General features: G+C 43.8%; 17 protein-coding genes, 1 long non-coding RNA gene, 1 other non-coding gene and 1 pseudogene across 51 annotated transcripts; 9 read left to right on the forward strand and 11 right to left on the reverse strand.

The window, feature by feature from the left end:
• Nucleotides 1-1,725: 1,725 nt before the first annotated feature.
• On the reverse strand, nucleotides 1,726-3,288 carry GIMAP1 (GTPase, IMAP family member 1). The gene is given in 5 exon segments (XM_066254548.1): nucleotides 1,726-2,138; nucleotides 2,140-2,604; nucleotides 2,606-2,711; nucleotides 2,714-2,905; nucleotides 3,207-3,288. Coding segments are annotated over 5 exon segments (942 nt in total). The 3' UTR covers nucleotides 1,726-2,041.
• Nucleotides 3,289-42,686: 39,398 nt separating this feature from the next.
• Nucleotides 42,687-93,396, reverse strand: LOC136326525 (leucine-rich repeat-containing protein 37A3-like). The gene is made up of 15 exons (XM_066262614.1): nucleotides 91,236-93,396; nucleotides 85,626-85,697; nucleotides 80,231-80,302; nucleotides 77,210-77,281; nucleotides 76,497-76,577; nucleotides 66,486-66,557; nucleotides 65,459-65,533; nucleotides 59,545-59,660; nucleotides 56,407-56,544; nucleotides 55,763-55,869; nucleotides 55,243-55,347; nucleotides 53,174-53,217; nucleotides 45,272-45,326; nucleotides 45,059-45,192; nucleotides 42,687-44,949 (listed from the first exon to the last, which is right to left on the reverse strand). Exons 1-15 carry the CDS (start codon nucleotides 92,657-92,659, stop codon nucleotides 44,877-44,879), a joined length of 2,640 nt encoding a protein of 879 aa, XP_066118711.1. The 5' UTR covers nucleotides 92,660-93,396; the 3' UTR covers nucleotides 42,687-44,876.
• Nucleotides 93,397-94,730: 1,334 nt separating this feature from the next.
• On the forward strand, nucleotides 94,731-98,971 carry LOC136326528 (cofilin-1 pseudogene; annotated as a pseudogene).
• Nucleotides 98,972-102,775: 3,804 nt separating this feature from the next.
• On the reverse strand, nucleotides 102,776-301,374 carry LOC136326527 (probable ATP-dependent RNA helicase DDX52). 2 transcript variants are annotated; one of them, XM_066262617.1, is made up of 12 exons: nucleotides 301,304-301,374; nucleotides 115,429-115,572; nucleotides 114,687-114,798; nucleotides 113,390-113,468; nucleotides 112,747-112,944; nucleotides 111,023-111,113; nucleotides 108,866-108,988; nucleotides 108,582-108,732; nucleotides 108,022-108,097; nucleotides 106,374-106,445; nucleotides 105,067-105,159; nucleotides 102,776-103,258 (listed from the first exon to the last, which is right to left on the reverse strand). In XM_066262617.1, the coding sequence occupies exons 1-12, from the start codon at nucleotides 301,340-301,342 to the stop codon at nucleotides 103,201-103,203; spliced, it is 1,236 nt and encodes a 411-aa protein (XP_066118714.1). In that variant the 5' UTR covers nucleotides 301,343-301,374; the 3' UTR covers nucleotides 102,776-103,200. The 2 variants fall into 2 exon arrangements, with proteins under 2 accessions (XP_066118714.1, XP_066118715.1); XM_066262618.1 differs by having other exon boundaries at nucleotides 105,056-105,159.
• LOC136324648 (somatotropin-like) lies at nucleotides 127,135-132,677 on the forward strand. The gene is given in 6 exon segments (XM_066257814.1): nucleotides 127,135-127,216; nucleotides 131,331-131,378; nucleotides 131,381-131,478; nucleotides 131,692-131,808; nucleotides 132,039-132,189; nucleotides 132,466-132,677. Coding segments are annotated over 6 exon segments (708 nt in total).
• LOC136326526 (intercellular adhesion molecule 1-like) lies at nucleotides 146,335-164,708 on the reverse strand. Of its 2 annotated transcripts, none has more exons than XM_066262616.1 (8): nucleotides 164,608-164,708; nucleotides 160,385-160,460; nucleotides 151,146-151,412; nucleotides 149,968-150,288; nucleotides 149,434-149,712; nucleotides 148,686-148,955; nucleotides 147,805-148,047; nucleotides 146,335-147,601 (listed from the first exon to the last, which is right to left on the reverse strand). In XM_066262616.1, the coding sequence occupies exons 2-8, from the start codon at nucleotides 160,437-160,439 to the stop codon at nucleotides 147,393-147,395; spliced, it is 1,644 nt and encodes a 547-aa protein (XP_066118713.1). In that variant the 5' UTR covers nucleotides 160,440-160,460; nucleotides 164,608-164,708; the 3' UTR covers nucleotides 146,335-147,392. The 2 variants fall into 2 exon arrangements, with proteins under 2 accessions (XP_066118713.1, XP_066118712.1); XM_066262615.1 differs by having other exon boundaries at nucleotides 149,434-149,715.
• Nucleotides 234,868-236,317, reverse strand: LOC136323467 (C-C motif chemokine 3-like). The gene is made up of 3 exons (XM_066255311.1): nucleotides 236,258-236,317; nucleotides 235,368-235,504; nucleotides 234,868-234,958 (listed from the first exon to the last, which is right to left on the reverse strand). Exons 1-3 carry the CDS (start codon nucleotides 236,315-236,317, stop codon nucleotides 234,868-234,870), a joined length of 288 nt encoding a protein of 95 aa, XP_066111408.1.
• Nucleotides 277,591-289,803, reverse strand: SKA2 (spindle and kinetochore associated complex subunit 2). 7 transcript variants are annotated; one of them, XM_066255313.1, is made up of 6 exons: nucleotides 289,554-289,803; nucleotides 289,157-289,271; nucleotides 286,558-286,601; nucleotides 281,151-281,237; nucleotides 280,735-280,887; nucleotides 277,591-278,000 (listed from the first exon to the last, which is right to left on the reverse strand). In XM_066255313.1, the coding sequence occupies exons 1-6, from the start codon at nucleotides 289,584-289,586 to the stop codon at nucleotides 277,932-277,934; spliced, it is 501 nt and encodes a 166-aa protein (XP_066111410.1). In that variant the 5' UTR covers nucleotides 289,587-289,803; the 3' UTR covers nucleotides 277,591-277,931. The 7 variants fall into 7 exon arrangements, with proteins under 7 accessions (XP_066111410.1, XP_066111409.1, XP_066111414.1 ...); XM_066255312.1 differs by having other exon boundaries at nucleotides 277,676-278,000; nucleotides 280,735-280,911; XM_066255319.1 differs by lacking the exon at nucleotides 289,157-289,271 and having other exon boundaries at nucleotides 277,677-278,000; nucleotides 280,735-280,911.
• A 6,650-nt stretch (nucleotides 301,375-308,024) lies between the features above and the next one.
• LYZL6 (lysozyme like 6) lies at nucleotides 308,025-311,753 on the reverse strand. The gene is made up of 4 exons (XM_066255320.1): nucleotides 311,615-311,753; nucleotides 310,170-310,328; nucleotides 309,238-309,316; nucleotides 308,025-308,094 (listed from the first exon to the last, which is right to left on the reverse strand). The coding sequence occupies exons 1-4, from the start codon at nucleotides 311,751-311,753 to the stop codon at nucleotides 308,025-308,027; spliced, it is 447 nt and encodes a 148-aa protein (XP_066111417.1).
• An 18,770-nt stretch (nucleotides 311,754-330,523) lies between these two features.
• Nucleotides 330,524-341,097, forward strand: SMARCD2 (SWI/SNF related, matrix associated, actin dependent regulator of chromatin, subfamily d, member 2). The gene is made up of 13 exons (XM_066262619.1): nucleotides 330,524-331,075; nucleotides 336,169-336,353; nucleotides 336,543-336,585; nucleotides 336,743-336,865; nucleotides 337,670-337,825; nucleotides 338,317-338,412; nucleotides 338,549-338,650; nucleotides 338,785-338,946; nucleotides 339,105-339,202; nucleotides 339,378-339,513; nucleotides 339,700-339,822; nucleotides 339,965-340,066; nucleotides 340,143-341,097. The coding sequence occupies exons 1-13, from the start codon at nucleotides 330,860-330,862 to the stop codon at nucleotides 340,194-340,196; spliced, it is 1,596 nt and encodes a 531-aa protein (XP_066118716.1). The 5' UTR covers nucleotides 330,524-330,859; the 3' UTR covers nucleotides 340,197-341,097.
• Nucleotides 341,098-341,152: 55 nt separating this feature from the next.
• On the reverse strand, nucleotides 341,153-345,564 carry PSMC5 (proteasome 26S subunit, ATPase 5). Of its 2 annotated transcripts, XM_066262627.1 has the most exons (13): nucleotides 345,432-345,564; nucleotides 345,169-345,258; nucleotides 344,517-344,588; nucleotides 343,529-343,598; nucleotides 343,112-343,209; nucleotides 342,901-342,957; nucleotides 342,592-342,822; nucleotides 342,224-342,350; nucleotides 341,931-342,121; nucleotides 341,733-341,831; nucleotides 341,543-341,653; nucleotides 341,362-341,448; nucleotides 341,153-341,258 (listed from the first exon to the last, which is right to left on the reverse strand). In XM_066262627.1, exons 2-13 carry the CDS (start codon nucleotides 345,190-345,192, stop codon nucleotides 341,205-341,207), a joined length of 1,221 nt encoding a protein of 406 aa, XP_066118724.1. In that variant the 5' UTR covers nucleotides 345,193-345,258; nucleotides 345,432-345,564; the 3' UTR covers nucleotides 341,153-341,204. The 2 variants fall into 2 exon arrangements, with proteins under 2 accessions (XP_066118724.1, XP_066118723.1); XM_066262626.1 differs by lacking the exons at nucleotides 345,169-345,258; nucleotides 345,432-345,564 and adding an exon at nucleotides 344,897-344,939.
• Nucleotides 345,501-353,905, forward strand: FTSJ3 (FtsJ RNA 2'-O-methyltransferase 3). Of its 2 annotated transcripts, none has more exons than XM_066262624.1 (21): nucleotides 345,501-345,640; nucleotides 345,736-345,828; nucleotides 345,987-346,092; nucleotides 346,308-346,354; nucleotides 346,476-346,555; nucleotides 348,148-348,247; nucleotides 348,331-348,525; nucleotides 348,609-348,724; nucleotides 348,840-348,944; nucleotides 349,031-349,131; nucleotides 349,310-349,390; nucleotides 349,486-349,632; nucleotides 349,771-349,906; nucleotides 351,228-351,409; nucleotides 351,514-351,640; nucleotides 351,722-351,993; nucleotides 352,376-352,461; nucleotides 352,552-352,651; nucleotides 352,759-352,942; nucleotides 353,050-353,144; nucleotides 353,226-353,905. In XM_066262624.1, the coding sequence occupies exons 2-21, from the start codon at nucleotides 345,762-345,764 to the stop codon at nucleotides 353,416-353,418; spliced, it is 2,520 nt and encodes an 839-aa protein (XP_066118721.1). In that variant the 5' UTR covers nucleotides 345,501-345,640; nucleotides 345,736-345,761; the 3' UTR covers nucleotides 353,419-353,905. The 2 variants fall into 2 exon arrangements, with proteins under 2 accessions (XP_066118721.1, XP_066118722.1); XM_066262625.1 differs by having other exon boundaries at nucleotides 345,598-345,644.
• Nucleotides 353,906-354,013: 108 nt separating this feature from the next.
• On the reverse strand, nucleotides 354,014-396,066 carry DDX42 (DEAD-box helicase 42). Of its 3 annotated transcripts, XM_066262622.1 has the most exons (19): nucleotides 395,922-396,066; nucleotides 389,324-389,446; nucleotides 387,611-387,847; nucleotides 384,416-384,566; nucleotides 379,859-379,920; nucleotides 378,480-378,516; nucleotides 377,522-377,671; nucleotides 370,789-370,893; nucleotides 369,070-369,189; nucleotides 366,785-366,961; nucleotides 366,080-366,208; nucleotides 364,790-364,889; nucleotides 364,187-364,234; nucleotides 362,603-362,700; nucleotides 360,391-360,667; nucleotides 359,716-359,942; nucleotides 358,181-358,291; nucleotides 356,278-356,379; nucleotides 354,014-355,604 (listed from the first exon to the last, which is right to left on the reverse strand). In XM_066262622.1, exons 3-19 carry the CDS (start codon nucleotides 387,829-387,831, stop codon nucleotides 354,882-354,884), a joined length of 2,838 nt encoding a protein of 945 aa, XP_066118719.1. In that variant the 5' UTR covers nucleotides 387,832-387,847; nucleotides 389,324-389,446; nucleotides 395,922-396,066; the 3' UTR covers nucleotides 354,014-354,881. The 3 variants fall into 3 exon arrangements, with proteins under 3 accessions (XP_066118719.1, XP_066118718.1, XP_066118720.1); XM_066262621.1 differs by lacking the exon at nucleotides 389,324-389,446; XM_066262623.1 differs by lacking the exons at nucleotides 378,480-378,516; nucleotides 384,416-384,566; nucleotides 387,611-387,847; nucleotides 389,324-389,446; nucleotides 395,922-396,066.
• Nucleotides 396,067-396,546: 480 nt separating this feature from the next.
• On the forward strand, nucleotides 396,547-417,974 carry CCDC47 (coiled-coil domain containing 47). 4 transcript variants are annotated; one of them, XM_066262629.1, is made up of 14 exons: nucleotides 396,547-396,868; nucleotides 400,672-400,806; nucleotides 401,729-401,997; nucleotides 402,449-402,556; nucleotides 403,065-403,239; nucleotides 405,581-405,702; nucleotides 405,951-406,016; nucleotides 406,665-406,766; nucleotides 406,946-407,056; nucleotides 408,180-408,265; nucleotides 410,177-410,235; nucleotides 410,609-410,718; nucleotides 410,945-411,112; nucleotides 416,304-417,974. In XM_066262629.1, exons 3-14 carry the CDS (start codon nucleotides 401,734-401,736, stop codon nucleotides 416,382-416,384), a joined length of 1,452 nt encoding a protein of 483 aa, XP_066118726.1. In that variant the 5' UTR covers nucleotides 396,547-396,868; nucleotides 400,672-400,806; nucleotides 401,729-401,733; the 3' UTR covers nucleotides 416,385-417,974. The 4 variants fall into 4 exon arrangements, with proteins under 4 accessions (XP_066118726.1, XP_066118729.1, XP_066118728.1 ...); XM_066262632.1 differs by lacking the exon at nucleotides 400,672-400,806 and having other exon boundaries at nucleotides 396,547-396,740; XM_066262631.1 differs by lacking the exon at nucleotides 400,672-400,806 and having other exon boundaries at nucleotides 396,547-396,734.
• Nucleotides 417,975-424,638: 6,664 nt separating this feature from the next.
• On the forward strand, nucleotides 424,639-459,595 carry STRADA (STE20 related adaptor alpha). Of its 10 annotated transcripts, none has more exons than XM_066262633.1 (13): nucleotides 424,639-424,745; nucleotides 436,182-436,261; nucleotides 439,464-439,521; nucleotides 442,092-442,120; nucleotides 448,587-448,689; nucleotides 449,793-449,914; nucleotides 451,770-451,878; nucleotides 451,991-452,114; nucleotides 454,718-454,889; nucleotides 455,444-455,548; nucleotides 457,496-457,737; nucleotides 458,036-458,078; nucleotides 458,670-459,595. In XM_066262633.1, exons 2-13 carry the CDS (start codon nucleotides 436,226-436,228, stop codon nucleotides 458,820-458,822), a joined length of 1,296 nt encoding a protein of 431 aa, XP_066118730.1. In that variant the 5' UTR covers nucleotides 424,639-424,745; nucleotides 436,182-436,225; the 3' UTR covers nucleotides 458,823-459,595. The 10 variants fall into 10 exon arrangements, with proteins under 10 accessions (XP_066118730.1, XP_066118732.1, XP_066118734.1 ...); XM_066262635.1 differs by having other exon boundaries at nucleotides 436,182-436,237; XM_066262634.1 differs by having other exon boundaries at nucleotides 424,641-424,769.
• A 1,992-nt stretch (nucleotides 459,596-461,587) lies between these two features.
• Nucleotides 461,588-464,846, forward strand: LIMD2 (LIM domain containing 2). Of its 5 annotated transcripts, none has more exons than XM_066262651.1 (5): nucleotides 461,588-462,255; nucleotides 463,317-463,470; nucleotides 463,605-463,649; nucleotides 463,727-463,863; nucleotides 463,964-464,846. In XM_066262651.1, the coding sequence occupies exons 2-5, from the start codon at nucleotides 463,369-463,371 to the stop codon at nucleotides 464,121-464,123; spliced, it is 444 nt and encodes a 147-aa protein (XP_066118748.1). In that variant the 5' UTR covers nucleotides 461,588-462,255; nucleotides 463,317-463,368; the 3' UTR covers nucleotides 464,124-464,846. The 5 variants fall into 5 exon arrangements, with proteins under 5 accessions (XP_066118748.1, XP_066118750.1, XP_066118746.1 ...); XM_066262653.1 differs by having other exon boundaries at nucleotides 461,623-462,255; nucleotides 463,317-463,410; XM_066262649.1 differs by lacking the exon at nucleotides 461,588-462,255 and adding an exon at nucleotides 462,359-462,562 and having other exon boundaries at nucleotides 463,270-463,470.
• A 1,863-nt stretch (nucleotides 464,847-466,709) lies between these two features.
• MAP3K3 (mitogen-activated protein kinase kinase kinase 3) lies at nucleotides 466,710-551,690 on the reverse strand. 4 transcript variants are annotated; one of them, XM_066262644.1, is made up of 17 exons: nucleotides 551,329-551,690; nucleotides 533,259-533,380; nucleotides 517,373-517,413; nucleotides 509,274-509,373; nucleotides 505,345-505,458; nucleotides 495,586-495,633; nucleotides 494,645-494,765; nucleotides 482,606-482,739; nucleotides 477,428-477,489; nucleotides 475,445-475,512; nucleotides 474,371-474,463; nucleotides 473,553-473,744; nucleotides 472,856-473,004; nucleotides 472,095-472,226; nucleotides 471,503-471,632; nucleotides 470,975-471,152; nucleotides 466,710-468,916 (listed from the first exon to the last, which is right to left on the reverse strand). In XM_066262644.1, exons 1-17 carry the CDS (start codon nucleotides 551,330-551,332, stop codon nucleotides 468,688-468,690), a joined length of 1,917 nt encoding a protein of 638 aa, XP_066118741.1. In that variant the 5' UTR covers nucleotides 551,333-551,690; the 3' UTR covers nucleotides 466,710-468,687. The 4 variants fall into 4 exon arrangements, with proteins under 4 accessions (XP_066118741.1, XP_066118740.1, XP_066118744.1 ...); XM_066262643.1 differs by having other exon boundaries at nucleotides 477,416-477,489; nucleotides 551,329-551,689; XM_066262647.1 differs by lacking the exon at nucleotides 495,586-495,633 and having other exon boundaries at nucleotides 551,329-551,689.
• TRNAS-GCU (transfer RNA serine (anticodon GCU)) lies at nucleotides 531,501-531,576 on the forward strand. The gene has a single exon. It is a non-coding gene; the product is annotated as a tRNA-Ser (tRNA).
• Nucleotides 551,691-552,275: 585 nt separating the features above from the next.
• On the forward strand, nucleotides 552,276-563,580 carry LOC136326540 (uncharacterized). Its single transcript, XR_010729466.1, has 3 exons — nucleotides 552,276-552,333; nucleotides 555,769-555,827; nucleotides 557,866-563,580. It is a non-coding gene; the product is annotated as an uncharacterized lncRNA (long non-coding RNA).
• TACO1 (translational activator of cytochrome c oxidase I) lies at nucleotides 562,138-570,898 on the reverse strand. 2 transcript variants are annotated; one of them, XM_066262655.1, is made up of 5 exons: nucleotides 570,396-570,898; nucleotides 569,991-570,094; nucleotides 567,731-567,858; nucleotides 566,810-566,987; nucleotides 562,138-565,337 (listed from the first exon to the last, which is right to left on the reverse strand). In XM_066262655.1, the coding sequence occupies exons 1-5, from the start codon at nucleotides 570,673-570,675 to the stop codon at nucleotides 565,137-565,139; spliced, it is 891 nt and encodes a 296-aa protein (XP_066118752.1). In that variant the 5' UTR covers nucleotides 570,676-570,898; the 3' UTR covers nucleotides 562,138-565,136. The 2 variants fall into 2 exon arrangements, with proteins under 2 accessions (XP_066118752.1, XP_066118751.1); XM_066262654.1 differs by having other exon boundaries at nucleotides 569,991-570,097.
• Nucleotides 570,899-573,112: the final 2,214 nt, after the last annotated feature.

Genomic DNA, 573,112 nt, shown 5'->3' on the forward strand with positions numbered 1-573,112 from the left:
TGAATCAAGTTGATGTGAGTGGACCTAATGCCTGAAGGTGGGAGTCTCCCCGGACGGGTCCTCCTTATTAAGGGAGGTAAATGGGGTGAGAGATGGGAGAGGTTTGACAGTGTCCTACCAAGAGGCCCAGCAGTGACAGCATTCCTTCAGCTTCCTAACAAAACCAGCCAGGAGAGAAGGTGGCCCCTCAAAGCCTGCTCCTCCTTCCTCAGCGTCTCAGAAGGCTCAGCGCTACCGCTGACACTTCAAAGACCAAACCTGGTGTGAAAGTGTGAGCTCAAGGTCATGGAGTGGCCAGCCTCTGTACCCCAGTTTACAGGTGTCCCCTCATGGATGAACCCCAAGGACATGATACTAAGCAAAAGAAAGCCAGTCCCCAAAAGGACAAACACTGTGTGATTCCCCCAGTATGAAGTATGTAAAATCATCAAAATCTTAGAAACAGAAGTAGGAAGGGGGTCTCCAGGGCCTGGGGGAGAGGAGGAGAATCTGCGCCCAAAGGGTGTGAAGTTTCAGAGTCACAAAGTGGACAAGTTCTGGAGCTCTTTGCACACAATGTGAGTGTACTTCACACTAAACATGACTAAGATGGTCCATTTAAAGTGGATGTGTGTGTGTTTTTTTACCATAATGAAATAAAATTTGAAAAATTCTTGCTTGTTGTTCAATCTTTCTGTGACATAGGAGCTGTGGGACACTATCGCCTCTCACCAAAGGGGTTTGAGCTCTTTGAAAGCATTGACGTTCTAGCGTTTCAAGTGCTGTAAGAGCTCAGGGAAGGAACTCTGCCTGGGAAGCAGCATTAGTCTGGGGGCTGAGTTACTCAGGCTGGGGATTTTAGGGAGGTCTTCCTGGAAGAAGAGGTGGGGAATTTTACAGGACGCTGTGAAGGCTGCTTCGGGGTAGGCAGATGTCGTGGAGCTGGTGGGAGAAAGCAAGAATGTCCTCATCGAAGCCACTAAAATGCCATATTTCTGTTCTTAGCAGCAGGAAGCCCCCACACAGCCTGCAGCGCCCTGAACAGGACGACTTTTCTCTAGGGACCCCTCTGCAGCCCAGCCTGGGGTGCGAGCCCTGGACCCTCTTATGTGCTCACGGCCCTGCCATTCGGCGCTGCACAAGGAGCAGCACTGTTTAGTGAACGCCAAAGGTGGTGTGCATCCCCGCCCTAATCCCGCCAATCCTTGTTGCACCCTGAGACCGGCACTAACTCTGAACTTGTGCCGTGTCTGCATTTGTACTCGGGGTGTTGAGAAATCTCTTCCTCCTTCGAAACGCTGATGATCAGAAAGACCCAGATCCCGCAGAACTGGCCCTGCGACACTTTCCCCGCCTGTGGCCCTTCCCACCTCCCTGTTAAAGATTCTTGAAGAAGCCTGCATTCAAGCTGCTAAGGGGTCTGAACAGGGTCACAGGGAGAGACATCCTCTGCAGGGACAGATGGACAGTTCTTCAGTGTCTTCTCTTCTTATGCACGCACTCCCTAATGTGTGTGTGTGGGTGTGTGTGTGTGTCTGTCTGTCTGCACTTGGGTGCGTGGTTTTTGCAGATGAGGTTAGGAATGACAAGCAGAGCCTTTGTTCAGTGGGCACAGAGGCAGATGAACAAACATCAACAAGTATTGATTTCCGTTAACACAAGGTGAGTGTCCAATGCATTTATTCATTCAATTCAGATTCAAATGAAAGAAATGGGTATGGGCTGAGGCTCTGTGTGGGCTCTCGCCCTTGTCCCGTGGGAGGCCAGGGATGACTCAATGACAGGGAATGGCAGCCTGAGGTCAGTGGAAAACAGGCGACAGCAACACTTGTTTGCTTTGGCAAGAGTCGAGCTCAGGGAGGGCAGGTCACATGGGCAGGTTTTGGGAAATAGGACCTAGCAGGATTTTGTCCTTGGTAGACTACTGGCAGGCGAGGGACACAAGGACTCCTGCGTGCCCGGGAGGCACAGACACAAGGATGAATGTGATTATCAGTTGAGGGGTCAACGTCCTATTGCAGCCTGTCACTGAAGATCCACCACAACTATGGGATCGCGCCAATTATCTGGGGAATAGCCAGTAAAGCAGGCCCAGGTTGCCCAGTACCCCGGCCACGCGTAGCTTCCTGGCCGCCACCCCCGAGCACAGCCGGCCGGCAGCCCGCACCCCAGCAGCCCCGCTCGCGGCGCGCTAGGCTCACGGCCACCAGCTGCCGCCGCTCTTCGGGGCCCGCGCCGGCCAGCTCCTGCGCCAGGCGGTACTCGGGGTTGGTGTAGGGGGCGCCCGCGTGGTCCTGCGCCAGGCGGTACTCGGGGTTGGTGTAGGGGGCGCCCGCGTGGTCCCGCACCAGGCGCTCCACCAGCAGCAGCAGCTCGTGCACCTGCGCCTCCCGCTCCCCTCCCGCCGCCCGATTGTCGAAGCCTCACACGCAGCCCCCAACCTCGGGCACCAGCGCCCGCAGCTTGCGGCTGTCCCTGTCGCGCACGTACTGCTGCAGCGAGTACCGCGCCAGGCCATCTTTGACCGTGAACAGCACGACGGTGCGCGCCAGCATGTCGTTTCCGAACAGCGACTTGAGCGCGCTCACGACCTGCGGGTCCTGCGCCGTGAAGCGGCCCAGCTGTCACCAGGAGCAGCGCGAGGGGCCCGGGCGCTGACAGCAGGTAGCAGCGCGTCCGCTCCTCGTACCCCGGTTCTGTCTTGGGCACTAGGGAGCTGAAAAGATCGGGGTGTCCATCACCTCCACGTGCCACTGGCCCCACTTGCAGCTTCCCACCTCGCAGGTTCTGGTCACCGAGGAGGCTCTGAGCCTGGAGAGGAAGTGCCAGTGGCCCAGGATGCTGTTCCCGGTGGCGCTGTTCCCTGCTCCTGTCCCCCCCACTAGGGTGAGTCTCAGTCAGGGCTCCTTAGGCGCATGCGTGGACTCTTCGGAACCCAGAGGACAAGTGATCAGTGAGCTTCCAAACCTTAGAGCAACTTACCCTGGTTACCTGCAAGTCCCAGTGACCTTTGAATAGAGAAAAATAGTGCTTCAGCTCTGCTTTCCAACCAAACCCTACTGAGGTCACTGGTCAGAGCTTTCTGAAGTGTGTGTGTGTGTGTGTGGGGGGGGGTTGTCACCAGCTATTCCTGTCACCTCTATCGTCACCACGTGCACCTGTAGATGCTCAATACCTGGTGGGCATTTCTCCAGAGGATGCCCTTTATTATCCCAGGAATGACTCACCTGCCTTGTTCTGGTCATCCACACTGCACAGAGCTGTCCCTACTTGACAGCTTCCGTGGCCTCTGCCATACTTCTCCCACATTCCAGCCCCAGGAAGCAGGGTAGGAGAGGCAGTAGATTGGGGGTGAAGGACTCTCTGAGTCCCAGAGACCCTGGCCTTGACTCCCAGCCCCACCATCAACCAGATGTGCCACCTTAGAAATTGCTTGTGTAAGTGTAAAACGTTTGTGCAAAAGTGAGAAAAACAGTAGAGAGTTGTTTCTCCATGGGTTGCTGAGCAAATTAGATGAGATCACTTCTTTTCTTTTTCTTTGTCCCTCTCTCTCCCACCTGCTCCCTCCCCTCCCTATTAAACCTACTATCTGCTAATAAGACACCCAGTTAACCTTCCATCCTGGTCTCAAACTCTCTACCTGGTGTCACGTTCCTTCTAGTGCATGATCTGATATTCTCTTCTGTGGTGTTGAGAGTGGGCTTATTATCCTCATTTTACACTTTGAGAATGGAGGCGCAGGCTTGTCAAAGAAGTTCATATCTCCCATCTGGGCAGGGGCAGAGATGCCGCTAAAACCCACATCTCAGGGTTCCTGCTGTTTCAGCCCAGACATTTCAGAGACCCCTATGGGGCTTGTCTGTTCGGTCCAGAGTTTGTCCATCCCCCTCACGACCCAGAGCAAGACCTGTTCTAACCATAGGTGCTTTCTTCATCTCTCGCCATCTTCCATCCTCCCGTGCTCACCTGAAAGAGCCCAGGTACAGTTTGTTCATTCATTTATTCATTCATTCATTCACTCATCACGTAGGTCTCACCACCTACAGTGTGTCTGGCTAAATCCAAAGAGCCGGTGACACCCCAGTGACAAAGTTGTGGTTCCTGCTCCCCCTGAACATCAGAATTGAGGGAAGCACATTGGAGGGGCCCAGGCTGGGGGAGGACTAATGCTGTGAGTGGGTTTGGGGAGATAGGTTTTGTCTTTTCAAGGATGAGACTTGCAAAGGGCAGAGGGCAGACCACTGTTGACAGTTACTCTGTGACAGTGAGGAAGCTTTGGAAACTAATTTTCCCAGGTGATTCTGCCTCAATGACCAAAGCTGTAGCTATTAAGTTTTCCCAGGAGATTCAGCAGCCAGGGGAGACTTGGGAGAACCAGAACATTTGCTCAGTGACTTATGCGACCACTTAGTGCTGCAAACCAGCGCAGCTAGTAATTCCAGGTCTTGAGGGAAAATGATGCCGAATTAAGAAAACAGACTCACCGAGAAAAGAGGATGGGATTGGGAGGCCTCTGCAATGCTGATGGCAGGAACAGAGTGAGAGAGCCCCTGGTCTGCTTTATTTTATAGTGTAGAAAATTAAAGCCTTTAAGCCAGGGGTCTCAAACTTGCGGCCCGCAGACTAATCCACGAAGTTCAAAATATTTTGGATAAAATTAAGTAAGCCTAGGGGCCTACTTGTATTTTTCATTTCTCTAGCATCCTAGCTAGATATTAGCTTAGTTAACAGCAGTTGTGATGCGAACTACAGTTTCTGGTCGTTTTGTGACACTGAGTAAACTGCATGTACGATTGTGCTTGTTGTACTGATTTTTTTTTGTTTTCAACTGCAGTGAGAAAAGTGTTGTGTAACAGTTGCCTTTTGTAGACCTAGTGCGGCCCGTCGAACGGCTGTGATCTTGCTCTGCGGCCCACATGCTGAGTTGAGTTTGAGACCCCTGCTTTAAGCCAATATACAAATAAAGGAGTCTCTGATACAAAGCCATTAATTTGAGGCATAAATGGGATTCCTTATAAGAGTGCACCACCCCCCATCATGCAACAGTCAAGGGTGTGGGGGAAAATTAGTTTTGAGAAGATTTTAGTATTAGGAGGATGTTGAAAAGATCTTAGTATATATTTTTTAATTTTATCAACTTTTTTTTAGATTTTATTTATTCATTTTAGAGAGAGGAGACAGAGAGAGAAGAGAGAGAGAGACAGAAAGACAAAGAGAGAGAAAGGGGGAGGAGCAGAAAGCATCAACTCCCATATGTGCCTTGACCAGGCAAGCCCAGGGTTTTGAACTGGCGACCTCAGCGTTCCAGGTCGACACTTTACCCACTGCGCCACCACAGGTCAGGCAAGACCTAGTATTAAAAGGGTGGGAAAGGCTTAGCCTTAAACTAAGCCTTCGGCTATAAGGACTTTACCAGCTTGCAGCCTGTCTCCCACAGCTTAAGGCGGTTGTCCTGGGAGACAAGCAAGAAGAGAACTGGAATGTCGGATTTGGAAGTTGGAAAAGAAACGCATGTCCCAGGTGATGCACTGAGGCTCTGACTCTGCTCCTGGAAGCCATATCACTGTCCTGTCCCACCGTGTCTGATGTGGCCAGTGTGCTGGGGAGGCTGGGACACTGCCTCCTGCTCCTAATGTCCCACCCCCAATGCTGCGCCTTCCCAAAGCAAATGGTTCCCCCCAATCAGTCATCACTTCATGCAGTTGGACATTCTGTGCTCCCTGAGACCTGAGCACAGTGCACAGCATCCTCAGTCAGCCTTCCTAGGCTCGGGACAGCGACCCCTCACACATACATTCAGATGCTCTCCAGAGAGCAGACTTCAGGCCTTGTGCCCCCACATCTGTGATGAGTCAGCTGCCCCCACATCCTGTCCTATTCCTGCCTGTGCTTCACCTTCCACTCCAAATTCCAGCCCTTCACGTCGTCCACCTGGGTACCGCAGTTGACTGCGTTCTCTCCGGTTGACTCCCCACAAGGTAAGTCACAGGAGAGGCAGGCAGAATACCTTGTCTCTGGCCAAAGGACTTAGATGATGGCTGACCTGGTCCTCAGTCCAATGGTGTTTGTATCTTTGCAGGAACTTTCCTGCCTCTGTCCGCAAGCCTCCAGTAATGTTCACCCCTGCCCCAGGCCTTATGTGATTAGTTGTTTTGTGTGTAGAAATTAACACTCGCCCATGACCAACACCAGAGCAGAAATGGAGAAAAAGCAACATCTTCAGAGCGAGGACCAGAATTTAATTTTTTTTTTTTTTTTTTTTTTTTACAGAGACAGAGAGAGAGTCAGAGAGAGGGATAGACAGGGACAGACAGACAGGAATGGAGAGAGATGAGAAGCATCAATCATTAGTTTTTCGTTGCGCATTGTGACACCTTAGTTGTTCATTGATTGCTTTCATATGTGCCTTGACCACTGGCCTTCAGCAGATCGAGTAACCCCTTGCTCGAGCCAGCGACCTTGGGCTCAAGCTGGTGAGCTTTTGCTCAAACCAGATGAGCCCGTGCTCAAGCTGGCGACCTCAGGGTCTCGAACTTGGGTCTTCCGCATCCCAGTCCGATGCTCTATCCACTGTGCCACTGCCTGGTCAGGTAAGGTCCAGGAATTTAGTTAGCTAGAGCAAGAAGTCCTGGTCAAAGGTGGAGATGAGAAGGTACAGGGAACTCCCAGTACCCATGGTGGGCCCTTTAACACTTCCCACGGAGTTAGCAGTGGGCTTCAGAGAGTCCTGCAGTTCTAGGGAGCTGAGATGTGGGGTTACAAAATACATACTCTTATTGAAGAATGGAAAACATGTAGCACCCTGTATCTTAACCCTGCAAGGAACTGAGCTTATGCACCTCGTCCAGGGCTTCCTGAACTTCCTGTCTTTCAGAATTTTTAAAACGTGTGTTTCTCAGATATTTTCACTCACATATGTGTACTTTTAGAACTTAAGCACCCCCATGGCCCCCAGTGACCTGTGATTCTGGTGCACTCAGTCCGCAAACTGAGTTTTTGAGTAAGTTTTCCTAGTCCAACCCCTGTCATCGTGCAGAGAAGGGGACAAAGCTCAGAGGGCTTAGCCACCCACACAGTCCTGGGCAGCTTGCGTTGGGTAGCAGGTGTGTCAGGGCACAGGTGGGGCAAGGGTTTGAGGACCACATTCATGACCTTCGTCTTCTCCTGCAGGCTGCTTTGTGGACACTCGGAAGAGAGTGGAGCGTTTCAGGAGGTTTAGCCCAGATACTCACAGAACTTGCACTTTGTAACTTGTTCTGAGCTTAGACTCGCTTGTGTGTCCTCAGAAATATCTTTGCCTGTACCGAATATACAGGTGGGGACTGTCTGCCGCCTTCTCCAGCACGCTTTGGTCCCTGCAGGAGAGCGAGCAGACACCTTCCTTCCTTGTCAGGGGGGTAGGGCAGGAGAGGGTTAGCCCCGAGCAGAGCGTGGCATCCAGGCCGGAGGAGGCCTGAGCGTGTGATTCAGCCTGTCCTCAACCACCTGGGGTTGTGGGGTGACCCTCTCTAGGTCCCGTTCCCCTCCCTGGTACCTACGAGAACAGGAACGTGGGTGCTCACTCAGCGAGCATCACGAAGGCTCTGAATGTTTCTTGATCCTCACAGCTCCTACTCCCTGGGGCTCCCTTCCCCTGTTGGGCTCACCTTTCCTGCAGAATGAATGGGTGGCAAGCTCTGACGTGGCCCTGAGAAGCCCATGACCTACTGCTGTGTCCGGCTGTGAGTGCAGCAGGCTGGTCCTCCCAGTAAATGGGGAAGTGTCCCACCTCTCAGACCTCAGAGCACAGGAAGCTCGGGGAAGGGGGGCCCCAGGGGTGACAACTTAAAGAGACAGGAACATTGGCCACTGAGGCTGTGGGGATGCAGAGTTTCCACTGCCAAAGCCCGCTGTGGATGATGGTGATGCTTCCCGAAGGTCCCTGTGACACCAACAGCTTGTCCCCTGCAGGGGCTCTAATGTCAGAGGAGAAAGTATTCCAGCCTCAGAACGTATCCATCTCTAATTGGAAGGTTGTACTGTGTGACCAACGTCTACCCATGTCCCCCACCTGCTAGCCCCTGGTAACCACCATCTACTCTCCAGTTCTGTGAATTTGGATTTTTTTTTTTTTTTTTTTTTTTTTTTGCATTTTTCTGAAGCTGGAAACAGGGAGAGACAGTCTGACAGACTCCCGCATGCGCCCGACCGGGATCCACCTGGCACGCCCACCAGGGGGCGACGCTCTGCCCACCAGGGGGCGATGTTCTGCCCATCCTGGGCGTCGCCATGTTGCGACCAGAGCCACTCTAGCGCCTGAGGCAGAGGCCACAGAGCCATCCCCAGCGCCCGGGCCATTTTTGCTCCAATGGAGCCTTGGCTGCGGGAGGGGAAGAGAGAGACAGAGAGGAAAGCGCGGCGGAGGGGTGGAGAAGCAAATGGGCGCTTCTCCTGTGTGCCCTGGCCGGGAATCGAACCCGGGTCCTCCGCACGCTAGGCCGACACTCTACCGCTGAGCCAACCGGCCAGGGCTGAATTTGGATTTTTAAAATTTCACATAAAAAGTGATTTTATATAGTCTTTGTTATCCTCTGTGACATTCTTCACTTATAAAGTGCCCTCACAGTCTATTTGCAAATGGAAAGATGTTCTTCTAATTTTCACGGGGTGGGAAGTCTGGGCCCCGGTATTCTTAGCCCGTTGTGCCTGGGACAGAGCCTCTGCACTGTGGGTAGAGAAGGAGTAGGGTGCTGCTGGCTGTACTCACCTGGTTAGTCCTGCAACTCAGAGTGGAGGGTGAGAATGGCTGCCAGCCTGCCCCTGTGGGTACGGTGCCATGTTCCTGATGGGTAACTGAGGGGAGAGGGAGCCCCATCTCCCTGCCCACACCTGCCCACAGTAGTGTTTTCTTCAAGCTGAGCTGAAGGTGAGTTGGGGAGGGAGAACGGAAGTCATGGTTTAAATGCCATACAGACTCCCACTCTTCTAAGATTTAGTAGATTAAAATAATCAATATTTCTAAACTTGCTATATGGCCTAAGGGCAAAGTTTAGAGACTTTAATTTAAAAAAAACCTCACCAGTTATGGCTCTTCCACCAGTAATGTCTGAGGGCTCCCCACGATGCTGTCTGGAGTGGAAACCCTGGTGGTGGTTTCTTTTTTTTTTTTTTTAATTTTTAAAATTTATTCACTTTAGAGAGGAGAGAGAGAGAGAGAGAGAGAGAGAGAGAGAGAGAGAGAGAGAGAAGGGGAGAGTAGCAGGAAGCATGAACTCCCATATGTGCCTTGACCAGACAAGTGCAGGGTTTCGAACTGGCGACCTCAGCGTTCTAGGTTGATGCTTTATCCACTGCGCCACCACAGGTCAGGCAGTGGTTTCTGATTAAATGTGGGCCACCGTACTGGCTCTCCTCATCGTCCTTCCTGCAGAGCTCTGGGATTTGTAGTTTAGTTTTCCCTTTTTATTCTTAGTGGAGATGAATGCGACATTGCTAAATGGGGATCTAGGCGCCACTGCCATTGTCTTCCAGATTACTCTCTCTGTCTGGAGTCCTTGGCTTTCCACCAAGTGCATATATTATACGTTGTACTCGCAGACAATGGGAGAATGCCGTGTCTTCGCAGACCTCCACATAGTCATTGATGAGCAGGGGATGTGGCTCTGGCTCTGCTACCAACACATGTGTATGCATCCTGTCAAGACGAGCTTCCAGGAGGTGACTGCTAGGGCTGCACCGGGCCCTGTGTGCAGAGGGACCCTCAGGAGTGTCTCAAGTAACCCATTCAGAAGTTTAAAAACCTCAGGCATGAAGCCATGGGGGTCTAAACTATTGGTTCCAGAGGGAAAGAGGAAGAGGAGGCTGGAGAAAAGTCTTCCGGTGATCACACAGCTTCTCTGGTTATTTCCATATGGCTATTGCAAGCTTGAAAGCCGGCATGACCGACAAGTCAGCACGCACCTTTCCCTCCCACTCTTCCTACCGCCTCCCACTGCAGCCAGACAGGCAGCTTATCTGAGATTTACCCAGAGGGTGCAGGAGTCCTGTGTCCCTCACCTGGCAGTAGTCTACCAATGACAACATCCTGCCAGGTCCCAACTCCCAAAACCTGCCTATGTGACCTGGTCCTCCCTGGGCTGGACTCTTGCCAGCTTGAATGTAGGCTTCTTCAAGTCCAAGGACACTTGAACTAGAGACTCCACTCCCTAGGAGCCTCTGGGACCCTGCGAAATGTCTACTCCCAAAGAGGAGTTTGCTCATTGGCTGACACATGAATAGGGTGAGGATATGCTTTTCAACTCAGAGGTAAATCATAATAAAAAAAAATGTTTGGAAATTTTTATTTCAATCTCAAAGGGCAAACAGGTCTTTGTGGACTGAGAATTGATGATAGGGTGGTGGGGTAGAGTCATGCCTTCTGTCCGCGCAGATGTGGGAGAGGCCGCCCTCTGATCCAGGTGAAATGAGCCAGAGTAGCGGGCTCCTTTCTCTGCCCACGCGTGCTCCATCCCCAGCGTCTGCACCCTCACACACAAACTCAGGCTCACTTCCCACACTGCTGGGTAATTCCAGATCTCTTCCCTACACTATCCTCTGCCCAGTGCCTTCACATCACTACAGAAGCACGTAAAAGGGGAAAATAATCTGCAACAGCTGAGCTCCTACTGGAGATGGAGGCCCACAAGCCCCACCTGGAAACCATTGAGAACACAAATGAGGAATGTCAATGCTAAATGCTGAGACTTCACATTTCCTCCATGGCCAAGGTCATTTTGGTTCAAGGGTTGTGCACAGAGCCCAACAGAGGGCACTGGTAGGGAATCTTGATTTGGGGCTTGTCCACTTGTCACTATCCTGCTGAAAGGAGTAAAGTGCTCTACCGTTGCCACTTTGTTGAGAAAGGGGATGGTTGCTGGTGAAAATAAATGAGGAAGAGCAGCAAAGTGTCTAGTGTGAGTGATGAAAAATTTGATTCCTCACTCTCTGGTTGAGGAGCAATGGAGTCCAGAGAGTCCCCAAAAGGGACGGTGATTGAGCTGGTGGGAGTGCTGGAAGGAACACCCAGGGGTCCCAGGGGTCCCAGGGGACAGGCACACCCCACTGAGGCTGCAATCCAGGGCACATTAGGAAAGACAGTGCGTTTATTATCTATACACTAATTAACAGAGATCGGCAGAATAGATTATAACACATGACCCAAACATGTGTTGCTTACCGAAAAATCCTCTCAGATATTATGGTAGAAATGGACTGAAAATTAAAGAATAGAAAAAATAAATAGTGCAAATGTTAATCACGCTAAAGGAAGAAGAAATGGTTGTATTGATAGCAAATAAATTAGTCTTCAGAACAAAGAAAATTGCCAGGTGCAGAGAGGAACATTTCTAGTGATTAAAGAAAAAGGTCACTCCACCCAGAAGACAAAGCAATGCTAAATGTATTTTCCCAAACAACAGAGATGCAAAATATGTGAAGCAGAAACTGACAACTGAAAGAATAGACAAACCCACTGTTATAGAGACTTTATTCCCCCCCCAACAATGGACAGAACGGCTACATAAAAAATGAGCCAAGATCTAGAAGAATTCTATAACACCCTCAATCAACAGAGCTACTTGATATCTGAAGTTGATGTTTGCAGAAGACACATTTTTCAGGTGCACATGGAATGTTTACCAAGATAGGCCGTGTGCTGGGCCTTCAAACAAACCTCAACACATTTAAAAGAATTGAAATCCTAGGGAATGTGTTTTTGGACCACAGTGCAATCAAGCTAGAACTCAGCATGGAAAGGTAACAGATATCTTCTTTACCCTGTCAGCAGTGCCATGAATCCCTACATGGCCATCGGAATCTGGGGATGGCCTACGTGATGGCCCTCCAAGGTCACATTCTAAGTCTTAATTGGGACTTTCCTGATCTGGGAAGGCACTCAGGAGATGGTCACTGAATGATGGGAATGTAAGGGGAATGGCCATTTCCCATTTTTTTTCTACCCATTGCTGAAGCCAGTCTCCTTCATTGAAGACCAGAGTGGATAATGTCCCCCACCCCACATCTGTCCCCTGGTTCCAACACTCATTCCTTTTCCACTTAGAGTACAGATGACCGTGCTCAAGCCTGGACAACTTCCTTCTCTGCGCACCATCGGCCAAGCCCCGGCCCCCCAGGGAAGGCGTGCTAACCCTGTAGGCGTGACCAGCTACACCTGGTGTCATTTAGCCTCTTCAGGAAAATTCTGAGAGCAGCACAGGGCCAGGGGCAGACACCCTCTAGGTTAGGGTGAAACTGTATCTTTTAAATTTCTTTTTCTTTCTTTTTTTTTTTTTTAAGTGAGAGGCAGGGAGAGAGAGAAGTGAACATCGAGCTGCTCCTATATGTGCCCTGACTGGGTAATCAAACCGGCAACCTCTGACTCTGGGATGACACTCCAACCAACCAACCTATCCCACCAGGACATAATTTTTATGGAATTTTTTAAAAGAGAGACTGACAGAAAAAGGGAGAGAATGAGGACGGAAAAGGGAAGCATTCATTTATTATCCCTTTCAGTTGTGCATTCTCTGGTTGCTTCCCATGTGTGCCCTGACTGGGATCAAACCCGCAACCTTGTGATTTCTAGAAGGGGCTCTAAAGCAGCTGATATATCCTGTTAGGGGCACCTTTTAAATGCTTGAGAATTCCATGGGATTTTTTTTTCCTGGGTATCTTTTGCTCTTTTTCTGGCTGTCCCCTGTGTACAGAAGTTTCCGTGCCCATCATGGTTACCTATCAGCTCATGGGCCATTTCCAAAAGGTCTGTTACCTGGTCCTTGCTGGCTAGGCCAGTTTCTTTGTTATTAAAAGCACAAACTCACCCTGCACACTTTTTAATTATCTTCCTAAGAGTTCTGCTATCTGTGTTATCATAGTCATCTACCAGGTTCCCGCCCCCCAGGTCTTCTTTCCGGGTAAAAGCACAATCATGGATTCTTTAACATGGTCTCCGAAGATGCTCTCTAGCGTCACCACCTCTTTGTCCTGCTGAGTGAACCGTCCCAGCTGGAGCACCAGGACCAGAACCATGTTCCTTTCATAGCTGGAAACATAGTTTCGGAACATCTCTCCCTGGGATGGATGGCCTTTTGCACTGAGCATCAGGTGGAGCTTGGGAGTGTCCACCACCACGACATCCTGCCCATTCACCATCTCCCTGCTCTCTCGAACCTCTTTCGTGACTGGGGGACTCGGAGCCGAGAGACAAATTCTGACCTCCCAAGGATGGTGTTGCCAGTGGCACTCTTCCCAGTCCCGCTCCTCCCCACGAGTACAATGGTCAGGGTTTCTGTCAGAAGAAAGCAGGAGAGAGTCGTGACCCTGGGTGATCTGGGTATGCCTTACAAAGCTGTGCCTCACACTGCAGCCAAGGACACTCGGGGAGCATCAGGGCCACCTTCCCACCTGGCAACTCCAGCCCCAAGCATGGGAATGTCGCAGACACACAGTGAACTAAGAAACAGGACTTGGGCCACCATTCTTGCCCAGGGCTATGGCCCTGTTCCTAGCTCTGAATTTGCTCCTTTCTCTGGTAGCTTCTCTGACTCCCTGGCACCCTGTGAGTGCCTTGTTATTCTTCACCTGCTCACCTGGGTCCATTCTACTCCTCTCATCTCTGTCTTCTGTCCCTGCTGCCAACTGTAGCAAAATCTCCTGCATGTCTTTGAAAAAGCATTCCACAGAATTACTTTTCATGAAAAAGTAACGACACTTACCATCTGTGGATTACAAGAGGGGGCACTCTAATGGTCATTTCTCTTTACAACCACATTCAATGTGTGTCTCATTGATGTCAAAAGGCCCCTCATGGCTATAATGACTAGGAGTTACAAACACTGCTCAGTGTGGTGTCAGTGATGGAGAACAACTTTCTCTACAAATGGAATTATAGGAGTAATACCATGGGGGTCACTGGGGGATTCTTTATGACTTTGCTCTTGTCCTGTGATCTCTCTCTTCCATTCAGGTCCCTCCTTCACACTTTTCCTCAATCACGACCTCCTTCCCACGTCACCAATATCCACCTCCAAACAAGAATTGAGGCAGCCCATCCTGTGCTCCTCCGTTCAGGGGAAATTACTGAATTGCTTATTCTGAACCCACAATCTCATAGTCATAGGATGGAAAGTCTCCCGACACCCCCATGTCTTTCAATCCTGCTTCCCTACCCCCAGGCGGTGTGGTTCTCAGAACCCTGTAAGCTCCCCACCCTGCTTTCTGTAGAGGTGGGACTCCTCCATGCTCATCCAGACCCCTGCCCTTGGCCCCCTCACATGTGCCACGCTTACTCCTACCCCTTTGCTTCAAATTGCTAGCATGCACCCAGGAATGCCTTCCAGCTTTCTGCCCAGCTATCCAAACTCAACCCATTCTCCACAGCCCATTTCAGACTGGGCTTTCTCCACCCAGCCTCTCACGACCATCTGGACCTCTTTAGGGAGGCTCCCCAGCACCTGACCTTCCATGAGGACTAGGAAAGGGCTTAATAAACAGATCTGCTCTTTTGGTTGGACGTTCTTCCCAGGTGAACCCACTTGAAGCACAAAAGAATGGGATGAGTCACACTGGACTGGAAGGAGCTCAGCTCAGGTCAATGGAATGCACAGCACTGAGTGGATGGAGACTTCTGCTTAAGCAGTAGATAGGGTAGTGTCACTGGGCTAATGAATCCCACCTAGAGCCAGACGGGGCCCACCCCTCATGATCATTCAGGCTCCAAGTTCTTGTCCAGTCAAAATGGCCCCCCATCTCTAATAGAGAAAAAAATAAAGAGGCAAGAAAATGAACAAATAAGAAAAAGAGAGTTGAGCTTAAGAAAAAAAAAGAGGCCCCAGGCTGGCATGTGGAAGTCCTGGGTTTGATTCCTGGTCAGGGCACACAGGAGAAGCACCATCTGCTTCTCCACCCCTCCCCCACTCCCTTCTCTCTCTCTCTCTCTTCTCCTCCTGCAGCCATGGCTCAAATGAGCAAATTGGTCCTGGGTGCTGAGGATAGCTCCACAGCCTCCCCTCAGGTGCTAAAATAGCTTGGTTGCCAATAAACGGAGAGGTCCCAGATAGGCAGAATATCAGCTCCAGATGGGGGTTGTCAGTTGGATCCCAAGTGAGGCACATGCAGGAGTCTATCTCTCCACCTCCCTGCCTCTCACTAAGAAAAGAAAGAAAGAAAGAAAGAAAGAAAGAGAGAGAGAGAGAGAAAGAAAGAAAGGAAAGGAAGGAAAGGAAAGGAAAGGAAAGGAAAGGAAAGGAAAGAAGGAAGGAAGGAAGGAAGGAAGGAAGGAAGGAAGGAAGGAAGGAAGGAAGGAAGGAAAGAAGGAAAGAAGGAAAGAAAAGAAAGGAAGGAAGGAAGGAAGGAAGGAAGGAAGGAAAGAAGGAAAGAAGGAAAGAAAAGAAAGGAAAGAAGGAAGGAAGGAAGGAAGGAAGGAAGGAAGGAAGGAAGGAAGGAAAGAAGGAAGGAAGGAAGGAAAGAAGTGGGGGGGAAGACAGAAGGTGAGAGGAGGAGGGTGTGAGGAGAGGAGGGGAGGGGCAGGGATGGAGGGAGGGATGGAGGGAGGGATGGAGGGAGAGAGGAAGGAAGGAAGGAAGGAAGGGACGGAGGGAGGGAGGGAGGGAGGGAAGGAGGAAGGAACTGAAACAAACACATTGACACCATGACCTTGTTATGTTGCTTTGGAAAGTTCCTATTCTCCCCAAAATCACCTCTCACAAGCCCTCATTGTATAAAAAGTCCTTTCCAACACCTCATCCTGAGATAGATGCCCCTTGGTTCCCTATGACGTGCTATTCCCTCGCAGCCACAAGTCAATAAACCCAATTTAGTGCAGTAACAGGTATGTCCCTGATGGCTGAAGGCCATTGACAGAACTCCCATTCATGCCAGATTTTACATATTTGTGGCTAAGTTTATTCATCTGTAAAATGAGAATGACAATAACATCTTCCTTATAGGGTTGGTATGAAGATTATATATTATATACTATGAGGATTAGATGTTTAGTAGTATATGTCACATATAATTTTCCAGCACATAATTTTTTTTTTTTTTTGTATTTTTCTGAAGCTGGAAATGGGGAGAGACAGTCAGACAGACTCCTGCATGCGCCCGACTGGGATCCACCCGGCACGCCCACCAGGGGTGAGGGCAGAGCCACTCTAGAGCCTGGGGCAGAGGCCAAGGAGCCATCCTCAGCACCCGGGCCATCTTTGCTCCAATAGAGCCTTGGCTGTGGGAGGGGAAGAGAGAGACAGAGAGGAAGGAGGGGGTGGGGTGGAGAAGCAAATGGGCGCTTCTCCTATGTGCCCTGGCCGGGAATCGAACCAGGGTCCCCCGCACGCCAGGCCGACGCTCTACCACTGAGCCAACCGGCCAGGGCCCAGCACATAATATTAACTGCAATTATCATCATTTTTTTTGTTTGTTTTATGTTAGAGAACAAGAGAGAGGAAGAAAGAGAGGGAGAGGGAAGCATTCAATTGTTGTTCCACTCAGTCGTGCATTCATTGGCTACTTTCCATATGTGCCCTGAGTAGGGATCAAACCTGCAACCTTGTTGTTTTGGTATGATGCTTTCAACTGACTGAGCTAACCAGCCAGGGCGAGCTAAGCATTGTTTTAAGGATCATCTTACTGTGTGGATTGTCCCCGTTCTTAGATGCAGCTTCTTTCACACAGTCCTAGAAAATAAAGGTGAAAGTGATGTACACATATCTGAAATCTCATCTTTTCATAAAAAAGAGACACAAGTATGCAATTCAGAGTAAATTAATAATTAGGATGTTGACTTCCAAATGCCAGGCAGATGCTCTACCGCTGAGCCAACCGGCCAGCCCCTCACCCTACTTTCTCACCAAAGCCATTGATACTGTCACTCGTCTCTGTTCCTGGGGTTCTCGCATTCCACTCAATTATCAGACTTTTCTCACCTTACACAGCCTGGCTCAAACTCATCCGTGTTCTATGAAATCCAAAGGATTCGCTATTAATGTAAAAACTATTAGCAGTATATGTTGCTCAATGCTATGAAATGTGGAGGGACAGCATGGAGAGCTGAGGACAGGCTAGACCAGTGTTTCCCAACGTGGGGCCCACGCCCCACAGGGGGGCAATTCGGTAGTTAAGGGGGGCAATTTGAAAATGGACTCCACACGACTTTAACTCTTTCGTCCCGGGCCATTTAAATGCAATGCTAGATATCGGTGCCAAATTTAACAAAAAATGCAATTCTTAAATAATTGTGGTAAATAATTATTAAGTATAATTTTGTTTGACGAGACCAAAATATCAACTGGGTGATTGGCGTCGTCAAGTAAACTTCGTCCTGGGTTCACCGCGGAGCGTGCCGTCTGCCGCGGGGAACCCCGGACATTTTAAAAACTCGCTAAACAATGCAGTTATTCTCACCTAATTGGCCCATCGCAACTTCTGTAGTGTTTCACATCATTCGGTTGGTGTTAATTTGAAATAAGTGTCAGTCAAAACTGTTGTAAAAGGTCGTTGATTTAATAAATATACATATATATATTGTATAGATATAATTGGTAAGTATTTGATTTTATTTTTATCAATATTAAACTCTTTATTAAGTACTTCTTGCATCGGGGCTAGAAAGCACTAATATTTTATAAATATTATTGGGGCTATAATAGTGCATGCATGACAATTTTAATTTTAGAAGCATAACTTTCCAGAAAATTTTGTCAAGTGGAAAAAATATAGATACCTTTTGATTTGTGGTGTTAGTGTAGTAAATGTGTTATATACATTTAAATAAATATGAATTTTTAGTATACATTTACTCTATGTCACATTGAATATATTTTAACACATATTTTAATATTAGTTTTTAATTGATCTTATTTTTATTTCTTATAGCCCATAGTAAAATGAGTGGTGCAAGCAAGAAAAAAACTCGTCAAAATTAGAAGGAATATTTAAAATTTGGGTTCATACTCGCTGTTCACGATGAGCGGATTCCTTTTTGTCTTTTATGCCAGCAGTGCTTGACCAACGAATCAATGAAATGAGGTCATCTTGAGGCACATTTGAAGGCGAAACATAGTGCTCATATTAATTCAGATTTGAGTTACTTTAAAACTTTAAAGAAATTTTTTGAAAAAAGAACAACATTAAAGTCGCTATTTACTGCTCATACTTCAATTAATAATCATATTCTTGAGGCTAGTTATCAAATTTCTTTATTCATCGCTAAAACTGGAGAAAATCACACTATAGGAGAGAATTTAATAAAATCGTCAATATCAGCATTTCTTAAAACGGTTCTTGAAAAAGATGACAAAGATGTAAAAGCTATGCCACTCAGTAACAATTCTGTTAGCAGAAGAATAGACGAAATGAGTGAGGATATTGAAAAACAACTTATTGAAAAGCTGAAAACAAGAAAATTCTCCTTGCAAATGGATGAATCAACTTTGAGAGACAGTGAGGTAGTATTGATAACTTACGTAAGATATATTGATAAAGGACATTTTGCTGAAGAAATGTTGTTCTGTAAAAGATTAGAAAGCACCACTACCTCCAAAGATATATATAATAAGCTAAAAAACTACTTAGATGTCAATGATATACCAGTGAAAAATAGAACATCTTGTGCTGCAGATGGTGCTCCTAATATGATGGGCAAGAAAAATGGCTGCTTAAAATTGATGAAAGATGCGAATCCAGAAATGATTCTTGTGCATTGTGTTATTCATAGGGAAAACTTGGTAGCTAAAAACATCTCGCCTGTTCTGAATGAAGTATTACATACAGTAATAAAGTGTGTTAATGCTATTAAAGCTAGTGCCAAATGTGAGCGTCTTTTCAAGCTATTTTGTGAAGAACAAAATGAAGACCATGTGAGACTTTTACTTCATACTGAAGTAAGATAGCTATCTAAAGGAAACTGTTTGAAAAGATTTATGGAACTGTTTGATACTCTTAGTGATTTTTTAAGCGATAAACCTGAAATGAAGTATCTGTTAACAATAGATGGTAAAGTATTTGTGAATTATTTAGCCGATATCTTTGAAAAACTAAATATATTAAATAAGCAACTTCAAGGAACAAATAAAACTCTTGTCGATGCAAAAGCAAAGATATTTGGTTTCATTACCAATATTGAGTTATGTCAGAAACATATTAACAACAAAAACTTTAAACAGTTTCATTGGCTCCAAAAATGTGAAGTAACTGATACCGCTTTACTTGTTATTGTCAATCATTTGAATATTCTATCGGCTGATTTAAAAGAAAGATTTTCTGATTTAAAACAAATTGATTTCCCAACATGGATGATGCAGCCAATGTTAGTGGATTTGTCTGATATATCAAATATGCAGTATCAAGAAGAACTCGCAGAATTGCAAAATGATGAGTCAGTTAAAGCTTTATTTAATATCAAAGGAGCGATGGCATGGCTCTGTGAGGGTATTTGGGAAATCAAATACCCAAATTCAACCAAATGTGCAAGAAAACTATTGCTACCATTTCCATCTTCATTTTTAGCTGAATGTGGATTTAGTGCTGTAAATTATTTACTGGTAAAAAAAAGAAATCGGCTGGATATAACACAACATGGAGACTTGAGACTAAAGCTAACCAAATTGGAACCTAATATAAAATCTCTGTGCAGCAAGCATCAAGCACAAGGATCACACTAAATTAAAATAATAAATTAATATAGAAAAATCTGTATTAAAATTATTTGGAATTTAAATTTCTGTTTTTCATTATATGTTTTGAAATTTTACTTACTGTGTTTTGTTAACAACTTCATAGTGATTTCTTCCTGAACCTATCATTTATGTTTATTAAGTGAACAAATCAATTTTTTAATGTTAAAAATTATGTATGTTACATAGGGGAGGACATAAAAATTTTAGAAAGGTTAAGGTGGGGCATGGCACAAAAAAGGTTGGGAAACACTGCTCTAAACCGAGCCATTTCAGCACCTGAGGCCAGGCCATGGAGCATTTCTCAGCGCCCAGGTCCAAATTGCACAAACCATTTAAGCCATGGCTGCAGGAAAGGAGAGAGAGAGAGAGAGAGAGGTGGAGAAGCAGATGGCCGCTTGTCCTGTGTGCCCTGACTGGGAATCGAGTCCAGGACTTCCACACACCAGGCTGATGCTCTACCGCTGAGCCAACTGGCCAGGCCCTTGCCATCTATTCTTATCTCATGTCAGCTCAGTAAAAATAGGTGCTGAGGGGAAGTAGCAGACACTGCACTTTGCCCTGGTCCACACCCCAATAGACCACCTAGAAGGGAAGGCACGAGGTGTTTCCTTGCCCTGCAGCCCTTTCCCGGGTTTCTGAACTCAGCCTGGTCAGCGTTCTGCTCTGAGGTGGGACCGCAGGCTCAGCTTGAGTTGAAAGATTTCCCTCAAAGGCCCCCAGAGCATGGCTGTCTCCTCCCGCTGCTCTGGAGACATCAAACACCCAAGTGTGGTGGACTGGCGGAGTTAACAAACACAGCCAGGCTAGGGGAGCAGGGGGGCTTGTAAGCCTCTCCTCAGTCTCCCAACTGCAGCCTGAACAAGTTCCCCAAGGCCTTCAAAGCCAGCTGCTTGTTTGCTTGGCCATAGGGCAGCAAGCCCTGTGGCCTAAGAATGTGTCCCCGACAGAGGACTGCTGGCCAGGGACCCACACAGAGCACAGGACTCTGCTTAGGGCTGTAAGTTAGGTATTCCTACCAGCCTCCCTTGCCAGGCCAAGACCAGGCGATGTGTTGAGCAGACCTGACAGTACATGGGTCACCAGCCCCTGGATACACCTCCGGAAAGCCTGCCCCCACTGGGACTCAGTGCAAAGAGGGCAGACTCCACCCCACCTCGCAGGAAGTACATGGCCCGTGTGGGGCACGGAGACCACAACCTTATGCACTCGCTGCTCTGCAGAAGGCACCCTTGTTCCAGGGACTGCTCCTCACAGACGTGGTGGTGTGGTGTGTGTGCTTGCCCGTGCCAGGCCTATGTGTGGCCACACACACGTGCACATCCCAGTGTCCCCAGACACCACAGTCCTACAGGAACTATGCTCTTGACTTACGTTCTGAAAACACACTTTTATGTTTGCTCCGGTGTATGAATGGTATATGAGAGGCAGTAAATGAAATCAGTGAGTCTGCTCACGAGGTGGAGAAACCCATCTTAGGATTTAACCCTTCATTCAGCTAACTTCTGCCAGGTCAGTGATGAAGAAGTCACACTTTCAAGGACCCTGACTTGGAGGCTTGAAAATGATTCCAGATTATAGCACCCAGCACCCACTTAGACCTTTAACAAGATTTTGGGGTAATAATGATGGTGATGGTGATGATGATAATGATAGTGATGCTCTTTCCCTGATGAATGGCCCTCGCACATCCTCTGTCCCATGCAAAAGAGGATATTGCGAGTGTCCCGCCGGACTATGCCAGGCTCTTTCTGAAGATACAGACCCACGATAGATACAGTGTAGGATGAGGCAGGGGTGTGGACACCAGAGTCACTAGAGCTGGGTTCACCATCTACCCAATCCTGCCTCTTACTTTCTATGTAAACTTGAGAACATTATTTAACACTCTGATCCTACATTTCTTCATCTGTAAAGGGGCTAAAACCTACTGAAAGATTCTACCGTAAGAAAGTAACATTCTCGGTGATTATAATACACCAAGGAAATCATTGAGCAAAGAACAGCTTTTGAGCAAAAACTCAGATCTGAGGTTGCTGATGCCACACATACGATCCGACTGCAGATCCCTTCTCAGTTTAGAGAGGCAGCAGCCACCGCAGTTTGGAGCCCAGACCCAAGAGCTGGACTGCCTGGAGTCTAAGCCCACCCTCCCTTTTAACTCTGTGGCCTTGGGCAAGCATTTTGCTCTGTGCTTCCATTTTCTCATCTGTAAAACAAGGACAACAGTCTCTACCACAAAGGACATTGTTAAGACGAGTTGACATATATGAAGTGCTTAGAAAATGAGTGGCACATAGCAAGTGCCACTTAATGTTTGCAGTTTTTATTATTGTATTGTCAACACTAGAGTCACATAACACTGTCCTTGTAAATAGTGTCCAGGCTAAATCACAAGTGTCTGGTGAAAACGAAGAACATGTGTGGGGTGAGGGAGGCATGTTGATTCATATGTATGGATCCGTGAGCAGGACAGGAGCAGGGAGATCTGGGTAGCTGGGGCTGCAGTCTTAAAGGCATACCCTGAATCTCATTTGTGCTAGTCAGACGGAAGAGTGGGTGGCCTGGGACCCCACTAACGGTGGTAAAAGCTGAGAAGAGCACTCTGACCCCTGCTGCCCCTCCCCTTTCTGTGACTCTTCCATCATGTCTAAAGAAGGCTTCGAAACCACGAGATCCCTAGTTTCGTGTAAGGAATTGAATTCTAACTGTACAGTAAAAATCTCAAAGTCCCAATGCTCTGAAATTTGAATTGTACCCTATCCTAGGACAGTAGCCCCAAATACCACCCAGCTGGTGTTTCCTGGTGACTTCGAGCTGCAGATACTGCTCCTTCTGTCTCTAGGGTCACCTCTTCACAGACCTCTCCCTGACCTAAAAATCTCCCAAGTGCTTCAGAAAAGGGTCGGGGATGGAAGGGAGAAAAAAAGCCAAATAAGCTGCCATGGCCTCTAGTCTGAATGATTGAGCAGCACAGGAAACTTCCCCTTGCATTTCACACTACACAGAAGGCATGCTTTCTCACATGATCAAATGTAGTACAGAGATATAGTTATGCCTGCTTTCAGGGCTTTTTCTCTCTTTTTAAACTTACAGATAACACATTTTAAGTAATGAAGTTCAAATGCAAAATAGATGGATTTAGTTAACCTTACACTTAGCATAAGTCAGCAATGTGTAATAGTTGCTAAAAAAGACAAAAATCTAGACTGCACCAATGAAAATAACTGTGTCTGTATATTTATACAAGGGAATAGTATTAAATAAAAAGGAATGAACTACTGCTACCTGAACAATATGGACAAATCTCCCAAAAAATGTTTAACAAAATAAGCCAGATACAAAAATGTGTGAAATCCAACAACAGATAAAATAAACCTAGGATGATAGAAGTCAGAATTGCCTAGAGAAGAGGAGGATTGAGGGACTAATGAAAAGGAGCAAGAGGGATCTTTCTGGGGTGATACAATCATTCTAACTGTTTTGAGTAAGGGTTACATAAGTATATACAATTATCAAAACTCATTGAATACTTAAGATATATCATTTTGTTGTCTGTAAATTAAACTTTAATAATGAATGAATGAAGTGGGAAGAACAGGAGATGACAGGGAGCTTCAACATAAAATTTGGGCCTGACTAGGCAGTGGTGCAGTGGATGGCGTGTTGGACTGAGATGCAGAGGACCCAGGTTCAAAACCCAAAGGTTGCCGGCTTGAGTATGGGCTCATCCAACTTGAATGTGGACTCAGTAGCTTGAGTGTGGGGCTGCTGGCTTGAGCATAGGATCAGAGACATGACCCCATGGTTGCTGGCTTGATCCCAAGGTCAATGGCTTGAGCAAAGTTCACTTGCTCTGCTGTAGGCCCCAGTTAAGGTACATATGAAAAAGCAATTAATGAACAACTAAGGTGCCTCAATGAAGAATTGATGCTTCTCATCTCTCTTTCTTCCCACTGTCTGTCCCTATCTATCCCTCTCTCTGTCTCTGTCACAAAAAAACAAAAAAGAAAGAAAACATGAAATTTGAGATAGAAGTTTTTAGTTTCTACTCTGTGACCCTGTGGTGTTCATAATGTAAAGCCTTGTTCATATGAACAAGGACAGCCAATGTTCATAGATGACCTATGTGTCTTTTGTCTTTTCATCTTTTTATCTTCTCCAGAGTCCACATACAACAGTACCACAGTGACCTCTGGGGAGAGGGAGGCAAACTGGTTCTATGCAAATACACAAAAGTGAAAAAGAAAGTTCACAGAACTCAGACCTCATCTTGGCCAATGTCCGTCTGCTCTGTGGATCTCCCTTACAACAGGTAAGCCAGTCCTATGCTTGAACTTCTGCAGTGCTCCCACCTTCCCACTAATAAGAAACAGCCACTAAGCCTTCCTTAGTGCTCATGATGTGCCTGGCACTGTTCAAGCCCTTTGCTCATTCCAAGTGTGGACAGCTCTGTCTGGAAGAAGTTCGCACAGGACTCCAACATTTCCCTCCTATCCTCTCAGGTCTCCTAACTGAGGGGTGTGGGGGTTTCATCTCAGAACGGGCTGCCCATGGAGATTACAGGGGAGGACAGGGTTGGTATTCACTGTGTTCCATGTTTGGCATCACAGGCACAGTCCATACTGGGCTCTGAAGTAATAGCGATAGTAACAGCAATAGTTAACATTTATTGAACCATCCGTTCACTTTACATGCACTTCCCTCCTTTGATTCACATACTGCCTGTTTTCCACAGATAAACAAAATGTCACTTTAAAAAATTAAGCAACTGTCTTCAGGCCCCAGAGCTAGTAGCCTACATTTTGGACCAGGCTGTCTGACCCAGAGGCTGAGTTCACCACACCAGTCTCCACATGTGTTCAAAGTTAATGTTTCTGAGAAGAGTGTCATGAAAATATGCCTGGTGTGAGCAGCTCTGCTCCCTTGTCTGGCACTTTCGTTGTGAGTTTGAGCAAATATTTTCCTTCATTTCCTTTAGCATGAAACAAGAGAGGTAGACTCAATGATCCCTAAAGCCCAGGCCTGATAATCTCTATGTTCCACACTAAGGGTGTCTATAATCTTTTTCCAAATGGAAGATACGTAGCACGATTAACAATCAGAATTAATATACAGAAATTAACATATAGAAATGGTGATAATATTGATGATGATGATGATGATGATGAAATATATGCATGAATGAATGAACGAGTGAATCTTAAGCATTTTCCTTTGCAGAAAACTGTCCCTCGTCAGCTGTTTCAAGAGAAGGAAAGAGAGCTCTTGTCTCACCTTTCAGTTTCAGATGCCTTCTACTCCTTGGCCTCAAATCTTGGGGAATAAATAAATAAAGCCAGCTTTAACCCCAGAGCTTTCTCTCAAGGTCCAGCTGTAGACTAGAAGCAGAAAGGGAATGTGCAGAGAGTGGCCAATTAATTCACTGAGTGCCCTCATGACCTCTGACCCCTGCTGGGCCACCCCATTCGTTAGCTGTCTTCTTCCCCCTCCACCCTCCTCTCTCAGTTTGAATTGTTGTCCCTGCCATTCTCTTTCAGCAAAGAAACACGCTCAGGCATTCAGCCAGCCGCTTCCACTTTCTGTTCTTTGTCTGCTCCTTCTGTTGCCCTTGTTGCTAACCTGGTCACCATTCCTGAACCCTATGGCTGGTCTCTCTCCCCTCCTGGGGATGGGGAGGGCCAGTGTTTCCAGGCAAGATCTGCTGGGAGAAAAAGGCAAACTCTGACCTTTCCTTTTCACTTGGGTTTCACTTCACAAACTTGAGTGTTAATCCCATTCCTCACTGCAGGAAAGCCTGTAATGCTTTCTCTGGGATGATGATTTCTCTCAATGGCCAGTGTTTTGAAAAGTCCATGTGGGTGAAGGCAGCAGTATGTTCCTTTGAAATGTTGGCTCTTTCTCTATGAAGTTAGGGATGGGGGGAATACACACACACACACACACACACACACACACACACACAAATATATACTGCTGATTGGCAGAGAAAAGGCTAATTCAAGATGATGAGTATGTGAGTACATATTTGTGAAAAACTATAAAGCAATCATCAAAAGATGAATATAATCTAATTTTATTGAACTTGGAAAAACCTCCAATTGTTGAATGCCTCTGCTAATTATTTAGAATTCTAGCTCAGAGGGCAGAGGAGCTGTGGTGAATGTATAGAAGAGAGCAAGCACTGGGGAGTCAGACCTGCATTCCATCCAGGTCCTGCCTCTTGTCAACTGGCAGATGTTGGTAATCATAGTGGCTTCAGTGTTCTCAGTGCTTTCTCAGTGCCAAGCACTTTACACACACCATTGCATTTATTGTTCATAATAAGCAGTGAGGTATTATTAGCAATTACCATCACCATGTTACAAATAAAGAAATGAAGGCTAAGAGAAATAGATTTGTTCAGAAGTACAGAAATAATAAATGGCATAAAAGGAACATGCATATTTTCTGTTAGTTTTACTAAAAAACAAACAAACATAACAATCAGATCTGGAAGAGCTCTTATGCTCAGCATGAACAAGTCCACCAAATTCAAAAAAGGTGATGAAAATCGTGACTTGAGAGGTGCAAAGAACTAATTTCAAATAAGTGGTCAATAAACTGATCCCAGATAGCATGGGAAAGACATAGAAAAGGCTTGAAAATCTATTTGTCTTCATTAAAAAAGTCGAAATGCTGAAGAAGCCTGTTTGAATTTTCAAAACTCAGAGAGCTGAAGAGTGAGGATAGCAGTTTTGAAAAGGCTGCTGGGGAGAGACAGGTGCTGAAGCTGAACAGGCTGATGGATATGAGCCCTCGGTCCAAGAATCTGTTTAAAATTCAGACTTTAATGGTGACAAATAAAAAGTCCTAGTTTGGGAAAAATAATAAGGCATGTACTATATCTTACACATCTTCCCTCCTCCTCTCCCCTTCCAGTAGTGTTTAGAATAATATCTTGCACATAACTGGCACTCACTTGTTGGTTTTTCCTAAACGAATAAGTGAATGACACCTCAGGAAGGATTTGGTTGTGAGTAAATGGCATTCCTGGTTTGTAGGATGTTGTAACCCTATAGTTGAAAGACCCTATTTTTTCTCTCATCCTTCTCCTTGCAACTTCTCTGACAAGCTCACAGGCTGAGAAGGAGCCTACTGTACGGGAGATGATTTATGGTGCTTTGTTATACAAACCTTTTCGCATTCTTCCCTATCCTCTTTTTGCCAATTCATCATGTTACTTAAATGAAACTTTAGATAGTGAACTATGACTCACAGTCTTTAGAACTGTTGTCAGGACATCTGAACAATACAGCTAGTATTAGATCTATAAAAACACCACTTCTCCATCAATATTACCTTAGATTTCCCTGCTTTTCCCAAAGACCCAGAGAAAGAAATGCCTTTATTTCTACCTTAAAGAATCCCAGGTACTCGATCTGAGCAGTGAAAAGAAAGGGGAGACATGCATCTGACTGACTATGGAAGGTGATGCTCTGTCATCTCTTTATAATTAAAGTAACAGAGGCCCAAAGGAAGATATGATCACATTATTTCAATCTAGGTTACAGAATAACTTTACAAAGATGTCTAAGAGGTGCTTTGGTCAATGTTTTGGGACTTGTAGCTTTGCTGGGTCAATCTGCCATCAAAATTATAATGGCAAAGTGAAGTGGAACTTTCTTGGTTCTTTATGCTTTTAATATAAGCTGAAGTTGCTCTAATCAAAGTAAACCCTGTATCATGGCTATGGGAGTCAAAGAGAAGCAAGCATCTCCTTCCATCTGTCTGTTGTTAAGCCTCTTTCAATCACATCACTCATGGGATACTATATGCTGGCATTATTGTGACTATGTTGCTAGAACTGACTTTTTAATTCTTGGGCAAAAATTATATACACTAACTCTAATACAAGATCATGTAAAATGGGCACTTTTGATTTTTATTTATTGTTATATATCCTCACTTATTGTGAAAGGAACTATGGCTGTTAGATACTAACATGCCATACCTGATTTATTACATGCATTTTTATAGCCCATATGAATAAGTGATGCCTTCTGACTTTTTTCTGTGCAATGCTAGATAAACTCACTACTTTTCTCTCTCAGTTTCCCTTTATATATAGTTTAGAAGATAGTGTTTTGCATCTTATCCTCCTAAAAGAAAACTCAGAATGCAATGTAAACAATATAGAGATACTTTATAAAATAATATGTTCAAAAAATTAGGCATACATCTTAATTTCAGTGAACCGCATCATACTTTAAATGTATGACGGACTATCAGATAATCTTCTTTCATAAAAAATCAAGTTCCTTATACATTGGTTCAGAACATTCAAAATTTCAAGTAGTGAATTTGTTTAAAAGAAAGGTTCAACATGCAAAAGAATGAAACTGGACTACAGTTTGTCCCCCTGTACAAAAATTAACTCAAAATGGATCAAAGATCTAAACATAAGACCTGAAACAATTAAGTACATAGAAGAAGACATAGGAACTCAACTCATGGGCCTGGGTTTTAAAGAGCATTTTATGAATTTGACTCCACAGGCAAGAGAAGTGAAGGCAAAAATTAATGAATGGGACTACATCAGACTAAGAAGTTTTTGCTCAGCAAGAGAAACTGATAACAAAATAAACAGAAAGCCAACTAAATGGGAAATGATATTTTCAAACAACAGCTCAGATAAGCACCTAATATCCAAAATATACAAAGAACTCATAAAACTCAACAACAAACAAACAAACAATACAATAAAAAAATGGGAAGAGGACACGAACAGACACTTCTCCCAGGAAGAAATACAAATGGCCAACAGATATATGAAAAGATGCTCATCTTCTTTAGCTATTAGAGAAATGCAAATCAAAACTGCAATGAGATACCACCTCACACCTGTTCGATTAGCTATTATTAGCAAGACAGGTAATAGCAAATGTTGGAGAGGCTGTGGAGAAAAAGGAACCCTCATACACTGTTGGTGGGAATGTAAAGTAGTACAACCATTATGGAAGAAAGTATGGTGGTTCCTCAAAAAACTGAAAATAGAACTACCTTATGACCCAGCAATCCCTCTACTGGGTATATACCCCAAAAACTCAGAAACATTGATACGTAAAGACACATGCAGCCCCATGTTTATTGCAGCATTGTTCACAGTGGCCAGGACATGGAAACAACCAAAAAGCCCGTCAATAGATGACTGGATAAAGCAGATGTGGCACATATACACTATAGAATACTACTCAGCCATAAGAAATGATGACATCGGAACATTTACAGCAAAATGGTGGGATCTTGATAACATGATACGAAGCGAAATAAGTAAATAAGAAAAAACCAGGAACTGCATTATTCCATACGTAGGTGGGACATAAAAGTGAAACTAAGAGACATTGATAAGAGTGTGGTGGTTACGGGGGGGGGGGGGGAGGGGGGAATGGGAGAGGGAAAGGGGGAGGGGGAGGGGCACAAAGAAAACAAGATAGAAGGTGACAGAGGACAATCTGACTTTGGGTGATGGGTATGCAACATAATTGAACGACAAAATAACCTGGACTTTTTATCTTTGAATATATGTATCCTGATTTATTGATGTCACCCCATTAAAAAAATAAAATTATTAAAAAAAAAGAGAAAGGTTCAATTAAACTTGCAAATCTCCTTGAGTTCACCTGATGCGGTTGGTGTTATAAAATATTTTTATTACATGTATATCGGCTGAAACATTTATTATATACTGTCCTTGCTTCTCACTTTTTCTATGCAACCATTTACCTTTGACCTACATGATGTTAATAGTTGATTGTTCATGTCAGATGATTGTTTCTGTTTTGTTTTATGTAAGATAGAAGTCCATCCCAAAGCAACTAGACAAAACAATAAAACACATGCATTTACTTTTTTTTCAACTTGGGCCTGAAAATGGCTCCTGCAAAGAAGAGTGGCAAGAAGGGCCGTTCTGCCATCAGTGAGATAGTGACCAGAGAATACACCATTGACGTTTACAAGCTCCTCCATAGATTGGGTTTCAAGAAGCATGCCCTTCGGTCACTCAGAGATTGTGGAATTTGCCCTGAAGGGAATGGGAACTCCAGGTGCGTGCGCTGACACCAGGCTCAACAAAGCTGTCTGGACCAGAGGAATAAGGAATGTCCAATACCATATCTGGGTTCAGTTCTCCAGAAAACGTAATGAGACCGAAGGTTACCCAAATGAGCTCTGCACGTTGGTTACCTGCATGCTTTGTCACCACTTTCAAAAATCTACAGTTACTGTGGATGAGAACTAACTGTTGATTGTCAAATGAATTTATAGAGCTGCCACAAAAAGAGACATGCATTTAAAAGACACACGGAGAGCAAGACTTTAAAAATATTACTTCTTTATACAATTTTAACATTTATACTGATTTTTAAATATCAACTATGACAACCTGATCTTGATTTTTCTCCAAAAATTGTATCCTCAAAACTGTTAGATCCATAGTTCTCAAACTGTACCCCAAGGCACCCCAGGGTGCCCCAGCAGCATGTCCATGGGAAAAACATGAAATATTTTAAATTTTCAAGGGTAACACCTCTGTTGAAAATTATGTGTGATCATCATTTCAACATTAAACTATTATTATTATTTTTTTATGTGCCTTGACCACGGGCCTTCAGCAGACTGAGTAACCCGTGCTTGAGCCAGTGACGTTGGGTCCAAGCTAGTGAGCTTTTGCTCAAACCAGATGAGCCCGCGCTCAAGCTGGCACCCTCGGGGTCTCCAACCTGGGTCCTCCGCATCTCAGACCGATGTTCTATCCACTGCACCACCACCTGGTCAGGCTAAACTGTTATGTTTTGATGATAACATATCTTGGCAAAGCTAGATTTTCTGCAGTTGCTATGATGAAACTCAAGTGCTGTGTGAACATCAGAGCGGAGCAGGAAATGAGCATGGCAGTGTCCAATTGGAGCTCAAGGTTTGAGATGTGTGCGGCACTTAACGGGCTAAGAATACTATTTTCTCTTTCAATTTATATGCATTTTTCGATGGCTACTAAATCGTGAAATCATAAATCTGTGTTAAGATATTTGGCTCAAACAACTTAATCAATGGAATTATTAGGTGTTTCTTTTGGCCTGAGTTGCCATGCAAAAAGTACTGGGACACTGAGAGCACAGTTAATCAAGAAAGTTTGAGAACCTCAGTTTTCTCAATTGTAAACTGAGTTTAATAGTAGCATCTCCTTCAAGGTTGCAGTGAGATTAAAGGACTAACAAATATAAATAATGTTGAGAATAGTATTTTTCCAGTCATCACAGTAGTCATATTATCACTTCATTACCTAGGACAGTTCTTTCAATGATTATATACTTTTCTCTATGTAAGAGGAAAAAATACAGTTTGGAGTATGTCTCTGCATCAGTATCATTAAAACTTTATAACTGCCATTATAATCAGAATTTTCTAATTAAGTTTACTATCCGGGAAGAGAACAGAAATTATTTTATTTCTAAATTTTTAATTTATTGATTTTTTTTGTGACAGAGAGAGTGAGACAGAGAGAGGGACAGATAGGGACAGACAGACAGGAAGGGAGACAGATAAGAAGAATCAATTCTTTGTTGCGGCTCCCTAGTTGTTCATTGATTGCTTTCTCATATGTGCCCTGACGGGGGGGGGGGGGGGCTACAGCAGAGCAAGTGACCCCTTGCTCAAGCCAGTGACCCTGGGCTCAAGTCAGCGACCTTTGGGCTCAAGCCAGTGACCATGGGGTCATGTCTATGATCCTATGCTGAAGCCAGTGACCCTGCACTCAAGCTGGTGAGCCCACTCTTAAGTTGGCAACCTTGGGGTTTAAAACCTATTCCTCTGCATCCCAATCCGATGCCCCATCCACTGCACCACTGCCTGGTCAGGCGATTTATTGATTTTTAAGTCTCCTAGAGATTGGATGAAGTGTTTATCTAATCTTTTATTTTTTATGACTAGAAACAGAATTTATCCCTGGTACATGACAGAGGTTTTTCAAAAGTCCTATCAAAACTCTTTTCCAATGGGTTTACAAATTAAAAAAAAAAACAACGATGTATTTTAAAATTTTTGTGAAAAGGAACATCTAATAAGTGTTTTGCCCTCCTGTCACCCCACTTCCAATGATGGCTTTCCATACGCTGTTCTGCTAAAGGGGCAGCAGAATTTGCTTCCTACTATTGTTAATTACAGCCTTTCTCTTGATGTAGCTTAGAACACTCCTAGGAAATGCTTTAATTACCTTCCTTTTTAATTTTTTATTTTGAACATAATTTGAGACTTATAGAAAAGTGGTAAAAAGTAGTACAAAAAATTTCTTGTAAACCCCTCACCAAGATTTCCCAAATATTGGTATTTAACACATTTGCTTTATCATTTACTTAGATCATTTTGTTACATGGCATCTGGCAAATTTCTCCACTGTAGACTTACTACTTTTCTCTTTGAAATTAAGAACTATCAAGTGAGAACACCCTTAATTACCTTATAGAGATCCTGTTGCTCATCCAGATTTCACCCATTAGTTTAACCATCCATCGATGATTTAATGATTATTCTGACATTTGCCAAATAGTGATTTTCTAATTCCATGATTCCTCCTACTTTATGGTTGACACTCTACTGTAAGTACTCACTTTTTCTTCTCCCACATTTATATATTTACTCTTTTATTTATTTATATGCTATGTATTCTCATTTTATTCAACAGATTATAATATGTTTCTACCATTGTTTTTTTAAAATTTTATTTATTTATATATTTTTTACAGAGACAGAAAGTGAGTCAGAGAGAGGGATAGACAGGGACAGACAGACAGGAACAGAGAGAGATGAGAAGCATCAATCATTAGTTTTTCATTGCACGTTGCAACACCTTAGTTGTTCATTGATTGCTCTCTCACATGTGCCTTGACTGCGGGCCTTCAGCAGACCGAGCAACCCCTTACTGGAGCCAGCGACCCTGGGCTCAAGCTGGTGGGCCTCACTCAAACCAGATGAGCCCGCACTGAAGCTGGCAACCTTGGGGTCTCGAACCTAGGTCCTTCCGCATCCCAGTCCGACACTCCATCCACTGCGCCACCACCAGGTCAGGCCCATTATTTATTTTTATGATTAATTGTCTCAGCCATGGCTACTTGAAGTACTTTCAGTATAGCTCTTTGTCACATTTTGTGTTTGTATTTTTTTTTTATTTCAAGCATTAACATTTTTTTCAATTACAGTTGAAAATACTATATTAGTTTCAGGTTTACAGCATAATGACTAGACAGTTATGTACTTTACAAAATGGTCACCACAAAAAGTCTAGTACCCTTCTAGCACAATACATAGTTATTATGATATTATTGACTACATTCCCTATGCTGTACTATACATCCCCATAACTATTTTAATAACTGATAATTTATACTTGTTAATGCCTTTCACCTTTTCACCCACCCCTTAACCCTCTTCTATCAAACAGTTGTAGCAGTTTGTCTTCTACATTTCTGAGTTTGTTTCTGCTTTGTTTGTTCACTTATTTTATTTTATAGATTCCACTATAAGAGAAATCATATATATATAGTATTTATCTCTCTCTGTCTGACTTATTTATTTTAGCATAATCTCCTCTAGGTCCATCCATGTTGTTACAAATGGCAAGATTTTTTTTTTGCATAAGTAATATTTCACTATATATATGTCCCACATCTTCTTTATCTATTCATCTGCTGATGGATACCTAAATTGCTTCCATATCTTGGCTATTATAAATAATGCTGCAATGCATGTAGGGTTGCATTTATCTTTTTGAATTAGTGTTTTCAATTTCTCCAGATAAATACCCAGAAGTGGCATTTCTGGATCATATGGTAGTTCTATTTTTAATTTTTTGAAGAACTTCCATACTCTTTTCCATAGTGGCTGCATCAATTTACAATCCCACCAAAAATGCACAGGGATTTCTTTTTCACCACTTTCTCACCAACACTTGTTGTTTGTTGACTGATAATAGCCCTCCTGACAGGTGTGAAGTGATATCTCACTGTGGTTTTGATTTGCATTTCCCTTATGATCAATGATGTTCAGCATCTTGTCATTGTTATGTTAGCTATCTGCATGTCCTCTTTGGAGAAATGTCTGTTTATGTACTCTGCGCATTTTTAATCAGATTGTTTGTATGAGTTATTTATATATTTGGGATATTAACCTCTTATCAGATATATCATTCACAAATATCTTCTCCCTTTCAGGAGGTTGCCTTTTTGTTTTGTTGATGACTTACTTTGTCATTTTGACAAGTCTCACCATTCTTTGAGCACTTCCTAACTTACTAGCTTAATATAATGTTTAAAATTCACCTTGTTCTTTCCCAGTTCTAGTGCTAGAATTGGCCAATTCTCCAAGAAGCTCTGGTTTCTGTAAGTAGCACACAGAATTTAGAAACCAAGTTCTGGGTTCTAGGTATGTTCATTGCTTCTGGGCTCTCCCAATGAACATAGCTAGGATATATATGTATACACACATCCATATCTGTGTATATTAAAAACTATAAGTTCATACTGTCACATACAAATCTAATCCAATTTATAGACTTAATGCTATTCTTCTCTCTGTCCATATTTGTAACTCTCTTTTGTCTCAGTGAGAAAATAGTCACATATTTACTTCTTTACCCAATCCTAGAATATACAGAAACTAGTTTTAGAATTGTTACCGCAGCCCCGGCCAGTGGCTCAGTGTATAGAGCATCAGCGTGGTGTATGGACATGCCAGGTTTGATTCCTGGTCAGGGTACACAGGAGAAGCATGGCCCCGGGCACTCAGGATAGCTCGGTTAGCCTGAGCACGTCAGTCTCAGGTGCTAAAAAATAGCTTGGTACTCAAGCATCAGCCCAAGACAGGCTGCCAGGTGGGTCCCAGTTGGGGTGCATATGGGAATCTGCCTCACTATCACCCCTCCTCACCCCTAAAATAAAAGGAATTGCTATCCCAAAATAACCTAAATTATGGCAATAAAACCCAATTAGAGTTTAATATTTATTTGCAATTTGTATTTTTCTTTAGTCTCAAAGTGTAGAGTGAAATAAGTGGTATTCTAAAGTTACTTGGGTTGAGTTAGTTCCCCCTCGCCCTTATGCACACCTGCTTTTCAGTGTGATTATATGATGTGTTTGAAACTGTTAGGTTGGCTTGTTTGTATTCCAATTTAGGATTCCCCTATTCGTGTGTGTTTTATTTTATTTTTAGTATATGAATCATTAACATGGCTCCAAAAGGGAGAACCACACACAAAGGAACATTCAAGAGAAATACCACTCCGGCCTCTCCTCGGTGCCCTCACTCGCACCCACCACCTGTAAGTAACCCATGTGATTAGTATCTTGTTTAGTCTTCCTGTTTCCTTTTTGATCAAAAAACAGTCACATGTGTGTTCTGTCCCTTCCCTTTTTATATTACATAAAAAGAAGCATACTTTGATACTCTTTGTACTTCACTAAAATCCATAGCAGTTGGCAGAAATCTTCATTTCATTTTTTTTACAGATGTATAGTGCTCTATAATGTGTTTGTACCATAGTTTATCCAACCACTGTCCTCTACATGAGTATTTAGGTTGTCTTTAATATTTTTCAACTACAAACAATGCTGCAATAATTAACCTTGTGCATAAGTATTTTCATATGGTTGGAGATGTTTACTTAGGTTAAGTTCCTAGAAGTAGGGTTGCTGGGCCAAAAGTAGACACTTTGAAGGATTTTTTAGATTCCTAATAAGATTTTGATATAGAGACAAAGTATTTTTTGGATAATGTTCATTACCTGTTTGTCTACATAGGTATTTTGATTTTACATTTTGAATTATCAGACTTTGTATATCTTTTAAGCAGCACAATTATAGCTTAACAAACATGTTCCAATGATTAGCTACTGAATAACAAAATCCTTCCTAAGTAATATTAGATTTGCCTTGTATTTATTTATAGCTAGTGCTCGACTTACGACCACGATTGGTTCCGACAGACCAGTTGTAACACAATTTGGTCATAAGTTAAGTAGGCTATCTGTACAGTACTGTGAAATGATGTTATAAAAATCTTTAAGTCATATTTTATCATATTTTCTTTCATTATTGTTATATATTATAATTTTCTTTGTTCATTTTATGCCATTTGTATAATCTCTACACCATTTTGTTTGTTTTTATATTCATCAGGTTTAAGTAAAACACTGCATTACCAGTACAACTGGTTTAATATTTGCAAAGACAATTTCCTCTTGGTAGACATCTTGGGAGGGGTATGATGAAAAATATCCGAGACACAAAACACAAATTGCTGTACCGAGTCTGGGATAAGAGTTGAAATGGTGGTGCACACGGAGATGGTAGTGCTGCCGGAAGCTGGTCCACAATGTCCTACGCCCAGCTGGGCAACACTCGCGCTGCCAGACTCAGAGCAGTCGTGGCTAGCGATTGTGGTCGTAAAGTCGAGTGGTCATAAGTCGATCAATATTTGTAATTGGATTTTAGCTCCAAGAGTAATGATGTAAAAAATAAGGGGCAAGGTCCTGGCCAGTTGGCTCTGTAGATAGAGCATCAGCGCAGCGTGCGGAAGTCCTAGGTTCAATTTCCAGTCAAGGCACACAGGAGAAGCAATAATTCTCTTCCCCTCCCCCTCCTCTCTCTCTCTTTCTCTTCCCCTCTCAGTTGATTCAAGCCATCAGCCCCAGACGCGGGTTGCCAGGTGGATCCTAGTCAGGGTGCATGTGGAAGTCTCTTTCTCCCCTCCTCTCACTTAAAAAAATAATAAGGGGCAAAATCCCTTCGATCTGAAAAACAACTGTTATATAAGAATGGGTCATATTCTGCTTGTGGGAACGATCAGGAATATGATATTCTTACATCCCTAAGGAGGTATTTGTTCCCAGCAGAACTGATGATCTGAAGTCACTGGACACATGATGAAGCTGGTCTGCTGGGGCAACAGGGCCGCTTAACTACACTGTAAATCATGCACACACCAACACATTGAACAAAAGGCTTCTCCACACATCTCCTTCTCACTAAAAAAACATGCCTTTTAAAAAATACATTGGTGGCCCTGGCCAGTTGGCTCAGTGGTAGAGCGTCAGCCTGGCATGCAGGAGTCCTGGGTTCAATTTCCGGCCAGGGCACACAGGAGAAGCACCCATCTGCTTCTCCACCCCTCCCCCTCTTCTTTCTCTCTGTCTCTCTCTTCCCCTCCCGCAGCCAAGGCTCCATTGGAGCAAAGATGGCCCGGGCGCTAAGGATGGCTCTGTGGCCTCTGCCTCAGGCACTAGAGTGGTTCTGGATGCAACAGAGCAAGGGCCCAGATGGGCGGAGCATTGCCCCCTGGTGGGCGTGCCGGGTAGATCCTGGTCGGGCGCATGCGGGAGTCTGTCTGACTGCCTCCCCGTTTCCAACTTCAGAAAAATACAAAAAAAAAAAAAAAAAAAAAAAAAAAAAAAACCCCAACAAAAAACCATTGGTAATTATCTTGGGCTGAGAATATACAAAATGCTGATAGTAATCCCCAAAATGCAGAAAAGCTTTTTGGTTTCAAAGTCTGTAAGGCATTTTTAAAATGCTTTATAAATTTATAAATATGATTTGACCCCTGTGATTAAATAATGTAGAAGGAAAACTAACTCCCACCTTTAGAATCTATGCTCAGTATACTAACATTATTCTGGAGTTTGTTACTGTGTTTTTCTTTTGGGAGTCTTTCTTTTTATAGAACCTATGGTTCACCCACAATTCAACACCCCTTAGAAAGGTAAATGTTTTATTTGGAAATCTTTGTGGAATTTGGGCTTTTACAGATGGAGATCAGAGATAGGCTTCATTGCTGACCAATGATGTCAACAAAGCCTCCCTTGTCCCTTTGGTTTTTCCCCTCTAAAAGGAAAAGAATCTCTCTATGGCACAAATACTGATATTTTACCATAGTCCCTTTATTATTTATACTTTATTTAATTAACATAATATCTGCAAGGTTTCACTACTGTAAATTTATTTTCTCTTTGTAATTGATAAATACCTTGTGAGACATACTTTAGTGCTATGTAAATATCTTGTTTCTCTTATGTGGCAAAATGTTTCAGTAAGAGGCTTCAAATATGTGCTGGCCAGTGGCACATTGAATATAGAGCATGGTCCTAGAGGGCCAAAGTCACCAGTTCAATCCCAGGGTCGCTGGCTTGATCCCTGATGGTGCCAGCTACACCCAAAGGATGCTGGTTCAAGCCCTGGTCGGGGACCATACAAGAAGCAATCAATGGCTGCACAACTAAGTGGAACAATGAATTGATGCTTTTTTTCCCCCTTTTTCCTCTCCCTCTCTCTCTCTGTCTCTCAATGGGAAATCTAAAAAATAAATAAATAAATCATGCCATGCCAAACAATGTATTTCTGAAGGAAACCACTTTTCATTTGTTACTGTTTTAATCTTGGCATCAATAATATGAAGCAAAATACCAAAAAATTAATATGAGGCAGTGCAGCTTTGTTTAAAGAGCTTAACTTCTGGAATCAGACAGATTGTATAAAAATGCAACATGGCTCCTTACTGCCTATGTGATTTGTGAAATAAGCTCCTTAATATCTTTGAGCCTCAGTTTTATCCTCAGAAAAACAAGATTATTGATCTCATAGGGTTGTTGTGAGGGTTTATTGAGCTCATGGAATATGAAAGGTACTGAAAACTGTATTCACATATTTAAGACACTAATAAATGCTAGATATTAATAATGAGGATATTACTTTGGTTAATTTTGAACACCTGTACTGTTAATCCAGCCTTAAGATAGAGCAGATTTAAAAACAGAAAAGCATATCCTCTCCTGTAAATTCTCCTCAGGAAGTTTAATTGTGGGGGTCTATGGACATAGAGTTCAAACCAACTCTTTGCTTCAATGTGGACTGCTCACTTAGAGGTTAGTAAGATGAATCCAGAGCCTTTCATTCTAACAATGCTGGAGTGCCACCATGAGGTCTGCTATGGTTCTGGCAACACTTACATGAAATCTGTCCTTATTACAAGAAGATTTGGGCAGTTATATTTGTATTGCGTTATACTTACATTAAAGCAGGGGTCCCCAAACTTTTTACATAGGGGGCCAGTTCATTGTCCCTCAGACCGTTGGAGGGCCACCACATACAGTGCTCCCCTCACTGACCACCAATGAAAGAGGTGCCCCTTCTGGAAGTGCAGCGGGGGCCAGATAAGTGGCCTCAGGGGGCCGCAGTTTGGGGATGCCTGCATTAAAGCCTGAAAAGCACTCTGTTGACTCTTGATGGCAAAAAAATGTACACAAAGCATAAGAATATAGCTTTTTTTTTGTTTATTTTTCAGTTATAGTCTACATTCAATATCATTTTGTATTACTTTTAGATGTAGAGCATAGCGTTTAGGCAATCATATATTTTACAAAGTATTTCTTCAATACTTCTAGTACCCACCTGGCACCATCGTTACTTTTGACTATATTCCCTATGCTGTAATTTACATCCCTTGACTATATCGTAACTACTGATTTGTACTTATTAATCCCTTCACCATTTCACCCAGCCAGCCACCGAACAGCCATCCCCTCTGCCCATCATCAGTCTGTTCACTGTATCTATGAGTCTTTGCTTTTTTCTTTAGATTCCACATATAAGTGAAATCATATGGTACTTGTCTTTCTGTCTGACTTATTTCACTTAGCGTAAAACCCTCTAGGTCTATCCATGTGGTGGCAAATGGTAAGATTTCAATCGTTTTTATGACTGAGCAATATTCTATTGTACATGTGTGCCACAACTTTCTCTTATCCATTTGTCTGTTGATGGTTTCTTGAGTTGCTTCTATATCTAAATAATGCTACAATGAAAACAGTATAAAAATTTGGATTTTCGAAGCTTGGCTTGAATTTCTAAAGTACTAGAGTATTGGTGAATATTGAGAATTTAAAGTTGAATACTTAGCCCCAGGGAGCAATTACTGTATGATCCCCTTGTAGAAGGTGCCAGAGTGGTCAGATTCACAAAAACAGGAAGTAGAGTGGTGGTTGCCAAGGGCTGGGGGAGCAGAAATTGGTCAAGTTTCAGTTTTGCAAGATGAAAATGTCTGCAGATGGATGGTCATGATAGTTGCACAACAGTGTGAGTGCACTTGATGCCACAGAACTGTGCTCTAAAAATAATCAAGATGGTAAATTTTATGGTATGTGTACTTTACCACGATTAAAAACAAAGAGGGCCCTGGCCAGTTGGCTCAGTGGTAGAACATAAGCTGCTGATGTGTGGAAGTCCCAGGTTCGATTCCTGGTCAGGACACACAAGAGAAGCGATTATCTGTTTCTCCACACACACCCCAGCTCTCTCTTTTCCTCCTGCAGCCATGGATTGAATGGTTTGAGCAAGTTGGCCCTGGGTGCTGAGAATGGCTTCATGGCCTTGCCTCAGGTGCTAAAATAGCTCAGTTGCAGAGCAACGGAGCAGCAGCCCCAGATGGGAAGAGCATCGCCTGGTAGAGGGCTTGCTGGGTGGATCCCAGTCAGGGCACATGTGGGAGTCTGTCTCTGCCTCCCCACATTCCACTTAATAAATAAAAAAGAGGAAGAAGAAAAATGTAAAAATCACATAAGTCCCTCTTCCATCTCTGTCCAACAGCCATCTAATTTCTTCACCCAGAACATCTACCATCACCAGTTTCTGAGTATCCTTCCAAAAAGAGTCTATGCCTATACAAGCAAATTCATATATACACAAAAATTAGGGGGTCAGGGAACATGCAGATACTCCAGTACTTTCAGCCTTTTGTACAGTGCATTTTCACCAATGAAATAAAAGTTGGTTTTGCATCTCATTTGCATAATTGAACTTTCTTTTCATTGTCACTTGCTTTTCTGATGTTCTTGTTTAATAAAAAAAAATAAAAAAATTTTTAATCACTTCATAATTCATTTTTAAATATCCCCTAATTTCTGTGAGCAGTATAGATAGATCCATATGGAAGGAACTGAGGCTTCTCTCCAACAACAGGCACAACCTTGGCAGCCACGTGACTGATCCACCTTGAAAGTGGACCCTCCAGCCTCAGTCAGGCCTTCAGATGACTGCAGCCTTGGCCAATATCTTGAGTACCACGTGAGTGACCCAGAACCAGAATTTCCCAAGGCACTTCCAAATCCTTGACTCACAGAAATTGTGAGGAATGTTTATTGTTTTAAGCTGCTATTTTCATGTGATCTGTTACATAGCACCAGACAATCAATACACTGTATGATACAGCATTTCAGCTAGACTGAGTTGAGATCCTCTGAGCTGACCTATAAATGAATTATGCCCTTGTAATGGTTGGGGACTCTGTCCCCAGTCCCCAAGTCTTCCCTTCTACCATAATGCTTCCCATACCAACAACCCATAGATTTTCATGGGCACAAAACTCCTTGAACCCCTGTCACACAAAGAGGATAAATGTGCAAATATGAAGTAGGGTTTGCTTGTTTTGAGGGGAAACTTACACGCAGAATAATAACAGAGTTTACTCGATCCCCAAGCTTTCAGCCGCTGAGGCCAGACTTAGTCGGGGACCATGCGTCCCATGGCTAGAGCTCCTGTAGAGAGGGAGCCTGCCGGGAATGCATCGCGTTTACATCATCTGCTCCGCTGACATGGAAACTCCTTGATGAAAGAAATCATCTCATTAGAAAAGGGGAGTCTGGTTTTTGTGGTTGGCTGGCACCTGCTGAGCTAGCTAGCTGCTGAGCTAATAAAATGAGACAAGAAGTCATCTGGGGATGATCCCATTAGTTTCTCCTCACTCCTGGGTTCCCAACACTTCACTGACCCCCATTCCCAGGCTGGACACTAAACAGTAAATATGCGCTGGCTCGACAAAAAGAAAAACACCTGTTTTCCATTTTCCATAGGGAACTTTGGAAGGTAACTCGGGCAGGCACCAAGAGAAGGGCATCAGCCAATGAACACACCAGGTAGAAACTGGAGGCCCGTTCCCTCTGCCTGGAACCCTCTCTGTAATGCTGGTGGCCGAGGCCAGGAAGGTCCACACTGGTTTCGGGCAGACAGCAGAAAAACTGTGGAGCCAGAAAGCTGTGGGCCATTACCATTTAATAAAGTCTCACAACAGTGTAGAAGCAAACAGGCAGGGGAAAACTGCTTCTCAAACAAACAGCAAAAATGACCCCTCGCAGTGGCGGGCAGGCAATCCACAATCTGCCATCTGCAATCCCCCTGAGCACAAGCACCCGTAGCCTTACCTAGGCCACACACACCTGGCACTGCCAAGCGCTCACGCACTAATCAGGCAAAGCACTTGCAGCCAGTAAACCAGCGAGCAAGCCTAACACAGCTGCGCCACACTCCCTAACCATTTAGATAAGAATTCTAAATTGTCCCAATCATTTACCCTTTATCCTTATTCACAATCTCATCCTCATCACACAAATCCTTGTCATGTAGCTTCTGTGCTATGTTTTTCATAGCTGTGGCATGGAGAAGTCTATACATATCCCTAAGCCAAAGCAGCTGCCTGCTCCAGGAATCGCCCTCCTAAGAAACAGACAAAACAATATGAATTCTGCGTCTCCCCTGCTTTCTCCCACCACAGACACACTGGGCTGTTTCCCAGTCCTGCTGACCCACTGGGGGACTGTGTGCATTGTCCCCTGCATGGCTGGCACCATTCTCCATCTCAGATTGCTAAACCACCAGCATTCCTTTGTGGTCATTTAGGTCGATTATCGAAGCTTGTTCATTCAGAATTTCTTTTACTCTCTCGGGCATTTAAGTCACTGACTTACTACATGATCTAGCAACGTGGCTCCTTGCAGAAGGAGTGGAGGAACCTGTGCATTGTCACTTGGGGGTTGGGTGCCAGCTGAGCTGCAGGGCGCCGATCAGCACACACCGACCCTCAGCGGGGTCAGGAGAGGCTGCAACAGGACAAGGGATGGAGAAGTGGCTCAGCCATGTGTTTCCTGAAATCAGGGCCCGAGGAGAGAAGTCTTGTGCAATTACTGCGCTCACACATTCTTCTTTACCCCATCTCTCCGGCACCTCCCTGCTGGCTGTCCAGCAGTTGAAAGTTTTTTAAATTAAGAAAGAAAACCCAAAAATCCAATGTGAATTTTCCACTAGCTTGTAAGGGAGGAGAACCCGCTACACTGAGACAGGGCACGCATTTGTGCATGCGTGTAATGCCGGTGGCAGAGGCCGGGCAGGTTCACAATGGATTCGGGCAGACAGTAGAGAAACAGCGGAGCCGGAAAGGGTTGGGTCATTCTGTTTAATAAAGTCTCACAAGTGCACGGCAGGAGAAACCGCCTCTCAGGCAAACAAACAGCAAAATGGCCCCTCAAAGTGGCAAGCAGACAATCCGCATATCCGCAATTCCCCCACCCCTCTGGAGCTCAACCACCCATAGCTTTACATAGGCTATGCACACGTGCCTCTGCCAGGCACTTACACACTAATCAAGCAAAGGGCTTGCAGCTGGTACACCAGCGAGCAAGCCTAACACAGCCGCCCCACATTCTACCCCTTTAGGGTTGCTTGCCTCACAATAGGTATGTTACATACATTCCAAAAATGACAATTACAAAGGTACCCTTCACAATGTCTCCCTGAGCACTCTGCCGAGGGAGTTAACTGGAGGCCCACCTCCAAGTCCCCACCGCATGGTGCCAACAAGGCCACCCATCTTAGGTAGGGTTCCTGTACAGTCTAGGGCCATGTCCAATGAAGCCGTTCGCCTTTAAGGAGTGGTGTTGGGGCAGGCAAAAGCACGTTGCCCTGCTGTCCAAAACCAGGCTTGAGTGAAATGTCCTTGGTGCACATCTGCAACTGGATGGGAGCAGCTGCCCAGTGCAGGAGGGCCTCCACCAGAGCTGGGCACCCCCATCGAGGTCTCCCATTCAAATGTGGAATACTGTCCACAAGCAGCATGCCCATCCAGTAAGGGAGCCAGTGCCCCCTCCTGCTGCAGTCCCTGCTTTAAGAGTCCATTATGCCTGACCAGGTGGTGGCGCAGTGGATAGAGCATTGGGACTGGGATGCAGAGGACCCAGGTTCGAGACCCCGAGGTTGCCAGCTTGAGCTCAGGCTCATCTGGCTTACGCAAAAGCTCACCAGCTTGGACCCAAGATTGCTAGCTCGAGCAAGGGGTTACTCGGTCTACTGAGGCCTGTGGTCAAGGCACATATGAAAAAGCAATCAATGAACAAACTAAGTTTTTCGTCAAAACGAAAAACTGATGATTGGTGCTTCTCATCTCTCTCCATTCCCGTCTGTCTGTTCCTATCTATCCCTCTCTCTGACTCTATCTCTGTCCCTGTATTTTAAAAAAAAGAGTCCATTATACTGCTCAATGATACTAGCAACCTGTAGGTGGTTGGGGACATGGTACTTCCAGTCCACCCCTAGGTCTTGAGCCCATTGCCCCACCATCAAACCCATGAAATGGGTACCATTGTCACTTTCAAGGACCAGCGGCCACCCATATGCAGCACTCAGGTGATCCAGAACCTGTATGACTACCCTTTGGTCTGGGTTACAGGCAAGCAAATAAACAAAAAAGGAAAAGAGCAAATAAACAAAGGAAAACTGCTTTTCACAGTGAAGGGCAAGGGAGCAGGAAAACCACAATTCACAGTGGTGGGAGAGCGATCTGGGAGACTCGCCCCAGAGGGACACCACCCGTGGCCTCACACAGACCACACACACGTGGAGCGGCCACATGCTCATGCGCTAATCAGGCAAAGTGCTTGCAGCCAGTAAACCAGCGAGTAAGCCGAACGCAGAGAGGAAGGGAGCAAGAGAGAAAGAAACATCGATTCGCTTTCCACTTATTCATGCAGTCATTGGCTGGTTCTTTCATGTGCGCTGACCAGGAATCAAACCTGCAAACTTGGAGTGTCTTGAACACTCTAACCCAGTGGTTTCCAACTGCCAGTATGTGGGGCACTGTGGGTCCACCAGAAATCTCCTGCCAGTCCACAGCCCACCAGTTGAAAAACACTGCAGTCTAACCAACTGAGCTACCTAGCCAGGGCTTAAATAGTTATGTTTTAGTGTTTAATGTCTAACCTAGTTGCTAGTGTCGGTTATAAATTTATATACTTCAAAAGAAGGAAAATATATATTTTGTCAGTAATGCTGAGTACACATTTTCAGGTAGCCTGGGGAGGAAGTGTTGTTATGACTCCCTTTCTTCGCCTGTGTCCTCAGCAGCTGGTTCTGATATATCGATCCTGACTTCATCTTGATGCCTAAGGGAAAAAAAACAAGGCCAAGGCATTTACTCATGTAAGGAACAGTTAAACCATTCATTATTTCCTCACCTTAGACAAGAATTCTAAATTGTTCCCAATCACTTACATTTTGTCCGGAGACTCATCTTCATCGGATGACTCATCCTGTAGCCTCTCTGCCATACTTTTTTTCTGAATGGTGGTAAGTGGTCTATAAAGATCATTAAGCCACAGAGGCCTCCGGCTCCAGACACTGCCCGCCTAGAAACAGACAGGAAAATCTGAATTCTGCATTTTCCCTGCTTTGACCACCTCAATACTTTACCCTCCTCAAAGTTACCTCCATTTCACTTTCTGGAGAGCTTCTGTTATGTCCCATTACTGGCAAAAAGCCCCTTGGGGGAAAACATATACCAACAATTAGTGATTTGTGCCATATTCCATGTCTCTCATGACACACAGCTCTAATCTAATTAGGACTAACTGGGTAGCTGGGTAGAGTCACGAGAACAATCACCCCAGACCTGGGACCTTGAAAACAATTCCTTGCATGCTGGGCTCCCAGAAGTTCTCCGTGCCTGTTTAAAATGGCCCTGCAAGGTCTATGCGGAGACTCCTGCATGTGCCTTGAGAAGGCATCCAAGGAGGAGCCACCTCCTCCACTTCATTGGCTCTTGGCCAAGTGCTTTCCTGCAGTGAACAGAAATGCACAACCACACAGGGCAGAAGCGTCTACTCTCCAGAAGCATGTTACCTCGGCCCCCTCAGATGTAGTCTCCCATGCAGCATTTGTTTGGTGGCGGTGTGGGAGAAGGTGCTTTTATTTTCCTAGCTGCTTTATTCTGTAACTTAAAGCACACCAATTAAATGCCCTAGTCAACCTAGCAAAGTTATCGAGCTTGCTGACTTTCCTACTGTAGGCTGTCACTGATGAGTGAGTGAGTTGTGACCTCAGTTTAAATCTCATAACCAGCACTAAAGTACAAAAGTCTTTTTTTTTTCAAAGTTTTCTTTTAATACAAACAGAATAGGACAAAATCAGAGTGCATAATAATTTTTTTCAGAATTACCTATGTCTACATGGTCTGTGTGTACTGAGTTGTGACATAAAATGTAGCTCACAGCACAGTGGAGAAGTCCCCAACTGGAAAGGAACCATCCTCTTTCTGACACCCACTGACACTGTGACCAGGGAGCAAGATATTTTCCCTTTCCTCTTCTCCATTACCTTACTATTAAAGGAAAAGACAAAGTACTGTCTAAAGTGTCTTCCAGCTAAAATTCTATGAGGTTTGGATAAAGGAAACAGAGAGAGAAGGGACCTGAGAACAGCAGGATAAGAAGGGAAGCTTCCTCCTACTTTACAGGAAGGACTTGTTTATTCTACCCTTCATCAGCCTTGAAGGACACTAGTGCCCTGACCCCGAGACCCTGTGGCCTTCCCTACCTCTTCCCCAGCGCCCCCGCCACCAGCAGGAACAGGTACAAGCAGGTCCTCTCCCTCTGCACCCTGTTTCCTTAAAGGACTGTGACAGCAGATGCATCTGTGCCAGTCCCATTCTATCTCAGCTCTGGCTAGGGAGCTACTTTCCCCAAATCCAGCAAAGCATCAGGATAAATAAGTGTTCTTTCCAAATTTGGTGCTTTCTTTACTATAAAATGAACAGATTGAAATATATTTTTTTCAATGAGAAAGTCCTACAGGAATTGTCTGACTCCAACAAAAAGAGCAACATAAGAATAATGGGCATATCAGAAGGAGAAGAGAGAGAAAATGGAATGGAGAACATATTCAAACAAATAATGAGAACTTTGGAAAGAACTAAAGCCTTAAATTCAAGAAGCAAACAGAACACCAAGTTATTTAACCCTAACAAACCTACTCCAAGGCACATCATAATGAAATTGGCACAAACCAATGACAAAGAAAAAGTCTCAAGGAAGCCAGGGAAAAGAAGAATACAACATATAAAGGAAGGCCCATTTGATTATCATCAGATTTCTCAGCAGAAACTCTACAAGCTAGAAGAGAGTGAACCCCAATACTTAAAAGTTCTGAAAGAGAGGAACTTCCAGCCAAGAATACTATACCCATCAAAGCTATCCTTCAAATACAAAGAAGAAATAAAAACATTCACAGATACAGAAAAGATGAGGGAATTTATCACCAGAAACCCCCACTTCAGGAAATACTAAAGGGGGTTTTCTGGCCAGATACAAAGAACAAAACAAAAACAAACCACAAGTAATAGCTCCATCAAGAACACAATAAAATCAAATTTAATCTGTGACAACAAAAACAAAAAAGGAGAGAGGACAAAGATTAACAGTAGCAAACGAGGATGGAATGCAGAAGCACTCATGAGATAATGTACTACAATGAACAATAGGTACCCTTTCCATTACTTAATGGTAACCACCCCTGAAATAACCAACACAGAAGCACATGGCTTGAAAAAAGAAGCAAGAGAGAAAAAAGTATGGATTACAACCAAACAAAAACAAAGGATAGAAAAACAAAAGAGAAGAATCAAACAAGATACAAAACTATCAGAAAGTAATATATAAAATGGCAATAGGAAACCCTCAAATGTCAATAATTACACTAAATGTAAATGGATTGAACTCATCAATAAAAAGACACAGAGTAGCAGAATGAATTAAAAAAGAAAATACAACTGTATGCTGGCTGCCTACAAGAAACACATCTAAGCTACAAGGATAAAAACAAATTCAAAGTGAAAGGCTGGAAAACAATACTCCAAGCAAATAACATCCAAAAAAAAAAGCAGGTGTAGCAATACTCATATCTAACAATGCTGACTAAAGACAGAAAAGGTAATTGGAGACAAAAATGGTCATTTCATAATGATAAAAGGGACATTGAATCAAGAAGATATAACTTCTTAATATATATGCACCAAACCAAGGAGCACCAAAATATATAAGATAGCTACTGAATGACCTAAAAACAAAAACTGACAAAAATACAATCATACTTGGAGACCTCAATACACCACTGATGACTCTAGATCGTTCATCCAAACAGAAAATCAATAAAGAAATATTGGCCTTAAATTAAACACTAGAACAATTGGATATGATATAGACATCTACAGGCCATTTCATCCCAAAGTGACAGAGTATACATTTTTCTCTAGTGTACATGGAACATTCTCAAGAATTGACCATATGTTGGGCCACAAAAATAACATCAACAAATTCAGAAAGACTGATATCATAACAAGCATATTCTCCGATCATAAAGCCTTGAAACTTGAATTCAACTGCAAGAAAGAGGTAAACAAACCCACAAAAATGTGGAAACTAAACAACATACTTTTAAAAAGCAAGTGGGTCTAAGAAGAAATAAAAGCAGAGATCAAAAGTTACATACAGACAAATGAAAATAACAATACGACATATCAGAATCTCTGGGATGCAGCAAAAGCAGTAATAAGAGGGAAGTTTATATCACTACAGGCCTATATGAACAAACAAGAGAGAGCCCAAGTAAACCACTTAACTTCACATCTTAAGGAACTAGTAAAAGAAGAACAAAGGCAACCCAAAACCCGCAGAAGAAAGGAAATAATAAAAATCAGAGCAGAAATAAAAAAAACAGAGAACAGAAAAACTATATAAAAAAATTAATAAAACAAAGAGCTGGTTCTTTGAAAAGATCACCAAAATTGACAAACCCTTGGCAAGACTCACTAAGGAAAAAAGAGAAAGGACTCAAATAAACAAAATCCAAAATGAAAGAGGAGAAATCACCACAGATATCACAGATATACAAAGAATTATTGTAGAATACTATGAAAAACTATATGCCACCAAATTTAACAATCTAGAAGAAATAGATAAATTCCTAGAACAATACAATCTTCCTAGACTGAATCATGATGAAGCAGAAAGCCTAAACAGACCCATAAGCAGGAAGGAAATAGAAACAACTATCAAAAACCTCTCCAAAAATAAAAATCCAGGACCAGACGACTATACTAGTGAATTCTACCAAACATTCAAAGAAGATTTGGTTCCTATTCTACTCAAAGTCTTCCAAAAAATTGATGAAGAAGCAATACTTCCAAACACATTTTATGAGGACAACATAACTCTCATACCGAAACCTGGCAAGGACAACACAAAAAAAGAAAACTACCTACCAATATCACTAATGAATACAGATGCTAAAATACTAAACAAAATACTAGCAAATCGAATACAACAACACATTAAAAAGATAATAATACATCATAATCAAGTGGGATTCATCTCAGAATCACAAGGATGGTTCAACATACGTAAAACAGTTAACGTAATACACCATATCAACAAAACAAGGACAAAAACCATATGATCCTATCAATAGATGCAGAAAAGGCATTCGATAAAATACAACACAATTTTATGTTTAAAACACTCAACAAAATGGGTATAGAAGGAAAATATCCCAACATAATAAAGGCCATTTATGATAAACCACCAGCTAACATCATATCAAATGGCATAAAACTGAGGACTTTTCCCCTAAAATCAGGAACAAGACAAGGTTGTCCACTCTCTCCACTCTTATTCAATGCAGTGCTAGAAGTTCTAGCCAGAGCAATCAGACAAGAAAAAGAAATAAAAGGCATTCATATTGGAAAAGAAGAAGTAAAAGTTTCACTTTTTGCAGATGATATGATCCTACACATTGAAAACCCCAAAGACTCCACAAAAAGACTACTAGAAACAATAAACCAATACAGTAAGGTCCAGGATACAAAATTAATATACAAAAGTCCACTGCCTTCCTATATGCCAACAATGAAACATCAGAAAACAAACTCAAAAAAATAATCCCCTTCATGGTTGCAACAACAAATAATACCTAGAAATAAACATAACAAAGAATGTAAAGAACCTATATAATAAAAATTACAAAGCATTTTTAAGGGAAATAGAAAAAGATACAATGAAATGGAAAAACATTCCTTGTTCCTGGATATGAAGAATAAATATAGTCAAAATGACTATATTACCCAAAGTGATATACAAACTTAATGCAATTCCCATCAAAATTCCAATGTCATTTTTTAAAGAAACGGAACAAAAAATCATCAGATTTATATGGAACTATAAAAAACCCTGAATAGCCAAAGCAATCATAAGGAAAAAGAACGAAGCTGGGGGCATTATAATACCTGACTTCAAGTAAGAGCCACGACAATCAAAACAGCATGGTACTGGCAGAAAAATAGACACTCAGACCAATGGAACAGAATAGAAAGCCCAGAAATAAAACCACATATACATGGTCAAATAATTTTTAATAAAGGGGCCAACAACACACAATGGAGAAAAAAAGCCTCTTCAACAAATAGTGCTGGGAAAACTGGAAAGCCACATGCAAAAGAATGAAACTTGACTACAGTTTGTCCCCTTGTACTAAAATTAATTCAAAATTAATTCAAAATGGATCAAAGACCTAAATATAAGACCTGAAACAATAAATTACATAGAAGAAAACATAGATACTAAACTCATGAACTTTATGAATTTGACTCCAAAGGCAAGGGAAATGAAGGCAAAGATAAATGAATGGGACTACATCAGACTAAGAAGCTTTTGCACAGCAAGAGAAACTGACAGCAAAACACACAGCCAACTAAATGGGAAATAATATTTTCAAACAACAGCTCAGATAAGGGCCTAATATCCAAAATATTCAAAGAACTCATAAAACTCAACAACAAACAAACAAACAATACAATAAAAAAATGGGAAGAGGACACGAACAGACACTTCTCCCAGGAAGAAATACAAATGGCCAACAGATATATGAAAAGATGCTCATCTTCATTAGTTATTATAGAAATGCAAATCAAAACTGCAATGAGATACCACCTCACACCTGTTAGACTAGCTATTATTAACAAGACAGGTAATAGCAAATGTTGGAGAGGCTGTGGAGAAAAAGGAACCCTCATCCACTGTTGGTGGGAATGTAAAGTAGTACAACCATTATGGAAGAAAGTATGGTGGTTCCTCAAAAAACTGAAAATAGAACTACCTTATGACCCAGCAATCCCTCTACTGGGTATATACCCCCAAAACTCAGAAACATTGATACGTAAAGACATATGCAGCCCCATGTTCATTGCAGCATTGTTCACAGTGGCCAGGACATGGAAACAACCAAAAAGCCCATCAATAGATGACTGGATAAAGCAGATGTGGCACATATACACTATGGAATACTACTCAGCCATAAAAAATGATGACATCATATCATTTACAGCAAAATGGTGGGATCTTGATAACATTATACGAAGTGAAAAAAGTAAATAAGAGAAAACCAGGAACTGCATTATTCCATACATAGGTGGGACATAAAAGTGAGACTAAGAGACATTGATAAGAGTGTGGTGGTTATGGGGGAAGGGGGGAAAGGGAGAGGGAAAGGGGGAGGAGGTGGGGCACAAAGAAAACTAGATAGAAGGTGACAGAGGACAATCTGACTTTGGGTGATGGGTATGCAACATAATTGAATGACAAAATAACCTGGACATGTTATCTTTGAATATATGTATTCTGATTTATTGATGTCGCCCATTAAAAAAATAAAATTATTTTTTAAAAAAAGAGATGATATTTTCAAACAACAGCTCAGATAAGCACCTAATATCCAAAATATACAAAGAACTCATAAAACTCAACAACAAACAAACAAAAAATCCAATAAAAAAAAAATGGGAAGAGGACATGAACAGACACTTCTCCCAGGAAGAAATACAAATGGCCAACAGATATATGAAAAGATTCTCATCTTCATTAGCTATTAGAGAAATGCAAATCAAAACTACAATGAGATACCACCTCACACCTGTTAGACTAGCTATTATCAGCAAGACAGGTAATAAAAAAAAAGTGTTGAAGAGGCTGTGGAGAAAAAGGAACCCTCATCCACTGTTGGTGGGAATGTAAAGTAGTACAACCATTATGGAAGAAAGTATGGTGGTTCCTCAAAAAATTAAAAATAGAGCTACCATATGAGCCAGCAATCCCTCTACTGGGTATCTACCCCCAAAACTCAAACACATTGCTATGTAAAGACACATGCAGCCCCATGTTCATTGCAGCATTGTTCACAGTGGCCAAGACATGAAAACAACCAAAAAGCCCTTCAATAGATGATTGGATAAAGAAGATGTGGTACATATAATATATACTATGGAATACTACTCAGCCATAAATGATGACATTGGATCATTTACAAAAACATAGATGGACCTTGATAACATTATACTGAGGGAAATAAGTAAATCAGAAAAAACTAAGAACTATATGATTCCATACATAGGTGGGACATAAAAAAGAGACTCAGAGACACAGACAAGAGTGTGGTGGTTACAGGGGGCGGGGGGGAGGAAAGGGATGGGGTGGGGGAAGGGGAAGGGCACAAAGAAAGCCAAATAGAAGGTGACAGAGACAATTTAACTTTGGGTGATGGGTATGCAACATAATCAAATGTCAAAATAACCTGGGGATGTTTTCTCTGAACATATGTACCCTGATTTATCAATGTCACCCCATTAAAATTAATAATTTTTAAAAAATGAAAAAAAAATTTTTTTTGCTGAATTTACTCCCAGACCATAAGTTGTGTTTCTTCTGGGATAACTTTTACTTCTGTGCAAACTCCTTTTCTGGATGAGGAACAATCTGCTCTTCTCAGTTAGGATCATCCAGTGAGGCCGCAAGAGCTCATCAAAGGGCCGATCTGCCCATGAACTCTGTAAGTTCTGCGCTGCATCTTGGGAGCTCTGTTCACCTGAATGTGCTCGATGATCAGTGTCTATATCTAACCCCTATTCAGTATTACTCTCTGCATTTTAAACATGCGCAGCAAGAATTCAACACTCTATTTGGACCCCCACTCCCGTGTCCAGACCTACTGTTTGGCCTGAATGCGACTACAACCTCCACCATTATAGGGATGGAATAGCACACATTGCTTTTGTAAAGAGATATCCTTCATATACTTGGTGGCTTTTTAGACATGCATTGTCCTTAATGCCTGAGCAGTTTCACGAGTTAAAGAAAACAGGAAAATTTGATTTGCATGACTTTGTGGGATTTTCTGGGTCAAGTGAATACTGAACCATTTTCAGAGGTCACCTCAGGCCGCTTACGGGGAAAGCAAGCTCCTCTAGTTTTAAAATTCTACTTTAAAAACTGTCAGACTAGCAATTACCTTGAGCTTCCTTTTCTCTCTTCTTTGTACAATTTGTGACAGATCTGTTTTGGAAGAAACAACAGCATGATTATTCATCACACCGACCACTATCTCTAAATCATTCTTGATTCTCTTTTAAATGAGATAACTCTTTTGAGGACAGTAATTCTGTTTAATAGTCCTTGGACTCTTCCACAAGAGTCCCTAATGTAGACTCTTGCTTGCAACTGGCAATGCATTTTATTGGCTGTTTTAGATAATATGCAGCAGGTAATCCCTAATAAAATGACTCTTAGAAGAATAGAAAAAAATATATACCTACAGAAAATCCACACAGCAGCTTTAAGTTCAAGTAGATGCCTGTTACTAATCTACTATTCATCATGTTGAAGTCCTAATCAATTTAATAAGAAAAAAAATGAATAATTTGAAAGCAACAAAAGATACTTAATTATGAGATGATGCACAACCTAAAAAGCTCAAGAGCATTGACTAAAATTTTATCGCAAGTAGCACAATTCAGTAAGAAGGCTAAATCCAAAATCAAGAGATCAACATGCAAATCTCAATAGCTTTCCTATATGCCACAAATAAATAATAATAAAATGAAAAAAAAAGATGCCTGACCAGGTGGTAGTGCAGTGGATAGAGTGTCGACTGGGACGCAGAGGACCCGGGTTCGAGACCCCGAAGTTGCCAGCTTGAGCGTGGGCTCATCGGGTTTGAGCAAGGCTCAACAGCTTGAGCCCAAGGTCTCTGGCTCGAGCAAGGGGTCACTCGGCCTGCTGTAGTCCCCCAGTCAAGGCACATTTGAGAAAGCAATCAATGAACAACTAAGGAACCGCAACAAAGAATTGATGTTTCTCATCTGTCTCCCTTCCTGTCTATTCCTCTCTCTGACTCTGCCACAAAACAAAGAAAGAAAATGAAAAAAAGGGCTGATTTACAATATCAATAAAAATGCATAAAGTAACAAGGAATAAATTTCAAAAGAAATGTCTAAGACCTACGTGATAGAAACTTTAAAACTCTTCTGAAGGACACTAGGAAGAATATACAACATGAGCTATCACATTCCTGGACTGTTGTAATGTGTCAATTCTCCTCTAATTAACCTACAAATGTGATGCAGTCTTATTCAAATTACAACACAGTTTGTAGAGACATTTGGTAGAGAAAATATTCAAGAATAGCTATGAAATGTATTAAAAAAAAAAAAGGAGAAGCTTACCCTACCAGATACCAAAATGTGTTATAAAGGAACTGGAATCCCCTAGTGACACTGCCACTGACACAGAAAAGATAAATGTGTCAACGTGCAGAGAGAGATAAGGGAATTTTAGATGGCCAAAGGCACAAACAAAGGTAGGAACAGGCATGGTGTGGCAAGGTTATGAGGAGGGGCTGCTTTAGCTAGAATGAAGGGCTGCCATCCCCATTGAAAAGGTAAACAAAGTAAATTAGTAGGGTAGAATCAGGACTGTCAGCTTATTAAATCACTCTGATTAGCAACCCCCACATGCTCAGAAAGCAAACCATTATGAAATTGAACAAAGGGACACAAGCAAACTCCAGGAACAGGTGACTATATGACATGCTTTAGAGATGCAGGATAAGGTTGCAGTGTTTTAACTAAACTATTTGCACTGACAAGATCACACTTTAAGCCAGGGTAATGTAGCGCCATGAGGATGGAGATTCTGCGTCTCTCCTCATTGCAGCCACAAAGAAATCAGAAAGAGAGTCACTGTTGATACTGCACATCAAATGAACATGTTCTTTTTGAGCTGAAGAAATGTTGCTATCATGTCAACTCTGGCCTGTTAAACTTCTCAAAATAATCTAGTGGCTTACCTTGCTGTCAAGGTAGAACTCACTCTCAAGAGAACTCTGGGAGTGAGCTTCCTTTAAAAATCCCTGGGATATAGTTTGTAATAAAAGAACAAAACGTATCTCGGTGCTCGTGACCAAAGCGGAATATCAAGTAGGAGTAGGTGGGAAAGTAGCTTTCATTTTCTGTTTGTGGGTTCTGAATCTATTCTAAGGACAGAGGGTATTATAAAAACCTGAATTAACTGTTGCCTTACCACAATGAGACAGAAAAGGAAAAATAACATCGCTGCTGCCACAGAAATGGGTAATGCCACAATGAGGTTTTTGTTGAATAAATACGGTGGAAGTTCTGTTTTTATCTAAAAGAAAAAAAATTTTTTTAAAGAAAACCAGTAATAGAAAGGATAAAAACTAACAATTATTGAATCTATTCTAAAGAATAGCTAACTATTCTTAACTATTACTTGTTTAAAACCCCACTCTTTCAGGTGAATACATAGGTTCTTAAAGAATGCACCAAATCTACTGTGTAATGTAATCTTAGCATCAGGATTTTCTTGTGCAATTTATCCTGTGTATTAGTTCTTCATTTATCTACCCTAGGGACAGTGGCACCAGTCTCTAAATGAGCAGATTGGGAGATCACAGTTTTCGCCAAAGTCACATGTCAACACGAGAGACAGACTAGGCACCCCTGGTCCTCTGCCGGTGCTTTCATGGCCTGTCCCACTCTGACTAAACGTCCAGGTCCCGTGTTTCAGGAGCTGTCCTCACCTTTTCATTCTTGGAATGGATACTCTTATTTTTCAAGTGGCCCGTTTCCCACTCTGCATTGGGAACCTCGACTTTCTGCTTCTCCTTGAGAAACTTCCTCAGGAGACCTGTTGCAGAAATCAGAATTTCCTCAATTATTTTTGTAACTTGAATTATAAAATTCAGGTTTAAGAGAAGAGTTCCCTCTGTTGCTTTTAACACAACTTGGGCATATTGCCAAGTTGTACATTTGAAAAAGGGAGTTTAGCCTGACCAGCCCGTGGCACAGTGGATAGAGCTTCAGACTGGGATGTGGAGGACCCAGGTTTGAGACCCCAAGGTTGCCAGCATGAGTGTGGGCTCATCTGGTTTGAGCAAGGGGTCACTCGGTCTGCTGTAGCCCCCAGTCAAGGCACATATGAGAAATCAATCAATGAACAATTTAGGAGCCGCAACAAAGAATTGATGTTTCTCATCTCTCTCCCTTCCTGTCTGTCTGTCCCTCTCTCGGACTCTCTCTACCACAAAAAAAGAAAAAAAAAAAAAAAAAGGGGAGTTTAGTAATGTTAATTCTATATCTTCTAGATTTCCCTCCAAGAAATAAAGCAGCACGTAACCTAGTGCTCTAAGAACATCAGTTGTGTCATTAAAATCAAGCTACTCACTCATCAAGTCTGACAGCAGGTTGTCACGTGTTTCTGGGGACGTCTTCTCCGGTTCAATAGTCAGCTCAGTGCTGGTGCTTTCTCTATGGCTTCTTACTGCATCTAATAATGCTGCCTTTGCTGTGGACAGATCTTCATCTGTCAAAAACGAAGAGACCACTTTTGATAAGGAAACACTCATGGGACAGCTTTTGTCAGTCCACAGCCTGCATCTGACTCAGATCAATTAGGAATTGGCAGATATCTCAGTGCTATTTACAGAGGAGAGAAATAAACCCTACCTAAACCTATGCTTGGCAACACAATGAAAGTAGAAAAGGTATCTTTTTTGAAAGTGGTCATTTACTCAGATTTCATAGCATGATTATAGTAACTTTATTTAGAATTATTGATCTGGTCACCAAGGGACACCTGCCTAGTACTGAGGAAAAGCCAAGGCCGGAAGACACCTCTCAGGTAGACTCTCTGCAGATCCACGTGACTCCTCACATTCATGTGCCCCATCCTGTCCTGCTCAGATGCGGAGGGAGCATGAGGCTTCCTCTCTCCATCGTGTCAGTGTGCTCGTGTTCTTGCTACCGTCACAGGTGACCAAGATGAACACCCAGTGCCAACATGTCCTCATCTGGACCTGCCCTTTCCAACCTACCACCCACTCCTCAGCTTGGTTCCTGCTGCCACATATCCTGACACCCACAGCAGAAGGCTCTATACACAAACACCACTATGTCTACTCTAGCTCTTTGGTTAAATTTAGGCAGGCATTGGCACTGGCTGGTTGGGTTCATGGTAGAGCATCTACCTGGCATGTGAATGTCCCGGGTTCAATTCCTGGTCAGGGCACACAGGAGAAGCAACCATATGATTCTCCATCCCTCCCCCTTCCTCACCTCTCTCCCTCTCTCCCCCTCCCACAGCCATGGATGGATTGGTTCCAATGCGTCAGCCCCAGAAACTGAGGATGGCTCTGTGGAGCCGCCCCGTAGGTGATAAAAACAGCTTGGTTATGAGCACACCCCAGATAGGCAGAGCATCGGCCCCAGACAGGGGTTACCGGGTGGATTCCAATCAGGGCCTGAGGGAGTCTCTTTGTATCTCTCTCCTCTAACTTAGAAAAAAAAGAAGGAAAAATTTAGGTGGGCATCTAAGATGTAGGTTAAGAGACTTGCCAGGTTGTGTGCCAATGTGGAAAGTTCCATAAGTCTATGAAATAATACTTGGGGTCATAAAATGCAGAAGGAAAGAGCAACTTTGGTCAGAAGCCTACTTTGCTTTCATTTCATGTCATGTCTTATATTTTCAGTTAAATCTGGGGAACTATCTAAACCTTCTGACCACATGAAGATCAAGACATTTCTGCAGCAGGGTTTCTTTTATGAAAGAATTAAAAGTATTGCTGGTGGTGGTGACGGTCAGAAAAGAAGGTCAGAGTCCTACGAAAGGAGCAGCACGGGCTTCAGAGAACCCCAAACTGGAAGCAGGAGACCTGGTCACCAGGTGACAGCAATGAATACTTTCAGATCTTGTTTTTACACATCTGTAAAAGGAGATGGAAATGCATGTTCTGCCCACCTTTGGGTAAAAGAAACTAATATATTTGGTCAAAGAATTGTTTTGAAGAATAAGTGACACTGTGTTTATACAAGTAGCAAAGTGTTATTATTTATGATGTGGCCCAGATCACTGACAGACACCCCTATTCAAGCTATCGGGGCAGGAGGACACATTTTGGAACCAATCAGAGAGGTGCCAATGAACCTAACATGTAGAAAATACTTAAAAGCACGTGAGTATTTGGTGGATAGAAAACCTTGAGCTTCAGAGCAGGCTGGGAGTGGGACAATGTAAGAATACAAGAGCTTTCCATCCATTAGAAGGGTTGGGGGGCAGTTCTGCTTTTTGAACCAGAAACTCTCAGGTTCCAAATAAAACATTCATGAAACAGTATCATTTGTACTCTTTTTATAAAATTGCAAAAACACCCTAACCAGGCAGTGGCACAGTGAATAGAGCATCGGCCTGGGATGCACAGGACACAGGTTTGAAACTCTGAGGTCACTACTAGCTTGTGCATCTTGAGCTTGAGCAAAGTCTCAAGCTCTGGGTCGCTAGCTTGAGCATTATACATGATTCATAGCTGCTGGCTTGAGTCCAAAAAGTCACTGGCTTGAACTTCAAGGTCACTGGCTTGAGCAAGGGGTCACTGGCTTGTCTGGTACCCCCCAGTCAAGGTACATATGATAAAGCAATCAATGAACAACTAAGGTGCCTCAACGAATAATTTATTTTTCTCATCCCTGTCCTTTCCTGTTTCTCTGTCCCTCTCTCTTTCTCTGTCATTCTCTCTCACTAAAAAAAAGAATTGCCAGAACAATTAAAATAAAAATTTATCTATACCTGTCCCATAAGGCAAAGGGGAATGAAAACCTAATGCATACAGAACCAATATACAATTTACAAACTGTGACCCACTAATGATCAAGTTCTCATATGGAAGTAAAGCACCAAGCAGAAAGCACAACGCACAGTATGTGACCATTAATGTTACTTCCCTTCCCCTTCCATTCCTTTCTCATGTGCCTTAACCTGACATTTAGCAAGGGAGTTGTTCTTAGAACTGTAGGGTGTTGAACTCTAAATGAATGAATAAAAATGCCGTTACATTATTTGTTTAAAATTATTCTCCTTTAGGCCCTGGCCAGTTGGCTCAGCAGTAGAGTGTTGTCCCAGGGTGGAAGTCCTGGGTTCAATTCCTGGCCAGGGCATGCAGGAGAAGTGCCCATCTGCTTCTCCACCCTTCCCTCTCTCCTTTCTCTCTATCTTTCTCTTCCCCTCCCACAGCCAAGCTCCACTGGAGCAAAGTTGGCCCAGGTGCTGAGGATGGCTCCATGGCCTCCACCTCAGACACTAGAATGGCTTGGATTGCAGCAGAGCAATGCCCCAGAGGGGCTGAGTATCACCCTCTGGTGGGCATGCTGGGTGGATCCCAGTCGGGCACATGCGGGAGTCTGTCTGTCTGCCTCCACCCGCTTACTTCAGGAAAAAAACAAAAAACAAAAAAAATTTATTTTCCATTAAAAATAAAAAAATTAAAACATAGTAAAATTAAAAATTTATCATCAGGCAATTCAGACTCACCACAAGGCGTGTTTAACACACATGCAGTTTCACAGTCCAGTTTCACTGTCTCACTGACAGCCTCAATATCATTTTTCAATTGGCAAAGGCAGCAGGTCAAAAGGCTGGGTAAGATCCTACAAATGGAAACACAGAGAATTCAGTTAGTGCACAGGAGTTACTTGAGTAGGCAGAAGAGGTAGGCCAAGGCTACCCCAGGGCTGTGGAGAAAAGAGTTGCTGGGCCACATCGCTTGAACAGGTTGGTAGGGATCTGCTGTCCATACGCTACCCTTGAATATTGTACATAAAGAGAGAGGAGGCCCGAAGTGCCCAACAGCAGGGGAAGAATGGCAGTGGGTATGGAATGCCTAGCATGAAGGGGGTAGGGATTAGAATTGGGTGACACAGATCTATACTTTAATTCAGAAGTATATCCTCACAACCCAAAAGTCTCACTTAGGGTAGAGAGTACACAGGAAGGGGGAAGACTTTTAAGAAGACTCTGAATTAAGTTCCCAACTTATGGAGTCCATTTCATAATTCCTAATTGTTAGTGATAAATATATTAGAAATTACTCTGGGCATAAAAAAACCATATATAAATAATAATATTTGAACACTCAAAAGAATAAAGTTAATAAGGTATAAAGTAATTTAAAGAAGAGCCCTTTAATTTAAAATGATACTCAAAAAGAAAAGAGGGGAGTCCTGGCCAGATAGCTCAGTTGGTTAGGTCATCATCCCAATATGCCAGGTGGCAGATGTGGGTTCAGATCCTACCTGGTCAGGGCATATAGAGGGATCGACCAATGAATGCATACAGCAGCGGAACAACAAGTTGATGTTTCACTCTCTTTTTCTCTCTCCCTTTTTATCTCTCTAAAATCACTTAAGGCCCTGGCCGATTGGCTCAGTGGTAGAGCGTTGGCCTGGCGTGCAAGGGGTTTCGGGTTTGATTCCCGGCCAGGGCACACAGGAGAGGTGCCCATCTGCTTCTCCACCACTCCTTCCTCTCTGTTTTTCTCTTCCCCTCCCACAGCGAGGCATCATTGGAGCAAGGATGGCCCGGGCACTGGGGATGGCTCCTTGGCCTCTGCCCCAGGCGCTGGAGTGGCTCTGGTCGCAACAGAGCGACGCCCCGGAGGGGCAGAGCATCGCCCCCTGGTGGGCAGAGCGTCGCCCCTGGTGGGCGTGCGGGGTGGATCCCGGTCGGGCGCATGCGGGAGTCTGTCTGACTGTCTCTCCCCGTTTCCAGCTTCGGAAAAATACAAAAAAATAAAATAAAATAAATAAAATAAAATCACTTAAAATTTTTTCTTATGATAGAGACAGAGAGACAGAGAGGGGACAGATAGGGAGACAGGCAGGAAGGGAGAGCAATAAGAAGCATCAATTCTTTGTTGTGGCACCTTAGTTGTTCATTGATTGTGTTCTCATCTGTGTCTAAACTGGAAGACTACAGCAGAGCGAGTGACCCCTTACTCAAACCAGCGAACATGGGCTTAAGCCAGAGACCTTGGGCTTCAAACCAGCGAACTCTGGGTTCAAGCCAGCAACCATGGCTTCATGTTTATAACTCCATGCTCAAGCCAGGAACCCCATGCTCAAGCAGTGACCTCGGGGTTTAGAACCTGGATCCTCTGCATACCAGTCTAATGCACTATCTCCTGCACCAGCACTTGGTCAGGCTAAAATCAATTAAGATTTTAAAAAGATGGGGAGGCCCTGACCGGTTAGCTCAGTGGCAGAGCGTCGGCCTGGCGTGCAGGAGTCCCAGGTTTGATTCCCGGCCAGGGCACCCAGGAGAAGTGCCCATCTGCTTCTCCACCCCTCCCCCTCTCCTTCCTCTCTGTCTCTCTCTTCCCCTCCCGCAGCCAGGCTCCATTGGAGCAAAAGTTTTCCTGGGCGCTGAGGGTGGCTCTGTGGCCTCTGCTTCAGGCGCTAGAATGGCTCTGATTGTGGCAGAGCGATGCCCCGGATGGGCAGAGCATCGCCCCCTGGTGGGCATGCCGGGTGGATCCCGGTCGGGCACATGAGGGAGTCTGACTGCCTCCCCATTTCCAACTTAAAAAAATATATATGGGGAGCTATTATTTATAGAATTATGCTAGCTATTAAATGAGAAAGGAATAATAAAAAAAGTATCACTGTATGCCTGACCAGGCAGTGGCGCAGTGGATAGAGCGTCAGCCTGGGATGCAGAGGACCCAGGTTTGAGACCCCGAGGTCACCAGCTTGAGCATGGGCTCATCTGGTTTGAGCATAAAGCTCACCAGCTTGGACCCAAGGTCGATGGCTTGAGCAACGGGTTACTCAGTCTGCTGTAGCGCCCCTGGTCAAGGCACATATGAGAAAACAATCAATGAACAACTAAATTGCCACAATGAAAAACTGATGATTGATGCTTCTCATCTCTCTCCCTTCCTGTTTGTCCCTATCTATCCATCTATCTCTCTCTCTCTCTCTCTCTCTGTTTCTGTAAAAAAAAAAAGTATCACTTTGTAATCGATGTAATAATGGATTCAGACAAGAATTATTATTGACTTTTATGGATTCTTGCTGTATTGGCCAAGAGTTTGCTTAAAGGCTTTAATCACTGTAAAAAAAATAGAAGACTGGATAAAGAAGATGTAGCACATATACACCATGGTATACTATTCAGCCATAAGAAATGATGACATCGGATCACTTACAACAAAATGGTGGGATCTTGATAACATTATACAGAGTGAAATAAGTAAATCAGAAAAAAACAAGAACTGCAGGATTCCATACATTGGTGGGACATAAAAACGAGACTAAGAGACATGGACAAGAGTGTGGTGGTTACGAGGTGGGGGGGAGGAAAGGAGGGAGAGGGGAAGAGGGAGGGGGAGGGTCACAAAGAAAACTAGATAGACGGTGACGGAGGACAATCTGACTTTGGGTGATGGGTATGCAACAGAATTGAATGACAAGATAACCTGGACATGTTTTCTTTGAATATATGTACCCTGATTTATTGATGTCACCTTATTAAAATAAAAATTTATTTATTAAAAAAATTATTATTGATGCACAGTTCAGTAATAAGTTGAAAGTAGAATCCTCACTGATCCCAAAGAATCAGCCCACACATTCTTTATTAAGTACAAAGGGAAAAAGTCTCTTTACAATGGAGTGATCTGGGAGATACCACCTTCACCAAGTGGTCAAACTTAGCATTATGGGACACTTCAAGTGATGAAATAGGAAGGATATATCACCTATGTAAGATTTTTCCTAGAAAGGTTTACGTTGAACCTATTCATGAGCAAACAGACAAATCCAGACTGTAGGACAATTTACAGACAATGGTCTTAGACACATCAACAATGCCAGTGTCATAAAAAACAATATGTATTTATAAGGGTAGATAAATGTTTTAGACTAAAGAAAACATGACATGTGATGCTTAATGTCTGATTGGATCCCCAATCAAAACAAAACAGATTTAAGTATATTACAAAAATCTAAAAATGCAAACTGATCTATATCACCAGAAAACAGATCAATAATTGCACTTGGATTGGGGAAGGCAAGGAGACCTGAAAAAATTTTTTCAGGTGATGAACAGTTTTATTTTGGCGATGGCTTTGTGGTCTATGTGTATGTAAATGAATATACACACACATATATATGATATATTTTAACACACCTTATTATATGTTAATTATAGCTGATGGCTTCACATTATATATATATGTAAATATATATACACACACATGCATATATATCAGCACAAATTATTGTATGTCAATTATACATCAAAGAGTTGCTAAAATAAGTGATATAAACAATTGAAAAAATTTGAGTATCACCTCTTTATTATATAACAATTGTGTAAGAATTTAATTTCTTCAGTGCATTAATAGTATTGTAGTTATAGAGAGCAATGATTTTGAATATCTGGAGAGGAAGTCATAACTGACAAGGGAAGGACTCACTGTGGCAGATGCTGGGGGAGGCTGAGGAGGATGGGGCAGAGCTGTGACCAGTAGATTTGACACTGTGGGGAAGACAGTCATTTGCAGGCTGACCTGTCAAAAGCAGGTGGAGCAGACTGCTAATTGCAGAGCCCTTTCCCACACTAATATCATGTAATCCCCTCAACCATCCTCAGCATAACAGCAAGTTCCTATTAACCTGCCATGTTGGAGGAGAGGGCACAATTAAAGGTACAATAAGTCCAGTAATAAAATGTCACAATAGGGCTCTACAGAAATATTTTCCAAAAACTGCAAGGAAGTGATACCTACTCCTTACTTTACATCGTACATAGAAATTAACCCAAAATGGGCCACAGACCTAACTGTAACTAAACAACTTCTGGAAAATATAGAGGAGAAAATCTATGTGATTTTAGGTTAGAGAATGGGTTCTCACACAAAGATTTCTTAGATAAGGACCCAAAAAGCACAAATCATTTAAGAAAAAGACTGCTAAATTAGACTTCATCAAAATTTAAATATTAAAAACTTCTGGTCTTGAGAGATACTTTTAATAGAAAAAAAGACAAGCCACAACCTAAGAGAAGATATTTACCAAACACGTGTCTGAGAGAAGGGACTTACATAAAGCACTCTTAAAACTCAATATGCAATTAAAAATGGATTTTGAATAGATGAAATACTGCCATCTGCAACAACATAGATAAATCTTGAGAATATTATGCTAACTGAAATAAGGAAAAAAAGCTAAGAACTACATGGTTTCACTCATATGTGGGAAATAAAACTGAGACCCATAAACACAGACAATAGTATGATGGTTACCAGAGGGAAGAGGTGGGACAGTGGCAGGAGGTAAAGGGGGCCCAATACACAGTGACGGAGAACAGTTTAAATTTGGGGTGATCGGCACATAATTCTGTATACAAATCGTGTATCATAGAGATGTACACTTGAAACCTGTATGATACTATTAACCAATGTCGCCTCGATAAATTTAGTAAAAGATGGAAAGAAATGAAGTGGCAGACACTTCACTGAAAAGGATATTTTCACATGCATGGTCTATAATCAGCTATTGCAGAAAAGCAAATTCAAACCACAATGAGATACAAATACATTCCTACTAGAAAGGCTAATTTAAATATATATATAATATATATGGTAAAAATGTGGAGCAACTGCAGCTCTGATCTGCTGGTGGGAAGGCAACATGGTACAGCTACTTTAGAACACACTTTAGCAGGTTCTTTAAATGTTGCTGCTTCCCACTCCTTCCCTCTGAGTCTCTCTCTCTCTTCTATCTCTAAAATCAAAAAATAAAATCTTCTTTAAAATATGTTAAATTTGCACTCAGCATAATGTAGCAATTTATGCTTAGGTATTTTACACCTAAGCAATGAAAACTTATGTTCATACAAATACCTGCCTGTAAATGGTTTTTAGCAGCTTATACAAGCAGAAAAACTAGGAACAACTCAAATATGCATTAACTGATGACTGCATGAGCAACCTGGGATATTCACACAATTGGAATACTACACGGCAATAAGAAGGAATGAACTACTGACAGATGCGGCAACATGGACGGATCTGCAAAGGATTACACTAAGTGAAAGGAGCCAAACACAAAAGCCTCTGTGCTACATGATTCATTTATAAGACACTTTAAAAAAGGCAAGACTGTAGTGACAAAGATCAGACTGGTGCTTGCCAGGGGCCTGTGGTGGGAGGAGGGACTGACTGCACAAACACCTGAGGGGCTTTTAGGGTGACAAAAGTATTCTGTATCTTGAATGTGGTGGTGGTCATAACTACACATTTATCAATCCTCACTGAATGGCTGCATTAAAACAGTGAATTTTATTAAATAAATAATGCCTCAATAAGCCTGACTTAAGAAAGTGATAAAGCAAACCTAAAAGAAAAATTAACTGAAAATAAATATAAGAAAAGTCAACTTACAGTTTTTCCAGTTTACGGGTCTTCATGATGACGGTCTCAACTGTTTTAAGTGACACCTGTGTTGCTCCCAGGTCTCTGAAGGAGAAAGCCCAAAGATGCACGATATGAACCCAAAGGAAAAAGTTCTACACTTAAAAAGACACTTAATATGTGATTTACTTCAATCTGGCTTCTCTGTCAAGCCAGCTCAAGAGTTTACTTGCCAAAGATGGTAATTTCAGAAAGCTATTCTGGAAGAAATTTAAATTTATTGGCATCATCAAATTAATGACCATGGTGCAGAGTACAATCTTTTGTCTATTGTTTTTATTTTACCATTATCCTACTTCTCATTCTCAATTGTATCCACCATTGGATTACTCTTAAAACAATGCATAATGTACAACTCAATCCTTTCTCCTTTCTGACATCAATGGTGTTTCCACATGCACCTACATGTCCCAGCTCTGAGTGTGTTCTTCAGCACACTGCCTCCCTCTGCTGGCTGTTCTGTCCACGTGCACCTACATGTCCCAGCTCTGAGTGTGTTCTTCAGCACGCTGCCTCCCTCTGCTGGCTGTCCTGTCCACGTGCACCTACATGTTCCAGCTCTGAGTGTGTTCTTCAGCACGCTGCCTCCCTCTGCTGGCTGTCCTGTCCACGTGCACCTACATGTCCCAGCTCTGAGTGTGTTCTTCAGCACGCTGCTTCCCTCTGCTGGCTGTCCTGTCCACGTGCACCTACATGTCCCAGCTCTGAGTGTGTTCTTCAGCACACTGCCTCCCTCTGCTGGCTGTCCTGTCCACGTGCACCTACATGTCCCAGCTCTGAGTGTGTTCTTCAGCAGGCTCCCTCGCTCTGCTGGCTGTCCTGTCCACGTGCATCCTTTCTCAGTCATTTTTTTTTGTGCCAGTAACTTTTGTTCAATAATAACCCACTTAAATTTTAAATTATGACATTTAGTCAAAATCTAAAATACTTGATCTTTGATGAAAATAAGAAAGAGCAGAAACCATTTAATGAGCCACGAGATTGCTGTAATACTTACAAATATTTTAATGCTGGCAATTTAAAAAGATATGGATCTTCGATAGTGGTTAGGGGGTTACGATTAAGAATTCTGAAAAACACAACAAAGTTAAAATTATTTACATTTTCAATAACTGGCATGAAAATTTATATTCATTTTGTTGGTACAAAACTTGAAGTTAGCCTGACCAGGCGGTGGCGCAGTGGATAGAGTGTCCGACTGGGATGCAGAGGACCCAGGTTCGAGACCCCAAGGTAGCCAGCTTGAGCGCGGGCTCATCTGGTTTGAGCAAAAGCTCAGCAGCTTCAACCCAAGGTCGCCAGCTTGAGCAAGGGGTTACTCGGTCTGCTGAAGACCCACGGTCAAGGCACATATGAGAAAGCAATCAATGAACAACTAAGGTGTTGCAATGTGCAACCAAAAACTAATGATTGATGCTTCTCATCTCTCCGTTCCTGTCTATCCCTCTCTCTGACTCTCTGTCTCTGTAAATAAATAAAGAAAAACATTTTAAAAAAATGAATGCAAAACTTGAAGTTAAAAAAAAATAATTTTCTGTCTTTACCTACAGATCACCCTAAGAATTCCTAAAGCATTCTTTTTTAAGGAGCGATGCAGGTCTCTAAATGATAAAGCGGAGAACAGAAAGTTAAGAAAAAAATTACGTAGCAAAGAAAAGAAACATATGCTGAATAACTTTTCAGATTAAAAAACCTAGGTCTGACCTGTGGTGATGCAGTGGATAAAGTATCAACCTGGAATGCTGAGGTCACTGGTTTGAAACCCTGGGCTTGCCTGGTCGAGGCACATATGGGAGTTGATGCTTCCTGCTCCTCCCCCCTTCTCTCTTTTTCTCTCTCTCTCTCTAATAAATAAATACATAAATAAAAATAAAATAAAATACCTAGAAGTGACTATGCTATTAGGAAGCTCGTGCTCTACAGGAAATACTACATCTAGTGCCCTCCATAATTCAAAGTACTTTTCTTTCATCTCTAGAAATTAAAAAAATTCCACAGTTTAAATCACCCAGTTAAAGACAAAAATGGACTAATTCTTAGGTTTTGGAGCCAAGGAAGGAATAAATGTAAGAGGAACTGGTGAAAGCCCCACTCCCATCACATACCCCCAAATACAGCACAGATTTCATTAGATTATATGTAATCACCATATAATCACCAATACTTGTCAATTTCTTGACTATTAGTGCCTGACATTTACTACATAAAACATGTTTGTTTAATACATAAATAACATTTTGTTTACATATCAATGAAATGAACAAATTTTTTGACACAAACTTTTATTCCAAATGCTGGAATAAATATTCTTCTCAATTCTTTAAAACAAACAAGCAAAGCAAAGCAAAACAAAAATGAACAGGAAGAAAAAAATACCTGTCATTAGGTTAACTCGACCCAAGAATCATTAGTGTACTTATGAAGCATATTATTAAGGTGATTATCACAGGTAATATCCATTAGACTGCTGTCATCTGTGATGAACATTTCACATTTAATCATTACAATAACCTTATTGAGAGAGATTATTCTGATCCCATTTTACAAATAAGGAAACTGAGGAACAGAGAGGTTGTCCTAGGCTGCCAAGTTACAAAGAAGCAGAACTGGAATCTGACTCCAAAGCCTTTGTTAAACCCATATGAATAAAAAGGGGTTAAAATAGCTGTTACTTTAATTCTTAGACCACTAAATAGGGAAATACCTTTCAAATTTCAAGTATCATTTGGGACAGCCTCTATGAGAATTACATTTTCTCTTTTCATTCCTGTTCCCAAATCATCTCCCATAATTAAATAACTAGCTTACAGTCATTGAGACTTAGGGATTTGAAACCATGCTGTAGGCAAATCAGTGAAAAGGGTGCAGTAAAAACACCTGAAAACTCATCCCTAAAAAAGCAACAAAGAACTTGCAAAAATTGTGACAATCGATGTTTATGATCTCTGGCAACCAACAAGCTTGCAGAAACCTAGGGAACATTTATCCAAGAAAAACAGTTAATTTCTGGAAGAACAGGATCTGTGTTGCTTTAGCACATCATAGACCTTTGCTCTCCATTTGAGGGGTAACCTTGAAAATTAGTCCACAATCCCCGGTACCACAGGGAGCAGAACAGAACAAAACTCTCATTCCCAAAGATCGGTCATTTCACCTGTCCAGTGATTCCAGTGGAGAGATTCAGCCGATGTGTACCCATTCAGCAAAACCGATACCCACTTTTTTACTGAGTTTGGCAAACTGGTTGTTAAAATGGCATTTTTAAATGGTTGTTTAAAATGAGCAATCAGGGTTCTCTCTACGTTGGGCATCTGGGCAGCCACCCAATGTGAGCATCACAGGTTTACATTCCTTACTCTTTTTTCACGTTCATCAATGCAATAGCATATTTTTTCCTTTCATTTTTTAGAACATTAAATTTCACAGGGGACATTGATCAACAAGAGTACATAGATTTCAGGTAAACATCACATCATTTGAACAGTAGATTATGTTGTATACATACATATCACCCAAAGTCAAGTCATTCTTTTTCACCTTATATATGTCCCTCTTTATACCTTCCCCCCAACCCCAATCCCCATGTTCCCCTGTAAGGCCAGTGGCTGTGGCCAGGCAGGTTCATATTAGATTAGGGCAGATGGTAGAGAAACTATGAAGCCGAAAAATGGTGGGCTATTTTTATTAGAGTCTCACAATGGCGATGAGCAAGCAGGCAGGGTAAACCACTTCCCTCTCTCAAGCTGAAGAGCATACAGGTCGGGGCAGAAAGAACCCCTTCTCTGGCAAACAATAGCAAACAATGGCCGCTCACATTGGCAGCAGGCAATTTGCAAGGTACACTGTGCTGCCCTGATTGCAAACACCTGCAGCCCTACGTAAACTATACAGGCATGGTGCTGCCCCCTGCTCATGCACCAATCAGGCAAACTATAAGCGAGCAAGCCTAACATGCTTGCTTGCCCAACATTCCACCCCTTTAGGGTTGCTGGCTTCACAATCTACATGACAGGTCTCTGCCACTATGGTCCCTGTGCAAGGAGTGAGGTACATTACATAAACAAACAGACTAGAGCAACATGAACATGGGGGTGCATGTGTCTTTATATACCAATGTTTTTGAGTTTTGGGGGTAGATACCCAGTAGAGGGATTGCTGGCTCATATGGTAGTTCTATTCTTAATTTTTTGAGGAACCACCATACTTTCTTCCATAATGGTTGTACTAATTTGCATTCCCACCAGCAGTGAATGAGGGTTCCTTTTTCTCCACAGCTTCTCCAACACTTGTTATTACTTGTCTTGTTGATAATAGCCAATCTAACAGGTGTGAGGTGGTATCTCATTGTAGTTTTGATTTGCATTTCTTGAATAGCTAGTCAAGATAAGCACCTTTTCATATATCTGTTGGCCATTTGTGTGTCCTCTTGGGAAAGTGTCATTCAGGTCCTGTTTGCATTTTTTAATTGGATTGTTTGCTTTTTTATTGCTGAGCTTTGTGAGTGTTTTGTATATTTTGGATATTAGCCCCTTATCAGAGCTGTTGTTTGCAAATATCTCTCTTTAGTTGACTGCCTGTTTGTTTTGTTGCAGTTTCTTCTGCTGTGCAGAAGCTTTATAGTTTGATATAGTCCCATTTGTTTATTTTTGCCTTTACTTCCCTTGCCTTTGGGGTCAAATTCATAAACTGTTCTCTACAGTCAGGGTCCATGAGTTTAGTATCTATGTTTTCTTCTATATAAATTATTGTTTCAGATCTTATATTTATGTCTTTGATCCATTTTGAATTCATTTTTGTGCAAAAGAACAAGCTGTAGTCCAGTTTCATTCTTTTGCATGTAGCTTTACAATTTTCCCAGCACCACTTATTGAAGAGGCTTTCTTTTCTTCATTGTGTGTTTTTGGCTCCTTTGTTGAAGATGATTTGCCTATATACATGTGATTTTATTTCTGGGTTCTTGATTCTGTCCCATTGTTCTGTGTGTCTATTTTTCACACAGATTACAGACAGCTGTTTTGATTATCGTGGCTCTGTAGTATAATTTGAAGTCAGGTATTATAATGCTTCTGACTTTCTTCTTTTTTCTCAGGACTGCTTTGGCTATTTGGGTTTTTTTAATTTTTTTTTTTTTTTTACAGAGGCAGAGATAGACAGGGACAGACAGACAGGAACAGAGAGAGATGAGAAGCATCAATCATCAGTTTCTCCTTGCGTGTTGCGACTTCTTAGTTGTTCATTGATTGCTTTCTCACATGTGCCTTGACCGCGGGCCTTCAGCAGACCGAGTAACCCCCTGCTGGAGTCAGCGACCTTGGGTCCAAGCTGGTGAGCTCTTTGCTCAAGCCAGATGAGCCCACGCTCAAGCTGGCGACCTCGGGGTCTCGAACCTGGGTCCTTCCGCAGCCCAGTCCGATGCTCTATCCACTGCGCCACCACCTGGTCAGGCTATTTGGGTTTTTTTATGGTTCCATACAAACCTGGTGATTTCTTTTTCCATTTGTTTAAAAAATGCCATTTGAATTTTAATGGAAATTGTATTAAATTTGTATATTGCTTCAGGTAATATGGCCACTTTAACTAGCAACAACATACTCAAAGTGCTCGTAATAAGGTTCATTCAGTCCATAAGTGCAAGAAATTTGACAGAACTATGCTTATAATATTTATTTATTCATTTCATAAAACTCATTATACTTTAGATAAAATATATTTTAATCCCCTTGCATTTGTTACTTCATTAAACATATAATGTAAAGAGTAAAAGTGTCAGACAGCCAGGGGATGACAAGCTCCAACTGAAAATATCTTAATAACAGTATTATTAGTTTTTGTCAGGTATTATTTAATATTTTTTCATTAATATTTTAAAACTCTTTCTTGTAACAATCTATAGTAGTTTTGCGTATGTCTTTTATTGTTCTCATTTAAGTATTAAATGCATGAAATAATAAACTACCTTTCGGATTATAGTTCTTTTATACTTAAAATAGACATTAGGGCAAGAAGTGTTTATTAAATTATTTGAATCCCACCACTGGGGGTTCCCTGGAAGACCTCACATGGAAGGTTTAACTCTGACCTGATGGGAGTGGCCTAGCACAAAAGCCTCCCTCCTCAGGGAAAAAATTTTTAAGAACAATACTGGTACATGTTTTAACACAGCAGCTGCTGAGCCAACGGATAACAGTTGGAGCAAAAAAAGAGCCTAACGAAAAGCTTAAAAGAAAAAGCTGAGAAATGATGTGCATAGAGACTCTGAAGAGCTTCAGCACATGCCCGGGAAACTGGAAGACCATGAGACATATTCCTGGAATCTAGAATAGAACTATTATGTTAATAAGTGAGTTCACCAAGGGTGCAGGATACAAGATCAATTTGCAAAACTTAGCTATATTTCTATACACTACCAATGAGTAATCCAAAAAGAAAATTAAGAAAAGAATTTCATGCATAATAGCATCAAAAAGAATGAAATAGCAAAAAATTTAACCAAAGAAGTGCATGACTCTTATACTAAAAACTACAAAACACTGGTCAAAGAAATTAAAGAAGATGTAAATAAATGAAAAAGACATGCTGTGTTCATAGATCAGATGATGATACTGTTAAAATGGCCCTACTCCTCAAATGGATCTATGCTTTCAATGCAATCCCTATCCAAATTTCAACTGATTTCTTTCTAGAAACTGACAAGCTCTTCTAAAATTGTATAATGATTCAAGGGACTGAGAATAGCTAAAATGCTTTTGATAAAGAAAAACAACATGAAAGGCCTCACATGTGCTGGTTTCAAAACTCAATTCAAAGCTATAGCAATCACAGTATGTTACTGGCAGATGGCTCCAGTACTGACATCTAAATTGATAAAACAGAATTGACAGTCCAGAAATCAATGCTCACCTGTATTTTTCATTGTTCTTTTAACTAGGGTGTCAAAACACTCCAATATGGAAACAATAGTCTTTTCAAATGGTGTTGGGACAATTGTACATCCACATGCAAAATAATCAAGTTGGTCTCTCCCTATACTTCACACTATTTATAAGAATCAACTCGAAATGAATCAAATATCTAAATGTAGAAGCTAAGGGTATAAAACTGTTACAAGAAAACAAAGAGTTAATCTCTATGACCTTGTATTAGGCCAATAGTTTCCTAGATAGGATACTTAAGGCCCCCCAAAATAAAAACAAAAACAAAAACAGGAAAAATAGATAAATTTTATAAAAATATAGAACTTTTGTGCCTCAAAGGACACTATCAAAAAAATGAAAAGGCAACTCACAGAATAAGAGAAAATATTTGCAAATTATATATTTGATAAAGGTCTACATCCAGAACACAGACTATGTGAAGATTAATATCTATGTGTTGCCTGACCAAGCGGTGGCGCAGTGGATAGAGTGTCAGACTGGGATGCGGAGGACCCAGGTTCGAGAGCCCGAGGTCACCAGCTTGAGTGCGGGCTCATCTGGTTTGAGCAAAGCTCACCAGCTTGGACCCAAGGTCGCTGGCTTGAGCAACAGGTTACTTGGTCTGCTGTAGCCCCACAGTCAAGGCACATATGAGAGAGCAATCAATGAACAACTAAGGTGTCGCAACAAAAAACTAATGATTGATGCTTCTCATGTCTGTCTGTCCCTATCTATCCCTCTCTGACTCTCTCTGTCTCTGAAAGAAAAAAAGAAAAAAAAAGTAAAAAGAAAAAGAAAAAAAAATCCATGTGTTTATCCCTAGTGGAATCAAAATATGGAGCCACTCTCAAGTATCCTATTTCCTCCTCTGGCCTTTAGTGCCGTCTTCTCTTCACCAGGGTTGTGCCTGGGCAAAGGAGAGAAGGAGGGAGAGCGGACTCAACAGCTCAAATTTCAGGGACTTTACAGCAACTGTTTTTCCACAAACCACAATATGAGTGATTGCGTATTTGCACTATGTATCATTTCCACTTCGCATCAATGCCCTCATTTTACAGATAAACAGTGTGCTGATTCCTCGTTCATTCCTTTTTATGTTTATGGGCTTATCTTTTTTTGTTGTTTGTTTGTTTTTTTTTGTATTTTTCTGAAGCTGGAAATGGGGAGAGACAGTCAGACAGACTCCCGCATGCGCCCAACCGGGATCCACCCGGCACGCCCACCAGGGGCGACGCTCTGCCCACCAGGGGGCGATGCTCTGCCTCTCTGGGGCGACACTCTGTTGCGACCAGAGCCACTCTAGCGCCTGGGACAGAGGCCAAGGAGCCATCCCCAGCGCCCGGGCCATCTTTGCTCCAATGGAGCTTCGGCTGCGGGAGGGGAAGAGAGATAAAGAGGAAGGAGAGGGGGAGGAGTGGAGAAGCAGATGGGTGCTTCTCCTGTGTGCCCTGGCCAGGAATCGAACCCAGGACTTCTACACGCCAGGCAAAGGCTCCACCATTGAGCCAACCGGCCAGGGCCTATGGGCTTATCTTAATGAAAGTAAAACATGGCATTGATTTTTATTATTCTCATAGACTATCTCAGAGTCAAAGTTTTAAAGATATTGTTCTATAAAGTTAAGGAATCATGCTACCTGTTTTCCAACTCTACTACAAGGCCATAGAACTCCAAACAGCAGGGTACTGACAAGCAAAACAAAACAAAACAAAACAAAAAACATATACATCAAGGGAACAGAATAGAGAAATCAGAAATAAACCCATGGCTTTGTGGTCAATTAATATTTGACAAAGGAGGCAAGAACATACAATGGGGTAAAGAGAGTCTATTCAAAAGAACTTACACAACTCAGCACCAAAAAACCAAACAATTCAATTAATAAATGGCCAAGGACCTGAATAGACACTTCTCCAAAGAGGACATACAGGTGGCCAACAGACATATGAAAAGATGTTCATCATCAGTAATCATCAGAGAAATGCAAATTAAAACCACAATGAAATATTACCACATTCCTATCCAAACGCTACCATCAATAAATCAACAAACAAGTGCTGGCAAGGAGAAGGACAAAAGGAACCCTTGTGCGCTATTATGGGAATGAGGATTGATGCAGTCCATGTGCAAAACAGTATGGAGTTTCCTCAAAAAATTTAAAATGGAACTGTCTTAAGACCCAGTGCTTCCTAAAGCAAATTAGCTTTGTCCATTAAGAAGATTTGGCCCAAAACAAAGGATCCCTGTACCCAACACACACTTATGGTATTGTGACAATCATCTGAAAGTGTGAAATACAGAGTTTTAAAAGTACAGCTCTATTCAAATCACGTGGTAGGGTATAAATTTATTTCTAACACCAGCTAGCTCTGATTCTCTCATTATATTTTTCTGTCATTTTAGATGAACGAAGAAACTCAAAATTAACAACTCAGTGCCTCCTCTGTTATCAATCTTTTTTCTTTTTCCATTGATTTGAGAATGAGAGAGAGAGGATGAGGAAAATGGGGGGGGGTGCAAAGGGAGAGAGGGAGGAGAATCAACTTGTTCCACTTATTTATGCACTCGGTGATTGCTTCTTGTATGTGCCCTGACTGGGGATCAAATCCATGACCTGGTATGTCAGGATGACGCTCTATCCACTGAACCACCCAGCTAAGGTATGAATCTTTTCTAACCTATCACCATTTTCTACATTGTCTCCCCACTATCTTGATACCCTTCTGTAGAGATGCTGGCATAGCTCTCATGTGCTTTCCCATCACATCCATCTTCCTCCAGCCAATATAAAAGTTTCTTGGGGATAAAGTCCCTGTCGAATTCTTCTTGCTAAGTCCCAGCACTTAGCACAGTGCTGACACACCATGGACATGCACCCAGTAAATGTTTTTGAATAAATTTATTAATATTTTTCAACTGTGTTTCTGCCGGTTTTTTTTTCCTGTGTTGCCTTCATAACTATAGTGAAACACAGACTCTTATAAGGGACTCTCGGTGTCCCACAGTGCTTAGTGAAGGTGGTGAGTTTAACACATTATACTGACGCTACCAAACCTCCTGGTGGAGGGACCTAATGAGCATGCTCTCTGCTGCATTGCCGAAAGGGAAACTGGCCCTGAGTGTTCTGCCCCAAGTCAGGCATCAGCAAATGAATGAGAGAAGAGGGGAGGCCGCTACAGATGGGCATCTGCAGGAGCTGTCAGTCCAGCTGCAGACACGCCCTAAACACCTGCATCTAACCCAAAACGAATTGTGTGAAACTGGGTTTCTGAACCACAAGACAGTCAGACAGTCTTTTCTGTACTTCAACCTGAGTCTAAAATCCTTTTCAGGCCACTGAACACACCCAGTATGATTTGCTGGGGTCAGAGAAATCACAGAATTTTCCAACTGAGAGGGAATAAAACCCACAGTCTTTACTGAATGTAGTCAGAAAAAATACTGGAATCAGGTTATAGCTCTGTATTTTCTTTATGAATTTATGCACACACCTTCACACAGACAGTGTATTTTCCCATACCTCAAAGGTTCCCATTGCCCACAGGTAATTCACTTCAGAGGCATATACTTTCTGAAAAACAATGTTCTGGGTGATCGAGAAGAGAAGTGCCCTGTGGTAGGTTCTTGAGAATTCATTCTGCTTTTCCCTTTAAAAAAGACTCCTGTCTAAGAAACACCTGGACATTTTGCTTTGAACCAAACCTAATTCTTTCAGTTCTATGCTGCATACAGATGAGCAGTCAGGAACCTTGCACATGAGCAGGAATCAAAGTGAAATGCACACGTGGAATTTCAAGGACCATTCACATAGCGGAGCAGCAGCACCACTGGATTTCCTGCAACAATGCTACCTTGAATGTAATTTGCCGGGTGCCTTCTACTGCCCACGCTGAGGGCCAGCACTGGGGAAAGCAGAGCGTGCCACCTCTGAGTCAGACAAGTCTCTCAGCCTCTCTGTATGCAGTGTTTTTGAAAAATGAATGTTAAGCCACCCTTTTTGAGAGCTCAAACTGGGCTTACACTCAGCTAACCAATCACTGTATGATGTTTTTACTCATAGCTTTTTACATGTATCCATCTTTAATTTCACTTACATTTTCTCTAAAAACTGCATTCTATGCCAGGCCTCAAATGTTCCCAAGCTCAGTTTTTCTAATGAATTGCAGCTCAGATCTCTATAAAAAAGACAAAAAAGAACAAGGATATTCTTTAGGACCATTTATCCTTTGGCAGTGATTCTAATTCACCTATGATAAAACAACCTCAATACCCCTCCATACTGTAAATAAGTATCACTGTGGAAAGTATTTGCTTATGATTCATGCTTTCATGTTTATGCATGTGGTGCATTATATACAGAACAGTAAGTGCCCAAATACTTGTGTTAAGTGATCTTTATGTTTCTAGAAAGGGTTACACAACTTCAACACTATTGACATTTTGCGCTAGATAATTCTTTGATATGGGGACTGTCTTGTGCATTATAGGACGTCGAACAGCAACTCTGGCCTCTGCCCACTAGGTGCCAGTAGCGTACCTTCTGTTCTGACAGCTAAAAATGTGTTTGGATCTTGTCACCTGGGTGCAAAATCACCTTGGTGGAGAACCACTGCTGTAGAATGGTTCATTCTGATCTGTGAGATAATTCTCAGGGTAATTTTTGCTCCAGACAAAAAGAATTTGCTACATTTCTTTAATATCTTTCTACTAACAAAATTTTAATCTTACTTTAAAATGAATAACAAAGAGGTTTACAATTAAGTTTTATAAAAATTCTAAACATAATGAAGATATATTTATAACTTACAAATGCTCCAGAAAAGGAAGGTTTTCAAACACATTTCTCTCAATAAACTGGATTTTATTGCATGATAAGTCTCTAGAAAAAGTAAAAGAAAAATATTGCCCCAATTAGCTACTACATGTCTATTAGTAGAAATAACTGGCAAAGGTTAGAATGATAATACTGAATACTTGGCTGTAGTCTAAACTCTGAACAGAATTGTGATCTGAGCCTTCTACAGCCCTAACCCTGCCCTCACCTCTCATAAGTGTCTCACCTTCATGATCATCTTAAATATTAATAATATATACAACTATAGATCTTGATAGATTGTGAAGGTGATCTTCTAAGAGCAAAGGAATTGACCGGATGACCGTTTGTGGTCTCATCAAGTTCAGATTATGAGCTCCAAGTCTTTATCTTCATATATAATTACATATTTCTAACATTAAAAGAACTGGTCTCACATTTACACACACCTTCTTGGTTTAGTTGTTTTTCTAGGCTGGTTCAATATCAGAAGAAATAAAAAATGCCAAGTCTCAAATAATTGGAAGGAATTTACTCTTCTAATTGAATCAGAACTTTGAACTAATTCAGAATGATACTTTCTATTGATAGAAATTCATTTTTTCTTTTACACTGCTTTACTAATTCATAAATTTAGTTGCTTCAGTTGTACAGTGCTGGGACAACGAAAAGCAACATGGTGCTGGATTTTTATTTGAAAACACCCACTCTTGTCCATCGGTTCCAGCTTAGTCCCTCCCTTCTCATCTGGACGGTGTAACTGTCTTCTGACTGGCGTTTCCATCTCTAGTCTCTCCCTTTCTAATCCATCCTGCACAGTCACCAGATCAACTCTCCAGAGTGGTTCTCAAATGCCAGCCAGCAGCACTTGGGAACTTATTGAAAATACAAATTCTCAGCCCTACTCTGGACAGACTGAATCAGTAACTGTGGCGGTGGAGCTTGAGTTTTAATTCCAAGTGATTCTGTTGTAGGCTGGTTTGTGCTAGAGAGCGGGTGTGATAACATGGTGGCTTGGCATGTTATCCTTAACTTGGCCTCCAAACCCCAGAAGATCTGGCTCTCATCTCCTTCTCTGCCTATTTGTACTCTGCAGGTAGGCACAGTATTTTTTCTTGTTTTGTCTTTCTCCATGCTCCTGCTGCAAACTCATTCTACCCAAGATGTCCATCTGATGATCCCCAAGGGCCCTTCAAAGCCGTTTTCAAACGGCATTGCTCTAGTAACATCTTCACTGCTCCAACTTGAAGTCTCATTTTCCTCTGCTGTGTTCCAAAACCAATCTATGCCTGTTGTGGCGCATATGCATTTCTTCTTTTTAACCCACTTATTTATGCGTCCTATTTCCTTTGAGCATGAACTTTTTGAAAGTATGGACTAGGTCTTGCTCATCTGCATTGTCTATGATGTTTAAAACTGACTTGAGAACATATGCAAACTCAAATATTTGTACAATAGCTCAGAAGTAGAGGGAGGAAAATGTTTTAAAGGAAATGCAGTTTTAGTCCTTCACGGCTCCCTCCTGTGTGCCTCTGCAGCCCTTCCTTCTTGTGCATTATGGTTTGAGCTTCTGCATAGACTTTCCCTGTGAGATTATGTAGAAGGGTAAGAGCCCTGTCTTACCTTTGTGCCGACAGTACTAAGTACAGGGCTTGGCATACTTTTATTCTGTTTGTTTATGGATTAACATTTTTTAATGAAAGGGAATACTTATGCTAGCATGAAATAATTAGCTTACCATGTATTTCACAGTAGATACTATGAATGACCTAATCTATTTAGCAGTTAGTTAACTCAACTGTTTCTCTCCATTTTATTTGTAAGGGTTGGAACCAGAGGGCAGTGATACCCTAGCTGACCAATATGAAAGTGGTTGCCCCTTGAGGCTGGGAATGTTTGATAATTTAGAAGACTATTTTCAGTGTCATGGGAGGCTCCTTATACCCACTTCCATTTAGCCTTCTACATTAGCAAAAAGAATATTCGCTAAAAAGCATCATTAATTAGTTTAATAAGAAGTAGTGACATACATAGCTCTGGATGCCATGGACAAAGGATAAGCATTAAGTTTTTGTAGCAAAAAGTATCACTTTATCTCTAAATAGATAGACTTGGTGGCAAATGTTTCTTTAGACAAGGCTAGAGAGATTTTTATTTTGTAATAAATGAAGTTAGAAGCATTTCTGATAGGCTCACTTAGTGTAAAAATTTCTAACTATATTATTTAACCATCATTTTAAACACTTATTTTTCATACTGGTGTAACAATTTTTGCATTGAAACCCTTAACACCAGTCTGTCCTCTTGGTAAGTTATTATGTTCTTTCCCAGACTCTTTACATAATTCATCTGCTTAAACACTCAATATATAAATGTTAATCTCCTGTAGATTAAATTATCAAAAAATTCTGGTTTAATGGTATTCAAATTAATGTAAGTGTTGTATTTTTTCTTGTCCTACAGTGACAATTCAGGGTTAACTTGAATTCCTCCCATTTTAATAAGTCAGTGTTTTAAAACCTTTGCTGTAAAGGCTGGACAGTAAGTACTTTAGGCTTTGCAGGCCACAGACAGTCTGTCTCACATATTCTTTATTTATTCCTTTTCTTCTTTCTTTTGCTGCCCTTTCAAAGTGTGAAAATTATTCTTAACTTAAGGGCTGTAAAATAATACACAATAGACCCAATTTGATCCATGGGCTCTAAACTAAATGTGAATATAAGTAGATAGTATATGAACACATATAAAAAGGTTTCTATGGGTACCTATGATTACTCAGCTCTCATTACCATTTTTCCTCTATAACTAACTATTTTTTCTATCTATATAATTAAAAAATTGAAAGTACATGGAAGATATTAAATGCTGGAGGTTGGCAGTAGGTCTACATAACTTACAAAATTGCATAATTCTATTCCTGGTAGAAATTGAAGAGATTAAATCAGTTGAACCCCTTATTTATTTTATAGATTGTTTAACTAAAAACTCATAAAAAAATAAGTATAGTAAACTTACAAATATTTGAGAGATAGCAGTCCTTTAAATGAATTTTTTTTTAATTCAGTGATTTCATTTCCATTGAGAATTCTGAAAAAGGAAAAAGTTATTTCTGGATCCTAATGCAAAATAACTGTAATCATTAACTACATCAAAATATCCATGGGGAAACCCGAGTAATGGTGCCCTAGAAACACCCTAATTTAACTTGCATTTAATTTAATGATGAGGATCTCTGTTCTGTGTTTATTCAAACTTTCCTTCCCATGTTCTCCTTTATGTCCATCTCTCTCCATCACACACACACATACACACACACACACACACACATACACACACTCTGTTCACTCTTCCCACCAAGTCATTTATTTAATGCCTACTCTCTAGATCACAAAGTCTTTGTTAGAATCCAATTTTGGGTGGTACCAACACTGGCAGAACTACCATTTGCTCCTCTCTTTTCCCAAAACTTATTATGGAAGTCCTATATAGAACACATTAGGGCTGCAAGTGAAGCCATTCAAGGAGTTTCCTTATTAAAAATATTCTTTTAGGCCCTGGCAAGTTGGTTCAGTGGTAGAGCCTCAGCCCGGCAAGTGGATGACCCAGGTTTGTTTCCTGGTCAGGACACACAGGAGAAACGCCCATCTGCTTCTCCATCCCTCTCCCTCCACCCTGTCTGTCTGTCTCTCTCTCTTCCTCTCCAGTAGCCATGGCTGGATTGGTTTGAGTGCACTGGCACAAGTGCTGAGAATGGCTCCATGGAGCATTCTCCTCAGGTGCTAAAAACAGTTCAGTTGTGAGCATGGCCCCAGATAGGCAGAGCATCGGCCCAGACAGGGGTTTTCGGGTTGATCCCAGTCAGGTGCCTGCAGGAGTCTGTCTCTCTACCTCCCCTCCTCTCACTTGGAAAAGAAGGGAAATTAAAAAATAAAAATATAAAAAATTCTTTTGAAAACTAAAATGTGCATAAAACACACACACCATAAATACAAACAGCCATGTGACACCATGCATGTCAAAACAGAACACTGCAGCATCCCAGAGCCCGCAGAGTGGCCCTCTCCAATCACAGCCCTTCCTCTGAGTCCCGTTTAGGTATGGTGGCAACAACAGGGGTATGTGCTGCTACTTTTTCAACTGTAAATGTATATACAATCTAAATACAGACCATGTCTTTCTGATAAAAACATTTAGCAACCAAATGGAGATTTCAAAGACTTAGTATGAAAAAAAGACTGTAAATTCTATCATGAACACTTTTTATATTGAATCCATGTAGAAATGATAATATGGTGCTTTTGGATAGTTTGAAGATACAATGTGAAAAAATGTAGACTATCTTAATAATACTCTATAGAGTTACCATAATTCCCCATGTACAAGATGATCCCATGTATAAGATGCACCTTATTTTTCAGGCCCAAAATTTGGAGAAAAAAAAAAGTATTACATAAAGTTAATGAACTCAAGTTTTATTCATCATAAAATTCATACAACCTCTCATCACTGTCAGAACTCCCATCCATTAGCTTGTCCTCATCTGTGTCTGATGACGAATCACTGTCTTCAACAATAAGCCCAAAAACAAGTACAAAAAAGTGGGAAATGCAAGTAAAAAATCTACAACCACTGTATAAGACACACCCAGTTTTTAGACCCTAAATTTTTCAGAAAAAAATGTGCACCTTTTACATGGGGAAATATGATATTAGATGCTAAAATGACAGTATTTTGGACTGGAATTAAATAAAATATATTAACATTTATTTCACTGTTTCCTTTAACTTTTATTTTTAAATGGCTACCAGAAAATTTAAGATTGCATATGTGACTTGCATTATGTAGCTAATGAACAGTGTTCCATTGTAGAACTCTACTGCATGTTATTTATTCATTCTACCATTGGTGGATACTAAGATTTTTCTAGTTTTTAGTTATTACAATGCTGCTTTGAACATTCTTGCACTTGAGCCCAAAGTCGCTGGCTTGAGCAAGAAGTCACTCACTCTGCTGTAGCCCCCCAGTCAAGGCACTTATGAGAAAACAGTCAATGAAGGCCTGACCAAGTGGTGGCGCAGTGGCTAGAGTGTCGGACTGGGATGTGAAGGACCCAGGTTCGAGACCCCAAGGTCGCCAGCTTGAACGCAGTCTCATCTGGCTAGAGCAGAAAAAGCTCACCAGCTTGGACCCAAGGTCACTGGCTCGAGCAAGGGGTTACTCAGTCTACTGAAGGCCCATGGTCAAGGTACATATGAGAAAGCAATCAATGAACAACTAAGGTCTCACAACAAAAAACTGATGATTGATGCTTCTCATCTCTCTCTGTTCCTGTCTGTCTGTCCCTATCTATCCCTCTTTTTGACTCTCTGTCTCTGAAAAAAAACAAAATATACAAACAACAACAAAAAAAACCCCAGTCAATGAAAAACTAAGGTGTCACAATGAAGAATTGATGTTTCTCATCTCTCTCCCTTCCTGTCTGTCTGTCCCTCTTTGTCTCTATCTCACACACACACACACACACACACACACACACACACACACTATATATATATATATAACCCTGGCAGGAATCCAGTATGGACAGAGAGAAATGGGTCAAATCCTCAGCTATTTATAACATAGTCTGCTCTGATTGGCTCATAGTCTGTTTGATGAAAGAGTTTGAGTATCAACTAAAGGGTAACTAAAGGGTATACATGGATTTTAAATCAATAGGATTTCTTTTTGTAAAGCTATTTGGATGACAGGATAGTAAGAATTAAAAATACTTTTGAATTGCTATGAGAGAGAGAATTAGGGAGAAAAGGAGTGAGAGATAGAGAGAGATCAATTTGTTGTTCCATTCATTTATGCATGCATTTGTTAATTCTTAGTCTTGTAGTGCCCTGACCAGGGAGAAAACCTGCAGCCTTGGCATACGGGGATGATGCCCTACTGAGTTGAGATATCTGGCCAGGCCAAAACACATTTTTAAAACAAGAATAATAAATGAAACCTGGAAAGAAAGTTTAGACTAAGAATGAGTCAGTCACCAAAAAATTAACTAAAAAGAGAAGCTTCAAATAAGCACCTAACTGTTGCAAAACACCCTAATCTGTAGAACTCCACAAATTCATTTTGACTTAAGCAAAAAGTTTAAAAACTATAGGGAATCAGAATTAAAGCCACATCTAAAATGTTCTCACATTTTAGAGTGAGAAAAACAGCAGAGCCTGCCATGAACTAAGTTTTAAGGAATATCCATGTCTGACTTCTGGTCAGGCTTTCTTTCACTAAGGCAAGCTTCTGAACTTCACATATTTGTCATTGATTCTGTATCATTGACAATTATCCTTAGCCCCTCCTAACTTCTAGGAAATTGAGATGCTCAGGGATTTGGAGTGGGGTTTTTTTGAGGACTTAACTATATATAGGATGCAAGCAATTTCTAGAATTGATTCATATTTCTTTCCCCGATTTTCTTCTCTCCAAAGAACTTACCAATATTTGAAATTATATCTATCTATTTATTATATTTATATATTCATTTTTATAGTATGTCTTTGTAAACCCCTTGAGAGCTTGGGTATTTTGTCTGTTTTGCTCTTGGGCCTATAACCTTGACACATAGAAACAGTTCCTGGCACATAGCAGATGCTTCATAAATATTTGTTCAATGAATTCAGAGAGTGTCAGGTATTCATTTTCAGGTATAGAACTTTTATTTAAAACAAATCATTCATTTATTAGTGCTCATTAGGGTAAGTACAGCCTTACAGGAAAAGACATATCTTTATTCTCCCTTACATTTATGACTCTTAATCTTTGAAACAAGAGCCCTGTAAGAATTTCACATAGCCTATGGGCCCTTTCCCTAGAAAACTGCACTTTCTTGAATACATGCAAAAGTGTGCGTGTCATTCCCATTTGTGGACTTTCTCTTTAGGGCAGAGGTTGCTGAATAAAACTCAATATATCATGGCTCAAAATTCCAAAGGTATGTAGTACACAATCCAAAGTTTTTCTCCTTCTCCTGACCTTCAGCTTACCCCACCCCTTCAGCTCCTCAGAGAAAACTCAGGTTATTTATTTCTTGTGCCAAATAACTTTCATTTTTCTTACTAATTTGGGAAATAAAATTTCTAAGTCTGATACTATTATGGGAAATATAAACTATATAGAGTTTTAAAGAAATTCCTAAGTAAAAAATAAAACTTCTTGATTCTTGTATTTTTTCCTTACCTATAAGATAAACTAAGAGAGGAATATTTTACAATGGTCCTAAACCCTATTTTTAGATTACTATGATTATTATGTCTTTTATTATTAATTCAGAAGTCATTTTGACTTATCTATTCAAGAAGAACTAATATGCCACTTAGTTAATGTAAATATTTTTTTCCAAAATCACTTTTGTGGCTAAACTGACTTTGCTACAGATCAATAAAAAATAAATAAAAGAAAAATGGGCAAAAAAGGACAGGACAAATTTAGAGAAGAGATACTAATGTTCAATAAATAGATATTTAAGTTCACAAGTAATCAGAAAAATTCAAATTTAGATGGCACCCCTTTTTATTCACCCACTAGGTCAGCCAAAAAGTGGAGACTATCCAGTGGTGGACGGTAGAGGGAAATGAATGCTGTCGTGGCCCACAGATCGCAGTGTAAGCTGGCACAAGTTCTTTGAGGGTAATTAAAATGCTATGTCGATATAGTCTGCACCTCAACAATTCCATTTCTAAATATCTATGTGACATAAATTCCTGCCCATGTTCACAAAGATGCATGTACAAGAATGTTTGCTGCAGCAATACGTGTAATGAGAAAATTGGACATAATCTAAACATCCATCAGTAGGGTTATTAAACTGTGATACACCCATGCTCTGAAACATTAAGCAGGAGTTTAAGTGAATGGGGAAACCCTCTATGCACCAAGATGGCAACAAACCTAAGACACATCGTTAGGTGAAAAAAGCAAGTCATAGGACATTACCATTGGTGTAAAAAAACAGATATGGAAATCATGTGGCATCCCTATTTTGCTCTCTGTAAATATGTAATTAGGCAAGTGTGTAGGAAAAGGTCTGGAAGGATACAGTAAACTCAGAGTAGCGGTTACCCTAAGGGTGGAAGACAAGGGCACATCCGAGTTCTCATGATACCTGTTATTTCATTGTCATATGTTGAAAACGTAATCGTGTATTACTGTGATAATAGAAAATCAGTTTAAAGGGATCCATTGTAAAGAGAGCCCACCAAATTTAATTTTAAAGATAAATACCAGATTTAATCAATAGAGGTTAATTTGTGATACGAACAAGGAAATATCAGTTTTCAAAGCTATTGACCTCAAAATACTGGACCAAGAATGATCTTACAATGCAATTGGTTCTTTGTATTCATTTTTGGAGATATATACTCACAGTTTCTCCAGGTTCTGGTAAGAATTCCATATAGTTTCAACCCAAGAGGTTATTGCGTTTCCCCGCAAATCTCTGTGGAAAAACACAGTCAGTGTCCTTGAGTAGGCAGGGAAAGAATGAACAGAGTAAGTGAAGCAACCATGGCAACCTTGTGGGGAATACTCAAATGCAGAACACACCAGCTTTCTCATTCCACAGCCATCAGCTTCCTGGGTTGCATAATTAATAAAGACCTGATGTGGGGTCGCTGGCACAAACAGTGAAGCACCACCTCAGACCTGACCTTCTTACCTGAGGCAGGTGCTGCCAGTTAATTACTCTGATTGCTCCCTCCCCCAATTACTTGTATCTAAAATGAATCCTTCTACAAATCAATGAGAAAAGTTATAACATCAGCAAATAAATATAAAGAAACCTTATGCTAGGCCTCATCAAAGCTTTGGCTAAATAAAAATAAAAAAAGCTTTGGCTCAAGTCCTCTGTAAAAATCTCTCCAGGTGTTAGAAGAATAATGGCAAAGAGAAATGAAAAGGACTAATATGGAAAGATCTCACAGACATATGTGATAGGAAAAGGAGAAATCACCAAGCAGGGGGTAAATATCACCTCATTATAAGGAAGAGTTCAAGGGGGAGAGAGAAAAAGAGAGAGAGATTGGAAGGGTACACATACACCAAAATGGTAACAAGAGTGACAAAAAGGGTTAGGTGGAGGCCTGGCCAGATAGCTCAGTTGGTTAGAGCATCGTCCCAATTAGCAAAGGTTGCAGGTTCAATCCCCAATCAGGGCACATACAGGAACACACTGATGTTTCTGATTCCTTCTCTCTCCCTTCCTCTCTCTCTAAAATTAATAAATAAGTTCAAAATAAGTAAATAGAAAGAGTTAGGTGGGATTTTCACACTTTATCCTATATACTTCTGTGATGTTAAAAAACAAAACAAAACAAGGCCCTGGCTGGTTTGCTCAGTGGTAGAGCATCAGCCTGGATGTGAAAGTCCCAGGTTTGATTCTAAGCCAGGGCACATAAAAACTCCCATCTGATTCTCTACCCTTCCCCCCTCTCCTTTCTCTCTTTCTCTCTCTTCCCTTCCCGCAGCCAAGGCTCCACTGGAGCAAAGTTGGCCAGGGTGCTGAGGATGGCTCCATGGCCTCCACTTCAGGTGCTAAAATGGCTCTGGTTGCAATGGAGCAATGCCCCAGATGGGCAGAGCATTGCCCCCTAGTGGGCATGCCGGGTGGATCCCAGTCAGGCACATACTGAAGTCTGTCTCTCTGCCTCCCCGTTTCCAACTTCAGAAAAATACAAAAAAAAAAAAAAAAGGTAAGAATGTATTCATGAATTACAGATGTTGACTGGAAACTGATCAATTCCTGAGGTTCATTTCAACCACTAAGTCTGTGGATGGCTCTGACTCTTGACCTCTAGCTTTGTCCTCTCCCATCAGCAACAACTCACCTATTCAGTTTATATATAGACTTTACAGGAAGGTCAGAAAAAAGTCAAACAGATACCTGTTCACCCCTCTGCCTAATGGACATTTCCACTCACCCAGGAGCCTCTGGTTGCTTTACACTGAGCAGTAAAATACCCAAACTGAACTCATCTCCCTCAGCCTGGCTCTCGTTCCCAATTGCTGTATGTTCACCTGCTACACCGCTACCATTCTCCTTGTATCCAGGACAAAATCTTGACAGAATCATACTTGACTTTGCTCTTTCCTGTACCTCTCATCCCCAACTCCAGGCAGTTACTAATCTTGTCTGTTCTTCCTTATAGAGTCCCCAGGATTTTCTTCCTACTCCTGTCACAACCACTCCGATTCAGCACCTTCTCATTTCACACCTAGATTTTGCCAGAGCATTTTATCTCCCTGAGTCAAGCATTCCTCTTTACATCGCTCTATATATGAAATCTAAAATAATCCTTATTTTAATCTTCTGTCTCTCTCACTTGAAATCTTTCAGGGGCTCTCCCTGTCTCAATGTGACTTTCAAACCCCTACAGCTGACAGCTAAGGTTTTGCATAGTCCTATTTTTGACTGCTACCTAAACCAATGCTTTACAGCCAGACTGGCCTATTAATTTCTGATCAGTCCTGCAGCCCTGCCTTTGCCTGGACACTACTCAATATTTTTTCTCTAACAAATCATAGCCACCCTTTATGTCCCTGCTGAAGTTCTAGGTTATCCTTGCTTGCAGGTTTCCCTGACTTCCACACCCCAGTTTAGTGGAATAATCCATTGCATGACCTTGGATGGGAACACAGCCAACAAGAAAAGAATGTTTTGCCAAGAGAATTGTTTTGTGATCTGAAGGTGAGTCACTGAAACAAGTCTATGTGACTGAAAGCAGTTGCTGGACTCTATTCTCAGTAAAACATTCTCATAAGATTTTATTGTTCCCTTCAAGGCTATTCCTTGAGATAAAAGAAAGGAATGTTGTAGGAACCATAGAAGCAATAGCAGTTAATGCCTTTTGATATTGTATTGTTATTAAGCTATCATGCAAATGTATTCCATGTATCTTCAAGTGAAGGTTATGCTTGATACTATGGCAATTTCTAAGAAAATAAGCTTTTTGAAATCTTGTGAATAAAAATAGGACACAGCGTGAACTCGGCACCATTTGCCTGAGCAAGCGGTGGTCCTTTGCTAGTCCACGAAGATTTTTTTTTTTTTTTTTTTTTTTTACAGAGGCAGAGATAGACAGGGACAGACAGACAGGAACAGAGAGAGAGAGATGAGAAGCATCAATCATCAGTTTCTCGTTGCGCGTTGCGACTTCTTAGTTGTTCATTGATTGCTTTCTCACATGTGCCTTGACCGTGGGCCTTCAGCAGACTGAGTAACCCCCTGCTGGAGCCAGCGACCTTGGGTCCAAGCTGGTGAGCTCTTTGCTCAAGCCAGATGAGCTCGCGCTCAAGCTGGCGACCTTGGGGTCTCAAACCTGGGTCCTTCCGCATCCCAGTCCGACGCTCTATCCACTGCGCCACCACCTGGTCAGGCCCATGAAGATTTTGTCTGCTGATCTCTCTCTCTGAACCCCTGACTCACAACAACACCCCAGCACCTACAGATTGTGGTGAATTGTCACACCTCTGGTCTGAATCTCTTAGTACTTAATCATATATCACCTCCTGTTTTATGCACATTATCTTCCTTCTCATCTCTCATTGTCACAATCTACAATGTCATACTTCTGTGGCTCACACAGTATGTGGCCCAAGATTGGGCACAAAATGGGTGATATATCTAGAAAGCCAGAGACAAAGATGAGTTTTGGATATAACTGAGGATCGAATAATAATAATAGCTAACACATATGAATGTTAGGCACTGATCTAAGTTTATATTAACTCAACTAAATCTCACAACAATCCTATGAGATGATAACTATCGATCTTTATTACAGATGATGAATATGGGCCTGACCAGGTAGTTGAAGCAGTGAATAGAGCATCAGACTGGGATGCAGAGGACCCAGGTTTGAAACCCCAACGTCGCTAGGTTGAGAATGGGTTCATCTGGCTTGAGCGCAGGCTCACCAGCTTGAGTGCCAGGTCACGGGCTTGAGCCCAGTGTCACTGGCTTGAGTGTGGGATCATAGACATGACCCAATGGTAGCTGGTTTGAGCCTAAAGGTTGATGGATTGAGCCAGGGGTCATTTGCTCTGCTGCAGCCCCCTGGTCAAGGCATATATGAGAAAGCAACCAATGAATAACTAAGGAGACTAAAGAGCTGCAATGAAGAATTGATACTTCTCATCTTTCTCCTTCCTGTCTGTCTGTCCCTACCTATCCCTTTCTGTTTCTCTCTCTGTCTCTGTCACATGAAAGAAAGTAGAAAGAAAGAAAGAAAGAAAGAAAGAAAGAAAGAAAGAAAGAAAGAAAGAGGAAGGGGAGGGAGGGAAGGGAAGGGAAGGGAAAGGAAGGGAAGGGAAGGGAAGGGAAGGGAAGGGAAGGGAAGGGAAGGGAGGGAGGGAGGGAGGGAGGAAGGAAGGAAGGAAGGAAGGAAGGAAGGAAGGAAGGAAGGAAGGAAATGCAGTCCAAATACTAATGAATGACATACCTGGGTTCAAACCCAGTCACTCTGGCTCTAGAACAGTGGTAGTCAACCTGGTCCCTACTGCCCACTAATGGGTGTTTCAGCTTTCATGGTGGGCGGTGGCGGAGCAACCAAAGTATAAATAAATAGATAGATTTAACTATAGTGAGTTGTTTTATAAAGATTTATTCTGCCAAACTTAGCAAAAACATGACATAAAGTACCGGGTAAGTAACTGTTATTATATAATGCTTTAACTTGCTGTAACTCCGCTTTATAAATTTTATAAAGTAAAGTTACTTCTCTACTTTATAAATCACCATTACTGTGGAACTGGTGGGAGGTTAGAAAATTTTACTACTAACAGAGATACAAAAGTGGGCGGTAGGTACAAAAAGGTTGACTACCCCTGCGCTAGAATCTCTATTCTTTTTTTTTTTTTTCATTTTTCTGAAGCTGGAAACAGGGAGAGACAGTCAGACTCCCGCATGCGCCCGACCGGGATCCACCCGGCACGCCCACCAGGGGCGACGCTCTGCCCACCAGGGGGCGATGCTCTGCCCATCCTGGGCATCACCATGTTGCGACCAGAGCCACTCTAGCGCCTGGGGCAGAGGCCACAGAGCCATCCCCAGCGCCCGGACCATCTTTGCTCCAGTGGAGCCTTGGCTGCGGGAGGGGAAGAGAGAGACAGAGAGGGAAAGCACGGCGGAGGGGTGGAGAAGCAAATGGGCGCTTCTCCTGTGTGCCCTGGCTGGGAATCGAACCCGGGTCCTCCGCACGCTAGGCCGACGCTCTACCGCTGAGCCAACCGGCCAGGGCTAGAATCTCTATTCTTAACCACTATGTTGTATCACCACCAGTGAGATGGGGAGGGGCCACACTGCTGTAAAGGGGATGGAGCAAAAGTGGGAGAGTGGAGGTTAAGGAATGAAGCGATGGACTAAAGAGATGAATGAGGAAAAATAATATGGGCAATTACACAGAAAAGACTTAAATTTATTTTTTTTTTGTATTTTTCCAAAGCCAGAAATGGGGAGGCAGTCAGACACACTCCCGCATGCGCCCAACCGGGATCCACCAAGCACGCCTACCAGGGGGCGATGCTCTGCCCATCTGAGGCATCGCTCTGTTGCAACCAGAGCCACTCTAGTGCCTGAGGCAGAGGCCACAGAGCCATCCCAAGCACCCAGGCCATCTTTGCTCCAATGGAGCCTTGGCTGCGGGAGGGGAAGAGAGAGACAGAGAGGAAGGAGAGGGGGAGGGGTGGAGAAGCAGATGGGCGCTTCTCCTATGTGCCCTGGCCGGGAATCGAACCCAGGACTCCTGCACGCCAGGCCGACGCTCTACCACTGAGCTAACCGGCAAGGGCCAGGAATAGACTCTTAAATGGGAAACAATAGTAAGAAGGGGAATGAAGATAAGGGATAGTTGAAAAACAAAAGAAAAGCCACATCAGTCAAGCTGAGCTGGGGAAGATGTAAAGAGCTCAGGACAACCTCAGGAAAAGGCTGCCTTGTGCGGCAGGATGCAGACAACAAACGAGGACAGGGGAGTCTTACAAGATGGTGAAGGTGTCCTTGTCAATGCTGGGCTGCAGCACAGGCACGCTGCGGAGCTTCTGCTTTGGGTCAGGAGCCACACAGGACAGTGTCTCATACATGCAGGAGCAGAGCTTACACACGCTCATGGTGGCTTTCTCTTCAGTCGTAGGAGGAACTAGTTTGGATGGTTCTGGTTGTAGAGACTTGGTACCTTCCATGTCTCCAGGCAAGGTTGGCTGCCGACTCTGAACAGACCCCAGATATGAAAGTGCCACCTCAGAGTGTTCTGGAGGAGCTGTAGTCTGCTGCAGGGTGGTCAGTTGTCCAGCCTCCTCCATAGGTTGTGGGGTGATGGTGAGCCCCAGGTCCACAGACTGGACTGTGACCGGAGGAGTGGTTGGTAGTCCAGCTTGAGCAGACTCTCGATGAGAAGCTGTCACCTCAAGGTTCTCTGGAGGAGCTGTAGTCTGCTGCAGGGCAGTCAGTTGTCCAGCCTCCTCCAAAGGATGTTGGTTGACAATGAACATCAGGGCTGTGACCTGAATAGCAGGCTGCTGCTGAGCCTGAGCAGACTCTCGATGGGGAGGTGTCACTGCAGGGTGTTCTGGAGGAGCTGTAGTGTGCTGCAGGGTGGTAGGTTGTTCAGCCTCCTCCATTGGACGTGGGGTGATGATGAGCCCCAGGTCCACAGGCTGAACCGCGATTGCAGGCGGGGTTGGCTGCTGAGCCTGAGCAGGCTTTGCATGGAGAAGTGTTGCCTCAGGGATCTCTGGAGGCTGAGCAGGACCCTCTTCATTACCTGCAGAAAGCTCTGCACTGGCAAAGTGCAATTGGGGTATAGTTGAGCCTTTCTTTGGAGGCACTTCTATAGGCTCCTCTTCTTCCTCCTCAAGGACTTCTGAGGGCTCTGGATGAGGAGGTGTCACCTCAGGGATCTCTGGAGACACTGTAGTGTGCTGCAGGGTGGTAGGTTGTGCAGCCTCCTCCATTGGACGTGGGGTGATGATGAGCCCCAGGTCCAGAGACTCAACCGAGATTGCAGGCGGGGTTGGCTGCTGAGCCTGAGCAGGCTTTGGATGAAGAAATGTTGCCTCTTCATTACCTGCAGAAAGCTCTGCACTGGCAAAGTGCACTTGGGGTGGAGTTGAGTCCTTCTTTGGAGGCACTTCTATAGGCTCCTCTTCTTCCTCCTCCTCAGAGGACTCTGGCTGCAGAGCTGAGACTTCCTTTTGGGAGGGAAATTCTACTTCTCCAGCAGTATATGAGGGCTCTTCGGCAAGGTTTTGTTGATCCTGAGGCCAGGGTTCGGTGAGCCCCAGGGTGGTGGTGGTCAGCAGGTTAGGGTCCAGGGCCAGCTCCGGAAGCGGGCGAGCCTGGACCAGGAGCCACAACAGCTGCCACATAAATAGGAGCTGTGGGGCCCAGAAGCACATTCCGGACATGACGTTCGGGATACAGAGAGCAATTTGCACAATTGGGACACGGAAAGTGACCCACACAAGTAGTTCACAGTATGTGACCTAAGTAAATGAGGTACCAGTACCATGCACTGAGATAAAGTGAATAATTGACACCGGTGTCACAATTGGCAGCCCTGTCATAATTGGCAGCCATGTCACGCATGCATCTCTTAGCAACCAAGCACCCCCTCCTCTAGTCCCAGCCTGTATTTATATAACCTTTGGGAACCAAGAAGTCCTTTTCCCCTGCAGAGGGCACAGCTAACTCCCACTGGGTCTCCCCTGAGCCCTCACAGTGAGGCCAGATTGGGCCTGCACACCTGGGTGGCCCAGACTCCAGTGGCACAGGGCTGGTGGGACAGGGGGGCTATTAATGGAGGGGTGGAACTGGGGAATGGTGCAGAGCTTTTCAAGGAAGCCACAGGGCCTCCATCCCAGGAACTCAGAAGTGCTGGTCCAGTTCTGGCAATCTGAACTCCTCCTCCAAGCTGAAAACTCAGAGACATTCTTCTTCCCCTTGGCCATACTGCTCCAGGTAGCTGGCCTACAAAATGAACACCAGGTGGGGCAGTGGGCAGGCAAAATGTTGCCATTTTCTCAAAATTTTCTGTATCCATGTCCTTTTTTTGGTGTGTGTGTGTGTATTTTTCTGAAGCTGGAAATGGGGAGAGACAATCAGACAGACTCCCACATGCGCCCGACCGGGATCCACCCGGCACACCCACCAGGGGCGACGCTCTGCCCACCAGGGGACGATGCTCTGCCCCTCCGGGGCGTCGCTCTGCCACGACCAGAGCCACTCTAGTGTCTGGGACAGCGGCCAAGGATCCATCCCCAGCGCCCAGGCCATCTTCACTCCAATGGAGCCTTGGCTGCGGGAGGGGAAGAGAGAGACAGAGAGGAAGGAGGGGGGTGGAGAAGCAAATGGGCACTTCTCCTATGTGCCCTGGCCAGGAATCAAACCCTGGTCTCCCGCATGCCAGGCCGACACTCTACCGCTGAGCCAACCAGCCAGGGCCATGTCTGATTCTTAACTCACCACTCTATCAGATAGGGGCTACCACTGAATCAGTGATGACTCCATAACATTTTTAGATGGGGCTTTGGAGGGTGAGCAATTCACTCTGGGAAGGTGGGTCTGAAACCAAGTGAATAACCACTTTACAAGGGTACAGGAAAACATTCCCCTCCCACCTTGGCTCAACATAGTCCTTAATCTAGAAAAGTAACAATGCCACTTTTCGGAGGTCTACCCCATGTACACACATGGAAAAGACACTCAGGGTGGAAAACCAGCATGTCAAATAATTTTTTTGAAACACTGTAGGTAGCACCCAATTTGCTTCCTTCATAGCCCTTTATACATTCTATTTTATTTTACTCCTGTTTATTGTCTGGCCCAACCTCTAGCATATAAACTCCAAGAAGAGAAGGGCTGCATCTTATTCCCAGTGTCTAGCCCATAGCGATGGTTTTTAAATGGAATTGAGTCCAGGATTGGCCTCATGTAGGGATCAGGTTTGTATTGGCCTCTTGTTGTATCAGGTTTCTGAAACCTTTAGCATCAATACTGAATCCCTTCCTCACATATTTCACAGGAAGACAGACTTCTTAAAGCCCAAGACAACACCAGAGCTTTTGCTTTCTGTAGTCATCAGAGCGTCCACATTTCAAAATTCCAGCTATATTTTCTCAGAAGTCCCACACAAGGTAAATTCAAGAACCATTCCATTCCAGTTCTGATTTAATTTTCTTAAATTAGTAAATGCTTGATTTCAAGGACAGAAATTCTCTTTCAGAGTCCTTGGACTCTTCCACAGTCCCTAACTTAGGGTCTTGCATGCAACTAGCAATGCATTTTATTGGCATTCAGCAGGTAATCCCTACTAAAAAAAACCCTCTTAGAATTAAGAGAAGAAAAATACCAAAAACCTAAATAGCAGCTTTAAGGTCAAGTACTAGGGTGGGATGTCTGTTACTACTCTTACTATTCATCATTGTTGCAGTCCTAATCAATTTAATAAGTAAAAAAAGGAACTATTTGACAGAGACAAAACATATTTAATTATGAGATGTACAACCTAAAAAGCCCAAGAGCATTGACTAAAATTTTATCTCAAGAAACACGACAATTCAGTAAGATGGCTAAATCCATAATCAAGAGCTCAACATTCAAATTTCAATAGCTTTCCTATATATCACAAATAACTTAGAAAATGAAAGAGATCATTTCCAATATCAATAAAAATCCACAAAGTAACAAAAAATAAACTTCAAAAGAAATGTCTAAGACCTACGTGATGGAAACATCAAAACTCTTCTGAAGGACACTAGGAAGAATACACAACACGAGATACCGTTTTCCTGGAATGTTGTAAAGATGACAATTATCCTCTAATTAACCTACAAATGCAATGCAATCCTATTCAAATTACAACACAGTTTGCTAACAAAAACTGGCCAGCTGACATCTGGTAGAGAAAATATTCAAGAATAGCTATGAAATGTATGAAAAAGTAAAATAAAAAGCAGGAGCTTATCCTACCAGATAACAAAATGTGTTATAAAGGAACTAGAATCTCCTAGTGATACTGCTACTGGTACAGAAACATCTCTGCTCTGCTTGTGATATGTTGACCTTGGTATTTGTTACCTTGGTATTTCTTTCTTGGGGATTCATCTTTAAAAATTTTTTTACCATATTTTTAAATACTGTATTCAGGAGAGTGGCATGCCTTACTATTGCCCTCCCCCTCCCCACAAATGGTGACAAGTCTGACAGAAAGACTAGGACTAGTGGGGCTGGAGTACTCAGGGCGGCTTTATGAGGAAAGATGAACTTCAGCTGACTTTTCAGAGATACATAGGACTTCCATGTGCAGAGCAAGATAAGGGAATTTTAGATGGTCAAAAGCACAAACAAAAGTAGGAATGGGCATGGTGTGGCTAGCTTATGGTGAGGGGCTGCTTTGGCTGGAATGGAGGGTTGCCTTGACCACTGAAAAGGTTAACAAGGTAAATTAGTAGGTTAGAGTCATGACTGTCAGCATACTAAATCACTATTTGAATGGTAGCTCTGACATGCTGAGAAAATAAAACATTGCAAAATTAAACAAAGGGACACAAGCCAACTCAAGGAACAGGTGACTGTAACTATGATGTGCTTTAGAGAAGCCCGATGCAGGATTAAAGTTGCAGTATTTTAACTGAAGTATTTGCACCTTACACCTGGGAGAATAAAGCTGCTAACTCAATGTAATAAACTGACAAGATCATACCTAGACCTCTTAGCCATGTCTTATGCCAGGGTTATGTAGCTACATGAGGATGGAGATTCTGTATCTCTCCTCATTGCAGCCAACAAGGAAAGAAATCAGAAATAGAGTCACTGTTGAGTACAGTACATGAAATGAACATGTTCATTTTGAGCCAAAGAAATTTTGCTATGATGTCAACTGTGCCGTTAACCTTCTCAGAATAATCTAGTGGCTTGTTATACTGATGTTATTTTCAAGAGATCTCTGGAAGTGACCTTCCCTTAAAAATCCGTGGAATATAGTTTGTAATAAAAGCACAAAACATATCTCAGTGCTCCTGACTACAGAGGAATATCAAGTAGGAGTAAGTGGGAAGGTGGCTTTCATTTTCTGTTTGTGGGTTCTGAATCTATTCTAAAGACAGAATGTATTTTGGAAACCTAAATTAACTGTTGCCTTACCACAATGAGACAGAAAAAGAAAAAAGGCACATTGCTGCCACCACAGAAATGGGTAATGCCATAATGAGTGTTTTGTTAAACACATAGGATGGAATTTCTGTTTTAAACTAAAAGAAAAAGAAAGAACAATGAAAAAAAAACAGAGATAGAATAAAAACTAACTATTCTTTAGTCTATTCTAAAAAATAGCTAGCTAATCTTAACTATATATTACTTTAAACCTCACTCGTTCAGGTGAATATATAGGTTCTTAAAAAAAACACCCGCCTGTCCAGGAGGTGGCACAGTGGATAGAGCATCGGACTGGGATGCAGAGGACCCAAGTTCGAGACCCCAAGGTTGCCAGCTTGAGCGCAGGCTCATCTGGTTTGAGCAAAGCTCACCAGCTTGGACCCAAGGTCACTGGCTCGAGCAAGGGGTTACTCGGTCTACTGAAGGCCCACAGTCAAGACACATATGAGAAAGCAATCAATGAACAACTAAGGTGTCACAACGAAAAACTGATGATTGATGCTTCTCATCTCTCTATTCCTGTCTGTCTGTCCCTATCTATCCCTCTTGCTGTCTCTGTGAAAAAAAAAAAAAAAAGAACACACCCAATCTAATTTTAGCATTAGGATTTTCTTGTACAATTTATCCTGTGTATAAGGTCCTCTTCTCATCTACCCTAGGGACAATGGCACCATTCTCTAAATAAGCAGAGTGTGAGATCACTGTCTTCGCCAAAGTCACATGAAAACACAAGACACAGACCAGGCACCCCTGGTCCTCTGCCAGTGCTTTCATGGCCTGTCCCACTCTGACTAAACGTCCAGGTCCCGTGTTTTGGGAGCTGTCCTCACCTCACTTGACTCCTGCTCTTCCTCTTCATCCTGGGCATCTGTCCTCTCATTTTTCTTTTTCTTAAATTAATTTTAATGGGGTGATATTGATAAATCAGGGTACATATGTTCAGAGGAAACATCTCTAGGTTATTTTGACATTGGATTATGCTGTCTTCTCATTTTCAATTGGCCCGTTTCCCACTCTGCTTTGGGAACCTCACTTCCTGCTCCTCCTTGAGAAGCTTCATCAGGAGTCCTGTTCCAGAAATCAGAGTTTCCTCAATTATTTTTGTAACTTGAATTATAAAATTCAGGTTTAAGAGAAGGGTTCCCTCTGTCGCTTTTAACACAACTTGGGCATATCGCCACCTTGTACGTTTGAAAAAAGGGAGTTTAGTAATGTTGTTTTTCTATCTTCTAGATTTTCCTCCAAGAAATAAGGCAGCATGTAATTTAGTGCTCTAAGAGCATCACTTGTGTCATTAAAGTCAAGCTGCTCACTCATAAAGGTTGACAGATTGCTGCCACTTTTTTCTGGTTATGTCTTCAACAGTTCAATAGTCAGCTCAGTGCTGGTGCTTTCTTTGAACTTTTACTCATTTATTAATCCTGCCTTTGCTGTGGACAGTTCTTCATCTGTCAAAAAAGAAGAGACCGCAGTTGGATCTCAGCAGCAGCCGCAGCGGCTCTTGTCTTCTAAGGCTCATCTTGCTATCTCCTTTTTCGCTTCCAAAAATATGGCCTCTGGTGTGGCTGTCTGTGATGGAGTCATCCAAGTGTTCAATGACATGAAGGTGCATAAGTCCTCAACACCAGAGGAGGTGAAGAAGTGCAAGAAGGCAGTGCTCTTCTACCTGAGTGAAGACAAGAAGAGTATCATTCTGGAGGAGGGCAAGGAGATCCTGGTAGGTTATGTGGACCAGACAGTAGACAACCCCTAAGCCACCTCTGTCAAGATGCTACCGGACAAAGACTGCCGCTACGCTCTGTATGACGCAACCTATGAGAACAAGGAGAGCAAGAAGGAGGACCTGGTGTTTATCTTTTGGGCCCCTGAGTCTGCACCCCTTAAAAGCAAAGTGATCTATGCCAGCTCCAAGGATGCCATCAAGAAGCTGACAGGGATCAAGCATGAATTACAAGCGAACTGCTATGAGGAGGTCAAGGACCGCTGCACTCTGGCAGAGAAGCTGGGGGGCAGTGCTGCCATCTCCCTGGAGGGCAAGCCTTTGTGAGCCCCCTCCAGCCCCCTGCCTGGAGCATCTGGCAGCCCCAGACCTGCCTGTGGGGGGTTGCAGGCTGCCCCCTTCCCGCCAGACCGGAGGGGCTGGGGGATGCCAGCAGTGGGAAGGCAATCCCTTCACCCAGTTGCCAAACAGCCCCCCCACCCCCTGCATCTTCCTCTTCCCTCCATCCCTGATGGTTCTGGCCTTCCCAAACTGCTTTTGATCTTCTGATTCCTCTTGGGTTGAAGGAGACCAAGTCGCCCACAGGCACCCCAGTTTGGGGGGGCCTGTATCTTTTAACGACACCCCAGTTCCCACCTGTTGCTCCCCTTTCCCTTGCTGCCAGCTTCTAACCGCAATAGTGACTCTGTGCTTGTCTGTTTAGTTCTGTGTATAAATGGAATGTTGTGGAGATGATCCCTCCCTGTGCCGCCTTTTCACATGGTCGTGGCCACTCTTGGAAGCAGGACCAGTAAGATACCTTCAATTTTAAAAAAGAAAACACAATAAAAAGCCTCACTTAAAAAAAAAAAAGACTACTTTTGATGACACACTCATGGGGCAGCTTTTGTCAGTCCATAGCCTGCATCCCAGTCAAATCAATTAGGAATTGAGTGCTATTTTGAGAGGAGAGAAACAAACCCTACCTAAACTTATGCTTGGCAACACAACAAAAGCAGAAAAGTATCTTTTTCAAAAGTGGTCATTTACTCACATTTCATAGCATGATTATAGTAGGTATATTTAGAATTATTCTTCTGGTCCCCAAGGGACAACTGCCTAGTACTGAGGAAAAGCCAAGGCTGGAAGACACCTCTCAGGTAGACTCTCTGCAGATCCACGTGACTCCTCACATTCATGTGCCTCATCCTGTCCTGCTCAGATGCGGAGGGAGCATGAGGCTTCCTTTCTCCATCATGTCAGTGTGCTTATGTTCTTGCTACCATCCCAGGTGACCATGATGAACACCCAGCGCCAACATGTCCTCATCTGGACCTGCCCTTTCCAACCTACCACCTACTCCTCAGCTTAGTCCCTGCTGCCACATATCCTGACACCCACAGCAGAAGGCTCTATACAGGAAAAGCCACTATGTCCACACTAGTTCTTTGGTTAAATTGAGGCAGACATTGACCCTGGCTGGTTGGGTCTGTGGTAGAGCATCGACCTGGCATGTGGATGTCTGAGTTTCAATTCTTGGTCAGGGCACATCTTGGTCAGGAGAAGCGACCACATGATTCTCCATCCCTCCTCCTCCCTCAGCTCTCCCCCTTTCTCTCCCCCTCCAACAGCCATTGCTCTATCGGTTCCAAAGCATCAGCCCAGGAACCGAGGATGGCTCTGTGGAGCCTCCCCTAGGTGATAAAAATAGCTTTGTTTGTGAGCATGGCCTAAGATGGGCAAAGCGTTGGCCCCAGACAGGAGCTGTCGGGTGGATCCTAGTCAGGGTGCATGAGGGAGTCTGTCTCTGTATCTCTCCTCCTCTCACTTGGCAAAAGAAGAAAGAAAAATTTAGGCTGCCATCTAGGATGTAGGCTAAGACATTTGTCAGGCTGTGTTCCAATGTGCAACGCTTGATAAGTCTATGGAATAATAATATTTGGGGTCCTCAACTGCAGAAAGAAAAAGCAACTTTTGTCAGATGCCTACTTTGCTTTCATTTCAGGTCATTTATTATATTTCAGTTATTCCTGGGGAACCATCCAAAGATTCTAACCACGTGAAGGTAAAGTGTACATTTGTGCAGCTGGGTTATTTTTCTGAAAAAATTAAAAGGTGGTGGTGCCTGACCTGTGGTGGCGCAGTGGATAAAGCGTCGACCTGGAAATGCTGAGGTCGCCGGTTCGAAAACCTGGACTTGCCTGGTCAAGGCACATATGGGAGTTGATGCTTCTAGCTCCTCCTCCCCTTCTCTCTCTGTCTCTCCTTTCTCTCTCCCTGTCTCTCCCTCTCCTCTCTGAAAAAAATGAATAAATAAAAAAAAAAACGTTTAAAAGGTGGTGGTGACGGTCAGAGAAGAAGGTCAGAGTCCTACGAAAGGAGTATCACGGGCTTCAGAGAACCCCAAACTGGAAGCAGGAGACCTGGTTACTAGGTGACAGCACTTAACACTTTCAGATCTTGTTTTAACTCACCTGTAAAAGGAGATGGAAATACCTGTTCTGCCCACCTTTGGGTAAAAGAAACTAATATATTTGGTCAAAAAATTGTTTTGAAAAATAAGTGACACTGTCTTTATACAAGTAGCAAAGTGTTATTTATGATGTGGCCCAGATCACTGACAAGAGATCACTAACAGAGACCCATATTCAAGTTATCCAGGCACACCTGACCTGTGGTGGCGCAGCGGTGTCGACCTGGAATGCTGAGGTCGCCGGTTCAAATCCCTGGGCTTGCTCAGTCAAGGCACATATGGGAGTTGATGCTTTCTGCTCCTCCCCCCTTCTCTCTCCCTCTCTATCTCTCTCTTCTCAAACATGAATAAATAATAAAATAAAAATAATTTTAAAAAAAAGTTATCCAGGCACAAAATCACATTTTGAAACTGATCAAATAGGTACAATGAACCAAATATGTAGAAAAATACTTAAAAGCACCTGAGTGTTTGGTGGATAAAAAACCTTGAGCTTCAGAGCTGGCTTGGAGTGGGACAGCCTAAGAACACAAGAGCCTCCATCCATTAGAAGGGCTGGGGATTAGTAGTTCTCTGATGGGACCAGAAACTCTCCGGTTCCAAATAAAACATTCATGAAACAGTACAATTTGTACTCTCTTTATAAAATTGCAAAAACAGCCTGACCAGGTGGTGGTACAGGATAGAGTCAGCCTAAGATGCAGAGAACCCAGGTTCAAAACCCCGAGTCACTGCAGGCTCATCTGGCTTGAGCACGGGCTCACCAGCTTGAGCGCAGGGTCACTGGCCTTGAGTGTGAAATTGCAGACATGACCCCAGGGTCGCTGGCTTGAGCCCAAAGATTGCTGGCTCAAGCCCAAGGTCACTGCCTTGAGCAAGGGGTCACTGGGTTTGGCTGGACCCCATATGGGACCCATATTTACTGGCAATTCCAACCTTCACGGTGTGTTTAGGCCTGTAGCCACAAACTAGGTCAGAACCCAGAGAGGACTAAAGTTGATTTTTTATCCACTGTACAATAATATCAACAGAGAAAAATCTGCTAATGGTGAATAGCCTCCATCACTGTCTAATCATAATCCTTTACCTTTGGCTGGAGCTGCTTCCTGAAGGATGAAGGGCCGTAAAGCATCAGGAAAGAAAAGCCGTAAGAGAATGCAATCGGAGGTACATCAAGTCACAGGAACACTCCACCTTATCGGGTTAAAACTTTTACCAGTTTCAAGCAAAGGCATCTTGAATGGAAAGAGACAGGAAAGAGCATAGTTAAATGATGAAAACTGAAGAAAGGAAGAGGCTGGACAACACTGTGTAATTACCAGAGGGAAACAGGGACAGGCGGAGGTGGGAGGAGGTAAAAGGGTGATACAAGGTGATGGAAGGAAACTTGCGTAGTGAACATACAATATAATATACAGATGGTGTATTAATGAACTGTATCCCTGAAACCGTTGTGATTTTATTAACCAATAACACCCCAATAAATCAGTTAAAAAAAAAAAAGGGAGAGGCCAACCATAGCTTGTAGATGCAACATTTTAACAGGTAAAGTATTACCTACCTTACAAATGAAGTTATAAGAATACTTAATAGACCAAAGCATTTAAAGTCTTACAGAACTTAAATAACCAGCCACAGAAGAGGCATCTCTTTGTTTTGTGGCTTATACCACAAAAGGTCATCAAGAAATTAAGAAGTAGTAAAATAAAGAGCAGTAGGATTATTCTTGGTAAATAGCCTGGGCTTCTTGTCCACTCACAAAACAAACAAACCGCCCTGGCCGGTGGCTCAGCGGTAGAGCATCGGCCTAGCGTGCGGAGGACCCGGGTTCGATTCCCGGCCAGGGCACACAGGAGAAGCGCCCATTTGCTTCTCCACCCCTCCGCCGCGCTTTCCTCTCTGTCTCTCTCTTCCCCTCCCGCAGCCGAGGCTCCATTGGAGCAAAGATGGCCCGGGCGCTAGGGATGGCTCTGTGGCCTCTGCCCCAGGCGCTAGAGTGGCTCTGGTCGCAACATGGCGACGCCCAGGATGGGCAGAGCATCGCCCCCTGGTGGGCAGAGCGTCGCCCCTGGTGGGCGTGCCGGGTGGATCCCGGTCGGGCGCATGCGGGAGTCTGTTTGACTGTCTCTCCCTGTTTCCAGCTTCAGAAAAATGAGAAAAAAAAAAACAAAAAAAAAAAGAAAAAAAAAAAAAAACAAAAAAAACCACAAGGCGGCAGGGAAGGGACTTTCAATCTGAAGGCTTTACTTTGGTTCTAGATGTCTCTGCAACATACTTCATACATTCCTCCACACTTGAAGGGAACCATCCGTAAGAGTTCACCACATTTGGATGTTGTCATTTTTACCGTAAGTTTTTGATCTTCTTTAAGAATTACCTCAAGATTCAAACCACAGAAATGTCATTGAATGTTATTTTCATTGTGTAATCATTTAAAAGTCACCTACATTGAAATATGACATGATACACTGAAAGTTTATGATCATTTTTCACCAGCCCCATGTTCTTGTAGTTGATTTCAAATGTTACAGGTGATTTTAAGGTGAAGTAGTCCATGAAAACAACAATCACATTGAGATCATTAAATTATCCTCTTGATCCAGTCTTTTAAAAAATATTTTTTAACTTTTGTCTTTAAGAGCTACTTTCTTCTTGTTGTTCTGACCAATGATTTTTTTCCTAGGACAAGGAAAGTAAGAAAAGCTGGATCAGAAATTCTAGCTTATATATACTTTCCAAAAATCTACCATTTAGTAAACATCAACTAAAACCTATGATATAATCAAATATATGAGGCAGTAGGAACACAACACGCATTAGGTCTCCACCCTTTAGAAAACAACAATCACCTAAGAGACAGGAAGGTCACAGTAAACAATATAACATGATCTAAAAGACAGATTCTGATCCTTACCTAACAGTAAAAGTTAACATTAAGTGCTAATACTGTCTTAAGCTCCTTATATGTTATGACCTTTGATAATCTTCCTAATTTATTAAGATTCTATTATTATCCTGATTTTACAGATGAGAAAAATGAAGAATGGTGGTGCAAATTGGTGATCATCACACAGTGGTGAGAAATGTTAGACATGAACCCCAACAGTCTGATTTTAGAGTCTGGTGAAAGCCATAACTAAATGTTAACACAGGAAAAGGAAACAAGTTTTGAGAAAATAATGTTAGCATACCATAGGAAAGTAATACAAAATTCTCAGATGTAGATTAACTCATTTAATCCTCAGCCAAACACAAGTGGTAGAGTTGGTATTATTTTCAGGTTGAGAAGCTGGGCTCAAAGATATGGACGCAAGAGTTACCAGCATAGAGGTATGAGCTGAGGCTACACATGTGGACAGCACCACTAAAGGGACACCTGTACTGGATAACTAAGCTAGAGTCAGATCAGTTCTTCTTTGTGGGCCATGTTAAGAAGTATGGCCTTCAGGCTCACTCTCTCTTGGGAGCAGGCCTGCGCCTTTCCCTTCCCCTCTCCTTCCTCCCGGGCAGTTACCTTTGACTTTCTCTCTCCTAAGCTGTAATGGCCTTTCTTCTGTCTCTGTAACTTGTTTCCTGAGCCCGTGCAGCCCAGCGGGCTCACTTCTACTACCTCTGTAACTTTCTAATTAAACTTGCTCTTCTGATTTGAAATATATATATATATATATATATATATATATATATGGCTTTTAAATGTAAAAAAAATGAAGAGAGCATCTTAATTAAAGGTCTAGAGTGACAAAATTTATACCAAGTGCCCTTAAAGTCTTAGTGCAACTTTGTTTTAATAACCTCAGAAGTAGGCCCTGGCCGGTTGGCTCAGCGGTAGAGCATCGGCCTGGCGTGCGGGGGACCCAGGTTCGATTCCCGGCCAGGGCACATAGGAGAAGCGCCCATTTGCTTCTCCACCCCCACCTTCCTCTCTGTCTCTCTCTTCCCCTCCCGCAGCCAAGGCTCCATTGGAGCAAAGATGGCCCGGGCGCTGGGGATGGCTCCTTGGCCTCTGCCCCAGGCACTAGAGTGGCTCTGGTCGCGGCAGAGCGTGGCCTCTGGTGGATGTGCCGGGTGGATCCCGGTTGGGCGCATGCGGGAGTCTGTCTGACTGTCTCTCCCCGTTTCCAGCTTCAGAAAAACACAAAAAATAAAAAAAAAAATAAAAAAAATAACCTCAGAAGTATAAATAATATAAACTGACAAGAATCAACACAATTACTTAAAACATTGATATTTCTTATTAATATTCAACAGAACCACCATCTTATACTCTAGTTTTAACCCTTATAAAAACTTTCATCAGCTGCTGCTCAGTGCCTGGAAGGACTGCGTTTGTAATCCCACCTTCCATATTACCCAGAGAACATAGATTCTAACACGTGTACAACAGTTCTGATATAATCCACCTCTAAAAAACTCATCCTAAGGAAAAATAATGCCTACTCCAACTACATAATGGAGTCAAACAGTTAATTTTCTCACCATCTACTTACCGTTTATCCTTAGCGTTTTCTAAGAAGTATTTTGGAGTGGTACTAATGCTCTCCCTTTGCAATGGCTTCTTAATCATCTTCTTCTTTTGTTTGCTGAAAGTCAAAGACAGGAAAGAATTACATGTAGCTTAAAGCTAAAACTGGTTTTGAATCTTTTTTCATCTGATGAAATATATATTTAGTGTTTAAGGAATAATAAAACAAGCACCTCTGTACCCATCTTAAGAAATAGGGTCACTATTATCGTTGTACCTTCCGTGGGTGTTATGAAATTCCCAGTGCCATCTGGGCACCCCTACTGTCTCACTTCATTTGGGTTACTATACCAAAACACCATAGACTGGGTGGCTTATACACAACAGAAATTTATTTCTCATAGTTCTGGAAGCTGTGAAGTCTAAGGTGCTGGCAAATACAGTTTCTGGTAAGATCCCGTTTGCTGGTTCTCTGTGTCCTCACATGGCAGAAGAGGTGAGGGATCCCTTTGGGGTTCCTTCTATTAGGACACTAATCCCATTCAGGAGGAATCTGTCCTCATGACCGAATCACCTTCCAGAGGCCCTGCTTCCTAATACCATCACCTTGGGGTTAATGTTTCAACATGTAATTTTGGGGGTTCAAACTTTCACTCCATAGCACCCACCTTATAGTTGATTCTTAATCACAAAATGTTTTTTTAATCCACCTGATTTATCCACACTATCCATTTCATATCCTAGATTACCTAATAGCATTTATAGAGGCAACCCAAAGGGAAGGTAAATTCAGTCAATTTTTTAAATGCCAGTGATTATGATTAAAATATATCCTGTGCCAACAAGCATTAGAGTTTGACTTTGGCCAGTTAACCGCTTTTAACCAGTATTCTGAATTAAAACAATTGAACTGTATTTTACTCACACTGAATAACTTTTTTAAAATATGAATACTTAAAATCTCAAGGATGAGACCTGCGGTGGCGCAGTGGATAAAGTGTCGACCTGGAACGCTGAGGTCATGGTTTGAAACTCTGGGCTTGCCTGGTCAAGGCACATATGGGAGTTGATCCTTCCTGTTCCTCCCCCTCCTTCTCTCTCTCTCTCTTCTTTAAAATCAGTAAGATAAAAAAAATTTTTTTTTTTTTATCTCAAGGATGAAGAAACTGGCACAGAAAGTACAGTATTACAAATATTTAAAAGGGAAATTTTTATCTTAAATAGTTCTGAAAATAGTAGTATTGTTAGAACTATATGTAAGAGTGTGGAAGTAAGAATGTATATACAAAGAGAGGGAGAAAAAGAGAACGTCCGGTAAATTCAAGACTGTACCTTAGTAGTTTTTGGAAACCTCTTATGTATTCTGGAACAGGACAGCCGGCCTGCTGTATAACATTGGCAATGCTGAAAAAGGTACCCATAAACATAAGTCTGTATCTTATCAAACTGATGTTTATGAACTCATACGCTCTGCACAATACAAGAGAAACTAAAACTACACAAGAAAGAAATTCAATACAGTGTTTTTCATTATCACCAGATGCAATCACATTGGATCTGAGAGAATGTCTGCTGGACTAAAAGCTATAAATTGATGAATAATTTTAGATAGAAGCTATTTCTGCTCAACATTTATTTATCAAGCTCTAAGAAGCTACTAAGTACACTCAGATGGGTCTCTTACTAAAGCTAGAGTCAAGCTTAAATCTATGAAATGATAGTGCTTACCATGGATCTGGCATAGTCTTAAGTTTTCTCATGTGGAATAACTGACTCAATCTTCACAACAACCGTTTGTAGGAAGGACTATCATTATTCCCATTTCCCAGATGGAAAACTGAGGAGCAGTTACACTGGTATGGGGAGTCATCAGATTCACATGGTTGGGGTTGCTGAGGAAACTGTAGGTGAATCTGGGCTCTGTTGGAATACATACTCCCCTACACATGTACATGTGAAAGCCTCTCAAAGCAAAAGCAAGACTCAGAGGGCACAAATCAAAATCTTTACCAAAACTAATAAACCCAGAAGACTCAAAGTACAAACTGCCTTCAGCCATACTTCAATTTCAATTGTTAGTAAAGTAACGTGTTACCAATCACAGCCTTTCATCAACCTCAATGAGCTCAGCAGCCAAAATGTATGAAACTCAACTTTAACATTAATATCTATGATGATGGGCTAAGTTCACACCTATGATTCTAAAAGTATACCTAGCATATGTTATCCAGGCCTCAGGGGGCTACCCTTGAGTAATACTGGAGTGTGTTACTGAAATAATTTTTCCTGGGACTAAATATAAAACTCCATCTGCCCCTAAGAGTAATGGGAAGGATGCACAACAGTAAGAGAATTTTAATGGGGCTAAAGAGACCCAGGGGTTAATTTTAAACTATTCACTCATTCAAAAACCTTAATATTACATTGTAATACCAGCTGGTGGTTACTTGGAGAAATCTGTGAGTTATTAGAATTCGGGAATATTTGTTATTATTAGCAAGAATGAAAGGGCCCAAACGGTTTTTTTTTTTAATCCCATTTTTCCTTTTCTCATTGCTAAAATTTGGTTGACTACCATAACAGAATTTTGGACAAAGCCGTTTTGTTAATCTATTTGTTAACTGTGTGTAAGAATAATGAATTAACCTGAGCAGGTAGTGTCGCAGTGGATAGAGCATCATCCCGGGATGCTGAGGACCCAGTTTCAAAACTCCTCAAATTTGCCGGCTTGAGCACAGGCTCATCCAGCTTCAGTGTGCAATCCCAGACTTGACCCCATGGTTGCTGGCTTGAAGCCCAAGGTCTCTGGCTTAAGGAAGGGGTCAGTGGCTGGGCTGGAGCCCCCTGTCAAGGCACATAGGAGAAAATGATCAATGAACAACTAAGGTGCTGCACAAATAATTAATCAATGCTTCTGATCTCTCTCCCTTCTTGTCTCTTTCATAAAAATAAAAAAAAAAAAAAAAGAATTGCAATTTACCTTCTTAATAATGGTTTATCATCTTCAGTGAAAAATGTAACAGCTTTTCCTTTATGCCCTGCTCTTCCAGTTCGACCTAAGAGAAACCAGAGCATTAAAAAACATTTTTTGGGAGAAAGGGACCTTCAAGATTTATATACAAAAGTTACCAGAGTTTTGGGGGGGGGGTTTTGGTAAGAGACAGACAGATAGGGATAGAAAGACAGGACAGGAGATGAGAAGCATCAATTCTTCGTTGTGGCACCTTAGTTGTTCATTGAATGCTTTCTTGTATGTGCCTTGATCTGGGGCTACAGCAGAGTGAGTGGCCCCTTGCTCAAGCCAGCGACCTTGGGTTCAAGCTAGTGAGCCTTGCCCAAACCAGATGAGCCCGCACTCAAGCCGGCGACCTCAGAGTTTCGAAACTGGGTCCTCTGCATCCTTGTCTGATGCTCTATCCACTGAGCCACTGCCTGGTTAGGCAAAAAGGTCACCAGAGTTTTCATGGCACTAAAAAATGGTATGTCTTAGGGATTAGCAGAGGTGCTAAAAATGGATGAGTGTGGAGACGGACAACTCACCTATCCTGTGGATATATTCAACTGAGCTCGTTGGAAAGTCATAGTTGATCACCAAGTTCACACCTTTAAAATCAATACCTCTGGCGAGCAAGGCTGTACAAATAAGGACCCAGATTTTTCCTGCTCTGAAGCTGTGGACTGTGTTATCTCTCTGGTTAACAGAACATATATTAAATGTTTTAGTACCACTATAGGAATGGAAAACAAATACTTTATAAGTTTAATGCCAGTACTTTAAAATTTAATTGTTCTTTATCATTTTCAAAGTATACATTTGATTTTACCTGTTCCTGTGTTCTGTCTGCATGAATAATGTCCACATTAATGCCTTCATATATGAGCTCATGAAAAAGCTCTTTAGCCCTTTCAATGGACTGAACAAAAACAAGAACAGGTGGATTGAAACCCTAAAAGAAAGGCAAAAATCAGTACATATAACCCATAATTAAGGCTATAATCACATCATTGCATGACTTTGGCTCTTTAAAGAACCCAATTCAATTCAGTGTCCTTTCACAGCCAAATTTCTAGAACCAGTGGTCTAATCTGCCTGTCCTCCTCATCATCCATTCTCTATAATGGGTTCTTTCCACAAACTTGAACTGTATTCTCCATCTTGTAAATTCCAATAAGCTTGTCTAATTAACCTCCTTCACCTTTCCAAAGGGATGGTATCCATTCCTTCAAATAATCTCTTGTCCTCTGTGCCTCAGGACTTTTAATATGATTCTGCTTAAAATGTAATGACTGTCTTTGCAATTCATTATCTACTCCCATTGTGTGGGTATTCCCCCCAAAGCTAAGTTCTTGAGTCTCTGCTCTCCCAATTTAATATTTATCTTATTAAATTAAAACCTCAGTTATAAACTATCAGCTCTAAGCAAATGAGTTGTACGTTTATATCATTCCCTGCGTCTCTCTAAACCAGCACTGTATATTTACAACTGTCTATATTCAAACTTAACCTTTTTATTTGGGTCCACACAGCCCTTTCAGAGTCTAATGAAAGCTATGAAGCTTACAGGAAATCACAAATTTACATAAAATCTAACATATAATTTCAGGGGGTTCACAAATCCTAAAGCTCACACATGACTAAAAATACCTTATGTACAATCCTGTGTATCTGTGAAAACCTTAAATCTCCTATCACAAAATGGTATTCTTATTTTTAAAATTAATACGTAGCATTTATGTGCCAACCACTAATATAAGTACATTTGTATTAACTCATTAATACTAAAACAGCTCCAAGAGGTGGCTAGTATTATTCCCATTTTACAGATGAAGAAACCATAGAACAGAGGTGAATTTGCCTAAAGCTAGAATTCCCATCCAGGTAGCCAGCTCCAGAGCCCATTCTCTTAACCACTTCCCTTGTCACCAGCAGGTAATTGCAACCGCCTCTCCTTTTCATCCTCCAGCTCCTGTTAGTGCTCCACCACTAAAACTGGCACCTTCATTTATTTCCTCCTCCGTCTAACCAGCCTAATTCAATAGACTGCTAATTGGTTTCTTTACTTTCAGTCTCTTTCCATGACAACCCATTTTATACACCACTGTTCAGTTTTCCTTAAAAAATTATGTGACCACATTCTCCAACAATGTTCAGTGAATTCTCTTAACTTGACCCCACATTTCCTGTGCAAACTGATTGTCTTTAATTCCCACCACAGACTCTCTCCTTAGGCAGGTGACTTCTTCATTAGTCTCCAAACATACTCATTTTGTCCCTCCCCATCTGAGACTTACTACAACTGCTCCCTGCCACCAGTACTGTCCCCCTTCACCTTTTAATCCCACAAATCCTTCAAGGCCCTGATTAATAGCATTGCCTCCTCAAGGCTTTCGCCAACCGATTCAACTCACCCTGATGGTCCCATTATAACTATATGAATATTTAAGAAAAACACTCCATAGCCTTTTATGACTCTTTACCACAAACTATGTTACACAAGTGTATTTATTTTACCCCCTAAAAAACACTAAATTCTAGTGGCAGGGCTTAGGATTTATATTTCTTTTGCAACGCCGCCACCCCAACCCTTCAGTACTTAACCTTTTAACTATGGCTTCTACTCAGTTTTTACTGAAGGGTACAAAGAGAAAACCAGTCATTGTCCTCATTCTACAATGCCCCAGTTCCATAAGAAACCAGCGGAGGAATGGGGGGAGATGCGGGGAGCAGATAGCACATGCAGATGTCGAAAAAAGCTTTCATGGCATCAGGTCAGTCATTTCCGAGCCCACCCTGAGCTGAGAATAGAGAGCTTACTGGTCTAACAGTTGAGCCGCTCCACCTCGGGACACAAGGTGGCCCCAATGTACAGAACAGTTTACCACGGGATTATTAAAGGTGATGTGGAAAGGTGCTCAGCCTCCCACCAGTAATGGAAGCTTAGTGAACTTTATCAAAATTCAAGACTGTTTCCCAAATATACCTTTTTAATAAGTTCTCTCATGGCTAGAAGTTTTCCAGTCTCAGATCCAACAAAGAGAAGCTCTTGTTCTACAGTCTCTACTGCAGAATTCCTGAGAAGAAAACATACCCATCTGGTTTGCAAGAGGAAATTTTATGCTCCCCCACCCCCCAAAAAAGTCTAAATAAATGAAAAAAATATATACATAACTCCAAAGAATGAACTTTTCCATTGTCAACATGGCCACTTAACTATATATACCTGACCTAAAGACAAAGTTATTTGTAAAATCTCTTACTCTAGTTACAAAAATATTATCAAGAAAGTTTGAAAAATATAGAAGAGTGTAAACAACAAACTGCCCACAATTCTACTGTTTTAGAATAACGTTTGACATTTTGTCAAATAAATCTTCAAGTCTAACTATTTACTTAGCAAACTATTTCTAAAAATAAAATTATTTGATAAAATAGACCATAGACCATTTTTAAGGTTGTTACTACATATTGCTAAACTTTTTTTGTGTATGTGACAGAGAGGGAGAGAGAGAGGGACAGATAGAGACAGACAGGAAGGGAGAGAGATGAGAAGCATCAATTCTTCGTTGTGCCACCTTAGTTGCTCACTGACTACTTTCTCATGTGCCGAGGAGGGTGGGGGGCTACAGCAGAGCAAGTGACCCCTTGCTCAAGCTAGCAACCTTGGGTTCAAGCTCGTGAGCCTTGCTCACATCAGATGAGCCCACACTCAAATCGGCAACCTTAGGGTTTTGAACTTGGGTCCTCTGCATCCCAGTCCCAAACTCTATTCACTGTGCCACTGCCTGGTCAGGCTTGCTACACTTTTTTATTAATTTTTTTCTTAACTGTAGCAGGGTTCATTTATAGTCAAATATTGGGGCTGTGTGTTTATTAACTAATGCTATATAAGCTGCTGCAGTACATTACACTGTATCATTACTATATTTTCCATTTTGTTGTCTGCTTCTGTATTTATGGTGAGTTTGTTCTATTTTAATTTTATACACAGTAATTAAGTTTAAATTAGATAGAGTTTGTTTTTGTTTTTAAATGAGAAGAGCGGAAACAGATAGAGACACACTCCCGCATGTGCCCTGACTGAGTTCCACCTGGCAGGCCCCCAGTGAGCAATGCTCTGCCCGTGTAGGGTGGTTACTTGGCAACTCAGCTAGTTTTTTTAACTTTTAGTTATATATATATTTTAGATAGGAGAGAGAGAGAGAGAGAGAGAGAGAGAGAGAGAGAGAGAGAGAAGGGAGGGAGGAGCAGGAAGCATCAACTCCTATATGTGCCTTGACCAGGCAAGGCCAGGGTTTTGAACCAGCAACCGCAGAGTTCCAGTTCGATGCTTTATCCACCGCACCACCACAAGTCTGGGCATAACCCAGCTATTTTTAGTGCCTGAGGCAGAGGCTCCTTGGAGACATCCTTGGCGCCCATGGCCAACTCGCTCAAACCAATCAAGCCATGGCTGTGGGAGGAGGAGAGGGAGAGAAAAAAGGAGAGAGAAAGAGAGACAGAGAAGAGGATGAGGAGGAGGGGAAGGAGTGGAGAAGCGCAGATGGTCGCTTCTCCTTTGTGCCCTGGCAGGAACTGAACCTGGGACAGCCACACGCCTGACTGAAGCTCTACTACTGAGCCAACTGACGAGGGCCTAGGGTATTCTTTACTCTCCCATTTGGCTTCACTTTTACTTAACATGGTATTGTAAGCACTGACAATTACCTTGTTCCAATGGACACAGTAATGACACTGTCCAGGTTGAGTTTGCACCACTGCTCAACATCATATGCAAAAGTTGCACTGAACATTGCTCTTCTGACCTTGTGGGATGTGCAAGCCAGGAAAATGGAAGCCAGCTGGTCTCTGAACCCAGTTTTGCCATCTTCAAATAGTTTATCCGAGGAAATAACAAAACAACTTCTGGGGTAACTAAACTGGAAGATTGAAGACATTTCACTAAACTGGGGACACAGGAAGAAGTCAAGCCGTAATGCTGCTTCTAGACCCACATCCACACTTCAAAAGGTACAAGAAAAATAAGCAGGGAAATGGTAAAAATAAGATAACAAAATAATATACTTGTAACAGCCTCAAAGTTATGAGGTTCCATTAGCAACAACAAAGCTTCACATAAACCTTATAAACTCCATCAGCATTGCTGAAAGTTAGGGGAATTATATGCTGCTTTTCAGAATCTGTAGCTTTCTTCTAGACCAAATAGTTATTTTTCTATGAATTTAATGAAAACCATTATTCTCGGCATCAACACTTACTGAAACATGGCAGACAGCAAGCTCCAAAAGGCAGCAATACAAGCAATTAAGGATGAAAAACGGAAAACACACATAAAACATTAAAATGTCACCTGTACCTTGTTAACTCTATTCCTGGAGGATCTTGCTTTAATAAATAGATTAGTCGATTGGGAGTGGTCACAAGAATATCTATAGCAAAAACAAGTGGTACAAGTTTCAAAGACAAGTTTATCCCTCTTGAACTAGAGAATTAAGCCTTTTGTATTTCAGTTAAATTACCCTGAAGTAGGAAAAGGAGGGAGTGGTTATACTCACTAAACCAACTACACAAATGTTCTTCCCTGTCAGTAAGTTAACAAACATATTTTTTTTTATCCATCACAATACAAACTAGAATATCCCTTCTCGATTTTTATATTTGACTATCTTCTCAACTTCTAAGAGCCAAGAACACTGTAATCAACAGTTTGACTTTCCAACTTTTTATTCCAAGGGAAATTCTTTTTTAAAGAAATTCTATTCAGAAGTTCAAAAGAAAAGACAGGGAAAATCAGATTCTTTGGTAGGGATGTAAGCTAGTCTTGCCTGCAGAGTACTTCCATGGCATTTAGTATAAAGGTTTCTCAACCTCAGCACATTGACGTTTTGATCCAGAAAACTCTTTTGTTGAATGGGCTTTTTTCCTTTTTTTAAATTTTAGTGAGAAGAGAGGAAGCAGAGACAGACTCTCACATGCACCTCAACCGGGATCCACCCACCAAGCTCACTATGGGGCAATACTCTGCCCATCTGGGGCCCTTGCTCCGTTGCAATCGGAGCCTTTTTAGTGCCTGAAGGAGAATCCATGGAGCCATGCTCAGGTCCTATGGCCACGTGCTCCAATCAAGCAACGGCTGCAGGAGGAGAGAAGACAGAGAGAAAGAAAGAGAGAGAAGTGGGAGAGGAAGGGTGGAAAAGCAGATGGGCACTTTTCCTGTGTGCCCTGACCGGGAATTGAACCTGGGACATCTACATGCCAGCAGACGCTCTACCACTGAACCAACAACCAAGGCCAGTAGAGGCTGTCTTGTGCATTGTACAATAGGATATTTAATAGCATCCCTGGCTTCTGTCCACTCTAGATCAGTAGCACCCTTCCCCAGTTGTGACAATTTAAAATGTCTCCAGGTATTGCCAAATGTCCCTGGAGTGTAAGGTGGGAATGGACGGCAGAACTGCCTTTGATTGAGAACCACTAGTATTTATTTATATAACCACTGGGTGGGAAAGGGGAGATCTCTTCTAGCATATCTAAAATCAAACTAATTCTATGCATAACTACACTTTACGAACGCTTAGGTGTCAATTAGGGTATTTGTAATTTCTAAATCTCCTTCATGCTCTACATCTCAAGCATGAATCCCTTACCAAATTTCTTAGATGACTTTGGTCCAAATTTCTTGGCTGCAACGGCTGCTTTGTGGATCATGTGTATCCTGAATCCTGTTCCCTCAGATATTTTTACTAACTCCCGGTGAATCTAAAACAGAAAATGATAAAAAAACATTACCTGCTAAATTACTTGATGTATCTCTTTTATGTTAATGAAATAAATCCTTTAACACTCCATAAATACCTGAAATTAAACCTGTAATAATGTGTCAATTAACCTGGAATCTCAGCAGTTTTGAACTTCAGTGACTAGTAAGATTCAGTAGTTTCTTCAGGTCTAATAAGAGTTCCAAGACATAAAACCCAAACTCTTTCAACCTGTTATATATTGTATTGTTTACAGAATACAGTCCTGTTATAAAGGTATTTCATACTTGGCATGTATTTTACATTAAGCACATTGGAGGGTGGGGCAGATGATTGTAAAGTTTTACTTTCTCAAAAACTTAAGTGAGTTTTTCATTTCTCTGGGTGAGAAAAATATTTTTTGGAGCACCTAGCTAATATGGCATCCTTTCAAATTCAAGGAACTTGAAGCATTTGCCAAAATACAAATGTTAAAATCATGTTTTAGAAAAGATTTGCCCATATGCAATAAAATACATACCTAAAGTGTGCTCTGTACAGAATACTTGACCATGACAAAAACACAGCCTTACTCTTTTGAGAATTTTTATTGTCCTCAAATAAGAAAGATAACTGACGCTACAGGTCATACCTGGCTGGCAAGTTCTCGTGTTGGTGATATAATCAGGGCTCTGAAGCCTTTATTGGTGGGTTGTTTCAGTTGCATTAAAATGGGAATGCTAAAAGCCAATGTCTTTCCAGACCCAGTAGGAGCAGAAGCCAGAAGTTCTCGACCCTAAAAACAGAGTATATTAAATACAAGGAAAACTACACAAATTTTTCAGAGCCTGGTCAAATACTACCAACCAAACAAAGAACAAATAAAACATATGTGCTAAATCCAATCATTAATGTTATCACTCTGCTTACTTCTCCCATATCCACTTTTCTAATATTATACTCCCCTGCCACTACCACCCCAACGGAGTTTCTCAGTACTGTCTGTGGATTCATTTCAACAGGGGAAAGAATGTAACTAAAATCTAAAAATAGTTCACAATCTAAATTATTTCTTTTCTTTTTTTTTTTAATTTCTCTGAAGCTGGAAACCGGGAGAGACAGTCAGACAGACTCCCACATGCGTCCGACCAGGATCCACCGGGCACGCCCACAAGGGGCGATGTTCTGCCCACCAGGGGGTGATGCTCTGCCCCTCCAGGGGGTCGCTTTGCCACGACCAGAGCCACTCTAGCGCCTGGGGCAGAGACCAAGGAGCCATCCCCAGTGCCCGGCCATCTTTGCTCCAATGGAGCCTCGGCTGCGGGAGGGGAAGAGAGATAGAGGAAGGAGGGGGGAGGGTGGAGAAGCAAATGGGCACTTCTCCTATGTGCCATGGCTGGGAATCGAACCCGGGTCCCCCGCACGCCAGGCCGACACTCTACCGCTGAGCCAACCGGCCAGGGCCAAAAGTAAGCATTTTGATCTTCATGCAAACATGGAGTTAATCTCAGGACAGCTAAGCACAATTGCACAGATGAATTCATTGTGTGAAATGGTCATTGAGCATAGAGAATGTTAGTGCCAGTTCAGAGTCCAAGCTCGGCAGGGGTCATACCTGAATCTGCTGAGCTGAGCACATGGAAACCTCAGTGTGCATTCAGGCTTGACCATTTTTCTTAATTTTTTTCAGAGTTGCACACTGAGGTGGCTTCAGAAAATGAAAATTGACTGTCCCTAGTGGCGTTTGAAGGCAGGCAAAGTTTGATACATGTCCAACTAAGAATATGAGTATATATCTTTGGGGCGTATTTGCATCTATCAAAGTTGCTCTTAAGATAATGGTATATAGTTTTTATAATCCTTTGTCCTTCAGATCAGCTTCTGTTCATACAGAGAGGATACAAGCAGTAGACTGGGCATGTCGGCAGCTGAATTCCAGCTCCCATTCCATCTTGAATTCTTTGGGAGTCCTGGGTTACTTCCTTCCTTGACTCTGGGCCTCCACCTGGTAAACTGAGGCGTTTGGACCACATGGTCCAGGTCTCTAGTTCTGAGGCTGCAACTCAGTGGAGTTTGGAAACACCCCTGCCCTTCCAGGATTTTATTGTAAGCAAATGGGAAACATTTTTACAGTGAAAATGCATATGATCCTACAGTCTGTTCAGCCTACGTACCAGACCCACACACTTAAGGCCATAGTTGGAAAGAACTCAAGTCTGTTTTAAAGAGCTGTCCCTATTCCAACCAAGAGAACTATTTAAGCTCATCAAGTATCATTGGCCAAGGTGAATGTGTGAAATTCAGCACTACATGGAGGAATCTCTCCCTGTTTATAACCACAAAGTACTTGCACTGAAAGAGCCGTTAGCAAACATGTAGGCCCAGAGAGGTCAAGCAACTTGCCCAAGATCACACAGGCAGCAGAAAGGAATTTTAGGATCAAAATGTAGGTCTCCTCACTCCCAGCTTGGTCAGGACTACTGCATGTGCCCTTCAGAGTTAGCAAAGTTCACTTTTTGAAGTTGTCTTTCCATATTTACCTACACCCTACACAGCTTATAAAACACCCACTTGACCTATAGTTAGAGATGGTGGCCAGGCTTTTGTCAGGCCCTCGAAAAAACAAAGCACACCGGCATCTTGAGCACCTACAATGCCCTTAGCACTGTCCTAGGCCCTCCAGTAAAAGAATGCTCAAAATATGCATTGAGTGCTTACCATATCCATGCATTTGGAGGCGCTCCCCTTGCATTAACTGATTTAATCCTGTTAAACACCATTAGTTTATCTTCTGTCTTACAGGGGAGAAAACTGAGGATTTAAAGAGGTTAAAAAAACTTGCCCTGCCTGGTCTGCCTGACACCAGCTGCCTTACATCCTCTGCAGCTCTCTCCCATGCCACACTATCCAAAGGCTCCCGCTTCATTCCTATCAAGAACCCTGTGCGGCCCCAAGTACTGCCTCCTTCATACTGGGGACGCTGCCCTTCCTTTTAGTTCACAGGAAATGCTGCGTTGGAGCTCTTCCCCTGGGTGATCACATCTGACTGCAAGTTCACTGGACTTCCTGCCTTGTCAGTAAAAGAAAGAGGCAATGGGGTCTGTGATGGAAAAGAATGTGGCCTTTGGAATGAAATGGATCCAGGTTTGGGTCCTGACATCCACGTTCAGTAACTTGAGTGAGCCACTGAGTGAATGTCTGAGAGCCTCAATGTTCTCACCAGTGAAATGGGGGCGCACGTGCAGGTGGGGAGGACTGGAGTACGGCACAGTGCCTGGCATATAGTAGGAGTGTTTCCACTTGGTTAACAACCTGTCCCTTACTGATTCTAGAGGAAACTCTAATATCTAGGTCTCCTCCTCTTCAGCAAAACTGCTGGGAAAGAATAGGTGGTTAGTGCTCTCAATGGTAAGACACTGATTACCTGGGATGTTCCCCCATGCTGCTACCTTTGACCACTTCCTTTGCCTTCACATTGATGCTGCTAAAGTATGCCTGATTCACCCACCAATGGGGTTTCTCCTTCCTCTGATGGGAATTCTCTCCCTTTTGGCTACCCATTCCCCAGCCTCTTAAAATATTGTCTTAATCTTCATTGTGCCTAGTCATTGAGGTCCTTGATTTACCTCTTTCTAAACTCATTAGATGCTATGTGCCTTGCCTATCTATGCTGTTCCTTGCATACCCTGTCTGCACCCTGAGAATGCCAGCAGTGACCATATGTGCTTGCTCACCATTCTTATCCCCTATGGCCTGAGCACTGTACCTGGCATAGAGTTGGTGCTCAATAATTGTGTGATAAATGGGTCAATGAATGAACGAATAAACAAATGATTAACCAGTGGCTTGAATGGCCTGAGAGGAGACTGAGTCATCCTACAAACATTTGCCGAGGATCTATTATTATCTGTGGGACAAGAGACACAAGATAACTCTGTTAGGCTCCTTGGGAGTCAATGTAGAATATATGCAGCTTCACTGTTACATGTATTAAATACATCCTCTCATTTAATCCTCAAAAAACTATATACATGCAAGTGGCAGCCTCACTTTACTGATAAGACTAACTTGCCTTGTTTCCCAGCTTAGCGAGCAGTCTAACACAATGTCAACTCCTTACACTGAAAGAGCATTTAGAATAGGGGTTCAGTGCAGGGGCTCTGATGTTTAGAGCCCAATTCCCCTCTTACAAGCCAAGTAATGCTGACAATTAATGAGACACTCCAGAACCTAGTAATGTTATTTCTAAAAGAGTGATATTTCATACCTAAAGGGTAATGTGAGAATAAAAGAGACAATTTATGTAAAATTCCATGAGCCAAGCAAACAGAAAGTCCTTGGGAACAACCGTAGTATCAATGCCAAAGTAGTAATAATTATACAAATAGTGGAGGTATTAATAGTACAACTAGCTGCTGAGGAAATATTATATTAGTAGTAGCAATGGTAGTTAACAGCAACAGAAGTAATAGTGGTAGTAGCTTTAGTAACAGCAGAGGGAGGAATGGTGGTAGTAGTAAAAACTGCAGCAGAAAGAGGAGCAATGGTGGTAGTATGGAAGCAGCAGCAGCAGAAGGAGGAGGAGGAATGGTGGTAGTAGAGGAAGCAGCAGCAGGAGGAGGAGGAGGAGGAGTAATGGTGGTAGTAGTGGAAGCAGCAGCAGGAGGAGGAGGAATGGTGGTAGTAGTGGAAGCAGCAGCAGGAGGAGGAGGAGGAATGGTGGTAGTAGTGGAAGCAGCAGCAGGAGGAGGAGGAGGAATGGTGGTAGTAGTGGAAGCAGCAGCAGCAGGAGGAGGAGGAATGGTGGTAGTAGTGGAAGCAGCAGCAGGAGGAGGAGGAGGAGGGGGAGTAATGGTGGTAGTAGTGGAAGCAGCAGCAGGAGGAGGAGTAATGGTCGTAGTAGTGGAAGCAGCAGCAGGAGGAGGAGGAGGAATGGTGGTAGTAGAGGAAGCAGCAGCAGGAGGAGGAGGAGGAGGAGTAATGGTGGTAGTAGTGGAAGCAGCAGCAGGAGGAGGAGGAATGGTGGTAGTAGTGGAAGCAGCAGCAGGAGGAGGAGGAGGAATGGTGGTAGTAGTGGAAGCAGCAGCAGGAGGAGGAGGAGGAATGGTGGTAGTAGTGGAAGCAGCAGCAGCAGGAGGAGGAGGAATGGTGGTAGTAGTGGAAGCAGCAGCAGCAGGAGGAGGAGGAGGAGTAATGGTGGTAGTAGTGGAAGCAGCAGCAGAAGGAGGAGGAGTAATGGTGGTAGTAGTGGAAGCAGCAGCAGGAGGAGGAGGAGGGGGGGAGTAATGGTGGTAGTAGTGGAAGCAGCAGCAGCAGGAGGAGGAGGAGGAGTAATGGTGGTAGTAGTGGAAGCAGCAGCAGGAGGAGGAGGAGGAGGGGGAGTAATGGTGGTAGTAGTGGAAGCAGCAGCAGCAGGAGGAGGAGGAGGAGTAATGGTGGTAGTAGTGGAAGCAGCAGCAGGAGGAGGAGGAGGAGGAGGAGGAGGAATGGTGGTAGTAGTGGAAGCAGCAGCAGCAGGAGGAGGAGGAGGAGTAATGGTGGTAGTAGTGGAAGCAGCAGCAGAAGGAGGAGGAGTAATGGTGGTAGTAGTGGAAGCAGCAGCAGGAGGAGGAGGAGGGGGGGAGTAATGGTGGTAGTAGTGGAAGCAGCAGCAGGAGGAGGAGGAGGAGGAGTAGTGGAAGCAGCAGCAGGAGGAGGAGGAGGAGGAGTAATGGTGGTAGTAGTGGAAGCAGCAGGAGGAGGAGGAGGAATGGTGGTAGTAGAGGAAGCAGGAGGAGGAGGAGGGGGAGTAATGGTGGTAGTAGTGGAAGCAGCAGCAGCAGCAGGAGGAGGAGGAGTAATGGTGGTAATAGTGGAAGCAGCAGCAGCAGGAGGAGGAGGAGGAATGCTGGTAGTAGTGGAAGCAGCAGGAGGAGGAGGAGGAGGAGGAGGAGGAATGGTGGTAGTAGTGGAAGCAGCAGCAGGAGGAGGAGGAGGAGGGGGGAGTAATGGTGGTAGTAGTGGAAGCAGGAGGAGGAGGAGGAGGAGGAGGAGGAGGAGGAAAAATCAAATGAATAAAAGACATGCCTCTGTCAACAAGAACTGTTCATGATTGTACCATCATGATGGCAAATGAAATTGAGGCAACACAAGTGAAGGACATAAATGCAGCACCATTCTTTTCTCTCGCTTTGGATGAGTCAACAGACATAAGCCATTTATCTCAGTTCAGCGTGATTGCAAGGTATGCTGTCGGTGACACACTATGTGAGGAGTCTTGCTGTTTTGCCTATGAAAGAGACAACAAGAGGGGAGGATTTATTCAAGTCTTTCACTGAGTTCCCTAAAGAAAAAAATCTGCTGATGCATAAACTTATTTTGGTGTGTACTGATGGTGCTCCGTGCATGGTGGGGAAAAACAGAGGATTCCTAGCGCTTCTTCGTGAACATGAAAAGAGACCCATCCTAAGTTTTCACTGCATCCTATATCAGGAGGCGCTTTGTGCTCAGATGTGTGGCAAGCAGCTTGGTGAGTTGATGTCACTGGTCATTTGGGTGGTCAACTTTATTGTTGCCTGAGCTTTAAATGATCACCAGTTTAAAACACTGCTGGATAAAGTTGGGAATAATTATCCTGGTCTGCTTCTGCACAGCAATGTGCACTGGTTGTCAAGAGGGAAGGTGCTCACCCGTTTTGCGGCTTGTCTGAGTGAAAACTGGACTTTTTTTGAAATGAAAAACATCGAGCATCCTGAGTTAGCTAACACGGAGTAGCTCCTGAAGTTCTACTATCTCGTGAACATGACTAAACATCTGAACCAGCTCAATGTGAAAATGCAAGGCGTTGGAAATACAGTCTTATCCCTTCAACAAGCAGTGTTTGCATTTGAAAACAAGCTAGAACTCTTCATCGCTGACATTGAAACAGGTTTACTACACTTTGAAAAACTGGGAGGGTTTAAAGATGCATGCACAGCAAGTGACCCTGCTCAACATCTTGATCTCCAGCAGCCAGCGGGCTTCATATCTAATCTCCTGCAGTCATTCAAAGTGTGCTTTGGAGAATTTCGTGAGCTCACTCGTCTTTTTAAATTCATCACCCATCCACACGAGTGTGCAGTGGACAGCGCCGACCTGAGTTACATCCCCGGTGTCTCCGTCAGAGATTTTGAGCTATAAGCTGCTGACCTGAAGGCTCAGACATGTGGGTGAATAAGTTCAAGTCACTGAATGAAGATTTGGAAAGACTTGCATGACAGCAAGCAGAGTTGGCGAGCAAACACAAGTGGGGAGAAATGAAAAAACTTCAACCCGCGGACCAGGTTACTGTCAAAACTTGGAACACGCTTCCCGTCACATACCACACACTGCAGCATGTGTGTATTGCTGTACTGACAATGTTTGGCTCTATTTTTGCATGTGGGCAGTCTTTCTCACATCTAAAGAATGTTGAGACCAACCTACGATCATGTTTAACGGATGAAAGTCTCAATGCCTGCTTGAAGCTTAAACTCACCACATATCAACCAGACTACAAAGCCATCAGCAAAACCATGCAGCACCAGAAGTCGCATTAATGGTAAGAAGTACTTTATTCATCATTGGTTAGCAACAGAATAACAATGTTATTAAAAAGAATTCAGAGACTTATTGTACTTTAAAAGTGTTGGTCTTACATAAAATGCACACATTTACTTATATTTAGTGTTAAACATATTGTATGGCTCTCACAGAATTACATTTTAAAATATGTGGCATTCATGGCTCTTTCAGCCAAAAAGGTTACTGACCCCTGAACTAGAAGCTGCCCGACTGACCTGTGGTGGCATAGTGGATAAAGCATCAACCTGGAAACACTGAGGTTGCCAGTTCAAAACCCTGGCTTGCCTGGTCAAGGCACATATGGGAGTTGATGCTTCCTGCTCCTCCCCTTTCTCTCTGTCTCTCTCTCTCCCCCTAAAATGAATGAATAAATAAATAAAAATTAAAAAAAAAGAAGCTGCCCAAGGGCAGGGGTTCTCGGGTTCCCCTGCCTCTACCACACACCCTCCCATCCCAATGGCTGCCCCCACCCAAGCCTGGAAATTTGTTTTTTGTTTTTTTGAAACAGAATCATATAAGAGAGACTCCTAAAGAGGAAGGCTTTGTGGTGGTCAACTTTGCGGGGGGAGGGGGCTTAGTCAGAAGACCCTTCATTTTCCAAACATCACATCAGAATCCCTTTAGGATTATAAGGTCACCACAAAATGGTCCCTAGGGCCCTACAGATTAGGGCTCCAACCCACCAGCTGCTGGAATGACTGGAAGTAGCTCACAGCTCAAGTGCAGTAAACATCAGTGTCCTAAGCCAGGCCGTGCTCTACCTCCTGTTGACCTTGGGAAGACCCCAAAACACTTCTTTGCCATTCATGCTCTGGATGCAGATGGGAGAAATCCCTGCCCTCAGGGAACTGGAGAGCCAAGGCCAACACGTGGGGACGTGTGAGAGCAGTACCAGTTTTTACCAGCTTCCCCGGAATTCTGAGTGGGGCAGGTGCTGAAGGCACCCAGACTTGGGGTTCAGGGATGCTCACTTGAAGCCAGACTGGGCCAAGCCAGAGCGGCTGCTGCCTCCCTGGTCTCTGGGCTGCCACAGGGAACTGGCTTGTTTTGGCATCTGGCTTCACTAAGTTGGAGCTCTTCCTCTATGGCTGCTTTGCACACAGCACTAATTCTGTCCTCTTACCTCCACCAGCGACTTTGGGTAGCCTGGCTGGGGGTGCGGGGCAGTCTGCACTTCCCCCAGCAGGGTGTCCCCCTGCTGGGGGCTGCCGTGAGTTAAGGGAGGCCTTGACTTTACGGAAAGACAACTTACTACCTCTGAGTAACTGAGTTTGCCTAATGCTTTGAAGTGTTGTTGGCAGAGAATCATTTGAACAGCAAAGCTTGTCTTCTCCACCAGACACCCCCAAAGGACATTTGCCTTCATGGTTATGACATAAAGGCCATCTCTGGTCTGTTTTTCTGTTTCAGGGTGTTGTCATGTCTGACTTAGGCAGTAGAAACGAAGTGGGTTATGCTAGTGAGGATGATGAATGCTTTAGGCCTCAGTTGCTTTACCTGCAAATGGGAATCATAAAACCTGCCTGAGGAAAGGGAGTTGAACCAGATGCTGTGTGTGGTTTTTAATTATTGTACAGTAAAATGGACTTTGTGGGGGGTTTTTTGGTGAGTTTGATGAATTCTAGTTAGCACATATCCAGGTTTGTATAACCGCCATCACAAAAAGATACAGAATGTGAACCAAAATCTTTTAATGGACCCCCCAAATAGTTATATATTGTATATCTCTTAATGCCAATAACATTTTATTGAGCATCTCCACGTTCATTTACATGATCTTGCTGAAGCCCCAGCATACCCTGGAAGGCGTACTTTCTTGGCAAAGGTTTCCCATCGCTCACAAGTCCCAAAGCCCCGAAGGCCCCACTCCTTCCTAAAAGGTCAGATGTTGGCACCACTGGCAACCTCTGGGAGTCCATTGGGCCACTGCTTGGCCCTTCCCCTCCCCAGATGCAGCTCTGAGGCCCCTTGGTGGGCACATGCCCCACTGCCCACTGCGGAATCCAGCCCGGTCCCTGGGGCCCTGGTGGAAGCACAGGCTGCTTCCTCCTCTGTTCTAGCTTGACTTCTTGCCCTCTTGCTGCAGGTGCTGCTAGGACTCAGGCGCTCTGACCAAGGGTTTGGGTGTTTTCCAGCAGATTGGAGGTGAAAGAAAAACAAAACAAATGCCAATAGTTGCCCTGTCTGAGTAACAGTGGCAGGTGGTGTTTGTCCCTTAGCAGGTGTCTAGTCTGGCTGGGTCTTTTGTGAAGGGCCTCAAAGGCCGCGTCGGCACACAGGGTTTGGGACTTGCAGATGCTGTCCACATGCTCCGCGCTCGTTAGACGACCTCAGGAGCTGGATGCAGGCCCACATGAGTGAAATTTCTGAACCCGTCTCTGCTGTCCATGCCGCACCTGGTGCTGGTGCCTTAGGGACCTGCTAGTGACTCAGTTGCAAACAGAAACAGAAACAAGCAACCCCCACAAACCTTCCACTTGGAACCCCTCAGCTGCCGTTGTCAACCCAAAAGCTTTCACTTAGGTGACTCCACACAGAACAAAACTTAACAAGTATTAAATTCCAAATTCAGAGTAGTTTGTTAAAACACATTTAAATGAATCCCAATGCAATCTTCAAAGTAAAAAAAAAGAAAAAAAGAAAGAAAGAGGGGGAGATATTTTTCTCTGGGACCTAACACCACGTTCTCACATTGCACAAGTGGGAGGGCTGGATACCTCGCAAGGTCCCTTGCAGGGCTCACAGTGAAAGTTGTGAGTCTATGTAGAACATTTCTGTGTACTTGGGATCAGCGTCTGCCTACTGCTTTGTCTAGTTTTTTCATTTAAATGTTCATATTGCAAGATCCTGTACTTGTCATTATTATTTTTGTGTACTTGTTATTTTAAATCACTCTATTCTGAGGACATTGGGACACAGAGACACATCATAGCCTGCCTTGTCATTTCCGGCCGGGTGGTTATTTGAGTTCTTTCCTTGGCACGGTCCTTCTTACCATTCAATCCACTCAGCAGATACTTGCAGAGTTCCTGGGCCTGGGATTGTGCCAGCTGCCGGTTCCCCCGACTCCCACCTCTGTATCTTAGCTATTTCCTTCACGACAGTTTTCACAATGTGAAATGTCTGTATACCTTTTAAGATTATGTATTTATTTGTTGTTGTCTTTCTTCCTGTAGACTGGTAGCGCCAGCAGAAAAAGGATCATGTCTTTTGTCCCTCTAGGTATGCCCATTAGCCTGGGGTGATGTCTGGCATATGGAAGGAGCAGCAGCCACTTGGTGAATTAGTTAGTACATGAATGAATGAATGAATGAATGAATGGCACGAATCCAGCCTCAAAGAGCTTACAGTCTCATAAGGGGAGTAAGATGTCCACATGCACCCTGGGTGGATAGTTCAGTTGGTTAGAACGTTGTCCTGAAGCACAGATCTTGCCAGTTTGATCCCTTGTCAGGGCGCATATAGGAACACATCGATATTTCTGTTTGTCTCTCTCTTTCCCTCTCTCCTTCTCAAATCAATCAATCAATCAATCAAATCTGTAAAAAAAGATGTCCACACATAACCACAGAATGAGGTAAAAGGAGGCTGAAGTTATTTTCAGCTGAGGTCACAGATCAGGAAAGCACTCCAGACTTCCCACAGATGCCGGACACATTTTGGTTCTTATTACTTCCTTTTTAATCCACCTGTCTCCCTAGGGAATAATCCACCAAGAGGAAATTACTTAGTAGGTCCAGTTATATAGATTGCTGTGCACTTCTAGACTGATTGTTCAGAGAGCCTCAATCAGTTGTAAACAACACCCTCTAAGACCTGTCCCCCATGCTTAAATCCTCCAGCTAACCCAAGGGTCCGATGAGATAAAGGAAGCGAAAACACGATGCACACTGAAACGTGCAATACAGATGTGAAGGCTGATGTGGGTTGGTTCATTAAATCAGCTGCCTCGCGTTGTTTTTCTGCCACTTGTCTTGGTGCTTGGGCTGCAGTTCATTGCATTCAACTGCCCCCACCTTCCTTGAACATCTAAGCGGACACTTGGCGCTGCCCTGCTAGTTTTGCACTCAGGAAAGTTCTGTCCATGCCCAGTAGTCCCACTATCTTTCCTATACGAAGCTTCCAAAGATCTGGGTACAGTGGGAACACCAGACTCTGGGCGTTCATCACTCAGGAGCTGGGAGACTCTAGGCAAACTGCTGTACCTCTTTGAGCCTCAGTGTCCTCTGTTAAATGGGCCTCCTCTGCTACCACCCAGGACAGTGCCTGGCACATGGCAGGCACTCAGAAATGTTGATCTCCTTCCCCAGCACTCCTGGAGAAGCCCATGGGAATCCCCACATAATATTCTCTAAAGACTTTGACTCATGCCCTGAGTGATCAGCGTCGTGTTCAGACCCATGCTGGAGGCAGAAAGGTGGTCAGGTTGTCTCAGGGGTAATCCCAGACTTTGACCTCAAGGGAGGCAGGGTAGAGTGAGTGGTAGAAAGTGTAGACGTCAAATGACCAAGAAGGGAGCGGAAAGAGCTGCCACCAGTCCCTCTGTGGCTGTTCCTAAGATCATGATGAGTGTGACTCTAAATAATGAGATGGCCCTGAATCCCACAGGGACCTGGAAGGGCTCCTAAAGCCTGAAAGAGGCCACTTTTAGATCAAGAGCAGGTCTGAGAGCTCTCACAATAGGTGCAGAGAACCTCAGAGATGGTCAAAGCCAGAAACATGAAAGGCTTCCCAAAAGCCTTTCCACTGGAATTCATGGATTCCAAGTTAATGAGGGATGTATCCCAAGCCTTTCGAGGCTGAGCTCAGGGATGCTAGTCACAGCTTCTCCCCACTGGCCACCATTGCAGAGGCCACTGGTGAGCAGTCTCTGAACCTGGAGAAGCCAGGGGCCTGCCCCAGGTGGTGCCCAAAGAAAGGATGTGTGACTTCCTGCATTGGAAGGAAAATCCAGTCTAATTCAAAGCTTATCTTCTCCTAGCATTGAGTCATGTCTGTGGTCTCCATCACTAAAGGCCCTGAAAAGGTTCAGAGCAGACGAGAGCATCACCAACATCCACCCACACCCTTCAGTTCTTCCCTCTTTGGGTCCAATAGTTGCTGCCATGGTAACCTGTGTGTGTGTGTGTGTGTGTGTGTGTGTGTGTGTGACAGAGACAGAGAGAGAGACAGATAGGGAGAGAGATGAGAAGCATCAATTCTTTGTTGCGACACCTGTGCCTTGACTGGGGGGCTACAGCAGAGCGAGTGACCCCTTGCTCAAGCCAGCGACCTTGAGCTTAAGTTGGTGAGCTGTGCCAAACCAGATTAGCCTGCACTCAAGCCGGCAACGTCAGGGTTTTGAACCTGGGTCTTCTGCTTCCCAGTCCAATGCTCTATCCACTGTGCCACCACCTGGTCAGGCTCCCATGGTAATATTTTTTTTTCCTTTTTCTTTCTTCTCTGAAGCTGGAAACCGGGAGAGACAGTCAGACAGACTCCCGCATGCGCCCGACCGGGATCCACCCGGCACGCCTACCAGGGGCGACGCTCTGCCCACCAGGGGGCGATGCTCTGCCCCTCCGGGGCATCGCTCTGCCGCGACCAGAGCCACTCTAGTGCCTGGGGCATAGACCAAGGAGCCAACCCCAGCACCCGGGCCATCTTTGCTCCAATGGAGCCTTGGCTGCGGGAGGGGGGAGAGAGAGACAGAGAGGAAGGAGGGGTGGGGGTGGAGAAGCAAATGGGCACTTCTCCTATGTGCCCTGGCCGGGAATCGAACCCAGGTCCCCCGCATGCCAGGCCGACGCTCTACCGCTGAGCCAACCGGCCAGGGCCTCCATGGTAATCTTTACGTAAAGGTATATCCCCATGGGTCCCCAGAGTCCTGTGGACCAGCCTAGTTCTGGGTCAATGCATGTGGGTTTGGGGAGGAGAGGAGACGCTCCCTGCTCTGGCCAGTCCTGCCTGTTCTTGGCAGTAACCTACCTGGTGGAGAGCCGCAGCCACACCTCACCTGTGCCACACTAAGTGGCTCTCGAGCAGTCCCCAACTTGAGCTTTACCCCCTCACACCTAGGGGATTCCTGGAGCTTTCCTCCATGGTCCACAGTTCACATACAAGGCCCCCAGCATTAGCTAGAAGTCTGTCGTGAGGGGTTCCACATCAGTGCCCCTTCCCCCAGTGACAGAAGGCAGAAGTGGCGGAGGAGGCAGAAGGCTGTGAGCAGCTCAGAGACCCTCCTCCACTTCCCACTTGGCTCTCCCTCTTTGGTAGAGTCAGAAGAATGGAAGGAAATTGTTGCCCCCACCGTCCTCAGAGCCTGTAGCTTTGATGACACCCCATCCTGACCCTCCGACAGTCCTGCGTGGAGAACAGCTCCCACGGGCCCCAGTTCCCTCCCTAGCAGATAGCTTATCCAGGGCATGGTTATGGGTAATGGATCAGGAATGATGAGAGAAAAGGGGGCTCTGTCTTCTGGTGCTAACAGGGGAAGTGGCAAGGTGCCAGCACTCACACTGTGGGCCATGAGGGTGTTTTTCAGTGTTGGTCACCAACACCTCTAGAAGGGTTGGTTGGTTGGTTGGTTTGCCCACAAGGTCAAGTGCTTAATGTTCTTAGACTCAAGGGGCAAAAAAGTTAAAACAAAGGGAAATGTGTTTTTTCCTGCTCTTATCCCTGGGGGGGGGGGGGGGGGGGGGTGATGTGAGGCTGGTAATCTCCAGATGCTGAAATAGTCAAGACTCTGGGCACCAGGAGGCTGGAAGGCAGCAGTCCTAGCCTTCCTGGTCCTAGATTTGCCTGCTGTCTGCTCTCCAACAAGCACCCTGTGTCTCTGGGCTGTCCTCACCTGGGATAAAGGGACAACAATCTTTCCTTTAAAAGAAGACAAAATGAGCCCTGGCTCCATAGCTCGGCTGGTTAGAGCATCGTCCCGAATCTCAGAGGTTGCCGGTTAAATCCCAGATCAGGGCGCACACAAGAACAGCTTGATGTTCCTGTCTTTCTCTCTTCCTCTCTCACTAAAATCAATAAATTTTAAAAATAAAATAAAAGAAGACGAAATGAGGCAAAGGGACCCTTGTGATTAGGGGCAGGATCCCTGTGTTCAGAGGGATGTGAAGTTAAAATAACTGAGTGGTTCCCACCCAGCCTGCCTGGGAGAAAGGACTTGGGATGGTGCAACGTGGGAAGAGACTCTGGAGATCTTCTGCCTTGGTGGAAGTAGCTCATGCAAGTCAACCTCTCTGAGAATGCTTCCTTCACAAGATGGTCACGAGGGTCAAATGTGAGAAGGCATAGGCTTGTTCTTTACAACCTGATTGGCTCTACACAAATATTTAAATAAGAAGACACCAGGTGGTGGCGCAGTGGATAGAGCGTCAGACTGGGATGCAGAGGACCCAGGTTCGAGACCCCCGAGGTCGCCAGCTTGAGTGAGGGCTCATCTGGTTTGAGCAAAAATTCCACCAGCTTGAGCCCAAGGTCTCTGGCTCCAGCAAGGGGTTAATCAGTCTGCTATAGCCCCACGGTCAAGGCACATATGAGAAAGCAATCAATGAACAACTAAGGTGTTGCAATGGGCAATGAAAAACTAATGATTGATGCTTCTCATCTCTCCATTCCTGTCTGTGTGTCCCTGTCTATCCCTCTCTCTGACTCACTCTCTGTCTCTGTAAAAAAAAAAAAAAAAAAAAAACAGAATGGGAGGAGACTACAATGAGTGGAGAGAGCACCTTCAGGGTGTTGTACCTTGAGTTCCACAGCTGGGGACAAGATTAAAGCTCTCAAGTTCTCTTCAAACTTAGAGATTCTCTGATAGTGACAGGGCTGCGAGAGGAAGCACCTGTCCATTCCAGAGATTGCTGCTTCCTAGTTAGCATCTCTGTGCAAGTCCAAAGGCACACCCATACCTGAAGTTTCAGTCCTTTGCCTTCCCACCTGAGGGAACCCCAATCAATGCTCAAGGAAAGGAGTGGGCAGTTTGAGGGGCTGGTGCCCTCTTATGGTCAGTATTAGCACTGCATCCGGCTTCCTGAGGCCGGACCAGGTGATGAGATGGTCTGAGGATAGTGATAGAGGCAAAAATAGAACCTGGGGCTAGACGGTGCCCAGAAACCCTGGAATCTGTTGCTGTATTGACTCGCTTTCCCAACACACACATTCTCTGTGATGGGTGGAGGGAACCTGCAGGGAAGAGGAAAGGAATATAGCGAGGAAGGGGTCGACACAGCTCTGAAGGCACAGCCATCCTGACACAGCCTCTTTTGGGGACCAGGTGAGCCCTCCTCACCCTGGTGGACAACTTCAAGTGATATCCTGCCAGCGTACGCCTGGACTCAGACTTCTTCCTTCTGCCACCACCTACCCTTAAAAAGAGGACAGATTGGGTAGTCAGTCTCTCTAGTTGAAACCCTATGTGTACAACCCTCAAAGGGCTGGTGGCAGTAGAGAGAGGAACAAGCCTGGGGGACAGGAGCTCAGGAGGGGAGCGGGAACAGGGTGCGTGGGAGGAGGTTCTACATTATCCATCAGGAGAGGCCCGTCAGTGGGCCTGTACGTAAATACATAGAGAAAATGGGGGGGGGGGCAGAGGGGGAGAGATGGGGCCAGGGTATAAAAGGGGTCCACGAAGTACCAATTCCAGGATCCTAGGACCTAGATTTCCAAAGTGCTTAGAAACCTGTGGACAGCTCACCCAGCTGTGATGGCTGCAGGTAAGCACCCCTCAAATCTCCCTGGGCTTGCTGTGTACCGAGGGCACAATACAGCGGCCCTGCTGATGGATGGAGCACTAACTCTGGGCTTGGGGCACCTGAATGCGGGCATAAACATCCATGCCCAGACGTTTGGCCAAGTTTAAAATGCTCCAGTCCCTAGGGGGTGAGGGAGGAGGAAGGAAGGCCCCTGGGGCATGAGCGGGCTGGCACACAAAAGAGACTTAGGCTTTCTTCTGTCTAGGCCCCCACCCTCGACCTCCATGTCCCTCTTTAGGCCCTTGGACCTCCCTGCTTCTGGCTTTCTCCCTGCTCTGCCTGCCTTGGGCTCCTTCCCCACCATGTCCTTGTTCAACCTATTTGCCAATGCTGTGCTCTGGGCCCAGTGCCTGTACCACCTGGCTACTGACACCTACAAAGACTTTGTAAGCAATCCAGCAAGCTGGTCAGGGGAGGGTGGTAGGAAGGGCTGAATTCACACACACACCCCACCCTGCTTCCAACATAAGGGGAGAAAACTAATGAATTCTTGCCCAAATGAAGATGCTGAAAGGTGAGTGTGAACTGAGGGAGTTCTGAATAAAGCAGTGATGAGACTCGTGCACTGGCTTAGCCCTGGTGAACATTCCTTCTCCCAGGAGCGCTTGTACAACCCAGAGGGACAGAGGTATTCGATCCAGAATACCCAGGCTGCCTTCTGCTTCTCTGAGACCATCCTGGCCCCGACAGGCAAGGAGGAGGCCCGGCAGAAATCTGTGAGTGGGCTCCATGGCCCAGCCAAGGAGCAGAGGTCTCCCTCTTTCTAAGAAGGTTGCCCCTTCTCTCCACACGAGCCTGGGCAGCCATGCCTGCACCCGGTCTCTGGGCTGCCTTCTCCCCCAGGTGGCGGAGGGTGGCAGTGGATGGTGGGATGGCGGGGGAAGGCCTGCAGGGGCCGGCCGGGAGTGGGGTTGCCTGGTGCCCGCCATCCACCCCTTCCCTGCAGGACATGGAGCTGCTCCGCTTCTCACTGCTGCTCATCCAGTCCTGGCTTGGGCCCGTGCAGGACCTCAGCAGGGTCTTCACCAATGGCCTGCTGTTAGGCACCTCAAACCGTGTCTGTGAGAAGCTGAAGGATCTGGAGGAAGGCATCCAAGCCTGATATGGGTGGGGATGGTGTTGGTCCCCAGCCCTGGGGCCATGCCCACCCTTCCCTGGACCTGAGGCCCAGCTGGCTTAGCTGTGGTGTCAGGGATTTACACGGGCTGGGGAAGAGATACTGCCACTCTCTTTGTAACAGCCCAGCCTTGACGCAGGAGAAATCGTACTCCTCATTTCCCCTTTGGACCCTCCATGACTTTCTCTCAAGGGGAGGGAGGGACATGGAGGGGAAGTGGGGGAGCAGCTGGCAAGGACTGAGTCGGTCTCTCCTTCCCTGTTGCAGGAGCTGGAAGATGGCAGCCTCCAGGCTGGGCTGGTCCTCAAGCAAACCTGCGACAAGTCTGACACAAACTTGCCTAGTGATAACACAGTGCTCAGGAACTACAGGCTACTCTCCTGCTTCAAGAAAGACCTGCACAAGATTGAGGCGTACCTACGGTTCACAAAGTGTCGCCGCTTCATGGAAAGTAGCTGTGCCTTCTAGCTGCTAGGTATCTCTGTGACCTCTCCCCAGTGCCTCCCCTGACCCTGGAAAGGGTCACTCCAGTGCCCACCATCCTTTCCTAATAAAATAAAGTTGCGTCATAGTGTCTGAGTAGGTGTCATTCTATTATGAAGGGTGTGGGGGAGTGAGCACGGGGCAAGGGGCAGGCTGGGAGGGCAACCTTCAGGAATCCTTTTGGGTCTATTAAGAACTAGGCTGCTGAATGATAACTGACCCAGTTCTTCTTGGGTAAGAAAGAAGCTGACACAGCCCTGGCCGGGTAGCTCAGTTGGTGGGCACATCATCCCAATATGCCAAGGTTGTGGTTTAGATCCCTGGTCAGGGCCCATGCAAGAATCAACCAATGAATGTATAAATAAGAGGAATGACAAATCAATGTTCTCTCTCTCTCTCCTTCATCTCCCTCTAAAATAAGTAAAGTTTTATAAAGTTGACACATTCACTCCTCTCTGTTACACACCAAGTCCACTCCCTAGGTCCTTGGTGCCAGCTTACTGGACAGTCACAATAAAACCAGAAAAAAATGACCTGCAGGCCCAACTCTCTGTCGCCATGAAAACCAATTACATGCCTGACCAGGCAGTAGTACAGTGAATAGAGTGTCAGCCTGGGATGCTGTGGACTCAGGTTCAAAACCCTAAGGTTGCTGGCTTGAGCACAGGCTCATCCAGCTTGAGCACAGGCTCAACAGCTTGAGCACGGGTTGCTGGCTTGAGCGTGAAATCATAAACATGACCTCATGGTCACTGGTTTGAAGCCCAGGGTCGCTGGCTTGAGAACAAGGTCGCTGGCTTGAACAAGGGATCACTCGCTCTGCTGCAGCCCCCTAGTCAAGGTATGTATGAGAAAGTAATCAATGAAAAACTAAGGTGCCACAATGAAGATTTAATGCCTCTCTTCATCTCTCTTCCTTCCTGTCTGTCTGTCTTTCTCTCTCTAAAGAAGAAGAAGAAGAAGAAGAAGAAGAAGAAGAAGAAGAAGAAGAAGAAGAAGAAGAAGAAGAAGAAGAAGAAGAAAAGGAAACCAATTACCTGACACAAGTGCTGGTGAGAAGGAAAGAGGTTTCTTCAAGTGCTGGCTACCTGAGAAGATGGAGAGACCCCTGTCCTCAAAAACCCATCTTCCTCTCTCGGTGCAGGCAGAAGGTCTGACAAGGAGAGAGAAGGCATGAAAAAATAGAACAAAAGAATCCAAAGGAGGGGGTTGAGAGTTCTTGGCTGAGGGGACTCAGCACAATTTGTTCAGATAACTGACTGAAAGCCACACATCTTTCAGGGCTGGCATATCTAAAAGTTGGACTCCATTCCTTTGGTTGTTACAGGAATTGAAGCTAGCAAGTAACTTACAAATTAGGATTTTTGTTTCATGTAACAAATGTCCACAGATTCCCACAATCGAGCTGCCCTCTTTGGCCTTGAGTGAGCCAGAATCAGAACTGCAGGCCCAGCTCAGTGGGAGTGAGGGGAAGGGCAGGAGCTTATGTTTTATTCTTGCTCGCATGTTAACCTTCAATATGTGTCAGCCGGCGGGAAACAGGCCTTTTCACTGTAATGAGAGTATGGATAGAGGTGAAAGTACAGGACTGATTATATACATTTGATTTGTTACAGAATACGTAACTGTGATTACCAAACTAGTCGTATTGAACCATGGCTATAAGAGCAACAAACTGGATTTAACATGTTACAGGAATCCTTTTATAAACTAACTTTTTTAGTACACTCTTATTTAGCTCTATTTTGTGGCTAGTCAGCTAATATCAGTAAATCAGTAATATAGCACATTTATTCCTGGTTTCAACAGGTCCGGACCGCCCCCATAGTACTTGGAGGCACTTCCTGCCACCTACCCCAGCACCACAACCCCAAACTTAACCCCCAAGAGTGGAAAGAAATGAAAGCAAGATAGCTATTAACTACAGAAGCAAAACACCGCACCATGTGAGAAAACAAGGAAAGAAACCACAGAATTACTCTTGTACAGAAATTTGAAGGGAAATACACATTGGGCCCCACTACCTTTGGGAAATGGGAACAAGGCAAAATGGCTTTGGGACAAACAGAGCCAGAATGTGTGGGCTCTGAATTGGGGCAAGAAAGTGCAAGAAAGATTCTAGATTGGGGGTTGCAGATCAGCACTGACAGGTGCCAGACAGATAATTACATAAGTAATGAGGGCTGCATATGAGGAGATAAATCTTAACTGACAGCCTCCTTGTGAGGAATACAGCATGGAGGGGTGGGGACCAGAACCTCCAAAGAACTCAGGCCTTTGCTGAGGCGGAGCCCCTCCAGCCTGGTCATTTGGGACTGTGAGAACAGGACTGCTGATCTTCTGATTCTTCGAGACAGACAGGACATCCAGACCTTAATGTGAAATCTAATTTTTAAACATTGGCAATTAATTCATATGGAAAACATTTTAAGGGGAAAATTTAACCCCTACGCTTTTGTCTTGCAATTTGTTCTAAGAGCAGTAGATTCAAATAACTTGGTATAAGGGAAAGAATCTAAAAGACTTGGATTTAAATTTATGCTCATGACTAGATTACTTAAGTTCTGTGAGAACCAGTTTCCTTACAAGGCTTACATGAGGGTTCAATAAAGTCATGTTTCTGAGGTGATTGGCACAGAACCTCACTCAAGAAATTGCAGCTGTTTTTGCACTGAATTTGAGGGTATTTCATGTTTTCTGGTGGAATGATGAAATACTTGTTATTAAATCATATTCTGTTTTCCAAATGTTTCTTTTTTAAATTTTCCAAATGAACTTGAAAGGGCATCTAGGCTAAGTAACTAGTAACCTGTAAATCAATACTAAGATGCTTGAAGTAACTTTTATCCAAATACGAGTTTACGAAATCAGTAATTCTTTTTACAATGCAGATAATCACCCTCCTGGTTAGTCTTCCTAAAAAGTTCACTGGTATTCACTTTCAATATTTTACATCTAGCACCATAAGTCTTTGGGGAGTGCTTGAAAGTTGAAATAATCAGAACCTTAAAACTCCGTTTCTTAGCTCAGAAACTGTTCATTTGCCTTAGATCATTTCTTTTATCATCTGACTTTAAAATCATGGTGTTTTTGAGTTAAAAGGGCCTCACAGGTCATCCTAATTTCTTTTAATTTAGAAATCTTAGCATCCCTTACAGATGGTATTCACCTGTGTGGCACTAGTGTAAGGGAATCACTGTTTCACAAGGCAACTCACTTTACTAAATTGCTCTGGTTTCAGAGAAGTATTTCTAACATTAAGCTGAAATCAATATCCCTGTAATATCCTTCATTTGATCTTAGAATTATTTGGACATTTCATGGTCTTTAGAAGCTGATGTAATTAGCACAAACATATAATTATGTCTTGACTTGAATAAGTATTTTAAAAGGAAATGTGAGCCATCCTAAGAAGTGTTTGTTGAATGAATGTGGCAGGAGAGGGGTGCCTCCAGGGGTGGTATAGCTACTAGGAAGAGGATTCTAAAATGTCAGGAGAGTAGTCTACTGCAGGGGGAGCCACACTGCACAGAGTATCCCCTCAGTTCCTTCTGGGGAATGGCTGAATCAACGCCACCCCTTCTGGTTGAGAATTTCAAAGATGTTAGCTGACTTTGCAAAATTTTAGAATTTGAAAAGATCTTAAAGACCATCTTCCCTAAACACTTTGATTTAACAAATGTTATTCTGCTTTTCAGCTCTTCAGTTAGGCAGTGAATGGTAACCTCCACTGCAAGCCAGAAACACCTGGGATACTAAACAGCCATTCTGATTTTATTGGTCTGGGAAGGGATCTAAGCAAGAGTGCTTTTAAAGCTCCCCAGGTGACTCAAAAATGCAAACTAGGTTGAGAACCACTGACTTCAGGACCACAAAAATGAGATACAGGTGTCACAGTTGTTGTATTGGTAACACGAGGGCCCAAAGGAGATGAGAGACCCGGGCCAGTTGGGGCAGACCCAGTTTCTTATTCTAACCAGTCGTTCAAGATGTTTCTAATAAGCCAGTAACAAAAGGGTAAGTACTGGGTGGTTTCTCTCATGTGAGGTACTCCAAGTAGTCACATTCAGAGGCAGAAAGTAGAATGGTGGTTACCAGAGGCTGGGGGCAGGGGGGACAGGGAGTTGTTAGCGGCTTCTGAGTTTCAGTTTTACAAGAAGAAAAGAGTTCTGGAGATTGGTTGCACAACAATGTGAATGTGCTTCACATCACTGAACTGTACACTTAGAACATTTAAGATGGTAAATTTATTGTCTATTTTATCACAATGTTTGAAAATTTTAAATAATTTCTAATGAAAATTTTCCCAAGGGTAAGAGTAGCAAGATTTGCACAAGAAAATTCAATAGGCAGAATTCAAGTAATCCTAGAACCTGGGAATGATGTTTTTCTGACTCTGTGTAATCTTTTTTTTTAAAGTTTTTAATTTTTTTAAACTTTTTCAATTTCTTTACCCAAACCTTTTTTAAGTTTTAAAATTGAATTTCTTGGGGTAACACTGGTTAATAAAATTATACAGGTTTAAACTTTCAGGTGTACAATTCTATAATACAGCCCATGTAATCTTTTAAATTTAACCTAAAATGAACACTTACTTCTGATTTCTTCTGTCAGCATTCCTGAAACACATACAGTGAGTTCTGTCCCTTTATACACATTGGAGGACAGAACTGACCATTTCCCCTTTCTTCACGTGTCCTTCTCAGAGTGATAAGACCTGGGTTTCTAGGTCAAGCAAACATGACACTTTGCCATACAGCTTTTGTCTTCAGACTCTCCCCGTGCCCACGGCTGAGATAGGCTGTAAGTGATACAATATTCGAGTCACCAGCTCGTTCCAGTTTGCAGGAGACTTTCCCAATTTTAGCGCTGGAGGCCCCAGGTGCCAGAACCCTTCATCTCAATGCAAACTGGAACAATTGGTCATCCTACTAGTAGTCCTAAATCTTAGAAAACAAAGAGGGGGGAAAATAGAGGAAGGAAGAGGAATAGAAAAGGAGTAAGAGAGAGCCCAATGGGAAAGAGAAAGGTGTCCATGATATATATGGCTTTCTTTTATATGTTTTTATTAATTAATTGTGTTAACATGGATTCAAGTGTCCCACTCAATATAACACCCTCACCCCACCCCCGTGTCCCCCATTACACCCCTTTGCCTCCTTCCCCTAACTCTCTCCCCCCTTCCCTCTGGGATTTGCTGTCCTGTTATCTGTATCTATGTGTTATGTATATATAATTTCACTAATCCTTTCACCTTCTCTGATCCCATCCCTCATCCCCCTTCCCTCTGACTGCTGTCCCTCTGGTCCTGTGACCCTGCCTTTGCCTCTATTTCGTTTCTCAGTTCACTTTGTTCATTAGGTTCCACATATAAGTGAGATCATATGATATTTGTCTTTCTCTGCCTAGCTTATTTCACTTAGCATAATAATCTCCAGGTCCAACCATGCCATCACAAAAGGTAAGATTTCCTTCTTTTTCACGGCTGCATAGTGTTCCATTATGTATATGTACCACAGCTTTTTAATCTACTTGTCCACTGACAGACAGGACACTTGGGCTGTTTCCAGATCTTGGCTATTGTAAAAAATGCTGCAATAAACATGGCGGTGCATATTTTCTTTTGTATCAGTGATTTGGTATTCTAAGGATGTATTCCTAAAAGTGGGATAGCTGGGTCAAAAGGCAGTTCCCTTTTTTATTTTTTGAAGAAATGCTATACTGTTTTCCACAGTGGCTGCACAAGTCTGCATTCCCACCAGCAGTGCAGAAGGGTTCCCTTTTCTCCACACCCTCACCAGCCTTTATTGTGTGTTGGTTTGTTAATGAGCACCATTCTGACAGGTGTGAGGTGGTACCTCATTGTGGTTTTAATTTGCATTTCTCTAACAATTAGTGACATTGAACATTTTTTCATGTTTATTGGCCATCTTTATGTCCTCTTTGGAGAAGTGTCTATTCAGTTCTTTTGCCTGTTTTTTTTTGTTTTTTGTTTTTTGTTTTTTTTTACAGAGGCAGAGATAGACAGGGACAGACAGACAGCAACGGAGAGAGATGAGAAGCATCAATCATCAGTTTCTCGTTGTGCGCGTTGCGACTTCTTAGTTGTTCATTGATTGCTTTCTCACATGTGCCTTGACCGTGGGCCTTCAGCAGACCGAGTAACCCCCTGCTGGAGCCAGCGACCTTGGGTCCAAGCTGGTGAGCTCTTTGCTCAAGCCAGATGAGCCCGCGCTCAAGCTGGCGACCTCGGGGTCTCGAACCTGGGTCCTCTGCATCCCAGTCTGACGCTCTATCCACTGCGCCACCACCTGGTCAGGCCTTTTGCCTGTTTTTAAATTGGATTGTTTACCTTCCTGGTGTTGAGTTTTAAAAGTTCCTTATAAATTTTGGTTATAAACCCCTTATCAGACGTATTGGCAAATATGTTCTCCCATTGTGTGGGTTGTCTTTCTATTTTGTTTATGGTGTCTTTTGCTGTACTAAAGCTTTTTAGTTTGATATAGTCCCGTTTATTTTGTCCTTTATTTCACTTACCTGTGGAGATAAATCAGCAAAAATATTGCTACAAGAGATACTGGAGAATTTACTGCCTATGTTTTCTTCCAAGATGTTTATGGTCTTGTGACTTACATTTAAGGCTTTTATCCATTTTGTATTTGTTTTTGTGAATGGTGTAAGTTGGTGGTCTAGTTTCATTTTTTTGCATGTACCTGTCCAATTTTCCCAACACCATTTATTAAAAAGACTGTCTTTACTCCATTGTATGTTCTTACCTCCTTTGTCAAATATCAATTGACCATAAAGGCATGGGTTTATTTCTGGGGTCTCTTTTCTGTGCCATTGATCTGTATGTCTGTTCTTATGCCAGTACCAAGCTGTTTTGATTACTGTGGCCCTGTAGTATAACTTGATATCAGGAAGTGTGATACCTCCCACTTTATTCTTCATTTTCAAGATTGCTGAGGCTATTTGTATTCTTTTTTGGTTCCATATAAACTTTTGGAATATTTTTTTCTATGTCTTTGAAGTATGCCATTGGTATTGTAATAGAAATTACATTAAATTTATAGATTGTTTGGGTGATATAGATATTTAAATGGTGTTTATTATTCCTATCCATGGCATAGCATATGCTCCCACTTGTTTGTATCTTTCTTGATTTCTTTTTTCAATGTCTTATAATTTTCTGAGTGCAAGTCTTTTTATCTCCTTGCTAAATTTACTCCTAGGTACTTTATTTTTTGTTGTTGTAATAATGAAGGGGATTGTTTCTTTAACTTTTCTTTCAGACAGTTTATTGTTTGTGTATAAAAATGTCACTGATTTCTGAATATTAATTTTATATCCTACCACCTTGCTGAATTTACTTATCATGTCTAGTAGTTTTTTGACTGAGACTTTAGGGTTTTCTATGTACAGTATCATGTCACCAGCAAATGATAGTTTTACTTACTTTTCAGCTGCTCCACCTCCTCTTGCGGCTGCCTGGTCTTCCCACAAATTCTTCTGTAGTAAGACTGTAGTGTGGGTTCAGACTGGCCTCACTCAACCAACCCCTCTACAGGTTGCACGTTTAGTGGGTTACGGCAGCTGAGGTTGGGAATAAAACGTTAGTGGGACCTCTTGGTCAGGAGCTTAGTATGGGAAATGTGGCCCCTACTGCAGAGCCTAATCCCTCAGCCACTGATGGATACTCAAATTTTATTTCTCCCCAACAAGGTGAGCAGCAGGTTCACCAACAGTCCTCTCTGCAGAAGTTCTTACAGATGGAGAGACCCTGGTCTCAGGGAGAAAGACTGAGAGAGTCCTCTCCTGGGGCTAACTGTGCCCCCTCAGAAGGTGGCTAAGCCCTTCAACCAGATCCAACAATATGCTCACAGGGACCCACACATTAAATGTCCATGCTCCAAGCCTCTCTCCCTTCCCCCTGTGGAATATAGCCCCGCAGGACAGGATATCCAGCACCCTGGCCTGTTGGCTATGAAGCTCCACCGTATCCAATGCACCTGAGCCACTGTGCCAATGCTGATCACAGAGAGTGGAACTTGCCTCAGCTGGGCCAGGTTTGAGGAGCCCTTCCTTAGGACACCACTCTAGCAAGGGTTGTTAGGTCTTGAACTGATGCTCTCCACAGATGGCCACTGAATGTGCCAGCCTCGGGCCTCCCTGGCAGGTACCCATTGCAGACCAGTGAGAGACACTGCCCGTGACTAGCCCCCAGTAACCTTCTTGGAGCTATAAGCAATCCAGAGTTTGTGACTGCCTCTGCTGGGCCCAGGTGCTCATGGAAATAACAAGCTGCACGTTTAGGTTGGCTTTTACCCACACTGGGCCTGGGGGAAGGTTCACTTAAAAGGCCAATGTTCCCTGGCCCTGGCCGGTTGGCTCAGCGGTAGAGTGTCAGCCTGGCGTGCAGGAGTCCCAGGTTCGATTCCCGGCCAGGGCACACAGGAGAAGCACCCATCTGCTTCTCCACCCCTCCCCCTCTCCTTCCTCTCTGTCTCTCTCTTCCCCTCCCACAGCCGAGGCTCCATTGGAGCAAAGATGGCCCGAGCGCTGAGGATGGCTCTGTGGCCTCTGCCTCAGGCACTAGAATGGCTCTGGATGCAACAGAGCGACGCCCCAGAGGGGCAGAGCATCGCCTCCTGGTGGGCATGCCAGGTGGATCCTGGTCAGGTGCATGCAGGAGTCTGTCTGACTGTCTCCCCATTTCCAGCTTCAGAAAAATGGGGGAAAAAAGAAAAAAAAGAGAAAAAAAAAAAGGCCAAGGTTCCCTGAGTCCTGCCTCCTGCAGCCTCTGTCTGTTGGCTGCTTGTTGGGCTAGGCCACTGAAAAACCTCTAGTAGGATCTCGAGCCTGCAGCAATTCAGGAACTAGAAAGGGTGGTGGGAGTGGCTCCACACCTTGGCCCCAGGTGTCAGTCTGTCCAGACTTTTTTTTGTTTTGTTTTTGTATTTTTCTGAAGCTGGAAACGGAGAGACAGTCAGACAGACTCCCGCATGCGCCCGCCCGGGATCCACCCGGCATGCCCACCAGGGGTTGATGCTCTGCCCACCAGGGGCGACGCTCTGCCCACCAGGGGTTGATGCTCTGCCCACCAGGGGCGATGCTCTACCCACCAGGGGTTGATGCTCTGCCCACCAGGGGTTGATGCTCTGCCCACCAGGGGCGACGCTCTGCCCACCAGGGGCGACGCTCTGCCCACCAGGGGTTGATGCTCTGCCCACCAGGGGCGACGCTCTGCCCACCAGATGTCGATGCTCTGCCCCTCTGGGGCGTCGCTCTGCCGCAACTAGAGCCACTCTAGCGCCTGGGGCAGAGGCCAAGGAGCCATTCCCAGCGCCCAGGCCATCTTTGCTCCAATGGAGCCTTGGCTGCGGGAGGGGAAGAGAGAGACAGAGAGGAAGGGGGGGGGGTGGAGAAGCAAATGGGCACTTCTCCTATGTGCCCTGGCCGGGAATCGAACCCTGGTCCCCCGCACGCCAGGCCGACGCTCTACCGCTGAGCCAACCGGCCAAGGCTGCCCAGACTTTTTTCACAGACCTCAGTTGGGTGTGGCCCCAGGGGTCTGGTGGGTATGGCCTGAGACCCAGAATGTGGTCTTTCCACACTCCAGACATTTTCTACCAAGTCTCCCATGAGGCAGAATTACTAGTCTTAGACTCAGGAACATGTGGGATAAAGCTTCGGCCTGAATACCAGAAAATCCAGTCACTGACACATCCCCTGCTTCCTGGCCTCTCAGAACAACCCAGCCTCCATGACTGGGGTAGGAGAGACTCCCAAGGGTGGAGGAGTTGCTTTTCCCTAGGTTGATGCCACTCAGAGGGGACTGCTCCACCCAAGAAAGATGGTGACTGCAAATATTGGAGAATGACTCAGCACAGGGGTTCTGGTGGCTGTCCCCCACAGTGTCTCTCCCTGGGCCTCCAACTTTACAGTCTCCTCATGCAACTCTAGACCTCTTAGCTCTCCCTCCACCGGAACCCTGGATAAGTGGCTATGAACAAGATTTTCTGTGCAGGCCTTTTAAGATGAAGCCTGAATCTCTGAGAGCTCCGTCTCTTTCTCACAGACAGAAACCTGGCTCTTTTCACCTCCAAATACTGTGTGGGCGCCTCTTCTAGGATCTGGGGCTCTAGGTTGGGGCTCTGGTCCTGGGGTTGAGGATCCACACCTCTCAGGCAACCCTCCCACCGTGTGAGTCCCTCTGGACCCTCAGCTGCTTCTCGCTCCTGGGAGCAGGTCACCCCTTTCTGCATCTCTGCCCTTCCTACCAGTCTTGGTGTGGCTTCTTCTTTGATCCTTTGTGGGGTAGTTGTGTTAGGCTTGCTCGTTGTATACCAGCTACAAGCATTTTGCCTGATGAGTGTGTGAGCTCGTGGCAGCACCATGTTTGTATGGCCTATATAAGGCTGTGGGTGCTTGCACTCAGGGAGATTGTGGATGTGCGGATTGCCTGCCCGCCACAGTGAGGGGTCATTTTGCTGTTTGTTTGCCTGAGAGGCGGTTTCCCTTTCCTATGTGCTTGTCCACCATTGTGAGACTTTATTAAACAGAATGGCCCAACCCTTTCCAGCTCTGCAGTTTTTCTACCATCTGACCAAATCAAATGTGAACCTGCCTGATCTTGGCCACTGGCATTACATCCTTGGTTATAGACTCCTCTTCGTTTAGTCCAAAGTTGGTTTTTCAAGATGATTGTTCTTAAATTAAGTTATAATTCAATTTGGTCCTGGGAGGTGGCAGTGTAAATGCCCACCTACTCTGTTGCCATCTTCAATGCTCCCATGATATAATATATGACTTTTGATGGCCCTCAATGGTTGCCATGGTTTTCTGACTGTTTTGAGTTTATTATAATTATGGGTATGAATAACACCAGCATTACTGGTGTAATAAGAACTAATATTTGTGAACACATGTATACAACACATGCTAGTATTTTTACAAGTCCAGGGGGTCTTTAAGTTACGACACAGTTCTGTTCCTACAAGAGTAACATAACCCCAATTTTGGTGTCAGTCAAAACATTCCCTAGCCTAAGTCACTTACCTATCCTAATACAGTTGTAAAATCATAATCTATTATAGAACATAAATACACAAATAAGCCACAGTAAAAGAATGCTGCATATTCTTCCACCACACGCAACCAAACTGTTTCACCCACATAGTCCATAAGTATGATACTAATGGCGTAAGCCAAAACACTAATTGTTGGCGACTGCAAGTCAACAGGGTCCTTGCGGTTTAGATTTTGGGGGGAGAGAGATGCGGGGGACTGGCAGTAAGCTGACAATCTGCCCAACCCCCACCTCACTTGCTTGGTTAAGTTGCTAAAGGCTAAATTCTCCATATTGGCCATGAAGGTGAGTATTCGAACTCATCCCATCCCCCCACTTCACTTGCTTGCTTAAGTTGCTAGAAGCAATTTACATGCCCTTCCTCTCACCCTTTGTTTGTTCTGACCTTGGTTGATTTCAGTTATGCAGAGTGGAGGGTTTCTGCCCTTGGGAGAATTCTTGGATTGCCTTGGAGATGTGTGACTTTGTATTGGAGACTTCCTTATTTGCATATAGCTATATAATAAAGCAGGCTATCTTTTGCATTACAAAGAGACCTCCTGATCCCATCCTTTTTCTCTTTAAGTCTATTTTCTTAGTTCCGCGCTGTACCCCTCAGGACCTGGAATTACTAGCCGTGCTGGTTCCAGCAACTCATGTCTCAACTTTTAAGTTTTTATGGGAGTGAACATTGTAAATTTGAAACATCTTATGTTGAGACTGTTGTAACTTGAGGACTCCCTGTACTGTGTCATTTCTTTCCTACTATAATCCTATAATAGGTAGATACTATTATTATCCCTATAATAAGAAGCCCCACTGAAGATTTTTTCCCCCCTCAGGTCTAAAAAGAAAGACACAAGAAAGTTACCTTGCTTTTCTTAAGAAGAAAAAATTTTGGAGTACTTTTTAAAAGACTTTATTGATTTTATAGTGAGAAATATCAACTCATAGTTATTTTATTGATTGCTTGTCATACGTGCCTTGACCTGGCAAGCCCAGGGTTTCAGACCAGCAACCTCAACATTCATGGTTGACACTCTTATCTACTGCAGCACCACAGGTCAGGCTAAAACTTTTAGAGTATTAAAGGTTGTTAGCTCTCTTCCCCTGAAGATAATCAGGATAGCAGCCGTAAGCATGAGCTGGAGCTACCTAAATCTGAAGAGCGCTGCTCGACAGCTAATCCAAAATACTTACTTCTAAGAACTGTAACCCTGGAAAACCATGCAAGGAGTCACCCCAACCTAGCAGCCTAAGCCTCTAGGCTCTCCATGGTGGAATCAGGAAGTTCAAAAGTCCCTTCCTTCCTCCTGCTTAGGATTCACTGTGCCTCAGAACACTAAGCAAGGTTTGCAGACTGAAATAACTCCACACCTGAGGCAGCTGCTCCTGACACTGAAGTGGCTATAGATTCCTGGATTATTCTGCTCCATACTCTTTTTCTCTTAAACTTGCTTCCTAACTTATTTTCTCAAGTACTCAATTCAGAAAAGCAAATAATTTACATTACTCCCATTATGAAAGAGCAGTGGCTACTATCTTTAGTGGAAAATTGAAGCTGAAAAGGTCATTTTAGGCACATGCTGTTGTGCAAAATCAAACAAGGTATTTCCAGTTTCCTCTCAGGAATCCTTCCTTGGTCCTACGTTTTTGTACCCACCTGTGCTTTCTCAGTGGTAGGAGTTAGGACACAACTGTAACTTCCTGTTGACTGCTCTAGCTTTCCTCAGGGACTGGAGCTTATAGAAGGCAGCATTTTGTTCCCTCTTTTATCCCTACTGCCTGGTATGTATTGCAGCCAAATGGTTAATACCAAATCCATAACCCAGACTTGGGGAAGGTCTGGGAAGAATAAATATTTTCACTTTGTAGCCTGATGCTGTGTTCTGTCCGTTTGGAAGACTGTGGACCTTTTTCTATCTGGAAGTCTGAACTTTAGTTTTGAGGGCAGATCAAACAGGCTGCTGCAGGTCGCTGGTCTGAGCTAATGCACCATCTACCCTGGGCTGGTTGTTCATGCTACCAACTTGACATTCTTACTTAGAAACTGAACTTAAAGTGCAACCATTGCCCCTGGCCAGTTGGCTCAGCGGTAGAGTGTCGGCCTGGCGTGCGGGGGACCCAGGTTCGATTCCCGGCCAGGGCACATAGGAGAAGCGCCCATTTGCTTCTCCACCCCCACCCCCTCCTTCCTCTCTGTCTCTCTCTTCCCCTCCCGCAGCCAAGGCTCCATTGGAGCAAAGATGGCCCGGGCGCTGGGAATGGCTCCTTGGCCTCTGCCCCAGGCACTAGAGTGGCTCTGGTCACGGCAGAGCGACGCCCCGGAGGGGCAGAGCATCACCTCCTGGTGGGCAGAGTGTCGCCCCTGGTGGGCGGGCCGGGTGGATCCCGGTTGGGCGCATTCGGGAGTCTGTCTGACTGTCTCTCCCCGTTTCCAGCTTCAGAAAAATACAAAAAAATAAAAATAAAAAAAAATAAAGTGCAACCATGTGGTGTAGTAAAAACTTATAACAATGACAAAGAAGATAAATACTTTTAGATATTGTAAAATCACTTTTATTTTTACCATATCAAACATTTCAGTGACCCACATGTGACTGATTTGGGAGAAAAAAACCTAGTTTTATGATTCCTGATGTCTTTTTTTCCAAAGAACAGAGAAGGAAGCTGAATCATAAAATCCTAAGGTAAACACTGTTGTTGGAGGAGCCCTCCTGAAGTTTAAAGGAAATAGTTTGCAGACAGATGGAAATACATATTGGTTTATGGAAAGGGGGAATAAACATTGGAGCTCTAGCCTAAGAGCCTGTATAGATAAAAAAATAAATTAATTAATATGTCAAATGTGAATTCACAGATAATTGCTTTATAATGGATTCTGGCAAAGAATTCAGAGATGTCTGGAGCCCTTAACTCATGAGGCCAATTTCAGGGAAGAACTCTAATTTCCATGTCAGGGACAGAACACTGGGCTGTATAAATCCACATGTGGGATTTCTTTTTATTTTCCTCCAAGGCACACCACAGGTGGTTGGAGAGTTGAAATCTAACCAGCCACCGACCCTAATGATATCATCAAGCTCGGGTCTGGGGGCCAGCATTCTAGAACCCCAGGTTATGGGAACAGGGGAATGTATGGATGGGAATAGGGTTCTGATTCCTATCCCTTTGTTTGGTACTCACTCCCTTCAAAGTCCTGTCCCAGGACTAAGAAATTGGTTCCCACTTAGCAATGAGGAAACCATGAGAAATGAGTTGCATTTCTGCGGCATTTGTTCTTCAGTCTGATAACTGGGAACAAAGAGCAGTGGTAATGCAGATGCTGAGGCACAGACAGGATCTTCTTTTTTGGATCTGAGTGGACCAAGTAAATATACAGTAAGGAGTCAGAGGCTGTCTCTCTAGTTGAACACTGAGACTGAAATTCCTAGTGACTACAGTGAACTTAAACAGTGAACTTGGAGTAGTGCAGCTTGTAGATGGATTGGATACAAGGGACATGGGGCCTGTAGCACATTTTATGGGACTGCACAACACAGAAGGTGTCTCTTCCTTTCTCCTCTAGCCCCTTTCCTCCCTTAGAAAACCCCAGTAGTAGAGGTCATCTTCAGGCAAATAGCTGTTTCTGTTTAACAGTTCTGTATGCTGTACTTTTCTGCTTGTTGACCAGCAAACTGGCTTTCCTCCTCTTTGTTCTTCTCTCTCTGCCTATAGTGCACTTTCCTCTTCTCTATCTTGCAGGGCCGGTAGTTCAAATACAGTGCTATGCTGATTATACCCGCTCCAAGGATGACAATAATAATAATGAAGATGGTAGAGCTGATTCCTTCTTCCAGTCCTGCCCAAGCATAAAACACAGAGAATTGGGAGGGTTTAAGAGCAACAAAATCACCCTGGCCAGCCTACCAAGCCCACTGAGCCCACTTCTCAGTCTCATCCTCCCCAGGCCACTGAAATCTTTCTTCTTTCCATGTCTGGATACAAACCCCAACCCCCTGAGGGATTTCCATCCTGGGCCTGGCAGCAGGGGAGCACAGTCACCTTGGACAATGAGAGCAATGTCTTTGCTGACAGCACCCAGCTGGTTAGTGGCTGTGCAGCAGTAGGTTCCAGTGTAGTTCTGGGTTGCCTTCTGAGGCACTTCAAGGTCGAAGATCACTCCGTTCCAGGTACACACCAGCGATGGAGTCGGGTTTCCCTTTGGGACACAGGCAAGCATCTGTTCCATCCCTTCCATCCATGTCTGGTGGCCAGGGCAACCAGATTCCTCTAAGCGTGGCTTGTCTGGGAGAAAGACAGTCCCCGAAGGAACACAGCTCAGTGGGCACCTTCCCTCCTCACTGGTCCCTCCCCCAATCCCAATGCTGTGTCCCCTCCACCCATGGGGAGGACACCCAGGGGTCGGCTTCCAGCTTTGAACCGCTTTTCTTTCCTCTGTCCCTGTGGGCAAGGAGTCAGAGATGCCACACAGGGCACTTCAATGAACTCTGACTAAATGACCCAGATTGCTCCATCAATGGTGGCCCTGAGGCCCCTGCTTCTCTGTGAGTGAGAACCTGGGTAGTGGTGAACCCAGAGATGAGCATTTTTCTATTTTTAAAAATATAAATTTTTATGTGAAAATTTCCTTTCTCAGCATGAACTCCAACAATCACTTCATATGTCTCAGTCACTGGCCTTCAACTGATGCCGGCTAATCACTTTAACCATTTTCTCTCTTCTGTTCCCAGTTCCCCTCATGTCCCTCCCCAATCACTTTGCTGGGTAAGGTCAACTTGGAGAGCTTTAATTTTATTTTTTTTCTTTTGACTTTTTTTTTAATTTTAATGTGAAGCTCTAATAATGAAGCTACTGTCCAAGAACTCTGGAAACGGGACAGTAATAATTGTTGCTTTGAGAAGAAAGAACAGGTCTGTACTCACATAAGACATGGAGCTGGACTGTAGTGGTTTTGACCAACTGCTGACCCTGAACCTCCAAGGAGGCCTCGCAGGAGAAATTTCGGCCATCATCTTCTTCCCTGGCGGTAAGTAAAAGCCAGGCAGGCTCCCCGGGGGCGGGGAGGTCTGGGCTTCCCTGAAGCCGGAGAGCAGGGCTGGGAGATGTTAACAAATGCCCTGAGCAGGTCACATTGAGGTCTGTCCCTGCCAGTGGATATAATTCTTCTATCTCCAGGATTGGTGGAGGGAAGCCTATAAGGAAAGGAAAAAGAACCGAACATTTCTCCAAACCAGCAGCTACTTTGATACTCTTGCTGCTGGTGGCATCCCTTGGGTAGGCTGACAACAGGAGAAAGCCTATGGGGACCATTACTGCTCTGTGCTGAATGGCAGAAGCCACAAGGTAGTTTGGGAATCGGAGAGCTTTTCCTACAAATATGGTGTGCCACATTTGGCCATGTATCTCCGGCAAGGATAGCAAGATGTCTTTCTATCTTACAGATTTCCTCCTTAGCTCCACTGTCTGTTCCTAGAAACAAGTTCAAGCACTCACAATCACCCTGTGAGCAGGCTGGCCTAAGGAAATGGGGTGAAGGCTGGAGAAAACTACTGTCTCAATGCATGCCTCCAACCTGCCTGCACTTGTTGGTTTAAAATCACCAAGGCTTTACTGTGGAAGTTCTCAGTGGCAGAAAGCCTTCATGGGGAGAGGAAGAAGCTGGTAACTCACTATAGACATGTACTGGTTCTCTTGTTGTCTGTTCCATCGGACCCAGAGATACACGGCAGGACAGCTCCTGGTCACCAGTCTCCATGGCCCGAACGGTGGCATTGGCCCAAGCGGTGTCACCCTCCCAGGAGAGAAAGGGGCTCAGCTCCTGGTCTCCCAAGGACATGTGGAACATTACCTCTTCAGCTGGGAACACCTTAGCCATCTCACAGCTCACAGTCTCTGCTGCCCCAACCTCCAGAAGTGGAGAGACCCAGATATGGGGGCGCTGAGAGAATTCTGCTAAGAAATGAGGGGAAAGAAAGAAAGGAGAAAAACCATGATAAATCATGTCATGTAGGACATCACAAATGTAGGGAGGGAGTAGGGCACAAAGCTCTCTGTCCCCCAGGGTGAGTTTAAAGCCCATGAAGAGGTGGAGCTCAATTACCCTCACACCTCATCCTAAACCCTGTGGGAACTTTGTCCCAAAGACCAAAAGAAGATGAGAAAAATGAGCTTTAGGACTCCTTCCACACCTGAGCTCCGACTCACCAAAAATCCGGAGTACCTTGCTGACTGAGCTGGAGCGAAAGAACTCGCCCCCGTGTGAACTCAGGTCCAGTTCTGCATGGCACGAGAAATTGCACCTCTTATCCTCCCTTTGTGCTTTGACATTGATGATGACCTCAGCTCTCTGAGAGGCCACAGCCGAGCTCATAAAGTTCTTTCTATGTAGTTCTTGGTCACCCTGGAGAAGGATAAGGGTGAGTTTCTCCAGGGGCGCTACCCGGGGCACATGGCACTTCACTGTAAAGACTTCATCCAAGGCCACCCATGCAGGCTGCAGCTCCAGGATCACTTGTTCTGGTGGCTCTTTAAGACAAAAATGCAGGTTTGATGAGAGAGGGCTACTCACCTCTCCAGAAAGAAAAGGTATAGGACAGGCAGCTTGTGATAGGTGACTGCTACCCTTAAACCATCTGATCAATAGTGTCAGACAGGACAAGTTAGCTCTTGGCTCTTCATCTGCCCATCAAAGGTGGCTCAAGCCATAACCTAGGAATGTGACTGCTGAGGGCAGGTGTTTGCTTTTACTGTTGCTGCCATTCTGGAGAGCTTTTATCTCTTACCAGAGCGCTTTGGAGGTGAAGGCAGCTTCTGAGGAACTCGTTGGCATACCACAAAAACCACACCCGAGTTAACCATGCTCTTACAGGAATCACACTTATTCTTAGAGCCATATTTTTGCCAATGCTTTATGCCCCCCCCTGAAAGACCCTCCTCACCCACCCCCATCACTTCAAACCCTTACCATTCTGCAGGGGGAGGCTCAAGTTTCTCCTCTTCCATGAAGGCTTCTCCAGCTATCCCAGCCCACAGAGACCCTCCTTTCTCCAATCCCTATTTATTTTTAAATTTGTGGCAAATAATTCACTAATTTTATACTTTTTGGGATCATTTATAAGTGAGCATTATTAGCATATGCCTCCTGTATTTGAACATATTCTCAAGCACAGATGTCTGGATGCTCTCTATGGTATGCTCCTAATTTAAAAGCCTACACCAAAGGCAAGCAGAAATAAATGGCCCTAGAATTCCTACAGTATGTTGGAAATCTTTATTAAGGGCCCTAACTCTCTGCCCTAAAAGAAATCTCTAATTTTTCCCTAAATAAGGCACAGTCACGTTCCCCCATTCTTCCCTCCCCGCCAGCCCTCAGCCCTACTCACGATACATGGTGATGCCCAGACTGGTGTCCTTCTGGACCCCTGCGCAAGAGAAGAAGCACTGCAGAACGGAATCCTCTGTGACATCCTCCAAGAGAAACTCCTTCCACTGAGGCCCTTTGCCCACCTGGGTTCTCTTTAAGAAGGTCTCAATTCCACTGGGTCCTGGGTCTGGACAGGTAGTGCTGCAGTTGACCATTAGGGACTGTCCAAACTTGACCAGGGCCTTATCTGGCTGAACATAGACCTCAAATGGCCCTTCTGTGGCCCCTGAAATGATCGACCACATATGCATAGATTCTGGTGAGGACCGTAAGATACTCCCAAAATACAGAGCCTACTTATCTCCTCATAGAGAATAGGAAACCTACCTTGAATGAAAATGTATGGGAACTAGACAACTGAGCTATGGGCCCTGTCCTATCAACATCCTACTGTGGCTCTTCATGACACAAAGGGTGGAAACAAAGAAATAAAAATATTTTCAAGAGCAGAAAAGTAGGACAGCCCCAGGGAAGCAAGGAAGCAAGCTTGGAAGTAATATTTCTTACAAAGAGTCCTCACCGATGGTCTATTATTCTGTCCCTTAATTTGGGCTATCCCAATACAGTTAGAGACACCTAGATCCTGAGTCCTACTGATTCAAGAAATAGGAATCTCGGAGGATGACGTCAGAGTAATGGCGGAGTAGGAAGCGATACCGATAAATCTCCCCCAAAACTCAACAAGATCTTCAACCAGAAACAGAAAAACCTATACTTGGAGCTTCCAGATTCTTCGCAATACACCCAAAGGTATGATTGAGTGAAAAATTGGCTAAATATATAACCAAACCCCGAAGGAAATAGGGAGTAAGAAATGCTCCGCCTTCCTCACTAACCTAAACAGAGCGGCTTTCTCTGGTAACTGTGAATATAGAAACTGAGGCGGGCAAAGGGGGTGAATAGATCCAGGCCGCCGCAGCCAAAACGGCCGAACCAGGCTGTGGCTCAGAGATCCAAGCCGAGGAAAATCTGATCCTGTGGCAACCCGGGCAATACAAGCTAACACTCGCGCCAAACCCAAACAAAGAAAGACAAGCGGAGCGGCCATTTTACCCGGTCTCCTGGTCGGTGCGCAGTTAGTGGAAGAGAGATTTCTTCCTAAGCCGCGGAAGTGGGTACCCGTGTTGCCCCACGGAGAGGCAGGGTCAGAGGCCTTTCTGTGGGCTGAGGGCAGAGTCTCTGGGCAGCCCCAGCACCCTGGGAAAGCCACGCACGGGAGGGAGTGAGAGCTAATCCCAACGGTGGAGATTTTCCATGCTGGAGGCTGTTTCACTCAGAGGGAACCACGGCCGGCCTCATATCCTGGTTTGCGCGCGCAGATAAGGAGTGAGCGATTCCTCCGAGTGCCTCGGCAGTGCGCGCCCGTGTTATCGCACAGAGGGGCAGAGTCAGGGGCCTTTGTGTGGGCCAAAGCGGAATCTCGGGCCGCCCCAGCGCCTTGCAAAAGCCGCACACGGGGACGGAGCGAGACTCAATTCCAACGCTGCAACTTTTCCCTGCGGTTGGGGGTTTCACTCAGAGCGTGAGACTGCTGGCCGGATATCCTGGTTGCAGACAGTAAGTGAGAGTTTCCTCCAAGCGCCCCGGAAGTGGGCGCCCGCTTGTGTTACCGGATAGAGTGGCAGAGCCAGAGGTCTTCGAGTGGGCGGAAAGCCCGCCTGATTATGCTAGCAGCTCTGACTGACTGAGCCTTACCCAGAGCCCTGTGCTGAGTGGAAATAGAGTGGGGAGTTGCCAGCAATTTGAGCCTCTTACTATCCAGGCAGAGGCAGCAGCAACCCCATACCTGGACTATCAGGCTACTAATTGAGGAAGGAAAGACTAGGAGAAAGGCTCCAGGAACACGGACTCTCTCACTGTCGGAGCCTATAAATGCTAATGAGCCTCGACTCCCAACGAGAATAAAGCACAATACATGACATTGCCATAGAGACTTATCAACTGCAAACCTCTACCTGAGCGTGCCAAAGGGGCAGAACCCGGGGTACAGAGTCACCAACCAGGAAGAGGGAGAGAAAAGAAAAAGCAAGAAGATAACCTCTCAAAATCAAGAATAATCTGCAGACTTTATAACCTATCCCATTTTATTATATTTGTTCGTTTGTTTCTCTTATCTTCATTCTTGAGACTTTTTTTTCCTCCTTCAATTTGGCCGATTAACTCTCTACCGGTCTTACTCTCTCCTCTCCTTGAACTACACTACCCATAAGTGTTACATCTCCCATTATCATTTCTCTTCTCTTCCTTTCTCTCTATGAGGGTTGCACTCCAAAACCCTTAACTCTCTCTCTCTCTCTCCTTTCTTTTTTCTTCTTTTAGTGGTTCCCTCTTTTTTTCTCTCTCTCTCTTTCTTTTCTCCCTCTATATTAGTTTCTTCCTTTCTCCTTTACATCTCCTCTCATTCAAACCTTAATAACAAACAAATTATCTTATCTGGGACTCAAACCTATGTTTGTGGCATTTTGGGGGGTTTTTACTTCACCTTTTTAACTCACTAGCAGTGCTCCCATCCCTGGCTCTCCATATTATCTAGTTCTTGTTCCACTAAATACAATAGTAAGTTTTTAATTTGTCCCCCCATTTTTCCATTTTCCTCTTATTCCTCTCATCATAACTCTTAGAAAACCAACACCTAAAAGCAAATCATTTTATTCTTGACCCAAATTTTTTCCTTATTTGCTTTTTGTGGGTCCATACGCTCTTTTTTTTTTTTCTTTTTTCTTTTTCCTTTTTTTTTTTTTTTCTTTCTTTCTTTTTTGCCCCTTTATTACTTTTCCCCAATTCAGGCCCTCCATCACAGGCATTGTTTGTTATAACTCACAGTCCACCACAAGATTTTCTCAAGAAAGAGGGGAGAGGAGAGGAGAGGAAAAAAAGAGGGGGGGAATAATTTCCTTTTTTAAAAAATTTTTATTTTATTTTATTTTTCTTTATTTCATTATTAATTTTTTTTAAAAAAAACAACTCTTTTCGATTTGTTATATTTTTTATTTTTTTTAACTTTTTATTCTTTATTAAATCTCATTAATACTATCAACAAAACCACCCTCAGATGCCATTAAGGAAGAGAAAATCGAATATCATGGATACAAAAGAAAGAGAGGTAACACAGCTAGATGAGGAAAAATCTATGGAGAAAAAATTTAATATATTGGAAACCTTGGAGCTAAATGACAGAGAATTCAAGATAGAAATCCTAAAAATCCTCCGAGATATACAAGAAAACACAGAAAGGCAATATAGGGAGCTCAGAAAACAACTCCATGAACACAAAGAATATATGTCCAAGGAAATTGAAACTATAAAAACAAATCAAACAGAGATGAAAAACTCAATTCACGAGCTGAAAAACGAAGTAACAAGCTTAGCTAATAGAACAGGTCAGATAGAAGAGAGGATTAGTGAAATAGAAGACAAGCAACTTGAGGCACAACAGAGAGAAGAAAAAAGAGACTCAAAAATTAAAAAAAATGAGATAGCCCTACAAGAATTATCTGACTCCATCAAAAAGAATAACATAAGAATAATAGGTATATCAGAGGGAGAAGAGAGAGAAACTGGAATGGAGAACATACTCAAACAAATAATAGATGAGAACTTCCCAAGCCTGTGGAAAGAACTAAAGCCTCAAGTTCAAGAAGCAAACAGAACTCCGAGTTTTCTTAACCCCAACAAACCTACTCCAAGGCATATCATAATGAAATTGACACAAACCAACAGCAAAGAAAAAATTCTCAAGGCAGCCAGGGAAAAGAAGAATACAACATATAAAGGAAGGCCCATTAGATTATCATCAGATTTCTCAGCAGAAACTCTACAAGCTAGAAGAGAGTGGACCCCAATATTTAAAGTCCTGAAAGAGAGGAACTTTCAGCCACGAATACTATACCCATCAAAGCTATCCTTCAAATACGAAGGAGAAATAAAAACATTCACAGATACAGAAAAGATGAGGGAATTTATCATCAGAAAACCCCCACTCCAGGAATTACTAAAGGGGGTTCTCCAATCAGATACAAAGAACAAAAAAAAACAGAGCCACAAGTAAAAGCTCCAAGAAGAACACAATAAAACCAAATTTAAACTGTGACAACAACAAAAAGAAAGAGGGGGAGAAGACGGAGATTAACAGTAGCAAAGGACGATGGAGTGCAAAAGTACTCACAAAATAGTTCGCTACAATGAACAGGGTAGGGACCCTTTTCATTACTCAAAGGTAACCACCATTGAAAAAACCACCACAGAAGCACATGAGATAAAAAAGATAGCAACAGAGGAAAGATGTATGGAATACAACCAAATAAAAACAAAAGATAGAAAAACGAAAGAGAAGGATCAAACAAGACACAAAACTAACAGAAAGCAATCTATAAAATGGCAATAGGGAACTCACAAGTATCAATAATTACACTAAATGTAAATGGATTAAACTCACCAATAAAAAGGCACAGAGTAGCAGAATGGATTAAAAAAGAAAATCCAACTGTATGCTGCCTACAGGAAACTCATCTAAGTAACAAGGATAAAAACAAATTCAAAGTGAAAGGCTGGAAAACAATACTCCAAGCAAATAACATCCAAAAAAAAGCAGGTGTAGCAATACTCATATCGGATAATGCTGACTACAAGACAGGAAAAGTACTCAGAGACAAAAATGGCCATTTCATAATGGCTAAGGGGACACTGAATCAAGAAGACATAACAATTCTTAATATATATGCACCAAACCAAGGAGCACCAAAATATATAAGACAGCTACTTATTGATCTTAAAACAAAAACTGACAAAAATACAATCATACTTGGAGACCTCAATACACCGCTGACGGCTCTAGATCGGTCATCCAAACAGAGAATCAACAAAGACATAGTGGCCTTAAACAAAACACTAGAGCACCTGGATATGATAGACATTTACAGGACATTTCATCCCAAAGTGACTGAGTATACATTTTTCTCCAGTGTACATGGATCATTCTCAAGAATTGATCATATGTTGGGCCACAAAAACAATATCAGCAAATTCAGAAAAATTGAAGTTGTACCAAGCATATTTTCTGATCATAAAGCCTTGAAACTAGAATTCAACTGCAAAAAAGAGGAAAAAAATCCCACAAAAATGTGGAAACTAAACAACATACTTTTAAAAAATGAATGGGTCAAAGAAGAAATAAGTGCAGAGATCAAAAGATATATACAGACTAATGAAAATGACAATACGACATATCAGAATCTATGGGATGCAGCAAAAGCAGTGATAAGAGGGAAGTTCATATCGCTTCAGGCATATATGAACAAACAAGAGAGAGCCCAAGTGAACCACTTAACTTCCCACCTTAAGGAACTAGAAAAAGAAGAACAAAGACAACCCAAAACCAGCCGAAGAAAGGAGATAATAAAAATCAGAGCAGAAATAAATGAATTAGAGAACAGAAAAACTATAGAAAAAATTAATAGAACAAGGAGCTGGTTCTTTGAAAAGATCAACAAAATTGACAAACCCTTGGCAAGACTTACCAAGGAAAAAAGAGAAAGAACTCATATAAACAAAATCCAAAATGAAAGAGGAGAAATCACCACGGACACCGTAGATATACAAAGAATTATTGTAGAATACTATGAAAAACTTTATGCCACTAAATTCAACAACCTAGAAGAAATGGATAAATTCCTAGAACAATACAACCTTCCTAGACTGAGTCAAGAAGAAGCAGAAAGCCTAAACAGACCTATCAGTAGAGAAGAAATAGAAAAAACCATTAAAAACCTCCCCAAAAATAAAAGTCCAGGCCCTGACGGCTATACCAGCGAATTTTATCAAACATTCAAAGAAGACTTGGTTCCTATTCTACTCAAAGTCTTCCAAAAAATTGAAGAAGAAGCAATACTTCCAAACACATTTTATGAGGCCAACATAACCCTCATACCAAAACCAGGCAAGGATGGCACAAAGAAAGAAAACTACAGACCAATATCTCTAATGAATACAGATGCTAAAATACTAAACAAAATACTAGCAAATCGAATACAACAACATATTAAAAAAATAATACATCATGATCAAGTGGGATTCATCCCAGAATCTCAAGGATGGTTCAACATACGTAAAACGGTTAATGTAATACACCATATCAACAAAACAAAGAACAAAAACCACATGATCTTATCAATAGACGCAGAAAAGGCTTTCGATAAAATACAACACAATTTTATGTTTAAGACTCTCAACAAAATGGGTATAGAAGGAAAATATCTCAACATGATAAAGGCCATATATGATAAACCATCAGCTAACATCATATTAAATGGCACTAAACTGAAGGCTTTCCCCCTTAAATCAGGAACAAGACAGGGTTGTCCACTCTCTCCACTCTTATTTAATGTGGTACTAGAGGTTCTAGCCAGAGCAATCAGACAAGACAAAGAAATAAAAGGCATCCATATCGGAAAAGAAGAAGTAAAGGTATCACTTTTTGCAGATGATATGATCCTATACATCGAAAACCCCAAAGAATCCACAAAAAGACTACTAGAAACAATAAGCCAATACAGTAAGGTCGCAGGATACAAAATTAACATACAGAAGTCAATAGCCTTTCTATATGCCAACAATGAAACAACTGAGAAGGAACTCAAAAGAATAATCCCCTTCACGATTGCAACAAAAAAAATAAAATACTTAGGAATAAACATAACAAAGAATGTAAAGGACTTATATAATGAAAACTATAAACCATTGTTAAGGGAAATCGAAAAAGATATAATGAGATGGAAGAATATACCTTGTTCTTGGCTAGGAAGAATAAATATAATCAAGATGGCTATATTACCCAAAGCAATATACAAATTTAATGCAATTCCCATCAAAATTCCAATGACATTTTTTAAAGAAATAGAGCAAAAAATCATCAGATTTATATGGAACTATAAAAAACCCCGAATAGCCAAAGCAATCCTAAAGAAAAAGAATGAAGCTGGGGGCATAACAATACCTGACTTCAAACTCTATTATAGGGCCACGACAATCAAAACAGCATGGTATTGGCAGAAAAATAGACACTCAGACCAATGGAATAGAATAGAAAGTCCAGAAATAAAACCACATATATATAGTCAAATAATTTTTGATAAAGGGGCCAACAACACACAATGGAGAAAAGAAAGCCTCTTCAATAAATGGTGCTGGGAAAACTGGAAAGCCACATGCAAAAGAATGAAACTGGACTACAGTCTCTCCCCCTGTACAAAAATTAACTCAAAATGGATCAAAGATCTAAACATAAGACCTGAAACAATTAAGTACATAGAAGAAGACATAGGTACTAAACTCATGGACCTGGGTTTTAAAGAGCATTTTATGAATTTGACTCCAATGGCAAGAGAAGTGAAGGCAAAAATTAATGAATGGGACTACATCAGACTAAGAAGTTTTTGCTCAGCAAAGGAAACTGATAACAAAATAAACAGAAAGCCAACTAAATGAGAAATGATATTTTCAAACAATAGCTCAGATAAGGGCCTAATATCCAAAATATACAAAGAACTCATAAAACTCAACAACAAACAAACAAACAATCCAATAAAAAAATGGGAAGAGGATATGAATAGACACTTCTCCCAGGAAGAAATACAAATGGCCAACAGATATATGAAAAGATGCTCATCTTCTTTAGCTATTAGAGAAATGCAAATCAAAACGGCAATGAGATACCACCTCACACCTGTTCGATTAGCTGTTATTAGCAAGTCAGGTAATAGCAAATGTTGGAGAGGCTGTGGAGAAAAAGGAACCCTCATACACTGTTGGTGGGAATGTAAAGTAGTACAACCATTATGGAAGAAAGTATGGTGGTTCCTCAAAAAACTGAAAATAGAACTACCTTATGACCCAGCAATCCCTCTACTGGGTATATATCCCAAAAACTCAGAAACATTGATACGTAAAGACACATGCAGCCCCATGTTTATTGCAGCATTGTTCACAGTGGCCAGGACATGGAAACAACCAAAAAGCCCATCAATAGATGACTGGATAAAGAAGATGTGGCACATATACACTATGGAATACTACTCAGCCATAAGAAATGATGACATCGGAACATTTACAGCAAAATGGTGGGATCTTGATAACATGATACGAAGCGAAATAAGTAAATCAGAAAAAAACAGGAACTGTATTATTCCATACGTAGGTGGGACATAATAGTGAAACTAAGAGACATTGATAAGAGTGTGGTGGTTACGGGGGGGAGGGGGGAATGGGAGAGGGATAGGGGGTGGGAGGGGCACAAAGAAAACAAGATAGAAGGTGACAGAGGACAATCTGACTTTGGGTGGTGGGTATGCAACATAATTGAACGACAAGATAACCTGGACTTGTTATCTTTGAATATATGTATCCTGATTTATTGATGTCACCCCATTAAAAAAATAAAATTATAAAAAAAAAAAAAAAAAACAGTATGGACATTCCTCAAGAAATTAAAAATCAAACTGCCTTTTGACCCAGCTATACCACTGTTAGGAATATACTCCAAGAACACCATAGCACTATTTGAAAAGAAGAAATGCACTCCCATGTTTATGGCAGCATTGTTCACAATAGCGAAGATCTGGAAACAGCCCAAGTGTCCATCAGTGGACAAGTGGATTAAAAAGCTTAAGTACATATATACTATGGAATACTACTCAGCCATAAGAAATGATGATATCGGATCATTTACAACAACATGGATGGACCTTGATAACATTATACTGAGCAAAATAAGTAAATCAGAAAAAACTAAGAACTATGTGATTCCATACATAGGTGGGACATAAAAATGAGACTCAGAGACATGGACAAGAGTGTGGGGGTTACAGGGTGGGGGAGAAGAGACGGAGGGGTTGGGGGAGGGGAGGGGCACAAAGAAACCAGTTAGAAGGTGACAGAAGACAATTGGACTTTAGGTGATGGGAATGCAGCATAATCAAATGTCAAAATAACCTAGAGATGTTTTCTCTGAACATATGTACCCTGATTTATCAATGTCACCCCATTAAAATTAAAAAAAAAAAAAAAAAAAAAAAAAGAAATAGGAATCTCTCCCAAGGGTCCAGATGCATGAATACTAGAGTGTTGCCCCATTCAAGAGTTCCTGTCCTCTTCCCCATTGACCAGCTACCTGCACCCTGGCACAGACCAGCTAAAGAAACTCACCTGGGGAAGAGATCAAAGCCAGCAGGGCCCAGATGCCGAACAGTAGCATTTTCATCCTTATGAGAAAGGCCAACAGCTGGAGAGAAAGAAAGAGCAATGCTGGAGAAAGTGACCAAAAAAAGAGTATACAGGAAATTCTTGCTTTGTTATTGTTGAAAGCCAGCTCCTTTCCTGACACCTGGCATAATTTGGAAAAACTGCAACAAGAGTATCAGCGGTGTGGGTGGTACTAAAGAACCTCTTGCTTCTATTTATTTTGGTTTGGTTTATGCATCTAGCAAAAAGCCACAGGAAAATAATAGGGGTTATTATATTAAGGGGAAGTCCTGTATAAGCTTGTATTGCACTTGTCTGTTTACACCTCCTCAGCGGGTGATGATAATTAAGATTAGTACTAGGGTTGCTTCAAATAAAATATAGAAAATATAGATCTATTTGAGTCAAAAGAAGAAGGCTGTTATCATGGAAACATGAAAAACAAAGGTGGTGTTTATCTAGCATTGTCCCATGGACAGTGACCTTGAATCTAGAAAATGTGGTCACTATAGTCCCAGCCTCTGTTGTAAGGGAGAAATGTTTCATCAGGCCTCTCTCCTCATGACCTCTATGAAATATTCCTCAAGATAATCCATCTTTTTCTGATCTGCCTCATGTTCACTAAGCAACCTTTGGTTTACCACTTTGGCTGAGTTAAATCTAAAGTGTCCACTTGTCTTTTCTCCACCAATCCTTACCAAGGTTTTTCTTTCAAAACCTCATTCAAACTGATTTAAGAAAGTTTTCTTAACACTATCCAACTTCACAATCCTTCCCTTATTATCTGTAACTCACTTTATGCCAAATATGATTTCTGAAGCTATGTTAACACGTTAATATTTTTATATTAATTTTTAATATAAAATTCTATATAGAAGATGTTTAGGGGGTCCAAGTCTCATTAAACATGGGGGCTACTCTACTGGGTATATACCCCCAAAACTCAGAAACATTGATACGTAAAGACACATGCAGCCCCATGTTCATTGCAGCATTGTTCACAGTGGCCAGGACATGGAAACAACCAAAAAGCCCGTCAATAGATGACTGGATAAAGAAGATGTGGCACATATACACTATCGAATACTACTCTGCCATAAGAAATGATGACATCGGATCATTTACAGCAAAATGGTGGGATCTTGATAACATTATATGGAGTGAAATAAGTAAATCAGAAAAAAACAGGAACTGCATTATTCCATACGTAGGTGGGACATAAAAGTGAGACTAAGAGACATTGATAAGCCTGTGGTGGTTACAGGAGGAGGGGGGAGAGGGAGAGGGAAGGGGGGAGAAGGAGAGGGAAAGGGGGAGGGGGAGGGGCACATAGAAAACTAGATAGAAGGTGACAGAGGACAATCTGACTTTGAGTGATGGGTATGCAACATAATTGAATGACAAGATAACCTGGACATGTTTTCTTTGAATATATGTATCCTGATTTATTGATGTCACCCCATTAAAAAAATAAAATAATAAAAAAATAAAAATTAAAAAAAAGGAAATTCCATTCATAAAAAAAACAAAAAAAAACATGGGGGCTAGAGGCTGTGTTTGCATAGTAAACATACTGGTTTTACTTAAATGTATGTTACAGTTCAATAAAAATAGCAGTGCTTTAAGTATTTTTTCTTATCTTACATAAGATTTAGAAAATATCAGTTGTTCATATAGATTATTATTTTGAAAGTGACATGTGAAGGGTACAGGAAAGTGGCCTTCTGACTATTTCAAGGGCAGGCATAACATTATTTGGCTGTATAATTTTTTTTTTTTTAATTTTCTGAAGCTGGAAATGGGGAGAGACAGTCAGACTCCCGCATGCGCCCAACCGGGATCCACCCGGCATGCCCACCTGGGGCGACGCTCTGCCCACCAGGGGGCGATGCTCTGCCCCGCCGGGGCGTCGCTCTGTCGCGACCAGAGCCACTCTAGCGCCTGGGGCAGAGGCCAAGGAGCCAACCCCAGCGCCCGGGCCATCTTTGCTCCAATGGAGCCTTGGCTGCGGGAGGGGAAGAGAGAGACAGAGAGGAAGGAGGGGCTGGGGGTGGAGAAGCAAATGGGCGCTTCTCCTATGTGCCCTGGCCGGGAATCGAACCCGGGTCCCCCGCACGCCAGGCCGACGCTCTACCGCTGAGCCAACCGGCCAGGGCTGTATAATTTTTTTTTTAATATCAGTCACATTAACTCGTACATTGTAGAATCCCAATTAATTTTTGAATTCTTTGAGATAAACTACTCTTTTCATGACACCTACTCCAACCTAGGCACTCACTACTGATCTATTGACACCTTCTCAATCACATCTTGTCTAATAATTTCTAATATTTAGTAAACATACACTATGTTCCAGGCACTGGTCTGAATGCTTAACTTTATCTCCACTTTTACAGATGAGATGGAAGCTAAGAGAGGCAAAGTAACTTATCCCAAATCATACAACTAATTAAGAGGTGAAGCCAGAATTCAAACTCAGGCATCTTAACTGCTTCATAATGTTTTTAGTACTTCACTGCTTCTATATATATATATTTTTTTTTTTTTTAGATAAGAACTATTTTTTTTTTATTCATTTTAGAGAGGAGATAGAGAGAGAGAGACAGAGAGAGAGAGAGGAGAGAGAGACAGGGGGGAGGAACTGGAAGCATCAACTCCCATATGTGCCTTGACCAGGCAAGCCCAGGGTTTCGAACCGGCGACCTCAGCATTTCCAGGTCGACGCTTTATCCACTGCGCCACCACAGGTCAGGCAGCTTCTATATATTCGATGAGTCCATACTATCTATGCTTTGATGGGGCCAGTGTCACGAACAATTCTTAATAGAGGTTCATCCAAGAGCTCCTATTTTATTCATCGCCCCTTAGCTTGCTGATGTTTCCTTCCTCTTTCTCTGCAAAACCCAATCTTGTGAATTAATCTCATAGACTATATTCCACTCCTAGAGCCTTAGCTAGAAAAAGATTTCCCATGTCTGGCCACTATAAGCCAAACTGATCGGCTTTCCCTTGTGGCTGCCACTAGTATACGTCCATGCCAAATAGGTAGATATAAGAAAATGGGGAGGGGGTCCTTTTTTGTTTTCATATTCACATACTAACACATACTTTGTTCTATGTTATTTCATGTGTCCCACCGCCAATATCACAGTCCTAAAGTTTCATTCTTATTTTCACGTGGCATGTTATGATCAGGTACTAAAACATGAAATTTTGTATTCATTTTCTTAAGGAGCAAGACCGCAGCATCCCGAAGGGAAAACAATTACATCTCTGAACTTCCCTTTGCTTACTCTGTAGATTACATCCCAAATTAAGGTTTAAACGGGCTAAATTCCTAGCCCAGTACTCCAGCCAGGGAGAGTGGTACGCAGGGAAGGGAGGGCTGCAAACGCTGAGATGCAGTTGGATTGCTTTGGCTGAGTTACCGAGCTGGACTTCCTGTCAAAGTTTCGGATTCTGGCCATTCACTTATATTCCAGGGTTTCCTGCAATTTCTGATATACACCTAAGTCACATTGCAGCCCTTGCACTGTCTCTCCCGCTGCCTGGAACCCGCCTTGTCCTCCTTGAGCACTCCACCCAGTTCAATGTATCTCTGCAACGAGGCCCGCCACCTTCTTGTCAACCGGGGTGCCCCACCACCCCACAGCACGTCCTTAAGCAATGACACTGCCTTCTTCTAGTCCCGGAGCACAACCCCCCAAACACACTCATTTATTTACCTCTTAGGCCAGTAATGATGCCCTCCCTCCCTCCCTGGACTGCGGGCCCCATCAGGGCAGCCCCCCCCCTTTTTCCCACCAATGGATCCCAAGCATCCAAAATGGTTGCAGGGGTTCAACAACTAAGAACGAACGAACTAGGTAAGTTCATTACAAATACTTGTGTAAGGACCTGTGTCCACAGTTTGGATAGAGCATAAAGCCAGTTCGTGCTCGGAAGTTGTTTCCACAACCTGGCCTTCACACTCTCAGCCCTGCAAGCCATCGAGGCTTTTAAAGGGAAATGGTATTTAAAACATTTTAAAAAATATGTGGGGGAAAAAAAGATAATGAGTGCTCCTTAGGATTTCCAGCCCACTGAAGTGTGAGGAGGCGAAACTCGCCACGAGGCCAGATCTCTATATATTCCACAAAAAAATACGGGCGGAGACACCAGCACGAACTCAAGCAAACAAGACAAACCTAAATCTTCACTGAGAGCCGCTTTCCGCTGCTCCCGCCGCCCCTCGGTCGCCGGCTCTACCGTCGCGCGCCTCGCCTGCGGCGCTCTTAGCCACAGCCGCGCGCTAAGACCGTTTGGTGGCGCGCGAGGGCGCTCCTATCCCGAGGAGTTTCCTGCTCTGCCTAGGAACTCATGACGCAATGCATAAGCTTTGCAAGGATTGGCTGACACAAGTAAAGCGGGCAGGACGCGAAAACGAGAGGAAGGGTGCGTGGTAAAGATGAAGGTAGGGAAGTCTGAATCCTGCCTGGCCGAGAGAGCCTATTTGACTCAAGATTATGTCAGCTAAATAAAAGAAAACAAAAGAAAAGGGTTTTATTTAGAAGATAATGGTTCTATAAGGAAAACAAGGGGCTGGCTTCCCCTTTGGCTGTTGATTTTGTGGTTCGGTCTGAACAAGAGAGCTGTTCCGCTCGCTCGGGAGTGGGCTGCGTACGCGTCTGCCTTCCCGCCGTCGGCCGCTGAGCTAGCTTGAGGTAGGAGCTCAGTTCTTCACTGGTTCAAAATCCTAACTGTGCCCTCGCCGGTCTCTTCCTGGGTGTGCTGAGAGAAGGATTTGGCAGGACTCTTGACCAATATCCGAAAAGTCCCTTTTGTACCCCGCCCATCACATACGAGTCTTAACGTTTGAACGAACTGGAATTTCCTCACTTCCTACCACAAGTGCCTGCGCTGTCGCGTCTCCCAAACACGGGGCAGCAATGCGTCATAAAGATGGGGGTAGGCGAGTAAATCCACCTCTGTTTCATCTCTCCACCACGGTATCCCTTTCCTCAGCTTCCATTTCAAATGCCTTCTGGGGGTTGGTCAACTAGCCATGCAGATAGATGTTTGATTTCCATCATAGAAGTGGCATTTCTTTTTCAAATGGACACAACAAAAGTCCCGGAGGGTGTACCGCGATGCTTCAGATACTTCACAGACGCAAGCATTGGTCAACTGGGACGCAAGAGTTGGCAAGAATGCAAGGTACAACTTGATGCAGGTCCAGAACTGGTTGAGAAGGCCAGTTCTTGGAAGCAAGCTGCACAGGAGCTGCGGGGGGCTCCTGTGCTCCCTCATATTCTGAAAGTCAAGGTCCCAATGCCTGCTTCCACTTATAACATCAGCTGTTGGGGTACGCCACTCCTCACTGTGAAATTCTCTCCAGGACTGAAAACCATCTTTTTCGGTTTTAGGCTAGATGAGTGCTAAGTGCCTTCATTATGGTTTATAGTTGAGCAGGAAGATTAGAAATAAAAACTTAGTAAAATGTGAGAATCTCCTCCCTAACATAGGAGATGATGCGTCAGAGAATTAACATTCGTGAATAACAGAAGCTCCTACTGTTTGCCAAGTAAGAACTGTGTTTTGTCCTTAGAAACCACCTGGAAGGTAGGTGTCTCTGTTCCCGTAATACAGATGAGAATACAGGCTTGGGAGAAGTAACTTGGAGGCCCAAGGCCACACAACTAATAAATGGTAGAAGCAGGATTCTCAGCCAGCTCTATCTGATTCTAGTTGGAGAGGTAGCATAGGCCCCTCAGTAACAGAGCAAGAGGACTTTGGAGCCAAGAATGCTTAGGTTTGAATCCCAGCTCTACCCCTTGTTGTTTGCTGGGCCTTCCCTACACAGGAGCCCAGGGCAACTCTTTAAGTCTGAGGATAAGACAGCTGTCATCGTGTCTGTATTTTTATAAGTCCCTTGAGATAGCATTGAAGATAAAAATATCTCAACTGAATTTGATTGATGTTCAGAAAAGAGAATTCAAGTCACACCACCACCTTACCCTCAGGAAGAAGTGTCAGAATGTATGAATTCATGGAAGTATTATTATTATTATTATTATTTTGTATTTTCTGAAGTTGGAAACGGGGAGGCAGTCAGACAGACTCCTGCATGCACCCGACCGAGATCCACCCGGCATGCCCACCAGGGGGTGATGTTCTGCCCATCTGGGTTATTGCTCTGTTGCAACCAGAGCCATTCTAGCACCTGAGGCAGAGGCCATAGAGCCATCCTCAGCGCCTGGGCCAACTTTGCTCCAATGGAGCCTTGGCTGCAGGAGGGGAAGAGAGAGCCAGAGAGGAAGGAGAGAGGAAGGGGTGGAGAAGCAGATGGGCGCTTCTCCTGTGTGCCCTAGCTGGAAATCGAACCTGGGACTCCTGCACGCCAGGCTGATGCTCTACCACTGAGCCAACCAGCCAGGGCACACAGAACTTTGTAAACCATCATAGAATTTTAAAAACTGTTTTAGAGCTAAAAGCCTCTAATATTTGGTGTTTAGCCTTTTCCCTTGGAAAAGGAGTGCTTTGTGCAGTAGAAAAATGCAAGGACTTGTAAATATGGTGTACATTCCTGGGTTCCACTGGACTCTCTAATATTATCCAGAAATCTTTAGATCCTTGACTCCTAAATTAAAAGCGTTTCTCACTCAGAATTTTTCTCCCGTATTTGTCCCATTTTTTTCCCCTCCAGCCTGAGGAAGAAGGCCCTCTTCCTTTTCAAAGCAGATCCCTTTTGTTACTTTGCTATGTTCTCATTCCCTTAAAAACTTTGTTTTATCAAGTACTAAGTATATCTTTTTCTTATTAAATTTATTGGGCTGATGTTGGTTAATGGGATCATATAGGTTTCAAGTATACATTTCTATGGCACATGATCTGTATGTTGCACTGTGTTTCCACCACCCAAAGTCAGATCATCTTCTGAGTATCTTTTGTTTTCTAAATCTTTCTTCCTACAGGTTTCTTCCTCTCCTTTTGAAACTGTTCACTCAAAGATCACCATTTTCAAAATTTTATTGATCCTCATTCTGATCAGTTTTTCTGCAGCTTTAGACACTAGTAACTATTCCTTCTTCCTGAAATGTGGTTATTTCTTAGTTATAACCATTGGTTATAACCAACTCCTTTAGTTCTCAATGACCATTTCCTACTCAGTTGCCACTCTAAGAATTCTGCAAGGTTGTCCTTTGTTGCGTTCTTACTACATACGCACATTCCCTTGGCTATTTCACCCACAACTAGAGCTTTTTATTTTTTACCTTTATTTAAAAGAACCTAGCTAGATTGACCTAGAGACCCTTCTCCTGAGCTGAGTTACCTTTCTGACTGCCTGCTAGATTGCTCCTCATGGTCACAGTCCTCCCACCTTTCTCCCCAAACCTACTCACACTGGGTTCCTGTTTTCAGGAAGCAGCGTCAGCATCCTTGCACTTGCTCAGGATCAGAAATCTCAGCATTGTGTTCTGGTCTTTATACATTTTCACTACTGTTCCCATGCTGCCAGTTGCCAGGTCCTGCTGATTATTTTAAATCATTTTCATTAACCTTTTCTTTGTCATTACCACTTCACTGGTTATGGCCCTTTTCATGTATTAGTAAGATTATTGGGATAGTCTTCTCTGCCACACCTCATGTTTCCAGAGAAACCTAAAGCACATTTCTGATCATTTCACTCTTCTATGTAAACCTCTGTTATTAGGGAAATACAGATGCAAATCACAATGAGTTACCACTTTACACCCATTTGGATAACATCAAAAAAGCAGAAAATAAATGTTAGTGAGGATGTGAAGAAATTGGAATCTCTGTGCATTTGCTGATGGGAGAATGTAAAATGGTACAGCTGCTATGGAAAACAGTTTGGTAGTTTCCCAAAAAATAAATGTAAAATCGCTGTATGACCCAGCAGTTCCACTAGCAGTTCCCCCAAATTTGAAAGAGGCAACTGAAACATATTTCTATACCAGTGTTCATTAGTGGCATTATTCACAATAGCCAAAACGTGGAAATAACCCACATGTCCATCAGCAGATGAATGGATAAAAATAATGTGGTATGTACATATTAATATAAAAGAGTATTATTCAGCCATTAGAAGGAATGCAATTTTTATACATGCTACAGCATGGATGGACTTGGAAGACGTTATGCTAAGTGAAATAAGCCAGCTACAAGAGGACAAGTATTGGCCCTGGCCGGTTGGCTCAGCGGTAGAGCGTCGGCCTGGCGTGCGGGGGACCTGGGTTCGATTCCCGGCCAGGGCACATAGGAGAAGCGCCCATTTGCTTCTCCACCCCCCCTCTCCTTCCTCTCTGTCTCTCTCTTCCCCTCCCGCAGCCAAGGCTCCATTGGGGCAAAGATGGCCCGGGCACTGGGGATGGCTCCTTGGCCTCTGCCCCAGGCGCTAGAGTGGCTCTGGTCGCAACCTAGCGACGCCCCAGAGGGGCAGAGCATCGCCCCCTGGTGGGCAGAGCACCACCCCTGGTGGGCGCATGCGGGAGTCTGTCTGACTGTCTCTCCCCGTTTCTAGCTTCAGAAAAATACAAAAAAAAAAAAAAAAAAAAAAGGAGGACAAGTATTATATGATGGCACTTAATATAAGCTCGCTAGACTAGGTAAATTCAGAGATAAAAAGTAGAGTAGTGGCTACCGGGGGGTCAGGGGTGGATTGCTTAATGGGCACAGAGTTTCTGTTTGGGATGATGAAAATGTTCTGGCAATGGATCATGGTGATGGTTGTACAACAATGTGAATGTACTTAATGCCGCTGAACTCTACAGTTAGAAATGGTTAAAGTGGTAAATTTTTATGTATATTTTACCAAATTAAAAAATCTCTGACAGCTTTATGTAAATATTCAACATAAAATTAAATATTTTAAAGGCTCTCTGTAATCTCTTTATTTTTCTAATTCTGTGTTTTATATTTAACCTTAAATCATACCTCTGAACACACCAGCTTTGGTCTCATAACTTTTCTTGCTCAAGCTATATAGGGTTCCTCTCTGAGATTCAGCTCGAGATACCTCCACAAACTTCCCAAAATATAACCCATTAAATTAGTCTTTTTTCTTATCTCTATTAATGTTTTGGACCTCTTACAATGCATTCTCTCCTATGTTAAAGTTATTTGCTTGCATTTATGTCTTCAACAGGACTATGAGCTAATTCATGACTTTCATGTAGTAGGACTCAGTATTCACTGAATTGACTTTAATCCAACTTACTCATTGTATGGATGGGGAAATGGGAATCCAGGGAAATCACACAGTGACAGAACCAGGACTAGTTTTAAGATCTGTTGTCTCCTAGCTCAAAAAATTATCCCTATATTAACAGGCCAACTGTTATGACTGGATTTTTACTCTCTGCTGATGTTGGTTACTTCAGTATTGTACTGCAGAATACATGTCCAGGTCCTAGCTACAATTTTTTCAATTATGTAGAAAACAGCATGTTCTATTTGAAATCTTTGTACATATGAAGAGTCCAATGTATTTTTGTTCTGTTTTCAGCTTCATGTTTCTGGTGGAGAAAGCTGGAGCAGCTTCTGAAGAAGCTTCCAGTTGCTAGTTGAATAAAACCCCCTCAGGTAAGTGAAAGGTTAAGTTTGGAACTTTTAGTTTTTACTATTATGTTTCTGAACTTGGGTATTAAGTGGGTAAAGAAGTTTTTTTGTGCCAAATAGAGTAACATTTTCCTATAGCTGTGAACATATATGACAGCTACTCTTAAAATTTCTAAAAAATTATGTAATTTGGGGAAAAATAAGAATCATTCCTTATTTCTTTCAAACTTAGTTAAACATTATATTGGCAGATTGTTATTTAACCTCAGACACAGAGACTTCCAGGACCAGAGTACTAAAGAGTTCTCTAAATGACATCTTTTACCTTCAATCTAGTCATCTCCTAGATGGTTAGCTCCATAGGGAAGAGTCTGTCTGCCTTGTGCTCATTAGTATATCCAGCACCCAGCATGCTGATAGAAAATAATGGGGTCCCTATAGCTGTTTGTTGAATGAATAAGTGAACTCCAGTTATTTTTTTAGAGGGGGCTGGGACAGATAGGGACAGACAGAAAGGGAGAGAGATGAGAACTATCAACTCATAGTTGCAGAATCATAGTTGTTCATTGATTGTTTTCTCATATGTGGCTTGACCCAGGGGTTCCAGCTGAGCCAGTGACCCCTTGCTCAAGCCAGCGACCCTGGGGTCATGTCTATGATCCCATGCTTAAGCCTGACACCTCAGGGTTTTTGAGCCTAGTTCATCAGCGTCTCAGGCCGATGCTCTATCCACTGTGCCACTGTCTAGTCAAGCTTAAATCTGGTCTCACTATAATCATGTACATAAGAGATCACGTATTCTGATTCAGTTTTAACTGTTTTATTCCTAGAAATTTTTTTCTCTTTCATGGTTTCAGACAAGGGACCACCAGTATCAATTCTATCTAGCTTTCACTTCAAGGAAATAGTAGTGAGGGGTCCAGTCTTGACTCATGCTGCTGTGCCCCTGGGACACAGCATTAAAGGAAGAATATGTCTTGCTCTTCTCTTCTTTCTGCTCACTTTTCCCATTCCACTGTACTCTCCTCCTCTCCACACACCAAGCTGCTTCTGAAGACTGGCCCTTCTCACAGCATCAGTGTTGATTGGTTAGGGTAGACTTGCTAGAGAAACAGACTCCTGGGTCACTGCTGGAGATGAATGATAAGAGCTGCTCAGTAGCAGGTGGTCAGTGGCTCATACTGACTTTGTCTCCATTTAAAATCAGTGATGAAGGCTGAATTTCAGGTAAATTTTTCCAAGGGTCAGTTGTATTCTTTTCATTGTGCTCACATTTATGCATTATTTAAGCTATCTATGATTAGATGTGTTTGAGATTTAGATCAAATGATTTGAGATCTTGTGTTAAGATGGCATTATAGTTAACATGTTAATTCTCTTAGCTCATTTTTCATTTTTATAGACTTTCAAGTAAAAATCTACATGGAGCAAAGGAACAAGACAAGAAGGGGCTCCAAAGGGTTGCCTGATATTTTATCTTCTGCAATTTGGAACTGTCTTAAGAGATTTTTTCTTTTTATAGAGTATGTTAGAGTGAACTTTTTGATCATTTGAAGGGTTTAAATTATGAGTGGATTATTTCTGAAAGCATATACAAGAAACTGATAGCAAGAGAAGCCATAAGATCATGAATAGATGAACAGGAGACAAGAGAGAAATGATTCTTATTTTCTCTGTGTGTTCCTTTATACTTTTAAATTTTATTCAAGAATGTAAAAAATTAATTAAGGTAAATAAGATTTGAAGTCCAAAGAGAGAAGAGGAAAAACATCTTACTATGGTTTTTATTCAATCTGTGCATTCTAATTCTGCATGACATCTTAAGGTCTTTGCGTTTGGTGCTCTATTGTTTGGAATACTCTTCCCAGATACCCACATGGCTTGTTCCCTTACTTTTTCCAAGTGCTTGCTTAAATACAAGCCTATTGGTGAAATCTTTTCTGACTGTGAAATAGCAACCACTCCTTTCCCTAATTCTCCCCCCCACCGCCGTATCCTGCTTTATTTGTTGCTTTATCTCTTTTAACCACCTGACAAGTACTTATTTTTCATCATCTCCCACAATTACAGTGTGCATTCCATGAGGACAAAGTCCTGGTTTTTGTCAGGCGCCTTAGAATGGTGCCAGACTTGGAAGAGGCCCTCAAATACTTAAATAAATAATTGACTGAATGAAGAAATGAAAAATGGAATAAATGAATAGCTTGCCACTGATAAATATTACCTACAAATGTGGATGTTTGTGCTCTGAAATTAAACTATGTGTAAGTGACCTTGAAGGCTCACAGGATGCACAAGATAAACCTGGTGTGCTTTACTAAGCCTTTAATTTTTTAAATCAAAACTTGTTTAAAAGCTCCTTACAGTAGAACCAACATGGATGCAATGTGATAAAATGCAAAATTGGATTGAAATCTGTGTTCAGGCTATGTAGGAATTTTACTCACTGTAGTGTACCAGGTATTTAGAGCTGTGTCTAAATATGGTAGGCATTTAGTATTTATTAAATCCCCAAAGGGTTATATCTTTATTTTCCACTGCTCTTGGGAGTGCTTCACTGGAAAAGTTTGGTAGATACTATTCTCTAAGTCATACTTTCGTGATAGTTTTCCTGCCATTGCAATATATACTTTACATGCTGGTGGCTGTTTTGTGGTAAATGTTATATTAACTATTCACATAAGAAAAGACAAGAGAAATTTCATTTCTTTAAGTGTATTAGGTATTAAACAGTTTTACAGATGAGAAACCGAGGCACAGAAATTAAACAAGTTGTTCAAGGTCCCAAAGCTAATAAGTGACAGTTCTATCAATAGTTGGCATCCAAAGTTTATGCTCTTAACTACTATGGCATTAGTTATATGCTGCTTCATAAAAAACTCAAGACTTTAAAAAATGAACATTTTATTATTTTACATTGTTTTTGTGGGCCAGCTGTATGGGAGTGGCTTCAGTGGGTGGTTTTGGTACAGGACTGAAGTGATTGCAGTAAAGATGTTAACTAGGGCTGTAGTCTCCTAAAGGTTTAATGGGTCTGGGAGATCTGTTTCCAAAATGGCTTGCTCACAAAAATGGCAAATTTGTGTCACCTTTTGGCAAGAGGTTTCAGTTCCTTGCCATGTGGATTCTCCATGGGATTGTTTGAGTATTCTCAAGATGTAGCAGTGGCTTTCCCTAGAGGAGGTGATCCAAGAGACCAAGGAGGAAGCTGCAGGTTTTATGAACAAACTTATCATTTCCACAACATACTGGTTGTTTTCATGCTCAGTCCTGTTCATTGTGGGAGGGAATGGCAAGGTTCTGAATACCAAGAGGCAGAGGTCACTGGGAGCCACCTTGAAGGCCAAGCAAAACAATTAGGTCATACTATTAATTTTTTATATGTGTATAAAAATTTATATAGTATAAAAATTATGTAAAGGAAGTATTATTATCTTCCTTTCTCAGGTGAAATTTTATAACTTGCCCAAGATCACATCGCTAAGTAAATGGAGTTGGAATTCACACTTAAGTTTGTCTCACTCCAGAGCCTGCACTTTTCCCACTAACTATGCCACCTCCCAAGTAACATAGTCCTTTAGGTACTTATGGTTGTAGGAAAATTAAGTGTAGAATACCTTGACTTTAATGATACTTCGTTTTTTTCAGCAGGTCTGATGCCATTGCAGCAACGAGGTTTTCCTATGGTCTCTGTCATGCAGCCTAATATGCAAGACATGATTGGAGTAAATTACAGCTCTCAAATGCCAAAGGACCTATTGCTATGCAGGTACTTGTCTCTGCAGCTGACTGTTTACAAAGTTATTTTTTATTATTTGTCTACATACTAAGAGCTACATACTAAGACTTTAATGTTATAATTAGAAGTAAGTATAATCTACATGTTAGGTGGCTTCCTTCACAGCAAACAAAGATATGTTTATAAGAAAAAGAAAAAATGAAAGATAGCTAATTTAAGGAAATTCTGGTGATTTCTGTATGACTGCTGGCTTACAAGGGTTTTAGAATGCTATCTTGGAAAGCTCAGGGACCTGATGCCATGAAGTAGCATTGTTAGAAGTAGCAGCACTGTTTTGTCATGGAACGATCTGTGTCGTTGTCTGGAAGGCTCAGAGCCTTCTTTATATTAAATTATTTCATCTAAATACCATAACAACTTTGTAAAGTGGTAGTATCTCAGTTTTTCCAAGGAGAAAACTGAAGCCTTGTGAGGATGCTCACAGAGCATAATCAGCCAGAATTTGAACCTAAGTCCTCAGTATGCTTGTACTTAACCATATTATACATCAGATTCTCTGATTGGCAATTATCTTGGGCTGAGAATATACAAAAATATTCATAGTAATCCCCAAAATACAGAGAAGCTTTCTGACTTGGAAGTCTGTAAGGCATTTTAAAAATGCTTTATAAATGTGATTTGACACTCGTGATCATTAGGGAGCCAATAGGTTAAAGCAGTGGAATGACACAATTAGATCTGTATTTCACTCCTAAATCCTTGACTCACAGTAATTGTGAGGAATGTTTATTGTTTTAAGCCACTATTTTCATGTGATCTGTTACATAGCACCAGATTATCAATACACTGCATGATACAGCATTTCAGCTAGACCGCATTGAGATCTTCTGAACTGATCTATTAATGCATTATGCCCTTGTAATGGTTGGGGACTCTGTCCCTAGTCCCCAAATCTTCCCTTCTACCATAATGCTTCCCATACCAACAACCCATAGATTTTCATGGGCACAAAACTCCTTGAACCCCTGTCACACAAAGAGGATAAATGTGCAAATATGAAGTAGGGCTTGGTTGTTTTGAGGGGAAACTTACACGCAGAATAATAACAGAGTTTACTCGATCCCCAAGCTTTCAGCCGCTGAGGCCAGACTTAGTCGGGGACCATGCGTCCCATGGCTAGAGCTCCTGTAGAGAGGGAGCCTGCCGGGAACGCATCGCGTTTACATCATCTGCTCCGCTGACATGGAAACTCCTTGATGAAATAAATCATCTCATTAGAAAAGGGGAGTCTGGTTTTTGTGGTTGGCTGGTACCTGCTGAGCTAGCTAGCTGCTGAGCTAATAAAATGAGACAGAAAATCATCTGGGGATGATCCCATTAGTTTCTCCTCACTCCTGGGTTCCCAACACTTCACTGACCCCCATTCCCAGTCTGGACACTAAACAGTAAATATTTGCTGGCTCAACAAAGAGAAAAACTCTTGTTTTCCATTCAGGAGGTAACTGGACCCAGCACCAAGAGAAGAGCATCAGCAAACAAATACACCAGATAGGAACTGGAGGCCCATTCCTCTGCCTGGAACCCTCTCTAACATTTAGATAAGAATTCTAAATTGTCCCAATCATTTACCCTTTATCCTTATTCACAATCTCATCCTCATCAGACAAGTCCTTGTCACATAGCTTCTGTGCTATGTTTTTCATAGCTGTGGCATGGAGAAGTCTATACATATCCCTAAGCCAAAGCAGCTGCCTGCTCCAGGAATCGCCCTCCTAGGAAACAGATAAAACAATATGAATTCTGCGTCTCCCCTGCTTTCTCCCACCACAGACACACTGGTCTGTTTCCCAGTCCTGCTGACCCACTGGGGGACTGTGTGCCGTTGTCCCCTGCGTGGCTGACACCATTCTCCATCTCAGATTGCTAAACCACCAGCGTTCCTTTGTGGTCATTTGGGTCGATGATTGAAGCTTGTTCATTCAGAATTTTTTACTCTCTCAGGCATTTAAGTCACTGACGTACTACATGATCTAGCAACGCGGCTCCTTGCAGAACGAGTGGAGGAACCTGTGCATTGTCACTTGGGAGTTGGGTGCCAGCTGAGCTGCAGGGCGCCGAGCAGCACACACCCGACCCTCAGCGGGGTCAGGAGAGGCTGCGGCAGGACAAGGGATGGAGAAGTGGCTCAGCCATGTGTTTCCTGAAATCAGGGCCCCAGGAGAGAAGTCTTGTGCAATTACTGCGCTCACACATTCTTCTTTACCCCGTCTCTCCAGCACCTCCCTGCTAGCTGTCCAGCAGTTGGGAGTTTTCTAAATTAAAAAAGAAAACACAAAAATCCAGTGTGAATTTTCCACTAGCTTGTAAGGGAGGAGAACCTGCTACATCGAGACAGGGCACACATTTGTGCATGAGCTTAACACTTGGGGGAATGACAATTCCCACCTCACGTAAAGGTAGGCTCGGGGATCCAAATATTCTGCCAGTCCCAAAGACCTGATGCCAGGGACTGGAACTGCATGATGCTCGGTGGACAGGAGGTCAGGTATGTTGTACATAACTGGTACTCGGTGAGCCAGGGGAGGGAGCACCAGACAAATTGTTATTTGGCTTAATAACCCCCACCCCTTGAGGGTGATGTGTTTTCCAGTTCCCAGGGACCGGCTGGATTGGGGAAACAAGAACAGAAGCCACGCACCCTTGTGTGACCACACAGCTACTAAGGAAGCACTGGCTACCCTGGGATTCCAGCTTCAGTTCTGCTCTTCTAGCCTGTGGCGCCTGCTTGTTTGTATATAATGTATTGATTTTAGAGACAGTGTAGAGCTGGTGGTTGAGGCCAGGGAGGTTCACAATGAATTCAGACAGACAGTAGAGGAACTTCAGGGCCAGAAAGCATCAGTCCATACCCATTTATTGGAGGCTCGCAAAGACAGGAGAGCAAATAAAAAAGGAAAAGAGAAAATAAACAAAGGTACACCTGCTTTTTGCAGTGAAGGGCAAGGGAGCAGGAAAACTGCACATCACAGTGGCCGGAGAGAGATCTGGGAAAATCACCCCCGAGGGAAAACACCCGTAGCCTTACATACACCATACACACGTGGTGCTGCTGCACACTCACGCACGAATCAGACAAAGTGCTTGCAGCCAGTAAACCAGCGAATAAAGCCTAACACAGCTGTTTTTCCCATAGAGAGGAAGGGAGCTTGAGAGAGAAACATCAATTTGCTTTTCTGCTTATTCACGCAGTCATGGATTGATTCTTTTATGTGCACTGACCAGGAATCAAACATGCAACCTTGGAGTGTTGTGAGCACCCTCTGACCCAGTGGTTTTCAGCCACCAGTCAGTGGAGCAGTGTGGGTCCGTCAGAAATATCCAGTGGGACCATGGACTACCAGTTGAAAAACACTGCAGTCTAACCAATTGATCTACCCAGCCCTGGCTTAACTATTTATATTTTAATGTCTTACATCATGGCTAGCATCAGTTATGAATTTATATATTTCAGTAGGAGGAAAATATGTACTTTGTCAGCAATGCTGAGCACAGGTTTCCAATACAATTTTCAAGTACCCCGAGGAGGAGGTGGTGTCATGCCTCACTTTCTTCACCTGTCTTAGCAGTTGATTCTGATGTCCTGATCCTGACTGCTGAGCTGGAGAGTTCACCTCACTCCCTGGGGAAAAAGTAACAAGGCTAAGACTTTTACTCTTGCAAGGAACAGTTAAACCATTCATTATTTCCTCACCTTAGACAAGAATTCTAAATTGTTTCCAATCACTTACATTTTGTCCAAAGGCTCATTCTCATCAGATGACTTCTTATCATGGAGCCTCTCTACCATATTTTTTTTTCATATTGCATCGAACTGTCTGTAGAGATCTTTAAACCATGGCGGCCGCCTGCTCCAGAAACCGCGCCCTAGTAACAGACAGGGAAATCTGAACTCTGCACTTTCCCTGCTTTGACCACTACGGTGCTTTACCCTCCTCAAAGTTACCTCCATTTTGCTTTCTGCAGAGCTTCTGTTATGTCCCATAATTGGCCAAAAGCCCCTCGGGGGAAAACATATACCAACAATTAGTGATTTGTGCCATTTTCCATGTCTGTCACAACACACAGCTCTGCTCTAATTAGGACTAACTGGGTAGCTGGGTAGAGTCACGAGAACAGTCGCCACAGACCTGGGACCTTGAAAATGATTCCTTGCATACTGGGCTCCCAGAAGTTCTCTGTGCCTGTTTAACATGGCCCAGCAAGGTCTCTGGGGGAGACCCTGCATGTGCCTTGGGAGGGGGTCTAGACACAAGTCTCAGCCCCATTCACTTTCTTGGCTTTTGGCCAAGTGCCTTCCTGCAGTGAACAGAAACGCACAGCCACACAGGGCAGAAGCCGTCTACTCTCCAGAAGCATGTTACCTCGGCCCCCTCAGATGTAGTCTCCCATGCACCATTTGTTTGGTGGGGGTATGGGAGGTGTTTTTACTTTCCTAGCTGCTTTATTCTGTAACTTAAATCATACCAATTAAATGCCTGAGTTGAACTAGCAAAGTTATTGAACTTGTTGACTTTCCTACTGTAGGCTTGTCACTGATGAGTGAGTTGTGAACTCAGTTTAAAGGTCATAACCAGCACTAAAATAAAAAGTCATTTTTTTCAAAGTATTTTGTTTTTGTTTTTGTTTTGTTTTTTACAGGGACAGAGAGAGAGTCAGAGAGAGGGATAGATAGGGACAGACAGACAGGAATGAAGAGAGATGAGAAGCATCAATCATCAGTTTTTTCGTTACAACACCTTAATTGTTCATTGATACTTTCTCATATGTGCCTTAACCTCTTGCTCGAGCCAGAGACCTTGGGTCCAAGGTGGTGAGCTTTTTTTTTTTTTCTTGCTCAAGCCAGATGAGCCTGCGCTCAAGCTGGCGACCTTGGGGTCTCATATCTGGTTCCTTCCACATCCCAGTCCAACGCTCTATCCACTGCGCCACCACCTGGTCAGACTCAAAGTATTTTTTTAACACAAGCAGAATACATTAGTGCATAATAATTTTTTTCAGAACTACCTATGTCTATCTGGTGTGTGTGTACTGAGTTGTGACATAAAATGTAGCTCACAACCCAAGCACAGTACAGTCAATGGAGAAGTCCCCTCTGGAAAGAAATCACCTTCTTTCTGACACCCACTGACTGTGTGACCAGGAAGCAAAGTATTTCCCCTTTCCCCTTCTCTATTTCCTTACTATTAAAGCTAAAGACAAACTACTGTCTAAAGTGTGTCCCAGCTAAAATTCTATGAGGTTTGGATTAAGGAAACAGAGAGAGAAGGGGCCTGAGAACCGCAGGATGAGAAGGGAAGCTTCCTCCTACTTTACAGGAAGGACTCATTTATTCTACCCTTCATCAGCCTTGAAGGAGACTAGTGCCCTGACCCCGAGACCCTGTGGCCTTTCCTACCCCTTCCCCAGCACCCCCACCACCAGCAGGAACAGGTACAACCAGGTCCTCTCCCTCTGCACCCTGTTTTCTTAAAGGACTGTGACAGCAGATGCATCTGTGCCAGTCCCATTCTATCTCAGCTCTGGCTACGCAGCTAGTTTTCCAAAATCCAGCAAAACATCAGGATAAATAAGTGTTCTCTCCAAATTTGGTGGCTTCTTCACTGTGAAATGAACAGACTGAAATAGATGCATTCTAAGTTCTCCTCTACTTGTTTTATTTTTTTACTTTTATTAGTTTTTATTTTGCTGAATTTACTTCCAGGCCATAAGTTTTCTTTTTTTCTTTTTTTTTACAGAGACAGAGAGTCAGAGAGAGGGATAGACAGGGACAGATAGAAAGGAACGGAGAGATGAGATGCGACACCTTAGTTGTTCATTGATTGCTTTCTCATATGTGCCTTGACCACGGGCCTTCAGCAGACTGAGTGACCCTTTGCTTAAGCCAGCAACCTTGGGTCTAAGCTGGTGAGCTTTGCTCAAACCAAATGAGCCAGCGCTCAAGCTGGCGGCCTCAGGGTCCCGAACCTGGGTCCTTGGCATCCCAGTCCAACACTTTATCCTCTGCGCCACTGCCTGGTCAGGCCTGGCCATAAGTTTTCATTTCTTCAGTTTCTTCTGGGTTATCTTTTTCTCCTGTGCAAACTCCCCTTCTGGTTGAGGAACAATTGGTTCTTCTCAGTCAGGATCATACAGTGAGGCTGCAAGAGCTCACAAAAGGGCTGATCTGCCCATGAGCCTTGTAGTTCTGCGCTGCATTTTGGGAGCTCTGTTCACCTAGATGTGCTTGATGACCAGTGTCTGTATCTAACCCTTATTCAGCATTACTCTTTGCATTTTTAAACATGTGCAGCAAGAATTCAGCATTCCATTTGGACCCCCAATCTTGTTTCCAGACCTACTGTTTGGTTTCAAACTCATCTACCACCTCCACCATTACAGGAACAGAATAGCACACATTGCTTCTGTCTTTTTTTTTTCTTTTTTTTTTTTTGTATTTTCTGAAATAAGAAGTGGAGAAACAGAGAGACAGACTCCCACATGTGCCTGACTGGGATCCACCCAGAATGCCTACTAGGGGATGATGCTCTGCCCATCTGGGTCGTTGCTCCATTGCAACTAGAGCCAGTCTAGCACCTGAAGTGGAGGTCATGGAGCCATCCTCAGCACCCGGGCCAACTTTGCTCCAATCAAGCCTTGGCTGTGGGAGGGAAAGAAAGAAATAGAGAGAAAGGAGAAGGGGAAGGGTGGAGAAGCAGATGGGCACTTCTCTGTGTGCCCTGGCAAGAAATCGAACCCAGGACTTCCACACACCAGGCCAATGCTCTACCACTGAGCCAACCAACCAGGGCCCACATTGCTTCTGTAAAGAGATATCCTTCAGATACTTGGTGGCTTTTTAGACATGCATACCCTTGATGGCCTGATCAGTTTCATGAGTGTTCTTAAAGAGAACAGGAAGATTTGATTTGCATGACTTTGTGGGGTTTTCTGGTGAAGTGAATACTGAACCATTTTCAGAGGTTGCCTCAGGCCGCTTACGGGGAATGCAAGCTCCTCTAGTTTTAAATTTCTACCTTAAAAACTATCAGATTAGGCCTGACCTGTGGTGGCACAGTGGGATAAAGTGTCGACCTGGAACACTGAGGTTGCCCATTCGAAACCTCGGGCTTGCCTGGTCAAGGCACATATGGGAGTTGATACTTCCTGCTCCTCCCCCTTCTCTCTCTCTCTCTCTCTCTTTCTCTCTCACTCCTCTCTCTCTAAAAATCAATAAATAAAAAAAATAAAATAAAATAAAACTGTCAGACTAGCATTTACCTTGAGCTTCCTTTTCTCCCTCCTTTGGCCAATCTGTGACAGATCTGTTTTGGAAGAAAACAACATTGTGATTATTCATCACATGTAAAATGTAAATCTTTATTGGTTCCCATTTAAATGAGATAACTTTTTTTAGGATATTAATTCTGTTCAGTAGTCCTTGGACTCTTCTACAGTCCCTAACCAAGGGTCTTGCTTGCAGCTAGCAATGCATTTTATTGGCTGTCTTAAACATTTGGCAGGTAATCCTAATAAAAAAATACTCTTAGCAGAAAAAAATATACCTAGCAGAAATCAACACTGCAGCTTTAAGGTCAAGTACAAGGGTGGGATACCTATTACTACTATTACTATTCATCGATGTTGCAGTCCTAATCAATTTAATGAGAAAAAAATGAACTATTTGACACAGACAAAACATGTCTAATCATGAGATGATGCACAACCTAAAAAGCCCAAGAGAATTGACTAAAATTTTATTGCAAGTATGATGGCAATTCAGTAAAATGGCTAAATCCAAAATCAGAGATCAACATGCAAATCTCAATAGCTTTCCCATATATCAGAAATAATTAATTAGAAAATAAAAGAAAGAGCCTATTTACAATAGCAATAAAAATGCATAAAGTACCAAGGAAAACATGTTTGAGGCGGAAGGTGTGGATAGGGGAAGAAGAAGGTGCAGGCATGCTCTTGGAAGGGAGAGTACTTAAAAGGTGACATTTCAAAAGTCTTAGGAACACATGGTCTGTCTATTGCTGGACTCTGTATGCTACTTGAAATAAATATTAGGTAGCATTACTTGTAGAATTGATAAAATACCTCTTCTTTCTTCCTATGGACACCTTTACTGTTCACTACAAAACAAAACACGGCATGGCCCATATCCTCAAAGGCTTATCATATAAGTGGGGAGAGGAAACAGTGACACCCCATCAATAATTACAAATGCAAATAAATTAAAGGCAGTATAGGAGATTCTGGGAATTCCAAAAAACAAAAGGCTGTATGCCACCAAGAGACATACTTGGTACTGTCTAGACAAAGGCCTTCCTCCCAGAGGTCTTGGCAAGTTGACCCCATGCTTGTCCCCTGCCTCATAGGCTCAGAAATCAGACTCTCTTCACTGAGAGAACTTACTTCTTTCTATTAGTGAAGTTTCACCTTATTGACACCACAGGATTGATAAAAATCCAGAATGCCAAACTACAACAGAATTACATCTGTCCCACAGATAGCGTCTGTGTCTACATCAGGAAAATAACATTGTATAGAGAGAGACCACTGTGGCACAGTAAATCACAATCAGACGCCTACTTGGTCAGAACAGAAGGAGAACAGAAGGAATCAGTTAAATCCAGTGTTTAATGGAAAAGACTGAGTTATCAGGATCCCTCTGTCTCCCTGACAGTCATAGCCCTACTCTACATCTGCCATCTCTACTCCAAAGCACCGCTAGGATGGGCAATGCTCAGGTTGGTCTCTTCTTCACATTTTCTCTGCTTTTACTGCTGATCAACCCTCCTGCAGATAGACATGGTTCTCTTAAGCAATTAACACATACAGTCTGGTATTACTCAAGTCTGATAGACCAGGAAGTCATTTGGTCCCTGCTCCATATGTTGACCTTGGTATTTATTACCTTGGTATTTCTTTCTTGGAAACCCATCTTTTTTAAAAAAGTATTTACCATATTTTAAAATTCTCAGGAGAGTAGATACCTTACTATCCCCCCCCTACCCCCAAAATGGTGACAAATCTCACAGAAGGACTAGGACTAGGACTAGTGGGGCTGGAGTACTCAGGAAGGCTTTATGAGAAAAGATGAACTAGAGCTGGCTTTTGAGAGATTCATAGGACATTCACACTCAGAGCAAGATAAAGGAATTTCAAATGGCCAAAGGCCAAAAAAAAAAAAAAAAAATAGGAATGGGCATGGTGTGGCTAGGTTATAGTGAGGGGCTACTTTAGCTGGAATGGAGGGCTGCCATGAGCATTGAAAAGGTAAATGTAAGAATGAGATGGCACTCGAACACCAGGTGTGCGGGCTTTATTAGAGGAGAAAGACCTGCTGGGGCACTCCTCCAGGAGAAGTGCACCAAAACAGATTCTGAGGCAAATATTTTATAGGGTTAAGGGACAGCTTTGAGCAAGTGTGTGTTGCATCAGCAGTTCTGCTATGCTTCCTTCTGTGGTTTTACGATATCGGCTTCTTGGGACGCTTCTCCTCGGGGTGGCTGACCAGCTTCCCAGAACTTTTCTGTTTCAGGGGCGATAGCCCAGTAAGGGTGGGGTCTAATAGCCAAGCAGAACAGCAAAAGGGCAGTTTGGAAGTTTTGGTAAATTCATGTATCCATCATTTCTCAACTCTGTGGTATGATAAAAGAAAAAGAGGTGAGGAGAAGAAACGAAAAAAAGAAAAATAAGGGGATATGAGGTCCAGGAAGGAGGTTTGTATCGGCCGGCTATCTTCTGGAGCTACTTCCTGCTGTTATCCCTATTGGGCCTCCTTCGTGGACCTCTCCCTGGGGCAGTTGTAGTAGGGGTAGCAAAAGCATTTGATTGTAGGTAATCCTGGAGATTACTCTCATCCAGGCCTGTAGGAATTTGATAAAGAAGGGGGCAAGTATTTGGAGATCAGGAATGCAGAGATAAGGAGGGTTGTATAGCGGGGGTGAAAGTTCTTCCATGGTAAAGTTAGAAATATTTTTTTCTGGAAGCCCTGGAGAGACCAGTTAGCTTGAACTAAAAGAAATGTTTCATGTTCGTTTGTAGGCTCTTCTTCAGCCAAGAAGACCCAGCGGTCTTGTCCTCTTACTATGTGAAGGGTAAAAAGATTGAGAAGCATTAAGAGGTGAATGCTATTTATTTTCCTAGTTATTCAGGGATACAGGAAATCTTTAGGGTTAGGGGATCTGTAGGGGTTGAAAGATAGGATTTAGGAGGTTTGCTGATATAGGGTTTCAGATTTTTCTGTTTCATGAGGGCAGGTTTCAGGGTTGGTGTGTAGGGTTAGGTAGATTCTTGCAATTTTCTGATTGGTGAAGGTCTGCATGTGGTTCTGTAAGAAACTAGTGAACAAATGTAAAAGGCAGGGTTTTAAAGTTAGAAAAATAAATAGAGTGAGTGGACTAATGAAAGGCAATAGTGAAGACACCCAGTTTGTGTGAAACCACTGATTCCATGTTTACGAATTCACTGGGCTTCAGAGAGAGATAGAGAGAGAGAGAGAGAGAGAGTAGGAATAAGACAGGGAAGTGGCCAAGTCCCCCTGTCCCTAGACCTACTTTTCTAGAGATTCCTAAAGCAACAAGAAGAGAGATTACTTGTACAGCTCGTTTGGTTCTTAGATTGACAGGTAGTGTACTAGGAATTGAAAGAGGCTCATGGAGTGGGATTAGGTTGATATTTGGGGTGAGATAGATTAAGGTACAGGTTTCTGTTCAATTAGTAGGGAGATATATATACTTGTGGTCCCACACGAGTAGAAAGCACCTGATTGGTTAAGGCATGTTGAGAGGTGAATAGAGAATGGAAGGACAAGGGGTCTGTTTTGTTTCTCTGTTTCTAAGCTCTAGATGGTCAGAGTGGAGGAAAGAGTCACCCTTGGTAGCAGTAGGAGTTGTCAGGATCACAGTGTGTGGACCTGTCCATGTGAAAGTCAGTCCTTGGGTGATGTAATGCTGGAAGCGTCTCTTGGACAGTCTCTGAACAGTTTGCTGAGTAACCTATAAATTCTGCAAGTACTTAGAGAAAGGTTGGTTACATTTCTACATTTTGCAGTTAAAGTCCTACTGACCACTGCTTCTAGCTGGAATTAGCAGCAGGTCCCAGCCTATAATAGGCCTGGGGCATTGAAACAAGAGGAACAAAGGAGATACTATACATTAAATAAAGCAACAAAATCAGACTGACAATACCCACAGTAGAGATTTCTGAGGGCTAAATAAAACTTAAATATTCAAGCGAGGCATAGTAGATGGCCCTTGTGTTTACAAGAAATGAGATTAGCTTATCTGCTATTTGGAAGAAATACCTTAGGCTCATGAATGATGTCCTTGGGCCTTCAGTGGCAATTCCCAGCACGCTGGGCAAAGTCAGGTCACAGGTAGCTGGATCAGGGCTAGAAGGGACTGAACCCTTCCTCCATGGAGCAAGGGGGAAGCTTACCTTCTCATGTCCCTCTTTCCACAGCAGAGGTGTGTCCCTTGATGGGACCAGGAAGCCTGGCAGGCTTCAGTTCAATGACCTTTTTCCACTCTTGAAGTAGGGCCCTGATGGAATTCTATGAAGCCCTTTAGGGTGCTGGAGCCAAAAGCTGGTATTTCCTGACTTCTTTTGGGCCTTATTTGCCTTTTCTGTTACTTCCTTGGTCATTATAGACCTTAAAAGCCATGCTCAGAAGATCTCACTGAGGGACTTGACTAAGAGAGCAAAATTGGGAATTCAGTGTTTAAAGAAATCTACTAGACTGAAGAAAGAAAAGGTTTGATTTGCAGTGGTAGGTGGTTGGACACTGCAGAGGGTCTGAGTTAGATCTAGGGTGAGACTTCAGGTGGTGGGGATTAAGGTGATGCCCAGATAGACTACGGACTAAGAGTGAAATTGAGCCTTAGCAGAGAAGACACGATATCACTTCATAGTGAGGAAGTTAAGAAGGGTGGCGCTGTGTCTCGTTGAGGCAGGCAGGGGTTGCAGAGGAGTAGGTCATCTACATATTATAAGAGAGTACTAGTTTTAAGACTGCATGCTGTTAAATCCTGAGCTAGTGCCTGCCCAAACAGGTGTGGGCTGGTTTTGATCCCCTGGGGTAAGACAGTCCATGTAAGTTGTGGGGCTGCATTAATGTCCGGATCAGTCCAGGTGAAGGCAAACAGAAAATAAGAGTCAGGGTGTAGAGGAATGGTAAAGAAGGCATCCTTGAGGTCTAGGATTGTGAATGAGTGGTGTTTGAGAAAATGTGTGACAGTAACTTGTAGAGATTAGGGACCACTGGGTGGAGGGGAATTACTGCCTCATTGATTAGGTGTAAGGCTTGTACAAGGCAATAAGCCCCTGAAGGTTTTCAAACAGGAAGGATGAGGGTTTTGCAGGGAGAGTCCGTGGGGATGTGTAAGCCTGGTTTAAGAGGTGGGTAATTATTGGTTTAAGGCCTTAGAAACAGACACAGTTATACATTAAACAAAGACTTTACATAAAAGTTATGAATTGCCTGACCAGGTGGTGGCGCAGTGAATAGAGCGTCGGACTGGGATGCGGAAGGACCCAGGTTCGAGACCCCGAGGTCGCCAGCTTGAGCGCCGACTCATCTGGCTTGAGCAAAGAGCTCACCAGCTTGGACCCAAGGTCGCTGGTTCCAGCAGGGGGTTACTCGGTCTGCTGAAGGCCCACGGTCAAGGCACATGTGAGAAAGCAATCAATGAACAACTAAGAAGTCGCAATGCGCAACGAGAAACTGATGATTGATGCTTCTCATCTCTCTCCATTCCTGTCTGTCTGTCCCTGTCTATCTCTGCCTCTGTAAAAAAAAAAAAAAAAAAGTTATGAATTAAGGAATTTAAATGAGCATGCTTTACTTGTTCCAATTCAAATTATACTAGAGACAAGACTGATTACTTACAAAGTTTAATAGACAATTCTGTTTTTTAAAGTTTTTCGAGATGGCAGGGAATTGCCAGCAAAGAGGGGAGGAAGAGAGAAAGCAGATGGATGGACAGTGTGAGCAGCTGGATGGAAAGAAGGAGGGTCAGAATCTGCAGGAGGAGGAAGTTAAAGTATTGGTGTGGCGCCACATGGTCAGGAATGAAAAAAGATTTACAGCTTTGAGGAGAGGGGAGAGGGCGAGAAGGAAAGAGGCACAATCACAGTTTGTAAGGAAGGAGGAGGGGTTGGAGAGGAGATAGACAGAACTGCAGTTTGTAAGGAGGGAAGAGAGGTCAGAGATGAGACAGGCACTGCAGCCAGAGCCACAGCTTGCTTCTTTGGAGGGGGGAGAGGACAAAGAACACAGTGGAGAAGGGAGAGGCCCCCGGCCAGCAGGGGAGGAGAAAGAGAGACTGGTGAATGAGAAAACAGGATTTAGTGAGGGGAGGAGGCTTTCTGGAGGGAAGAGACTCCAGCAAAAAAGATTTGGTGAGGGACTAGAGAGGGGTCCCGAGAGAGGGGTGCCCCGGGGGTCAGGCAGGAGAAGGAGAGAGTTGGGAGTTCACGGAGAAGGAAAGATTAGGAGCAGAGGTTTTAGGTGAGGTTTCTTTGGCCAAAAATGGCCTGCGTGTAGAACAGAAGGCACAGAAATTAAGGACAGGAGAGAAGGGAGAAGAAAGCCTGCACGTAAGGAATTTCTGATGCCCCTCCCGTCCGGTGGCAGAAATTGTCAAGATCTCTTAGGCTATTGTAATCAAATGTCCCGTTTTCAGGCCAATGGGAGTTATTGTCTAGTCTGTTCTGAGGCTATGCCATGTTACAGAAGAAGAGTAATTTCTTCAGTTTAAGGTCTGAGAGACCAAGTTTGGTGAAGTTTTTTATGAGATATCTCTGGTCGGAAGGCTTAGACTCTGAAAAGCCCATAGTGGAGACAGGTGAGCAAGAGGGGGTGTCCCTGCCTTTTGTCACTGTCCCAAGAGGAGAGAATCTCCGTGTGGGGGAGTCATCCCTGATAGATGTCATCACCACCTGTCAGGGAGCTCCGAGGACGAGAAGTCCGAGAGAGTGGAGAGGTTTGGCTAGGTGCCTAGTCCTCCGTGCAGTCCACTGAGACTGAAAGTCAAACCCCTCAAAACGTGAGGCATGTCAGAGAAAACCGTCCGACCAGAAAGGGGTGTTTTTAGAGAGAAACTTAGAGGCCAACCGGGAAAGGGGAATGGAAAAACTTCTTACCTTCCTGGTCCAGCAGGGGTTCAGGACAGGGTTAGACTGCCGACCAATCAAACTACAATTACACATCCAAACAGAATCAGGGAGTAAGCCCCAGATGAGCTGCCGCTGCCCATTGCTTCCCTGGTTGTAAGCTTGGATGGCAAAGAGGGATCGTCCAGGCAGTTAGCACCCTGTCCCGGGTTTCGGCACCAGATGTAAGAATGAGACAGCACTCGAACACCAGGTGTGCAGGCTTTTTTAGAGGAGAAAGACCTGCTGGGTCACTCCTCCAGGAGAAGTGCACCAAAACAGATTCTGAGGCAAATCTTTTATAGGGTTAAGGGACAGCTTTGAGCAAGTGTGTGTTGCGTCAGCAGTTCTGCTATGCTCCCTTCTGTAGTTTTACAATATCGGCTTCTTGGAATGCTTCTCCTTGGGGTGGCTGACCAGCTTCCCAGAACTTTTCTGTTTCAGGGGCGATAGTCCAGTAAAGGTGGGGTCTAATATCCAAGCAGAACAGCAAAAGGGCAGTTTGGAAGTTTTGGTAAATTCATGTATCCATCAGTAAACAAGGTAAATTAGTAGGGTAGAGTCAAGACTGTCAGCTTATCAAATCAGTTTGAATGGCAGCCCCAACATAATGGGAAAATAAACCGTTATGAAATTGAACAAAAGGGACACAAGCCAACTCCAGGAACAGGTGACAAAAACTATGATGTGCTTTAGAGAAGCCTGATGTAGGATTTAGGTTGCAGTGTTTTAACTGAACTATGTGCACAGTGCCTAACACTCTGGAGAAGAAAGCTGTTCAGTTAATGTAATGAACTGACAAGATCACACCTAGACCTCTTAGCCATGTCCTTTAAGCCAGGGTGACATAGCTCCACTAGAATGGAGATTCCGTATCTCTCCATCTTGCAGCCAACAAGGAAAGAAATAAAAAAGAGAGTCACTGTTGAGTACTGTACATCAAGTGAACATGTTTGTTTTGAGCTGAAGAAATTTTGTTATCATGTCAATTCTGGCCTGTTAGAATAGTCTAGTGACTTGTTATCTTGATGTCAATTTTAAGAGATCTCTGGGAGTGAGTTTCTTTTACAAATCCCTAGAATACAGTTTGTAGTAAAAGAACAAAACATATCTCGGTGCTCGTGACTAAAGAGAAATATCAAGTAGGAGTAAGTGGGAAAGTAGCTTTGATTTTCTGTTTGTGGGTTCTGAATCTATTCTAAAGACAGAGTATATTTTGGAAATCTGAATTAACTATTGTCTTACCACAATGAGACAGAAAACTAAAGTGAACATCATTGCCACAGAAATGTGTATGGCCACGGTGAGTTTTTGTTAAACACATAGGATGGAAGTTCTAAAAAATGTATAAAGGATAAAAACTATCCTTGAGTGTATTCTAAAAAATAGCTAACTATTCTTAACTATTACTCTAAAACCCCACTCTTTCAGGTGAATGTATAGGTTCTTAAAGAACACACCAAATTTGTTATGTAACCTTAGCATTAGGATTTACTTGTATAATTTATCTTGTATGTTAGTTCCTTTTCTTGTCTACTGTAGGAACAGTGGCACCAGTCTCTAAATGAGCAGAGTGGGAGATCACTGTCTTTGCCAAAGTCACATAACAACACAAGACACAAACTAAGCGCCCCTGGTCTTCCTGCTGGTGCTTTCATGGCCTGTCCCACTCTGACTAAATGTCCAGGTCCTGTGGTTTGGGAGCTGTCCTCACCTCACTTGACTCCTGCTCTTCCTCTTCATTATGAGCATCTGTACTCTCATTTTTCAATTGGCCCGTATCCCACTCTGCCTTGGAAACCTTTACTTATTGCTGCTGTTTGAGAAGCTTCACCAGGAGGCCAAAGATGATAATTTTAGAAAGCTCTTCTTGAAGAAATTTGAATTTATTTGCATCATCAAATTAATTACCTTGGTGATCAGTACAATCTTTTTTCTATTGTTTTTATTTTACCTTTATCCCACTTCTCATTCTCAATTGTATTCACCATTGGATTATTCTTTAAAACAATGCATAATGTACAATTTACTCCTTTCTCCTTTCTGACATCAGTGGTTCCACATGCACCTACATGTCCCAGCTCTGAGTGTGTTCTTCAGCACTGCTCCCTCCCTCTGCTGGCTGTCCTGTCCACATGCACCTACACGTCCCAGCTCTGAGTGTGTTCTTCAGCACTGCTCCCTCCCTCTGCTGGCTGTCCTGTCCACATGCACCTACATGTCCCAGCTCTGAGTGTGTTCTTCAGCACTGCTCCCTCCCTCTGCTGGCTGTCCTGTCCACGTGCACCTACATGTCCCAGCTCTGAGTGTGTTCTTCAGCACTGCTCCCTCCCTCTGCTGGCTGTCCTGTCCACATGCACCTACACGTCCCAGCTCTGAGTGTGTTCTTCAGCACTGCTCCCTCCCTCTGCTGGCTGTCCTGTCCACATGCACCTACATGTCCCAGCTCTGAGTGTGTTCTTCAGCACGCTGCCTCCCTCTGCTGGCTGTCCTGTCCACATGCACCTACATGTCTCAACTCTGAGTGTGTTCTTCAGCACGCTGCCTCCCTCTGCTGGCTGTCCTGTCCACGTGCACCTACATGTCCCAGCTCTGAGTGTGTTCTTCAGCACTGCTCCCTCCCTCTGCTGGCTGTCCTGTCCACGTGCATCCTTTCTCAGTCATTTTTCTGTGCCATTCTTTTTCTTTTTTTTTTTTCTTTTTTTTTTTTTTCTTTTTTCTGAAGCTGGAAATGGGGAGAGACAGTCAGACAGACTCCCGCATGCGCCCGACCGGGATCCACCCGGCACGCCCACCAGGGGCGACGCTCTGCCCATCCTGGGCGTCGCCATGTTGCGACCAGAGCCACTCTAGCGCCTGAGACAGAGGCCACAGAGCCATCCCCAGCGCCCGGGCCATCTTTGCTCCAATGGAGCCTTGGCTGTGGGAGGGGAAGAGAGAGACAGAGAGGAAAGCGCGGCGGAGGGGTGGAGAAGCAAATGGGCGCTTCTCCTGTGTGCCCTGGCCGGGAATCGAACCAGGGTCCTCCGCACGCTAGGCCGACGCTCTACCGCTGAGCCAACCGGCCAGGGCCCCAATCATTCTTTTTCAATACTAACCCAGTTAAAATTTAAATTATGACTTTTTAGTTAAAATGAAAAATACTTAATCTTTGATGAAAGTAAGAAAGAGCAGAAACCATCTCATGAGCCATGAGATTGTTGCAATACTTACAAATATTTAATTCTGGCAATTTAAAAAGATACGGATTTTTAATAGTAGTTAGAGGATTATGATTGAGAATTCTGAAAAATGCAATGGAATTAAAATTATCCTCATTTTCAATCACTGCCATGAAAATTTATATTCATAATTTAAAAAAAATTTTCTGTCTTTACTTATATATAGATCACCCTAAGAATTCGTAAAGCATTCTTTTTTGGGAAATGACGCAGGTCTCTAATGATAAAGTGGAGAACCGAAAGTTAAAAAAAAAAAAAAAGTGGATAGCAAAGAAAAAAATTATGCTGCATAACTTTTCAGGTTAAAAAGCCTATAAGTGACTATGCTATTAAAAAGTTCTTTTTCTGCCTGACCAGGCGGTGGCGCAGTGGATAGAGTGTTGGACTGGGATACGGAGGACCCAGGATCGAGACCCTGAGGTCGCAGGCTTGAGCGTGAGCTCATCTGGTTTGAGCAAAGCTCACCAGCTTGGACCCAAGGTCGCTGGCTGGAGCAAGGGGTTGCTTGGTCTGCTGAAGGCCCGCGGTCAAGGCACATATGAGAAAGCAATCAATGAACAACTAAGGTGTCGCAATGCAAATGAAAAACTAATGATTGATGCTTCTCATCTCTCCATTCCTGTCTGTCTGTCCCTGTCTATCCCTCACTCTCTCTCTCTCTGTCTCTGTAAAAAAAAAAAAAAAAAGTTCTTTTTCTATAGGAAATACTATATCCAGTGTCCTCCATAATTCAAAGTGCTTTTCTTTCATCTCTAGAAATTGTAAATATTCCACAGTTTAAATCACCCAGTTAAAGACAAAAATGGACTAATTCCTTGGTTTTGGAAACAAGGAAAGGACAAATGTAAGAGGAACTGCTGAAAGCCCCACTCCCATCACATACTCCCATGTGTATTCTCACAGCACAGGTTTGGTTAGAGTGTATATAATCACCTATTTACTTGTCAGTTTCTTGGATTGTTAGTGCCTGACATATACTAGGTAAGACATGTTTAAGATATAAATAACATTTCAATTACATATCAATAAAATGAACAATTTTTTGATAAATTTTTATTCCAAATGCTGGAATAAAGTTTCTTCTCAATTCTTTAAAACAAATAAACAAAACAAAGCAAAAGAAAAAAACAGGAAGAAAAAAATGTTTGTCTTTAGGTTAACTGGACTCAAAAATCATTAATGTACTTTTGTAGCATATTATAAAGGTGATTATCACAGCTAATATCCATTAGACTGCTGTCATCAGTGATGAACATTTCACATTTAATCATCACAATAACCTTATTGATAGATATTATTCTGATCTCATTTTACAAGTGAGGAAACTGAGGAACAGAGAGGTTATATAACTTGTCATAGGTTGTGAATTTACAAAGAAGCAGAGCTGGAATCTGACTCCAAAGCCTGTGTTGAACCTGTATGAATCAAAAGGTTTAAAATAGCTGTTACTTTAATTCTTAGACCACTAAATAGAGAAATACCTTTCAAATTTCAAGTACCATTTGGGAGAACCTCTATGAGAATTACATTTTTTTTTCATTCCTGTTCCATATCGTCTCCCATGATTAAATAGTTAACCAGCTTACAATCATTGCCCAGGCGTCCCCAAACTACAGCCAGCCGCATGCAGCCCCCTGAGGCCGTTTATCCAGCCCCCTGCTGCACTTCCTGAAGGGGCACCTCTTTCATTGGTGGTGAGAGGAGCACTGTATGTGGCGGCCCTCCAATGGTCTGAGGACAGTGAACTGGCCCCCTGTGTAAAAAGTTTGGGGACCCCTGCTAGGCAAATCAGTGAAAAGGGTGAAGTAAGGACACCTGAAAACTCATCCCTAAGAAAGCAACAAAAAACTGGCAAAAATTGTCAGAATCAATTTTTTCAAACTCTGGCAACCAACAGACATAGAAATCTAGGGAACATTTATCCAAGAAAAATGATAATTTCTATAAGAATAGTGATCTGTGTTGCTTTAGCACATCCTAGACCTTTGCTCTCCATTTGAGGAGTAACCTTGAAAATTAGTCCACAATCCCCAGTACCACAGGGAGCAGAATCAAACAAAACTCTCATTCCCAAAGAACTGTCACTTCACCTGTTCAGTGGTTCCAGTAGAGGGATTCAGCGGTTTGCACCGGTTCAGAAAACAGATACCTATTTTTCTGTTGAGTTCAAAGAACCGGTTGTAAAATGGCACTTGTTATCAGAGTTCTAAGTGGGCTCCTGGACAGCCACTCAATGTGGATATCACAAATTTACATTCCTTAGTCTTTTTTTAACATTCATTTGCGCAATAGCGCTTTTTTTTTTTGTATTTTATTTTTTAGAAAATTAAATTTAACAGGGGGTATTGATCAACAAGAGTACATAGATTTCAGGTAAACATCTCTACATCATTTGAACAGTCGATTATGTTGTATACCCATCACCTAAAGTAAAATCATCCTGTCATATTATATTTGTCCCTCTTCATACCCTTTTCCCAACCCCCTTCCACATGTTCCCCTGTAAGGCCAGTGGCCATGGCCATGCAGGTTCACATTGGATTCAGGCAGAAGGTAGAGAAAATATGAAGCCGGAAAATTGTGGGCTATTTTGTTTATTAGAGTCTCGCAAGGGCAGATGAGCAAGCAGGCAGGGAAAACTGCTTCCTTCTCTCAGGGCAGACGAGCAAACAGGCCAGAGGGAAAAAAACTCCTTCTCCAGCAAACAATAGCAAAAAATGGCCCCTCCCAATGGCAGCAGGCAATTTGCAATGTATAGTGTGCCACCCTGATGGCAAGCACCTGCAGCCTTCCATAGACTATACACACATGGTGCTGCCCGGTGCTCATGCACCCATCAGGCAAAGTATAAGTGAGCAAGCCTAACACATTTGCTTGCCCAACATTCCACCCCTTTAGGGTTGCTCGCTTCACAATCTACATGACAGGTATCTTACACGATGGTCTCTGTGCTAGGAGTGAGGTATGTTACATAAACAAACAGACCACAGCAACAGCACAAGTTATACAATCACAATAATTACAAAGATGCCCTTCACAATATCTCCCTGAGCAGTCTCCCCAAGGCATTACCTGGAGGCCTATCTATAGCGCCCTAACCACCCGGGATGGGAGGGCCTGTATAGTCCAGGGCTGTGTTCATGGAAACTATAAAGTGTCCTTGGTGCATCTCGGCAGTTGGATGACAGAAGCTTCCTGGTGCAGGATCGCCTCCACAGATGTCGCAGCCCCACCCCCCAATCAGGGTCTTTCATACTGTCCAAAAGCAGCAAATCCATCCAACAAGTGAGCCAGTGCCCCCCTCTGGTTGCAGTCCAAGAGTCCATTACAGGCAATTAGGCACATAACTCTTTATTAACAGACTTCAGTGCCTTTCCATAAGTGCTCTGTTGGTTGCCACAAACTCCATCTGAACCCCTTCAGCAAGCTTACAGAGCCTAATGGGGTCAAACACATTCAAGGCCTGTGCCACCTTGATAGTTCTCTTATCTGTTGCTGCTGCCACTGCAATAAATAAATAAATAAATAAATAAATAAATAAATGCACCTATTATCTTCTAATGCCAACACTTGCTGCACATTAGAAGCTGATCGATAAATTGTCATTTTACTTGGTGGGTCTCTCAGTGTTCCCCCTATTCAAACTGGAACAATGGGTCTTAGGGAGGTTCCTCCTCTCCCACAGCTCAGTGGTCCCCAACCTTTTTTGGGCCACGGACCGGTTTAATGTCAGAAAATATTTTCACGGACCAGCCTTCAGGGTGGGACGGATAAATGTATCACGTGACCAAGACAAGCGTCAAGAGTGAGTCTTAGACGGACGTAACAGAGGGAATCTGACATTTTTTAAAAATAAAACATCATTCAGACTTAAATATAAATAAAACGGAAATAATGTAAGTTATTTATTCTTTCTCTGTGGACCGGTACCAAATGGCCCACGGACCAGTACCAGTCTGTGGCCTGGGGGTTGGGGACGACTGCCACAGCTGTCTCCAATAAGTAGTCCAACTGTTCAAACTGAATGCCAGCCATTTTCTTTCTTTCTTTCTTTCTTTTTTTTTTTTTTTTTTTTTTTGTGTGTGGCAGAGACAGAGAGAGTCAGAGAGGGGGACAAATAGGAACAGACAGACAGGAAGGCATAGAGATGAGAAATATCAATTCTTCGTTGTGGCTCCTTAGTTATTCATTGATTGATTTCTCATATGTGCCTTGACCAGGGTGGGGGTGGGAGTACAGCAGACTGAGTGACCCCTTGCTAGAGCCAGCAATCTTGGGCTCAAGCTGGTGAGCCTTGCTCAAACCAGATGAGCCCATGCTCAAGCTGGCGACCTTGGGGTCTTGAACCTGGGTCCTCCACATCCCAGTTCAATGCTCTATCCACTGTGCCATTGCCTGGTCAGATGCCAGCCATTTTCTTGAAAGCTGCCTGGGCCACCCGCTTTTTCACAGCTAGAACTTCTCTTTTGGCTCAAGCTGCCACAAAAGCTCTAAAAGGACTTTGTTAGACTTGCCATCAGATTTCTCCCTATCTGTCCCAGCTGCAATCAAATCTACCCACATCTGGCCCTGGCCAGTTGGCTCAGTAGTAGAGCGTCCCGGGTTCGATTTCTGCCCAGGGCACACAGGAGAAGCGCCCATCTACTTCTCCACCCCTCCCCCTCTCCTTCCTCTCTGTCTCTCTCTTCCCCTCCTGCAGCCAAGGCTCCATTGGAGCAAAGATGGCCCAGGCGCTGGGGATGGCTTCTTGGCCTCTGCCCCAGGCGCTAGAGTGGCTCTGGTGGCAACAGAGCGACGCCCCAGAGGGGCAGAGTGTCGCCCCTGGTGGGCGTGCCGGGTGGATCCCGGTCGGGTGCATGCGGGAGTCTGTCTGATTGTCTCTCCCCGTTTCCAGCTTCAGAAAAATACAAAAAAAAAAAAATCTACCCACATCTGCGTTTGGCTTACCTTTACAGACCCATTTCCCTCATTAGTGGGGGGGGGGGCAGCACAGGCAGCAGCCCTCACTGATTTATGATCCTGTGCTGCCTCCAGCTCTCCCAAATCTGCTATCATTTGCATAACTATGTTGATGGACTGCTCCACACAGGGGCCTAAGATAGCCACTAGTGACCCTAGCCACTAGTAACCGAAAAAGGACTAAAGAGGCACTGCAGAGAATAAGATCCCTCATCCCTGCCATAAACATTTCCTCACCTGGACCACAGGACCTTGAGTTGGAAACAGCAATCTTCATACATATTTCCCAAAGGACCTTTACTAGCTCACTATAGCAATGCCATCTACTTACTGCTCCTGGCAAGTCTCTGGCATTCTGCCAGACTGTACGAATGGCGGCCATCACCCATTCTAATAGGGTATGGTTTCCTGGGTTGTCATGGCAGTTCTGAAGATGCTGACTTGAGGAGGAGTATATGGTAGTGGCAGCCAATTTCTCCATCTCTGTTCCAGAGAGCATGATGTCCCACATGATTCACCCCCTATGTCCCACAACTGCAGCAACCAGGCTACCAGGGGCTTGGTAGGTTTCTGCCTGAATTGCACCCCTAATTCCATCAGCTCTGCCTGGGTGTAAGGATGGACCACAGAGTGCTCCACCATCTGCAGAGGGAGTTATGCCTGCCCCTGAGGGACTCTTGGCTGCTGGATTTTGACCTTCTGGGTGACCAACGGCCGAGCTCTGACTCTGCAAATGGCAGCTTCAGCACAAACCTCCTCAGGAGAGTTGGAAACTTGTGTTTCCACTGGCTCAGAGCCACTCCACTAGCTTGGATGCAGCTCTGTCTTCAGTGCCTGCTTCAGCTCCTGTGGCTGCTGGCTTTCAGCCTAAAGCTGAGATTTCAGCTCTTGAACTTGTAGTTGTTTCTCTACCAACTGTTGGTGCCAACATTCCTCTTCCAGGGAAACTGGAGCTCATGAACCTGTAACTCCATCTCCAGAGATTGCTCTAGTTCCAGGTGTGATTGGTGTTCAGCCTGCATCTCACACTGCAGCTTTCAAGAGCAGTCAGCCTCCTTCTCCAGTGCTCACCCCAGTTCAAGTCATCACTGGATCTCAGCCTGTAACCTGACCTGCAGTTCTCAGACCTGCAGCTCTTTCTCCAGTGATTGTGTTCCAGCTCATGCCGTTACCACTCAGTTTGCAGCTCATCCAGGAGCTCTCGACCTCAGAAAGCTGAGAAAAACCTCTTCTATCTACAGATCTAACCTAGTCAGGGTTGTATACTGACTGGCCAATACTAAGAGGCAAACATTTATTCTCCCATCTTTGGAGACTGGGTCTGACCCAGTCAGGGGTGTATACTGACCAGCCTATACATAGGAGAGCCAATATCCCAAGGTATACTCAGCAGATGGTTGTCACTTTTGAAAGGCAACTCTGAGAAAACTAATCTAAAGCCCACAAATTATAAAAGTATTATAAAGAGGATCTACAAAATAAGCTCCAGCCTGACTAGGCGGTGGCGCAGTGGATAGAGCGTCGGACTGGGATGCGGAAGTACCCAGGTTCGAGACTCCGAGGTCGCGCGCGGGCTCATCTGGCTTGAGCAAAGAGCTCGCCAGCTTGGACCCAAGGTCGCTGGCTCCAGCAAGGGGTTACTCAGTCTGCTGAAGGCCCACGGTCAAGGCACATGTGAGAAAGCAATCAATGAACAACTAAAGAAGCCGCAACGCGCAACGAGAAACTGATGATTGATGCTTCTCATCTCTCTCTGTTCCTGTCTGTCTGTCCCTGTCTATCTCTGCCTCTGTAAAAAAAAAAAAAAAAAAAGCTCCAAATTCATGAAAATATAATATTGCTTAAAGCTAAAACCAACTAAAGGCCTTATAAGTGCTGGAGGAAATATAGAGTAGAAATTAGTTTCAAATATTCATATTCTAACCCAAAATAGTTTTACCCATTTGGAAGATACAGAGTAGGAATTAGTATTAAGAAGAAAAATGGAAAAGATTAGAACTTTCTTTAGAAGAAAAGGACCCCTACAATACCACTTCAGAGAATCCTTGGAGGACTACTGAGGACTCCCTAAAGAAAAGGTTTAAGGTCCCAGTCACAGAATATGTCTCATGCAACCTTAGAAACCCAAACAACATAAACCCCATTATAGAGAGGGTGGAAGGAGAAGAAATTACAGGAATTCTCTTCCAAACCATTGAACAAATAGATACAGATAGACACAAAGGCAAGGAATTGGCAGGAAAAGTACTAGCAAAAGTCAAAGCAGGCCCAGTAGTAATAAAAAAGAAAACTGTAAAACAAGAAGATGCTAATAATGAGGAAACTATTGAATTTAATCCATACACCTGAACAGAATTAGCAGATAAAACAAAACAAAACACATTAATTCAGGAAAATAATACAGATGTAGATGGGCTAATAAAAATTTATGAACAAAAAGGATGTACAACCCTCCTATCTACAGATGAATTAAAAGTAGTTATAGATGCAATTGAAAACCCCAAAATTAAACACCAACTAGGATTGCTAATAGATAAGAATAAGGACAGAACAGCATCATTATGGATTGGGGAAGCATGATAAACTGCATATCGCACAATAGACCTAACATCAGGAGCAATAACAGCTAGATCAGTGGTAATCAACCTGGTCCCTACTGCCCACTAGCGGGCATTCCAGCTTTCATGATGGGTGGTAGTGGAGCAACCAAAATATATAAAAAAAAAAAAAGATAGATTTAACTATAGTAAGTTGTTTTATAAAGATTTATTCTGCCAAACTTAGCGAAAATCCAACATAAAGTACTTGGTAAGTAATTATTATTATATGCTTTAACTTGCTGTAACTCTGCTTTATAAATTTTATAAAGTAAGGTTACTTCCCTACTTTATAAATCATGATTAATGTGGAACCGGTGGGTGGTTAGAAAATTTTACTACTAACAGAGATACAAAAGTGGGCGGTAGGTATAAAAAGGTTGACTACCCCTGAGCTAGATGGACAGAAATAGGAGATTAAAAGATACAGTTAAGAAACCTAGTACATTTACTAAGTATATATGAGGACGATTTGGAAAACCCATGGGAAAATAAAAATACATCAGAGATGATCAGAGCCTCATACATGGAGCCCCGAGAATTACAAAATATCTTTACAAAGCTTGTTTACAAGGGACATCCACAGCAGAGAATATTAGAGAAAGGATACAATTACTGGGGACTTAAATGGGAAAAATCAATTTACATAGTATGCAACCATGCCAAACCTAGGGAGAAGACCCACAAATAGGTTCCAATATAAAAGAAAAAATAATGAAAATAAATTTAAATCATCACACAGAGGCCCTATCAAACAGGGAAACTCCAACTATCTAAAAAGCCAAGCCCCTTATTGTAAAAGAAATAATACACTTAATCAACAAAATAAAAAATAACCCTTTTAAATTCAGGAAACAACAGGGAAATCAAACCCAAAATTTGGAGAAAATATAAGAATAACCCTTTTTCTGACCAAAATGAAAATATAAATACAGTGGTACCTTGAGATATGAACAGACCAACATACGAATTCTTTTTAAGATACGAGCTGCGACTCGGTCTGTCTTTTTGTTCAAGATCTGAGCAAAATTTTGAGATATGAGTCATGATTCAGGAAGCTGCTAGTTGGCACGTTGGCGCATGGGTCCAGTATTGGCAGTTTGATATACAAGTTGATTGACTTACAAGCTCGGTTACAGAACGAATTAAATTCGTATCTCAAGGTACCACTGTAACCCATTCCAGCAAAAACAGTCAAAAAAACTGGAATGGCCCCCCTGAACAACAATGAAGGGGGGGTTAATACAAGCGATTGCAAAGAAATTAAGCAGTACAATTATAAATAAACCAGGAGAAAACAGACCTTATATTACCCTTGAAGTAAAATTCCAGATAGTGGTAAAAATTTCAAACACAATTCCTCATAGATACAGGTTCCCAAATCTCATTATGAAGGGGAATATATAATAACAAAAATGTTAATTGAGCCTGACCTGTGGTGGCGCAGTGTATAAAGCGTCGACCTGGAAATGCTGAGGTTGCCGGTTCGAAACCCTGGGCTTGCCTGGTCAAGGCACATATGAGGGCTGATGCTTCCAGCTCCTCCCCCCTGTCTCTCTCTCCTCTCTCTGTCTCTCTCTCTCTCTCCCTCTCTCTCTCCTCTCTAAAATGAATAAATAAAATAAAAATGTTAATTGAAGTTGAAGGACTAACAGGAGATTCATTAATAGTGGCAGCAAGAGATGGAATTATATATTATAAAGGATTAACAAAGGAAGTAACCTTTTATATAAACCCAAATTTCCAAAATATTATAGAAATGGATATATTACCATATTTATTAGAGTTAAAAATATATACACCAAGATAACATAAACTTTTTTTTTGTGACAGAGACAGAGTCAGAGAGAGGGACAGACAGACAGGAAGAGAGAGAGATGAGAAACATCAATTCTTTGTTGTGGCTCCTTAGTTGTTCATTGATTGATTTCTCATATGTGCCTTGACCGGGGGGCTACAGCAGACCGAGTGACTCCTTGCTCGAGCCAGCAACCTTGGACTCAAGCTGGTGAACCTTGCTCAATCCAGATAAGCCTATGCTCAAGCTGGCGAGCTTGGGGTCTCGAACCTGGGTCCTCCACATCCCAGTCCAATGCTCTATCCATTGCGCCACCGCCTGGTCAGGCAAGATAACATAAATTTTAAACAAATTAACACAGTTGCAAATAAAACCCAGTATTTAACCAGAACCTTTAAAAGCCTCATTTACCCCACAATATCCACTAAAAGGTAGACATCAAGAGATGACAGAGGCCATAAATAAATTAGTAGATGAAGACATAATTGAGTTAGGAAAATCACATATATATAATAGTCCAGTGTACCCAGTAAAAAAAAAAAAAAAAAAAATGGAACCTATAGAATTACCATTGACTATACAAATATCGACAAAAATTCTAAGATGTGCAAGAATTAACATCTTACAAAAAGATAACCCAAAATTTATAGCAGCAATTGATCTCTTGGATATGTTCTTCACAAAACCCATTCATGAGGATTCCAGACCAATTACAACTTTCACGTGGCAAGGAAAGCAGTATCCATTTAAAAGGCTGCCATAGGGACATAAAAATTCATCAACAATTGTACATAATTTATTAACATCTATCATAAACCCAAAGAATTACTAATCCAAAATTATTACATATATTGATGATATAATAATGTATAGTGAAAACAAAGAAACCTTCAGGAAGACCTAAACAAACTAGTAGAATGATTGAAAGTAGCAAGATGAACAATAAATCCAGAAAAAATACACCCCCCCCAGGGACCCTGATGAGTCATTATCATCAACAACATTTGAAAAATGCCAATTTAATTTAATGAAAGAAGGGGGGGCACAATCTAGGGAACCATTTAATACCAAATTACATTTTGCATCAGAATTGCCTTCAATAATGTAGGAAACTCCAAAAAAGCAAAGATTCAGATTTAGAGGATTTACCCTTACTACCAAAAACGCCCATAGGGGCACAAAATAAGAAAAAACAAATAAGTTCAGCTTTAATTGCTCCACATCGGTGGAGCACCTATAAGTATTATCCAGACCCAATCCATACACCCTGGTACCTACTGCACAAAAATGATCAGAATTTGAATGCAGAAAAATCTTGGCCATAAATTATGACCAGGGCCTGGAGGAAACAAATACATTGTAACCTCAACAGCATCCAATCAATGATAAAACATCTATTAAACAGAGGAACACTACAATAAGGATTGTTATATACACAGTACTACCTGGATTTAGCTAAGACAGCCTTTATAACCTACATAGACAGCCAAATTACAGAGACTTAGAAAATCCAACCCTGGGAATTCATCCAGATATTATCTTCCTTCTCATCTATCATTGTCACGATCTATAAACAATGTCATACTTCTGTGGCTCCCACAGTACATAGTCCTGGATTGGGCACAAAATGGGTGATATATATAGAAAACCAGAGACAAAGATGAGTTTTGGACACAACTGAGGACTAAATAATAATAATAGCTAACACATACTTATCTTAGGTACTGATCTAAGTACATATATTAACTCAATTACACAATTCTATGAGATAACTATCATAATCTTTGTTACAGATGACATAAATGGAGTCCCAATGTTAATGAATAACACACCTGGGTTTAAACCCAGTCATTCTGGCTCTAGAATTTCTACTCTTAACCACTGTGTTGAATCACCACCAGTGAGAAGAAGAGGACAGAGCAAAATTGGGAGAGTGGATGTTAAAAAATGAAATGATGGGCTAAAAAGATAAATAAAAAAAATAAGGGCAATTACAAGGAAAAGACTAGTGAAGGGGGAAATAGTAAGAAGGGGAATGAAGCAAGGGATAGTTGACAAACAAAAGACAAAAACCACATCAGTCAAACTGAGCTGGGGAAGATGTGAGAAGCTCAAAGACCTCAGGAAAAGGCTGCCTTGTCCAGCAGGATGCAGAGAACAAATGAGGACAGGGGAGTCTTACAAGGTGGTGAAGGTATTATTGTCAATGCCTGGCTGCAACACAGGCACGCTGCAGAGCCTCTGTTTTGGGCCAAGAGCCACACACGACAGTGTATCATTCTTGCAGGTGCAGAACTTACACACGCTCAAGGTGGCATTCTGTCCAGTTGTATGAGGAACTAGCTCAGATGGTTTTGGTTGCAGAGGCATGGTACCTTCCATGTCCCCAGGCAAGGTTGGCAAGGATGTGAAAGTGTCAACTCAAGGTGACCTGGAGGAGCTGTAGTCTGCTGCAAAGCTGTAGATTGTTCAAACTTTTCAGTAATTGTGGAGTACTAGTAAGCCCCAGGTCCTCTAACTGAACTCTGATTTTTAAAGCGGTTGGCTGCTGAGCCTGAGTGGGCTCTGGATGTGAAAGTGTCACCTCAGGGAGCTCTGGATGCTGAGCAGGACCCTCTTCATTAACTGGAGAAAGCTCTGCACTGGCAAAGTGCACTTAGGGTGGAGCTGAGTCCTTCTCTGGAAGCAGATCTGAAGCCTCCTTTTGAGTAAAAATCACTTCTCCTCGGGGACTTCAGATTGCTGAGCTGGGTCCTCCTGTGGGGTCGGAGAAGTTCCCACTTCCTCACGGGACTCTGTCTACAGAGCTGAGGCTTCCAGTTTGGACGGACATTGAATGTTTTTAAAAGTACTAGGGGGATATTTGGGGAGGTTTTGCTGATCCTGAGGCCAGGGTTCAGTGGGCCCCAGAGGATGGAGGTCAGCAGGTGAGGGTCCAGGACCAGCTCTGGCAGTGGGCAAGCCTGGTCCAGGAGCCACAACAGCTGCCACATAAATAGGAGCCTTAGGGCCCAGAAGTGCCTCCTGTACAAGAATTTCGGGACATGGAGAGCAATTTTCAAAATTTGGACATGAAAAGTAACCTAGACAAGTACAACACAGTATGTGACCTAAGCAAATAAGGTACCAGTACCATGCACGGATAAAGGGAATGATTGCCACAGGTGTCACAACTGGTCACCATGTTACAACTGGCAGCCTTGTCACAGTTGGCAACCATGTCACACAAACACCTCTTAGCAACCAAGCACCCCCTTCCTCTGGCCCCAACCTTTATTTATACAACCTTTGTTAGTGTTGGGCTGAGGGTGACTGCAGAATAACAAACAAGCCTTTCTGTTGCGACCCGCACAATGAGTATATTCCAGGGTCTCAAGCGGGAATGGTACGGACTTTATGAAAAATAGACAAACAATAAAAGACATATAAAAGATGGGTTTTTGGAGGGCTTTACAGCTCCCTGCCAGCAGTAACTCCAGGCCTGGCAGAGCCGCAAAACATTGCCACCCCAGAAACTTCACCCTTCTTTATTTTCTGGGAAAAGTAGAAATTAGCATACAGTTTCCAAGGCAACTCAAAAATTCCAACAGGTCCAGAAAAACCTCCTCCAATACTTAACATACACAACCTTACACAAAGAAGTAACTTCCTTCCAGTCCTTCAAGGGAACATGGGAGGCAGGATGAGCATCACAGCCTTTAGCACCTTAATCAGGCAGGTGTGGTGGGGAGCTGGGCAGACTGTCAGCTTACAGTCAGCTCCCAGCACATCTGTCCCCCAGATATCCAAACTATAAAAATTTCTTGCCTCTTTGGCCCCCAAAATATCCACCTTTTATATTTTTTAAACTTCAATTCATGTGTTGTGATTTATACTCATCTGATTTCCCATGTTCTGATTTGGAGGCAGACTGGGAAAATATAAAATAAACAACAAAATTAAAATAGCCAATGCTAACAGATACCAAAACAAGTGTCTTAATACAGTGAAGTGAATAAAGCCTATTAGATTATCAAGCAAAGTCTTAACTAATACAGCAGGATCTAAAATAAAATCTTTACAATTTTGAATGTCCTTAACATGTTCATGTTAACCCAACTGCACTTCAATCTGAGAACTGTCCCAAGGAGCAGGAGCCACACACATTTAGGAAAAGTCCACAAGGCACTGGAACTGTTGTCATATTTTCACACTTTGCAGCTAGAGTCCAAGTCCCAATGACCACTGCTTCTAGCTAGCAATGATTCAGGTAGACTGGAAGGGCCATCTTCAGCATGTATGGAGATGAAGCTTCCGATTTCTTTTAACCTGAAGAGATGAACCCAGGGTGCCTTTCCCTGGAGCCTGCAGCCGTGGGGTGGTGAGGAGAACCTTGGGATACACTATGCTGGGTGGTAGAGGTAAATTCATAACAGAAGTGGGCAAAAAGGAGAGAGAAGCCTCTAAATTAGGAGGTCCCAGCCTAAAATAGGCATGAGGCATTGAGGCAGGAGGAATAAAGAAGACACTATATATTAAACAAGGCAGTGGATAATAAGACCATGAACACCCACAACAGAGATCTTTGAGGGATGGGCAGAACCCAAGTATTCAGGCAAGGCAGAGTAAGTGGCCCTCGTGTCCATAAGAAATGAGATCAGTTTACCTGCTACTTGGACAGTTACCTAGGCTCGCCCACAGTGACGTGAGATGGGACCGCTGGGCCTGGGCACCTTTAACCTTCAGTGGTAAGTCCTAGAAGGCTGGGCAAGGTTAGGTCACAGGTGGCTGGAGTAGGGCAGGAAGAGACTGAGCCCTCCCTTGGAGGAGCGAGGGAGCAGCCTACCTTCCAGTATCCCATTCTGCCACAGCAAAGGCATGGCCCTGGCAGGGGATGAGAAGCCAGACATGTTCCTTAACATGTTCATGTTAACCCAACTGCACTTCAATCTGAGAACTGTCCCAAGGAGCAGGAGTCACACACAGTTGGGCTTTAGCCCAATGCCCTTCCTTTTCACTCTTGAAGCAGGGCCCTGATGGATGCTTCTGAGGCCCCTTAGGGGCATTGGAGCCTTTAAGGGCATATGCCAAGAGCTGGTATTTTGCCTGATCTCTTGTTGGGCTCTGTCTGCCTTTTCCTGTTTCTCTCGCTCATTATAGACCTTAATACCCATGCTCAGAAGATCTCGCTGAGGGATTTGAGGGTCCTCCTCCACCTATATAAAGTTTTTCCATATATCTGGGGCTCCTCCACCTATATAAACTTTTTCCATATATCTGGGGCTGGGGCATTATTAGCTGTATCAAATGAAGGGGGGTAGAAGTTTACAGGAGAAAGAGATTTGGCTTCTTTTGTAGGAATCCAGAGTCTCCCAATTGCTGAAAGGCCCTGTACATCAGCATTCAAAGAAATTTTTTAAATAAAAAGCATGGTAAAGAAGATTTGCAGGAGTTCCAGGATATGACTCTCCCTTTTTTTTATTATTTACAATTGACCTTTAAGCATTTGGTGGGCACACTTTATAATATCCTGACCCTGAGGATTGATTGTAAGATAATACCTGTCCTATGTTATTTTTAAAAGTCTAACAAAACATAGTAAATGCTTTTTCAAGTAACATTCCCATACTTATCAAAACATCTCTACCCCATTAATTAACAGGCAATTTAAAGAGTACATAAGATTGAAAAAAGCTAGTATGACTTTTGTTATCTTCCTATAGTAAAAATATTTACACTTTTGTTAGGCAAATCCACCCTGCTCCAAGCTTCTTAGCTGCAGCAGCAGCTGTAGCTTGGAGCAGCTCACCGTTTGCAGCAGTTTGGGGGGAAAAGAAAGAAAAAAACCAACAACCAATGCTGCTTAGCAATAGCAGATGCATCAGCTTAAGCAAATTAGCAAATCTTTAGGATTTACATATCATTCTATTTAAATTTAAATGAGCGCTCTGTACAAAACCAATTAAAAAATTGTAGAGATAAAACCATTTTATTTTTCAATACTAGAGCTGGCATTTCTAATTTTTGCATGCAAGAACTTAATTCAGGCCTTAAAATCACATTTAGACAACATTAAACAAAGACTAGACACAAACAAGAATCAGACAAATTAGAGAGAAACCCGGGATTTTAAAGTATTGAGAGGGACAAAAGAAAGATAAGACCAAACAAAATTCTTTTCGAGAAATCTCGAGGTGGCCGCATAAAATTTTGTTTAGCCGTACCCCAACAGCCGTACCCCTATACTTTCCTAAAGAATAGGAAAAAACAAAATGATATTGTAGCTAAAACATTAAAGAAAATTAGACAATAAGAAAAAGTTGTAACTTTTCTAATACTTGAGTCTCCCATTTACTCCCAAACTCTTAATAGCTGCTACAACTGGCAGCCTAGACCAACCACGCCGAGCCGTGGCAGACTTAGTTTACCGAGGTGGGGAAAGCTTCCCCATTCGCCTCCCCGCCTCTGCTCCTCAGCAGTAACTGCCCCCTGTGGGGGCCCATCTATGGTCAGAGGTTGGATGCCAAGTGGCAGGCTGTTACTGAGCAAGTGTGAGCTGCCTATTGAAAGGCGTGGGCAGCTGCAGCCCAAGGAGTCCGGCATGCTCTACTGTGAGCTCAGCATCTGGAGCAGCCTGGGCACCGTCCGCTGCTCTGCCTGCTTGCCCATGCCCACAGCTGTTCCTATCACCACTGCGCCCTCCCTGAATGCTTTGCGCCTCAGCATTATATTTAGACTTACACTCGTTCACCCAGCGTTTCCCTTTCTTACAGCGTGGGCCAAGGTCTGGATCCTTAGGAGCCAGCCAGGCTTGAAAAGGAGGCTGAGGTTGATATTTAGGGGGAGCAAGGCAGTTTCTAGCAAAATGCCCTGAATCCCCACATTGCAAACAAGATCCATGGGCATAAGTATTTCCCTGATTTTCCTTCTTTCTTTTGTCCTGCCTTTTATCAAAATATTCTGGAAGCCTCGCCTTAAGCGCTGTGGCAAAAACAAGACCGTGCATATAGGAAGGCCCAAGATCAGCACACATTCTGATATAAACTTCTTTGTCTGCCACTATTCTTTCAACTGCCTGGATCAGCCGTGAAACAAATTCTTGAAATCACTCATCTGTGCCTTGTCTAATTTTATTAAATTCTTCCGTTTTGGCCCCTGTATCTTGAGCCTGATCCAAAGCTCTTTGATTCGGGGATTTCCAAGGGTCTGAGGCAAAGACCTTGGGAGCAGAGGGCTGCAGAGGTGCAAACTTTAAAATGGCCACAGCCATGATATTCTCCATCTCCTGAGTTATTCTCAGACTCCAAGTTCTCATATTTACATTCCTCTATTTCTATCTCACTCTGATTAAACAACATCCTCTCCTTAAATAAGAACATCTGTACAAAAAGAAAAAGGTCCCTCACTTTTGACCGTAACTGTCTCATAATTTATTACTCCCAAATTTTACTTTCCCAAAACGCTGGTCAGAAGCTTTACTTTTCAAAAGCTTTACCTGCGCGCTCACTTGGGAAGTTCTGTCACCTTCACTTCTTTTGCTTTCCCTTTCTTGAACACCATGTTGGGCGCCACTTGTCGCAACCCGTGCAACGATTATATTCCAGGGTCCCGAGTGGGAATGGTATGGATTTAATGAAAAATAGACAAACAAAGACATATAAAAGATGGGTTTGGGGCCCTGGCCGGTTGGCTCAGCGGTAGAGCGTCGTCCTGGCGTGTGGGGGACCCGGGTTCGATTCCCGGCCAGGGCACATAGGAGAAGCGCCCATTTGCTTCTCCACCCCCACCCCTTCCCTCCTCTCTGTCTCTCTTCCCCTCCCGCAGCCAAGGCTCCATTGGAGCAAAGATGGCCTGGGCGCTGGGGATGGCTCTTTGGCCTCTGCCCCAGGCGCTAGAGTGGCTCTGGTAGCGGCAGAGCAACCCCTGGAGGGGCAGAGCATCGCCCCCTGGTGGGCAGAGCGTCGCCCCTGGTGGGCGTGCCGGGTGGATCCCGATTGGGCGCATGCGGGAGTCTGTCTGTCTGTCTCTCCCCGTTTCCAGCTTCAGAAAAGAAAAAAAAAAAAAAGATGGGTTTGGGGAGAACTTTACAGCTCCCTGCCAGCAGTAACTCCAGCCCTGGCAGAGTTGCAGAACTTGGCCACCCCCAGAAACTGCACCCTTCTTTATTTTCTGGGCAATGTGGAAATTAGCATACAGTTTCCAAGGCAACTCAAGAATTCCAACAGGTGCAGAAAACCTCCACCAATTCTTAACATATACAACCTTACACAGAGAAGTAACTTACTTCCAGTCTTTCTGGGGAACATGGGAGACAGGATGAGCATCACAGCCTTTTGCAACTTAGGCAGGTGTGGTGTGGGGCTGGGCGGACTGTCAGCTTACAGTCAGCTCCCAGCACCTTGTCCCCCAGATATCCAAACTCTAAAAATATTCTTGGCTTTTCGGTCCCCGGCACCTTTCTCCCAGAAGCACCAGAAACCAAGAAGTCCTTTTCCCCTGCAGAGGGCACCGCTAATTCCCACTGGGGTTCCCCTGACCCCTCAGAATGAGGCTGAATTTGGCCTGCACACCTGGTTGAGCCAAACTCCAGCAGCACAGGGCTCGTGTAACGGAGTGGGAGTCTTTAACACAATTAAAGTAGTGTTAATATCATATATTGTAATACCATATAATCCTGGATTTTTTAGTTCCTTAGAGTGGTTCAATTACCCTTCCTAGATGTTTCTTGCACTCCCAAGACAGACTCAATGCCCCCTTTTGGAGTTTTTTTTTGCACTTCTCAGAAGCTCAACACCTCTTTAGAGGTTTCTTGTACTCCCAAGAAAAGGCTCAACCACCCTTTTTGGAGATCTTGCACTCCTGAGAAAAGCTCAACCTCCCATGCTGGATGTTTCTTGCACTACTGAAAGACACTCAACTTCCCTTCCTGGAGGTTTCTTGCACTCCTGAAAGAGGCTCTACCCCCCTTTTTGGAGGTTGCTTGCATTCTCCTTGCTCCAGCATTTCCCTGACCACCAAGGAGTACACCCGAGGCTTTTCTTACCTTACAATGAAGTTGGTTCTTTATATTCATTTTTGAACATGATGTACTCAGTTTCTCAATATGCTAATATGACTTTCATGTTTTATCCAAGAATGAGATTGCATTTCCCCCAAATCTCTGTGAGAAGACACAGTCAGTATCCTTGAATAGGTATTTGAAGTTTCTTGAGAGAGACTCAATCCCCCTTCCTGGATGTTTTTTGCAATCCTGAGTCTCAAAGGGTCATCCTGAACATTTCTTGCAGTCACAAGAGACTCAATCCTCCATCCTGATGATTTGTTGCACTCCTGAGAAAAGCTCAAAGGGCCATACTGAAGGTATGAGGACAGAAAAGTCTTACAAGTTGGTGAAGGTGTCGGTGTTTGGCTGCAGCACAGGCACGCTGTGGAGCCTCTGCTTTGGACCAAGGACCACACATGACAATGTCTCATTCCTGCAGGTGCAGAGCTTACACATGCTCATGTTGGCTTTCTGCTCAGTTCTATGAGGAGCTAGCTCAGATGGTTCTGGTTAAAGAGACTTGGTACCTTCCATGTCCCCAGGCAAGGTGAGCTGCTGACCCTGAACAGACTTCAGATGTGAAAGTGTCATCTCAGGGCAACCTAGAGGAGCTGTATTCTGCTGCAAAGCTGTAGATTGTTCAAACTTTTCAGTAATTGTGGAGTACTAGTAAGCCCCAGGTCCTCTAACTGAACTCTGATTTTTAAAGCGGTTGGCTGCTGAGCCTGAGTGGGCTCTGGATGTGAAAGTGTCACCTCAGGGAGCTCTGGATGCTGAGCAGGACCCTCTTCATTAACTGGAGAAAGCTCTGCACTGGCAAAGTGCACTTAGGGTGGAGCTGAGTCCTTCTCTGGAAGCAGATCTGAAGCCTCCTTTTGAGTAAAAATCACTTCTCCTCGGGGACTTCAGATTGCTGAGCTGGGTCCTCCTGTGGGGTCGGAGAAGTTCCCACTTCCTCACGGGACTCTGTCTACAGAGCTGAGGCTTCCAGTTTGGACGGACATTGAATGTTTTTAAAAGTACTAGGGGGATATTTGGGGAGGTTTTGCTGATCCTGAGGCCAGGGTTCAGTGGGCCCCAGAGGATGGAGGTCAGCAGGTGAGGGTTCAGGACCAGCTCTGGCAGTGGGCAAGCCTGGTCCAGGAGCCACACAGCTGCCACATACATAGGAGCCTTAGAGCCCAGAAGTGCCTCCTGTACAAGAATTTCGGGACATGGAGAGCAATTTTCACAATTTGGACACAGAAAGTAACCTAGACAAGTAGGACACTGTACATGACCTAAGAAAATGAGTACCAGTACCATGCACTGAGATAAAGTGAATTGGCACCGGTGTCAAAACTGGTCACCGTGTCACAACTGTCACCCAGGTCATGCACACACCCCTTAGCAACCAAGGAGCCCCTCCTTTGCTCCCAACCTTTATTTATACAAACGTTGTTACTTTTGGGCTGAGAGTGACTCTGGAATAGCAAGCCTTTCTCCCAGAATCAGCAGGAACCAAGAACCCATTTCCCCTGCAGAAGGCAAGGAACAGTTAAAACCATTCATTATTTCCACATATTAGACAATTCTAAATTGTTCCCTACTACTTATTTTGTCCAAAGGCATATTTTCATCAGATGACTCCTTATCATTGAGCCTCTCTGCCATGTTTCTTTTTCATGATATAGCGCAGTCTAGATATTTGTAAACCACAGCAGCCCCCTGCTCTGGAAACCGCCCCTCTAGAAACCAATGGAAGTCTGAATTCTGCATTTTCCCTGCTTTGACCACCACAGTGCTTTACCCTCCTCACAGGGATATTTTTCTCACTTTCTGGAGAGTTCCTGTTATGTCTCATATTTGGCAAAGTCCCCTAAAGAAAACATACTGACAATTAGTGATTTGTGCCATTTTCCATGTATCTCATGACAAACAGCTCTGGTCTAATTAGGACCAAATGAGTACCTGGGTAGAGTCATGAGAACAGTCGCCCCAGACCTGGGACCTTGAAAACAATTCCTTGCATACTGGGCTTCCAGAAGTTCTCTGTGCCTATTTAAAATGGCCCAGCAAGGTCTCTGGTGATAACCCTGAATGTACCTTAGAATGGGGTCTAGGCATAAGTCTCAGGCCTACTTACCTTCTTGGCTCTTGGCCAAGTTCCTTCGTGCAGTGAAAAGAAACACACAACCACACAGGGCAGAAGTCGTCTACTCTCCAGAAGCATGTTACCTCGGCCCCCTCAGACGTAGTCTCCCATGCAGCATTGTTCGATGGTGGTGTGGGAGGTGATTTTATTCTCCTAGCTGCTTTATACTGTAACTTAAAGCATGCCAATTAAATGCCCAAGTCAAACTAGCAAAGTTATCAAGCTTGCTGACTTTCCTACTGTAGGCTGTCACTGATGAGTGAGCTCTGAACTCAGTTTAAAGGTCATAACTAGCTCTAAAGTACAAAAGTCTTTTTTCTTCAAAGTATTTTTCTTGAATAAAATGGAATAAGGTAAAATCAGTGTGCATACTAATTCTGTTTCAGAACCACCTATGTCTATCTGGTGTGTGTGAACTGAGTTGTGACATAAAATGTAGCTCACAGCCCAAGCACATAACTGTCAATGGAGAAGTCCCCAACTGGAAAGGAACCATCTTCTTTCTGAGACCCACTGACAGTGTGACCAGGGGGCAAAGTATTTTCCCTTTCCCCTTCTCCATTTCCTTACTATTAAAGGAAAAGACACTTTAGACTCTAAAGTGTCTCCCAGCTAAAATTCTATGGGTTTGGATAAAGGGAACAGGGAGAGAAGGGGCCTGAGAACAGCAGGCTGAGAAGGGAAGCTTCCCTGCTACTTTACAGGAAGGGCTTGTTTACCCTTCATCAGCCTTGAAGGACACTAGTGCCCTGACCCCGAGACCCTGTGGCCTTCCCTACCCCTTCCCCAGCGCCCCCACCACCAGCAGGAACAGGTACAAGCAGGTCCTCTCCCTCTGCACCCGTTTCCTTAAAGGACTGTGACAGCAGATGCATCTGTGCCAGTCCCATTCTATCTCAGCTCTGGCTAGGGAGCTACTTTCCCAAAATCCAGCAGATCATCAGGATAAATTCTTTCCAAATTTGTTGGTTTCTTCACTGTGAAACGAACAGATTAAAACAGATGCATTCTAAGTTCTCTAGTTTTGTTTTTTTAATTTCATTAGTATTTATTTTTTGCTGAATTTACTCCCAGACCACAAGTATTTATGATATTTCTTCAGTTTCTTCTGGGTTATCTTTTTTTTCAGCACAACCTCCCCTTCTGGTTGAGGAACAATCTGCTCCTTTCAGTAAAGATCATCCAGTGTGGTCGCAAGAGCTCATGGAAAGGCTAATCTGCCCATGAGCTCTGTAAGTTCTGTGCTGCATCTTGGGAGCTCTGTTCACCTGAATGTGCTCGATGACCAGTGTCTATATCTAACCCTTATTCAGTATTACTCTCTGCATTTTTAAACATGTGCAGCAAGAATTCAGCACTCTATTTGAACCCCTAATCCTGTACCCAGACCTACTGTTTGGCCTGAACACACCTGCCACCTCCACCAGATAGGGACAGAACAGCACACACTGCTTCTGTTAAGTGGCATCCTTCAGATACCGTACCTGGTGTCTTTTCAAACATACATACTCTCGATGACCTGAGTAGTTTCACGAGTATTCTTAACGTGAACAGAAAGATTGATTTGCATGACTCTGTGAGGTTTTCTGGTCAAGTGAATAATGAACCTCAAGCCACTTATGGGAAAAGCAAGCTCTTTTAGTTTTAAAATTCTACTTTAAAACTGTCAGACTAGCATTTACCTTGAGATTTCTTCTCTCCCTCCTTCAGCCTACCTGTGAAAGATCTGTTTTATTCATCACAACAACCACTATCTCTAAATCTTTATTGGTTCCTTTTTAAATAAGATAACTTTTTTGAGAACAGTAATTCTGCTTAATAGTCCTTGGACTCTTCCACAGGCCCTAACAGAGGGTCTTACTTGGCAATGCATTTTACTGGCTGTTTTAGATAACATTCAGCAGGTAATCCCTAATAAAAAAAACTCTTGGAAGAAAAAAATCATACCTACCAGAAATCAACACAGCTGCTTTAAGGTCAAGTACAAGGGTGCGGTGCCTGTTACTACTGTTACTATTCATCACTGTTGAAGTCCTAATCAATTTAATTAGAAAAAAATATACTACATTGGTACCTTAACACACAGCACTTAAAATCATGAGCAATTTGAGAGACAAGCAGTCACCTGCCGAATTTTTTGCTTTAAGTCATGAACAGATATTTGAATCACGAGCTTCTGCCACCCTCCACTAGATGGCCTGCCAAACGTTCTGAAAGGGAGGAAGAAACAAACTTCCATGGAAAGGTTTTTGTTGAAATGGCCTCTAAGTGAAAGCAAAAAAAGTGGCAAAAAAGCCAAAAGTCAGTGAAAAATATGATTATGATTAAGCAAAGTAAAAAAATAGCAATTAAGTTTAGCAATAGTTACATATCAAACATAAATACTGCAATTAAATGTAGCATTAAGTGTCTAGAGAGTAAGTTATGTTAAGTGATAGTGCACAAAATGAAAACAACCTCCACAAGTCTCTTCCCCCTCTGCCAGCATTTTTGCCTGACCTTGAAGGTAAATACACTTCATAAACCAGTTTATTTCTTTACATTCTCTCTTATTACGTGTGTGTGTATGTATTTATTTATAAAGTACATTTCCTTATTTAAAAGCATATAAAACAAAAAATCTGTGTGGTTTTTGGGGGCCACTGTATTTGAAAGAGACAAAATGTATTTAATGAGATGATGCACAACCTAAAAAGCCCAAGAGCACTGACTAAAATTTTATTCCAAGTGACGTGACAATTCAGTAAAATAGCTAAATCCAAAATCAGAGATCAACATGCATATCTCAACAGCTTTCCTATATACTACAAAGAATTAGGAAATGAAGGAAAGAGGCCATTTACAAAATAAAAAAATGCATAAAGTACCAAGGAATAAACTTCAAAAGAAATGTATAAGACCTATGTGATAGAAACTTTAAAACTCTTCTGAATGACACTAGGAAGAATACACGATGTGAGATACTACATTCCTAAAATGTTGTAATATTTTGATTCTCCTCTGATTAACCTACAGATGCAGTGCAATCCTATTCAAATACCAAGATAGTTTGTTAAACAAAAATGGGCCAGCTATCTGGTAGAGAAAATATTCAAGAATAGCTATGAAAAGTATGAAAAAGATCAAAAGCAGGAGCTTTCCCTACTAGATACCAAAATGTGTAATAAAGGAACTGGAATACTGTACCTAGTAATACTGCTACTGGTACAGAAAAGTTTACTGGATCAACAGAATAGACTCAGACAAAGATAGTATTTTAGGTCAGTGAACAATGAGCCAATCAATAAATGATTTTAGAACACTCAGACCTTCATGTAGGGGAAAAACTGTCAATCACACTAAAAACAAAACCAATAACTGGCTGATTTTTAGAAAATTATTACTACAAAACAAAACACAGCATGGACCATATCCTTATAAAGTTTGTCATCTAATTGGGGAGAGGAAACAATGAAACCCCATAAATAAATACAAATGCAAATTTCAACTACACAGAAATTAAAGGCATTATGGGAGATTCTGGGAATTCCAAAAAAAAGGCCATATGCCACCAAGAGACATACTTGGTACTGTCTGGACAAAGGCCTTTTTACCAGAGGCCTTCACAAGCTGAGCCCATGCTTGTCCCCAGCCTCTTAGGCACAGAAATCAGACTCTTTTCACCAAAAGAGAACTCACTTCTTCCTATTGGTGAAGTTTCACTTTATTGACACCACAGGATTGATAAAAACCCAGAATGCCAAATTACAACAGAATTACATCTGTTCCACAGACACCATCTGTGTCTATACTATCAGAAAAATACATTGTGTAGAGAGGCCACTGTTGCACAGTAGAGCACAATCAGATGTCTATTTGGTGAGAACAGGAGAGCAGAAGGAATTAGCTGAATCTAATGTTTAATGGAAAAGACTGAGTTATCAGGATCCCTCTGTTTCCCTGACAGTCATAGCCCTACTCTACATCTGCCATCTCTACTCCAAGGCACCGCTAGGATGGGCAATGCTCAGGTTGGTCTCTTCTTCATTTTCTCTTTTACTGCTGACCAACCCTCCTATAGATAAACATGTCTCTCTTAAGCAGTTAATACATAGTCAAGTTTTACTCAAGTATGATAGACCAGGAAGTCATTTGGTCCCTACACATCTCTGCTTTGCTCATGATGTGTTGACCTTGGTATTTGTTACCTTGGTATTTCTTTCTTGGAGATCCACCTTTTAAAAAATTACTTACCATGTATTAAAATTCCCAGGAGAGCAGAATGCCTTACTATTGCCCCCACCCCCAAAATGGTGACAAATCTTACAGAAGTACTAGGAGTAGTGGGGCTGGAGTACTCAGGGAAGGCTTTATGAGGAAAGATGAACTTGAGCTGGTTTTTGAGAGATACACAGGACTTCCACATGCAGAGCGAGATAAGGGAATTTCAAATGGCCAAAGGCACAAACAGAAGTAGGAATGGGCATGGTGTGGCAAGGTTATGAGGAGGGGCTGCTTTAGCTAGAATGAAGGGCTGCCATCCCCATTGAAAAGGTAAACAAAGTAAATTAGTAGGGTAGAGTCAAGATTGTCAGCTTATTAAATCACTGTTTGAATGGTAGCCCCTACCTGCTGAGAAAATAAACTGTTATGAAATTGAACAAAAGGGACACAAGCCAACTCCAGGAACAGGTGACTATAACTATGACATGCTTTAGAGAAGCCTGATGCAGGATTTAGGTTGTGGTGTTTAACTGAACTATTTGCACCATGCCTTACATACTAGAGAAAAAAGCTGCTAAGTTCGTGTAATGAACTGACAAGATCACACCTAGACCTCTTAGACATGTCCTATAAGCCAGGGTGACATAGCTCTATGTGGATGAAGATTCTGAATCTCTCCTCATTGCAGCCCACAAGAAAAGAAATAAAAAAAGAGAGTCACTGTTGAGACCTGTATATCAAATGAACATGTTTGTTTTGAGCTGAAGAAATTTTGTTATCGTGTCAATTCTGGCCCGTTAAACTCCTCAAAATAGTCTAGTGGCTCATTATCTTGGTGTCAGTTTTAGGAGATCTCTGAGAGTGAGTTTCCTTTACAAATCCCTAGAATATAGTTTGTAATAAAAGAACAAAACGTATCTCAGTGCTAGTGACTAAAAAGGAATATCAAGTAGGAGTAGGTGGGAAAGTAGCTTTCATTTTCTGTTTCTAGGTTCTGAATCTATTCTAAAGACAGATGTATTTTGGAAATCTGAATTAACTGTTATCTTATCACAATGAGACAGAAAAGCAAAGTGCACATTGCTGCTGCCACAGAAGTGGGTAATACCACGATGAGTTTATTGTTAAACACATATGATGGAAGTTCTGTTTTCATCTAAAAGAAAAAAAAAAGAAATTAAAAAATGAACCAGGGATAAAAGGATAAAAACTAACTCATCTGGAGTCTAGTCTAAAGAATAGGCAACTATTCTGAACTACTACTCTAAAACCCCACTCTTTCAGGTGAAAATATAGATTTTTAAAGAATGCACCAAATCTACTGTTATGTAATAACTTTAACATTAGGATTTTCTTGTACAATTTATCTTGTGTATTAGGTCCTCTTCTCGTCTACCCTAGGGACAGTGGCACCAGTCTCTAAATGAGCAGAGTGGGAGATCACTGTCTTCGCCAAAGTCACATGGCCAACACAAGACACAGACGAGGCATCCCTGGTCCTCCTGCCAGTGCTTTCATGGCCTGTCCTACTCTGACTAAACGTCCAAGTCCCGTGTTTCGGGAGCTGTCCTCACCTCACTTGACTCCTGCTCTTCTTCTTCATCCTGGGCATCTGTCCTCTATTTTTCAATTGGCCCATATCCCACTCTGCCTTGGGAACCTTGACCTTGTGCTGCTCATTGAGTAGCTTCACCAGGAGGCCTGAAATCAGAGTTTCCTCAATTATTTTTATAACTTGAATTATAAAATTCAGGTTTAAGAGAAGGGCTCCCTCTGTTGCGTTTAACATGACTTGGGCATATCTCCACATTTGAAAAGGGAGTTTAGTAGTGTTGATTCTCTATCTCGTAGATTTCCCTCCATAAAATAAGGCAGTATGTAACTTAGTTCTCTAAAACCAAGTGTCATTAAAGTCAAGCTGCTCATTATGAAGGCTGACAAATATTCACCACTTTTCTCTGAGGACTTCCACTCCAGTTCAACAGTCAGCTCAGTGTGGGTACTCTTTCTTCAAACTTGTAATGCTTTTATTTTTTATTTATTTTTTTTTTTTTTGCATTTTTCTGAAGCTGGAAACAGGGAGAGACAGTCAGACAGACTCCCGCATGCGCCCGACCGGGATCTACCCGGCACGCCCACCAGGGGGCGATGCTCTGCCCATCCTGGGCGTCGCCATGTTGCGACCCTCCTGGGTGTCGCCATGTTGCGACCAGAGCCACTCTAGCGCCTGGGGCAGAGGCCACAGAGCCATCCCCAGCGCCCGGGCCATCTTTGCTCCAATGGAGCCTTGGCTGCGGGAGGGGAAGAGAGAGACAGAGAGGAAGGCGCGGCGGAGGGGTGGAGAAGCAAATGGGCGCTTCTCCTATGTGCCCTGGCCGGGAATCGAACCCGGGTCCTCCGCACGCTAGGCCGACGCTCTACCGCTGAGCCAACCGGCCAGGGCCTGTAATGGTTTTATTAATGCTGCATTTCCTGTGGACAGTTCTTCCGTGAAAAAAAAAGACCACTTTTGATAATGAAACACACATGGGACAGCTTTTGTCAATCAGTTGCAGAAAATCTCACCTGACAGAAAGACCAAGTGTCTATCGGGGTGGCTGAGAGAACCAGTTTATTATGCAAGCGGGACCAGACACAGGTTAACACCCAAAGGTCTGGACCCTGAGCTTACAGAGTTGGGTTTTTATAGATTCTTTGCAGGATCCTGAGTAAATAGATTAATGGTCATAAATTATGGAGACCCTCTGGTCCACAAGCAGGAAGCAAGGGATATTTACAAGCAGGAAGCAGGAGTACAGAAGCTAAAAAAAGGCAGTAAGCAGGAAACAGGGAGTGGGGGTAGAGAAGCTGAAATACAGCAAAAAACAAGGAGTATAGAAACAGCTTGCAAAGCAGTTATTAAGCTTGCTGTCAGTGAGGAGTTAAAATTTTCCATAGCAAGTCCATAGCCTGAATCCCAGTCAAATCAATTAGGAGTCGGCAAATATCTCAGTGCCATTTACAGAAAATAATAAACCCTACTTAAACCTATGCTTGGCAACACAACAAAAGGAGAAAAGGTATCTTTTTCAAATGTTATTTACTCAGAACATTTCACAGCATGAATTACAGTAAGTATATTTAGAATTATTCTATTGGTCCCCAAGGGACAACTGCCCAGTACTGAGGAAAAGCCAAAGCTGGAAGACACCTCTCAGTACTCTCTGCAGATCTACGTGACTCCTCACATTCATGTGCCCCATCCTGTCCTGCTCAGATGCGGAGGGAGCATGAGGCTTCCTCTCTCCATTGTGTCAGTGTGCTCGGGTTATTGCTACCTGCTGAAACCAGCACAGCAATGGGTGTGCATGAGAGGAAGGAGCTGCAGGACTTAAGAAAAACACACAAGACACAACATATGGAAAAGATGGGTACAGGAGACTCCCAGCTTCTTAAGACCGAAAGCCCAGATCTCTGCAGCCTCATCATATTTATTCATCTTTACTCATCAAGCAAATTAGCAGAGCCTGGATCTAATTAGCCTTGAATGGATTCAGGTGTAGAGAAGGATGATTAACTAATACCTTTCAGGTATGCAGGAAAAGGCTATAGGAATCAGCTCTTTCCTTTAAACAATCTTATCAGTGTTTGCCAGGGCAGCGTTCTGCCCCCACAGGACTTGGAGTTCCAAAGTCTGCACCAAAGACTTGTCTCAGGACAATAGTCTAATTCCCAGCCATTTTCTACACTACCACCACAAGTGACTATGATGAACACCCAGCGCCAACATGTCCTCATCTGGACCTGCCCTTCTCCACCTACCTCAGCTTGGTCCCTGCTGCCACATATCCTGGCCCCCACAACAGAAGGCTCCATACAGGAAAACCCACTCTGTCCATCCTAGCTCTTTGATTAAATTTAGGCAGGCATATGGCCCTGGCTGGTTGGCTCAGTGATAGAGCATCTTTCCAGCATGTGATGTCCCAGGTTCAATTTCTAGTCGGAGTACACATCTGATTCTCCATCCTTCCCCCTCCTTCAGTCCTCTCTCTCTCTCTCTTCCCCACCCACAGCCATGGCTTGATTGGTTCCAACGTATCAGACCTGGGCACTAAGGCTGGCTCTGTGAAGCCTCCCCTTAGGTGATAAAAATAGCTTAGTTGTGAGCATGATCCCAGATGGGCAGAGAATCAACCCCAGACAGGAATTGCCGGGTGGATCCCAGTCAGGGCGCATGAGAAAGTCTGTCTCTGAATCTCCCCTCCTTTCACTTGGAAAGAGAAGAAAGAAAAATTTAGGAAGGCATCTAGAATGTAGGTTGAGATTTGCCAGGTTGTGCGCCAATGTGGAATGTCGATAAGTTTATAGAATAATAGTCCTAAAATGTAGAAGGATAAAGCACCTTTTGTCAGATGCCTACTTTGCTTTCATTTCATGTCATTTCTTATATTTTGGGGACCTATCCAAAGCTTCTGATCACATAAAGGTCAAGTGTACATGTGTGCAGCTGGGTTTCTTTTCTGGAAGAATTAAAAGTACTGCTGCTGGTGGTGAGGATCAGAGAAGAAGGTCAGAGTCCTACAAAAGGAGTAGCACGGGCTTCAGAGAGCCCCAAACTGAAAGCAGGAGATCTGGTCATTAGGTGACAGCACTTAACACTTTCAGATCTTGTTTTAACTGACCTGTAAAAAGAGATGAAAATGCCTGTTCTGCCCACCTTTGGGTAGAAGGGAGTAATATATTTGGTCAAAAAATAGTTTTGAAAAATAGGTGACACTGTCTTTACATAAGTAGCAAAGTGTTATTATTTATGATGTGTCCCAGATCACTGACAGTGACCCATATTCAAGCTATTGGGGCATGAAAGCACATTGTGGAACTGATCTAATAGGTGCCAATAAACCTAGTATGTAGAAAAATACTTAAAAGCACCAGAGTGTTTGGCGAATAGAATACCTTGAGCTTCAGAGCAGGCTTGGAGTGGGACATTCTAAGAACACAAGAGCCTCCCGTCCAATGGAAGGGCTGGGGAGCAGTTCTGCTGATGGGACCACAAACGCTCAGGTTCCAAATAAAACATTCATGGAATATTATCATTTGTACGCTTTTTATAAAATCACAAAAACAGCCTGACCAGGCAGTTGCGCAGAAAATAGAACATTGGCCTGGGATGCAGAGGACCCAGGTTTGAAACCCTGAGGGTGCCTCAGGCTCGTCTGGCTTGAGCACGGGCTCACCAGCTTGAGTGCAGGGTCGCTGGCTTCAACATGGGATCCCATAGTTGCTGGGTTGAGTCCAAAGGTCGCTGGTTTGAAGCCCAAGGTCACTGGCTTGAGCAACGGGGGTCACTGGCTTGATTGGCGCCCCAAGTCAATGCACAGATGAGAAAGCCATCAATGAATAAATAAGATGCCACAACAAAAAACTGATACTTCTCATCTGTCTGTCCCTATCTGTCCCTCTCTGTCTCTCTTGCTAAAAAAAAAAAAAAATTGCAAAACAAGCAAAATAAAATTTTATCTATACCTGTCCTATAAAGCAAAGGGGAATGAAAATCTAATGCACACAGAACCAGTTTAAAAACTGTGACGCACTAATGAACAAGTTCTCATTTGAAGTAAAGCACCAAGCAGAGAGCACAATAAACAGTATGTGACCATTAATGTTACTTCCCTTCCTCTTACTCCTTTCTCTTGTGCCTTACCCTGACTTTTATCAAGAGTAGTTCTTGGAAATGTAGGGTGTTGAACTCTAAATGAATGAATAAAAATGCAGTTATATTATTTGTTTAAAATTCATTGTCCATTAAAAATTAAAACATAATAAAATTAATAAATAAAAATTTATCACCTGGCAATTCAGACTCACCACGAGGTGTGTTTGCCACACATGCAGTTCCACAACAGTTTGTCTTGCTGACAGCCTCAATATTGTTTTTAAATTGGCAGAGGCAGCTGGCCAAATGGCTAGATAAGGTCCTACAAATGGAAAGAGAGAAAATTAAGATAGTAGAAAAAGAGTTACTTGAGTAGGTAGAAGTGGTAGGCCAAGGCTACCACAGGGCTCTGGAAAAAAAGGAATTGCTGGGCCACATCGCCTGAACAGGTTGGTAGGGATAAGTTGGCCATATGCTACCCTTGAATATTGTACATAAAGAGAGAGGAGGCCAGAAGTGCCCAACAAGAGGGGAATAATGGCAGTGGGTATGGAATGCCAGCATAAAGGTGATAAGGATTAGAATTGGGTGACATGGATCTATAGTTTAATTCAGAAATATATCCTCATAACCTGAAAGTCTCACTTAGGGTAGAGTACATAGGAAGGGGGAAGACTCTTCTGAAGACTCTGCCCTGACCAGGCAGTGGTGCAGTGGATAAAGCACTGGACTGGGATGCAGAGGACCCAGGTTTGAAACCTCAAGGTCACTTGCCTGAGCGCAGGCTCACCCAGCTTAAGAACGAGGTCACTGGCTTGAGTGTAGTATCAGATATGACCCCGTGGTCACTGGCTGGAGCCCAAAGGTCACTGGCTTGAGCTCAAGGTAGCTGGCTTGAGCAAGGGGGTCACTTGCTCTGCTGTAATCCCCTGGTCAAGGCATATGTGAGAAAGCAATCAAAGAACTAAGGTGTTGCAATGAAGACTTCATGCTCCTCATCTCTTTCCCTTCCTGTCTCTGTCTGTCCCTGTCTGTCCCTCTCTCTAGCTAGCTAAAAAAAAAAAAAAAAAATACACACACACACACACACACATTTTTTAAAAGTGAGTTGGAGATTACGTAAGCTAACTCTTGTTTATAACTAGAATCAAATATAAATTTATCATGAAAACTTTGTATCTGAATTTTCTACACATTTCTCCCTTGGAATACGAGGTTTCCTTAAAAAAAATGAAACAAAACTTTTTTTAATATGTCCAAATTTTATAAAGAGGTTCACTTTTAGAACCTTAAAAGAAAACCAAATAATTTAAAAGGAAAAAGAAAAATTAAGAAGGAATATAAAAAGGGAGAGAAGTAAGTGATGGAGAGGGGAGTGCTAACAGATTGACCACTCCAAACACCAGAAGGTACAGCAGCAAAAAGGCTACTTCTTTCACATTTTGAGCAATGCATAAAGCTTAATAATAATAGATTTTTTCAAAATCCTGTTTCAGCTAACAGAAAGCAATGGCTGCCTTCTTCACATGAGAAATAAGGTGCTCTGGGGCAGATTCTACATTATGGTCTGACCAAAATCAGGTTGACTACATGAAAAAATAAAATTCATGAGAAGGAAGCATTGCATGGAAGAAGAAAAAAAAAGAGAAAGGAATTATTAATAAATAAAAGGCTCCGAAAGGTCAACTTCAATTTTTTTTTCATAGCTAAGCAGAAAATGAAGGCAGCCTTCCCTAAAGGGTTGCAGATTGGAGGCAGCTCAGTGTCTACAGCTAAAGAGCCTGTCCACCAACCAGAAACTCTACTGAATGACATTCCTGGGCACAAGCCTACAAACCACCAGAAAAGCGAGGTCATGTATGGAAAATCACTGAGCAGCTGTCCAGACACTCTAGAACAGGGGTCCCCAAACTTTTTACACAGGGGGCCAGTTCACTGTCCCTCAGACCGTTGGAGGGCCGGACTATAAAAAAAACTATGAACAAATTCCTATGCACACTGCACATATCTTATTTTAAAGTAAAAAAACAAAACAGGAACAAATACAATATTTAAAATAAAGAACAAGTAAATTTAAATCAACAAACTGACCAATATTTCAATGGGAACTATGGACCTGCTTTTGGCTAATAAGATGGTCAATGTGCTCCTCTCACTGACCACCAATAAAAGAGGTGCCCCTTCCGGAAGTGCGGCGGGGGCCGGATAAATGGCCTCAGGGGGCCGCATGTGGCCCGCGGGCCCGTAGTTTGGGGACCCCTGCTCTAGAAGCTACTCCACAGCTTGTCCCACTTCCATTGACTCTAGTCTTGAATTAAAGAGAAAAGGTGGTGGAGCACTACCACTGTCAGACACATTCACTCAGGTTATCCCCAGTAAACCTGCCTATATTCTTTTCTGGGAGGCAACTTTTAACATAAAAACCTACAGTTTAGTAATTTACAGAGGTGGATTTAACGGCGGGCGCACAGGACCCCAACTGCTGAAGGGTCCCACAAAACCCCAACTTTATACTTTTTTCTCATGACACCAAGTTTGGTTTCATATGTGCAATTTTAACATTAATAATACATAATATTTTTTTTTTATTTAAAAATATGCTTAATATGTATTTTTATTTTCCCTGTCTTTCTCTTTTTTTAAGGGGCCCAATATTTTTCCTCTGTGCCCGGGGCCTCAACCAACCTTAATCCGCCTCTGAAAATGTAGCTCATAAACATAAAATTTTTACCACACTGAAAACATGAAGAAGCATTATTTGTAACTGACCTCTTATAATTCTTATTTTCTGAGCAGATATCAACTTTCAAAAAGAACTGGAGAGAGAAAGGGAGAGAGATTTGAAATATCTTTTTTAAAAGGAACTCAAATTTCATGAATAACTAGGTTACTCAGCATAATATAAAACTAGTAATATTCAAAGTATGATTTTTTCTGGCTAAATTTGTTACTTAACTTGAAGCATAAAGTTCAGTTGGTTATTATTTGTTCAAATCTGTAAATCAAAAACATTACACATTCAAAGACTTTATTATTCATGAAAGTATTAAACAATAACCATTTCACAATGTGTGTGCCTTTTCCAATTGTAAGCGTCAATGAGCACATCCCAACCCTATGATTTCCAATATTTTTACAAAAAACTGGCAGTGAGGAGAAGAGAACCACTAGATTCTCTGCAATTCAATCAGTCAATAATTGTTTCCAAATGGCTATACCTACCCACAAAGCCAGAGAAAGGACCAATGTCCCATTATATTAAGTCCTTAAACTCTAAGTGAGCAAGGAGTCGTCTCTTAGCTACTTCCCAAATACTAGGTTTCCTTCTAGGCCCAACAATTTAAGTGTATCCAGGGTAAGAATTCTCAACTTTAACTATTAACAATCACCTGTGGAGCTTTTAAAACCATATAGTAAATTCCACCCTAGATCTACTGAACCATAATTGCTGGTGGAGACCCAGAGATCTGAATATTAAATTCCACAGTTGACTGACCAGTTCCACTGGTCTAGAGTCCACAGAAGAAAACATAAGGAAAGAACTTATTACATAGAAAGGAAATACAGAACTTCTCAGAAGACCCTGAATGACAAGCGACAAGATCGGGGCAATGCATGTTATATTAATTGGAATTAGGATTTACCCAGTTATGTAGTATGAGCTAAAATTAATTCCCCACAATTCTGGTAGGGAAGGGGGTGAGAAAAGGAAGGAAAAAGGAAGTACAGTTCACCCTTGAACTCCATAAAGTAGTTTTATTATTTTTATTTTTATCTAATTTTTAAAACTAAATTTATTGGGGTGACATTGGTTAATAAAATTATATATGATTCAATCAAGTGTACATTTCTGATACATTATCTGTATACTAGTTAAATCTCCTTCCACTCCTTCCATCACCATTTATCTCCTTTACCCTCTTCCCCCTCCCCCCTTTCTCTCTGGCAATCACCATACTGTTGTCTATGAAGGGCTTTTTGTTTTGTTTTGGCTTCATCCCTTCACCTTTTCACAGTTCCCTAACCCCCCCCCCCCCCAACCCCACCACAGCTGTCAGTCTGTTCTGTGTCTATGAATCTGTTTCTATTTTGTTTAACTTGGTCATCAGATTTCACATGAGTGAAATCATATGGTATTTGTCTTTCTCAGACTGCCTTATTTCACTTAGCAAAATACTCTCCAGGTCCATCCATGTTGTTACAAAAGGTAAGATTTCCTGTTTTTTTACAGCCAAGTAGTATCCCATTCTGTAAATGTACCATAGCTTTTTTTTCACTCATCCACTGGTGGACACCTGCACTGCTTCTACATCTTGGCCATTGTAAATAAGCTGTAATGAATGTAGGGGTGTATATATTCTTTCAAATCAGTGTTCCAGGTTTCTTTGGATATATTCCCAGAAGTTAATTGCTGAGTCATAAAGTAGTTTATTGTTAAGTTTTTGAGGAAACTCCATACTGTTTTCCATTGTGGCTACACCAGTCTGCATTCCCACTAACAGTACACGAGGGTTCCTGTTTCTCTGTGTCCTCACCAACACTTGTTGTTTGTTGATGTACCAATGATAGCCGTTCTGACAGATGTGACGTTATATCTTACTATGGTTTTAATTTGTATTTCTCTGCTAGTGATGCTGACCATCTTCTCATATGTCTATAGGCCATCTATATGTTCTTTGCATTATTGTCTATTCAGGTCCTTTACTCATTTTTTATTTGGATTTTTTTGTGTATGTGACAGAGACAGCGAGAGACAGAGATAGGGACAGACTTATATGAAGGGAGAGAGATGAGAAGCATCAATTCTGCATTGTGGCACCTTAGTCGCTCAATGATTGCTTTCTCATATATGCCTTGACCTGGGGTCTACAGCAGACCGAGTGATCCCTTGCTCAAGCCAGCGACCTTGGACTCAAGCTGGTGAGCCTTGGTTAAACCAGATGAGCCCACTCTCAAGCTGGTGACCTCAGGGTTTTGAACCTGGGTCCTCTGCATCCCACTCTGACACTATCCACTTAGCCACCGTCTGGTCAGGCTTGGATTGTTTTATTGGTACTAAGTTTTGTAAGTTCTTTATATTTTGGATATTAACCTCTTATCAGATATATCATTGGTGAATACGTTCTCCAATTCAGTGGGCTGCTTTTCATTTTGTTGTTTCCTTCACTGTGCAAAAACATTTTAGTTTGATGTAGTTCAATTTGTTTATTTTTTCCTTTGTTTCCCTTGCCCAAGGAGGCAATCAGAAAAATATATTGCTATGAGAAATGTCCAAGGTTTTACTGCCTGTTATCTTCTAGGATTTTTATGGTTTCAAGTCTTATAGTTAAAGTTAAGTCTTTAATCTATTTTGAGTTTGTTCTTGTGTACAGTATAAGAAATTAGTCTTTCACTTTTTGTGTACATATCTGTACAATTTTCCCAAAACCCTTCATTGAACTGATTATCTTTACCCTACTGTATGTTCTTGTCTTCTTTGTTGTACATTAATCATAAAGGCATGGGTTTATTTCTGGGCTTTCTATTTTTGTTCTATTGATCTATATGTTTGTTTTTATGACAGTACCATACTGTTTTGATTACTATGGCCTTGTAGTATAGTTTGATATCAGGTAGTGTGATACCTCCAATTTTGTTCTTTTTCAAGATTGCTGTGGCTGCCCTGGCCAGGTAGCTCAATTAGTGAAGACTGTCATCCTGATACATCAAGGTTGCAGGTTTTATTCCTGGTCAGGGCACACATAAATATCAACCAATGAATGCATAAATAAGTAGAACAACAAATCAATGTCTCTCTCTCTCTCTCTCTCTCTCTCTCTCTCTCTCGCTCCCTCTCTAAAATCAATAAATTTAAAAATATTGCTGTGGATATTTGAGGTCTTTTATGGTTCCATATAAATATTTGGAATATTTGTTCTAGTTCTGTTAAATATACCATCAATATCTTCGTAGGAATTCCATCAAAGCTATAAATTGTTCTGAGAAATATGGACATTTTAATGATGCTTATTTTTCCTATCCATGAACACAGTATATGCTTCCACTTATTTGTATCTCCTTCAATTTCTTCTTCAGTGTCTTATAATTTTCCAAATACATGTCTTTTACCCCCTTGGTTAAATTAATTCCAAGGAATTTTACTTTTTTAATACAATTGTAAATGGAACTGTTTTCTTAGTTTCCATTTCTGGTAGTTCATTACTGGTGTATAAAAATGCAATAGGCTCTGGCTGGTTGGCTCAGTGGTAGATCATCAGCCCAGTGTGTGGACGTCCTAGGTTTGATTCCCAGTCATGGCACACAAAAGAAGCGCCCATCTACTTCTCTTTCCCTCCCTCTCCCCCTTCTCTGTCTCTTCCTCTCTCACAGCCAGTGGCTCAGTTGGTGCCAGTGTTGGCCTCAGGCTCTGAGCATACCTTGGTTGATTAGAGCATTGGCCCCAGGCACTGAAGATAGCTTGGCTGATTCTAACATTGGCCCCAGACAGGGGTTGCCGGGTAAATCCTAGTCAGGGTGCATGTGTGAGTCTGTCTCACTATATCCTCTCCTCTAACTTAAAAAAAAAAGAAAATGCCCTGGCCAGTTGGCTCAGCGGTAGAGCGTCAGCCTAGCGTGCGGAGGACCCGGGTTCGATTCCCGGCCAGGGCACATAGGAGAAGCGCCCATTTGCTTCTCCACCCCTCCGCCGCGCTTTCCTCTCTGTCTCTCTCTTCCCCTCCCGCAGCCAAGGCTCCATTGGAGCAAAGATGGCCCGGGCGCTGGGGATGGCTCCTTGGCCTCTGCCCCAGGCGCTAGAGTGGCTCTGGTCGCAACATGGCGACACCCAGGAGGGTCGCAACATGGCGACGCCCAGGATGGGCAGAGCATCGCCCCCTGGTGGGCAGAGCGTCGCCCCTGGTGGGCGTGCCGGGTGGATCCCGGTCGGGCACATGCGGGAGTCTGTCTGACTGTCTCTCCCTGTTTCCAGCTTCAGAAAAAAAAAAAAAAAAAAAAAAAAAAGAAAATAAGATGGTTGATGCATAGTTCCTATCATTATTAACCTTTGAGAACATGTTGATTAATGATATAACAACCTTTTTTGTGAACTGTAAAAAGACTCCTCCAAATTAGAAATACCAAATTCCAATGTATTATTCCAATAATTTTTATTTTAATTTACTTCTTTCTTCAACCAAGGCTATTAGTATATTGTTTTTAAAAATTGTTTTTAAAAAAGAAAAATACTAGCCTAGACCTGTTAAACCAGTCTGTGTGAGCGCCAAAAAAGTTTTCCTAGTCATTGACTAAGCTTTTCATAATGATCTACACCTGAACCTGTTCATAGCGCTTAAGAGAGGTCAATGAGATTAGAGGGTTCTGAGGCTGGCTTTCTCTCACAATACCAGTTCTTTGATATAACCTAGTTATCAATATTATCTGAACTCTAAGTTCACAAAGCTACATGCTGCCATTTACCAACCTTCCTCCCCCCCTTTTTTTTTAGTGAGAGGAGGGGAGGCAGAGAGACAGACTCCCGCATGTGCCCCAACCAGCATCCACCCGCAAGCCCACTAGGGGGCGATGCTCTGCCCATCTGCGGCCGTTATTCCGTTATTCAGCAATGGAGCCATTTTTTTTAGTGCCTTAAGCAGAGGCCATGGAGCCAACCTCAGTGCCGTAGGGACAACTCGCTTGAACCAATTGAGCCATGGCTGCAGAAGGGGAAGAGAGAGAGAGAGAGAGAGAGAGAGAGAGAGAGAGAGAGCGAGCAGCTATATTCTTATGTACTTTTATAAAACCCACAAGACCTACATGGAGTCTCTGGTATTTAGAGCAGATTCCAAGTATCCACGAGTGTCCACTTTCCGTGTCCAAATTAAAATAATGTTGGCACAGATCCGAGCTGGATGGACCCTGACGCACTGAAATTATTACACCTTTCCTCCGGAATTATTACAGGTATAGCCTCACATCACCTCCCGGTGTCCTATCTGCAATTGCTTGATCAGTACAGCAAACGGGAAGGAAAGAGTAACAACAGGCACGTACATGTACTAGTCAGTCCCTCACAGGAAACAAACCCTGGGAACAGGAGCTGGCCAGGGACAACTCGCCTGGCCCCGGCTCCCACCACCATACAAAGACACAGCGAGACCAACAGAAGCCGTGGTCTCTGCACCCACACCTCACTCTGCAAAGAGTTAGAAGACTTTCGATGCAATTGGACCCAACCCCTAACATCGCCCTCCCACGTGGGTCTTCTCCCTCTCCTGGGCGCAGGGTCGCATTAGAGAGGAGTCAGAGGAGGGAATCGGACCACACCGGAGCTGGGACGCGAGGCGTGGCGTGGCGAGCCGCAGGCAGACATCCCGGCCTCTTCCCAGAGGCCCGGGGCCGTGCGCCCCCCAGTTCCGGGTCTGAGCTCCCACCGCGAGACCCCAGGCTCCTCCACGTCTCCCCAGAGGGGTACTCGAGGCCCGGAGCTGCGGAGAGGGTCGGGCTGACCAGCACCGGGTCCGGATGGGATGGAGCTCCGGCCGCGTGCAGGCAGAAGATGGGAGGCGGCCCCTGCTGCCATTGCCCCGCCCCGGGCCCCAGTCTCTCCAGGCCCCGAATCACTGGCTCCGGGGCTGCCCTCACCTCTCCTTCCGGCGGCGAAGTCCGCGGTCCGGCGGCCCCGGAGCCCCTGCGCAGAGGCTGTGCTGGGCAGGAGATACGGTAGCTCGGTCGATGGCTGACAGGCGCGCGGGACCAGGCCTGCCGGAACCCGGGGAAGGGGCAGGGCTTCCCGGGAGCCGGCCCGCCCCGCCCCTGCCTCCCACCTCAGCCCGGAGCCCGGTGAGGTGACTGCGTCCGGAGTTACTCGCTGCTCTTCACCGGCCGCGGGCGGTTGGGACCGTTAAGAGGCGAAGCCCGAACCTAGCGACAGCCAATGGGAGGGCGGCGCGGGGCGGGGCGACGTGAGGCGGTGCGGTTAATCCGAGCGCTGCTCTGCTGCTCCGGACCCAGCCCGAGAAGGTGGGCGGTTGCCAGGCGACCGTGGCCGCCCCTCCCTCCTCTGCTCGGCTTTCGGGGGTTTTCGCGGTCCTTTCTGCCCTCTGCGGTGCAAGGCCGGCCTCCCTCAGTGCTCCCGCTCCTGACAGACGGGAGGAGTGGGAGAAAGGGCCCTGCCTGCACCTCCCGTCAGGGAGGGAAGCGCCCTGCCAGCAGGCGTGTAGCTCGGAAAGGGAGCTCAGAACCTAGGAAGACTCAGTAGGATGGTTGATGTGAGGGTCTCATAAGGACCTTTAAGTGTTCAATTCTAACACCCTGAAGAGTTGGGTATTGCACCTGTGAATTGCCCAGGATCGCTGCTGGTTAAATAAGTTTGTAAAATATGATTTTTATGTTTGCTCACTTATAGTTTGCACTGGGAGCTGGGCAGCACCAGGTATATGTGATCTGTGAAATTGCAAATTACCATCCTGCTTGGGAAGGGCCATTGTTTTTGCTAATATTTGCTGGAGGAGGGGTCTTGGTGGGCTGGGTAGTTTTGCAGGGAGAGCAGAGAGAATGCAGAGTGCTGAAGAAGAAGCCAGTTTTGCAGAGAGAGAAGGAGTGCAGATGGGGAACCAGAGCTGAGGGGCTTTGGGAGCCCTTCTGAGACTTGTAGGGGCCTTCGATTCTAGGAGGAACCAGAGAAGATTCTCCTGGTTGTGGAACCAGGGAATGCATCAGGGCTTTGGGAGCTCTGAATGGGAGGGAAGTGTTTTCCCTGTGTGTTTGCTCATTGGCCGATGGGAGACTTTAATAAAGGAATGGCCAACCATTTTTTGGCCCCACTGTTTCTTTACCATCTGCCCAAATCCAATGGGAATCTACATGGCCACAATGGTGGCGGCCTCTGGCCATACAAGCATGCATCTCAACTTCCACTGTGGTTACACCAAGACTATGAGAAGCCAACCAATTTCTCTAGTTTTCCAGTTATTTCATAGCAAGATTTCCATGGAGGCCATGTTGAAAATTAATGGAAACTGCAAAGAGTCCCAACATAAAGTACAACCATTGGATGGGAGAAAAAGAAAATTGCACTTTCAAAAAATCAGGTGAGTTTAACCCCTCCCAAGGATTTAATGGCACACCCAGAGTACTTTTCTGATCCTTGCATAAGCCTGTGCTAAGGGCCAGGAGAGGTACAGAGGATGATGATTTGGTGTGGAGTTCTATACCAAAGGGCTAAAAGTGAATATGGTGGAAATACACACCTGAGGTCAGTAATTCTTGGGTTTAAGCAGAGACAGGAAGTTAGGAAGCTTGGTCAACAAGGGGTAATATTCATCTAGAAGCCCTCAGTACTACTAGGTGGTAGCTTCTCCAAGAGTTTACCAACCTACTTTCTTTATTATTATTATTATTAATTATTATTATTATTATTATTATTATTACCAACCTACTCTAAAATGATAGGTACTTGAAACAAATTTAGAAAGATAGGGACTTCACAGAGCACTGACCCACATTTCACAATGGCTGTGTTTATCACTGGATGCATCTGTCATTTCAACAAACATAGGAAATCAAAAGTTAAACATAATTAGAGGTTAACAGGATATTAGACTTGGATGACTGGGGGGAAAAAAGGCCTGGAAAGAGGGAAGTTTTACCTCAACCCAACAGTGGTCTCTGAAACTGACATGAAGGAAGTGACTTCAGAAAGAACTAAAAATTTTGAGGTTGCCTATTTTATTTTTCATCTAACTTTCTTAGTTACTATTAAGTAACAGGAACTCTGGCCCCAGATTCCTTCTTGTGGTGTTGCTGTTTGCCAGCCTTAGGAGAACTGCAAAATTAGGTAACCCCAAAAACTGTCCTTATGTGAAACTTCAGCAAGCGCTTACATGTCCTGCTTTTGACCTCACTAAATATTTGAAGTAAGTGAGCTCTCTAAAGAACTAGCCAAGGGGCCCTGACTGGTTAGTTCAGTTGGTTAGCATCATATCAATAGGCCACAGTTGTGGGTTCGATCCCCGGACAGGGCACATAAAAGAATCAAACAATGCATAAAAAAAAATGGAACAACAATTGATATTTCTCTCTCTCTCTCTCTTTCTCTTTCTCTCTTCCTTCCTCTCTCTAAAATTAGTAAAAATTAAAATTTAAAAGAAATTAGCCAAGGGAAGGCCTAATGAAAGAGCTACAGTGAAAGAAAATGAAAGATGAGCTAGGATACACCAAGACCACTTAGTTAGGATCTAATAATCTAATTATTATCATCAAATGTTAGGGCCAGTGAGCAGAGAGCTGTGTCTTTAAGACAATGCTCCTGGAATTTCAACAACTCCAAAGTAGTGCATGCCAAAACCTGCCAATCTTTACTATAGGCTCTTTAGAGCTGTTACATTACTTCTTTTTTAAATTGATTTTAATTTATTGTGTTTACATAGATTCTAGTGTTGCCCCAAATGCATCCCCCTGCATGAGTTCTTGCCAAACAAGTCATTATGTGTGTAAGAAGCGGAGGAGGAGAACCAAAGGGTGGGGAGAACTACACTATAAGACTAACAGGTGGAAGAGAAGGGATTCGAACATTTCTAGAAGATGAAACTAGATAGCAAATGGGGTGAACTGTGTCACAGAATTTATTTGTTGAAGTTCTAATCCCCATTACCTCAGAAGGTAAGTGTATTTGGAGACAGGATCTTTAAAAACAAAATTATATAATCAGGACCTGCCCAGTGTCTGTGGATGTGGTCAATTCCACATGACATTTTTTTGTGGATGCTGGTCCCAGGAAAGGAGGATAGAAGCAGCAAGTATAAGGTATCCCCTTGTCATCTATCCCTTTGGCCACCTAAAATTAAAGGACTCTCCTCTCTTCCTTCGTATGGGCAGTCTCAGTAATGATGACTCATTATTCTGAGAGTTCTGTCATTTTCCCTGTCCCCAGTCTTCTGCTTGTATGAAGCACTTGTGACATGGCCAGTTCTACTCTAATTGGTATGTCCTGGAGCTGACACGTAGTTTCATTTTCTGGTGGTTACTTTGACACCATGAAGAACATAATGTTTCTATCCTCAGGTTTGGGCAGTAGTCATTTATAGGCAACAGGAAATACACAAGTTGGCATCTTCTTTAAAGTAATTTGGCAAGGTGAAGACTAAGAGTTTCTAATCTACAGAGCAAAGGAGAAATGCTCGTCACATATAAAGTGTTAGTGTCCTTCACACCTCAATGGAGAGAAAGAGAGGAAGAGAGAGAGAAGCAGCAACTCATTGTTCCACTTAGTTGATCCATTTCGTCTGTGCACTCACTGATTGCTTCTCGTACATGCCCTGACCAGGGATTAAACCCATGACGTACGTGCACCGGAAGGATGCTCTATCCACTTAGGGACCTGACCAGAGTCCAAATACCCTTCTTAATGGTATCCATTTGAGTGATAATTCTCCTAGAGCATGTACGGGATAATCTGATTTATAAAATAATCACAATTTCAATGTTCCAGGAGTGTGGCCCAGTGTAAAGCTGAGTGTCTCTGTGGAAGCCCCCTTCCGTCTCTGTTTTTCTTCATTTCCCATCTTCCTACTCTTTGCCTATTACTCCTTTTGACAAGTGGTTCTCATTTACCAGGAGCACAAAACCAAACTCAATTCTGGTTTACTTTTTAAAAGAGCATTTTTATTATTTCTCCCAGCTGAACATAGCACCAAACAGAAACACCATCTTTCCCAATGTGTAAGATGCTCGCATGTGTAAGATGCATCTTAATTTCGGGGCCCAAAATGTGAAAAAAAATGTTTTACATAAAGTAATTGAACTCAAGTTTTATTTATCATAAAATTCATACAATTCCTCATCACTGTCAAAACTCCCATCCATTAGCTTGTCCTCATCTGTGTCTGATGATGAATCACTGTCTTTAACAATGAGTGCAAAACAAGCGCAAAAGAGTGGGAAATGCAAGTAAAAAAATCTAAAACCACTGTATAAGACACACCCAGTTTTTAGACCCCCAATTTTTCGGGTAAAGGTGCATCCTATACATGGGGAAATATAATATGTATTTGTCAGTCTGGTGGCTTTGGCACCATCTCTGCCCAGAACACACTGATGATGTCACTCAGTTGTCACCAATCATGATGCAGGTGAATGAGGAGGGGAGTGGTGGGGAAGAAGATATCTTGATATATCTTGGAGCAAACAATCCCAAATACAGTGTGACATTCAAAATAAATTACAAAAATTACATAGTATAAATAAGTTGAAATATAAGTTAGGAAGAGTCCCAGAGTGTGGGTGTTGGGAAACAACCAACCCGCAGGAGAGGTGGAGGTTATAGGGCCGTTTCTAAGGCACAGGCCCCTGCTTCCCTTGGGCCACTGAGGTCACTGGGTTTCTCAGTGCTTCCGGGCCACTCAGGCTTTCGGCTCCAGGTCGATGATGTATTTCTGGACCCAGCACTCACTGGAATCTGCACAGACCAGCTGGCTTATTTTGGTTTGGAAGCTGTGGAGAGGAGTGGAAGGCTTACACACACCGTGGAGTCCAGTAGAGGAACCCTGGGCCCACTGTGGCCCCTCCACCCTACTCTCTGTCCTGGGTAGATCGGGGCCCACTCACTCTCTCGGTGATCCTCCGCTTATCTCAGTCCCTAGAGCGGCTTTCATTGACTCAAGGAACTTTCATTTCATCCCTCAGAGGATCCTGATGCTGCCTCCTTTCCCCCTCACTTTCCTCTGGGCTGGGCCAGCTGACCCTGACTATAAGCCCCTGGCCAGGTTGGGTCATACCTTGGAGGCTTGGGACAACAGGGCCTTTCCAGGATGGCACCCTGGCCCATCTGTGCCCTTGAACAGTGCCCCCACTCCACACCCTCTCTGTCCCCTCTGGCATGGGCAGGAAGACTGGCACTTACACGACACTGGGCTTGGAGCACAGGCTGCGGGTCTCAAAATAGTTGGCTATGAACTTACGTGGAATCTGCCGGGAGATACAGGAGAAGCAGCAGGTCGGGGTGTCGGCAGCAACTGTGGAGGAAGGAACAGAATGGGCCTGAGATCTAATCCCTGAGAAGGTGAGGAAGCGACAGAGGAAGACAGCCTTGCTCAGGGCATGGGCTGGGAGACAGGGTCACTAGAAGGCACTGGACATGTTTGCTGAGAAATATCCCTGTCTCTGTCCTTGTTTCTGCTTGTAGCCTTTCTCTTTGAGTCTTAACTGTGGGCACCATCTTTCTCTTTGTGATCCAGACATTCAAACAGACATTCTCTTATCTCCCTTCAAGAAACTTTGTCTGATTCAAGATGCCATACCTCAGCAAAACAACCTTGGACATATCTCCTAATACATCCACGGGTCAGAGCTCTTAGGGGGACCTAGGATGAATTAGTTGAAGAATGACACCACTTAGTTTGCCTCTTGCAAACTCATTTGTTTAGGTCCCTATTTTGCCATCTGTAAAATAATACTATTTCTCCCCTACCCCACCCTGCTCTCAGATATGGGGATTAGGCTCTCTAACACCATTTTATAGGATGAAAACAGAAGTTTTGCAGAAAAAAGGCAAAGATGCTTTATAACCCTTATAGAAGGTCTCTACTTACTCTTGGGGGCTCTCAAGACTATGAGAAAAGATGGTTGTAGTCTGACTGACCAGAGAGAGGCCCGTCTGTGCCCTTGAACATTGCCCCCACTCCATACCCGCTCTGTCCCCTCTGGGATGGGCAGGAAGACTGGCACTTACACGACACTGGGCTTACACAACACACACAACAGCAGCACAGACTCTCCTGATGCAGAGAAGACTGGGCTGCAGAGGGCCGTGGTGCAGGGAAGGACAGTGAGGGTGGCCCTGGGGACCTTCATGACACTGGGCAGGTGGAGTGTGGGCTCGAGGGTCAGGAAAGCAGAGCTGGGAGAGGGCACTCGCTGCTTTCTGCATCCATCTGCAGTGTGAAGCCATCTCCCCTGCTCTTTATAGGCAGCCGTGGTGGATGGGGAAATGGAATTCTAAGGTGAGGAGGAAAATTTTTGTGCATAGTGGTGTTATCAGGTTGAGTGTTGCACAACTCAGGCTTCCAGGTGACCACAGGAGCTCAGGATATTCAAGAATAGCTTCTCTGAGCTCTAAGTCTGAGCCCACAACTCATGACTTGTTCTGGTTTCTTTGTGAAGAAATGGTTCCCCCCAAGAGCTGGAGGAGAGAAGAATGTGTCTCCACTCAGGGCCATTCTTAGCTGGTCCCTTTCCATAGAAACTGATCTAAGTGTGAACTCTCCAGCTCCGCCCTCCCCCAGAGCTGAAGCCTCTGTGCTCCTCAGATGCTCTGAGCACTCGGATGGCGTGGATGAAATGATGCTGTTGAGGGTGGCACAGCTTCACTTGGGTGCAAGAAACTCAAGTGCGGAATCCACTATAGAGGACTAGGAAGCATGAGGCCATGGTTCTGTCATTTGTCCATTCATCTAACAGTTGCTAAGTGACTAGGGCCACTGGGTCACACACTGGTTAAGGATCATATAGATACATTAGATATGGGTGTTAATAGGCCAGGAGCCTAAAAATATTTATACCTGTTAATTAAAGAACACATTTCTAAGAAAGAGTTCTAAAGAAACAAACCCAAATATGGAAACATCTTCAAACAGAAAGCTATATCTGACCCAACATCATTTGTAACTCTAAAGTAAGCTAACCTAAATTTTCCTCTATCAGGAATGATAAATTATGGTATATTCATTGGCTTTTTTACTATTAAGCCTTTAAACTTCATGGAGTATAGTAGAATAAGTATAACAAAAAAGTAAAGTAAGATGAAATACTGTATAAATTGAACAAGATGAAGAATTGTACAGATACACACACATGACAAATGTTGTAACCATATATATGCACATATATAGTTTATCTATAGAGAGAGATGCTTGGCATAGGACAAAAGAATAAGCATTGAAAATAAATGCCCCGATGCAGCAATAGTACATCTATAAGTGTGAAAGATCTATGGGTGATTTTCTTCTTTTTCTCTTTTTCTGGAGTTTTCTTTTTTGTGTATGTGTAGGTGACAGAGACAGAGAGAGGGACAGATAGGGACAGACAGACAGAAAGGGAGAGAGATGAAAAGCATCAGTTCTTCCTTGTAGCTCCTTAATTGTTCATTGATTGCTTTCTCATATGTGCCTTGACTGGGGGGCAACAGCAGAGCAAGTGACCTCTTGCTCAAGCCAGCAACCTTGGGCTCAAGCCAGCGACCATGGGGTCCTGTCTATGATCCCACGCTCAAGACAGCAACCCCATGCTTAAGCTGGTGACCTTACGGTTTCAAACCTGAGTCCTCTGTGCCCCAGTCTAACGCTCTCTCCACTGCATCACTGTCTGGTCAGGCTTTCTCATTGTTATTGAAGTGAGAATGTTTCACCTTCCTAGTCAGCTCACAAATTTACAAACACATTTTTTTAAAAAAACATTTACAATAACACTGGGTGGAAAGTTAAGTTGTTGTCAATTGTTTAATTTTCATTTGAGAGAAATTTTTGAGAAATATACCAAAGTTTCTGTCCACTGGCCTTTGCTGAAATGAAGTTTTGATCCCATTTGTCTGTACTATTTTAAGGAACCTGTATGATATTTACATAAATAATGTCAAATACAAAGCAGTTTTGTTATTCTGTTCAATTTATCATTTCAGTAGTGTGGAAGGGCCTACTTTCTCAGCCAGGTCTGTAAGTTTTTTTCCTTCTCCACTTTTTAATATTTTATTGTTACATAATTAGCAAACATAAATCTCACTTTACGATGAGAAATAGATTTAGTTCTTTTCAATGGTCTTTGTCCTCTAGCAGCCCCTTGTCTAGGAGGGGCAGGTCCAGCATATTCAGGTTGGGGCAAGGGTAGGTTTACAGTTGTTTGTATGAAAAATAATGCAATAATTAATAAGTAATAATATAAGAATGAATTCTGTGTTTCACATACTCATAACTGTAAACATACTCTTGCCCCACCCTGTGTAAACGGGACCCCAGCACTTGGCAGAAAGTGCTAAGATTCCTAGGAGAGAAATCAATGAAAGCTCAGGATGCCAGGAAGCAATAAACTCCCTTGGGAGGGCTGAGGAAGTCTTCACGGAAGGGATGGAACTTTGGCTGGGTCTTGAAAGCTACGCAGGACTTGAACACACATAGATGGGGTGGTGGTAGAGGTCCCTCTGACGCAGCATCCCAGGTGTGAAACTGCAGACTCAGAAGGAGGAGAGAGCAGTCAGTGTAGCTGTAGACTGGTGGAGGAATATAGACGAGGAAGCTAAGTTGGGGCCAAATCAGAGGGATTAGAATGCCCCAAAGGACTAGAAAAATGGAGGAAACAGGACTTAAGCAAAGTGAGACTATATCTTAAGAATTCTATCCTTCCTGTTTCTGTAGAGTTACTTCTCTGAAAATGCACGGGCTTCATTCCTATCCCTGTGACTGCTAATGCTGGTCTTGAGGGAGGCAAAGCAAAACCGAGATCAGGAGCAATGACCAGTTTCACTGAGGCTTTACCACCCCGGTGTCTTCCCTTGTCACTGTCAATTCCAAAAATGGAGTCTGTCACGTGTTTCGTTGGAAACTAGATCACAGACAACGCCTCTTCCTCACCCTACCTCCTCTGGCCAGTCCTCAGTTGAAACCCTCATTTACTTCTTGGGGGGAACCCTCTTCATATTCATGAGTCTGTTTCTGACAGCGGGCTTCTATGAGTTGGGGAGGGCGAGAGGAAGGAAATGGAAAATGCTGAATCATCCACTTCCTGATAATGGACCTTATTCTTCACCTCCATTATTATAGCACTTCCCACATTGTGTTATAACAGGTTCTTTATGTAATTTTCTCTTCAAAAAATTCAGACCATGTTCTGTTGACTTTAAATAAAATTTATACCATGTCTTGTTGGTAGATTTTACCAAATCCTAGCACATAATGATTATAACACAGTGAATTTTCTGATATAGTCTCTATTTCTTATACTTTAATGAAGGTGATTTGTTGGATATAAAATTCTATCTTAGAAATTATATAGATAAGATTTTTCATATCAGTCCTAAATCCAGGAAGTAGCCCTTTGCCTTAGGTGTTTTTACTCAAATTGGGAAATAACATACTTTTATGCAAAGTATGTGCTTACTCTGCATATGTTGAATGAATAATCCGAAGGAGCCTTAGGATGGATGAATTGGTTGTGAAGGGTCATAGAAATTTCCTAGGTGGTCAGTTGACGTTCCTAGGTGAAATGATTTGCCCAGGATCACACAGATAGAACTGGTTAGTTTTATATTTCACTGTGTGCATTATTTAGCAATGAATCTCCAGTGATAACCACAACACCTGATACTTAATGGAGCTTAACAAATATGTGGTGAATGAAGGAATAAATCACTGATTTGTATAACAGTATGTATTATGTCCAAGTCCCGCTATGGAGTTGATATACTAAAAGGAAGGAAAGGATCAGAAAGGTCATGGTAGGAAGGTCTTGATCTTTGGGGATCACCCAAGATCTCTAAGGCAGTGGTGGCAAAGTAGCCAGCAGTCAGCATGGTGGTTGGTCAGTGTGGAGGGGCTTGACTTGGGCTCTAGCTTTCTGGCTTATTCCAGCCTCTTTGAGGCCCCACCTCAGTCCACCAGAGCACCCCAGCCATGAGTACAGGGAATTTTGTCTGAACAACATCACTGCCTTGTCCTGCTCTTCTCATTGCTTCCCAAGCCCCAGCCCTGATGGATTAGTTTTCTTTGTGTTTCTGACTCTGCAATCCCACTTCTCCAGGTGTCAACCTCAATGCTGCTCTCCCTTCGACACAGTGGCTCCATGGATGTTATGATAATGATGTCACTGTTTGATCCAGCCTCAGTCTCATTTCTTTTTTTTTTTTTTTTTTTTTTGTACTTTTCTGAAGCTGGAAACGGGGAGAGACAGTCAGACAGACTCCCACATGCGCCCGACCGGGATCCACCCGGCACACCCACCAGGGCGACGCTCTGCCCACCAGGGGGCGATGCTCTGCCCCTCCGGGGCGTCGCTCTGCCGCGACCAGAGCCGCTCTAGCGCCTGGGGCAGAGGACAGGGAGCCATCCCCAGCGCCCGGGCCATTTTTGCTCCAATGGAGCCTTGGCTGCGGGAGGGGAAGAGAGAGACAGAGAGGAAGGAGGGGGTGGGGGTGGAAAAGCAAATGGGCGCTTCTCCTATGTGCCCTGGCCGGGAATCGAACCCGGGTCGCCCGCACGCCAGGCCGACGCTCTACCGCTGAGCCAACCGGCCAGGGCCTCAGCCTCATTTCTTAGGCGTGGCCCAGAATCAGGTTGCAGCAGACTTGGATCCACCTTTCATGTTGGTAGAAACAGTATTCTGGGGCCCCTTTCTGGCATCCTAGAGAAACATCTTCATGCACCTCTTCTCTCTGCTCTTCTATCTTGATTTTTTGTCGTGCTCCTCTGTACGTGCACAGTAGGTCAAGGCATACATCTTGGCATTGGGTTAGATCCTCCCCCTGTCTCTCTGCTCCTCCTCTGTGTCCTCCGCTCAGTAAAACGTGTCCCTCCTACCCAGCTTCCCCAAGCCACATGCCTGGGGGTCACCCTTGGCTCCTCCCTCCCCTACTTCCTCCACTTATAGTAGCCCCCCCCTTATCTGTGGTCCAAACTATTAAATGTAAAAATCAGATATAAACAATTCATGAGTCTTCAATTGTTCACTCTCCTGCTCTGTCCCACTGGGGACATGAATCATGTCTTGATCCAGTGTAACCATGCTATATACCCTGCCTGCCAGTTAGTTGCTTAGTAGCCATCTCAGTTATCAGATCGACTGTTGGTTAACAGTTATGTTCAAGTAACCCTTATTTTGCTTACTGATGGCTTCAAAGTGCAAGAGTAGTGATGCTGGCTAGGCCATGCCAGAGAGAAGTTGTCAAGTGCTTCCTTTAAGTGAGAAGGTGTACACATAGTATAGGAAAAAACACAGTATATGTAGGGCTCAGTACTATTGGAGGTTTTAGGCATCCACTGGGGGTCTTGGAATGCATCCCTCGAAGAAAAGGGGGACCACTGTATTCAATCACTGACTCTGTTGCATTTTGAAATTAAGTGTATCTGCTTTTCACCATCCCCACAGCCACTTCTTTCTTTCTTCTTTTTCTTTCCTTCCTTCCTTCCTTCCTTCCTTCCTTCCTTCCTTCCTTCCTTTTTAAAATTTTTTTTTTGTGACTGAGACAGAGAGAGGGACAGATAGGGCTAGACAAACAGGAAGGGAGAGGTAAGAAGCATCAGTTCTTCATTGAGGCTCTTTGTTGCAGCTCCTTAGTTGTTCATTGATTGCTTTCTAATATGTGCCTTGACTGGGGGACGGGGCTACAGCAGAGCGAATGACCCCTTGCTGAAGCCAGAGACCTTTGGGCTCAAGCCAGCAATGATGGGGTCATGTCTATGATCCTATGCTCAAGCCAGCGACTCTGCATTTAAGATACTGAGCCCATGCTCAAGTTAGATGAGCCCGCACTCAAGCCAACGACCTCGAAGTTTTGAACCTGGGTCCTCTGCATCCCAGTCTGACACTCTATCTACTGCACCACTGTCTGGTCAGGGCCCACACCATTTCTTACCATGACAGCCAGCTGTAGGAGTGTCCTACTAACTGGTTTTTCTCCAGTTTGCCATATATAAAATCTGTCCCATCATCACACATCATCCAAAGTGATTTTGCTAAAGTGAAAATCAGTCTTTATTGTTTTCTATTGAAAATCCGTCAAACACTCTGCACTGTTTCTAGCATGAAATGGAAGCCTCTCCTCTGAGACCTGACCTCTGCCTCCCTCTGTGGCCATAGCTCTTGCTACCTTCAGACTTCCTGGAAACTGAGATTCAGCCCTCCAAATTTCTTATAATTACTTAAAAGTGCAGGTCTCTTTTATGTTTTTTATGAATGAGGTATCAACTTGGCAAGGTACAATTTCTCCTTCTTGTAAATCACAGGGCAGAGTGAAATACTATAAACACAGTTACATGCCATGACAGCTGCAGAAATTAATGTTTAGAATAAATAAAAAAACCACTACTTAGTTCCCTTAATTTTTTTTTTTTTATTTGAGAGAGAGAGAGCAGTGTGGGGTGGGTGGAGGCAGACAGGTACAGACAGGAAGAGAGAAGATCAGAAGCATCAACTCATAGTTGTGGTACCTTAGTTGATCATTGATTGCTTTCCCATATGTTAACGAGGGGTGGGGCTCCAGCCAAGCTACTGGCCCCTTGCTCAAGCCAGCGACCTTTGGCTTCAAGCCAGCCACCTTTGGGCTGAAGCCAGCATCCATGGGGTCATATCTATGACCCCATGCTCAAGCCAGTGACCCCGTGCTCAAGCTGGTGACCCTGCGTTCAACCCTGATGAGCCTACGCTCAAGCCAGATGAGCCTGTGCTCAAGCTAGTGACCTTGGGGTTTCAAACCTGGGTCCTCAGCATGCCACTGCCTGGTCATATATAAAATATGTTTCTTATTTTATATAAAATAAAATGTATATAATATATATGTATACATATATAAAATAAGTTCCCTTATTTTTCTAAGAAAAAAAATTCATAGATGCCACTGTTCAAAGACATGCAAAATGTAAAACAGAAAGGCATTTCACATTATAATTCTACAACTTTGGTCGTGAAGCTCTCATTTATCATAAGCATGTTTTGTTTTCTAATTTACTTATGCACTGGAGCCAGACCTCTTTGATGTCATTTCCAAATTTGTTATATATTAGCTATTCTGTAGGTTACTCACCTGTCTGCTTCAGTTTCCTAATGTGTGACAGGGGATAATGATAATAGGATTAAATACATTCACATCTATAAAACAATTAGAGCATCACTGGCTCATAGTAAGTGCTATGTGACAGTTTACTATTATCATTATCACTGAATATTTCAATTAACCTATTTTATACCTTTTAAAAAGTGAAGGCCTCAGGCCCTGGCCGGTTGGCTCAGTGGTAGAGCATCGGCCTGGCGTGTGGAAGTCCCGGGTTCGATTCCCGGCCAGAGCACACAGGAGAGGCGCCCATCTGCTTCTCCACCCCTTCCCCTCTCCTTCCTCTCTGTCTCTCTCTTCCCCTCCCACAGCCGAGGCTCCATTGGAGCAAAAGATGGCTGGGGCGCTGGCTGGGGATGGCTCCCTGTCCTCTGCCCCAGGCGCTAGAGTGGCTCTGGTCGTGACAGAGTGACGCCCCGGATGGGCAGAGCATCGCCCCCTGGTGGGCATGCCGGGTGGATCCCGGTCGGCCGCATGCGGGAGTCTGTCTGACTGCCTCCCCGTTTCCAGCTTCAGAAAAATACAAAAAAAAAAAAAAAAAAAAAAGTGAAGGCCTCTTGTTCTTTGCTTGAATAACCCTAACCCCACACTGTTTTCCTGGCTAGTCATCCTTCAAGTCTCGGCTTGATTTATAGTAGAGAAAAGTCAGAACAACCTGAATGGATGGACCTAAGTGACAGTGGTTAAATAAAAATTTTGGTATAGCCATGCAATGAAATACAATGCACGCACCTGACCAGGCAGTGGTGCAGTGGAGCGTCAAACTGGGATGCTGAGGACCCAGGTCTGAGACCCTAAGGTCGCCAGCTTGAGCGTGGGCTTATCTGGTTTGTGCAAGGCTCACCAGCTTGGACCCAGGGTCGCTGGCTCGAGCAAGGGGTTACTCAGTCTGCTGTAGCCCCCTGGTTAAGGCACATATGAGAAAGCAATCAATGAACAATTAAAGTGTCGCAACAAAAAACTAATGATTGATGCTTCTCATCTCTCTCCGTTCCTGTCTGTCTATCCCTATCTATCCCTCTCTCTGACTCTCTCTCTGTAAAAAAAAAAAGAAAGAAAAGAAAAGAAAGGACATATGATGCACGCTAGTTTTGCTAGTTTTAAATAACTTTTGAGTTTCTAATGACAGGGAAGAATATAAAGTAACAATAACAAGATATACTGGCTCACGAGAAACTGTTAAGTAACAATAGCAAAATGCAAAACTATGGACAGAATGCTGGATAATTTTTGTTTTCTTATTTATGATTCCATATATTTTCTAAATTTTGTACAATGACCATGTGTATTTTCTGTTGAAAACAAAGCAAACTAATATAAGTTTTTATAAAAATCAGACATCAGTTTTGGAAAGCCTTTCTTAACATTTCATCACCACTTCCCAAAACCTGTATCCCCAACTCCTGTCATATAGCAGGAATTGAGTAAAGTTACACTCAATTTCTTCCCCTCTTGCTGGATAGTCCAGCCTGGAAAGAGTAGAAACAGGTATAAAAGGACGGTTTGAAGGAAGTGAGATGCTTCATAAAGAATATTGAAGGTTTTCTTGAACCTATCAAATACTGGTGAGACTTTAAGCTTTTTTCAGGAACTGAACATCCCCTGAAGTCACTGCCCTCCAGCCTTGACTGCCAAAGAGCAGGCTGTGGTGAGTGTCGAGACCCTTTCCACTTTAAGAAGAGTGGCCCTGGCCGGTTGGCTCAGTGGTAGAGCGTCGGCCTAGCGTGCGGAGGACCCGGGTTCGATTCCCGGCCAGGGCACACAGGAGAAGCGCCCATTTGCTTCTCCACCCCTCCGCCGCGCTTTCCTCTCTGTCTCTCTCTTCCCCTCCCGCAGCCAAGGCTCCATTGGAGCAGAGATGGCCCGGGCGCTGGGGATGGCTCTGTGGCCTCTGCCTCAGGCGCTAGAGTGGCTCTGGTCGCAATATGGCGACGCCCAGGATGGGCAGAGCATCGCCCCCTGGTGGGCAGAGCGTCGCCCCTGGTGGGCGTGCCGGGTGGATCCCGGTCGGGCGCATGCGGGAGTCTGTCTGACTGTCTCTCCCCGTTTCCAGCTTCAGAAAAATGAAAAAATGAAAAAAAAAAAGAAGAGTGGGGCTGGCTGGCTGGCTGAGTGGGCAAGTGTGGCCGCCTTGATGAACAGCTGCAACCAGCCCCCTCTCCTCCGGACTCCATCCTGAACCCTGCACTTTGGATAATTCTGTACTTGTTTCTTTAATCTACAATCTCATTTCCCCCAAGTGACTTGGCTACCATATTAGCAAAACCAAAGGATTTACCTCTTGGTTTGTTGTCTTGACGAAATGACCATGGGTTCCACCTCGCCTTGGATTTCCAGTCTCAGGGGTTGCCTGCAAGGAATTCTCTAGTTCTAGGGATTCTACCTCCTCGTGGCTAGTGCTCTCAGCCCCAACACCCAGTGGTCTCCAACACTCCTGCATCTTGGCACTCTCTTTCTAGGAGAACACAGTGTCAGGATTGGCCACCTCTGTTTCTTGCTCCCCAGCGGCTCCGTAGTCTTTTCTGAGAGTCTGGTACCTACAAAGATTCCTATATGTGTCATCTCAGAGGGTCACACCTACTGAGGAAATTTGGTCATCTTTGGACCAGGAGTTGGAAGACTTTTGGTCTTAAGACATATCCTGTGTGACCTTTCTCAAGCCTGTTAAATTCTCTAGGTTTTGCTTCCTAACCTATCCAACAGCAAAACAGATTGGGATCAGATAAAATCATGGACATAACATGCTGGGGGAATCAAGTACCAGGGCTTTTGCGAGGTCATATTACTGCTAGCGTTGTCAGTCCTGCCAGCAGCTGACAGAGGCTTAGAGGACAAAAATGACAAAGCAGATGTGGAAGTGCCCAGAACTGCGTTATGGACACAGTGCCAGTCAAGAGTATAGAAAGGACGAAAGAGGGAAGTGAAAGGTTTCCCTGGAGTGAGGGGGGAGGCGACCCACAGAATGCATTTGGAACTTCCTGGAACCATAGTCGACTCCTGCTGTCACTTCTCACACCCCTGAGCTGGAAATAGAAAAGTTCTAGAACAGTATTCCCTGCAGTAAAACCTCTGGGCATACAGGGTTAGGGCCAGGAAGAAGGGAAATCATCACTTCATCAGGGCTGCGGAATCACATTTTGAATAGAGTGTGAGAGTGCCCAGGTCATTCTTATTTCACTTAGCAAAATGGAGTTCACATCCTGTGTCTCCATGACCTATCACCACCTGCCCGCCCCCAATTAAAACTGGCAGTCTGGGCTGTCTCTGGACACTTATTAAATGAGTATTTATCTAACATTTGTGTACACGGAGATAGGCATGACATGTTTTCTGCATCAAACTCACTTTCCAGGGTAGGGGGGAGGCAGTCAAATAGGTTTGTTACAGGTGACATGACAGAGGTGGCTCAGGAGCTGTAGGAGCAGAGGGAGATGCAGAATTCTGTTAGAGGAGAGGTCAGGGAAATTCTCTAGAGAGGATGTGCACTTGTTTTTGATGTGTATTCGAGAGGCATTTATTATCATTCTCTATCACCTATTACTTAGAAATGGCCTCAATGTATAAATCTTGGAGACCATTGATTTAGCTAAACATATTGGCACAAACCCTTTGTACCCTTGGTGTGACATTTCACTAGTGTGAACGCAACATTATTGTTGGGACCTTCGTGAACAAAACATGTTTTTTGCATAAGCCAAAGATCAAGGCTAGGAAGCAAAAGTCAGCAGTCAAACTCATTGGGTGGCTTCATGCAGGGTCATCACCCATTGTTGTGTGTGTGTGTGTGTGTGTGTGCGCGCGCGCGCGCGCGCGCGCGTGTGTATTTGATATTTATTATTGACTTTAGTGAGAGAGGAAGGGAGAGAGACAGGAACATCAATCTGTTCCTGTATGTGCCCTGACCAGGGATTAAACCGGCAACCTCTGTTCTTCAGGACAGTGCTCTGACCGACCGAGCTATCTGGCCAGTGCTCATCACTCATTCTTTTTTTTTTAAAAGACTTTATTGATTTTACAGAGAGGAGATGAGGGTAGTGGAGTGAGAAGTATCAGCTGTCCTCTCTCTCCTGCTGGTGGCTGCCCTCTTCTCCCTGGCGCTCTCAGCACCCAATAAGCTTGTTCTTTCAGCTCCTATTTCTAGAGCCAGGGTGTAGGCAGAGTCCACTTTCCTAGTTGGGGCTGGTCCAACAGTGACACTTGGGGATGGGACATAAGGAAGCTGGGAAGACTTTTAAGGAGCCTGCTGTTAAATGTAGCATCTCCTAGACATTCAGAATATTCAAGTTCCTGCTTTCTTAAGAAATAGTAACCGGAAGGCTTGTTTAAGAAAATCCCTGTCCCTCCCTGTGCCTTGGTTTCCCCATCTGTTAAATGAAGGGAATTACACGTGTGCTCTGTGTCCCATTCCAGCTCCATGATCTTCTCTTAGGATCCTGTATTTATAAAAAGACTCCTCTCCCTTCAAAACTCAAAAGCATTGGTACTTAAAGACACATGCACACCCATGTTCATTGCAGCATTATTCACAGTGGCCAAGACATGGAAACAATTAAAGTGTCCCTAAATAGAGGATTGAATAAAGAAGATGTGGTACATATATACAATGTAATACTACTCAGTCATAAGAAATGATGACATAGTGACATTTATGACAACATGGGTGGACCTTCCGAACATTCTACTGAGTGAAATAAGTAAATCAGAGAAAGCTAAGAACTGTATGATTCACACATAGGTGGGATATAAAACTGAGACTCATGGACATAGATAAAAATGAAGTGGTTACCAGGAGAGGGGGACATAGGGATGTGGGGAGGGGAAGGCGAATTGAGTGAATGGGGAGGAGCAAGGGAGCAGGGTGTAAAGAAGAATAAATATACAGTGACAGAAAGTGATTTGACTTTGGGTGATGTATACACAACATAATAGTTCAATGCTATAGAAACATTTACCTGAAAACTATGTCCTCTTATTGATAAATGTCACCCTATTAAACTTAATTTTCTCAATAAAATTGAAAAGGCTTTTTAAATTCTTAAAGAAGAAAAAGGACTCCTATGTCAGGTGGGTCGGACTGGATACGAGGGACTGTATTTGGGGCTCTGGTAGCTCCACAGAGATGCCCCTTGAATAATGATAACTAAAAGCCAAGAGCAGCTCCTTGTAGAGCTATGACCCCACCTTGGCCTTTCTTTCCAGTGGACTCAGACTCTCCCACTGCCTGCTGCTTCACTTACACCCCTGGCAGCTGAATCACAGCATTGTCATGGATTACTATGAGACCAGCAGCCTCCTCCCCAGCCAGCCACGGTGTGAGGATTAACCTCTGGGTGCTCTGAGAGGCGAGCTGACACGGCAAGGGCAGGATTCAGTAAGGGGCCTGTTTGGGGCAGGGAGAGGACCACGCAGTAGGAAGACACATATGAAGCCCTCCTGGATAGCAGTAAGGAACTGGTTATGAAGTCATCAGTCCTGGAGGGGGTTGGACTCCTTTGTCTCGGGCCAAATCTTCCTAATGGACAAAACTAATTTGTTTCAGGAAACACTGGGTCTCAAGGCAGTTCCTTTTTTTTTCTTTTTTTTTTTTCTTTTTTTGCTGTAGTCGTAAAATGAGTTTGGAAGTGATCCCTTCTCTAATATTTTGAGAAGTTTGAGAAGGAGTGACATTAATTCTTCTCTAGGGGGCATGCATATTTGATTGCTAGTTGTTGCTCTGTCACAAATTTCACTGAAGTCTCTGAAATTAAGTCTTGGTCTGGTCTATAACTAAGGAGATGGAATTCATTCATTTTTTCATTATCATTCATTTAACAATTACCACAGCTATTATGTGTAAAACACTATTCTTGACTCTGGGAATATAGTAGTGAATGAAACAGAGAAAAGTGTCTGCTTTCATGGAGTTTTTATCCCAGTTAAGTGATGTAAGATAAATAATTAAAATATATGACATTTTAGATAGTTTGATGGTCAATACTAAAGAAATGAAGGAAGATTGGAAATAGTGGGGAGTTGCAGATTAGAATTTTCAATTTAGCCTTTCAGAAGGCTTCACTGAGAAGGTGACCCTCAAACAAAGATTTGAAGGAGATGAAGGAATGAATCATACAGATATGGGGAACAGTTGTTCAGGAAGAGGGGCTAGTTTGTACAAAGGCCTGAGGCAGGAGCAAGCCTGGCATATTTGTGGACAAACAAGGAGACCAGTGGAAAAGTGTGAGTTAGGAAAGAGAAATAGGAGGAGAGGACAGAGGAGTAAGAGTGGGCAAATCAAATAGGAGCTTGCTTACCATTGAAAGGACTTTGGCTTTTACCAAGTGAGATGGGTGGTTTTAGGAAGGTTTTGAACAGAAGAGTGACATGACATGAATTATGTTTCAAAATGATCTTTCTGATCCCTCTGTTGGAAATAGACTGTAGAAGAGACCAGGGAAACTAGAGAAGAGGCACATGCAGTCATCCAGTGTTGAAATGATGGTGGCATGGACCAGGATGGTGGCGGTGAAAAGATCAGACTTTGAAGGTAAATGAGTTATGCTGATTGTTTAGGCTTGGGTGACATGTTTTTCCTGAAGGTAGGAGAATGCAGTCAACACATCATAAGCACATTCAAGGCACAGAGAGAATGTTTTCTAATGTAAATTTGAGGTAGATGAACTAGCCTATGTTACGGTGAAGAACAACCTCAAACCTCGTGGTTTACGGCAATTGCATTAGCTACATGTCCAATCCAGGTCTGCAGGAGACCTGTGCTCATTATAGTAACTCAGTGGGGTTTTTTGTTTGTTTTCTTAGAGACTTTTTTCTTTTTTAGATTTTATTTATTGATTTTTATTAGAGAGAGAGGGGAGAGAGAGAGAGAGAAAGAGAGAGAGGAAGAGATAGAGCAGGGGGAGGAGCAGGAAGCATCAACTTCCATATGTGCCTTGGCCAGGCAAGCCCAAGGTTTCGAACCGGTGACCTCAGCTTTATCCACTGTGCCACCACAGGTCAGGCCAGTAACTCAGTTTAATAACTAGAGTTAAACCTTAAGTCAGATATGGTGAGGTTAGATGCTGATTGAGAGAGAAACTGGAAAATTTTTACAGCTCCGTGGGGAGAACACATCAAACCATGAAGGGCCAAATGGGAGAGTACTGGGTTGGTCTTGAGGGAGAGGATGGAACAGTGGGCAACATCTTTATCTGGGTTTCTCTGGGAAGGAAAGGGTGAGGCAGGGCGAGCAGGCTTGGGATTGGCTGATTTGAATAATTTTAGTGGGTTCTGGGGCATAAGGGCTGTCTTGCTTGTCTGGAACTTGACTTTGAAGGAATTAGGGTGGGTGTATAGTGGCCTGGAGTGTGAGAGCCTGATCAGGAAGGTGGTTGGGGCTGTAGAGTTAGGTGGGTGCTTAAGAAGAACTGACTGGCTGTTAGGTAGGACGTCACAGCTGGGTCAAGGCAGCATTTAAAAAAAACTCCCCTGAGCCTAACCAGGCAGTGGTACAGTGGATAGAGCATTGGCTTGGGACGCTGAGGTTCCAGGTTCAAAACCACTAGGTCACCCACCTGAGCACAGGCACATCCAGCTTGAGCGTGGGCTCACCAGCTTCAGCATGGGGTAGCGGCTTGAGTGTGAGGTCACAGACATGACCCCTGGCTTGAGCCCAAAGGTCGCTGGCTATAGCCTAAACATTTTAAATTTTTTGAGAAAACTCAATACTGTTTTGCATACTGACTGCATCAATCCTCATTCCCAGAATAGCGCACAGGGGTTCCTTTTTCCATATCCTTGACTACACTTGTTGTTCATTGATTTATTGATGGTAGCATTCTGTCAGGAATGTTGTAATATTTCATTGTGGTTTTAATTTGCATTTCTCTGGTGATTAATGATGATGAACACCTTTTCATATGTCTGTGGGCCACCTGTATGTCCTTTTTGGAGAACTGTCTATTCAGGTCCTTTGGCCATTTGTTAATTGAATTGTTTGTGGGGTTTTTTGGTGTTTAGTTGTGTAAGTTCTTTATACATTTTATCAGATGTATCATTGGCAAATATGTTCTCCCATTGAGTGGGTTGACTTTTAATTTTGTGGATGATTTTCTTTGCTTTGCAAAACCTTTTAAATTTGATACAGTCGAATATTCTTTTTTTGTTTGTTTTTTTGTCTGAGGCAATATAGCAGAAAAAGATGTTGCTAGGAGAAATGTCTGAGATTTTACTGCCGGTGTTTTTCTCTAAGATTTTAATGGTTTTGAGCCTTACTTTCAAGTGATTAATCCATTTTGAGTTTATTACAGTGGTACCCTGAGATACAAGTTTAATTTGTCTGTAACTGAGCTCATAAGTCAGTCAGCTCGTATATCAAACAAATTTCTCCCATTTAAAATAACTGAAATAGATTTAATTAATTCCAGCCCTGTGAAACATCCCAAACCATCCTAAATTATGAAAAAAGACTTGTTTTTAATTAAGAAACACACATGTATACTTTACCAATGCAGAACAAAATATATGAAATAAAAGAAAAAAGTGTTATTTAGTACTGTATTCTTACCTTGGAGACAGACGAGTGCAGCTAATGGAGGTGAATGGCAGAGGAGGAGGGAGGGAGGAAGGGAAGCAGGCACTGTAGACACATAAACTAAAACTGCACTTTCTTAACACTAAATGTAAACTAAAACTGCACTTTCTTTTTTTTTTTTTTTGTTCACCTAAACAGCTTTTTTTTTATTATAATTTTATTTTTTTAATGGGGTGACATCAATAAATCAGGATACATATATTCAAAGATAACATGTCCAGGTTATCTTGTCGTTCAATTATGTTGCATACCCATCACCCAAAGTCAGATTGTTCTCTGTCACCTTCTATCTAGTTTTCTTTGTGCCCCTCCCCCTCCCCCTTTCCCTCCCCCTATAACCACCACACTCTTATCAATGTCTCTTAGTCTCACTTTTATGTCCCACCTACGTATGGAATAATGCAGTTCCTGTTTTTTTCTGATTTACTTATTTCACTTCGTATCATGTTATCAAGATCCCACCATTTTGCTGTAAATGATCCGATGTCATCATTTCTTATGGCTGAGTAGTATTCCATAGTGTATATGTGCCATATCTTCTTTATCCAGTCATCTATTGATGGGCTTTTTGGTTGTTTCCATGTCCTGGCCACTGTGAACAATGCTGCAATGAACATGGGGCTGCATGTGTCTTTGCGTATCAATGTTTCTGAGTTTTGGGGGTATATGCCCAGTAGAGGGATTGCTGGGTCATAAGGTAGTTCTATTTTCAGTTTTTTGAGGAACCACCATACTTTCTTCCATAATGGTTGTACTACTTTACATTCCCACCAACAGTGTATGAGGGTTCCTTTTTCTCCACAGCCTCTCCAACATTTGCTATTACCTGTCTTGCTAATAATAGCTAATCGAACAGGTGTGAGGTGGTATCTCATTGCCGTTTTGATTTGCATTTCTCTAATAACTAAAGAAGATGAGCATCTTTTTCATATATCTGTTGGCCATTTGTATTTCTTCCTGGGAGAAGTGTCTGTTCATGTCCTCTTCCCATTTTTTTTATTGGATTGTTTGTTTGTTTGTTGTTGAGTTTTATGAGTTCTTTGTATATTTTGGATATTAGGCCCTTATCTGAGCTGCTGTTTGAAAATATCATTCCCCATTTAGTTGGCTGTCTGTTTATTTTGTTATCAGTTTTTCTTGCTGAGCAAAAACTTCTTAGTCTGATGTAGTCCCATTCATTAATTTTTGCCTTCACTTCTCTTGCCTGTGGAAAACTGCACTTTCTTTACTTAATATGAAACCACAAAAACTTAATTGTAAAAAAATGCTCTTTCTTAACTTTAAATTTAATTTAAGCTTAACATTATGTATTTTTCATTTAATCATCACCTGTTTTTGCCTTTCTGGCTGCACTTTCAGCACTTTCACTTGCAGGACTTTTGAATAAAAATCTATCCAAAGAGGTTTGCTTTTGCCTGCCTTTTAAAATGTTACAGATGCCTGACCTGTGGTGGCACAGTGGATAAAGTATCGACTGGGAATGCTGAGGTTGCTGGTTTGAAACCCTGAGCTTGCCTGGTCAAGGCACATGTGCTTCCTGCTCCTCCCCCTTTCTTTCTCTCTCTCTCATTCTCTCTATTCTCTAAAATGAATAAATAAAATCTTTTAAAAAAAATAAACATAAAAATAAAATGTTATGGAAATGTGACAAACAAGTGTCACTAAAAAGTGCTAAAGCACGACCAGTTGAAACTTTTTCTGGGTGTTTCTTTTCAATGAAACTTGAAAGCTTCTCCCACATTGCCAGCATGTCTTTTTTTCTTTCTTCTTTTTTTTTCTTGCCAGCATGTCTTTAATTTCACTTGTAGAAATCACTTCCTCCAACTCTACCTCCTCTTTACTACTAATCTCTTGCAGAAGCTCCGTATGTTGCATCATCTGTAGCTCCTTCAACTCCCCAGTTGAGAGTTCCTCCTCATGTTACTCGACGAGCTCGTTTACGTCACCCTCATTTACCTCCAGACCCATCGACTTTCCGAGGGACACAATCTCCTTCAACGCTTCTACCTTGGTCTTGGTCTTGGTCTCTGGTTCGAATCCTTCAAAGTCCCTGTCTGCAACAACATCAGGCCATAACTTTTTCCATGCCGAGTTCAAGGTTCTTTTGTAACCTCTTGCCATGCCAAGTCAATAATGTGTAAATATATCACGATGTTATAGTGATCTTTCCAAAACTCTCGAAGGGTTAGAATTGTATTCTCAGTCACCTCAAAGCAGTGGCAGAACAAGTGCTTTGTGTAAAAACTTTTTAAAGTTGGAAATGACCTGCTGATCCATAGGTTGCAAGATTGAAGTCATGTTGGGTGAGAGGTAGAGGACTTTCACGAATTTGAAAGTCCTCATCGAGAATGTCATCTTCAAGACCAGGTGGGTGGGCTGGAGCATTTTCAAGGATTAGTAATGCTTTCATTAGGAGTTTATTTTCTTGAAGATATTTCTTCACTGCAGGACCAAAGACGAGATTTACCCATTCAATAAAAAACTGCCATGTAACCCATGCCCTAGCATTGGCGCACCTCATAACTTGCAGTTTTAAAGAATCTTGTGAGTCTAAAGGCTCGAGGATTTTTGGAATGATACACTAGCAGTGGCTTTACCTTACAGTCACCGCTAGCATTTGCACACAATGCAAGGGTCAGACAGTCCTTCATTGGTTTATGGCCTGGCAGCTTCTTCTCCTCTGCAGTGATGAAAGTCTTCCTGGGCATTTTTTTTCCAAAACAATCCTGTTTCGTCACAGTTGAACCCTTGTTGGGGGATGTAGCTTTCCTTTGTGATAAGCACAGCAAAGCATGTGATGTACTCCTCAGCTGCCTTAATGTCAGCACTTGCAGCTTCACCATGCCTCACCACCGAGTGGATGCCAGATCTCTTCTTGAAATTTTCAAACCAGCCGTGACTTGCCTTAATCATATCTTCTGCTGCCTCTTTTGAGGTTGATGGTTCTTTCCTCTTCAAGTCGTGGTAAATAATACATGCCTTTTCGCATATTACAGTCTCCATCACTGTATCTCCTGCCAGCTCTTTCTGTTTCACCCACACAGCAGAAACTTCTCCATTTCTTCATGGATATTTGTCCTTAATTGGGACAGAATTGTCGTTCCTTTTGCTGGACTTGCACTTTTGATGGCATCCTTTTGTTTAAGAATGGTACAAATTGTACATGTATGTATTGCAGTCATACAGCCTTGCCAGTTCAATAACTCGTATACCACGTTCATGTTTTTCAATGATTTCTTGCTTTACTTCTATCAACATCATTCTTTTCTTTTTCTCACCACTGTCCTTTACACTCACTTTCTTCGGCCCCATGTTAGCACACAAAAAAAGTTAGTAAAAAATGCAAAAATGATGCAAGAAGAAGTACAGCACACAAGATTCGACTTGATTCTGCGGGTAACACGTGAGAAAGAACGAGATGCTGGTGTTGTGCTGCCAATACTGGATCCATGCACCAACGCGCCAACTAGCGGCAGCTTCCCAAATCACAACTCGTATCTTGGAATTTCGCCCGAATCTCAAACAAAAATATGGACCGAGTCGCAGCTCATATCTTAAAAAAATAAAATTAAAAAAAAATTGTATGTTGGTCTCCTAGTATCTCAAGGCATCACTATATTCTGTATGGGTATGGTCTAGTTTCATATTTTTTGCACATATCTGTCCAATTTTTCCAACATCCTTTATTAAATAGACTCTCTTTATCCCATTGTATGTTCTTGCCTCCTTTGTCAAGTATTAATTGACCATAAAGGCATGGGTTTATTTCTGATTTCTCTATTCTGTTCCATTAATGTATATTGTTTTGTTTTGTTTTGTTTTGTTTGCAGTACCCTGCTGTTTTGAGTTCTATGGCTTTGTAGTAGAGTTTGGAGAACAGGTAGCATGATTCCTTTAACTTTGTAGAATATCTTTTAAACTTTGACTCTGAGATAGTCTGTGAGAATAATAAAAATCACTGCCATGTTTTACTCTCATTAATATAAGCCCATAAACATAAAAAAGAATGAATGAGGAATCAGCACACTGTTTATCTATAAAATGAGGGAATTGATGTGAAGTGGAAATGATACATAGTGCAAATACACAATCACTCATATTGTGGTTTGTGGAAAAACAGTTGCTGTAAAGTACTTCAAATCTGAGCTGTTCAGTCCGCTCTCCCTCCTTCTCTCCTTTGCCCAGGCACAACCCTGGTGAAGAGAAGACGGCACTAAAGGCCAGAGGAGGAAATAGGATACTTGAGAGTGGCTCCATATTTTGATTCCACTAGGGATAAATGCATGGATATTAATCTTCAATATTCTGTGTTCTGGGTGTAGACCTCTATCAAATATATAATTTGCAAATATTATCTCTTATTCTGTGAGTTACCTTTTCATTTTTTTTTTGATAGTGTCCTTTGAGGCACAAAAGTTCTGTATTTTTATAAAATTTATCTATTTTTTTCTTATTTGTTTTTTGTGTGTGGTTTTAGTATGCCCTCTAGGAAACTGTTGGCCTAATAGAGATTTACTCTTTTGTTTTCTTCTAATGGTTTTATAGCTTTAGCTCCTACATTTAGGTATTTGATTATTTTGAGTTGATTTTTATAAATGGTGTGAAGTGTAGTCTGAATCCAATTTGATTATTTTGCATGTGGATGTACAGTTGTCCCAGCACCATTTGGAAAGACTATTCTTTCCATATTGGAGTGTTTTGACATCCTAGTAAAAAAGAAAAAAAAAAGAAGTACATGTGAGCAGTGATTTCTGCACTGTCAGTTCTGTTTCATCAATTTAGATGTCAGTACAGGAGCCTTCTGCCAGTAACACGCTGTGATTGCTGTAGCTTTGAAATGAGTTTTGAAACCAAGATGTGTGAGGCCTCCCACGTTGCTTTTCTTTATCATGAGCATTTTGGATAGTCCCAGTCCCTTGAATTGCCATACAATTTTAGAAGAGCTTGTCAGTTCCTGGAAAGAAATCAGTTGGGATTTGGATAGGGATTTCATTGAAAGCATAGATCCATTTGAGGAGTAGGGCCATTTTAATAGAATCATCATCTGATCTATGAACACAGCATGTCTATTCATTTGTTTACATATTTTTTAATTTCTTTTTTTTTTTAAATATATTATTTATTTATTTATTTATTCATTTTAGAGAAGAGAGGGAGAGACAGAGAAAGAGAGGAGAGACAGAGAGAGAGAAGGGGGAGGAGCTGGAAGCATCAACTCCCATATGTGCCTTGACCAGGCAAGCCCAGGGTTTCGAACCAGCGACCTCAGCATTTCCAGGTCGACGCTTTATTCACTGCGCCACCACAGGTCAGGCATTTTTTAATTTCTTTGACCAGTGTTTTATACTTTTTAATATATGAGTCATGCACTTCTTTGGTAAAATTTTTTGCTGTTTTATTCTTTTTGGCACTGTTATACATAAAATTCTTTTCTTAATTTCCTTTTTGGATTACTCATTGCTAGTGTATAGAAATACAGCTAAGTTTTGCAAATTGATCTTGTATCCTGCACCCTTGGTGAACTCACTTATTAACATAATAGTTCTATTCTAGATTCCAGGAATATGTCTCATGGTCTTCCAGTTTCCCAGGCATGTGCTGAAGCTCTTCAGAGTCTCTATGCACATCATTTCTCAGCTTTTTCTTTTAAGTTTTTTGTTAGGCTATTTTTTGCTCCGTTATTCATTGCCTCAGCAGCTGCTGTGTTAAAACATGTACTGTGATTGTTTTTAAAAAACTTCTCCTGAGGAGGGAAGCTTTTGGTGCTAGGCCGCTCCCTCTGGTCAAAGACAAACCTTCCATGTGACGTCTTCCAGGGAACCACCCAGTGGTGGGATTCAAATACTTTAACAACGAGTTCTCTGCCTTAGTGACCATTTTAAGTAAAAAAGAATGATAAATCAAAAGGTAGTTTATTATTTCATGCATTTAATACTTAAATGAGAGCAATAACAGACATACACAAAACTACTATAGATTATAAGACTTTAAAAATATTAATGAAAAAATATTAAATAATACCTGACAAAAACCAATAAAACTGTTACTAAGATGAGAGCTTGTCACCCCCTGGCCGTCTGGCACCTTTTCTCTTTACATTATATGTTTACTGCCTGACCAGGTGGTGGCGCAGTGGATAGAGCGTCGGACTGGGATGCGGAAGGACCCAGGTTCGAGACCCCTAGGTTGCCAGCTTGAGCGCGGGCTCATCTGGCTTGAGCAAAAAAGCTCACCAGCTTGGACCCAAGGTCGCTGGCTCCAGCAAGGGGTTGCTCGGTCTGCTGAAGGCCCGCAGTCAAGGCACATATGAGAAAGCAATCAATGAACAACTAAGAAGTCGCAACGTGCAACGAAAACCTAATGATTGATGCTTCTCATCTCTCTCTCCGTTCCCATCTGTCTGTCCCTGTCTATCTCTGCCTCTGTAAAAATAAATAAATAAATATATGTTTACTGAAGTAACAAATGCAAGGGAATTAAATTTTATCTAAAGTATAATGAGTTTTATGAAATGAATAAATATTATAAGCATAGTTCTGTCAAATTTCTTGCACTTGTGGGCTGAATAAACATTATTATGGGCGCATAGAATATGTTGTTGCTAGTTTAAATAGCTATATTACCCAAAGCAATATACAAATTTAATGCAATTCCCATCAAAATTCCAATGGCATTTTTATTTTATTTTATTTATTTATTTTTTTGTATTTTTTCAAAGTTGGAAATGGGGAGGCAGTCAGACAGACTCCCGCCTGAGCCTGACCGGGATCTACCTGGCATGCCTAGCAGGGGGCGATGTTCGCCCATCTTGGGGCGTCGCTCTACTGCAATCAGAGCCATTCTAGCGCCTGAGGTAGAGGCCACAGAGCCATCCTCAGCGCTCGGGCCAACTTCGCTCCAATGGAGCCCTGGCTGTGGGAGGGGAAGAGAGAGACAGAGAGGAAGGAGAGGAGGAGGGGTGGAGAAGCAGATGGGCGCTTCTCCTGTGTGCCCTGGCCGGGAATCGAACCCGGGACTCCTGCACGCCAGACCAACGCTCTACCACTGAGCCAACCGGCCAGGGCTCCAATGGCATTTTTAAAACAAATGGAAAACAAAATCACCAGGTTTGTATGGAACCATGAAAACCCCAAGTAGCCAAAGCAGTCCTGAGAAAAAAAGAATAAAGTCAGAGGCATTACAATACCTGACTTCAAATTATACTACAAAGCCACAATAATCAAAACAGCATGTTACTGTAAAATAGACAAACAGACCAATGGAACAGAATCAAGAACCCAGAAATAAAGTCACATATATATAGGCAAATCATCTTTGACAAAGGAGACAAAAACACACAATGGAGAAAAGAAAGCCTCTTCAATAAGTGGTGCTGGGAAAATTGTAAAGCTACTGCAAAAGAATAAAACTTGACTACAGTTTGTCCTTTGGCACAAAAATTAATTCAAAATGGATCAAAGACATAAGTATAAAATCTGAAACAATAATTTATATAGAAGAAAACATAGGTACTAAACTCATGGACCTTCACTGTAGAGAACAATCTATGAATTTGACCCCAAAGGCAAAAAAATTAAAGGCAAAAATAAATGAATGGGATTATATCAAACTAAAAAGCTTCTGCATCGCAAAAGTAACTGACAAAACAAACAGGCAGCCAACAAAAGAGAGATATTTGCAAACAACAGCTCTGATAAGGGGCTAATATCCAAAATATACAAAACACTCACAAAGCTCAGCAATAAACAAGCAAACAATCATATTAAAAATGCAAACAGGACCTGAATGACACTTTCCCAAGAGGACATACAAATGACCAACAGATATAGGAAAAGGTGCTTATCTTTACTAGCTATTTGAGAAATGCAAATCAAAACTACAATGAGATACCACCTCACACCTGTTAGAGTGGCTATTATCAACAAGACAGGTAATAACAAGTGTTGGAGAGGCTGTAGAGAAAAAGGAACCCTCATTCACTGCTGGTGGGAATGAAAATTAATACAACTGTTATGGAAGAAAGTATGGCGGTTCCTCAAAAAATTAAGAATAGAACTACCATACGAGCTAGTAATTCCTCTACTGGGTATCTACCCCCAAAACTTGAAAACATTGGTATGTAAAGACACAGGCACCCCCATATTCATGTTGTTCTAGTCTGTTTGTTTATGTAACGTATCTTTGCACAGGGACCATAGTGGAAGAGACTTGTCATGTAGATTGTGAAGTGAGCAACCCTAAAGGGGTGAAATGTTGGGCAAGCAAGCATGTTAGGCTTGCTCACTTGTAGTTTGCCTGATTGGTGAGTGAGCACGGGGCAGCACCATGCCTGTATAGTTTATGTAAGGCTGCAGGTGCTTGCACTCAGGGCAGCAGACATTGCAAAAACCTGCTTCCAATGTGAGCGGCCATTTTTTGCTATTGTTTGCCAGAGAAGGGATTCCCGCCCTGGCCTGTACACTTGTCAGCTTGAGAGAGGGAAGTGATTTACCCTGCCTGCTTGCTCATCGCCATTGTGAGACTCATAAACGGAACAGCCCACCATTTTTCAGCTTCATAGTTTCTCTACCATCTGCTCGAATCCAATATGAATCTGCCTGGCCACAGCCACCAGCATTACAGGGAGACATGGGGAAGGGGGTTGGGGGAAAGGTATAAAGAGAGACAAATATAAGGTAACAAAGAATGACTTGACTTTGGGTGATGAGTATACAAAATAATCGACCATTCAAATGATGTGGAAATGTTTACCTGAAATCTATGTACTCTTGTTGATCAGTGTCCCCCTGTGCAACTTAATTTTCTAAAAAAAGAAAAAGAATATGCTATTGTGCAGATAAATGTTAAAAAATAGTAAAAAATGAAAAAAAAAGTAAGAAATGTAAATTTGTGACGTCCACATAGGGCAGCTGCCCAGGCACCCAACTTAAAGAGAACCCTGATTACACGTGCCATTTTAACAACCAGTTTGCCGAACTCAACAGAAAATTGGGTATCAGTTTTGCCGAACAGGTGCAAACCAGTTGAATCCCTCCACTGGAACCACTGGACAGGTGAAATGACAGTTCTTTGGGAATGAGAGTTGGTTTTTTTGTTTGTTTGTTTGTTTGTTTCCTGTATTTTTCTGAAGCTGGAAACGAGGAGAGACAGTCAGACAGACTCCCGCATGTGCCCGACCGGGATCCACCTGGCACGCCCACCAGGGGGCGACGCTCTGCCCCTCCAGGGCGTCGCTCTGTTGCGACCAGAGCCACTCTAGCGCCTAGGGCAGAGGCCGAGAAGCCATCCCCAGAGCCCGGGCCATCTTTGCTCCAGTGGAGCAACGGCTGCCGGAGAGGAAGAGAGAGACAGAGAGGAAGGAGAGGGGGAGGGGTGGAGAAGCAGATGGGCACTTCTCCTGTGTGCCCTGGCCGGAAATCGAACCTGGGACCTCTGCACGCCAGGCCAACGCTCTACCACTGAGCCAACCGGCCACGGCCGAGAATGAGAGTTTTGTTTGATTCTGCTCCCTGTGGTACTGGGGATTGTGGACTAATTTTCAAGGTTACCCCTCAATTGGAGAGCAAAGGTCATGTGCTAAAGCAACACAGATTACTGTTCTTACAGAAATTAATCATTTTTCTTGGATAAATGTTCCCTAGATTTCTGCAAGCTTGTTAGTTGCCAGAGATTAAAAAACTAGACTCTGACAATTTTTTCCAGTTTTTAGTTGCTTTTTTTAGGAATGAGTTTTCAGGTGTTTTTACTACACCCTTTCACTGATTTGCCTACACCCTATAGCATGGTTTCAAATCCCTAAAGTCTCAATGACTGTAAGCTAGTTAACTATTTAATCATGAGAGATGATTTGGGAACAGGAATGAAAAGAGAAAATGTAATTCTCATAGAGGCTCTCCCAAATGGTACATGAAATTTTAAAGATAATTCTCTATTTAGTGGTCTAAGAATTAAAGTAACAGCTATTTTAAACCCTTTTTATTCATATGGGTTCAACACAGGCTTTGGAGTCAGATTCCAGCTCTGCCTCTTTGTAATTTGATACCTATGACAAGTTATATAACCTCTCTGTTCCTCAGTTTCCTCATTTGTAAAATGGGATCAGAATAATATAAATAAGGTTATTAAATATGAAATGTTCATCACAGATGACAGCAGTCTAATGGATATTAGCTGTAATAATCACCTTTATAATATGCTGCATAAGTACACTAATGATTCCTGAGTCGAGTTAACCTAAAGACATATTTCTTTCTTTCTTTCTATTTTTTTGTGTTTTGCTTTGCTTAGCTTATTTGTTTTAAAGAATTGAGAAGAAAATTTATTCCAGCATTTGGAATAAAAATTTATCAAAAAATGTGTTCATTTCATTGATATGTAAACAAAATGTTATTTATGTATTAAACAAACATATTTTACCTAGTAAATGTCAAGCACTAATAGTCTGAGAAATTGACAAGTAAACAGGTGATAATCTAATAAAATCTGTGCTATATTTGGGCACATGCGATGAGAGTGGGGCTTTCACCAGCTCCTCTTACATTTATTTATCCCTTCATTGGCTCCAAAACCAAGGAATTAGCCCATTTTTGTCTTTAACTGGGTGATTTAAACTGTGGAATTTTTTAAATTTCTAGAGATGAAAGAAAAGTACTTTGAATTATGGAGAACACTGGATATAGTATTTTCTGTAGAGGAAGAGCTTCCTAAAAGCATAGTCACTTCTAGGTTTTTTATTTTTATTTATGTGTTTATTCATTTTAGAGAGGAGAGAGAGAGAGAGAGAGAAGAGGGGAGAAGCAGAAATCACCAACTCCCATATGTGCCTTGACCGGGCAAGCCCAGGGTTTCAAACCAGTGACCTCAGCATTCCAGGCTGATGCTTTATTCACTGCGTCACCGCAGGCCAGGCCTAGGTTTTTTGTTTTTGTTTTTGTTTGTTTGTTTGTTTACCAGAGTTACAGGCTTTATTGAAATGAAAAAAGGAACCCTGCCGGGCACTTCTTTTGGGGAGAAGAGCCTCAGTACAAGCTAGGGAGATGAATTTATAGGGTTAAAAGGAGGGTCTCAAGCAAGTGGGTGTTGAGTCAAAAGTCTTAGTATGCTTCCTTCTGTGGTTTTACAATATCGGCTTCTTGGAACGCTTCTCCTCGGGGCGGCCGACCAGCTTCCTAGAACTTTTCTGTTTCAGGGGCAATAGTCCAGTAAGTAAGGGTGGGGTCAGACAGACAAGCGGAACAGCAAAAGGGCAGCTTAGAAGTTCTGGTGAATTCATGTATCTATTACTATCTAATAGAAGGGTGAGTTAAGAATCAGACATGGATATGGAGAATTTTGAGGAAATAGAACATTTCACCTGCCCACAACCCTACCTGCTGTTCATTTTGTAGACCAGCTACCTGGAGCAGTATGGCCAAGGGGAGGAAGAATGTCTCTGAGTTTTCAGCTTGGAGGAGGAGTTCAGATTGCCAGAACTGGGCCAGCACTTCTGAGTTCCTGGGGTGAAGGCCCTGTGGCTTCCTTGAAAGGCTCTGCACCATTCCCCAGTTCCACCCCTCCATTAATAGCCCCCCTGTCCCACCAGCCCTGTGCCACTGGAATCTGGGCCACCCAGGTGTGCAGGCCCAATCTGGCCTCACTGTGAGGGCTCAGGGGAGACCCAGTGGGAGTTAGCTGTGCCCTCTGCAGGGGAAAAGGACTTCTTGGTTCCCCGTGATTCTGGGAGAATGGCTTGCTATTCTGCAGGCAATCTCAGCTCCAAACTAACAAAGGTTGTATAAACAGAGGTTGGGACCAGAGGAGGGGGGTGCTTGGTTGCTAAGGGGCACGTGCGTGACATGGCTGCCAATTATGACACGGCTGCCAGTTGTGACACGGTGACCAATTGTGACACCGGTGTCAATTTTTCACTTTATCTGAGTGCATGGTACTGGTACCTCATTTACTTAGGTCACATACTGTGAACTACTTGTCTGGGTCATGTTCCGTGTCCCAATTGTGCGAATTGCTCTCTGTGTCCCTAACATCATGTCCGGGATGCACTTCTGGGCCCCACGGCTCCTATTTATGTGGCAGCTGTTGTGGCTCCTGGTCCAGGCTCACCTGCTTGCAGAGCGGGCCCTGGACCCTAACCTGCTGACCCCTACCACCTGGGGGCTCACCGAACCCTGGCCTCAGGATCAACAAAACCTCGCTGAAGAGCCTCATATGCTCCTAGAGAGGCTGAATTTCCCTCCCAACAGGAAGCCTCAGCTCTGCAGACAGAGGCCTCTGAGGAAGTGGAAATTTCTCCAACCCTCCAGGAAGACCCAGCTCAGCAACTGGAAGTCCCTCAGAAGGAAAAAAAACATTTGTTATAAAAGAGGAGGCTATACAAGTGCCTCCAAAGAAGGGCTCAGCTCCACCCCAAGTGCACTTTGCCAGTGCAGAGCTTTCTGCAGGTAATGAAGAGGGTCCTGCTCAGCCTCCAGAGATCCCTGAGGTGACTCTCCACCATCCAGAGCCCGTTCAGGCTAAGCAGCCAACCACTCCTGAAATTGCGGTTAGTCTGTGGACCTGGGGCTCATCATCAACCCAGGTCCAATGGAGGAGGCTGAAAAACCTGCCACCCTGCAGCAGACTACAGAGTCTCCAGAGCACCCTGAGGTGACACCTCCCCATCAAGAGTCCGCTCAGGATCAGCAGTCAACCACTCCTCAGGTAATAGTTCAGGCCATGGACATGGGGCTCACCATCACCCCACAACCTACCGAGGAGGCTGAACAACCAACAGACCTGCAGCAGACTACAGCTCCTCCAGAGCACCCTGAGGTGACACTTCCCCATCGAGAGCCTGCTCAGGCTCAGCAGGCAATCACTCCTCAGGAAACACACCAGTCCATAGACCTGGGACTCACCATCACCCTACATCCTATGGAGGAGGCTAAACAACCTACCACCCTGCAGCAGACAGACTACAGTGTCTCCAGAACACCCTGAGATAACACCTCCCCATGCAGAGCCTGCTCAGGCTCAGCAGCCAACCCCTCCTGAAATCGCAGTTGAATCTGTGGACTTGGGGTTCACCATCACCCCATGTCCAATGGAGGAGGCAGAACAACCTACCGCCCTGTAGCAGAATACAGTGTCTCCACAGCACCCTGAGGTGACACCTCCTCATCAATAGTCTGCTCAACCTCAGCAGTCAACCGCTCCTCAGGTTACAGTCCAATGTGTGGACCTGGGGCTCAGTGTCAACCCACATCCTTCGGAGGAGGCTGAACAACCTGCAGCAGACTACAGCTCCTCCAGAGCACCCTGAGGTGGCACGTTCACATCTGGACTCTGTTCAAAGTCAGCAGCCAACCTTGCCTGGGGTCATGGAAGGTACTAGAGCTCTGCAACCAGAGCCATCCAAACTACTTCCTCCTACAACTGAAGAGAAAGCCACCACGAGTGTGTGTAAATTCTGCTCCTGCAGGAATGAGACGCTGTTCTGGGTGGCTCTCAGCCCAAAGCAGAGGCTCCTCAGCGTTCCTGTGCTTATTGAGGCATTGTTTATTTAATAAAATTCACTGTTTTAATGTGTTCATTCAGTGAGGATTGATAAATGTGTAGTTATGACCACCACCACATTCAAGATACGGAATACTTTTGTCACCCTAAAAGCCCCTCAGGTGTCTTTGCAGTCAGTCCCTCCTCCCACCACAGGCTCCTGGCAAGCACCAGTCTGATCTTTGTCACTACAGTCTTGCCTTTTTTAAAGTGTCTTATAAATGAATCATGTAGCACAGAGGCTTTTGTGTTAGTGTAATCCTTTGCAGATCCGTCCATGTTGCTGCATCTGTCAGTAGTTCATTCCTTCTTATTGCCGTGTAGTATTCCAGTTGTGTGAATATCCCAGGTTGCTCATGCAGTCATCAGTTAATGTATATTTGAGTTGTTCCTAGTTTTTCTGCTTGTATAAGCTGCTAAAAACCATTTACAGGCAGGTCTTTGTATGAACATACGTTTTCATTACTTAGGTGTAAGATACCTAAGCATAAATTGCTACATTATGATGAGTGCAAATTTAACATTTTTTTAAAAAGATTTTATTTATTGATTTTAGAGAGAGGAGAGAGAGAGAGACTCAGAAGGAAGGAGTGGTAAGCATGAACATTTTAAGAAACTGTTAAAAGTGTGTTCTAAAGTAGTTGTACCATTGTGCCTTCCCACCAGCAGATGAGAGCTGTAACTGCTCCACAGTTTTACCTGATTTATATACATATATATTTTTAAATTAGCCTTTCTAGTAGGAATGTAGGGATATATTTGTATCTCATCGTGGTTTGAATTGGCATTTCTGCAATAGTTGATTATATAGACCGTGTATATGAAAATATCTTTTTCAATGAAGTGTCTGTCACTTCACTTTTTCCCCATTTTTTAGTAAATTTATTGAGGCGACGTTGGTTAATAGTATCTTTTTGGTGTGTGTATTTTTCTGAAGTGAGAAGCAGGGGTAGGGTGTGGGGGGAGTAGACAGACAGACTTCCGCATGTTCCCAACCAGAATCCACCCAGCATGCCCACTTGAGGGCGATGCTCTGCCCATCTGGGGCATTGCTTCTCTGCAATTGAAGCCATTCTAGCGCCTGAGGTGGAGGCCATGGAGCCATCCTCGGCTCCCAGGCCAACTTTGCTCCAGTGGAGCCTTGGCTGAGGGAGGGGAAGAGAGAGACAGAGAGGAAGGAGAGGGGGAGGGGTGGAGAAACAGATGGGCGCTTCTCCTGTGTGTCCTGGCTGGAAATTGAAGCCAGGACATCTACACGCCAGGCTGATGCTCTACCGCTGAGCCAACTGGCCAGGGAATATTATCTTATAAGTTTCAAGTGTACATCTCTATGATACATAATCTGTATATTGAATTGTGAGCCTATTACTCCAAATTTAAACCACCCTCTGTCACTATATATTTGAGCCTCTTTAACCCCCGCCACTGCCCCATCCCTTCCCTCTGGTAACCACCATACTGTTGTCTGTGTTTATGGGTCTCAGTTTTATTTCCTACATGAGTGAAATCATATAGTTCTTAGCTTTTTCTCCTCGTTTCAGTAGGCATAATATTCAAGATTTATCTATGTTTTTGCAAATGGCAATATTTCATCTATTCAAAAACAATTTTTAATTGGATATTTATCTTAATGAGTTTTAAAAGTGCTTTATGTAAGTCCTTTCTCTCAGACACGTGTTTGGTAAATATCCTCTTCTACTGCTGAGCCAACCAGCCAGGGCCACATTCTGTCTTTAGAATAGATTCAGAACCCACAAACAGAAAATGAAAGCCACTTTCCCACCTACTCCTATTTGATATCCCTCTTTGGTCACGAGCACCAAGATATGTTTTGTTCTTTTATTAAAAACTGTATTCCAGGAATTGTTAAAGGAAGCTCACTTCCAGAGTGCTCTTGAAATGGACATCAAGATAAGCCACAGACTATTCTGAGACAGTTAACACACCAGAGTTGACATAATAGCAAAATTTCTTCAGCTCAAAAAGAACATGATCATTTGATGTACAGTACTCAACAGTGACTCTCTTTCTGATTTCTTTTCTTGTTGGCTGCAATAAGGAAAGACACACAATCTCCATCCTCATGGAGCTACATTATCCTGCCTTAAAGTGTGATCTTGTCAGTATAAATCGTTTAGTTAAAACACTGCAACCTAAATCCTGAATCTCTAAAGCATGTCATAGTTACAGTCACCTGTTCCTGGAGTTTGCTTGTGTCCCTTTGTTCAATTTCATAATGGTTTACTTTCTGAGCATGTGGGGGTTGTTAATCAGAGTGATTTAATAAGCTGACAGTCCTGACTCTACCCTACTAATTTACTTTGTTTACCTTTTCAATGGGGATGGCAGCCCTTCATTCTAGCTAAAGCAGCCCCTCCTCATAACCCTGCCACACCATGCCCATTCCTACTTCTGTTTGTGCCTTTGGCCATCTAAAATTCTCTTATCTTGCTCTGCATGTGGAAGTCCTATGTATGTCTCAAAAGCCAGCTCAAGTTCACCTTTTCTCATAAAGCCTTCCCTGAGTTCTCCAGTCTTGCTAGTCCTAGTCCTAGTCCTTCTGTGAGATTTGTCACCATTTCTGGTGTGGGGGGGGGGGGGCAGCAGTAAGGCATTTCACTCTCCTGAGAATTTAAAAATATGGTAAATGATTTTTTTAAAAGGTATATTCCCAAGAAAGAGATACCAAGGTAATAAATACCAAGATCAACAGATCCTGGAGCAGAGCAGAGATGTGCAGGGAGCAAATGACTTCCTGGTCTGTCAGAGTTGAGTAAAACCTGACTGTATGTATTAACTGCTTAAGATAAACAGGTCTATCTGCAGAGGGTTATCAGCAGTAAGAGCAGAGAAAAGGTGAAGAAGAGACCAACCTGAGCATTGCCCATCCTAGCGGTGCCTTAGAGTAGAGATGGCAGATGTAGAGTCGGGCTATGGCTGTCCGTGAGACAGATGGATCCTGATAACTCAGTGTTTTCCATTGAACACTGGATTCAGCTGATTCCTGCTCTCTGTCTGTTCTCAAAAGTAGGCATCTGAGTGTGCTTTACTGTTCCCCAGTGGCCTCTCTCTATGCAATGTATTTCCCTGATTGTGTGGACACAGATGCTATCTGTGGAACTGATGTAATTCTGTTGTAATTTGGCGTTCTGGATTTTTATCAATCCTGTGGTGTCATCAAGGTGAAACTTCACCAATAGAAAGAAATGAGTTCTCTCAGTAAAGAGAGTCTGATTTCTGAGTCTATGAGGCTGGGGACAAGCCTGGGCTCAGATTGCTAAGGCGTCTGGGAAGAAGGCCTTCATACAGACAGTGCCAAAGATGTCTCTTGGTGGCATACTGTTTTGGGGTTTGTTTGGTTTTTTTTGAATTCCCAGAATCTCCTATACCTCCTTTAATTTCTATGTAGTTGAAATTTTCATTTGTAATTATTGATAGGGTTTCATTGTTTTCTTTCCCCACTTATATGATAAGCCTTTGAGGATATGGGCCATGCCGTGTTTTGTTTTGTAGTGAACAGTAAAGGTGTCCATAGGAAGAAAGAAGAGGTATTTTATCAATTCTACAAGTAATGCTACCTAATATTTATTTCAAGTAGCAGAGTCCAACAATGGACAGACCGTGTTTCCTAAGACTTTTGAAATGTCACCTTTTAAGTACTCTCCCTTCCAAGAGCATGCCTGCACTTTCTTCTTCCCCTACCCTCACCTTCCACACCAGGCACATTTTCCTTGCTCCCCCTTTTCTCCTAAGCTCTAAGGGATCCCAGGAGACTTGCAACCAGGGGAGTAGTGGGTGGCCGCTCATTTCTGGTTAACCCCTTGAACCTGTCTCCAAGGCCCCCTTCTCTCTGACTTTCTTCTGGAGTGCCCAATAATTCTTTATTTACTTGCAAAAAAAAAAGTGTTGTCTGGTGTGTGGAAGTCCCAGGTTTGATTTCCAGCCAGGGCACACAGGAGAAGTACTCATCTGCTTCTCCACCCCTCCCCCTCTCCTTCCTCTCTGTCTCTCTCTTCCCCTCCCGCAGCCGAGGCTCTGTTGAAGCAAAAATTGACCCGGGCACTGGGGATGACTCCATGGCCTCAGCTTCAGGTGCTAGAACGGCTCCCATTGCAGTGGATCAACGCCCCAGAGGGGCAGAGCATTGGCCCCTGGTGGGCATGCCGGGTGGATCCCAGTCAGGTGCATGTGAGAGTCTGTCTATCTGTCCCCATCCCCCCACCCCCTGCTTCTCACTTCAGAAAAATACAAAAAGAAAAAAGAGAAGAAGTCTCACCTTTTAGTATTCTAATCAGTGAAAGAAAATGCAGACGTGGTAATACAAGAGCAAACTATTTGAGGAGGAAATAACAGCATATCTGTATTTCTCACCTTAAACAAATGTATTAATATAAATTTAAGAAAAGAGAAAGAGCCCTAGCCGGTTGGCTCAGCGGTAGAGCGTCAGCCTAGCGTGCGGAGGACCCGGGTTCGATTCCCGGCCAGGGCACACAGGAGAAGCGCCCATTTGCTTCTCCACCCCTCCGCCGCACTTTCCTCTCTGTCTCTCTCTTCCCCTCCCGCAGCCAAGGCTCCATTGGAGCAAAGATGGCCGGACGCTGGGGATGGCTCTGTGGCCTCTGCCCCAGGCGCTAGAGTGGCTCTGGTCGCAACATGGCGACGCCCAGGATGGGCAGAGCATCGCCCCCTGGTGGGCAGAGCATCGCCCCTGGTGGGCGTGCCGGGTGGATCCCGGTTGGGCGCATGCGGGAGTCTGTCTGACTGTCTCTCCCTGTTTCCAGCTTCAGAAAAATGAGAAAAAAAAAGAAAAGAGAAAGAATCCACAAAAGTACTAGAAAAAATGGAAGCAACAACTTATAATCTGGTGGTAGGAAAGAGCTTTCTGAGCCTGATACCCCAGGCAGAACCGCTGGACAGATCTGACCACCTTGTCTGACACAATTAGCATACTCAGCACTGGTTTATGCCAAGTATAGGATGCAGTTTTCGATATACAGTATGTTCTGATTCAATCTCCACAATTCTGTGAGGACAAAATTACTTCCTTCTTCCATAGATGATCAACTTAAGATCCCAGTGGAAAAACCGAAAGTAGAACCCAGTGTGGTGTGACTGCAAAGCCTGAGCTTCTTACTCCAGTGTTCTGCCTCCTTAAGCCAGAAACACTGAGGAATATTTATAATATTGAAATTCATGAAGTCACTGAAAGAATAAAGATATTTAATATAAACAAAAGAAACAGTCAAGAGGAGAAGAGGCAAGGACTGTGAAGAATAGGATGTGTTGACTGTCACCATATCTGCAGTCCTCTTGTGGCTTATGGGCTGTGGGTTTTGATAGATTTCAGTTATCTAATGGTATGAAAGCACTGACATTTTCTTCTAGTACTTTTTATAACATTTCTTGTTATGTATAATTTTTATTATTTTAATTTTCTTAATTTTTAAAAAATCTGTCAATTGTTGGTTGTTTTTAGTGTGATTGACAGTTTTCCCCCCTACATGAAGATCCAAGTGTTCTAAAATCATTTATTGACTGGCTCTTTCTTTGTTCACTGACCTAAAATACCATCTTTGTCTAACTCTATTCTGTTGACCCAGTTATCTTTTCTGTACCAGTAGCAGTGTCACTAGGAGATTCCACTTCCTTTATAACATATTTTGGTATCTGGTAGGGTAAGCTCCTCCTTTTTTATCTTACTTTTTCATATATTTCATAGCTAGTCTTGAATATGTCAGCTGGCCAGTTTTTGCTTAACAAACTGTGTTGTAATTTGAATAGAATTGCATTGCATTTGTAGGTTAATTAGAGGAGAATTGACATATTACAACAGTCCAGGAATGTGTGTATTCTTCCTAGTGTCCTTCGGAAGAGTTTTTTATTTTTTTTTACAGAGACAGAGAATGAGTCAGAGAGAGGGATAGACAGGGACAGACAGACAGGAATGGAGAGAGATGAGAAGCATCAATCATTAGTTTTTCATTGCACGTTGCAACACCTTAGTTGTTCATTGATTGCTTTCTCATATGTGCCTTGAACATGGGCCTTCAGCAGACCGAGTAACCCCTTGCTGGAGCCAGCAACCTTGGGTTCAAGCTGGTGGGCTTTTGCTCAAAGCAGATGAGCCCACACTCAAGCTGGCAACCTCGGAGTCTCGAACCTGGGTCCTCTGCATCCCAGTCCGACACTCTATCCACTGTGCCACCGCCTGGTCAGGCATCCTTTGGAAGAGTTTTAAAGTTTCTATCACATAGGTCTTAGACAAAATAAATTTCTTTTGAAGTTTATTCCTTGTTACTTTATGCATTTTTATTGATATTGTAAATCAGCTTTTTTCATTTTCTAATTATTTATTTGTGGCACATAGGAAAGCTATTGAGATTTGCATGTTGATCTCTTGATTTTGGATTTAGCCATCTTACTGAATTTTCATGCTAGTTGTGATAAAATTTTTCTCAGTGCTCTTGAGTTTTTTAGGTTGTGCATCATCTCATAATTAAGTATGTTTTGTCACTTTCAAATAGTTCCTTTCTTGCTTACTAAATTGGTTAGGACTTCAACAATGATGAATAGTAAGAGTAGTAACAGCCATCCCACCCTTGTACTTGACCTTAAAGCTGCTTTGTTGATTTATTGTATGTATATATATTTTTCTTTTCTTCTAACTTTTTACTAGGGATTACCTGCTGAATATTATCTAAAACAGCCAATAAAATGCATTGCCAGCTGCAAGAAAACCCTACATTAGGAACTGTGGAAGAGTCCAAGGACTATTAAACAGAATTACTGTCCTCAAAAAGTTATCTCATTTAAAAGGGAACCAATAAAGATTTAGATAGTGGTTGCTGTAATGAATAATTATGATATTATTTTCTTCCAAAACAGATCTGTCACAGATAGGCCAAAGGAGGAAGAAAAGGAAGCTCAAGGTAAATGAATGCTAGTCTGACAGTTTTTAAAGTAGAATTTTAAAACTAGAGCAGCTTCCTTTTTCCGTAAGTGGCCTGCGGTGACCTCTGAAAATGGTTCAGTATTCACTTGACCCAGAAAACCCGACAAAGTCATGCAAATCAAATCTTCCTGTTCACTTTAAGAACACTCATGCCTGACCAGGTGGTGGCGCAGTGGATAGAGTGTCGGACTGGGATGCGGAGGACCCAGGTTCGAGACCCCAAGGTCGCCAGCTTGAGCACCGGCTCATCTGGTTTGAGCAAAGCTCACCAGCTTGGACCCAAGGTCGCTGGCTTGAGCAAGGGGTTACCTAATCTGCTGCAGCCCCACGGTCAAGGAACATATAAGAAAGCAATCAATGAACAACTGAGGTGTTGCAACGAAAAACTGATGATTGATGCTTCTCATCTCTCTCCATTCCTGTCTGTCCCTATCTATCCCTCTCTCTCTGTCTCTAAATAAAAATAAATAAATACATAAAAGAACATTACATTAAAAAAAAAATAACGCTCGTGAAACTGCCCAGGCCATCAAGAGTATGCATGTCTAAAAAGCCACCAAGTATCTGAAAGATGTCACTTTACAGAAGCAATGTGTGCTATACCACCCCTATAATGGTGGAGATTGTAGGTGTGTCCAGGCCAAACAGTAGGTCTGGACACAGGATTGGGGGTCCAAATAGTGTTGAATTCTTGCTACACTTTTAGAATGCAGAGAGGAATGCTGAATAATGGTTAGATATAGACACTGGTCATCGAGCACATCCAGGTGAACAGAGCTCCTAAGATGCAGCACAGAACTAACAGAGTTCATGGGCAGATTAGTCCTTCCATGAGCTCTTGCGGCCTCACTGGTTGATCCTAGCTGAGAAAAGCAGATTGTTCCTCAATCAGAAAAGAAGTTTGCACAGGAGAAAAAGTTATCCTAGAAGAAACAAAAGTTGTGGGCTGGGAGTAAATTCAGCAAAAAGTATATTTCAATTTGTTCATTTTATAGTAAAGAAACCACCAAATTTGGAAAGAACTTATTTATCCTGATGCTTTGCTGGATTTTGGGAAACTTGCTCCCTAGCCAGAGCTGAGATAGAATGGGACTGGCACAGATGCATCTGCTGTCACAGTCCTTTAAGGAAACGGGTGCAGAGGGAGAGGACCTGCTTGTACCTGTTCCTGCTGGTGGCGGGGGCGCTGGGGAAGGGGTAGGGAAGGCCACAGGGTCTCGGGGTCAGGGCACTAGTATTCTTCAAGGCTGATGAAGGGTAAACAAGTCCTTCCTGTAAAGTAGCAGGGAAGCTTCCCTTCTCAGCCTGCTGTTCTCAGGCCCCTTCTCTCCCTGTTCCCTTAATCCAAACCCATAGAATTTTAGACTTTTGACAGTAGTTTGTCTTTTCCTTTTTTTTTTTTTGCATTTTTCTGAAGCTGGAAACGGGGAGAGACAGACAGATTCTCGCATGCGCCCCACCGGGATCCACCCGGCACGCCCATCAGGGGGCGACGGTCTGCCCACCAGGGGGCGATGCTCTGCCCCTCCGGGGCGTTGCTCTGTTGCGACCAGAGCCACTCTAGCGCCTGGGGCAGAGGCCAAGGAGCCATCCCAGCGCCCGGGCCATCTTTGCTCCAATGGAGCCTCGGCTGCAGGAGGGGAAGAGAGAGACAGAGAGGAAGGAGAGGGGGAGGGGTGGAGAAGCAGATGGGCACCTCTCCTGTGTGCCCCGGCTGGGAATCGAACCCAGGACTTCTGCACGCCAGGCCAACGCTCTACCACTGTCTTTTCCTTTAATAGTGAGGAAATGGAGAAGGGGAAAGGGAAAATACTTTGCTCCCTGGTCACACTGTCAGTGGGTGTCAGAAAGAAGATGGTTCCCTTCCAGTTGGGGACTTCTCCATCGACTGTAAGGTTCTTGGGCTGAGCTACATTTTATGACACAACTCAGTTCACACACACCATGTAGACATAAGTAGTTCTAAAACAAAATTAGTATGCACTCTGATTTTGTCCTACTCTGTACTTTAAAAAACAACTTTGAAAAAAAGACTTTTGGCCCTGGCCGGTTGGCTCAGCGGTAGAGCGTCGGCCTAGCGTGCGGAGGACCCGGGTTCGATTCCCGGCCAGGGCACACAGGAGAAGCGCCCATTTGCTTCTCCACCCCTCCGCCGCACCTTCCTCTCTGTCTCTCTCTTCCCCTCCCGCAGCTGAGGCTCCATTGGAGCAAAGATGGCCCGGGCGCTGGGGATGGCTCTGTGGCCTCCGCCTCAGGCGCTAGAGTGGCTCTGGTCGCAACATGGCGACGCCCAGGATGGGCAGAGCATCGCCCCCTGGTGGGCAGAGCGTCGCCCCATGGTGGGCGTGCCGGGTGGATCCCGGTCGGGCGCATGCGGGAGTCTGTCTGACTGTCTCTCCCTGTTTCCAGCTTCAGAAAAATGGAAAAAAAAAAAAAATTAAAAAAGAAAAAAAGACTTTTGTTCTTGAGTGCTTGTTATGACCTTTAAACTGAGTTCAGAGCTCACTCATCAGTGACAGCCTACAGTAGGAAAGTCAGCAAGCTCAATAACTTTGCTAGTTTGACTCAGGCATTTAATTGGTGTGCTATAAGTTACAGAATAAAGCAGCTAGGAAAATAAAAGCACCTTCTCCCACACTGCCACCAAACGTTGCATGGGAGACTACGTCTGAGGGGGCCGAGGTAACATGCTTCTGGAGAGTAGACGGCTTCTGCCCTGTGTAGTTGTGCGTTTCTTTTCACTGCACGAAGGCACCTGGCCAAGAGCCAATGAAGTGAGAGGAGGTGACTCCTCCCTGGACCCCCTCCCAAGGCACATGCAGGGTCTCCCCAGAGACCTTGCAGGGCCATTTTAAACAGGCACGGAGAACTTCTGGGAGCCCAGCATGCAAGGAATCATTTTCAAGGTCCCAGGTCTGTGGCGACTGTTCTCATGACTCTACCCAGCTACCCAGTTAGTCCTAATTAAAGCACAGCTGTGCGTCGTGAGAGACATGGAAAATGGCACAAATCACTAATTGTTAGTATATTTTTCCCCCAAGGGGCTTTTTGCCAATTAAGGGATGTAACAAGAGCTCTGCAAAAAGCGAAATGGAGGTAACTTTGAGGAGGGTAAAGCACTGTGGCGGTCAAAGCAGGGAAAATGCAGAATTCGGATTTCCCTGTCTGCTTCTAGGGGAGCGGTGTCTGCAGCTGGCGGCCGCTATGGCTTAAAGATCTTTATAGACCACTGAGTGCCATTAGTAAAAAAATATGGCAGAGAGCCTACAGGATGAGTCATCTGATGAGGATGAGCCTTTGTACAAAATGTAAGTGATTGGGAACAATTTAGAATTCTTGTCTAAGGTGAGGAAATGGTTTAACTGTTCCTTACACGAGTAAAAGCCTTGGCCTTGTTTTTCTTCCCCCAGGGACCAAGGTGAACTCTCAGAAGTTAGGATTGAAGCATCAGAACCAGCTGCTGAGGACACAGGTGAAGAAAGGGAGGCATGACACCACCTCCTCGGGCTACCTGAAAATAGTGCTGAAAATGTGTGTTCTGCATTGCTGACAAAATATATAATTTCCTCCTTTTGAAATGTACAAATCATAACCGACACTAGCCACAAGGTAAGACATTAAAGTCCTGGCTGTGTAGCTCAGTTGGTTAGACAAGTGTTTTTCCACTGGTGGTGTGTGGACTGGCAGATTTCTGGCGGACCCACACCGCTCTACAGACCTCTGGTTGAGAACCACTGGGTTAGAGTGCTCACGACACTCCAAGGTTGCAGGTTTGATTCCTGGTCAGCGCACATAAAAGAACCAACCTATGACTGCATGAATGAATGGAAAAGCAAAATAATCTTTTTCTCTCGCTCCCTTCCTCTCTGTGGGGAAAACAGCTGTTAGGCTTACTTGCTGGTTTACTGGCTGCAAGCACTTTGCCTGATTAGCACATGAACATGTGACAGTCCCATGTGTGTGTGGTCTGCATAAAGCTACGGGTGTTTTCCCTCCGGGGAGAGTCTCCCAGATTGCTCTCCCATCACTACGAGGTGCAGTTTTCCTGCCCCCTCACCCTTCACTGCGAAAAGCAGGTTCTCCTTTATTAGCTCTTTTCCTTTTCTATTTGCTCGCCTGTCTTTGCTCGCCTCCAATAAACGGGTATGGCCGGACGCTTTACAGCTCTGCAGTTCCTCTACCCTCTGTCTGCGTTCATTAAGAACCTACCTGGCCTCAACCACCAGCTCTACACACTCTCTAAAATCAATACATTATATACAAACAAGCAGGCGCCACAGGCTAGAAGAGCAGAACTGAAGCTGGAATCCAGGGTAGCCAATGCTTCCTCAGTAGCTGTGTGGTCAAACAAGGGTGTGCGGCTTCTGTCCTTGTTTCCCCAATCCAGCCCGTCCCTGGGAACTGGAAAACACATCACCCTCAAGGGGTGGAGGTTATTAAGCCAAATAACAATTTGTCTGGTGCTGTCTCCCCTGGCTCACCGAGTACGTTATTTACAACATACCTGACCTCCTGTCCACGGAGCATCATGCAGTTCCGGTCCCTGGCATCAGGTCTTTGGGACTGGCAGAATATTTGGATCCCCGAGCTGACCTTCACGTGAGGTGGGGCCTGTCTTTTCCCCCAAGTGTTAATTAAGCTCATGCACAAATGTGTGCCCTGTCTTGCTGTAGCGGGTTCTCCTCCCTTACAAGCTAGTGGAAAATTCATGTTGGGTTTTGGGGTTTTCGTTTTTAATTTAGAAAACTCCCAACTGCTGGACAGCTAGTAGGGAGGTGCCGGAGAGACGGGGTTAAGAAGAATGTGTGAGCGCAGTAATTGCACAAGACTTCTCTCCTCGGGCCCTGACTTCAGGAAACACACAGCTGAGCTACTTCTCCATCCCTTGTCCTGCCGCAGCCTCTCCTGACCCCGCTGAGGGTTGGGTGTGTGCTGCTCGGCGCCCTCCCGCTCAGCTGGCACCCAACCCCCAAGTGACAACGCACAGGTTCCTCCGCTCCCTCTGCAAGGAGCCGCGTTGCTAGATCATGTAGTACGTCAGTGACTTAAATGCCTGAGTAAAAGAAATTCTGAATGAACAAGCTTCAATAATCGACCTAAATGACCACAAAGGAATGCTGGTGGTTAGCAATCTGAGATGGAGAATGGTGCCAGCCATGCAGGGGACAATGGCACACAGTCCCTCAGTGGGTCAGCGGACTGGGAAACAGCCCAGTGTGTTTGTGGTGGGAGAAAGCAGGGGAGATGCAGAATTCACATTTTTCTGTTTCTTAGGAGGGCGATTCCTGGAGAGGCAGCTGCTTTGGCTTACAAAAACAGATGCAAAATAGTGTTAAGACTTTCTTGCCAAAAAATTTCAAAACTAAGTGTGTGTGCATATATTGTTTAAATCTCTTTATTCACATTCCATTCTTTTGACTGAGATGTATTCAATCTGTTCTTATATTCCCCTCTTTTGTGAAAGGCATCACTATCTAGTCACACAGGCCAAATTTCCTTCACCATACTCTACCCTCTAGTTACCAACTGCTAATAAGACATTTTCCTAAATTCCTCTGAAATTGATCTCTTCACCATTAGAGGTTTGTTTTTTTGCAAGTCCATTTCTTCATAAGTCTGACATGTGAGGTTTTAATTGCTGTAAAGCAGTTTTCTCTTCTTCAGTCAGTGGTGACAGCTAGAAAACAAATGACAAAGAAATGAGAAAGTCTTTATTTCAAAAACCTTTAAAGGTTTCAACTGCACTTTAATTTTTAAAAAAAAACCTTTAAAGGCTATTAAGTTAATTTAGTTAACTTCCTTTTTTTTAGTGAAAGGAGGGGAGACAGAAACATATTCCCACTTGCTCCCTACAGGACCCACTCAGTAAGCCCCCTCAGGGCGGGTATGCTCTTCCTATCTTGGGCCAGTGTTTGGTAACAAAGCTATTTTTAGTGCCTGAGGTGAGGCTCCAGGGAGCCATCCTTAGCACTGGGGCCAAGTTACTTGAACCAATCGACCCATTTCTGCAGGAGGGTGAGGAGAGAGAGAGAGAGAGAGAGAAGAGGGAGGCAGGTGGAGAAGCAGATGGTCACTTCTCCTGTGTGCCCTGATCGGGGAAATCAACTAGGGACATCCACATGCCAGGCTGACGCTCTACCACTGACCCAACTAGTTAATTTCTTTATCACACCAATTTTCCATAAGCTCACACCATTTATTTAACCACAAAATTTAGGAAAGCAGGGAAAAAATAGATTATTTGGCTATCCACATATAAAGTGCTTTGATATTTGGGCTTCCAAATAATTTGCAATTAAGTTGAAGAAACCAGACCAAGAAATCAAACAACTGAAGGACTACAATTGAACAGAACCAAAGAAGCTGCATTTGAATGACATATTATTAAAGTATTTTGATAAAGAAATGTGAACAAAATAATCTGCAAGTTTCCTCATAAGTAAAAACTTTGGCTAAATTTAAGAGTAATTAAGATGCTTTTATCTGCAAGTAACAGAAACACATTTTAAAATGGATAAATAATAAGAAAAGTTATTATCATTGCAAAAGAAATACAGAAAGAGAGCAGACTTCAGGGCTGGTTTATTCAGCAGCTCAAGAATGTAGGGACTCCGTGTTTTCCATCTCAAGGCTCTACCATCCTTGATGGTGGCTTATCCTCAAGCTGAGAGGAAAATAGATCTAGCAGTGCTAGGCATCACATCTATACAAAATATTTAGAAGAAGAAAAGTGTCTCTTCCCAGGGCTCTCTCAGTGGTGAGGAAACCCTTCCTCATTTCCTACTTCCGGACCTTCCTTCCTCACATGTCACATGGAACACAAACCCATTCCTAAATCAAATTTAAGGGGAAATCCATTCACCCTGCCAATAATGCACACACTGAAAAGCTGAGGTTAGTGCCAACTTTATTTACCTCAGGCATGAGGCTGTGAGGGACGGCACACATCTTAAGAAAAGCAGCACCCTCGGGCAGGAAGGGAGAGCAGAGACTGAGAAAATAACCAGTGCATAGTATCCACGAAAGCCGGTAGGAGTAAAGGCAAAGGGAGGAAGAGACGCTGAAGGGGGACTTGTAAAGGACTGTCACAGAGCACCAACACACAAGCTGGCTGGATGGAAAAGGGAATTAACAGGAGGCAGAACCTAAAGAATCTAAATAGAAGTCTGTCTAACCATATCCAGTCGTCCTAAGATGTGTTCCAAGACCCCCAGTGGATGCCTGAAATTGGAGCTAGTTCTGAACACTATATATGTTACGCTTTTTCTTATACATACATACATACATACATACGATAAAGCTAACCACCCAGGACCCCTCAGTGCCCTTAATTGCCCTCCCCTCCCCAATATTCATCTCTCATGACATAACAGAAACATCTAAACTACCAGTTTACATTTGTGTGTGTGTGTGTGTGTGTGTGTGTGTGTGTGTGACACATAGATACAGAGAAGGACAGACAGGGACAGACAGGCAAGAAGGGAGAGAGATGAGAAGCATCAATTTTTCGTTGCGGTACCTTAGTTTTTCAATGATTGCTTTCTCATATGTGCCTTGACGGGGTGCGGGTGGGGGGGTTCAGCAGAACAAGTGACTCCTTGCTCAAGCCAACGACCATGGTGTCATGTCTATGATCCCACGCTCAAGCCGGTGACCCGGCACTCAATCTGGTGAGCCGGATAAGCCCATGCTCAAGGTAGTGACCTTAGGGTTTCAAAACTTGGGTCCACTGCCTGACCAGGCAGTGGCGCAGTGGATAGAGTGTTGGACTGGGATGCAGAAGGACCCAGGTTCGAGACCCTGAGGTCACCAGCTTGAGCGCGGGCTCCTCTGGCTTGAGCAAAACTTACCAGCTTGGACCCAAGGTCGCTGGCTCCAGCAAGGGGTTACTCGGTCTGCTGAAGGCCCACGGTCAAGGCACATATGAGAAAGCAATCAATGAACAACTAAGGTGTCGCAACGAAAAACTGATGATTGATGCTTCTCATCTCTCTCCATTCCTGTCTGTCTGTCCCTATCTGTCCCTCTCTCTGACTCTCTATCCCTGTAAATAAATAAATAAAATTAAATTAAAAAAAAATTAAAACTTGGGTCCTCAGCATTCCAATCTGACGCTCTATCTGCACCACCACCTACTCAGGCAGATTTAATAAGTATTATTATCTTTTCTCTTCAGTCATGGCCATGTAATCCAAGACAGCATATCTTTTAATCAGCCATGCCAAGTCTACATGCTCATTTTAAAATAAAAGGACCTAATAAAATTTAAAAGAGAGTCAAGAGAATCTCATTTCTATCAACAGTTCAAACTGACTGCTAAATTTTAAATGAAAATTACTAAGGATTTATCTTTCGAAGCAACACTCAGAATAAAAACTCTTCAAATCCAACATGTCAACTGAAAGCATTACCTCCAAGTCCGTTTGCTTTTGTAGTTCTTGTATCATGGTCATAGTCTTACTGAAAGTGGCACAAATGCGGCTCTTAGTCACGTTCTGCTCATCAGCAATTGGCTTAAAGCGTGCACACAAAGTTCGATATCGAGACTTTATCGCTGACAATTCCTGTAAGAGTGTAACTGGATTTTTCTACATCAGAAAAAAATGTTTATATATCTTAAATTGTCAGAATGAAAAATTAAGCTTTTTCTTAAAATTTAAAATATATGCAACACCTTCTACCATCCATTTAATCACTGTCAGTATTTTATTATGCAACTATAAATTTAGTACTTAATATTGTAATTGTTATAATGACTATTAGAAATACTATTAGAAAATCTTATACTAAAATATTCTGTTGAAAAGACATTGATTTTGCAGTTTACCTTGCCTGGGGAATCAGGATGATTAGTCTTGATTTCATATTCCAGCCTGTATTGAATGTAATCCAGGTCAGAGTCAGCTTTCTGGAACTAAAAATCAGCATAAATCATTATTTTGTAAGCCAAAACACATGTTAATAAACATGATATTGCAACTATTCTTTCTTTTCTCTTTATATAACCCTATTTTGTGGGAAAACAAGCAGTAAACAGACCGAGTCCTTGCTGCCCATCCCCCCACCTCACTTGCTTAATTAAATTGCTAGAGGCTGTGGGAGGCTCTAAGCCAGTGGTTCTCAAAGTGTGCACTCTAGAAGATTTCCAGGTGTGCCCTATGGTATTCCAGAGAAAGAGGTGCCTGTTGGGGACCAAAAAACCAACAGGGTTTTTGGAGTTTAGATTTTTGGGGGACAGAGGCTGTGTGGGAAATTGGCTGTAAGCTGACAGTCTGCCCAACCCCCCACCTCACTTGCTTGATTAGGTTGCAAAAGGCTGTTAAGCTGTGGTACTGGATTGTTTACACTATCCCATGTTCCCCGGAAAGACTGGAGGCAAGTTTCTTCTATCCTTTGTTTGGTGTAAAGTTAAGATGATATGTATGGTGGGGGTTTTCTGCACCCAACACAATTAAGAGTAAAGAGAGAGGAATTCTTCAATGTATTGACAGGAAATGAGAGTTAGCCTTTCAAATATATGCCCAAACATTGAAGAAATCGCTAGGACACATCAGGCTCATGTTTCTCATAAACACAAGAATGAAAAAACTGGCCCTGGCCGGTTGGCTCAGCGGTAGAGCGTCGGCCTAGCGTGCGGAGGACCCGGGTTCGATTCCCGGCCAGGGCACACAGGAGAAGCGCCCATTTGCTTCTCCACCCCTCCGCCGCGCTTTCCTCTCTGTCTCTCTCTTCCCCTCCCGCAGCCAAGGCTCCATTGGAGCAGAGATGGCCCGGGCGCTGGGCATGGCTCTGTGGCCTTTGCCTCAGACGCTAGAGTGGCTCTGGTCGCAATATGGCGACGCCCAGGATGGGCAGAGCACCCCCCCCTGGGGGGCAGAGCGTCGCCCCTGGTGGGCGTGCCGGGTGGATCCCGGTCAGGCGCATGCGGGAGTCTGTCTGACTGTCTCTCCCTGTTTCCAGCTTCAGAAAAATGGAAAAAAAAAAAAAAAAAAAAAAAAAAAAAAAAAAAGAAAAAACTTAACACATTTGCGCTGGGACCTGCTGAATTTACTAAATCTTACTAAGAATGTATCTATATATATAAAAAGATAACTTTTTTGTCATTTTTTTATTTTTTAACCCCTCTTTTTTACAAATTCTAAAAAGGATAACTCAAAAAAATGTAACATAAAAATGTCTTTTAATGTTAAAATAAATTTAATTTTGTCATATTTATTTTAATTTCCATAAAAGCACACTTGGACTTTATATTTTTTCTTTAATATTTGACTTAATTATTATAACATATTTCTCAGAAATTTGTATATAATGAGCCTAAAATTATTTGTAGGATTTTAAATGCGCCCTGACTTCAAAAACTTTAAGAACCACTGCTCTAAGCTGACAAAGATCCCTGCAGTTTAAGGCTTAAATTGCTAAAGGCTAAGCTCTTCCCCACAACCTCTGATTTTTTGATTAAGTTGGTAAAGGCAATTTACATGCCCTTCTCACACTTACATGTTAACTATAATGCTGGTGGTTTCTACTCTTCCCATCCCTCACGTCCCTGGAAGAGACTGGAGGCAGTTTTCTTTTTATTCTTTGTTTTGTGAAGTTAAAATGTTATGCATGGAGGGGTGTTTTCTGCACTTGGGAAATTCTTGGTTTGCCTCAGAAATGTGACTTTGTATTTGAGCTCTTTGTTTTGCAAATGGCTTTGCTCTCTGCACTATAAAGTGTTTTTGGGGTGCAGGCTCCCTCTTGCAAGCCATCAGCTTGGCAATGAGGCCTCCCGATACCATCCTTTTTCTTTCTGTGTTTATTTTCTAATCCTCCACCATTCCCACACAAGACCTGCACAATTGAGTCACACTGGCTCACGATATTATTTTGATAATGTGACATTTTGAAAATATGGAAATAAAAATGTATAAAAAAGTCTACATGATAGATATAATACCCAGGCTCTATTAAAAAATTTAATAGAGGATAGAATGTAGACCTGGGACGCTGAGGTCCCAGGTTCGAAACCCCAAGGTTGTCAGTTTGGGTGTAGGCTTGCCAGCTTGAGCGCAGGGTTCCTGGCTTGAGTGTGGGATCATAGACATGATCCCCCTTGAGAAAGGATCACTGGCTCAGCTGGACACTCCCCCATCAATGCACATATTGAAATGCAGAAAAGAAAGGCTCTTAGCAAAAGTAACTTTCAGCAGAACTTACTTTCTCTAAAACAAAGAGACTTTCAGCAGAACTTATTTTTTTCTAAAAGACTATCTACCCCAGCCTTGTGGCTGGTTTCCTAGGCTGTAGCCTTGGGATAGTTCTGCAAGGTTGTAGATGTTCCCAGAATGTTTCTCCCTGAATTAATCCTATAAACATTGTAAGAGAGCTTGTTTTACTGTTTTGTTTTACTGCAATGCTTCCCCTCCTCCATATTCCCCAATCAGTGTGTAATTTTGTCTTTAAAAGCTGACTTCAAACTGTGTTCGGGGCCGTATGATTTGAACGACTTAGTTCTCCGTGTGGTCGTCTGCTTTAAAATAAAAACTCCTTAATTTGGCTACTTAATTGTGTGGCAAAACATCTGTTTCTCGCTGTTCTGATACAACAATATGAGAAGCAATCAATGAACAACTAAAGTGCCGCAATTACGAGTTGCTGCTTCTTATCTTTCTCCCTTCCTGTCTTTCTGTCTGTCTTGCTAAATAACAAACAAAAAAAACAACTAGTTAATGTTTTGAAAATCATTTCTCTATTTATCTTTCTTAGATTTTGAGCCAAAATTAAGATACCAAGTAGCCACTGTATATATTAATACAGGAATTAACAATGGCTTCAAGAATTCCTTAGTATCACTGACACTCTCATCAATGAAGCAGTGGTTTTCTCTCTGGTAGGAAATTTGGTTTCAAGTTAAAACACACAGAACAAATTTATTTTCAGGGGTACTAATAGTTTCAATTATCTTCAATCCCATTTACCAAAGACCTACAGATAATATGCCACACAGACCAAAATTAGAGAACTCAGTAACAAATTATACAAGGAAAGCTGCATGTACCACAGAAGTAGCATTCTGAATAACCCCAATTTACTGAACTGAGGTCCTAGCACAGAACCTTCATCTGCAGCAAACCCCTAAGGGAGAAAAAAGGTTAAAGCTGACACAGGCCTAAAATGTGTGTGTGTACATACAGGAAAGCTGGAAAGGATATCTAACACAGTGTTCAATCAAAGTGCTTTACCTCTGAATGTGGTTATTCTACAAATTATTAACTTTTTGAAATTCTGCATCTTTTATACGATCTTAAAGCAGGTACCACCTTGAATTTATCAGGGAAACAAACATCCATGAATTGCTATGGAAGACAAAACATGATTTCTTCAGGGAAATTGCCTATTCCTAGCCTAGGAGACTGCTTTGAGGAGTGGGTTCAGACCTTACTATGAACTTAAGCTCTAAACTGAAGGTTGGTTTGAACCCTTAGTAGAAAAAGTAAAAGGCAAACTGTAAAACAACAACAGCAACTATAAAAGTAGTTGCCAAGTCTAATGAGAAACGGTCTAGAGATATTTCCATTACACAAAAGTTAACCAAGAATTCTACTTTGGAATGCAGAGTAAGACAAAATGGCTTCAGAAATTAAAATGCTTCTAAGAGCAGAAGCTATCATCATCGAACAGAATTTCAGAAACAGATACTAAAATTCCCACCACTAATTTCTCTTATTGTTGACCTAAATTTGAATGGAAAACATTGCAATTACCAAATGTCTATCTTTATAACCAAAACCTTTTGGAGTAGAAATAAAAGGAAAGAGAAAGCTAGTTTTTATTTTTTAAATTTTTCCAAAAATCTCTACTAGCACAGATTCAGAAAAACAAATGTAGACATACTTAAATTTTTTAAAAGTATTTAAAATGTCTTCCAAAAATAGACTTTTCATTTGTCTTATATACTTGCTAGACTAGATAGATACCAGTTAAATTAATCGATATTTAGACTTCATAAACATACTAATAATTACTATATATGTGTGGGTATGCACAAAGAAACTCCTGCTGGCATAATTTCCTTTATATTAAAGAAAGTGCACTATCCTATATAACACGTGGATGGAGAGGAGAGTGAAAGGAGGGGACAGAGGAGGACAAATCAAGGTAAACAAAGGCTCTAAGAATTCAAGTGCTGACTTAATTATTGAAATAGACCACAATCTCATAGCTTTATATATAATTCAAGGTCTTATGTGACATTCTAAAGCATAATTTTAAATAAAAGTTTTTAAAACTTAAAATTGCCACAGAATTAAGATTATGGCATTTGTGGCTTCACGGTTACCTTAAAACAATCTCTATTCTGGAAACCCTTAATTTATTTATGAGCCAGCAATTCTTAAGTCTATGTGTGCTTTTTAACTTGATATTTTGGTTGTGCTTAAAGTTTAACTAATATGATGAGGGGGACATGGTTTGGTGTGTAGATGGTGTTATATTGAGTTGTACACTTGAAACCGTCTCAACACAATAAATTAAAAAATCAAAAAAATGTTTAAATATTATAATCCCAGTCTATTTAAACAGTGTCTTCTTTTTAAGAGAGTAGTTTCAGCTATGACTTCCTGTAATACTTGGAAGTCCACACTGTATTAAAATCATCAAACTAACTAAAAGAAGTGGTTCCTGCTTTTGAGTAATATATTTAATAAGATACAACAGAGACGCTTCCAATCAATGGTTTGATGGAGTCAGCTAAATTTTCAAGAACTTGTGCAAGCCGATTGTTATACACATTCACTAAGAAATAAATTATATAAATTTAGAATTAAATAAATTAAAATATATACTAAAAAACAACCTCTTAGGTTCTTTTTCTTTTTTTTTACCATATTTTACTATTATCTATGCTCTTGAGGTCTATCATATCTGTATAGTGGAAATACTATATCATGTGCTACTATACGTACATGTCTTCCCAACTCCACTTTCAATGACATCATGGTGGTAACTTGAAATTGGTCAGGATAGAAATATTTATACCAGGAAGACTGACAAACACTAGAAATCAGTGCTTTTTACCCCCTCCACTAAGCTACATTTACATGTATACCACTACTTTCAGAAGTTTTTTTTTTAAATTCCCATCGCCTAAGTAATGTGTGCACATTTCTAACTGAAAAATATTTGAGAGAATAAAAAGAATTACAAACAGACTTTAAAAGACAGAAAACTAAAAAAATTAAGAGTAGAATTACCATATGATCCAGCAATTCTACATCTGGGTACACACCCAAAGGAGCTGAAAGCAGAAACACAGTTATGTGTACACCTGTTTATAGGAGCATTAATCATTAGAGCCAAAAGATGGAAGCAACCTGCGCCCATTAACACATGAATAGACAAAATGTGGTATGTACATACAATGGAGTATCATTCAGCCTTAAAAAGGAAGGAAATTCTGATATATGCTACACCATGCATGTACACTGAGGACACTATGCTAAGTTAAATAACCTAGTCACAAAAGAACAAATATTGTATGAGTTCACTTCTATAAGTGCTTAGAGTAGTCCAGTTCATAGAAAAAGAAAGTAGAATGGTGGTCACTGGTATTGGGGTGGATAGAATGGGGAGTTATTGTTAAATAGATGCAAAATTTCAGTTTGGAAAGGTGAAGTTCTAGAGATGGATGGTGATGGTATTGCACAGAAATATACATATATTTAATACCACTGAACTATGCACTTAAAATGGTTAAAATGGTAAATTTTATGTTATATATACTTTATCACAAATTTTTTTTTAAAGACAGGAAAAGCAGCTTGAGAATAGAATGTTATGACCTGTGAAGAACTGAACAGAATATTTTGTGATAATATTTAGGAGGGAGGGGGGGAGGGGGGAAGGGGGAGGAGGGGGGGGGAGAAGAAGGAGAAGAGGGAGGAGGAGGAGAAGAGGGAGAAGGAGGAGGAGAAGAGGGAGAAGGAGAATGAGGAGGAGGAGGAAAAGGAGAAGAAAAAAGAGAAAGAGAGAGAGAGAAAGAAAGAAAGAGAAAGAAAGAAAGAAAGAAAGAAAGAAAGAAAGAAAGAAAGAAAGAAAGAAAGAAAGAAAGAAAGAAAGAGAAGAGTGAAGGAGGGAGAAGGGAGAAGGTGTGCAGATGGGGAACCGGAGGTGACAGACCAGTGGTGGCCTTTGATTCTAGGAAAACCTAGAGAAGAGTCTTCCGGTTGTGAAACCATAGAATGTGTCAGGGTTTTGGAGCCCTATGTGTCTTTACTAGTGGGTGGTGCGAGGCTAGAATAGAGGAATGGCCCACCAGTTTTTGGCTCTACTGTTTCTTTACAGTCTGTCCAAATCTAATGGAAACCTGCATGTGAATGGCCGCGATGGCCACGATGGCGGCAGCCCCTGGCCTTACACATCCCATCAAAATTTTAAATTATTAAAAAAAAATTGGTATCACTTAGCATCTTAGATTTTGGCAGAAGTATGGATCTGGAGGGAGAAATTCAGAATGGGGGAGAAGGGCAAGACAATGTTAGTATATATGCCTGCTGATAGAATCAAACTACACTATTTTAACATCATTTTAAAAAGACAGTTAATGATAAAAATAAAACTTTGAACTAAAAGTTAGTTTTTAAAGAAAATCCATCTCCTCTGCCATCTCTCTCCCTATCTCCAATGCCACCCCACTTCAAGAAAATTAAAACTCAAAATACTAGAAGAAAATTAAAGTTCAAATCGAATTTGTATACGAGGCACTGCAATTAATACATCAGAAGAACATCCGTAATAAGTTATATCAAGGTCTCACATTGAAGGGTAAGAATAGGGGCGGAGATGGTATTCAGTTTCTTCCAGGGTCATTACACTTGCAGACGTTAAAGTGACCAAAGGTTCAGCTTGGAAAGAGCAACACAGGCACAAATGGTATCTAAGGAGTAAAGCCGGAAAATGGCAAGGGGAGGAGGGGCGGGTTGTGGTTGGAAAAGAAAGTTTTGGCTTCTTAACCTTATTTTCTTTAACAAAAAACAGAAGCTCAACGATGGGTGAGTTCTCCAAATTCCACGTTTTAAAGGAAGCTCCCCCCCCAAAAAAAAAAACTGGTAATGCAACGGGGGAGGAGCGCGAAGAGTTGAAGATGAAACAAGGGGGACTAAGAAAAAAGCTCGGGCGACCAAGCTGGTAGTAGTCTAGGGGCGGGAAGGAGGGAATAAAGAGGACAAGCGAGGTAATAATCCACAGAAGAAAATTAAGACAGATCTCCAACTTGGTCCCCTCGTGCAGGCCAAGCAGCAGGGGAGTTCTTTACAATTATTCGGCCCCGCCCCGTGAATAAAAGGAGGCGCCTGACCTGTGGTGGCGCAGTGGATAAAGCGTCGACCTGGAAATGCTGAGGTCGCCGGTTCAAAACCCTGGGCTTGCCTGGTCAAGGCACATATATGTGGGAGTTGATGCTTCCAGCTCCTCCCCACCTTCTGTCTCTCTCTCCTCTCTCTCTCCCTCTCTCTCTCCCCCTTTCTCTCTCCTCTCTAAAATGAATAAATAAAATTTTTAAAAAACTAAAAAAAAAAAAAAAAAATCTTAAAAAGGAGGCAACTGGAGAGCAGGGTGACTCGCCTGTCCCAGTCCTGCCCGCGCTCCAGGACGGGAGCTCAAGGTGCCGGTGCCCGTCGCTCGCTCCCCCACCATGGACTGCCTGCCCCCTCGCGCCAAACAAAAACTGGTCCAGGGGCTTTCCTGGCCGCTAGGAAGTTGAGCACGCAAGTCTAGCGTCCTTTCTCAGACTTCCCCAGTCCGCCTGAAGGGATTTCTCTCCGCCCCACTCAGTTTATCCTCACCCAATCCCACCCTGCATCCCCTTTCTCGGGAATGTGAACGACCTCTCCCCTTCTTGGGGCGTTTTGGGACCATTCCAGTAACATCTTCTTGATAGAAATACAAACGCATGCACCAGCTGCAGCTCCTAGAAGCAGAAGGAAAGTGAGAGAAAGGAACAAAAAATTTCAATGGCCCCACACGCTCAGGATCTCCCGCCATTTCCCTCATCAGTTTCCCAGATGTAACCCCTTCCCCCGGCGGCCGTTAAAAGACCAGGCGGTGGCGACTCCCTTTGGTGCACGAGGAAACTCAAGTCTGGCTCAACCTCCGTTGCCCAGGGTTTCCGGCGACTCCAAATTGCGTCCCACTCTGGAGGCCATCGGGGAAAAATAAACTACCCAATAGATCTCCTTCACTTGACACTTACCATCAATTCCAGCTTATCCACCTCCTCTTCCATGTTTAATAGTTGACACTCCTCAGGCCGCGGCAGCGCTTAATCCGCAAACCATACCATCTCTACTTTCAATTTCACAGTATGGCACAGCAGAGAAGATCGCGATTGGTGCAATCGGAAGAACATCCAACCATTTACACAAAAGCTTCCACAAACAAGATAAGAGAAGTAACACACCCTCTTTCCTCTCTTGCTTCTTCTCCTTCGCTCCCGCCTTCCTCCTCTTCATACAAGTAGCGCCTCAGCTCTAATTGGTGGAGCGTGATGCTACCTCAGCCAATCACAAGCCAGAATTTGCTTCAACGTTTCTGAGATAATTTAACGTTAGAAAGAGAAACCAACGCTAGGATTGGTTCCTCCGCGGTAAGTTTTTAATTTTGAATTTTTCTTCATGGCAAGGACGAAGCCCCTGCTTGGACTTCATCTAGTTCCGGGGCTCCTAGACTAGTGAGTGCAGGAATATCTTCTTTGGTTACCTGGGCTCGCGTCTTCCGTGGACCGGCCTGTTGCTGCTTGTGTTCTTACGATGGGGACTTTGTCTGGGCTCGGAGTGGATTTGGAGCGGGGCAAGGAGATTTGAGGCCGGATAAGGAGTGGTCCGCCTGGTTCCACTCTAACTGTATTTGTTTAATTCGCACTCATGTTTTTGAGGAGAGCATCTGCATTCCTTTTGCGCAGCCCTGTACATCTTGGCTATTCGAAGTGTGGTCACGTACCTGCGGCACCTGCATCACTTGGGAGCTTGTTAACAATGTAGCTTATCGGGGCCCTGGCCGGTTGGCTCAGCGGTAGAACGTCCGCCTGGCGTGCGGAGGACCCGGGTTCGATTCCTGGCCAGGGCACATAGGAGAAGCGCCCATTTGCTTCTCCACCCCCACCCCTTCCTCGCTGTCTCTCTCTTCCCCTCCCGCAGCCAAGGCTCCATTGGAGCAAAGATGGCCCAGACGCTGGGGATGGCTTCTTGGCCTCTGCCCCAGGCGCTGGAGTGGCTCTGGTCGCGGCAGAGCATCGCCCCCTGGTGGGCAGAGCGTCGTGCCGGGTGGATCCCGGTGGGGCGCATGCTGAAGTCTGTCTGACTGTCTCTCCCCGTTTCCAGCTTCAGAAAAATACAAAAAAAAAAACCAAGCCAACACTGTAGCTTATCGGGCTCCACCCAATCCTATAGAATCGATAGGCATTTTAGATAGGCATTTTAACAAATTCCTTTCCCCCACCAGTGATTCTCATGGAGGGAGTATTACTATGTTCCATGATATAGTCCTACTATCGTCGGACGTTCTGTGGGAGTGTCAATTTTAGAAGTGTGCCCTGTTTACTATTACCTAATTCTGCGCTGGACTCGGGTTTAAGGATTTGCTATTAATAATGTAATGACTACAGACATGACACACTTTTAAGTTTAATCTGAATTATTAACATTTTCTTCCTCACTGAATAATCAACAAAATAATAAGCCAAGCCCTAATTTGTAGTGTTTTGTAATATTTGTGGTGTATATGGCCAATATCAAATTTCCAATGTAGAGTTGGGGGAAAAATGAGCAGTAATACAACATCTATAGCACTTTTCATCATAAAGTAAACAACCTCAAGAGCATAGATAAAATGAAATTAGGAAGTGATGAGTTTTGCATACTGACTCCCTTTTAAAAATAAATTATCCAATTTATTTCAAGAGTGGATATGTTAAGAACTGACTTGCAGACTTCCTGAAAATATAGCAGTTGCCAACTCGAGTACACCACTGGAGAGGAGATAAAGGTATAGAGTCAATCCACCAAATTTAAGCAGAATATCCAGCTTCTTTGTGAAATCTATTATGTTAATTTAGAGATTAGTGAATATAGGGGAAAAGGAAGTGGGAGGCAGGAAGCTAGTCTCTAAGTCAGTTTGATCTCTAACTAAAGACATCTAGGGTAGAGAGGGAACAGAAGTGGGAAGGACTTCAAAGGGGCAGCTGGAAGAAGATAAGGAAGGAGAGTTTTGGATCCATGGAAGTTTTGGATTCTAGGGATTTCACCTGTGAACTCTAGGTTTCCAGTGACATTTCTTCATAGAAGGTCATGGGCATGGATTTGATGAGGCTTATTTGACCCTTTCAGGCAATTATAAGATTGCTGCTGCTTCTGATGCTTTCCCAAGTATGTGCATTCAGAATATTTTTATTGTGTTATTTTTTAAAATCAATTAATCTGTTAGATATCCCTTGAGTTTAATAATAGTCCCTGCTTGGCCTATCTTCATTATTTTAGCAGAAAGAAAAACTGATACAATAAAATTGAAATTGTTGGTGGCAAAATGCCACCTGGTGTTAGACTGGTGGAGTCAGACTGGACCTCGGTTCAACCAACTCGGTACTTGAGTTCTGGCTAAGAAAGAATTCAGAGTCAAGACCCAACTATAAAATAAAATTTATTTGAAAGTCACAGAGGCCCTGGCTGATTGGCTCAGTGGTAGAGCATTGGCGGGGCATGTAGATTTCCCGGGTTCAGTTGATAATTAGGGCACACAAGAGAAATGACCATCTGCTTCTCCACCCCTACCCCTTCTTTTTCTTTCTCTTCCCCTCCTGTAGCCATGGCTCGATTTGTTTGAGAGCATTGCCTGGGCACTGAGGATGGCTCTGAGGAGTGTCTGCCTCAGGTGCTAAAAATAGTTTGGTTGAGAGCATGGCCCTAGATGGACAGGGGTCATCTCCACAGATGGGGGTTGCCAGGTGGATCCCAGTCAGGGCGCATGCAGGAGTCTGTCCTTCTATCTCTCCTCCATTCACTTGGAAAAAAAGAAAAAGAAAGTCACAGAGGTAGAATAAGTAAGCCGTGGAAGAATTGGGCTCAAGAAGCAAGTTACAGAGGCGAAACTAGGGCCTTTGGAGCTTAGGAGAAAGACAAATGCAAGAAAAATGTGCCTGGGTGGAGGGAGTGGGGAACGATGGGGGTGCACTCCAGGAGAAACCTGTCTAAGTGCATTTAAGGGCAGGGATTTTTAGGAGAGGTCCCAGAGAAGGGTCTTAATAGGATATTAGTCAGCTTTCCTAGTGTGTTCTTTCAGGATTGTGGTCTTCACTGGTTGGTTTGCCCTGGGGTCATTAGTCATCATAGCAGCTGATCTTGATGTCAGCCATGCTGTCCTTTGTCACTTGTCTGAAACTGGAGTGAGGCCTAGATCAGTTGAAAAACACAGGCCTAGCCACTGTGGCGCAGTGGATAAAACGGTTCAGGAACCTATTTGGCTGAGAGAGCCATGAATGCCACATATTTTAAAATATAATTCCGTGAGAGCCATACAACGACCCGTTTATGTTACACATTATCCAATAAAAATTTGGTGTTGTCCCGGAGGACAGCTGTGATTGGCTCCAGTCACCCGCAACCATGAACATGAGCGGTAGGAAATGAATGGATTGTAATACATGAGAATGTTTTATATTTTTAACATTATAATTTTTTTTATTAAAGATTTGTCTGCGAGCCAGATGCAGCCATCCAAAGAGCCACATCTGGCTCATGAGCCATAGGTTCCCGACCTCTGGGATAAAATATTGACCTGGAATGCTGAAGTCACAGGTTCAAACCCCTGGGCTTACCCAGTCAAGGTACATACAAGAAGCAGCTACTGTGAGTTGAAACTTCCCACCCCTCCCCCCTTCTCTCTACCTCTCTAAAATCAGTAAATAAAAAGAAAAAAAATTTTTTAAGGAAAATCTCTGGCCTACATGTTGTCTATACCAGTGTTTTTCAACCAGTGTGCTGTGAGACATGGTCAGGTGTGCCGTGTGGAAATTAACCATGGGTCCCCAAACTATGGCCCGTGTGCTGGATACGGCCCACGGAGGCTATTTATCCGGCCTGCCGCCAGCCACCTCCATTCGAACATAAACATTCCCCTCACAATCCCTCCAGCTATCAGCGACAGGAAGAGTGGACAGGGAACGCTCACTGATCAATCACCTTCTAGGATTCATCCCGACCACTAATGATGAACCAATAGTAGGCCGCCTCTCATCTACACCCAGGAAGGTCACCGCTCGGGCTGCCAAGCACTTGTCATTGTGTGGCCACAGCGAGTAGTTGAAGCTGCTACTCCTCCCCATGGTCCCGATTTCTAATCCTGATCAGGACTGGAGGTAAATGTTGCCGCCACTAGATGAAGCCTCAGCCTCAGCTGGTTATGTCTATCCTGATGGTGTATATAGATATTTGACCTTTTTCTTTTTAAAAGAGGCCCCCGCAGAGGGTGATATACAATGCATCACAATGTTATCTATATTGTATATGGCCTCCTGAAGGGTCATCTTCTTAAAGAGCTCAAATCTCTATATACACCATCAAAACAGACAGAACCAAGGCCCCTGCACCCAGCTGACCATGGGATTTGAACCCACAACCTCAGGAAGAACTCTAGTATTTATCAGAATCCTTACCTAGAAAGCAAACTTCTCAATCTGACAGTAGAGATGCTCTGAGGACTTATGATGTTACACAAGTACCCAACATTTTCTAAAATTGATTTTGTCCAGTCTCTATATAGAGAGAGTATTTGCCAAATTGATTTGAACCCACAACCTTGATGAAAGCTCCAGTATTTATTAGCGGGACTGTATATATGAGGGGATACATGGGATTGTATATATGAGGGGTTACATGGGACTGTATATATGAGGGGATACATGGGACTGTATATATGAGGGGTTACATGGGACTGTATATATGAGGTTACATGGGACTGTATATGAGGGGATGTTACATGGGACTGTATATGAAGGGATGTTACATGAGACTATTTATAAGGGGATGTTACATGGGACTATATATGAGGGATGTTACGTGGGACTGTAAATGAGGGGATGTTACGTGGGACTGTATAAAGGGATGCTACGTGGGACTGTATATATGAGGGATGTTACATGGGACTATATATATGAGGGGGTTATCCTTTTTTATTTAACTTTTTTTTAATAAATGTAATTTATTTAAACTTTAAATAAATTCTAACAGAGTGTCATTTTGTGTCATTTTGGTAGGTGGTGTGCCCCAGGATTTTGTAAATGTAAAAAATGTGCCGCGGCTCAAAAAAGGTTGAAAATCACTGGTCTATACTATAGGGAGGTTGTCTGAGGCTATTCTCCATCCACCCGTCATTGCTCTGCTCATTTCTGTCTGCCTACCACAAAATCAACTTTTTTGGTGTGTCTTCCAGGCCTCTAAGAACTAAGGAAAATGCTCTGTTAATTTCAGATCTAGAAATTAGTTCAATAAGATGCTATTAAGAATCTTGACTCCTAGAAGGCTGTTGATATATATATGCACTGTCACCTGTTGCCATTAGGGGTGCCCTCTACAAGTCCGAAGCTCTTAGTATCAAGCCACTTCTCAGTTTACAGCCCACTGTGGACTGGGGGCCAGTGGAAACAGAGCTGAGCAAGCCTAGAGCTGCATACCAAGTGCTGGAAGGTTACTGGGTGAACAAAAGTGGAATGAATGTACTTTAAAGGCCAGTTCCTTATTCAGATATTATTCAGATATAAGTTTGAAGGGAAGGAAGCCCAGCCCTTGAGATCATTTTCAGTTCTGCTTCTTGAATAAGGACATTTTGTTCCTCAAGGAGCAACAACTAAAACCGGGGAGGGCCTCTGGAACTACACATCAAGCTTGCTCTTAATCTTCTTAAGAAAAGAATCTGGAATGAAATATTAATATACTAGATAGTCTTTTTTATCTTTTTTAAGCGAGAGGAGGGGAGATAGTGAGACAGACTCTCGCATGTGCCCTGATAGGGATCCACCCGGCAGCCCTGTTCTGGGTCTGATGCTAGAATCAACCGAGGTATTATCCTCAGTGCCTGAAGCTGACACTTGAACCAATCTAGCCACTGGCTGGGCGGGGGTGAAGGGGGAGAGGGGAAAGAGGAAGAGAAGCAGATGGTCGCTTTTCATGTGTACCCTGTCCAGGGATTGAACCCAGGACGTCCGCACACCCGGCTGATGCTCTCTCCACTAAACCAACCGGCCAGGACCTAAATAGTTTTTTTAAATGCTTTAAAATAATTGTTTTCAAACTGCCTGACCAGGTGGTGGTGCAGTGGATGGAGCGTCGGACTGGGATGCTGAGGACCCATGTTTGAAACCCCAAGGTCGCTGGCTTGAGCATGGGCTCATCCAGCTTGAGTGTGGGGTCTCTGGCTTGAGCAAAGGGGTCACTTGCTCTGTGTAGTGCCCCCACTACCCAATACCCACCCCTGGTCAAGGCACATATGAGAAAGCAATCAATGAACTAAGATGCTGCAATGAAGAATTGATGTTTCTCATCTCTCTCCTTTCTAGCCTGTATGTCTCTCTCTCTCTCTCTCACACACACACACATCCACACATATACACACACACACACACACTTAAGAAGTAAAAAAGAAACCAAGTCTTCAATTTGGGGTAATTTTTATTTCATTGTATATAACCTACTAATCTATTACACCACCTAAGACAGTATGTCTTAGGAGACTTACAGACCTGGACTTAATACTTTAATTGCACTATATTGGGCAAATCATCTAACCTTTCTAAGCCTCAGTTTATACTTACGTAAAAATGAGAATAAAAATCCTCTTAGGAATAATATCTTGCAGGATAGAAAGGATTCACTGAGAAAAATATATGTGAAGATACCTAAAATTCAATAGGCATTCAATAAATAGATAATTTTCTTCTATTAAAACTATGACAGTGAATGCTCAGTAAGTGTTACTGGCAAATAAAGTTAATTCCTTTGGGTAATATACCATAATCCAACTACAGATATTTTCTTTTGTTATAAAGAAAGGGAAATTCACTTAACTTAATAAAGAAAAGCAAGACAAGCAAAACAAAATTAGAGAGGAATGGAATACCAAAACCAAGGTGTCTCTACAGATAGTTTAAGTCTGGGTTTAAACTTTTCTCTACATCAGGGGACTTCTGTGTTGCATGTTGTGACCTATTTCCTAACCAAGGTAGTGGATACAGGTGTGTTCACTTTGTTTGTAGTGACAGAAAGAGAGACAAACAGACAAAGATAGACAGAAAGGGAGAGAGATGAGAAGCATCAATACTTCCTTGTGGCACCTTAGTTGTTCATTGATCGCTTTCTCATATGTGCCTTGATGGGGGGGGAGGTTCAGTCGAGCGAGTGACCCCTTGCTCAAGCCAGCAACCTTGGGCTTCAAGCCAGCAACCTTTGAGCTCAAGCCAGTGACCATGAGGTCATGTCTATGATCCCACACTCAAGCCAGCAGCCCCGCACTCAAGCTGGTGAGCCCATGCTCAAACCAATAACCTTGGGATTTCAAACCTGGGTCCTTTGTGCCGTCCCAGGCAGTAACCTCGGGGTTTTGAACCTGGGTCTTCAGCATCCCAGGCTGACACTCCACCCACTGTGCCACTGCCTGGTTAGGCTGTTTTTGCAATTTTATAAAGAGAGTACAAATTGTACTGTTTCATGGACGTTTTATTTGGAACCTGAGTTTCTAGTTCCATCAGCAGAACTGCTCCTCAGCCCTTCTAATGGACAGAGGCTCTTGTGTTCTTAGACTGTCCCACTCCAAGCCTGCTCTGAAGCTCAAGGTATTCTATCCACCAAACACTCAGGTGCTTTTAAGGATTTTTCTACATTGTAGGTTTATTTGCACCCATTTAATCAGTTCCAGAATGTGCCTTTGTGCCCCAATAGCTTGAATATGGGTCTCTGTCAGTGATCTCTGTCAATGATCTGGAGCACATCATAAATAACACTTTGCTACTTGTATAAAGACAGTGTGACTTATTTTTCAAAACAATTTTTTGATCACATGTATTATATTAGTCCCTTCTACCTAAAAGTGGGCAGGACAGGCATTTCCATCTCCTTTTACAGATGTGTAAAAACAAGATCTGAAAGTGTTAAGTGCTGTCACCTAGAGACCAGGTCTCCTGCTTCCAATTTGGGGTTCTCTGAAGCCCGTGTTACTCCTTTTGGGACTCTGACTTTTCTGACCCTCATCACCACCAGCAGTACTTCTAATTCTTCCAGAAAAGAAACCCAGCTGCACACATGTACACTGGACCTTTATGTGGTCAGAAGTTTTGGATGGTTCCCCAAATAAAACTGAAAATATAAGACATGACATGAAATAAAAGCAAAGTAGGTTTCTGACAAAAGTTGCTCTTTCCTTCTGCATTTTAGGACTCCTTATCCCATAGACTTACTGAGCGTTGCACATTGGCACACAACCTGGCAAATGTCTTAGCCTACATCCTAGATGCCAGCCTAAATTTTTCTTCCTTTTCCCAAGTGATAGGAGGGGAGATACAGAGATAGGCTCCCTCATACACTCTGACTGCACAGGGATCTGCACAGCAACCTCTGTCTGAGGTCGATGCTCTCTGCCCATCTAAGGCCATGCTCACAAACAAGCTATTTTTATAGCCTAAGGGGAGGCTCAACAGAGCTATCCTTAGCACCCAGGCTGTTACTTTGGAACTGATGGAGCCATGGCTGTGTGAGGAGAAAAGAGAGAGAGGGGGAAGGGGTTGGGGAGGGATGGAGAATAAGATGGTCGCTTCTCCTATGTGCACTGACCAGGAATTGAACCTGGGACATCCACATGCTGGGCAGATGCTCTACCACTGAGCCAACTGGCCAGGGCCAATGCCTGCCTAAATTTAGCCAAAGAGCTAGGGTGGCCATAGTAGTTTTTCCTGTATAGAGCCTTCTGTTGTGGGGGCTAGGATATGTGGCAGCAGGGACCAAGCTGAGGAGTGGGTGGTAGGTGGAGAAGGGCATGTCCAGATGAGGACATGTTGGTGCTGGGTGTTCATCATGGTCACCTGTGATGGTAGCAAGAACATGAGCACACTGATGCAATGTAGAGAGGAAGCTTCTCCCATATCCACTTTTCTAATATTATACACCCCTGCCACTACCACCCCAATGGAGTTTCTCAGTACTGCCTGTGACATCCGTTTCAACTGGGAAAAGAATGTGAATAACTAAAATCCAAAAATAGTCCACAATCTCATTTATTTCCATTATTCTTTTTTAATTTTTAGATTTTATTTAGAGGTTGATTTATTTTTATATTGATTTGAGAGAGAGAGAGAAGGTGGGGAGCAGGAAGCATCAACCCGTAGTAGTTGCTTATTGTAAGTGCCTTGCCCGGGCAAGCCCAGGGTTTCAAATCGGCGACCTCAGCGTTCCAGGTCAATGCTTTGTCCACTGCGCCACCACAGGCCAGGCTCCATTATTTCAATTGTTCTTTCCCACTAAACCAGCGGTTCTAAACCTGTGGGTCGCGGGGGTCGAACGACCAAAACACAGGGGTCGCCTAAAGCCATGCACTAAACTATGTACCAAAACAAAATTACAAAACCAACTTTCTGTCCTGATAGTTGTTCTGCTCAATCCCCAGGGAAAGTTTTAATAAGTAACAAAATGGCTGAAAGAAATAAAAAGTGATGATAACCTGAGTGACAGAGTAATTAACAGGTGCCACTCTTCAGTAAGTTACTGTGAATTTTAAAGCTTTGAGCTTAAGTTATAACAGAAATAATCTTAAAAGAAAACTAAAAGCAGATTTACTCTGAGTCAATAACATCATTTGTTGTGGACCGTAAATGGCAAAAAGCCATTGTAGATTCGAGGCTTAGCAAAAGGCTGAGTTCTCTCCCCTCCACCTCCATACTGGCTATGATGCTGAGTATTTTAACCCACTTCACTTGCTTTCTTAAGTTGCTGGAAGCAATTTACATGCCCTTTCTCTTACTCTTTGTTCAGATGTTGGTTGATTTCACTTATGTATGGTAGAGGGATTCCTGTTTATGCCTTGGAAGAGTTCCTGTTTTAGCCTCAGATGTGTAACTTTGTAACAAGGACTTACTTGATTTGCATATGTCTATATAATAAAGCAAACTGGGGCTATGGGGCACTCGGATATTGGCTTTAGCATTTGAAGAGTCCTCCTGGTCCCCTTTTCTTAATAAGTGTGTTTCCTTAATTCCACACCATTCTTAGGAGCCGCGCTGGTCTGCAGCAATCATTCAAATGTATTCTCATTTCAGTTCCCAAAGAAAATAAGAACCAGTATGGTATCCTATGACCACCCGAATTGAAGGCCATCTTGGTTATGTAGGGGAAAAAATCATCTCTCATCACTATAAAAAGTAATATTAGCCTGACCAGGCAGTGGCACAGTGGATAGAGTGTCGGACTGGGATGTGGAGGACCTAGGTTCGAGACCCCGAGGTCGCCAGCTTGAGCATGGGCTCATCTGGTTTGAGCAAAGCTCTCCAGCTGGAGCCCAAGGTCGCTGGCTCAAGCAAGGGGTCACTTGGTCTGCTGTAGCCTCCCGGTCAAGGCACATATGAGAAATCAATCAAAGAACAACTAAGGAGCCACAACGAGGAATTAATGTTTCTCATCTCTCTCCCTTCCTGTCTGTCTGTCTCTATCTGTCCCTCTCTCTGACTCTCTCTGTCTCTGCCACAAAAAAGAAAAAAAAATTAGAAAAACTTAATTTCCAAAATTCTAGGTTCACTCCTCTATCAACAAATCATGATACATTCATACAACAGACTACTAAGTAACAACACGAATGAATCTCAAAAACAGTATGCAGAGTAAAAGAAAGAAATGAAAGAATAAATAATGAATAATTCAACTTACATGACATTGTAGAGAGACAAATCTAATATATGGCAACTGAAATCAGAAGAGTGGTTACCTCTGGGCAGGGGTGGGATGAGGGAAGAATGGAAAGGGCACAAGAATTTTCTGGGTAACAGAAGTGTTACACATCTTCACTGGGGAGATGAGTACATAGGATATGCATCACTGCAACGCACTAAACTGTGCCCTTAAAATCCATGTATTTTATTAAATGTAAAGTATACTGCAATAATAAAAAGTATTAGGGAAAAAAGGTTAGGACAAAAATTCTGTATTTCTAAAATAGCTCCTGGGAATTATAAACTAAATCATGGATGAATAAACAGAACATCGTCCCTATGCTCAGAGTGTTTATACTCTAGTAAAAGGAAAAGATAATATAATTAATGCAAATACACAATAGTGTGAAGTGTAAAACAAATGTAAGAAAAAGAACACAGTACCATGGAGACTAGGGTGGTAGTGGAGTATTGGTAAAGGAAAACGATCACATCTAGCTGTAGTGATCAGGACAAGTTTTATGAAGGCACACACCTTAAAAGCAAGGTAAGGAGGCCCTGGCAGGTTGGCTCAGTGGTAGAACGTCATCCCTCGTGTGGAAGTCTTGGGTTCGATTTCCGGCCAGGGCACACAGGAGAAGCACCCATCCGCTTCTCTGCCCCTCCCCGTCTCCTTCTTCTCTGTCTCTCTCTTCCCCTCCCACAGCCAAGGCTCCATTGAAGTAAAGTTGGCCGGGGCACTGAGGATGGCTTCGTGGCCTCTGCCTCAAACACTAGGATGGCGTCAGTTGCAGCAGAGCAACACCCCAGACAGGCCGAGCATCACCTCCTGGTGGGCATGTTGGGTGGATCCCAGTCGGGCGCATGCAGGAGTCTGTCTGACTGCCTCCCCACTTCTAACTTTGGAAAAATACAAAAAAAAAAAAAAAGGCAAGGTAAGGAACTCAACAGAGGAAGGGATAAGGTAGAAAGGAAGATTTCAAAGACAGAAAAGAGAGTAAGCAAACACAAGAAAGAATGTTAGAGGCATTCTAAACCTTCATACTCACATGCAGCATAACTGGAATGGCTTGCATTTGGATAGGCATTGGTATCTGGAAGCCTCCACCCAGAATGTTCTGAAACAATCAACTGATTTTCTATTCCTGTTCAAGTTGCTGAAACGTAGCAATTGGGTCAGGAAGATCAGTTCCCTGGATGTGAATTTTGTGTTTGTTCCACAAGAAGTTTATCTGAAAAGTGAAAGAAAGGAGTTGCCATGAATATAGTAAAAAATATTGTCATATTATAAAGCAACAGTTGAGGATAAGTTTTAGTAGTATATGGAACTTTCTGATTAAATTCGAAACCCTAAACATACAAATATTAGATACATCTCATGTCACTTCATAGACAGGAGACCTTCATAACAATGAGACCTCTCTATCCATGTTTTCTTCATATTAATGTATCAATGTTATGAATGTGTTATTCATATTAATGTCCTACTGTCAGTCATAATCTATAATCTTATATAAACTTTTAGAAAGTAGGCTCTGATTCCATCTGTTTTTATTATATGGCACTTATTGTACAAGGGCCAGTGCTTTCTGATGATTTACCCTAAACTCTACTTCTTAAGATGGAGTGCCAAAAGTGGTGTTGATTTGGTCTGATTTCCCATTCTCTGACCCAGAGACAGCCAAGTTCTGGATCCTGGGTCACTGAAGTAAGTCGAACAATGCTCTCCATCTACAACATAGCACATGTGCAGCGGACATGACAATGGCTTGTTGTTCCTTCTGTGTTCTAGTTCCCCATAGTTCCAAGCTATAAAATAGGTTTCTTAAAAATTCTAACTCTCAAATCCCTCTCAGAGGAAATCCTTCTAAACCAGTGAGCCTGACCTGAACAGGTCAAGAATTATATAATATACAGTATATACTATAATAATATTTATAGCTATTAAATTTATCAAGAATTATATATATTATTGATCTGTTTAAATTTCAAAATTTTAAACTTAAGAATTTTCAGCCACAACAGAATTTAAATTTTCATTAACCCTTTGAGTAGTACAAACGTTCATGTACGTCCTCGTGCCTCCTGACCGTCCAGAGTACGATTGTACATATACTTCTTTATAAACTTTGAGCTGGAGAATATAAAAAAGGGTGAATGAATCTCAAGACATAGTACAATCATGTGAGCTCAAAGATGGCGTGACAAAAGAGAGGTCAACATGCTAACTACAGTTCATGATGACTTGATGATTGAAACTGGAAAAAGTGATTACACTACTGGGCAAAGCATTACCAAGCCACTAAATGTGGTTAGGTATAATGAGAATATGGGTTTGACTGACAAGGCTGATATGCAAATAAGGTTCACAGGAAATGTAAGAAAAATCATGAAATGGTATATAAAACTTTGTTTCATGAAATTGACATAGCTGCTTTGAACTCATACACTGTGAATCAGATGAAGACTGGAAGAAGACCACAGCTATCTGACTTCAGACTGAAACTCATTGATCAGCTTTTGAAGGAGTTTGTAAAAGAGGAAATCACCCAGAGGAAGCTGACCATTGTCAGTAGGAGACAGCCTTCATCTTTCAGGGTGTCACTTCCCAAAGCCAGTTCCTACAACAGCCTCAAAGGATAAGCCAGGATGAAAATGCTTCGTATGTCAGCACACTACAAGAAGGGACGCAAACAGAGGGACACAGGGTGGTGTGCACTGAACGTAACAAGCCACTTTGCTGCATCTATGTTTTGAGGAATAACAGTTTGAAAAAATTTTAAACATAAAGAATAAATAAACACCTGTAAATTGTCCTAAGAATATCATTATATACAAGTACATATTTGAGATTCTGCTAATAACAATACTTCTTTATTTACAGATGGGAGGTATGCAAGAATTGCATGAGATAACAAATTTTTTATTTTAAAAATGTGTAAGGCAACATTTTAAAAAGGCAAATGTATGTTCTGGTTTCCATAAATTGGTTATCAAACAAACATGACTTTAAGTTAATAAAACTGTAACTGGAAGTAATTTCATTTTTTGAAAAATAAACTCACTCCTGGGGGGTCAGCAAGCATGAAAAAAACTCACTACTCAAAGGGTTAAAGTAGAATTCAAACTAATTAATCTTCTATCTTAACAAAACCATACTCCCTTTTAACAACAGAATAACCCAAGGACAGTGAAAAAGTCACTAGGTCAGAAATTGGGGCTAAGATATTTTTCTAACCTTTTCTTTTCTGATATGCTTCAACTTTCCTGTAGTTTATTTTCTCTTTTAACTTTATCTTCAATCTTTGCTTCCACAGATGATATAATGCACTGTATAATAGAACCTTCTTCTTCCAAAGTAATTTCTAAAATATATTTTTAAAGCGGAAAGATTTTAAGTGCAACATTCGACAGTGTAGCAAACAGGCTACATCTTCACACTAAACAAAGGAAAAGTACTGGCTGTTGCAACTAGATAAAAGTAACAGAAAGTACAAAAATTTCAAAAGGAGAGGCAGGTTCTACATTGGTGATATCAGAGCTCGAGCTCATTCTCTTCCTTTTGTTAGTTATTTCAGCCATGTAATATGTAGAAGACTGTATACTTGAGAATGAGATTAATTTTAAAACTACTTAACAAAAAGATGTTTCAATGAGGCAGCCTGCTTTTCTATATCCAAACAACCAGCTAGAACATAAATATGAAAAAAGAAAAGATGACCTTGTTGTTTGGCTCAGTGGATAGAGCATCAGCCCAGGGCACAGATGCCCAGGGTTTTATCCCCAGAGAGGGCACATATGAGAAGCAACCATCTGCTTCTTTTCCCTTCCCTCTCCCCCTTCTTGCTCTCTCACAGCCAGGGGCTCGATTGGTTCAGTGTTGGCCCTGGGCGCTGAGGACAGCTCAGTTGATTCAAGCATACGCCCCAGATGGGGTTTGCTGGGTGGATCCTGCAGAGCTGAAAAGGGTTGAACCATTCCATTTAATAAAGTCTCACAACAGTGGACAAGCACACAGGCAGGGGAAAACCTCTTCTCCGGCGCACAAACAGTAAGAATGGCCCCTCACAGTGGCAGGCAGGCAACCTGCCATCTGCATTCCCCAGTCTCAAGCAGAAGCACCCGTAGCCTTATACAGGCCGTATACACGTGGCATAGCCACACACTCACATACCAATCAGGCAAAGTGCTGGCAGCTGGTAACCTCACAAGCAAGCTTAACACAGCTGCCCCACAAAGATGAATAAACAAAAGTAATACGGGCAATTACAAGTAAAAGACTAATGAAGGGGAGACCAATAGTAAGAAGGGGAAAGAAAATTAGGGATAGTAATCACATCAGTCAAGCTGAGCTGGGGAAGATGTGGGAAGCTCAGGAAGACCTCAGGAAAAGGCTGCCTTGTGTGGCAGGATGCAGAGAACAAATGAGGACAGGGGAGTCTTACAAGGTGGTGAAGGTGTCATTGCCGGTGCTGGGCTGCAGCACAGGAACGCTGCAGAGCCTCTGCTTTGGGCCGAGAGCCACACAGGACAGCGTCTCATTCCTGCAGGTGCAGAGCTTACACACGCTCATGGTGGCTTTCTCTTCAGTTGTAGGAGGAACTAGCTCAGATGGTTCTGATTGCAGAGTTATGGCACCTTCCATGTTTCCAGGCAAGGTTGGCCACCGACCCCGAACAGACTTTGGATGTGAAAGTGTCGCCTTAGGGTGCTCTGGAGGAGTTAGTGGTTGGAGAATGGTGCAGAGCTTTCCAAGGAAGCCACAGGGCCTCCACCTCAGGAAATCAGAAGTGCTGGCCCAGTTCTGGCAATCTGAACTCCTCCTCCAAGCTGAAATCTCAGAGACATTCTTCCTCCCCTTGGCCATACTGCTCCAGGTAGCTGGCCTACAAATTGAACACCAGCTAGGGCAACTATGAGTTGATGCTTCCTGCTGCTCCTCTGGCCTTTCTCTCTCGATCCTTTCTCTAAAGTCAGTAAAATCTTAAAAAAATAAAATAAAAATAATAAAAAAAAAGGACTGATGGTGGCTATGTGCATGTCATTCTTCCAACTGCCCCTTTGCAGCCTTTGCATTGTCTTTAAGCAGGTTGTACTGCATCCACCTCAGCACCTTCCAAGAAAATCATAGCCTACCCAGAAATGCCTTTTTAAATCTGGATTCTAGCCCATTCTCCCAGAGTACCCCAAATCAATGGCTCCTGCACCGTTTCTCAGCTCCACCACTACTTTCTCCACCTCAGCACTGACCCTTTGCCCCACCCATTACCTACTTCCTAGCTTTTCTTTCTTTTTTTAAAAATGTTTATTTATTGATTTTAGCAAGAGAGGAAGGGAAAGAGAGAGAGAGACAGGAACATCGATCTGCTCCTGTATGTGCCCTGACCAGGGATTGAACTGGCAGCCTCTGAACTTCAGGACGATGCTCCAACCAACTGAACCATCCAGCCAGGGTCCTAGCCTTTTCTTTACTTCAAAAATAGTTGGGCCCTGGCCGGTTGGCTCAGCGGTAGAGCGTCGGCCTGGCGTGCAGGGGACCCGGGTTCGATTCCCGGCCAGGGCACATAGGAGAAGCGCCCATTTGCTTCTCCACCCCCAGCCCCTCCTTCCTCTCTGTCTCTCTCTTCCCCTCCCGCAGCCAAGGCTCCATTGGAGCAAAGATGGCCCGGGCGCTGGGGATGGCTCCTTGGCCTCTGCCCCAGGCACTAGAGTGGCTCTGGTCGCAACAGAGCGACGCCCTGGAGGGGCAGAGCATCGCCCCCTGGTGGGCAGAGCGTCGCCCCTGGTGGGCGTGCTGGGTGGATCCCGGTTGGGCGCATGCGGGAGTCTGTCTGTCTCTCCCCGTTTCCAGCTTCAGAAAAATGCAAAAAAAAAAAAAAAATAGTTGGCTTTGGAAGGTAGGCTTCTCCCTCGCTCCTCTAAGGGAGGGTTCAGTCTCTTCCAGCCCGGCTCCAGCCACCTATGACCTAACCTTGCCCAGAATGCTGGGATTTGCCATGGAAGGCTGAAGGTGCCCAAGGCTGTCAGCCCCATCTACAACGCTGTGGAAGAGCCTAGGGTATTTCTTCCAAGAAGCAGGTAAACTGATCTCATTTGCACAAGGGCCACTTAACTATGTCTTGCCTGAATAGTCAGGTTTTTTATTCTTCCCTCGAAGATCTCTGTTGTGGGTGTTGATAGTCCTATTTTCTGCTGCTTTGTTTAATATATAGTGTTTCCTTTATTTCTCCTACCTCAATGCCCCACTCATATTTCAGGCTGGGACCTACTCCTAATTTAGAGCTCTCTTTCCTCCTTTTGCCAACTTCTATTATGAATTTACCTTTGCCACCCAGCTTAGTGTATCCCAAGGTTCTCTTTACCAAGCCACAGTCACAGAGCTCCAGGGAAAAGCAACCTGGTCTCATCTCTCCAGGTGGAGGAGAACAGAAGCTCCATATCCACACATGCTGCAGATGGCTTTTCCAATCTACCTAAATCATTACCAGCCAAAAGCAGCGGTCATTGGGACTTGGACGTGAGCTGCAAAGTATAGAATTGTGACAACAATTCCAGTGCCATGTGGACTTTTCCTGGATGTGGACTTTTCCTGGACTCCTGCTCCTTGTGACAGCTCCTAACAGACTGCACTGGGGTTGGGTTGCATTTTTCAGGGATTTGGCATGGTGTTGGGGCCAACTTGGACTTGGTGAACATGTTAAGGACACTACTCTTTTATGGATTCTTGCTGTATTGGCCAAGAGTTTGCTTAAAGGCTTTAATCACTGTAAAAAAAAAAAAAAAGAATAGAAGACTAGATAAAGAATATTTGGCACATATACACCATGGTATACTATTCAGCCATAAGAAATGATGACATCGGATCACTTACAACAAAATGGTGGGACCTTGATAACATTATACGGAGTGAAATAAGTAAATCAGAAAAAAACAAGAACTGCAGGATTTCATACATTGGTGGGACATAAAAACCAGACTAAGAGATATGGACAAGAGTGTGGTGGTTACGGGGGGTGGGGGGAGGGAAGGAGGGAATGGGGGAGGGGCACAAAGAAAACTAGATAGAAGGTGACGGAGGACAATCTGACTTTGGGTGATGGGTATGCAACACAACTGAATGACAAGATAACCTGGACATGTTTTCTTTGAATATATGTACACTGATTTATTGATGTCACTCCATTAAAATAAAAATTTATTTATAAAAAAAATAGTTGGCTTTGGAGGAATTACTGGGGTCCTGATATTGTTTCAAACCAGTAATTATAGATTTTATTATCTATTTAATTATCCATGGTGTCCTTTGTATGTATTCATCCATTCATGTATCCATTATTCCTGTGTGTCTCTGCTTCTCCACTTCGATTATGAACACCTCAAGAGCAACAGTTATGCTTCATCTTCCTTCTTCCCATACCTAGCATACTGCTACTAGGTTAGGTACACTCATATATGTGGAATTAAAATGAATAATTTAACACATTCTTTGCACAAGAATGTGTTAAATAATCCCAGTAGTACAGCTACACTGCCACCATGATCCTCTTGGTTTACAAATGACAGTCAGGACCCAGGAGCCTAGGCCTGGATGGGAACAAGGAAGAAGCTCTAGAAAACCATTTATTCCTGGAGCTCTGGTCAGTTTTATTTGTAAATAGGAAGGGAAGAAAATAACATGAAATCGATGCAAGAAGAAGAAGAAGAAAGGAAGAATTCCCAAGGGAGGAGAGGAGTTCCGGAACGACCCCACAGCAAGGCCTGCACCCTGTCTCATCCCAGCAGACATCCTGTCATCCAGTAGGAGAGTGGCCGGCCGGAACAGTGCGTGTTCCATGAAGCCCTGTGGAGAGAAAAGACTGGTTCTTGCTTCCCACATAGTAGCTGCTTCATGACCCAGCTTTCAGTGAGTCTGCTACACAGAGCACCTTCACTCCTAGCTCTCACGTATCTTCCTAGCCCCTCCGATTCTTCCTTTAGGTTTCCCTTGTCCATGGTGTCTGTATTCCCCCCCCCCCCCGGCAGTATGCTTTGACACTTTCAAATCCTTATCTCCCTCTAAGGTGGGAGTAAAAACACTGTTTTTACAGGGCTAAGAGTTACTCTCCCTTCAGAAGTCTGAGCCCTAATAGTCATTGTGCAGTGTCCTTTTTTTTTGCAAGGTAAATGTGCAAGGCACTTAATTCCTTCCATCCTCACAGTTGCCTGCTGAGGCAGCCATTTGTATTATTTCTACATGCAGTTTGAAGCTCAGAAAAGTTGAGTAACCATCCTACCATCCAGTGTTGGTAAGCTGACAGCTTTGGCGGTGACTACCCAGCTGCTGAGCAACATGTTTTCATAGAGAATAGTGCTGCCAATTGTGGAGACAGGAACCTGTAGTGGCCGTGATTGTATTGCTTTAATTATTCCCATGCCTACAGCTGATTGAACCAAGTGGGGACATGAGGTCCAAGCTGAACCAGTCGGATCTCCTATCCCTGGCACTTAGACTGGGACTGAGCTTAGCCAGTCTCCATGATTGCTTAAGACATTAGGTCACAAACTTGGGCAGCCATAGCCTGTCTTATGGAGTGTGGAGCAGAGGAAGCAGGTCTGCAGAGGGAACAGTGAGGCAAAGGCACCTAGAGAAGCAGAAGTCTGCCCAGGAAAGCCTGCCTACAGTTTCCAGCCCACCTCCACTCTCTTCCTGAGGCCTAGCTGCACCCCGTGTGTGGGCTCAGTGAGACACGGTGTCCTCTCAAAATAACTCTCCCTCAGCTAGCTCTAGTTGTTTTATTACTGCAACCAAAGGACTTTTGTTTAATATAATATCAGAGAAAGAACTAGATCCCAGGTCTTCAAGTCAGAGTTCCAAGCCCTGTCACTATCTTACAGTTGTTTAGGCAGCAGAAAGGGTCTGGTCCTTGCCTACTGTCCCTTTCTCTGTAACCACACCTTTCTTGGGGCTCTGCCTGCTAACTTAGTCCTATAGTGTCCTCCTCACCAGTTCTTCATCCCTCCTGCTCTGCTCACAATCTTCTTTGCACAGTGGATGGTTGAGAGAAGATTGGGGTTCAGCAGTTCTGAAAAGGAGAAAGAGAACACCTGTCAGAACAAAGGACAGTCCCAAAGATTGAGGCAGACACTTGCTCTCCCTGCCCACGCATGTGCCTCGTAGGGGCTGAGTACTTCCAGATTAAGCAAGGCCTCCCTCCTGGAGGCCCATTGAGATACCCCTACCTACACGGCTGCTGGAAGTCAGGGTGGCCATGGGTAGGAGGAAGAGGACTCAGATTTGGGGCTTGTTTACTACCACAGTTTTTAACCAAAGTAGATGGTGGTTCACCCAAACTTTGGGAGTATCTAGGGAAAGGAAATGCCAAAATAGGCAGCAAGATACTGAGGTAAAGTCTTGCCTAATGAGGGAGGCTTTTCAGGTGAAAATCCAGGGACACTGATCAGAATACAGAAGAGTAGGTGAGTGGCAGAATCATGCATTTGGCCTTTGGTCAGCATTAGTCAAAGACAGTACTGCTTATTAGTTAGAGCTGAGCCTTCAGGATCACAAGTCTAGCCACCATGGATTCTATGAACCTCGGTTTGCTCTTCTGTAAAGTGGGAATAATAGTTTTTACTGCATGGAAAGTTGGATGAAATGAGCTATGAGTGTAAAGTGCTTAGTATATAATATGCTCTCGATAAATGTTGGCTGCTGCTCTACTGCTAAAGGCTGTGCAGAGCCTTTCTGGATCCTGCTTGAGGACACTAAAGAATCTCCTAACTGGATAGGCATTAGGGCCACTAGTCAAACCCACTCAGTAAAGGAATTCCCTGACTCCTTGAACCACCACGCTGGGGACATTCTCAGATTATGAGTGGAAAGAGAAGTTTTGGGAGTAGAGTTTGGTCACTCCCACCTTGGGGCCCTGGACAGACCTTGACACTCCACGTGGCAAATGTTTTCTGAGTGACTCTGGTGATCATTGCACCAGTAGTGGCTGTTGATCTGGAAGATGCCATAGTCAAAGCTGCCATCTGTATTTTCGTTTACCTTTGATATGTTGAAGTTGCTTTCCACAAAAGCCAAGCACAGCCCTTGGAACGGGAAGAAGAGGGTGTTTAGAGGGGGCCGTGCTGAGGGAGAAGTGAGATGGAGAAAGGGAAATGTGGAATCAAAAGAAAGGAATAAGGCAGGATGGGGCTAGTGGGCTCGAAGCACCCCCTAACTTCTCTCATCCTTTGGTCCATCCACTCATCAGTTTAACCATTCATCTGTCCATCTATGCTTCTGGCACTTAATAATCACCAACTGTGTGCCAGGAATTGGAAAGCCTAGCAAGGGACATTTAGCTGGGTCAAATGCAGATGCTGTCTTCAAAGGGCCTATAGTACAAGAATGAAGATATGTACTTTAAAAAACCACAAGGCGCCTGGCCGGTTGGCTCAGCGGTAGAGCGTCGGCCTGGCGTGTGGGGGACCCGGGTTCGATTCCCGGCCAGGGCACATAGGAGAAGCGCCCATTTGCTTCTCCACACCCCCCTCCTTCCTCTCTGTCTCTCTCTTCCCCTCCCGCAGCCAAGGCTCCATTGGAGCAAAGATGGCCTGGGCGCTGGGGATGGCTCCTTGGCCTCTGCCCCAGGCGCTAGAGTGGCTCTGGTCGCGGCAGAGCATCGCCCCCTGGTGGGCAGAGCATCACCCCTGGTGGGCGTGCCGGGTGGATCCCGGTCGGGCGCATGCGGGAGTCTGTCTGACTGTCTTTCCCCATTTCCAGCTTCAGAAAAATACAAAAAAAAAAAATAAATAAATAAAACCCACAAGGCAAGTTAAAAGAAGAAAGTGTTGTAAGACAGATAGGTGTACACAAATTCTGGGCAAAATGGAGATATCCCTAACATGCAGTAGGATGAAGCTTTTGCAGTGGCAGTTCTCTCTGCCTGGAATGCTCTTCCCCTAGACATTTGGGTGACCGGGTCCTTTACTTCATTCAGCACCACTCAGTGTCACCTCCACAAAGAGATCTTTGATTTCCCCTTCTAGACCAGTGTCACCTATCACTCCTGCTGCTTTATTCTTCTGCATGGCACTTATCACCCCCAGGAAGTGCTTTATACTATATACTTTTGTGTTTGTTAATTGCTTGTCTCTTCCCCAGAACGTGAACACTATGAGGAGAGAGCTTTTATTTATATCCCCAGCACCTAAAATAGTTCCTAGTGCTCAATTAATTGTTGAACGAATATGGAATGTTGGGAAAGGTTTCTTAGAGAGATCTGTTCTTTGAAGTTGGCTTTTAAAGACAAAAGATAGAAAGAAAGATGGCGACGTAGGGGATGAGCAGGAGAGGAGAAATAGGGGTGTGAGTGTGAGGAAGTGGCACTCACAGTCACTCAGGGAGTAGCCCTCAAACTTATCCAAGTCTTCCTGGTACAGCACCTTAGCCAGGTCACAGCGGCTGATTAGGTGGGCCTGGTTTATGGCAACAAGGCAGCTGAGCAAGGAGATGAATAATGCCCTTGTCATCCTGGAGCAGAGAAGGTTCAGATGAGAACCTGCGGTTTTTAGGGTCTCACAGATTTCCTGCTGGTCTTCTCCGAAAGTCTGAGGGATCTGGAGAGAGAAGCCAAATGTTCTCACTCATTCACTGCTCTCCACCTGGCTGTTTCCAGTCTCTTCTCATTTACTATGTAGTATTCTGGCTAGGGATGCGTAACCTGTACCTAATCCCAGCAGAGATCAGACAAAGCCAGACAGAGGGAACTTCTAAAATAGCTGGCCTATATTCTTCAAAACAGTCAATGGCATGAGAACAAAGAATGGGGTATTTCTATCACTAATGGTGTGTGTGTGCACACATTTCCCCCCTTAATCTAGGTGTGTGTTCCTGAGGGCAAAGGCCTCAGTTTCTCTGTCTGCCAGCTCCATGAGTCAGACATGAAACAGCTTCTGCTTGGACAAGATGGCTACCCCAATGGCCCAGTCTTCTCACAGATCTTTGGTTCTGTTTTCTAAGACTCACTCCATACCATCCTGAGCTTGAAAGCATTAACCATTATTTTGTTTCTCTCTTCCACCCTAGAGTCTCCAGATTTAGCAAATAAAATGATAGGATGTCCTGTTACATTAGAATTTCAGAGAAACAACAGTACTCTTTTAGTAGGTCTTATGCAACTTATTCCTACCGAGACTCAACAGGTTCCTTCAGAGACAGGTGTCCCTGAGCCTTGGGAAGCAATGAAGTCTACTCTTGGGGTCCTTTGGGGAAGACAGTGGTCCTGGCAGGTGCATTCCTACCTCCCCTTCTGAAGCATACCTGTCTCCTATCCCTCTCTGATGCCAGGTCCCAGCTGGCCCAGGGATTGCTGTGAGAATCTGTAGAACAAAGCTCTTTGGATAGGAGCCTCCTCTTCCTTGTGAACTATACCCTAGCCCCACCCAGATCACAGCCAGATCATGTTCGGAAGAAGATGAGCATGTTAGGCCACCCTCAAACTCCAGCCCCGCCTCCTGGAACCCGTGTTCTGTGACATCATCACTCTTCTGTAAATACTCTGGTCTTAACCATGCAGATTGGCCGTCTTGAGGCTTACTACAGCTTAAGTCAGCAATGACTGATGGGCCTTTAATTTTTTATTTAAAGTAAATAAAAATTAAAAAAACATTTTTCTGTTTAAAAACTATTCTTTTTCACCTGACCAGGCAGTGGCGCAGTGGATAGAGCATCAAACTGGGATGCAGAAGACCCAGGTTCAAGACCCAAGGTCGCCAGCTTGAGCGTAGGCTCATCCAGTTTGAGCAAAGCTCACCAGCTTGGACCCAAGGTCGCTGGATTAAGCAAGGGGTTACTTGGTCTGCTGTGCCCCCCCCACGGTCAAAGCACATATGAGAAAGCAATCAATGAACAACTAAGGTGTCGCAACGAAAAACTGATGATTGATGCTTCTCATCTCTCTTCATTCCTGTCTGTCTGTCCCTATCTATCCCTCTCTCTGAATTTCTGTCTCTGTAAAAAAAAAAAAACAAAAAAAAAAAAACAAAAAAAAAACACTTTTTCATTTTGCAAGAACTAGTTCGAAGTATGCATACTGAAATCCTAGACAGATGAAAATGCTGAGTTTGAGACTTTCTTGGGGGTGGGGAAGGGAGATACAGCCTTTAAACTTCATGACAGTGGTCTGCGATGAAGACCACTGGGTGGGACAGGGTAGAGACTGTTGGTTGTTCTCTCTGCTCACTTCTCCCCACTTCTGAGAACAGTACCACCTTTGGGGGAGCTCCATACCCCATGGGGTTTCAGTGGGGTTGACAGCCACAGGGCTCTGCCTCCATGTGATAGTCTAGTTTGGATTAAAACTAAGTGGAGCCTGACCTGCGGTGGCGCAGTGGATAAAGCGTCGACCTGGAAATGCTGAGGTCGCCAGTTTGAAACCCTGCTCTTGCCTGGTCAAGGCACATATGGGAGTTGATGCTTCCAGCTCCTCCCCCTTCTCTCTCTCTGTCTCTCTCTCTCCCTCTCTCTCTCCTCTTTAAAAAAAACAAAAAAACAAAAAAAAAACCAAGTGGAGTAGCTCAGCTTCCCACAGGAAGTCTGCTGGTATGACGAAGGAGGCCAGCAGTTAGGAATCCTGTGGGTCTAGCCCATTGGAGAGGATCAGCCTCCATGAGGAGGGAGCAGAGTCCAGACAGGCTTCCAGTCTCAGAAGTGGACACTTTTCTAAACACACTCTTGCCTTTATATTCAATTAATGTCCCTTCTTGTGAAAACACATTTGAGTTGGGTTTCTGTCAATTGCAACCAAAAGAGAACTGCCTAGTAGAGTCAGTCTGGGGTAAACCATCTATCATATGATGACCTGACCACCTGTCACCTCCCCATGAAGGCCACCCATCTCAGTGTCATTAGTCACCAGGGAGATATTTCCACCAACTGGAGCAAAAGAGAGGCAAGAGAAAGTTTTGTTGCTGATGGCCACTCTACCCTCTGAAACAGGAGAGCAGGGTCTGACAGAAAGTAAGTTGGAAGCACTTTCTAAGTGGGCAGTGCTGTCCTGTTCCCTCCACCTGCGGACTTTTCCTAGTAGGCCAGCAGCATGTTGCATCTTGGGATGTGAAGCCAGCGGGAGTTGGGGTGCAGGTAGAGCCCTGGGAGGAGAGCATTCTTGGGGTACCATTCTATAAACTACCATTTGTGGCCAAAAATCTACAGTTGCTTCAGATGACCCAAATAATTTCATCTGTACAGGAGGGATTGGAGCCCCTGAGTGGGAGAAGAGGCTTCTATAACCCAGGACCACATGCCTGAAATCTGGTCGCAGGAGAATATCCCTGTAGCTTAAAATTCTGGGATAATGTCAGCACTCAAAGGGGACTACAAGGACTCTCAACCCCCACCTTCCCAAATGTGACAGACACAACCCTGGGAGGATTCCCATTCACTCAAGGATCTGGAAAACCCAAGCTAGGGCCCATGAATAAATTCTGATGTCACAGCCTGGGGCAAGAAAGCAAATGGAGGCCACAGATCATCTGTCAAATGTTTACAAGTTATAAATCAAACTAACAAGCTGTTGAATAAAATGTATTCTATATTCATATTCTGAAAAAATATTCCTTTAAAAGGATAAAAATTTTAAATGTGTATAAAGTTATGGTTTGTATACAACTGAAAGGTAAAAAAATGTTAAAGATGACCAATTTAATTTCTGTTACACATGTCTGGATGTTCTCTTGATGGGCTGACTATGTTGGGATGAGTAATAAATACATACATAATTCACAAATGCTTATAACTATTCCATGAAATTTTTTTTTCTTTCACCAAAATCACTTAATTATTATGAAGATTTTAAAATATATTTAGGCCCTAGCCAGTTGGCTCAGTGGTAGAGCATCGGCCTGGTGTGACGAAGTCCCAGGTTCAATTCCCGGCCAAGGCACACAGGAGAAGCGCCCATCTGCTTCTCCACCCCTTCCCCTCTCCTTCCTCTCTGTCAGTCTCTCTCTTCCCCTCCCGCAGCCAAGGCTCCATTGGAGCAAAGATGGCCCGGGTGCTGGGGATGGCTCCATGGCCTCTGCCTCAGGCACTAGAGTGGCTCTGGTCGCAACAGAGCGATGCCCCAGATGGGCAGAGCATCGCCCCCTGGTGGGCGTGCCGGGTGGATCCCAGTCCGACGTATGTGGGAGTCTGTCTGACTGCCTCCCTGTTTCCAGCTTCAGAAAAATACAAAAAAAAAAAAAAAAGTGTGTATATATATATATATATATTTAAAGATTAAAATCAATTATATTCAGCCTGACCTGTGGTGGCACAGTGGATAAAGCATCAACTTGGAACTCTGAGGTTGTGGGTTCGAAACACTGGGCTTGCCTGGTCAAGGCATATATGGGAGTTGATGCTTTCTGCTCTGCCCCCCTTCTCTCTCTCTCCTCTCTAAAATGAATAAATAAAAATCTCAAAAAAAACCCCCACCACAGTTATATTCAATGTACAATAATTTAAGTATATTTTCATAAAATATACATTTATGTAAAATTTTAATTATTTTTAATTCTTTTTTTTAACTCACATACAGACAAATTTAAAAGTAATGTGTACTGTGATTCATGTAATATGGCAAAATATCCTCAGCTTCTATTTACAACTGAGGCAAATACTGTACTAATTTATGTGTACCTACAGAACTTGTAATGGGAACACCAAAATGAGAAGAAATTGTACACTCAGTATTACTAGAAAATGTTATTTCATTGCGCTTACATCTATTGCTGAGAGGAAAGCTTTGACAAGTTTATCAATTTGTCTTTTCTCTCACCTAAGTACTTTTCTGCTCCAATTCTCTTTGTATAAATATTTCCAAATAGACCTAGGGGTCCTGTTACGCTTTCATTCACAGGGGGCAGTTGCCTTTTTCCCCCATGGACATAGAGCAGGGGTCAGGAAACTATTTGGCTGAGAGAGCCATGAACGCCACATATTTTAAAATGTAATTCCATGAGAGCCATACAACGACCCATGTACATTATGCATTAGCCAATAAAAATTTGGTGTTGGCCCTGAGGACAGCTGTGATTGGCTCCAGCCACCCACAACCATGAACAGAGCAGTAGAAAATGAATGGATTGTAATACATGAGAATGTTTTATATTTTTAACATTTTTTTTTTTATTAAAGATTTGTCTGTGAGCCAGATGCAGCCATCAAAAGAGCCACATCTGGCTTGCGAGCCATAGGTTCCCGACCCGACATAGAGAAAGTACCTCCCTGGGGCTGGAACACTGTTAGTCAAGAGAGTATGCATTTAGGGTTAGGTCATGCTGTGCCATGCCAGGGATGTGCTACAGATCCTGAGTGACAGAGGCATCTGTGATCCTAAATAAATTTAATTCTTTTGAATGAGAGGGACACGAAAGTACAGGGCCCAGGTAGGGAATCCTCTCACCAGTTCTAAAGGTGATAGTGGAAAAATATGCTTCTGGAAATAAACTGCTATAGAAAACAGAGGAAAATGTCAGGAAATGCCTGCTTTGAGTTTTCAATAAAATATGCAAAATACTCCAATGACAGCCTGCTGAAATGTAAAACACAAGGAACTAAAATCCAGTGACAGATGAAAACTGCACTGAAGGCAGAAGAGCAGAATTCACCCTGCAGAAAACTCAACCATGGTGTAATCGCTCATGTGAGAAGTGCCCCAAATGCAGAGCAGAGACATATGCAGAAAACAATGAGACAAGAGGATGGATACTGACGATGAAGGTTAGAGACTTGGACTGGGACAGAGACCCAGCGCTGAAAAATGTGAGGGTGCAGATCTGTTAGGTGTCCTACATCCCAGGAGAACACATGAAAGGACAGTCACCACTTAGACATAGTCAAACCATATATTAATAAGACTGAATGTATGGCCAGTAGTCATGAACATCACAGCCAGGCACATGCAGGTTCCCATCAGATTCGGACAGATGGTAAAGAAACAGTGGAGCCAAAAACTGGTGGGCCATTCCTTTATTCTAGCCTTGCACTGGCCGGCGAGTAAAAACACACAGGGCACCAAAATCCACTCACACATTCTCCAGTTCCACAACCAGGAGAATCTTTTCCTGTTTTTCCTAGAACCAAAGGCCCCCCATCAGTCTCAGTGGAGCTTGCAAGAGCCCTCACCTCTATTCCCCATCTGCACATCTTCTTCCTCCTCCTCTCTGCACAAACTGGCTTCTCCTTCAGCACCCTGCCATTTTGGCTTCTCACTCTCTCTCTCTCCTTCCTGTTTGTATGCTCTCCAAAAATGGCCTCCTTCTTCTCCTTTCTCCTTCTTCTTCACAAACTTTTCTTGGCATGAAAAACCCAACTCTAGCACACATTAGCATAACAAAGCCCCTTCCCAAGCAGGAAGGTAATTAGCAGTTTCACCTGGCAATTTACTTGGGCAGTGACCATTTTTAACAACAAAATTGAGCAACTCAGAAAATACAAATTTTACAAACTCATTTACCCAGCACTGAATTTTTGGCTTTATTATCAGACTTACACTTTACCCCACAGAATATATACCTTCTCAAATACTTTACACACTGATTGTAAATTAGACTACAAATAATACCTTACCTTTCTCCCCGAAGGAGGAACGAGATAGACTCCATACTCTGGCTATAATTTTTAAAAAAGAAAGAAAAAAATGAAGAAGAAGAGCTTAACCAGGAGGTGGCGCAGTGGATAAAGCATTGGCCTGGGATACAGAGGACCTAGGTTCAAAACTTTGAGGTCTCTGGCTTGAGCTTGGGATCATAGACATGACCCCATGGTTGCTGGCTTGAGCCCAAAGGTCACTAGCTTGAAGCCCAAGGTCACTGGCTTGAGTCCAAGGTTGCTGGCTTGAACAAGGGGTCACTGGCTCAGCTGCAGCCCCCAGGTCAAGGCACACATGAGAAAGCAATCAATGAACAACTAAGGAGCTGCAACTATGAGTTGATGCTTCTCATCTCTCTCCTTCCTGTTTGTCCCTTTCTGTCTCTCGCCCTGCAACTGTCTCTTCCCTGAAAAAAGAAACACACACACACATACTTTTGTCCCCTTGAGTAAATTATTGGGTCAAAGGCAAATTAAAACCTGGCATAACAGGTTTCTAAAACCATGACAATAACATTAATAGATCAAGTTTATGAAATTATAAAGCTGAGAACAACTTATGAAAAAGGGAATTAAGGTTGAGAACTCAATTATGTCAGGTAGATTCAGACGAGGGGAAAATCTCCCACATCCCGTCTTCAGGCAGATTCGCTGTGCAATTTATCCAGTAGCTAGTAGAGGCCAGCAGTGGTCAATAAACAGGAAGTAGGGGTTGCTGGGCACCAACACAAGAATTCACTCCTTTCCTTACTCATCTGGGATGTGGGAGTCAATATCTCAATTTTACATAGTAGTAGAGCTGGGCTTTGAGATGTTGTCTTTTTAGTTACCGATTCCATCTTGTTGGTCCCTCAACATCAAGAGACCTCCCTGTGCTACCATAAATTGTAAAAGGGTGTCCTTGTTTCTAGTGCAGCAGCCGCCATAGCCTCAGTCTGTCATTTGCAGGGCTGATGTGGAGTAGTCGGAGATAGCACCAAAGAGATGTGATTCTCAAGGTGCCTCTGGAAGACCTCTCAGGCTGGGGCTGCTCTCTGTATTGACCTCCACCTTGCCTGAGATCCCACCATTTTAAAACAAAGCAAGTTTCCATTATCAGACAGTAAATATTGGGCAAGTTTTAACACTCAGCATGATGTTGATCTGGAGCTGAAGCTGTCACCTCATGATGCTCTGGAAGGTGAGCTGGGTGTTCCTACAGGGAACATTTAATATCTATAGACTCTATAGCGATGTCACTTGTCTTGTTACTGATATTGATAGACTGCTTTGTCTTTTTTTGAGTAATCTGGCTAGAGGTTTATCAAATTTATTGATCTTCTCTAAGAAATATTTTGTCATTTCACTGACCTATTTTTCTGTTTTTCATTTTATTTATTTCTGCCTCAAATTTTTTTTTTTTTTGTATTTTTCCTAAGTGAGAAGCAGGGGGGAGGCAGACAGACAGATTCCTGCATGCACCCGACCGGGATCTACTCAGCATGCCCATCAGGGGGTGATGCTCGGCCCCTCTGGGATGTTGCTCTGCTGCAATCGGAGCCATTCTAGCACCTGAGGTGGAGGCCATGGAACCATCCTCAGCGCCTCTGCCAGTTTTGCTCCAATGGAGCCTTGGCTGCGGAGGGGAAGAGAGAGATAGAGAGAAAGGAGAGGGAGAAGGGTGGAGGAGCAGATGGGCGCTTCTGCTGTGTGCCCTGGCCAGAAATCAAACCCAGGACTTCCACATGCAGGGCCGACACTCTACTGCTGAGCCAACTGGCCAGGGCCTCTGCCTCAATTTTTATGATGTCCTTTCTTCTCCTTACTCTGTGATGAATTTGCTCTTCTTCTGGTTTCTTAAGGTGCAAGCTGAAGAAACTGAGTATTGCTTCAGTAACACCCCACTGTTGACATCTCATGTTTTCAGTTTCAGTCAGTTCAAAATAGTTTCTCATTTCCCTTATGATTTCTTCTTTGACCGATAGGGTTATTTAGAGGCATGTTCTTTTCAAAGATTTTATTTATTAATTTTAGAGAGAGGATAGAGAGAAACAGCAGGGAGAAGCAGGAAGCATCAGCTTATAATAGCTGAGAAGCATGTTTTTTAGTAATCAAATATTTGGAGATTTTTAGATCTATTAATTTCTAATTTAATTCCACTGTGTTCGGAGAACATATATTGAATGACTAAAATCCTTTTAAATTTATTAAGACTGATTTTATGGCCAATAAATTCTGGTAACAGGCCAGAATATGGTCTATTTTGGTAAATCTTATGAGAAAAAAATATGCATTCTGGTGTTTTTGGGTGGAATGTTCAATAAATATCCAGTAGGTTGATAAGTGTTGTTCAAGTCTTCTATATACTTACTGATTTTCAAGCTACTTGTTCTATCAACTGTTGAAGGAAGACTTTGAAGTATCCATCTATAATTACAGATTTGTTTGTTTTTGTCATTCTAATTCTTTCATAATATATTTTGAAGCTCTGTTATAAAGTGCATAAAATTTTAGGTTATGTCTTCTTCATTAATGGGTCTATTTTGATGAAATAACTTCCTTTATTTCTTTGCTTTGACATTGACTTTGTCTTACAGAAATCTCACTATTCTAGCTTTCTTCTGATTAGCGTTAGCATATTTTTTATCCTTTTAGCCTGTTTGTATCTTTCTTTTGAAGGAGGTTCCTGTAGACCAGTAGTAGTCAACCTGGTCCCTACCGCCCACTAGTGAGCGTTCCAGCTTTCATAGTGGGCGGTAGCAGAGCAACCAAAGTATTAATAAAAAGATAAATTTAACTATAGTAAGTTGTTTGATAAAGATTTATTCTGCCAAACTTAGCGAAAATCCAACATGAGCCTGACCTGTGGTGGCGCAGTGGATAAAGCGTCAACCTGGAAACACTGAGGTTGCCAGTTCAAAACCCTGGCTTGCCTGGTCAAGGCACATATGGGAGTTGATGCTTCCTGCTCCTCCCCCTTCTCTCTCTCTCTCTCTCTCTCTCTCTCTTTCTCTCTCTTCCCCCTCCTCTCTAAAATGAATAAATTAAAAATTAAAAATTAAAAAAAAATCCAACATGAAGTACTTGGTAAGTAATTATTATTATGTGCTTTAACTTGCTGTAATTCTGCTTTATAAATTTTACTTTTTTTTTTTTGTATTTTTCTGAAGCTGGAAATGGGGAGAGACAGTCAGACAGACTCCCGCATGTGCCCGACCGGGATCCACCCGGCACGCCCACCAGGGGCGACACTCTGCCCACCAGGGGGCGATGCTCTGCTACTCCGGGGCATTGCTCTGCCGTGACCAGAGCCACTCTAGCGCCTGGGGCAGAGGCCAAGGAGCCATCCCCAGCGCCCAGGCCATCTTTGATCCAATGGAGCCTTGGCTGCGGGAGGGGAAGAGAGAGACAGAGAGGAAAGGGGGGGGGGTGGAGAAGCAAATGGGCGCCTCTCCTATGTGCCCTGGCCGGGAATCGAACCCAGGTCCTCCGCACGCCAGGCCGACGCTCTACCACAGAGCCAACCGGCCAGGGCCTGCTTTATAAATTTTATAAAGTTACTTCCCTACTCTAAAAATCACCATTACTGTGGAACTGGTGGGCAATTAGAAAATTTTACTACTAGCAGAGATACAAAAGTGGGTGGTAGGTATAAAAAGGTTGACTACCCCTGCTGTAGACACATATAGTTGGCTTTTGCTTTTTTTTATCCAGTGTGACAACTCAATCTTTTCATTAGTGCAAAATTGGAGAACTAACACTACCTGATTTCAAGATTTATGAAGCTACACTTTCAGGACATTGATATGTTGGTATAATACAAAAATTTAAAGACAATAAAGTCTGGTAGCACAGTGGATAAAAGCATTGACCTGGAACACTGAGGTAGCCAGCCCAAAACCCTGGGCTTGCCTGACCAGGCGGTGGCGCAGCGGATAGAGCGTCGGACTGGGATGCGGAGGACCCAGGTTCGAGACCCTGAGCTCGCCAGCTTGAGCGCGGGCTCATCGGGTTTGAGCAAAGCTCACCAGCTTGAACCCAAGGTCGCTGGCTCAAGCAAGGGGGGGGTCACTCGGTCTGCTATAGCACCCCCCCCGGGTCAAGGCACATATGAGAAATCAATGAATGAACAGCTAAGGAACCACATGAAGAATTGATGTTTCTCATCTCTCTCCCTTCATGTCTGTCTGTCCCTCTCTCTGACTCTATTTGTCTCTGCCACAAAAACAAAAAAAAACCCAACAACCCTGGGCTTGCCTGGTCAAGGCACATTTGGGAGTTGATACTTCTTGCTTTCTCTCTCTCTTCTCTCTAAAATAAATAAAGTCTTAAAAAAATAAAAATTTAAAAAGTATTAAAAAAATACAATAAGAACTATTGGTGAGGATGTAGAGGAATACACTGCTGGTGAGAATATAAACTGGAGCAGCTCCTTTGGAAAACAGTTTGGCAGTTCCTCAAAAGGTTAAACATAGAGTTACCATATGATTCAAAAATTTCACTCCTGGGTATGTATCCAAAAAAATTAAAAACGTATGTCCAGCCTGACCAGGCAGTGGTGCAGTGAACAGAGTGTTGAACTGGGATGCAGAGGGCCCAGGTTCAAAACCCTGAGGTTTCCGGCTTGAGCAACCCTGGCTCAGCAGCTTGAGTGCGGGGGTGCTGGCTTGAGAAAGGGGTCACTTGCTCTGCTGTAGCCCCCCCTCGGTCAAGGCACATATGAGAAAGCAATCAATGAACAACTAAGGAGACTAAAGAGCTGCAATGAAGAATTGATACTTCTCATCTCTCCCTTCCTGTCTGTCCCTATCTGTCCCTCTGTCTCTCGCTGTCTCTGTCACAAAAAAAAAACCCAAAACAAATATCCTCCCAAATATTTGTACATGGATGTTTATTGCACCATTATTCATAGTAGCCAAGAACTATGGGGGGAAACTCAAATGTCTATCAACCAATGAAGGAATAAATGAAATGTGACATATTTATACAATGGAATATTACTCAGCAATAAAAAGGAATGAAGTAGGGATACATGCTACAACATGGGTGAACCTGTAAAACATTATGTTAATTAAAAGAAACCAAGCCTGTCCTGTGGTGGTGTGGTGGATGAAGCAATGAATGCTGAAGTCACCAGTTCAAAGCCTGAGCTTGCTGGGTCAAGGCACATATGAGAAGCAACTAAGAATTGATGCTTCCTGCTCCTCCCACAACCACCATTCTCTCTTTCTCTCCCTCCCACCCCCTCTCTCTCCTCTCTCTAAAAAACAATAAATAAAATTTAAGCCCTGGCCGGTTGGCTCAGCGGTAGAGCGTCGGCCTGGCGTGCGGGGGACCTGGGTTCGATTCCCGGCCAGGGCACATAGGAGAAGCGCCCATTTGCTTCTCCACCCCACCTCCTCCTTCCTCTCTGTCTCTCTCTTCCCCTCCCACAGCCAAAGCTCCATTGGAGCAAAGATGGCCCGGGCACTGGGGATGGCTCCTTGGCCTTTGCCCCAGGTGCTAGAGTGGCTCTGGTCGCGGCAGAGCAATGCCCCCTGGTGGGCAGAGCGTCGCCCCTGGTGGGCGTGCCGGGTGGATCCCGGTCAGGCGCATGTGGGAGTCTGTCTGACTGTCTCTCCCCATTTCCAGCTTCAGAAAAATACAAAAAAAAAAAAAAAAAATTAAAAAAAAGGCCCTGGCCGGTTGGCTCAGCAGTAGAGCGTCGGCCTAGCGTGCGGAGGACCCTGGTTCGATTCCTGGCCAGGGCACACAGGAGAAGCGCCCATTTGCTTCTCCACCCCTCGGACGCGCTTTCCTCTCTGTCTCTCTCTTCCCCTCCCGCAGCTAAGGCTCCATTGGAGCAAAGATGGCCCGGGGCGCTGGGGATGGCTCTGTGGCCTCTGCCTCAGGCGCTAGAGTGGCTCTGGTAGCAACATGGCGACGCCCAGGATGGGCAGAGCATCGCCCCTGGTGGGCGTGCCGGGTGGATCCCGGTCGGGCGCATATGGGAGTCTGTCTGACTGTCTCTCCCTGTTTCCAGCTTCAGAAAAATGAAAAAAAAAAAAAGGAAAAGAAAAAAAAAAAAGAAAGAAAGAAAGAAACCTGCCTGACCAGGGAATGGCTCAGTGGAGAGCATCAGACTGGGACACAGAGGACCCAGGTTCAAACCCTGAGGTTGCCTGATCAGGTGGAGGCACAGTGGATAGAGCGTCAGACTGGGTTGCAGAAGAGCTGGGTTCGAGACCCCGAGGTTGCCAGCTTGAGTGTGGGCTCATCTGGTCTGAGCAAAAATTCACCAGCTTGGACCCAAGGTCGCTGGCTCAAGCAGGGGGTTACTCGGTCTGCTGAAGGCCCATGGTCAGGGCACATATGAGAAAGCAATCAATGAACAACTAAGGTGTCGCAATGTGCAACGAAAAACTAACGATTGATGCTTCTCATCTCTCCGTTCCTGTCTGTCTGTCCCTGTCTATCCCTCACTCTGACTCTCTCTATGTCTCTGTAAAAAATAAAAAATAAAACAAAACCCTGAGGTTGCTGGCTTGATCATGGGCTCATTGGCTTGAGCACAAGCTCACTAGCTTGAGTGCATAGACAAGACCCCATGGTCACTGGCTTGAGCCCTAAGGTCGCTGCATGAAGCCCAAGGTCGCTGGCTTGAGCCCAAGTTTGCTGGCTTGAGCAAGGGGTCACTTGCGCTGCTGTAGCCCTCCAGTCAAGGCACATATGAGAAAGCAATTAATGAACAACTAAAGGGCCACAACGAAGAATTGGTGCTTCTCATCTGCTTCCCTTCCTGTCTGTCTGTCCCTATCTGTCCTTCTGTCTCTCTCTCTGTAACAAAAAAAAGAAAAAAGGAAACAATATATTTTATTTAACCCAATATGTCAAAATATTTTCATTTTTATATGTAATCAATAAATTATTAATGACAAATTTTACACTTTTTTCCATGCTAAATCTTCAAAGTACAGTTTGTTTTACATGACACTACAATTTGGACTAACCACATTTTAAGTGTTCAGTAGTCACATGTGACTAGTAGTTGCTAAATTGGATAGCACAAAAGCCACATAAGATTCTATTTATATGAAATAATCAGAATAGGTAATAATTATAATAGATACCAAGGAGTAGGAGGAGGGAGTAATAGAAAGCCACTGCTTACTAGATATAGGATTTTCTTTTTTTTTTTTAATTAAAAAAAATTTTTTTTTTAATTTTTTTTGTTTTTTTGTTTTTTTCAGAAGCTGGAAATGGGGAGAGACAGTCAGACAGGCTCCCGCATGTGCCTGACCGGGATCCACCCGGCACACCCACCAGGGGGCGACGCTCTGCCCCTCCGGGGCGTCGCCCTGCCGCGACCAGAGCCACTCCAGCGCCTGGGGCAGAGGCCAAGGAGCCATCCCCAGCGCCCGGGCCATCTTTGCTCCAATGGAGCCCCAGCTGCAGGAGGAGAAGAGAGAGACAGAGAGTAAGGGGCGGGGGGTGGAGAAGCAAATGGGCGCCTCCCCTATGTGCCCTGGCTGGGAATCAAACCCGGGTCCTCCGCACGCCAGGCCAACGCTCTACCGCTGAGCCAACTGGCCAGGGTAAATTTTTATTTATTCATTTTAGAGAGGAGAGAGAGAGAGAGACAGAGAGAGACAGAGAGGAGAGAGAGACAGGGGGGAGGAGCTGGAAGCATCAACTCCCATATGTGCCTTGACCAGGCAAGCCCAGGGTTTCGAACCAGCGACCTCAGCATTTCCAGGTCAACGCTTTATCCACTGCGCCACCACAGGTCAGGCGATATAGGATTTTCTTTTGGAGTGATGAAAAATTTTTGAAACTAGATATAGGTGGTGGTTGCACAACACTGAAGGTACTAAATGCCACTGAATTGTTCACTTTAAAATGGTTAATTTTATATACTGTAAATCTCACCTTAATAAAAAAATAAAAAGAGATTGTTTCTGCCTTCATAGACTTTATATTTTAGTGAGGGGATCAGATCAGACCGTAAACTATTGCACGCATAAGTATATAATTAGGTATCATGATAATCACTTGGTGGGAAGTTTTCAGGGGAGAGAGGAGAAAAGTTAAGGAAGAAGTGGGAGCAGAGAGGTTCTGAGGTGAGATGGACTTATCAGTTTGGAAAATTGTCAAGAGAACCTCTAGACTGATTCTTAGAAGCCAAAGGCAGTGATTTAAAATGAGCCCAAGGGGGCAAGCAAGAGCCAGGCCCTTTAGAACCTTATATTTCATGGGAGTGAAAGGTCCAGGACCCGGCAGAGGTCACATCAATCACGCAGAGGCCGAAGTGTAGCAAAGAAGATTTATTGCAAACACCTGCACACAGGTGGGATGAGTCCCATAAGAGTCAGCCCCAAGTAGGGGTGAGGAGGTTAGTTTTATTCTCTGCTGCCTCCTCCTGGCAATTTCTGTTGATGCTGGTTACCCGGCATGGGCTTTTGGCAGTGTTTCACAAACTTTCTGAAGTCGGGGAGCATTTAAAATCCTACAAATAATTGTAGGCACACTATATACAAATTTCTGAGAAATATGTTATAATAATTAAGTCAAATATTAAAGAAAAAATATAAAGTCCAAGCGTGCTTTTATGGTAATTAAATGAAATAAATACAACAAAATTAAATTTATTTTGACATTAAAAAACATTTTTAGCCTGACCAGGCGGTGGCACAGTGGATAGAGCGTCGGACTGGGATGCGGAAGACCCAGGTTCGAGACTCCTGGGGTTGCCAGCTTGAGCGCAGGCTCATCTGGCTTGAGCAAAAAAGAAAAGCTCACTAGCATGGACCCAAGGTCACTGGCTCGAGCAAGGGGTTACTCAGTCTGCTGAAGGCCCGCGGTCAAGGCACATATGAGAAAGCAATAAATGAACAACTACGGTGTCGCAACAAAAAACTGATGATTGATGCTTCTCATCTCTCTCCGTTCCTGTCTGTCTGTCCCTATCTATCCCTCTATCTGACTCTCTCTCTGTCCTTGTGTAAAAAAAAAAAAAAAAAAAAAAAAAAAAACATTTTTAGGCAACTTCCCTGGCCTCCATCTTTCTTTCTTCGGGGCCAGGGAACATTGCCGGGCGGGATGCGCTCTGTATTTAATAAAGCCTTTTGTTCTTCCACACTTTGTGGCTCTGAGCCCCTTCCTTCCTTCTCGGCAGGGAAAAATACCTTACATTTTGGTGCCGAAAACCCGGGAGGAGTAGAAGTCTGCAAGGACCGCTCCTCTTCCTCATCCCCTCTGAGAAAGAACCAGGATCTCCGACCTTCCACCCACTTCGGCGCACGGTGCGGTAAGTCCCCTGCCTCCGCCTTCCTCTCAGTTCTTTCCTCCGAGACTCCCTGTCCCAAACCATAGCTACGTCAGGGAAGTCTTTTCTGTCTGTTCGAGTGCATGTGCTTCGGAGATGTCTGGAGCATATCCACTTTACCTTTTACGTCCGTGGCTAGACCTTGAGATTTAGGACGCTAATACTCAAATCTGACCACTCCGAGGACTGAGGGTGGCCGTGGGGGCACAGGAATCTCCCTCCTTAAAGAAGAAGAAACTGTTCTTCTTCTCTGCTGTGGCCAGGTCACAGAACCCACTGAATTAGCCTCCTGAAGGGACTTTCAGTTTTAACACCCTCACCAATTTAACTATCACCAAAAAAGCTGGGAACTGATTGGAGATCTCTTACATATATGGCTTCTGATTATTCATGCACCCGTCCTTAATCTCTGTGCCGCCTGTTCCACAGCGCAGGCCTTTTTCTGGCTAGAGAAACCTCACCTAAAACCCCCACTCCTGATCTTTCCTTCTCTGGGGACTCCCAACTCTCTCTCCCTCCTGTCTGACCCCCGGGGTTGCCGCCCCTCTCTCGGGACTTCTCTCTAGTTCCTCTGCGGACCTCTTTTGTGCTCGGGTCTCTTCCCTCAAAAATAAAGAAAAAACAAACAAACAAACAAACAAAACCATTTTTATGTTACATTTTTTGAATTATGCTTTTTAGAATTTGTAAAAAATGGGTTAAAAATAAAAACCGGCCCTGGCCAGTTGGCTCAGCGGTAGAGCGTCGGCCTGGCGTGCGGGGGACTCGGGTTCGATTCCCGGCCAGGGCACATAGGAGAAGTGCCCATTTGCTTCTCCACCCCACCTCCTTCCTCTCTGTCTCTCTCTTCCCCTCCCGCAGCCAAGGCTCCATTGGAGCAAAGATGGCCCGGGCGCTGGGGATGGCTCCTTGGCCTCTGCCCCAGGTGCTGGAGTGGCTCTGGTCGCGGCAGAGCAACACCCCGGAGGGGCAGAGCATCGCCCCCTGGTGGGCAGAGCGTCACCCCTGGTGGGCGTGCCGGGTGGATCCCGGTCGGGCGCATGCGGGAGTCTGTCTGACTGTCTCTCCCCGTTTTCAGCTTCAGAAAAATACAAAAAAAAAAAAAAAAAAAACCGACAAAAAGTTATCTTTTATATATATAGATACATTCTTTTTTTTTAATTAATTAATTTATTTTTTTAGAGAGGAGAGGGAGAGACAGAGAGAGAGAGAGAGAGAGAAGAGACAGAGAGAGAGGGGGGGGAGGAGCTGGAAGCATCAACTCCCATATGTACCTTAACCAGGCAAGCCCAGGGTTTTGAACCAGCGACCTCAGTATTTCCAGGTCAACACTTTATCCACTATGCCATCACAGGTCAGGCCTTTTTTTTTTTTATAGATACATTCTTAGTAAGATTTAGTAAATTTGGCAGGTCCCAGCGCAAATGTGTTAAGTTTTTTCATTCTTGTGTTTATGAGAAACATGAGCTGATGTGTCCTAGCGATTTCTTCAATGTTTGGGCATATATTTGAAAGGCAAACTCTCTTTTCCTCATCAATACATTGAAGAATTCCTCTCTTTCTTTTTTTTTTATTTTTATTTTAGAGAGGGAGAGAGAGAGACAGGAGAGAGAGCAGGGGGGAGGAGCTGAAAGCATCAACTCCCATATGTGCCTTGACCAGGCAAGCCCAGAGTTTTGAACCAGCGACCTCAGCATTTCCAGGTCGACACTTTATCCACTGCGCCACCACAGGTCAGGCAGAATTCCTCTCCTTTCACTCTTAATTGTGTTGAGTGCAGAAAACTCCCACCATACATATCATCTTAACTTTATACCAAACAAAGGATAGAAGAAACTTGCCTCCAGTCTTTCCGGGGAACATGGGGGGTCTGTAAACAATCCAGCACCACAGCTTAACAGCCTTTTGCAACCTAATCAGGCAAGTGAGGTGGGGGGTTTAGCAGACTGTCAGTTTACAGCCAATTCCCCACACCTCTGTCCTTTAAAAATCTAAACTATAAAAACTCTGTTGGTTTTTTGATCCCCAACAGGCACATCTTTCTCTGAAATACCATAGGGCACACCTGGAAATCTTCTAGGGTGCACCAGTGCGCCCTGGTGCACACTTTGAGAACCACTGGCTTATGGTATTCTTTTCCATTCTTGCTTTCATTGGTAAAGGGTCTGTTTCTGTTCCTGTCTCCATTGGTAATGGGCTCCTTCTGCAGTCTTGCCTCCTGTCTTCGCTGGTAACTGGCTCCTGTTTGGTCAACCTAAAGGTTTAGTACATTTCATCAAATACTGACTGAGGAAGGGTTTGGGAGGGGGCAGTTTTGAGCCCCGAGGATACATTTTGTCCTAACAGGCAGGAACTGGGATGTTCGATCTCAGAGCAAAGCGAACTTATTAGAAATGCAGAATCTTGAGCTGTAAACCAGACCCCAGGCCTCCTGAGTTATAGTCTGTATTTTTGACAAGAGCCCCAGATGTTACTTACCTATGCTCATTAAAGTTTAAGAATCACTGGTCTGTATCATGGGGAGAAAAACCAAGACCACCAAGAGGGTAGGCTCCTGGGCACAACTGAAGCACTTGTTTTGAATACCCTGTGATACAGAACAGTGGTTTCTGAGAAGGTATTTATTTTTAAAAATTAGGTGCTATAAATCTTAGAAAAAGACCTTATTTAACTATAGGGAGTTTTCTTATTAACACAAAATTCCTTCACCTAGAAGGGAATGCAGCATAATTAAATGTCAAAATAACCTAGAGATGTTTTCTCTGAACATATGTACCCTGATTTATCAATGCCACCCCATTAAAATTAATTTTAAAAAAATTAAAAAAAAATTCCTTCGCCTAGAAACATTTCCTGTGGAGTAAAGTACTAGGTGTTCTTAAAATGAAGCAGAGCCACATTAAAAACATGCGATAAGAACTTGGCGCTTGGCCAGGTCAACCCTTAACACAGCTGGATCCGGTCTGGGGCAGCCAGTGTCCCTTAGCAGGTCTGAGCCGCAAAAGAGGACTTTTAAAGAAAGGCAAATTGGAGGCTGTTCTGACTCGGCGAGCGGCTCTAAGTTTGGTCTTTAATGCTGAAAATGTAGAAAGGAGACTCCGACAAAACTATTCCGAGAAGCATGACCGCCCCCTGGGAGCAGGGTACATCGGGGTGAGGGCAGAAACTGCTGAAGCCCTAGGTGACCTTCGACCTCTGACCCCACGCCTTGCCCCGCGTTTCCTCAAGCAGCTTCCGCCCCCGCCTCTCCGCGAAGGGCCTGCCCAAGAGATATGGGCAGGGCCCTAGGGTCGGCGGTTAGGAACCGTGCCTGTTCGGGGCGGGTCTCGCGAGGGGCGGGATTTGAGGAAGCACCCCACTATTGGGCTGCTGGGTGTAGGCGGGGCCTAGCGCAGGGCTGAGTTGGGCGGAGCAGGGAGTTAGTTGCCGCCTCTGGGTTAACTAGACTCCCAGGGGCCAAACCTTCAGAGGCCTGGGGCGGCAGGCAGGCCCTTAGCAGATCCCGGATCAAGGATTTCCCGGGCCGGACCGTAATCAGGATCGGCCCTGCCCCAAACCCGGTGAGGAACTAGCGAACTTGGATTAGGAAATCCCGGAACCCGGATCAACAAACCCCAGAACCCGGAATTTAGATCGGAAAGTCCCGGAGCACGGATCGCGGAGCGGACTCGGCGCGGAGCCCGGAGTCCGGACCACTGTATCGCCGGACGGGACGGAGTGATGTCGGGCCGTGGCGCGGGCGGGTTCCCGCTGCCCCCGCTGAGCCCCGGCGGCGGTGCTGTTGCCGCGGCCCTGGGAGCGCCGCCTCCACCAGCCGGACCCGGCATGCTGCCCGGACCGGCGCTCAGGGGCCCGGGGCCGGCTGGAGGCGTGGGAGGCCCCGGGGCCGCCGCCTTCCGTCCTATGGGCCCCGCGGGTCCCGCGGCGCAGTACCAGGTGAGGAGGACCGATGGGCAGGCGGCGCCGCAAGCACGCGGGCACCAGGGGATGGGGAGGGGGCGGTCTTGGGGCAATCTCCTGTACAGAAGGCACAGGAGTGTTGCGTGTGGAGCGCATGGGACAATGTGGAGGGAAAGGCAAGGGACCCTCGGAATGGTGGAGGACTTAGGGGACAGAGTAAGAAGGTGAAGGTTTTGAAGCAGTTGGGAGGGTCCGCGAGTTTCCTTAGAACAGGGATTCTGACAGAGAGGCAGGAGTTGTGGCGATCCCCAGTAAGTTATGGGCGAGTGGGCTGAGAAATAGTGTAGAGCCTAGGGTACGAGGGTCCTGGGATATGATCAGAAAGTTTCGGAAAACGGCCTTCACTGAGAAACCAGGGTTACCCTGCAAGTGGCCTTGGTTCCACTCCCAATCGGCTGTTTTTTCTAGTTGGGAACTGGCAGAGTTCTAGCGTGTCTGAGATGGCTCCCAGCTACTAATGACGAGGAAGAAGTGCCTGGCTTCCCACGGGCACAGGGGGCCTAGGATAGGACAAGGGGATTTCAGCCTGTGCAATAGAGAGTTGGCTCCAGAGTCCTTGCACGAGATGCCTCTGAGTTAGACCAGAGACAGTGGTGGCCAGGCCTGAAGAATGAGGACACAGCTGGGCCCATTCTGGGCAGACTCTCTTTTTGGCTTTCTGCCTTGTGTCGCAGTGTCCAGCAGTTGATTCGTTTGGAGAAGCAGAGAGGCTCCACTGAGTTCTGCTGCTCTGGGGCTGGAGGGGCCTGTGAGAGTTGCTTCAAAGAGTTCTGTCCTGGTCCCTTTGAGGAGAGCTTCTCAGGTTGCAGCTTCAAAGACCTTTGGGAGGCAGAGACTTCGTGACTGTGTGAGAAACTCTGCCTAGACTACTGGTGAGACTCATCAGTCTCCCAGTCCATTGTTTCTGGTGGTCCCAGAATGCTTGGAAATTGTGCCCGTCATTTTTCCAGTTATCTCTCCACTTGCATTTAGTCCTTAGGTTCTAACTATCATATCCCAACCCATGTGCCCAGCATTTGGCCCTGGCTTCTAGCAAGTCAGAAGGAAGGAAGCTGGGGCTGCCTGTATTCTCTCCTGTCTCCAGGTAGGGGTGCCAGGAATGGGTCCTCATAGGACAGGGTATGCATGTCTCCCCAGGAGCTGTGGACCTGCTCTGTCTAAAGAGATGCTTAACTGGAAACTGATTTTTCTCTTAGTACTCAGTCTGCTTTTCTCCTTCTAAAAAAAGGTGTTGTGGAGGGGGAGTCTGTGTATTAACAAAGACCTGGTCTGGACTCCAGCTGAGGTCTGTCTTTCTCTTCTTGCTCTCCCCTTTGGGGATTCATGGGTCCAAGGTGTTAGTGAAGGCTGCCTGCATGAGTCATTTCAGCCCAGGGGCCAGCTAGCTGAGACCTGACCTGAGACCTCTCTGTGGACCTTTGGCCTGAGAAGGACCAGGAATGATAGAAGCCTCTCAAGTTTTCTCAGCTTGGAGCTTATGGGAAATGTGCCTTGAAGAAAGCCCCTGAGAGGCTAGATGCCACAACAACTTGTAGAGAGTGGCTTTGGGCCAGTGGCAAGGCTGAGCAGGCTGGCTGGGTAGTCTGGGGCTACTGGGGTGGGAAAGGGGTGAGGAATGTGGGGAAGGCGCTAAGCTTCTGCTTCCCTAGGCTACCCATCCCACCAGCTTCTCATGGCCTCCTCCTCCTCTTGCAGGGAGAGGCAGTAGAGAGAGATGGCGAGAGGGAGGATCCAGTTCTCTCTGCTTGAGTTCAAGGAGGATCCTGTTTGGCCTCTTACCAAGTCCAGTGTGTGCTCAAGAATAATGGACTTGAGATCTGAGGAGCAAAGGGGTTCCTGTCTGTCAGGGCACATGAGGTGAATTGGAAGTGCAAGGATTTCAGGGCATTTCAGGGCCCAAGTAGAGCAATTAGGGGAGCCTATTTAAAGAGGAAGTGATAACCTACCTTCCTTCATGACCCACCGGTTGAGAACCGCTGCTCTAGACCAGGGGTAGTCAACCATTTTATACCTACCGCCCACTTTTGTATCTCTGTTAGTAGTAAAATTTTCTAACCGCCCACCGGTTCCACAGTAATGATGATTTATAAAATAGAGAAGTAACTTTACTTTATAAAATTTATAAAGCAGAGTTACAGCAGTTAAAGCATATAATAATAATTACCAAGTACTTTATGTCGGATTTTTGCTAAATTTGGCAGAATAAATCTTTATAAAACAACTTTCTATAGTTACATCTATCTTTTTATTTATACTTTGGTTGCTCCACTACCGCCCACCATGAAAGCAGTAGGAACCAGGTTGACTACTACTGCTCTAGACCAGGGGTCGGTAACCTTTTTGGCTGAGAGAGCCATGAACGCCACATATTTTAAAATATAATTCCGTTAAAAAATATATATATATATATATATATATATATATATATATATATATATATAATTCCATGAGAACCATACAACAACCCATGTACATTACGCATTATCCAATAAAAATTTGGTGTTGTCCCGGAGGACAGCTGTGATTGTCTCCAGCCTCCCGCAGCCATGAACATGAGCAGTAGGAAATGAATGGATTGTAATACATGAGAATGTTTTATATTTTAAATGTTATTATTATTTTTATTAAAGATTTGTCTGCTAGCCAGATGCAGCCATCAAAAGAGCCACATCTGTCTCGCGAGCTATAGGTTCCCGACCCCTGTTCTAGACAGTGGTTCCAGCTGTGGATCACAGTCAAGCTCACAGCTGAGGAACTTAAAACAACAAAAACCACAGATTGCTGAGTTCACTCCAGAGAGTTTAAATATTTTTTACTTGTGGAGGGCTTTGTTCTCTTCTAGTCTCTATGCCCAGCCGCCAGGATCACTAGGGCCACCAGCTTTGAGGCCCAGCTGAACATGCTTGCTGTCTGGAGGCCTGGAGGCTTGGAGACAGCAGCATCAGGCCGAGCCTCCTGCTCCTGGGTTGTGGAGATAGAGTCAATTTTAGGATGTGGGCTGGTGCTAGGCTGCAGGGTGAGGAGTTCACTGCACGCTTCTGGGTTTCAGGGCACTGAGCCAGGCCTACCTAACCCTGCTGCAGGTGGGGAGTTAGGGAGCCTGGGTTGCATTCTTTATCCTTTTTTTTTTTTAAACATTCGGGTGAATTTTTGGAAGAGGATGAGTTACTGTTGTTTCAAAGCCCAGGTGTGGAGCTTGGCAGGCAAGCTGGGACTTCATGAATTATTTATATAAGCGGCCTTTTCCTAAACCCCTTCCCCATCTTGAAGGAAGACAGGGTCCTGGTTGTGCTGGGGGTTTAGGGCCTGGGAAGTTTGGAGCAGATATCTGGGAGGGGCCTATTCCAGGCCCCCTTGCTGCCCTGTCTTGAGACTTCCGGTTATGCAAGCACCTGCCCAGAGGGGTGGTGCTACAGAGGTTTTGTGAACACCCTAGTGAGTAGCTCCATGGGGACTACAGGGCTCTAGCTCATACTCTGCAGGTTTCAGATCAAGCACTGGGTGGGAAGAACATCTAAGATGTCTGGGGGCTGGGCTTACAGCTGAGACCACACTGCCTTTTTTCTGAAATCTCTGGCCACGGCTCATTAAGGCAGAGCAACGGCTGTCTTGCCTTTCAGCAGTTCAGATGAATCTCTCCCTGATGAGGAGAGACTTAAGGCAGGACTTCTGAGGTCCCCGAGCACCCCACGTTTAACTTTCCATTCTCCCAGTGCTTCCTTCCCACTCTACTCTTCCTTTTCTCTTCCCCACGCTTTTGGCCTATGTTTCTCTCCATCTCTGCCTCTGGTCAGGAATCTGACCCTCTGTGATGAAAACATGGGTTTCATACTAGAAGAAGAGGTGAGGGAAGAATTCATCTTCATGTTGCTGGGGCAGGGGTCCTTTGATTTGCTGAGAGTCCCCACCCAGCCTGGCTTGGTTAGCTGGTTATGCCGGTTGCATAATCTGGGCCCTGGGGCCAACCCTGTGTGGCTGCCAGGGACAGTGTGTGTGAGGCAGAGCTGCCAAAAGGCCTTGCAGTCAGCAGCCATGGTGAAGGGGGGTGATGGACATGGAGGTTACTTCCAGATGGGCTCCACAAATGTTAGGGAGCTGGATCTCTTAGGGAAGTCCTTCTGCAGGCTTCTAGAGAAGCCATTTCTGTCACCCAGATTCCTCTGCTGACCCTGTGGCTCTGATCCATGTGTCCCAGGATAATCTTATCTCCATACTGCTTGGGACTGCGAGACCTGAGTTGAGCCAGGTGATGTGTGGACTACAGGAGTCCAGGTGTCAGCTGCTTTGTCTCCCATAAGCCACCAGGAGCTACAGCTTCCCTTAGGGATTTTCTGGTATAGGGGTTGGGGGCTGGGCAGTAGGGAGGTGAGAGAAGGTCCAATTCTTGGTTGTGAATAGGGGCCATCTGGTGACCAGATGGTCTCTGTGCTATGCCTGTGGCCGCCCCCACCAGTTGGGACATGCTCCAAGCCATCCTCTGCAGTTTACTTACCTGGGGTGCCGCCACCTGGTGGGCTTGACAGTCCCTTGGACTTCTTTCTCCCTTCAGTCACACCACCAGACTGGCAACAGGGGATGGATGTAAGGGCTCTACCCAGTCAGCCTGCTCATAGCACATACTATACCCCACTGCATGGCTATGACATCACCCCTGGCTTCCCGTGTTGTCCTTCTCCACCCTAGATGGTGGGACCATCTGAGGGCCTCAAGAGTGTTTATGTGGTCCCAAGGAGCAGGGGCATAGCTTGCTGGGGCTAGAAGGTAGCAGTGGGCCCTGAAAATCTCCCCCAGGCTTTCCCTCTGCAGGCAAGATTCTCCTTCCACTCCTGGGTTCTACAGGCCTCCTTTACTGGCACAGCTGCCAGAGCAGTTGGAGGGGGTGGAGCAGGTGTGGTTTACATTTCTGTTCTCAGGATCCTGCTCCCTTTGTTCCTGGCACTCCAGCCTGGCCTGTTTGGTGTGCTGCTCAGGACTGGACCTGGCCAAGGACAGGGATGGAGGGAATGGGCTATTGGTCTCATAGGGCCCTGCCACTGACCTATGCACCATCATTGGCTCACTTCCCCCAGCGGCCTGGCATGTCACCAGGGAGCCGGATGCCCATGGCTGGCTTGCAGGTGGGACCCCCTGCGGGCTCCCCATTTGGCACAGCTGCTCCACTTCGACCTGGCATGCCACCCACCATGATGGACCCATTCCGAAAACGCCTGCTTGTGCCCCAGGCCCAGCCCCCAATGCCCACCCAGCGCCGGGGGTAAGCCTGTCCTGTTTCTCCCACTTTACCTGGCACAGCTCATGTGCTAACAGGGTTTCTGTCCTAAGAGCTGTGAGGACTGAGGAGGACTCCTCGTTCTCTTGGGGGAGGTCCTGGAGACTGGAGGGATAGATGCGGGGGCGGTCCTTTGGACCATTGACCTCTTAAGTGGGTTTCTGTCCTCTTCAGGTTAAAGAGGAGGAAGATGGCAGATAAGGTTCTACCTCAACGAGTGAGTATGTTGGGAGTGGGCCTAGGAGGCCCATCCTATGGCTGGTTGGCTGGCTACGGGTGCAGTCAGCTCCCCCAACTCTGTTGGGGAAGGAAGGGAAGAAAGAGCCAGAGTGGCCGCTGAAATGAGCTGATGAATTCCTTCTCCCTTCCTTCAGATTCGGGAGCTTGTCCCAGAGTCTCAGGCGTACATGGATCTCTTGGCTTTTGAGCGGAAGCTGGACCAGACCATTGCTCGCAAGCGGATGGAGATCCAGGAGGCCATCAAAAAGCCTCTGACGGTGTGTGCAGCCCTGGCTCTGCCTGGACCTTTCCAAACTCTCTGCCTCTCCTTGGTCTGGGTTTCCAGGGGCCAAGTGAGGCTCTGTGATGTTAGAGTAGGCTTTTCCACACCGAAGATGCAGTCCTTTAGTGGAGCATTAACTGAGTTTAATGTGGTGGGACCAGCATGTTTTCGACGAAATATAAAATAGTAGAAACTATAATTCTTCACAGTAAAGTACGTACTACAGTAATAAAGGTATTATTTCATAACATTTTGTTTCAGATGTTTATATAGATGGGTATGGATCCTGGGTCATGATTTAAAATGTAAATCATGTTGATTGTGGTCAGAAGTTTGAAAGGCAAGACTAGAGGGTGGATGAGACTAATTCCTTCTTCTACATCACTAGAGCAGCTTTCTTTCCTTTTTTAAAAAATTACAGTCTAGAACAGTTTTCCTAGACTGTGGTAAAGGCTTTCTAGGAGACGAGAGTATTTTGGGGCCATGATGGGTGTTTTGAGTTTCATAAAGTATGAGCCAGAGGCTTCTGATTTGCCTAATAGCCCTATGTGTCCCTCAGTCTCACCTCTGATCCCACAATGTTGGAATATTGGTAGTGCTGCTGCTTCCCCATAAAACTGTGGGTTCATAAAGGCCAAGGCTGGATTTCCTACTTCCAATTCCCAGAGCCTAACAAGGTGCCTGACCCATAGTTGCCACTCAGCATTGATGTTGAATGAGTTCAGATGGGAAGATTGGGTAGCATTGTTTTCTAATGTGTTGATCCAGTTATAGCTGGTTGTCTTTTCTTTCTGTTTAGCAAAAACGAAAGCTGCGGATCTATATTTCCAACACATTTAGTCCCAGCAAGGCAGAAGGTGACAGTGCAGGAACTGCAGGGACCCCTGGGGGAACCCCAGCAGGGGACAAGGTGGCTTCTTGGGAACTCCGAGTGGAGGGAAAACTCCTGGATGATGTGAGTTTGGGAAGGTGGTGTCTGGAGAGGATGTGTGGGTTTAAAGACTGGGGACAGACACTTGGGCTCTTCTGGGAAAGTGCTGCCTGAGGAAGAGGGTAGTGTTCCTAGTCAAGCTTTGCACAGGGCCAGGCCAGTTCGAGGCTGGAGATTTGTATGGTTATTGCAACAGTTCTCCTGCAGGTGGCAGTGCAGTGTCTTAAGGAAGGGGTTCTCCCCCCCTTTTTTAATTGATTTTAATTTATTGTGTTTACATAGATTCTAGTGTCGCCTGAATGAAGGGGTTTCCTTTTTAATTCACAATCCTTTGTTGGCCATTGATGGGGTACATAGTCCTTTTCCTGCCTCCAGTCTGATTTTTCCTGGCTTCCTTCAGGACCTAAGAATCCTCAGTACCCTGAACTTTGAGGCTGAAATAATACTCCTTTTTGGGGGGCTTAGCATAGCTGAGCTTTGAGAGAAGAATTCATCTCACCCCTCTCCATTCCCAGCCTAGCAAACAGAAGAGGAAGTTCTCTTCATTCTTTAAGAGCCTCGTCATTGAGCTAGACAAGGAACTGTATGGGCCAGACAACCACCTGGTGGAGGTGAGAGTGGTGGACCTGGGGCATGGAGGCTAATGTGCCAGATACAGACATGGCCTTTGTCCCCTTCGAGGGCCAAGTGTGTATGTTCATGTCCACCCCCCTTGATGATGAGCTCTGCTCTCCTCCTCCCTGCCAGTGGCATCGGATGCCCACCACCCAGGAGACAGACGGCTTCCAGGTGAAACGGCCTGGAGACCTCAACGTGAAGTGCACCCTCTTGCTCATGTTGGACCATCAGGTGACAAATGTCCTGGGGCCATGTCTAGGGGGATAGGCAGGTTCTTATTGTAAACCCTCTCTCTCCCAGCCCTGTTCTTTCACTCTGATTTTTCACAAGAACCCCTCCTCTGACTCCCTTCTGCCCATCTTCAGCCTCCCCAGTACAAGCTGGACCCCCGACTGGCGAGGCTTCTGGGAGTACATACTCAGACGAGGGCTGCCATCATGCAGGCCCTGTGGCTTTACATCAAACACAACCAGTTGCAGGACGGGCATGAGCGCGAGTACATCAACTGCAACCGTTACTTCCGCCAGGTTAGCTGGATCACTGTCCCCCTCTGGTCTCGCAGCCCCCATCTTGCCTGCTGCTCCAGAACCCCACTGGGCAAGTTCTTGGCCACATTCTTCACAGGGACCCTGGGATGATCCACTTCTGCCTGTGTCCTGAAATGCACCTTTGGTACTCTCTCCAGATCTTCAGTTGTGGCCGACTTCGTTTCTCTGAGATTCCCATGAAACTGGCTGGGTTGCTGCAGCATCCAGACCCCATTGTCATAAACCACGTCATTAGGTAAAGGGGAAGAGGGTGATTGGAAGGCTCTTACCAGAGCACTTTACCTTTGGATTGAGCTAAAGGGGAAGGGAAGAGGTCTGGTTTCTTGCTCCCTGAGTGTGTAGGTGTGGCCCAGCTAGATGGGTGGATAACACTATGTCCTCACCCTTCCCCTCCTATGTGCTGCCTATAGCGTGGACCCTAACGACCAGAAGAAGACAGCCTGTTATGACATTGATGTGGAAGTAGACGACCCACTCAAGGCCCAGATGAGTAATTTTCTGGCCTCTACCACCAATCAGCAGGAGATTGCCTCCCTTGATGTGAAGGTGGGCCCTCTGCCTCCCCAACCTCCTCTGGAGCCCAGGGTGGGGGTGAGCAAGCGCTGTTGGGCATTCCCGTACATGTAGCACCTTGGGATGAGATTTCTGTCTAGGTCCTTTGGGGTTAGGCCTGGAAACAGAACCCTTAAGGATGGAGGCCAGTCTGATACATGTATGCACCCCTTCCTCCAGATCCATGAGACCATTGAGTCCATCAACCAGCTGAAGACCCAGAGGGATTTCATGCTCAGTTTTAGCACTGACCCCCAGGACTTCATCCAGGAATGGCTCCGTTCCCAGCGCCGAGACCTCAAGGTGTGGTCCTCTTTCCTGGGGCTGATCGATCACCACATTAAGCTCTGGGTGGTTTTACCTGCATTACTGTTCTTCTGGTTCCTGGGGCAGATTGGCTCAGGAGTGGGAATTATGCTACCACTTTGCTCCTGGCTCTTTGCAGATCATCACTGATGTGATTGGGAATCCTGAGGAGGAAAGACGAGCTGCTTTCTATCACCAGCCCTGGGCTCAGGAAGCAGTGGGGAGGCACATCTTTGCCAAGGTGAGACTCTGCCCTGTTGGTTCTCCTGTGGTTGTGAGTAACAGAGGCCTGAGCTGCTGGTCTCTCCCTTCTCCAGGTGCAGCAGCGAAGGCAGGAACTGGAACAGGTGCTGGGAATCCGCCTGACCTAACTGCTCAGGGATCCCTTCCTTTCTTCCCAGCCCTGGAACCATCATCCCCTCCTCAGCCTGGAAGGTGCCACCATCTGAGGCTGAAGACGCATAGGATGAGGAAGGGGGGGTGAGGGTTGTCTCCTGTCACCCTCTGCTTCCCAGCTTTAGATTCATAAATGTAGTGGTAGGATTCCTTGTTGCTTGGTTCCCAAAGCCTTATTACTTACTTTATGCATTGGCTTTAACTGGGTTCACAACATATGCCTCCGCCCCTTGCAGGCAGGCCGAGTAGGACTACTGGAGGCCTTGCTTTGACATTGTAACAGAGACATTGTTTCAGAACCAAAGGCCACTGGCTTTGCTTGTTTACAGACTCCCCCTTGGGGCAAGTGCCCTAGCTGGCTCTGGGGAGCTGGGCAAGGAAGAGGGTACAGCTCACTTCCTAGCCTTTCTAAACCAAAGTTCTTTGCCATTCCTACCAGCCCAACCTCGCTGCTGGTTTTTTCCTTTCCTTTGGGTATTTGCACTATTTGGGGAGCAGGTTCTTCAATGTGGGAGCCACTTTTTATGTACAGGGGTAATTTGGGTTTTTTCAGGGGGGCCCTATTTGGTGCCTCCTCCCTATTTTCTTTCCTCAATCTATGCAAGCGGCTCTGGCCGCCATCATCTCCTGGGATGCCAGAGGGCTGCCTCCCCAGCTCTCAGGCCCAGGGCTGCAAAGCCTCCTAGAAGCAGGGGAACTCTCAAGTTTTCTGGCATGGCCTGAGGTATGGGTGTGTGCGCTTAGTGGAGGGTAGGGGGAGGTGGGGAGAACTTACCACCATTTAGAACTTGGTAAGAAGGGTGAACCTAGGGCTTGAAAAGTGCCACTTCTGGCAGGTTTGGAAATTTCCAAATAAAACCTTGTTTATCAGTGGTACCCAGATCTGGTCATTGAACAGTGCGGCCACTCATTAACAGACTGAAGTCCTAAAGAGTTTGTCCTGAAGAGCTTTATTTGAGGAATCTACACAAGGAACATCTACTTCACTTCCATAGTTTCTTGATGGACATATTTTTCTCACTATCCTTCTGCATGACCTGCAGAGAGAAAACATTCAATTACAAAGTGGGTGAACACAGGCCCTATCCCCACTGCTCTCGAGCTACCATCAGCAAAGGCAGAAAAGATGGAGACCTGTACCTTGGCTACTGCCATCTCAAAGTCCTCCTGGGTGACATGGACTCGCCGTTCCCGCAGGGCATACATGCCAGCTTCAGTGCACACACCCTGAGCAGGGAAAGGAAGACAGGCTGTTGCTGTGCCTTTGAACCCAGAGCTTCCTGCCTCAGCCCCCTGCCTTTTCCTTGGGCATTCCAATTACCTTCACTTCAGCCCCTGATGCTCCTGGCATGAGCTCAGCAATTTTTCTCAGGTTGATTCCCCGGGTCAGGTTCATTTTTCGAGAATGGATCTTCAGAATGTCCAGCCGAGCCTAGAGATGAGAAAAAAAGCCTGAGCCCCACTGCCTACACCCACAGCCAGAGCCACACCCAGCACTGCCCATCACAAACCTCCTCATTAGGGGGCGGGAATTCAATTTTTCTGTCAATGCGCCCTGGTCGAAGCAAAGCTGAGTCCAGGATATCAATCCTATTAGTAGCCATGATAACCTGAGTGGAAAAGAGGCGTAGCATCAGCTAAGCCCCTCCTCAGGCTACACCTCACCCAGTGCCTTCCCTGGGCTCATCTCCCTGCCAACACCACCTTACCTTGATATTCTTGGTAGCCTCGAAGCCATCCAGCTGGTTAAGCAGCTCCAGCATGGTGCGTTGCACTTCACTGTCCCCTCCAGAACCCCCCTCCAGCCGTGAGGAGCCAATGGAGTCGATCTCATCCATGAAGATGATAGACGGAGCATGCTCTCGTGCCATGACAAACAGTTCCCGCACCATTCTTGCCCCTGTGGCAAGGCCAAGCTGGCATTAAGGAGTTGATGAGCTCCCTACCCTCACCTCCACCCCCTTCATTTCCACTTGGTTTTCATGTTTCTAGCCACAGTTACCTTCCCCAATGAATTTCTGTACCAGTTCAGAGCCAGAGACACGAATAAAGGTACAGTCTGTGTGATGAGCCACAGCCCGGGCCAACAGTGTCTTCCCAGTGCCTGGGGGTCCGTACAGCAGCACTCCCTAGAAACAAAGAGCCCCACGACTCATTCAATGAACACTTACTGAGTGCTTGCTCTGTGCTAGATCTCATGCTAGATGCTTAGGAATATGAAAGAAATTGTCAAGGTCCCTTATGGAACTCATATCCAAACTACCTCAGTGTCCTGGTAGTACCTCCCCCAGGATGCCTGCACTTAGTCTGGCTTGGGACAGGAGGTTTAGATGAACAACATGGCCTTCCCACAGAAGCCCTGCTTCTCACCTTAGGCTGTGCAATGCCTAGTGCTTCAAAGAGCTCAGGATGCTTAACAGGCAGCTCAATGACTTCTTTGATCTCCTTGATTTGCTTGTCCAATCCACCAATCATCTCGTAAGTTGAATCTGGAACCTTCTCCACCATCATCAGTGACACCAGCGGGTCTACCTTGTTGGGCAAGATCTTGTGCAGAGTGTAGCTGTCATTTCGTAGAGCCACCCGGCAGTTGGGTGTCACCTACATAAGAGGAGAGACTTTTAGGAACCTGTGTGGTGAGAACTGACCCCAACCTCCCACCTCACCTGCTGTACTCACATCATTGATGTCGATATTCTTGTCCACATCTACAACAAATTTGCCCTCAGGATGTACCTAAAGAAACAGGGCTCATGACCTTTACTGAAAGCCATCAAAACACCAACCTCACCCAGGAAGACCAATAAGTCCTAGAATAATGTGACAGTGAATGCTACACACCGAGGTATGGGAATGCAGCAGATGGTCCCTGGGGTCATGTTGCCTTTACCTTAACCAACACTTTCTTCTTATCCATGGCCCGGACTACTTCCCCTACATAGGAGCCCTGTTCCTGCAGCAGCTGTAGCTCCTCCCGCAATAGGCGAACTGGATAGGAAACAGACAGAGTGGTCATCCAGCTTCTTTGGTGACCTCTCCCCCACAACTCAATTCAGTATCTTTGAACTAAACACCATTTTGAAGTTTTGAAGGGAAAGCCACAAAAAGGAAGTAAAAATTTATGTCTTTAAGGGGTTACGATGGGCCTTAGGAGATAGATGCATGTGAACAACTATACACCAGTGCAAAGCATCACCTTGGACTGGGAGAAAGCAAAAGCACCAATGTGAAGACTCAACTGAGGGAGCTCTAAACAGACCTCAGATTAACTGCCCGCATGCAGCCTTCCCTTCTCTCCCTGCCCCACCTTTTGCATTAAGCTCATTCCTCTGTGCCTGCAGCCTCCGGAGATTTTGGCTCTTATCATTCACGATCAGCTGTAAAAGACAAGAAATTTCAAAGAGCAGAAACAGGAGGTTAAGATCTTGGCCAAGACCCTTAGGCTGGTATGAACTGCATGAGTGAAGAACATGGGCAACTTTAGATTCTCTACTACGATCCTAATGACCCTGGCCTGTCCTCCAACAGCCCCTCTGGAGCTTACTTGTCTAACACTTGTCCAGGAAAAACAAACCTGAATGAAGAAAAATTACAGCTGGCTCACAGAGTCAATTTCTTTCAAGGCAGCATATCAACATGCTACAGTAAAAAGATCTGAGTCAGAAACCTAAGGTTCTAGCCCTCCTGCTGCCAATTAACAGCTAAATATAGGTAAGGGTAGCCATGTAAAAGGTCTAGTTCTATTACAAACCACAAGTGAGTATAGTATCACCTACACCTGCCTCTTTTCAAGACTGCTATGAGGAACAAATGAAATCACTCATAAATACATTTCAAAAATTACAAACCATACACAATACCTGCAAATGTACCTGGAATTCAGAAATTTTCTCTATGACTTTCTGCCATCCAATTTATATTAGTTATTTTCCTTATTTCTATGGTCCCTGCTCCCTCTTTAGGCTACAGCACTGGGATGCCCAATTTCTTTTCATTCAGTTTCAGGAATCAGCCTTGTCCAGGCTCAATTCTGTCCTCCCTTGTACTCTCACTATACCCCAACCCGTCTAATAAACCTTATCTTCTGGGCCTGCGTCGTCCCTTTTATATAAAACCCTCTGAATTCAGCTTCTTCCAAAAGGAATAGCCTTTTCTGTTTGACTGTTGAAGATGTGCAAAATATTACTGCTTCCACTGCACCCCCAATGGAATTTTATGGATTTGTAGAACTCTGCTCCACCAATCCATCCTTCTGCTAGCTAGCTCACTCTGGGACCTCTGGAGTCCGTCCTCACCTGGAGTTCTTCAATCTTGGACAGATAATATTGGCGGAGTCCACTGCCTGCCTTCCCCTCTTCCAGCTCCATCTGAAGACAGAGTGTAATTATTAAAACGCTAAACATCCAAAGGAAAAAAGCACCTCAAGCTTAGATTTTGCAGGTTTAAGATTTGGGTTCTAATCCCTTACCTGCACTTCTTCAGAACCCTCTAGTTCCCCATGACTAAACTAAATGGAGAATGAGAATGTCGCCTATCTCATAAGACTTTCAGAAGGAGCAAGAGATGACATGCACCAGAGCGCTTTGTACCGAGTCAGGTGCTATACAAACTCGGGGTGTTATTACCACAAGCGGAGCCGATAGGAAGGATGGGTTTCCTGTCTCCTGCTACTTGCCCTGCGACTTGCGGACCGGCCGGTTCCCGCGCCCATCGCTCCCCTCACTCCTCTTCCATAGTGTCCTTCTCTGCCGGCCCGGCCCTGCCCTGACCCACCGGGGGCGGCGCTGACACAGCAGATCCGGTCCCAGGCAGGGCTACACTGACTTGGTCCCCCCACCCCGACCCACCATATCCTCTAAACCCGGCCTGCAGCCCACCTCGGATCACGCATCCAGCCCAGCTCCGCATCCAGCCCCGGCCCCCACCCAGCAGCCGCCACCTCCAAACCTGCTCTGGTCCGTCAACCGCCATCTTCCCTCTATCGCAGAGACCGCCGGCATCCGAGCCGCCTCGGCGCGCAGGCGCAGAAAGCAGGGACTAGCAACCAGAAGACCGGGACAGAGAAGAGTTCCGGGTCAACGGGCGGGGTGTGCGTAGAGACGATAACAAATAACAGGGATCATGACAGGAGGGGGGAAAGCGAGATGAGAGGCTTTGGAAGGGAGGGACGAGGGCACAGGACTTCTAAACGTTCCCTTCTAGAAACTCACTTTTAGCTCGAGTTCCTTTCTCTTTGTCCAGCTTACAAATTACAAAACCTGGCGATGGTATAAAGAAGATTTTTGAGTGGCCACGCTCCTAATGACGGAAAACTGGGAGCCGGTGACGAAAGTGACGCAAACGATGCAAGCGGAAGCGGAAGTGCTTTTGCTGCCTCCATGTGACACTCAAAGAGTGGTGACCACGGCGCTGGCTCGTTGTGGGTATTGTGGTCCAAGGCTTTAATGTGATTGTTACGGAAAGCGGAATCTAGTGCTCCGGGAAGAGACGTTCCAATTTCTCCTTTCTTCCTAGATTGACTGACACTCCCCCGTTTCACCATGGGCAAGAAAGGCAAACTCGGGAAGAGCCGACGGGACAAGTTCTATCACTTGGCGAAAGAGACCGGTGAGTCAGGGTTCGCGTCTCCGGTGGGCTGAACCAGTGACTTTGTCGGGTTCGCCCCCTTTCCGAAAACTTTTCGCAGATGTAGTGGATTGTGAGGCCGCAGAAATCCCTCTGGGAAAGCACTTTATGGACTTCATTATTTTGTCTACGCCCCCCAGGTTATCGTTCCCGCTCTGCTTTCAAGCTGATTCAGCTGAATCGCCGCTTTCAATTCCTGCAGAAAGCCCGAGCCTTGCTGGACCTATGTGCTGCGCCAGGGGGCTGGTGCGTATCAACCGGTACCTGTCGCTCTGACGGCTTTCGGGGTTCCATTGGTCTGCGATGACTGAGAGTTGCTTTGGGGGAAAGAGAAATACAGTAATACCACCCTCAGTGTCTCTACTCCCTGGAGCATTCACTGCAGAGAATAGGTTTGGAACATGTACTTAGGACATGCTCTGGTAGTCCCAGGTATTTTAATCTTGATTTTTCTGTTACAGGCTGCAGGTGGCTGCCAAGTTTATGCCTGTATCAAGTCTTATTGTGGGTGAGTGACAGGTGATTCTCCCAGGTGTTTTAGGGGTGTGAGTAGGAGCGTCTGTGTTTTACATTTCCTTTCTCCATACTTGAGGCAACCCTTTAGAATATTCTGACCTGACTTTTTACAGGGGTGGACCTGGTTCCAATCAAGCCTCTTCCCAATGTGGTGACACTCCAAGAGGACATCACAACTGAACGCTGTCGGCAGGTGATAAGAATCTCTCTTCCTGTTACCTTTATACACAAATATCCACTTCCATGTATCTTCCCACCCTAATCTTTTCTTTCTTTGCTTTTTTTTTTTTTATTATTCAGTGAGATAGGGGAGGCAGAGACAGAGTCCTCCATGTGCCCCAACCGGGATCCACCCAGCAAGTCCACTGGGCGGGATGCTCTGCCCATCTGGGGCAGTGCTCTATTCATTGCTCAGCAACCAAGCTCTTCTTAGCGCCTGAAGTGGAAGCCATGGAGCCATCCTCAGTGCTTGGGGTCAACTCGCCCCAATTGAGCCATGGCTACAGGAGGGGAAGAGAGAGAAAGAATAAAGAGGGGAGCGGGTGGAGAAGCAGATGGGCGCTTCTCCTGTGTGCCCTGACCAGGAATTGAACCCACGACATCCACATGCCAGGCCAACACTTTACCACTGAGCTAACTGGCCAGGGCCCCCCACCTAATCTTAATCTTCTGAAAGCAAGGTTTTTTCTTGTTTACCAAGCATTGAGCTGTGCTTGCGTGATGTCTATAGGACCAGGAAGTACCCCATGTCCATTCCAGCTTTTTTTTTTTTTTGCACTCTTTTTATTTTTTACAGAGATCGAGAGTGAGTCAGAGAGAGGGATAGACAGGGACAGACAGACAGGAACGGAAAGAGATGAGAAGCATCAATCACTAGTTTTTCATTGCGCATTGCAACACCTTAGTTGTTCATTGATTGCCCTCTCATATGTGCCCTGACCGCAGGCCTTTAGCAGACTGAGTATAAACCCTTGCTGGAGCCAGCGACCTTGGGTTCAAGCTGGTGGGCTTTTGCTCAAACCAGATGAGCCCGCGCTCAAGCTGGTGACCCCAGGGTCTCGAACCTGGGTCCTCTGCATCCCAGTCTGACGCTCCATTCATTGCGCCACCGCCTGGTCAGGCCACTCCAGCTTTTATTTAGTCAGAAATGAGGCATTTGGAATTGTAGGAAGTGCAGGGATTTCAGTGAAGTCTTTTCCAGTGGGCTTATCAGTAAACTGTAAGCTCATGAATACAGATTTTTGTTTGCTTATCATTGTATTCCCTGTGGTAGGCATATTATTTGGCCCTTGATGGGCACTCAACAAATGACTAGGTGGACAAATGGTTGAATCAGGGACTTCATCTGTAGCCATTCTTCTGTTTCTGCTACAAAAATCCTTTTCCTGGCCCTGGCCGGTTGGCTCAGTGGTAGAGCGTTGGCCTGGCATGCAGGAGTCCCGGGTTCAATTTCCGGCCAGGGCACACAGAAGCGCCCATCTGCTTCTCCACCCCTCCCCCTCTCCTTCCTCTCTGTCTCTCTCTTCCCCTCCTGCAGCCAAGGCTCCATTGGAGCAAAGTTGGCCCAGGCACTGAGGATGGCTCTGTGGCCTCTGCCTCAGGTGCTAGAATGGCTCTGGTTGCAACAGAGCAACGCCCCAGATGGGCAGAGCATCGCCCCCTGGTGGGCATGCTGGGTGGATCCCGGTCGGGCGCATGCAGGAGTCTGTCTGACTGCCTCCCCGTTTCCAACTTCAGAAAAATAAAAAATAAAAAAAAATTAAAAATCCTTTTCCTTTTTTGTAGGCCTTGAGGAAGGAGCTCAAGACCTGGAAAGTTGATGTTGTACTCAATGATGGGGCCCCCAATGTTGGGGCTAGCTGGGTCCATGATGCTTACTCACAAGGTGCCAGGGGCATGAAGATGAGGGTGGAGATGGGCATGCCCTGTCAGGCTGCATTGGTCCTCAACTAACTCTCTCTCACACAGCCAATTTGACATTGATGGCTCTGCGTTTGGCTTGTGATTTTCTGGCTCGTGGTGGCTGCTTCATCACGAAGGTTTTCCGTTCCCGTGACTATCAGCCCCTGCTGTGGATCTTCCAGCAGCTGTTCCGCCATGTCCAGGCCACCAAGCCTCAAGCCTCTCGCCATGAATCTGCAGAAATCTTTGTAGTCTGCCAGGGTGGGTGGGCATCACTTTCCTCTTTCTTTTGATTCATCTCTCAACTACCAAGGCATGCTTTCTTATATATCCTATCATCTTAGGGTTCCTGGCTCCTGTCAAGGTTGATAATAAATTTTTTGACCCCAAGTTTGCCTTCAAAGAGGTTGAAGTTCAGGCCAAGACTGTTACTGAGTTGGTGACTAAGAAGAAACCAAAGGTGTGTTTGAGCAATGTGGCTACCGTCAGTTCCTGGAACTGAAGAAACTGGGCCTGGTGGGTCCTACAGACACCCCAGAAGGGACTGCTTAACCTTTTTCATTTCCCTCCCTAAGGCTGAAGGGTATGCTGAGGGCGACCTCACTCTCTATCATCGTACCTCCGTCACTGACTTCCTCCGAGCTGCCAACCCTGTTGACTTCCTCTCCAAAGCCAGTGAAGTGAGTTCCCAGACTTGAGGGGTTGGAAGGGAACCCCAGAAACATGGCCTGAAAATTTCCCAACTCCCCTCCCTCGTGCCAAACAGATTTCACTAGATGATGAAGAGTTGGCACAGCATCCAGCTACCACTGAGGACATAAAGGTGTGCTGTCAGGATATCAAAGTGCTGGGGCGCAAGGAGCTCAGGTATGCGGTGAGGCCTCAAAGGCAGGGAAAGGCCTTTGGAGGCCATGATGTTGATCCCTGGGAACAGGATGTTGCTATGCTAGAGGTTTGGGGTGGGGATCTGAGCCCTAGAACTCAAATGTGTAGGCCTAAGACAGAGGAGGGAATGGTAAGATCAGTAGTCCTATTTCTGGGACAGGTCCCTACTGAACTGGAGGACGAAGCTTCGGCGGTATGTGGCCAAGAAGCTGAAAGAACAAGCAAAGGCACTGGACATCACGTGAGGAGGGAACTAAAGCAGGATGGGTGGTGACTGACTGGGTGTTGGGCCAAAGTGCCTAGGAGATGACCAAAGTCCTTGGACTATTCTGTCAGCCTCAGCTCGGGAGAGGAAGAGGAAGGTGATGAAGAAGAGTCAGCAGCTGGGACTGTTAGGCAGCTCTCTGCGGAGGAGGAAGAGGAAGAACAGCTGAATCGGACCCTGGCAGAGATGAAGGCCCAGGAGGTGGCAGAATTAAAGAGGTGAGGGGAGCAGGGGAGAAGCTTGGAGCACCTGCCTCAAGAGTTCGTTAGTGTGTGGGGATGGTGGAAGAGAATGAAGGAATAGTTGGGGAATCTTCAGAGCTGGGCAGGTATATAATTTCTCAACCTGCCCCACAGAAAGAAAAAGAAGCTGCTGCGTGAGCAGAGAAAGCAGCGGGAGCGTGTGGAGCTGAAGATGGACCTTCCTGGGGTTTCCATTGCAGATGAGGGGGAGACCGGCATGTTCTCCCTGCGCACTATCCGGGGTCACCAGGTGAGGCAGTCAGCACCGATTGAGGAGATGGGGATCTGTTTGGGTCTGTTTTGGAATGAGGGGCAGGGAATGTCTTTATTTTTAAGTGTGCTATGTAGTCATTGCTCATGGTTGCTGTGTCCACCCATAAATTCATTGCTCAATGAAGGGAGATTGGGAAAAAAAACAAGAGCCTCATGTCTCAAAAGCCAAGAAGCAACATAAATCTAGTGATGAAATTAGGAAGACTTGTGAGTGATGAACAGAGATTTATTCATTTTAGAGAGGAGGGGGGGAGGAGCAAGAAGCATCAACTCCCGTATGTGCCTTGACCAGACAAGTGCAGTGTTTCAAACCAGCGACCTCAGTGTTCCAGATCGACACTTTTATCCACTGTGCCACCACAGGTCAGGCCTGAATACAGATGTTTTTAAAGAACTGTAAGAATATGTGTGTATGTATATACATAACACACGAGTAGAAAAACTGAGAGGCACTCTTTGCAAAAAGCCAGGTTCTAGTAGATGCAGCCAGGGTGGGTTACCAGTATGAGTGATGGAGGGTTTCCCTCACGGGAACGTTTTTAAAGAAAAACCAGTGTTTTAGAACATTTTAAGATGTGATGTGCCTGACCAGGCAGTGGCACAGTGGATAGAGCGTTGGCCTGGGACACAGAGGACCCAGGTTCAAAACTCGAAGTTGCTGGCTTGAGTGTGGGATCATAGACATGACCCAAAGGTTACTGGCTTGACTGCACCTCCCCCCCCCCCAGCAAAGCACACATGAGAAAGCAATCAATGAACAGCTAAAACTAAGGTGCTGCAATGAAGATTTGATGCTTCTCATCTTTATCCTTTCCTGTCTTTCTCTTCCTTTAGCTTTAAAAAAAAAGGCCTAACCTGTGGTAGCACAGTGGATAAAGTGTTGACCTAGAACGCTGAAGTTGCCAGTTTGAAAACCCAGACTTGCTTGGGCAAGGCACATATGGGAGTTGATGCTTCCTGCTCTTCCCTGCCCCCGTCCCCCCCCCCCCCGCCACTCTGAAATGAATAAAACATAATTGAAAAAGAGACTTTAAAAAAAAGGTGATGCTATATAGGCTGTGGGTACTTTTCCATAAATCTGTATCTGCTACCATTGAAGATGAAGAGACAGCTGTGTGGGTCAGATGAGTGATCTTGCCTAGAATGGGGCAAGATACTTCTCATTTCTAAAAGGAGATAATGTATTTGCCACAGCCTATTTCCTAATGTTGGCTGAGAATAAACTTTAAAATAATGGACACACAAAAAAGCAGTATGTTCCTTTTAAATGCCCTTAATCTTTTTCTGTCAAACTTTAGCTGTTAGAGGAGGTAACGCAAGGGGATATGAGTGCTGCAGACATGATTCTGTCTGATCTGCCAAGAGATGACATCTATGTGTCAGATGATGAGGATGACGACGATGCATCTCTGAATAGTGACCCAGATTCAGAGGAGCTGGCAGGAGTAGGCGGATCTCACAGTCTGAAGGACCAAAAGCGGTAATGTGGAGGCTGGGGTGCATAGGAAGTGTTGCCAGAGAGATTTGGGGGGAGAGGGGTTCTCCAGGGCACTGACCCTCTGCCCACTTTCCTTGGGTCTATAGTTTACGATTTGCTGAAGCAGAAGATGATAAAAAGGAGGAGGAGGATGAAAAAGAGAATCCACTGCTGGTGCCCCTGGAGGAAAAGGCAGTCCTGCAGGAAGAACAAGCCAACCTGTGGTTCTCAAAGGTAAGAGGAGCCTGGGGGCCAAGACACACAGGGAATTGGCATTCCCTGGAGAAGGCTGGCTAAAGACATCCCCTATCACAGGATGGCTTCAGTGGGATTCAGGATGATGCTGATGAGGATCTGGAGATCAGTCAGGCCCAGCTGTTGTATGAAAGCCGTCGGAAGGGGCAGTCACAGCCGCCACCACTACCACCTTCCAGTTTGAAGACTGAAAGGAAACCTCCCCTGTGCCAAGATGAGGCCCTTAAAAAGGCAGACACTCCATCAGGGACAGAGACTGCCACTGGTCCCAGAAGGGGAGAGAGAGATGACAGTTCAAACAGTGATAGCAGCAGCAGTGAGGATGAAGAGAGGTGAGTGCTTGTAGCTGACCAGAGAATAGATGGAAGAGGAAGCAGTGGTTTAACCATTTCTCCAAGTTGAGGTTTTTTAACATTGGTTGACTGGCTGTAAATCACAAGCTTTATGAGCCGTGGACAGATAGTTCAATAGGTTAGCATGTTGTCTTGAGATGCCAAGGCTGCAGGTTTGATCCCCGGTCAGGGCACATACAATATCTTTGAAAAACAAAACAAAACCGGTAATTCTGATTTAAGTGGTCTGCAGTATATAGCCCATGGCAGGATTTCTAAAGGTTATTCAAACTGTGTTAAATAGGAAATAGGGTTGAGGGGAGGCAGTAGTGTGTCTGAATGGTGTGGGGAATGGCACACATGGTCCTCCTTGCTTCTACAGTTGGGAGCCACGCCATGGTAAGAAGCGAAGCCATGGGCCCAAGTCAGATGATGATGGGTTTGAGATAGTGCCTATTGAGGACCCAGGTGAGAGAGGGTCTGCACCCTGGGGAATGGGAGGAGATAATGGAAATTTTCATGGTGGGAACTGAGCTTGTATTTTTCTCCCTTCCTTAGTGAAACGTAGGATATTGGACCCTGAAGGCCTTGCTTTAGGTGCTATTATTGCTTCTTCAAAAAAGGCCAAGAGAGACCTCATAGATAACTCTTTCAGCCGGTAAGGGGACTAGAAAATCATGAGATGTGGCCCAGGGTGGGGTGGGTAAGTGGTTTCTTTTCTAGAGAGCCTGGAATGGTCATTAGGGTTGAGTCCTCTCCACCTAGGTATACATTTAATGAGGATGAGGGGGAGCTTCCAGAATGGTTTGTACAGGAGGAAAAGCAGCACAGGATACGGCAATTGCCTATTGATAAGAAGGAGGTGGAGCATTACCGGAAACGCTGGAGGGAAATCAATGCACGTCCCATCAAGAAAGTGGCTGAGGCTAAAGCCAGAAAGAAACGAAGGGTAAGTAGTAGGGTTTCCTGAGATGAGGGGTGGGTGGGTGGGTCAGGCACGGGGGGGGGTGGGGGGGGGGGGGGGGGGGTGTCAGCCTGACTGAGGGCCTCACACAGATGCTGAAGAAGCTGGAGCAAATCAAGAAGAAGGCGGAAGTTGTGGTGAACACAGTGGACACCTCAGAAAGAGAGAAAGTGGCACAGCTTCGAAGGTGATGGGGGGAGGTCACCCATAAAAGTACAGGGTGTTAAAAAGTGGCATCAAGCCTCTAACCTGTTTCTTCTATTTACAGTCTATATAAGAAGGCTGGGCTTGGCAAGGAGAAACGCCAAGTCACTTATGTTGTAGCCAAAAAAGGTGTGGGCCGCAAAGTGCGCCGGCCAGCTGGAGTCAGAGGTCACTTCAAGGTGGTGGACTCAAGGATGAAGAAGGACCAAAGAGCACAACAGCGGAAGGAACAGAAGAAGAAAAACAGGCGGAAGTGAACAGAGCCACCAGAGCCTCTGAGATGGCAGTGTGGACAAGAGGAACAATTCAGTGCATTTACTCCAGCCTCCTTGATACCAACCTTACCTTTGTTTGCATAGCAGTCATTGGAAACTCTCCCGGTGGTCCTGAACATCCTCTGCCTAAAGCAAGGTCTCCTGTTAAAGCACAGCTGAAATGTCCTGCTGGTGCTGTAACAGACCCCACAACCCTTCCAAGAAGAATGTGGGGTACTGGATGAATAATACCTTTTTTAAATCATAAGGGGAAGTTGAGTGTCAGGGTAGCCTTCATTCTAGTCTATTATTCCTGGGCAAGTGGGACTCTCAAGTCTTCTCCCATCCTCATCAATACTCTTTTCCATTAATAGAGGAGCATAGAAACCACAGGGGGCCATCGGGATACTGAAGTCACAGTACCAGGATAGCATGGCTACTAATCTTTGTGTGTGAGTTGTCCATTTGAATAAAAAAAACCATGATTATAGATGTCTTTTCTGGCAGTTCCCATTAAGTGCTAACTTACATGCTGCATTGTTCTAAATCATATTTAACATGTGCCGACTTGTGAGAGAAATGACAAACAATCCACAGATCCCAGTAGTAAAACATTTACTAGAGCAAGCAGAAAGGAATGCACATCTTAAAGAAACCTTCACAAATTCACAAAATTCAAAGTATGTATATTTCTTTTATAAACAAGAACAGAACAAAAATCATCAAAACCATTTCAGCAAAAAAATTTTACTGCCATTGTGGGAAGTTAAAAAAAAAATATAATGAAATAGAAGACAGTTAAAGCTGCTGTTTTTGTTTTTTAAATTTAGTAACACTTCAGACCTGGAACAATCCTGTTTTTAGGATCATTTTTCCCCTTCAACAGTAGTGGCTCTGGGTCAGGCAGGCTGCTGCTTCCTATCTCAGGGCCAGGTACAAACCTGGCTGGGGAACCTCAGTGTCGATTTCCACTTAGAATCAGACACCTCCCTTCCCTGCAAATGTTTGGAAGCACCAAAGTGCTTCCAGAATATCCCTAACACCTCAAAGGACTAGGTTTGCAGAAGTCAACTCCTAAAAGGGGCTACTTGGCCACACAGCTAAGAAAAAGAACTTTACTTACGGGTATTTATGACAGTAAAAAATATACACTACAAATGATACAAACCTAGAGTGAGTTTTGTACCCTATACGGCCCTTTCTTCCAAGGTATCCTTACCTGACCCTCACAACAAACCCAGAGCCAAAAGATGCGTCCTAGTTCTCACTGCTTCTAAGGACCAAAGCAGCTTCCCAAAAAAAGAAACCTGAAAATCCAGATGAAGGGGTAACGTCTCCAAGCGCCAGCTATGCACTAAGGGCAGGGTGTCCTTACACCTTGGGCCCCAACCCAGCCCTGAGACACCTAGTTACCAAAAATCTTTCTAAAAATAAAATTAAGGATTTCATACCTCAACACATCCCATCTAACTGTCCCACCGACTTTTCTTGCGCTTGGGTGGCTCCGGCACAGCGAAACCATCAGCTGTCTTATCTGTCTTGCTGTCCATCTTGTCTATCTTCTCTATCTTGTCCATCTTGCTGCTATCCACCTTGGGGTCCATCTTGGTCTCACGGTTACAACTTTCTTTCCTGCTTTCACCATTCCGGCCATCACTTGCACCTCGGCTCTCCCCATGTCGACTTCCACCACCTACTCCATGCTTGTTATCGCCATGACGATGACTATCAGCATGACGGCCACTGCTGCTTTCTGGATAACGGTATCCATCACCATGGCGACCACTATCTCCATGACGCAGACTATCACCGTGTCGATTGCTACTGCCACTCTCTCCATGGCTATGACGGCTGCCACCACGGTTCTCAGTGTATCTCTCTCTTTTCCCATTGCTACCCCCAATCCCTTCTCGGCTGTTACTTCCTGAGGCTGTGTTGTTGACTCCCTGGGCCCCGGGAGTGGGGTAGGTCACTGGGGCACTACTGAGGTTTCCAGTATTGCCAAAACCTGGGATACTCTTGGAGGCACTGGCAATGGGGCTGTCAGGACTATTAAGGCCCTGCTGGGATGAATTAGTTGGAACAGAATTCAAACTCCCTGCACTTGTCCATCCACTTGCCCCAGCAGCAGAACTTCCAGCTTTCTGGTTGCTTAAGCTGGCAGCAACAAAGTGACTCTTGTACTGTGACTAAAAGAGAAAGGGAACAAAAATAGGTAAGAGAATGAGTTCAAGACACTCAATTTTATAAGCTTGGCAATGATAAAGTATACAGAAACTTCAGTGTTCACACACAAGATTAGTATCCATGCTATCCTGGCACTGTGACTTAAGTATCCTGATGGCCCCCTGTGGTTTCTATGCTCCTCTATTAATGAAAAAGAGTAGTGAGTCTTGGTACCTAACTAAAATATCAATCTGGAGATGAAGAAAATGTATAAATTAAGGCCAGCTAACTAACTGAAAGGAGTAAGTACAGAAGAAAGAGGAGTTCAGAATTCATACGAGATACAACATCAAATTTGTCTTAGCTAAAAAATGGCAATTACTGTCAACCAGACTAGGCCTTGGAGGTGGGCAACACCAGGGCGTAGAGGCAGGGAGGGCACAGCAACCCTGCTGTGGCACAGTGGTCCCAACTCTGGGCTTGTCTGGAGTAGATGACTAGCAAGGGGGGTTTCTGTAGCCCCCAAACCTGCATCTCTAGATCAGCTACAGTTTATATTTGAAACGGAAAGCAGTGAGAAGGTGCTAAATCCAACATAGAGCCTACAAGCCCAGCTACACACCAAGAACAGGCCCCCTTGTAACTGCCCAAGAGCTGCTGCTGAAAGTTCTTCTAGTTAAATGCTTATTCTCAGACCTGGAACGCCGCTTTCATTGCCGTCAGCCGATCTCCCATGGCTCCTGTGGAGGGCTTGTAGGCTTCATAGTTGCTCATTACATTGTTGTTATTTCCTCGGTCCTAAAAAATAAGTACACCCACCATGAGAATGGACAAAAGTAGGAAAGCCCCCTGCTACAGACTGGGCCTCAACATTCTGAAAACTAGAGCAGGAAGAGGGACAGGATATATTTAGAAAATTAAACTTATTTTTTGTGATAAAAAGTGCTGTAATGAAGAATCATTTTAAAATGCTATGCCACCCAACCTGTGGTGGCACAGTGGAAAAGATGTCAACCTGGAATGCTGAGGTCACCAGTTCGAAGCCCTGCCTGGTCAAGGCACATGTGAGAAGTAACTACTATGAGTCGATGCTTCCTTCTCCTTCCCACCTTTTCTCTCATATCTCTAAAATCAATAAATAGAATCTTAAAAAAAAAAAATGCTACGCCTTTCAACCCAGTACTTCTATTTTTGGGAATTAACCTTGTAATAAAAAATGACAACAGATTATGCCTAAAGCAGATTACAGGATATTATTTATAAATATAAACATGAACATGTTTATGTAATTATGTAAACATTAAAGATGAAAGGCCACAGGCCCTGGCCGGTTGGCTCAGCAGCAGAGCATCGGCCTGGCATGAGGGGGACCCGGGTTCAATTCCCGGCCAGGGCACATAGGAGAAGCGCCCATTTGCTTCTCCACCCCCACCCCCTCCTTCCTCTCTGTCTCTCTCTTCCCCTCCCGCAGCCAAGGCTCCATTGGAGCAAAGACGGCCCGGCCGCTGGGGATGGCTCCTTGGCCTCTGCCCCCGGCGCTAGAGTGGCTCTGGTCACGGCAGAGCGACGCCCCCTGGTGGGCAGAGCTTTGCCCCTGGTGGGCGTGCCGGGTGGATCCCGGTCGGGCACATGTGGGAGTCTGACCGTCTCTCCCCGTTTCCAGCTTCAGAAAAATACCAAAAAAAAAAAAAAAAAAAAGGATGAAAAGGCCACAAGGCAGTATAGCGCATGCATGACTGCTGAGGCTTTGAATCCAGACCCTTAAAGAGTCCGGACCTCAGCTTCAACACTTACCAGGTATAACTTTGGATGCCTCAGTTGTTTTTGGTCTCAGTTTTATTATCCATACTTACTCTCATTAAGTTGAGAAGACTGAGTTAATATGTGCCTACTTGGAATGACATAGCAAGTGCTCAGTATTAGCTATCACTATCATCTGAGGCACATGTATCATCATGATGACTGTAATGTAGGACAGATTATTCACTTATCAAAGATACCAAGTTAACTATAATGCTCCAAAGATGTAGACTTGGCTTAGGAATCCGAGTAACAGGAAACAGAAAGAGCCAGTCAGTGGAACTTCCATTACATGGTTTGTGAGAAAAGCTCTCCTCTCTCTTGAATGAAATCTCAGAGTGTAGGAATCATTCCTGAATTCAGTTACAAGACAGAACTAGAATTTACACAGTGACTGTCTGGCAATGTCTTTCTAGCAGCAGGCTCTAGGCCAGTGTTGGAAAAATAGCTGCTGGGCCCCACCTCCAGAATTTCTGATTTGCTAGATCTGCAGTGGGGTACCAGTCTGCATCTGCTGCTAGTCCAGGAACCACAATTTGAGAGCCACTGCTAATCTAGACTGATTTCCTGAGCACACCTATGTGTACTCAGCCAAGTACACATAGGTGCTTCTTTAGTAGAAGAAGTCACAACACTAAGAACTAGCATCAGTATGGACTCAAATCAGCAGATTAAACACAAACTCCCTTCTAGACATGGTTCTAAACCCACTGAGGTTTTCTGAGGTAGAGAAGAATGGTCCTAATATCACCCGGGACTCGGGACCAGCCTCAAGGGCACTACCGTAGTATGGACTTACCGTGTTCTCAGAGCCTAGGCCAGGCCGCTCCCTGTAGCCTAGGCCTCCTCCACCAATGTTCAGCTTTTTGCCTTTCCCTCCTTTGAAACGGGATTTCCGAAACCAGGCATTCTGCATTGAACACAATTCAAGGTCAAGCCAGGGTAGGGCAAGGGGGCCAGAGGAAGAGGACAAGATCAAAGAGCAGAAGTGGGAGAGAAGAAGTTTTCCTTCATTTTTAGCCAATGTACTTATGGCAACAGAGGACCTACTCTCAAGAACCACAAATTTACTTCCTTTTGGTAGTTTATTCACCACTTTGTCAGGAGGCTTAGATTCTTACTTAAGGCTTCCTTAACCACTCCTTCCTCCAGGCTTCCTGGAAGAGAAGTGATTAGTTACTCTGGCCACTTCTAACTTCCTTGAGAAAAATAAATTTATTTTTTTTCCCAAATAATCTATATATACCACTAAACATAAAAATAGAGCTTTGAAAGAATTAGTGGGTTCCAAAGTAAAGGGAAAAAACTATGTGAAATGAGGTTTATTAGAATTGACTCTAGGGGCAGAGGCCCAGTACTGGTAGCCATATAAACAGAAATAAAATTTTATTTACCCACAGAGCCTAAAAGTTTTCACTGAACTTGAATACTGCCAGAATACTACTAATCAGATTTATTTACATTCTCTTCAGAATGCAAACATCTCTAGGGGAGGTTAGAGCTTTATCTAACAATCACACATATGACAGTCAAAGTCCTTGAGAGGCAGGGCAGGCTTGAGAAAGGTGCTGATGAGAGAAGCTGATCACAGTGTGAGAGCACAGGAAGCCTGAGGCACAAAAAGAGATGGAGAAAAATGCCAAAGACAAACTATACTGCTCACAAAAATTAGGGGATATTTTATAGCTTCATATTCATTTTGAAATACCCCTAATGTTTGTAAGCAGTATATATCTTGCTCAAATTTTCAGTTTAGGATTGGCTCACTACACCCAGGAAAGGGAAGAAAATATTCTACTCTCTCAGGCAATGCAGGTCCTTTACTTCCAGGACCTAAAGCATAAGCAGTACCACACAACTGAACACATTTGTAATCTGGGTACTGCATGTATTAACAAAACTCAAGATTTAATTCAGTGGAATGCCTCACTTTTGGATTGGTAATTGGTATGGTACAAAATATGAGATCTAAGTCTGTGAGACATCACACATTTATAGCCCCCAAAAGAGAAGACTGTTTTGAAGCAAGAGAAGCCATCTTTGAGATTACACTTACAAGTGTGCTATGGGGCAAGCAGGTAGAAATTTCAGGACAGATTTTAGCACAAATTAAGAAAACAGCTTTTCAACATAGATGCTGCTGAAACGAGAGGCTGAGAAGACAGACCAGGTGAGTTTTAATGTCCTACAATACTGATCAGTACTTCATAAACACTATCCTCCACACCCCTAACCCCTCATGACATGTTTCTAGGTTTTCTGTCTCAGGTTTGGTGAAATTTTTTCACTTAGTTCTACAACTTCGAGCAATCTGAAGTGTGCCCAGCACCTCACCTGCATCGCCAGATCTAGAAGTTCCTTGGAAACATGTTGATTGGCTCCTTCCAAGTTCCGGACAAGGTCACCAGCAAAATTGCTGTCCTTGGGGGTCAGTAAGGTATAGGCCACACCCTTCTCCCCCGCTCTTCCTGTGCGGCCAATCCTGTGAGTATGGGTGTCAATGTCCCGTGCCACATCATAGTTGATGACAGTCTTAATTGAAGGGATGTCCAGACCACGGGCTGAAATAAAAAACAATCAAATTCCTTCATTCTTCATCAGCAGTCAAAAGACCAAAGTAATCCAAAATCCTAAAACCTCTTAAGAACCCACATTCCTCTTATCTAGGCAAGGTGAATGGTGTGCCGAGCTGATATAGCCATATGTTATTATCCTTCTAGGATAAATGCCACTACGGCAGATTCTATGATGCCTGGCCACCTATTATAAGAGGCATACAATAGCCTGCCATGGCCTCTCTTGCACCAGGAATATATAAAAAAATTTAAAAGCACATCTTATTTCTGGTTGTGATCAGTATGCTCTGAATTGCTGCTCCAGGGGACATGACCAGTCAGGCCAGGGGACCACCCTCAATCAGGTTTACCAGATATTATAGATCTTATTTAGTAAGACAGAGTACCATTATAGCATAGGAACCTAAGGTTATTGGGGAAATTCATACTCTACCTGCAACATCTGTGGCCACCAAGATGGGGATGTCCTTTTTCTTAAAGTCTGAAATGACCTTGTTTCTTTCACTCTGATCCATGTCCCCATGAAGCAGTCCAAGATTATGACCCTCCTGTTTAAGGTTAGTAGCTAACTCCTCAGCATTGGCTTTTTTGGTAACAAACAGGAGGACACTCCCTGAAGAGGTAAATTCCACCAGACGCCGGGTAAGCCAGTTCCATTTACTAGGTCCGGAATGGAGAATCTCCACAATCTGTGTCACATCTTCATTTGCCTGAAAAGGAAGAAATGAAACAGAGGATTGTGACATTTGTGCCACAGGGCTACCTGAATAAGGAGCAGACATCACATTTTCTACCTGCACATCTAGAAAAATCTTGAATAATCTGTCTTCTCCTGGGGCCTTACATCATCAGCAAGTCAAGTACAGCTAAAAATTTAGGCCCCTTCTCAAATCACTGTGCTCTCCATCTCCTTGATGCTAATACTCTTTTATATGCCCAGATTATTCTTAATAATTTAAGCTCCCTTTCTGTCCCTTACATTCACTGTCCTTAGTACAGGTCATACATGCACACATGGCACTCAAAAATGAAAAATGGACACTATCGTAATGCTAACTATAAAGAACTTTAATAAACATGGCAAGCAACTTAAAGAATTCTCAAGCAGCCTTAATTGAATTTCAAATCACATTTCGGAGAAATTTTCCACATAGGGCATCAGTACAGGTAAGGGAAAACCCTTAACTCATTTTTACCAGTCCTTTCAAGTCCCCCCACTCTGTGCTGTGCAGGCCTCTTCCATAATCATTTTTAATGTCAGTTCCATCCTAACAGACTGGTAATCTTCAAAGCAAAGCTTGCTTTATCTCCTCCCAAAAACCTTTAAAAAAAAACTTGCCCTGGCCGGTTGGCTCAGCGTAGAGCGTCAGCCTAGCGTGCGGAGGACCAGGGTTCGATTCCCGGCCAGGGCACACAGGAGAAGCGCCCATTTGCTTCTCCACCCCTCCGCCGCGCCTTCCTCTCTGTCTCTCTCTTCCCCTCCCGCAGCCAAGGCTCCAGTGGAGCAAAGATGGCCCGGGCGCTGGGGATGGCTCTGTGGCCTCTGCCTCAGGCGCTAGAGTGGCTCTGGTCGCAACATGGAGACATCCAGGATGGGCAGAGCATCGCCCCCTGGTAGGCAGAGTGTCACCCCATGGTGGGCGTGCCGGGTGGATCCCGGTTGGGCGCATGCGGGAGTCTGACTGTCTCTCCGTTTCCAGCTTCAGAAAAATGCAAAAAAAAAAAAAAAAAAAAAAACAAACAAACAAACTTATTAGGGCCTGACTAGGCAGTGGCACAGTGGATAGAGTGCCAGACGGGGATGCAGAGGACTCAGGTTCAAAATCCTGAGGTCGCCAGCTTGAGCGCAGGCTCACCACCTTGAGTGTGGGGTTATAGACATGACCCCATGGTCGCTGGCTTGAAGCAAGGGTCACTCACTCTGCTGTAACCCCCACCCCCATCAAGGCACATGAGAAAGCAATCAATAAACAACTAAAATGCCACAACAAAGAATTGATGCTTCTCATCTCTCTCCCTTCCTGTCTGTCTGTTCCTATCTGTCCCTCTCTTGGTCAAATACATAAGTAAATAAATAAATAACTTATTAGGGAAAAATTTTAAACATTTTAAAAAAAAGTGAGCCTGACCAGGCAGTGGCGCAGTGGATAGAGCATTGGACTGGGACATGGAAGACTCAGGTTAAAAACACCGAGATCACCAGCTTGAGCGTGGGATCACAGACATGACCCCATGGTTGCTGGCTTGAGCAAGGAGTCACTCGCTCTGCTGTAGCCCCCCACCCATCAAGGCACATATGAGAAAACAATCAAAGAACAACTAAGGAGCTGCAATGAAGGATTGATGCTTCTCATCTCTCTCCCTTCCTATCTGTTTGTCCCTATTTGTCCCCTTCTGTCTCTGTCAAAAAAAAAAAAAAGTGAAATTAACACAATCAATTCCCATATATCCATCACCTAGTTTCAACAATTACCAACCTCTTTCATCTATCTACTCCTTGTGATTTTTTTAAAGCAAGTTTGAAATATGCTTCCTCATCCATAAATACGTAACATTTTTTCCCTCAGTAGTGAGAAATTAGTTCCATGTCTCCATAATATAAGAAATAACCTGCTGGGGTCCCCCATAGTCCTGCTTAGGGTTACCTCTCCAATATCTCCCTGCACCACTCGAATAGGGTCGATCAGGATGTCTCTGGCCAGTTTTTCAATCTTTTTTCGAAAAGTTGCACTGAATAAGAGAGCTGAAAGGTAAAGTAAATTCTGTTAAACATCTAGTGTGAATTCTTTTTTAAATAACCATTAAGCTCCCTACAGACATTCAAAATGTTGTTTTAAAAAAATATTCAGTGTTAAAAAATAAACCTACCTGAACTTTAAAAAACTGACTCACTAAGAAGAAAAGACACCCTGGCCGGTTGGCTCAGCGGTAGAGCATCGGCCTGGCATGCGGGGGACCTGGGTTCGATTCCCGGCCAGGGCAAATAGGATAAGCGCCCATTTGCTTCTCCACCCCGCCCCCCTCCTTCCTCTCTGTCTCTCTCTTCCCCTCCCGCAGCCAAGGCTCCATTGGAGCAAAGATGGCTCGGCCGCTGGGGATGGCTCCTTGGCCTCTGCCCCAGGCGCTAGAGTGGCTCTGGTCTCGGCAGAGCGTCGCCCGAGGGGCAGAGCATCGCCCCTGGTGGGCGTGCCGGGTGGATCCCGGTCGGGCGCATGCGGGAGTCTGACTGTCTCTCCCTGTTTCCAGCTTCAGAAAAATACAAAAGGGAAAAAAAAAAAAAAAAAAGAAGACTTGCTCTTACTCTATTTTTATACATTTTCAGTTAAGACAGGTTGTCAGTACAGTTCAGAAAAAGGCTCGACTTCAGATTAGCAGATCTGCACTATGCAATACCTCTACTCATCAATAAAACTGTATAATTGGGGCAAATTGTAGGAAAATGGCCAGGAGTTAGACTATTGTCCTGAGACAAGTCTTTGGTGCAGACTTTGGAACTCCAAGTCCTGCAGGGGCAGAACGCTGCCCAAGCAAGCACTAATAAGATTGTTTAAAGGAAACAGCTGATCCCTATAACCTTTTCCTGCATACCTTAAAGATATTAATTAATCGTCCTTCTCCACACCTGAATCCATTCTAGACTAATTTGACCCAGTCTCTGCTAATTTGCATGATGAGCAAAGACATGAATAAATACGATGAGGCTGCAGAGATCTGGGCTCTCAGTCCAAGAGGCTGGGAGTCCTCTGTACCCATCTTTTCTCTATGTTGTGTCTCGTGTGTTTTTTCTTAAATCCTGCAGCGCGTTCCTTTCGTGCACACCCATTGCCGAGCTGGTCACGGCAGCAAATCACTTAATTCTCGGCCTTAGTTCTTATCTATAAAAATGAGTGAGTTATATCTAATGACCTCTATGTCCTATGTAGCTCCGATAAACAGTCATCACCTCAATCTATGTGGTTCTCACCAGCACAGACACAATCACTTTTGCTGCCATGACTGAGTGCTTATAAAATAAATAGGAATTGCCCTGGCCAGATAGCTCAATTGGTGAGAGCACTGTCCTGAAGCACAGAGGTTGCCATATCGATCCCTGGTCAGGGCACATACAAGAACAGACCTATGTTCCTGTCTCTCACTCTCTCTAAAATCAATAAAATAAACATTAAAAAAATAAGTAAATAGTTTATTCTGAGTACAAATGTGGCTTAATTAAACCTCTTCATACATACTCTGTCTGTCAGGACGGACATGACTGGCTATGGACCGCACCTGGTACTCTGCAAGAACAGTAAAATTAAGATTATAATTTTGTAGTACAGTTTGGGATACCTAGAAAAGTTATTTTAGTAAAAATCTTCATGAGAGATTATAACAATTATGGAAATTTTGAAACTTCCAGACCTATCATTCAATACGAAACCTGGAAACATCTGCCTCCACCCAGTTGGGCTAAACCCAGTGGTGTTCCAATTAATAAATATACTTCAAATTTTCAGACAGATAGGAAAGGGCTTTGAATAACAACTACTTACCTAAGAACAGAGCCCTTGTCCTCCAAATCAAAGGCAAATGAATAAAAATAAAACATAAAGAAAATATTTCCCCTATACAAAGGTATTTTCAAATGTCCTCAACCCAATCACACATATAAAAGACTTTTCCTGAAAAAACTCCTAAAAACAGTTAATGTTTTAGCTATTATTTCTATAGTCTAACCCTACCTAGGAATAGTTTTAGCTTCTTTCATGCAGAAAAAGAATTGCTAAGTCCAGATATGGAAAAAACTACTATCATGAGGTCAGGGACACAAGAAACTGATATTCAAAGCATACCAAATCCCATGTCAAACATTCGATCTGCTTCATCAAACACAAGGTAAGAGACTCTTTGAAGATTGGTAGCTTTCTTCTTCACATGATCAATCAGTCGGCCCTATGAGATTCAGAAAATGAACAAATATAATTAAAAGTATTTACAAGAACTTCCTAGAGTTGTGCTCCTGGCAAAAGTACTAATACTCCAGTCTTAGATTGTAACAGACCGTGGTCTGACGGCCTCAAACTTTATCAGCCTAAACCTTTTCAGCCTACAAAGCCTGAAAAACAGAAATTTTGTTTTGTTTTAGAGAAAGAAAGAGGGGGAGAAGTGGGAAGCATTAACTTGCAGTAGTTGCTTTCCATATGTGCCCTTGACCAGGGAAGCCCAGGGATATGAACCGGCAACCTCAGCATTCCAGGTCAAGGCTTTATCCACGGTGCCACCACAGGTCAAGCAAAAACAGAAATTTTGAAAACTCCAGCCCTGGCTGGTTGGCTCAGTGGTAGAGCGTCGGCCTAGTGTGCAGAAGTCCTAGGTTCGATTCCCGGCCAGGGCACACAGGAGAAGCGCCCATCTGCTTCTCCACCCCTCCCCCTCTCCTTCCTCTCTGTCTCTCTCTTCCCCTCCCACAGCCGAGGCTCCATTGGAGCAAAGATGGCCCGGGCGCTGGGGATGGCTCCTTGGCCTCTGCCCCAGGCGCTAGAGTGGCTCTGGTCACAACAGAGCATCGCCCCCTGGTGGGCAGAGCTTCGCCCCTGGTGGGTGTGCTGGGTGGATCCCGGTCGGGCGCATGCGGGAGTCTGTCTGACTGTCTCTCCCCGTTTCCAGCTTCAGAAAAATACAAAAAAAAAAAAAAAGAAAGCTCCATTAGCTCAATCCCTTACATTGGGATTTAAATTGTGGGGAAACAGCAAGAACTATTTTTGTGAGGCATTCTGAAATGACCTAACTGAAAGCCTTACTAATAGGCTCTAATGTTTAGACTACTGTATATACTCTTCTAGGCAGTCTGACCATTCTCCGAATATCTTCTGATTATTGATGCTCTTAGTGATCACAAATCCATTTTCTGGGAAAGCATAAGAAAAACTATTTGAAATAGGGAGAAACCTGTAGCTAATAATATATAGGTCAGAAAATCTTACTGGACTATTTTAGTTAATCAAAATTAAACCAAAGCCACAGGCTTTACTCATCAGAGTATTTTCAACCATGCCCTACCATATTTTAGGGGGAATTCCCTCTAATACATAAATAACCATTAAGAGAGGCTGAGAAGCCATTTAAAGCCAAGACATACTTACTGGGGTACACACAACAATCTCTGCGCCTTCCTGAAGGGCTTTGGCCTGCTCCCACATGCTCCCTCCACCATACACAGCCACCGAGCGAAGATTATATGCTTTCCCAAACCGCTTACATTCTGCATGGATCTACAAAGTTGTTGACATAATGACCTATTAATTTTGGCACTAACAAAAACCTCTGTCACAACCAAAAAGGGAGTTCTTAAAACACAGAGCGCACTGTCAAGAAAATAAAAAGCTAGAAAATACTTTAAAATCACAAAGTTATTCATAAAGTAAATAGACTATTATCATGTCTCAAAAAATCCTATCTTATTAGTCATTTTCACTTCTCTTCCCGACTGTCATTGCCTTTCTACCAAGCAAAATGAATTAATCCAGGACAAAAACAGAGAGCTTACAATACAAACAATCTCAATATCACATTTTCTTTCTCTTAAAACAGCAGTCTTTTTAAGGAAAAATGTGTATTTGGCTATATAGAAAATATGTAACAGTATTTTCCAAAATATTGCCTGGTAGCACAACAATGTGAATGTACTTAATGCCACTGAATTGTATACTGACACATGGTTAAAATAACACATTTTATGTGTATTTCACCACAATTAAAAAGAAGTTTCCTGGTAATTCTATCTACTTGACTGGTTAGTCCCTTGCTAGTTCATATATGAAAGGAGGCATTCCACATAAAGTACATACCTGCTGACAGAGCTCCCTAGTAGGACACACAATCACTGCAATTGGTCCATCACCTGGTTCCAGTTCCTTCTGGTCCATTATATGAATCAGCATGGGCCAGATAAAAGCTGCGGTTTTTCCACTGCCTGTTTTGGCAATACCAATCATGTCTCTACCACTTAATGCCACAGGTACACCCTAGAGAAAAAGAAAAAAGTATATCCACTCTCAACCTTCCATCTTAAAGATGTTCTGAAGGAAATCCTGAGGAAGGGATAAATGACTATTAATGCCATTCATTTCCATTGAAACAAAAATATCCCAGGCTATACATACTGTCTATAGAATAACAAAAAACACCTGGCATTCTCCTAAACTTCTTTATTTATAAGAAATATCACTTTTTAAATGTGGATTTTTTTTACAAAAAAATGAATGACTCCATTTTGCTTAAAATATAGAAAAATAGTAATTTGTAATGTAAACAGGTTGCTAAATTTTTTAAAGTGTTGAACCCTTAAGAAGGTACAGCCTGGGGCCATGGCCCATTGGCTCAGTGGATAGAGCATTGGCCTGTTGTGTGGATGTCCTGGGTTCAATCCCCACTAAGGGTACACATGAAAAGCAACCATCTACTTCCCTTCCCTTCCCTCTCCCCCTTCTCTATCTCTTCTTCTCTTGCAAGCCAGTGGCTTGATTGGTTCGAGCCTTGGTCCTGGGCGTTGAGGATAGCTTGGTTGATTTGAGCATCGGCCTCAGAGGCTGCCAGGTAGATCCCGGTTGGGGGACAGGGGAAAGTCTGTCTCCCCTTCTCTCACTTAAAAAAAATTAAAAAAAAAGAAAGAACAAAAAGAAGGTACAGCCTGACTGATGGTGGTGCTGTGGATAGAGTATCAACCTGGGATGCTGAGGTCCCAGGTCCAAAACCCCAAGGTCATTGGCTTGAGTGCAGGGTCACCATCTTGAGCACAGGGTTGCTGACTTGAGTGTGGGATTACTGATATGATCCCATGTTCAGCAAGAGGTCCCTGGCTCAGCTGGAGCCCCTGCCCCCGTTCAAGGCAGGTATGAGAAGCAATCAATGAACAACTAAAGTGTCACAACTACATATGAACTGAGGCTTCTCATCTCCCTTCTTATCTGTCTTAAAAAAAAAAGGTATAGACTATCCCATTCATATACAGAAAATTCTCATTTTTTGTATAGGAATGAATAAATCTCATATAAATGTGAAACAGAAGCTATTAATTTCATTTATAAATCAGAATTTTCAAGTCAAGGGCAAAGGCATCCCAGTCACTGACTGCTAAATTTGTCTACAGAGAAATCTTATTTATTAAGTTTAGGCCTAATGAACTATTTTCTTCAGATCATATTTTCAAGACATTTATCAGATACAAAACATTTCCCAGCCCTTTTAGCAATTTTTAAGAGTGGTAAACAACTCACTTTGCTCTTTAGGTTTTTGGTTGTTTTTTTTTAAGAGGGATAGAGAGAGGAACAGATAGGAATAGATATGAAGGGAGAGAGATGAGAAGCATCAATTCTTTGCTGCAGCACCATAGTTGTTCACTAATTGCTTTCTCATATGTGCTTTGACCAGGGGGCTACAGCAGAGCAAGCCAGTGACCACAGAGTTTCAAACCTAGGTCCTCTGCATCCCAGTTCAACACTAACCACTGCGCCACTGCCTGCTCAGGCCTCTTTAATTTTTAAGGTTTCAAAAATACTCTTGTATTTCATGTCTGTCTGTCCCCATCCCTTTTATTTAAAGCAAAAGTTGAAGACTAAGCCAAAGAGGGAATTTTTGGACACATCCTATCCATGTCAATACAGTTTTGTACTAACTATTGTTTTATTAATTTGACTTGTTTGTTAAAAAAGTAATAATAGACCCTGGCTGGTTGGCTCAGTGGTAGAGCGTTGGCCTGGCGTGCAGGAGTCTCGGGTTCAATTCCCGGCCAGGGCACACAGAAGTGCCTATCTGTTTCTCCACCCCTCCCCCTCTCCTTCCTCTCTGTCTCTCTCTTCCCCTCCCGCAGCCAAGGCTCCATTGGAGCAAAGTTGGCCTGGGCGCTGAGGATGGCTCTGTGGCCTCTGCCTCAGGCGCTAGAATGGCTCTGATTGTGGCAGAGCACTGCCCCAGATGGGCAGAGCATCGCCCCCTGGTGGGCATGCCGGGTGGATCCCGGTCTGTCTGACTGCCTCCCTGTTTCCAACTTCAGAAAAATACAAAAAAAAAAATAATAATAATAATAATAATTGACTCATTCTACTTCATTTTTCTTTTATTATATTTCACTTACCTGACACTGTATTGGAGTGGGCTGTGTGTATTCAGATTTCCGAATCTGGTGCATAAGTTGTTCATCAAACCCAAAATGAGCAAAACTACTTCCTGGTCTAGGAGGCGCAGCACCAGAGACCTAGAAATAAAGACAACTTCCAAGAATGACTTGTACTTCAAAATCAGCAGCACTGGAAGTTCAACAATACTTACCTGTATCTAGCATTTAGCTTGAAGTACAAAGCAAAAATTTTAAGTCTATAGCTAAATGCATATACTGTTTGAAAATGTAAAATATAACTGAAGTAAAACCTTATATAAAAAAAATCCATGATAAATATTCCTGAGATAACTGTCATATGATTTAAAATGATTAAGTGCCTAGACATCTACACTCAAAATTAGTTTTCTATAAGAAATAAAAATAATGTCCATAAATTGGAAAAAAGGTCATTAATGTTCCTTTTTTGTCTTTTTTTTTTTTTTTTAATATATTTTTTTATTTTTTTTTATTTATTCATTTTAGAGAGGAGAGGGAGAGAGAGAGAGAGAGAGAGAAGGGGGGAGGAGCTGGAAGCATCAACTCCCATATGTGCCTTGACCAGGCAAGCCCAGGGTTTTGAACCGGCGACCTCAGCATTTCCAGGTCGACGCTTTATCCACTGCGCCACCACAGGTCAGGCCCTTTTTTGTCTTTTAACCATTTTGCATAACTATTAACTAGATGGTAAAAAAATAAAATTTACTCGTGAAATAAAATGGACAGTGCACATGAGCTCTAAATATGACAACTCTATACCCACTTGGTAAAAAGATATTATTACCACCTCCATTTTTTTGTCATTCCTAAAGAATTAATGTCTCACTAGTGATGGTCCAGCCACTGTCAAACATTTCTGGAACTATACCCAGGGGAAGAATGAGGCTCAGAACCTCCATGTTGACTCCAACAGTGGAAACCTTTCAATGCTTCTCTGGTGATGCTACCTCTAATCAGGATTTCACTTTAAAGGTATTTTTAAGGGGGGAAAGGGTTTTGGAAAACATAAACATACACACAAATACCCTCAGAAAACAGAAGTGCAAACATCACATAGCAACTGCTATCCAAATCAGACTAGATATAACCATATTACGGGAAGTTTCCCGTTAACATCTAGCAGGACTCTAAACAATGTGGCCATGTGTAACCCAAATGTTTTGGGTAGACAATTTAAACTATTACTGTGAAATTAAGTGTATCCATATTTTTTAAAGGTGTTACTTTTTTCTAATTTTAAAAAAAATCTAGGCTATATGTAACTTGAGAAGCAACTGATCTTAATTTTGAAATATTCTGACTTTACATATTGTTCACATCCACTATCTTGTCTCCTCTTTCTGAAGATGGAGACTTCTACCTTTTATCTCTAGTCCACCCAACACAGCTCTCAGCAAACTGCACTCGATGGAGAAAGATTTGATTAATTTTAAGATCATGATGGCTTATTAAAACACAACATACACAGCTGACTGAACACATTTAGCATGTTTGTCACATGAAAGAAAAATCCTATCCTAAAATAGCTGGAAGACTAAAACAACAAAAACAAGACACATAAGCCCAAGGAATATAATCATTACTTTACCAAAGACAGTTCAAAGACCATTAGAAAAGAAACTCAAGGTTATTTTAATTTGGGCAAGAATGCTACTAATCCTGCACTACCTAACATTAATTGAAGAATGGCTGACTTACCCGCAGGTTGAGCTTATGCCGAAGATCTATTAGCTGCTGTGGGGTGAGGTTGGTTATCTCTTCATGTTCATTGTAAAAATTTTTTTCAAATGGTGGATAGTCAATCTGCAGGTCCAATTATTCAAAGTTAGTCTAGAATTCAAGAGTCAATCCTGTGAGTTTGATTTTAATGCAAAATAACCTTTTACAAATATTACACAAATCAAGCCATAACCAGCTACAGAACAAAGGAATTCACTTATTCGTGACACATATCCCCAATGTACAGCCAGTACCTTTCCCTAACCCCATTTTCAGTATAAACATCAACTTGCTTTCTAAAGAGATTCTTAAGAACACATTAAAGATTTGAACAACCTTGATGCAGACTAAGGAATCTCTACAATGCCAAAGGCCTCAGATATTAAAAAAGCATTTAAAGAAGATAGTCTCCCTATAACATTTAAATGTTTTGTAGTAAGCTGTTCACTTAGCTCTAGATATTCTAAAACATTTCTAATATTTCCTTTGGAAAGAGATCTGTGTTTAGAGGAAGTTCTAGTCTTTTTAAAAACATGGAACTGCCTAACCAGGCGGTGGCGCAGTGGACAGAACGTCGGACTGGGATGCGGAGGACCCAGGTTCGAAACCCCGAGGTCGCCAGCTTGAGTGGCGGGTTCACCTAGTTTGAGCAAAAGCTCACCAGCTTGGACCCAAGGTCACTGGCTCAAGCAAGGGGTTACTCGATCTGCTGAAGGCCTGCGGTCAAGGTACATATGAGAAAAGCAATCAATGAACAACTAAGGTCTCGCAACGAAAAACTGATGATTGATGCTTCTTATCTCTCTCTGTTTCTGTCTATCCCTCTCTCTGACTCTCTCTCTGTCCCTGTAAAAAACAAAAACAAAAAACATGGAACTGTTTACATAACTTTTTTAAAAAAAGAAAGGCCAAGCATTTCCAATTCCAAAGAGGGAAGAAGTCATTTCTGCTACTCTTCATAGCTTACTGTACTAAGAATAAAAACATAAGCAAACTACCACATATGAATTTGGCTAAATAATTTTTTGACAATATGGTATGTCTACAATAACCTTTTTTTTTTTTTTAAGGAGAATTTAAGCCTTTGCTAGGTGGTCAAAAATTTCTTAATTCTGGCCTGACCAGGTAGGTGGTGGCGCAATGGATGGAGCATCAAACTGTGATGCAGGGGACCCAGGATTGAAACCCTGAGGTCACTGGCTTGAGTGTGGGATTATAGACATGACCCCATGGTCGCTGCCTTGAGCCCAAAGGTCGCAGCTTGAAGTCCAAGGTCGCTGGCATGAGCAAGGGGTCACTCGCTCTGCTGGAACCCCCTGGTCAAGGCACATATGAGAAAACAATCAATGAACAATTAAGTTGCCACAACGAAGAACTAATGCTTCTCATCTCTCTCCCTTCCTGTCTATCCCTATTGTCTCTCTCTTTGCCTCTGTCTCCGTCACACACACAAAAATAATAAATAATCTTAATTCTAAATATAGCCTAAAATTAATTATCATTCTGCCTGACCAGGCCATGGCGCAGTGGATAGAGCATCTGACTGAGATGCAGAGGACCCAGGTTCGAGACCTCAAGGTTGCCAGCTTGAGCGCGGGCTCATCTGGTTTGAGCAAAGCTCACCAGGTTGGACCCAAGGTCGCTGGTTCCAGTAAGGGGTTACTTGGTCTGCTATAGCCCCACGGTCAAGGCACATATGAGAAAGCAATCAATGAACAACTAAGGTGTTACAACGAAAAACTGATGATGCTTCTCATCTCTCTCCGTTCCTGTCTGTCTGTCCCTATCTATCCCTCCCTCTGACTCTGTAAAAATAATAATAATAATAAATAAATAAATAAAAAAAATTAATTATCATTCTATGGCATTACCAACAAAAAGGTTTAAAGATTGCTTTCAGCACTATTAATAGGTAGGACCTTCAGTTATGTGATCCACAATGCTGCACTAAGCCATAACAGGATTTTCTTTAGTTCTCTTTATCAGAATGGAAGTTCATAAGGGCAAGAACTTTTGTAACTGTTCACAAATTTTACATGCAAACACGCAACTTTTTGTATTAAAAAAAAATCAGAATGAGAAGAAAGCAACTTATAGGTAGAAGGTGTATCTTTCCCTTACTTCATTCTCTCCTGGCAGTCTGCCTACTGCACTAGGACAACTGTGAATACACCAGAACAGTGAAGTCTGAGTAATCTGTCAAGTATTTCAAATATTTGTATTAAGACGATTGTTTGAAGTACTTTTTTTTCCTTACTGAATGTTCACTCTTTATCATGGATACTTCCTCCTAGATCAGGTTCAAATATTTAGTTTCATCTGCCACATGTAAAATAACAAGGCATTATGTGGTAGCATCTGTGCAAAAGGAAACATTTATATAAATGAAAAAACCAGTAGTACTCAAAACTTTTTAGTCTCAGGTAACCCTTTACACTTAACAAAAAACACAAGTTTCATTTATGTGGGTTATAGCTATTGATATTTACTGTATTAAAATTAAAATGGGGTCGGCCTAGCGTGCGGAGGACCCGGGTTCGATTCCCGGCCAGGGCACACAGGAGAAGCGCCCATTTGCTTCTCCACCCCTCCGCCGCGCTTTCCTCTCTGTCTCTCTCTTCCCCTCCCGCAGCCAAGGCTCCATTGGAGCAGAGATGGCCCGGGCGCTGGGCATGGCTCTGTGGCCTCTGCCTCAGGCGCTAGAGTGGCTCTGGTCGCAATATGGCGACGCCCAGGATGGGCAGAGCATCGCCCCCTGGGGGGCAGAGCACCGCCCCTGGTGGGCGTGCTGGATGGATCCCAGTCGGGCGCATGCGGGAGTCTGTCTGACTGTCTCTCCCTGTTTCCAGCTTCAGAAAAATGAAAAAAATAAATAAATAAATAAATAAAAAATTAAAATGGGGAAAAAAATTAAAATGGAACACAAATTTCTATTATTTTAAAACCAATAAACCCATTATACTTTAACATAAATGGTTTAATAAAAATAACTTTATTTGGTAACATTTTCCATTTTAACAAGTATCTTTAATGTTGCCTAACCAGGTGGTGGCACAATGGATAGAGCGTAGACCTGGGATGCTGAGGATCCAAATTCAAAACATCAAGGCTCCCAGCTTGAGCACTGGCTCATCTGGTTTGAGCAAGGGGTCACTGGCTCAGCTACAGTCCCACGCTCAAGGCACGTATGAGAAAGCAATCAATGAACAACTAAAGTGCTGCAACTACGAGTTGATGCGTCTTATCTCTCCCTTCTTGTCTCTCACTTAAAGAAAAATAAATAAATCTAATGTCCAACAGAAGAAAATAGTTCCTATGGCAGGCAAATTGTTGTGATATGTTGCTTTTAGCCCAGGAAGAAAATCTGGCCTCACAAAGACATGTGGTTGGAAAAGGGAAGAAAGTATTTATTTACAGCCTTTCCAAATTCTTGTGGATTCTTATTCTTCCTCAATACTACACTAAAACTTGACAAGAGGTAAATTCTTTTGTGTGTGTGTGTGTGTGTGTGTGTGTGTGTGACAAAGACAGAAAGAGAGATATTTTAGGGACAGGGAGAGAGATGAGAAGCATCAATTCTCTGTTGTGGCTCCTTGGATGTCCACTGATTGCTTTCTCATATGTGCCTTGGGGGGGGGGAATGCTACAGCAGAGCAAGTGCCCCCTTACTCAAGCCAGTAACCTTGGGCTCAAACCAACAACCTTTGAGCTCAAACCAGTGATCATGGGGTCACGTGAATGATCCCATGCTCAAGTCAGCAACCCCATGCTGAAGCTGGTAACCTTGGGGTTTTGAACCTGGGATTTCTGCATCCCAATCCAACACTTTATCCACTGTGCCACCACCTGGTCAGGCAAGAGGTAATTTCTAAAAGGTTACTTTTATTGTGTAATCTGAAACCATATCCTGAACTTTTCACATTCTGTCAATCTATAGGTCTATCATGTCCTTTGAATAATCTTTGTTCATGCATGATTTTGTATCATGTACACTGGCCATTTGAAAATACTGGTTTACTGAAGTAATATATAGATCATTCAAATGGCAAAAATTCATATTAAACACACACACAGACAAGAAAATTCACAGTTATTACCATTAATTTCATTACAAAAGACTTTAAGTATGGCCTGACCAGGCGGTGGCGCAGTGGATAGAACATCGAACTGAGATGTGGAGGACCCAGGTTCGAGACCCTGAGGTTGCCAACTTGAGCGTGGGCTCATCTGGTTTGAGCAAGGCTCACCAGTTTGAGTCCAAGGTTGCTGGCTCGAGCAAGGGGTCACTTGGTCTGCTGTAGCCCCCGGGTCAAGGCACAAATAAGAAATCAATCAATGAACAACTAAGGAGCCGCAACGAAGAATTGATGTTTCTCCTTGCTCTCCCTTCCTGTCTGTCTGTCCCTATCTTGGACTCTGTCTCTGCCACACACACACACACACACACACACACACACATAGGACTAAGTATAAGAAAGTTGTTGGACCTGGCTAGTTGGCTCAGTGCTCAGTGTTAAGAGCGTTGCCCTGGTCTGTGGATGTCCCAGGTTCAACTCCTGGTCAGGGCACACAGGAAAAGTGCCCATATGCTTCTCCACTCCTCCCTCTCTCAATTCTCTCTCTTTTACTCCCTCCCTCCCCCTCTCTCTCTCCAGCTCCTGGCTCAACTGGAGCAAGTTAGCTACGGATGCAGAGGATGGCTCCATGGCCTCTGCCTCAGGTGCTAAGAGCTCCATTGTTGAGCAACGGAGCTACACCCTAGATGGACAGAGCTTCACCCTATAGGGAGCTTGCTAGGTGGATCCCGGTTGGGGCACATGCAGGAGTCTGTCTCTGCCTCCCCTCCTCTCACTTAATAAAACAAAAACAAACATAAAAACCTGTCACTCACTGCGGTGAATATGTTTCCCAAATCCTAATTTTTGTTTTAAAGTTTAAACTCCTATCCTTGGCATTAAACACTTTTAACTTTTTCCTTAAAGTGTCATTCCTTTTCTCAAGTGAAAACGTTACTTGAAAAAAGCAGCTAGTTCAACTTACAACTCAAACACCTATGTGCTTTACTTGTATTTCCTTTCTGTGACACAGAATAAGACATGTAATATAAGGATCAAGACTTAATAGTTTTTACTGTTTCATCAGTTTATTGTTTGTTTTATCTGTGGTGATTTGGCAGGAAAGAATATATTGACTAGTAGAACAGTTGGTACCACCATCTTGACTCATGTTAAGGTCTGAGCAGTTTTATCTACCATTGCTTTCAGCCACTGATGCAAATGCTGACGCAGTAGACAAAAGGCAAAAATCTTAGCATTACTATGAAAGTTCTTTTGACTTTATAGAATTCCTGAAAAGATACTTCCAGGAGTTCCTGGACCACACTTAGAGAATCACTGTTCTAGATTCAGGATCACTAGGATATGCAAGAACTTGACCTATATTTAACTTCAATGAAATAATGAATTTTTTTCAAGTGGGTATACTCATATCTTCATTTCCTTTTCCTAATTTAAGGAACCTGTAATTCCTGATACCTCTTTGAAACAACAGTCTCTTATCTGCTACTGATCTGGGAGAAATAGTAAAGATTTACAGCAACTAAAAAACAAATGTGGCCCTGGCCAGTTGGCTCAGTGGTAGAATGTCGGCCTGGTGTGCAGGAGTCCCGGGTTCGATTCCCGGCCAGGGCACACAGGAGAAGCGCCCATCTGCTTCTCCACCCCTCCCCCTCTCCTTCCTCTCTGTCTCTCTCTTCCTCTCCTGCAGCCGAGGCTCCATTGGAGCAAAGTTGGCCCGGGCACTGAGGATGGCTCTGTGGCCTCTGCCTCAGGCGCTAGAATGGCTCTGATTGCGGCAGAGCGAAGCCCCAAGATGGACAGAGCATCGTCCCCTGGTGGGCATGCCCGGTGGATCCCGGTAGGGCGCATGCGGGAGTCTGTCTGACTGCCTCCCCGTTTCCAACTTCAGAAAAATACAAAAAAAAAAAAAAGGGAAAAAAACTCTCCCACAATGCAAGCCTAGGGACTCATTTTGAAAGGAAGATGGAAAGTGACGATCTGGAAAACAAGTACAATTACTTGGAAAAAATTTCTCACATAAAATCAGATGTGAACATGAGATTCAGCTGAACAACATAGGCTATAAAGCCTTGATCTCTCCTAGCGTGCAGAGGACCCGGGTTCGATTCCCAGCCAGGGCACACAGGAGAGGCGCCCATTTGCCTCTCCACCCCTCCGCTGCGCTTTCCTCTCTGTCTCTTTCTTCCCCTCCCGCAGCCAAGGCTCCATTGGAGCAAAGATGGCCCGGGCGCTGGGGATGGCTCTGTGGCCTCTGCCTCAGGCGCTGGAGTGGCTCTGGTCGCAACATGGCGATGCCCAGGATGGGCAGAGCATCGCCCCCTGGTGGGCAGAGTGTCGCCCCTGGTGGGCGTGCCGGGTGGATCCCAGTCGGGCGCATGCGGGAGTCTGTCTGACTGTCTCTCCCTGTTTCCAGCTTCAGAAAAATGAAAAAAAGAAAAAAAAAAAAAAAAAAAGCCTTGATCTCTCAGTAACTTTTTGACTCGACCACAGAGCTGACAAGATCCCAAAGAACAAATATTTTCATGATATAAGGGATAAAGTCAGGAGCATTCAGACACTGAGAAAACCTCAACAGTAAAGCTAAAGAAACCATATCAGCTTGACACAATCAAATGCAGCAAGAAACACCATACCTCTGAATGATCAATGGGAGGAAGAGGATCAATGATTTTTTTGGAAGGTGCAATTGGATTTCCATCACTATCATATTCCAAATTATCTTCCTCTTCCTCTTGAACCACACCAGCAGTTGGGTTCTCTGCCATGTACCGAAAATAAGCTTCCTGCAGGAAAGCACAAGAACATAATCATACCAAGTACAATTGGAAACATATCTGCTCCTGTAATTAGTGCACATAGTGTACCAGATGATTGCAGTTTAAATACCTACCAAATAAGACAAGACTTTTACTAGCATTGATTCCTTTAACAATACTAGTACTTGGTTGGACAATCAGAAGAAATGAGTGAAACAGTACTATGAAATGATTTAACTTGTTTAGCAGAAAACTTACAAATCTGTCTATTCTACAGCTTTCTTAGGGTTGGGTGTCCCCCTACCCTGCCCAGAGCTGTGGAACACATGCTGTGGCTTTACCAATCCAAGTTAGAAGTTGACACTGCTTAGAAGGGCCACAAACCTCACTTTAGTTCCCTTCTCACCATCCCATAACTGAACAATGAGAAAAAAAATACTAAAGGCAGTCATTAATGTTCCATCTTGAAATATAAGAATCACAAACAAAACCCCTAGAAAGAGGTAGAGATTAGATGTTGCTAGAGGCCATCAATAGATCACACACTACTCCTTGATTTATGAGAATAAACATTTGTATTAAAAAATCAAGCTAAATAAAGCTCCTATTAGTTTTTGATGCCATAGTTGATCAAAAGCTCCATCTTCAACATGGAGAAAGCTATGTGAATCTTTATATTACCAACAGGTCACACATGTAGAAAAGGAGCAAGTCAAATGACATTCCCTGTTGAATATTAGGAATGGCCATTTCAGTGAAGGCAAGCTCTAGCTTGTCTCCAGTATAGACTTTGTGGGGTAAAAATAAAAGATAGAAATACTGCATAGGAACTCACTTGGTCATCTTCCTCTTCAATGTCATCTCGAATACCCCTGGAAAAACAAGCGGAGAAACAAACTTCCCTGCAAATGTTCCACATACCCAGCTCCATACTTATAGCAGATTAGTGTTGAATTCCATACAGAACAGGAACTCTCAACACTAATAACAACAAAGCAGCAATAAGCACACTGGAAACTATCCATCCATCATGTATGTGTAGTTTCACTTTACATGCTGCAGTTTGCATTTCTTTTAAATAGAGTGATATGTACCCCCAGAAATATCAATTAATAACAAGGGTATAAGGAGTAAAAACTTCTGAAGATATATACCCAAGGAGCCTAGCCTTGTCAACCCCATACAAAAAACACAGTTGCAAAAAAGCATTTTACAGTAAAAAAAAAACAAAAAATGTCGTTTTTGGTATACACTAAAAAGGAAATTACAATTTTCTTAATGTCCCCCCGAGTTTCTCACTCTGGAGTAACTAACTGCATTCAGTTAGAATTCTTGGGAACAGAGAGAAAAACTCAATAAACTCTTTTTAAGTCTGAGAATAAAATCCCTTGGCTTTCACACAGAGGAGACGAGTGCTACTTGCTGACTCTCTCAGGAACTATAGAAAGTATGGTTGCTTAGTTTCCACAACCATCTCTTTCTAATCAGACTCTCTGCCTATCCTAGAGCACTTGCTATTCCTAAGGCAAGCTACCCCACCAGTGTAGGGCAACTAAAAGAGGACACAACACACGGTAAGCGCCAAAGAGAGGGTTAGACATCCTTATGGCACAGGAACCTTGGGGGGAGGGCCTGAAATACTGACTGCCAAGCAGAGGGAAAACTATAACCAAGCCTACTAGTGTCTGGTAGGAAAGCCTTAACAGAAGTGTATTCAGCAAAGGATTGAGATGAATTCTCTTTCCCATTATATAATGTATTTCAAGTTCTGACTGATTGCTAAAGCATAGTGTCACTCCTTAAATTAACTAGACTTTACTATTTATCAGTAATATACATAGTTTATTAATGACACAATCATCATTATTTCTCATAATCAATCTTATAGGCATTAACCTATTTTATATTAATTATACAACAAAACTCAGAACAATGAACCCAAACGAGTAATTATGCTCTCTTAAATCCCAACATAACTCATTCCTGAGTCTACTAAAAAAACACTACAATACCAAATATCATTCTGTAAAAAAAAAAAAAAAATGCTTTTAAATTACTGTAAATTTATAATCTCAAATATTATTCAAGGTACAAGGATAACTTGGTCAAGAAATTTATGTATTTTCATTTTTCCCCTATAAACTTTGGGAGATATGGGTTTTGCAAATACTTTATTTTTATACAACCTTTGTTAGGAAGAAGAAAACAACTTACTTTACGTTTTTTCTTTCCTTGTCCTTTTCTTCAAGCCTCTTCATGTCTCTAGCTGCCTGATCCTAATGAAACAAAATGCTGCATGGAATCATATCAACTTAAAAGGAAATTTCTTTAACAAAAAGTTTTTAGATTGGTACAAGTGTCCAATTTTGCCAGTAAGAATACAAGCTTAGTATTGCCAGATTTTCCACTTTTCAAGAGAATGATCTTTTAAATAAAACCTCCTGATCTTAAAAATGTCACCTCACATGTTTAAAAAGCAATGTCTAGGCCAAACAAAAATACATCCATACTAGATTCTTTCTTTACCTCCTTCCTTAGAAGAGAGATGAATTTTAACTGAAGATTTCAGGGAACAAGTAAATGAGAAATTCAAAAGGACTTTACTTCATAAGCAATAAAATAACAGTTTTGAGCAAGAGGAGTAGCATGGTAAGAAACAAGCTTTAGTGTAATTACTCTGTCACTGTCTACCACATACACAAGAGAGCAGAAAACCTAAATCAGGAAGAATTTAGACCAGGCAGAGTTAATGAGGGAAGAAAGTAGGATAAACACACTGGAAACTGAAAGGAATTAGATGCAAGAGCTATTGTAAAGATGAACAGACTTGGCAAATGAAAGGAAAGGCAGCATAACATACTGGAAAGACAACTTGGCTATCAGCATACTAAGCAAGTAAGTCCCAGATCTGCAACACAGTACCAACATGATTTGGGGTATGAAATTCAAATTACCTCAGGGTTTAGCTTTATTATTAATTATATTTCTGTATTTTCTTTCTGCCTATTCCCCAATGTTATTCTAAGGGTTAAATGAACTAAGTCATGAACATGCTTGACCATCTGCTAAAAAGAAAATAAGGCCCTGGCCGGTTGGCTCAGCGGTGGAGCGTCGGCCTGGCGTGTGGGGGACCCGGGTTCGATTCCCAGCCAGGGCACATAGGAGAAGCACCCATTTGCTTCTCCACCCCCCCCCTCCTTCCTCTCTGTCTCTCTCTTCCCCTCCCACAGCCAAAGCTCCATTGGAGCAAAGATGGCCCGGGCGCTGGGGATGGCTCCTTGGCCGCTGCCCCAGGCGCTAGAGTGGCTCTGGTCATGGCAGAGCGACGCTCCGGAGGGGCAGAGCATCGCCCCCTGGTGGGCAGAGTGTCGCCCCTGGTGGGCATGCCGGGTGGATCCCGGTCGGGCGCATGCGGGAGTCTGTCTGACTGTCTCTCCCCGTTTCCAGCTTCAGAAAAATACAAAAAAAAAAAAAAAAAAAAAAAAGAAAAGAAAATAAGAGCCTGACCAGGCAGTGGCGCAGTAGATAGAGCATTGGACCGGGACGCGGAGGACCCATGTTCAAAATCTCGAGGTTGCCTGCCAGCTTGAGCGCAGGCTCATCTGGCTTGAGCGCAGGCTCATCTGGCTTGAATGTGGGATCACAGACATGACCCCATGGCCACTGGCTTGAGCCCAAAGGGAGCTGGCTTGAAGCCCAAAGTTGCTGGCTTGAGCAAGGGGTCACTCACTCTGCTATTGTCCCCCGGTCAAGGCACATATGAGAAAACAATCACTGAACAACTAAGGAGCTGCAACAAAGAATTGATGCTTCTCATTTCTTTCCCTTCCTGTCTATCCCTCTCTCTGTCAAAAATAAATAAATAAAAAGATGGAGAAAAAAAAAAACCTAGTTGAGAAGGAAAAGACAATGAATAGGATTTAAGTAGTGCCAGGGGTACACACCCATATAAAAATGGCCAACATGCTTCTGGAAAAGAAGAGCTGAAATCAAAGAGAGACAAGAGACTATACACAAGAGACTTAACTTCTAATTATTCACTTAGAAGTTAAGCTGTAGAAGTGGATGCGGTCACTAAGGAATGTACATAATGAATAAAGCAAATCAATATAGAGAACTGTAGAATATGAAAAACTGGAAGAGAATCACAAGAATAACTGATAAAAGTCAGATAGATATGTAATAATTTTTCTGGTACAATGATATGTTTTTTAAGAGGTAGAGCCTGACCAGGTGGTGATGCAGTGGATGGATAAGAGTGTGCTGAGGCCTGACCTGTGGTGGTACAGTGGATAAAACGTCGACCTGGAAATGCTGAGGTCGCTGGTTCGAAACCCTGGGATTGCCCGGTCAAGGCACATATGGGAGTTAATGCTTCCAGCTCCTCCCCACCTTCTCTCTCTGTCTCTCTCTCCTCTCTCTTTCCTGCTCTGTCTCTCTCTCTCCCTTTCTCTCTCCTCTCTAAAAATTAATTAATTCATTTTAAAAAAGTGTGTGCTGAGGACTCAGTTCAAAACCCCAAGGTCACCGACTTGACCATGAGATCCTAGACATGACCCCATGGTTGCTGGCTTTGAGCAAAAAGTGGCTCAGCTGCAGCACACCCCGGTCAAGGCACATATGAGAAAGCAACCAATGAACAATTAAAAGTACCACAACTATGAGTTCATGCTTCTTATCTCTCTCGCTTCCTGTCTGCCTGTCCCTGTCTGTCCCGCCGTATCTCTCTCTCTCCATTTAAAATAAAAAAGTTATCTTAGATACAGAAATACTGATAAAATAATACGTCTGAGGTTTACTTAAAAAAAAATCTAACCAGGCAGTAGTACAGTGGATAGAGCGTCGGACTGGGATGCAGAGGACCCAGGTTCAAGACCCCAAGGTCGCCAGCTTGAGCACAGGCTCATTTGGTTTGAGCAAAAGCCCACCAGCTTGAACCCAAGGTCACTGGCTCCAGCAAGGGGTTACTCGGTCTGCTGAAGGCCCACGGTCAAGGCACATATGAGAAAGCAATCAATGAACAACTAAGGTGTTACAACACACAATGAAAAACTAATGATTGATGCTTCTCATCTCTCTCTGTTCCTGTCTGTCCCTGTCTAGCCCTCTCTCTGACTCACTCTCTGTCTCTGTAAAAAATAAATAAATAAAATTTTAAAAAAAGTTATCTTAGATACAGAAATACTGATAGATAAAATAATACGTCTGAGGTTTATTTAAAAAAAAAAAATCTAAAAAGTGCCTGACCAGGTGGTGGTGCAGTGGATAGTGTCAGACTGGAATGCGGAAGACCCAGGTTTGAGACCCCGAGGTCACCAGCCTGAGCGCGGGCTCATCTGGTTTGAGTGGAGCTCACCAGCTTGGACCCAAGGTCTCTGGCTCGAGCAAGGGGTTACTCAGTCTGCTGTAGCCCCACGGTCAAGGCACATATGAGAAAGCAATCAATGAACAACTAGGGTGTCACAACGAAAAACTGATAATTGATGCTTCTCATCTCTCTCCATTCCTGTCTGTCTGTCTGTCCCTATCTGTCCCACTCTCCGACTCTCTCTCTCTGTAAAAAAAAAAAAAAAAAAATCTGAAAGTGTGGGAGGGGTTAGAATTCAGTGATTTTCAACCTCTGTTTCTCACACACTCATAAACTAATTACTAAAGAAAAAGGGGCCCTGACCTCTTCTTCTTTATTTTTCTTTACAGGGACAGAGAGAGAGAGAGTCAGAGAGAGGGACAGACAGGGACAGACAGGAACGGAGAGAGATGAGAAGCATCAATCACCAGCTTTTCGTTGCAACACCTTAGTTGTTCATTGATTGCCCTCTCATATGTGCCCTGACCGCGGGCCTTCAGCAAACCGAGTAACCACTTGTTGGAGCCAGCGACCTTGGATCCAAGCTGGTGAGTTTTTTTTTATTTTTTTATTTTGCTCAAGCCAGATGAACCCGCGCTCAAGCCGGCAATTTTGGGGTCTCGAACCTGGGTCCTTCCGCATCCCAGTCCGACACTCCATCCACTGCGCCACCGCCTGGTCAGGCTCTTCTTCTTTAGTAACTAATTTATTTGTGCCATGAGATGAAAATGGTTGTATTTAGTCAGGGGCACTGACCTTAGTAATTAGTGTGTGTTTGTGCCATGAAAAAAAAAAAAAAGGTTGAAAATCACTGGGTTAGATAACATAAGACTGGCCAAAAGTTGTTAACTGATAAAGTGGGGTGAAAGGTATACATGGGGGGCTCATTTTATTATTCTATTTTTGTATGTGTTTAACATTTTTCTTAGTAAGTAAGCAAATAAATAGAAAGAAAGTAAAAAAGATGGAAGAAAAAGTTTAAGGAAAAACAGTTTAAGGAAATCATCACAAGCTCCAATTTCTATAGGGAGGGCATGAATGTTGATGATAATGTTGGCAGTAAAAAAGACTAAACATGAAAAGTAGAGAACACAGAATTTATAGTTTTAGAAATTAGAAACTTCCTTAAATTTAACTGCCTTACATAAATATATATTTAATAAATGTAGATTGAATGAGATCATGTTCATTCCATTAAAGAATATACCAAGAATTATTAAAACAAAATACACACACAAAAACCTTGAGCTTTTATGTTCAAGGATTACAGGGCAAGTTGAAGTATATTTTAGAAACTGGAGTACCAGAGCAAAATTCTGCCCAAAAAGGGCCAGAAAACAAATTCTGTATGAGGACTGAAGCACTAGGTTAATTTGGTCTATTCTAATTGCTGAACATTTTAACAAAATAGAGTTGATACTTGCTTCTACTTCAGCCATGAATGCCTCCAAGGGATCATCATCGCTGTCAGAATCTGCTGGCTTGGAATGGAATTGCTGGCGGGTAGGTGAATTTTCAGCAGGAATATAAGGTAAATCAACATTGCTAGAATCTTCCTCCTCATCTTCGAAATATCTGAAAATTAAGATGCATGATTGGTAAAATGAACATTTAGTTTGGGGTCAGTGAATCTTTCATTTAACAGAAATGCTTATTATGATATATGTTACTATAAAATAGATTTAAACTACACAGGTCAAATTAGAGACCTCCAGGCTTTGCGTAAAGAATTATTAAGTCTTACTTAATATAAGCAAAATCCTTCTTCCTCTTTCCCTCCTTCCCTCCCTCCCTCCCCCTCCTCCTCCTCCTCCTCTTCCACCTTCTTCTCTCTCTCTCTCTCTCTCTTTCTTTTGCAAGAGAGAGAGATAAACAGGAAGGATGAAGTCATAGTAGTTGTGGCACGTTAGTTGTTCACTGATTGCTTTCATATGTGCCTGAGGGGGGGTGGTTTCCAGCTGAGCCAGTGACCCCTTGCTCAAGCCAGTGATCCCTTGCTCAAGCCAGTGACCTTTGGCCTCAAGTCAGCAACCACAGGATTATGTTGATGATGATCCTATACTCAAGCTGGCAACTCTGCACTCAAGCAGGTGACCTCAAGATTTCAAACCTGGGACCTCAGCAGCCCAGCCCAGGTTGACAATCTATCCACTGTGTCACCACTGGTCAGGCAGACAAAATTCTAATACTGACAAAATAAGTCACAGCAGATTCTCCATTTCAGTATGTCTGTTCAAATTAATTCCCAGTTCCGTTAAATTTTCAGTACAAATTTAGAATATCACTGTTGAATTGATATAGCAAATATTCAAGAATGTATGCTATGGAAAAATTACTTTCATATGAAATATTAAAACCCTATTTTATTCTTATAGTCCTTTAAAATTTTTAGAGATATCTTTATAAGGCTAGAGACTTTCATCAAAAGTTCTGGGCTATTTCCTAAGGACCAACAGAAAACCTTTAGAATTAAAAATAAATGTTCAATCAGCCTGACCTGTGGTGATGCAGTGGATTCAGTGTTGACCTGGCACACTGAGGTTGCTGGTTTGAAACCCTGGGCTGGCCCAGTCAAGGCAAATACAAGCAAGCAATGAACTAAAGTGAAGCAACTATGAGTTGATATTTCTTGCTCTTCTCCCTCTGTAAAATCAATAAACAAAACCTTTCAACAACAACAAAAGGATAAATGATCAATCCAAAATCATTCATCATACTACTTAGGTATTCAGAAAAGACAACTTCAAAGTCTAGAAAAAGGATGCAGCTCTTAATAAACTAAAATAAAACAAAAACTCTGTTTAGACCTTACCTGGAAATTAAATAAAACAGTAATACAACCAAATATTTAAGTATTTAATAAAGTTAAATATAATTATACATAAGTTTAAATAACTGCAGCTTAAAATTTTAAAGCATTTCAAGTCTTTATAGGAATTGTTTTAAAAGCTCTATTATGTGCTACACACATATGCAAATGCATATTCATTTATAAAGGTTTCATTTAGTTAATGAAAAAGTATCCATCCCTGAAATGGTAAACTTCTCTCTAGAATAATGATTCTTTTTTTGGGTGAGTATGTGTGTATGAGACAAAGACAGAGAGAGAGAGAGAGACAGAGAAAGGGACAGATGGACAGATAGGAAGGGAAAGAGATGAGAAGCATCAATTCTTCGTTGTGGCTCCTCAGTCTCCTTAGCTGTTCAATGACTGCTTTCTCGCCTGTTCCTTGACGGGTGTGTGTGTGTGTGTGGGGGCTACAGCAGAGTGAGTGACCCCTTGCTCAAGCCAGCGACCTTGGGGTCATGTCTATGATCCCACACTCAAGCCAGTGACCCTGCGCTCAAACTGGGGACCTCAGGGTTTTGAACCTGGGTCCTCTGCAGTGGATGCTCTATCCACTGCACCACCACCTGGTCAGGCTAGAATGACTCTCGACTCTGAAGAACCTTAAACACCTACTTCTGTATTGAATTCCTGAATAACATATCAGCTTTTTAAAATGCTGCTGTGTATTTTAAAAATGCTAATTTTGAAGTTTTTTTTAAAGAAAAATCTCAAGTAGTATCACAACCAGGTTGGAATTAATAGCATTAAAAGATTCCTTCAGATTCAGCAAAGAGCAAAATTATAATCTACAGAAATTAGAACTCAAACTTTCAAACTCATCTTTTAATAATAACCACCACCTTCTATTAGGCAAAGTAAAAAAAAAAAAAAAGAAAAAAAAAAAGCTAAATGTTTCCTGAGAACTGTGGGCAAAAATTCTGAAAATTTTCTACCACTGAAAGACTTTTTTTCTTTAACAGAGACAGAGAGAGAGAGTCAGAGAGAGGGAAAGATAGGGACAGACAGGAATGGAGAGATGAGAAGCATCAAGGGACAGACAGACAGGAATGGAAAGAGATGAGTAGCATCAATCATTAGTTTTTCGTTGCGACACCTTAGTTGTTCACTGATTGCTTTCTCCTATGTGCCTTGACCGTGGGGCTACAGCAGACTGAGTAACCCCTTGCTAGAGCCAGCGACCTTGGGCTCAAGCTGGTGAGCTCAGGGTCTCGAACCTGGGTCCTCCGCATCCCAGTCCGACACTCTATCCCCTGCGCCACCGTCTGGTCATGCTACCAATGAAAGATCTTACAACATAATATACTGCTCACAAAAATTAAGGGATATTTCAAAATAAATATTAAGCAATAAAATATCTCCTAATTTTTGTGAGCAGTATAGTTTTAAGGACTTGGGTGTTAAGGTAAACTAAGTCTCTACCAGTTCTGACAACTGTCTGTGTTTACAAAGCAACTTATGTTGATATCAATAAAAGACTTCAATAAAGACCTTCAAACACCATGTGAATTACTTAAAATTCTTCAGCCACATTTAGGTCTCATGGCCTCAAATCCCTTTTGGAACAACTAAAATTTTAAGTAAGCACAGTATTAATGTTCCTTACAAATGAATAAACTCAACAATTTAACTTATTAGAAAAATGCTATTCAGTGAGATAACTAATTTAAGTAATATCATGAAGCCAATTGTTTCTTTTCCTCAATTTCTATTGATGAAATGAATCATCTAAAGCCCAATCTTTGCTAAAATATCAGGAAATTCCACTTACGCGTTTTCTTCATCAAAATTGGCCCGTTTAGATCCAATTTTGTAGAACGAAGGAAGCTGTGGTGGAGCGGACTTTCCAAATCCAGAAGAAGAGCTTGTTGCCCCAAAGGCACTGTGGGACTGTTGCGGGAGTTTAGGTTCCTCCTTCTTCCCAGCACTAATGGCAAAACCTCCAAAGCCAAATCCCCTCTTAGTGCCAGGGCCACCTTTATTCCAGTTCATGGTGTCAATGACTGATCTGTTAGGAATAAGATACACTAATATAAATTTAACTTTAAAGAAGTAAATAAATACCACATTGATTTAAGTCTCTCCCAACCTCTACCTACAACATCATTTTAAACTTTTGCTTCTCTTTTTTTTTCTATTTTTTAAAAATTTTTTATTTTTATTGAATCCAGAGAGAGGAAGGGGGGTAAGGGGGAGCCAGAAGCATCGATCTGTTTCTGTATGTGCCCCAGCCAAGGACTGAACCAGCCACCTCTGCATTGCTCCAGCCAAGCGAGCCATCCAGCCAGGACAAACTTTTGCTTCTCAATCAAAACTTCAGCTTTGTACTTCGGATATGCAGTATGCTAATAAAACAATGAAATGGTTATATTTTCTAAAACAATAAAGAACTTTTAATTTTATTGGGATCTCAATATAAATGGGAATGCAGCATTTAAAATCATCCCCTTTGATAGGACTTGATTGTTAATTCAACATTTTTTTAAGGTGCAGAAATACTCCTAAGAAAATAAGTATCACCCTGGCCAGATAGTTCACTTGGTTAGAGCACCGTCCTGAAGCAGATTGCTGGTTTAATCCCCAATCAGAGCACATAAAGGAAAAGACTGATGTTCTTGTCTGTCTCTCTCCCTTCCTCTCTCTAAAATCAATAAAATAAACATTAAAAAAGATGTATTTTGGAAGATCTGGTATATGCCAGGCTTGTTTTAGGCTTGTTTTAGGCAACTGAAGATATAAAGATAAAAAGACTTAATCTCTTAAATTTTATCCTCAAGGAGTTTAGTCTACCAGGAAAACAGATAAAAAGAAGACAAAAACAATCTACAATTACAATATAATGTAATGCTTGCTATAACAGAGACTGAGGTGCTATCAGCAATGCTGTCCCAAAATTAAAGATTCTGGTAATGATATCTAGATTTCTAGAAGATTCAAAGAATCAAAATTTAAGACAGTATTTGTAGAAATTATCTATGTATTATATTGGAAGAGTACTTATGAATCATGCATTTATTAAGCAAATGCCCACTAGAACATCACTCAAGAAGAAACCATGATTCAATATATTGCCTTATGTAATCAGTTAGCTTATAGTTAAGGATTACAAAGAAATTTCTTGGGCATCAATCCACTCAATACCAATATAAGGTAAAAACAATTTCTTACAGTATTTTATTCGACTTAGCTTCAAGAAACTATTTTTAATTTAAAAAGTTTTGTAGAAAAGCAGGAAGCTCAGAAAGCAAAAAGGAACAAAGTTTAAAACTACCTGAAATTGGCCCTGGTCAGTTGACTCAGCAGTAGAGCCTCAGCCTGCCTGGCATGTGGAAGTCCCTGGTTTGATTACCTTGGGCACACAGGAGAAACAATCTGCTTCTCCACCCGTTCCCTTCCCTCTTCTCTCTTTTTCTCCCCCTCCTGCAGCTATGGCTCAAACTAACAAGCTGGCCCAGGGATGCTGAGGATGGCTCCAGGGTCTCACCTTAGTTGCTGAGCAATGGAGCAGCAGCCCCAGCTGGGCAGAGCATGGCCGGTTAGGAGCTTGCTCTGGTGGATCCTGGTTGGGGTGCATGTGGCGTCTGTCTCTCTGCCTCCCTGCCTCTCACTTAATTAAAAAACAAACAAAAAACTACCTGAAATTTCCTCTCCCAAATATGTAATTGTGTTGATCTCTTTTGCTATTTTTCAACACTCATGTATACACATACAATTTAAAAACAAAACTGACACCACACTGCACATAGTTTTACTGATTTCTTCACCAAATGATATACTATGAATATCTTTACATTTCAATAAATACATTTCTATACTACTGTTTTATAATGTTGTGAAACATATCATATAGCTTTTACCTTTGTGCATATCCTTACTTCCTTAGGATCAATTTTTTAAATGTCATTGTTTAGTCAAAGGGAATACACATTCTAACTTTAAAGTTTTAATTACTACTTATATTTATGGAAAACTATCCATTACACATTAAATCAAATAAGAAGGGCCTAAAACAAGGTGGATAGTATGATTCAACATAATTCAATGTAAAAGCATGTGTTACATATTCAAAGATAGCCAGAAGATTGTTAATCAAAATGTTAACTGCAGTTATTTGATTTTTACTTTCACTAATTAGTGGATTGATTTACCACTAATAATAAAAATTAAAATGTTTATAATGGATTTTGAAGCAATGTGGAAAATAGTTCCAGAAACAGCTTATAATGACACTGTTGAAGGGACCAAGAACAGTATGTTCTACTTTGCTGGTTCTGTGTGGCCCTCCCCCATATGTACCTTCTAGTTTTTGTTTGAACTATAGTATATATTATACAGCACTCAGTTCAGTCTGCTTAGTATTAAATTTGATTTATGTTATGTTTTTCTTTACCTTTAGGCCATGCTTAGTTCCAGGTAGGAACTCATTTTGGACTTTCCATAAAAGTTAATGCATGGCTAAAATACTATAATTACTTGATAAATACTGGTTTGCTTGGAACTTAAGACCATCTCCCGCTTTCTTCAGGAATCCTTTAGTGCAGTAGTTTTCAACTTTTACACTTGGGGACTGGTGAAAATAGGAGAGTTGTTTTAGGGAATGCTAAGACAGAAATCACCCGGAGCATAAGCGAATTCAACTAAGATCACTGAGTATAATCTTCATATATCAGGATGCAGCTGGCACAAAATTTCTGGCAGACCAGTCCATGGACCCACAGTTGGAAAATACTGCTTTAATGAAAATTAACATAATTTTAGTAAGAGGAGATTTGGTAAGAATTATTTACAAGCAATATGTTATTAATACTGAGGATCTAGGGAATGTCATAGCCAAGGGAGATGAACATTCAGATGCTCAACAAAAACCCTCTTCCAGGTTCTTCCAGATCTTGGCCCTAAACCGTTCTGACGCATATTTCTGATTCTGTCATTCCCTTCAACTCAATAGCTTCCCAGTTACTCAGTCAGGCTGGAATGAGACTCTCCCATATGGCAAAAAACTACTTTACACTCCTAGGGTTTCTAAAGAAAACCAAACACTTTGGTGAATGTTCTCCCCTTTACCTGGATTCTCTCCCCACAAAATCTCTCATTATACCCACCTATCTATCTACCTAACAAAGTCCTATCTTTTAAAGTCCATCTAAATACCAACTCCTAAACTATGATAGGAATATGATTTCCCCAGAGAAATGCTATCTCCTTCCTCAAACACCCAATATTTAATCATAATTTGTGTTCTTGTTATCTCTTTCCAACTCCATGTCACAGGTTTCATGGGTGAAGAAGCAGGCTTGTCCACTTTTTAACTTCTGTTTTCCAAAGTATATCTTCACTAACCATGTTCATTCAATATATAGGAGACCCAAGGAGATTTACAGGTTGGCCAAAGAGAAAAATTAAAGATAGTTGTAAGGTGCTACTTGGTATAGTTCCAGGCACCAAAATACTGGACTTCGTAGAAAATCATAATAACATAGTAAAGTAACACAAACTATGGAATCAAGCTATGTTCAAACTCTAGCTTTGCCATTAACTAGATGTGAACCTTGAGGAAGCTCAAAGAAGTTATTTAGCTTCTCTGGATCTCAGTTTCCTCATCTGTAAGATTATGAAAATATCACCTATTTCACAGTTGATATGATAAACTGGGTTCACACACAAAAACACATTTACAACATGGTAAATGCATAATATTTACTAACAGTCATGTTTATCTTGTTTTTCCAGAAATCAATTTCTCCATTGGTAAATGGAGAATATCAAGCTACACTTCTCAGATCTCTTTCAACTCAGGGATGCCATACATAAGTGCTGCATGACACTGAAGAATCCAAAGATCATTATGAGCTGACAAGTGGGGAGACTTCATAAGATAGCTAGAACCCGGAGGGAGGCAAAGAAAGATGCAAGCTAAACAGAGAAGTATGAAGGAAAGAGATTCTAGGGAGGAAAGCTAGAAATAGCAAAAGCTAGAAAGTTAGAATAAGTGTGGAACAAAATAAAAATAAATTGGCTAGAGTTTTTATTTTGGATAAGGGTAGAAAATAAGATATGATCTAAATGACTTTAAAAATAGTGGACTGCCTGACCAGGCGGTGGCGCAGTGGATAGGGTGTTGGACTGGGATGCGAAAAGACCCAGGTTCGAGACCCCGAGGTCGCCAGCTTGAGCACGGGCTCATCTGGCTTGAGCAAAAAGTTCACCAGCCTGCCTGACTGGGTGGTGTCGCAGTGGATAGAGCTTCGGACTGGGATGTGGAGAACCCAGGTTCGAGACCCCGAGGTCGCCAATGTCACCAGCTTGAGCGCGGGCTCATCTGGTTTGAGCAAAGCTCACCAGCTTGGACCCAAGGTCACTGGCTCAAGCAGGGGGTTACTTGGTCTGCTGAAGGCCCACATTCAAGGCACATATGAGAAAGCAATCAATGAACAACTAAGGTGTCGCAACGAAAAACTAATGATTGATGCTTCTCATCTCTCTCCGTTCCTGTCTATCTGTCCCTATCTATCCCTCTCTCTGTCTCAATAATAATAATAATAATAATAATAATAAAACCTCACTTTAAAAAAAAAAAAAGTTCACCAGCCTGGACCCAAGGTCGCTGGCTCAAGCAAGGGGTTACTAGGTCTGCTGAAGGCCCATGGTCAAGGCACATATGAGAAAACAATCAATGAACAACTAAGGTGTCGCAATGAAAAATTGATGATTGGCCCTGGCCGGTTGGCTCAGCGGTAGAGCGTCGGCCTAGCGTGCGGAGGACCCGGGTTCGATTCCCGGCCAGGGCACACAGAAAAGCGCCCATTTGCTTCTCCACCCCTCTGCCGCGCTTTCTTCTCTGTCTCTCTCTTCCCCTCCCGCAGCCAAGGCTCCATTGGAGCAAAGATGGCCCGGGCGCTGGGGATGGCTCTGTGGCCTCTACCTCAGGCGCTAGAGTGGCTCTGGTCGCAACATGGCGACGCCCAGGATGGGCAGAGCATCGCCCCCTGGTGGGCAGAGCGTCGCCCCTGGTGGGCGTGCCGGGTGGATCCCAGTCAGGCGCATGCGGGAGTCTGTCTGACTGTCTCTCCCCGTTTCCAGCTTCAGAAAAATGAAAAAAACAAAACAAAAACAAAAACAAAAAAAACAAAAAAAAAAACACTGATGATTGATGCTTCTCATCTCTCTCCGTTCCTGTCTGTCCCCATCTACCCCCTCCTCTGTCCCTGTAAATAAATAAATAAATAAATAAATAAAAATAGTGGACTAATACAACTGATTATAAAACCATATTACTTTAGGCCTGACCTGTGGTGGCGCAGTGGATAAAGCATCAACCTGGAAATGCTGAGGTCACCGGTTCGAAACCCTGGGCTTGCCTGGTCAAGGCACATATGGGAGTTGATGCTTCCAGCTCTTCCCCCCCTTCTCTCTCTCTGTCTCTCCTCTCTCTCTCTCTCTGTCTCTCCCTCTCCAAAATGAATAAAAAAAAATTTTTTTTTAATTAAAAAAAACAAAACCATATTACTTTATCACTTGCATTTTTGGAGTAATGCATTTTGCATAATCTGCCTAGAGAACATTTCAAACACTATAAACTAGCCAGTTCTTTAACGAAAATCTGTGCAAAACCCAAGAATTTCATCACATTCTTCTAAAGCCAAATAGAAGTAAATGCTGAGTTATACTTATTTTAGACACATCCCTTTCCTCTGTTAGCTTGAAGAAACTAAGAGCTGATTAGGCCCTGGCCGGTTGGCTCCGTGGTAGAGCGTCGGACTGGCGTGTAGAAGTCCTGGGTTCGATTCCGGCCAGGGCACACAGGAGAAGCGCCCATTTCCTTCTCCACCCCTCCCCCTCTCCTTCCTCTCTGTCTCTCTCTTCCCCTCCCGCAGCCGAGGCTCCATTGGAGCAAAGATGGGCCTGGCGCTGGGGATGGCTCCTTGGCCTCTGCCCCAGGCGCTAGAGTGGCTCTGGTCGCAGCAGAGCGGACCCCCCCCCCACGAGGGGCAGAGCATCGCCCCCTGGTGGGCAGAGCGTCACCCCCTGGTGGGCGTGCCGGGTGGATTCCAGTGGGGCGCATGCTGGAGTCTGTCTGACTGTCTCTCCCGGTTTCTCGCTTCAGAAAAAAAAACACAAAAAAAACCCCCCAAAAACTAAGAGCTGATTATATGAGTATCAATTGGATAAAAACTAAAATATAAACTGCACTCCTCCATGAATTTCACTAAATTATTACAATACAATCCAAGTCAGATCTTTTTTTATTTTTTATTTTTTTTATTTTTATTTTTTTTTGTATTTTTCTGAAGCCGGAAACGGGGAGAGACAGTCAGACAGACTCCCGCATGCGCCTGACCGGGATCCACCCGGCAGGCCCACCAGGGGCGATGCTCTGCCCCTCCGGGGCGTCGCTCTGCTGCGACCAGAGCCACTCTAGCACCTGGGACAGAGGCCAAGGAGCCATCCCCAGCGCCCGGGCCATCTTTGCTCCAATGGAGCCTTGGCTGCGGGAAGGGAAGAGAGAGACAGAGAGGAAGGAGAGGGGCGCTTCTCCTGTGTGCCCTGGCCGGGAATCAAACCCGGGTCCCCCACATGCCAGGCCGATGCTCTACCGCTGAGCCAACCGGCCAGGGCCCCAAGTCAGATCTTATCACTCTTCTGCTCAAACCCCTCTGATGACTACTATCTCTGGCAGAGCAAATGTGAAATCTTCACAATAGTCCAAAAGGTCCTAATGGTTCTGCTCCCAACCCCAATTTTTTTCTTCCCTGATCTTATCTCCTAGCACTCCCTCCTTTGCTCACAGTGCTACCAGCACATTGGTCTTCTAAGTGTTCCTGTAAAAGGCCAGCATTGTCCTCTTTCAGGCCTTTACACTTGCTGTTCCCTCTGCCTAGAACATTCCTTTCCCTAGACACTGGCTGGGTTCACTCCCTCACCCGCTTTTAGTCTGCTTAAATATTAGCTTACCTGTAAATGCATGCCTGACCACCCTATTTCAAAATACAACACCTTCTCATCCTTCTTTCCGGCTATATTTTTTCCTAAGGCATTCATAATCATGTAATACACAGCATAATTTATATATTTGCTTACTGTCTGTCTTCTCCCCAGTACAAAGGAAGTTTCAAGAAGGTAAGCTCTGAGATCTAATAGGCACACAGTAGGCATCAATAAAAATATTTCTTAAATGAACGAATTGCAAATTAGTCCATATAATGCCCCTTATAGGTACAGGAAAACACAACATAACGTTTTCTCTACTGAGAGCCTGAAAATTAATTTTGTACGACAGTTACTGCTTACCTCCTGTGTGCCAGAACTGGGTTTGGCTCTGAAACACCACAGAGAATAAAAAAATACTCTACTACAGGCTGTATATACAGGGGAGAAGAGATACAGAAACATCATTACAAAAACCATACAGGGAAGCCAAAGGAAACTGGACTCTACAGGAGTGAGGGGGAAAAGGGGGACTGCTTCACTAAGGTGATAAGAAAGCTATGATTCCCTCCGAATTCTCGACTAGTAAATAGTTTCTCTTTATATTATTGCTATGTGTGCTTGCAACTACACATAAATTATTTACTCGCATCAAATAAGCTTTTACGAAAGCCGCAAAAAAGTTTGTGTGACGACGGTGATGCTAATCACTGATCTACTCAAGGCTGCACAAAGATCACCGACTTTTTAACTGTCTCCGATTTGGCAATTTTTGCCTATAAAATCCCCCCGATTTTGAAGCTTGCACCTGCCAACTGCTGCCGACTAGGGTCAGAATCCTCCTGGGGGCTATCCCTTGCAAATCCCTTCCGTAGCCGAGCGGGCAGGCGCCGCCTCCGGAAAACCGCCAACTGGGCCTTCCTAAGAGTCGCGAGAAAAGCGGGAGCCGGGGGAGGCCGACGCGGCTCCCTAGGACCTCTTGAGGCCTCAGCCCCGTACTCCTACCCTTCCCCGGCTCCCTGGGCCTCCTGTGCCCAGACGCTCCGCCACTCTTTGTTAAGTGAGGTCGCGGTTCCCTGGCCTTCACTAGGCCCCGCAGTTGCCTCCAGTGCCACTAAGGGGTCGCGGCCCCGCATCCAGACCCACTTCGCACAAACCTGCTGCTGTAGCGGAAACTCCTACTACCTCGAACCGAAGAGAACACAACAGCCCGAAGTACGCGCGGTCCAGGCCGCGTCCGGCCGCGCTCCTCCCTCTCCGCCCCTTTAGCCGCCGCTGCCGCCGCCTCTCCACCCGTTGCTGACTGGGGGAGGGGAACACAAGCCTGACATGCGCAGTGCAGAGCGCAGGCCGAAGGGCGGAGCCTGGGTCTACGGATCCCGGAAAGCGCCGCGGGCTCCTGGCTTTAATATAGTCTTACAGAATTTCTCGCACACCTCTTAGATACTTTGACAAGGCTCTTCTGCTGGATGAGCAGTGTTTATGGCCTATGTAGGAAGTGGGCCTGGGAGTGAAGAAAGAGTAGCACTGACAGGGAGCCGCCCAAAAATTCCAAGAAAAGGGCTTAGGCCGAAACCTCATATATATAAAATTGTCGATCTCTTAAACTCTGGTCCTTTGCAAATACGAGCGGGGCAACATTTCTCCGCATGCCTCTAGACACGTGGTCCCTTGGAGCATGGCCACCTTTAACTTCCGGAGCACCAGTTCAGTGCGATGACAACTTGACTGAATCCGACAAGAGAGGGCTGGCATTGGCGTGAGCAGTTCCGGCCTAGGGGCCGGGATTATGTAATTTTCCCAGCAGCCCCACCTCGCCTCCGCTGGGCGGGGGTGGGGGAGGTCTGGCGCGGTCTAAGAAGCTGCGTCCCGCCCCCTCGCCGCGCGTAGGCGTGGAGGGGCCGCACGCAGCCTACGTAACGGATGGTGGAGGCTACGTGAAGAGTGGAGCGGTGTGACTGGACTATCTGGTACAAGTGTGTTCTAGAGGCATCAGGGGTACTAAAGCCGCGGTGACCGCACAAGCGGCGGCCAGGCCGAGAGGCCCGCGGGGTAGAGGTGGCAGCCGCGGGAGCTCTGAGCCAGTTTCTAGCCCCGGGTACAGGTATGATGTGGGCCGCGACGCCTTAGTTGGGCCAGGCCGAGTGGTCACTCTGAGTTGCGTGGCCTAGCCCCGTCCCTTTTCCCACCCAACCTCCTGAGTCAGGCCTGTGGTGACATGCATGCATGGGTCTCCTTTCTTTCCCACTTCTCCCGACTTTCTTAAAATAAACTAGCAGACTCGGTCTACCCAGAGGCCCATTTTCTCTTGGTATTCCGGATTGGGGTGGTTTTAACGGTTTTGGGGAACTTCCCCACAGATCTATGAGTAAATGCCAACCAGAAGAGCAAAGTTAGAGGAAGTTTACAGTGTGTACAGCAGGGAGAATGGAGTGTAGACGTTGGGATGAATTGATTCTCCGTCGTTGGGCACTAGACCCTAGTGGTTTAACCGAAGCAACCATCTCTGAAGGTTTCTGACACAAAACGTATTTTAATTCAACGTGTGTGAGGTGATGGGGATATCTACGTGACTTCAGAAGTCCCATAGTCTGGCTATTGTCAGAAAAACCTAATTCAAAATGGCAACAAGGAGTGAGTGATTCCCCTACTTACTCCTCTTCAGTTTTAAAAATCCAGGCCCAATTTGTGAGAGACTGCCAAGTGAGCTTGCACAAGATAATCCAACCAGACTTGTTAGTGCTTATGTTCCCTGCCCAGGGAGTCTCAGTCAGGACTTGTGCATTTGCCAGGGTCTTGTGCATTTGAGAAATAAATTGACAGGTGGAGTAAAGAGACCTGAGAGGAAAGGCCAAGACATAAATGGCTTGTATGATTTTAACCTAAATAACCTTTAAGGAGCCCTGTTACAATGCTGAGTTAGTTATCTTTGAAAAGCCTTTATGGTGTGAACATTCTGATTAGAAATCTAATTTGAAATGATCAGACCTTTTGGCAGGCAGTTAAGATAATTGTGTCAGTGTTAACCTTTATGCTTCTATTTGAAAAAATTTAAAGCATCTGAAAAAGGGAACTACTACTAAAAATGAAGTTTTTAAGTCTTAAAGGGTTTTCATAAGGTACCAGGGAAGGAAATAATAGAAATTAATATTTATTGAGCAAATTCTATGTGCCACGCACAAATCTCATATAGCACCCAATGCAGCCCTATAAGGCAATGGTATCTCTTCTTAAGTGAAGAACAGGGAATTTTAAGTAGCCCAACAAACATCATATGACTAGCGAATGATAGTGCTGACATTAAACCAAATCTAACTACACCATAATGCTTGCTCTTTTTTATGTTTCTTCTACTTTTGACTGTAATAAAAGATTATTAAAGGAAGCTATGGATGTTTGAGGACACATCCCAAAACTTTTTGAGGTTGGTTGGGAAGGCAGCTATGTTTTCCCCATAAAATGTTTCCTGGTGCTAACTCAAAGATCAAATATTGGAAAGGATATACTATATGGCATTTCTCAAATTACTTGTGTCTCAAAATTTATGAACTTTGTCCGGTTCAAAGAGTATTTCTTCAGCAGCCATGGGTTGCAAAGTATTGGGCAACTTTGATAGTGAACTAATTCCTTGAAGAATTTATGGTATTGTAAATATGAGATATGGAGTATTCACTATCCCAGATCATCTTGAAAGAGTAGTACATACTCCCTGTGCCACCTGCTCACTTCCATTAATACTGAACTCCCTGCATTCTCGCTTCCATCCTTACCACTTGCCTGTAGTTGCCAAAACTGATTTCCATATTAACATTTGGAAAATTTCAGCCCTTATCTTACTTGAACTTTCTGCAGCTATTGAAACACCTCAGTTTCCTTCTTAGAAATGTGCTTCTCCTTTGACTTCTATAATGCCACTTTGACTGGAGTCTCTTCTTTTTCTCTAACCATTTCTTCTTAGTTTCCCATTCCATTTCTTCCTATTATGCCCACCCTTTTTTTTTTAGCTGTTAATGATTTATTTCAAAACTTTTATTTAACCTTACTCTTAATACCCCCTGCAGAATCTCATTCATTCTTATACCATCTCTTATTTCCAGCTTAGATTTGTATCCTGAACTCCAAACTTATATTTCTAACTATTCCCTCTGTAAGATAGATTATACCTTTTAGGGATATAGTAAAAATTAAGAGATAAATGCTAATCATCTAACATATTGTTTAGAAACACTCCAAATTTTTCGACAGGTACCAAATTTAATTTATTGCCTTTCTCTCAGTATTTTCCTCCGTTATTGTTCTTTATCTCAAGGATGACTTTGTCCAACTATTTTTTTTTTTGTCCAACTATTAATTAAGCCAACACTTGGACTCACCTACATCTTTTTTCCCCATATTCTTTATATCCAAAGATTTTATGCTAACAAGTGTAATTCTTAAAACTGTCAAATCTGTTTTCCTGTTTGTTCCCAATATCATTGCCAGTTCAGCCCTGTTTTTTCTCTAATTATTTCAACCATGTATTTTTCCTGCCTCAGGTGCCCTTCTCCAGTACACCTTGTGAATGAGCTGTCAGGATTGAATTACAAATCTGATAGTGTCCCTCTCCTACTTAAATCCTTTAGTTGATTCTAATTATCTAAACTTATTAGTGTGGTGCTTAAGTAAGAATCATTATGATCTGGCCCCTGCTGGCCTTTCTAGCTCCATTTCCCCCTCTTGAGTCTATAAACCCAACATCATATCAAACTCCTAATAAATGTTTTTTTAGGCCTTCATGCTTATAGCTGTTCCTTCCTCTACAGTGCCTTTTCTGTCTAATGCCATATCACTCTGAAAGCACCCAATCTGGTCTTATTTCGAAAGCTAAGCAGAGTCTACAGTACCTTTTCCTGGTGCAGGAACCATGCTTTTTATTTTATTATTTTTTGTATTTTTCTGAAGTTGGAAACGGGGAGGCAGGCAGACTCCCGCGTGCGCCTGACCGGGATCCACCTGGCATGCCCACCAGGGGGTGATGCTCTGCCCATCTGGGGCGTTGCACTGTTGCAACCAGAGCCACTCTAGCACCTGAGGCAGAGGCCACAGAGCCATCCTCAGCGCCAGGGCAGTCGCTGCTCCAATGGAGCCTTGGCTGCGAGAGGGGGAGAGACAGAGAGGAAGGAGAGGGGGAGGGGTGGAGAAGCAGATGGGCGCTTCTCCTGTGTGCCCTGGCCGGGAATCCAACCTGGGACTCCTGCACGCCAGGCCGACGCTCTACCACTGAGCCAACCGGCCAGGGCCGCTTTTTATTTTTATTTTTTTGTGTGCGTGTGTTTTTTTTTGTTTTTTGTTTTTTTCTGGACCTCAGAGTAATCCTGCTTGACCAGAACGCCGCTTTTTATTTTTTAAAGAACTTTTTCTTTTTATTACAAAAGCACATCATAGGAAAATTAGAAAATATAACAAAAAGTAAAGGCATAATGCCCACAATACCACCATACAAAATAATAATTTATATGTAGATGTATGTGTTTTCTAAACATTTTTGTTTAAATGTATTTGCTTCTAAAATAATGTGGGTTCTGATTTAACTTGTAACAATTTTTAATTTAATGGACAAAAAGTAAATTTGTTTTTTGTATGTACTGTAGTTTAACCAAAGAATTTCAAAACTTTTACTATTGTAAGAAAAACTGGAGCATTTATCCTTGAAACTGAATTCTTGTGCAAATTTATGATTATTCAGGAGTCATGTTTTACTTCTCTTGGCTTAGTATCTGACATGGTCATATGCTAAGTGAAGGTACATTTGACTAGATATGGTAGGATCATTTTATGAAGAGCAGTGAAAGCCAGAGTTTTTATATTATATTCTGCAGGAATTCCTTAGCTTTTTTTTTTTTTTAAGATTTTATTTATTCATTTTAGAGAGGAGAGAGAGAGAGAGAGAAGGGAGGAGCAGGAAGCATCAACTCCGTATGTGCCTTGACCAGGCAAGCCCAGGGTTTTGAACCAGCGACCTCAGCGCTCCAGGTCGATGCTTTATCCACTGCGCCACCACAGGTCAGGCAGGAATTCCTTAGCTTTTGAAGGTTATTGAATTCTTGTGTAATGAAGGTTGTGTTTTAGAAAGATGGTCATGTTTTTTATGGAGACATAGGGAGAGTTGAGACAGGAAACCAGTTAGGAAAATACTGTGGTTCTTCAGCAGGGGATGGTAACATGGATTGTCATGGTGGCTTTGGAAATCAAAGAAAGAAACACCAGGATTTGGTGGTTGTTTAGATTTCAAAGGAAAAAGAAAGTGAGAAATTAGATATTTTACTTTTTTTTCAACAAGTAAGACTGGGAAAATGGGATTGATATTAATATGAAAACAGAAAAATTCAGGTACCTGTTGATTTTGAGACAATTTCAGGGGAGAGAGCAGCAGACTGCTGCCTGAGAGGTGGACTTTTTTGTACAGCCTGTGAATGAAGAATTGTATTTCCATTTTTTTTTTTTAATTTATTCATTATAGAGAGGAGAGGGAGAGACAAAGAGAGGGACAGAGAGAGAGAGAGGAGAGACAGAAGAGGGGAGGAGCTGGAAGCATCAACTCCCACATGCGCCCTGACCAGGCAAGCCCAGGGTTTCAAACTGGCGACCCCAGCACTTCCAGGTCGACGCTTCATCCACTGCGCCACCACAGGCCAGGCATGTATTTCCATTTTAAAAGGTGGTTCACTCTTTCATGGACTGGCACCAGAGATAGAAAACCACTGAGTTAAATGCCTTGTCCAAGATTTTACAGATAAGTAGTGACAGAGTCCAGATTAGAACCTAGGCCCCTTTACCCTCACCTCATTGTTTTTTATAATGCTATCTGAAATTAAGAGAAAAGCAGGAGAGAGTCATAGTTATGTTTTTTGAATTGTTTCCAAATTTGATTGGTATATGTAGAGTAGCAGTCCATTTAGGGTTTATTTTTTAACTCATTTTTAAGGTGCAATGAAAGTCTTCCACGCTGTCTGTGTTGTCCTTTTGGTGTTCGGGAGTGTCTCTGAAGCCAAATTTGATGATTTTGAGGATGAGGAAGACATAGTAGAGTATGATGATAATGACTTTGCTGAATTTGAGGATGTCACAGAAGATTCTGTTACTGAACCTCCTCAACGAGTGATTACCACTGAAGATGATGAAGACGAGACCACTGTGGAGTTGGAAGGACAGGATGAAAACCAAGAAGGAGATTTTGAAGATGCAGATACCCAGGTAAGGTTCTTTTTCATTGATTTGGGAAATTGGAATGGAAGGATGGGAAAATTTGTAACTAGTACTTTACACAAAGACCCAGGTCTAGGGAGACCTTTGCTTTATGGTATCTTCATTTGTGATTAGTAGCTAGAGCTGTTCTAAATGTTTTGTGGAGTGTTCCCACCTTTCACATTGATGGAAGAATGAATTGTATTTTTCTCCTCTATGGAAAGCCTGTTGGGGGGAAGGGGTAGATAATAGATTCTGTGTGTGGGTAGGAATTATATCATTTAGAACTCAAGGTTCAAAAGCATGGAGAGTCATCATTTGTTAAAAACCTGTAATATCGCTGTGTTCTGTGCTTGCTCCTTACATGTTCTGTTTTTCTCTATAACTGTTGCCCATAAAAATGAGATACAATTGCTGGAAACATTTGTAGGGAAAAACAGACTGTGCCTCATTTTTCTAGGAGGGAGATACAGAGAATGAGCCATATGATGATGAAGAATTTGAAGGTTATGAAGACAAACCAGATACCTCTTCTAGCAAAAATAAAGACCCAATAACAATTGTTGATGTAGGTATACAGGATTCTGAATTCCAAAGTAACCAACAAAGTATCTTGCTGTTGTTAATCTTTGAAATATTAGTGACATATAGCTGGTGTTGGTGTAGTATTGGGAGCTGTGAAAGAGTTTGACATCGATTCTTCTGATAAAACTCCACACCTAGAGAAACAACCCCCGTGTTTTTGTTCTAGCATTCATAGTTTTATTTATCAAGGAATGATGAACAGTAGACACTGGATTTATTTTGGTATGGGACTCAGAATCAAGTTTAATATGAAGAGCTTTCCTTTATTTATTTTATCCCATTTGACTGTCCTCACATTTCCTTAAAGAGTCTTTACAAAGCCAACTTGGAAAATCAAAATGGGGCTAATTTTCAAAGTATAACCATATTTAGTGACAGTTATCTAAAGTATCTACTTCTGTTTATAAGTTTTCTCATTCTCCTTCATCCCATTAGTTCAACTTCAGCCTCAGCCTCAACCAACATTAAACAGAATACTTGTTCTTCTTTAGGTTCCTGCACACCTCCAGAACAGTTGGGAGAGTTATTATCTAGAAATTTTGATGGTGACTGGTCTGCTTGCCTATATCATGAATTATATCATTGGGAAGAACAAAAACAGTCGCCTTGCTCAAGCCTGGTTTAATACTCATAGAGAGCTTTTGGAGAGCAACTTTACCTTAGTAGGTAAGTTAGACTAATAGAAGTCCTGCTGCGGGCTTGAAAACCATCTAGTAAGAACTGTTTATTCCTGCACTGGCCAGTTAGCTCAGTTGGTTAGAGCGTCATTCCCATACACCAAGGTTGTGAGTTCAATCCCTTCATGTCAGGGCACATACAAGAATCAACCAATGCCTGACCTGTGGTGGCACAGTGGATAAAGCATCAACCTGGAATGCTGAGGTCACTGGTTTGAAACACTGGGCTTGCTTGGTCAAGACACATATAAGAAGCAACTATTTTGACTTGATGCTTCCTGCTCCTCCCATATCCCCCTTTCTTTCTCTCTAAAAAGAAAAAAAGAAAATGAATCAACAATGATGGCAAGAATAAGTAGAACAATAAATTGATGCTTTTTTCTCTCTCTCTCTCCCCCCCCTTTTCCTCCCCTTACCCCCCTTCTTTCCTCTCTAAAATCAATTTTAAAAAATATTTTTTAAACTGTTTATTCCCCTTAGTGTAAGCATCTAACTGCTTTCATGGACTGCCAAAGAGGATGCTTTTGTATTTTCTTTCAAGGATCCCATTTTTGTTAGGATTTTTATGCTACATAATTGCATTTATGAAATAATTTTCTCATGTCATTAACCAACAATTACTAAATAGCTTCTGATTTGGATGAGATAATCAGTGTTATCAAAACAAATCGATAAAAGTCTGGCTGAAAGCAAGGAATTTTGATCTGATCTGTGGTGGCGCAGTGAATAAAGCGTTGATCTAGAACACTGGGATCGCAGGTTCAAAACCCTGGGCTTGCCCAGTCAAGACATATACAGGAAGCAACTACTGAGTTAATGGTTCCCACTTCTCTCGCTCTCTTTCTCTCTCTTTCTCTCTCTCTCTCTTTCTCTCTCTTTCTCTCTCTAAAAATCAATAAACAAAATCTTTAAAAAAAAGAAAAGAAAGCAAGGAATTTTCACATATTGAGTAGCTTAATAAAAGCTTTCAAATCTTTTAGAAATTAGAAATCCCTCAAAATTCCCTCAGATTCCGGGCACTTGCATCTCAGATTCTCTTAAGAGGTGTACGCTGAAGTACCTTAGGGAGCCGCTGTAGTTGTGGAGTATAGGGAGTAAGGTGTTACCTCTGGCATGTAACAGTTTGTTTCCCTTTCATACAGTAGCAAGCAAGTAGCCATCTGCTCTGCTCTTCAGCAGACTGTTTCCGTGTTTCGCTAGGTACTTTACCTATAGTTTCTTATTTATAACAACAACCTCAATTATATAGTTTCTGTTTTCCTAAGGAAGGAACTGAAATCCAGAAATGATGAAACTTAGGCTATTCTGTTGCAACTATAATATTAAACCTAGTCCACTTGCTTTCAAACTCCATGTGCTCTCTGCTATACTTTGTTATTTCAGTGTATTTTCTCACCTGGAGGTCAGGAAAATAACAAGCAGCCTTTAATGCCTTCCATGTCTGGTTTGTTTTCTTTTGGTATATCAGTCGGCTTTACCTTGTGAGGTTGAACAATCTCTTTTATACACTTAATGAAATGAGAAAATGATTGTAAATTGAGCTTTTTTTGGATCTCCAATATAGTTCTTAATACTACTGTTATAATTTTGCTGTTGGAAAAGTAAACTTGGTTAAAGTGAACTCATAGGAAAGTTAAACAGTTCAAAGTAATAGTATTTTTTATTCACTTTAAAGGAGTATTTTGTTTTTAATTTTTAGGAGAAACATTTAAACTGATTTGTCCTTTTTGTATCTACTTAAGAAATTTATACTCCTAGCCTGACCAGGCGGTGGCACAGTGGATAGAGCATCAGCCTGGGATGCGGGGTACCCAGGTTCAAAACCTCGAGGTCGCCGGCTTGATTGTAGGCTCATCTGGCTTGAGTGCGGGCTCACCAGCTTGAGCCAGGGGTCACTGGCTTGAGCAAGGGGTCATTCGCTCTGCCTTAGCCCCTCGGTCAAGGCACATATGAGAAAGCAATCACTGAACAACTAAGAAGCTGCAATGAAGAATTGATGCTTCTCATCTTTCTCCCTTCCTTTCTATCTGTCCCTCTCTCTGTCTTTGTCCAAAAAAAAAAATTTATACTCCTAGCTGATTGTCATTAACTAACAAGTACATAGACATAATGCTAGATAGAGTCTACTTTTCTTATGGAGACAATAAAGAGTTATAAAAGTAAACAGAAGGATAGCCATCTATTATCATCTCTGTCCAAAGGAGAGTTCTATAATATAGCAAAGTATTGCCACTCTAAAACTATGATCATTGTGAGATCAGAGTGGAGGGAGGATATGGTAATTAGTCCCCAAGATTTTCAGGGAGTCATATTAAGTGGTTTACCGCTAGGGGATGATGGAACAAACAAAGAAGCCACAAGCACAGGAAAGCTGAACCAGGAGAACGAGCACATCTACAACCTGTGGTGTTCTGGTCGAGTGTGCTGTGAAGGGATGCTTATCCAGCTCAGGGTAAGTAGGGAATTTCTGGTACAATGTATCTGTCTACCTTTTGTTTTTTCTAATGTGATTCCAGATCCTCCTAGTATTTCATCATTTCATGTTTGACTTAAAATGAGGTCTAAAATTAATCTTTCTACTACTAACTGGCAAATGTCAAATATATCTGAAGCATCTGATTCCCCCTCCAGGATCTTTTCTTTGTAGTAAGTAGAAGTTAAAACGTTTTCTTGTTTTTTGTTTTGTTTTGTTTCTCCCAGTTCCTCAAGAGACAGGACTTACTGAATGTCCTGGCCCGGATGATGAGGCCAGTGAGTGATCAAGTGGTATGTATTCTTCCTGCTGATTTTCTCTGAACAGACAAATTCTTAACTTCTTAGAGCTTATTCCATATTTTGCTTGGATTCTTCCTGAAGTTTCTGATAACTTATGTCCTTTGCCAAAAAATGGACCCTTTTCTATTTGGACAGACCATCTTCCACTCAGTGTGCGACTATTGTAGGGGATGATGTGATTAGGTCAGTCAGCAGGATAATGTCCCTTTATTTTATTTAACTTTTTAAAAAAATTTTTTAATTTATACATTTTAGAGATGAGAGAGAGGGAGAAAAGGGGCAGAAAGTATAAACTTCCATATGTGCCTTGACCAGGCAAGCCCCAGGTTTCAAACCAGTGACCTCAGTGTTCCAGGCCAATACTTTATCTACTGCGCCACCACAGGCCAGGCCAGGCCAGGATAATGTCCTTTTTGATTAACAGGAAAGTCAGCTGATTAGGGGCCTCCTGCTGTATAACACAGCAGAGTGGTATCCATCACACATGGGAGTGGTATCCCATCATGTTCACAAGTCCTGCTCACATTGACAGGAAGGATGTGTACCCCATGGGGTGGGAAACTTGGGGGCCATCTTAGAAATCTTTCTAAAACAGAACATAACAGGTGAGTTAATTTGTTTATTTGTTTGTTTTTTAAGCAAATAAAAGTAACCATGAATGATGAAGACATGGATACCTATGTATTTGCTATCGGTACTCGGAAAGCCTTGGTACGACTGCAGAAAGAGATGCAGGATCTGGTATGTCGTGTTGTTCAACTCAAATATATGTAGAAACTGTGTCTATTTATTACATAGACATTCGGCTCCAGAGCATAGCATAATTAACCACTTTGAAATAGGTCAGTACATATTCTCTTGAGAAGAAAAAGTCGGTGCATATAAAATGTCGTCTTACTTTCAATTACTTCTTTCTCTAGAGTGAGTTTTGTAGTGACAAACCTAAGTCTGGAGCAAAGTATGGACTGCCAGACTCCTTGGCCATCCTATCAGAGATGGGAGAAGTCACAGAGGGAATGATGGATACAAAGGTAACTGCTATAGAAGGCATACATTTGCAGACTTGGCATTAACAGGGCACTCTCCCTAAGAGTCACACTGTATAAGTTCTTCATTTTATGACAATGCATTAGTTATGTATACCTTTCCCACACAAATATTAAAATACTTCCTTTAAGCAATAGATTAACTTGTAAAAAAATTTTGGTTAGTGTAGATGTTCTCTAAATCAAGAGCAAATTGTTCTAGGATTGCTGATAGCTTTCAGGTTTTTGTAAAGGGCTACAACTTTAATATTTATCATTATGACAGGCCATTATTTTAGCTTCTACTAGTATAAGAGGGATATAGAGAGACCCATTTTTTTCTATTGGTTGTATAATGGTAACAGCATATCTGTAGGATAGCTCAAAGACAGTTATAAATGTAAGTTCAAGGTGATGTGTTTATGAAGAATCTCCCAAAGTTATTTGAGATTTTATCTCCATGCTTTTATTTAGAGCATTATTTTGAGACATATTTTTAGCTGCTCAATAAGAACACTTTGAGTATTGGTATTACTCAAGAAAAGGTACTGGCCCTGGCCGGGTGGTTCAGTGGATGAAACATTGTTCCAGTTTGCTGAGGTCACAGATTCAGTCTCTGGTCAGGGCAAGTACAAGAAGCAATCAATGAGTGCACAACTAAACGGAACAACTTAAGTGGAACAATGAGTTGATTCCCTCTCTCTCTCTCTCTCTTTCTTCTTCTCCCACCCTGCCTCTTTCCTCTCACAATCTCAAATCAATGGAAACCATTTTTAAAAAGAAAAGGTACTAGTTTTAAGTAGAGAGATTCCTTATCTTATTTAAATACAATTTTTAAATTGATTTTAGAGAAGGGGGGGAAAGCATCGATTTGTTGTTCCATTTATTTATGCATTCATTGGTTGATTCTTGTATTTGCCCTGATTAGGGATTGAACCCACCCCCTTGGTGTATTGAGACAACACTCGAACCAAGTGAGCTGCCTAGCCAGAGCCAAAATTTAATTTTTAAAAACTTTAGCCTTAATGACATTGTACAAAAGTGAGGAAGATTGAAAAGCAAATATCTTTATGAAAAAAGGGAAATGCATCAGACACTACTTTAAAAAAAATAATTTTCTCTATTTCAGATGGTTCACTTTCTTACACACTATGCTGACAAGATTGAATCCATTCATTTCTCAGACCAGTTCTCGGGTCCAAAAATTATGCAAGAGTACGTATGAAATAAACATATTGAACATGATTTTCTTTTTTAGCATTCTCTGTTGAAGCCACCTGCAAGGTGCTTCTACAGTTGCCCTTACTAAATGAGTGAGAGAAGTTCATGACTCCCGTATTTTCTTTTGCTTTTGACTACATGCGTCATGAAGGTAGCTGGAAACCTATGGAGTCAGACAAGCCCCCAGTTTGCATGTATCACTGGATGTGTGCATCACCTACTCAATGACCTGGAAGAGAATTTTACAAAATGGCTAGTACTAAGAAAATGCAATTGTTAATCTCTTTGTCTTTTGTAGTTTAGTTCTTTTTTTTTTTGTTTTAATTTATGATACAAATAAAGTTTTATTTCTTTAATTTTTTTATTGACTTGAGAGAGAAAGAAGCATCAACTTGTTGTTGCACTTAGTTGTTCAGTTTTTTAGTTGTGTACTCATTGATGCTTCTCATACATGCCATGACCAGGGATTGAATTTGCAACCTGCACACACTAGAATGATGCTCTAACCACACAGCCACCTGGTTAGGGCCCAAATCTATGTTTGATTAATTGCAAATCTAGCCTTTTCTGGCTTTCTTCATTCAATATTGGATGATTATATTCTTTCCTATTTTATTATCAGATGCCCTCAATGCCCATAGTTCTAGGTATATAGTAATATTTTTTGAATATACATATACTGATATTTAATTTGTTGTTTGAATTCATATCCCATTTCAGGAGAGCGTACTTAAGTTTACCCTTGGTGAAGAAATGGCTCTGACCTAAATTTTTGGTTAAGGGCTAGTCTCTCATCAGCTGTGGAATTGCATACAAAGCCATTCTTGGTTTTCACTTCTGTCAGAATTACTTGGGTCCTTTTGCCTCTGGGTATTGTTGCCTTGCTCACATCAATATCAACACTGTGGGCAAAGTACCACATTATGGTAACCATGGAGCCTTTTAGGGTGAGGGGAGCAAAACTAATAGTCAAGGATTACAAGGGAATCTTTGGTGAGCCAGAACTAAGTTATATATGCTATAGTAGATTGTTTCTAAATTTATTCTGAGCCTGGCTCAAAATAAGATGCTTCTTTATAGGAAGGGAGATAGGAGTTAGAAATAGAACATTAAAACCCATAAAAATAAGCAAAAATTTTATTTAAAATATAGGTCTTACTAAAAATAAAATAGGGGCCTCGTAGTTAAATATAGGCTCATTTCTGGTTCCCCAGGTGAGATGGAATGTAACTTGCCTGGAGAGGACATCACTGTAGGTGTTCAGGTATCAGATAAAGATCACTTGGAAATGCATTTATTAGATAGACAAGGGAATCAGATGACATGTAAAGCTCCTTCAGATTCTGAGATTATATTTGACTTGGGGATTGACAAGCCAAATACTGCACTGATTTGTGGTATCTGTTCATCTCAATGAACTGGGTGACTTACGTGCATAGTGAACATTTTTTTGTGTTCTGAGTAGCCTTTTCTATTTTTTTTGTGTGTGTGTGTTTTGTTTTTTTTGGTATTTTCCCAAAGTGAGAAGCAGGGAGGCAGAGAGACATACCCCTTGCATGTTGCCCAACCAGGATCCACCTGGAATGCCCACTAGGGGGCAATGCTCTGCCCATCTGGGGCGTTGCTCCATTGCAACCGGAGCCATTCTAGTGCCTGAGGTGGAGGCCGTGGAACCATCAGTGCCCTGGCCAACTTCGCTCCAGTGGAGCCTTGGTTGCAGGAGGGGAAGAGAGAGAGAGAGAGAGAGAGAGAGAGGGGAAGGAGAGGGGGAAGGATGGAGAAGCAGATGGGCACTTCTCCTGTGTGCCCTGGCTAGGATTCGAACCCAGGACTTCCACATGCTGGGCCGTTGCCCTACTGCTGAGCCAACCGGCCAGGGCTAAGTAGCCTTTTCTTTTATAACAGGGAAGGTCAGCCTTTAAAGCTACCTGAAACTAAGAGGACACTACTATTTACATTTAATGGTAAGTATTCCATGTCCTGGCTGGGTTCCCTTTTTTCTGAGAAATGACCTTAAGAAGAGTATTGTTCCTTCCTAAGTGAGAGCTGTAAAAAAAGTACATTAAAACTAACCCCGTGCCTGCTTATTACCTTTGGGTTTCTTTAGTAAGAGAAACTTGTATATATTTTAGTTTTCTGCTTCATTTTAGCTGCCTAAGAAATGTGAAGAAATTATTAACTAATGTCACCCCAGTGAATTCAATAAAGAAGAAAAGAAAGAAAGAAGTGTGGAAAAAGGAATTGGAATTTTTTAATACAAAAAAAAAAAAGAATTGGGTGACTCAGAAGTATTAATGCTGCCATTAACTCAATAGTAAAAATGGCTTTGTTTTACAGTGCCTGGCTCAGGTAACACCTACCCAAAGGATATGGAGGCTTTGCTACCCCTGATGAATATGGTGATCTATTCTATTGACAAAGCCAGAAAGTTCCGACTCAACAGAGAAGTAAGACCTACAGCCTTTATTATAAGTTGGTACCTTTTATTATTGGTTTTTTTCCTCTGCTGGGGTATCACCTATCAAGGATTTCAGTGATTGTATGTTTGCTAATTTACCTGAAAGTGCTAAAAGTGCTAAAGGGGAGTAGTTTTATGAAAGAATATGAAATGGGATTTTACTTCTGTTGTATTAAAATGGATTTCTTATGAAACTCTTTGTTTCTTGGGGAAAGGGCAAACAAAAAGCAGATAAGAACCGAGCTCGGGTGGAAGAGAACTTCTTGAAGCTGACGCATGTGCAAAGACAGGAAGCTGCTCAGTCTCGGCGTGAGGAGAAGAAAAGAGCAGAGAAAGAGCGAATCATGAATGAGGAAGATCCTGAGAAACAGCGCAGGCTGGAGGTAAGACAAACTTTTCTTAAGATCGGGGTAAAACTAAGATTTATGAGGACACCTATTTGTACTATATTGGCTATAATTTTGTGGAGGAATGTACACAGGCTAAAAGTTTAGCATCTCAGACTTGGGACATTTAGTTAGTTGAGAGAAAGAAATTAGGAATCCTTTTCTTTTTTATTCAATTTATTGGGGGGGGACATTGGTTAAGAAAATTATACAGGTTTCAGGTGCAAAATTCTACAACACATCATCTGTACACTGTATTCTGTGTTCACTACCCCAAGTCAAATCTTGTCCATCACCATTTATCCCGCCTGTATCCTCCTCTTCCTCTACCACCTCCCCACTGCAGAAATTAGGAATTTTAATAAAAGCTAGCATGTGTGCCCCATGGTCCAAGTAAACTTTTTTTTTGACAGAGACAGAGACAGAGAGTCAGAGAGAGTGACAGATAGGGACAGACAGACAGACAGGAAGGCCAATGAGAAGCATCGATTCTTCGTTGCAGCACCTTAGTTGCTCAATAATTGCTTTCTCATATGTACCTTGACTGGAGGCTCCAGCAGAGCGAGTGACCCCTTGCTCAGGCCAGTGACCATGAGGTCATATCTATGATCCCACGCTCAAGCCAGCAACTCCTCGCTCAAGCTGATGAGCCCACCCTCAACCCAGCGACCTCAGAGTTTCAAACTTGGGTCCTTCACATCCCATTCTGATGCTCTATCCACTGTGCCACAGCCTGGTCAGGCTAAACTTTTTTTTTTTTTTAGAGAGAGACAAAAAGAGGGATAGACAGGGACAGACAGACAGGAAGAAAGAGAGATGAGAAGCATCAACTTGTTGTGGCACTTTAATTGTTCATTGATTGCTTTCTTATATGTGCCAGTTGAGCCAGTGATCCCTTGATCAAACCGACGACTTTTGGGCTCAAGCCAGAGACCATAGGGTCGTGTCTGTGACCCCACACTCAAGCTGGTGAGCCTGCACTCGGCCAGATGAGCCCGTGCTCAAGCCGACAACTTTGGGGTTTCGAACCTGGGTCCTCAGTATCTCAGACCAATGCTCTGTCCACTGCACCACCACCTCATCAGGCTATGCAGCCTTCTTTATAAATAAATATGGCTTTTTAATGGATACACTGAAAGACTTTACCTGGAATCATTAACAGACATCATGCCTTTCATTTTCCTATGAAAAAAGATCTCTAGTTTTTTCTAGGATTTGAAACTACAATAAGTTGAAGAAAAAGGAAGTTCCAGCCTGACCAGGCAGTGGCATAGTGCAGTGGTCTCCAAACCCTGGGCCGCGGACCGGTACCGGTCCGTGGGCCATTTGGTATCGGTCTGCAGAGAAAGAATAAATAACTTACTTTATATCCATTTTATTTATATTTAAGTCTGAACGATGTTTTATTTTTAAAAAATGACTAGATTCCCTTCTGTTACATCTGTCTAAGACTCACTCTTTTTTTTTTTTTTATATTAAGTTGGAAACAGGGAGGGAGTCAGACAGACTCCGGCATGCGCCCGACCAGGATCCACCCAGCATGCCCACCAGGGGGCGATGCTCTGCCCATCTGGAGCGTGCTCTGCTGTAATCAGAGCTATTCTAGCGCCTGAGGCAGAGGCCACAGAGCCATCCTCAGCGCCTGGGCAAACTTTGCTCCAATGGAGCCTTGGCTGCGGGAGGGGAAGAGAGAGACAGAAAGGAAGGAGAGGGGGAGGGGTGGAGAAGCAGATGGGCACTTCTCCTGTGTGCCCTGGCGGGGAATCAAACCCGAGACTCCCGCACACCAGGCCGACGCTCTACCACTGAGCTAACCGGCCAGGGCCTAAGACTCATTCTTGACGCTTGTCTCAGTCATGTGATACATTTATCCATCCCACCCTAAAAGCCGGTCTGTGAAAATATTTTCTGACATTAAACCGGTCCTTGGCCCAAAAAAGGTTGAGGACCACTGGCGCATTGGATAGAGAATCAGACTGGGATGCAGAGGACCCAGGTTCAAAACCCCGAGGTCACCGGCTTGAGTGTGGGCTTACCAGCTTGAGCGAGGGGATGCTGGCTTGAGCGTGGGATCATAGACATGACCCCATGGTCGCTGTCTTGAAGCCCAAGGTCACTGGCTTGAGCAAGGAGTTACTTGCTGTGCTGTAGGCCCCTAGTCAAGGCACATATGAGAAAGCAGTCAACAACTAAAGTACTGCAATGAAGAATTGATGCTTTTTTTTTTCACCTGACCTGCAGTGGCGCAGTGGGTAAAAGCATCGACCTGGAACACTGAGGTCGCTGGTTCAAAACCCTGGGCTTTCCTGGTCAAGGCACATATAAGAGTTGATGCTTTCTTTTTTTTTTTTTTTACAGAGACAGAGTCAGAGAGAGGGAGAGATAGGGACAGACAGGAATGGAGAGAGATGAGAAGCATCAAACATCAGTTTTTCATTGCGACACCTGAGTTGTTCATTGATTGCTTTCTCATTCATATATGCCTTGACCACGGGCCTTCAGCAGACCGAGTAACCCCTTGCTCAAGCCAGCAAGCAACCTTAGGTCCAAGCTGGTGAGCTTTGCTCAAACCAGATGAGCCCATGCTCAAGCTGGCGACCTTGGGGTCTCTAACCTGGGTCCTCCGCATCACAATCTGACGCTTTATCCACTGCACCACCGCCTGGTCAGGCAGTTGATGCTTTCTGCTCCTCCCTTCCTTCTCTCTCTGTCTCTGTCTCTTCTCTCTAAAATGAATAAATAAAATCTAAAAATAAATTAGTTAAAATAATTTTTTAAAAAAGAATTGATGCTTTTCATCTCTCTCCCTTCCTGTCTGTCCCTATCTGTTCCTCTCTCTGTCTTTGTAAAAAAAAAATAAAAAGGAGGTCCTAGAACTTAAGTCAGAAGTGAACTAACTTCAATTCTATCATGTAAAAGTTACATAACTTGTCTGACCAGTTGGTGGCACAGTGGCTAGAGCATCAGCCTGGGATGCAGAGGACCCAAGTTCAAAACCTTGAGGTTGCCAGCTTGAGCACAGGGTTGCTGACTTGAGCATGGGAGCATAGACATGATCCCATGGTCACTGGCTTGAAGCTCAAGGTCGCTGGCTTGAGCATGGCATCATTGGCTCTGGTTGAACCTCCCAGCCAAGGCACATATGAGAAAGCAATCAATGAACAACTAAGGTGCCACAATGAAGAATTGATGCTTCTCATCTCTCCCTTCCTGTCTGTCTGTCCCTGTTTCTATCTCTCCTTTCTAAAGTGAATAAAGTATTTAAGAAAAAAGAAGGAAGGAAGGAAGGGAAGAAGGAAGGGAGGGAGGGAGGGGGGAGGGGAAGGGTGGAACCCTGGCCTTACCTGGTCAAGGCACATATGGGAGTTGATGCTTCCTCCTCCTCCCCTCTTTTCTCTCTCTAAAATGGATAAATAAATAAATGTATGATTCTGATAGAGGGGAAATGGTATCATTCATTTTGCATTTTTTGAATTATTGAAGATGAACATTTCTTTCACATTTATTGAGATTAACTATGTTAACAAAAATAAATTCCTCTTAACTGTATACCATATTCTGTATATTGGTAGTTTTACACTTGTGTCTAACATAATTTGGAAAGGCATGGATCATGTTGAAGAAAGGATGACTGATGGAGGTAGGAATTGGGACAGTGGGAAGGGACCTGCTCAAATAATATCTTAAGGTTTTCTGAACTGCAGTACAAATTCTTGGCAAATACTTTTTTTTTACAGAGACAACGAGAGAATCAGAGAGAAGAATAGACAGGGACAGACAGACAGGAACGGAGAGATGAGAAGCATCATTAGTTTTTTTGTTGCGCATTACAACACCTTAGTTGTTCATTGATTGCTTTCTCATATGTGCCTTGACTGCGGGCCTTCAGCAGACCAAGTAACCCCTTGCTCAAGCCAGCAACCTTGGGTCTAAGCTGGTGAGCTTTGCTCAAACCAGATGAGCCCGCGCTCAAGTTGGTGACCTCGGAGTTTCGAACCTGGGTCTTCTGCATCCCAGTCCAACGCTCTATCCACTGTGCCACCACCAAGTCAGGCTTTTTTTTTTTTTTTTTTTTGTATTTTTCTGAAGTGAGAAGCAGGGTCAGGGAGGCAGGCAGACAGACTCCCCACATGCACCCGACTGGGATCCACCCAGCATGCCTACCAGTGGGCAATGCTCTGCCCATCTGGGGTATTGCTCTGCTGCAATCAGAGCCATTCTAGCACCTGAGGCGGATGCCATGGAGCCATCCTCAGTTCCTGGGCCAACTTTGCTCCAATGGAGCCTTGGATACAGGAGGGGAAGAGAGAGAGAAAGGAGAGGAGGAAAGGTGGAGAAGCAGATGGGCTCTTCTCCCATGTGTCCTGGCCAGGAATCAAACCCGGGACTTCCACCCACCGGGCCAATGCTCTACCGCTGAGCCAACCAGCCAGGGCCTAAATACGTATAATTCTTTTTTTTTTTTTTTTTTTTTTTTTTTTTTTGCATTTTTCTGAAGCTGGAAACAGGGAGAGACAGTCAGACAGACTCCCGCATGCGCCCGACCGGGATCCACCCGGCACGCCCACCAGGGGGCGACGCTCTGCCCACCAGGGGGCGATACTCTGCCCATCCTGGGCGTCGCCATGTTGCGACCAGAGCCACTCTAGTGCCTGGGGCAGAGGCCACAGAACCATACCCAGCGCCTGGGCCATCTTTGCTCCAATGGAGCCTTGGCTGCGGGAGGGGAAGAGAGAGACAGAGAGGAAGGCGCGGCGGAGGGGTGGAGAAGCAAATGGGCGCTTCTCCTGTGTGCCCTGGCCGGGAATCGAACCCGGGTCCTCCACACGCTAGGCCGACACTCTACCGCTGAGCCAACCGGCCAGGGCGGTATAATTCTTATGATGAAAGTTGAGCTTGTGTTTCCTGGGTATAGAAAAAATCAGACCAGATTCACAAAGCCAGCTTAAATGTAGTAGTATTTAGTTTCTTTCTTGAGATTTTAGTTATCTTTGTTTCATTTCATGTTAATTTTTACCAACATAGATATTAGCAATTTTTATAACTATCTTCTGGAATGTTATTTATGTTGCAATCTAGATGTTTTTTATTATAATATAGGCAATATTCTAGTTTTTATTTTTTATTTTTTAAACATGCTTGGAGCTTAGTTTGGATTCTCTCTCTCTCTCTCTCTCTCTCTCTGTAGGAAGCCGCCTTGAGGCGTGAGCAGAAGAAATTGGAAAAGAAGCAAATGAAAATGAAACAAATCAAGGTGAAAGCCATGTAAAGTCATCCCAGAGATCTGAGTCCTGATGCCACCTGTGAGCTCCGAATCCACAGGAAACATAAAAAATGCCCATTTATTTCTCATTTTGAAGTTCAAACACTCCCAGTGACAGAAATCCCTATTTCATCATCTGTTCTGTTTTTGGTTTGGAGTTAAAGATACATTGGAAGGACTCTGTTTTGGTAATTTTCTTCTAGATAATCGAATTATTTTGATTATTTTATGAAAAGAATGATATATGAACTCTATATAGTTTTAAGACACTTTTAAAATTATCACATGAATCATCAGTGCTTTTAGTGCTATTATATTTGAAGAAATATCATGAAATTATAGCTATACCATTAGATTATTGCTTTTTGTTTAAACTAGGCTGTTGAAACAGCTGTAAAGAATGACTAAACCAAGATCCCACAAATAACTTGGAATTGCACAATAAACATTGCTTGGTGTTTTCTTCTGTGTCTAAACTTGTCAAAAAATAAAATTTAAAACACTATCTGTGGTATTGAAATTTCAGAGACTCAAAACAGTGTAGTTCAGTGTGTGTTTTGTAGGTGGGGGGTGCTGATGACTATTATAGGATATCTGTAGACTTTATGATGCTGATATGTACGTGGAAAATTCTAGGTATAGTACAGGAGCACAGTTTTCTCCTTATCTGATACCATAAGCTAATGACATTGTGAATGCTGTATTTTAAGTGATTGTATGTTTTTCTTGAATAACAAATGCATGAAAAAATTCACTGCTTCACCTAGAGCAGATAGTGGTCTATGTGAAGTTACAGATGTTTCCCTTCTTGGTTGCTGCACCCTATTGGATGTTCGTGGAGAAGCTCTGTTCTCTGTGTTGTGGCTGTGTCCCTTTGCTTCTCCTTATTTTATCTCTCCCACATCTGAGGATGGGTATGTTCTTTCAAAGAAATAGCCATGAATATGCATAAATATACTTTTCAAAATGAGCTTTCCTAAACTATTGAGAGTTCTTTCTGCTGCTTGAGGAAGGAACTCTTGGGGGAGAGGCCCATCTGCACGAGCATTTAGCTTGTTCAGATCTCTGCATTTTATAAATGCTTCCTACTAAGAAAGCATTTTTTAAGTCACTGCTCGTACCAGGTAATTTTTGCCAGGGAGGGAAAGAGTTGGGGTTTTTGGTGGGAGATGAGTGGGCAGGTGTATTTTTGCTGATGCTTTCTGTGCAAGTGTGTTTTGAGGCAGTAACAGTTGCTGTGGAAACAGAATGTGTTGCTACCTTTGTAACTGCATGGAAACTTTTCACATGAGTTTTTCTCTGGGTTAATGCAGAAATGTGTCAACTGGGAGATACAAATGTAATTTTTTTTAATAGTTCATTAAATTATTAAAATAAAAATAAATTTTACTGCTGTATAATTCTAGAATTAGCCTTGTTTTACAACCTTTAAAACACATTTTAGAAATCAAAATTGATATGCTTAGCTATCTTTTGAATAATAAAAGCTTTCTTAAAGTCCCACACATTTGGACCACGGCAGCTAATTTTGTAATTTAAACATTCATATGAATGGTAACCTATGGACATATATTAAACTCATTGACAAAAATCTCAGAGTACCGCCTTTACTTTTCTGTGGTTTCCCTACAACAGTATAAGGCCCTAGGAATATTTTTTCTGTTCAGTAAAGATCAGCACTGCCCTGGCGGATAACTTTGTTGATTGGAGCATCATCCTGAACAGAAAGGTGGTAAGTTTGCTTCCTGGTCAGGGCACATGCAGGAACAGATTGTTACTTCTGTCTCTCTCCCTTCCCACTTCCTCTCTCTAAAATCAATAAATAAAATTTAAAAATAAAAATCACTGAAATGCTTTTTCTTCAAAAGAGTTGGTCTTGACGAGGGTCCCTAATTGTTGCCAATTATTTTTAAAATGTTTTATATTTGTAGAGCCCCTTGTGTTATTAATGGGCCCCTCCTTGAAGTCCCTCTCTTGAGTTAGGACACTATTATTCTCCTAGGAATGAGAGGACAGAGAGAGGAGAATGTCACTGACTGTCACACCTTGGAAAACCACTAAGCCCTCAAAACTTTTGCAGTACTAAAAGAAGCACTGGACTGGAAAATAAAACCTGGCTTTTAATGCCAGCTAAACCAATAATGAGCCTGACTAGATGGTGGCGCAGTGGATAGAGTGTCGGACTGGGATGCAGAGGACCCAGGTTCAAGACCCCGAGGTTGCCAGCTTGAGCACAGGCTCATCTGGTTTGAGCAAAGCTCACCAGCTTGGATCCAAGGTCGCTGGCTTGAGCAATGGGTTACTCGGTCTGCTGTAGCCCCATGGTCAAGGCACATATGAGAAAGCAATCAATGAACAACTTAAGTGCCACAATGAAAAACTGATGATTGATTCTTCTCATCTCTGCATTCCTGTCTATTCCTCTCCCTGACTCTTGCTCTGTCTCTGGGGGGAAAAAACCACCACAATAATGAATCCTTTCACTTTGGGCAAGTTACTGACCTCTTTGAGTCTCTGTTCTGTTCCTCCTACAAAGTGAAGATAGTAATTATTTTCTCTACCTACCTTGTAGGTATGTCAATTTCAAGAGATAGTATCTGTAAAATTCTCTTCTAATTAAATTATAGCACTTTAAAAATAAAAGATTACTGACCTGTGGTGGCGCAGTGGATAAAGCGTCGACCTGGAAATGCTGAGGTCGCTGGTTTGAAACCCTGGGCTTGCCTGGTCAAGGCACATATGGAGTTGATGCCTACAGCTCCTCACCACCTTCTCTCTCTCCCTCTCTCCCTTTCTCTCTCCTCTCTAAAATGAATAAAAATAAAAGATTAGGCCCTGGCTGGTTGGCTCAGTGGTAGAGCGTCAGCCTGGTGTGCAGGAGTCCCAGGTTCGATTCCTGGCCAGGGCACACAGGAGAAGCGCCCATCTGCTTCTCTACCCCTCCCTCTCTTTTTCCTCTCTGTTTCTCTCTTCCCCTCCCACAGCCAAGGCTCCATTGGAGCAAAGATGGCCCAGGTGCTGAGGATGGCTCCATGGCCTCTGCCTCAGGCGCTAGAATGGCTCTGGTTGCAACAGAGCAACCCCTCAGATGGGCAGAACATCGCCCTCTGGTGGGCATGCCAGGTGGATCCCGGTCGGGCACATGCGGGAGTCTGACTGCCTCCCCGTTTCCAACTTCAGAAAAATACAAAAAAATAATAGTAAAAAAATAAAAGATTATCTAGGACTATTTTCCAAGTGATGTATTTTTGCTTTACTGTCATGTTTCTCCCAATGAAAACCAAGCAGGTCCTCTGAGAGTTCTCTATCTGCAAAATGTGGGGGAGAGCAATAGCTTATAATTTTGTTTCCTGAGTAATAAAGAAGCTTTTCTTGTCAGGCACTGGATGTGAAATCTTTTCTTCAGATGGGACTTTAGACAGAAGGAAAACATTGATTGGTGTTTTCATTCCACTCATCCAGCAGAAATGGGCAATGTGAAAATTATTTAGAACAGTATCTATAAAAACCTATTTTGGTGGGAGGGGTGAAATACTTGACTTTATCAACCCAGATTCTCTTTCCTTACTGTTCCTTTCTCCACTCATTTTGAATGATTTTTTTTTTTTTTTAGAGAGGAGAGAGAGAGACAGAGAGGAGAGACAGAGAGAGAGAAGGGGGGGAGGAGCTGGAAGCATCAACTCCCATATGTGCCTTGACCAGGCAAGCCCAGGGTTTCGAACCGGCAACCTCAGCATTTCCAGGTCGACACTTTATCCACTGCGCCACCACAGGTCAGGCATTTTGAATGATTTGAAAGGATATGAAGGGGGGAGACAGAGTGGCTTTTGTTCCAGACTGTTAAAGCAATAACAAAATATATTACTTTTGAGTTTCTGCGTTTTGGTGGTCAATGAAATTTTTATTTGCATTTGGAAGAAAGTGTAATGTTTTCATCTGCACAAGTTGAATGGCATTTTTAAAATTATTATTTTTTTTTTTTTTTTCATTTTTCTGAAGCTGGAAACAGGGAGAGACAGTCAGACAGACTCCCGCATGCGCCCGACCGGGATCCACCCGGCACGCCCACCAGGGGCGACGCTCTGCCCACCAGGGGACGATGCTCTGCCCATCCTGGGCGTCGCCATGTTGCGACCAGAGCCACTCTAGCGCCTGGGGCAGAGGCCACAGAGCCATCCCCAGCGCCCGGGCCATCTTTGCTCCAATGGAGCCTTGGCTGCAGGAGGGGAAGAGAGAGAGACAGAGAGGAAAGTGCGGCGGAGGGGTGGAGAAGCAAATGGGCGCTTCTCCTGTGTGCCCTGGCCGGGAATCGAACCCGGGTCCTCCGCACGCTAGGCCGACGCTCTACCGCTGAGCCAACCGGCCAGGGCAATTTTTATTCATTTTAGAGAAGAGAGAGAGAGAATGGGGGGAGGAGCAGGAAGCATCAACTCCCATATGTGTCTTGACCGGGCAAGCCCAGCGTTTTGAACCAGCAACCTCAGTATTCCAGGTCAACATTTGATCCACTGCGCCACCACAGGTTGAATGCCATTTACCTCCATGAACTGGGAAGTAATACAATTTTTAGAAGAAAACTAATTTTTGTTCCTGAAAGGGAGAGACTTGTATCTATACTGTATCACTTTTTAAATTTTTTATTTTAATTTATTGTTTACATGGATTCAAGTGTCCCACTGACTATAATTCCCTCGCCCCCACCCCTCTGTCCCTTTTTATACCTCCTTTGCTATACTGTACCACTTTTAATGGATATTAGTTTCTATTTTCATCTTTTAAAATAAACTGACCTCTTTAATTTCCCCTATTCAGTTTTATCCAAATAGAGTAACTTTTATTTATTTTTAAAAAGCACCCAAGACTTTTCAAGTATTTAGTTCCATGGAAGTTATTTTGAAATCATAATGTTACATCTATCTGCGTTATTTATTGCATCAGCTATGCTTGAGGGAGAACTCTTAACTGTTTTTTGTTTTTGTGATAAAGACGGAGAGGGACAGATAGGGACAGACAGACAGGAAGAAAGAAGAGAAGCATTAGTTCTTCATTGCAGCACCTTAGTTGTTCATTGATTGCTTTCTCATATGTGCCTTGACTGGAGTGCGGGGGAATGCTACAGCAGAGCGAGTGACCCCTTGATCAAGCCAGCAACCTTAGGCTTCAAGCCAGTGATCTTTGGGCTCAAGCCAGTTACCATGAGGTCATGTCGATGATCCCACGCTCAAACCAGCAACCCTGCGCTCAAGCTAGATGAGCCTGTGCTCAAGCCTGAGATCTTGGGGGTTTTGAACCTGGGTCCTCTGCGTCCCAGTCTGATGCTCTATCCACTGTGCTACTGCCTGGTCAGGCTTAACTGTTTTCCCATCACATTTTCAACTTGAATGCTTAAATAGCTTTCTTCTGCACTATTTTCTTGCATGTAACTGTATCACTTAGCAAGATTGTAGCAAAGCTAGAATGAAGCCAGTTTTCTGCTTCAGGAAAGAGCCCTGGATTTGTGGGCAGGCATCTGGGTGCTGTCTTAGTGCTTTAGCAAGTCTCTTTTCTTATCTATAAGTGGGCATTATCTACCCCCCCCCTTTCTAAAATGGCTATACAGAGGATCATTATTAGATAATATGTATAAAGTAGTTTGACATATAAAATGCTTTGCAAATTAAATAATCCTGCTCAATTTGTTAAACTACACATCATAAGCATTTCATGTGAGTATTCTAGGCTATTACTAATTTTACCTTTCTCACATTTTATGTAGTATCTCATGGCGCAGTGGACAGAGCGTCGGACTGGGTCGCAGAGGACCCAGGTTCAAAACCCCGAGGTTCCCGGCTTGAGCACAGGGTTGCTGGCTTGATCTTGGGATCATAGACATGACCCCATGGTCACTGGCTTGAGCCCAAAGGTTGCTGGCATGAAGCCCAGGGTCGCTGGCTTGAGCCCAAGTTTGCTGGCTTGAGCAAGAGTTCACTTGCTCTGCTAGAGCTCCCCCCCTCCCCCCGGGTCAAGGCACATGTGAGAAAGCAATCAATGAACAACTAGGGAGCCACAATGAAGAACTGATGCTTCTCATCTCTCTCTCTTCCGTGTCTGTCTCTATCCATCCCCCCCCCCTCTGTCAAAAAAATAAATAAAAATTACATAGTATCTTGAAGAGGGCTGTGCACTTAAACTGGATGCTCAGAGTTAAAAACAAAACAGGATCTTCAGTCTACCTCCATTCCTCTAGGCTTCAAGCCAGTTTCAGAAAGCTCCAGGAATCTTAGAGAGTCCCATTCCACCCTATAAACAAGCAAAAAGCATTAAAGAGATTAGAAAGCTTGTGCATCCCAGGGCTCACAATAAGTAAAAAGCAAAACAGGAAAAGATTGACTTTATAAACTGAAAGCTGGTCTTTCATTACACTGGTTTTCTAAATTATCTGGATTTAGGCTGCCCTTTTGCAAGGAAAACTAAAGCTAATAGAAAATTACTCCTGCTCTGGCTGGATAGCTCAGTTGGTTAAAGCATTGTCCTAAAGCTCTGCCGTTGCCAGTTTTATCCCGTTAGGGGACACAGAGGAACAGATTGATGTTCCTGTATTTTCCTCTCTCTGAAATCAATAAAATAAACATTAAAAAACCCCAAAACAAACATTTTATCCTTGAAACTGAAGTGTAGAAAATAAAGGCTCTTAACATGAATAATTTTTGGCAAAACTTACTTTCTCTAAAACAAAGAGACTTTTAGCAGAACGTACTTTTTCTGAAAAGACTCCCTATTCCTGGCCTTGAGGATGATTTCCCAGACTGTGTGGCCTTGTGCTAGCTTTGCAAAGTTGCAGGTGTTCTCAGAATGTTTCTCCCTGAATTAACCCTATAGATAAAACATTGTAAGAAAGCTTGTTTCACTGCTTTGTTTTACTGTTATGCTTCCTCCCCTTCCCATTCCTCAGTCAGTATGTAATTTTCCCATTAAAAGCTAGCCCCAAATTGTGTTCCCCACCACATTGATTTGAAAGGCTTTGGCATCCGTGTGGTCCACGCACTGGCATTAAAGACTCTTTAATTTCTTAATTTGGCTAATTGATTGTGTGGCAAGATGTTTGTTTCTCGCTGTTCTGATACAACAAAACAACAGTGTGGGAAAAACGTTTCTCTAACTTTTGTGGACAATCAGGAGGATGGTGAAATCTTTTAGCCACCTTTGTAGATGGAATCCAGATAGAAAATGACAGTTATTGGGCTAGATGAGAAATGATGAATTGAGTGTTCATTACTTGATGGTATGCGTTTAACCAATTTTGGAAACCCCCTCCTGCATGGGTGGAGTGTCACTGAAAAAAACAAAAAACAAAATCCAAAACACAGTCTCACAGAAGGGAACTTACTCCATCACTTGAGATTGCTTCATTTCTCAAGTCCTGCCTGCCTTGGCTTAGGCCAACTTCCCCATCTAGGCAAACATTACAGGTCTCTGCAAATACAGCATGTCTCTCAGAGTTGTGGATGAGGAAGGAGGGGTAAAAAGATCCAGAAGGATAGAAGTGATAGTTCCCATTAGTTAAGCTGTTTTCCTCCTTTTACGGATAAGTTACCTGAAGCACAGAGAAAAAGGATGGGTTTTCCCCTTTGCAGCTTGTCAGCTTGTGGCCCAGGAAGCCAAAATAAGGGGCATTTGAGATGTCTTTTTAAAAACGTGTAGGACAGGTTTTTCCAGTGAAGTCTTACTACAGGAAAAGAAAATTCTCAAAGTAGCCGCCTGACCAGGTGGTGGCGCAGTAGGTAGAGCGTAGGACCAGGTGCCCAAGGACCCAGGTTCGAAACCGAGGTTGCAGGCTCATCGCTTGCGCTGAAGGGGGGGGGGGGCAGGGGGCAGGGGGCGGACGGTCTCTGGCTTGAGCGTGGGATCATAAACATGGCCCCATCGTGGCTGGCTTGAGTCAAGGTCGAGCAAAGGGTCACTTTACTTTGGGGTTGAGGGTCTGGGGAGACCTATTCAGACCCTGCAGCCCTCAACGACGAGCTAGGTCTTTGGCTTTCACCCTGTTGGTGAAACTGGCCCCTGCTGTTAGAGACAGAATGCCCTCAGGTACGCGCTGTGAGGAATGAGATAACTTGCACCCAAGAAACGGCGGGGGAGACCGGAGATCAGCACAAGACAGACCTTCCGAATCCGCGTGGACCTGGCGGGGGAGGGCGAGGCTCCACCACCACGGGGGCGGGGGCGGGGGCGGGGGCGAGCTCGCTCGCTCGCTTTCCTGGGGACCCTCTACTGCGCATGGCACGTTGCGTACCTCCCTCCCAGCAACCGGCTTGGCGGCGGCGAGGCCATAAAGTGAGGAGGCGGAGCTGAGACGCTGTCGGGACTGCTTGCTGACTCCAGGATCAGGTACCTGACTGGCGGGGCCGCCTGGTGCGTTCCAGGGATCATCAGTTCATCCTCTCTGTCTCTGATTCCATCTTCGCGGGGTGGGCCTGCGTCAGACCAGTCATCCGGGCCCCCGCCTCGCCCTACACGGCCCCCTTTCACCCGAGTCCTCCTCGATTCCCTCCATGAGGGGCTGCAGCTCGAGAGCAGAATAGGCTTGGGCCTGGCAGGGGCACATCGGAGCAGAGTTGCTGGGCGGGACAGGCGAGCTCCTGTTTACCCGTTCGTTCTTCCCCTCAGACTTCCAGGAGGTGAACCTGGGGCCCAGATTCAATTTGTCCTCAAGCAAAGAGGCGGCTGCTCCTCCTCCCTCATCCCCGTCTGTTCCCATACTAGACAGGCAGTGGGTCGAGATCCCCAAGGACAGAGATTCAAGTAACTGTCTGAACCAGCCAAAACAAAGAGCTTCTAATTGTCTTGTTTCCCCAGTCTGTTTAAGTATCCACGGTAGATATGGGGTGGAGATTGGGGTTGAGGGTAGGGAAGTGTGAGGAAAGGGGTGTGGTTAAATGAAATAGTTCAAGTTTTCAGAAGACGGGCATCTAATGTCTCTGCCCTAACATATCCTAACTTTATCCCCCAAAGAGGAAAAGCCATTCGAATTTGTCCGTTTCTTATAGAAATACTTGTTGAAGAAGAACCATATTCCAGTATATATTTGCGGCATTAGGCAGTTCTTCATTGACTGTTTCAAACGTTCTTGAGACACCCAAGACTGTTTCTTGTCCCTGAGAGTTGAAGAAATCGATCTTATCTAATTACCTGTCTTAGACCAGAAGCCTTTTCAGCCATTAGTTACAATGCTGAACTGGTTAAATATGTCCCCACAACCTTTAACCATGTTTCTTTGAGGTTTTGTGGCTCAAATGCAGTTTTTGTAGTTATAACCCCAGACATGGAGAAATTTTAGAAAACCAGGGTCAAAAATAGGAAAAAATAAAAAAAATTAAATTAAGATAAATTCTTTCTCTACCATTTGGCATATGGACAATAGCATTGTCAAATTAGGTGATGCCTTTTTAGTTATCATTGTATCTTTGCACACACAGTCTTTTTTTTTTTTTCACACACAGTCTTGACTGACCTCACTAGGCTTCTCTGGTTTCTAGAGCACAGACATTGGAACAGATCTAATCAGTCCTTTACCACTTGCCTGTGTAACTTTGGGTATTTAACCTCTCTGAGCCTATAAAACAGGGAAGATAATATTTACTGTGAGCTGATCTCTGTGAAGTATTTAGCACAGATCCTGGCACATAGAAGTTCACCAGAAATGCTTGCTGCTTTTATTATTTTCATTTATAATTTTTTTAAAATTTATTGATTCTTGAGAAAGAGAGAGAGAGACATTGATTTGTTGCTCCACCCATCTGTGCATTCACTGGTTGACTCTTATATGTGTCCTGACTGGCAATCGAACCTGCAACCTGGTGTATTGGGATGATGCTCTAACCCCCTGGTAGGCAAACTGTGGCTTTGCGAGCCACATGCGGCTCTTTGGCCCCTTGATTGTGGTTTTCTTACAAAAGACCACGTGTGGGTGCTACCTTGATAAGGAATGTACCTACCTACATAGTTTAAAAAATTTGGCTCTCAAAAGAAATTTTGATCGTTGTACTGTTGATATTTGGCTCTGTTGACTAATGAGTTTGCCGACCACTGCTAACCAACTGAGCTACCAGGCCAGGGCTGCTTTTATTATTTTTACTATTATTAATTTAGAAGATACAGGAGTGTCCATATTATGTGTTGGGCACAGTAGCCCATGGGAATGCAGCAATGAACAAGATCATTCCCTACCCTCAAGGATTCTTTATTATAGTAGAGGAAACGTATAAATAGGCAATGAAGAGTATTGTAGGTATAAGGGTTGAGTACAGAGTCCAAACATCTAACGTAGGTGGGAAGTGAGTTAGGACTTCTGAGAGGTACAGGTCTAAGTTAGTCAGGTTGTGGGAAGGGTGGTGGTTCTGAAGGGAAAGCAGGATCTTGAGGCAGGAATGGAGAGATGAGAAGCATCAATTCTTTGTTGCAGCTCCTTTAGTTATTCATTGATGGCTTTCTCCTATGTGCCTTGGGGGGGGTGCTACAGCAGAGCGAGTGACCCCTTGCTCAAGCCAATGACCTTGGGGTCATGTCTATGATCCCATGCTCAAGCCAGTAGCCCAGCGCACAAGCTGGTGAGCCCGCAATGAAGCTGGATGAGCCCACGCTCAAGCCATGACCTTGGGGTTTCAAACCTGGGTCTCAGCATCCCAGTCTGACACTGTATTCACTGCACCACTGCCGGGTCAGGTTTTTTTTCTTTCTTTCTTTAACTGATGAAAGAGAGAGAGAGAGAAAGAGAGGAACATCAATCTGTTCCTGTATTTGTCCTGACAGAGGATGGAACTGGCAACCTCTATACTTCAGGACAATGCTAACCAACCCAGATATCTGGCCAGGGCAGATACTGCATGTTTTAAAAATTCTTGTGGTACACTGGTTGAAAATTACTGCTATTAAGGTTTTTTTTTTTTTACAGAGGCAGAGATAGACAGGGACAGACAGACAGGAACGGAGAGAGATGAGAAGCATCAATCATCAGTTTCTCGTTGTGCGCGTTGCGACTTCTTAGTTGTTCATTGATTGCTTTCTCACATGTGCCTTGACCGTGGGCCTTCAGCAGACCGAGTAACCCCCTGCTGGAGCCAGGGACCTTGGGTCCAAGCTGGTGAGCTCTTTGCTCAAGCCAGATGAGCCCGCGCTCAAGCTGGCGACCTCGGGATCTCGAACCTGGGTCCTTCCACATCCCAGTCCGACGCTCTATCCACTGCGCCACCACCTGGTCAGGCTGCTATTAAGGTTTTAAAATATAGTATGTTTCCCTACGAAAGTTTTTCCTTTGGGCTCTATATACTTCCTGCCTTTCAAGTGCCAGGTCCTAACTACGGACCTCTCCCAAGGCCCTTCCCAGCCTTCTGCTTTTCTCTCGCCATTTTCTTCTTTAGTGAATTTCTGTCACTTGTATAGCTTTAGCTCCTAACTGAACTCTACATTAGCCATCTCTGAACTTTCTGTTGATCATTAGTCTTAACTTCTTGTTTTCTTTTGTGATAGAGACAGAGAGACAGAGAGAGGGACAGATAGGGTCAGACAGACAGGAAGGAGAGAGATAAGAAGCATCAATTCTTCATTGTGGCTCCTTAGTCTCCTTAGTTGTTTATTGATTGCTTTCTCATATGTGCCTTGATCCTGGTGTGGGGTGGGGTGGGGCGGCTACAGCAGAGTGAGTGACCCCTTGCTCAAGCCAGCAACCTTGGGCTCAAGCCACTGATCTTGGGTTTCAATCCAGTGATCTTTGGGCTCAAGCCAGCGACCATGAGGTCATGTTTATGATCCCACACTCAAGCTGGTGAGCCTGCGCTCAAGCCAGTGACCTCGGGATTTTTTTTAAAGACTTTATTTATTAATTTTAGAGAGGAGAGAAGGAGGAGAGAGAGAGAGAAGAGGGGAGGAAGAGGAAGCATCAATTCCCATATGTGCCTTGACCAGGTAATCCCAGGGTTTTGAACTGGCGACCTCAGCATTCCAGGTCGATGCTTTATCCACTACGCCACCACAGGTCAGGCGACCTCGGGATTTTGAACCTGGGTTCTCTGCTTCCTGGTCGACACTCTATCCATTGTGCCTCTGCCTGGTCAGGCCAGTCTTAACTTTTCTAACTGAATGCTCTATATTTTCACTTGGGATATATAACTGTTTTCTCAACTTCAATATGATTTAAATCTTAGACTCATCTTTCCACTGAAACTACTTCCCATTTCCACTTCTGAGCTTTCTTGTTTTTTAAATGAATTTAATGTGCTGTTTATTTCACTCAATTTTATTTATTTATTATTTTTTTTTACAAGGACAGAGAGAGAGAGTCAGAGATAGGGACAGATAGGCACAGACAGACAGGAGGGGAGAGAAATGAGAAGCATCAATTCTTCGTTGTGGCACCTTAGTTGTTCATTGAATGCTTTCTTATATGTGCCTTGACCGGGGGCTACAGCAGACTGAGTGACCCCTTGCTCAAGCCAGAGACCTTGGGCTCAAGCTGGTGAGCTTTGCTCAAACCAGATGAGCCCATGCTTAAGCTCAAACCCGAGGGCGACCTCGGGTTTTGAACCTGGGTCCTCTGCATCCCAGTCTGACTCTCTAGCCACTGCGCCACCGTCTGGTCAGGCTGAGCTTTCTTGTTTTGTTGTTGTTCCCAGTTACTTGAGCACAAAATAAATCAGTCATCAGAGTTGTCCACAGGTAGAATAGGCTTCCTGATATGGTAGTGAGTCTCTCTGACGTGGGACATTTTCAAGAGATTAGATAACCTTATATCCAGGAATTTGTAAAAGCTGTTTCTTGAAAGGGTGGAGGATGGGCTAGAATAGATGACTTATGGTGGTCTTTACTAACTAAATATAATTTCTTTAATTTTTCTTCTCCTCTACCCATCTATTTCTTTTTTTTAAAAAGATTTATTTATTTAATTATTATAGAGAGGGGAGAGTGAGAGAGAGAGAGAGAAGGGGGGGAGGAGCAGGAAGCATCAACTCCCATATGTGCCTTGACCAGGCAAGCCCAGGGTTTTGAACCGGCAACCTCAGCGTTTCCAGGTTGACGCTTTATCCACTGCGCCACCACAGGTCAGGCTATTTCTTTTTTTAATATTAATTTTATTTATTGATCTTAGAGAGAGAAACATTGATTTGTTCCACTTATTTATGCATTCATTAGTTGATTCTTTTAAATTTTCTAATTTATTGATTGAGATAATAGAGAGGAAGGGAGGGAGAGAGAGAGAGAGAAAGAGAGAAGCATTCATTTGTTGTTCTTCATAGTTGTGTATTCATTGGTCGCTCCCCATTTGTGCCCTGACCAGGGATCAAACCTGCAACCTTGGCATATCAGGATGAGGCTCTACCAACTGAGCTAACTGGCCAGGGCCTGTTTCTTTCTTGTTTCTTTCTTTCTTTCTTTCTTTCTTTCTTTCTTTCTTTCTTTCTTTCTTTCTTTCTTTCTTTCTTTCTTTCTTTCTTTCTTTCTTTCTTTTTTTTTGTATTTTTCTGAAGTTGGAAACGGGGAGGCAGTCAGACAGACTCCTGCATGCGCCCAACCGGGATCCACCTGGCATGCCCACCAGGGGGCGATACTATGCCCATCTGGGGCGTTGCTCTGTTGCAACCAGAGCCATTCTAGTGCCTGAGGCAGAGGCCATAGAGCCATCAGTGCCCGGGCCAACTTTTGCTCCAATGGAGCCTTGGCTGTAAGAGGGGAAGAGAGAGACAGAGAAGAAGGAGAGGGGGAGGGGTGGAGAAGCAGATGGGCGCTTCTCCTGTGTGCCCTGGCCAGGAATTGAACCCAGGACTCCTGCACGCCAGGCTGACGCTATACCACTGAGCCAACCGGCCAGGGCCCAGGGTCTGTTTCTTTTTTTTTTTTAAATTATTTATTGACTTTACAGAGGTGGGTGGGGATGAGAAGTAGTTGCTTCACACTAGCTGTTCATTTGTTACTTGTCATATATGCCTTGACTGGGTAAGCCCAGGTTTTCTAACCAGTGACCTCAGCATTCCAGATTGGCATTCAATCTGCTGTGCCACCACGGGCCAGGTGGACCTATATGTTTCTTTTTTTTTTTTTTTTTTTTTTTACAGAGACAGTCAGAGAGAGGGATAGACAGGGACAGACAGACAGGAATGGAGAGAGATGAGAAGCATCAATCATTAGTTTTTCATTGCGCATTGCAACACCTTAGTTGTTCATTGATTGCTCTCTCATACGTGCCTTGACCGTGGGCCTTCAGCAGACCGAGTAACACCTTGCTGGAGCCAGCGACCTTGGGTTCAAGCTGGTGGGCTTTTCCTCAAACCAGATGAGTCCGCGCTCAAGCTGGTGACCTCGGGGTCTCGAACCCGGGTCCTCTGCATCCCGGTCTGACACTCTATCCACTGCGCCACCGCCTGGTCAGGCTGTACCTGTATGTTTCTTAACATTCCCTCTGTTACAGGCTTTTTCACCACAAATATGATCCATAGATCATAACTGTATTCTAATTGGGCATGCCTTTCTCTGGGTTATCTTTACTCACCCACACCTCCTTTCCCATTCCTTTATAGGTTAATAGTCCTTCTATGTTCCTTAGAACAAGGCCTTTCAAATGTGTAGGTCCAGAGATCAACAGCATTACCATTATCTGGGAGCTTGTTAGAACCACCAGACCCTACCACAGACCTTCTTTCTAAATTCATTTTCTTAGGTATGATTTTTTTGTAGACTACTTAGCATGTTCTATGTATACAGTCTTGTTGTCTATGAATAAAGGGTTATATACCTTCTTTTCCAGTCTATATGCCTTTTAATTCTTCTTGCGTTTTTGTATTAGGCAAGACCACTAGTATAATAATGAATAGAAGTGATGAAAGCAGACATTTATGCTTTGCTTCTGTTCTTGAAGGAAAGTCATTCATTCTTTTTACCATTCAGTATGATAGAAGCTGTAAAATTTTCTTATGTGTCTTTTACCAAGTTGACTTGGTAAAATTCTGTTTCTATTCTATTTCTATTTGACAATTCCTGGTTGATTTGAGAGTTTCTTTAAAATCATGAGTAGGCCTGACCAGGTGGTGGTGCAGTGGCTAGAGTGTCAGACTGTGATGTGGGGGACCCAGGTTCAAAACCATGAGGTCATCGACTTGAGCACAGGCTCATCTGTCTTGAGTGCAGGCTCACCAGCTTGAGCTCAGGGTCGCTAGCTTGAGCAAGGAGTCACTTGCTCTGTTGTAGCCCCACCCCCACCCCATCAAGGCACATATGAGAAAGTAATCAATGAACAACTAAGGTGTCACAATGAAGAATTGATGCTTCTCATCTCTTTCCCTTCCTGTCTGTCTGTCCCTATCTGTCCCTCTCTCTGACTCTCTCTCTCTGTCTCTCTCACAAATAAATAAATAAATAAATAAAATCATGAGTAGATATTGAATTTTGAGAGATTCTTTTCTTCCATCTGTTGAGATGATTGTATACATTTTTTCTTTTTTTTTTTTTTTACATTTTTTCTTGTTTACTCAGTTACCTTGATTCATTTTTTAAAAAATTTGTTAAAATTGGTTATTATTTATTTGCAAACAACTTCAAAGACAGTGTTGCATACAATAATTCAGTTATTAAATAGATGTAGAGGAAGAATACTTGGTCATCTTTACCAATACGCCTCAGCTATGAGCCATGCTTGCATAGTCAAAGTAATGTAAATGTAGACTACTGATTTAACCAAAAATTATGCCAGAACTACTTTGGAAGAACAAAGGCAGGAAATTAAAATGCAGGGAGGTGACACAGGAGAGCTTAGTCTTCATCTACTGTGGTACGAAGTTAGTAGACAAATGTCTAAAATTGATAAATCATGGCCATATAAACACTATTTAAGAATGATGATGGCCCTGGCCGGTTGGCTCAGTGGTAGAGCGTTGGCCTGGCATGCAGGAGTCCCGGGTTCGATTCCCGGCCAGGGCACACAGGAGAAGCGCCCATCTGCTTCTCCACCCCTCCCCCTCTCCTTCCTCTCTGTCTCTCTCTTCCCCTCCCACAGCCAAGGCTCCATTGGAGCAAAGATGGCCCGGGCACTGAGGATGGCTCTATAGCCTCTGCCTCAGGAGCTAGAATGGCTCTGGTTGCAACAGAGTAATGCCCCAGAGGAGCAGAGCATCGCCTCCTGGTGGGCATGCCGGGTGGATCCTGGTCAGGCGCATGCGGGAGTCTGTCTGACTGCATCCCTGTTTCCAACTTCAGAAAAAAAAAAAAAAGAATGATGATGAAGCTCTGGCCAGTTGGCTCAGTGGTAGAGCACTGGCCTGGCATGTGGATGTACTGGGTTCAATTACCTACCAGGGCACACAGGAGGAGCACCCATCTGCTTCTGTACCCTCCTCCTCTCGTTTCTATCTCTCTCTTCCCCTCCTGCAACCAAGGCTCCATTGGAGCAAAGTTGGCCAGGGTGCTGAGGATGGCTCCATGACCTCCACCTCAGGCACTAGAATGGCTCTGGTTGCAATGGAGCACCGCCCCAGATGGGCAGAGCATCGACCCCTAGTGGGCTTGCTGGGTGGTTCCTGGTCGAGCTCACGCAAGAGTCTGTCTCTCTGCCTCCCCACTTATTACTTCAAAAAAAAAAGGCCTGACCAGGCAGTGGTGCAGTGGATAGAGCGTCGGACTGGATGCAGAGGACCCAGGTTCGAGACCCGAAGGTCACCAGCTTGAGCGCAGGCTCATCTGGTTTGAGCAAAAAGCCCACCAATTTGAACCCAAGGTCGCTGGCTCCAGCAAGGGGTTACTTGGTCCGCTGAAGGCCTGCGGTCAAGGCACATATGAGAAAGCAATCAATGAACAACTAAGGTGTTGCAACATGCAATGAAAAACTAATGATTGATGCTTCTCATCTCTCTCCATTCCTGTCTGTTTGTCCCTGTCTATCCCTCTCTGACTCACTCTCTGTCTCTGTAAAAAAAAAAAAAAAAAAAAAGATGATGAAAAGCAGGTTAAACAGGCCTGACCAGTCAGTGGTGCAGTGGATAGAGCATTGGACTGGGACACAGAAGACTCACATTCAAAACCCTGAGGTTGCTGACTTGAGCACACACTCACCAGCTTGAGCAGGGGTGGCTGGCTTGAGCTTGGTATCATCGACATGACCCCATGGTCACTGGCTTGAGCCCAAAGATAGCTGGCTTGAAGCCCAAGGTTGCTGACTTGAGCCCAAGTCACTGACTTGAGCAAAGGGTCACTCGTTCTGCTGGAACCCCCCCACCCTCGGGTCAAGGCACATATGAAAAAGCAATCAATGAACAACTAAAGTGTTACAATGAAGAATTGATGCTCCTCATCTCTCTCCTTCTTGTCTGTCTGTCCCTATCTATCCCTCTGTCTTTCTCTCTGTCTCTGTCACACACACACACACACACACTCACAAGTAATTGCTAATTGCTTCTGGGAAGGGGTCAGAAGGGACTTACTCGAGAGAAATTTAAATATGAAAGAAGAAAACCATATTCAGGGTGTCCTCCAGTTACTACACAGTTCTGTTCTATGACAGTGACGTAACCCGAATTTTGGTGTAAGTTGAAACATACCCTAGCCTAAGTCACTTACCTATCCTAACACAATTGTAAAATCATAATCTAGAACATAAAAACAGCTAAGCCACAGAAAAAGGAAAAGAACATAAATATACTGTACTGTAGTAACAAAAAATGACAAAAAAATATACCTTGCCTGACCAGGCAGTGGTGCAGTGGATAGAGCGTAGGACTGGGATGTGGAAGGACCCACGTTCAAGACCCCGAGGTTGCTAGCTTGAGCGCGGACTCATCTGGCTTGAGCAAAAAGCTTACCAGCTTGGACCCAAGGTTGCTGGCTCAAGCAAGGGGTCACTTGGTCTGCCGAGGGCCCGCGGTCAAGGCACATATGGGAAAGCAATCAATGAACAACTAAGGTGTCGCAACGAAAAACTGATGATTGATGCTTCTCACCTCTCTGCGTTCCTGTCTGTCTGTCCCTATCTATCCCTCTATCTGACTCTTTCTCTGTCCCTGAAAACATAAAGAAACAAACAAACAAATAAATAAATAAAACTATTCTTTATTCTTTGGGTTTAAAATAATTTAAAAATATATATATATATACCTTATCTTTATTCCAGTGATTGGCTTGCACACTGGAAGGGGCATTCTGAGGTGGGTGAGAGTGACCTATTGAGAGGAGGAAGCTAGAAAGGCAACAGAACCTGCAGAAGGCATTGAAGATACTGGGTCAGGATTGCCTAAGGAACATGCAGGAGACGCTGGAGATGATTCTACCTGTACTACAGGTGTTTCATCTCAAGAAGCAACTGATGTAGAGGGTACAGGATCTGTTGCAGGCCTCTCTACCATCTTTTTTTTTTTTTTTTTTTCTTTAAAATTTTCTGAAGTAAGAAGCACAGAGGCAGAGAGACTGACTCCCACATGCACCCAACCGGGATCCACCTGGCATGCCCACTAGGGGGCGATGCTCTGTTGCAACTGGAGCCATTCTAACACCTGAGGTGGAGGCCATAGAGCCAACCTCAGCGCCCTGGCCAACTTTGCTCCAATGGAGCCTTGGCTGCGGGAGGGGAAGAGAGAAATAGAGAGAAAGGAGAGGGGGGAAAGGTGGAGAAGCAGATGGACACCTCTCCTATGTGCCCTGACTGGGAATCGAACCCAGCATATCCACACGCCAGGCTGACGCTCTACCACTGAGCCTACTGGCCAGGGCCCAGGCCTCTCTACCTTCTTAAAGAATTGTTTCAGGCTAGTCTGGAAAGTTGATGACTTCTCTTTCCAAAATCTGCCTACAGCATTGCAAGGCATCCATAATAGCTCTGTAGACCTTATTGAATCTGTCATTGCTTGCATCCTCACCCTGAAATTTTGCCATCCCCTCCTCTACCATAGAAAAACCTTCTGCCAAACCCTTGGTAGTAAATTTCTTGGGTTCTGGGGTTTCTATCTCTTCCTCTTCAATCAACTGTTTCTCCAGCTGAATGAGGTCCTCAGCAGATAGCTCCTCTCCATGTGATGCCAGTAGCTCTGACTTTTGTTTAGGAGCCATGATAAGGGCCAAAAACTTGCCAAAGCAACACAAATGGGACACTTGTGCTTTTTTTTTTTTTTTAATTCTTTTTAATTTTTATTTATTCATTTTTAGAGAGGAGAGACAGAGAGGGAGAGAGAGACAGAGAGAGAGAGAAGGGGGGAGGAGCTGGAAGCATCAACTCCCATATGTGCCTTGACCAGGCAAGCCCAGGGTTTCGAACTGGCGACCTCAGCATTTCCAGGTCAACGCTTTATCCACTGCGCCACCACAGGTCAGGCGACACTTGTGCTTTTAACAGTCCAAAATGGCATAGGTAAGCATACTGGGGGCTGCCAATCCCTCATTCATACGTCACGTTACCGCATATTTTCTGCCACATGCAACCAAACTAGTTCGCCCACGTAGTCCGTAAATATGACGCTAACAATGTAAGCCAAAACACTCATGTCTCAATTTAAGTTTTTATGGGAGTGAGTGTCGTAAACTTGAAACGTCATATGTTGAGACTGTCGTCACCTGAGACTCCCTTGTAATCAACTTCTCTTTTCCTTTAAAGACTGCAGTATTTCAGGATGTACTTGGCCAAAAGTACATCCAGATCTATTGTCACTGAGTTTCCTTAAACAAATCTTTGGAACCTAGCAATTTATTGGTCTAGTACAGTGCTTTGAATGGTAGATTTGTAGTAAGTTTTTGTTAATCAAAAGGTATTTCTATAAAAGGAGATTTGACTAACTCAGCCTGTTTCTATTTTCCTTTTAGGTTTAAATTTTTGAACTTGAAATAGGTCTACACCTTAGGAACTCATGTCTTTTCTTGTAAGTAAACCAGAGCGAATTAGGGTGAGTGTTTCTATTCTTCTGGCTTTACTATTTTTATTTTCTGAAAAGCAAAGTGTTTTGGCAGTATTTTAGGTGGTTTGTTATGTCATGCTCAGAATCATGCAGAAGTGAAGGATATGGCAAGTAAAGCAGATATTGCAGCCTCTACTCCTGAGAAAAGAGTTTGCAGGCGAGCAGAATACACCCACCAGCTTGTCTGATGGAGAAGAAACAAGGTGGTTATTTTGTGAATATCAGCCATTCAACATTAAATCAGTTCAATGTGTACATATGTAACCACTAATGATCTGCCCATTTCCAGTGGGGTATTTTCAGTGATTTTGTGTGTTTTAAAAATATGTATTGCTTGACCTGTGGTGGTGCAGTGGATAAAGTGTTGATCTGGAATGCTGAGGTCACTGGTTCAAAACCCTGGGCTTGCCCAGTTAAGGCACATACAGGAAGCAACTACTCTGAATTGATGCTTCCTGCTACTCTTTCCTCCCACCCCAAATCAAAAAATAAGTAAATAAAAATAAAAGTCACTATCAGATAGTAATCATTGGAACACTTTTTTGATAAATATAAATCATGGTTTTCATTGAAAACTTGAACATGAAAAATTTTATCATGCCTGAAAACTTCACCAGCTAAAATTACCTCAAGAATACTGAATTTAGCTTATTTATAAGTTTCCATGATTTCATAAAAGAGTATCATATTTTATTTTTTATCAACTATTTAATTTCCCAAAGCAGTAGTAATTATTTTAAAAATCTTATAACAAGTATAAATATAACAAGTATATAAGACATTATGAATATACCACATTCTTTAAATATTAAAATGACAGTTAAAATTTTTTTAAAAATTGATTTAGAGAGACAAGAGGGAGAGAGAGAGAAACATGGATTTGTTGTTCAACTTATTTATGCATTCATTGGTTGATTCTTGTATGTACCCCGACTAGGGATTAAACCTCGGGACGATGCTTCAACCAACTGAACTAACTGGCTAGGGCCCAACACAATTTATTTTTATTAAATATCTTATGGTACAGTGCATGGGGTTTTTTGTTTGTTTGTTTGTTTTTTTACAGAGAGAGAATCAGACAGGGACAGACAGACAGAAATGGAGAGATGAGAAGCATCAATCATTAGTTTTTCGTTGTGCACTGCGACACCTTAGTTGTTCATTGATTGTTCTCTCATATGTGCCTTGACCGTGGGCCTTCAGCAGACTGAGTAACCCCTTGCTCGAGCCAGCAACCTTGGGTCCAAGCTGGTGAGCTTTTTGCCCACTCTCAAGCTGGTGACCTAGGGGTCTTGAACCTGGGTCCTCTGCATCCCAGTCCGACTCTCTATCCACTGCACCACCGCCTGGTCAGGCAGCATGTGATTTTTTTACATCAAATTTTTGTTTGTTTTTTAGCAAAGAAGAGGGAGGGACAAACAGACAGGAAGGTAGAGAGATGAGAAGTATTGCAGCACCTTAGCTGTTCATTGATTGCTTCTCATACATGCCTTGACTGGGGGGCTTCAGCTGAGCCAATGACCTAGGCTCAAGCCAGGGAACTAGGGCTTCAAGACAGCAACCATGGGTCATGTCCATGATCCTACACTCAAGCCAGTGACCTCAGGGTTTTGAACCTGAGTCCTGAGCATCCCAGGTTGATACTCTATCCACTGTGCCACTGCTTGGTCAGGCTATATCAAAGTTTTTTAAAACTAACAGTGGTTTTTCTTTTTTTAATTTGGAAAATATTGATGTAGAGAAGGAGAGAGAATGTCATAGTTTAAATTCATTATTCATATTATGCAACTTATTTCTGAATGTTACTTAATCTTTTTTCTTATGTTTATACATATAAAGACAATTTATATTATAAAGAATAAACTTCACTGTCAATTAAGAGGAAAAATAGATTCTTTACTTAACCTGAACTCTGCCCAGTGGAAAGAACGCTCCCAAGCCAAACTCTAACACCAGTCCTTAAGTGAAATATAACCTTCATTCCATTGCTTTTAAATATGAGCTTCTTTTCTTTTTCAACGTAGTCGGATTCAGGTGAAACCAGAGCACTGATCGGTATGATGGAAACCCAATACTCGTTTGAAATAGGCCAGTAAAGTGAACCAAAATTGGTCATGCTAGTTTGGTCCTTGTAAAGGTAGCATTTGGTAGCATTTGTAAGCAGAGATGTCTTTAGAAATCCTAGTGGATGGAAGAATGTGCAGTGTGCAATTTCCTGTTACAAACTAATAGAGGCTTGTGAAAAACTGTTTCATCCTATTTTCTATCTTGTAAATTCCAGTAATATTTTTGATTGGCATTTATGGTCATAAGCATCTGTAATAGGCAGCCATGGAATGAGTAAGACAGATGCAAAAGGTTATTTTTTGTTGTTGTTTTGTATTTTTCTGAAGTTAGAAGCAGGGAGGCAAACTCAGGAATGTGCCCAACCGGGATGTACCCAGCATGCCCACCAGGGGGCGATGCTCTACCCATCTGGGGCGTTGCTCTGTTTTGGCTGGAGCTATCCTAGAGCCTGAGGCCTGAGGCGGAGGCCACGGAGCCATCCTCAGCCCCCTGGGCCAACTTTGCTCCACGGAGCCTTGGTTGTGGGAGAGGAAGAGAGAGATAGAGAGGAAGGAGAGGGTGAAGGGTGGGGAAGCAGATGGGCGCTTCTCCTGTTTGCCCTGACTGGGAATTGAACCCAGGACTTTCACGTGCCTGGCTGATGCTCTACCACTGTGCCAACCGGCCAGGGCCTGTTGTTTTTTTTAAAGATTTTATTTATTGATTTTAGAATGAGGAGAGAGAGAGAAAGGGGAGAAAGGAACAGGAAGCATCAACTCTTAGTAGTTGCTTCCTGTATGTGCCTTGACTGGGCAAGCCCAGGGATTCGAACTGTCGTTTTATACATAGGAACTAGAAAAACATTCATTCTTCATTATCAAGGCCAGTACTATGCGTTTCTCATCTGTCAGATTTAAGAATTATTCATCAGATTAGGCAAAGAGGAATAGAGAAAGGAATTAATCTATTGTTTTCTGCTGATTTAAATCCAAGATTCTTTTCAAAACTTTTCCATAGGACTGTTTATCTTAAATGTACTGCATGATTCTGTTTTTGTAGTTGTGTTTTGTCTGTCTGTTGGCTGATAGCTAATTTTTTGTGGCTTGGAAGAAACACTAATTCTCTTTGGGGTTTTCCTCTTTAGCGGTGGGTCTCGGAAAAGTTCATTGTTGAGGGCTTAAGAGATTTGGAACTATTTGGAGGTAAGTACCGTATGGCATTTAGCCGTCACTTCAGGATAAATCTCACTACTATTTTGTTGACTAAATCAATACATAGAAATGAGCAATTTTAAGGGAAAGTATAAACTATAGTTGTTATATTTATTTGGCTCCTTTTGAGGCCATGGTTTCCCCAAGATTTAAGGACTAATCCGGCAGTTGTCGTTAGCCTGTCTTGATTGTTAGAAAGCCAGTATGTACTTACAGGCACATGTATTTCTTCTAGGTATTTGTCAAGTTAAAGTATATATTCATAAAGGCAAAACACTAAGTGTTTAAAAGTTGCTAGCCTTGAAAATTTTAAAAATAAAATGATATAACAAATATAGCAATGATGTAGAACTGGTTTTACTGGTCAGTCTAGTTGAATCACCTTTTCATGGTAGAAATTATGAGACTTAAGAGAAATAAAGAAAAAAAATCTGTCAGGACAAAAATATTAACTTCCTATTAGGAAATCCAAATGTTGATTTCAGAAGTAGTTTAGGTTTGCAACTTGGAAATTTAATAGGTCCAGGCATTTTCCTGTGGCTATTTGTTTTTTAATGGTTGATTTTAGGAAAAAGAGAGGAAGAGAGAGAGACAGAGAGGATATGGAAAAGGAAGCATTCATCTGTTGTTCCACTTAATTGTGCGTTCATTGGTTGCTTCCCATATGGGCCCTGATTGGGGATCAAACCTGCAACCTTGGTGTTTTGGGATGATGCTCTAACTGAGCTAATCGCCCAGGGCCTCCTTTGGCTGTTTTTAAATTGAACCTTTTTGAGAACTACGATCTTAATTTACAGTAAATAAAATTCATTTCTATAAAAGATAATAGTAGCCGAGCCCCATTCTTTGTGTCCAAATACCAAGATACTCTCTTTGGTACTCGTAGCTAAAGAAACAGGTTTATCAAACTGGATGCATTGGGTGACTGATGCAGAATACCCCTTATAGGCTTAATTAATTGAAAACTCAAACTTGTTAGTTACTAGGTGATACCTATTAATTTATTTTTCCTAACACCGCTCAGCAAACTTCTGGAGTAATATTATGCATGAATTTTGTCAAAGATTTGTGTTGTAGACAAATAAGAGTTTAGAAAAATAATGAGTTATTTTTTGTTTTTGTTATAAAGAATAAAAATTAGCTGTACAGCCCTGGCTGGATAGCTCGGTTGATTAGAGCACTGTCCTTATATGTAAAGGTTGCTGGTTCCGTCCCAGTCAAGGCACATACAGAAACAGGTCAATGTTTCTGTCTGTCTCTCTTTTATTCTCTCTCTTAAATCGATAAATAAAAAATATTTTTTAAAATTTAGCTATAAAGGAAATGCTAATGGAACAAAAATTCTACATTCTGGTCCTATTCTCAATTAAGTAAAAGTTAAGAGTGATGGAAATTGAATTGAGAATTCAATTTATAATCAGTTAGTTAAAAATATTCCAGTGTATGTGAATTGAATGAATGAATTTTGGTTTCAGTGTCTTGGGTGTAGGATCTCTGGCTCTATTTGGGCAATTCCCTAGTCTCTCATCTGAGGAGGATGAAGAGCTTGTTCTGTGTATTGTTTGCAGCTTGATGAAGTATACGTTACTAAGTCTTATACAACTTGGAATATGCCCTCTACTCTGGAAAATTGGGTTTGATTTCCTTTCATCTCTTCACCTGGCTCTTACCTGAGGCAGACTGTCTTAACTGCTCCTGCCATTTGTGTACCAGAAAACTGATGTCCAAGGCAAAAAAGAAAAAATTCTTTTTTGCTAAATTGAGATGAATTGATGCTGCAGCCTGTCCCCTTTAGCTCCACAGTTGGGTGCTATAATTTCTAATTTAAGATATTTGGAAATGTATTCCAATGCTTTATAGTTAAACTCTTGCTTTGATGATTTTTATCACTTTTACAGAATGGAGAAAATCAAATGCACAGATACAGAATTTTTTTTACTTAAGAGCAGAAAGTTGTTTTAGTTATTCTTGGCTTTATTCATTTTCACCAAGAGTAGCAGAGGGTCCCAAAATCTTTGTTTTATTTGCATTCAGAATAGAATGTCTGACTAGAGAATCAAGTTGGGTAGAGGTCCCACATGTTGCTGTATTAAAACTTTTTTGCCTTTTTAAGACAAACAAACAAACAAACCTGTTTTCTAGTCCCTGAACTCCCTGGGAAATAGTCAGCTATCACTATAACTTTATAATGAATTGTTTATTCACAGTATAAGACTCTGAAACTGGATTATAGAAAGTAACATTTGTACTGATGAAAAGTCAATATATGAGCAGAATTAGAGCAGTTGCATTATATTTAGTAAAGCCTACCCATGGAATAGCAGCTTGGCCAAGTTGTGAAGAGCTGTAGATTATTCATGTTTAAAATCCCATGTTATCTGCAGCATTTTTACTGTGTGTGTGTGTCTTTGTTTATACATAGCACTGCAGGCACTTCTTGCTGTAATGACTCCTAGGTGATTTTCTATTAATAAATGTAGTACTAAGTGTAATAATTGTTGTTCTGCATGTGGGTTTATGTTCTACTAAAAAAATGCCAACAACCCATTTCTCTACTCCAGAGCAGCCTCCGGGTGACACTCGGAGAAAAGTAAGTGACTTTTTAGACTGTAGCACTGTGGCTGTTGCATGTACATGACTTCTTGTGGAAGTTTGTGTGTTTTGTTGGCTTATAATTTTATGTTTCTGCTTCTCTGTCACTGAGCTTTATTTGAAGTGTAATTCTTTCACTTGTGGAGATTCAGGTTTCACCCTGGAAAGATTTTGATGTGTACTTTGAAAACTGAAAAAAAAATTTCAGGCACTTTTTGTCTCTCTTCTAGGAATTAATGTCTCCTCTCCTTCCTAACCTTCCCAGTCACCCTCTATCCCCTCCAAAAAAGGGGAAAGTTTCAACAGTATATAATGTGGTTTAGCAGCTAGTGGTACTAAATTTTCCAGTTAGTCTATTAATAATAGATTTTAGTCTACAGAGCCGATAAGGATCTCTGTCTAGATTATAAGGCAGGACCTCCAATCTCTTACCTTAAAAACAAAACCCAAAATCAAACACTACAAAACAGAAAGTGTTTTTTTATTGGCAAAAACTACAAGACTCTTGCCCAGCTTCCTACTCTTTTGGCTTATTCTACCTAAGGAAATAACACCAGATGAACACAGTGTACCAAGCTATTTTTGATCATGTGAATCAGAGAGAGGGTAAGAAGACCTCCTACTCTTTCCCGATGACAGACATTTGCACCTTTGCAAGCAGCCCCGCAGGTGAGTGAGGGCTGATGATGTTGACTGGAATTTCTGAGTAAAGCTTTGGCTGTGCTACATAGTCTGCTAGTCAGGGGCAAGCACCTCTCTCTCAGATCCAAATGTTTCCCCGTCAGGAGACCAAAAATGTTTGCTGTAGGATCAGTTAGGTATTTTTCTGGAATATAATGCCAATGATACAGAATTTTTATATTTTCACTGTTGCTGGTGTTACACCAAAAAGTTATCCTGAGTGAAACCTGTGGTGCTGGTGGCTGGGGGGGAATGTGTTTATTTGATAGCATTTCATCAACATTGTCTTCGTTGTATTTTGTTTTGAACTGTTTAAGCAAAGTTATTTTATGGTCATTTCTGGATATCAATAGCTTATGTATTTTTTCAAATGCTTCAAATTTTCCAAAAAACACTTTTTCATCATGGGGGAAACTAAGAAAAGGCTTTTATAGAGTTAGTTTCTTTCTCTAGGCAATTTGAGATCATGTATTACACTAATAAATTTATACTATTCTGTGTTTAAAGAGCATGGACTTAATGAATGAATGAATGATTGAAAATAAAGAGAATGGACTAAGTACTTCATCCTTTTCATGTGAATTTTGACCTTTTCTAAACCTAAAACAACATAATGAACTAATCTGCCTTTCTTGTGGCAATATCAGAGCCCTTCCTTTCAAAATACTGCCTTTGTTTTCCTAAGTAACAGTTCCTCTCTGAGTTGAGACCTGTAGGACCTCCACAAGTTAGATAGCCTCCAATTTAGAACTGTTGCCAGTGGGTTGGGGAACAGAGTGGTAGAGGAACCACTAGATTAGTGTATGTCATGCAGTTCCAGGTTGCCCAAGAACTCATATTCCCAATTACTTAAGGAATTTTATTTTTCTGAAACTAACATTTAAAAAAAAATTTTTTTTTTATTTATTCATTTTAGAAAGGAGAGGGGGGGGGAGAGAGAGAGGAGAGAGAGAATGGGGGGGAGGAGCAGGAAGCATCAACTCCCATATGTGCCTTGACCAGGCAAGCCCAGGGTTTCGAACCGGCGACCACAGCATTTCCAGGTCGACGCTTTATCCACTGCGCCACCACAGGTCAGGCCTGAAACTAACATTTTTTAGTAGTTTTCTGTAGTCAACAAAGATAGTAGAGATACTTATCAAGTTATTAACTAATCTGTCAGTAGTTTAATAATAACTCATTCCCTACCTAGACTTAACAAGCGTGTGTCTTTAGAGCAGAGCCTAGTGGACAGTATGTTTTAAATGCACTCCTAGCAAGGAATAGGGTTTATAGGTAACAAAAATGTATCCATAGTTTTTCCAAAGGGAGCTATTTAAAATGTATATAATAAATATTTTCATCTTAATTCACACTGTTTTTCATAGTATTTTTCAAATTAGAGAAACATTAAGGAGTTTGCCGGGAGATCAGAGGAAAGAAGACCTTCAAAGTAGTTCTGGATTTGTTCTTATTGGGATCATATTGTTACTTGCTAAAAAAAATGTAGTACAGTAAATCCTCAGTGAAACAATGCATAACCATAGGCTAATTGATATAAACAAGAGTTCTTACAGCATTTTATCAATGTTATAATGAAACAAAAGGACATTGAATGAAACAATGTTATTTGAGTACTTGCTGTACTTTCTCACATACAGGTACAGATTATGATCTATAACATGCCCCTAGTGAATGTATTACATGAGTGCTAGCATTCCCAGGATAGGTCCTTATATTGAACCCTGTCTTCAATGGAACTGGCTGGTACTTTTACCCTACTCTTCTTTTCAGCCTGTGGGAGTGACGAGGTCATGGGCAGAAAACCTCCTCATTCAAACTTTGCTTAAATTATTTTTTAAAGTATGTGCCAGCATTGTTGTAGGCACCAGGGAATACTACATCAGTGAGCAAGACAGACAAGGCCCATGCCCTCATGGAGCCTGCATCCGAGTCGAGGAGACAGGTGACAGATAAATAAACTCCAGTGATACCTACTGTAGAGAAAGTAAAGCAAGATAATAATAAAGTAAGTAGGAGCATACTTTACTTTTGTTGGGCTGAGTCTTCAATGAATAAATGACATTTTGGTTGAGACCTGAATGATAAGGAGGAAGCAGCCATGAGAAAAAGGCTGGGGCGAGGAAGGAGTAGGGCATCAGTGTTCCCAACAAAGATAGCTAGTGCAAGTTTTCTAAGACTGGAGCAACAAGTGTAACAGTCAGGGGAGAGTAGTATGGGGTGAAACCTGAGGCAGGGAGGGCCCAAGCTCATGGATACTCACAGGCCAGAGGAGGGAGCTGGGTCTGGAAGCAATCCCCTGGCTTTGCGTTAACTGGTGATGCTGATTTCATTGAGAAGTAGACTGATACTTGAGAACATAGGATCTGCAGAGCAAGAACAGGTGCAGGGAGTTAGAGGTACAAGGTAAGAAGATGGGACTCCTCAAGACTAACTTACCATGTAAATTCTAAACAAAAGGGAGTAGCCATTTCAGAGCTCTTGGTTTAAGATTTTTGCTCAAATCATTACTCCATTTTTGTCCGTTGGTTGTTTTGCATCTCTCTTTCTCACTTGTGTGAGGCACCTGGCATATAGTAACCAGTATTTCAGATTGAAGACAAGATAGTTTTAAGAAGCTACAGTGGCTACTTAATGATCCTAGAATTTGCTTTCAGAACATTTGAAAACACAGACAAGTATAAAAACCAAAATCAAACCAACCTTAACTGTGATCAAGCTCTTCTTAGGATTCTCTGTTTTCTCTGTTCCATCTTATTTGTGGAGCAGGAGAGTGACACAGTAGATAGCGGCCCTGGCCGGTTGGCTCAGTGGTAGAGTGTCGGCCTGGTGTGTGGAAGTCCTGGGTTCGATTCCCAACCAGGGCACACAGGAGAAGTGCCCACCTGCTTCTCCACCCTTCCCTCTCTCCTTCCTCTCTGTCTCTCTCTTCCCCTCCCGCAGCCAAGGCTCCATTGGAGCAAAGCTGGCCGGGGCGCTAAGGATGGCTCCATGGCCTCCACCTCAGGCGCTAGAATGGCTCCGATTGCGGCAGAGCAACGCCCCAGAGGGGCCGAGCATCGCCCCCTGGTGGGCATGCCGAGTGGGTCCCGGTCGGGTGCATGTGGGAGTCCATCTGTCTGCCTCCCCCCAACCCCCACCCCGCTTCTCACTTCGGAAAAATACAAAAAAAAAAAAAAAAGAGTAGATAGCAAAAGAGGGAAGAGAATTCACATTTATAGAAAAACAGATGGTACTAGGCTCTTTACATATTTTATCTCATTTAATTGTCACTGAAGTATGAATTATTCCACTGAGATAGCAGGATCCCATGAAATTAGAGTGATTGCCTAGGGTCACAAAACATGTTATGACTTGAGTTCAAGTTCTGCCTCTGGCTGGCAGAACTGACAAGTTCTCCCTAAGTCTTACTTAGCATTATACCATATGTTTTACTTAAAGTAGCCTTTCCCCAAATTTAACAGATAATAGGCACAAAAGGGTTCTCTGGACAAGTATCTTTGTGAGATGCTAGGTTTAAATTGTTGAACAAGTTTCCTTACTGCAGAAATTCTCAAAATCTTTAGTATGCAGGTACACCTTGAGATTCTCCATAACAACGAGTATGCTGCATTTTCTAACTTAATTGGACAGGTAAACTTTTTTACATGCAAACCTGTCAGAGTCAATGTTCTGCAGAGCCCACTTTGGGGAAATCCTACGTTAAAACAACTCAGAAAAATGGACAAGAGACAGAAAGAAGCATTTTCACCTTGGAGAAATTCCAGATGGGCAATGTAATGCCAGTGGCCGAGGCCAGGCAGGTTGACATTGGATTCTGACAGATGGTAGAGGAACTGCAGAGCGGAAAAGGGTTGGGCCATACCCATTTATTAAATTCTCACAACAGTGGGCAAGCAAACAGACAGGGAAGCTGCTTCTCACAGTGGCAGGCAAGCAAGCAATCTGCTCCAAGGGAAAGCATCCGTAGCCTTACGTAGACTATACATGTGGCTCTGCCCCGTGCTCACGCACTAATTATGCAAAGTGCTAGTGAGCAAGCCTAACACAGTTGTTTTCTCTACAGCCAATAAATATATGAAAAGATGCTCAAATTCATTAGAAGTCAAGGAAATCAAACCCACAAAGAGACTGGCAAAAATTAAGTCTGAATATAGCAAGTGCTGGGGAAAAGATGGATCAGGGAGAGCATGCGCATATTGCTGGTGGGATTGTATATTGTCTGACCATTTTGGAAAACAATTTGGCATTATTTTATAATGGTGATTCTTCACATAATCTGTGACCTAGTGATTCTACTCCTAGATATAAGCTTTAGAGGAACTCTTGCATATATGTGTCAGGAGACACATTCAAACGTGTTTCTAGTAGCACAGTTCAGAGTAGCAGAACTGAAAAACAACCCACAAAGCCCATGAACATTGGAATGGATAAATTGAGATATGTCCCCAAGATGAATATTATAAAGCACAAGTATATAACATGGCTAAATACAATATGGATGAATCTTAGGAATATAAAAATTAAGTTAGAAATATAATCTGCTGACCAAGCTCAATTTGGCTTGATTAGGTTCCTCTTATTGTCAGAGTAAGTCGTGTAGGAGGCAGAACCCCACTTGGTTTCATTCTTTTTTGGCGGCATCAACTGTTTTGAAACCAGAGGCACTTGAAATGTCAGGGATTCCCAGTGAGGTGGTACAGTTAATGCTGAGCCTAGAGCCTTTCATGCATTCACAAAGACCTTTTCCTGAGTAGAGGTCAGATTTATGGATGCAGCATATGAAATGTGAGCTGGCCTAAAGTTCTCCATTTCAGTTTCACACACATCCAAAGAAAGAGGATCCAAATGAAAGAAAAACACACAGTCCCTAAAGTCACACAAATACATTTTGGTCTGGAAGAAGGAAACTGGGCCTATTAAGCTAAAGGAAGAGTGGTGGGTCTGCCATGTACTTTGCTGGGTACTTTCCTTCAGGACCTCATAGGCCAGTGGTGTGATGCCCACATCCTACATGGCTGGGATTCAGCTTCATTTACAGCATGAATAGGCAGGAATGAGGAGCAGGTCACTTTTGCTGTCTGGGATGATTGCTGAGACAGTTCTGTTTCTCATGCTCGGAGCCCAGTGTGTTGGCTGTTTTCTTGTTTCCCTTGGAAATGCCAAGGATTGATTGGTCTGGGGTCTTGGTTTGCTAAAGACGGGGGCTCTTATGGCCACATTTTCCCTATAGCAAGGTTCAGCGTTTGTTCTGAGATGTATAATATTATTAGGACCTTAAAAATAGGACCTAATGCAGCAGGAAGTTTAACGAGAAATTCTCACTTCTCCATCCCCCTTCTCTTTTGTAAATGTGTCTTTCTCTAGACAGCCTTTTCCAGGTAAGAATTTTATAGTTTTCACTATGCTGTATACCTGTAACTAATATAATATTGAATGGCAACTGTAATTGAAAAAACTTTTTTTAAAAAATTAAAGAGAAGTTACTAGTTCTTAGCAAATGACCTAGTTGTTGGAAGGACAAGCAAATTAACAGTTGAGTGGAACTGGCCCTTGTCCCCCACCCCCATTTGTAGATAGTGCTAACACTTACTGTGATATTAGTGCTGATTACCTACGTCAAACCCCTGATGGTTTACTTTATATTTCTCATCAGAGTGCTGGCACAAGTCAGAACTTCTGTTTGTTTAAATGCTAGTCTCCTCCTGGGTCTGAATTATCACCTCTTCACTCCCATCCCAACCCCGATTTTCTCTTATTAACCTATTTTTCTTTTTCTTTAGACCAATGAGGCGAGCTCAGAGTCAATAGCATCCTTCTCTAAGCAGGAGATCATGAGTAGCTTTCTGCCGGAGGCAGGGTGTTATGAGCTACTCACCGTTATAGGTAATGTCCAGGGACCCTCATGACTCCCATGCTCCCGGGGACGCTGCAGCTTTCCAGCAGCCCCATGAATGTGGGCCAGAGGCTGTGAGCTATTCAGCAGGATTCATGGTGACAGAACCGGCTTTTATGGGTCTTCTTGGTTTTGTTTTTCCAAGTATGGGAAAAGAGATCATGTTACCAGGAAAGGAGTTCTTACAATCTTTTTCTTTTTGGCTGAGCATTTCTAGTGTCCTGGGCCATAGTCAGTTAGAATGGTTGGCTGAGAAGAAACTAACAGGAGAAAAATCAAGAACCTGTCAGCCATGAGATTAAAGTAGTGAAAATTTTAACTTGGCCTGACCAGGCAGTGGAGCAGTGGATAGAGTGTTGGACTGGGACTCAGAAGACCCAGGTTCGAAACCCCGAGGTCACCGGCTTGAGCACGGGCTCATCTGATTTGAACAAGGCTCACCAGCTTGAGCCCAAGGTCGCTGGCTCGAGCAGGGGGTCACTTGGTCTGCTGTAGCCCCCCGGTCAAGTCACATATGAAAGCAATCAATGAACAACCAAGGTGCCGCAATGAAGAATTGATGCTTCTTATCTCTCTCCTTTCCTATCTGTCCCTATCTGTCCCTCTCTCTGTCTCTTTCTCTGTCTCTGTCACACACACCCCAAAAAATTTAACTTGAAACTTAAAAATAATTATTTAAAATTGATTTTAGTGAGAGAGGAAAGGAGAGAGAGAGAGAGAGAGAGAGAGACAGGAACATCAGTCTGTTCCTGTATGTGCCCTGCCTGGGGATTGAACTAGCAACCTCTGTGCTTCAGCATGATGCTCTAACCAACAGAGCTACCCAACTAGGGAAACTTGAATTTTTTTTTTAAGAGAGAGAGAGAGAGAGAAATATTAACTTATTGTTCCACTTGTTTATGCATTCATTGGTTGATTCTTGTATGTGCCCTGACCGGGGATTAAACCCACTACCTTGACTTATCAGGACGATGCTCTAACCAACTGAGCTACCTAGCCAGGGTGAGTTTTCTTTTTAAATGAAGTCTCTTGAAGGAAGAAGAACACCTTTGTTGCTATTGTCCTTGTTTATGGCATTCCTCCTTTCTTTTAGGCAAAGGATTTGAGGACCTGATGACAGTGAATCTAGCAAAGTATAAACCGACGGGAGACTACGTGACAGTACGAAGGATTAACCTAGAAGCTTGTTCCAATGAGATGGTGACATTCTTGCAGGTAATAAAATGTGAATGTGACACTTAGAGAGCAAGTTCTTAGTTCCAGTAGTAATTACAAGGTGTCTCTTACCTCTGTTTTCTGAAAGTAGCTGGCAGGAAATGAAGCTGGACCAAGCCAGCAAGTTATGGAAGCACTCAATGAAGAATCTTGGACATTTGACACTAAGGATTCCATAAGGCTGCTTAGCCCAATTTATTTATTTATTTTTTTTGTCTACTTTTTTTTTTTTTTTTTCATTTTTCTGAAGCTGGAAACGGGGAGGCAGTCAGACAGACTCCTGCATGCACCCGACCAGGATCCACCTGGCATGCCCACCAGGGGGCGATGCTTTGCCCATCTGGGGCGTCGCTCTGTTGCGTCCAGAGCCATTCTAGCGCCTGAGGCAGAGGCCACAGAGCCATCCCCAGCGCCCGGGGCCATCTTTGCTCCAATGGAGCCTCGCTGCGGGAGGGGAAGAGAGAGAGAGAGGAAGGAGAGGGGGAGGGGTGGAGAAGCAAATGGGCGCCTCTCCTGTATGCCCTGGCCGGGAATCGAACCCGGGACTCCTGCACGCCAGGCCGACGCTCTACCGCTGAGCCAACCAGCCAGGGCCCTTAGCCCAATTTATATTCCCCTATTCTCCAAAGAGTACTTTGTGCCTCGTTTATTTGTCATTCAGAGAGGTTGACTTGCCCACAGTCACACACACTAGTAAGTGGCAGAGGCAGGATTCAAACCCAGGCAGTGCTGGTCCAGATGTGGGGCAATTTGCCCTGCCTCAGGCGACCATCTTCCAGCTTTTAGCTCCCTATTTGCCTGAGGTTCCTTTCCATTGGAGAAGCAAGTACCTTCTCGTTAAACTGGGAGAGACCACAGGTCTAATAACTGACTGGGGACTGAATTCCCCTTGGCTGAGTTAGGCTTGCACTGGGAACTCCTTAGATTTCAGGCCTGGGCTGGCGTATTTCCAGTACAGTTAGTTGCACCCCTTTCCCTTCTTCACTTACGATGTTTTTCTGAAATGCTCACCTGACAGTGCTCTACTACCAGTTCACAGATTTAGAGTAGTTTGCAGATCTGAGGATGGGACAGAAAGCTGGTCCTGACTGTTATTTGGAGAAGAACATATCTGACTTTGTCCTAGAGCATGTTGGACTTTCAAATCCTTATTCTGTAGAGCAGTGGACAGGTGGAAGGTACGGCTGGACTGGCCTTAGCTCGCATCCCAGAGGCCAAGAACCTAGTGTTTTTATAGTTCTCTTGTCCAGTTTTTCCCCCCACATCTTTTGTCCAAATTTATTTTAAAATTTTGTAGGTGTTACACTTTCTATAGCTCATCCTAAGAAATGGATCTCTCAATCCAAGGTTGTTAGAGAAATAGCTTTTAATGTTTAGTAGTTCTCATTGTTTTTTAATGGTTTCTTCTCTTGTTTCTATTGACTACGACATTTTCCTTTATACTAAGAAAACATTTTTTCTTTTATTTTTAATCTTCAAGAGGAGTTCTGTGCCTTGGCTCTTGAAGTTGAGCTAAGCTTCGAACTTCGTAAGTCCTCAGTCAACAGTTTGTTTTCATCGTGTCTGTGGTGGTAAACTGTGTTGTTAGCAGTTTCCCTGTTGGTGAGGAATTGTTTCCGGAGGCTCTCTACAACTGGCTGGCAGAACCAACATAGGCAGAAGCTGGCAAAACCGAGCTGCCTTCCCTGCAGAGATAGCAGAGCCTAGTTCTCTCATCCTAGAGGACACCTGCTTAGGCTGCTCCCAGGACTCTGAGAAGAGCACCCAGAAAGTACTAGGGCATGCTGCCACCTTCCTGTTGCCTGTCTTTCCTCAGTGCCCTTTGATTCTGACTTCAGCTTACTGTTGGTTTCAGGGGGAGCTGCATGTCTCTAAACTCTTCAACCATCCCAATATCCTGCCATATCGGGCCACCTTTATTGCAGACAATGAGCTGTGGGTTGTCACATCATTCATGGCATACGGTGAGTGAGAAAGGGCTCCTGGCAGAGAGGGTTCTAAGAACTCTGTTGTCAGCTGGTGTATGTGCCGTTTGGTTCTTTGTTACCCCTCCGTTTCTACAATTCTTTTCTTTAGGTTCTGCAAAGGATCTCATCTGTACGCACTTCATGGATGGCATGAATGAACTGGCTATTGCTTACATCCTGCAGGGGGTGCTCAAGGCCCTTGACTACATCCACCACATGGGATATGTACACAGGTGCATTCTTATGCGTATTCACCCATTAGGAGAGTGGAGATCTCTTGTAAAGAGCCCTCAAGTAAACACTGGAAGGTTGACTGAAGTTAGTGAAGCCAGAGTTTAAGGCTGGGGATTCTGCCCTTGCCTCTGAGTTGTTGGACAGAGCATTCCGTCTGTCGGTGCTGGGGCACTGACTTTCTCTTTACTGAGCAGCTTGGTTCTGGGTACTGTGTGAGAGGAACATCTGAGGTGGTCTGCTGCACCCCATCCTTCTTCCTTGGAGTACCCAAATTGGTATGTGTACGCCAGAGTCAGCCCTATGCTGAAGGGCTGAGGAGAAGACAGGATGCTTAGTAGATGGTGTCAGGAAAGTGGCTCACAGTAGAGAAGAGAATAAAACTGGAACTTACCTAACTTGCATACAAAGAAACTCTTCAGATGGATTAAAGGCCTAAATGTCATATAAAAATACAAACTTATAAGGAAATTGTTGGCCCTGGCCGGTTGGCTCAGCGGTAGAGCGTCGGCCTGGCGTGCAGGAGTCCTGGGTTTGATTCCCGGCCAGGGCACAGAGGAGAAGTGCCCATCTGCTTCTCCACCCCTCCCCCTCTCCTTCCTCTCTGTCTCTCTCTTCCCCTCCTGCAGCCGAGGCTCCATTGGAGCAAAGATGGCCCAGGCGCTGGGGATGGCTCTGTGGCCTCTGCCTCAGGCGCTAGAATGGCTCTGGATGCACAGAGTGACCCCCCAGAGGGGCAGAACATCGCCCCCTGGTGGAGCATGCCAAGTGGATCCCAGTTGGGTGCATGCGGGAGTTTGTCTGACTGCCTCCCCGTTTCCAGCTTCGGAAAAATGGAAAAAAAAAAAAAAAGGAAATTGTTTTGTGACCTGAGGGATAAGGAGAACTTCCAACTATTTTAGAAGCGTAAAACATAGGGCAGAAAAATTGATGCATTTGATTATATCAAGATTAAAGATTTCTCCCCAATAAAGGACACTTTGAACAAAGTGGATGACAGTATGGAAGATGTTAGCTTTATCTAAAACACACAGGACAGCCTGCCAGGCTGTGGCGCAGTGGATAGAGCGTCAGACTGGGATGCAGAGGACCCAGGTTTGAAACCTCGAGGTCCCTGGCTTGAGCGCAGGGTCGCTAGCTGGAGTGTGGGATCATAGACATGACTCCACGGTCACTGGCTTGAGCCCAAAGGTCACTCACTTGAAGCCCAAGGTTGCTGACTTGAGCAAGGGGTCACTCACTCTGCTGTAGCACCCCCCCCCCCCCCACCCAGTCAGGGCACATATGAGAAAGCAATCAATGAACAAGCAATCAACAAACAACTAAGATGCTGCAAGGAAGAATTGAAGCTTATCATCTCTCCCTTCCTGCCTGTCTGTCCCTATCTGTCCCTCTCTCTGTCTCTGTCTCCATCTCCATCAAAAAACAAAACAACAAACAAAAATAACTTTAAAACACACAGATTAGTAACAAGGCAATCTTGTGAATCACCTAGAAAAGAAAAACAAAGCAATAGGTAAATGAGTTAAGGATATAAGATTTATAAAAAAAAAGAAGACCCAGGCCACTGGCCTGGTGGCTTAGTGTGGATGAGCATCATCCCAGTGTACTGAGTTTGCGGGCTCAATTCCTGGTCAGGGCACATGTGAGAAGTAATCAGTGAGTGCATGACTAAATGGTCCAACTAAGTGGAATGGCAAGTTGATGCTTCTCTTTCTCCCTTCCTCTCTCTCTCAGTCCAAAAGACTAACAGCCATATGAACAGACACTCAAGTCTAGCAATAAGCAGAAAAGCAAATTAAAACAGGAGGATATCAGCTTATACACCAGAGACTGGCATAATTTAGAAGCTGGGTGAAGCCCAGTGTGGTGAGAAGGTGGGGTCTCCTATCCGTATAGTGGAAGATGGCCCAACACAGCAGTCAGCATCACTCATAACTGGGACCATCAGGGCTGCTTCTGGGTTTGCACTCCAAGAAACCCTCACACAGGCCCGTCTGGGACATGTATACAATGTCATTGTTCACATTCATTGTGGGAGACAGTGTGAGTGTCCCTTCATGGAAGAATGGATGAGTAAACGTGTTAGATCCCACCCCAGTATACAGATGGCAGTTAGAAGCAAAGATGAGATGTATACAGATGGTAACATGAATGGATCTCAAAAACATAGCACTGAGAGGGAAAGGAAAAACAGGGTACATAATATAAGTTTTAACATCTGGTGATCTGTACATGGGGTCATGCTTTTTAGGGGGGCAGGGGGGGACGGATGGGAAGCATCAATTCATAGTAGTTGCTTCTCGTATATGCCTTGACCAGGCAAGCCTGGGGTTTCTAAACCAGCGACCTCAGCATTCCAGGCTGATGCTTTATTCACTACACCACCACAGGTCAGGCAAGAGTCATGCTATTTTTGTGTATGTTTGAAAATGTTCACAAAAATATGTATTTGTGTGTATAATATCTACATATACATGTATAATACACACACTGCTGGGGCAAGAGCTGTCTGGATCTAATGTGGAAAGACCAAATGTTTATGGTGTTGAGGGGTTCCTGCTCCCCTGTGACACCCTCCTTCTGCCATTCCCCCCCCCCCCAGGAGTGTCAAAGCCAGCCACATTCTGATCTCCATGGATGGGAAGGTCTACCTGTCTGGTTTACGCAGCAACCTCAGCATGATCAGTCACGGACAGCGGCAGCGTGTGGTCCACGATTTTCCCAAGTACAGTATCAAGGTTCTGCCTTGGCTCAGCCCAGAGGTCCTCCAGCAGGTCTGTACTGGGACCCAAGGAGCCCCAGCCCCACCACCTTGTGATTTCCCAAGGAAGCCCGCAGGAATTTCCTGGGATGGGGTGCTCTCTGCTTCTGAGTGCAGTAAGGGTTCCTGGAAGGAGGCTTTCCTGTCAGCGATAGACCTGGGAAGCCTTTCACATGGGCATATGTGCCCCTGGCAGATGGAGCAGTTCCCCTTCTGGAGGGCCCCAAATTGTGCTTGACACTGTTTCAACTCCCTTCAGAGATCTCCGCATCTTGTGGGAAATGAGCATTTGGTGCTCTTTCCTTCCCTGTACTGAGCGGGAGCACAGGGCCCCACACTTCTTCCTGCTGATTCTGTAGCATCACCAGTCGTTCCTTCTCAGCTAGCAGCTACTCGTCAGTGATGTGGGCAGGGAGTCTTAGCAGCTGGTCCTGATTTGGGGACAGGCATTCTTTCTCTCCTGTCAGTATTTGCTCCACCCTGTTCCTTTTCTAAGAACAATGACTATGGTACAAATGGAGTGATCTGTTACTTGGAGTTATCTGTGGTTTTTTTCTCCTAATTTAGAATCTTCAGGGTTATGATGCCAAGTCTGACATCTACAGTGTGGGAATCACAGCCTGTGAGCTGGCCAATGGCCATGTCCCCTTTAAGGATATGCCTGCCACCCAGGTGAGCCTGCAGCCCAGTGCTTTCCGTCTTGCCTGCCTGCCTGTCTGCCTCCCACAAAGGCTTCTTGAGTATCTGCCACACTCAGGACACTGGCCAGGGATACTCAGATGAAAGAGTTCTTTCCTTCAAGAGCCCCACCCAAGGACCCATGGTTGCGTAACTCTGTTTACTTCTGTGTGATGACTGCTGTGCAAATGGAGACCAGGGGAGTGGAGCTTAGGAGCAGACCCACGGCTAACAATTGCAGGGTCTGGAACAGCAGTGCAAATGGAGGCCCATAGACCAGGTGCCAATTTAAATGTGTAAATCAGGCTAATACATTTTTATAAATGTATTAAATATGTTGTCCTCTTACCTTGATAAATATACTTGGAAGATCAGTTTCTAATTTAGAATTCCCAGACTTCTGTTCACGCCCCTTACAATGGCTGCCCGTTGGCTCCTCCTAAGTTTATGCAGTTAATGGCATAGCCTACCTTGGGAGACAGGCCCAAGGGAGATAGAGCAGGGAAGAGGCTTGTCCAGCCAGGCCTTATCAAGTCCAAGAAGTGGACTTGGATCATTAGAGCAAAGATTGCCTGTGTCCCAAGTACCTGGAACATGATCTAGAACTGAGAGGAAGTGGGGGCAGGGATGCAAGTTCTGAGTCAGACTCCGTGCCCTGTGGGGAGGAGGGAAGCTAGAGAATGGCCAAAGGAGAGGCTAGGGAGGCTTCTGGGAGTAGGTGACACTTGAGTGTTGAAGATAAATAGGAATTAACTTAAGAATGGGAACTAGAAGGATGGGAACTTTTAGGCAGAGGGAACAGCATGCGCAAAGACCCAGAGTCAAGAAAGAATAGGCTCTGGACAATAGCAAGTAGTGGGAGATGGCTGAAGTACAGGTGCCTCTCGGGGCAGGCGCTAGGTGATGCGGCTGCAGGAGGAAGCTAAGGAAGATCATGAAGGCTTTGTATTCCATGCCATGACATCTGGTTCCTGTCGCAAAGCTTGTGGAGAATCACTGAAGGCTTTTAAGCACAGGAGTGATAGCATCTGATCTGTGTTTGAGGAAGATCACTAGCAGGTGGATTAGATCTGGTAGACTTGGAGGGTGTAAAAATCTAGGTTAGGAATCTAGAAAACCTAAGTAAGACACTAACAAAGATTTTCAGGAAAGAGTTAAAAGGCTATTTAAGGTGAATAAAATCCAGAAACAGCATGGTCCAAAAGAACTTTGTGAGATGATGCAAATGTTCTATATCTGCACTGTTCAATATGGTAACCACTAGCCACTTGTAACTATTAGGCTTAAAATGTGGTCAGTGAGATTGAAGAACTGAGTTTTAATTCTAATTTAAGTTCATTTAAATATAAGTAGCCACTTGTGGCCAGTGGCTGCTTACCATCGCAGCTGTAGAGGGATTTCCAGGTTTCTGGCTTAGACAGAGCAATGCCCCAGGACCTGGACAGCAGTCCTCCCAAGACGGGGTCCGTTTTACACATGCTGAGTCTGAGGGTTTTCAACAGTTGCCCAAGCTTGGCTTATGCCTGGGTGTTCTGCTCCTGTGCAGCCTGCTGCAGTGACAGCCCGGGATGTGGCGCTGCTGATGCTGTGTATCGGACCCCGTCAGATCCACCTGGGCTTGGCACATTGGGCTGGGCCTCACAGAAAGTCACCTGCTGCTGCCTTCACCCCAGGGTGAGGGCTCTACAGTCAAAAGGATCTGGTGCTTATAAGCATGAGGAATCCCTTCCTAACAGCCATGGTGATAGAGGGGCACTTTTTTGCTGCCCCTCTCAATTTCGCTAGGGGTGGCTGCCAAGCCAGTGGCCAGAGCATTCCTCTGGAAAAGTTTCTCTGCTACCCCCAAATCAGATTTGTATATTGGGAAAAGTGTTTTTGTGAAGAAATACTGTAGGTCTCCCAGAGAGCCCTCCGGCCGAGTCCTGGCTCTGTCCGCCCTAGATGCTGCTGGAGAAACTGAACGGCACTGTGCCCTGCCTGTTGGACACCAGCACCATCCCTGCTGAAGAGTTGACCATGAGCACATCACGCTCAGCAGCCAACTCTGGGCTGAGTGACAGCCTGGCCACCAGCACTCCCAGGACCTCCAATGGTGACTCGCTATCCCACCCCTATCACCGCACCTTTTCCCCCCACTTCCACCACTTTGTGGAGCAGTGCCTTCAGCGCAACCCAGATGTCAGGTACGTACGCTCGGCTGGAGGTGAGCTGTCCAGGGAACAGAGTGGGCTCTGGGTTTAAGGCACGGTTTGAGAGGGTGCATCTGTCCTATAGAAGGTCTAGGTTCCCCAGAGGAGTCCCAATAGCAAAAGCAGTCGATCCCAGAGTGTGCTAAGAAGCCAGCCCGAGTAGTACTGGCTGCTTTCCTTGATGAGCTGACAGACGAAGCAGAGGGGTGCTTGAGGGTGAGGTTTAAGCAGCAGGATTTTGGAAATCTGAGGCACAGGGTTGATGCTAGTCTCTCTTCTCCTTCTTCTGCAGACCAAGTGCCAGCACCCTCCTGAACCATTCTTTTTTCAAGCAGGTACAGTAGCATTTTGCTGAGGCTCTGTTTTCTTGCCTGTGGTTCTAACTTGCCAGTCCCCTTAGCTTTGGGGTCTTTAGGTATTCTCTCCTTCCCTTCTGTAATGCCGGTGGTCAAGGCCAGGCAGGTTCACATTGGATTTGGGCAGAAAGCAGAGGAACTCCAGAGCTGGAAAGCATTGGGCCATGCCCATTTATTATTCCACATCTGTGGGCGAGCAAGTGGGCAGGGGAAAACTCCTCGTGGTGGTGGGCAAGCGATCAGGAAAATGGCCCCTCACAATGGTGGGCAAGCGATCATGTCAAGGGAAATCACCCATAACCTTACATAAGCTCTACACACATGGCTCTGCCATGTGCTCATGCACTAATCATGCAAAGTGCAAGTGAGCAAGCCTAACACAGCTGTTTTCCCAATGCCTTTGAATCAGAGAAATGACCATTTTCTGAAGCCCCTTAAAGGTGCTGCTCATTCCTCTTAGAGAAATTCTTGATTTGTAAAGGCTCACCTGTCACTGGGCCATGGTTGCTTGCCCCATGGTGTCCTGGGACCCAGAGCCACAGGACCACCCCCACTCTCTTTCCTTCCCAGATCAAGCGACGTGCTTCAGAGGCTTTGCCTGAGTTACTTCATCCTGTCACCCCAATCACCAGTTTTGAGGGCAGCCAGTCTCAGGATCACAGTGGAATCTTCGGCCTGGTGACAAACCTGGAGGAGCTGGAAGTGGACGACTGGGAGTTCTGAGCCTCTGAAGAAGGTGCACATTTCCCAGCATGGGATGGACGTGTGAGCCTCTGGGGAAGGCCTGAGGGCTTGGCCACATTTTCACCCTCTGGGTACAGATTTAGAGAGGACATTTCTGCCAGGAGAGTAGCCCACTTGCTGACTGGGAAAGAAACTCCTGGAGAGAAACTTTACTGCTCCAAGGCTTCTGAGACACAGGGGAATCCCAACAACCAGGGATCCCGATGGGCCAGAAAGCTGACATTACCAGCCCTGGGAGCTCTAGGGACCTCTGCAGAAGGAAGAGATGCTGTCCTGCACCCAGGGCTGAAGTTCAAGGCCAGGGTTTGACTCATTAACACAAGGAACTATGTGACTTCCTCTTCCCACTTTTACTCTCCTACCAGCCAAATTAGATTCTTTTCCATGCTCTCAGATCCTGTAGGTCTATGTAGAGGCAAGCAATAAGCAACCTGCACCCCTCCCCTCTGACCTCTCCTTAATGAAGGGTATTCTTTTTTTTCTTTTTAAGCACCAGGTTAAGGCTGGGGCAGTTCATCCTGATCCTTGTGATTGCTTGGGCCCTGACTCTGAAATCTTCAGTAGTTCATTTGTGCCGTGCATTTCTGTCCCACCAAGAGTCCATTTTCCCACCTCCTGCCAGCTGCCCTGGTGCTTCTCTAAGGGCCATAATGTCTTGCCTAGCCATAGGGCTTAAGTCCTTACACTGTCCTAGTTTTATTGCCAGAACAAATTAAAATTTTCAGAGAACCCATTGCAGAGGGGCATTGTTGTGTGTTGGCCATACGGGCTCAGATAGGTCTCGTTCCCCCCGGGTACTGCCACCCGAAAGTCATCCCACAAGTGCTCTGGAAGCACAGCAGTGACCTCCTTCATTAGGTAGACAGCCTCACAACACTCCAAAACCTGTAACAAATTTGTCTCTTAACTATCTGAAATTTAGAGACTCTTACTTTTAGCCTGTGGCCATCAAACCACTTTAGGGCTGGAAAGGTCTAGATGCTGGAGAGCAGCCCCTCTGTAGGACCACTTCTGGGCCACGGGAGTCCTGGCAAAAGACCTTTGGCAGGAAAGGAGGTGTGGAGGGGTTATTCTGTAACATGACTTGTGGTGTCTCCTTACTGTCAAACTAATACCCAAAGAGCAAGTAACCTGAGAACCAGACAGCCCCCCTGCCCTGTCACCCTGGCTGGCTGCCAGAGATGCCAGGCCAGGGGCTGATTCTAATCTAGGTCTTCTCCAAGGTGCTTCCCAGCCTGCATGTGCACCAGCTTGGCACCTTCCCTCCTGCCAGTCCCTCAGGGGTGAGTTGCACTGTTCTGGGTGGGGCACTTCAAATGTCAGATTAAGGAAGTGCCCCTCCCTCTTCCCCAAAGCCGCATTGAACTATCAAATCCTCTCACTTTCTCTTTGAAATTCTAACACCAATTTTAAAAAGAAAAAACCCCTATTCCTTGGGCAGCTACAGGGGTTGATGTGAAAGATTGACACCGACCATGAGGTGGGCTGGGAAGACCTGAAATGGAATGAATGGGAAGGCCAGGTCACATATATTGCCAACCCTCCTCTCCCCTGCCCAGCTCTTTTTGTTTAAACCTCAAGCCCCCCAGCCCCCACTTTTTTAAAAAATTTATTCATTTTAGAGAGGAGAGGGAGAGACAGGAGAGACAGAGACAAGGGAGGAGGAGCTGGAAGCATCAACTTCCATATGTGCCTTGACCAGGCAAGCCCAGGGTTTCAAACCGGCGACCTCAGCATTTCCAGGTCGACGCTTTATCCACTGCGCCACCACAGGTCAGGCCCAGCCCCCACTTTTTTAATATCATTATCAGCCAGTTTTCTTTGCTGTAAACTGTTTTATTCACCTTGCTTGTCAGCTCATTTTCAAGCCATACTGCTGACTCTTGTCAGCTGCCTGCAGTTCAGCCTGCAGATTTGTTGGGAGGCTTCACCCTTACATCTCTGCAGCTCCACCCAAACACAATCCTCTGGAGAGGAATGGGAGACTGAGGAGAAAAGTGAAGAGCAGGGTGGATGCGCTGAGTGAGCCACGGAACGGCGTGGGGGGGGGGGGCGCTGGGGACGGGCTGGGACCGGGAAGCCTACTGCCTCCCTCCTCTGTGCGGAGGCACTGCGATGTGCTGTTCTGCTCCCTGACAAGTGTGTGGGCTGTATTCTGGAGCTACTAGTTCTATTCCCAAACAGTGTGGGAACAAGCTATGTTTAGGAATGTGCTTCGTGAAACATCTTCCAGCCCGGTGTCAGGCAGAGCTTAGCTTTGCAGTCCTCGGTGCCCAGCAGCCTCCACCCTCCCAGCAGAAGCCCATCCAGGAGGCTGCTTCAGCTTGTTTCCCGCACAGCTGAGGCTCTATCCTACCCTGGATGAGGGATGTTCCTCACCGGCTTTCTGTTGTGCCTCAGACTTGAGGCTGTGGGCTGGAGAAGCAGGCTGCTGGCTTGTGGGGTGCAGGTTAAGAAACTGGGGTCAAAAAAAAAAAAAAAAAAGAAACTGGGGTCAGGAGACCTGGCTTCTCACTCAGCCCTGCTCCACCAGCTGTATTACTTGGAACAGTCACTGCAAACCTTCAGGTCTCACTCCCGTGTGCATTAAATGAGGTTTGAGTGCACCGAGGGTTGCTTAAGGATGGAAATCTCTTTCCCTGAAGCAAGTGCCCTGACTTCTCGCAGGCCAAGGTGTCCGCAAGGGCCAGGGATGACTAACCCTACAAATCCGGCCGCAGAAACGCAAGGGCCAGGGATGACTAACGCAGAAACGCTTCCGGAGGGCGAGCGCTCCAGAACACCATAGGAAGCTGCTTCCCAGACCCCTTGTCTTAGGAGATGGCGCTACGGGTGGTGGTCCTGCCGCACTCTTGGACAGGCCAACCCCGTGGTGAGCAAACGGCCGAAGGTGACTGAACACAAAGGCCCCGGGGCCCTCCCTGAGGCTCAGACTGTACCTAGCGGCCGGGAGTGACGGCACCGCATGCCTCGGCCACCGCTGTCATCTTCGTTGGTGGCCACGCAAGCGCAAGGGGCTAACCCTCTCAACGGAAGGACTCGGCGGCCCCAGGGGGCGTGGGAGCCATGGAGCCCTGGCCGGGCCTCCGGGACCGCGCCCACGTGACCTATCAGGCTGCGGGGCCCACAAAGCGCCCGGCGGAAATAGGGTCAGCTGGGCCCGTGCCCTCGGGGGCCAACTCGGGGAAACTGAAGCAACAAAAGGCCCAGGCAAAGCCAGGTTCTCCTTTTCCGCCGCAGGAGCCTCTCTCGGAGCGCTATTTGTCCTGCGACCCCCGGGGTCTCAGCCTGAACTCGTCCCCGCCCTGAAGCATGCAGCGCGGGGTCCTAGGGCTCCTGTCCCTGCCTCCGTCTGGAGTGGGCCGACGGGGCAGCCGTTTCACAAGGCCAGCGAGCGTAGGGCCGAGGGGAGGTGCGAGCACGGGGAGCGCGGGCTTGGGGAGGGGGGCAGACAAAGGTGGGGACGGCGAGCGAGGGGAAGACAAAGCGCAGAGGGGGTCGGCGGCGGCGCCCGGGCCCGGAGGCGGCTCCGGGCGCGGCGGAGCCAATGGGCGGGCGCGAGGCGGGGGCCGGCGGGGGCGGTGCTGCGATAAGGCGGTGGCGGCGGCGGCCGCTTGGGGACTACAGGCGAGCGGCGGTACCTCGCGCCCGCGCCCACCTTGCACTCGAGGCGCCCTACCAGAGACCGACCCCCACCCCGCGGCCCAGGCCGGGACCCGGTGAGACACCTGGGCTGGAGGCCGGAGGGAGGGGTCTACAACACGGGTGACTAGATGGGAGCTGCGGGAACCGCCGCACCGGGGTCCCAACACGGAGTGTTTCCATCGGTCGCTCTCGCCTGGGGCCTTGTGGCTAGTGGCCGGCTTCCAGGGCGGGTCTCCGGGTGGGGATGGGGCCAAGTCTCCCATGACTGGTCCCGCAGTGGACATGGGGGTCGGGGTCCGTCCACGCGGGTCCGGGGGCCGAGGGGCGGGGCGCGCGGGCGGCGGGGCCGGAGAGCGTTGTCTAGGGGTTGGGTCAGCCGACCGACCTAGGAGCGCCAGCGGCCTCCGCGCTCGTCTCCGCTCTGGGCAGCGTGGGGCTGGGGTCAGGCCGGGGCAGCGGGTTGTCGCCGTGGCCCTGCTCAGCCTGCCCTCTTCTGACCTCCCTCACCTCCACCCCAACCCCCACCCCAGGAGGGATCTTTGCCAGCCGGGCGCTCATGCTGCCGCGCAGACCCCTCAGCCGCTATGTTCATCCCCCAACGCATGGTTCCACTCAGGGCCCCTGGCTCTTGGGGAGCAGCGTTGGGGGCGGGCGGGAGAAGGGGGAGGTGGGTGAGGGGCGGAAGTGGCAAGATCCAGAGCAACAGGAAGTGACTTAGGGAAAGTCCCAACCACAGCCCCCTAGTCCCCTGCTTGTAAACACCCTCACCCCCACCCTGCAGGCTGGGGAAGGGCTTGTGGGGCCCCACCGACCGACTTCCCTTTGCAGAACCCAGCGGGTGCCGCGTCTCCACCCGAACCTCCATCACTTCCAACCAGCCATGTTCCAGGCTGCAGGAGCCACCCAGGCCACCCCCTCTCATGTAGGTGATCAGCCGGGTGGGAGGACACCCCGGGCAGGTGTCTGGCCTGGGGATGAAGGGGTGAGGAGCGCTGTGTTTGCCTACCACCCTCTGCCCCTGCCCCCTTGAGTACTCCTGGGATGTGGGCTGGTGACTCCAATGAAGGTCTGGGGCATCTCTCAGCTGCCTCTGCCCTGACTGGCTTTCTCCTTCAGGAAGCCAAAGGCGGTGGTGGCCCCAGCACTGTTCAGCGTTCCAAGGTAGGGCCCTGGGAATGGGGTGTTGGGGGAGGAAGGGATGGGTGTCAAACTCTTGGCTGAGTCTCTCCCTTCAACAGTCCTTCAGCCTTCGAGCAGTGAAGGAGATCTGTGCTGCCTGCCAGAAGACCGTGTACCCCATGGAGCGGCTGGTGGCAGACAAGCTCATTTTCCACAACTCTTGCTTCTGCTGCAAGCACTGTCACACCAAACTGAGGTGTGTCCTTGCCCTGCCCCTGCCCTCGCCTTCCAGCCCTGACCTGATCTGATCTGACCTGACCTAACCTGTCCTGACCACAGTTGTTCTGCTTCTGCAGCCTGGGCAGTTATGCGGCGTTGCACGGGGAATTTTACTGCAAACCCCACTTTCAGCAGCTGTTTAAGAGCAAAGGCAACTATGATGAGGGCTTCGGCCGGAAGCAGCACAAGGAGCTCTGGACCCACAAGGAGGTGGGCCATGGCACGGAGACAGCCTGAGGCCCTCTGACCGTCCATTCCCTCTGTAGAGGGCCTGGAGCAGGACGGTGGGAAGTGTGGAAAAGAGAGTGGACTTGGGTTTGGGTGGGGAGGTAGGGTGGGAAGGGAATGAGGCCATCTTGCTCAGGCATAAGGTTATGGGGGCAGGGCTCTGCTCCAGGATTCCTTCATTCTCCCTCAATGAGTGGTGATTTAGGATTGGGGGTTGCTCACCACCCTGCTTCCTGCTTTCAGCCTGTCCCACCTCACCCTCTGGCTCCCTGGGAGGCTCCCAAGCCCAACTTCCTTATCTAGGTGCCTTTTCTCCAGCAAGGAATCAGCATGCCCCCCTCAGGGTCCTAAGCTCCCGCACTGCCACCTGGGGCTCTGTATGACCCCTATGTCTCCCCATCTACCTCTGCCCTTAACCTGGTTCTGAGCCATGGAGACTTTGGAGGAAGGAGTGCCAGTGTCTCCTGCTGGGCCTCAGGGAATGCCCATCAGGGCTCAGTGGGGGAGGGATGGGGAGTAGTAGAGCAGCCCTGCCCCTCCCTGCAAGGCAAGGCATGCCTCAGTGGGGCTTGGGACCATCTTGCACTATTGACATCAAGAAACAGAAGCTAAGGCACCCACTGAGCTGAGAGCCACAGAGACGGGCAGGTATCTGGCAGCAGCCACACTCCCTCTTGTTTGTGCCGGTTCTGACTGCTGTGATCAACCCCGTTTTAAACATGTTTCAACAGATCCTGAGTCTGTATTATGTGGCCTGATGGGGGGCTTTGTGGCAGGAAGGACACAGACTCAACATACAGAGGTAAAACGGGGGAACAGGGTCAGCCCAGAGCACATCTGACCTTGGTAAGAGGCAGTTGGAAATACCAGCCAGCCTGAGAAAAGGGACTTCCTCTTCCCAGCCAGGTCTCCTTGCTGTCAAACCCAGAGTGATTTTATAGCAAACTCTTATCCTTCAGCCTTAAGTTGGTTAAGAGGGTCAGGCCATCAGTGCATGATAGTGCTTGGCCTCACTGCACTTCAGTATGTTGGGGTGCAAGACAGAACCCTTTTGTCGAGTCCTCTTCTGGGCCCCTGCTGCCCTGGAAATCAGCGAGGGATGGAGGGAATCAACAGATTCAGCAAGTGATGTCAAAGGCTTCCTGGTCTCTACCTTTCCCCCATCTGTCATTTCACCCTGCTCTTTCAAGTTCTAGTGAGTGGGGCAGCCATGATCAATGGTCAATGTCCCAGGTAGTCCAAACAGCTTGTCTGCTCCTCTTGAGGGACAACAAACAAGGCAAGCTTAGAGGACCTAAGACTCCCCTCCCCCTCATGGAATAACAGCAGGAAGTCTGGGTTGTCCTTACCTTAGACCCAGCTGTCCTGATTTCCCCAAATTGCCTGTGAGCTATTTAAGTTGATAGAATAAGAGGAAAGACTCCTGCTGGAGATTTGCTGCCACTGCCCCCTACAACTCAAGTTCTTAAGTGACCTTATGCCCATAGGACAGGGTAAGTAGTAGCTAGGCTTAAAGCTCTGGTGGCAAATGGCCACTGTGCTGTATTGAGATAGACACTGTCCCTTGAAGCAGCAGAGCTAACACTCAATAGGTAGAGTGGGTCCTCTGAGAGCTGCTGAGAGCCTCACTGAGGGCAGGCCCAACTTCTGTACCAGAAGCTTCAGATGGGGACAAGGATGGTCTCTCCCTGTTCAGAGCTAAGCAACAACAGTAGACAGACCAGTGGGGAGACTCCAGAGATCGCTCCTAGAGGCACCTGATTCCTGCCATGAAAGGATGAGGCTAAAGGTAGTCCTCTGGGTTGGGAAGACTGCAAGATGCCACAAAGGTTCTGGGAGCCACTAGGACACTTGGGGCTAACAGTGCAACCTTGGTAAATCAGCCCTGACTCAGAACTGCCTTTTGCAGAGCTCTTGGGAGCAAGACAAGGGAGTGTCACTTCTGAGCCAGCAGTGGTTAAGAGCCAAGTCATTCCATCCCAGGATCCCTTTTGGAGTTATTTCAGGTTAAATGCTGAGAGACCCAAGTTTGTTGACAGGCACTATACCTGGCCCCTCCCAGGCATACACTTACTCCCTCCACCCTTCAACCAAAATCACTGCCACAGGACCCCTCAGGTATAAATGATCCCTTTTATTTTAAGTAATGCGCGACACTGGCCTGGCTTTGCTCTGCAAGCCCTCAGTCAAGATACAGTCCAATAACTATGGCTGCAGGTTCTTCTGCACGATCCACAATTCAGACACAGAGCTGAGGTGGGTGGGAGGGGCAGGAGGGTGTCAGAGGGCAGACTGTCTCCAGCCCTTGCCTCTGTTGGGCTAGCCAAAGCTGACATACCCCATGGAATGGTGACCAAATGGCACATGGCCCTCCCCACAACAACCCTGGGGCTGTTAGGAGACTGCCCTTCAGAAGCTTTGGGCCCAGACTGTTCTAAGCCTTTTTATCTGGATTATTTAATAATAAATTAAAATAAAGTAACAGCTTGGTCCTGAGGATGCTGAGCCAGCATGTCCACAGTTTTTGGCACAAAAAAAATCAGGGTCTTTATTTTTGGAGTGCAGGATTTGTTGGCTTGCTTGTAAATTCATTAAAAAAAAAATCACATTCCCTGTGAGCTAAGACCCTGGGGTGTGGGGTGGGCAGGGGCTCTGTGAGAGCCTGAACCTGGAACACAGAGTCGTCTCATCTTGTCAGCTCTGGCACCACACATGCTGTTCCTCTTGAGAAGTGGGGACAGGTCAAGGGTGTGAGCCCAAGAAGAGTAGTGGAGCCATCAGGATGGGGTCATGGAGAGGCCGAGCTGCCACTAGGCAGCTTTGGTCGAGATGAAGGGCCAGTCCCACCCTGGGTGAGGGCAGAGGTGGAAGCAGGATAGGGCCGGGCTGGGGATGCCTGACAGACCCCTGGGGGAAAAGGATGAAAATAGGCCCAGGCCCAACTGGCACCGCGCAGCACATTCCTGCAAAATCTGCTTTCATTTTCTCTTGAGGTGTCCATCACCTGTAACAGTCTAGAAGTGATATATATAGAAACCATCAAATATGATCTGAGATATAAATTAACAAGTACAAGGCCTCACATTACATGATGTGAAAAGGCTAAAAACAGCGATAGAAACTACATTCATAAAAGTGCATCGTCAACATACAACGAAGGCTTTGGCTTGTTCTGGTGCCTGCAGGGAAGTGGGCATGGCTGGCAATGAGCTGCCTGGCACTAATCCCCAGCTCCCTGGAGACACCCATCCCTGGGCGCTGGTTTTTTGTTTTTTTTTTCCTTTAATGACAACTCCCAAGGAAACTGGGTGTTGAGAGGGAGGAGCTCTAGCAATAGGCACATTGGAGGGGAGGGGCCGGAAGAAAGGACCAGCGCCCAGGCTGAGGTAAATAAGGCCAACTCTAAGCTGCTTGGAGATACAGGCTCCCAGACCCCTGCTGCCACTCCTCCCCTGAGGGAGGAGCAAGAGGGGAAAGGCTGAGACCTCATGGGGATGGGCAAGGCTGGCCAAGGAGGAACAGAGCTGGTGGTTTTGGACATGGTGGCAGCACAGGGGCTTTTCCTTCCACCAGTTGGAGAGGACTCTGGCCTTGCAGGGTCATACTTATAGACAGCCTGATATAACTCTCCTGGCTAGCCTGAGTGGCCTGCTCAGGTCAGAGTGACCCACTGGATCAGAGGCTCAGTGTGCTGTCCATTTTCCTGTCTGCTGCAGGGGTGGACCAGATGCCAGGCCAGGAGCACAAAGGCCATTACCTTCAGCTCTTTCCAATCCAGCCCAAGGCTCAAGCCCATAGCAGGGGTACTCAGAGCCCACAGGGCACACAGTCAAGAAACTGGGTACAGCATAAGAGTGACTCCAACTTGTAAAACAGAGACAATTGCATTGATAAAACTGCCCCCTTGATGGGCAGTTCCACATCTCAGGCCCCTGCTTGGGAAGGCAGGGTCACAGGGGCAGGCAGAACTGACTCCTCCTTCCCTGAATAAGGCAGCATAACATTTGCTTCATCTTTGGTAATGACAGGGACTAGCAAAGCTGACCTGGGGGGTTCCAGGGAGAGTGCAGCCCAGGCCTCTGCCTTCCATTGGCTGTGGGATGCTGGGCTTTACCTCAGGCTTGGGTGGGCTCATCCAGCCCAGAGATGCCCTGGTGAACTCCAGACAAGGGGAAGAGAAAGTAACACTCTGAATGAAAGTTAACACTATCAGGATCCTCGTGTCCATCTTGTGTCCCCAGACCCTCTGGGCAGCTCTGGTGCTGATTGCAGTGTCAGGACACAGCCATGAGGGTAGGGCCCATGGCACCTGGCACACTGTTCCTAGTCCCTTACCCTCCACACTGAGCTTCAGGGTTCTCAGGTCTGGCAGGCTGGGGCTTCCAGTCCTTGAGGCTCCAGCCATCCGACTAGTTCTGAGCCCCAGTGGTGGAAGGGGCACAGGCAAATGCTGGCTGGACTATTGCTCCATGGTCCACAACCTTGCCTGGGAGAAGCAGCAATTTTGCTGAGTCCCATAGCAGCTCCTTGCCCATGCAGCAGGGGCGGCCGGCAGCAGCGTAGCCTTGAGAGCTCAGTACACAAGCTGTGCAAAGTGGTGTGTGAGCAGCTCCTCGGCCGAAGGTCTCTGGCGGGCCTCCACAAAAATGCGCCTCAGGAAGTCCCGGCCGTGCTCGGAGATGTGGGAGGGTAGCTGAGGATTGGTGGGCTGCGTGGCAATCTTGAAAATGGCAGCCATGGCTTCATACTCTGCCCACGGTGGTTTCTCTGTCAGCATCTCTACCACAGTGCAGCCCAGGCTCCTGGAAAGAGAGAACTCTATGTCACCTCTTGGCCAGCCCTCTCGGCCAGCCCCAGGCTCTCAGCTGCCCTGTCCCCTGTGGTGAAAAGGAGATGCTTTTCTCAGGACACTGAGGCAGCATGGGACAAGCTGAGGGTTGGCACCTTATAGAGGCTTCAAAGCACTACTGGCCTCGTCCACACGGGCTTCATCAACCTATATCCATCTGGGTACTTCTTTTTTTTTTTTTTTTTTTTTTTTAGAGGCAGAGATAGACAGGGACAGACAGACAGGAACAGAGAGAGATGAGAAGCATCAATCATCAGTTTCTCGTTGCGCCTTGCGACTTCTTAGTTGTTCATTGATTGCTTTCTCACACGTGCCTTGACCACGGGCCTTCAGCAGACCGAGTAACCCCCTGCTGGAGCCAGCGACCTTGGGTCCAAGCTGGCGAGCTCTTTGCTCAAGCCAGATGAGCCCGCGCGCAACCTCTGGGGTCTCGAACCTGGGTACTTCCGCATCCTAGTCCGACGCTCTATCCACTGCGCCACCGCCTGGTCAGGCCCCATCTGGGTACTTCTTGGGATTGGGGAAGAGAACCACTTAGTATGGACAGAAAGAGCTCCAAGATAATTGTTTCCTACTGCTGCTATAACAAATTACCATCAACCTAAAGGCTTCAAAAACTACAAATTTTTTATAGTTCTGGAGGTCAGAAGTCTATCAGTCTCACTGGGCTAAAGTCGAAGTCTCAGTAGGGATGGTGGTTCTGGAGGCTCTGTGGGGAGCATTTCCTTGCTTTGTTCAGCTTCTAGAGGCCGTCTGCATCCTTTGGCTCATGGTCCCTTTCTTGCATCTCTCCAACCTCTTGCTTCCATTGTCACATCTCCTCTGATCTCCTGCCTCCCTTTTATGAGGACCCTTTTAATTATACTGGCCCACCCAGATAATCCAGGATGATCTCCCCATCTTCAGATTCTTAAATTAATCATATCTGCAAAGGCCCTTCTGTCATAAGAGGTAGTAACATTTACAGATCAAAGAGGTTAGTACATGGACATCTTCAGGGGATCATCATTCAGTCCTCCATAAGAATGTTCCAAGGGGAAGAGCCTTCCCAGGCCCTTTCAGAGGATGGACATGAAGTTAAGCAGAGCAAATGTAAGCTGTCTGAGCATTTGGAGAGGCAGCAGCTTCTGCTCGTGTTTAGAGGCTGATCCAGGCCCTCAGAATGGATCCAACCTCTTTTAAAAAAATTTTGATTGATTGATTTTAAAGAGAAAAAGGGAAGAGGGGAGGACAGGAAAGGAAGGGGAGGGAGAGAGGGGGAAAGAAAAGAGAGAGAGGCAGAGAAACTGTTTTGTTGTTCCACTTATTTATGCATTCATTGGTTGATTTTTTTTTAACTATTATTATTCAGTGAGAGGAACAGAGGCAGAGATAGACTCCTGCATGCTCTCCAACTGGGATCCACTCGGCAAGCCCACTAGGGGGCAATGCTCTGTCCATCTGGGGTATTGCTCTGCTGCTCAGCAACTGAGCTACTCTTAGCACCAGAGATGAGCCCACAGAGCCATCCTCCGCACCTGGGGCCAACTCACTCCACTCAAGCCATGGCTGCAGGAGGGGAAGAGAGAAAGAGGAGAAAGAGAGAGAGAGAGAGAGAGAGAGAGAAGCGATGGGGAGAGGTAGAGAAGCAGACGGGCACTTCTCCTGTGTGCCCTGACCAGGAATTGAACCTGGACAGCCACACACAAGGCCAATGCTCTACCATGGAGCCAACTGACAAAGGCCATTGGTTGATTCTTATATGTGCTCTGACCAGGGATCAAACTTGCAACCTTGGCATATCGGGCAATCCCACCTTTTTTAGTAAACATCAGGGATGTTTCCTACAGCTTAAGTTCCTAGCAATAACATTTACTATTTGTAGTTAAAACACACCGCCAGCTCTGCATCTTTGCCCAGCTGGCAAGAGGCAGACACTCCCTCCCTCCCTCCTACAGAGCCCCAAAGCTCTTTTCTAAGTTAGAGCCACTACATACAGGGAAATTGGGTCCCACACATTTACATTGCTCACCATACGTCTGCTTTCCTTCCATAGCCCTCGCCACTGATCACCTCAGGGCTCATCCAGTAGGGTGTGCCAGTGACTGAGCGCATGCCTGGGCCCGACATGCAAATGGTCTGTAGGCGCTTGCTGGCCCCAAAGTCCCCCAGCTTCACATTCCCAGCAGAGTCTCGAAGGATGTTGGCTCCTAAAGTATGAAAGGTTAGAGGCTATAACCCTGAACCCACTGGGCTTTCTCCTTCCCCTTTCCCTCTCTCCCTCCCAGGTCACAAGGCTGCTCAGGAGGTCAGGGTTACTATGAATTAGATGTGAATGCACAGGGCAAAGAGGATAGTGATGGAAGCCTCAACCCTACAGCACGAAATGACTGTCACCATGCCCAACACTGCTGAGCACTTTACTCTGCAGTACTTTCCCAAATTGCTTAACTGATCTTCACATCAAACCCTTAGAAAACAATTGGAATCCTCTGTTTCAGAAAGTTCAGAATGGTTAAGCAACCAGGTCTTGGGAACCCTACAGCCTGCCTCTGCTCACCCTTGATGTCCCGGTGAACGATCATGTTGCTGTGCAGGTAAGACATGCCCTCCAGGATCTGCCGGGTGTATTTTCGGGTCACACTCTCTGTCAGAGCTCCATAGGCCTTCAACTGGTCTTTCACTGAGCCCTACAGCCACAGAAGTCAGAGGGAGTCACTGCAATGCTTCCAGCACTGGAGCAAAGAAATAATTCATCCAATCCCCACTTACAGTGTACCAGGTGCTTTGCTAGGGGTCGTTGAGCAGCTTGGAGATGTTGTCAGAGACAACCCTTCCCTCAAGTAATATATAACCCAAATCTCGAAGGGAGGTGCTTCTGCTCCAAGTAAAGGCTGTACTTACTGACTTACTGAACAGTGCAGCCATCCTGGAAGCCTCAGGTGAGGGTGGCCTGGGACATTTCTCATCCCACACCATCACTGTGATCAGAGGCAGGCCCTTCTTGACTGCAAACCCTGCCATCACCTCACCTTCTCCTCTGAGCCTCTGGAGTCTCAGGTGATCAGACCCATGTCAAAGAGATCCCTCCTCTGCAGTCCCAGGTCAGGCCCTCTCTTGTGTGTGTCTCACATGCATCAAGGGACACATACCCCTGGCATGTACTCCATGAAGATGGTCAGAGTCTTCTCAGCGCGGTCCCGCAGACAGCCATAGTACTGCACAATGCGCTCGTGCTGCAAGTTCTTCAGCAACTGGATCTCACACTCCAGAGCACTCACCTCCTAGGAGAGGGGCCACGGTCACCTCAGCTCTCAGGGCTCTGGCTTGCTTGCCTGGGATCAGCTCAGCTTGCCCTAGTCAGTGTCATCAGGGGGATCTATCTGCCCTGGAAACTTGAGCTAGAGAAAAGGGGGGACTCTCAACTGTCTGTCCCTTGACCTCAATGCTGAGCAACCCTTTCAATGGTGACATACCCACAGGAAACAGGCAGACAGTGGGGTGGAGAAGGAGTTGTGGGTGCCTGGGAACTGATGTACATAAGGTAAACTGCTGTGTTTATCCATTCAGATTGGAGTGTAGGCCACACCAAAGTTGAGCTCCAAAGACTGGCTCCTTCCTAGGCTGAGAGAGACATCCATTTGGTGAGGGGCAGGTGCTACTCTTTGTGGCACTGGTCACCTCTCAGTTTGGGTTGCTTGGTACTTTGGCATCAGCTCAGTTCCTCATACCCAACACCTCCCCTGGGTGCTTGGTGCTCTTTGGACCACAGTCCCTTCAGCAGACAGCAAGTGAACTTGGGAGGAAGAACAATGGGGGAAGCAACCCGTAGCATCTTGAGCAATTAGCCTGTGCAACAACAAGACGCATTGAGAGAGTGAAACTGGAAGTCAGACCATGGGGAAGGCAGTACCTTGCTTGTCTCAGGACTGTCTGGGTCAAACTGGACCTGCTTGGAAGCAAGTTCACGTCCTGTGTCCACGTCATAACACAAATAAACCCTGCCGAAGGCACCCTGGCCCAGGAGCTTCCCCCGGCGCCAATTGATTGGGGCACTAGGAGCTATGGGAGAAAAGATGCAAAGAGCTTTAGTCTGTGTACATTATGTATTGATATCCTGCCCTCTCCAGAGCTCTATTATGGGACCTTTAGCTGGAGCTCCCCTATCACCCAGCACACTATCACATCTGACTGCAGCATCTCCACCCCTACCTAGAGCAGGCCCAGTGCCCTGGTCAATCAGACCTTAAGGCCTAAGTCTTGAGAAGCAGAGGACTGGCTGAAGTCATAGTTAAATTCTTTTTTGCACTGATCAAACACCTATATTTCCAAAGTCCCTAAAAATATTAAAATGGCAGGGATTAAGGAGACTGCCCTTCTGTTTAAATGTGAAAAAATTAAAGACCAAAGAGGGAAAGTGGCTTGTCACACAATAGTGGAGTGAGGACGAAGGTCAAGGGGGTCTGTTGTCTACTCTCAGACTCTTCCAGTGTGGAGAGGATGGGTCAGAGAAACCTACTGCTGAGCTTGACAGCCCCAGCAGACTCACTGGCCTCCCAACCCTAAGTATCCCCCGGTTAGTCTCCTCCTAGCCAGGGCCCACTCCTCACACTTGGTTGGCACATTCCTCTCCTGCACAGATAGGGCGTTCTCGCTGTCCGCATTCCGTAGGCGCCCTCGGGGATCCAGATATTGTACTGCCAGACCCATGTTCTCGCCATTTGTGCTCAGGGAGCGGCTGGAGGGCACCAGGGTGAACAGGTTACCTTGATGACGTCGTATTCGGGGAAATGTTCTTCTGCCTGAAGGGGTGGCAGGGTCCAGAGTAAGAGCAAGTCAGATATCTGGCTTTGAAGCTGAATGTGCAAGCCAGGTCATAACACCAGCTCTGGTCCATCCTATCTGTCCTCCTACCTAACTCATGCCAGGATGACTAATGTCCCAAGCACCTTGAGAATCAGGACAAAAGCAGGAATTAGGAAGCACCAAGAAATGTTTCAGGGAGCTCTTCGCGAAGGGAAGACACAAGGCTAGCTCAAAGGTCCACAGCACTCGAAAGACCAATCCACAGCTGAAGTCTATTTTCCTTGGCATCCTAAACCCTAAACCTCGGCAAAAGCTCCATTCTGTTTGCTGCCATGGGGCAGAAGAGGGCAATGGAGAGCTGATGCCCTGGGGAAGGCTGTGTACTCAGAAAAAGGACAGAGTTCTCATTGGCAGGATCCTGTATCTACAAATACTGTCCTCTCTACCCCACCTTTTTGTGTTCTCCCTGTCTCTAGTGCCTCAAGTCTGGGCACAGTTCCTTAGGAATAAAGGAAACATGAGGTCTGCAGTGCTCTGGCCCACCCCTTGGCAATGGCTTTTCCATGGTAGAGCTGTAACTATGTCCCTTTTGAGGCAGCCAGCAGGGTGGAAGTACACTCACCATCGTTGTAGTCTTTATGGTGCATAGAAACATGGTAGCGCCGGGGGTAGGTTCCACCTTTGACCCCTTTGTCATAGAGCTGAGTTTCCCGATCTGAGCAAGATAAAGGAATCACAGGCTTATGGGTAAATAGTCGAGAATGATCCATTTAAGCCCCTAGTCACCTAAGACCCGAGGAGAATTAAAATACAGTTCTAGCCTGACCTGCGGTGGCACAATGAATAAAGAGTCAACCTGAAATGCTGAGGTCACCAGTTCAAAACCCCAGGCTTGCCCAGTCAAGGCACATATGAAAGCCAACTACAATTGAGTTGATGCTTCCCACCTCCCCTTCCCCTTTCTCTCTCCTCTCTAAAAAAAAAAATCAATAAATAAAATCTTAAAAAAAAAAAAAAAAAAGGCCTGACCAGGCGGTGGCGCAGTAAATAGAGCGTTGGACTGGGATGCGAAGGACCCAGGTTCAAGACCCCAACGTCGCCAGCTTGAGCACGGGCTCATCTGGCTTGAGCAAAAAGCTCACCAGCTTGGACCCAAGGTCACTGGCTCAAGCAAGGGGCAAGGGGTTACTCAGTCTGCTATAGCCCCACAGTCAAGGCACATATGAGAAAGCAATCAATGAACTAAGGTGTCGCAACGAAAAACTGATGATTGATGCTTCTCATCTCTCTCCGTTCCTGTCTGTCTGTCCCTATCTATCCCTCTCTCTGAATCTCTCTCAGTCCCTGTAAAAAAAAAAAAAAAAAAAAAAAAGTACAGTTCTAGCTTCCCAATTCAGCTTTCAGAGATCTTTTTTTTTTTTTTAAACTTTTTTATTTATTTTATTTTATTTATTCATTTTAGAAAGGAGAGAGAGAAATGGAGAGAGAGAAGGGGGAGGAGCAGGAAGCATCAACTCCCATATGCGCCTTGACCAGGCAAGCCCAGGGTTTCGAACCAGCAACCTCAGCATTTCCAGGTCGACGCCCCATCCACTGTGCCACCACAGGTCAGGCCCCAATTCAGCTTTCAAAAGCAGAATGCCTGCTGCCCCACCCAGACACACTGCAGGGCTCACCCAGGCTCTGAGGAACTCACCTGAGAACTCCTGTCTGTTGTCTGGGAAGCTCTGGGCTCGGGACATTCGTGATTTCCGGAAGGACGGACTGGAAAAAACAAAACAAAATCACCAGTAGACTTCAGCGTACTTTCAAAGCAGCAGCTCACCAGGCAGCTCAACAGGCAGATATACAGATAGACTCCCTTTCTAACTTGCTCACATATCATTACATGGTAGGAAGCAGAGTATAAGAGAAACAGCACTTTTCGGTGCTCAGCCTCCTACTTTCTCTCTCTTTTTTTTTTCCTTAGGAAGGAGAGGGGGAGGGGTGGAGAAGCAGATGGGCACTTCTCCTGTGTGCCCTGGCCGAGAATCGAACCCGGGACTCCTGCACGCCAGGCTGATGCTCTACCACTGAGCCAACCGGCCAGGGCTCTACTTTCTCTTGACTAGTCTGAGACCAATCTGACAAGACCCTGAGTGATGAGCCCCTCCAGTCCTACTCTGGCTGCATGGCACTTTTCCTTCTTGGCCTTTTCTCCCACCTTAGTAATAGGAGTTACAAAAAACATTCCTTACCTCGGGCAGTAATAAAAAGAGCAATACCACCAAGCGTCTTCCTTTCAGACTAATCACTACCATCCCATCTTAGAGATGGGTAAACTGAAAAATAGAGAGGTTAAGGGATTTATCTAAAGCTACTTGACCAATATTTGGTGGAGCTGGGATCCATCTGGCTCTAGATCCCATGAAAGGAAGATGGAAACCCTATGTTCAAGGAAGGCCAGGCATCAAGGAAGTAAAACCAGGTCACTAGGTTTCACTCTCAAGGAGGAGAAAGCAAAGCAAGGAAGGGAAAGATGAAAAACCCAAGAACAAGTGAGTAAATTTAGCTATCTGTCCCAGCATCCACCTGAATGGTCCTTTCCCTTACAACTGTTAGACCCAGACTTTCTGTAGTCCTGTCCTACTACCCATCCCTAAACATCCCCCTCCCTGTTTGGCCACAAAACTTAGGAGATAGTTCAAATCCAGAGACAGTACTATCCTGGCAGACCCCTAAATTTGTGGCAGCAACTCCTAGCACTTTCAATGGGTGCCTTCTTGCTCTCCCATTTGGAGAGTAAACCCAACAAAACTACAAATTGGATACCAACAAGTAACTATGACTGTATTCTGTATCTAGAGGGAAAAGAGCACACATCAGTGCTCAGATCTGTTAGGAAAGACATAGTACAAATATGGCCATGATTACAAGGTCAGTACCAACATGAACAATTAATCAGTGATACACACACACAAAAAATCTATAAACTTGCCCCATAGCCTCTGACCATAGCCCTAAGCCCAGCCAGACATAATCAAACATTCTCTTGGACACAACAAAGTTAAGGTGAGAGACTAGCTGGATCAGTGCCAAAGCCAACTCCAAATATACCCCAGCTGATGGGTAAACCAGCTCCACAGAACCACTTAGTATGGAAAAGACAGTACTTGTTCCTTCCAAAATTGTAAGAACAAGATTACGCACCAAACAGGCAGTGTGAGTAAGTAAGCTAGGCAGTCTGGATATTTTGTTTTGTTTTTTACATTCCAGTTTCTTATTCCACCAGAAACATTTAAAAAAAGAAAAGTGAACCCATAGATAATAATTCAATTTTGTCTCCAAAACACTGAAGGTCCACTTTTTCTCAGTTCAGATCACAGCAATGAGGCCAAGTGTACTAGAGCAGCATATATTATGTGTAGGGTCAAACATATAAAACACTTGGAACAATAAAGCAAGCATTTACTACATGTGAGCTGCTATTACATCTACCTGATTATATAAACGTAACATTCTCATGGTGTTTGGAAAATAACAGAGAGGGTACTTTCTCAGAAGCATGGTGCTTTATTACCACGGGCCTACAGACCAGAGTCTAGATTAAAGATACACACTAACTCTACAGCCCATCAGTTCCAAAATGCCTAAATACTAACCCCCAAAACCAGCCATAGCCCCATACCTGTCTGCTGACCTGTCCAAGGATTGGCAGCTTCCTGACAAGGAATTTTCAGCACTGTCCAGGGGATCCAGCATCTGCAAGGCAAGTCATACAATAAAACCCCAGCCCCAGCCCAAATCCCTGAATTCAGATGACTCAGGGCTTTTAGGCCCAGCCAAGGCCAGCAAATGGTCCTTTTTGTCAAAAAATGGAAGTACCCTTTCTCTGCCTGTGCAGTGAAAAGAATTAGGAAGGTACCATTATCTCCTGAAGTTCAAAAGGCAAGTACCCAGGAGAGAGAAAAATGCCTGGCTGGCATCCCAAGGAATTCTGCCAGGAGAGCAAAGCTGACACTGCTTCTTGTTGGCATTTTCTTGGCTCATGACTGCTGGAGCCTGGTATTGGAGATGGTACTACCCTGCAGAGGCTTCCAGTGCATTTGGGTGGGACTGTAATGCTTCTGTTTCCGAGATCAGACAAGATCGGGCCATTCATGGTGGTATGGCCATAGATATAATTCTTCTGTTTATACTCCATAATTTATAATTTACAAAGATAAGTATTGCCCTCACTTCACAGATGAGCCACTGCAGGTCCAGAAAGGTCAGGAGAATTGTCTGAAGTTATGAAATCAGTTAGTGCACAGCTGATACAGATAAAAACTTCCCAGTTCTTGGTTCTCATGTAGAGGCAATAGGTATCTATATAAGTTAAATTCTGCCCCTTGGTCAAATGCAGTAACAAAAAGCCTTCAGATTTAGCTTTCTCTCCAACTAACCTCCTCTTCATTTTGTCCATGGAGGAGTGGGGTATCTACTATTAGAGTATTCATCACCTGAGATCCAAAGTTAAATATGACAGAGAAGCATACTATTAGAATTATGAAAATTTATTAACTTTAAGAAAATTAGTTTCCAACTCAAATGATTCCTTCCCATTTAGTACTAGGGTTCATCTCACCCATAATTTCAAACACTTTAGGTCATATTGTCATGTATGATTAAAAAAACAACTCCCAATCAAGGCAAATTAATTGCAAAGTAAGAATGCAAATCTTGCTAAGAATATAGGATTTTCCAAAGTGGATAAAACCAATATGGAAAGAACTCCTCCTAACCCATCAAGTACATACTTGGCACAGTTGGAACAGAAGAGAGAACAGGCAAGTATAACAATATGACAAGTTATAACAATATAACAATGTGAGGAAGCAGAAACATTAATGGTTCAAGACAGGCCTCTGGAAAACCCGTGAATCCCATAGAGGCTTCTGTAAACAAAGGACCCCTCTTTATGACAGAGCTGCAGAAATCAAAAGAGAAGTGAATGAAGTTAGGTTGTACTAGCAAAATTTTTGTTAGAAAAATTAAGCCAAAAAAAAATCAACATGACTCATACTTCTTAGAATTTTATTCTAAAAATTAGTAAAATTACCTAAGTCTGATTAAAGCAAAAACAAAATTATCTTAGTTTCACTTTTCAAGAAAGTCTCAGTTGATGTTTCCTGCTCCTCCCCCCTTCTCTCTCTCTCTCTCTCTCTGTCTCCTTTAAAATAAATAAATAAAAAAAAAAAAATAATTTATAAAAAAAAAAGAAGAAAGTCTCAATTGAATATTCTTTCACTATATGCTATGCTGTTTTGGAGTCTAAATGCATTTATCTTGAATGGCTCAAATACCAGCAGCAATTCTCTTTAGCTAAAGAGGCGGGATGCTGGGGAATGATCTAGGCATTCCCCAGCAGCCACCTTCCTTGGCCTCTTTTCAGAAGTCTGTCGTCACTAGGAGTCTAATACTCCCATGTTTTCAAGGGCCAGGCAGGTAAAGTAAAGGAGTAAAAAGGACCATGGGAAGGGACAGAGAACAAAAGCAATCAAACTCATTTGCAATCTCTGAGATTTTACACCCAAGTCACCCCTAGTTCAGTTGAAGTTCAGTTAGAGAAAGCAGAAAAGATGGTCAATAAAATACACAAGGAGGGAATCTGCAGCTAAAAGCACTCTAGGTCACTGTTCTACACATAAATTTATCTGGAAGGCAGAAATAGAAAAGAAGCAATGTAAAGAGCTTCTCATAGCCTACCTAGATAGTCTGAATAATGTTGTACAGAGATTAGCTATCAAAACAAAAAAAAAGTTATACGAATCAGTTTTAGGAGAAAGAAAAGTTACAAGAAGCAGTTTTTGGTAAAATCCCCCTTCTGTTGGGATAGTTTACCCTTAAGAAAGTTCCCCTTCCTAGACTAAAATCCCAGAATTTATAAGATCACTCTTTCTCTTTACAATCAAAGCAAGCTCATTAAAAAGACTTCAGAATGAGAAACTCACTATTGTTGAGTTCACTAAGCCAAGATGCCATTTTCATCAAGTGAGCCACTAGTTAAAAAGTTAGAGACATTCTTCTTTAACTCAACATACTGTGAGATTTAAACTGTTTCATATATCATTGTTCACTTTTTTTTAATCATTGTTTTTTTTTTTGTTTTTTTTTTGTATTTTTCTGAAGCTGGAAACAGGGAGAGACAGTCAGACAGACTCCTGCATGCGCCCGACCGGGATCCACCCGGCACGCCCACCAGGGGCAACGCTCTACCCACCAGGGGGCGATGCTCTGCCCCTCCGGGGCGTCGCTATGCCAGACCCACTCTAGCGCCTGAGGCACTGGCCACAGAGCCATCCCCAGTGCCCGGGCCATCTTTGCTCCAATGGAGCCTTAGCTGCGGGAGGGGAAGAGAGAGACAGAGAGGAAGGAGAGGGGGAGGGGTGGAGAAGCAGATGGGCGCCTCTCCTGTGTGCCCTGGCTGGGAATCGAACCCAGGACTTTTGCACGCCAGGCCAACACTCTACCACTGAGCCAACTGGCCAGGGCAATCATTGTTCATTTTTAAAGATCTCTGTCTAGTATTTTTTTTGTAAGAGTATGATACAATTTGTTTATCCATTCTCTCTTTGATAACATTTAGTTGTTTCAAGTTTCTGACTTTTTTTTTTTTTTTTTTTTTTACAGAGACAGAGAGAGAGTCAGAGAGAGGGACAGACAGACAGGAATGGAGAGATGAGAAGCATCAATCATTAGTTTTTTGTTGCGCATTGCAACACCTTAATTCTTCATTGATTGCTTTCTCATATGTGCCTTGACCGTGGGCCTTCAGCAGACCAAGTAACCCTTTGCTCGAGCCAGCAACCTTGGGCTCAAGCTGGTGAGCTTTTGCTCAAACCAGATGAGCCCTCGCTCAAGCTGGAGACCTCAGGGTCTCGAACCTGGGTCTTCTGTATCCCAGTCCGACACTCTAGCCACTGTGCCACTGCCCAGTCAGGCCAAGTTTCTGACTCTTAATGAGTCAAGCTCTTATAAACATTCACGTAGAAGTCTTAGTAAGCCCTGACCAGGTAGCTCAGTTGGTTAGAGTGTTGTCCCAATATGCCAAATTTGTGGGTTCGATCCCCAGTCTGGGCACATACAGAAATCAATCAATGAATGCTTAAGTGGAATAACAAATCAATGTTTCTCTCTTTCTCTCTCTAAAATCAATCAATAAATTAAAAAAAAGATGAAGTCTTAGTAAAAAGCTAGTCATTAAAATGAGTTAGCCATTGTGGTGGATACACCATAAAGTGATCCCCCTTCTGTAAGTCACAGCCTTGTATAATCTTCTCTCCTTGATTGAGTCTGGGTAAAATTTCAAACTTGCTTCTAGTCCAGGGGTCGGGAACCTTTTTGGCTGAGAGAGCCATGAACGCCACATATTTTAAAATGTAATTCCGTGAGTGCCATACAACAATCTGTGTACGTTATGCATTATTCAATAAAAAGTCGGTATTGTCCCAGAGGACAGTTGGGATTGGCTCCAGCCACCCGCAACCATGAACATGAGCAGTAGGAAATGAATGGATTGTAATACATGAGAATGTTTTATATTTTTAATGTTATTATTATTTTTTATTAAAGATTTGTCTGCGAGCCAGATGTAACCATCAAAAGAGCCACATCTGGCTCGCGAGCCATAGGTTCCCGACTCCTGCTCTAGTCAATAGACTTTGGCAAAGAGGATGGGATATCCATTCCTGAGATTATGCTGTTTTGTAAGACTCCATCTTCACAGAATGGAGCTAGAGACTCTCCTGCTAGCCTTAGAGAAGCTGCCACATTGTGAGAAGGTCATGTGGCAAGAAGCTGTAGGTGCCTTCTAGAAGCTTAGAGTGGCCCCTGACCAACAGCCAGTAAAAAAAAAAACAGAGTGCCTGACCTGTGGTGGCGCAGTGGATAGGGCGTCGACCTGGAAATGCTTAGGTCGCCGGTTCGAAACCCTGGGCTTGCCTGGTCAGGGCACATATGGGAGTTGATGCTTCTAGCTCCTCCCCACCTTCTCTCTCTGTCTCTCTCTCCTCTCTCTCTCCCTCTCTGTCTCTCTTTCTCCCTTTCTCTCTCCTCTCTAAAATGAATAAATAAAATTTAAAAAAAATTAAAAAAAAAAAAAAAAAAAAAAAAGACACAAGGAACCGAATTCTGCCAACCATTTAAACTTGGAAGGGAACTCCAAGCTCCAGAAAGAAATGCAGCCTGGCCAACACTTGCTTGCAGCCTGTGTGACCTAGAGTATAGGACCCAGCTAAGTCATAACTGAATTCCTGACCTAAGGAAACTATAAAATAAATGTATGCTGTTATATAAGCCACTAAGGTGTGGTAATTTGCTGCGTAACAACAGAAAATGAATACAGCTGCTTACCACCATAAAAGTTCACCTAAAGTAACCAAATCCTACAGTGTAATCTGGATATGGTATATACTCCCTACCTTTTATCAAAAAATAGCAACACTAAATAAAATACAGCTGATGAAAACCAAAATCTGTCAGTTTAGGACTGGTTATAATATTTTAAAATTTGGCTAAAATGACAGGCAGTTATAAGGTTATAATAAAGTATACAAATAGCAGAGTGGTATATCTGCTAAGGAGACGAGTGATAGAACCACAGAAGAGAACAAGTTTGTCAAATATATATCCAACACCCAAGGAAGCTAGGTCCCATCTTTGACACATGATTGATATTTGGCCCCTAGAAAGGAATAATCCATATCTGGGTAGGCCTGGTTTACCAAAGAGATATTAGATGAGGCTCTCAAGTCCTTAGCTCTGCACCATGCCCTTAAGAATGTCCCAATTTAACCTTGGTCTGACACACCCAAGGTGTACTCTGGCCCATACTCACGCATTGCTCGCTGGTCTCTGGAATGAACTCCCCCTCACTGTTGATGCTGGTGTAGGACCCTTGCCGGGCAATGCGCTGCTGTCGTTCAGGCACATAGCCAGGGGGCGGTGAGCTTCGGCCAGGGTTCTGGGAGCCTGGATCACAGAAACAAGACCTTTGACCACAGAGCTCAGAATATGCAGCCTGAGAGGAGCAGACATACAGCCAGGTCAGACCAAGCTCCTCTTACAGAGGCTGGTGGAGAGCTGATTGTGGCTCTCTGAAGAACATCCTGGAAGACAGTGCTGAGGCTCAAGTAAACTTCTTGAGGCAGGTGGCTTCTCTCCTTAACCCAAGAACCCCAGAAAAGAAGAAAAAGTACTTACAGAAAAGTCAAAGAATGGTGGGGAGGGTTGCTCTTTGAAAGACGGTCTCTAAGGAGTTTAAACTATTACCCTCTCCCCCTTTTTTAGTGAGAGGAGTGAGACAGACTCCCACATGCACTCCAACCAGGATTCACCCTGAGGCTGATGCTCAAATCAACCAAACTATTATTACCGTCTGAGGCTGATGCGCTCAGACCAATGAAGCCATATTCAGATGCCTGAACCAACTGAGCCACTGGCTACAGAAGGGGAAGAGGGAGAGAGGAGGAGAGGAAGGAAGAAAATGCAAATGGTCACTTTTCTTGTGTGCCCTGACTGGGATTCAAACCCAGAATGTCCATATGCCAGGCGAACATTCTATTCACTGAGCCAACTGGCCAGGGCCTAAACTATTATTTTCAATGTCCTTCAAGAAACTGACTCTGTTCTTCCACATGAAGTCAATAATTCAGAATACATGGCTCATCCAATTGTACAGAAGACATTTTAATAAACTAGCCATCAAGGACACTTCCAATCTGTAGTTGGGGGCATCAACCCAGCCCCTCTCTCTAAAGACCACTGACAATTAAGTTTCTTGGGTAGGAAGGCTAACCTGGGTTCTCAGTAACATGGCTTCCCCACCTGATCTCAGAGCAGAAGCCAGAAACAAAAATGCTCTGAAAATAGACATATATATTTGCTGGACTTCCAGTCTCAATGCCTCATTCACGGAGTGGAGGCTACCAATTCTGAGATAAAGAGGTACTTGTGCCATGCTTTCCAAGAGTCTGTTTGTCCAAATTTTCTAAGCCCTAACTGACACCTCGAGGCTCTCAGCAGAAAATGACAATGCTCTGAATATAAATTTAGGGATATTGTATCATGAACTACCAGAGCAATGAAATTAGCCAAGACAATTTTTCTTTTCTTTTTTACACTGTTACCACTTGTTTAATCCTCACAACACCCCTGCAGTAGAGGTGCATTATCATCTACACTGAAAGGAAGGAGAAGCCCAGACCCAAAGTCATAGAATGATTTAATGATGGGGCTGCAGCTAGAAAACAGTCTTTGTGACTCCCAGTTCAGCCAAGGTGATTTTGAGAACACAATATATTTCCAAAAGGCAGGCATGCAGCTCAATATAGTGGTGGAAAGCAAATCTTCTCTCTGGACTGTCTGGGCCATATGCTCCCCATGAACAATCCAAACAGAAGATGGGGATCACCACCCATGGGGAAATGTGACAGACTTTATGCCAGGAGCAGAAGGTGGGGGGCTAATGTGAGGATTTTGTGACAGCATGAGATGTTTTATGCAGCTCAAATTCAGAGCTATTCTGTCCATGGTCACTCATTTTTTTTTTTTTTTTAATTCAGTGAGAGGAGGGGAGGCAGAGACAGACTCCTGCATGTGTCCCAACTGAGATCCACCCCACAAACCCACTAGGGGGCGATGCTCTGCCCATATGGGCACTGCTCTATTGCTCAGCAACCAAGCTCTTCTTAGTGCCTGAGGCATAGGCTATGGAGCCATACTCAGCGCCCAGGGCCAACTCATTCCAACTGAGCCATAGCTTCAGGAGAGAGAGACAAAAATGAGGAGCAGGGGTAAAGAAGCAGATGTGCGCTTCTCCTGTGTGCCCTGACCGGGAATTGAACCTGGGACACCCACACACCAGGCTGACACTCACTGGACAGAGCCTATGGTCACTTCTAGGTCAGAGACTAGAGATGCAAGATGCCATTTGGTCAACAGAGGGCTCAGAGGCAATGACAAGATGGAGGTAAGGGAAATTTGGATAAAAAATAAGAAATCTACTCCACTTTTCAGAGGCCCAGATGCCAAAGATCCATGTAACTGGCCATTTTCTTCGGCACTGGAGCACAAAATTCTTAGTGCAACCATGAAAAAAGGATGGTTTTTCTAAAGCCTTACTATACACCCAAACATGGAGCACTATTTAATACATGGCTTACAAACATTAGTCGAGTGCCTGTTTTCCACTTCTGGCTTTGGATAACATTTTAGTAGCCCATGTAATCGATGGGATGCCAATCCATATGCTGGCAACATTTGTCAGCAGCAGAAGCAACCTGAGAGGTGAGCAAAGGTGTAGTGAGAAAAGCCTAAGCTTAAGAATTAGATGAACAAGGGTTGAAATGAGGTTTTACAACTCAGCTGAATAATTTAAACTCTTGCCAAAATTTCCTCTCTTGCAAAAATAGGAAGAACTATCTACCTCATAAACTTTTTTTTTTTTTTTACCTCATAAACTTTCATTGGAAGTTATAAATATGGTGACACAGGTACATCGGCATGGTAAGAACTGAGTAGAATTCCATTTGTTTCCTTCACACTCTATGGCAGATATAATGGGTTAGACTTAAGATCCACTCTACCCTTCTAGTATGTCTTACTCAGTTTCAAATGTCAATCAGCTAAAAGCTATTATTTCTAGGACCCTCTATAGGTTTGGCCAAATCAGATGCACTTGGTGTGAGATTCAGATGGCTTCCTGCTGTTTCTGGGCACAATATGGAAGCCTTGGTTTTTCTGATGCAGCATTAGAAGAGGCCCCACACTTGGTCTCTAGTTTTCCTACCACAACACAGGTACAAGCACCCCCATACAAGTGGTGTGGACCAGAGCAGAGTGGAACTGTGCTTCCAGATATGGTGGTTTCCTGATCACAGAAGAGGGAACGACTCTGGGTATGGTGTGTCTGTTTCTCTTTTCCAACAATCCTATAAGGCAGAAGTGCACTAAATCTCTTCTTGCTGAAACTAGTTAAGAGAAGATTCTGTTCTGTGCAACTGAATCCTAACCAATAAAATTTGGAGTGTCCTAGAACAGATGAAAAATGTCTATAGTAAGGGAATGATTAGAGAGAAAGAAAAACATTTACTTATTGATGGAATCCCAGACATTGGTTCAGACTATCCTAGACAGGATGAACTACTCTCAATCTGTTACGTGGCGCATATAGAGTAAGACTTCCCTGGGATAAAATATCCATGGCCTCTGATACCCATTCTCTCCACTAGCAGCCAGTAAACTCTTCCCTGGTTTTGCAGGTGGCATGGGACTAGCTCACATGAAGCCAGCACTACAGACCCAGGAGTAGCTGGGGGGAAAATAGCAAAGGTTTTCTGAGCTTTTATTTCCAGGCAGAGACTTTCACTTTTTCCAATACACATTGCTGCCTGCAGAGAGCCAGCCTTGTTATCTGATGGGCAATGGGCCAGGGGCTATTGTGCACAGGCCCACAGCTTGGGGCAGGAAAGGGAAGTCTCCCCAAACCAATGGCTATCAGAGGAAGCGAATGGAAAAACCTGGAGTTGGCAGAACTGCTTTAGAGCATTTTCAGTTTTGTTTTTATCTTCATTTCAGAAACTGTGGGCCAATGAGACACACAACAGCAGTTGAGGACAAGAGACAGGGACCTGAACAGGACCGGATACTGAACTCTAAGCCTCACCAATGTTCACATATTAATGAGCAGGGACAACAGTGAGCCAGACACACAAATCACGGTGCTCTGCTAGACACAGCTCATTCTAGATCTAGAAGGTAGGCACAGCAAGAACAGTAGGTTCTCTGGGGCAGTTCCCCCTGGCTCTAGTTTTATCAGGCCATTTATACCAGCAGCATCAGCTGAAGCAAAAGGATAGAGTAGCGGTACTGTGTTCAGAATGGCCCACAACTTCCCATGAAGAAGAAAGCCAGGGGGTTAAGCTGCCAAGGGTCCACATTCCTCCCAGGGCATGCTAGCTCTCTGCTAGACTCCTTAACTCAGAGCAGCAGCAGAATTGGATATGGCTGATTTTTGCTCTGTATTCTGACTCTGAACTGAAAGACAGGCTCTTAGATTCTAGCCCTTCTCAGAGAAGCCTCCTGGCAGGAAGCTGAAGCAGTCAGGAAGCTGCCTCCGCAGGGAGTACTAGGGCTTTGGGTCACTGTTAATGTGCAGATCATTGCAAGTACAAAGTAAGAGATAGCTTTTTTTGGCCATCAACTATTTTCTCTAAACCCTATTCTTTCTAGAGAGACAGATGAGATGGGGGATGGAATCAAATCATTTTTTCTTCCTCAATAGAAAAACTTAACCAATATTTCCCAATATATTCATACTGCACACCAGGCTGTGCAGAACAGTTTCTCAACATTTTCTTTCTTTCTTTTTATTGACAGAGACAGAGTCAGAGAGAGAGATAGATAGGGACAGACAGGAAGGGAGAGAGGTGAGAAGCATCAATCTTTCGCTACGGCACTTTAGTTATTCATTGATTGCTCTCTCATGTGCCCTGACCGTGGGGCAACAGCAGACGGAGTAACCCCTTGCTCAAGCCAGTGACCCCAGGCCCAAGCTGGTGAGCTTTGCTCACACCAGATGAATCTGCACTTAAACTGGCGAGCTCAGGGTCTCGAACCTGGGTCCTCCGAGTCCCAGTCTGATGCTCCATCCACTGAGCCACCACCTAGTCAGGCAAGTTTCTTAACATTTTCATTCTATAAGACCCAGAGTAGACCCTAAGTGTTCCAACTTTCAAAATTCTCATTTTATTTTGAAGTTGTTACCACCACTAAACAATTTCTGGTCTCATCTAGTATCACAGAAGAATTTATAACAAGAAAGAGAGCCTGATCTGTGGTGGCACAGTAGATAAAGCATCAACCTGGAAACGCTGAAGTTAACAGTTTGAAACCCTGGGCTTGCCCTGTCAAGGCACATATGGGAAGCAACTACAAGTTGATGCTTCCTGTTCTTTCCCCACCCTCTCTATCTCTCTAAAATTAATAAATAAAATCTTTGGGGGAAAAAAAGGAGAAAATACCTGTAGAAGTGAAGGAAGTTGACCACTCTGTTTCCCTGTTTATGGTCACTACCTCTGCAGTTGTACACTCTTCCAAATCTGTACTCGGATTGGAGCTTTGCTCTGTGCACAGGTCTCTAACTCATTATTGCCTGCGAGTTTCTATTAGTTGCCCCATTCCTTCAGCATTCCTTTTTTTCCCCGTCTAAATTTTTCCTCTTCTCTCAGAGGAAGAGGGCTCCCCTCTTACTTGTCAAAGCATTATTATCTACCTGGACTTCCCCAATTCCTCCCTAGCAAGGGTTAGCTCCCCCCAAGGTCCCCTCTCAACACCTTCAATCTTTTCAGCTGTCTTTGTGTCTCCCTTCATAAACCTGCTCAGATCTCTAACCTATAACTATCCTGAGCTTATTTCTCACTTCCCTTAAGCTATTACCCCATCTCTTTTTTTCTTTCACGGACAAACTCCTTGAAAGAACTGATTGCCTCCACTTGTCTCACTGGCTATCTATTCCTTAGAGATTGCAAATTGTGTGCCTCACTATGTGAGGCAGTGAGTGGGAAGAGAAGGACCAAGATGGAGTAAAAACAGAGGCCAAGGCACTTGAGATGCCCTAGACCAAACAGGAGTCAGAATCTGACAGTGACAAGTCCTTTAGATGAGGCTTTGACTTAAGGGGACCACTCAATGCATTATGGAAGAAATGGTGCTTGAGCTCAGCTTCAAAAGTGGGTACAAAATCTATAAGCAAAGAGATGAGGAAGCGTATCATATAAGTAGGGAAATTCCATCTGCCTTGTCTGGGGTCTTTTCAGTTAACTCATTATCTAGTAGGGTATTTTTTTTGGGGGGGTGGCTTGTTTTTGTGTTTTGGCATGAATTAGTTTAACAAACTAGCTTGAAAAACATCAGAATTCAAGGTATGCATATTATGATGTCAAAAACAAAAGGTGAACATAATAGCTGGTTTCAAATATTTGAAAAACTGTTATATGTTGAAGGGAATATGGGGGAGGGGATGCAATCGGGGCAACTCTAGAATCTATGTAAACACAATAAATTAAATAAAAAATAATAAATTTTAAAAAAGAAAAATTGTTATTATGAAAGATGTGTTATCAATGTTGCTCAAGAGAGCAGTACTAGAGTCAATGGGTAAAGTAAGGTACAGCAGATTTTCAATTCAAAATTAGGAAGAACTGCAAATAAGTAGAGCTGTCTAAAACTGGACTGGGCCTTGACCAGGTAGGTTAACTCGGTTGGTTAAAATGTTGTACTGATTTCTGGTCAGGGCACCAATGAATGCATAAATAAGTGGGACAACAATCAATGTTTCTTTCTCTCTGTCTCTATCAAATCAATAAATAAATTAATAAAACTGGACTGGGCTACCTTGCATTTCCCCATCACTGAAAATGTTGCAGTGGGAGCTGAATGACTTGCATGCTCAGTCTCTCACTAAATACTCACGGGTATGTAAATGTTGGTGGGGGAAGAAGGCAAAGAGCCCTCGCAGTTCAACTGGTGTGGGATTGAATGGCTAAGGCTTGCCCTTTGATCCCATTTCTACTGCTAGGACTTCTTTTCCCTCATGCTTTGACCAGGATTCCTCTCCTCCTTCCTTTTACTTCTAGAAGGCCTTACCCTGTACCAGCATAGCAAGCACCCAGACATTTGTGGATGAAAATGACAAGTTTATGTCTCTTACCCTTGGCCTGTTCTTTCCAACCTGGCTGGTACCATGTAAAGCCTATTATCCACCCTCTCCTACTTTTCCTCCTACTCTGGTCACTCCTTTCCCGTAACCTTTACAGGTTCATCTTCCTCTAATTCATATTTTATTTAAAAATGTATTGTATAATAAATATGTATTTTCCGATGGCTTTAGGCGACCCCTGTGTTTTGGTCGTTCGACCCCCGCCGGGGTCGCGACCCACAGGTTGAGAACCGCTGCTCTAATTGGACACTGAGGATCTGTTTTTTTTAAGGCTCAGTTCTTGGCCCTCTTCTCTTCTCATTCTACAGCCTGTTTAGGCACTCTCTTCTGGGCCCATGCTTCAATTTGACCATTTCTAATTTTTTCCCTATTCCTGATTTTTTCCCCTGTGAGCTACAGATCTGTGTTCTAACATATCAAATAGGTATTTGATATTTCCTCTTGGCTGTTTCAAAGGTACCTCCAATTCAAACTGTCTAAAACATCAGATCTGCCCCTTCTCAGAACCCCAAACCAGGTCCTCTTTTGGAGTTACTGTATGGTTAATAGGCAGTGCCATTTATATAGATCCAAGAAGCAATAACTTACCTCCTGCTCTCCCAACACCTACAAATTCAATACCATAGTGGTTATTAAACATTTTCTTTCTTTTTTTTTTTTAAGATTTATTGATTTTACAGAGAGGAGGGGGTAGCAAGAAGTATCAACCCATAGTTGCTTCACTTTAGTTGCTCACTGATGGCTTGTCGTATTTGCCTTGACCGGACAAGCCCAGGGCTTTGAACCCACCACCTCAGCATTCTAGGTTGATGCTTTACCCACTGCACCACCACAGGTCAAGCATCAACCTTTTGATCTTATAACCCCTTCACCTTTTTTTTTGCATTTTTCTGAAGTTAAAAGCGGGGAGGCAGTCAGACAGACTCCCGCATGTGCCCGACCTGGATCCACCTGGCATGCCCACCAGGGGGCGATGCTCTGCCCACCTGGGGTGTTGCTCCGCTGCAACCGGAGACATTCTAGTGCCTGAGGTGGAGGCCATGGAGCTATCCTCAGCATCCAGGCCAACTTTGCTCCAATGGAGCCTTGGCTGTGAGAGGGGAAGAGAGAGAGAGGAAGGAGAGGGGGAAGGGTGGAGAAGTACATGGGCGCTTCTCCTGTGTGCCCTGACCAGGAATTGAACCCGGGACTTTAACACGCTGGTCCAACGCTAACCCCTTCACATTTTAAAAACTGAGGACATTAAAGAGTTTTTAATTATGTGGGTTTTATCAACTGATATTCACTGTTTAGAAATTAAAACTCAGAAAATTTTAAAACACAATATTACATAGGAGGCACACATTCTATTAGCCATCACAGCAATGACATTGCCTCAGGCATATAACCTTTGGAAAACCCATGAGAGAATGAGAGAAAAGGCAAATCATTTCTTAGTATTATTATGAAACCAGTTTTGACCTCGAAGACCTCCATTTTACCTTCTAAAGGTCTCAAATCCACCTGCTCCCTCCTCTCTCTACTACTGTCACTAAACTAATCCAAGCTTCTTTCTTTTTTCACCTGGACCACTGTATTAGCCTAATGTGGTTCCCTTATATCCATTCCTGCCCCACTCCAATCTGTCTCCACACTGTAGCTAGAGCAATCTTTTCTAATAAATCTGAGTATGTCACATCACCCACTCCAATTCCTCTTCACTTAAAAACCCTAAAATGGATTTCCACTGCTTTCAAAATAAGGATCAAAATCAGCATCACAGTCCACAAGGCACTGCCTCCCTCCCCAGTCTCAGCTTGTCCCCCTTCCCTCTTGTTCTCAGTTCTCTAGTCCTCAGGACTTGTTTCTCAAATACATCATACTCCCTCTGCCATCAGGCTCTCCCTGCCTGGAACTCTCTTCCCTGTATTTCCTCTGCATAACTCTCATTCATGCTCTGGTCATAGCTGAAGGCTCTCCTCACCCCCAAATCAGGTTATATCCCTCTGTTATACAGGCTCACAGCACCATACACCTTTTATCATAGCCTATAGTTATACATTAATCACAGCATGACAAGTAAATGTAAAGGCCATAGGCACAGGAGTGTGTCTTTTTTTATTCTCATGTTCTGGCACACAGATACTTTGGTAATTATTTCTTGGATGAATAATGAATTAATAAAAATGCAGTCTGATAGGGAGAGAATAAGATAACATGATAAACATTGTAATGGAGATGGGTATAAAAGGGTCAACACTTCACTGCCTACCGCTTCAGTGCAGTCAAGGTTCCTCAGAAAGTGCTCCAGGCACCCTTTCTCACCTCTACTCCAAACACACCAGCCAATCTAAAGGATAAGTGAGAGCTCCACAGGGAACTAGTTGAAAAGCCCGTTCTCCTCATCCTTGCCTGTGTAAATCCTCCATAATCTCTGATGATCCAGCTCAAACAGCTCCTCTCCAGAATGCATTTTCCAGGTCACTGTAGTTAGAAATAATCTCAGCCAATTCTCTGCTCTATTAAAAGGCTGGCAGGCTCTGCTCACTTCTCTCGTCCTATCTACCACTCCAAACCATCTGGGATTTTTGGACCTTACCACCTGCTTCTGTGATCATGACTGGCGGGTGCTTGTTCTTGTGCCTGGAATACCTGTTTCTACTTTAAGCTCAGTAAATCTTCCATTGTGTGTCAGCTCTGATGTTCCTTCTTCCAAGAAAGCTGTTCTCCAAAGTCCTGAGCAGAGTTGGTCATTGCCTGCCTCATTGTGCTCCCATGCCACCCTTGGCCTTCCATGTGCCTCCACTATAGCATGCATCCCAACCCAATGGCTGATACATAATACTTGCTGAATAAAAGAACCTAGGACCTATCTGTGTTGGGAAATTGTGTTTTCCTACTTTCTAGATAAACAGGAACTACTTCATAGAAATCTTATTCCTCAGCATTCTCAGACAAGAAATTCTATATATGACTTCTTACAATGGCCCAGCATTTAGCCTCTGCTTCACGGAGCTAAATCATTCATTATTCATTCAAGAAAAAATTATCCAAGTGTCTGTGTGCCAGAACACGAGAATCAAAAAAGACACGGCTCCTATGTCTATGGCCTTTACATTTATTTGTCATGTTGTGATTAACGTATAATTATAGGCTATGAAGAAAGGTGTATGGTGCCCTGAGCACATATAACAGAAGGATGTAACCTGATTTGGAGGCGAGGAGCATGAAGTCACAGGCACTTGCTTAGGAGAGGGAGGCTCAATCATTGCTCCATGTCAATCTTCACCCCTACTCCACAAATGAACAATGCCGCCGTCCCCAGCTTCTTAATATCCACAGCCAGAGATAGTCACCTTCCTGGGGTACTGCACTCACCCCTCAACCAGCTTATTGGAAACACAGCCACTAATTATCCACAATGGTAGAGAAATATGAAACTCAGGCCCTGGCTGGTTGGCTCAGTGGTAGAGCGTCGGCCTGGTGTGCAGGAGTCCCAGGTTCGATTCCCAGCCAGGGCACACAGGAGAAGCGCCAATCTGCTTCTCCACCCCTCCCCCTCTCTTTCCTCTCTGTCTCTCTCTTCCCCTCCCACAGCCAAGGCTCCATTGGAGCAAAGATGACCTGGGCGCTGAGGAAGGCGCTAGGATGGCTCTGGATGCAACAGAGTGATGCCCCAGATGGGCAGAGCATCGCCCCCTGGTGGGTATGCCAGGTGGAACCCAGTCGTGCGCATGCGGGAGTCTGTCTGACTGCCTCTCCATTTCCAGCTTCGGAAAAATGCAAAAAATGCAAAAAAATAAAAAATTGAAACTCACACAGACTTGCAACTTGACACTTACTACCAGTGCTTGTTTTGAGTTCTAGAAATTAACTAGTGAGGCAAAGTCAGTGCCTCAGCAACACCATCTTCCTGCTACTCTCTCAGGAGGCTTATTCACAGACAAGCTGAGCAACAGGACTGCTGCTCAGACTCCTCCCAAGCTCAGCTGAAGATCTTCAGAGAGCAGTTCAGTTTGGTGCAATTCTCCCGGGATGGATAGAACCTGGCTTCCTAGCGGCAGAAGGATCTCAGCAACACTGACACAATAGGCTCAACAAAAATGTTTCATAAGGCCAATTTCCCTCTTTGTTTTTGTTTTTTTTTTTCTGAAGCTGGAAACGGGGAGAGACAGTCAGACAGACTCCCGCATGCGCCGGACCGGGATCCACCCGGCACGTCCACCAGGGGGCGATGCTCTGCCCCTGGGCGGGGGGGGGGGGGGGTCGCTCTGCTGCAACCAGAGCCACTCTAGCGCCTGGGGCAGAGACCAAGGAGCCATCCCCAGCGCCCGGGGCCATCTTTGCTCCAATGGAGCCTTGGCTGTGGGAGGGGAAGAGAGAGACAGAGAGGAAGGATGGGGGGGGGGGTGGAGAAGCAAATGGGCGCTTCTCCTATGTGCCCTGGCTGGGAATCGAACCCGGGTCCCCCGCACGCCAGGCTGACGCTCTACTGCTGAGCCGCCCGGCCAGGGCCAGATTTCCCTCTTGATACAAATTCCACAAGTTAAGAAATGGGATTTTCCCTCAGATTCTGGGAAATGGCATCTAGAGTAATATGGGGTAACCTAGTATAATACACAGACCTGATTTAGATTCCTTTCCTGGAGAGGGCTGGCAGCAGCTACATCACTTTCTTCCTAGTCAGCCAATTGTATACACTATGTCAATAGTTTCCTGTCCTTCCCAGTCAAGTTAGTTTGACTCCTCAAGAGTTTCATTGGTCAACATCTTCTTCAAAGCATAAGGACTCCTCAAGAATCATGGGCAAGAAGTTTGAGGTCAAAACTCAATCTCAGACCCGATTCTGAAATCCACAAGTCCACAATCCTTTGGGGAAAGAATGGTCAAAAATGAAGGTAGATTGTTGCTGGAGGTCTTCACTCAGATGTTTGAGAAGATCACTTTTTCAGGGACATTTAAAAGGAATTTGATTACACCATCACCTCATTACAGTATAAACTTCCTGAGAGTCAGGATACTATCTCAGTCATTTCATTATCTGCTTCCCCAATTAAAGGCACGGAGGGTTATTCTGCACAGAGTAGTAGTCAATAACATTTGATTGTTTTTTAATTAATAATTTTTAAAAATGGGCAGACAAACTAGATGAAAGAATAAAAGGGTTGAAATACTCACTGACAGAGAGGTGCCTGCTTCTGGGCTCAGGGGTCTGGTAGATGGTATTTATATCTCCTGCAGACTGGGAAGCTTTGATCCGCACCTGCCTGGACACCCCGGAGTGGGGAGAGGAACTGGTCTGCAAGATAAGAGGAAAAAGGCTGAGCTATCTTTAAGCAGGTGGGCTGCGAAAAGCTCCCACACCCTTCCCTAGAATCCCCATACTTTTAGCTGCCTTCATGCTTTCAATACATGAGCTACAACTACTCAGCTTTCCTCTAAATCTCAATCCTCATTCTGTCTTGGAAAATCACTATTTGCTCAATGTAGCTTTATAGCTTCACTGATATATGAGCACTGAGACCCAGTGCCCCAATTTAGTAAGTGATGACCCACACAGAGGAATGACAGGCATTCTTCTATTAATCTGACAAACAGAAAAGAGTTGTAAATATGCTCTTATAAAAAACTCTCCAGAGAGCTTGGGAAGAATAGCAGGAAAAGCAGGAAATTATTTCAGCAGCAAGATCACCTGCCAAGTGAGGATCAGAACAGAGAATGATGGCAACCAACCTGCCCAACAAAATTCTGATTGATAAATATGTACTTTTAAATTTTAATTTATTGATTTTGGAGAGAGAGAGAGGGAGAGAGAGAGAGAACATGAATCTGTTCCTACATGTGCCCTGACTGGGAATCGAACCTGCAACCTTGATGTATCAGGAGGATGCTCTAACCAACTCAGCTATTCAGCCAGAGTGATCAATATGTATTTTAAAAAGTAGCTTAATATACTGCTTCTTCCCCAACCATAAACACTCTGAAAATTAAGATAAGAAAATTTCAGCTGCTTCATATTACTGAAGTTTACACGTGAACCATCTCAGGATTGTGTTCATTTGGGAAAGGTATCATTCTGACAGAAGTCAAGGACCTCAGGACAGGGTTGGCAACCTTACCATATCGACCCCCACTTTTGCTGACCCAGTCAAGCCACCAGGTGAGCCCTAGAGAAAAAAACAGAGCAATAAAAGAGGTGGGATCTTTGCACCGAGAAAGCTTAAAACTGAAGCTTAAAGGTGAGTAAACAATGTCAGGAGGCACTTACAAATATACAGAGTACTACTGAGAGTGGGAATGGGAGGTTGGATTTATGAATAATTTGGGTCAAAGTTTCAACTTGCTTCTCTATATTTTACCTCCAGAAGAAAAAGAGCCTGACCTAAACAAACTATATCCTGTCCTCCAGGAAAAAGGCTGCCAGCTCTCAGGAGTGAGTCCAGCTGCCAAGCAGCCTACTCTAGTCTCCTCACGCCAGACTTTATCACATGCAGGCTGTCTTGACAAACTGTCTTGCTCTAACAGGAAGTTAGAACCAAGGGGAAGTGAATGTTCTTGCTGAAGCCTCCGATGTGCAATAGCTCTCTCTGCTGAGAGTCAGAAAGGAAAAAACAGTCAAAGCCACATACTGGGGAAGCAGGCCAGTGATGGGCAAGGGAAGTCCACAGCCCTGTAGTCAGAAGAAGATGAGCTGCATGATGAGCACCCTGAAAACACATGCTTGGACACACAGCCTTACACATAGTGAAAATTCAATAAATCTTGGTAACATGAATTAGAAATGTATCAAAGAACATATACTTCAAACTCTCAACTTTAAAATCTAAAAGTTGATGCCCTGGCTAGGTAACTCAGGTGGATAGAAGATAGCCCCAATACGCCAAGGTTGCAGGTTTGACCCCCAGTCAGAGCACATACAAGAATCAACCAATGAATGCATAAAAAGTAAAACAACAAAGCAATTTTTCTCTCTCTCCCTTCCTCTTTCTCTAAAATCAATAAATTATGGCCCTGGCCGGTTGGCTCAGTGGTAGAGCATCGGCCTGGCGTGCGGAAGTCCCGGGTTCGATTCCCGGGCAGGGCACACAGGAGAAGCGCCCATCTGCTTCTCCACCCCTCCCCCTTCCCTTCCTCTCTCTCTCTTCCCCTCCCGCAGCCGAGGCTCCATTGGAGCAAAGATGGCCCGGGCGCTGGGGATGGCTCCTTGGCCTCTGCCCCAGGCGCTAGAGTGGCTCTGGTCACAACAGAGCAACGCCCCGGAGGGGCAGAGCATCGCCCCCTGGTGGGCAGAGCGTGGCCCCTGGTGGGCGTGCCGGGTGGATCCCGGTTGGGCGCATGTGGGAGTCTGTCTGACTGTCTCTCCCCGTTTCCAGCTTCAGAAAAATACAAAAAATAAAAATAAAATCAATAAATTAAAAAAAATAAAATCTAAAAGCTAGACAGGAAAGTAGGTTCAACAGCCAGCACAAGTATTGTTTTGTTAAAAAAAAAAATGCTGAAGTTGAAGTTGAAAACAGAGAAAGAGAAATCAGTGAAGGTTTCAAAGCAGGGATTCTCACTCTTGAATGTGTACACAAATGACCTGGGGCCTTGTTAAAATGCAGATTCTGACACCATAGGTCTGGACTGGGGCTGAGAATCTGAATTCCTAACAAGGTTCTAGGTGATGTTCCTGCTGGCACATGGCCCACACACTGAGCAGCAAAGTCTTAGGAGATAAGTCATGCTTCAATTTAAGGCAATGGTTCTCAACTCTATCTACCTATTAGAATTGCCCAAGGGGCATTTTTTTTTTCTTTTTCCAAGTGTGAGGAGGGGAGATAGACTCGCGCATGTGCCCTGACCAGGATCCATCCGGCAATCCCTGTCAGGTGCCCATGCTCTGTCCATCTGGGGCCATGCTCACAACCAAGTTCTTTTTAGCGCCTGTGGTGGAAGCTCCATGGAGCCATCCTTAGTGCCAGGACAACTGTGCTTGAACGAATCGAGCCATGGCTGCAGGAGAGGTGGGGGGGGGGGGGGAGGAAGAGGGAGGAACAGATGGTTTCCTCTCCTGTGTGCTCTAAGTGGGAATTGAACCCGGGACTTCCACACACCAGGTCGATACTCTACTGCTGAACCAACCAGCCAGGGCCTACCTATGGGGCCTTTAACACCTCAGACTAACCAACTTGGGATGGGGCTCAAAGACTGGTATTTTTTAAATCTTCCTAAGTGTTTGTAATAGTCAAGTTTGAAAACCCTAATTTAGGAGATAAAAGAGAATTGTGTGGCAGACATAAATGAGGTTGATGAAAGACTCAGAGATTGAATAAGACTTAGAAGCAGGAAAGAGGAATGAGAAAGGTGGGACTAGGAAAAATAAATGAAGGTTTTAGTAGAGTGAAAGGAGAGCCAACAGGTGTGAAGTGTGTAGGCAGCAGAAATTCTAAAGATAGCAAATAGAAGGTGGTGATGATCACTCAATGAAAACCTCACTGAAGGACTATGGGTAGCAGTGTGTGTGGCTGACACAAACAGCATGCAACATTACCAGGGAACCATGTAGATAAAGATTGCACTGACTAGAGTTAGATCAGCAGAAAAAGAGGTTATAAAAGTCAACCCACAATCTTGATAAAAGATTTGGTGGTATTAGACAAAAGGAACAACTGGATTCAACTATGCAAGGGGAAAAAAGTGGTATGTGTGTGTGTGTTTGCTTTAGTTAGATTCATGGGAACATAAGCTGAGAAACAGCACCCTGGATCTCATCAATCTTCTGCTTCAATGGTGGCACCAAGAGATATCTGCACGGAAGACCATGATAGTTATGATAGTTGTGGAAGCATCCAGGTTATTTAATAAATTTACAGCTTTTATATCCATTGATTTATTTAAAAGTTCAAAAAATGTTTTGAGCCCTGGCTGGTTGGCTCAGTGGTAGAGCATTTGCCCAGCATGTGAATGTCCCTGGATCAATTTGGTCAGGGCACACAGGAGAAGTAACTATCTGCTTCTCCACCCTTCCCCCTTTCCCTTCTATGGCTCAGTTGGAAAAAGTTGGCCTGGAGCACTGAGATTGGCTCCATGGCCTGGCCTCAGCTGCTAAAACAGCTTGGTTGCCCAGCAACACCCCAGATGGGCAGAGCATTGCTGGGTGGATCCTGGTAGCAAGCATGTGAGAGTCTGTCTGTGCCTCCCCGCTTCTCACTAAAAAAAAAAGAAAGAAAGAAAAAAGAAAGTTTTGAAACTGTACAACTTGAATAATGGATGCCATATTTATAATCCTTACACAAATTCCTATTTCTTTTTGTTCTATACCACCAATATTCAAGGAGCTCATCCAAATTCAGATTAGGTGAATAAATCTGTTTTTATTACTTTTACTCTTCAATGCTTTGCAGACTTTGATCATACATACACACACACACACACACACACACACACACACACACACACACATGCATGCTTAGGCTCCCTTTTCTAAGGAGTTCTAGGGTTTCGGGGCTATTTACATATAAAAATGTGACCCCTGCCTGACTAGGTGGTGGCGCAGTGGACAGAGCATCAGACTGGGATGCGGAAGGACCCAGGTTCGAAACCCCGAGGTCGCCAGCTTGAGCGCGGACTCATCTAATTTGAGCAAAAGAAAAAAAAAAAAAAAAAAAGCTCACCAGCTTGGACCCAAGGTTGCTGGCTCGAGCAAGGGGTTACTCAGTCTGCTGAAGGCCCGCGGTCAAGGCACATATGAGAAAGCAATCAATGAACTAAGGTGTCGCAACGAAAAACTGATGATTGATGCTTCTCATCTCTCTCCGTTCCTGTCTGTCTATCCCTGTCTATTCCTCTCTCTGAATCTCTGTCCCTGTAAAAAAATAACAAAAACAAAACAAAAACGTGACCCTAACCCCTTAAAAATGTCTTTTCTCAGTTATCTTTGAGCTATGGGGAGTACAATGACACATCTCACAAGTTTTCCTCATGGGCAACATTATACTTCCTGTTCTGCTTCTAATGAACTGTGGAGGAACCTGAGTGAAGTTTTCCTAGGACTATAATAATCCTAAGATCCCTTTCCTAGATGGTAACTGATAGGTACTAGACTACAAATCAGAATATGTGGATTCTAATCAGCTCTGTCACTATATACTGCCTCACCTAGGGCGAGTCACTCAAGTCTCAGTTTCCCCAGGTGTAGACTGGTGATAGCAGATGCCTGCCTACCCTGGGCCCCTCAAAGTTGCAAATATTGAATGAGATACATGTAAGTTTTGTTCTATCTTACTGCACTTGTTCCATTATTTTAGGAAGACTGAAAAGAATTACCCTTTAGATTATCCTTGAAATTTCGAATAGTAACAAGAAAGCATTAAACTCATTAAATGAGAAATCTGAGAAGTGAATAACAATTGGATGAGATAAGAGTTTATTTCTGTTACAGAGAATCTAAGGTAATAAAACAAAATGTCAGTTTAAGGTGCTTTGGTATTTAGTTTTTATAGTATGCAGATACCAAAGAATGTTAAGCTTGAGATTACACTGGAAACTAGAAAGTTATAAGAAGGTCAAAATCAGAAAGATCAATTAAGAGTTAGATGCACACATGTTTAAAGTAGTCTTTAAATCAGAATAAGAGCCTGACCTGTGGTCATGCAGTGGACCTGCAACAATGAGGTCACCAGTTCAAAACCCTAGGCTTGCCTGGTCAAGGCACATATAGGAAGCAACAACTATGAGTAAATGCTTCCCGCTTCTCCCCACTCTTTCTCACTCTCCCTCTCTTTCTCCCCCCCCCCCCCCCCGCCGCCTCCAAAAATCAATAAAATAAATATGGAAAAAAAAAAAGAAAATAAAAGAATATGTTAAGAGTTGATGGCCCAAGCTAAGGGCAAAGAGGTCAGTGTTCCTGACTAAATAATCAGGTATTGCATGTTTTAAAAATTCTTGCAGCATAACGGTTGAAAATTGCTGCTCTACAGTGTACAATACTGCCAGCATTTTTTGGATATTGTGTTTTGTGGCACATCCCATCATGTCTACAAAACATCCCATCTTGAAATGAAACTTAAGATAATTACAACTATTGGTTAATGGAAGTGTTCTTAGCATGTTTAGGGGCAGGCTAAGCCAACCTAGAATGTATAAAAAGATATTCAACTTACAAGATTTTCAATTAAGATGGGTTTAGTAAGATGTAACTGCATCATTAATTTGAAAAGTATCTGTATTTTTTCAAAACATACTGAATTGCACACTTGAGATATGGGCCTGTAGCCTGGCCTGTGGTGGTGCAGTGGACTGAGCACCAACCTGGAACACTGAGGTCACTGGTTTGAAGCCCTGGGCTTGTCCAGTCTGGTCAAGGCACATATGACAAGCAACCAATTAACAGATAGAGTGAAACAACTACTCGTCACACCCCTCTCTGTAAAGTCAATAAATAAAATCTTTAAAAACGAAATAAAAGCCTCTAAGCTAGGTGAGATCTGGGTCTTAACTGTATGTATATTTACCACACACACACTAAAAAGAATTTATGGTCTAAGGCAGTGGCCCAGGGCAGTAAGAACTATTGAAGGGAATGAAGTATCTTAAAATGGCAATAGAAAGCAAGGTTAGAGAGAAGCTCTTCAGACCAAGAGGAATTACTGTGATTACCAAAATCCAGGAGTTCCCAGGTAAGAATGATACTGAGGCCTAAGTCATGGCTTTGGCCAGGTGAGGTGAAGAAGGTATATACCTTGGTAAGAGATGAAGACAGAAAAAATTAGAAGCTGTCATAGAAGAATCACTAGAAAACAAATCCAGAGAGAAGAGATAGCACATTTAAAAACAGGAAGAAGGGCCCTGGATGGTTGGCTCAGTGAATAGAGTGTCAGCCCGGTGTGCAGACATACGGGGTTCAATTCCCGGTGACAGCACACATGAGAAGCAACCATCTGCTTCTCCCCTCCCCTTCCCTTCCCTTCCCTCTCTCTTCCCCTCTCTCAGCCAGTGGCTTGATTGGTTCAAGTGCTGTCCTGGGCACTGGGAGAGCTTGGCTGATTTGAGCAACAGCCCCAGACAGGGGTCGCCCGGTGGATCCCAGTCAGGGTGCATGTGGGAGCCTGTCTATATCCCCTCCTCTCACTTAAAAAATAAATAAATAAAAACAGGGATAAGAAGGGAAGTAAAGGTATAGGTGGTAACAAAGTGAGAGGAGACAATGGATAGCTAAAAGTGGAGGAAACTAGGTGGAGAAACAAAGTGGCTGACAGTCATTAGCAGAAGATGAAGACCAGGGTGATATGACATCCCGGCACAGTGAACTTCAAGTGTGATCTGTGAGCTTGTGCTGGGCAACAATCTGTGGTGTACCAGTCCTCAACCAGGTTAAGTACAGAAACAAAGAGTAACTCTTGAAAAACGTTTATAGCCTAACCTGTGGTGGCGCAGTGGATAAAGCGTCGACCTGGAAATGCTGAGGTCGCCAATTCGAAACCCTGGGCTTGCCTGGTCAAGGCACATATGGGAGTTGATGCTTCCAGCTCCTCCCCTCCTTCTCTCTCTCTCTCTCTCTCTTTCTCTCTCTCTCTCTCTGTCTCTCCCTCTCCTCTCTAAAATGAATAAAAAAAGAAAAAGAAAAACGTTTATAGCAATTTGGCTAAGTAACTTTGTGTTTACGAAATCTAACAAAACTGGACTTGTCCCTGGTCAGTTGGCTCAGTGGATAGAGCATCAGCCTGGCATGCAGACATCCTGGGTTTGATCCCCAGTCAGGGCACAGTGAGAAACAACCATCTGCTTCTCTTCCCTTTTCTCTCCCCCTTTTCTTTCTCTCTTCTCCCCTCGCAGCCAGTGGCTCAACTGGTTCCAACGTCAGCCCTGGGTGCTGAGGATAGCTCAATTGATTTGAGCATTGGTCTCAGACAGGGGTTGTTGGCTGGATCCTGGTCAGGGCCCATGCAGAAGTCTAACTATCTCCCTTCCTCTCACTTAAGAAAAAAAAAAGGCAGTTGGTGATAAACCCTGGGTGCTAGGCTAAATGTAGATCTTATATAATAGGCAAGAAGGACTATAGGAGCAGGTAATTTAAATAAATGAAATGATAAGGTATATATTTTACTTCAGAATACTTCCCAAAACATATCCAGAAAAAAGACACACTTGGGCCCTGGCTAGTTGGCTCAGTGGTAGAGCACCAGCCTGGCATGTGGATGTCCCAAGTTTTATTCTGGGTTTGATTCCCAGTCAGGGCATACAGGAGAAGTGGAAATCTGCTTCTCCACCCCCTTCCCCTCTCGCTTCTTTCTCTCTCTTCTATTCTCCTCCTGCAGCCAGGGCTCGATTAGAGCAAGTTGGCCCCAGGTGCTGAGGATGGTTCCATGGCCTCAGGTGCTAAAAAATCACACCAGTTGCAATACAGCAAGGGCCCCAGGCGGCAGAGCACCGCCCCTAGTGGGCCTATCCGGTGGATCCTGGTCAGGGCGCATGCGGGAGTCTGTCTCTGCCTCCCCTCCTCTCATTAAATAAAAAAAAAAAAAAAAAAGAAGACACACTTGGGATAAAGAAGACAGTCCTCACACACAAGAACACTTCTGTAATATTAGAAAATGTCTTCTTAATTCTAAGGCTTCCTAACTACATTCTCTTGTGCCTCCTCATAATAGAAAGAACCCAACACTGAAGTCTCCTTAAAAATAATTGGTTAGGCCTGCCCAGGCGGTGGTGCAATGGATAGAGCATCGGACTGGGACATGGAAGACCCAGGTTCGAAATCCTGAGGTCACCAGCTTGAGCATGGGCTCATCTGGTTTGAGCAAGGCTCACCAGCTTGAGCCCAAGGTTGCTGGCTTGAGCAAGGGGTTACTCGGTCTGCTATAGCCCCTCAGTCAAGGCACATATGAGAAGGCAATCAATGAACAACTAAGGTGTCACAACGAAGAATTGATGCTTCTCATCTCTCTCCCTTCCTGTCTGTCTGTCCCTATCTGTCTTTCTCTCTGTCTCTGTCACACACACAAAAAAACAATTAATAATAATAATAATAATAATAATAATAATTGGTCAGCATGAGCACCATTCCATCTAAACTCTCTCTGGTATAGTGTATCATGCTTTCAAGCAGCTATATCAGCTGTGTACAGCTGGCTGTCTTCAAGCATAAGGAAAGGAAAAAATGCCAAAAAACCATCAGGAGCATGTGTCTGAAAAAAAACTGGTAGAGGAATCAGTGATTAGAAGACAGACCCAGTTTACAAGCATTCTTGTGGAACGTAGGCCCCCAGGGACCCATTAGGAGGGGAAACTACATATGGGATAACTCCTTACTTCTGACAGCCCCTGTAGATTGCCTGCCATTTGGTAAGGCACCAGCCGGTTAAGTTACAAGAGCCCTCCAGCCCAATGGCCTTTTCCCCAATGAACACAAAAGTTTATTTCCTACATGTGTCCCAAGGGAAAGGCACAGGACAGTTTTTCCGTTTTTTTTTGTTGTTTGTTTGTTTGTTTTTCTTTTAGTGAGACAGGTAAGGAGAGAGATGAGAAGCATCAACTCATAGTTGTGTCACTTTAGTTGTTCATTCATTGTTTCTCATACGTTCCTTGACCTGGGGCTTAAGCCAAGCCAATGACCCCTTGCTAAAGACAGCAACTTCGGGTTTCAAGCCAGCGATCTTTGGGCTCAAGCAAGTGACTATGGGATTATGTCCATGATCTTATTCTCAAGCCAGCAACCCCACGCACAAGCTGGTGAGCCTGCATTCAAGCCAGATGAGACCATACTCAAGTTGGCGACCTCAGGGTTTCAAACCTGGAACCTCAGCATCCCAAGTCAATGCTCTATTCAGTGTGTCACCAATGGTCAGGCAAAACATGAGTCTTGAATCCTGGACAGCCTTTGCTTATCAGCACCCCACCCCATGCTAATAAAATCTCTCATTGGGGTCCAAATCTAATAGAAAGAACATAAATACAGCCTGACCTGTGGTGGTGGAGCAGTGGATAGAGAATTGACCTGGAATGCTGAGGTTGCCAGTTTGAGACCCTGGGTTTCCTGGTCAAGGCACATACGAGAAGTAACTACTACGAGTTGATGCTTCCTGCTACCCCTCTCACTCCACCTCTCTCTCTCTCCTACTCTTTCTAAAAAATCAATAAATTAGGCCTGACCTGTGGTGGCGCAGTGGATAAAGCGTTGACCTGGAATGCTGAGGTCACTGGTTCAAAACCCTGGGCTTGCCTGGTCAAGGCATATATGGGAGTTGATGCTTCCTGCTCCTCCCCTCTTTCTCTCTCTCTCTCTCTCTCTCATTCTAACTCTCTCTCCTCTCTAAAATGAATAAATAAATAAATAATAATTTAAAAATCAATAAATCAAATCTTAAAAAAACTTTATTAAAGCCTGACCTGTGGTGGTGCAGTGGATAAAGCATAGACCTAGAAGAAAACTGAGGTCGCTGGATTGAAACCCTGGATCTGCCTGGTCAAAGCACATATGGGAGTTGATGCTTCTTGCTCCTCCCCTTTCTCTCTCTCTCTCTCTCTCCCTCCCTCTCCCCACTCTGTAAAATGAATAATAAAAAATAAATAAAACTCATAAAAATTTTTAAAAATAACTTAAAAAACATAAATATAGAGAAAAAGAATTTTATCCTTTATCATAAAATGTTTTCCTTCCTCCCATACTATAAGCCAAGTAACCTTTATGAAGTTGCAACTTTACATTGATAATCTGGCTTCACAGTGAAATCAAATGCAGAAGGCCAGTTGGCCACTGACACAGTGGGCTGAGCCCTGCTTATGTTCTTATTTCAGCAGTGGCTGAGGAACACAAAATCTGTCAAGAAAGCAGGGTGAACTACTGAAGGACAGCAAGCTTTGTCTTCTGCTGCCAGACCATGACAGGGGTTACTTACATGGTTTCTGTCCTGGGACAGCAGCAATATCCTAAGACTTTTCATGCTTGAGCTTCTATCCAAAATGTCAATTGCTTTATCAAGATCATCTTGGTTCTTCAGCAGGATGGAGAGCTGTAACACAGGACAAAAAAGGAAATCATTGCCTGACCTGTGGTGGCGCAGTGGATAAAGCGTCAACCTGGAAATGCTGAGGTTGCCGGTTCAAAACCCTGGGCTTGCCTGGTCAAGGCACATATGGGAGTTGATGCTTCTGGCTCCTCCCCCCTCCCCTGTCTATAATGAATAAATAAAATCTTAAAAAAAAAAAAAAAAAAAGGAAATCATATAAAAGTCTTTAGTTTGGGCCTGACCAGTCGGTGGCACGGTGGATAGAGCGTCAGACTGGGATACGGAGGACCCAGGTTCGAGACCCTGAGGTCACCAGCTTGAGCGCAGGCTCATCTGGCTTGAGCAAAAGCTCACCAGCTTGGACCCAAGGTCGCTGGCTCGAGCAAGGGGTTACTCAGTCTGCTGAAGGCCTGCGGTCAAGGCACATATGAGAAAGTAATAAATGAACAACTAAGGTGTCCCAACAAAAGACTGATGATTGATGCTTCTCATCTCTCTCCATTCTTGTCTGTCTGTCCCTATCTGTCCCTCTCTCTTGACTCTCTCTCTGTCTCTGTAAAAAAAAATAAAAAAAAATAAGTCTTTAGTTTGTGAAAATAAGCAAAATAAAAAAATAAAAGTAAGTTTGGAAGAAAACAATCTCATTGGATACTATGGGATCTTAAAAGATCTAATTTAAACCATAGAGATTTTCTTTACATGTACAATTCAATAATTTTTAGTAAATTTACCTTGTCATGCAACCATCACAATTCAGTTTTAAAACAGTTCCATTGCTCCAAAAAGATCTCTTGTGTTTCTTATAGTCGTCCCCCCTTCCCACCTCTATGCAATTACTAATATACTTTCCATCTCTATAGATTTGCTTCTGGACATTTCATATAAATGGAATCAAACAATGTTCATACATTTTCAATTCAATTCATACATAATCTTTTGCATCTAGCTTCTTTCACTTAGCTTCATGTTTTTTAGTTCATCCATGTTAAAGCACATTATCAATACTATGTTTTGAGATCTTTTCTAAGAAGAGCTTCCTCTCTAAAAATACCCTTTACTCCAAAGCTCAAATCTCAAACAGTTACAGTCCCCATATTTCTTTCCAAATTGAGCAGCAGTCATGTCTGACATTACCAGAGCAAGCAGAAAAGTCACAAGTGGAGGACAGGGTAGTCAGAGGATAAAAACTGTTACTCAAATAAAGACACATATTTAGACCACATAGCAAGGTCTGCAAGGATAAATTTTATGGTAAGTGAATTATATATATCTCAATAAAGCTATTATTACAAATATATAAACATAAATAAAATCTCAACAGATTTTTTTTTTCAGAGATACAGGGACAGAGATGAGAAGCATCAACTCGTAGTTGCGGCACTTTAGTTGTTCATTGATTGCTTCTCAAATGTGCCTTGACTGGGGGGCTCCAGCCAGCAACCAGGGGGTCATGTCTATGATTCTATGTTCAAGCTAGTGACCCCACATTCAAGCTGGTAAGCCCGCACTCAAGCCAGCAACCTCAGGTTTTCAACCTGCGTCCTCAGCATCCCAGGTTGATGCTCTATCCACTGTGCAACCACTGGTCAGGCAAATCTCAACAGATTTTTTATCTGTGATTCTCAAATCCTGATAGGGCAGGGTTTAGAGGACAAGGAAAAGAAAAAGGGGATTTTAAACTAATAAAATGTAAATTAGTCAACTCTTGGTCACTGATATTAACAGAATATGGAAAGAAATGCATGATCTAAAATAATAACAATTATTTATATTTAGAATTAATACCTGCACAAACATTTGAATAAAGGAATGCCCAATATCTGGGCAGTGACTTTGCTGGTTAGAGTTTGAAATGGATTTTAGGCTATCTGTAATTTTTTTTTTTTTTTTTGTATTTTTCTGAAGCTGGAAATGGGGAAAGACAGTCAGACAGACTCCCTCATGCGCCCAACCGGGATCCACCCGGCACGCCCACCAGGGGGCGAAGCTCTGCCCCTCCGGGGCGTCGCTCTGTTGCAACCAGAGCCACTCTAGCGCCTGGGGCAGAGGCCAAGGAGCCATCCCCAGGGCCCAGGCCATCTTTGCTCCAATGGAACCTCGCTGTGGGAGGGGAAGAGAGAGACAGAGAGAAAGGAGAGGGGGAGGGGTGGAGAAGCAGATGGGCGCCTATCCTGTGTGCCCTGGCCGGGAATCAAACCTGGGACTTCTGCACGCCAGGCCGACGCTCTACCACTGAGCCAACCGGCCAGGGCCTATCTGTAATTCTTAATGGAAATATCAATGGAAAGAGTAATGAGTACTAAATCATACAGAAAAATCTTTATTAATGAAAGAACACCTTTCTTTAATGTTGATTAGGTAGCCGACTTTAGCCTCACTTTCTTATGTAAACCACTGAAGCTTGAGTTGCAATTTCTTGTGTGTGTGTGTGTGTGTGTGAGAGAGAGAGAGAGAGAGAGAGAGAGAGAGAGAGAGAGAGGCAGAGAGAGAGACAAAAAGAGGGACAGACAGGAAGGGAGAGAGATGAGAAGCATCAATTCTTTGTTGCAGCTCCTTAGTCTCCTTAGTTGTTGATTGATTGCTTTCTCATATGTGCCTCGACCAGGGGACTACAGCAGAGCAAGTTACCCCTTGCTCAAGCCAGGGACCTTGGGCTCCCAGCTACCACAGAGTCACATCTATGATCTCCCGCTCAAGTCAGTGACCCCGTGCTCAAACTGGTGAGACTGCACTCAAGCCAGATGAGCCCGAGCTCAAGCCAGCAACCTTGGGGTTTTGAATCTGAGTCCTCTGTACCACCACCTGGTCAGGCTGAGCTGCAATTTTTAAACATATTTTTAGGGTGCTCATATTCTGTAATTAAAATCTGTTAGTTTGTATTCTTTTTTTTTTTTAACTATTTTTTTTTTACTTATTCATTTTAGAGAGGAGAGGGAGAGACAGAGGAGAGATAGAGAGAGAGAAAGGGGGAGGAGCTGGAAGCATCAACTCCCATATGTGCCTTGACCAGGCAAGCCCAGGGTTTTGAACCGGCAACCTTGGCATTTCCAGGTCGACGCTTTATCCACTGCGCCACCACAGGTCAGGCTGTTAGTTTGTATTCTTTAAAATACTTAATCTGTATTATTATTAGTGTAATTTATTTTCCAAATTTGCTATATTTCTAACTTTATCCCCAAAAAAGGTCAAATGATCTTATTTTTGTTAGCTATTTGGCAGTATATCCAACAGTAGTTGTACTTTTGTATGAAGGAACGAGGAAGTTTTTGGCTAACAAATCTCAGGCCCTACCGATTTAAGCCCCAAACTATGAAGGAAATTCTTAACTCTTCAACTAATAAAATAAAACTACACAGGAAGGATCTCTCAAAGAGCCATGATGGCACCTAACTTTCTTTTCTTGACCCCAACTCAGTCCTCTCTAGCAATACACTCTCTGCTAGGCACAAACACATTACCTTTCAGACTAATGCAAAGCACCAGCCTAAGCAGATTGAAGCCTCTAGTTACCTTCTTGGAGCTGAGAAAGCAGTAACTGACATTCAAAAGAATTCCTTCCTGGGTGATATTCAAAGTATGAATAAATAAGGACTATTGGGGCAGGGAGTAGTGGGAGTGGGGGTGGAGAGAAAGAGTCAGAGAATCAAAACAAAACAAACAAAAAACCCAGAAATCCCAGAGTTACTAGAATCAACAAAAAAGTCTTGAGTAAATGAAAACATATTATGACAATATTAGAGGAACAAACCGTGAAATCCTGCTAAGCAGAGAAAAAAACGGTAGGCAGCTGTCCCCACAACATCCATCTACATTCTTACCTCATTGTTCATGTAATGTAGATCAAGAGGCTGTCCAAACACTGTTGTCACCTTGTGCTCCACATCTTCATATCTTACAGGCCGGCTGAATGCTATAATTCTGAAAAGAAATAGGAAGCATGGGTAACTGTACATTTTAATGTAGGATTTAAAAAGCTATGGCTTCTGAGTGATGATCTTCCTTTTCTTTTCAATATAGGACACAATTTGCCTTTCCCTTTATTGTTTATTTTTCTTTTCTTATCTATGTATTTGCATCTTTTCTTTTTCTTTTATTTAAATAAATTTTTATTAATGTTAATGGGGTGACATTAATAAATCAGGGTACATATATTCAAAGAAAACATGTCTAGGTTATCTTGTCATTCAATTATGTTGCATACCCATCACCCAAAGTCAGATTGTCCTCCGTCACCTTCTATCTAGTTTTCTTTGTACCCCTGCATCTCTCCCTTCCCCTCTCCCTCCCTCTCCTCCCCTCACCCCTGGTAACCACCACACTCTTGTCCATGTCTCTTAGCCTCATTTTTATGTTCCACCAATGTATGGAATCATGTAGTTCTTGTTTTTTTCTGATTTACTTATTTCACTCCGTATAATGTTATCAAGATCCCACCATTTTGTTGTAAATGATCCGAAGTCATCATTTCTTATGGCCGAGTAGTATTCCATAGTGTATATGTGTCACATTTTCTTTATCCAGTCTTCTATTGAAGGGCTTTTTGGTTGTTTCCATGTCTTGGCCACTGTGAACAGTGCTGCAATGAACATGGGGCTACATGTGTCTTTACGTATCAATGTTTCTGAGGTTTTGGGGTATATACCCAGTAGAGGGATTGCTGGGTCATAAGGTAGTTTTATTTTCAGTTTTTTGAGGAACCACCATACTTTCCTCCATAATGGTTATACTACTTTACAGTCCCAGCAACAGTGGATGAGAGTTCCCTTTTCTCCACAGCCTCTCCAACATTTGCTATTACCTGTCTTGTTGATAATAGCTAATCTAACAAGGGTGAGGTGGTATCTCATTGTAGTTTTGATTTGCATTTCTCTAATAACTAAAGAAGATGAGCATCTTTTCATATATCTGTTGGCCATTTGTATTTCTTCCTGGGAGAAGTGTCTGTTTAAGTCCTCTTCCCATTTTTTTTATTGGATTGTTTGTTTGTTTGTTGTTGAGTTTTATGAGTTCTTTGTAAATTTTGGATATTAGGCTCTTATCTGAGTTGTTGTTTGAAAATAACATTTCCCATTTAGTTGGCTGTCTGTTTATTTTGATGTCAGTTTCTCTTGCTGAGCAAAAACTTTTTATTCTGATGTAGTCCCATTCATTTATCTTTGCCTTCACTTCTTTTGCATTACAATACCTGACTTCAAACTATATTATAGGGCCACGACAATCAAAACAGCATGGTATTGGCAGAAAAATAGACACTCAGACCAATGGAACAGAATAGAAAGCCCAGAAATAAAACCACATATATATGGTCAAATAATTTTTGACAAAGGGGCCAACAATACACAATGGAGAAAAGAAAGCCTCTTCAACAAATGATGTTGGGAAAACTGGAAAGCCACATGCAAAAGAATGAAACTCTACTACAGCTTGTCCCCATGTACTAAAATTAATTCAAAATGGATCAAAGACCTAAATATAAGACCTGAAACAATAAAGTACATAGAAGAAGACATAGGTACTAAACTCATGGACCTGGGTTTTAAAGAACATTTTATGAACTTGACTCCACAGGTATTTGCATCTTTTCACTCTTCCTCTGAGTATCTCTCAGGTTTGCCCATAGTACCCACAAGCATTGCTTAATCCCAACCATTGTTCTATCAACTCAGCTTGGATCTACTGTCAATGATAGCTCAGTATCATCGTAGGGCACCTAGATTTAAAAACTATGTCTCAGCCTGACCAGTCGGTGGCACAGTGGATAGAGTGTCAGACTGGGATGCGGAGGACCCAGGTTCAAGACCTCGAGGTCGCCAGCTTGAGCGCGGGCTCATCTGGTTTGAGCAAAAGCTCACCAGCTTGGACCCAAGGTCGCTGGCTTGAGCAAGGGGTTACTCGGTCTGCTGAAGGCCCACGGTCAAGGCATATATGAGAAAGCAATCAATGAACAACTAGGGTGTCACAACAAAAAACTGATGATTGATGCTTTTCATCTCTCTCCGTTCCTGTCTGTCTGTCCCTGTCTACCCTCTCTCTGACTCTCTCTCTCTCTCTCTGTAAAAAAAAAACCCACAAAACAAAACAAAAACAAAAAAAACTATGTCTCAAATACTCATTAGGAAGAAAGTCTGGAGATTGGAGCAGCAGTTCTAAAAATTGACTCGTAAGTGACTCAACCTAGGACTTGAAAGATCTTTTCCATTGTTCATTTTTGAGATGCCAAAGGAATCTCAATACTGATTATTCTCAGAATTGAGATTTCCTACCATAAAGTCACAGGAATTCCTCTTAAGTTGGTTATATGCCTGATCCGTTTTTTAAACGAGAGAGACTGAAAGAGAAAGAGAAAGAGAAAGAGAAAGAGAAGGGACACATGAGAGAGATGAGAAGCATCAACTTGCAGCTGCATCACTTTAATTGCTCACTGATTGATTCTCATTTGTGCTTTAATTGAGGGGCTCAAACTGAGCCAGTGACCTGTTGCTCAAGTCAGGGATCATGGTATAATTTTGATGACCCCACACCCAAGCCAGCAACCCCATGCTCAAGCTGGTGAACCTGTGCTCAAGCTGGATAAGTCTGCGATGGTGACCTTGGGGTTTTGAATGTGGGACCTAATTGTACCATCACCAGTTAGGCATGCCTGATCAGTTTTCTTAACCAGTGACACATGTGGGCATGTAGGTAGTGTTGCTATTTATGCTTCCTAGAAAGACTCATTAGGCCATTTCAAAGAACAATTTCTATAAATGGAGGATAGTGTAAGAACTTTGTGAATTACTAAAAACCACTGAATAGTACAGTTTGTTAAAACTGTATAGGTGTTAACATGATTTCTCATTAACTATCCAGCAAAATTTAAAAGCAGAGAAAAATGAAACAAGGGTGGGAAAATATTGATAATGTTGAAGCTGATAACAGGTTCATGGAGGTTCAGTATATTATTCTACTTTTGTGTGTGTTTAAAATTTCCATTAACAGGTTTTTTTGTTTGTTTGTTTTGACAGAGACAGAGAGGAAAAGATAGGGACAGACAGACAGAACGGGAAAGATGGGAAGCATCAATTCTTCATTGTGGCACCTTAGTTGTTTATTGATTGCTTTCTCATAGGTGCCTTGATGGTGGGGGGGTGGGGATTTACAGCAGAGCAAGTGACCCTTTGCTCATGCTCAAGCCAGTGATCATGGGGTCATGTCTATGATCCCACGCTCAAGCCAGCAACCCCACACTCAAATTGGTGAGCCTGCACTCAAGCCAGCAACTTCAGGGTTTTGAACCTGGGTCCTCCGTGTCCCAGTCTGATGCTCTATCCACTGCACCACCGCCTGGTCAGACTCCATTAAACAGTTTAAATGAATGTATTAGATTGAACTATATAATACTGCTAATAGTCCTAAAATGGCAATTTCATATGGGTTTAACACAATACTCTGAAACTAAATAATTAAAACAAAAATAAGAGATAAGCAGGAGAGAAATCAGAGAGAAACTCATATAAATATACTTTTTCTATACAAACATAGAAGAAATATAAGATTAAAAATATTAGAGTGGGGAAGCGCTAAGTTGACATAAAATACATAAGACAAATTTAACAACAAAAAATTTAGACTTCTGCTGACAAAATAAACCAACAACGTTTTAAAAACAAACTTAGGCCTGACCAGGCGGTGGCGCAGTAGATAGAGCGTCGGACTGGGATGTGGAAGGACCCAGGTTCGAGACCCCAGGGTTGCCAGCTTGAGCGCGGGCTCATCTGGCTTGAGCAAAAAGCTCACTAGCATGGACCCAAGGTCACTGGCTCGAGCAGGGGGTTACTCAGTCTGCTGAAGGCCTGCGGTCATGGCACATATGAGAAAGCAATCAATGAACAATTATGGTGTCACAACAAAAAACTGATGATTGATGCTTCTCATCTCTCTCCGTTCCTGTCTGTCTGTCCCTATCTATCCCTCTATCTGACTCTCTCTCTGTCCCTGTAAAAAACAAAACAAACAAACAAAAAAACTTAGACCTGACCAGGTGGTGGCACAGTGGATAGAGAGTCGAATTGGGACCTGGAGGACCCAGGTTCAAAAGCCCAGGGTCGCCGGCTTGAGCGCACAGGTTCATCCAGCTTGAGTGTGGGCTCACCAGCTTGAGCGTGGAGTTGCTGGCTTGAGTGTAGGATCATAGACATGACCCCATGGTCGCTAGCTTGGTGCAACGGTTGCCAGCTTGAGCAAGGGGTCACTCACTCTGATGTAGCCACTGCCCCCCCACCTCGTCAAGGCACATATGAGAAAGCAATCAATGAACAACTAAGGTGCCACAAGGAAGAATTGATGCTTCTTATCTCTCTCCCTTCCTATCTATCCCTATTTGCCCCTCTCTGTCAAACACACACACACTTAAAAACAAAAACTTGGGGTTCTGGCCAGTTGGCTCAGTGGCAGTGTCAGCCTGGCATGTGGAAGTCTCGGGTTCGATTACCAGTCAGGGCACACAGGAGAAGTGCCCATCTGCTTCTCCACCCTTCCCTCTCTCCTTTCTATCTCTCTCTTCCCCTCCCGCAGCCAAGGCTGCTCCAATGGAGCAAAGTTGATCCGGGAGCTGAGGATGGCTCAGTGGCCTCCACCTCAGGCGCTAGAAGGCCTCTCGTTGCAACAGAGCAATGGCCCAGATGGGCAGAGCATTGCCCCCTGGTGGGCATGCCGGGTGGATCCCGGTCTGGTGTATGTGGAAGTCTGTCTCTCTGCCTTCCCGCTTCTCAATTCAGAAAAATATAAATAAATAAATATACATATATAATAATAAATAAATAAAAGCAAAAACTTGGACAAAATACTTGCTAAATCAATAGGAAAAAGGCAAAGAATATAATGAGATAATTCCAAGGAGAATTATGAATCAGGAATATGTATATTAAAATGTTCTTTATCTCTTAGTACATCTAGGCTAGATGAAATCTGACTAGCATGTGGTGGAGTAACAGCACTCAACCATGGGAGCTTCTATAGTTTTTACCTTTCTCCAAGCTGAGAAGAAGTAGTGTGTGGTACTTTCACATCTTCAATCCTCCCCCAGAGTAAGAGGAGGTATGACCAGACAAAGAAGCAATAAGCCACAGGAAACCTCTATGCCATTGGACTTTAATGAAATCTGACCATATAATTTCTTTAATGTGGGAAATTATATTGCTGAATATATTAGCCTGTATCCGCCAGGAAACCCTACCATATTATAATCCTTTATTCTCCCTTAAATCATCAGTCTTGAGCAATGATACTGTTGGGTGCTATCTAGATATGGGTTATCTAGATATGTGTTTTTTTTGAGAGCCTTTGAGAGAATAACTCTCTGTAAATTTCTAATTGCAAATCACACCCCCTTCATCAGGACCTCAGCAGTGGTTCAAAAGGGGCCAACCATTTTAAATAAAATATCAGAAGACCATTCATATGCCCCTAGCACATTATAAAAGAATCAGGCTCAGAGATAAATTCTCCTGCATTTGGCCTGGCAATGATTCATTCAAAATCCTCAAAAGCCTAGTCAAGATCAGAAACCAGGACTTCCTGATTTGGTAAGATCTAAATTGCTATCATCATGGTGAGTAACAAGCATTTTTAGGCCACTGCTTCAAAGAGGGGTCTAAAACCTGTGACAAACACCCCCTCACCAGTGTCCAGACATGAAAGTTTTTTGTTTTTTTTTTTATACAGTGACAGAGAGAGAGTCAGAGAGAGGGAAAGACAGGGACAGACAGACAGGAACACAGAGAGATGAGAAGCATCAATCATTAGTTTTTCATTGTGACACCTTAGTTGTTCATTGATTGCTTTCTCATATGTGCCTTGACGGGGGGCTGTAGCAGACCAACTAACCCCTTGCTTGAGCCAGCAATCTTGGGTCCAAGCTGGTGAGCTTGTGCTCAAACCAGATGAGCCCACGCTCAAGCTGAGTCCTCCGCATCCCAGTCCGACGCTCTATCCACTGCGCCACTGCCCGGTCAGGCGAGACATGAAGGTTTTAAAAGGAAAGGAGATCCTATGTACAGTCCTCTTCTTCTGCCCTCTTGGGGTTAAGAAGAAGGGTCAGGAGTCTCGGCCCCAACTTTCCAAAGCAAAGGGAAACTTCTTTCCTTTTTCTTCTATAAATTTTAATTCTATAAGGGCCCATAATATTTAGATATGTATAGTCCACATGCCCTGCAAAAAGTAAAGAAAGCCCACAATAATCTTGTCTACAAAATCCTAAGACATACATACATGACACCAGAGCTGGCTGGCACAGAGCAGCTTGAATTTGGCTTCCCTGCACAAACTTTATAAAGTTCCTATTCCACACATAGTACACAAACAGTGAAATGCCATGGCTCCTGGAAACAGCTCCATAAAAAGAGAATGCACAGTTTTCAAAACCTTGATACCAATGCTCTGCCGCTCAGGGCTTCAAAAGGCCATTCCTGCCTGACCACCTTAAATATTTGTGGTTTCAATCTGGCAGCTTCTCTGAAACTAAACACATACACTTTCTCAGTGTAAGTCTGCTCACTGTAACTGCATACTACTTTGGGAACAGGAATTCAGGAGAGCGTAACTGCATAATTAGGCTCCAACACAATTGAGCTTTTGATTTCATATCTACTTCTTAAAACTGTGCTGTAGCAAGTTTAGCCGGCCATCCTTCCAAAACCCAGTCACATCAGAAGTGTGAAAAGCAGTAATAATGAAGAGACAATTTAACTTCTCTGCTACTGGTAGGACACAAGAGGAGAAGCTGGGAACAGAGCTCAGAACAACCTTCCTCCTTCCAGGCTGGAACAACTTTAGAACCCACACGGCAGCAGTAGGACTGTGGCTCTGCAAATGTTTCCACCAGGAAGCCTCTGACAACCCTATGGGCTTGTGGATATATCTTTTAAGGAAAAGCAGCAACCATAGATATATATATATATATATATATATATATATATATATATATATATATATATATATACTATGGACCTAGCTTCAAAGTGGACTGAAAGCTGCCAGCAGCAGAGAGCTACCAGTTCTAAGAATGTCCAGAGGCACTACCATCCGCTGGTGGGACTTGTAAAGGAGGGGGAACTTATCTTCATGAGTATCTCGTCACTTCTCGAAATACTGAGGGCAAAGAAAAATGGGGATATCAATGGGAGGAAGGCAAAAAGTGGGAAACAGATAAAAAAGGCACACTTATGCACACACACTCCACATACAGGGTCCCGAATATCCCATGACCAGAGTTCTCTATGGTTTTTAGAAGTTTTTCCTTAAATAAGTTGAGAAATTAAGTGGAGTCATATTTTTCTCCACTAAAATATCTACCTTGACTTTCTACAAAAAAACTAAATACTGACAGTGGAGAAAAGGACATCAGGGTTTTGCAATATTACTTTCAATTCCCTAACAAGGTAAGATACAGACTAAAAAACTCCCTCTATATTCTCAAATGATCTGAAATCTTTCACATCTGAGGGATGTGATGAAGCTTTTATGACCTACAGACATGATAAAGAAACTTCCAATTCACCAACATGGCACCTAATGTGGACAAAAAAAGGGCTACCCTACCAAGGATGGGAAAGACACATCACAGGAGAATCCAGAACTCCCTCTAATGTCCACAGGTTGTACAGTATCAGTGTCTCTGGAAGCATGACTGAGTAGATCTGGGTTCCTGACTTCCTCCCCTAGCAAACTGGCAGACCTCCCAGAGGCAGAATAAGAGCAGAGGAGTAAAGAAAGTATCAGCAGTTAAAACGGCTTCTATTTGGACAAGAAACAAGGCTCAATTGGTAGGCCAAGTCATGGTGAAGCTTTCCCCTTTATGCCCAGTCAAACCCATTGTCCAGCCAGTGACCCCAGAAGAATCACTCCAGGGACACAACCACAGATCAGAGGGCAGACTTACCGCCTCTCCCCATTGTGCTCAAACTTGATCCTGATGTCACTCTGCCAAAGAAATGAAAGACAGGTTAGCAGGTTCTCAAGCATGTGTTACTCCCAGGTAAGCCACAAGCAGTTCTTTAGCAATATTAAGCAAATATCCCTGATGTCCTGTTCCAGCTTCACTACCCTATAGGAATTCCTTTTCAATGTACTGTAGCCTTCCAGTTCTAACCTCAGAAGCAACAAAGCTCTTGAGACAAGATTCCTAGGGGGCTGCCCCAGCTTAATTGCTATGCTCTAGCATCTCACCCCTCCATATAACTTCCCAACCAGGATACCTTCCTTCTTGGCTGATGTGACTGAACAGAAAAAGAAATCTTAGCACTGATACTTCCTAGCTTTATGACCACAAGTAAGTTACTTAGTCTCTATGAGTTCTAACTTTTCCTCTGTAGAGTGGGGCTGGACATATCTAATTTGCAGAGCTGCTATGAGAACTAAATAAGATAATGTAAGTGAAATATCTAATACATAGTAGATATGCAATAAATGGTCACTGCTGCTACTATTGTTTTCCATGATCCCCTCGGTGTTATCTCCAGTACAGGTAAACTGAAACCCTGTACAACCTACCTATAACTGCCCCAGCTTTATCCTAAATGAGCAGCATAGGTAGCCTATAAACTCCGGAGGACAGGGATTATGTCTATCTTGTTTCTTTTTTTTTTTTTTTTTTTGTATTTTTCTGAAGCTGGAAACAGGAAGAGATAGTCAGACAGACTCCCGCATGCGCCCGACCGGGATCCACCCGGCACGCCCACCAGGGGGCAATGCTCTGCCCACCAGGGGGCGATGCTCTACCCCTCCGGGGCGTTGCTCTGTTGCGACCAGAGTCACTCTAGCACCTGGGGCAGAGGCCAAGGAGCCATCCCCAGGGCCCGGGCCATCTTTGCTCCAATGGAGCCTTAGCTGCGGGAGGGGAAGAGAGAGACAGAGAGAAAGGAGAGGGGGAGGGGTGGAGAAGCAGATGGGCACTTCTCCTGTGTGCCCTGGCCGGGAATCAAACCCGGGACTTCTGCATGCCAGGCCGACGCTCTACCACTGAGCTAACCAGCCAGGGCTCTATCTTGTTTCTGTACCCAGGTGACTACCAAAGGGAATGGTATATAATATTTGTGCTTAATAATATGTGTTAAATGGATTTATTAGATGGAGAAAAGTTGAATGTAAATATAAAAAAAGGAAGTAGAAATGTTAAAATGTTAAGGAACAAATCAAGAAGGAAGAGATATTGCAAAGGGCAAACAGACACTTGTGGGAGCTAAAAATTACAGGAAAAGAGAAGAGACATGACAGAAAAAATATAAGTATAGAGGAAAAAGTAAGATTGTTAGGAAATCAACAAATAGAGATGAGAAGAGTTTATAATCAGTGAATGAAAATCATATTGAAAAAGGCATTAATAGACTGTGGCTTAGAAGAAAGGAGAGGGTTTCAGAGTATTTGAAGATGAGGAACACAGAGCAGAGAGAAAAGAGAATTTGAAAGGTTGGATGGGTGCATAATAAGAATTTCCTTTTTCCTTAAGATATTAGGGGCCTAGAATTCTCTTCCAGTTCAATGAACTGGACCAGTGGTTCTAATTTATACTCCTAGAAGTTATTGAGGACCCCAAAGAGCTTCTGTTTATGCAAATTATATCTAATATTTCCCATGTTAAAAATTAAACCTGAGAAAATTTAAATTTATTTTATTCATTTTTAAATAATTAAAAACTATGTTAACATAAACACATTTTTTATTAAAAAATAACTATCTTTAAAAAGTTTAGTGAGAGAGAATGCACATCTTTTCATGCATGGCTTAATAGGAGACAGCTGAATTCTCATATCAGCTTCTGCTTTCAAAATGTTGTGACAAAACATATCATGTAGCCTGTGGAAACTTTGCTATACATTCGTAAGAGAATTTGGGTGAAAAGAGCAAGTAACATCTTAGTATTATTATGAAAATAGTTTAGACCTCATGGACTCCTGAAAGGGTCCTGGGAACCAACTAGAGGTCCCTAGACCACACCTTGGGAATTGCTGAATTAAAATATAAGTCTATCATCCTCTTTTAACCCATTATTTTAAAGATAAGGAAACAGGGAATCAAAGAACTTAATGACCCTGAAAAGGTCATCTACTAAACAGTGAAGACCAAAGCTTCCCTGAGGAACAGGTATGTGATGTGACAACTCTTCAAACACAACCCTGGTATAGCCCTCTCATCCCTTAATATAACATACGGACCACTTTATCCATGAATAACATATGACAATAATTAACATTTATTGAGCATATACTATGTACTGAGATTTGTTCTAAGCATGTTACATATATCAATTAAACTAATCCTCACAATAGGTACTATTATTATCCCTAAGTTCCCTCAAAGTTATGACGCTGGTAAAAGAAGAGCCAGGTTTCAAACTGTGGTAGCCCAGCTCTTGACTACTATACTATCCTATGATTTAAGCATTGCACAGGCAAAAGAGGTTTATTTTACACACAGATGCAGGGCTTCAATGGGAGCACTGGAGAAAGGAAACTATCCAAGGGTCATTTGTGATACTGTTTTTTGGAACTCATGGAGGAAATGGAAAGATCCCCATATCTAGGGTAATAAGGGAGTAAGAAGCAGGAGACTGGTACCCATCATGCAACAAGCTATGGGGCCTGGGGGACCAGTAAGGGGTGCTATAGCTAAGGTTGTGAGTGGATGCAGATAGGGGAGGTAGATGGGGACCAGTATGCCCCAAATGGTTTGCATTCTAGGTGCTGGAGGAAGGAAGAGGGGAAAGGGGAAAGGGGAGGGGAGAGGGGGAGGAAGAAAGAAGGAGAGAGGAAGGAGGGAAGGAGGGAGAAGGGAGGGGGGAAGAGAGAGAGAGAAAGAGAGAGAGAGAAGCAGAAAGGCAGGGAGGTGCTGCTGCAGGGGAAATTATTCTGCAAATTCAAGGTTTATATGAGTGACAGCAGTTTTTTCACTGTCTTCTTTTCCTCCTTTCCCTGAAATGCTAAGCAGTTACCAAGGTAAGAGCCCTTTAAAGCATGATGCCTGAGACATGCTGTCATGCTCTGACATGCCATCTTCAGCTTACCACTATCTCTAGGTTCCACAACTGGCTCTGGAGTAGCCCAATGGTCACTACAATTTGCAGTCCTGTCCATCCCTGAAGGTAGGTTACCACATTTTTTCACCTCCTGCTCACAGCCCAGGACACCATGGTATACCTCTCTTATTACTATTATTTTTTAATAGATTCTATTTTCATAACAGTTTTAGATTTACAAAAAAACCTAACAGAGAGTACCCATACTCCCCCTCCAGGTTCCCCTATTATTAACATGTTATTTTAGTATAGTACATTTCTTTTTTATTTTTAACTAGTTAACCAACATTGATGTATTAACTAAAGTCTATAGTTTATGCAGATGTTCTTAGTTTTCCCTGTTGACTTTTTATCTATTTTTTATAGTGACAATAAACTCGTAACAAAGCTCTTATTTTTAAATTAGGACATTTATTATTATTATTTTTTAGATTTATGTTTATTCATTTTAGAGAAGAGAGAGAGGAGGGGGTAGGAGCTGGAAGCATCAATTCCCATATGTGCCTTGACCAGGCAAGCCCAGGGTTTCAAACTGGCAACCTCAGCATTCCAGGTCGACATTTTACCCACTGCACCATCACTGGTCGGGACATTATATTTAGATGCACCTATGAAGGAATCCCCTCAGTCCCTTCATGGGACTGATGGAACCAAATTTATTAATGATAGGCCATAATCTAAGAACTATTCTATTAGTCAGAAATTAATGCAGTTAGTTGGAATTAAACTTTTGCCCTTGGCCTGACCTGTGGTGGCGCAGTGGATAATGCGTCGACCTGGAAATGCTGAGGTCGCTGGTTCAAAACCCTGGGCTTGCCTGGTCAAGGCACATATGGGAGTTGATGCTTCCAGCTCCTCCCCCCTTCTCTCTCTCTGTCTCTCTCTCTCTCTCTCTCTCCTCTCTAAAAATGAATAAAGAAGAAAAAAAATATATAAACTTTTGCCCCAAATCACTCCTACTCAAGACTAACAAAGCCTGTGATTAGTGAAGCCTAGCACTCTGAGTCCCTTCTCTGATGTGGTGACAGCCTTTCAGAACAGGATGCAGGGCCACAGCTGGTTTTTATGTACTACACAGTGTGCCCAGATCTGCCAAATTCCTAAGTCTGAGTTTGCCCTGTCAGGCTGATGAGACTAAGCCATGGATAAGGAAAGTTCAGAAAAAGATAACTTAATTCAATTCTTTCCTGACAACCATTCTCCTTCCCTGAGGCATTTCAAACTGGCTAAGAACCCTTTCACAAGCTTTTCTCTTCCCCATCTCTGTGACTCTATTCCAGCCCAAGGAACCTGCCCCCACTCTAGTAGCCACTTCTGCTTCTTGGCAAGTTCCTCTTACACATGCTCTCACCAACTCTCCCCCTACATGTGACCTCTTCTTGATGTTTGGACTTTTGGCCTCTGGATTTCCCTCCCTTACCTTACATCTTCTCCTCAGTACAAATAAAAAATCAGGCAACATCTAAATAAAAGATCCCCAAATCTCTATGTCCAGTCCTAATCTCTCAAGCAAAACTTCACCTGGGCCTGACCTATGGTGGCGCAGTGGGTAAAAGCATCGACCTGGAATGCTGAGGTCGCCGGTTCAAAACCCCAGGCTTGCCTGATCAAGGCACATATGGGAGTTGATGCTTCCTGCTCCTCCCTCTGTTCTTTTCTCTCTCTCTGTGTCTCCTCTCTCTTAAAAAACAAACAAACAAACAAAAAAACCTTCACCTGTCTGTCATGTATCTGAAGCAGATATGTCATCATTAATAATGCAGCACTAGAGCCTGACTTGTGGTGGCGCAGTGGATAAAGTGTTGACCTGGAAAGCTGAGGTCACCGGTTCGAATCCCTGGGCTAGCCCTGTGAAGGTACACACAGGAATCAACTACTACGATATTTCCCATTTCTCCTCCCTCTTTCTCTCTCCCCTCTCTCCAAAATTCAATAAATAACCCCCCCCCAAAAAAAAGAAAAGACTGTAGCACTAGAGTCAAACTACTAGAGTCAAACTGTCTAGCTTAAAACCCTGGCTCTACAACCTCTGAGCTATGTAACTTTGAACTTGTTACTAACCTCTCTGTGACTTGGTTTCCTCATCTGTAAAATGAGGTCAGTGATAGTATCTCTCTCATGGAGTCATCAAAAGAATTAAATAAAATAACCTATAAAGGTACGAGAACAGTACCTGATAAATCATAAGTGCTCAATAAATAATAATGCAGGCCCATTATCCTTTAGCCAGAAGCACTGGGGCCAGAAGTGTTTCAGAATGCACTTTTCGATTTAGAGAGGTAGTATGGTACATGTTCTATGTATTACATGGCACTTCTCCCCAGCAGAAGGGTATCTGGGGCAGCATTTCCATGGCAGAGGCAGAACGCTCACAGATACTTCATGCACTCCTGTGTACTGCTTAGCCTCTCTTAAAACTAGTTTTGGGCTTTGTGACTAGTTCTGACCAAGAGCTGGGAAAAGAAGTGAGTTTCTAGACTCTCTTCCCTGGCAGCCACATGGTCCAGAGCAGTGGAGCCAACCTCAATTAGGGTCCCTAACTCATTGTGGGAAATTCTTTCCTCCCCTTCTCTGTACTAGACATACTGTGTTGTCACTAAGATTTAGGGTTTATATGTTAACACAGCAAAGATAGGTTTTGTAATGAAAAGTTTGAATATTCACAATAAATGGAGTAAAGACTACAAATGGTCCTGTGTTCATTCAAACCAGGTTTTGTTGCCAAATGAGTTTGCCACAAATCTTTTTTTTAATTTGAAAATTAAAAAAGAAATAGCCTTTCAGTTTGCAATACTCATTGGAGATTTCAGAACTGAGATAAAAGTGTGGTACCTACAAAAACCACACACACATATATACACATATTCTGAGTTTTTCACAGTAACATCAAACTCAACCTAACCATATGTGTCAGTATCAACTATCTTCCCCAAACTCATCTCCCTCCTTAGTGTTGCTATTTCTAACATCGGGAACACTTGGCTATAGGCTCAAGACTCTGAACTCTGCTTGATTCTTTCCTTTCTTTCCCCTCCTCATAGCCAGACAGCAAGTTCCAATTCTCCCTTCAAAGGCCTCTGGTAAAAGACTCTGAACCTTTCCCTCCAACATCACTCTCACTGAGTCCCTTTTTCTCTCACTCCTGGATTCCAAAAGCAACTCTGTACTTCTTGGCAACACCCTTCCAACATAGTTTACATTCCTCTACAATTTCAATCACTTTAACCACCATTTTCACCATGTCCCTTCCTTATTAAAAAAGTAATCAGTGATTCCCATCACCTCATGGAATAAAGTCTATATTCTCAGCTATCATTCAAAGCCCTCTGGAATTTAAGTTCATTCAGTTTACCCAACCATCTCACATTGTTTGTTCTCCACAGGAACGCTCTCTCCAGACAGATAAATGTCCACCCCATTTCCTGAAATATGCCATATTCATTCCTTCCCCTACACCGTTAATCATTCAGTTTCAGAATCTGGAATGCTACTCTTCTTCCTTTCCACTTAACTAAACTTTTATAGCCTAGTTCAAGTGCCCCTCCCCCCCCCCAAAGGATTTCACAACTCCTTGATCCAAGTTCATCTTTCTTTTCCTGGCTTCCTATAGCATTTACTACCTGTACCATATATTTAGTCATAGTCACATTCTACCTTAGTTCTTTTTTCTTTTTGTGTGTGTGTGACAGAGACAGAGAGAGTCAGAGAGAGAGAGAGACAGGGACAGACAGATAAGAAGGGAGAGAGATGAGAAGCATCAATTCTTCGTTGCGGCCCCTTAGTTTCTCATTGATTGCTTTCTCATATGTGCCTTGACTGGGGGGCTGTAGCACAGTGAGTGACCCCTTGCTCGAGCCAGTGACCTTGGGCTCAAGTTGGTGAGCCTTGCTCAAACCAGATGAGCCCACGCTCAAGCTGGCGACCTCGGGATCTCAAACTTGGGTCCTCTGCATCCCAGTCCAACGCTCTGTGCACTGCGCCACTGCCTGGTCAGGTAGTTTTTTTTTTTTTTTTCATGAATTTCTCATTTTCCAATAAGAGTGCACACTTCCTAGGGTACAGTGAATCTAACTTATATTTCTTTTGTATGTCCAAGAAACCTAAACCTAGCACACGTTCAACTGAATGAGGAGATGCCACAGCCACTGAGAAAAAGTTCCAGTACAAAAATTCATGTCCAGACAGGTTCAAGTCCTCCATCTACTACAGCCAATCTGATGAAAGCAATAGTCTTCATCCAGGAGAAGAACAGTGTGGGCCTACAAGGTGAGCTACAGATTTGAGAACTCAGCATGGGTACTAAGAGTAACTAATGATGACACCAAACTTAAGCAGAAATGCCCTTCTCAAAGTAGAAGCTCAACAATTGAACATGTAACCCAAGAGGGCTCCCAAGAATCCAAATATCATCATCATCATCATCATCATCATCACCACCACCACCATCATCATCATCAAACAGTGTTGGTTAAACAAAGGTTTGTGAACTAATTTAACCTAAGAAAAGCATCTGCTAGCCATTAGGCCTGGTACCCTCTCTCTAATTTTGCAGTGCTCTCTCTCCCTATATAGGCTATATGCTTTCAATGGCTCTCATCTTTGGCACTGGAGTTCTTATTTTGCCAATAATAAATAAATGAAAAGAAGAAAAGGGCAACAAAAAAATTTTATTTGTAAGTGACTCATATCAATGGAAGGCATGATAAAACAGATTAACAGGTTTATGTATTACCTTATGTTTTATTTTCAAACTAGCCAGCCTATCTTATCAAGAATCCCTGAAAGACAAAGGAAGTCCTGAAGAGCCAGGTTTATCCATTGTAAAAGCAAAAGGGAGACAGTTAAATCACTGACCCTGCTGGAGGAACAACTCCTAAACTTCTCTTCTAGGACTGATAGTGAAGAGATCTACCTGCGCTGTTTGTGCCTACTAGGAAGAAAGCATCATTCTCATTCTAGAGCATCCACTAGTAAATGTCTGGAGGGTCAGACTGAGACTCTGGGCTCTGGTCAAGCCTCTACCTACCATTTTGATAAGATTTGAGGGAAATAAGAACCCATGGAAAAAGCGTTCTATTTCTTTCTCCACTGGGACTTTCAAAAATGAGGCTAGTGTCAGAAGTTTGTAAAGGGCCATCAAACAGTAATGACAATCCAATAAAGGTAGAAAACCTTTTCACCCTGTTCGGTTCCATGACAGTATGCATAATTCTGGTTAGATGCTTCCACAAGAGCTCATTTATACCAACAATACCAGAATATAATGATTCTGATGTAATTACCACAGCTTTATATTTGTTCATTTATTTTACAATGTATAAAATGCTTTACATTCTGTTCATGGTCTTAAAACAGTCTTAAGAGGTAGATAAAGTGTTTTGTTTGTTTGTTTTTTGAGAGCAGACAGGAAGAGAAAGAGATGATAAACATCAACTCATAGTGGTATCACTTTAGTTGTTCCTGATTGCTTCTTATACATGCCTTGACTGGGGGGCTCAAGCCAAGCCAGAGACCTTGGGCTTCAAGCTAGTGACCACATGCTCAAGCTGGCTGTGCTCAAGCCAAGCGAGCCCACGCTTAAGCCAGTGACCTTGGGGCTTCGAACCTGAGACCTCAAAAGCCTATGGTAATGAATTTTTAACAACTCAATGGCTTTTGACCTGTAATCTTTTCACTATACTAAGCTGTTAACATCACAGAGAAATAGAATCTTTTGGTTATAAAGCATTGTGAGTTGAGACTGCTAAAGGGATGTTGCACATCACCACCTGCAAAACTATCCCTAGGCCCCAGCACACTTAAGATGTGCCATGCATCTAAGATTGTCCAGCCAGCTCTAACCAGGCTGCAGGCTTTCAGGGACCTAATATACAGGAGGGAGAATACAAAGAACACAGATCCTACCTCCTAGCAAATAGTTCATAGATGAACTCATGTACTTCCATAGCTGTTCAGATGCTTACTTGTTCTCTAAAACAGTCTTTTCAATTGCCCATCTGCCAGAAATTTCGTGCCAGTCACCAAAGAGTTATCTACCCTGATATCATATATTGGGTTCTATAATCTTTATACATCAGGGTAGTTAACTCTTTCACAGAACAGCATGAAATTTCTGGTGGAACAGTGGTTGAAAACCATTGCTCTAAAGCAGGGGTCGGGAACCTATGGCTCATGAGCCAGATGTGGCTCTTCTGATGGCTGCATCTGGCTCGCAGACAAATCTTTAATAAAAAAAAAATAACGTTAAAAATATAAAACATTCTCATGTATTACAATCCATTCATTTCCTACCACTTATGTTCATGGTTGTGGGTGGCTGGAGCCAATCACAGCTGTCCTCCGGGACAACACCAAATTTTTATTGGATAATGCGTAATGTACACAGGTCATTGTATGGCTCTCATGGAATTACATTTTAAAATATGTGGCGTTCATGACTCTCTCAGCCAAAAAGGTTCCCAACCCCTGCTCTAAAGCATTCTCTTTTTCAATCAGCTACTTAGCTTGTTTACTTAGGGAAGAGGATGTCTGAAGTCCTGCCAAGCAGAAATATTAAATTAGGCTTTCTAGTTCTTCAGGCCTCAGCCCCTAAACAATTCTGTCGATGAACCCACAGCTCCTCTGACTTTCCTTGCTGTACCAAGCTTGAGCTCCGTTAAGCCGTGCCAATTTCAGCTCTGCCTTGTAGCCAGTACTAGCATATTCACACTGAAGTGCTATTTGCCTGTGCCAGCACCATCCCTCCCCTGAATAAACTTTTCATGTTTTTTTTTAATTGGTTTTAGAGAGGGAAACAGAAACATCCATCTGTTTCTGTATGTGCCCTGACCAAGGATTGAACTGTAAATGTCTGCATTTCAGGATGATCCTTCAACCAACCAAGTCATCCAACCAAAGCAGTGAATAAACCTTTTTTGCTGGCCAAAATACTTGGTAACTTTCAACTGGGACTCTGCAATTTGAATCCAATATGACATCTTTTAGCCATTTATATTAGGTTTTTTTTTTGTTTTGTTTTGTTTTTTTGTATTTTTCTGAAGCTGGAAACGGGGAGAGACAGTCAGACAGACTCCCGCATGCGCCCGACCGGGATCCACCCAGCACGCCCACCAGGGGCAATGCTCTGCCCACCAGGGGGCGATGCTTTGCCGAGACCAGAGCCACTCCAGCACCTGGGGCAGAGACCAAGGAGCCATCCCCAGCGCCCGGGCCATCTTTGCTCCAATGGAGCCTTGGCTGCGGGAGGGGAATAGAGAGACAGAGAGGAAGGAGGGGGGGGGTGGAGAAGCAAATGGGCGCTTCTCCTATGTGCCCTGGCCAGGAATCGAACCCGGGTCCCCCACATGCCAGGCCGACACTCTACCGCTGAGCCAACCGGCCAGGGCCTATATTAGGTTTTGATCTTTCATTCCTTTCTTCTCCTTAGCATGGATCTTCTGGCAGAAGATCTGATAATAGAGAAAACTGTTTATTTCTACCCCAAACCCAAGTGAATAAAAACAAGAATAATAAATGTGAATTCATTCTGTAAATTATAAAGTCCTATGTTAACAGTTATTAATGTCTCCAGACTCTTGGGTCAGGCCTTTTAATTATACTAAGCTATAAAAATTTCACTCCTCAAAGGTTCTCCCAACCCCTTCTCACCCTAGAGAGAGGGTACCAGGCCTAATGGCTCAAAGGTTCTCCCAACCCCTTCTCATCCTTCCTAGAAATGCATTCGTGAGACTTCCTCCTTTTTTTCACTTTCAGGATTTTACTGAAGAATATTTCTCTTGGTTAGAAGTTGAACATCTCCTACACTTCCATTCCACAACTTTAACTTTATTAAGGGAAAAACTATCATTGCCCCTTTAACCAGTAGTAGTATAACATTTTGAGTTTCAATTTCTAAACAGCTGTATTTGTTTCACGGCTTCACAAGCTTATGACAATGCATAGAAACTTATCGGCCCAGTCCAGCTGGCTCAATGGTAGAGCACTGGCCTGGTGTGTGGATGTCCTGGGTTTGATTCCCAGTCAGGGCACATAGGAGAAGCAACCATCTGCTTCTCCACCCCTTCCTCTTGTCTCTGTCTCTCTCGCTCTCTCTCTCTCTCTTCCCTTCCTACAGCCATGGCTCAACTGGTTTGAGCGCACTGGCCCCAGGCGCTGAGGATGGCTCCATGGAGCCTCCGCCTCAGGCACTAAAAATTGCTTGGTTGCAAGCATGGCCCCAGATGGGGAGAGCATCGGAAGTTGCTGCGTGGATACTGGTCAGGGCACATGCAGGAGTCTGTTTCTCTATCTTCCCTCCTCTCAACTTGGAAAAAGAAAGAAAAAAAAGAAACTCATGACCTGTGTGAAGAAATCAATGTGTCAATGAATCACTAAACATCTTTAAGAATGTACTGAATTTCTTTTTCTTTTATTTATTTATTTAGAGATAGAGACACACAGAGAGACAGAGAAAGGAAAGGAGAGAGAAGCATCAACTTGTAGTTTGTCACTTTAGTTGTTCATTGATTGCCTCTCCTATATGCCTTGACCACTGGGGGAAGGGAGGGCTCAAGCTGAGCAAGTAACCCCTTGATCAAGCCAGCGATCTTGGGATCCAGCAACCTTAGGGTTTCAAACATGAGATCTCAGCATCCCATGTCCAATGTTCTATCCACTGCCCCACCACTGGTCAGGCCATGTACTGAATTTCTTGCCTAATAAATCAGCAGTCCCTTATATTGTATATAAAGTTGTACTGCCCAAGATAATAGCCACTAGCCACATGTGGCTATTTACATTTAAAATTAAATAAAATTTAAAATTCAGTTCATCAGTTGCTCATTAGATGTGTGGTAGTGGCTACTACAATGGACAGCACAAACATAGAACATTTCTATCATTACAGAAATTTTACTGGACAGCACTGATAGAGTCTTTTATAAATAATATTGTGAGAAATAGTGACTAGAAGCACAGAACATAGGTAATGAGTAACCAATGCTCCCTACAAATTCGCTAAAATGGCTTGTCTGGGAATTGAACTCCATATTTTTCCAGCACTAGTATCAGGTTTAAAAGTATATTTTAACTTTTTTTTTTAATTTTTCTTTTATTAATTTTTTAGAGAGGAGAGAGAGTGAGAGAGAGAGAAGGGGGAGGGAGGAGCAGGAAGCATCAACTCCCATATGTGCCTTGACCAGGCAAGCCCAGGGTTTTGAACCAGCGACCTCAGAGTTCCAGGTTGACGCTTTATCCATTGCGCCACCACAGATCAGTCATATATTTTAGCTTTTTTGCACATTTTTTTTTTTTTTTTGTATTTTTCTGAAGCTGGAAACGGGGAGAGACAGTCAGACAGACTCCCGCATGCGCCCGATTGGGATCCACCCGGCACGCCCACCAGAGGCGATGCTCTGCCCACCAGGGGGCGATGCTCTGCCCCTCCGGGGCGTCGCTCTGTTGCAACCAGAGCCACTCTAGCGCCCGGGGCAGAGGCCAAGGAGCCATCCCCAGCGCCCCGGGCCATCTTTGCTCCAATGGAGCCTTGGCTGCGGGAGGGGAAGAGAGAGACAGAGAGGAAGGAGGGGGGGGGGGCGTGGAGAAGCAAATGGGCACTTCTCCTATGTGCCCTGGCTGGGAATCGTACCCAGGTCCCCCGCACGCCAGGCTGACGCTCTACCGCTGAGCCAACCAGCCAGGGCCCATATATTTTAACTTTAACAGGTAATCTGGTTTGCTACCAAAAATTTCTTTTTCTCACTGGCCCCTACACATAAGCTTGTTGTTACTGTGGGGCTATTCAGAAGGGCTGAGTTGCTGCTGTTGTGTTTTTTCTTTAAAAACAAAAATAACCCTGAGGAACAGTTGGTATATTCTATGCAACAGAAAATATTTGATGACATTCAAGTAAATTATGGATCCAAGCAGCCAGTACCTCTTGCTAAGATTACTTCCTAACCAGTAGTGAATCTTTTTCACAACCTTCTCTACCTTCATAACCACTGACTTTACTCCAAAAACAACAGTAGGCACAGTAAAAAGATCAGGACTTTTCTTTCATTCTTTACCGACTGATTTTTAAGAGATAGAGAGAAAGAAAGAAGCCTTAATTTGTTGTACCACTCAGTTGTACAATCATCATGTACCTCCTGTCTGTGCCTTGACTGGGGATTGAATCCACAACCTTGGTGTTTTGGAATGACATTCTGCTCAACTTAGCTAACCAGCCAGGGGCAGGACTTTTTTTTTTTTAAAGGAATTTATTTTTATTTTTACTTTTCTTAGATTTTTTTTATTTATTCACTTTTTTTTTTTTTTTTTTTTTTAGAGAGAGGGGAGGGGCGTGGAGGAGAGGAGAGAGAAAAGAGAGAGAACAGAGGGAGGAGCAGGAAGCATCAACTCCCATATTTGCCTTGAAGCCCAGGGCCTCAAACCAGCGACCTCAGCATCCCAGGTCCATGCTCTATCCACTGCGCCACCGCAGGTCAGGCCCAAGACTATTCTTATAATGGCTTTTAGGCTCTAAGCCAGGGGTCCCCAAACTACGGCCCGCGGGCCACATGCGGCCCCCTGAGGCCATTTATCCACCCCCACCACACTTCCGGAAAGGGCACCTCTTTCATTGGTGGTCAGTGAGAGGAGCATAGTTCCCATTGAAATACTGGTCAGTTTGTTGATTTAAATTTACTTGTTCTTTATTTTAAATATTGTATTCGTTCCCATTTTGTTTTTTTACTTTAAAATAAGATATGTGCAGTGTGCACAGTGATTTGTTCATAGTTGTTTTTTTTTAGTCCGGCCCTCCAATGGTCTGAGGGACAGTGAACTGGCCCCCTGTGTAAAAAGTTTGGGGACCCCTGCTCTAAGCAGAAGGATTACTAAAAGTTAATCCCTCAAAGATCACTCAGGGACTCTCTACCTTTCTTCCTCCCAACCTGATCCTTTTGGGTCTTCCAATGCAAGAAAGTTTCTCCTTTTCACCTACAAAGTGATATGCAGGTTAAGAATCCCATTTGGGGCCCTGGCCGGTTGGCTCAGTGGTAGAGTGTCAGCCTGCTGTGCAGAAGTCCCAGGTTCAATTCCCGGCCAGGGCACACAGGAGAAGCGCCCATCTGCTTCTCCACCTCTCCCCCTCTCCTTCCTCTCTGTCTCTCTCTTCCCCTCCACAGCGAGGCTTCACTGGAGCAAAGATGGCCCGGGCACTGGGAATGGCTCCCTTGGCCTCTGCCCCGGGCGCTAGAGTGGCTCTGGTCGCAACAGAGCGAGGCCCCAGAGGGGCAGAGCATCGTCCCCTGGTGGGCGTGCCGGGTGGATCCCGATCGGGCGCATGAGGGAGTCTGTCTGACTGTCTCTCCCCGTTTCCAGCTTCAGAAAAATACAAAAAAAAAAAAAAAAAAGAATCCCATTTGGAGAAAGATCAGCTGACTCGAGCAGAGTTAACATGCACACTCCAGAGAGGAAGACAGGAAGGAAAGTGAGGTCATTAGGCTCAAGCTTGGGGGAGGGGACTCACTTCTGGTAAAATGCTCCTTCCAAAAGCAGCTTTGAATAGAAATGAATTACAGCAAGGGGGAACCCATACAATTAGACAAAATAATATATAAAAACAGTACAAGAATGGGCCCTACTCTGTTGTTCCCCCTAGTTCTGTGAGATAACCACAAAAATAAAAGCTTTCTAAACTAATCCTTCTGTTAACATGAAACAAAAGGACTCAAGATCCCTAGTTTTACTAAAGGCAAGAAATACTCTAGGAGGCTATATCTAGCAGAACTCAGACAGAAAAAATTCTACGCCCTTATACTTTCTCTAGGAGCCAATGGTACTTCTGAAGAATTGGTATAAAAGGTGTAATTGAGGAGAGAGGTTAGCTGATAACAAAGAGAACCACAAGGGGAGATGTTTTGGACAAGTTTTCATCATACAAACTAATCACCACCATCTGATACAGCTACTACATTGAACAGCACAAGTCTAGAACACTTCTATCTATCATTAATTTTACAGGACAGCACTATCATCTTTTATAAATAATATTGTGAGAAATGGTAACTAGAAGTACAGAACATAGGTAACGAATGAGTAACCAATGCTTCCTACAAATCCACTAACATGATTTGTCTGGGAAATGAACTCTGCACTCTTACAGCACCCAGTAGGGAGAGAAAACCCCCATCATTCATTCCTTTCTGCAGGCCAAGGTATCCAAGAAACAGGGTACTTCTCACTTGCAGGTGAGAAGGTTCTCAGTATGTTAACAAATATAAAAACTGTTTTCCTAAAGAACCATATAACTCAGGCATTCTCAACTATCTGAGTTAATAAACAGAAACAACAGTAAACAACAATAATAAAATCACTCATTATTACCATTAGAATATATGACATTTTATTAAATAAATTTCCCTTCCTACTTATATTCTACATAAGCTAATACTAAAATTAATTAAAATTTTCTGAGTGTATAATGTAAGGTAGCTAAATATCTTCTGAGTTAGGGATCATAAATGTGTAGAAGATTGGCTAAATAATCAGTAAAAGAAAAGCTAATGATACTTTCCCCAAAATAAACCAGGAAATTATTCTTATTCTTTACAGATGAAACACTATATACAGGTTAAACGCATAAGGCTTTGGGACCCCAGGTTATGCTTCTTTTCACAATTCTTTAAGGGGTAAGTGATAAACCATTTAAAAGTATGTATTCTTGGCTTCTCAAATATTTCCTACTTGAAAACTCCTCCCCCCAAAATTTCATTAAATTTGCCACACACACCTGCCTATTTGGGTGACCCGTATCTTTGCTCTTCATGGTCTCATATCCAGGTACCCGAGGACGTCGGCTCATCTGGAGGGCCACCAGATCCTTCATGATTGAGTTCAATGCCTCCTGTTCGTCTGCAATGAAAGAACACGTGAGTTAATAAGATACTTTAGTACAGACCAGCCAAGCACTTGCACAAAAGATATGATTAATACTCAGGGAGTTCTGCCCAGATAAAATAACAGGCCCTATAACTGTAACTATATATATCAATAGTATATATCTGACGTCTCTAAAACGTAGAAAACTGAGGTTAATGGATTTTGTGTGTGTGTGTGTGAGAGAGAGAGAGAGAGAGAAACAGAGACAGGGACAGATAGAAACAGACAGGAAGGGAGAGAGATGAGAAGCATCAACTCTTTGTTGCGGCACCTTAGTTGTTCACTGATTGCTTTCTCATATGTGCCTTGACCAGGGGGCTACAGCTGACTGAGTGACCCCTTGCTCAAGCCAGAGACCTTGGGCTCAAGCTGGCGACCTTAAGGTTTCGAACCTAGGTCATCCGCGTCTCAGTCCGACGTTCTACGCAATGCGCCACCACCTGGTCAGGCTTTAATGGATTCTTTTTTTTTTTTTTTTTTCCTTTGAAGCTGGAAACCAGGAGAGACAGTCAGACAGACTCCCGCATGCGCCCGACCAGGATCCACCCTGCACGCCCACCAGGGGCGATGCTCTGCCCACTAGGGGGCGTCGCTCTGCCGCGACCAGAGCCACTCTAGCGCCCGGGGCAGAGGCCAAGGAGCCATCCCCAGCGCCCGGGCCATCTTTGCTCCAATGGAGCCTCGGCTGCGGAAGGGGAAGAGAGAGACAGAGAGGAAGGAGGGGGCGGGGTGAAGAAGCAAATGGGCGCTTCCCCTATGTGCTCTGGCCGGAATCGAACCCGAGTCCCCTGCACGCCAGGCCGACGCTCTACCGCTAAGCCAACCGGCCAGGGCCTTTAATGGATTCTTAACAGTTCTCTGATCAGACCTCTTGCAGCAATATTTACCAATTACCTATGGGCAAGAGAGGTGCACAAACAGAGCAATTTTTTCAGCACTAGAGAAACTCAACCAGGGAACACAGATAAAAAGATGGAGCAAACAGAAGAATAACATGGCACAGTATATTAGGGTATTAAGTGAAAAGATGAATTCATGGAAAGCTTATTATAGACCTCATAAATATCGTATGTAGGAGAGCATTTTTAAAGGTACCAAACAAGGACCCCAGGTAGCTGCTTTGAACAGAAATTCTTTTATAAGCCTAGCCTGTGAATGCCCTCCTCCCAACTCTTTAAAAGTTTATAGGCCTTCTGCTTCCCATGGGGAAGTCAAAAGGCAGATCTATTGTTTTTCTTCCCTAACTGACCAAGCAATGGATTGTCTTTGTTTTACTGGCATTACTTTTAATCTTTTTTTTCTGAAATAGCATAAAGTACTAAATTCTCATGCATTGAAGACAAATGGACAAAACCCAGAACCCAAACCAGCCCAATTCCATGTTTTGCAAAATTATCCAAGGCCCTTCAAGAAATCCTTGTCCACTCAAAAAACATTTGAGAGTTGAAAATAAGTAAATATGCTGATCTGGAAAGGAACATGAGGGATGAGTTGTTACACTTGCTTTGGTGACAAGTGAGTCACTTGGAGACTTGGGGCACATCTTAAAAGAATCAAGAACAAAAGACTCCACCCAAAGAGAGTGCCTATCTTCTGATTTTATCATTGTCCCTCAGAAATATTCTAATAGCTTGTAGAAAGGAAAGAAAAGCACAGAGTATAGAAAGTAAAATTGCTCTACACTTCCCCCCTCTTCCTAGACCAAATTTGCTCAGGAGTCCTACAAGTCCTCTGAGGCAGTGGCCCCCAACCCCCGGGCTGCACACTGGTACCGGTCCGTGGGCCACTTGGTACCGGTCCGCAGAGAAAGAATAAATAACTTACATTATTTCCGTTTTGTTTATATTTAAATCTGAACGATGTTTTATTTTTTAAAAATGGCCTGACCAGGCGGTGGCGCAATGGATAGGGCATCGGATTGGAATGCAGAGGACCCAGGTTCAGGACTGGTACCGGTCCGTGGGCCACTTGGTACCGGTCCTCAGAAAAAGAATAAATAACTTACATTATTTCCGTTTTATTTATATTTAAGTCTGAATGATGTTTTATTTTTAAAAAATGGCCTGACCGGGCGGTGGCGCAATGGATAGGGCATTGGACTGGGATGCAGAAGACCCAGGTTTGAGACCCTGAGGTCACCAGCTTGAGCATGGACTCATCTGGTTTGAGCAAAAGCATACCAGCTTGGACCCAAGGTTGCTGGCTCAAGCAAGGGGTTACTCGGTCTGCTGAAGGCCCACAGTCAAGGCACATATGAGAAAGCAATCAATGAAGAATTAAGGTGTTGCAATGCACAACAAAAAACTAATGATTGATGCTTCTCATCTATCTGTCCCTGTCTATCTCTCTAACTCTCTCTCTGTTGCTGTAAAAAAAATAAAATAAAATAAAACTTATAAAAAACCCCCAAAAACCAAAAACCAGCCTGACCAGGTGGTGGGGCAGTGGATAGAGCGTCAGACTGGAATGCGGAAGACCCAGGTTCGAGACCCCGAGGTCGCCAGCTTGAGCGTGGGCTTATCTGGTTTGAGCAAAAATTTACCAGCTTGGACCCAGGGTCGCTGGCTTAAGCAGGGGGTTACTCGGTCTGCTGAAGGCCCACAGTCAAGGCACGTATGAGAGGGCAATCAATAAACAACTAAGGTGTCGCAATGCGCAACGAAAAACTAATGATTGATGCTTCTCATCTCTCCGTTCCTGTCTGTCTGTCCCTGTCTATCCCTCACTCTGACTCTCTGTCTCTGTAAAAAAAAACCCAAAAACCAAAAACCGATTCCCTCTGTTACATCCGTCTAAGACTCACTCTTGACCAGGGGTCCTCAAACATTTTACACAGGGGGCCAGTTCACTGTCCCTCAGACCGTTGGAGGGCCAGACTATAAAAAAAACTATGAACAAATCCCTATGCACACTGCACATATCTTATTTTAAAGTAAAAAAACAAAATGGGAACAAATACAATATTTAAAATAAAGGACAAGTAAATTTAAATCAACCAACTGACCAGTATTTCAATGGGAACTATGGCCTGCTTTTGGCTAATGAGATGGTCAATATCCGGTTTCATATTTGTCACTGCAAGCCGTAACAAGTGATATGACACGCTTCTGGAGCTGTGACGTGTGCATCCCATGTCACCGGAAGTAGTACTGTACGTGAGCGATGCCGCGCTTTGCATCCGCATCCTGTGCTCCTCTCACTGACCACCAATGAAAGAGGTGCCCCTTCTGGAAGTGCGGTCGGGGCCAGATAAATGGCCTCAGGGGGCCGTAGTTTGGGGACCCCTGCTCTTGATGCTTGTCTCAGTCACGTGATACATTTATCCGTCCCACCTTAAAGGCCTGTCCGTGAAAATATTTTCTGACATTAAACCGGTCTGTGGCCCAAAAAAGGTTGGGGACCACTGCTCTGAGGAGATGCAGGAAAAGTAGAGGAGGGGTGACCATGAAGAGGTTTTTGCCTGCTTAGAAAAGTAAAATTAGATTTAAAACTTGCAGGAGCCTGACCAGGCAGTGATGCAGTGCATAGAGCATTGGACTGGTTCAAAACCCTGAGGTCGCCAGCTTGAGCATGGGCTCACCAGCTTGAGCATGGGGTTGCTGGCTTGAGCAAGGGGTCATTTGGTCTGCTGTAGCCCCTGGTCAAGGCACATATGAGAAAGCAATGAACAACTAATGTGCCGTAACGAAGAATTAATTGATGCTTCTTATCTCTCTCCCTTCCTTTTAGTCTGTCCCAATCTGTCCCTCTCTCTGACTCTGTCTCAGTAAAAAAAAAACAAACCCACAAAAACCTTACACAAAAATACCAGTAGGGCAGCTTCTGATTTAATTCCATTTCAAAATATACTGTTATACAAAAGTATGCTTTAGAGCAGTAGTAGTCAACCTGGTCCCTACCACCCACTAGTGGGCGTTCCAGCTTTCATGGTGGGTGGTAGCAGATCAACCAAAGTATAAATAAAAAGATAGATTTAACTATAATAAGTTGTTTTATAAAGATTTATTCTGCCAAATTTAGTGAAAATCTGACATAAAGTACTTGGTAAGTAATTATTATTATATGCTTTAACTTGCTGTAACTCTGCTTTATAAATTTTATAAAGTTACTTCCTTACTTTTATAAATCACCATTATTGTGGAACCGGTGGGCGGTTAGAAAATTTTACTACTAACAGAGATACAAAAGTGGGCAGTAGGTATAAAAAGGTTGACTATCCTGCTATAGAGTGACACAATTATAACAAGAGAATGAAATAAATGGGATAACAAATGAGAAGGGAGTTGTATTTACAGAAAGACATTTGTCAAAATTAAAATACACATATCTCATCAGTTATTTCATATTTTATAACAATTTTCTATAGGCTCCTTAAAGAAAGGGACCTGCTAGGCCCATGATGTGTGAACCTTTTTATAAAAACTGCCCACTTTTGCAGTACTGGTCAATCTGGTCCCTCCTGTCCATTAGTGGGCGTTCCAGCTTTCATGGTGGCCTATCGCTGCGCCGTTTGGTTGCTCCGCTACTGCCCATCATGAAAGCTGGAAGCCCACTAGTGGGCTGGAGGGACCAGGTTGACCAGTACTGCAAAAGTAGGCGGTTTTTATAAGAAGGTTCACCATCACGGTGCTAGGGTGTTCATTTGTTTTGTATTTTAACCTCCCAATCAAGGTTTAAAAACTAAAGAATAACATCTAAGCTAAGAAGTTTAGCATATATATAATAATATATATAGGCTTATACTAAATATGCGTGTTTAAAATTACTGGGCCAAATGTAACAGTAAATTGTGATCTTTATAAGCAGGATTATGATTAGGCAGGTGTTTCTGTAGGGGCATCCAGCAATATTCCTAACAATGCATGGAGTTTTCCATGGCAAGGTAACCACCTTTGGAATTGAGAATTTCCATTATCTCAATTCAGATATTGAACCAAGATGGACGTAAATACACATACACAGACACACACATGCTTTCTAAGTAAAGTCTATGACAAGTAGACTTCAGAAGCCATTTCTAATTCTGCATAACATGATGCTATAAGAAGAGCTGGTTTATCAGGTTGACAAATTCTGTTTCCAGGAAGCTGACCAATTCCTGGCATTACTTAATGGATAAACTTATTGGGTAGTTACAGTGTTGAGAATACAGAAGAATGGTTTTGCACTATCTCTTGAAATCCAGGACTACGGACACAAGTGAAATAAAATGATAGAAACTGACCTTGTGTCAATGTCGAATACATTGCTAGAGGCAGACAGTTTTGTTTGTTTTTTCTTTTTTGTATTTTTCTGAAGTGAGAAGCTGGGAGGCAGAGACAGACTCCCAAATGCGCCAGACCGGGATCCACCCGGCATGCCCAACAGGGGCGATGCTCTGCCCATCTGGGCCGTTGCTCCGTTTCCACCAGAGCCATTCTAGCACCTGAGGTGGAGGTCATGGAGACATCCTCAGGACCCGAGCTAACTTTGCTCCAATGGAGCCTTGGCTGCGGGAGGGGAAGAGAAAGACAGAGAGAAAGGAGAGGAGGAAGCATGGAGAAGCAGATGGGCGCTTCTCCTGTGTGCCCTAACCGGGAATTGAACCCAGGACTTCCACACACCGGGCTGACGCTCTACTGCTGAGCCAACCAGCCAGGGCTGAAGCAGACAGTTTTTAAACTGATATTTCAAATTAAAGGCATGGATAAAGACAGGAAATAAATCAAGTGGCTCTTTTAGGCATTTCTTCCTTGATCAAGAGTTTAACTAAATTATCAGCACTCCAGTAAGGGATTCCTTAAAAAATAAAAACAAACAAAACTTTTGAAAACAAATAGTAGCTTTCTTAGAGTACAGCAGTCAGTTAATGAGCTCTGGAGTCAGAAAGACCTGGGTTTAAGGCCCTGGCTAGGATGCTCAGTGGATAAAGCATCAACCCAGCACACCAATATAATGGGTTCAATCCCCAGTTAGGGCACATAGGAGAAGCAATCAATGAGTGCACAACTAAATGGAATAACTAAGTGCAACAGCTTCTGTTGACACTTCTCTCTATCCCTTTCCTCTCTCTCGCACTCAACAAATCAATGGAAAATTTTTAAAATTAAGAAACACCTTGCCTGACCAGGCGGTGGCACAGAGGATAGAGCGTTGGACTGGGATGCAGAGGACCCAGGTTCAAGACCCCGAGGTCGCCAGCTTGAGCACGGGCTCATCTGGTTTGAACAAAGCTTACCAGCTTGAGCTCAAGGTCGCTGGGTGGAGCAAGGTGTCACTCGGTCTGCTGTAGCTTCCCCCCTCAAGGCACATATGAAAAAGCAATCAATGAACAACTAAAGTGCCACAACGAAAAACTGATGATTGATGCTTCTCATCTCTCTCCATTCCTGTCTGTCTGTCCCTGTCTGTCCCTCTCTCTGACTCTGTAAAAAAGAAAGAAAGAAAACACTCGGTCTGACCAGGTGGAGGCACAGTGAATAGAACATCAGACTGGGACCCAGAGGACCCAGGTTCAAAACCTCGAGGTTGCCGGCTCAAACGTAGATTCTTCCGGCTTGAGGGCAGGTTCACCCTCTGGCTTGAGCGCAGGGTCGCTGGCTTGAGCAAGGGGTCACTGGCTCTGATGTAACCCCCTATCCCCGTCAAGGCACATATGAGAAAACAATCAATGAACAACTAAGGTGCCACAACAAAGAACTGATGCTTCTCATCTCTCTCCCTTCCTGTCTGTCTGCTCCTATCTGTCCCTCTCTCTGTTTCTGTCACACACATACACACAAACAAAACTCCACCTGGCCTGATCTGTGGTGGCATGGTGGATAAGCTGTCAACTTGGAATGCTGAGGTCACTAGTTCAAAACCCAGGGCTTGCCCAGTCAAAGCACATACAAGAAGCAACTACTACTATAAGTTGATGCTTCTTGCTCCTGCCTCCCCTTTCTCTCTTAAAAAAAAAAAAAAAATCAATAAATAAAATCTTTTTCAAAAATAAACACCTGGGTTTAAGGCAGCTTTGAACAAATCAATTATTCCTAACCTTCAATTTCTTCATCGTAAAACAGAGAAAATAAAGTATCATTTTAGAGTTGCTGTGAGAGTTAAAAAAAACTTACAAATGATTCCTCATATTACCTAACACTTAATGCTAAAAATTGCTGGCTGTCATTATCATCAATGGGAAAAAACTGAAGGCCACTTTACCCTAATATATATTTTTATTCCTGAATTTTTATTAATCCCTAACAATAAGCACTTACTGAGTACCAATCATGTATTATACATCACATTTGAAAAATACTTCAAGGTATTCAAACTCTAGGGGTAAAAGAATAAACAACACAAATACAAGGTTATACAAAGAGACTGAATTAGACGTATACAAACCAGAGTACATAAACACACGTGTAAAAAAATTATTTTACAGTGTGAATAGCAAAAGGCTGTACAGATTTTACATAATTATTAACAGAATAAAAATTCCTTCAGAAAAGCAAGCTGTTCCAGCTATGCAGGAGAATTTCTAAAAATGGAACTGAGAAAGAGAAAGAACATGAAAGCAAATGAGGTAGAGGGGAAGAAAAGAGACTGATCCTCAGTAAGTTGTAATCCTTTCAGAGTAGGGTAGGAAGAAGGTATGCTAGCAAAGAACCATTTAAGATTGGAGAAAAACAAAACTGTGACACCACAGAAGTCAAAAGCAAAGAAGGGCAACGGCAGGCACAGGCCAGGCAGGTCCAATAGAGTTGTAAAGGCAGAAACAAAATTTTAAAGGGACTCAAGAAGCTGGAGAGTAAAAGAACACTGGAAATAGTGGAAGTCAACAATTAATTCTTTTGTGGACTTTACATGTATACAAGCTGAGGCAGGGGTAATAGTGTGCAATAACCTTGAAAAGATTTCCTGAGGATGGGGGTAGTCTGACATACTTCAAAGCTATCAGGAAGAAGCAGAGGGGAAGAAATTAATTCTAGAGATTAAGAGGTTAAGAATCTAGAGGATCTCTATCTTTCTCCTCTCTCTCTTTCTCTCTAATTAAAAAAAAACCAAATTAATAAAATAAAAAAGAAATTAAGAAATGCCTGACCTGTGGTGGCGCAGTGGATAAAGTGTTGATCTGGATGCTAGGGTCCCTGGTTCAAAGCCTCAGGTTTACCTGGTCAAGGCACATATGGGAGTTGATGCTTCCTGCCCCTCTCCCTGTTCTATCTTTCTCCTCTCTCTCTTTCTCTCTAATTAAAAAACCCCACAAAAACCCGAATAAATAAAAAAGGAATCTAGAGGAGAAGAGTAGTCACAGAAAATAGAAAAGAAGAGATCTATGAAACAAGAATTAGAGTACAGGTTTTAAAAGTGGAAGTTCTCTCTGACCAGGTGGTGGCGCAGTGGATAGGACAACGAACTGGGATGCGAAGGACCCAGGTTCGAAACCCCGAGGTCACCAGCTTGAGCATGGGGTTGCTGGCTTGAAGCCCAAGGTTTCTGGTTTGAGCAAGGGGTCACTAGCTCTGCTGTAGCCCTGCCCCCCTACTTGCTGTCAAGGCACATATGAGAAAGCAATCAATGAACAACTAACTAAGGTGCCGCAACTAAGAATTGATGCTTCTCATCTCCCTTCCTGTCTCTCCTTATCTGTCCCTCTCTCTTTGTTTAAAAAAAAAAAAAAAAAGGGCAGAAGCTCTCAAGCAGACAGCTATCCATAATTATCCAGTGGCATGTCCTTCTCCAGACCTATGGTATGGGGGCTGCCAGGCAACATAATCCTCTTTAGCGCTATCAGAAAGTCACTCTACCAGATCCAACTACTATTACTTCTCTACCTAAAAGCAGGGTCTTAAGGCACACTTGCATTTATGAATTCCTTTGGCTAAAAACCCAGAAGAATTTTCAGAAGTACCATGTCCTTCAATAAACATTGTTATCCTTTACGATGTCTGTTTACTATGTCTGACATTCTCCTCTCTTTTCCATATATACAAATCTCCAAAGTAATATTTAAGTCTGTTTTTACTTAATTAATGGTGTTTTTTCTTCATTTTGCCAATGCTCTACCTTACTGAGCCAGACTATCTGATCACAATGCTCATTCCAGAGATCCTGTGCTTCAGCCTCTCCCTGAGTCAGACTTTACTATCTTACTCCACATATTTCACACATTCTCACTGTACCCACCCTGTCCATACCTGGGCAAACGTCATTTTATAGTAAGTATAAGCAAAAAGGTCCAATCTTCAATTCACAAGAAACTTTTTTCCTTCAAGGACATGGTTGAACTTTTGCTAGATCCCAAAGTCAAATTCTAATGTTTCTTTTTCTGTTTCTGGGGTGTAAGAACCCTTCAATATTAGTTGATGGTTTAAAATTTAAAAATACATTATTAAAAAGTAAGCCACGGTCCTGGCCGGTTGGCTCAGTGGTAGAGCGTCGGCCTGGCGTGCAGAAGTCCCGGGTTCGATTCCCGGCCAGGGCACACAGGAGAGGCGCCCATCTGCTTCTCCACCCCTCCCCCTCCCCTTCCTCTCTGTCTCTCTCTTCCCCTCCCGCAGCCAAGGCTCCATTGGAGCAAAGATGGCCCGGGCGCTGGGGATGGCTCCTTGGCCTCTGCCCCAGGCGCTAGAGTGGCTCTGGTCACGGCAGAGCACGCCCCGGAGGGGCAGAGCATCGTCCCCTGGTGGGCGTGCCAGGTGGATCCTGTCGGGCGCAAGTGGGAGTCTGTCTGACTGTCTCTCCCCGTTTCTAGCTTCGGAGAAATACAAAAAAAAAAAAAAAAAAGGAAGTCACTGGCTCTGCCTGGTTGGCTCAGTGGTAGAGCATTGGCCCAGCGTGTGGATAGCCCCAGTTTGATTCCTGGTCAGGGCACACAGGAGAAGTGCCCATTTGCTTCTCCAACCCTCCACCTATCGCCCCTCCCCCTCTTCCCTCCTGCAGCCATGGCTTTGACTGGAGCAAGTTTGCCCCTGTGGTGCTGAGGATGGCTCCATGGCCTCAGCCTCAGGCCTAAAAAGAGATTGGTTGCTGAGCAATGGAGCAACAGCCTAGATGGGCAGAGCATTGCCCCCTGCTCAGCCTGCAATGTGGATCCCAGCCAGGGTGCATATGGGAGTTTGTCTCTGCCTCCCTTCCTTTCACTGAATAAAAACAAACAAACAAAACAAAAAAGTAAGCCATTGTTTCCTCATAAGAATCAATATATCATCACTACATTTTATTTTAATGTTTAATGAAATTAACCTAAAGGTCTGACTATAGGATTATGTATGTCAATCCCAAAACTACAGAGTTGATCTCTCCCTCTTGTATACTTTTATGTCGTTTTGAGAAAGTACAGCCTATAACACCTCATTGCACTTATTTGTTTACATGTTTCCGGCTCAGTTTACCTAACTGTAACTTCTTAAGGACAGGATAAACTAAGGTACAGGGCCTAACACTTCATCTGACATATAAATGACATTCTATAAATGAACTAAGAATAAATGGATAGCTTACATTGAACCAAGAAAACTGCTTGTGTATTCCCCTAATATTCAGTTAGACGGATATTTACATTTTACAAATGCCTAAAATTCAGTTTTAAAATCTAGCTGTCGTTTTTTTAAAAATGTTTATTGATTGCAGAGAGAGGAGGGGAGAAAAAAGAAGAGAGACAGGAACATCTGTTTCTGTATGCGCCCTGACCAGGGATCGAACTGGCAACCTTTGTGCTTGAGGACGATGCTCTAACCAATTGAGCTATCTGGCCAGGGCTCAAGCTACCATTTTTTAACATATCAGAAATCTAGTTGTGACATTGTCATATTTATTATGTTGTGATCCCAGTTTCAATGAAGACAGTTGCTAATTATTCAGTCTACACTGATTCTAGCCAAACTAAATTGAAATTGGTCTAACTGGGAGCTTTCAATAGCCTGGGAACCCTAGAGACACCAAGTATTTAATAAGTCACATTGATTCTGACTTCAAACCAAACCAGAACCACACCATTCTTAATCCAAGACTCAGTACATTTCCAAGTTGTTATCTATTTTTCAGTAATAATTCCCAGTTTCATATTGCATTTATAAAAAATCCAAATAAACACTAGTGAATTAATCTCAGGTGTTATTAACAGCATTTGCCATTATAATAAAACTAGGAGAGAGTTCTAGCTTGACCAAGAAAAATTACCAGTCAATCTCAATTTTTAAAAATGACCACGCAGACCTGACCAGGCAGTGGCACAGTGGATAGAGCAAAGGACCCAGGTTTGAAACCCCAAGTTCGCTGGCTTGAGCACGGGCTCATATGGTTTGAGTACAGCTCACCAGCTTGAGCCCAAGATCGCTGGCTTGAGCAAGGGGTCACTCGATCAGTTGTAGCCCCTGGTCAAGGCACATATGAGAAAGCAATCAATGAACAACTAATGCGCCACAACGAAGAGCTGATGCTTCTCATCTCTCTTCCTTTCTGTCTGTCCCTTCTCTCTGTCTCTGTCTGTCACACACACACACAAAATAAATAAATAAAAAATAACCACAGCCTGACCTGGTGGTGGTGCAGTAAATAGAGTGTCGGACTGGGACGCTGGAGGACCCAGGTTCCAGACTCCGAGGTCGCCTGAGTGCAGGATCATCTGGTTTGAGCAAAGCTCACCAGCTTAAGCCCAAGGTCGCTGGGTCAAGCAAGGCATCACTCAGTCTGCTGTAACTCCCCCCCCCCCCAATCAAGGCACATATGAAAAAGCAATCAATGAGAAACTAAGGAGCCGCAAGGAAGAATTGATGCTTCTCATCTCTCTCCCTTCCTGTCTGTCTGTCCCTATCTGTTCTTCTCTCTGACTCTGTCTCTGTCACAAAAACAAAAAAACCCAAAAAAAACCCCACACAGTATTAAAGCCAAAAACATTTTTTTTCCTTTTATTTACAGGGATAAGTGTAGTTTCCATTAGACATTTACTGGGGCTAACAGCCAATATAAAAAACTGACATGTTTTTATTAGTAACCCAAGTTGTCAAACAGGCTTGAGTCTGAGGCTTAGAACAGCTCAGGAAAATATGACTGTTAGCCAAAGAACCAGCAGGGACTCAAATTAGCTTTAGACCTTTCCTTACTGAGCTTGAGTTTAATAAGTGTAATGAAAATATTAATAAGTCTATGTTTCTCTTATCAGCCCTTGAGTTTATTAAGAACTATAGCAACTAAAGCAAACTAACAAGTCTAGGAATTTCAATTTTCATAATTATATCACCAAAATGGAAACTAGTATTTAACCCTTTGAGTAGTACGAATGTTCATGTAACGTCCTCATGCCTCCTGACCATCCAGAGTACGACCATATGTGTGTAAGGCAACATTAAAAAAAGGCAAATGAGCCTTGGCTGGTTGGCTCAGTGGTAGAGCGTCGGCCTGGCGTGCATAAGTCCGGGGTTCGATTCCCGGCCAGGGCACACAGGAGAGGCGCCCATCTGCTTCTCCACCCCTCCCCCTCTCCTTCCTCTCTGTCTCTCTCTTCCCCTCCCGCAGCCAAGGCTCCATTGGAGCAAAGATGGCCCGGGCGCTGGGGATGGCTCCTTGGCCTCTGCCCCAGGTGCTAGACTGGCTCTGGTTGCAACAGAACGACGCCCCGGAGGGGCAGAGCATCGCCCCCTGGTGGGCGTGTCGGGTGGAGCCCGGTCGGGCGCATGCGGGAGTCTGACTGTCTCTCCCCGTTTCCAACTTCAGAAAAAATACAAAAAAAAAAAAAAAAAAAAAAAAGGCAAATGTATGTTCTTGTTTCCATAAATTGATTATCAAACAAACATGATTTTTTTTTTTTTTTTTTTACATAGAGAGAGAGAGTCAGAGACACACAGGAACAGAGAGATGAGAAGCATCAATCATTAGTTTTTCATTGCACGTTGCAACACCTTAGTTGTTCATTGATTGCTTTCTCATATGTGCCTTGACTGCGGGCCTTCAGCAGACCGAGTGATCCCTTGCTTGAGCCAGCGACCTTGGGTCCAAGCTGGTGAGCTTTGCTTAAACCTGCGCTCAAGCTGGTGACCTCGGGGTCTCGAACCTGGGTCCTCCGCATCCCAGTCTGACGCTCTATCCAAACAAACATGATTTTAAGTTAATAAAACTGGAACTAATTTCATCTTTTGAAGAAAAAAAAAATCACCTCACTCCAAAGGGTCAGCGAGCATGAAAAAAACTACTCAAAAGGTTAAGAGAGAGCCTGTACAGTGCGTATCTGCTGAGCTCTATACAAAACAAATTAAAGAGGTTCTGGGAGAATGGCACGAGGGGAAAATGCTGAAGAAAGTCAGGCAGTGATTCTTTTTTTTTTTTTTTTTTTTTTTTTCATTTTTCTGAAGCTGGAAACAGGGAGAGACAGACAGACTCCCGCATGCGCCCGACCGGGATCCACCCGGCACGCCCACCAGGGGCGAAGCTCTGCCCACCAGGGGGCGATGCTCTGCCCATCCTGGGCGTCGCCATGTGGCTAGAGTGGCTAGAGCCACTCTAGCACCTGAGGCAGAGGCCACAGAGCCATCCCCAGCGCCCGGGCCATTTTTGCTCCAATGGAGCCTTGGCTGCGGGAGGGGAAGAGAGAGACAGAGAGGAAAGCGCAGCGGAGGGGTGGAGAAGCAAATGGGCGCTTCTCCTGTGTGCCCTGGCCGGGAATCGAACCCAGGTCCTCCGCACACTAGGCCGACGCTCTACCGCTGAGCCAACCGGCCAGGGCCAGGCAGTGATTCTTAAACCACCTTGCCTAATATGCTGTAGCTACTAGGCAAATTAATTCCCTCCTCAATGTCTGTTTCTTCATGTAAAACTGACACTGGGACAAAAGAGAAGACACTGGGATCCTGGTCCTCCTTTTCTCCTTTTCATTGATTTTATTGGGGTGACACTAGTTAACAAAATTATACAGGTTTCAGGTGCACAATTCCACAATACAGCATTTGATTGTGTGTTCATCACCCTAAGTCTCCGTTCATCCCCATTTACCTCCTCATGCTCTCCTCCATCTCCACCTACCTACCCTCCCCTGGCAATCACCACAATGTTGTCCTTGTCCATGAGTTTTTTCCTTTCTCTTTTTTGTTTTACTCAATCCCTCTCATACAGTCCCCCAACTCCCACTTTCAGCCTGCTCTCTATGATGTTTTTATTTTGCTTATTAGTTCATTTTGTCCATTAGATTCCACATATCAGTGAAGTCATATGGTATTTGTTTAACTGGCTTATTTCACTTAGCATAATGTTCTCTAGGTCTACCCATAATGTTGCAAAGTTTAAGATTTCCTTCTTTTTTACTGCTGAGTAGTATTCCCCTGTGTAAATGTATCACAGCATTTTATCCACTCATCTACTGATTGACACTTGGGCTGCTCCCAAATCTTGGCTACTGCAAATACTGCTGCAATGAACATAGGGGTGTATATATTCTTTCAACTTAGTGTTTTGGGTTTCTTTGGATAAATTCCCAGAAGTGGAATCACTGGGTCATAAGGCAGTTCCATCTCTAACTTCCTGAAATAACTCCATGCCTGACCAGGTAGTGGCACAGTGCATAGAGCACTGGCCTGGGACACTGAGGTCCCAGCTTTGAAACCTCGAGGTCACTGGCTTGAGTGTGGGGTCACCAGCTTGAGTGTAGGATCATAAACATGACCCCATGGTCGCTGGCTTGAGCAAGGGGTCACTGGCTGGGCTGGAGCCCCCCAGTCAAGGCACATATGAGAAGCAATCAATGAACAACTAAGGTGCTGCAACTACGAATCAATGCTTCTCATCTCTCTCCCTTTCTGTCTCTCTCTCGCTAAAAAAAAAAAAAAAGAGAGCCCTGGCCGGTTGGCTCAGCGGTAGAGCGTCGGCCTAGCGTGTGGAGGACCCGGGTTCGATTCCCGGCCAGGGCACATAGGAGAAGCGCCCATTTGCTTCTCCACCCCTCCGCCGCGCTTTCCTCTCTGTCTCTCTCTTCCCCTCCTGCAGCCAAGGCTCCATTGGAGCAAAGATGGCCCGGGCGCTGGGCATGGCTCTGTGGCCTCTGCCTCAGGCGCTAGAGTGGCTCTGGTCGCAACATGGCGACGCCCAGGATGGGCAGAGCATCGCCCCCTGGGGGGCAGAGCACCGCCCCTGGTGGGCGTGCCGGGTGGATCCCGGTCGGGCATGCGGGAGTCTGTCTGACTGTCTCTCCCTGTTTCCAGCTTCAGAAAAATGAAGAAAAAAAAAAAAAAAGAGAAAAAAAAGAAATAACTCCATACTGCTTTCCACAGTGGTAGCAGCAAGCCATATTCCCTTTTTGCCAACACTTGTTGTTTGTTGATTTATTGATGACAGCCATTCTGACAGGTGTGAGGTGATATTCCACCTGGCTTTAATCTGCATTTCTCTGATGATTAGTGATACTGAGCATCCTCTCACATATCTACAGGTCATCTGTATGTCATACCTGGAGAAGTGGAGACTCAAGTCCTCTGCCCAATTTTTAATTGGACTGCCTGTTTTTTGGTATTGAGTACATTAAAAACTTTTTCAATTATAGTTTACATTAAGTATTATTTTATATCAGTTTCAGGTGTACAGCATAGTGGTTAGACAATCATAAGTGCTATATAGTATTTTTCCCGATATCTCCAGTGCCCACCTGGCACCTTAGTTATTACAATATTATTGACTATTATTGGCTATTTATTGACTATTATTACTGTTGTTATGTTGTACTTTACATCCTCATGACTATTTTGTAACTACCATTCTATACTTCTCAATCCCTGCACCTTTCTCCTTTTTTCTTTAGACTCTAGACTCCACCTGTATAGTTCCTTTCCTACTCATCACTGCTCCTCCATAGACTCACACACTTAAACTTTTGAAAAATGGTTTGAAGTGTGAAAACAAGCTGGCACCTATTTTCATGTTGGACAGTGAAAAGTAGCCAACATATTTGGGCACTCTAACAGGTTTAGCAGTCAAGAAAAGTGGGGAGTGGGAGGTCTTGCACACCCTCAAGTATTTCACACTCCCCTTTGGGACTTAAGACTGCCCCCACAGGACAAAGAGGAAAGACTTATTAGGAAGAATATCGCAAATATAGATTCACAAATCAATTAAAAAATTTAGTTCAATCATCAAATTCCAGAACACAAGATAAAAGTCTGAAGTCTAAAGAGGACAAAAAGAGCCTGACCAGGCGGTGGCGCAGTGGATGGAGCGTCGGACTGGGATGCGGAAGGACCCAGGTTCGAGACCCCGAGGTCGCCAGCTTGAGCGCGGGCTCATCTGGCTTGAGCAAAGAGCTCACCAGCTTGGACCCAAGGTCGCTGGCTCCAGCAGGGGGTTACTCGGTCTGCTGAAGGCCCGCGGTCAAGGCACATGTGAGAACGCAATCAATGAACAACTAAGAAGTCGCAACGCGCAATGAGAAACTGATGATTGATGCTTCTCATCTCTCTCCGTTCCTGTCTGTCTGTCCCTGTCTATCTCTGCCTCTGTAAAAAAAAAAAAAAATAACTAAAGAGGACAAAAAGAATTATGTGCCCCATTTACAGTAAATGTTCAGTAAGTATTTGAATTACATATTGATATGTCAGACCTTACTGGATTCCTTTTCTGCTTATTGTCAAAGGAGACTTTCCCAAGAACAAGCACTTCTGAAGTAAAGCATGGGAAGGTAACAGAAAGCCCAGCAAGTGAACAAACCCATCCCTTACTGTATGAGGGGCAGCTTGGGATAAAACAAGGCAATTCATTCAAGGTCAGAGTGTAAAGATAGGTGGCAAAAAGATATTTGCCTAATGTGACACAGCATACACTTAACCACCTACAAAAATTACTTGATCTTGCTATAGGGCAAAGCAAACATTACCTTTCCCTTTTCACATGGGACATTTCACAGATACAATGAATGGCTTTGTAAAGGATTCTTTCACTGAAGTTTACCCCTTGATTATTTAGGGCAATACCAAAACTTGTGATTGCACACAACAGTATTACAATAATTGATCCAACAAGACGAAGTACATCTAAAATGTTATTTACTTCGTAATCTAGTCCAAGTCATTTACTAAGTTACCAAAGAGGACATAAAATATAATTCGGTTCAAATGCTGCTGCGAAAGACTTTAAACACTTTTGTTTAATTACATCTTCACAACAGAATTTGCAAATACTGATAAAAAAGGAAATTATTTTATAGAGATACTTTGGTGTAGCGAATGTGTCTCTCAAAAGTTATATAATTCCATGGTAATCGCAAGATAAAAATAATACAAAACACCGCGACAGGATTTTTCAAAAAGTAGAACGTGATTTTTAACTGGCAATCTCCGACTAATTCCCAACCCCCAGCAATCTGCGTGCAGCTCGCATTTCTGAACCGCGCTGCTGATAACAGTGATTGCTGTTTTAATCACCTCCCAGCCTATCTCCCTGCACGCCCTCCCCCCTGAGCTGGGCGCGCACAGGGCTCGAGAGCAAGCCCCGGGAACTCTCACAGGCCGGCCTGTGTGAGCAAAGGGAAGGAAATGACACAGGCAGGAAAAAAAAGCAAATCAAGGAAAAGACACAACAGCAGCTGGGCCTGCACAAGTCTCCCGCCGGGGCCCCACACTGCTCTCTCGCTCCCCCACCCTCGGGCTCGGGGTCCGGCTCGCTCGGGCCGTAGCGGGCTGCCCCTCCAAGCCCGGGCCCCCGATCCCACCGCCGCTTCCTCGAGATGCGCCCACCCCGCGGCCCGGAAGGAGGCTGCCGTGTAGGTTCCGCCAGCCCGAGCCGCCCCGGAGGGCCGGGGGAGCTAAAACCTCCGCTCGGGCCATAGAGCCGCGAGCCCGCCGGGCGGGTTCCGGCGGTTCGCAACCCCGGTCCGGCAGGCTGTCCATGCCTGTCAGGCGGCGGCCCAAGGTCCTCCTCCCCTCAACCCGGGGCGGGGCGACGCGAGTAGCGCGGGTACAGGCCGGGGCGGTGGCGACACTCACCCATGGTGCGATGGCGGCGGCGGCGGCGGCTGCTCGGGCCCGAGTGTCACCTCCGCAGCCGGGGCTGCATGCCGGGGGCCCGGGCGGCGGGGACGGCAGCGGGCCTGGCTCCGCGCGGTGGGCGCGGGCTGCGCTCGGGGCCCCCGCCGCCTCCCCAGGCTCCGGCTCCGGCTCCGCCCGCAGCCGGGCGCTGTGGCATGGGCAGGGTGGCCCGCTACATCCCCAGCGCTCCTCGGCTCGGCCCGGCCCGGCCTCGGCTGCGCCGCTCGGCCCGCCCGCCTGCCAGTCCCTCAGTCCCGCAGTCGCTGCGTCCGGCCACCGTTCTCCACCTCAGGAACGTTCCGAAAAACAAACCGCTGGTCTCAGCTCGTCCCCTTGCCTGTCACTCACCCCAGTGCTCACCAATCCCAGGCAGTCGCGGGACCTTCATACCAACCCCCCTCACTTCACCAGCCAATAACAAGGAGCAAGTTGCTGCCCCCCCCCCCCCGCCTCTCCGCCCCCACCGCTTTCTCCCCAACACCCTCAGCCGCCAGCTAATCATCGGCACCACACGATAAACCAATCCCGCCTACTCTCGCAGGATGCCAATGGGCGAAACCAAGGCGATTTCCGAGGGCTATCTATTGCCTGCCAATCATCGAAACAGTCCCGGTTCACTCTGCTACTAGCCAATCATAGAGAGGACTCTGATCACCCGCCTCTGCTCATCCCTTGCGGGCTCACCCTCCTATCTCCATGGTTTCTCCAATCACAGCTCACGCGTAAGGCTCCGCCCACATCCTCACATCCCTTTCAGTCACCGAAGGCTCCGCAGACGCGCGGGCTGGCGCTGTTCCTCGCCGGCCACTTTCGGGTTGGAGTTTGGGAAGGCGGCTGGATGGGCCCCCAGGCTTCCGCCCTCTCTCTCTCTCTCTCTCTCTCTCTCTCTCTCTCTCTCTCTCTCTCTCTCTCTCGGCGGTCCCTGAGGCCACTCCTGCCCCTCCCTCCCTGTGCCCACTCCGGGTACGTATTTAAGCAGGGAGGGTCTGGCTCTTAGCGCTTCCCGGCCTGTGGCCATCTCTTCCGAGGGATCCCTTGGCAAGTCCTCGAATTCAGACGCTAGGCTTGCCTGAAGGCGGGGCTGCCTCTCCACTGCCTGCCTTTTCCAGGGACTCATACCTCTGGGGCCACACCCTCCGAGAGGCTAGGGTAGTGCTGGAATGTGGGTCCTCGGAAATCTGGGAGTTCCTCCGCTGGTCAGGGACGAATCCAGTAAGTGGCAAAGTCAGAAAGGGTCTTTCGGGAGGCTGTGGAACCCAAACTTTATTTTGTTTGTAAAAGCAATACAAGCTCTTTGTATTAAAATGGGGGGGGGGGATCCCACCTCAGAGGTATTGTTTCTTAATTTTTATTTATTGATTTTACCAAAAGAGGAATGGAGAGAGAGAGAGAGAGACAAGAACATTGATCTGTTCCTGTCTGTGCCCTGACAAGGGATAGAACCCGCTTTGCAACCATGCTCTAACCAACTGAACCATCTGGCCAGGGCCCACCTCAGAAATAATTTTATCTTTCCTACCTAGATATACAACGTCTGACAAACATGGCTTCATATTATTTTGTGGTGTACTTACATTTTATTATCAATGTTTTCCCGTGCCACTAAATATCGCTCCAAAACAACTGTACTGACTGCATGATATTTCAAAATAGTGACATAATTAATTTCCTCAACCCAGATCTTCAGATTCCAAGTCTACCACAATTAATAAAGGCTTCCTTCCTCTGGTCCCTGTTCTAGTATAATATGTATAAATGAAAAGCCAGAATAATCTTCAGATGCAATTTTCAACTGTCAACTAAGGACCTTTAGTGGTGGCTTTGCCTTGGGTGACAATTTTTTTTTTTTTTATTACAGAGATATAGTGAGTCAGAAAGAGGGATAGATAATAGATAGGGACAGACGGACAGGAACGGAGAGAGATGAGAAGCATCAATCATTAGTTTTTCATTGCTACACCTTAGTTGTTCATTGATTGCTTTTTCTCATATGTGCCTTGACGGTGGGGCTACAGCAGACCAAGTAACCCCTTGCTTGAGCCAGTGACCTTGAGTCCAAGCTGGTGAGCTTTGCTCAAACCAGATGAGCCCGCGCTCAAGCTGGCGACCCTGGGGGTCTCAAACCTGGGTCCTCCGCGTCCCAGTCCTACGCTCTATCCACCACGCCACCACCTGGTCAGGCAGGTGTCAAATATCTTAAGAATTCCTGAGACTCCTTTTTATTTACCTCCCCACCTTAATATTTATCAGAGTGCTTGTCCTGTTAGTTTTTATTTCTCTCAAACAAACTTTTAAGTCTGTCATTTTCCCTCTTGATTAGACCCCTATCCAGTTTATTGTAGGTCCTTAACTATAATAATTTTTTTTCCCGGAGGGAGACATTGGGTATAGGGGAAATAAAATTAATATTTATCAGTCATTTACTATATATACCAGACATGTCATCTCATTTAATCTTCCTAATAATTCTGAGGTCAGTAATCCTATTGACATTTAAAGAATGAAAATGAAGCTCAGAGAACTAAGTACCATCTACAGGTGGTAGAGTCAGGATTCACACCAGTTATATCAATATTTAATACTCAAAGGCTATGTTTTTCACGAGGCCAGTGTTTCTCCTGTTTTCTTTCATTATCATCCTCTAAATTAATTAAATTTAAATTCTTCCTGATGAGAGAAATATTAAGGAATAGGATTGTCAGGCAGGGTTGAGTTTTGAAGGCCACACACCATTGTATTATCTAAGATTTTTGTCACCCACTAAGAATCTCTTCATCGGGAACAAAACCCAAACTCTCATCACCGCTTTGGGGATATCACTATTGAGAATGTTATGCTGGAGATCATAATCTGCCAATCTGAAGCTCAGATCTGACTCTTAATTTTATTGACCTGAGATAAATATAAAAAAAAACCCCACATTTATGCCAGTAGAAATCTAGTACCCACTTTATGGTCTGTATCCAAAGGTCTATTCAGCTTTTCTTGGAATACCAAAGCACCTAGTACTTTCCTCATCAAAGCACTTGTCCTACTCCATTGTAATTGCCTTTAAGTATGCGTAAAGACAGACCTGTTATCCAAATGAGCATGCCTAGCATCTTTTTTTTTAAACACATCTTTATTTATTTATTTTATTATATATATATTTTTTACAGACTGAGAGAGAGTCAGAGAGAGGGATAGACAGGGACAGACAGACAGGAACGGAGAGATGAGAAGCATCAATCATTAGTTTTTCGTTGAGCATTGCAACACCTTAATTGTTCATTGATTGCCCTCCCATACGTGCCTTGACTGCGGGCCTTCAGCAGACCCAGTAACCCCTTGCTCGAGCCAGTGACCTTGGGCACAAGCTGGTGAGCTTTTGCTCAAAACAGATGAACCCTCGCTCAAGCTGGCAACCTCAGGGTCTCGAACCTGGGTCCTCCGCTTCCCAGCCCAACGCTCTATCCACTGCGCCACCGCTGGGTCAGGCTGCCTAGCATCTTTAATAGCACATTTGAAAAACAAATATTCCCGACCTGTGGTGGCACAGTGGATCAAGCGTTGACCTGGAACACTAAGGTTGCTGGTTCAAAACCCTGGGCTTGCCTGGTCAAGGCACATGTGCACATGTAGGAGTTGATGCTTCCTGCTCCTCCCCCCACCTCTCTAAATAAATAAAATATAAAAATAAATTATTTTTAAAAACCCCAAATATTTGTTGAATAAATATATGAACCTCAAATGGGGATATTAGCAATTGAATGTAACTTCCACAAGTGTGCGCTTTTAGCTGTGTATTTTATCTTCTTTTTCTATGCTGTTTCTCTCCTGACTTCACTTCCCCCTATGATGCCTTCCAGCTGGGCCATGCCTTCTTTTTTTTTTTTTTTTTTTTTTTAATTTATTATTATTTTTTTAACAGAGACAGAGAGTCAGAGAGAGAGATAGACAGGGATGGAGAGATGAGAAGCATCAATCATTAGTTTTTTGTTGTGCATTGCGACACCTTAGTTGTTCATTGATTGCCCTCTCATATATGCCTTGACCATGGGCCTTCAGCAGACCGAGTAACCCCTTGCTTGAGCCAGCAACCTTGGGTCCAAGTTGGTGAGCTTTGGCTCAAACCAGATGAGCCCACGTTCAAGCTGGCGATCTCGGGGTCTCGAACCTGGGTCCTCGGCATCCCAGTCCGATGCTCTATCCACTGTGCCACCGCCTAGTCAGGCTGGGCCATGCCTTCTTAACACATTGCAGACCAGTAGTTTTATTGTTGGCTTTACCCAGTGGCCAGATAAGTTTCTATTGAACAAGTACAAAAAATGTTTTACATAAATGTTAAAGGCACGCTTTAAAATTAAATATCCATTGCATTTTGAAGTTATTTATTAAAAGAAAGTCTTTGTATCTTAGCTTTCTGGATTGAGCGCTTGATGAATCCTGAATGAACTGAATAGTCCACAATTAATCAGGTAAAGCACTACTTTCTTCGTCCATTTTATTGTTCTAAGGGTATTACAAGTTAAAAGATATTGGTTGGAGGCCCTGGCCGGTTGGCTCAGCGGTAGAGCGTCGGCCTAGCGTGCGGAGCACCCGGGTTCGATTCCCGGCCAGGGCACACAGGAGAAGCGCCCATTTGCTTCTCCACCCCTCCGCCGCGCTTTCCTCTCTGTCTCTCTCTTCCTCTCCCGCAGCCAAGGCTCCATTGGAGCAAAGATGGCCCGGGCGCTGGGGATGGCTCTGTAGCCTCTGCCTCAGGCGCTAGAGTGGCTCTGGTCGCAACATGGCGACGCCCAGGATGGGCAGAGCATCGCCCCTGGTGGGCGTGCCGGGTGGATCCCGGTCGGGCGCATGCGGGAGTCTGTCTGACTGTCTCTCCCTGTTTCCAGCTTCAGAAAAATGAAAAAAAAAAAAAAAAAAGATATTGGTTGGCAAGATCAACACCTTGAATATAGTTATACTGTACAATGGAAACTGGCTTCTTGATTTCCTCTCCAGTATGCCAATTTTGTCTTTTCTGTTTCACAAGAGGAAGCATCATGGATAGTTGAAATAATACAAACTTTTATCCTTCCAAATCAATAATAAAATGTCACTTTTTCAAAAGGCTATTTCACCTCTTTTAAGTGTCGATGCTTCATCTTTCAAACATTTTGGCAAGCCTCTATTTGTTTGAATTGTTCCACAAACTCTTGTTTTATGTAGTAATAAAGTTTCTGCAATTGAAATACTATTATAATAGTTATCTTGGTATATGTGATGCCCCAATTCCAGAAATGGCTGAAGTAGTGACAGAATAGTTATTCAATTTTTTTCCTTCACCTGTGTAAATTTTCATATTGCAAATATAGCCAGTCTTGCTCTCACATACTATTCTTACAGGTAAACCATATTTAATAATTTTAGCTGGTTTGTAAGTTCGAAATAGAAGACGTCCCCTCCAGGGAATCATGCCTTCATCTAATGATAATTCTCGCATAGGTTTATATATTGTTTGAAATTTACTAATAAAGTGGCTGAGTACAGATTAAATTTTAAATAGGCTGGATGAAGATTTAGTCATGTTTGCAATGTCATTGAAATGCAAATAAGTCTAGATTTCTTTTTTTTTTTTTTAATTTTTTTTATTTTATTTTATTTATTCATTTTAGAGAGGAGACAGAGAGGGACAGAGAGAGACAGAGAGAGACAGAGACAGGAGGGAGGAGCTGGAAGCATCAACTCCCATATGTGCCTTGACCAGGCAAGCCCAGGGTTTCGAACCAGCGACCTCAGCATTTCCAGGTCGATGCTTTATCCACTGCGCTACCACAGGTCAGGCCAAGTCTAGATTTCTTAAAAACGATTTCAACTCATCGTCTGAGGAAATAATAGAACAGCTAGAACTAGATTTGTAGATCAATATTCTTCCCAAGTATCCTTTCAAGTATGCCCCATTAGCACTATGAGTCCTAAAATTTTTTTCATATCTGTTGGAGTAACAGGAGACCACTTTATTGCTTTCGAAATTTTGTGCTTTCCCAAATTTTGGTTATAATATATGTTCAATGGATGACAAAATAGGTCAAACAGATCGTCATCAAAAATCAAGTTGGTGACTTCAGTGATGTTCTTAGAATCAGACAGTGTAACCCCAGAATTACCTTCAAATTTTTCCAAATCAGGTTGAAAGTCTTCTTTTGACCAATCATTATCTCGGCAATCAAGCCACAAATTACACTCAAAATCATGTGTGGAACTGTTCAAATTTTCAGGTTCGGAATCACTTAAAATTACTATTTTTTGCCCTTTTGAAAGAATAACTGTATCACTGCCACTGTAAAAGCTTTTATCAGTTCACTTGGAATAGCTGAAAAATTGTCAGCAAATATATCCAGAATTTTATCATGTTCTTTGTCACTATCCATGGTTACTGAGCACTTTAAAAATATCAGATTTATATAAAAAAGTTATTTTTATTACTAACAAGAGACTAATCACTTTTAATTCCTTTTGTAGTTTTAACTTCAGCGAATGCATTTTCTGTTACACTGTTTCTTTCTAAATGACAACAATGAAAAGCCAAGAATTCTCGTGAATGGCCACAAGCCTTAGAACAGAAAACAAGGAAATTCTTGTGACCATTCACAATGTGGTAAGTCTGTTACCCTGGTTTTACACTCAGTACATGCCCCTGGTTAAGAACCTAAGCTTTATCTGACCCCAAGAATTATGAGCTGCCGTTAGTACTCAGGGCCTCAGAAAGTACTGTTCTATTTAGCCCAATCACACACTGTTGCACACTTCTTTTTATTTCAAGAGCATGGGTATATAATTGGGCACCTGAAACCTATATAATTATGTTAACTGGTGTCACCAAAATGGTCAGTTAAAAAAAAAGCACAGGGCCTGACCAGGTGGTGGTGCAGTGGCTAGAGCGTCAGACTGGGATGCTGAGGACCCAGGTTCGAGACTCCAATGTCGCCAGCTTGAGTGCAGGTTCATCTGGTTTGAACAAGGCTCACCAGCTTGAGCCCAAGGTTGCTGGCTTGAGCAAAGGGTCACTCGGTCTACTGTAGCCCCTCCAGTCAAGGCACATATGAAAAAGCAATCAATGAACAACTAAGGAGCTGCAACAAAGAATTGATGTTTCTCATCTCTCTCCCTTCCTGTCTGTCTGTCCCTACTTGTCCTTCTCTCTGACTCTCTGTCACAAAAAAAAAAAAAAAAAAAGCACAGGGATACTTGGGACATGTGATAAGGAACAATAAATACAAATGAACAAATTCTCTTAGGGGATAGCTCAATGAATTTGGTATCAAAAAGAAAATGAACCCACAAATCTATTGCCTAATTTGAAAAAAAAAATCTTTTAAGTAAGGGGGAAAGTGGAATTTATTCAGATTTTAGATTACATATCTGCATTGTTAACAATTGATACACACCATCATAGATTTTTAAAATGATATTTTACATATTGACATTTATTTCTAATGAAAAATTCTGGACGACTGAGCTATCCAGGCAGGGCATGAAAAATTGGTTTCATTTTGAAATTTCTTTTCTGTAAATTTATCCTAAAAAATACTTTGCAAGTGAGCAAAGATAAAGAATGTTCATTGCAGGCTGGCCAGTTGGCTCAGCGGTAGAGCATTGGCCCGGCATGTGGAAGTCCCAGGTTCGATTCCTGGGCAGGACACACAGGAGAAGCACCCATCTGCTTCTCCACACTTCCTCCTCTCTTTCCTCTCTATCTCTCTCTTCTCCTCCTGCACTCAAAGCTCCATTGGAGCAAAGTTGGCCCGGGCGCTGAGGACAGCTCCATGGCCTCTGCCTCAGGCACTAGAATGGCTCCTGCAGCAACGGAGCAACACCCCAGATGGACAGCACATCGCCCTTTGGTGGGCCTGCTGGTGGATCCCAGTCGGGCGCATGCAAGAGTCTGTCTAACTGCCTCCCCACTTCTAACTTGGGAAAAATACAAAAGAAAAAAAAAAGAATGTTCATTGTAGCATCTTTTGTAAGATAGACAATCCAAATGTCCATTGATAGACTAGTTAAATAAGTTATGGCACACCAATAAATACAATAAAATACTATATAGCTACTAAAAAAGAATGAAGTAGATTTCTTCATACTAATACCAAAAGATGTCCAGGATATGTTGTGAAGTGAAAATATAAAAATAAAAAGGTTATATAACAGAAATGGATGGGGTGATCACATTTCAGTTTTTTCAAATGTTTATTCATACTTAGTAGAGGAAAAGGCCAATATTTATTGAACACCTAACTATTGCCAGGTACTGTTTTTTGTTGTGGGGTTTTTGGTTTTTTTTTGTTTTTTTCTGAAGCTGGAAACGGGGAGAGACAGTCAGACAGACTCCCACATGCGCCCGACCGGAATCCACCTGGCACGCCCACCAGGGGCGATGCTCTGCCCACCAGGGGGCGATGCTCTGCCCCTCCGGGGCATCGCTCTGCTGCGACCAGAGCCACTCTAGCGCCTGGGGCAGAGGCCAAGGAGCCATCCCCAGCACCCGGGTCATCTCTGCTCCAATGGAGCCCCGGCTGCGGGAGGGGAAGAGAGAGACAGAGAGGAAGGAGGGAGGGGGTGGAGAAGCAAATGGGCGCCTCTCCTATGTGCCCTGGCCGGGAATCAAACCCGGGTTCCCCGCACGCCAAGCCGACGCTCCACCGCTGAGCCAACCGGCCAGGGCCTGTTGTTGTTGTTTTTAAATGTTTATTTTATTGATTTTAGAAAGAGGAAGGGAGAGAGTGGGAAAGAGTAGGAGAGATGGTAACCTCGATCTGTTCCTGTATATGTCCTGACCGGGGATCAAACTAGCAACCACTGTGCTTCGGGATGATGCTCTAATGAACCGACCTGTCTGGCCAGGGCTGCCAAGTACTATTGTAAGTGCTTAATATACAGGGTGAGACAAAGTAGGTTTACAGTTGTTCATATGGAAAATAATACAAGAATTAATAAATAATAATACAAGAATAAACTTTTATATACTCATAACTGCAAACCTACTTTTGCCCCATCCAGTATATTAACTGAATTGAATTCTGAAAAAAACAGCTCTATAAAATGGGTACTATTATCCCCATTTTATAGATGAAGAAATAGCTGCAGAGAGGTTCTCATCCAAAGTTGCTAGCAATCGGCAGTCAGGATTTGTTCCCCAGCAGTGTAGTTCCAATGAGTAGAATGATATAGATTAATGGTAGTTATATTTTAGGAGGTGGGATTAGATGGGACTTTTATTGTTTTGTACTTTGATATGGTTTGACCTTTTAAAAAACAATAAATGTGCCTGACCAGGTGGTTGCGCAATGGGTAGAGCGTCGGATTGGGATGCAGAGGACCCAGGTTTGAAACCCCAAGGTCACCAGTTTGAGCGCAGGCTCACCAGCTTGAGTGTGGGGTTGCTGGCTTGAGCATGGGACCATAGACATGATCCCATGGTCACTGGCTTGAGCCCAAAGGTCACTGACTTGAAGCCCAAGGTCGCTGGCTTGAGCAAAGGGTCAGTCACTCTGCTGTAGCTCCCAGGTCAAGGCACATATGAGAAGCACTCAATGAAAGACTAAGGAGTCGCAACGAAGAATTGATGCTTCTCATCTCTCTCCCTTCCTGTCTGTCTGTCCCTATTTGTCCCTGTCACGGAAAAAAACAAAAACAAAAACAAAAAAATGTTACCTTCTGGCAGAGACAAAAGAAAGATAAAAAGAAGAAAAAGCAAAAATTGATATTCCATTCACTGTCTGGGGACAGAATAAAAAGAAAGTGATTTCAGTCAAGACTAGTGTAATATCTATCATATCACTCTGTTTTACCAGACCTAATGGCTCATTTCTCTTTACAGAATGTCTCCAGAGCAGTCCCCAAAAATTCAAATAAAATTAAAAAGTTGGGGTCTTACAGAGTTTGAACTTTTATTGACTGCTATGCTATATTTCAGAGAAAGAAAAGAAATTCAACTACATGTTTCGATCTCCATAGTGGGCTGGAGACAGAGCTTTTACTGTTCCTGCTAGATTCATCCAAGGCCTCTGGTGAGGGAGTAAGGGGCAGCTAACTATCAAGGCTACAGACAGAGCCTATCACAGATACCTTCATCCCACTGGAAGGAGACTGGAGAATAAACCCAAGCCAGCTACAAGGTGCTAAATGATATTGTGTTGCTAAGACAATGACCAAAGATAAGGCAGGCAAGGACCAGATCCCATTTTTTTTACTTTAAGGTACTCCTGATTCCCACCCACCCTTTCACATGTTCTCTCCCTAGTTTAACAGTAATGTAACTAGTTTTCTTTTTTTAACTGTTTTTTTAAAGATATTATTTATTGATGTTAGAGAGAGAGAGACAGAGAGAAAGGGGAATGGGGAGGAGCAGGAAGCATCAACTCGAAGTAATTGCTTCTCATATGTGCCTTGACTGGGCAAGCCTGAGATTTTGAACTGGTAACCTCAGCATTCCAGATTGATGATCTATCCACTGCGCCACAGCAAGTCAGGCTCTTTTTTAAAAAATGTTTCCCCTGATGAAAATAATACATGAGGCTCCGGCTGGGTAGCTCAGCTGGTTGGAGCGAGGTCCTGATGCACCAAGGTTATGGTTTCAATCCATAGGGTGCATACAAGAAGCAACCAGTGAATGCACAACTAAGTGGAACAAGTCGATGCTTCTCTCTATCTTTCTAAAAAAATGAATAAATTTTAAAAATTAAAAGAAAGTAATATACGATTATAGAAAATAAAACTGTTATAACATCACCATCCAGAAATAACCAGTTTTGACATTTTAGTACAGTTCCTTTTAGTTTTTTTTTTTAGAAAGACATTTTTATGGTATGATACATATTTTACAATTTTGACCATACAATACATACAGTTTTACATCTTCATTTAGCATTATATTGTAAATATTTGCTCTGGCATAAAATATCCTTTGAAAAATAATATTTAGTGACAGAATAACTCATATCCTATTTATTTCACTTATTCAGTTCAACAGTTGTTTAACTAACCTATGTAGCTAAGGGTCTCTACCAGATATTGAAGCCAAACAAATCCAAGTAAGGTTTCATTTCTTCTTTTCCTATATTTACTGCAGAGAAGATTGTAAGGCACCACCAGGGGTCATTGCAGAGCCATTTAGTATACCTTGAGGTAAGAAAATTGGTTACATAAGAAACCATATTAATAAATCCTATCTAATAGAGTACTATTCCATGTGAGTAGGCAAATTCTGTTCCAAATTCCTTAGTTCAGAAATGATCACATTCCTTCAAGTTGATTAATACTTACCATTTACAAAACAGCTATTTTGTAAACCAAGTTCTATCAATGCAAGATATTAGACCTGTTCGTACCTGCTTGGTATGAGGTCATTTTTGCTAAAATACTTGGCCTGACTATTTTCTAGGTTTGTTGTGAAAATCAAATAAATAAAATAGCGCTGGCTGGATGGCTGTTGGTTAGAGCATCGTCCTGAAGCACAGAGGGTGCCGGTTGAATCCCCAATCAGGGCACATACAGGAACTGATTGATGTTCCTCTCTCTCTCTCTCTCTCTCTCTCTCCCCCCCTTCCTCTCTCTAAAATCAATAAAAAATAAATAAATAAATAAAATATGAAAGTACTTTATAAATTATGAAGTAGCATTTGAGCTTTAAATTGCCCTATTTTAGTGATATGCTTATTCAGCTATTTGGATGAGTTATCTACTATAAAAACGGAAGAATCCCAGGTAGTATCACGATTATGAAATAAGGTATAAGAGCATATCCTTTGGCATGATCATGGATTATTTCATTGGTTTTCCTCCCCCTGGCCTTCACTCTCCAGTTGTTTATGTCATCATGGAATTACTAATCTGTTTTTCCTAGAAGCTTAAGTTATCATTTATGACTAATTTGGTTTTAGTTCTTTGCCATCCTCATTTACCTGAGGCTTCTTCAGGAAAATTACTCTTAAGTTCAGAACTGGCTTAAACAACTTAGAAGTAGCTAAACAGCGGGATCAAAAAGGTACTCCAGACCTGTGGTGGCGCAGTGGATAAAGTGTCAACCTGGAAACGCTGAGGTTGCCGGTTCAAAACCCTGAGCTTGCCTGGTCAAGGCACATATGGGAGTTGATGCTTTCTGCTCCTCTCCCCTTCTCTCTCTCTCTCTCTGCCCTCTCTATAATGAATAAATAAAAATAAAATCTTAAAAAAAAAAAAAAAAAAAAAAAAGGTACTCCAGGCCTGACATCCTTGATGGGCTCCAGCACAGGTGGTTGACCCTCCTGGTCTTTCTAAACCCAGAAATGACTCTCACATGCAAAAGGCACCAAGCCCCCTATTTTCCCACCTGGCCAGGCTTCTGACTCAGCCTTCACTCTTCCTCTGTTCTCATTTCCTCTCGAGTACTGGGTACCCCATCATCTGGCATCAGGGATATGCTCTTATACCTCATTTCATAAAAAGGAGCTAAGGACCAAACAGCTTTCTTTCTTTCTTTTTTTTCCTGAAGCTGGAAACGGGGAGGCAGTCAGACAGACTCCCGCACGCACCCGACCGGGATCCACCCGGCACGCCCACCAGGGGGCAATGCTCTGCCCATCTGGGGCGTCACTCTGTCGCTACCAGAGCCACTCTAGCACCTGGGGCAGAGGCCATAGAGCCATCCCCAGGGCCGGGCCATCTTTTTGCTCCAATGGAGCCTTGGCTGCAGGAGGGGAAGAGAGAGACAGAGAGGAAAGGGGGGGGGGGTGGAGAAGCAGATGGGCACTTCTCCTGTGTGCCCTAGCCGGGAATCGAACTCGGGACTCCTGCACGCCAGGCTGACGCTCCACTACTGAGCCAACCGGCCAGGGCCCCAAACAGCTTTCAAAATCAGCTCAGTATGGCTTTTTCTGAGCGTAGCCTAATCTGCTGATGGGTCTACTCTGAAAAATCTCAGAAAACACATGAACCCAGACAAAGCAGGATCTGGGAGTCTTTTATCATTGGCACTTGATTTCCTATTGGGTCAGAGCCATAAGCTCGCTAGAAGAAGGCACAGAGGCCACACAGAGAACAAGGATGCATGCACAGCAGCCTGCTCTGCCCTGGGGTAGCTCCAGCAGAGAGCAATCCAGTTCTTCCTCGCTCTGGTCCTATGTCTTAGAATAGGATCTAACACAGGGCACCAACTGATCAGCTAGTACACTTGGTAATTACAGTTCCTGGTACATAATAGTTGTTTGATAAGTTGAATGAACGACAGGTTTAGGTCATTAGATCAGCATTAGAACACAGAGTGCCTGTAAAAAGTTACATTTCTATAGTCAATCAAAAAACAAACAGTCTTGGAATTGGAGTAGTAGAACTAGGCCTTTAGACTTGAAAGGAAGTTAAGAGGTCCCAACAGCTGGACACAAAACACAGGAAAACTCATGAGCTATCCAACAATGCAGCAACCCAGATCAATCACTTAATATTTAAGAGCAGCTTCTAGTGCATGGGCCCTCATAACACCTGCTATCCCCAGAGGTCCAACTTCCTAAGATCAATCTGACCAGCTGACTAGCCCAACTCTGCATCCAGGAGGGAGTGGGGGGACTCATCCAGAAGTGCTCTGAGACACCAGCAAAACTGACAAAGAGGGCCCCAAGAGAAGTACGGGGATTCCTGTGTCCACAAGGAATGCCTCTGAATCTGCTAGGCCCCCAACCTGCTTCAGCCTTGGAGAATGCTGCAGAAGCCTGTGCTCCAGACGAGCTGCCAATTGCGTAGGAAGGAGGAGCCGGAGGATACATACAGTCTGGTTACTCAATATTGTCATAGACCTGGATCACGTCCTCATGGTTGCTGAGAGCCTGGATGAGATGGGCAGCCTGCTCCATGTCAGGGTTAGCCAGCTGCACCTTTGTGTTGGGGATGAACTCTAGTGTACAGGACACAGGACACAAGCCCAGGGACTCCAGCTTCTTTCTCACTTGATGCAGTGAAGAGGCATCACAAGTAAACTAGGGACAAAGCAAAGTCAGGAGTGAGGAGCCAGAAGATAACGGCTGATCTGTGGTGGCACAGTAGATAAAACATTGACCTGGAATGCTGAGGTCACCAGTTCAAATCCCTAGGCTTGCCCAGTCAAGGCACATACAAGAAGCAACTACTATGAGTTGATACTTCCCATTCTTCTCTTCCCCCTTTCTCTCTCTCCCTCTCTCTCTCAAAAAAAAAAAATTTTTTTTTAAAAAAGATAACTTGCCTGACCAGGCAGTGGCGCAGTGGATGGAGCGTCGGACTGGGGTATGGAATACCTGGTTTGAGACCCTGGAGTCCCCAGCTTGGACCCAAAGTCACTGGCTTGAGCAGGGGGTTACTTGGTCTGATATGGCCCCCCAGTCAAGGCACATATGAGAGAGCAATCAGTGAACAGCTGGGGTGTCGCAATGAAAAACTGGTCATTGATGCTTCTCATCTCTCTCCGTTCCTGTCTGCCTGCCCCTATCTATCCCTCTCTCTGACTCTCACTCTGTCTCTGTAAAAAAACAAAACAAAACGATAACACCCTGGCCGGTTGGCTCAGTGGTAGAGCATCCACCCCACGTGTGGATGTCTGGTTTGATTCCTGGTCAGGGCACACAGGAGAAGCACCCATCTGCTTCTCCACCCTCCCCCTCTTACTTGCTTTCTCTCTCTCTCTCTCTCTCACTCACTCCACGTCATATAGCAATAGTTCAACCAGAGTGAGTTGGCCCCTGTGGTGCTGAGGTTGGCTCTATGGTCTATGCCTCAGGCTCTAAGGCACTTAAAAAAAAAAAAAAAGCTCAGTTGCTGAGCAAAGGAACAAGACCCCAGATGAGCATAGCATCGCCCCCTAGTGCGCTTGCCGGATAGATCCCAGTCCCAGCACATGTGGGGAGTCTGTCTCTCTGCATCCCCTCCTCTCACTGAATAAAAAAAATTAAAAAAAGACGACAACAGGACAAAACTGGATAGAACATTACAAAACCTAAATGGAACTACTGTAATATACCACTGGATTTAAGCTCTTCAATGGCTGAGATATCATTTTCAGTTTTTCTGAATCTCACAGTCTTCAGTAAAATAAGTCCTAACAAGTATTCACTTAATAAATGTTTGTGCAATATGTGAAATCTTTTATCTCGCCTGTACCCCAAATGAAGAAAAGAAACTGAGAGAGGCATGTCTTTTTTTTTTTTCTTTTTCTTCTGAAGCTGGAAAGGGGGAGGCAGTCAGACTCCCGCATGCACCCGACCGGGATCCACCTGGCACGCCCACCAGGGGGCGAGAGAGGCATGTCTTAATACATGTACACAGTTATTTGTATGAAAAATAATACAATAATTAATAAATAATTATACAAGAATGAACTCTTTGTATTTTGCGTACTCACAACTGTAAAGCCTCCTTTTGCCCTACCCTGCATCTGGGCCCTCTTGGAAGTCCACCAAACAGGCTTTGTACTCACCTTAAAAATGTGTTTTTCCTCTTCATCTTCAGTTTCCTTGACATCCTCAGCTCCTGCTTCGATTGCAAACTCCAGGGCTCGCTCTAGGTTCACTTCCTTTTTCTCTCTGTCTTCCACTCCAACCACGATCACCCCCTTTTTGTCAAAGGAGTGGCGAGCTCCTTCAGCCATCACTCCCCTGAGAGGAAACGGGCCAGAATAAATGCCTTTAGACATTTGGCCTCCACACAGCGCTGCACAGCACTCTTTCCATCCAGTCTCTGGAGTATATAGAGACATGGATTAGTTCTCTTCCTGAAGAAGATGAAACTACTACTGGGCAAGAGACTAATCCAAACATATCTCCACCCTCTATTTTCTGCCCTGATTTGAATTTGGAGAATACAAATACTTTGCTCATCAATTCCTATGCAATTAGATTCCAGTCCTGGTGGTACATTTTAAGACCTGGGCATTATAAGGCTAAAGATGGGATAATGGGACAAAGAGCCCCTTCTATACTTTTTTTTTTTAATTATTTATTTATTTATTTATTTTAGAGAGGAGAGGGAGAGACAGAGAGAGAGAGAGAGAGGAGAGACAGAGAGGGGGGGGGGGTTGGAAGCATCAACTCCCATATGTGCCTTGACCAGGCAAGCCCAGGGTTTTGAACCAGCGACCTCAGCATTTCCAGGTTGACGCTTTATCCACTGCGCCACCATAGGTCAGGCTCCCCTTCTATACTTTTAATAAAACAAGTCCTTTGGATCCTGCCTAGTAGAGAACACATTAAGGGAGAGTAAATTATCCCATTTAGATTCTGCTAAGGATTAAGGATGTGTAAAATATTGATATGAACCACCATCATAAAGGACCATACTTTTCTTGTACAGAATTAGAACCAAAAGGTTCCATCCCCTTCCACTTTCCCCACACACCTACCCATTCTTGTTCAGGATATGTTTGATGTCCGAATGGCACTTAGAGCCACTGTTAGATAATGCCTCAATGAGCAGAGAAGAGCCACCAGGGCCTCGACCCTCATACAACAAATAAATGTCCTTGGTTTTCTGCAAAAACAAATAAGCATATTTTTCTGTTTCCCAATACCCGTCTGCATGCCAGCTCAGAACCATAGGCACCACCACCATAAAGTTGACTCCATGAGATGGGCTCTTTGGGCTGGAGCCTAGGCTCTCAAGTCTTTTTTATTTTCCACCCTCTGAGAGGAGGGCCTTCAGACCAACTTTTAAGGTAATTGAAAGGACTACTTCTTACTTGGGAGTCTGTTTCTTTGGTCCCTGAATAGTCAATTAGCTATCTCCCAGCTTTGTTTCCTCCCCTCCCCAGCTGAATTCCACACCTACCTACCCCATCACTCCCACCTACACTCATCCTCTGACATCCTTATCCCTTATGAAATCCACCTGTGTTCCTATACCTGGGCTGTTGAGTACTGCTACACAGTCACCCACCTATGTCTTTTCTTTTTTATTTATTTATTATTTTATTTATTTTTTTATAAATATATAAATAAATTTTTATTTTAATGGGGTGACATCAATAAATCAGGGTACACACATTCAAAGAAAACATTTCCAGGTCATCTTGTCATTTAGTTCTGTTGCATACCCATCACCCGAAGAGAGATCGTCCTCCGCCACCCTCCATCCAGTTCTCTCTGTACCCCTCCCCCTCCCCCTCTCCCTCCTTCCCTCCCCCCACCCCCCGTAACCACCACACTCCTGTCCATGCCTCTTAGTCTCACTTTTATGTCCCACCAATGTATGGAATCCTGCAGTTCCTGTTTTTTTCTGATTCGCTTATTTCACCCCGCACAATGCTACCAAGACTCCACCATTCCGCTGTAAGTGATCCGATGTCATCATTTCTCCTAGCTGAATAGTATACCATGGTGTATATGTGCCCCATCTTCTTCATCCAGTCCTCTATTTTTTTTTTACAGTGATTAAAAGCCTTTAAGCAAACTCTTGGCCAATACAGCAAGAATCTATAAAAGAGTAGTGTCCTTAACATGTTCACCAAGTCCAAGTTGGCCCCATCACCATGCCAAATCCCTGAAAAATGCAACCCAACCACAGTTCAGTCTGTTAGGAGCTGTCACAGGGAGCAGGAATCCAGGAAAGTTCCTCACAGGAAAAGTCCGCATGGCACTGTAATTGTTGTCTCCATTCTATACTTTGCAGCTCATGTCCAAGTCCCAATGACCGCTGCTTCTAGCTGGTAATGATTCAGGTAGACTGGAACACCTATGTCTTTTCTTAAGAGCCACTGAAGATAGCATGGCCTCAAAAATTCAAACAACCGAAAACTATAATGACCAATCTTTGTACCTCCCATGCCACCCTGCACATGTGTCTGATCTTTACCACTTTCTACAAGCACCCAGCCTGCTGATTTTTCAGGTACTCTCAACTGGTGACTCCTTTCTTTCTCTTTCATAAAAGAAATAAAGGACCACCAGGTGGGGGAAAATCCTCTGACTCCACCACCTTACCTATACCACAGTCAACATGAAGGCAGTACGTATGATAAAGCATAAACTCTGAAATCTGTTTTCAATTCTGTCATTTTCTGTGTGCACTGGTCAAGTCTAATCTTTCTGTATCTCAGTTTCTACTTAAGATTGTTCTGAGCATTCAGTGAGATAATGCATACAGATGTCTTATTAAAGTGCTTGGCCTAGAGTAAGCACTCAGCTATTAGCTACTGAGATGATTATTACTTCCTCAGATCCTTCCCACTTGTCCCAGAGGAAGACGTGTCCCTTCATCTAGCCTCAAAGGCAATTCCCACACCTAGGATCTATCACTGTCATTCGAATCCCTCTCTTTTTACTAGGTTTTCTCTTTTGGGCATAAATATCAGAAACACAAACCCTTCCTCAATCTAATCCCGGGGCTTTCCCCACACTCTGCTGGTTCTTTCTACTTCATCTCCTCACAACCCAGTTGAACAATCCTAGGTTCTATGATTCTGTACATTGTCTATCCATCCTATTCCTGATTGTGCTCCTATAACCAATGGTCAAGGAGACAGGGCACCAAAAGGCTCTGGATTGAAGCTGTTAACCACATTGCTACCCTTCTCTCTGATCATTTAAGGAGTGATTGGTGGCCTCACAGACATGGACCCTATAGGAGCTGTGATCAGTAACAAGAATGTCAAGTTGAGGACATACCTCCATTTTCAGCGATGCCTCAATAGTTGACTTGGGCATTTGCTTGTTGCGACACATTTCTAAGACGTGGGCCAGGTTGCTGTTGAGCTCAGGGTTGGGGCCTCCTTCTGAGATAAAAAAGAACGAGTGAAGTAATTTCATTATTTCCAGACCTATACCCCCTCATTACCCAAAAGAGTGACAAGTCACCACTTTGTTCTCGGTTAGTTTAGAACATTTTATCCAGTGTTTGCATGGACTAGGGAAAAGAAGTATCTTGGAAAAGAAGTTTTTCAATCACTGTCTTTAAGAAAATGAAGGGCCAAGGATCGGAATGAGCCCTGGCTCAGCTCCCGGAGGCAAATGGGGGGCCTTGGGCACGGAGCGGGGGGGGGGGGTAGCGGTGAGTGGCTGTCAGTTTCTCACCTCTAACCGCTAGGCGGATGCTCAAAGCAAGCTTGGAGAAGATTCGACTCCTTTCAGCGTCTTTGGGACCTTTGATGTGTCGGACTTTGGACCACTTGTTGTGCCCAGCAGAGGCCGCCATGGTGAGGTGTAGCGTACGGCCCCAAGCGGGGCTACAGCCCCGGGGGTCAGGCTGGGAATCTGGAGAGATGCACGGAACAGCCGCCCGGATTCCCGGGTCTAGCGCCCGCAAACATGGAGCAGCGGCCCTACTCAGGCTGACAATGGCCCAAGCAGCCATCGGCTCCGATCCTGGACCAAGGTCAGCAATGACAGAGAAAGGGCTGCGGCCAAAGTCAACCCGCCTAGTCCACCGCTAGAACGGGTAGGTCTGGAGCCTGTGGTCGCTTTCACCTGTCACCCGTGACCCACAGGCTCAGTCAGGGCCGCCGGGAGAAGCCAAACTCGACAGACTGGACGACGTCTCCGGGCAGCCAAGACTGGATTCTCTCGCTGGTGTAGCACACTTCCTTTCCTGGTCCGTTCTAAAAACACGTCCCCACTGCTCTCAAAATCCGTTCCGCCGCTGCTTATACTGTTTTGTCTCCGCGCAAAGCCCGACAAGACAGGAGGCGATCCCTGCTCAATCCCTCCAGGTAGCCTGGGGAGCGCAGGGCTTTATCTCCTACAATGATCTAGTAGAGATACATCTGAGTTATGAAACTGATTTTGCTTCTGAATTGCTTGCCAACCTGAGCAGGCTCAGAAAAGAAATCGCCGCCCCGAGATGTGATTTCCCTAATCATTTGGTCTTTTTGAACTTGCTCTCCGCTATTTGTAAATAAGGATGCTACTAATACTTGCTTAACCCACATAGGAAGGTTAAAAACACAAAAGAAAGCCCTGGCCGGTTGGCTCAGTATCAAAGCGTCGACCTGGCGTTCAGGAGTCCCGGGTTCGATTCCCGGCCAGGGCACACAGGAGAAGCGCGCATCTGCCTCTCCACCCCTCTCCACCCCTCCCCCTCTCCTTCCTCTCTGTCTCTCTCTTCCCCTCCCGCAGGCCCGTTTCCAACCTCAATACAATAAATAAATAAATAAATAAATAAATAAATAAATAAATAAATTCCAACGGCTTCTTTTGTGGGTTTTTTGGTTTTTTTTTTTTTGTTTTTTGTATTTTTCTGAGGTTGGAAACGGGGAGGCAGTCAGACAGACTCCCGCATGCGCCCGACCGGGATCCACCGGGCATGCTCACCAGGGGGCGATGCTCTGCCCATCTGGGGCGTCGCTCTGTTGCAACCAGAGCCATTCTAGCACCTGAGGCAGAGGCCACAGAGCCATCCTCAGCGCCCGGCCTACTTTGCTCCAGTGAACCCATGGCTGTGGGAGGGGAAGAGAGAGACAGAGAGGAAGGAGAGGGGGAGGGGTGGAGAAGCAGATAGAGCGCTTCTCCTGTGTGCCCTGGCCGGGAATCGAACCCGGGACTCCTGCACACCAGGCTGACGCTCTGATACTGAGCCAACTGGCCAGGGCCGCCGTTGGAATTTTAAAGTAATGAAGTCTTATGTAAATAGCAGAGCGATCATAGTGTTGAAGTCCCTAAATGCAGCTTGAGATTCAGATGAGACACAGGACATTCTGGAGTGGGAGGGTGATTTTACCAGCCTTCTGGAGCTTAATTCCCCTATCTACTTTCCTTTTGCTCCCCCAAAAGAGAAAACTGAGGCTATTCGAAGGAGTAAAGAAACACAGTGGCAACTGCTGAAAAATTTTCTAGTGGGTCCCCATACTGGTGAAATAAAATCCAAAGGACTTGGTCTGTTAGATAAAGAGCAGGAAGGACAGTGTGAAGTTTAAGCTTGCGGACTCTGGAGTTAGGCTGGGTGTAACAACCCCAGTCATTACACTTACTAGTGTAACCTTGGGCAAGTTTCTTTACTTTCCTAGATTTCAGTTCCCTTGCCTGAAATGCGCTTGTGAGGACTATATGGGATAATATATAGATGCAAATTATATGAGCATAGATTTTATATTATATAAGAACCTTCATAATTTCAGATCTACTCATTTTGTTGTTGTTCTCATGTCCAGACATTATACTCTGGTTGGGGGGTAATTACTCATATACTCTGAATACAAGTTTTTCATCACCTTTTTGCTCCTCTCTGTCTCGCTGGTAATATCTTTGCTTCAAGACCCAGTTCAGCTGTCAACTGAATTTTAAGCTGTAACCAGAGGCGGATTTAATGGTGGGCGCATCGGGCGCAGGCCCTGGGCCTCGACTTCTGAAGGGCCCCACAAATCCCAACTTTACATTTTTTTCTAATGACACCAAGTTTGGTTTCATATATCCAACTTTAACAATAATAGTACATAATAGTTTTTATTTATTTAAAAATATGGTTAACATGTATTTTTATTTTCCCTGTCTCTCTCTTTTTTTTAAGAATTTTTATTCATTTTAAAGAGAGGAGAGAGAGAGAGAGAGAGAGAGAGAGAGAGAGAGAGAGAAGGGAGGGAGGAGCAGAAAGCATCAACTCCCATATGTGCCTTGACCAGGGAAGCCCGGAGTTTTGAACTGGTGACCTCAGTGTTCCAGGTCAACGCTTTTACCCACTGCGCCACCACAAGTCAGGCCTCTCTCTTTCTTTTTTTTTTTTTTTCTTTTCATTTTTTCTGAAGCTGGAAACGGGGAGAGACAGTCAGACAGACTCCCGCATGCGCCTGACCGGGATC

Source organism: Saccopteryx bilineata, chromosome 2 (genome assembly GCF_036850765.1).
Source record: "Saccopteryx bilineata isolate mSacBil1 chromosome 2, mSacBil1_pri_phased_curated, whole genome shotgun sequence".
Taxonomy (NCBI): Eukaryota; Metazoa; Chordata; class Mammalia; order Chiroptera; family Emballonuridae; genus Saccopteryx; species Saccopteryx bilineata.

What these genes read in the sequence shown, in the direction of transcription:
- LOC136326525 (XM_066262614.1), bottom strand. Translation starts at nt 92,659, where the DNA reads ATGTCCGGAATGTGCTTCTGGGCCCCACAGCTCCTATTTATGTGGCAG. An exon ending in TTGCCAGCATTAAAATATTT is followed by an intron (nt 65,534 to 66,485) that starts GTAAGTATTACA and finishes TTTCTCCTTCAG; the next exon opens with AGACCTGGGAGCAACACAGG. An exon ending in GAGAGAAAAGGAAGCTCAAG is followed by an intron (nt 45,327 to 53,173) that starts GTAATTGCTAGT and finishes TTTTCCCCCAAG; the next exon opens with GGGCTTTTTGCCAGTAATGG.
- LOC136326526 (XM_066262615.1), bottom strand. Translation starts at nt 160,439, where the DNA reads ATGAAAATGCTACTGTTCGGCATCTGGGCCCTGCTGGCTTTGATCTCT. An exon ending in TCTGGGCATCACCATGTATC is followed by an intron (nt 150,289 to 151,145) that starts GTGAGTAGGGCT and finishes TTTGTCTTAAAG; the next exon opens with AGCCACCAGAACAAGTGATC. An exon ending in CAAGGTACTCCGGATTTTTG is followed by an intron (nt 149,716 to 149,967) that starts GTGAGTCGGAGC and finishes CTCATTTCTTAG; the next exon opens with CAGAATTCTCTCAGCGCCCC.
- LOC136323467 (XM_066255311.1), bottom strand. Translation starts at nt 236,317, where the DNA reads ATGAAGGTCCCCAGGGCCACCCTCACTGTCCTTCCCTGCACCACGGCC. An exon ending in CCACGGCCCTCTGCAGCCCA is followed by an intron (nt 235,505 to 236,257) that starts GTCTTCTCTGCA and finishes ATTAGATCTCAG; the next exon opens with GCCCATTCTGTTCCTTCCTC. An exon ending in TGCTCCAAGCCCAGTGTCGT is followed by an intron (nt 234,959 to 235,367) that starts GTAAGTGCCAGT and finishes TCCTCTCCACAG; the next exon opens with CTTCCAAACCAAAATAAGCC.
- SKA2 (XM_066255312.1), bottom strand. Translation starts at nt 289,586, where the DNA reads ATGGAAGAGGAGGTGGATAAGCTGGAATTGATG. An exon ending in CCCGAGAAAGGGGATGCAGG is followed by an intron (nt 286,602 to 289,156) that starts GTGGGATTGGGT and finishes TTCTGCTTTCAG; the next exon opens with CTCCTTTGGGTGTGTACCCA. An exon ending in AAAAGCAAACGGACTTGGAG is followed by an intron (nt 278,001 to 280,734) that starts GTAATGCTTTCA and finishes TTTGTTTTCTAG; the next exon opens with CTGTCACCACTGACTGAAGA.
- LOC136326527 (XM_066262617.1), bottom strand. Translation starts at nt 301,342, where the DNA reads ATGCCTATCCAAATGCAAGCCATTCCAGTTATGCTGCAT. An exon ending in CAGACAGAACACAGGAACAG is followed by an intron (nt 108,733 to 108,865) that starts GTAAAATCAAAT and finishes TCTGTTAACCAG; the next exon opens with AGAGATAACACAGTCCACAG. An exon ending in GATAAACCATTATTAAGAAG is followed by an intron (nt 106,446 to 108,021) that starts GTAAATTGCAAT and finishes TACCTTTTTCAG; the next exon opens with CATTGCCAATGTTATACAGC.
- LYZL6 (XM_066255320.1), bottom strand. Translation starts at nt 311,753, where the DNA reads ATGACAAGGGCATTATTCATCTCCTTGCTCAGCTGCCTTGTTGCCATA. An exon ending in GGGCTACTCCCTGAGTGACT is followed by an intron (nt 310,329 to 311,614) that starts GTGAGTGCCACT and finishes TCCCGTTCCAAG; the next exon opens with GGCTGTGCTTGGCTTTTGTG. An exon ending in GCAGGAGGGATGAAGAACTG is followed by an intron (nt 308,095 to 309,237) that starts GTGAGGAGGACA and finishes TTCTCTCCACAG; the next exon opens with GGCTTCATGGAACACGCACT.
- SMARCD2 (XM_066262619.1), top strand. Translation starts at nt 330,860, where the DNA reads ATGTCGGGCCGTGGCGCGGGCGGGTTCCCGCTGCCCCCGCTGAGCCCC. An exon ending in GTCCCGCGGCGCAGTACCAG is followed by an intron (nt 331,076 to 336,168) that starts GTGAGGAGGACC and finishes CACTTCCCCCAG; the next exon opens with CGGCCTGGCATGTCACCAGG. An exon ending in CCCAGCGCCGAGACCTCAAG is followed by an intron (nt 339,823 to 339,964) that starts GTGTGGTCCTCT and finishes GGCTCTTTGCAG; the next exon opens with ATCATCACTGATGTGATTGG.
- PSMC5 (XM_066262626.1), bottom strand. Translation starts at nt 344,932, where the DNA reads ATGGGCGCGGGAACCGGCCGGTCCGCAAGTCGCAGG. An exon ending in CCAAGATTGAAGAACTCCAG is followed by an intron (nt 343,599 to 344,516) that starts GTGAGGACGGAC and finishes TGTCTTTTACAG; the next exon opens with CTGATCGTGAATGATAAGAG. An exon ending in AGGCTACCAAGAATATCAAG is followed by an intron (nt 341,832 to 341,930) that starts GTAAGGTGGTGT and finishes TTTTCCACTCAG; the next exon opens with GTTATCATGGCTACTAATAG.
- FTSJ3 (XM_066262624.1), top strand. Translation starts at nt 345,762, where the DNA reads ATGGGCAAGAAAGGCAAACTCGGGAAGAGCCGACGGGACAAGTTCTAT. An exon ending in TGTATCAAGTCTTATTGTGG is followed by an intron (nt 346,355 to 346,475) that starts GTGAGTGACAGG and finishes GACTTTTTACAG; the next exon opens with GGGTGGACCTGGTTCCAATC. An exon ending in AGTCTGAAGGACCAAAAGCG is followed by an intron (nt 351,410 to 351,513) that starts GTAATGTGGAGG and finishes TTGGGTCTATAG; the next exon opens with TTTACGATTTGCTGAAGCAG.
- DDX42 (XM_066262621.1), bottom strand. Translation starts at nt 387,831, where the DNA reads ATGAACTGGAATAAAGGTGGCCCTGGCACTAAGAGGGGATTTGGCTTT. An exon ending in TTCTAGATCTGGCGATGCAG is followed by an intron (nt 358,292 to 359,715) that starts GTGAGGTGCTGG and finishes TGTTCAATGCAG; the next exon opens with AATGCCTGGTTTCGGAAATC. An exon ending in CAATGAAAGCGGCGTTCCAG is followed by an intron (nt 355,605 to 356,277) that starts GTCTGAGAATAA and finishes TTTCTCTTTTAG; the next exon opens with TCACAGTACAAGAGTCACTT.
- CCDC47 (XM_066262629.1), top strand. Translation starts at nt 401,734, where the DNA reads ATGAAAGTCTTCCACGCTGTCTGTGTTGTCCTTTTGGTGTTCGGGAGT. An exon ending in GGCCAGTGAGTGATCAAGTG is followed by an intron (nt 406,017 to 406,664) that starts GTATGTATTCTT and finishes TTGTTTTTTAAG; the next exon opens with CAAATAAAAGTAACCATGAA. An exon ending in AGGGAATGATGGATACAAAG is followed by an intron (nt 407,057 to 408,179) that starts GTAACTGCTATA and finishes TCTCTATTTCAG; the next exon opens with ATGGTTCACTTTCTTACACA.
- STRADA (XM_066262633.1), top strand. Translation starts at nt 436,226, where the DNA reads ATGTCTTTTCTTGTAAGTAAACCAGAGCGAATTAGG. An exon ending in AGATTTGGAACTATTTGGAG is followed by an intron (nt 439,522 to 442,091) that starts GTAAGTACCGTA and finishes TCTCTACTCCAG; the next exon opens with AGCAGCCTCCGGGTGACACT. An exon ending in TGAGCTACTCACCGTTATAG is followed by an intron (nt 448,690 to 449,792) that starts GTAATGTCCAGG and finishes CCTTTCTTTTAG; the next exon opens with GCAAAGGATTTGAGGACCTG.
- LIMD2 (XM_066262651.1), top strand. Translation starts at nt 463,369, where the DNA reads ATGTTCCAGGCTGCAGGAGCCACCCAGGCCACCCCCTCTCATGTAGGT. An exon ending in GCACTGTTCAGCGTTCCAAG is followed by an intron (nt 463,650 to 463,726) that starts GTAGGGCCCTGG and finishes TCCCTTCAACAG; the next exon opens with TCCTTCAGCCTTCGAGCAGT. An exon ending in CACTGTCACACCAAACTGAG is followed by an intron (nt 463,864 to 463,963) that starts GTGTGTCCTTGC and finishes CTGCTTCTGCAG; the next exon opens with CCTGGGCAGTTATGCGGCGT.
- MAP3K3 (XM_066262643.1), bottom strand. An exon ending in GAGCACAATGGGGAGAGGCG is followed by an intron (nt 509,374 to 517,372) that starts GTAAGTCTGCCC and finishes ATTTCTTTTCAG; the next exon opens with AATTATAGCATTCAGCCGGC. An exon ending in GGAAGGAAAGCAGACGTATG is followed by an intron (nt 468,917 to 470,974) that starts GTGAGCAATGTA and finishes CTCTCTTTCCAG; the next exon opens with GAGCCTGGGCTGCACTGTGG.
- TACO1 (XM_066262654.1), bottom strand. Translation starts at nt 570,675, where the DNA reads ATGGCTGCTTGGGCCATTGTCAGCCTGAGTAGGGCCGCTGCTCCATGT. An exon ending in CATCCGCCTAGCGGTTAGAG is followed by an intron (nt 570,098 to 570,395) that starts GTGAGAAACTGA and finishes TTTTTATCTCAG; the next exon opens with AAGGAGGCCCCAACCCTGAG. An exon ending in AGGCATCGCTGAAAATGGAG is followed by an intron (nt 567,859 to 569,990) that starts GTATGTCCTCAA and finishes TTGTTTTTGCAG; the next exon opens with AAAACCAAGGACATTTATTT.